Source organism: Camponotus vicinus, unplaced genomic scaffold (genome assembly GCF_025532165.1).
Source record: "Camponotus vicinus isolate PSW18456_S1 unplaced genomic scaffold, iyCamVici1.0 SCAF_9, whole genome shotgun sequence".
NCBI classification, from domain to species: Eukaryota; Metazoa; Arthropoda; class Insecta; order Hymenoptera; family Formicidae; genus Camponotus; species Camponotus vicinus.
The window spans coordinates 6,952,190-7,371,318 of NW_028141981.1; the positions used below are offsets into that span (position 1 = coordinate 6,952,190).

General features: G+C 35.1%; 7 protein-coding genes, 1 long non-coding RNA gene and 1 pseudogene across 18 annotated transcripts; 5 read left to right on the plus strand and 4 right to left on the minus strand.

Annotated features, from left to right (window-relative positions):
• The first annotated feature begins 3,127 nt into the window (after positions 1-3,127).
• LOC145976832 (uncharacterized) lies at positions 3,128-131,264 on the plus strand. 3 transcript variants are annotated; one of them, XM_083108258.1, is made up of 10 exons: positions 3,128-5,434; positions 29,570-29,602; positions 67,120-67,338; positions 100,560-100,619; positions 120,656-120,792; positions 122,432-122,785; positions 125,363-125,425; positions 125,684-125,994; positions 126,274-126,570; positions 126,722-131,264. In XM_083108258.1, exons 1-10 carry the CDS (start codon positions 4,720-4,722, stop codon positions 126,972-126,974), a joined length of 2,442 nt encoding a protein of 813 aa, XP_082964384.1. In that variant the 5' UTR covers positions 3,128-4,719; the 3' UTR covers positions 126,975-131,264. The 3 variants fall into 3 exon arrangements, with proteins under 3 accessions (XP_082964384.1, XP_082964386.1, XP_082964385.1); XM_083108260.1 differs by lacking the exon at positions 125,363-125,425 and having other exon boundaries at positions 3,129-5,434; positions 125,690-125,994; XM_083108259.1 differs by lacking the exon at positions 125,363-125,425 and having other exon boundaries at positions 3,168-5,434.
• Positions 131,265-146,134: 14,870 nt separating this feature from the next.
• LOC145976675 (uncharacterized) lies at positions 146,135-148,212 on the minus strand. The gene is made up of 3 exons (XR_014440290.1): positions 147,934-148,212; positions 147,518-147,631; positions 146,135-146,354 (listed from the first exon to the last, which is right to left on the minus strand). It is a non-coding gene; the product is annotated as an uncharacterized LOC145976675 (long non-coding RNA).
• A 3,490-nt stretch (positions 148,213-151,702) lies between these two features.
• LOC145977454 (dol-P-Glc:Glc(2)Man(9)GlcNAc(2)-PP-Dol alpha-1,2-glucosyltransferase-like) lies at positions 151,703-154,077 on the plus strand (annotated as a pseudogene). Its single transcript, XR_014440506.1, has 4 exons — positions 151,703-152,195; positions 152,276-152,615; positions 152,697-152,836; positions 152,922-154,077. The product of XR_014440506.1 is annotated as a dol-P-Glc:Glc(2)Man(9)GlcNAc(2)-PP-Dol alpha-1,2-glucosyltransferase-like (transcript).
• Positions 154,078-154,231: 154 nt separating this feature from the next.
• Positions 154,232-156,971, plus strand: Dbe (KRR1 small subunit processome component homolog dbe). The gene has a single exon (XM_083109472.1). The coding sequence runs from the start codon at positions 154,348-154,350 to the stop codon at positions 155,266-155,268; it is 921 nt and encodes a 306-aa protein (XP_082965598.1). The 5' UTR covers positions 154,232-154,347; the 3' UTR covers positions 155,269-156,971.
• Positions 156,972-158,826: 1,855 nt separating this feature from the next.
• On the minus strand, positions 158,827-379,366 carry Pgant2 (polypeptide N-acetylgalactosaminyltransferase 2). 4 transcript variants are annotated; one of them, XM_083109469.1, is made up of 12 exons: positions 379,102-379,366; positions 331,171-331,255; positions 235,523-235,580; positions 203,126-203,301; positions 202,425-202,544; positions 165,653-165,751; positions 163,502-163,569; positions 162,578-162,829; positions 162,216-162,431; positions 160,862-161,081; positions 160,383-160,593; positions 158,827-160,290 (listed from the first exon to the last, which is right to left on the minus strand). In XM_083109469.1, exons 4-12 carry the CDS (start codon positions 203,194-203,196, stop codon positions 160,021-160,023), a joined length of 1,527 nt encoding a protein of 508 aa, XP_082965595.1. In that variant the 5' UTR covers positions 203,197-203,301; positions 235,523-235,580; positions 331,171-331,255; positions 379,102-379,366; the 3' UTR covers positions 158,827-160,020. The 4 variants fall into 4 exon arrangements, with proteins under 4 accessions (XP_082965595.1, XP_082965594.1, XP_082965593.1 ...); XM_083109468.1 differs by lacking the exons at positions 235,523-235,580; positions 379,102-379,366 and adding an exon at positions 352,882-353,128; XM_083109467.1 differs by lacking the exons at positions 235,523-235,580; positions 331,171-331,255; positions 379,102-379,366 and adding an exon at positions 352,882-353,128 and having other exon boundaries at positions 203,126-203,298.
• Positions 355,347-375,963, plus strand: Cubn (Cubilin). 2 transcript variants are annotated; one of them, XM_083109465.1, is made up of 53 exons: positions 355,347-355,500; positions 355,790-355,919; positions 355,996-356,184; positions 356,494-356,550; positions 356,643-356,783; positions 356,838-356,941; positions 357,224-357,374; positions 357,478-357,720; positions 357,809-358,124; positions 358,457-358,779; positions 359,233-359,583; positions 359,712-359,865; positions 359,982-360,175; positions 360,244-360,763; positions 360,918-361,143; positions 361,391-361,708; positions 361,786-361,946; positions 362,677-363,012; positions 363,238-363,725; positions 363,819-364,211; positions 364,316-364,589; positions 364,683-364,946; positions 365,037-365,551; positions 365,725-365,920; positions 366,190-366,561; positions 366,647-366,843; positions 367,083-367,234; positions 367,448-367,636; positions 367,735-367,916; positions 368,077-368,295; positions 368,382-368,528; positions 368,645-368,720; positions 368,925-369,036; positions 369,122-369,281; positions 369,453-369,692; positions 369,818-369,891; positions 370,036-370,265; positions 370,337-370,549; positions 370,625-370,760; positions 371,024-371,354; positions 371,541-371,732; positions 371,923-372,079; positions 372,158-372,335; positions 372,519-372,770; positions 373,069-373,231; positions 373,507-373,721; positions 373,897-373,971; positions 374,114-374,178; positions 374,267-374,507; positions 374,695-374,860; positions 375,118-375,359; positions 375,564-375,675; positions 375,809-375,963. In XM_083109465.1, exons 1-53 carry the CDS (start codon positions 355,433-355,435, stop codon positions 375,838-375,840), a joined length of 11,232 nt encoding a protein of 3,743 aa, XP_082965591.1. In that variant the 5' UTR covers positions 355,347-355,432; the 3' UTR covers positions 375,841-375,963. The 2 variants fall into 2 exon arrangements, with proteins under 2 accessions (XP_082965591.1, XP_082965590.1); XM_083109464.1 differs by having other exon boundaries at positions 375,564-375,963.
• Positions 375,474-377,973, minus strand: LOC145977455 (uncharacterized). Its single transcript, XM_083109471.1, has 3 exons — positions 377,697-377,973; positions 377,246-377,383; positions 375,474-376,974 (listed from the first exon to the last, which is right to left on the minus strand). Exons 1-3 carry the CDS (start codon positions 377,699-377,701, stop codon positions 376,098-376,100), a joined length of 1,020 nt encoding a protein of 339 aa, XP_082965597.1. The 5' UTR covers positions 377,702-377,973; the 3' UTR covers positions 375,474-376,097.
• A 4,002-nt stretch (positions 379,367-383,368) lies between the features above and the next one.
• Positions 383,369-395,421, minus strand: LOC145976960 (sialin). Of its 3 annotated transcripts, none has more exons than XM_083108535.1 (12): positions 395,157-395,421; positions 389,392-389,488; positions 388,646-388,704; positions 388,270-388,478; positions 386,846-387,082; positions 386,522-386,606; positions 385,000-385,223; positions 384,774-384,923; positions 384,560-384,692; positions 384,324-384,479; positions 384,158-384,243; positions 383,369-384,064 (listed from the first exon to the last, which is right to left on the minus strand). In XM_083108535.1, the coding sequence occupies exons 2-12, from the start codon at positions 389,406-389,408 to the stop codon at positions 383,840-383,842; spliced, it is 1,581 nt and encodes a 526-aa protein (XP_082964661.1). In that variant the 5' UTR covers positions 389,409-389,488; positions 395,157-395,421; the 3' UTR covers positions 383,369-383,839. The 3 variants fall into 3 exon arrangements, with proteins under 3 accessions (XP_082964661.1, XP_082964662.1, XP_082964663.1); XM_083108536.1 differs by lacking the exon at positions 395,157-395,421 and adding an exon at positions 392,232-392,382; XM_083108537.1 differs by lacking the exons at positions 388,646-388,704; positions 389,392-389,488.
• A 1,406-nt stretch (positions 395,422-396,827) lies between these two features.
• Positions 396,828-400,718, plus strand: LOC145976777 (uncharacterized). Of its 2 annotated transcripts, none has more exons than XM_083108162.1 (14): positions 396,828-397,010; positions 397,123-397,258; positions 397,334-397,427; positions 397,612-397,748; positions 398,031-398,162; positions 398,230-398,303; positions 398,373-398,493; positions 398,723-398,890; positions 399,016-399,227; positions 399,387-399,540; positions 399,630-399,760; positions 399,878-400,103; positions 400,212-400,405; positions 400,555-400,718. In XM_083108162.1, exons 1-14 carry the CDS (start codon positions 396,889-396,891, stop codon positions 400,643-400,645), a joined length of 1,992 nt encoding a protein of 663 aa, XP_082964288.1. In that variant the 5' UTR covers positions 396,828-396,888; the 3' UTR covers positions 400,646-400,718. The 2 variants fall into 2 exon arrangements, with proteins under 2 accessions (XP_082964288.1, XP_082964289.1); XM_083108163.1 differs by having other exon boundaries at positions 396,921-397,010; positions 397,112-397,258.
• The last annotated feature ends 18,411 nt before the right edge of the window (positions 400,719-419,129 follow it).

The window sequence follows — 419,129 nt, forward strand, 5'->3', positions numbered from 1 at the left end:
TAAAAAAGAGGGTTCTCGTATAGCGAGGGGAAAGGGTTCTCGTCACTTTATTCAGATTAAGGGCCCGCCTGTGGCATTTAAATGCGACCCTTCGGTAGCGCCACTTGATCCTTTTGATTTTACACGGCAAGTGTATTTTCACCCTTCATCGCTAGACGGAACTCCACCCAGGGAGCGATCTTACCGTTCTGGACCGCATGTTTCTACTTTTCTCTCCTTCTCCTTCTTGTCACAATGCTTTAATAATTCATATTAACGATGAAAGACTATCGACATCGCGAGATAGGTATGTTGTTGACACGACATTGTTGCGACATTACGGACATTTCTAGAAGATGATTCCCCTTTTTCTCCTCCTTCTTTTCTCCCTTGAAGCGGTTCTCGCGATCTTGCTCGATTACGTCGACGAAAAGAGAAGAATATCGTGAGAACGCATAATCTAGATTTTTGCACTTTGCGCCAAACATCGATTATAATTCGAAAACATTTTGAGATATTGTGTATCCATAAATCTCTATCGAAGGACTTTCTTTTTTGCGCGCATTTATAATATAGCTGGCTATTACAATCAGAGCGCGTACATATTATTCGCGCCTCTCTCGTGACTTCGTGTCGGTAGGGGTCATTAAAATCAATACCGGCTCGCTCTTTCCTCTCCGCTTCCTTCTCTTTTCTTTCCCTCGCTATCCTCGTCCTCGTTCCCATATCATCTCCATCCTCGTCGCGCTACGGGCGCGAGGGTGGCGGAACCGAGGTAGGGGTTGCCCCTTCCTATGTATCCGGTCTGGCATGCGAGGCGAAGGACGAAGGAAATGTTAGTGGGGACCAGGACGAAGGAACGAGAAAGTCGGCGAGAGAGAACAAGCACGAGGAAGACGAAACCTTGAGGGGGTGTAAGGGAGGGCGAGGGGGAAAGGATGGCACGATAAGAGGAAGGTTGCGTTTGTGATGTGAGGTACGCGGTACACGCGATAAAGAGTGGGGGATAGCGTTCCCATGGCCAATAAGAACCTCTTTAAAGCGCCCTTTTTGCGCACGGGACTGCGCATGCCGGATTCAAATCTGGGCGAGCTAGGTATCGAGTGGAAAAGTAGGGGTAGAAGCGAAGAGGCGACGATGGTGGTGGCGGAGACGGTGTTGGTAGTGGTGGTGATAGCGTTGGTGGTCGTGGTAGTGGACGTCGGCTGTATGGAAATATGATAGCGCGATAAGAAAAAGAAGAAAGGCACTCTGACGCCTATGTGTGTGCAACGCGAAGGGGGATAGGCACGAGTGGGGAGAGCGCTACGGTTCTCGCGACCAATAAAAGGGCTAGTTTAAAGCGTCTTATTTTTTTGCACCGACACTGCGCATGCTGAATTCAAATCTTGGGAGTGGTGAGGCTGGATGGATTTGTATGGAAATATGATAGGTGAGAGGTGCACGGGTCGGAGGCATGGCGGCCGATAGGAGGGTTTATGGACGTTCGACCACCCTCGTCGATATTTTCACGATACATTTTTATATCGCATCCATAACGTTGCTATCGGTATTTTAAGCAACTGGAAAGTTGTCTCGAATCGATTGAAAAAATTAATATTCTACTAATTTATGACAAAATATAGTAGATATCAACATTAAATATGCTCACACACGTTTATATAAAAAATACAATGTTATTTCAAATATAAATAATCTAAAAGTAATTTGCATTAAGATGCAATTAACATGTCATTAACATTTTATTAACATCGTGTCAGGTATACACATGTAATTATATATTTTTTAAGAAAGAAGCAGAAAGAGAGAGAGAGAGAGAGAGAGAGAGAGAGAGGGAGAGAATATTATTACATTGTTTTCTTTGAAAATAAATAATAGAATAATAAATTATATCTAATTAGGCGCTGTCACAGATAGCTTTATTTGTTTTTAAACTTTCTAATAAGAAAAGTAACAATAAATACTTTGTATTACAATATACCGCTTGTAATACGTTAATTGAGTATAACGTCTTGTATTTCTACTAACAGGAACATAGGTCAGCACAATAATCACATTGTTTGGCAGATCGCCCTCTCGAACGATCTCAACCTGTAACTGTACCCACCTGCTGCCATATCTCATCGAACCGTAACACAAGCTCTCAATCCCCAAGTATATCAATTCTAGAGATCTCTAGAGAAGAAATCTCAATGCATTTATCATGATCTCATGATGAACGAATTGACATACATTCTTAATCTTTCCAAATATTGAATGATTAAGAGAAAGTTATGATTGATATTTTTCGTTTTAAATTTTAAAAATGTGCAAAATAATATATACCTAGATATATAAAATTCTACGAAATTAATTTTATCTGTTTATTTGTAGTAGAACGAGTAAAAATTAATAAATTGATTTAGAAGTATATAAATATATGATTTAGAAATATATATTCTCTCTCTCTGAGATATTCAAATATTCTAAAATATATTTCTTTATAATTTATAAGTCGAAGTATGCAAAATGCCCTATGATTTCCGACTAATTTCGGTAGTCGATTGTGGCTGTAATAAGGATTTGCGTGGGTGGTCCAGCGTGAGAGAATCTTGCGGCCGTTCCTCTAACTAATTTCATCTCCAGCTCTTCCTTATATCCGCGCTAACCGCGCTATCTTACATCATCTGGTAGTTGTACGACGTGTGCGTCCACGTGCTTTTTCAAATGTCACATTTCATGTTTAAACGACATTACGATTACACGATTTCATGCATTTTTTCCGCCCGACTCTTCAACGCATCTTGTATGCAATGAACTCTTATCGATTTCTGTTTCCAGAACGATGAGACTCGTTGACAATCCGACGCTGACATTCATCACATCCGCATGAAAGAAAACATACGAAGAGTAGCATGAGAATCGAACCGGTCCGGCGCAACTCGCAGCGGATTGGACGGCCGCGGAATCGAGCCAAGTTTAATTCTTAAGCATCGGTCACGGAACGGGTCCTCAAGTATCAAGGTCTAATCGTCGTCATTTGTGCAGAGTGGGGCAGGTAGCGCGACGATTGGAGGCGAGCGTTGCATATGCAAATTCCTTTGCCCGCTCTCTCTCTCCTTCTCTCTTTGACTTCGCCGACAGCAGCCGGCCGAGATGCACGCGAGATGAAAAAGGCGCGCTCTCGCTCGCGCGAGTTCCGGCGACCGGAGAACTCGCCTTTGCCTCGCCGGGCGGAGCCGCGTTTCCCTGCGATTGGAGGCGTCGTTCCCCACCGACGCGTCGACTGCTCCCCACTTGCGACAATCGTGCAGGCTGTGTGTCGGTGCCTGTACCGCCAAGCTTCTGGCATCACGCGCGGCTCTCCTTGTCCCGTTTACGCCGCTCCGCCGTGGACGCGTCGATGCTTCCTCCTTGTCTCGCTCTCGCGCGGCCTTTCCTCTTCCTTCCCGGAGACCTAACGACTCCCCCACCTCGGTTTACACCGATCCGTGGACGCGACCGCGCTCGCCGTGGCCGGTAGGCGGCTAGGCGGGCGTACGTGAGTCCTCTAGTGTAGCTGCACACATGCACGCGACAGCATCTGACCGCCGCCGTCGCCGCCGCCGTAACTATCAGAGCCGTCGTAGCGCGTCGTATAATCTCTCGAGTGTGCCACGCCGCGCGAGTAACAGATCAACGTCGGACGGATCGATCCTACTCGTTCGTTGACAGCGATCGCAAGTGGCTATTGTGTTATTTCCATATCGATGCTGTTATTCCGTGCTGCGTGGACGCTGATCGTAGAACACGAGGCGACTATCCGTCAAGAAAAACAGAACGATACAAAGTGGTGAATAGTGACTTGACTCGGAATCGCGACCGATGATGGTATCGAGATAGTGTTCGTTGATGATTTCAACCGCGAGGATTCTTATTTCTGGCGTCTCGATGACAGTTGCGAATGACACTGGCGTAAAGACTTGTACGAGTGTTTGTAGCGAGTGCACGTCGTCGTGCAAAGGCATCAGAACGATTGACAGTGTTGACTACAGCGCCGGTGTTTCATGTGCTTCATGGCTGATGGTTGATCATCGAAGACGCTGTTAAGAACAAGAGACTGAGTTTAATGATGCGTTTGTGATAAAAGTGAAGATTACGCGAATAACAACGACGGTCAGGTGTTTCACGCAGAGGTGGACAAGTCGTGTATTGAATAATTGAAAACTGGAATACGCGTACCACCATACGATTGTGTACGATTGTGTACGATTGTGAAACTCGGTAACGAGTGCAGTGCGTTATGTGTTATCGAGAAATCCAAGACATTGACTAGATTTCGTGGGACAATCATGTGGACATAATAAATATCATCGAGTGTGGTTCTCGTGTTAGAATTATCAGGAGCTCGATATAGCATCTCTCCGAGTGTGATATCTCGAAGCATTCCACGAGCGATGATAATCAACGCGGTCTATTGAGTTGTCGGTATTCGATCTTCCGTTGCGTGGAACGGTGCGATTCTTCGTCAACAGCGAAACCCAGCAGGTCACCACGTTGGATCTCGCGGCGTTGGCTGCTTACGGGGGCGTTTCGGGACCCAGGGTCGCGGTGGCGGGCACCGGGGTCCTCGCGCTACCCGGCTTGATACCCGACAAGGGTCTATCATCGCCCGGAGGCCAGTCGAAGCCAAAGTCCGCAGGGCTGGCGGGTCTTGACAGCGAGGCGGTGCGCCGGTGGGTCGCGGAGGCCACGCGGACCGTCCGGCAAGTTCCGCCTCCGATGGTTGTACCTACTAGTTCTCCGCAACAACAGCAGCAACATCATCGTCAAACGCAGCATCATCAGCAGCATCATTCCACTCACAGGCAGCATCAGGAGGCTAGCCCGCCGTCGGTGGGAATCTCTCCCTTCGTTCTGCCGGCCTCGATGACGCAGACCCCCAGTATGCATCTGCTGGAGAATAACAACCTGGTCGAGGTCGCTATGGCCCAGCAGCAGCAACAGCAACAGTCCCAACAGCAGTTGATACAGAAGCAGAAGCAAACAAGTCCCACGAACAATAATACCATAGAAGCATGGAGATCGGTTCAAGGCGGGCATCAATGGTGGAGTTCGCCGGCTAGCGTTCATCAAGAACAACAACAGCAACAACCGTCGATTGCCCAGGTCTCCCAATCGCCGAGTCTGGTGGCCGGATCGGTGTGTGGCCCGATGCAGAGGCATCAGCAAGTGCAATCGGAGATTGATCAGCCGCTCGATTTCTCCGTTGGCTCCCTACAGCAGCAGAGGCTGCATTCGCGCGTGAGGACTATGCACGAAAGACATCAGGGTAGGATGCACGACAACAACAACGGCACGGTAAGCAGCCAGAAGGTTACCAGGGGAGACGTTAGCAGGCGAAGCTACAGTCCCAGTGAAGCTAGCACCAGTAGCAGTGAAGATGAGGGTGTCTCTACCGGTGGCAGCCCTTCGGGACCTCTGCGGGGAGCTTCCGGTGAGTGTTGATCGAATCATACACAATTCATTAAAATATAGAATATATCTAGTCATATAATTAATATATTATTACGAAGCTCAAGGAGAATAAGAAGAGAATTGCTTAATTATATGCTTATTAATATCGAATTTATAAAATGTCTGTCTAGACATAATTAATCGCTTTGCAGTTAACATAAAATTCGAAAATTTTACAGCGTAATTGTTAAATTTGAACTAAATATGAATTCGATCGACGGTATTTTATTTTTATTTTAATCGAATACACACAGATTAGATCTTATTATCATTTATCTCGGACAGTCATTCCGTTATTAAAAGCAGTATGCATGGCATGTATTATAGATACGGTGACGAATATAAGTAAATATCTGCCTTTATCTCGTTTTATTTAATTAACGGAAAATACTGCGCCATAGTTGAACAGTTTTCCATTGTCAGCACTGATTCACTTTAAATAATTAGAAATTTATCCGATTATATAGAAAACGCATATATATAAGACTAGAAGCAACGAGAGCAGAAATCGAGCGTTTTGTGGAAAACGTACGTTCGTCAGCTGTCAGTGCAGTCTGTCTCTTCCCTCTCTTCTCCCCTCCGTCCCCTGTTCTCGACGCCCCCGCACTGCATTGTTACTTTCCGTGGATGCATTGTGTATCAAGGCATTGTACGGATCGTGCGACCCCCAATCGCGAGAAAACTGATTTATCTGAAACGGCCGGATTTTGCATTCATGCATCTCGTTCCTTTCTGTGCGCAGAACGCGTACCAATTGTGAGTTTGAGACGAATTTACGTTTGGGATAAATTTATTTTAAAAGAAAGAAAACCGGCATTCTCTTGTATTTCGCGCATAAGGCTAAATCGTCCTACTCTTTTCAATATTTATATAATTATATGTATATAATTTTAATTATGATACATTTACATGAGACATTCAATATTATTTATTGCCACTTCAAAAATAAAAGACAATAATTATAGATATTAATATTTGATATATTGAATATGAGATTACATGTTGTAAATTATGCATGCAAAATAATAATTTTATTTATAAAATATCAGATTATTTTGTAGATTACATGTACGAAGATATATTATGACTCTTTCTCACGCTGATGACGATGACTAATCGATCCGCTATCATGTCAATGCGCATTCGCGTATTTGTAAAATTAGTCCGAGTGCTATCTACGTTAAGGTTGAGCTTGAGGATCGATATCACGCGCGCATTAACGGATCAGCTGACTCATCGTCGATCGCTTTGGCGGTAATTTTCATGCCAAGACACATCGATCGTGTAATTTCGATCGACATCGCGTCAATTATCCGCTCATGACATATACTTCGAATGCGTTCCATATCTTTGAACGCTATTAATTAAGTGCAAAAATAACGAGCTTATTAATAGCCGCAATGCGTGTGCGTTTCTGATAGACTTTCGATTAAGAAATTATTGGTTTCTGATAGACTTACAATTCACTGCGTTGATCGTTTGTTTCTTCTCTACTCGTCAGCAATCAGGCAATATACAGATCAATAATGGAGACGAATGTCATGTTTTATAATTTAAGAATTGACTGAAAAAGAATGTCGAAGAATTTAGTCGAGAAATATGGGTACTGTGCGATTCTCGTTCATATTATTATTACATTGATATTATCATTATAATATATCATCACTCGTATTCCAATAAAATTATTAGGAAATATTTATTAGAACAGATAATCACGGTGATAAAAGAGAGAGAAAAATATTGATTAAGATGAATCGGTGTTCAGATCCGTCAATAGAACATAATATAATTTTTACGCAAACTGTCTCTATTAATTGTGATATGCGTCGCGATAAATCGAAAATTAATAACGTAGATGGCTGTTGTTAATGTACGTTGATCAGCTGCGATAAGCATTAGATCCGAGAAATAGGCAGAAAAATTGTCATTTGATACTATTGATAAAAATGCGATATCGTCCTAGTTGATTCGATGTTGTTAATCTATAGCAATTACGCGACGTCGATGTATTTCTTATATTCGAGCACCTGTTATCGAGGATTATCCGCATGATAAATTTTCCTTCTACACATATAGTTGCTACTAATATATTATAAAAAGAAAAAAATAAATAAAAGTGTAAATACGCATGCGCTGCATATGCGAACGGGAAGGAAAAAAAGTGTTATCGTATCTATCGATAACACGTCGCGGCTCTAATATTTGTTTGAATAAATATTCCACGTAGACTCGCGTGATTGCATGGTTATTTTCGGCGTGCGCTGGATCGTGACGCAAAAATCACGCTTTCGATATATTTTTATCATCGCCCATCGTCAACAAAATACTCATCTCACGAATGATCATTGCATCGTAAGATATCAACAATTATGCTTTAAAATTATTCAAGGAAATCAAGGAAAATTGTTAAAAGAACTGTCTTAAAAAAATATTAGAGTTTATATCTGACGCAGGAGGAGGAACTGTGTATTTCGGAAAATTAACATTTAATGTTTCACGGTTTATAAATTATCTTGATCATATCTACTTCTATTTTTGACGGTATTCATAATCAACGGTGATGATTCCGCGTCTCGTCCTTGATGAAAATGCGCATAAGGCACAGAGGGCAATTCCAGGTACCCGTTTCACCAGGGCCCAAGGACCTGTTCCGTGCTCGAGCCCGGGTGTATTACGATGTAACCTGATACGATGTTTGATTCTATATTATTTACGAGCAGGTGGATCGGCGCGCAACAATGTTTATCGGCATAATTAGATTCTATACCTACGCAGTCTTTATCACGCGTCGATGAGGCGAGCCGCGGCGAAAATCACGCTTTCAGAGATACGCGGCTGTACGATAATGATAGTTTTCTCGAACGCCGGTTCTACATTGATTTCTTATTCTTTGCACGCTTTTTCCGCCTATTGATTTATGATCGAAAAACTACTTTAAATTAATTCGACTATCTTCTCAAATATTTGCACATAAAAAAATCAATTAAAAATATTCTCTATATATTTAAATAAATATTTATGTATATTTATATATAATTTATATTAATTTATATTAATATTTATATTTAAATATATATTTGTGTAAACCAGAAAAAAATTAGATTTTATTAGAGATGAGATTTCTACAATTAAAATATTTATTAACAAGACATGAATATTGAAGCGAAATAAATTAAAATCAGTTTTAATTATCTATCGCGATGCAAAATTAATAAAGCTCGCTTCTCTTATTCCGTTAATATTAATAATGTATATTTGAAATAATCATGCATTATTATTAAGTAATTTAAGACGTTTTAAGGGGAATATCCTTACGCGATTAACCATTCGCGCGCGTTTCCGCTTATTTGTGTTTAATTTAACTGAAAGTACACACGCGAGATCCCTTTGATGTAGGGCCCTCAGCGTTAGAATCATCCTTATTGGGATCATCTTTTTCATCATGATCGCTTCCATTAACCATCGCCAGGAGCCGTCCGAGTTCCTTCCTTCATTAGCGTTTTCTGTGATCCGTCCGAGCGCGCTCGAGAGCACCGTCGGATCACTCGCGTGCGGAAAATTAGACGGCCTTCCGATTCGTGAGGCCACTCACGTGGGGTACACGCCGCGATCCCTCTCGCGTTTCTCACTTGAGTGATCTTCGAGCTTCGAATGTGTCGATGGAAATTCCGCGAAGTCCATTCTCGTCTGGAACGAGAGACCCGAGCCCCCCGAAGGATCTCGCTATTTAAGTAGCCATTTTCTTCCCGATGCGCCTGAGAGCCTCTTATTTTTCGTTGCCTACGCTTCCTTATCTCCCGAGATCATGCTTTGTAAAAATTTAGAACAGAAGTTTCCGGAATAATAATATGAGGAATTTCGAAAATTGGCTCCGTAAACTTACTCTTCGATTCTATTGATCCGCTACAGGTATTATTTTGACATTAGCAGCAATTAAAATTTCTTATGCAAATTTAAATATCATTAAAAATTAATCTTAATATTGAAACATATATCTGTGATAGTTACGTAATTTGATACTATTAATTAATCCTCGGTATTAATTATTTTTGCGAGACTAATGAGATGCTAATTAATTATTTTATTATAAATAATATATTAAACTCTACGCAACGTAATATCGTCATTTCAACTTTATGAAGGTGCATCATTAAATTTATGATTAGCTGTGTATACATCGTGCGCATCGATAAAAAATGCATATGAATATAGCTGGTACATCGGTGATGCGTTTCATCCTCGGTAGATTCGGATAAGATCGCATTTATTGACTCGCGTCGGATTAATCGTGTGACCGAATAATATGTTTATTTTTATATATACGGCCCGGCCCGAGTTGTGCGAGTAAAACAGCTTTTATCGATCGGCGATCTTTCGCTCGCGTCACTCGAGAAACGAAGGCTTGGCTCGAAGATAAAAAGCCGGCGCGCTAAAGAAGCGGCCGGAAGCGCGTTACCTCGCACGGCTAATATACGCACAATGACTATGAATACATAAAGACGCGCTATCAAATGGGATTTGTTCAACGGATGACGCGATCGGTGAAAAAGTAGCATGTATATTATTAAAAAAAGAATTCGTATTTTTTTCCCCAATAAAGATATAAACTTGAGGCTCTATCATCCTATTTTACCTCTATCATCCTCATATTCTTTAAAAATTTGAATAATTTGATACAATGAAAGCTATATATTTACAAGTAGGAGTAATAATTTTTAAGTGATAACTTTTTATCTATAAATCGAGAGATTGGTAATGATTTTGATGTGCCTTTTTAAATAGAAATCTAAAATCTCATATGATATTTTTGGATTCTTTAAGGATGTCGTTAAGGATGTCGTTAAGGATGTATATAAAATCTTGCGGCATATTAAATAGTCCACCGATGTGAATTTGTAAATAATTACAGAACTGTATCCTGTATCACATTGTTTAATCGCAAACCGGAATTCTAGGAAACATGAAGTAACGGCGGATATGACTGATCGTATCGAATATTCGCGTCGCTTAGCGATGAACTTCTGTCGCAATAGATATCCCGAGAATTTATACGCAGCGGGTTTTAATTAATCTATGCATACACAGCAATAAAGCGCGGATGGCAAGCTACGCGGCAATCGATTCTACATAATTGCAAAGTAAAACCACATACAAACACACACAAACATACCGTTCGCGGTCTATTTCTCTATACCTGTCGTGTAATTAAAGTTAGAACATTTTCTCTCCAATTTAAATTCGGTGTATAAAATCACCGTTTCTCTCATTAAGACTGTCTGGAGGAGTCGTCGACATAGTCATACGTTAAATACGTCATGATACGATTTTAATGAAAAACCCGCTATTCCTCGGCGAAGCCGGAAGCAGCCAAACCACTTGCGTTGCGTCACCGGCAGCACGGTATAATGCCTCCTTATTTGCATTGTGTCCGCCGGGTTTCCGATTATACCTTGCGCGGCCTCGAATTAAGGCCCCGGCCGTAACCTGCCCGAAACGCTTGGGGCTAGCACACCGAATCTCGATTATTACGTTGGGACGTAATACACTTGCGACGCACCTCCCGAGGACGATCGCCGACACGTGACTCGCTGGAGGACCCGTCATTTGAGAGAAGCTCCGTGGAAAAATAACGTCGGTTCTTAAGATACCGACTTTACGCTACCTGCGTTTATAGCTTATAATAAATGTGATGGAGAGAGAGATCGAAATGGCCAATTTCACTAACATCTGAACTTCAACTTTGTAGTTTAATTGGTTTTTTAATATCTTTCCGGATCTCATTTGAATTAAAGTTAATTAAGTTCATTCCAAGCAAATCTTGTGTCGCAATTATTATTTAAATTAAAAGTATAGGTATAATTGACGGATCAAATTAATCATTCAATCTGACGGATTTACCGTGTCTTTAATAGTAGCAAGTTTCACGTAACCGTTGCTCTGAAAATCTCACCTGTTACTTTGGCAGACACGAACTCGTCGCGCGGAAAAGCTTGAGATACGTGACCTGTACGAGTGGAAGAGCCGTGGGTGGGTGGTGGACACACCGGGAGACGGGTTCGCGGGAATGGGAAATAGCAATGCGGGGATTCCTGGTAGATAGGCAGAGGCAGTATAAGGAAGGTACCTATACAGCTCGTGGCAGGTAAAGCCGACGGATAAATCTCACCTTGGATAGGTCAGGTTGGGGGCCGGGAGGATTCCGCCGAGGACCGTACAGGGGTCACGTGGCGGCCTCCGTCCTCTTCCTTCGCGTGCGTTCGACGCTCCTTTTCTAGGATACGCGAAACCCCCGCGCTCGCGCAGGTAGATCTCTCTTCTCTAACCCTTCCCGAGGATGCGTTTCGGTCCTGACGCGACACGCGTGCGACGCAACGCGTGCACGTGTGCGGGAACAGCCAGCTGTTCGCGTACACGAGGCGACAAATCACTATTGCGACGTGACACGCGTCCGACTTTCTCGCACCTTTTTTTAGTCCTAGAGAAGAAATCTCAAGGTATTGTCAAAGATATCCTAGGTCTATTTGTTATGTATGAATTTTTGACGAGTCTAGATTTTTTTAACGGACGTATTTTAAAGAGCCAATAAATTTTAAAATATATCTTATTTTTCATTTAATTAGACGAGGAATTAATATGAATAACATTATATTCTGATATATTTATAATTATCACAATACTTATTAAATTAAAAATGAATTGGAAAATCAATAGATTATTAACAAGATAATGTTCCATTTAATTGAAAGCGATGTAAGTAGATTAAAAAATGTATAATAACGATAATAAAATATTTCGTTTCAACGCTTTTCCGTGTTTAATCAGTCTGTGTCGCGCGTGCACGATCCAGACACAATAAAAATTAATATCACACGTATACACATTCACAAGGAATATTCGAATACGCGACGACGATACATCTCGAACTCGATGCGATCGTAATCATCGCTAATCTCTGCCTCGCTCGTGTGGAAGTTTTATCGACACCGCGCCATAACTCTTCGTTTCAACAACATAGTACTGCTGCGCGCGACATGCAAATTACGACTCGCATCGTTACCTCATTCCACAGCGCGATCGATACGATCTCTCTCGCGTCGATGACGGATGCGGCCGCTCATCCGGACGGATGCGTCCGCTCGCGTCAGGAGGTGCACGGACGACCTTGTCTTGCCGCCTTGCGTCGAAAAAGGAAATGCACCTCGCTCATAATGAAACCTATCGTCATAGCGAGATAATGCACTGACACAGAGATACCACACACGTGTTATGAGACTTCTCGCGTATTCGCAGATTGATTGTTTATAGCCGGAAGTCGAACACATAATGATTTCTTTCAAAATTTATACAATTACATTATAATTTATATTTAATGATGGTTCCTAAGAATCGCAGTATGATTTAGAGCTTACGATTTTAGCAGATTAGACGATTAAACAATTGAACACTTAATCACTCTTTTATAATAATTAATTATTTACAAAACTATTTTCTTTCGTATTGATATTAATTATTTCGAGTCACCCGATCAGTGGTTTTATATAAAAATAAAGTAATGAGTCGATAATATTCAAATGATAAGGTTCGTTATCGGTATCGTCTTGAATTCCGAGAACACATCCCGCTTCACGAATCAATTTCAATAACATTTCTCAACGTTGCGAGATCGTGACGCATACGCTCGCTCCAAGGACCGCGGTAGATGCGTTTGCACCTCTAGCTGAGTTGGACAAATGATGGAAATCGCTGTATTCATTGCATTTGTCGGTGCACCACCATCATCGAGCCCGTATTTGGCGGTAGCGTATGCTAATTCGTCGTTTCATACACGATTGGCAGTCTAGATCGTAACGTTTGAACACGAGCTGAAAGGACGAGCATGCATAATCCGGCGATCCTGTCGACTTTTCCACGAGTGAATTATTTCTCCGACGAAACTCTCGCGACCGCTGGAAACGCGCTGGACAAAACGTCCGCCTTGGAAACGCTAACGAGAAGCGGTGAACCATAGTTAGAACCACGGTAAGAGAAGGCTCTGCAAAAGGGAATGCGATGCGCGACCTTGGTCGCGATAATTCCGACAAAAGTAATGAAATAACGACGTTGCTCGCCTCAATATATACGCGCGAGATTGGAAAATGATCTTTCTCACGATTATATTGATGATTTGCACGGTATCGCGTGGTATCCGAAGCCGAGAGACGCGTGAATCAAGAATAATGCGCGCGCAGATTGCGCCAGCTCCTGTGATTTTTACCCCATGGGAAGTCATATATGTGTATATATATCGTTCTGGATCATCGGCAAGGAATGTAAGGACGATGCGCGAGACGGAACGTCGATTGCCGGATTCCTATAGGATTGTGAAAGTACTGCTCGGTCTCACGTCACATTATGAATTCTTGGCGACTCTTACGAAAATTCGAAGGTCAATCCATCGTTTTTCTCGCTTGCGAAACTTATCCGTATAATAGCAAAGGCTTGATTTATCTCAGGACTTTTTAACTTAATCGAATAATTAAGCTGACACTGCTTTGAGGAAATAGAAATTAATTTATGTAAAAGGAAAAGAGGAGGGAAGATTACACACACAAATAATCCAAGTATAAATGATATTTCTTTACTTAATGATACTTCTTTTTATTATTTATTATACCTTTTCATTTGCTTGTTATGTTGAAAATGGCTCGCAATACTTGTCCTTTCTAAACTCGCATTGTGCACACGAAACGATCGACTCGAACAGGATGATTTACCTTTCGAAATATCGTGATTACCAAAGGTCGCTACTTCCGAACATTTACAATCAAGATTTATAAAGGGATCGATCAGAGGGATGCTTTTGAAAACGCAAATGACAAAAGTCCATGCCGGTAAGCCGGTTTAAATCGACATTCATCTGCTTGCTTTTAAATTGTCTCGCCATTTATTGCGGTTCCCGTATTCTGCCGCAAATTTCGACCTGCATGCCTCCCAAAATTTCGTATGGTTCGCATGCCATATGTTCGTATGCAAATTGCGCCTATTATATCCGTCAATACGTTTCGGCGTACGACCGTAATATTGTCAATTGGATCAGCTGACGCGAAAATGTCAATCAAAGAAATATCATATTTGCTTTCATAGCTGCATCAAAATGCACTATTAAATCGCACCACATTATCCAGAGAATAAATATAAAATTAATATAAATAAATATAAAATTACAATTCAAATTCCCTCCCCCCTCGGTAATACAATAAAATTTTTATTTCCGCTCATAGATATCTGCGAACGCTTTTAATTTAACGCGATTTCCCGCATCCGGAAATTTTCCGACTTTTCTTTGCTCGACGCGCGGTAATTCGTGAGCAACAACATATTGTATAAAAACTCACGTGCAAATTAATTGATGCCTGAAGAATCCGGCACGCATCAACAGCATTTTAATTGCGTCATTGTCTCGTGAGACGGTTCTGCAATTAGCGCGATTAGTATATAATTTAAATAATTCAAGTGAGATTTGCATGCAATAAGATGAGCGGAAGATTTATCGGTGCATACTTATCGCGTCGAATCGCTATTTAGACGGGATTAAGGAAATCTTTTTATGCAGCGGTATAATTTTATCCGCACGACGTTGCACTCTATTGCATGCACGTGACTTCATTATAAGCGCATATTCAGCAAATAATTTGCATTCTATTAATGACTTGCATATTGTTATCAGCCGGATATTTTTATTATCCTTATGATTGCATTGTTGTCTCTAACCGGTAACTAATTTAGGAAAGCAATCTATGTTGATATAAGGTATAAGCAATCTATACGTATGTATAAAATAGTAAAATTCATGATGTAGGATATAAGAAGCATATGCGTATAAAATATTTAAAGAACGTGAAGTTCGATAAAAAATTCTCGCATATTGAATACATCTTGCTATCTTTCCTGATAAATAATTTTGAGAATTGTCGCATTTTCGCGAAGTGAGATTCCGTCCAAAAAATCGATGCTGATCCAATGACATTCGCAAGGATACGCGCGGGAGGTCGTTTCAGATTTCGCGCCATTATGAGTCAGCAACAGGGTGATGGTAGCAGTCGGAGACCGGGGGTCGTTTTAAGTAAAGATAATGACAGTGTATACAGAAACATGCGTGGCTAATGCCGACACACGTCTCCGAGGTTTGCTCGCCGCTTCCTGCCTCATGTATTCAAATTAAACCACGTAACACCGTCATGGAATCAACTATAATGGTAATGATGATAATGGTAAACGAGACCCATGGACGCCTTCGTCCATCGTCGCTAGATCTCGGAAAAGTATCGTGATTTCACGTCTCGCATGACGATGCACACTCTCGATCGTCGCGATAATTTACAGGATATCGCGCACCGCATTCACGGTTAATAATTAATTCTCGGAAATTATATATCTCTAATCGACTAATTTAAATCTCGATATTTAATCGAATTATTACTCATCGAATTTAAAAGGAAAGCATGGCAAAAATCGCGACGACTTCAAAAATAGAAATAGGAGATGCGATTAACTAGCGGCATGATGGTTCATAAAATGTATTCGGTCGGTTAACAACGACACGAGAGAGAGGAAGAGATCATTGCCCGGCGCGCGAAGAAACTAATCTGTCGTCGGGATCGTTTCGTGATTCCTTCGGATTTGCTTCCTTCGTCTCGTCTCGTTTTCTTTTTCTCTCCGAGCCGCTAATAACCTCTTCCGGACCTACGTTCCGAGGACGTCGTTCCGCGAGCGACATAATTAAGCACGACGCTTAATGTAATTTTAATAACTGGATAAATAAACATAAGCGTGGGCAAGGCGGCGTAATTTGAATCCGGATGTGCCGACGATGAGCGGCTTCGATAAAGCACAATATTAATGCCTCGCCATAGAGAGAAGCTGCACGCACCTCTCTCTTTCTCCCTCGTCTCCTGTCTTCGTCGCTCGAATCGTTGTTCTTGTCTCGCTCACCGCGCCGTTGCGTGTGATGCGTGCATACGTGCGTGCGTACGTGCGTGCGTGCGTACGTGCGTGCATGCGTGCGTGCGTGCGTGCGTGCGTGCGTGCGTGCGTGCGTGCGTGCGTGCGTGGTGATGTTATTTCGTAGTTTATGCAACGTATGCTAATCCGACGCGCATCGACCATTCTTCAAATAATGAATAATCAGAATCGCGAACTGTCACAGCGCGTAAAAAATTTCGCAATCTGTACGGAGATATTTTTTTTCAGAATTATATTATTGCGGATAATTCATTGAAAGTTCCATTATTTTAGCACGAATTTTTTAGGACTTTGAAAATTAAACGTTACAAATACTTGTACAAAAAACATCGATTGCATATATTATGCAATACTTTTAGTTCATCGAGTTTACAATATTAATCTTGCGAGAATTTCTTGCTAATAAGCGTGACTTATTAGATCTGATTTAACTGGAACGCCGATTTCTTCCCCGAGCACGCGTGCAATGACTTTATCATTAATTCTTAGTTCTGTAGAAGGAATAACGAGAGAAAGAGAGAGGAGATAATCAGTTTTTTTTCATGCCTTCTTTTTCCATTATTCCATTTCGTACGCCCTGACTAATGTGTAAACGATTAGATATTCAGATCGTGCGTCTCCTTTACGAGCTCTTATGGTATTCCGCCGCTCTCTCGGACACGGCTTCGGCTGAAATTAACGATGAGATTCGCCGTATTTAATTATATCGAAGCACTTTTAATGGTTATGCGCGAGGTTTTGCTTTTTATGGAAGCAGGTGTTGAAAAATGACGAAGTAAAAGCTATCCCTCTTTCATCCGACGTATCTGACGACCTAAAAGAATAGAGGAGAGTGAGAGAATTCTTATACATATTTCGATAACAATATATTTTCTTCAAAATGGACATGTTTAATTATTGTCGCTTTAAATCTATCGGACTCTCCAGCTCGCAATTTCAATTTATCGCCGGTTTTGCTCTTCCGAAAAGAAAGGATCGCCATGAATTTTCATTGCTTGTTTTGCTTTTCTGAAAAGAAAGGATCGTCATGAATTTTCATGGGCCTCCGCTCTCAAGGTTTTTAAGCCGTTTTCGCTGTAGTTAATAAATCGCCTGTCGTCATGCAACGCGTACAAATTTGCAGCGAAGTTGCGCGAGCAGAGATATCGTCGCGTTAACTCTCGCCCAGCCGCTACGAAGATTGATGGAACGCGAATCGCGGGCACGATCGCGGCCACGAAGAGAACGATCTTTACACCCTTGTCAGCGTTATCTAGATAGAGATTCAAATTCGCCATTCAGTTAGACGCGCGTCGCTATTAATTAATCATAGTGTGCTCCAATTTCAAACGAGGTAGATCGCGATCGGCAAATGTCCTATGAACCGACGATTTATCGATCGCAATAATGCCAGGATCCCTGGATTCGTGCCAGTGTAATTGCAATATAAGCGCAATTATCTCATTTAACGAAACGAATAATCAATTAGCCGCATTGTATGGATCAACGCATTCGATCGTTGTCACGTTTCAAAGCCTCCACGTTCTTGACCCACCATACGCAATTTGCATCTTAAAAAAACTTTATTCTTCTTACATTATAATTATATTACATTATAATTATACATTATATTATTACTCTCTATGATAATACATTTATTAATATAATATATAATTATACTCTCTGTGATAATATATTTATTCTTAATAAATTTTTAGATTATATAATTCAATATGTATTTTAAGGAAAGAAAAAGAAAGAACATTTTAAATAGAAAAGCTAAGTATTATAAATATAATATAAATATTATATTTTAAATATAAAATATATAAAGCTAAATATATATTATATATTTCTTACTAGCTATATGCTTAAATATTTTTACACGGTTACAATTTCATACGCAATATGCAGAATATTTCACTACAATTAGAAGCACTGTAGATTGATATTATCCAACGTCATCGGGGAGTGATAATAGCAGTGCATGCGTGTCGACACCCTTGTCAGCTGTTGTTATGATGAAAACGCAAATTTATTAATCGACAAAATGATCGCTTATTAATTGGTAATATGCCTGCGTCACGTATAATGACCTAATTCTTCATGGAGAATCAATCAAGCCTCAGAGTCTTCGCGAAAACGATTATGCATATATGTAGATACGGCTAATGTCGACGCTATATTGTTTGTGCATGTGCGTGCACTTAAATGCATGCATTCATACATAGCATAACTGTAACAATTTAGATGTCCACTGATTAGCCGCTTGTATTGTTCCTGCATTACATTAATGTGGCATGCACGTCAAGTGTAGTATCTATATACGATACAGAAAGTATTTCAGAAGTCGAATACATTAATGCGAATACAGATTCTTTCTGTGCAAAAATAAAATTAAATATTACTTTTTTGATTTACAATTGTGATTTTATATCACGCAATAATTAAGTTATAAATTTTAAGTTAGAAAACGGTTGAGAAATCAACTGATAGATAAGATTTTATTTGCACGCTTGAGAGATCGATTAATAGATAAGATTTTATTTAATTGTGATTTTGAAATTGGATTTGTCTCTGCAATTTTAGTCTTCCAATCTATACATTGTATTAATGCGTTGACAAAGAAACAAACATTATTCATTTATTTAGCTATTTATTCTTTTACTTAATTGACTATTTATTTCTGTTTGACTTATATTGATTCAAGAAAAAAAGTGTTAAATCTAAGGCACTTGATATTTGCACACGTATGCATACTTACGCGTGTTCCAGATTTTTTGACGCGTCGAAAGAGCAAGTCCTTGCGAGGCGGCCATTGTTTATGGCGCTTTAATTAGTCCGTTAATGTGACCAGAATAAAACCATGGGTCTCTTATCTGATATGTTTCCGGCGAATCATGGGAATTATTTCCGTACATGCAAATATCAACGAAAAGGCAAATCGAGCTGCTTCCGGAACGATTTTGCGATAAGAACGACTACGCGTGACTAAGGACAGATTTCCATTTACTGTGCGTACTATTTATTTCTACATGCAAATTACTTGAAATAATTCTGCGAAATATGTCACGCATCTCTCTCTAAAATATTTCTCATATTTTTTAAATAATTTCTACAAAAAATACGCTTCTATGGCGGGAAATTATATAAAAATCGAAATATTATTTACATAATTTTTTTCTTTGATATTCGTAAAATTAAATTTACAAATGACATATACTCCGACCTTGCATTAGACATTAGAACATGTTTAAGTCATTACTTGAAGCGTGGCATTATCTTTTACGATTATCTCCTTTTATCACGATATCTCGAGCCGACCATTTATAAGCGATCTACTCGTAAATGATACGGATCGACGTTCTAAGATCTCGGTCACATTATACATAACTTCAATCGCGGATAAGTAAAACGTGCGCAAGCTGTTAAGAGTGCTTACATTTTTTTTTTACTCAGAATACGAATTGCCTAATTACGCGTTTACACATATACGTGGACTAAAGGTATCCAAGGTTCACACCCGGCACGAGTAGCGATCCAATCACAACTAACGATCGCTAACGGCCCGTGGTCGTCGCGAGAAATCGAATGTTAATTATATTTTAAGAGAACGGACTCTGGTAATTAGGATGCGGCGAGAACACGCGCGCAAGGACGTTCCTCTGGGCGATGTGTGATCACACTTAAGGATAATATCTCCCGTATAGTGGTACATATTAGGCGATTTTTAACGAGTCAAGCGTGCTTAACGGCGCGTTGAGCAGTTCCTTGGGATTAACTGGCCGTGCCTAAACGCGTTAATGCATTATTGTACCGGGCGCGTACAGAAAGACAGAAGTAATTAACCCCCGCGCCTCGTGAGCGGCGATATTTTAAGGTCCACTTGCACATGTCTTGCCGGTGACTTCTTAATCGACCGTACGGCTTCATCACGTCGTTGATTTCATTCCGACGTCTTCTCTCGCTTTCTTTTTTTATCCCTCCGGGTATATACGCGAGGTCGCGGTCGTTAGCTCATCGAGGGCAAGGGTCGAATCGCGGCTGGTTCGAAATTTTCCACTTTCGCGCCGTTCGAACTTGTACCATGAGCAGTGACATTGCGTATTCCTTCAATTTTAATTGTTTAATCATCAAGCGAAATATCGTTGATGAAACGTGTCAATTAGATAAACATCTTATTTTACGACACGCGGAATCATCCTTCACCTTTTGTTCAATTTGCGTTTTCCGCGAGGCCTCATGATGATGTTTACATCCGCTCGATGGTCGATGGTATAAGTCGTTCCAAGCGGGTGATTCATCGACTAACTGCATGCGTACGCTGCGCGTGAGAATAATACAGGGTAGCCGGGCATTCCAGCTCGGAACGTTGCACCGGGACGGCGCTTTATGCAGAATTTCCACGGAAAAGGGGTCACATGTGCGGAATGATGGAAAGGAAAATAAGGAAAGGGTGCTTGCTCGTGACTCATTACATTAATCCTTAGCGTACACACTTTGTTTATTCATAAGCCTATTTATTTCACTTACACCTTATATGTAACAAAGATGTAAAAACGATACTCTTTGATTAATTAAGATATTTAGCATGTGTATGGTAAATTTATCATGCAAAAAAGTATAAGTCTGTTTTATGCGTTTTTTTTATTCTATTGTAGTATTATTTATATTCTATTGTAGTGTTATTTATATCTCTCTTCTCCGCATAATTTTATCGTTAAATTAAATCGAACAAATGATTTAGTGTCGTTGATTGCGTAATCAAACTAACATTTGACATTTAACTAACTTGGAAAATTAATCATGTGATTCGAGTATTAAGCGCTAAACAAAACCACTTCGAATACTTAATATGCATTTTATTTAAATTCCACAATCGTAAGTGTTTCTTCATAAAATATCTGCTGTTCGAATCTCGAAATGATATCTCTTTTCGCATCTGAAAATGACATTGTATTATCGGCCATCAAATCGATATCGAAATAATCGAACAAACTCTCGGCCGCTTCTCGATCAGTTTTTTTTTCTCGATCTTAATCATAGCTATCGTCAATATAACGAGGATCCGTTGGATCCTAATATCGATCGTTGACACTTCCGCGAAATGTCATAAACCTTTCCTCTCTTCTCTTAAGTTGTAGTTGGGACTAGCGCCGATTTGCGCGATACAGGAAAACCTCAGCGTACATCCTTCTTTTCACGTTTGTTCTCATCGTGCCGCGGCTTGTCGCGCGCAACACAGAGAGGAAATTAATCCTGAGAACACGGCTTTTTGTCGACGTGAACACCCAAGTGGCCGCGAGCGCGTGTCTTAAACGCGCAAAGGTCGGGTGAAGCAATTTGCGTCACTCGAGTGTGTTAATACTTCTCGTCGATCTACACCGTAGGAGCTCGCGTCTCTGTACAAGGTAAATTTTAATAAACTTATAGCACGTTATAAAAAAATTGGAGTACTCAGGTCCTTGAGTTGGATGGATTTAAATAGTGTAACGGCTCTATATCCAAATTTACAACATCATTCTTCATTATGAAGCGTGACGTAATACATTCACTCGGTAATAGTTTCTTTTTTGTATATTCGTGATTCGATCATAGATTAATACAGTTATATTGTTTTTCCTCGCTTGAGATGTATACTCTCGAATCCGAATCACCGAGTTCGCTATCGGTATGCAACTTTGACATCAATGATGTCGGAGGAAGGCCTTCTTTCCTGTCAGCAAGGATTATAGTGTTGGTAAAAATGACGCTTCAGATAGGAAGTTCCTCTGCCCTCTCCGCAAAAAGGGGGCCCGATTCACCAGGAATAAGAATGCCACGCACGCGTGCGAGACCCGGGGATTCGGTCGTGGTTTACGAGTCGCGAGCGGTCGTAAAAGTTTACTATTTTGCGCGCATAAGCCGACGCGATAATGATTACTACTTCCGCGCGCGGCGTGTTTCTCTCTCTCTCTCTCTCTTTATGCGCGCCGAGAGGAAGTCGGCGTCTCGCGGATCTCGCCGTATCTCACGATCGACCGTCGTTCGAAGCTTTTGTTCGCGTCTCGATGGGCGGGCGGCCCATTGTCCAACTCTCTCCTCCTTTCTCTCTCTCTTTCGACGATCCTTCCTTCTCTGTTTCTCTCGAAACGGTCGCTACCTAAACTCTTTCCTGGCACGAAAATGCGTGCCCACCACCGCGGTCGCTTACTTTTTTGCCCACGTAACTCTCATTTTGATCAATTTGAGTTTTTTGTCGGGGCGGCAACCGTTGACTTTACTACCGAGACCTCATCTCTTCTCTCGCCCGCTCGTCGCGTCCTCCTCTCTCTTTCCCTCCCTCTCGGTCTTTCATCTCTCTTTCTCTCTCTCTCCCTCGTTCCCGCTCGTTGATTACCTTTCTCGGCGATCTCGTCGCTCCTTCTCTCTCGTACCATGTGCGCATACGTTAAATCTCGCATCTTCCATCCCACGTGCTCCTTCCGTCGATATAGTGACTCACTCGCTCGCTCGCTCATGTTGCGCTTCCGTGACGTCCGGGCCTCGCCGCTAGACGAAGAAGGGTACAGTGACGGATTGTTAGCCGGGGGCGGGTCTGATAGTTGGCACTCTTCTGTCCTTAGGATCGCGGCGGAAGTGCCTCGTAATTCGCGGCGGATTTTGTGTGTCTACGAGCGCACGGAACGCAATGTGATTTCATCTTCCGGCCGAATATCGCTCGCCGCGATTAATTTTTATTGCTATCATAAATGTCCATTTTTCAGGACTCGTTGATTTATAAAAGTCGAACGCTTGCGATCTGAGAAAATCTATTTGATTTAATTGAAATATAATGAAAGAAATAAATGAAATAATTAGATTAAATTGAAATATAATTATAAAATAATAAATAAAACATAAATTATGCAGGAGCACCCATCTGATCACCTGTATTATATTTCTTATTAACTAACGTCATTTGTAAATTATACGTGATGAAGAATCACGAACGCGAAACGCGTTGTCACTTGCTCTTTCGTGTTTAGTTGGTCGAATAAAATCTCTTGTGGAACTTGTCTAGCTAATCGTAGAATCGTACGTGACCGATCGTCCGGTCTTGTCGATTCGTGCTGTAAAGCGTACCGTGAACGGAATCGTGAAGCGTCGAAAGACCGCCGCGCAGTTGGACATTCTCTATTCGTTACGGTTAGATACAGGGAAACGCGTGTTTGTATGCGTGTACTCTGCCACCGTACCACATAAAAATCAATAGTTAACACATTTTCCCCAGCATGGGGATATGGAGAGTTAAAAAATGTAATTTTACAGACCTAATATACATGAAACTTGTATTTCTTTTCTCAAGACAGTTTATTGAGGCCAATAAAATTTGTACACAGTAACGATATAAAAGTATCACATATATTTCCGTCAAAACTGACGATCCTGATGATTGATAGTCGTGCGACATGTTTGCTCATCGGAAGAAAACATAAAATCGCCGGGAACGAGAGTTTCCCATTATCGAGTGGGAGAATCGAGATTGGCCTCGGCGTAACCGCAATAAGTCACAGAAAAGAGTAGTCGATGCTCCCGGAAGTGGAGTCGGCGGCGAATGAACTAACGGATGGACAACGCGGACTATTATTTAACTTTAATTGATGATAGCTCGCAAACTGTTCCACATTGATGGTCATCGATAATCGCTAATGATTCCGATCTCTAGCGCACTGCTGAGGGGCAGTTACCGCGCGAAACAATCCTCTTGCTACTCTCCATCTCCCTCTCTCTCTTTCTCCCTCCATCTCTTTTTCGAGCGCGTGAACATCTCCAAGTATACGCAAGCGTGCGATGATCGATATTTCGTATCGATCCTCCGGCACATGGATACTTCTCTGTTCCTTTAACGGTACCGAATTTGGACTCTCACGCCTTTCACGGCCTAGTTTGGCGAGATACGTGAGTTTATTACAATATAGAATAGATGTCAATTGTTATCCTCGTTCACGCTATATTTATTATCGCGTTTACCCTCTTTATTATTTTTGTTTTGTAGTTTAATAAGTGAATTATATAATGGAAGCAATATTTTTAATTTTTCATTTATATCCGGACAAGAAATCTTTTGTCAAAATATTAATATTAATTGACAGAAACATATAAACAATTCAAAGATACTTTGCAACTACTTTGAATAGGTATTAAAATGTTTTCTTACTTTGTTCGAGTATCCACTCACGCGTTTTCAAGGCATGAAGGACTGTCTTATAACTCGCTACTCGTCGAATAATGCAAGTAATCGGTTAATCGATAGATGGGCGCATGATACGCCATGAGAAGCGGAATTCGCGTCGGGCGAACGAGATCGTTACATTGTTTCTGCTATTTCGTGTGCGGGCGGGAGGGAGAAGGAGTAAAGGGAGAGAGTCGAATGACGTGTTACAAAGGTAGTTAGCGGAAGAGGTCCTCAGGGCTACGTACGTACATTCAAGCCTATTGGTATTTCTCTCTTTCTCTCTCTCTCTCTCTCACGATGGGAAGAAAAAAAAAGGACAGACGTCGGTGGTACAAACGCACCCGCGGTGATGATTAACAGCCGGCCCCGACGCATATCTCCGGGGCCCGACCGGCGAGGGTAATCGATTAATACGCGATATCGAACCCGCGCGTCTCCCTCGCGGCCATTGTTTGTTGTTAATTACACTGATACATCTAATCGACAAGCGAGAATCGGGCACGGGTTATGATTCGGCGATTTGACCGGGCCCCGCTCTCGAGATGTAAATGTTCCTTTAATGCAGATATCGGCGGCGCTGTACCGGTCGACAGTCTAGAGATACGGCGGCATTGTTTGGTAACATTGTAACGTTGCACCGCTCCGTTTATCTGCGCCGGGCATCTCTCGGGGATCCGGCATTCTAATTAATACAAGTCGACGCGTCACGGCGACCGGTTTCATTACGGACGTGGTACGGAACGAGAATCGACGTTATGACATTTATACGCGAGAGCGTATATTCTCCGCGCGCGAATTTAATCGGACAGTCTGTTAAATCCCTCCTGCAAATTAATTCGCAAGATTGTAATTGCCTTTGGAATTTTCTCGATTGAATTGTATTTGCGCGAGTGTCAAGTTCCACAGGTTATTATATTGATATTGATAAATATACATTGTCGATAAAGATGATATATTTTCAATATTGATATGAATATTGATGAACACAATATTGATCTATTTACTTGCATGTGTATCGGAGATTTTTTATTTCTTATGATTTTTTTAAAGAAAATTTTCTGCGGAACAGAAAATTATTCTCTTTATTATTATAAGTGTAATAAATTTATTTTGTGCCTGTGTGATTGGATATATATGGGCATGTATTGAAACGCGTGTATTAAAGTAATATTTATACTAATTGAATGAAAATATTTGGCGAGAAGAAATACAGACGAAAATCAGTCAATGTATAGGTCAGTGAATGTTTATATTATATATATACATGAATATTCGCTCGTACTGTCGATAAAACTCGATCTTAATCAGTATTATTGAAATAGCGTTAGCGAAGATATCGTCGATCTCTTTAGAAATATAATTTTATAGACCTATATAGTCATATATTCGATTTGTATTGTGGATAATGGAACGATTGTGATGACAATGCAATCCTGCGGACCTCTTCGTAAGTAAATTCATCCGTTATTACATGTTTGTACATGCGATATACATATATATTGTTGATAATATATTTTTACAGACATTATATTTCGTCGACGATAATATGAATATCGATATACTTGTATATATATTATTAAAGATTTTTTATTTCTTACAATTTTTTTGCGAAGGACAATTTTCGCAGAACAGGAAATTATTTTCTCATAAGAATAATAAATTTATATTATCGATGATTTATAAATATGGAAACGTCTTTATCACGTCTTTATCACGTTAAAACGCAGAACAATCTACAATTTAAAGTTTTCATTACATTGTTTCGTATGATTATATGGTGATGTAACGTCGTGCCTTCCAGACATAAATATCGCATGTAATATTGTACAAAATGCCAAAAGGAAAAAAGATTTCTGGTATTCTCATAAAGTACAACGAGTTTGTTTCGCGCGAATGTCCTCCCACCTATTAGGCCGAGGTTAACTGTTAAATCGCCAGTTAATTGCGCTCGCAAGAAGAGAGCCGCGTTGGTTCCCCGTCGATGGTGCGTGGCCGAGGCCCCGAGAGTGTCGCGTTAATTACCGAGCGTTAGACAGGCTCCTCCCTCCCGGGGTATAGGTAGATGGATGGATTACTTAACACTTGTCACGCCTCGCTAATTAACATTCAGTCATCTCCCTCTCGGAAGTGTTGGCCTTGCCCCGCCAACGACGACGACGACGATGATGATGACGATGACGACGCGACAGGTGGAAAGTCGTTTAATATTTATCGACCATCGCTCCCGACCCCGTTGGCATCTTCGGGGCCCGCACGCACCGGCAGGCAACCAACCGGTCTTCGGATCCTCGCTCAATCAGAATTCATGTTGGCGCGCGCGAGGCTTCATGGAAAATATTAGAATACGAGACGTCACGCGGTCGTCGATTAGTGACGGATAAACGGACGGGTATTCTTCTTCTTCTTTTTTTTTTATTTTTATTTTTATCCGCGACTGTCAACGTCTCGCGGGATCTCTCGGCGGGATGGGTCGCGCCGGAATTCCAGATGCAGGACGTTTCGTCCCATCGAATGTAATCTGCGCGTTCGATCGCAGATGGACGGGTGTCGTCGACCATACACACATTGTCGAACGCAGGCAGGTTTATGTGGTGACTGATATAACTTAACACGTTCAACGCGCCGTGACAGCTAATTCTAACATTGACGATAAAGGTTCTTGGAAAATTGTCGCGAAAAATGTTTAGCGAGAGAATTTTATTAGCTGCTTATCTGGGTGAGAAACCTCGATGCCAGCTCGATGTGAATGAGATAAATAAAGATCGCGGTATTTTGGCAAATGCGTGGCAAATGGTGCGTGTATTGTCGTATAATTGTCAAGGACGTCGATTAAAATGAAAATAATAACCACCAGCGCTCACTTTCGAACCTTTCGTCTGTTTGATCGACAAGTTCTCTTAGTTACACTTTTGATTCGGGTCATCTTATTTTTAACACGATAATAATTTCTTTCTAAAAAAATATTTAAAATTATTTTATATTTTTAAAAATATTTTATATCTATGATATTATGATAATTTCTCCATATACTTTTTTATAATAGACGAAATCATGCAAAGCGACACATGTGTATACGAATGAATCATACAGATATCCGTAGAATAATGATAGCGCTGTCAAAATGATCACACATTACTGAATTCACGGAGGTGGCGGAGTTGAGGAGTTAATTAACAAACTTAAGCAACATTTGATACGGTCAATGCTTGAATGGTTGACAGCCTGGGAAGACCGTGTCCCATTGGCGCTAATGCCGAGGCTAATGACTGTAGAAGTCGATGTCATAATTGAGAGAAAAAAAGATAATGCTGGTATCCTGTTTGAAGAACGCGACGTCAGAAGAAACGGTTATGACATAATTACGCAAATACGTCGTCTCATTTCACGCTTTATCCATTCAACTTACACATTTTGCTTCGACCTGAAAAAAAATTAATATATCCACACGTTTACAATTTTCTAATCAAATAAATTTAACGACGATAGAATCAGCAGACCCGATATATACATCATCCACTGGTAATCGGAAAAAAAAAGAAATTTATGCGTTACAAGACTAAAATGTGTGAAACCTCACAATCAGCTTTACACGGAATAATTATGGGTCCTCGCGTCATCGATGGCCGTTCGATCGCGGTGTATACGTTACTGCCGTGACATCTAATGAGGCTATTAACACGCTTCGCGCCGCCGAGGAAACTTGGACGGTCGAGCGTTTATGACAGCCGATGACCTACCTACCTACCTACCTAGCCGCTTCCATTAGAGCCGCGTACGAGCGCGGTTGAGTGAGACATTTGCCGGCTCCCGCCGAGCCGCTCTCTCTGTCTCTCTCTCTCTTTCTTTCTCGTCTTTGGCGCAGGTGCCGTCGAAGAAGGTACCATTTAAAACTTCCTCGCTTTTACGCTGTACCGCGCGCAACGACGCGTGCCTTCGGGCCCGATCCTGAGACGCGACGACGCTATTAGCCGGCTCGGCGCATTAAGCGAGGATCTCCGACGTTACGTAAGATTCCCCGGTTGCTGCGGCCGCGGATTACAAACGACTCGCTCTCTCGCGGTCGGTTAAAAATCACTTATGACGATCGGCTCTTTTACCAGCGAGACCTGCGGTCGGATAAATTATCGCGGGAGATTTTCTCTCAACGTATGCAAATTACACGGAATCCGGAGAGGGAGCGGAGAAGGAAGGGGAGGGAGAGAGAGAGCGTGATTGCGTCGTAAGATTGCGTCGATTATATCACGTATATATGAATCACGATCGTCGCGGATGAACGAGCATATCGATGTGCGTAACCTGTGTCATTGAGCGGATGAGAATTGAAAATCAACGGCAAAATTACCCGCCGAGGTGGCTTCCTCTACGCGACGTGTCGCGTGTAATTTTAATACACATTGTTTCCTTCGATGTGAATTCACTCGTGTAACTGTCGATATGCATTCAACCTTGCCGGTTAATTCTCTCGAAATGAGATAGAGTTAGTTATTACTATTGGCAGTAATTGTTTCAAATTATGTCGACAATTGGAAACCGTAATGACGATTCCGTGTGTATCACGTCCCATGATAGATCATCGAGTTTACGCCTATCACGCAATTGTTATTACTATAGAATAAAGTAGAATAAAAACGTGGAGAATATTTTTTTTCCGACACTTGGTACTTAATTAAAGCATTTTATTTTGGAAAAAAATTCCTTTTTATAATATCAGAGCGCATAATCTTATATATTATGTATTATTATGATACCGTATCATTTATTAAATTTAATTAATAACCGCAAAATGCATGTTCTCTCTTTACTATGCGATGTTCCATTTAAATCGCAGACCCAAGAGAGACCCAAAAAGCCAGCTCTAGTATCGAATACGAATAATTAATCGTCTCGCTTGTGGTTACAGCACTATAGCTAATCGAATGCGAATGTTTTCTGTTGCAGACTCGTGCGAACCCGTTGCGGAGCGACCTTACGGTGAGTGACTCACGATCTCAATTTCCCAGAGATTATACGAGACCGTATTTACATCGCTGTAAAAATCGTCGCGGAACCTATTCAGTATCATCCGTGAAAAAAATTACCCTCTCCTATTACGCAGTCTATGTGCTTCTCGAATCGCGTTGACTTGACTCGTCGTCGACCACTCGTGCAATTCGCTTCCATTCAGGTGCCTCATTCGCCGTTGATTTCATACGGCATTGCGAAACGCGATGTAACGCCGCTGGGTGCCCGTTCTCTCTCCTCTCTTTCTCTCTCTCTCTCCTTTCTCTCTCTCTTTCCTCTCTTTTTGTTTCTTTTATAGCGTGCACCGGCTCGATCGCCTATGCAAACGCGCAAATTAGATCGAATTCCCGGAACAATTACTTCAAACAGAAAGTATCCGGTGGCCGACTAGTTTGATATCGCAGGTATATATCAATTCGGGCGAAAAGAGGGGCAAGAGTGTTTTCGATTGTAATAGGCTAGGCTACACGTTCATGTTTCACGAACCGCCGCGATCGGCTTTTCTTCCATTTATTTATATAACTTAACGCGTGAGGAGTATGTATAGGTTCTTTTTAATATTGGAGCAATTTCTTTTTTATAACGTCATTTTCATTAGTGGATCAAAATTTTTTTCACGATTTTTGCGGCGACTTAATTTTTGGTTCCGCCGACGACTCGCTTCGTTCTTTTCTCTCTCTTTCGGTATCTTCGTTCGTCGACACTTACTCGAGTTCAATGACGGCGAATCCGACAAGCGAATCCGACGATGGTTGAAGAGACGTTTCGAAAAGCCGTCCATCTCTGGGCGTGATATCAAGTCAGGGAGGGGGGCTGTTAGAAGGACATAAAAAGTCGCGTTGCATCCGGTCTCGCGTCTCCTCTATGCCAGAAGTCATAAAATTCAGCATTATGCGATTCGGGGCCTGTGTTTTGTCCCCCTTTCGAGATTATGATTATCCCAGCAGTGGCGGCAGCCACCGTGGCTAATATCACGCAATAAGCACGCCGGAGCCCAAGAAAGCAACGGTCTATCTTTCTCTCTATCTCTTTCTCCCTCTCTCTTTGCCGCTCGGGCTCTACCTTTAGCCGCGTTCGTCCTCGTCCTTCTTAACCTTCTCTTCTTCTGTTTTCCTTCTCTGGTATATAATATGTGCCACCAAACCTGATGGTGTAAACGGCCATCCAGTGGAAACACGTGGATGGTCCAGGACGGAGGAAGAGAAGGCCATCAAACGGACCGCGCAGCCCCGCGGAGGGCATTCTAACTTTCCTGAAGCGACTCCATCTTCACGGTCTATCGTACGTTTGAGAACACCAAGTCGCAGTAGTCGACTAGGTGTTGCGTTGCTAATGGTGCCGGAATGCCCACAAGGCTCTTTGGGTCGTTTATATTCTAGCGAGGTAGAGTATTTTTAAAAAATTTTGTTTCCTTTATTATTTTTTTACAACACATTTTTGTAAATAATAAATTTTATTTTCGGCTAGAATTAAAATTCACCCTTGTGTCACTGAGGCAAGCACGCGCTTTAAAGGACTCTTGTAGCACGCGTTTCGGCGGATTGAGTCGAGGTAGTCGAGATTTTCGGGGGTTGTCGAATCAACAGGTCCCGGTTATGAGAGTGTAAAGCGTTTTGAATCTGACCCCTCGTGAGAGGGGCATGAATCCTCGGGCGCGAATCTCGATGTAGGAGGAAAAAAAGGGCGAATCTTGTCCGTGGGGGGTCGTGTCAGGCAGCTCCTCTCCTGATCGCCTCGGTGAAATCGCGCGCGTGTGCTACGCGCGTACGTATGTATTAAACGTTGCGGGGGTGGTCTGGCTACCCCAGGCTACGGGGATGGCTGACAGCCGATTAGGGCAAGGCGGGAGGGAGGCCCCCATGGAAAACTTAAAATAACATCGCTCGATCATCCGGGTGTCTTCACAGACAGCCGACGACGTCGTGCTCCGTCATTCAAACGCTTACCATCCCATCACCTTGCCGCTATTCTACCCTAGTCCTAGTGGACCGTCAGCGAGTATTTTATTCGCGAATAAAACTGTCCTCAAACACATATTGAATTATACTTATATATAACGCATATATTATACATTAGTTATTATATTGAAATTTGTTTTTCATTAAAAAATTATAGAAAGAAATTAAATCATCTGCTATTTTAAGGCAGATATACAACAGTTTTTTTATTTGTCATAAGTCATGTAATAAACTATTTGTTTTGCAACTTGTCTGTTAGCAAAATTGAACAAACGTATATTTGGAATACTTTATAAAAAAATAATTTTATATATATATTTTTCTTTTTACATTTTTAAAAAAGAATACGTATAAAATTATTTTTTAATTATTCGTGGATGATAGATTCTAATATTATTTAAAAAATACTTGGATCGCGAGAGAAAGAGACGTCATTAAAAGATTCTAGAATTGTTTTTGATGTCGGACAAGAAAATTTATCAACCAGTCAGAGGTTGAGCACCTCTTCGATGCTCATTACAGAGCGTCCCGCCCCCGGCGGCGGATAATCAGGGTGTGTGGGGGAGTGAGGGGGGCGGGGGCGGTGGGTGACCTCGCCCGGGGCCTTTACTCTTCTCTTCTTCGCCCTGCCACTTCCATGTCTCTTTTCCTCCTATCTCTGACAAAGTATGCCCTTCTCGCTTCTCTCACCTCTATATATTCTCATCTCCCTTTCTCCTGTTGGTATCCGCGAGTCCTTTTCTCTCGACGCTTTCGTCTACCAACTACCTGCGAAGGTGACGGAGCAGCAGCTCCGAGTTCGCTTTACGAATCGCGACCTCGCCGGTACTTTGCATTCGGTGTGCATTGCAATCATCCTATCCTTTGTCGTTTCTCTTCGAAATTAGAGAGAGTTCCGTCTATATACAACAATGTCATTTTATGTAATATCTTGCATCAGTATCTTTCTAGTATCTAGAAAAATAATGGAAATATTTATACAAGTTTCACATTTAATATATCACATATATATATCATCTTTTAGAAAAACCTTCAAAAAATTATTAAAAATATTACTCTGTTTTATACGTTTATACTTTTATATCATCGCGATTCGTTATTATAAAAGATAATTTTTTAAATGTCATATTTTGATCTACATCTTAATATTCACATTTTTGAGATGAGAAGATTAATTAATACGTGAGAAAGAAAGAGGGAGAACCACCGACTATTTCGCTGCGAATAATAATGATTATGGATCTCAAGCAGAAAATGGCGTTGGTGAGGGTTGAAAGTAAAGTTTTTTTTTATTCGTTGTGCAGTTGATTTGCTTCCTTTTTCATGGTTCATTATCTATGCGGAGTTTGGTAAGGAGAACGCAGAGCAGATGTGGGGTAAAAAAGGGGAGGAAAGGTCCGAGGTCAGGATTCACGAAGAATTGAGAGAGTTTCAGGACACGTTGCTGAATAATTGGAATACAAACAGGGGAATCGGCGCGTGGATTCTCAACCTGTGGATCCTCGGAAAGAGAATTTAAACATCAAGTGGAGCCGGATAATTCGAAAAACTAGCATCGAGCGGAAGTCCTTCGAGCCCGATTTAATTTGCGGAGAGCGCGCGAAGAAGGAGCGGATCCTTCACGCAAAGAATCCGTTATAGTTCTCGTATACAAGCGCGATCAAAGAAATCTCTTCCGCGAATAGTAATTCCACGCATGAAGCACCAGTAGAGCCGCTTGCCTTTCTCAAAAACTGTATGCACGTTTCACGAGAGCGTTTCCGAGAAATTTTATATAACCGCCCGTCGTTGCCTATTCACAGTATGCGTCGTTCAGGATGCGAGATATGCACTCTTCTCGCCGTTACGTATCGGAATGCGACTGTACTAGGATGATCGCCCGTTTATCCCGTTACCAGATTCTTTCTTTCCTCCGCGAACGCACCGGTCCATCGCGAACTCGTTCGAGAGACAAGGGCAAGAAACGTTGATGTCACTCTAGATAGTCTTGGAGGCCCTCTACGCGTCCTTTTTCCCTCTTTAAGATGGTCAAGAAAGTTCAACGAGTCGGAGGCTCGTGTAATCGAATCCCGTTTCAGGATTGACGAGATTTATCGCGAATACAAATTTTACCGAGTCTAATGTTCGAAACGAAGATGGCCTTATGTGTTAATTAATGGAGTGCACTTTTTATTCAGAAAGCATGGTCGATTCTATCGCATATTATGCTCTCGCATAGATGCGTAAAGTTGAAAACTGCAGCAGCATACTTGAAAACGAGAGCTCGTTATAATTTCCGTAATTATCCCCTCTCTTATTCGTACGAATTTGCATACGTGACTGCAGCCAGAGACGCGTTATTCAATCTCTCGAATAGCGGCGGAGGAATGTTAGAGTTTCCGGAATCTGTTAACGAGCGAATATGAGAAACGGCGTCGCCGTCCGCTTTATCCGGCCCATCTCTGGCGAGGCCGATGTCCATTCACCTTCGTCACCTCACGTCAGGAAACGCATCATGACGTAGTTCGGGGTCTGTGCCCGGCACCTGCGGACGATGTTGGGTCCGTCGTCACTTTGCCGCGAAAACGGTGGCGCCATTCAGGCACTCTCGGGCCCCCATTAAAGAGTCCAGACGGTACCCGTGTCCCTTCTGAAAAAAAGACAGAAGGGACACGAGAAGAGGATGATTCGACAATCGCGGTAGTTCCCGCCACAATAATTTTCTATGTTCTACGCAAATTCGTAGATTGCCGTGCCTTTTGGAAACAGACCTGAGAACACAGGTATAGGCGCATTTGCATCGGTTATTTTCTTGCTGAGAGAGAGAGAGAGAGAGAGAGAGAGAGAGAGAGAGAGAGAGAGAGGGAGGATGCGTTGCTAAACGGAAATAGGAAAGACAATTTTCTTTCTTCGAGTATTGCTGGAATGGCACCTCGTTTCATCTAAACGATTCATGAACAAGCATGCCGTTCGATAGGTGAAGCTTTATCGCGCAAAATTGACTGCCCGAGAGTGAGGATAAAATTTCAGCTCGTGCAATCGTAAATTGATCGCACGACGTTACACCTACACATCTCTTTCCTGAGCGTGCGAGGAGCTTCGCTAAAACGATGCAAAAAATAATTTCAACTAAAACGTTGCAAAAAAAATAAACTTCTTTCTATTTAAATCGCTAATGTTCAAATAATAGATAATCTTTTCTCTACGAGATTATTTCAGAGATTTATTGTTATCTTTTCCGGTTATTATCAGCAATCTCTCTCTCGCTCATCAACGAGATTGTGCTGCGTTGTGTATAAAAGGAAAGTGATTAACCAGTGAATTTAATTTGGTTCCGCGCGAGATTCGATCTAGCGCGTGACTGTATCGAGGAATTCTTTGATCCATTATTCCTCGTTCGATTCTCGATCGCGTCCGTGCATGGCTGCATCTCGTCGCTCCGAAGGCATGCCGAATCCGGGGATTCATGAATGAACTATGCGGCGAGAGCGCACGGACGGTTCGACGGAAGCACTATTATTTAGCATAGCTACTTTTTCTCGGGTCGTCGTTCCCCTCGCGGCGGCGGCGGCGGCGGCGTTGTATCTCTTTGTATCGAGGCGAGCGATGACGCTGCAAAGAGCAAGCCCGCGTTCCGACTCCCGGCGGATCTGGAGCAGGTTCGTTTCTTCTCTCCAAGACCCTCGAACGTAACTAATGGACGCCACTTTCGCCTCGCTAGGACACTTTATTACCGTAATTCGACTTCTCTCTCTCGCTCTCTCTTTCTTTCTCTCTCTCTTTCTCTCTATTAGCGCGACGACTGAAATTGTCCGACGTGTCGACAGGACTTTGCTCATCGAGTATATATTTTGAAATAGTCGACACTATTAAATTCGTGCTTCGATTTATGCATTATGTTATTTGCGTAGTCATAAGCAGCGATGTCGAGAAATTTCTCTCGCGCAGGAGTATTTAAATTATATATACATTCTCATTTTTTTAAATTTTAGTTAATAAAATTTTTGATAAAATGACTAAATTATAAAAGAGAAAAAAATTTAATACAATTAATATAATTTTTTTTAAATGGTTTAAATTTACAAAAAGTCTCCAATACATATATTTCTTCCCGATAATCTTATATTTCGTATTTAATATTTTAGGAGAATTTCGAATTCTTTTTTTTTTCTTTTTTTGTATTCGAAGTACATTTTCACGGTACAGGTGCCTCGAAAGCGAGCCACAAGAGAATCGCTCTCGCTTGTAGCTCTTGTGCGCGGCGAGTCTAATCGCGGCCCGATAAAAGGCAAAGTCGCATAAGCGAGCGGTCCCGTAGAGCTGCCCAGAAGCAATCAAGCGAACAATGACACCGACGCTGGAGGTAACTTCACGCGTCGCGTCGACTCGCGATGGACATTGTGCGTAGGATTAGCTTCCGGCCCGCGCCGCGTAGTCTCCCTCTCTTTCTCTCCTTCTCTCTTTTCTCTCTTTGTGGGACCAGGTGGGTCCGGAGCCCGCGAGTCGAGTCGAAAGCCGCGAAAGAGGAAATCGAAAAGAGATCCCGCGCGAATGCGAGAGTCGTTACGATCCCCTCAATGCACGCGGCGGCGAAGCCGCAGCATCGAAAAGTCGCGACGCATGGCTGTGTTTCGCGTTATTGCGTCGGATGACCGTATTTACGACTTGCCAGAAACGTCGTAAAAAAGCTTAGCCGCGGCAAATCCTCCTCTCTCACGTGAGAACGCTCGTAAGAGCCCCTACCGACTCCCCTTCTCTTCGTTCTCTCATCCGCACCCTCTCCCTCCGCCCGATCCTTTCTTCTTTTTGCACGCTCGTCACATCCGACGCCTTATTAAATCTGCGACAAAAAGTTCGACGCACCACCATCGAGCCGAGAATGGGCCCTTAACTGATTCTCCCTTCGAGCTTCTCTACGCGACCTCGTCCATCCCTCTCGTGCGTTTCTTTTGCCCGATGTCTTCGCTAATTCTTCCCTCGACGGGTCTTGTCACACAATCATGATACGTCTTTCTGTGACTCGCCAAATTAATCGACTTCTTTTATGATTTACGAACGCAAATAATATATCGTAAACATATTTAATTCTCGGCGCATGTAGAAAGAATTAGTCATTTCTCGATAGTCGCGATACCGAAGGGGAATATTCTCATCGAGCCACATTATTCGCAGTTAGCGCAAGGTGGAGTTCATGAACATAAATTACGACGCGAACGGGGCTCTCTCTTTCTCTCTCGGAGCTCTTGGTCGGCGCCGCCGTCGCGGCATCGCCGACGTGTTGCGGTTTTCGGGCGATCCGATCCCGAACCGCAGAGCGGCCGATTACCGGGCTCGGTCATCCGGCAAACGACTATTAATGATATTTCGTGTCGGATCTGCATGCTCCGACCTCGGCAAAGGGAGCCGACCGTGCCCGAACTTTCCGTGCATTACCGGCGAGATTTTTACGCGTGTTCCGCGTGTACGGGCGGAATGGCAGGATCGAACGCGCGGTGAGGGGGAAGGGGAAGGAGAGGCCCGATACACACAGTTCGCGAGAGATCCACGTTTCAATATAATGCGATAATAACGCAATAGAGAGAGGATCGAATCGAGATACCGCGCGCGAGGGACCTCCTCGTTTTCCTCCTCCCGGCGCGCTTATTCTCTCCTTCCGCAGAAGGTATATCGGCTCCACCTCCGCGCGGAGATGCAGAACATCCACCGATCTGCCGGCTATTTATCGAGGCAGAGATTCTCAATGTTACTCGGGGCAATGTTGCCCCTTGTCCCGATACATTTATATAAAGACCGCACATTCAATTATATTTGTATTAATTTTTGGTGTTAATTTTTTTTAGAGAAACAAAACAAGAAACGAATCTACCAGTTTTCTAACGTATTTCTGAAATTATTTTTATTTACAAGACAAAAAAATGCATTTTTATATAATTTATTAGGAAGAATTTATTATTTATTTATTTATTCCTTAATCCGTCCTGCTTTGGATGGCTTCCAATTTTATATTTATTATTTTGTGATTTTTGTGATTAATGTAAATATACTTTTCAAACATTTAAAGCAAAAATTTTACAGAAAATACTTACAGTATTTGGAATAAAAATAGAAATCATCATAAGATAAATTACAAGAATGAGATAATAATATTATTGAACTAAACAGAAAAGAATTATTATTAAATTAATAAATCATAATCAACGACGATAATAATGCGATGCGATCTTTGCGTTATCGATTAGAGGAGTCGATTGATTCGCGATGGCGACAGATTATTCGCACTTACAAGATGTTACGTACAAATTTTTCCGCGCGTTCGTCGCCGGCACTTTCTCACGGTGCAAGAGCGAACGTACTTGACGTCTTTTTTTCTCGTAACTTTCCCTTTGATGATTCCTTTTACTCACTTGACGGTTAATTCGAATAAATCGGGACGCGCGCAATAAAGCTACGCGGCAACGAGGTGGGTGGATTGCGTAATGCAGTTTTGAATAATGATCGGACGCGATTCTCTTCGGCAGGCATGTTGCGCGCACAGGACCAGGAGACCCGGCAGGATTAAGAATCGGTCTCGGCTTTAACAGCGAATCGCACGAAGGCAGATACACAAATCAGGCCGTAAAGCCGATCAATTAAACGGCAGGCCGCCGATCTGCCGCGCATTATAACCGGTAATTATCCGTAATTAAATATTGGCCGCGGCCCCGGCCGCCCGGCTGGCCCGGCCGAGCGTTTTAAGGGGGTGTGTTCGTTGGACCCTTTGCTCGTATTCGTCTTCTTCGTCCCGTTGTTCCTACTTTGTCTCTCTGCCCGAAAGCCGCTTCTTCCTTCTCTTCCCTCGTCCCTCGTTTCTTCTCGGCAAAGGAGCACCTTGCGTCGCGACGCGAATCCGTTTCGGGTGAGAAAGATCAGGACGCCTTCCCTTTCACGATTGAAGCGTTGTTCTTTTTTTTTTTACAATCCAAATTAACATACTTTCTCCTCACGTAGGAAATGAAAGTTACATTTTAATTAACATTTTTGTTTGTATTAATGAACATGAAATATTTAATTGGAGAAAATATTATCGTTGCATTTATGTTAAAATTCCCATGAATTGGCAGAGAGGAAATTTTCGAACGATGCTCCTCTCGCGAGATAATTTTAATAATTATTCTTGTAGGAAATAAGTATTTTTTTAATCGCGTATATCTCTCTGACGGTAACAAACCGTATTGAAAGACAGCGCATTAAATCCTGAGAATCGTATATTGTTACGACGTATCTATGTCAATTATATTTGATCATACGCTCTCGTCTTATGAGAATAATTTGTGGTTTCTGTTTCGTGCGCGGATAGTCAGAGCGATGTATAAATAAAAGATGGCCTTCGCAAGGAAACGCCGCGTGCACTAGCGCCGGAAAGCAAGTGATGCTCGCGTTTCCTTAATTGCGAGACTTCTACGAACTTGTTAAAATTACGGCGACGCTTCTCGTCAGTGGAGGAAACATAATGATAGTGCCGAATGGCGTGTCTGAAATTTATGTGGACGCAAGAAGGTGGGTGGTTGCAGCCACCGGTAGGTAGATGGGTAGGTAGGTAGGCAGACACCGACATTTCGTTGGTTCTTCTCGAGGGGACTTGGTATGCCCAGGCACGAAACTACGTTCATTGATTTATTTCCCGAAGCCGAATAGGAAATTGTTGAGCCTCTAATTAAAGGAGCGCGGGAAAAGCGTTCAAAAATGATGTACGGCGGCTCTCCTTTCTTCGTGTTCCCTTAATTAATTAGATATTGGAAAAATATTAAATTAGAAAGCGCGTGCATCTTCTCGACGTTAATAATGTTAATTACGGTCGCTTTTTCGCGTTGGTAGGAAAAATATTCTCTCGCAGAGGCAGAGATATAGCCGGCGCATCCCGTCGGCGTCGGCATTCCATTTCGGAACCGAACCAAGTCTCCGTTTAGGCATCGCATGACGTTCGTCTATTTATCAAGCAGTATCATCATTCGCCTTTCCTCTACCGCGATGCCGCCCCCTACGGCGATTTAATCTAATTTGTATCGCCCTTTGTTAATCGCGACCGCGCCGTTAATTCGTTCGGGCTCGCAAACCGGGGCCCCATCTCGCTCACCGCCCAAATAAACTACCGTACGTCCACGCTCCGTCCGGAGTCGTCATAATAAACGTAAAGGGGACAAAGGGGACACGCATCGTTCCTTTTTTTCCTCCCTCTTTCTCTCGCACCGAGGAAGTCCGGAACGCGCGCGGCGTGATCCGAAAGGATAATGCACCGGATACCGGAGGTTAACATCGAGCAAGGATCGAGAGAATCGTCAGACGGACGATCATTAAGCTGTCGGAATCTCCTCGAGTGTTGAAGCATTGCAATAATATAAATATATTTTTATATTATAGGCCTTTTTTCAAATACATTTAATTAACAGCTGAGAATCTTTTGAAAAAATTTATAATTTTTATTACTATACGATCTAAATACTTGTACTGAAAATTAACGCGTTAAGAGATTCGAAGCACATATTAAGCAGGATTATTTATTGGCTCGGCGTATGAGCCCTTGATTTGATTTAACAAACAGCGTTCGGTAACAAATTGATAAGCAGTTGCGGTCGGCGAAGATCAGAGGCCCGGTGCTAGTGAAAGAAAGGGGCCGAGAGGGGTTGTATTTCATGAAGGTTCGGGTCAGGGCCGAACGTACCGCGCGGATACAGATAGTGTGTGTCTTATCCCTTTCTCTCTCTCTCTTTCCTTCTTTCCCTCCCTCTAGTCTTCGTGAGAGGGCACCATTAGCATAGGGGGACCCCCCACGGCGAGTTCAGAGCCCGCTGGGCCCTCCTTACCAATACACATTACATAGGGAAGGAGAGGGGGAGGCCTGATATATAAACCGACTTCATTGATTTATGGATCAAACGATTCCTTTAATTATAATACGATATTTATTCAGATGAAGAGCCGCGCGGCCGCTTTCGGAGTCACGCTGCTATGATAATATCCACTCTGGTGCATTTGCCGAGAGTTCTTACCTCCCACCCTATTGATTCATTTTTCCTGATCCGCTCATCCCGACCTTTCTCCTTATGAATCGCCCCTGCCTGTCCTTTGCTCTGTACTGATAGTGCGATAACTATATAGAATATACCGGTACTAGCTGAAGATATGTAAAAGCGCGGTTCAAAAGATCATCTGCGACATAATGCTTACAATTAAATGCAGCTTAAATATAACAAGATAGATTTATCTATTAATATCAGAGATGTTAATGTCAAAACTTTTTAATATCGCGCGCGCGAAAACTGTTATTATTGAAATATCAGTGGAAAAATATGACAGCATTCCGCGAAGCCTTAACATAGATCGAAGATGCGCTTTGCAATTCTGAATAAGATATATACATACAGTGTGTGTCGTGTATGTGTGTGCATGCAAATTTGCGATTACAATGGGTTTGTTTCTATTGTATCGGTTGTCACGGTTAAGTCCCTTGCTGCTTTTTAGCGCCCACGTAACACTCGGAAGAAATAATTTTTTCATGCCAAATGCATAAGAATTAGAAAGCGTCTCTCTTCTTTCTAGGCTATAAATGTATGCAGATTGATGGAATATCGAAAGACAAGAAAATTCAAAACGACGATATAAAGCAAAAATGGTAGAAAATGTAGAGTCGAGAATAAATCCCAGTCATCTTCCCACACGTGGAAGCTTACGATCGGTTCGACTCGGTAAAACACGTGTAGATAATCACCGACATGCGATATGAACTCGCGATATTAATCACGATTAAGTTGATTCCGAGGCGTTTGGTACACGCTACACTGGATTCACTTTCGCGAAATTTCATCCTTCTTTTGCTTCACAGTTCTTGTTCCCTATTCACGCAATGTCGTTATTTTTTTCCTGTACAATATCATCACATTCAAGGTACAGAAATTTACATATCGCTATGCAAGTAATAATTCACATTAAGATAGAGTAAAATATTCGATATTAATATAATGTTATTTATTATTTTTAAATTTGTGACAGCATCGACAAATCAAAATTTCATCAAATTGCATCAGTTTTCATCATAATTTTTATCTTGAAATATTGTTTAAACTGTTATAAATTATTCGTTATTATTAACTTTATTGTCTCAACTATACATACATAGTTTGTGAAAACTCGCGATGCTTTAGACACGATCTCTCTGCCTTTTTATCATATTTCTTACTACGACTCGGATCCCTCGCATTCTACCTTGACATATTTAAGATTTGCCATACTTCTGTTCTCTCATATCTCGTTTTCTGCCACGTTTTTTCCTGCGTTTCTCTGCGTATACGCACACGCGTGCATACGGGCTCGGTATAAATCAAACGTAGTCCCATGCATTCCCTCCGCAACTGAGGATCGATAGGCATCCCGGGGTCGCGATACGAGGATGACAATGGCAAACATTTTAATCGTAGCTCTCGGGAAACACATCGCGATCTATACTTTTCCGTTTCGCAATTTTGATCGGCGATGTTGGACGAACACAGTTACTTATTCAACTACCGTATATAAGAATTCAAAATTGTATATAATAATATTTAATATTATGAAAGAGAAGATTTAATTATGAAAGAGAATATTTAATTATGAAAGAGAAGATTTTCGGTAATTTGATGAATTCCAGTTCAATCGCGTTAAACGACGAGGGAACGAAGGATGGGCAGATACTTATTACGTGTAGTCACGTGTGCATAATTAGAGGCAAACCGATAACGGCTCGCAACGCTTGTCAAGCTGTTAAGTGTTACCCGAGGCCGCGCAGCCAGGTGGACTAATGATCTCCTGGGGCATCCTCGGCGCATCTTCATCCCCCTTCCCCTCCTTCTCTCTTTCTCTCTCTCTCTCTCTCTCTTCCCTCCTTTCCTCCCTCCTCTCTTCATCTCGTCCTCTCTCGTCTTCTTCGTTCATTCACGAAGGCGCGGGACGCATTATCATTGCGCTCATTGTTACCACTACCCGCGATACGACTTCATCTCCCTGCCATGCGGCCAACGCTGCTACCACTCAAGCGCCTGTCAGTACCGCCTGATTACCGTGATAATCTACAGGAACGGCAACGGCAACGGCTTTCGGCCGCGGATATGAAATCATTACTGCATCGTGCAGCGGGAGATACACGCACGGTTCTCGCTGGCAATCTCGATTTCGTTGGTAATTGAACCGTGGAAATTATCCAGGAGCGCTCTATACAAATGATCGTGCATTTCCATGCATCTCGTTCTGGATGGATGGGGGAGGGAAGGGAGAGGCAACTGCTTGTGTCCGACTTTGTAAATTAGATTACCATCAACTGTTAACTGTCTACCGGTGTTATTTGCGATCACGGAGAGGAAGAAGAATGTTCGCGAAAATATACATCAACGGATTATTGCAAATTATCCTTAATTCGCGTAGCCACCCGTGGAATTTTGCGCAGGAAGTCGTCCGACATATTAAAGTTGGTTAACGTTTCATGCATCAAACGAGCAGAATTAGAAAATATCTTACGAATGATTTTTTCATTCTTAATATTCATTTATTAGTTTTATTTATTAATATTTCTTGATATGCATGCATTTTTCTTTGAATGTCGTATTAAGGTTCAAGCAACTTGTAATTATTCTACTCTTTTTACCAAGCTGTGTCTTTTTGCAAATGTTTATTTGCCTAAGCAAATATTTTATTCAATCGTATTCAAAATTTATATATTTCTTCTTTTTTAGCATGTAGGAAATTTTATATCATTATATAAACGTTTCAATTGATTAAAGATTCATATGTATAAAACACCACATTCTTTATTTAAATTGTCTTGTTTATTGCGCAAATATTTTAATTTGTTCTATCTCTTCACTCTTTTTAAATTGCTGCTTTGTCCTTTATTGTGTATATAATTTTTAATTAATTATATTGCTTATATTATTATATTATTATTTTTGTCAGATATACATATGTATCGTTATTTCTCTGTCTCTCTCTCTCTCTCTCTCTCTCTCTCTCTCATATATATAATAATAATATTGTTAAATTCATAAAGAAAGGGCTTGAAAGAGCAATATTCGCTGATTAATTTGCGGCATTCTGTTTCTAGTTTCTACATACGTCACATTATTATTATTTTTACGTCCTTCGGGGAATTAACCGGACGCACGCGATACTGGTGTAGTATGCCGCGGTATCATAATCCGCGTTTTGCAGCGCGTTGCAGAATCGCCGACACAGCGTTGCGTGCGTCTCGCTTCGCTCGCCGGCCGTTTTTTTTTTTCTTTTTCGTCGCTCGTTCGCGAACCGCGTCGTGCACTTTTCGCCACTAACGCGAATGCCCTAACAAGGATTCGAGGCCGAGACACAACGTCAGAGAGCTTCTTCATCAAACGAAATGCCATTTGACTTTGACATCTCTTAGAAGTCGATATGTGTCAAATCGCGTGGAATCTTTCGCGAATCGTCTGTTCTTTCTTTTCATTTTTCTTTTTACCTTAGTCATTCGGAATTTCTTTATCCTTTTTAACAGATTCTGTCTTTTTGTAAATGTGGTTTATTTGCCTAAGCAAATATTTTGTTTAATCGTATCTAAAATTTTATTTTTTTCTTAGCACTTGGGAAATTTTATATCATTACATCCACACACATTCTATTGATAAAAGATTCATATGTTGTAGTACATTGATCATATCAAAGGAAAAATAATGAATAAAACGTATTTACGTAATACATACAATAAACGTATTACATATACTTATTTTTGTATTATTTATTATTCTAATGAGCATATTAATTAAACGCGAAAACTTTGCAGTTATAATTTTCTGTCTTGTATATAAAGGGAGAAGCGATAACAGGCGATATTCAATACCGAGATTTGATTATTCGTCGACGACGAATATCAAAAGGATATTGTATTAACGAGGGTGGCTGCGGGATTCTTTGGGAACGCAAAGGAATATAACTTGCTGATTGATATGTTTCCGGGGCAGTTACCGCGCGGTGGTTAGACAGTAAAGCCACCATACATTCACTCTTGCCTGATGATTTAAGGGCCATATATTACGGGCTCTTGGCACCACTCGGAGTACTACTCGCGCTTCGGTACCTGTATTATTGAGACGTCCTCGTGCGTAGGGGAAGGGACAGAAGAAACAACAAGGTAATTCCTCTCGCGATCAAACAGTCATTTCGAATTGGTACACTTTTGCTTGCTTTGCAATATTCTTGCTGAATAATGCTGTTCTAAAAATACTTACTTTAAATTCGCAAAATTATGAAAATTTATGCAGAATAAGCTTATGGAATATTTTTAGCTCGAAAACGATGATCACAGCCTTGATACTTTCATAAGTTATTTTTGCAAAGTCATGAAAATTTATGCAAATTAAATTCATAAAATATTTTTAGCTCGAAGACAGTGATTGTAGCTTTGATAATCTTACAATTTTTTATTTTTTTTTATCTTTAAATAGCAGTTTTATTATAATATTATTTAATTTTCATTTATTTATTCCGATATGTATTATAAATTATGCAGTTTAAACTAGACATTGTTGAGTCTTAATACGTTTTTAGTCAGATTCGTTCTAAATTTCAAGCTTTAGTTCGCGTCTTTCATGATTAAACGTAAAGTCCAGTCACGTAATTACTCATTATGTTCTCATTATGTTATCTTTGATAAGACCGTGTATAAAACGTTATTAACAAACATTTCGTTCAGCATGAGAGTAAGCGAATCAAGAATCAGATCTAGGTAATGATGGTTATTACCCGGCAATAATACAATTTTTCAGATTACAAGTGCAACCATATTGAATCACTAAACTTGCCAAATTGCCCGTGCACTCTCACATTGTACAAAATCATGATCTCTCTCTTTATATACATATCGTATACGAAGTAAATAATAATTTTTTTGTCTGCAATCATTTATTAAATAAATGTTGCAATTTTAATAAGAAACAAAACTTACAGTAGAATTAATAATATAAATACAGTACACAAATTTCAATTTATTATTAAAATTGTTTATTATTAAAAGTTATTATTAATATTGCTATGTATATGTGTAAGAGAGAGAAAGTGAAATATAAAGATTAATGATTGTAAAGTTTTCCGCAAGGAAGCAGATCTAAGGCAGCTGTGACTTTTACGATAGAGAGAGAGAGAGAAAGAGAGCATATGCGGCGCTTTGCAATGGTGCGTGCAACATAAACGTAAAGCGCTACGTAAAGGCCTCGTATTTCCTGTTGGGGTAGCGATTTAAGTGCATTGTTAAAAAGCGGGAGCGATTTATTTGACGAAAATGAGGTCGCGTGACCGGCATTCGAAGACATTATCGCGACCATCGCGTAGTCCAATTAAGAAGGTGCTGACTCGTTTCGCGGAAACGAATAAACAGATAATAAAGCAGCATCATCAAATTACCTTGGCAAATAAACACGGCTCGCGTACTCTCGCGAGCCGGCATGCAAAGTTCGCAGAGTCGTCGAACTCCTGTTCGCTGTTTATCGCGGAACACCGGAAAACAATAAAACCCAGGCACCTTGCATATGTTGTTACATGCAACAGCTACACTATCGGTATCTTGTAATTATGGGTCTCACCTATAATTATCTGATTCATCGAAGCCTTAAAATGTAACTAACAGCGGTTAGATTCACTTGACGGAAATTATATTATAATATTATTGAAACTTTCACATTTTATATCGCAGTTCGAGTTGATTTAACGAGAAATCAAAAGTTTCTACGTTATTATATATATTGTAAATAATTTAAATAAATAAATATGCACACGTAATTATACAAAAAAATATTAGGTATAATAAAATAATAATTCTCTCTTAGAACTTAACAGAATTAAAAATCTAAACCTTCTAAAGACAAACCTTATCTCCGTTCCATCTTTAACAGTTTCTCCTATTAAATTATTAGTCAATTATAACAAGAAACGATTATATTGGTCAAGTTAAATTTATAATTAAACAGAAAGCGATTTCTCTTGACATCTTAGAGCTCGAGTGGAATGTTCTTTTATAAAAATCGTATATTTAACTCCTTGATTTTATATATATTATCGCTCTTCTGCAAAGCGTGTAATCGCTGATCTGTAAAATAAATTAGAAAGGAAAAAGGATCACTCCAAACGCGTCACGAAGCCGACAAGGATAATAACCAAGTAGCCATACAATTCCAGAGGTGGTAACGACCTCGAGATCAAATCGTATTCCCGACAAATCATGAGATACATCGGCGGGGAATCGATGAAGGGAGCCGCCGCCGCCATAAGGCTATTTCGAGAACAGGTACCCCCGCGGAGGCATCGACGTAAGGTCGTGACGCTCGCGAAGGTTATGACACTCGTAGGAGGACAGACGAGGTCGGGAACGTAGGTTGTTCGCTCCCGGAGCTTGATGGATGGTCTCGAGGCGTCGGAGATATGAGGCGGCGATTGGCCGACCGTAAAGCAGGACGAGAAGCATCCTTCCTCGGATCCTTTCTCGCGTCTTCGCCCGCGATCGCGTAATCCGTCCACCTTTGCGCGAACTCCCTCGATCAAGCCTTTATCGCTCGTTCCTCCTTCGAATACGAGTCCATCTTCTCGCGGCGATTTTGTCGCGCACGATTCGATTGTAAAAAAAAAAGAATTTGCGCTCAGTCGTGTGTGATATCGCCATCATTTATGCGCGCGTTTATCGATCGTTTTATCAAGCTTAATAGGAGATTTCACTTTTGAACGGACACGCGAAATCATTGGTATTCGCGAGGATTTACATGGCTTGGTGCTGGCTAATTAATTAATCGTCGGCTTTTGTATTGACGTTGATTTATTCGCGATCTGGATACACGATCGCGCGGTTGAATCATATAGTTATCCCCACTTTCGACGAGAGATGCGGCCCTGCGCTCTTGTAATTACGATGGATTGATGCAAAGCGCAAGTAAATTCGCTCATCTTGTTAACTTGTTATCGTATTATCTTTCTTGTACTTTCTCATATTCGCGTAATTATGCTGGTTCGAGGATTTTTTTGCTTTTATGGGATAAATAATTGTTACGTGGGTGGTCAAAATCGATTTTTTTCTCCTTGTAATCGCCGATTATTTTTCAATAAATTTGATTGTGTTTTTTTTTCTATTTACAATGAAACAATGAGAACAAAGTGTCCAGTTGAATATAAATAATTATCTTAATGATATATATATCTAATGCCATTAAAATATATCATTAAATTAATTATACAGTCTGGTAATTTTTATAAGTTTTCCTTTTCAAGTTACGACGTAATTAATTACGAAACTAATTTGAGCGATATATAACAAGCAAATTAAGAAATTAGTATAATAATTATATAATCCTTGAATTTTTTATAGGATACTGCGGGATTTTTATTATTAATTGTAGCGTAATTAAAATACGATATTACGTAGCAAAGCGTAATTACGACAGAATGTGAAACTATAATAACGCGATTTCTAGGAATAACTTCTGTTATTCTTGTTGCACAATATTTTGATGTTCATTATTCAGCGTCGTATGTAGCAATTATTAGTCTGCTAATTGTATTACGAATCCAACAGTATGCGCAAATTCAATGCATGCACATTAATTGCGAGTAACGTCATCGCGGTAAGAGAAAAGATACGAAATTCCACGAGATTGAGCGGTGCACTTTATAGTACCTTGAGCGAAATGCACACTTATAAGTCACCGGTTAGACGTCGCCTGTGGATAATTAACGTCTTCGCAGATTGTATGTGACGTTTGCGTCGAGCGAGGTGCACAAAATCGTTGCACAATATCGTTACGCTACAACGCGATTTTTATGCCGCATGCTAATTAGAATCGGGCACCGCTCATTATATAGGAAATCGCTTGCGGCGATTATGAGGCAAATATCTCCTCCCTCGTTCCCCCTGGTAAAAGTTGGGGAAGTTTCGCAAATGCGCAAAACGCAATATTTCACGCTAAGCTTACTCAATTAATTAGCGAATTTGCATAATTAATTAATCAAAAATCTCTTTCTCTCTCTATTCGACACGCATTACACTTCCCGGTAATGAACGTACTTCGTATAATATTCATTGATTTCATTACGACGCGTTACAAAACACCAGGCGATATCAAGTGTGATAAACGGATTTCCAAAGCCTGGGCATCATACATCCAACTTTCCCATATTTCGCTTAAAATAATGTTGATTAGGAATATCATGGATTGCGAAAAACGTATGATTTAACTTTTTATAAGATTTTTGCTTCGCGTTCATCATTTGTAATATACCAATTTTGTTTAAGCTTTATCGAAACCCGACGCATCAAATCGAAGGCTGGTTAAACGAACGGAAGTTTGCGAGGTGTTCCCGTTTCTCGGGCGTGTGATAAAATAACTAGAATAAATAGCAAACGCGAGGCGGGACCAACACACGAGACGGAAGGAGGAATAGGAGGATGCAGGACGAGAGGCCGGAAAGGACGTCACGTGCGGGACTGTTGGCAGTCGCTTTCTCTGTGATCGCCTTTCTTTTTTTTTCCTCTCCCTCGTTCATCTCGTGATCTTCCTTCTCTGTCGCCGCGCACAAAGTTCAGCGCGAGCAAACAACTTCAGAATTCGCTGTCTGATGAAGAGGTCTCGTTTGTTTACCCTGCCTTCCGTCATCCCTCTCGTTCGATCGCAGGCCATTCCTACGATATTTCCATCCGCGATGTAACATTTGATATCGCCTTCTACTTGTAAGTCTAGGGATGTCCATTCATCTTCCAGCTATTTCTGAGATATATTTTTACTTTTACATTTATGCTTTTAGTGCACACGAATTTTAATTAGCTTGAATGACTCTCTTGAATGAAAAAATTATTATATTATTACAAATTTGAATTCTGGCAAAGTCGTATACATCACTCGAAGGATACATTGGAAATGTATCTATGCTCAATGTATCTCTCATCGTGACGTGACAAAGATTTCGTGCTCCGAAAGTCAACGTTCGCAGGGAGCATCCTCGAGGTATATTGTAGACAAAGAGATATTCCAGGAGACGTAGGAGGATATCCCGTCGAATACAACGGAAAACGCGTTTTACTCGCTCAAATTCAAGATTGGCGAATTCCGACGGTCCGATTCTGTCCTGTGTGTGCACTCGGCTTTCAGGACACGCCGAAATTTCCAGCGGAAATGAGAGAGGCGAAGGAAAACGAAGGAGAGAAGAGAAACGCTCCGCCAGGCTCCCGGGAGACCTGCCACGAGCAAAAGGTCACGTTATTTTCCATCTGAGCTGCTATCCGCGAGGCGAGCTCCTTCGAATAATTCCGCGAGAGAGAAGCCGGCCCGAATAAACGGAAATTTTCCCTTTAAAATGCGGAATAGCCGAGCGGAGCGCCGGCGGTCGATATAGCGGGAGGGCGCGGCCGCCCATCGTCTCTCTCCCTCCCCCCCTTCTTTCGAGGACCCTCTTCCATTGAGTCTCGCAAATAGCTCTCGTTCCTGAAAGACCTCTTTGCCTTCCCTTCCTCCTGCTTGTATCTCGTGCGCACGTACACGTCGCGTCTGTTTCCATCTCGCGAGAATTTGTTTCGCATGGCGGCGTCCGCTCTTACCGTTCTTAAATTGCGCTAATTCTGACGTAACCATCGCGTAAATAATATCGATGAAAGCAAGATTTAGAAGCAACTTTTTGTGAAATAAGTGTCTCGAAATATTATGATATTGCAGCTTCAAAAGTTACGTTTATATCATCGTAAAAGTTTGTCTTTCATAAATTAAATATAAATTAGGAAATTATTTAAAACTCTGAAAACATTGCTTAAATACACTTTGATACTTTTACTTTTTCGCGTATACGTAATTTTAATCGTCGTCAGATTCCTCTTTAATAAATATATTTTGCTCTCGATCTTGTCGGAAAATTTCCGCGCGTATCCAAGATTGTATCCAAGAAGGAGAGCGGAAGGCGCGCCGTGTATTTGCTTGGAATAAGCCAGAACCCAATTCAATTACACGTCGTGGCCGCACTCGAGGGGGTTGGTGGCAGTCTGGCGTGGAAAGAGGTTCCGCAGTCTTCTGACAAGTCCTGCAGCGGACGAGGTCAGTCTCGTGCAACACGTTCGAAACGATGTCAATAGCCACCAGAATCAGATATCCGAAAGAGGCATTTTTTGAAAGCATGTGTGACATCCAGTGCTGTCTGAAAAATTTATAGTGTATGTAAAATATGTATGTCTATATTTTTCCTGCAAAAGAAAAATTTCAAATTTCAAAAAAATAAGAGATTAAAACAGACATTTTATGAATGGCTTATAATTGTCTTGGCAATTAAAATTCATCCTTTGTCATCAAAATCTTCGGGCGTCATTTTTCCTAAAATGAATAATAATATATGTTAATTTTATTTTCATCAATTTTATGTGTATATTTTGATATTCCAAATATTTTCATGTAAATTAAAATTTTATGGAACTTAGCTCGGGATTCTATTATTAAAGAAAAGAATGATTATTATCTATTATAAATTCTATTACTTACATCTAGACGATACTGTCCTTTTTTTTAAAAAAAGAAGAAAGCTCGCGTATTTTACAAAAAGTCAAGCGAGAAAATCTCTCACCTTTCATCCCATTGTGTCGGAGATCTAGTCTCGTGCGAATATAAGAGCGGCCGAGAAATTGCCCATTTGCAGCCGGCCATCGAAATCTTTTGAAGTAATATTTACCTTCAAATCATCTACGATGGAAATGCCGAGAGAGAAAAGAGAATAGAACTAAAAGGAATGCATGTCCACTGAACGTCCGGGAGGGGGCGCGAAAAGTGGAGACAACCCCTTTATTAGATTATCGGACGAGTGTCGCAGCATGGGCACTCTTTGAGTTCCCGACGACGACCCTCCGGGCTTATTGTCTCGTTTCTAGGAACCTCACCCTCGGCCCTCATCTGTGGACTACGCCCACGTCCGAATCTATTTATTTACGCACTTTTAAGGCGTCATCCCCTTGCCCTCAAAGACTCTGTAAATTGGCTGGAAATTGATTTCACCGACCTTTTGCTTTGCTTCCTCGTTATGGGAAGAAAAAAAAGTCGGACTTTCGAAATAATCAAATGACTTTAACTGTCTGCTTTAGATGTTGTAAAAATGTTTAGAAAAATGACATGTATATTACAGAGAGAAAACTATTCTACGCTTTTACTACATTAGTTTATTGTACAGTTCCGGCTTGCAAGAGTTATGGTGACGAAGCCGGTAATGATGGGACAGCTGCATGGAGCGATCCATTGTTCGTCGCTGAATTCACCCTAACTGAATTTTGAAAAGTCACATTTACGTTTGCCGCTCGCTAGCACGTGCTATGTTGATTGCGATTTTTTTAAGCATGAAAAGGGACATTTATCATCGGACGCGCGGTATAAAATTTTTTCCATCATTTCCCTTTTAATACTTTCCATTTACAATTTTATTTAATTCAAGCTAATCAAAATCTTTGAAAATTTTATCCGATTATATTTTCGTAAAATAAAAATCTTGTCTATGTAAGTTTTTGACGAAAACTTTTAACATTTACGAAAATTTCCTTCGAAAGACCTCGATAAGTTTTTGATCGCTTTACAAATGTGATTGACATTTTATGAGTATTTTATAAATATCAATTGTTATCCGTAGCTTCGCAGTTTACAACCGACCTCAGGATACTTGTTCAAGTCGCTGCACACGATGTGCATGGCGTTGCATCGCAAGCGGCCCGTGGAACGAATCCTCGGCGAAGATTCCTCGATTTCAAATCCCGCGTCTTTAATCTCTACGAGCCTTAAACGCAACAGTTTCGTATAAAGAAAACGGTGAAGGGGAGGACGAGCGGAGCATTCGTCTTGATCCTGGCTTAGACCGCGTACCGCACCAAGGGAGGAAAACGTGAATTAGGGGTGGTTTATTTTTTTTCTTTTTTTTTTTGTGAGGCAAGAGAGCCGCTCGCGGCCGCGTATGCGTGCATATATGTATACATATACATATATAGCCGCGCAATAGAAAAGGCGGGGGATGACGAGTGAATGACAGGACAATGAGCTCGGTCTGATGCACGCGAATGCTTTATGACGATTCAATATGTACGCTCGGGGAGAGAGCTCAGTTGCACTTTCAATGCACTTACGGAATCTAGGGGGGAAAGGCTCGAATTTCTTTTTCCACGCGCAGAGAGATTCCTGCGAGGTTTGAAGAACGATCGAGGAAGCGATATTTACATTCGCATGATGTAATCGATGATTCCAGGACGCTCCGGAAGCGCGATCTCGATTACGCTACCTTATGATCCAAGAGCCTCTCGAGGACGCATCCGTCGCGCTCGATACGCGTCTAATTAATGTCGTTATATCCTCGCGCATGAAAGTTCCATATCAGCATCGGTATGATTATACACTTACGGATATTTTTACTTACAGCAAATGACAGTACACGGCGTTTGAAGAAAATTGCCATCCTAGAGTGTCCGAAATGGAATTTGCGCGAAACGCAGTTAAATTTTTTGACATGTTTATATTTTCGCGGATAGCAACCAATTATTATCGAGGGTGGCAATTATGGGGTTCTATAAAATAATTGCGAATTTCTCTCCGCATTGTGTCTTTGGAGTAATTACGGCGGGCTTATCCCGGGCACGATCTTGCTACTCGCGTAGTTTCCGTATTTGCTGTCATGGTAATCATGGTAATAATCTCACGGCGTAATTAACTGACACTGCGCCAAATGTGCGTCTAATTATAATACAGGTATATAATATAGCGCCTCGCTGGGGACAATTTTGAATTCACAATACGTAGTTCCTCGTTGCGCACAATGTGTCGATCGTTATCGCGCCCGGATTGCACGCGAATGAATGCATGAATATGTAATTTACATAGTTGGCGGATCCAAGTGTCGATTGTACGTTAAATTATTCGCCGTGATGCTGTTCCACGCATTTCAATCGTGCAAAGAAGCCTCAGATACATTTGCATAAATTTTTCCTTGCGAGATCAGAGAAATTTACTATTTTTCAAGTATTCACCATTTTTTTATACATTGCTCTTTCTTGTAGATTTCATCAAGATTCTTCTCACATCGAGGAACATTCACACTGGTAGAGAACACAAAAATGCAAAACTTTTCCTTGAGATGTACTCGAAATTCCACGTGTGTACGGACGCTTTTAGATACGCAATGTTTCATCGCTCTGCGAAACTTCCTTCGAGAGATTCGATATTCTGCGCGCAATCGCCACGAATCTACTGCTCTACTTTTAGAAATTTCCACTTTCCGAGAAAGGAACCCTTTTCAGGATACGGGCCGCGCATTAATCGATCGAACGAGCACAGGTGGGGTGAGATCGCGCAACGATGAAGAAGATTCTGAAAGCGCAGCGACGGGATAGAAGCAGAACGGGGGAGAGGGGAGGGAAGATGTTAAGAGAAGAAAGAAAAAAATCAGTTTCCAAGATCGGGGCAACGCGATGCATTGATCGCGATACCTTCCCATGACCCAGAAATCGGGAATTCTAAAGGATCGTCGGATTTGCGTTCAAAAAACAGACGGTTTTACCCGTTGCGGACCCTTCTTAACCTCCCCGTTTTCAACTTTTTAGGGTGAATGGCTTCTTCTCCGGTTTTTTTTCCTCTCCACGGTACCCTGCGATTTACAAAAATCCGGTGAATATGCAGGATACGCAGATCCCTCTCGCTTCGCGTATGTGTGTGTCAAACGATGATCTTCCAGAATCACGAGAAAATTTACCTGCACCCCGCCATGCTTTCGCGACGACCCCGTAGCTTCGCGCCTCTTTTTTTCAAATAGGGGTTGCTGTTCGCGAGAAGAAAAAAAAACGAACGCGCAGCGTCGGATTTCACCCCGAAATAACGCTTTTTCACACAGTTTTTGCGCATTTGTCCCAGCGGGGGGGTTTGAGCCTCGGAAAAAGGGGGTCGCGCGCCTTTTAAAACACCGCGATGCCACGAGATAGTAGTTTTCGAACGTAACGAAAATTCTCATGTTTGACGACTCATCCTTCGAAATATATACTTGGTCGAATTATTTATAAATTGAGGTTGGCGATTATTTTTAATTCTTAGAATTAAATTAGAATTTAATTCTTAGAAATCGTGAGAGAAAATGATGCAACTTTAATAACCAATATATCTTCGAAATTTGAAAAGCCAAAAAGAGAGAGTATTTTTTATAGTCTTTTGATTTTTATTGTGAAATATTAAATTTCATGGATTTTGTTCTTTGCTAATCGATTATTTTTATCAGGGATCGATTTTAAATTAATGCTATAATCGAGAAAATTTGCAATCAAATAGAAAAGTATCGCTCGCCGAAATGCAAGATTAGGGCGATCATATACCAATACCCCTGAGATGTTTCCACTTTTTTTCGCCTTTGTTCCACTGTGGTCACACTCTGCGGTCGCTAAATAAAACTTTTGTTCGTGTAACTCACCCTTCGATTAACCGATGTATCAGCCAGTGATACGAAAAGGACTATGCGCGAAAGTAATAAAAAAAAGTGACACACCGACAGTCGTTTAAAATCGAGCAGGGAACAATCTAGGGAGGCGCTGGGGTAACTTTTCGATATCGATTGATATCGCATTCAAGTCTGGCATACTAACAATTTGATTGAAATCCGAGAATATTGTACTCATCGAATTGCATGGATCGTTTAATCGCAGCGGTTGATCACTGACAGAGATAACGTGCGATGGAGATTGCAAATGAGATTAATAGATTACAGATTTATAAATCATAAGGTTGCGGAAATAGCTCTCCGGAGATGATAATAGTTAATTCGACAATCCAAGTTAAACAATGAATTTATGACGATGTAAGTAAAGCTATGCTTATTCACCAGCTTAACGTTATCAATTTCGCAGAGTTATGTAGAAATATTGCACTTCAGTATTTTGTGTAAGATATTTAAGAAAAAGAGAGAGAAGGCAAGGGGATATCGTATATTTTGCTCGATCATAGATCACAAATATCAAGCTAAGAGAAATATTTTTTTTAATCTTAACGTGATAATAATTGTTTAATTATCTGCGATTAAAGTTAATATATTTTGTGGGATAAGAGATCTCTTTCTTTTATACTGAGAATTCCTGACGCTTTTTTCCCGTTTATCGAGGTTATCAATGAACGTGTGGGTTTACTTGCGCAGTGATGTTTGATTTGAGTCGGTGTCGTTCAGAGCGATAATCTTATTGAAGTTAAATATGTAAACATGTAAAACCGAGGCGCACCTTCAACGTCGCGTCGTTATCTCGCCGGAGAATCGACACATGATAATTCGACGCTAAAGACCGACGCAATGCATAAATATGCGTAATTTCTCAATTTAGATCATCAGAGTTTACGGACCTTTCGACTGACGTGGATGATGAAATTGACGCTTCTCGGAGGGGACTACAGCACGAGAAATTTTCGTATCAATATTATTCATATGTATTCTGGATATCTTGTCTACAGCGCTTGCGACATATATTGTGACATCGAAATGTTCGAGACGTTGCTTGACTATCATATTTGAAATCTCGTGTGCGTGAAAATGAATAAATAACGTTGAGTTTCATGAATCTTTTATCTTTCGTGATATAATGTCGACGTCACGCCAATTACCTCTCAGGATGGACGAGAATATGCAGAGAATATGGACGAAATCATTGTTTCGGAATCTGATAATTAACTTTATGACACAAATCGTACGTTGATTATATGCAAAATCAAATTCAGCATTGGACGTGAAGAATTTCTAGTTTAATTAACTTGTTGCTTAATTAATTTTTAATTTTATTAATTCTTTTTACATTTCTTTATTTTAATTAATTTAAATACGTGAAATATTGCGAGAGATTTATTAAGAAAAAGAGATTATATTTACGGCTTATGCAAATCAACAGAAAATTCTAGCGTCTCGCGCACAAGGAGAAAGTGCTTCGGGAAAAGCGAATAATTTCCAGGAAATGGCGAGATTCATTATTAACTTTATGCGTTGCAACGGAAATCACGCAGCTGGTGCTAATAAGATCTCTGCGAAAAAAATATTCCGCATTATTATTAAAATCTAATTCAAAGTCTACCGTAAATCTTATCCGAGATAGCAAGGTACAAAAGTACAAAGGAATTAACGATGCGAAAATGAGAAACTTTGACATACGTATCGTCTCTTCAGGATCACCTGAAAAGAGGACTCGCTCCCAAGCATCCCAAGAAAACGTCTTCTTCCATCCGGTCGTTTCTTCGCCTCCTTCTTTCTGTCGGAGCCGCGCGCCGTGAGAAAAATCCATCCTCCCTCGATCGCGACATCGGGCGGACTAGTCCTTCATCTCCCCTTATCCCTCCTCATTCAACCTCACCCCCTCGAATATACATACAAGTGCAACAGGATCGAGAGAAGTCGTCGTCATCGGGAGAGAGGAGAGAAGAGAGAAAGAGAAACGGACTCGCAATGGCAATGTCGGCGACCGGTGACCGGCTACCAGTTTTTGCGACGGTCCGCGGGGACCGCATACACGTGTGCACGCATGCTACGCACCCACACATTGACGCACACCTACACGCAACAGCATTACGCATGCACGCCGTCGTTGCGTTTTGCGCGAGGACAATCTCGTCGCGCTCTCTCGCTTTCGCGTGCACATACGCGCTCACGCACGTATGTACGCACGCACGCACGCATATACGAGTGAGTCGGTAGAACGACGAGACGCATGCAGTGTGTGCAGCGAATGCATTCGCGGAGAGAGCGCGGTTGCATTGGCGGCGCGGCCAACCAATCGGGTTATCGGGCGACGAATTCACCCCTCCAGGTCGTCATGCCGAGCTTCTTCGAGGCGAGCAGTTTGCTTTAAAGATCTCTTCGCGTTGGTTTTTCTTCTTTTTTTCCTTTTCTCCTCTTTTTTCGCCTTTCCTCTCCCTTTCCTTCTCTCCTCTTCTCGTCCCTCGGCTTCCCTTCGCGTCCGTCAGCTCGTCCTTCGTCGTCTCCTCTTTCTACGAGTTGCAGTGTCTGGCTCGGGAGACGCAGCTGTTCTCGTCGGAGATCGAAACGGGATCGGAAAGCGAAGGGAGTGTTAACAGGGGTTGCGAGGAGCTAAGAATTATTACCGCAATTTTTGTCTCGAGATGCATTGCTTGATTCAAGAAGTGTGAAACGAGTAGTTTATTTTTATTTTTTTTTTCTGAAGAATTTCTCTCGATCGCGATCTGCCCGTGATGGAATTGAAGAGGAAAAGGAGGGAACGCATCTCGTTATCGCGTTTCCTTCCTTTCCATCGTAATTTTTAAAGCTGTTTGCGTAAATCATGAATAAATCAGATACAGCGTGTAGATAACAAATTGGCCGTGCATCTTATCGCTTCGCGTGTATCACGGTAGCGAAATCGAAGGCATCTCGCGTGATGCTCGCGCAACGTCGATCGGAGAATATTACAAAGTATGTATCCCATATTTGACTTACAAATGATGCGGCCGATTATCAGCGATGTGCTCGCTCGCCTCTACGTCGCGTCGGCGGGAAGGAGGAGCGTTTATCGCACGTTTATCGCCAGCGTTCGCTCCTCGAGAAGACGATCTCGCTCGCGCGATCTCTCGCGAGTCCATCGATTCCATCGAGGGGTGGGCGCGCGGTCCCCTCGGTGCCACTGATTAATATGCCGCGCAAACCCGAACGACGGCGAGAGAGATTAATTAGCCACCGAGCGAAAGAGGGAAGAACCGAGAAGGCCCCTAGATGATCACCGGCGATTGGCCGACCGGAGAGAGCCGGGAGGAATTTAATAGAACCCCCCACATCCGCGCTATCGACGATTCCCACGTGCACTCTTTGCGTTTATTCCAGGATGCGGATGCGTAATAAATGCGTATCGCGAATCGTTGTTTCGCCCGCAGATATGATTTCATCTCGGGTGCACGCATACACGCACTTGAGTATGGTATGTATATTATGACTTGGAGGAGCCTCTATTTGTGATGGGGCGGGGGGAAAAGCGGGACTTGCTCGTGTTTCAACCGAAACAGAGTATCCGTATTACCATAGTTAATCACCAGGACTCTCATTAAACGGTCGTTTCGCGATGCATCGTACGCAGGCAAGCGACGCCGCTGCCAATTAGAACGATAGTGATTTTCCAGGAACGCGCACGGTTCGTTCGCTACGAAGAGAAAAATGGGAAAACACCACCCTTGATTAACATATGTTATTATATGGCTTGGCTCTAATTCGAGGTGTCGAATCGTCAAACGCAACTTGAACATGTGTAATTTTGCTTCAATAAAATAATGAATTTAAAGAAGTGAGCATTTTAAAAAATACGCAATAAAAAATAGAGGAATTTAAAACCGATATCGTTACAAAAAGTCTTAATGCGTTATATAATTGTGCCAATTGGCAACGATCAAGGAAAGACATTCCAAGGGTGAAAGTATTGCGTCGCAAAGACTGAATCAAGTAGCCATTAGCCTTTGATGATGTATTATATTTCTGTCATCTCGCCATTAATAAGTTCCAATTTCTCAGCAGGAAGTTCCATTATAGTTATCAAGATTGAAATTCCAAATATCCATGAAATTATCATAGTTAATCACTCGCCGGTAACAATTGCAATTCTCATTACTCATTAATAGTTGTTTTGAGTTGCGCTGTCGGATACATAGTTACCAATTAGACTAATGAATCTTAAGTATTCCAGAAACACAGTTTCCTGTTGTTTTGCATATGGAGAAATAAATAGGTATCGAGAGACATAATAAGTATCTCTTGTTGCAATTCTACGATATCAATTTACAATCTTAAAATGTGTAAAATTTCGATATACACTCATAAAAAAACATATAAATATAACATAAATAAGACATTTTGGCCAAGTTGTAATTTTCAACGCGGGTTACACAAACATTACAAGAAAGACAACTGTCGAGCAATCGAAAACTAAACAGATACAATCTCCAGCACAAATCGCTTATTTCGATACTAGAAATCACCCGCAACGAGGGGTAACTTTGACGTGCCAATTCGGCATAATCTATCAAAAAAAAGAGAGAGAGAGAGAAAAAAATATCGTAACGGTAGACTAGCATAAGCGGGTCGTCGTATCGTAGCCCTTTTGGACGCAAACTTGCTAGGCGTCGTTACAACGCAGCAGAGGGGGTCGGAAAAAAAGTTTAGAATGTTTGAGGAAGGGGTGGCCGAGAGATCAGGGTCCCCTCCTCACCGCGAGCGCGTCACGAAAGGTGCAGGGGTTGTATTCCTTCGGAAACGCGTGCTACGTCCGTGCCACGCACGTACGATGCGCGTCCGTGTGCGACTCTCACGCACTCACGCACGCGCTCGAGAGCCTCTAGGGCTCGTGTCTCCCGCGCAGGCATCGACGATCGGAGCGTTTAGGCGCGCGGCAAACGCAGATGCAACCGGCAGGAGCGACGCCAGCCGGTGGCTGACGGGAGGGGGACGGGGGGACGAAAACGGATGGATAAACGCTGGCGACGTGTGCGTCTGCCATTGTGATTTTAAAATCGCTACCCCGACCGCCGCGCCGTCCGCCCCTATCCCTCGTTAAAACTCCACCTATGTTTCGGGAACTTCGAGGTTTTCACCCCTTGGTTGTGTCGCGATGACGGCGAATCTGCTTCGAGCGAGTCGAGAGTCGATACGATTATTAAATCCATTTTTTTCGCGTGATATGTCTTGTAACGCGCGATTATGTCGAACAATCTAATCATTTGTTTAATTATTAGATTAGACTTTAGATTAATATCTTTACGAGATGATTATTTGCTGAGCACAGAAGAGGATATCTCTCGATATCTTTAAAATGATCTTGTTTAAGTAATTAAATTCTTCTTAATTTTTTAAATAAACAACTTTAGAAAGAGAAAGAGAGAGAGAGAGGGAGAGGGAGAGAGAGAATATTAATATTTGAGAAAATATTGATGTAAAGAAAGAAAAATTTTCTCTTTTCATTTAGATGAAGAAGCATATGTTCTAAAGCTTTATTAAGCTTGTTTGAACGGCTTCATGCTGTGAAGAAAGATATCCGACACGCAGTATCGTTTTCGATCCATGGCGTTCAGCTGTGCTCACAGAGCTCCGCGCTATATCTTTCTGCACGAAAAATTGAACAGTACAGAACTCACGCCTTGCTTTTATAAGTAACAGTCCAATTTGAAGTCTGGCCAATAATTTATTCTGTTTTGCAATTTCATAACAACATGTATTTTATGTTCTTTCATTTCTCTCAATGTCTTCATCTCTATTTACGATATATCGAAGCAAAGGGTTGCGCAGTTCCACCCCTTGGATTGTAAATCTCGCTCAAAATGGCGGTTCGTCCCGCGAGTTACATGCAGATTGGCTGGGTGTCGGTGGAAAGGAGTTATGCCGAAGGGTGGTATCCGACATCCCTCGTTCGCGGGGCGGTTTCGCGCTTGCGCTCGCAACCCTTGCCGCGTTTCTTCAGCCCCTTCTGCCTCGACGGATGATCCTTTTTATTATTCACGTTTTTTTATTGGACGAGGCGAGGCCAGGTATCTCATATAACATAATGGCGATCGATAAAGAGGAATGAATGTCAAATCAAAACCTTATTTTTCATATAATTCCAAGTAAATTTTACTTAAATTTTACTTAAATTTAATGGCCATTTAGTCATCGAAGTTTCTAATCTTGAATTATAGAGAAGATTGAGAAGAGGTGGTGCTCAAAATTACATGTTACTAAAAAAAGATATTAATCTTAAATTAAGTCAATATAAAAATCTCACTACATTAAATATGAGTACGATTTTTGAGACACCCTAAACTTATGAGGGTGTTAAGGTACTCAGAGTACGTGGGGGAGATAGGGGGTCGGTTTTATCGATCGTGGTTCCGACAAGGGCAACCAGCAAGAAATAGGGAAACTCTCAACGAATGCTGATCCTTTGTCTTTTTCCCTCACAGGCATTGAGTTTCCATCAGAAAAGTGAGCAAGGAGTTAAAAGAATAATTCCGAGTAAAAGAAATAAAAGAAATAAAGAGAGGTAATTGCGTGAATTGTACAGAATATTAGAGAGACATTAATATCATACTCGCATATCCGTATTATTCGATAATTATCTTGGCAACAATTTATAAAAATTATAGTCACGCGCACGTGTAATGTCACTAACTAGTGATATTGGCTAAGTCTAACTTAACATTGGACTTTGCTTCGAATCGAACTTTATCGCGAATACGTGTTAGATCAAGAAAAATTTCACACATACGACATACGGTTCATGATAATGTATTATAACGACATACATATACATTTCCAAGTATATACTTTTCATAATTCCTTGAAAATAAGTCACTTGTATCATATGTCTGAGGAAAAAATATGATAACATTGAGAGTTATTTATATAGATAAAAACACTTTAATGAGAACAAACAATATAAATTTTCCATATCGTGACGTCATATACACGTATGCACCAGCAAGTACTGTTATATCTTATGATTTTATTTTCTCGTAAAGACAATAAAAGAAACATAAAATAGCTAAAGTTAAAAATACAAAATATTTTATTATTAATATTAAGTATCTAATAACGTAGAAACTTTTCTCCTTACTTGTAAGAAGAAATCTATCTACACACATATAAATTTTTTTTTATATAATGTGTATATATACTCTGTGTGTGTGTGTGTGTGTGTGTGTGTGTGTGTGTGTGTGTGTGTGTGTGTGTGTGTGTGTGTGTGTGTGTGTGTGTGTGTGTGTGTGTGTGTGTGTGTGTGTGTGTGTGTGTGTGTACATGTAATATTGTTTGTATCTCTTCCATCTCTCTGACTTAGTTACATATGATAGATTATTAATATTACTTATAAGCATTACGAAAGAACAGCTCAAGTCAACAACGAAGGTGTCACAATATTTGGTACTTGATAATAAGCAATGATTAATTAAAGATTATTCACTACTTGACATGTGATATATTTTATTTATGAATCAAAAAGCATAGGCATTCTAAATGTTGCTCTTTACACAAGAAGCACACAAAAAAAATATTATAGTAAAAATTATAATGCAATTTTTGTAATTGTAGAACATACGAACATATGCAAGAAAAATCACAATATTTCTATTCAATAATATTATGTTTTACATTTTACAAAGGATTATTATAATTAGAATATTTTGATGCACAAGATAAATGCATAATCGTTGAATTTATATATTTATAATACTACGTAGTAAATACTCTAATATTGTTATTTTCCAACTATATAGTAAATACTACAAGAGAATGTATTTTTTATGTAATTTGTAAAATTTTGTTTATGTTTCTCGAAATTCTTACATTAAATTTTGTGTCATAAATCACACGTAGATGTGAATCATTGGTTATTTTTTTATTCTTCTAATGCTCCACACTTATTAATTTATAATTAATAATTTAAGAGAGAGAAATTATATAAAACTAATGAATCTTTTTACCATTCGCTCGTATAACGTAATTCGAAACTTTGAAAAGTAAAACTAGTAATATTTATTAATTGGTAATAGATAATATATTTATTATATGATTTTATTATATGATTACATTTATATCTTTGAAATTGTGATAAGAAAGCAATAAGGATATGAAAGATATGATTAATACGTTAAAAATGTAAGAATTTATCATTTTATTTATAATTCTCATTTATATCTTATATTGTGTTATTATTAAAAAGAGAAACACTTGTATAATAATACATGTAAAGTTCTAATATATATGTATAAGCATATGTATAATTGCAGCATAGATATTTATACTTTAGCTGCTTCGTATTTCGCTCGAATAAGACGAAATCGGGTGAAAATACAGAAACAAGATAATCGCGCAATTACTTCCGGCGTTCGTTGCTACAAATCGGCCGGTCGATTTTAATCCGTACGTTCGAGCTGAAAATCGGAGACCCACAGACGGCCGGCGATTTATTTATTGGAGAAAGGGCTCCGGGGCTGGCACCCCTCTCTCTTTCTTTCTCTCGACGCTTCCTCTATCCTAAGCAGGATTCAATTTGGCCACTGCCCACGATTCTACCTTCAAAGAGGAATCACCATTGCCGTCGTATATGGCTGAACGGCCCTCGACATGCGCGGAACTGGTCGGCGGCCTCCAGCATTAATCTTATATCGAACGCTTTATCTCCGCGTTTCGCTTCTTCGTCCCTTCTTCCTTTTCCCTGTCTTCCCTAGCCATCACCCACTCCAGTCTCGACCTCCTCAACTCTTAGACGAGCAGGAATTTTCAATTCTTTCAAGTACCACGAGCAGTTTGCTTGGGGCGTGTTGTTCTTCCGTGCTACTGGCTGGTACCCGGAAGCTGAAATCAGCAAGGTGTCTTAGTTGTTAAAAGAGAGATAGCAATACGTGATTACATAGAAAAATTTCAGACACCGAAAAATGACATTTCTCAATAGAATTTTGGATATCTTTTCTCTCTGATGTATGTAATTTATGTTTATATTATTAATGCGTATAATTTCAAAATTAATGCATAATAAATCTATATATCTAAACATTTTATTTTTCGTTAAATTGTCAATATTCTTTACTACGACATTTCCATTTCGATCCTTGTTTCCGCGACATGCGATTAATCGGGCGCGTGAATGGTAGGACGTGGAAAACGAGCGGCTTCTCGCCGATCTCTCGTCGGGAACGAAGCGAGCCGCTAGCAGGACATTGGCCAGGACGAATAAGTAATGTAGAGGTCCATTATGCCGAAACGGTGAAGGGTCTCCGGTCGGGGTCAGCCAATCCCCCGGAGAGCCGTTAAAGTGAAATACTCCCGAATGCAAGGTGGCTGCCCGTCTCGCTCGCCTTCTTCGGCGACCCCGTCATGGGGTTTACCCCGTCTCTCCTCTCTATCAGCCCCATCTCCAGACGCGGCCTTCCACCCGCTTGGAGCCCCAACCCGCAGAAGTTTGCGTGTAGGTAAATCGTTGTTATCTGGACAGTGATAAACCCGTGAATGGAGTTCGCGCCGGATTCGAACGAAGGACGAGGAGAAATGCGAGGGCTGAAGGGAAATGGTTCGTTGCGAGGTTTATATGGCAGAGTGGTGGAGGGGTAAAAGGGACGAATCGCGGAATGGATGGCTCTGTTTATGCAGACTGGTTTCTATTCGGACGTGGCCGCGCGACCCTCATTGGGCGAGAAAGCAAGAAACGACACTGGGGACGCGTAAATGAGGCTGATGAACATCATGGAGTCTATAGACGGGCAAGAGAGAGACTGATTGTGTCTCTTTACCTTCAAATGATATTTCGTCAAGAAATGATGTAATTTAAAAAGATTAATTTTATATTTATCCATCGAAAATAGCAATAATTCGACACTGCTTGCATAACTTTTTCTCTTTCCTTTATTTTTTCGGACACGCATAATTACATTTTCCGTAAACTCGCACGCGATTTCACGTTAAGTTCACCATTTCTTTAGGCTGCGCTACTTTCACTTGTCTCCATCGGGTTGAACGAAATCGGGCGGCCATGCAAACACCACGAGATTAAAAGGGGGCTCCGTATTGTGGTTCACGTTTTTGAATCGTAGCCTCGGGCAAGCCATTCTTATGGAAGTGATATCGAGGTGACATTTAATATTCTTCAAAAGGTTACAACTCGAAATATTGATAAGTCATTTAATTTGAATTTTATATTATTTCGAAGCATATAATAAGTAATATTACCTAATTTTACAATTATTAATCAAAAAGATCTCAAAGTAATACTTAGTAATAGTTAAGTAATAGTAAGTAGTTTTATTAATAATAATTTACACTATGTCTTATTTTTGTACGTATGTTTTTTACCAACAATTAAAGCAGTATGTTAATGTTATTTTTATCGTGACACGTTTTTGTCGCGTATGCATTCTTATTTCGCAATTAAGTTTTCTAAGCTCGCGACAGAAAGAAAAATCGAAATGGTTCGTATACGTTCTCGAAGCTTGTTCGAGGCGCGGAATACCGGACAATGGTCGATCTAGCGGGGTAGATGGAGGTCAGCGGCCATTCTCTGATGATATTGATTAGCCGACGCCCTTAGTTAGCGCCGGCTACACTTTCTTCAGCCCCACCGTTCTTCTCTCGCCTCCCTTTTTCCTCTCGATAGGAAAAACGTTCTCTCTTTTTCTCACGTAACCACAGACTCCGGTTACTACCCTTGCTCTATCTTCGTCGCTCTCCTGCATGCTGTTGAACTCCACGCTGCCCTTCCCCCCTCTGCTCATCCCTATTCTCTTTCCGTTTTCTGGTTACTGTATTTCTGTCTCTGCAACAACGCGGGCTTCACTGGTCGTCGTTAGCAGGCAGATAGAAGAGAACCAAGAGAGAATATTGCACCAGGGGGTGCGAGAAAGTAGAAAGGGGGAGGTAGGGGGGAGCGATGGGGAAAAGCTAGCTAAGTATCTCGAGCTAAATCATTCGTCAAGCAAATAATACCGAGTCTGAGTCACGTCTCACGCATGCGGGGGCGATACGGTATTCGCGTGTTCCATAAATCCGAGATCTCGCCACTTACGGGGAGCTCGAAAAGACACGAGATAGACATCCGGGATTTCGCACGCGACAAAATATTAGTAAGACATAATTTATTTGCAAACCATTTCGATATGTAGATCAAAAATCTATATACTTCAACTTAATAAAACTCTTAAAATAATTAATAATATTTATAAATTACTTAAATATATTTAACATAAATATACTTAAATATAATTAACACATCACTTAAATAATAAATAGTAAAGATAATATTTTAAACAGTCTTTTTAATGATTGCTAGATGTAAATATAAATTTTTCCTAAATAAGGCATATAATTAATAATATGTAAGTTGATACAAGTTTCTAAATCGCTTCTATAACGTAGTCTTCTTGTTTGCTTTGCGATTGCGTTGATAAATGTTTCATGGCGCATTTACAAACTTTAGCGCATCCTATATATCGCCCTTACAAATTTGGGAAGAAAAGGAAGAGCTCGGTATGCCCCCGTGTAATTAGACACTGCAGCCTGGAACAACATCCAGAGCTGGGCATTGTTCCCAGAAATTAAGGGAAACGGGGGAAAACCGGGAAAGCTGGCAAGGATAGGGGATTTAGGGAGGGTCGCTAATTACGACGAGTTTGTTCGGGGGAGAGAAGCCATTTTCTGCAAACGCATAGTCGCGTCTGTGTGCGTTATATTAATATACGCGCGGGGCATAGAATTTATCTCGAGAGTCTTTTCTCTTTTGCAATTTGATCTTCCATTCTTGATGAAATGAAATGGCGCATACTTTTCTCTCACAATTATGAAAAGTTGTATTTATTCATTTTATTATACTTTTTGTTATATATATATATATATATATATATATATATATATATATATATATATATATATATATAATTATAGCATATTTATAGGAAAATAATATATATATTCATACACTATATAATTATTATTTCAAATTTGATAATTTTATGTGACATTATGTTATATTGTATTTGTATTTATCTAATTTCTGTTCCGATTTCTGCGCAGGTAAAGTCTGGATTGGCGACAATGAGGTCGCGTGGCGGACGGACCAGTCTTTCAAGAGGACATCACCCTTAAATCCCTGTGCCACAACTACTACCACGACGACGACAGGTGGCGGGCCACTGACACATCCCCACCTGTCGCCACCCGTAGCTGCCCCTATTACCACCCCCGATCATAGAAGCCCCAGTAGCATGCACGCGAAGCTCGGCATCTCACCTGGTGAGTAAAAGTAATTCCGCGAGAAATACAAATCTTCAATATATTATAATTTTGCGAAAGAATATTTTATGCAATATAAGCAAAATATACGTTACGCTAAAATTTAACGAAACATTTAACGGGAAAATTTCGTAGCGTTTTCTACTTTCATTCGACGTCACGTCTCGAAGAAATAACGAATTCGCACCCTCGCGGCTCATCCGTGAGAAACCTACTTTGTGCTGTCCTTGCCAGCACTGACTATCGAGGGTCAGTGGCTTAAAGTAGTTCCTAAAGCGAGGCTCTTTAAATAATACAATAAGCTTGATGTTATTTGCCGGACAATCAAGAGAAAAGGTGAGGGGAAGGGGAAGAATTCTTTTAACGGAAAAGCTCCAGTAAAATTGCCTCTCGAAGATGCGTACATTTCCGACCCTGAACAAACTTTGACACGAAAATTCACGACACTTGTCTTGCTGCATCTTACAACTCGCTCACAATATAATGATTACCGGGTATTAACTTTGCATGTTAAGATAAGATAAAATTACAAAAAAATCTGGAATTGTATTCGATATCAAGAAATAACATGGCAGCTTCACACAATATATCGTATTTAAACTACTTGAATTATAATTATTATATGATTCTATATTTATTTATGACGAAATGTTGAGTGATTGTTTAAATAGGATAATTCAGAATGATTATATCATTATGCATTATTAATATTCTTTACCAATTATTTTTAAAATTATTCTTTTCCTCGACGCTCAATAAAATACAGAGAGAGAAACTAATTGCTTAATATAATATATCGGTACATGTTATGTTAAAGAAATTCTATTTTTTTAATAATTTCCGAGAAAGGAAACAGGAGATAATAACGATAAGAAGATAATGTGGCAAAAGACATTATCTTCTTTTCATTTTTAAAAGCAAATAGAAGTATCTATCGTCGTGACGTCCTTGCATCATGACGGCTATCGATTAGAACTTTGTTTCGGAAGTTACTTCGTGAAAGTGAAGGCTGAGAAGTACGGAACGGCGGTTCCTTTCATTTGCCTAAATAAATACAGCTCGGACAACGCGAGGGGAATCGCGCTGTCCGGAGCCCGAAGCTGGCTGGCATTGGTTATACGATCGGATCCTAGACTTCGAAGACGAACGCTTCTCGTCTTTTCGAGACAAGCAGGGGAGTTGCAATCTCGCGGGAGGGGGAAGGAAGCACTCGGCGCGGCATGTTTAATGCATCGCTCAACATTTCCATGTCAAACATCGCTTTGACTCGCGGAATTTAAAACCGTCTCGCTGCTGCACGCTCGAGATCGTGTGTGCGAGAGAGCGATGACGGGGAAACTACTCATCTTTATTTACTGGATAACCGCCGCGCTCGAGATGCGTTAAGTCCACGACGCGGTCGATAAGGGTCGAAACTTAAAAGCCACGAGGGTGAAACCGGAGACTGAATGAGATTCCAGAAGCGATTTTAGGAGGTAAATGATGTTTCGACCGCGTGCCGGTCTTGACCGAGTGCGTTTCGCAGCGTGAAAGAACATTAACATCTTTCTATAACATCAAGATGTATTCGGGATTATTTCTTACATCGTAAACGATAATGATTTTCAGAAGAAAAACAAAATTCACGTTGATGATGACGAATAAAATACTTAATATTATATATGAGAAAAAATATCTGAATTATATTTAAAGCCGGTAAATTATATTTTGTGTTATAATAAAAATTAGAGTTTGAAATCATTAGTCTATGAAAGTCATGAATCAATATCAATGCTGCTGAAATGTAAAATTTGTTAATTACTTTTTTAGATACTAAATTAAAAAAGCTTATTTTACTAGTCAAAGCTAATGAAACAATTTCACTATGACTTATGGTAGTTTAAGAAAACAGCAATTTTTATAGCAAAAATTAAGTCAGATGATTCTATTAAAATTATACTCGTTTTCATTTATCAATAATCTAATAATTAATGTAATTATATGCATAGAGAACACATATATTTAAATGCATATTATTTTTTATCATTTTATATAAAAATAATTCATCAAGAAAAAATCAATTTTCTTCAAACGATTCGAAGGGAGACTTAACTCTTGTCGCAAACGCTGTTATCAGCATCGAGCATAGCGTCAACTTTAAGGAAGGAAGGATATTTCCCCGGACATAGGGTCCTACCGAAGCTATTTGCCTCGCAAAGCCGTCCTGGCCTAGCTGCCAAGTGTGTTTATTTGGTATATCAATAAGGACGAAGTGGGCGAGAGCGAGGATGCGGTCCCCCGAGGACCTCGTCCTTACATGGCGGCGATCGGCAGCGACTCTTTCTGGACAGCTTGATAACATTATGTCGCCTGCGCCGACATATGCATCGGCTAGTTTTTAAAGGACGAGGGCCGAGAGGGCTCTCCCTAAAATATTACGGGCTTGTGAACATACTCTCGTAAAGACACACATGTGTTACAACGACGTGTCTTTCCCTAAAAATGATACGGCAACCCTAAATATAAGTTTAACACATAATAGGAAAACAATCGATAAAGCATAAATCATTTGCTCGAATGACACCAGCCGATATAACGCATTTCTCGACGATTATTTTTCGTTTAATTTCAAATAAACGGAATTTCCATCGGAAGATTAATTATGCAGATATTTCTAGTGTTAAAAATTAAGTTATTGGAAAATCACGATTTATCTTGATTTATGTGTAAATATGTGTAAATATCGAGAAATTTGTAGTTAAAATTGATACACGTTTACTGCCTCCAGTAATCCAAAAGTGTATTTACATTCCCGGAAGGTGTGTTAATTATGACGTATTTTCTTTTTATAAATAATCAGTAATTAATACATTTATGTCTAATATATAAATATACTTTTCACTCGTGCTATCTTAAAATCACATTTAGGTCAGGGATAATAAACACATGGTACAGGGATAATAAACATGTTAAGTGTTAAAATAAATTTTGTAAAAATATGTTAACTTTTTTTGAACTATAAAAATTGTATATAATATGAAAACGGGAGGAATAGCAGATATCTTAAAGATTAGTTTTTCAAATTATTGTATTCGCGTAACTGCACTCTATTCTCACGTAAATTACTAGTCGATTACAGAAGAATTCTTTCTTGTCGAATGACAAGAAGAAATCGTATTTCTCCCTTGAGACTATCACTTTTCTACATCGGATCGCTTTCTTCCCTCTGAAGTATGTAAATTCGACCGACCTCTTGAAATCATTTCACGTCTCTGAATACCACTCGTGAGAAACGCACTGATGTTTATAAATACAAAAAATTAATTATAAAATCTATAATGTTTTTTTATTTGTTTTATTATTTTTGCGTGAACAATTTACATCTTGCATTCTTAATAAATAAATATTCGTCATCTTAAAAAATCTGAAAGCTTTACTCGAAATTCTGGTACGGCACGTCATCATTTACTTCGTGTAATTAAAATTTACTCGCGTTACTCATATGGCACGGAAATTAATAGCGCTTTTTGAAACACGCCGGCTGCGATTGCGTTTATATTTTCATTTCGCTGGAATATGAAATATCGAACGGTGTCCATATGCGGACCAATAACTAAGAGGCTACGTGTCGCTGGTGTACGAACGCTGCGCCATCCACGTGAGGGTTGGGGACGAGAAAGGGTGGCTTGAAATATTGACTACATAGATTTCGACCATTATTGTCGCGTGTAAAACACGGCGACATTTGGCGTTAAATCGATCAGGGTGTAACTGTGGCGTCGCGCGTTGTTTCTTCTCACCGGACGAATGAATACGCCGGCCGATTGTAAAATGCAACATAAACGCCGTAAATATGTTCAACGAGACGGTCCAAGCGCCGTTTTATTGCGTGCAATCGATACCTTTGCATTTGCGCAGTTGCTTCAATAAGCCCACGAATTTATTTCAGAAATTTTCCCGGATGTTGTTATATATTTGTTATTAAATTCTAATGTTTTTATGTATTTCAGTAAAGATAGGCAATTTCTCGTGGATATGTAGAGCAGAGACTAAAAATAACTCTAAATTCTTATAAAATTTTTTTATACAACACATTTTTTATACAACTCATCATTTTTCTTGATACATCGATTAAATTTTAAATATTGTGTAATTAAGAGAATCTAACAATGCTTTCTTTGTAAAGTTAGTTTTTTTACGAACAATGTATTATTCTAATCATATGATTTCTTGTTAAAATAAGCTTGAGTTAGTAACATTGGAAAGAGTAGAAAATTTTCTTTTAAATTTTTTCTCTCTAAATTGATTAGTGGGCATATTACTACGTGATTTGAAGCACATAAAATTACATATTCCTGCTAGGTTTCTTCTTAGAACTAATTTAATTTTTTCATGAGGAATTGCATGTATCATACTTTCTACGATAAATTCAAGCTTCTTAATCGGGTATGCTTAATGACAAATAAATTTTCTGATCGTATAGATTTCTTTCAGATGTCTCTGCTCTTTTAGTTCATTATCTTATTGTCTTCGTTAAATTTTTCTATGCTTTTTGCAGTAATTTGTAATTATTTTGTACTAAAGAGATTTTTTTCTCATTTATATTATAAATAAATAAATACATTTTATTATCATCATTTATTCTTTATCGATCAAATGTTTTTCTCGAAAATAGTTTTGATAAAATGAAACAAGATTATCCTTTTTTGAAAAAAAAAGACGAATAAAAATATTTAATATAATTTGAAATATATCTTTCTAAAGATATATTTAAAAATAAAAGAAACTTACCGGTTTCAAAGTTTTGTAAGTTAAAAAGTTTATATATAGTCCACCTGGCTCTTCGATGTGATCAAGAAATCTGTCATGCTACTTTAAAGACTTTTATTTAACATAAAAATATATAATAATTACAAATTATTAAAATTTACAAAGTAATATAAAAATTATTTTTAAAAAATGCTTTTCAAATTTTAACTTTAAAGACAAATATATTGATAATTTTGCGTCATGGAAGGAAAAAAATTTTATCGGAACTTGTAGTATTATTTTTACCTGTTCTACATAAAACATTATTGACTTTTACCTAAATGCATTATTGTTAATCTTTCATAATTGCTAATTCTTATAAAAAAAATTTTTTTATATAAAGTTGATATTTTACTTACGTTCTAGTCGAATGCTCTTTTTCAATGTAGCTAGTTTACTCTTTCAATATATGCCAATTATAGTGAAATATCGTACTGATCGGTTTGGAGAAATCGCTCATCCGCAATAAAGGCGTGCCCTCGACCATAACTGAGAACGAACGAGCGCGTTTAAGCAACGTGGAGTAATTGCAGCGATAACCGAGCAGAGAGAACATTCGCGCGCCCTCGCCGCATTCGCCAAAAAGCAGGTGTACCGCAAATTAGCATCGAGCTGTAAACGCTTCATTCACGGACGATTCACCGTTCCGGCGGCTTGGGCGCGATAATTGAAGAGCTAATTATCTCGCATTAAAGTCAACCGCTCCGATCAAAATCCATTCGTGGGTCGAGTGCCCGCGCGTCGGAAACGGTCATTTGTCATCAGCGTTCAGGTGTTCATGCCCTCCGAAATTCATTGCGGCGAAAATACCTTGTGGCTCGTCAACCTGTTTTAAAGGATTCATTAAATCGTAAACGCGTCAAGTATAAAAAATAAGACTAACGTGCGATGTTACAAAGTTTGAGAGAGAATTTTTTATGTATATATTAAAATTTATATTATATTATAGATTATTATTAATTTTTTACTACAACTTTTACATAGAAGAATTTTGCGATAAATAAATTCATTCGTAAGATACGTAATGAGCGGCGCTTCGAGGATTTAAAAATAAAAGGGATAGCTTGCGTGGCTAAAAAAGGTACCAATTAGCCGCGAAATTTATAATAATACGCAATTTGTTATAATTAATCGGTTGTGCGCGCGCCTCCGACCTCTCGCGTACAACACACACGTATGAATATGCATACATATTCATATATGCATACACGTACACGCGTGCACGAACGATCGGGCACTTTTTCAGATCATAATTTTAGATAGGCCGTTCCTTCTCTCTCCGTTCTCGCTGAGGCAAATGGCGGCGTGTAGGCAAATTGAGGTGAGATTGGAGGTCAGGATTGCACCAGCCGTTACCGCATCGCCGCTGTTCACGTTGCCAGGACAGTTACAAAAACGGTTTGTAAAGCTAGCAGCTTGCTATCCGCGCGCGATCTGAGTCTAAGGAAGGGCGCGATGCGTGAAAACGAGAATTAAGAGGATCTTCTCGATTGCACATACACGTACATATACGTGCGCGCGTAAATGGCAAAGCTAGCATCACTGACTTGTTGCGGGAAAAGACCACAGTCGAGACGCGGTAAATTTCTTCCAAAGGTGGTAGCTGGTAGGTGGATTACATCCAATCCTGATGTATCTTAGAGAGCAACAGTGATAAAAAGAACAAGTTACGATTTCGTGCACGCTGTCGACATGTGTCGATTTTTACAGAGATTGCGTATCGCAATATTTTTCTAATTTGATAGTTTGATTCGATATAATAGTCTCTCTTCGTCACGTAGATTCGACATTTTCGTCAATGCTGCTTATGTTATTTACATTTTTCGCAAGGTCGGAGTCCGTTAGATACTCAGCGTATTGCCAGAAATTATATTTGCTTGATCAATTGCGTGAAAGTTGCAGCGGGAAAGAGATAGGAGCACGAGTCTATTATACGGATCCTATTCAGTTGTTAACTATCTACTTAACGAGCAGCCACTTTGTAATTACTGTCCATTGTAATTACGAAAATCCCATTAGGAAATCATTATGAGAAATCGCGATCCTGCTTTTCGTGCGAAAACGCCGACGTCAATATGAGAGAATATCCCCGTGTAGAAAACTCGAAGTCTACTATCGTCTAGGCTAGTTGGAGAAACACGCCTAACTGAAGAACCTCTAATTAAAGGCACGTACTCGGAATGTTTTCCGAAACATATTCGGTTAATCTGCTTCGACAGTTGATAATTCTTCTCGTCTGATAATAAACGATCCTGGACGCTATATTTTACGAAGTGCAGAGGTAATGGCCGTATCATCCATCAATGTCATTGACACCAGGATCAGGAAAATATTAATAACGCGTGCAAAGCAGACGCAAAAAATCGAGATAGGTCACATGTCTTTCGCTCGATCTCTTATTTTATTTCTAAGAGAGAGAGAGAGGGAGAAAGAGAGATCGCCGTTATCTCTTGGTGGCTGCATGTGAATACGTAACGACTTGCGCGCCTCGCTCTCACGTGCTTCCTCATCTCTTCCAGGGGCTCGCGGGTTCCGAGAGGAGTCGAGGGAACGATTAAGATAAACCGAACCGCTAATTAAGGGGGAGAGGCCAGGCAAGAACTCCACGCCGTGTTCTAGGCCACGCATCTCATACGCTCGAGCGTGTAACAGCTTCTTCTCGTGCAGCCAGCCAGCCCGCTCGGCCAAATGTCAACCGACGTCTCTCTCGCATATACGCGGTCGGTCAGTTTGCATCTCCCCGAGCGAGATCGCGATCTGTACACGCCGCACGATACGTATTGCGCGAAAAAAATATTTACGCTCAGTGTGGAATCCATATACTCTGCGTATAAGAAATTGCGCAGCTGCGTTATATCTGAGATTGGAATGCGAACAGATTTGATGTGACGTAGTCGTGCGTATATATACGACGTAAATTAGCAGATTATAACTTTTGGAATATTACGCATCATTAATCCTCGAGAAGAAAATATTTGATCTAATAGCGCCAAATTAACTTTTCGAACATTGAATAAACAATAAAAAAAATTGAGTTTTAATTTTAATTTAAATTCTTCTCTCTAACAATAAGTGTTACTTGAGTAAATGACAAGATCAGTGTAAAAATATAAATTGCGGTAATTGAATTTAAATCGATTTCTCGCATTTTGGAAAGCATGCGGGACGCTCGGCGTCACCCGGTATGTGAATTCGCGCGAGGCACCGCGTAATACCAAGGGATCACGGTGGACCGGCTAACGTGATTATTATAAAGTCAATACGTTGCTAACTCATCAGCCGGCTCCGCCCTCTAACAGCCCGGTAATATGCACCGGCCAAGAAGTCAGTTACGCTCTATCAAAGAGTGTTCGCTCTCTCTCTTCCTCTCTCTCTCCCTTCAACCTCTTATCGCGTCTCTTGCGTTACCTTCTCGTCTCTCGCGTTTCTCCTCCCTCCCTCCCTCGTCGAGCGCTCCCTCCCTAGCCTCCCTTAAGCACGAGTGTGTCTACCTATCTACGTGGATAGGTAAGTGCCTACCTATACGCGCGTAATCTACCGACATACATGCGGTATTCCTTCCATCTCGCTTCATCGCGCGTCATCGCTGTCTCTCTCCGCAAGGTCGGTTTCTCTTCACCGCGTGCTCTCCACTACCTGCACGTGCAATACACGCTTCGCCGTACGGTCCGCGGTATCTGCCGGCATCAGAACGAGCTGCACGAAATCGCTGTGTGCCTGCAATTATCCCTGAGAAATATATTACTTAGAGGAGCAGCGTGTGTGTGTGTGTGTGTGCGCGCGCGCGCTAAGGAAACGAGCCGGCGCAACTATTTTTCGTGGTCGCGCGATCTCTCGACTCCCTTACATATACGGTACGCGTCGAACATTATCGGGATTCATTTCGCCGATTTTTGAGGAAACCACCGCTGGATCGCGCTGCGCTCAAGTAGCGAGGAAACTGCGCGGACCGCAATTTATTCCCCCGGGGGATGTGGTGTTATTTCGGGATGAGATTCGTTACGAAGGCGAGTATAATGGAAGTTTCGCGCTCGACGATTGCTTTTATTACGGAGGGATTGCATTGTCGGGGATCCTGCTTCGACATTCTTTACATATTCGCTTTAATCGAGCGGAATCCATTCGTTGCGCGCTATCGCGATCGCGAAAAGTCGACGCGGAAATTCCCTCGTGTTTACGATATTACTTTCTTCCTCGTTTAATTTCATTATCTCAATTTAGAATTTAAAATCTTGCGCAGTCTTAATTTAAGAAAGATTTCGGACTCCTTTATCACGATATTGCATTTTCATCGTGGATCATTATCTCGATTCTCGCGAGCGTGTTCCTATTAACTTTCGCGCGGTAGGCGAGAAGCCCAGCATGTAATTTCTAAGAGCGTGCTCATTACTTTGGGATAGTTCGTTACGAGTGAATTATGAAAGCGACGTAGATCACACAGTTACCTTTGAACAGTAAAAATCTTAACTACATTCCAATTATTTTCATCAAGGTTTCGCTTGATTTATCAGACGCGTGTTGAAAAAAAAAAGAGTTTTACACAGTCAGATTTTTCATGAATTGTATTATGATGTCGAGCATGATTCTCGTTGTACGATAAAAACGAAAAAATCTTTAATGGAAAAGAGTGTTTGCTAAATAGAAAGATTTACAGACCGTGAAAAATCGCTTAGGTTAAGATAACGTTGATCGTGTTAACGGCGTCGGTAATTCTTTGCAAGAACAACATTACGGAATTATCCGTATGCTCTCTCTCTCTTTCTCTCTTTACGAGACGCATAGCGCCGCGTGCATCAGTGATCTATGAAAATTATCGATACTTATCGCGCCGCGGTTGCGCGCACGTGATAAATGCACGCACCAACGCACGCGTGTGAGAGGAAGAGAAATAGAACCGCGAGTCCGGGGAGTGTAACCGATAACGTAATACGGGAAAAAGGGAAAAGCAAGAGACGCGCACCACCTCGCCGAGGAGTATCTGTTACATGCCTTATGGACAGCGCGGAACGCGTTATTACAGTCGGAGGGGCGGTACGGGAGGAATCGCGCTTTTTTTTTTCTCCCTCGACGAGAGCGGGTTCAAGGTCAGGGTTGGGCCCGGGTCGTTTCATTCATTCGTGTGAAAAGTATGCGTGTAGAGTCAGTCGGACCGTGCAACACGCCGCACGTACGCAGGTAGATCTTAATAATCCAGCGTCTCGATCTTCCGAACACGCTCGCGGAGGCGCAGATGCGTGATTGCTTTTAGATCGAATGTGTGCATAACGAGAGAGAAAGAGCTATCCGCTACATATCTGACAAATGAGTAATTCATACTATATCGAGTATAATATGTATGCGCGTCTCAGAAACCGCACGTTAGTTTAAGTATCCTCTTGAAGAAGTATACTCAACACGATACAGAGTCGCATCGTAAATTACTTGTAAATCTTGCGTAAGTCACGATAGGAGTGCCTACCGATCTCGCGTCTCCATATGTGGATGGATGAGATGTGCTGTGACCGGCATCGTCGAATCGGCGACGGGCCGTACGTAATGATGTCGTTACGCTGACAGCAAATATAGGTGCTCGAGAGCGCGTTCCAAGGTGAAGTCGTTAAGTCCCACGGGGCATCCGGACTTCTCGTTCCAGAGGGACGGCCGGGTGTGTTCGCGCGTCTCGACAGGTTTTCGTGGCTAATTTCATCGAGGGAAGCGCGACGATCGGTTTCTTCGCCGCGGCACGTGAGGATGCCCGTGTGTGTGTATATATGTGTGTGTGTGAGTATGTGTCTGCGCGCGCGCGCGCGCGTCTCGTGGGTTCGGAGTCAGAGGTTAAGCGGCGTGATTGAGTCTTGCTTACAAGGAGCCGCCCTTCGTTGCTCCTCTCGGGCCCTACCTCTTGGGGAAGGAAACCATAATGCAATTTAAGCCATAATACTTGACTTTAAATTGAAAAGATTGCCCGAGGGATGCGAGGGAGCCGGGCGGTGCTTGTCGTCGTGTCTGGTAGTTGGTGGTAGTAGTAGTTGCTGGCCGCCGAAGTCTCATGGAGGATGAGGCGGAGAGGTTGACCGAGGAAGATCGTCCAGGAAGATCGTCGCACGTTTGCGCCAACAGAACATCGCGTATCGTGTCGAGCGACACGTAATCTCGCACGGGATGTACTTATTAGATAAATGATCACGCCGATATCGCGCCTACAATGGCGTTAAGCACCCAGTCGTACGATCTTTGAACTATCTTCTCGCACCTATGCCCATCCCTCGATGCATCGCTTCTGACAACGATTAGTAGGAATCTCTCTTTCCATCGACTTCCTTGCCTCGCTTGTTCGAGAAAATCGCGCGATTATGTGTCACGTGTAATGAAAATATATACAATTTGATCATGAAACTTTATTCTTGAATACGCCTAATAACTCTAATCATGGGTTGGAATAGAAGATAATCGAGTATGTATTACACAGATCTGATGATATATGCAATGAAGTAGTAAGAAAATCTTGTCTTATGTTCGCGCGGGATGTTGAAAACTTTCGACATTAACGTTTATTTAAACCGTACACGAAGCTAATTCTGAAGCAGCAGAGAGAGCGCACATAAAAATAACTCGCGGTGTAAAGAGAGTTAGAACGTGACCGGCACCTTAGACAGGTGTTAAGTTAAGGCTGCAATCAGCGGAGACGGCCGGAGTACATAAGGTGGCGAGTCTCGGCTGTGGCTCAAACGGAAAGCAGTTTTCCCAATTGGCGAGTTTCTCCACGCTGACCGTCGTGCTGACCAGCGGCCATCTGTCGGTCCGTACCAGCGCTGATGTCCTGTTTTCCACCCGCCCCTCATCGTCCCAACGTCGTCTTTCCTTCCTCGCTTAAGCCGTCCTGCGGCCTCTCTCTCTCTCTCCCTCTCTTTTTCTCTGTGCACGCTCTCCGGCTTACATTTCCAATCAATAACCGATTGAACAAACCCCACCCCATCCCACCCCCATCTGTCTTCCCCATAGCATTCCAGCGAACTTACAGCCAACCAATTTCGCGTTTCGCAGTACAGATGCGAAGTTTATCATCGTTCACAATCACATAGTTTGCGAGAAAATGAAATTTTAATTTCAAAAAATTATCGGAAATAATGTTTTTGCTTATGCTCGTATAATGCAATTATTTTAAATATGAATCGTTAATATAAAGATAAAGTATATAATAATAAAGTTAAGAAAAACATTGAAAGTCGAACATTGTTGTATCTGCGTTTGGGAAAAAAGGGAAGTAAAGATGTCAAGACATAACAAAAACAAGTGCTTCCTCGAACGCTTTTGCAACCCCGAGTACGTAGGCGAATTTCTCTCGTCAAAAGAGATTCAATTAACTGATACTTTAATCTGCCCACGAAAATCATATTTTTCCTGCTTTTTGTTTCTCGCGCGGCGTTCGAGTGCCAGGAGAGGTTCCACGATGACCTGGCGCACAATAATTATCGACGAGAAGTTTCTTTCTCTTTCTCTTTTTCTCTCCTCTCTTTTTCTCGCGACCAGTTTCTTTAAGAAAAGGAACTCGCGCGGCGGCAAACAGGGTGTTCCTGCGGGGCAGTCGAAGGTTGGGAGGAGAGCCCTTCTCTTCGTCGGCAACGCGAGATGATAAATCAGATAGGTGGCGGCAGCTGGTCCCCGGGAAATTGCCTCCCCATTGTACGAGGGACGTGTTATTTTGGAAAATCATCTCTCGGCTCTTTGCCTGCTAATTTCGCCGGGCCCTATGCTCGAAATTACTACCTACTTCCTGGGTCGCGGACCCGCAGTCGCCTTCGGTAAACGCGAAGTCGACCTGGGCATATGGAATGCGGTTTATGCGCTCGACCTATCGGCATCTTTTCGTTGTGAAACTCGTTTCGGCATTAATCGGAAGCGCGTGTGCATTTTCATCATCGATTTCATCTTCGATTACGTCTGTAGCCGATCCTTTGTAAATTTTGTAGTTGACGTAGATGTTTCTGTAACACTCTCCTGCTAGTATTTTTATTATACATGTAATATTTTTAACGTTCCCTATATTTTTCTGTTGAATATGGAAAAAATACTGGGATTTTTCTTATTATTTTAATTTTTATTTTATAATGTGAAATGTATAATATAATAGCATAATATGAAAATATTTTTGTTATATTAAAATAATTAAATTGGTTGCTAAAGATCCGATTGTAAAATATTGGCATTATTTTTCAGATAGATGACCAAATCAAACTAAATTAATTCATTTGTATGCATATTGTGTGTAGATATATGCATTTTTTAAGTTTCAGTTTAAAGAGTTATTGTTAGACAATCACATCGTTGAGCAAAAAAAATTAATAATGACTACATTTTAAATAAATTAGTTATATGTACAGAAATATTTTAATAATAATATTGAGAGAAATATTATGTACTTTATGTACCTTTGGTATATTGAATTTATTTTTGTATATTTTCTCTCTTTCGTAATCGTATACATGATTGTATACGATTACATAATGTATATTATAATTTTATTTCAAGACAAAGGTGCAATAGTTTATTTAAATAATTTTCCACGCATGAGTTATTTTACATAACGGCTGTTTTGAAATATATATATCCTGAAGTTGTAAAATTTCTTCCGGGAATGTAAAATATGCCGACAGTTTAATAAAGATGTAAAGATACTGAGAATAAGCTACCTGCAGTTTTTGTTACTCGAACGTCATAAGGTTTGTGTAAATCTGCCTTTCATCAGAATCAGTAAAGCGACTGATGGTTTTGCTCCATTTGCGAGTCATAGAATTTCGAAAATAGGAATCTGTCGGAAACGTGAGACTGAATATTAAAAGATTCTTTTTCTTGGAAAAGAAAAGCCTTTTCCTTTTAAGGATTTATAGCTGTTTTGCGTATTAACATGTCGAAAACTCATGGTTACGAAATCGACAGGCTAATGGGTATGTATAAAAAAATAGAAGCTATTTTTGAGAGAAACTTCTCTTCAGGAAACTTTACAATTTTATTTGAAAAAATGTAAAAGGCAAAAACTTTTTCTATATTTCTTTTACAGTATTACTGCTATTGCTGAAGAAGATAAACATAGAATAATTAAAATTTGAATAATTGACAAAATAATAGCATTTTGCATTAATTTAATACAATTTAAAAAATTATATAACTCAATACAATCACAATAGATAAAGCTATATTTACTAGTTGCAATTTTCGTCCTTCGAACCTCCTGCGGTTCGCGCTTTTAAGTTTATCATAATGAGGCGTATAAACTGCCCCCAAAACGAATCATCGAAAAGGCGACCTCTGACCCGGCTGACCTCTGACAATCGCGACACACGCGACATATGAGCAATATCATTATACAACGTACAATGACGCAGTCCACTGCACCCTAGACCGATCTAGCTTGACCCTCGATCTTTCGCTTTGTCGCTGGACAACATACGGTTTCTCCCTTGAAAATGCATTTGTATCAATAATATTACGCGTGACTAGGATTATCTATTATTATATATATCACAAGAATTTTATAAAAATATGTTAAATAATAAAATAAATATAATATAAAATAAATATGTTAAATAATAAATAATAAAAATATATAAAATTCTTTATATATGTATGTATAATCCGTATACATATTATAAAAAATATATATATAATTTCTTCTAAATATATAAAATCCTTTTGAACAAATTTCTCTCTCTCTCTCTATTGCAATTTTTTTAATAATTAATAAATAAAATTATTGCCAATATCGTATATTTTAATGTGGAAGTTGCAATAATAATAAATTTACATTGCGCTGAAATTGATAGTTTTCTGCAAATTGCGAGATATATTTTTGCTCTCAATGGACGCTATTCTCAATACGACATTAACGCGACTCCTTGAAAACATTCAATCGGTTTTAATTGGCGGATGTGTGTTTGGGTCGCGCGTGGCGATGTCCCCTCGCTAGTCCATCTAGCATCGCGGAACGTTTCCCGCCCGGAAATTTGTCCACTCTGCCTATTACCGTGCGCACAATTAAAACCAATAATTCACCCGCCCCTTCCCCGCCCGGCAGAGGTGAGGGATCGCACAGAGGCCGATCTGGCACAGGCCGGATGAAAGGACAAAGTATCTGCGCTCCACATTTTCGAGTGTGTCCATTTTCCCTGGTCGAACCCAACGTCGATTACGGTGATGGCGAGCCGACGCGGCCCTCACATGCGTAGGTAACAATAATGGCCACTGACCATCTTGGCCATGAATATTTCACCCTGTGTCCCGATGATTCAATCCGACAATGGCCTATTCCTTCGGACAATGCTCTGGTCAAATGCACTGCTGTTGACGAGAAGGGGTGGTTGCAAAATAGGGACGATCAGAGGCGACCTCTGACTCTAAAAAGCGTGGGTGAGACGCACAGACCGCTTTTCAGTCGAGGTGACGGTTTTCGTGCGGGTGCCTTTACCTAAACTTCTCATGACAAAGCTATGGTAAAGTAAATAATATTACCGCAAAATACATATATATAATATAATCATTATTATTAATAGTGATATTAATTATATTACGATTAATTGAAGGATCATTTTAAAGATGATATAATTTCTCTTCGAAGGTACAGATTTATAGAAGCTAAATAATTGTAAGGAAGTGCATATATACAATTAATGCACATTTGTAAGAGTTTATTCTCAACTATAATTTTGCCATTATAATTAAATAACGATCAGACGCGAACATGCCTTGCTAGAGCCTCTTGAAAGAATTTGCTTAATACGAAAACCATTAGTCACACGTTGATCAGACGATATAGAGGATAAAAGAATATACAGAAACACGCATTGCGATATCCGCTGATACACATTGCGCGCCAGTAAACGTGATAAGCCGTCTTATTCGAGTAATTACTGTTTTTGTATACTCTTTTGCAGATTTACCGCGCATACGTTAAAATGAATAGCACGAACGCTCGCTTGATGCACGAGTCTGCCATTACACGCTCTCAGGCGTATGAATAATGAGGGATGGGCGTTTAATTATTATACTCATCGTAACGTATAATATACGGTGCATTGGAGCGATATCTTTTACCCTCCGTGCGCGATATACGCAGATATATTTTCTCGGATCAATTATTTTCCACGCCGTTATATACGCGATTATCCTGTAACTCTTTTGCTTGCTTTTATACTCGCGTAAGGAAAATCGGACGCGCCTATTATATCCCCCGAAATTTTGGCGTTTACACAGATTTTCCATAAAGAAAAATTTCGTTTATCGTCGATAAGATGCTTAACGATGCTTACTTACTATTTTGAAACGGAGCAAGAATTTGCAAGTCGTGCGTGTCGTCAACAAGAACGATCCATCATTGACCGAAGGTTCACGTTTGGGGCAGATTGTAGGCTCCATCGGGGCCGGCTGCATCTGTTTCCCTGTTTATACAATTCTCCCTCGTTCTGCATCTCTTTTCTCTCTCTCCCGTCCTCTGCAGAATGTATGTACATACATTCTCCTCGCTGGAGTTACTTCCCTCGTATTATTTCCCGTTGTAGCTAATAATGTAGTGCTACATATTTCAAAACTCGTTTGAGAAAAATCTCAAGCTCTATCAAATTTTTGTCATAATATAACTTAAATAATATTTTTTTCAATTTGCTTAAGTTAGATTGAGAAATAATTAATTTTTAATTATCGCAAATTATAATTTTATTCAATTCAAACGAAAAAATTAAAATATATGACATAATACATGTATAATACATTATTAAATACGCATAAAAGAATATATAAAATGTATACATTTTCATTCTTTGAATTATATAACGTGGAGTGGAAAATTTTCTGTTTGCATGATGTGTCTTGGAAAAACATGAAACGACAAATTAATAACGATCAGAGCCGCCAGAAGAAACCATTCGACCAATCAATAATAAATTCGATTATATTCAGGCGGCACATCGAGAACGGTAAAGGCCCTTCTGCGTATTCGTATTATCGAGCCCGGCTGGCATTAATTAAGACAATTGATTAATTAACCGAATTAGATAATCTGCAGATCGATCCGGGCGTAAAAGTAATTGAGCTCCGACGTATCGCTTCTTTTACAGGCAGGCTTTTTATTTATATTGTAACCCGCGATAAAGCTAATTCCATCGCAATTGCTCAATCGACAATTATTATTACGAGCATGCAAGTCGCAGGGAACTTATTTTAGATGTTCGATGTTATGCTCGGTTTGAAACAGACAATTATGGCGTCGTAAAGCTGTTTATCACATATAAGCATGCATGAGATTTCGTGCGCACAACATAAGGTGACAATATGTTCTTAAGAGAGAAATATATGCCTAAAGAAAATCTCTTTTCTATTGTTTCTGAAACTATATACTGAAAAAAAGGAAATGTATTTTTTCTCTAAACGTTTACCGCATTCTTCGATTTTTCATATTTACAATAATTTTTTATGTACATTACATTGATTTTTCAATAATCGAAAATAATATAGCATTTTTAAATTTTCTGTTTCGTAGAAATATATTTTTTTAAGGATTATGTTAGAATTATGTATTTATGACATAATTTTTTCATCGGAAATTTTGTATTTTTATGACGTAATTCTTTAAACGGATATTCTTACGCTTTTTTATCTAGCCGAAAGGACCGAAATATTTGAAATAACTGCATTTTATAAGATCCTTCTTTGTATTTTTTTTTTAGTTTTTTTCGCATTAGAAATTAGAATTCAGAACATATAAAAAAGGATAGATATCTTTGTACAATACCGCATATTATGATCATTCACTCAAAATTGAAAAGTATCTTTCTAATATTAGGAAATTATGTAATTTGTAGAATAAACTAACGATGAAATTAAAATAATTATGTGAAGAAAATTGTTATAATTGAAAAATGCAGCTATCTTAATTTTTTAGCTTATAACTTATTGAATAAGCAAGAAAAATTTTCAGTAAGAAAACAATAAAAAAAATCACATCATAAAAATATAACAATTCTCAAAAATAATATATGTAAGAAACATTGATCTAATTGTTACTTCAAAGAAGATAATTTTGCAAATTGCTAGTCAGCAAAATTAAAAGCTCGTGTCTATCGATGTGCGCTATCAAAAGAGAGAGATAGGAGAAACGTTTCTATAATTCAGTGAGGTACCTCTCGAAACGTTGGTTGAGCGGGATCGGGGATCAGGGGTGGATAATGTATGTACCCTTGGCTGCACGAGCAGGAAGAAGGCGAGAGTTTGAGAAGCACGTAGGGGATCCATGTCTCTCTATCTTCTTCTCACATTTTCTCACTCTCTTTCTCTTTCTCTCTTTTTCGCACTATTGAGGATCTGCGGGGGTGGACTCTGCAGACCAGATGAGAGGAGGGGCTGTGCTGACCGATCGGGCTACTCTTGGTATACCCCAGTAGTAAAGTTGCCTCCGGCAAGTTAACTTGAGGCTTCCCTATTTAAAAACAAAAGAAAGTACTAGTTTTCTGCCGTTGTAAATTCGTGTTTAACGAGCATTAATTAAGAGGTATACGATTATTACAGGATTAATACGTAGGATTAATGAATCTTGTAAATATTGCTTTAAGTTTTAAGTGTCACTCAACGAACAAGGTTAATATACGCGAAATATTTTTTTTCTCAGTTTTTTAACTTGATAAAGATCAAGTAAAGATATTGATTGAGTAAACGATCGATATTGTTATTTGATTCTTTTACGTTAACAAACCAGAATATTCGATTAGGAATACACAGCATTAATTAATTGTACAATCAGGAGCACTAATGTCGTCCAAAGTGCGCATATTCACAAAGATACTTTATAATATAAAATTCACCGATTCTTTTTATTTCTTCATAAAATAAAGTAATTGAGTGTCATCTGCGTAACTTATATTAAATAACACTACGTGAAAAAATACATTTTTCAAATATTATAAAGAAATTTGATCATTGAGTGTAAGCAAGCTTTCGATTGTACTATAAACAAGTGACGAGTAAGCGACTGGGCAAGTGTTGTTACAAATTCCAAAAAGGGAAACTTGAAAGGCTTTCTATTGACATCGGAGAAGAAGTTTTACCGCTTTGGATTTCGATTAATGAAGATAATGTACGGCGAAGGAAAATCATTCTTGAGGATAAGTAGTAAGGATAATTTTTAATCATAAAAAAATATAATATCTCTAATAAAATTTAAAATATATTATATTTGAAGAAATTACTCTGATTATTCTGTCGGCGTATCTTTACATTCGGTTAAAATAGAATTTATTTAAATTGAAATATATATTTAATATATTAAATATGATATTGAATATTAAATATAATTAAAATATATATTTAATTAACAATTTGATATTAAAATTAAACTTATACTTAAAAATGATAAAATTAAACCTTATTAATAATCTTTTTGTCTTATAGAATGCTTTCTATAATTATTTTTAAACTCTGTATAAAATTTCGCGTCATCTTTTTTAAACTTGTAAAAAATCGTTAGACAAATGTAATTGAAAATTATCAGTTACATTAATTTCTCAAGTCAATTAATTTCCATGTCGATTATACTGAGCAATGCTACCAGCATAATTCAAATTGCCTCGCTGGTTCGGATGAATTTTAACAAAAAAAAATTGCCTCTCCCGCATGTGTCGTTTAAGTAAATTAGCCATGATCGCCTCTTTTCACAGAAATTTCTAACGTATCTATAAAAAAATTTCTAGAATTCAACCCCGATGCCCACATTATGGTATGCTTTGGATCGTCTATAACTGCCATCATTCCTTCCCCTCTTCATCTCGCCATGCGACATCAGTTTCGTATGTATCCCCAGTGAGCATATATTATACGTTCAATCCTTATTGGTTCTTCGACTCGCCAAAATTTTGTCGTATTATATCGTTTCATTTATAATCTAATATATATTTTTCATCATGTTTCATCTGGAAAAATAATAATATACGTATGATTCACCCTAAAATTGTATTACAAGTAGTTTTAATATTCTTTCAGACTGAGATATTAAGAGCTTAATCTTGTGGTAGATATCATTACGTGGTCAATAATTGTGCCAGCACGATTTAAAATGCAAAACCAACCCCCTTTCTGTGATTAGAGCGGCGTGCGGCAATTGGGGTTGCTTTTAGGTTGTGGGGGGGACGATCTCGCTATTTTAAACGTATAGCTTCCCTACGTTTTCTATTGCTTCGAACTCCGGTCGTCCCCCAATCCGCTCTGGATAATCTGTAGATGCACTTGAATTATTCGAGTTCTCGTCACTCTCGTCGACGAGATCGGCTCTTGCGATAGTGCCTTTCAAAAATATTCTTCGTTTCATCATCCTCGATTGTGTCACATACACTTACTTGATTTAATTCCGAGCTTTATGTAACAAATGAAAAATATAGATGTAGATCACTTTATTAAGGAATTGAATTTGCTGTCGTAAGAAATTTAAAGTTAATTCATTTTTCCGAATACACAAGCATAAAATTAATAAATTTTTAAATTTACAAAAGATATCGGTAATTATTTAGCTTAGGGGAGCCACCTCGGATAACCTTGATTTTGACATATGTTGTCAAGGTCACTGTCCTGAGTAACATTCAAAAGATTTTAGCCGGCACTCGTTGTTTATTTAAAAGTTATTAACAAAAGAATTTCACAATTTTAATGCTTTTTATCTCCGAAAATATTGATTTTAGAAAAAAAATTTTTAAGCAAAAAATAAAGCCGCTGAAAAACTCGACAAAGGTTATATCCTTTTTTTTCATAAACCTATTATTTTAGCTGTTATATAAAAAATATAATTATTTTAAAGCATCACTTGGAGGATCACTTTAATCATTATTTAGCGGAATTTATTTTCAAAAAGACATTCGATGATGAAAACCGATTAGATGCTTTCTTTCGAATAATGGCTGCTATGTATCCTATCAATGAAAATATAAATGAATTATAAATTACAATAAATAAACATGTATGCTACTTCCTAAAATTATTATTCTTTATTTTAAATACATAATACATTTAATACAATTAAAAAATATCACAAATGTATGTGTACACACACACACACGCGGGGGTCTTCGGCTCCCCCTCCCGCAACCACCCTGCCGGTAGGGGACACATTGCGAAGAGTTGAATCACAATGGATATATGCTGTAAGTTATAAAGCGAGGTCCATCTTGTCTACCGGCGGGGTGGTTGCGGGAGGGGGGCCGAAGGCCCCCCTTGCACCCCCCGCGCGCGCGTGTGTGTGTGTACACATACATTTGTGATAATTTTTAATTGTATTAAATTGTATTAAATTCTATATAAATTTAAATTGTATTAAATGTATTTAAAATTATTATTTTTTTATGTAACAGCTAAAATAGTAGGTTTATGGAAAAAATGCATATAACCTTTTTTGTAGAGTTTTTCAGCGGCTTTATTTTTTGCTTAAAATCTTTTTTCTCAAATCAATATTTTCGGAGATAAAAAGCATTAAAATTGTGAAATTCTTTTGTTAATAACTTTTAAATAAACAACGAGCGCCGGCTAAAACCTTTTGAATATTACTCAGGACAGTGACCTTGACAACATATGTCAAGGTCAAGGTTATCCGTGGCTCCCCTAAGCTAAATAATTACCAAGATATCAAGCACTTGCAGTGATTCCAAGATAGGCTTAGAAATTTGATAGGATTATATCGAGAGAGACGAAGAAAGGAAAAGGTTGAATGTGTCAATCATACTTTATATTATCAGCGAATTTCTCATGCATTTATCGATTCCTTTAAGCGAAAAGAGATTATAAAATTAAAAATCGGTGCATGCGTTTTGTAGCTTGAAAAAAACTGTGGAAATTCTATACATATAGATTTTCTACTTTAATAATAATACTTTGTCCTTTATTAAACAAGATTTTTGACGTATAAATTATCTTATAATTGGAAAGGATTATTTAATTAAAAGATGTTCTATTTTCATTTTGACTATTTTAAATATTATTCTTTGCAATTTATTTTTCTAATATTAATAGGTTTACATTTATTGTATAACTGCAAATATACTTTATTTTTTAAACTTATTTATTTAAAAACGTTTATATTATTATATATTATATATTATATTATTATATAAAATCTCTTTTAATAAGGTCCAAGTTAATTTGGCTCCAGAATTTATTCGTGACACCGTGCGAAGTTTGCATCTTTCCCTTTATGGCGCACGTAGTCTGCTCGCGATCTTGGGAGGGCAGTTTATCAGATCGTTATCAGGGGATCTGAACGCGTTCCTGCCCCTGGGCCGGTCACGATCGAGGCCCGATTGCCTCCGGCTCTCCTCTCGCTTCTCCGATTCTCTTTCTTACTTTGTAGAGCACCTTAATTAAGCGTTATGAGTTGAACTCCTCGTTAACGAAAGACTATATTCTCTGTATGCTTCGGACAGGTAGTTAGTTACAAAGGTAGTGTGCGCACGCACACATATACACACGCAAAATAGGAATAAACTTTTTGACGTATCGCGTCTAACATTGAATGAATTTTATCGACAAGCTATTGCCATGCATATAAGGATTGGGGGAAAAAACACATGTCGAGAATCTAATGTCATCATCGCAAAAAGAATGAATTATGGCGAGCAGTTTTCTGCAAAGGTACGGATTAAGAGGGAACGCTTAATTTTCTACTTACCTTTCCGCTCTGCCAAGCGTCTCGCACTCTGAAAATAATATTTCTCCGTTCGGCCGTCAGTAGCAAGATGGCGTTCTCGAATTAATTAATTACATCCCCGCCGGCGCGCTAGTACCTAACTCGATTTCGCGCAATTGAGTTGTTCCTTTCCAGGCGCGGAGCCCAGCCCACCGCGTTTTATCCTTCGCCCTCCTCCCGTTTTCCTCTTTCACATCGGGTTATTATCGATATTTGCACGCTACGATAATTATCGACCAATTTCATTCGCGGCTCTATTCCACCTCCCATTTCTCTGCTCTCGCGAACCTCTAACTCGCCCTTCCGCTTTTCAAATGATATTTCCTCGGCATCGCAAGATGTTAAATCCCGATGTATTATGCTATCGAGCAATGGAAATTAGTAATGATAATTTTTTTACACGTAGACAATTTCTTAGAGACTTTTATAACAAACTGTATATTTTAAATCTTTTTTTTTCCTTAAAATATAGGAAAATATAAAATATTTCAATTATACGATAACATTAATTTCTAATTAAAACATATGCTTGTATATTTGCAAATAAATTATATATTATTTAGTTAATAAAATAAGTAAATTATATACGGTATTATAAAGTCATCATTGACTTCAATGAACAACAAGTGTAATGAGATATTTCGATTAAATCGCCGTTCAAGGTGAACGAATCGTCTAATCGGCGCGAATGCGACAAGAAAATTGCCGCACACGATGTGTGTCTAAATAATAGGTCTGATAAAAGAAAATCAGTCTCCATTATCTAATGACTTCCTCTTCCCTTCAGATATTCTTATTGCAGTAGCAAACAGGTGCCCTATGTACGCATACTTCATTATATGTATATTACTATATATATGTGTGTGTGTGTGTGTGAATATGTGCGCGATCGCATGATGTCGGTGCTGTCTGAGAAAAATGCACGATATGAACCGCGCGATACCATATCTGGCCGTGATGGAATCTAACGATGAACCATCATTTTCTTACATCTCTCTTTTCAGCGGCTGTCGTTTTACACCCCGCGGTGTTGCAAACCGCATTATTACTCGCACCGTAATTCATGGCATAGGCAACACGTGGTTTTTTTGGAATTGCAGTTTTCTAAACTGCCTATTTTTCCAGACTTTCCTCAATTGCATTCATTATTCTTCCTCGCTGCGCGGATATTGTAACGGACCCTTAATTTCATCGAAGACAATACGAAAGGTACCGCAAACTCCTTTATGCGATACACACATCACAGAATTCCGTCTTTCGAAACTGAATCATACACGTCATATAGCTTCCGGTTGGCGCCAGAAACAGAAACTCTCGGCGGCTGTAATGTATGGTGCGGATTAGCAGCGAGCCCTTATTGTTTTCCACTCTTGCGCGAGGAGAGCGAAACACACTCCGCCACTATCCCTACCCCAATCCAGGTTTCCGGCCACCCTCGGAGGAACCATCTCCGTCGTGCTACGCCCACGCTCGCCCTTAGTTATAACTTAATTACAAGAAAAGCTGCTCGTAGAGAGAACGCCGGTGGAACCGCCGGCTCTCGAAGCGATATATATTAGATTTTCCGTCATTAGAAACTTCTTGCCCCGGGAAATTATATCTCGGTCGCGGGAAGTGGAGAGGGAAGGGGCGAGAAATAGACGAGACGCGGGTGGGAAAAGGGAGAGACAGGCGAGAGAAACGACGGCGGGATATTCGATTTCTTTTGTTGCCGCGTGCGCGCGCGCGCGCGAGACGAAATAGAGGGAGAGGGGGGAAGAGGGGGAGCTTCCACGCGCGCGGATTTCCGGTCGATGGAACAATTAACGACCGAGGTAAGGCTCTTCTGGATCGGAAACTTTGAGATATCTTTCTGCCTATGTGCCTTGAGCGAGAGATGAAGGTGCTCGAGTAAATTACGGATGTCGATTTTGAAAATGCATTTATTTATTTGCGTATGTTTAATTAAAGATTTATGTTAGATAAAATTTATTATTTATTATTCTAAATTTTATTTTAAATTTAATTTTATCTTAGAACTGTCTCAAAGCTTGATCAACGAGAAACAGAAGGAGAGAGTGACTGAATACAGTTTATTATTCTAAAATTAGGCATGATAGGATAAAAAAAAGGAAAGTTTCTCGGAGAATAAATATATATTCGACTAATGCAAATAAATATACAGTTTCGACGAAAATGATAAGCCAAGCTAGAAGCTAAATTAATTATGATACGTTAATTATAACAGCGTGCATTTTATTTCTGCAACTGCGCCGTACAAAGTAGACTCGGAGGAATCTGCCTTGATACGAGATCTACAAAAGGGAGGGCAGGGAGGGTTAAAACCTTTGTCCTCGAGAGAAACGGCGCCAGAGCGAGTATCCGGCGGATCAAAGGGGAAACGGCGGCGATACCGGCCGATACCGCGCGGCGACGCGATGATATTCAAGATGTTAATTGCCGACAAACCTCTCTAATTACCGCGTAATTATGAGCAGCAGCAGTAGCAGCAGCAGCAACAACAGCGGTCGCAGTCGCGCGAGCGCGAGATAGGCTTGTATACGCACACAGGATCTCCCGCATGTCGCGCTTAATTGTCAGGATTGTACACGAGGAGCGTATCCCTCGCGCCGCGTCGGCGCGAGTTGGCTATTGTGCCAATTAAGGCAAATTTCCGTCGCTATTATTTTTTCTTAAGTGGTTTATACACGCGTCGTGCGTTTTGCATTCGATGAATATTTCATCCGCGCGGATCGCCCATTTAATCGACACGCCACGTCCATTAATTAAAATCGCTTGAACACGAATCGATTGACTTATCTGATGGTAAGATAAACGCAACATCGTCGTTCAGCAAAAGTCGATGAAAAGGCGGAATACTTGACGACTTATTACTTTGGTTTATTTGGAGGTTTATCGCATCGATTAATTTTTCATCTCTATTTCAAACGCTTAATTAATTTCCTTTAATTATTATAATGTCATTCTGCGTATTTTATTGACAAGTACATTGATGATCATGTTAAAGCCGACGTTATTTGAACATGTTGCCATCATGTTATTGAATAGATTTTTTTGAATATTCCAAAGAAAGCAGACACACCGGCATGTTGGTACAGACGCGGCATAGCACTTTCGATATTAGCGTATGCTGCAAGATCTAATTTAAAGCTCGTTAATCACAATCTGCCACAATTTACGGCGTTTTACAGCTGCTGATCAAAATATCGTGACGTCGAATCGTCTTGAATCTGTATAATAGACGGAGATTAATAGGTGGTGTATATAATTTTTCAAGAGACTTAAATTAGCGTATCAAGTATAATATACTCGGTTTCTTTTGCTTATTTAAATATGCATCGAAGAAAGAAATTAGAATTTTTTTGAAATAAAATGAAAATAAAAAAATATGAAAAATATTTAAACGATTTCGCGTGTTCTCAGTCATTGCAATGTCTGAAGGAAATTTTCCATCTCGCGAATGTTAAATCAATCGTGATATCGATTTTTGCTCTTCTTTTGTCGCTCTCGATGCTTGGAATATTTTACCGTCCTTGTCGCTGAAGCTCGATTGTTCCTAGCCGAGGAGTTTTCTCCTCGGAGGAATAAGTCTGCCCCCATTACTTCACCACGTGAAGCACTTTCCTTTTCCCCTCCTCTGCGCGGAATACAGTCTGCACTCCCTCTTCGGGCTCATGGAAAACCACCCCCATGGGTGACATGTTGGTATACGCGTCCCTGTTAATGGCCTCTCGTTCTCCAACGGACGTGCAACGAAACCGGCGCTATCCCTTGGACGTGTCTGTGCATTATCACGAAGATTTGAACGAAAAGACTGTAAAAATAAGATGCGTATGAAATCACGCACCGCATTATTATTGTTAATAAGACAAATTAAGACAGAAATTCAATTGTCTAACGATTTAGCTTCTTGATTCATCACTGATGGATCTCTCCAATTCACGAATGTGCATCATTCTGGTGCGCCATTGTGTGTGACAAAACAACGAGGGGCATGGAAGGGCGTCTCGGGGGTTAAAGCGCGATAAAAGAAAGGGGTCGTGGACCTTTTATGCATTCGAGGTGTGGCACGCGACCCCAACTCTTCCAAGTCGCGACGGACTCATCAATTTCAAATCGCTTCTCTCTCCCGCGTGCGCGACCATCCTCTCGTCTACCTCCTTCGTTTATTCGCGACATCCCGTATGCATCACCGTCCATCATTCACCTAGGGCGCAATTGCAGCGCCCTTCTGCTAACCCCCTTCTTACTGACGGCAGTTATTTCGAAATCTATCAGTTCCTTTCGCGAGATTAAGTGCATTTGATTATCGCATAGACCGATTTAATCCGTCGGACATCCATTATATAATATTATATGTAGGATGAGGCAATTTGGATAGCGGGACATTTTTAGCATAATATTAAGCACTTATCGCATGAGTATTAATTAACGTTATATTCGTTATATTATTATTAGTTTGTTTGATGCGATAAAATAAATTTTTGAATGTTCATATTTTTGTTTAAAGTGACGATTTAACAATTTAAAGAAGGAAAATTGAAAATTAGTGTCGACTTATCCAAATGGCCTCGCTCTAATTGAGATGTTTTAATCCTAGGAAAAATGCATTCGATGCGCTCGATGTCCGCATGGCATTCAAGACATCCAAATATCAAAGGCTACATCGGAGATTGACGCAGATTCCCGGAAATGTCTCGAAAGAAAGTGTAATTATTTTATATGAAAACATTGTGCACGAAACGAAGCGTAGGTAGTAATTGAAGGTAGAAACAGAAAGAAGAGAAAGAAAAGCGCTGTTATCTGCGTCGCAGAAATTTGATCGATTGGTAAATGTACGTTTCTTACTCTTTGATTACATCAGTATTTATTTTTTACATGCTCGCACACTAAATAAAAATTATATTGCATTATTATATTACATAGTTATATACACATGCAATAAATAAATGTGTACTTGGTATATCTCTCTCTTATTAAGAAGAATGATACTTGTTATAGTTAATCGAATTACGTGATCGAAAAGAATATTTCTTTATTTCTACGTTAATGCAAAGTATTTAGTCTTCCATCAGATGCAAATCGTTTCTCGATGTATTTCATATCTTAAATTTTACTTCTAAAATTCTTTTAAAGCTAAGTGCAAACTGCGACTAAAGGACACCAGCGTTTAAGGGCCTCACATAACTTTGTTCGTTTTTAACGCCTCCTGCTTTCGACTTATCGAGTTATCATTAAATGTGCGTTCTGAAAGTGCTCAGCCGTTGAAGGGGGCCAAAAAGAGGAGAAAGAGAGAGAGAAAGAGAGCGGCATCCCAACCCTTCCGCCCGGGTGGAGCAACTCTCATAATAAGAGAGAAGGCTCGCAACCACCTCCACCATCGGCCACTGCCACCCCCGTCGGTCCGAGTCGGCGGGGGTTCGTTGGACAAGGCGGTTGCTATGGAAACGGAAGATCAAGTGGGTTACCAGCGTGGCTCGCCCGGCGGGGTGAGACGGGGATGGCTATGCGCCGGGGTGGGTTGATTTCTTCATAACGGCCGCCATTATCGCGCCCTCCGACCGTGCCTCCCGCTTCCTCATTATGTCCCGGGGCGGAGAGGAATATTCTTGTTTCAAAAATAATCGCCGCCGACCAGCTCGCGAATGGCGCCGTTTGTAATTGGAAAAAGTCTCGGCTCGCGTATAAGCGAACTTTCTCCTCCTCGTTTCTCTCTCTCTTTCTTTATCTTTCCTTTTCTCTCTCTTTCTCTTTCTTCCTTTTCCGCGATGTTCCCAGCCGGTTTCTTTCCTCTTCCGCTTGAAAAGTTTCGAATTTAAAGTCCCATCTAACCTGTGGATTTTTTTCAGAAACGCGTGCAAAAACTATTCTCGCGATTGAATGTTAGGAAGTTGGTACAGTCGTGTAATTGCGCGTTTTTGCAAATTGACAAGGTCTTCTCGAGCGGTGAAAATTTCCGAGGAGCCCTTCTTTCTTCCAGCATCATAAATACTTGAATATCTGCGAACGTCGATTTTGAAAAATCGATGTTCCCAATCGTGGCGTTTCATATTTCCGCGGCGATGCATATGTATAGCTTCGCGTTAAGAATATTCGTAGTCTTATCGTGCGCTCTCTCTCTCTCTTGCTCTCGAAATAACGGCGCTGAATCGAAGATCTCAGGATCACGTGCGAGCATCGTGTGGTCGTCCAATCGGCTTTCGGCGTGAGTACTTTGCCGCGATTTCTCATCACTATTCACGCGCGTTGCAGGACGGCGTATGATTTTCCATGGTGGCCGGTCGTTGGTTTGCGTCGGTCGACCGGAACGTGGTTTCCATATCAGTTATCGGCGTCGGGGTGGCGGGTGCATACATATCGTCCGAGCGCGGGTTCTCAAAAATTGATGAGAGGGCCGGACTGCCGCCACACGCGAGAACTAGATGTATCCAGGTGCCGCATCTCGTATTCATGATCGCTCGCGGCGTTGGACGGTACGGGAGGAGAGCGGTGGACCGAGGGCGAAAAAAAATATGGAAAAATCAAGTATTGCACGGGAAGGGACGCGACGCGTCGCCAAAAATTCACGTCGTGCTAAAACAATGCGTTCTACTCGCTCACGGAGATGGATCATTCCTCGCGATCCTTTTTCGTCGCTTCGCGTCACGTGGCCGGCGATTCATAGGAAGCAGATTGAATGTCAAGCATTGCACTCGTTCGGTGTCATTTTTACTGGACAAAATTTTGCATTCGAGTATCGATTACACATAAAAGTAGATGCGAACGTGACTTTATTACAAGTGTGCTGATAATCTATATCATTTGAAAAAATTTAATTTGTTTTATGATGTTCAAATCAACATAAATAATTCTGCATGTTATGAGATTTTTAAATCTCTGGTCGATAAATAATTCATAAAGTACGCGCAGTGTGCGTTTAATTAAAAAATCAATTGTTATTTTATTTTATTTTGAGGAATATGTACATATATATAAAACTACATATGACAAGATTGGCAAAGTCGTGCGCAGCGTCCCTGTCGGAAAGCCGCATCCATTAAAGCGAGGGGCCGGAGTGCGGTTAAACTACCGCAAAGCACTGAAATGTCAGCATTAATATTGCAACCGTCTCTTGCAACCGCCGACCAGCGGTCGCTCTTCTATGCTTATTATACTTATTGTATCGTGCCGCGGGCTTAAATATTAAAATCTCGTTTCCGTCCACGGCAACGTATATACGGCCACGCGCCGGATTGATCGAGTTTTATTAATCGACTCGCTCGAAAATATCCTCGCGATCCTATCTTCGACGGGTTGCTCGTATCCTCTGAGAAATCGATTCGAAAGTTTGAAAATTTTATTCGAGCGAAGAGCGCAACTTGTCAACAAAATTTTCTTATAGCAGATATATATATTTAAATTCTAATAAGCGCACGTTGGTTAATCGGTCGCGCCGAAGAAAAAGAAAAGAGATCCAGCCGATCGATAATCGGCCTTCGGCGAAAGGAGATCGTAATCGCGGGATAATAACGGATTCGACACGCTTCCGTCTTCGCGGCCGCGCTTCGAACAGGCACCTGTCCGCGCTATTCGAGTTATCAGTTACAGGTGTCACGCGTGTATATATACATCGCGCTGAGTGGGATCGCTCTTGATGGGTGTGCGCGCACGAAAAGCACTTGTACGACGAGGTATATAAGGTCGTCCCTTTGAATGCCCTTTATGAATACGGAGGTGCGGGGAATATTCGGGGCGGTAGCCGCAGACACGCGATTCCCCGACCGCGGACGTGTCGAATTAATAAGTGAAAATGTGAGCGCCGACAATGCCGTGACGTACTCCAGAATTGATGTCCGGCCGCGGAAATCTCAGTCGACGACGCAACGTTGGTCGCGTGGAGCGGCATTGATCGCTCGAGGAATCGGGGAGAAAGGAAAAGAGATGTATTTTATTCCCGGAGCGATTCTTTTGGGAACGAACGAAGTATAAAGTTTATGAAAAATTCAATTACGCAGTCCATAGGTTGTCAAATGTCACTAAAATATAATAAAATGCTGCTCCTCTTTGTTTAGTATATTTTTATACATTTCAAGCTCTCTTATATTGTGTGAAAAAATTATGTCGAAGCAAATATATGTTACCGTTGGAGGAACTTTTGCGAAGATGGAGCGCGATAGAAATTATCCATGATTATATTATGTATATGGATACTAGGTGTAATTTACATTTTTCGACATGAAGTGAAATAAAGAAGAAAGGAGAAAGCGCGAAAATATATAGGACTGCATTTGTTCGCGTGATACGTGCAATGAGATAAAAAAAGTGCATGTGCAAACCGTAACTTCTTTATGGTCCTCTGGAGAGTCGCCGAACGAGGCGAAGGTGCATCGTACTTATCTCCGTTCATTCCTATTTAAAGGCGGCGGGCGGCTCTTCGACAGTCGGTATTTCATTTTGATAAATTGTCGTACCTGCTGACGTTTACCATTAAACGAGAATTTTGCGAGACTCGTATCGGTAAAAGAATCGCGCGAAGGCAGAAAAATTGATCTCGACATATTAAGATACGGTAAAAAAATCTGTACTTTTATCTTTACATTTTTTTATATTGTACGAAATTTACACACGCATAAAAGCGTAATCGTTGTTGAAAGGACAAAAAATGCGCGTTGTGTCTTTCTGTGACAGGATCGTATCATCGATGTTCTCCGATATCGAACCAACAATCAATCGATCGATCGCTATTGATGAATTATGCATCGCTTGATACTCTTCTCCCGTGATACTTTTTTACGAAAGAAAGATTGCCTGGAGCATTATTACATTTGTGCACGAGGAAAAGAAGAGCCTCGGCACGAGACAAATTCTAGCTGGATATTTGCGCGAGGTCGCTCTTCATATTTAATGTAAGCGCGTACTACTTTCCAGAAGCAGTCCTTCGCTCGATAATGAATTGGTCCCGTCAAGGAACTCGCATTGTTTAATTTTGCATCGACCTTTATATCTGGAATTGCATGTGAGTCGTTAGCAAACGACAGATATACATAGTATCTCAAAATCATCAAATGTTTTTTCACCTGACAGTTTCCTTGTGTAATTAATTCAAAATTAATTTTTTTCTTAGGAAGATTATTAACGAAAATTATTATTTATTGTGTAACTTTGCAATTCTTGATATTATCTTTATAATTGAATCTCAAAGTTTTATTAAATTCCATTTGAAATTAACTCAGGAATGTAGTTTTATTATTTTCATCTAGCTCCTTCAAGCTTTTTTTTAGTATATACAATCGTTTTTTTGTTTAATTATACTTATAATTTAAAAATCGTTGATACCTTGATATTTTTAAGGCGCTAAGGAAAAATCGAGACGTTCTGTAAGAAACAATTTATGTGCAAGGACACATTTTCTCATTGTCAAATAATTAAATGCTCATGTGCACACCTTGAAGAATAAAGAACTGAAATATACATTATATATTGTAGTCAACTGGATATATAAAGAAAACTCGCTAATCTTTCAATACATATGTTGCTCCGAATGCGAGAGTCACGACTCCGAAATCCTTATCATTCCTTTTACTTGGGAACTATCTATGTGCTACGTGGTCGTTATTCCGGCTACTATTTTTCACACAGTGGACACGTATATCCGCCCATATTTGTGGCGGGTTATCCGGCAAGAGTATGTATTGAAATGTCGTCCTGGTCACAAATACGACGGAGGAAAGGAAAGGAAAGAGGAAAGAGAGGTGGGATTATCTGAATACAGTCGTTTCAGGGGTGAGTTGCGACCCCCTAGGGGGCAGTAGGTGGTCGCCCCTGGAGTCTGCCGGACCCCCACAAACTTGTCCCTCTCGTCGAGTGACGTATGGCGGTCATCCTCGCGCCGAATTACCGTCATCTTCCCTTTCTCGTCTCCTCTCTCGAAAAGGGTCCGTCAAATAGATTATTTGAATATCGATCGATCGCGCATTCGCGGCGAAATGAGGGCGCGCTGCCGTCGCCCTATTTTCGGGAAATTGCGAGTGGCATATATTTCGCCATGCGTCACGATGATCGCCCGCGTTTTAGCATAATTCGACCCGCAGAGCCTGATTGATAAATGCGTATTCTGATGCTATCTCTACCGTCCAGTCCGGTTGATTCCCGGTTTTAATCAGGACAGATGTGGGTTTCCTCCGAGTAAAAATATGCAATATTCGTCACGTATCGTCAGGAACATTAAGAAAGACAGTGTGCAACTGTCGGCAAAAGTAAATATCATATGTATATACGCGGAATTCGAGCAATAAACCAGATTCGCAAAGTTCGATATTATTAAAATGATAATGAATACAGCAAGAAGTACATTATTCGGCCTGTATCTGATTATCTCGAATCTGTATCGAGATTCTTTTGACGATCGCTCCCTGCGCCGCCTTGCACTCTTGTATGCGCTTCTTGCTATATTCTTTTATAATTCTAATAAAATGAAGACGAGAGAGAAGCTTGCGCAAAAGTATTAAATCAATGTCTTCGTTATCGTCGTTTCTTCGGTCGCGCATCCTCTTTTATTCCCGAAAAAAAGGGAAAGCAGGTACACAAGTAGCCCTAATGTAATTAAGATAAAACTATATATAATGCGCATACGCGCGCGCTTGGCAATTCAATCGAAACAAGAAGTATTTGGTATCGCGCGCGTCATTCTTACGGGAAACGAAGATTTTCTCGATCGATTTATAGCACGGCGTCACTAACGAGGGTCTCGTTGCGCTTTTTGTTGCAGGCAGCGACGCGCTCGGTCGAATCGATAAGGAGGAGCCAGCCTCGCCAGAATCCATACAAGGTGAGTTTGCAGTTTCATCGCTCGCTGTCCTAACGTTCTTGATACGATTAACGTATCGGTGTCGTTTAACCTTCGCCTTTACGCCGGACATAAATTCCGCACGGAGATGATGCGACAACGAAACGATCTCTCTACCTCCGCGATAATGAATCCGCACATAGTCGTCTTCCAAGCGTTCTTTTCTCTAAGATACTCGTCGAACCTCATAACAACAGTATTTTGAATTATTAATTTTTATCGGATCTTGTTTCAAATTATTTGACACGATATTAATTCGTACAATGAAATACAAGATTTTTACAAATTTTGGACATTTGAAAATTATAGAAATATAATTTGACCGTGATATTTCGCTATCTATGATATATAATAATTATCTTCTAAAAAGATGATAGGTTTTAGATCGCATAAGAACGAAATGCCATCATGGGGCTCGTATCATTGCTGCATATCTCTCGGAATTTTTATATGCGAATCCCCCAGTTTCCTTGGAGCCTTCGGTTAATTTTTTCTACGTAAAATATGTCATAAAACCAATTATGTTTGGCAAACGTCGCCCATCCGGCGCTGGGTAGGTTGTTATTTATCTTGATGAAATCTTTCGCATGAGCGGGCCTTTTATCTCCGAGGCATTATCTGTCAGCAATGTGCATTTGGTACGAGATTTTTTTTATCAGAATCATAAAAAGGTTTATCAAGAGGTCCAAATTATAGATATCGTTGAATCGTAGACAATCTTCAAAAATTCAATTCTTTTTCGAACCTTTTACAAAGGTTTTTACGAAGCGGAACGAAGACGAATTCGAAGCACTAAAATTGCAAATAACTAACTTGGTTCTCACGCGACACCTATTAAATATAACAAAAAATACTGCAAATTTCTAGTGTTATATCGCGTGGGAAAATTTCGGTTGGAGCTGCGCGACTATTATGGCAAACAGAAATTTGAGGAAACCAATTGGGTATAAAATTATAGGATATCAATATATCCTATAATTTATCTAGATTTTATTTATATTTATAAATACGAAAATTTATACATCTTTTTAATTTTATCGCATATTTTAAACTTGAATACATTATATGATCAATCATGTCTCAATAATCAAAAATATTATATCTAAAAATTGATATTAATTATTATTGGTGTAAAAATTTTGTCGGTATAAATGCTTATTAAAGTCTAAGGGTATATTTTAATAAAATATATTACATCTCGTAGATATTAACATAATGCGTACGCTACGCTATCATCTAAAATATATCCAGTCGTTTAAATTCTTGCGTGTGTGGCAAAACAAACTTTTGTATAATAAACCTAATGAGGAGAATCGTTAGTTCCATGAACGTGCGTTTCGAGAACGACGGGACGAACTCGAAGAGGGTGTCACGCGTCACGAGATCTGACGTATCGTTGTTCGCAGAAAATGTGCGATAATGAGGAAGATGACAGAATATAACGAATGCCGCCAAATAGCTGCATCTGCAAAATTGAGAAAGTTGCTCGAACTATAGTGCGTAATTCTGTTAATGGAATTGTCAATATCAGTATGACAATATTTCTCTTGACTGTCGATATAATCTATCTTTATTATAATTGTATTTAAATGCAATATTCTCGCAATATTCAAAATTATTTTTAACATCGATATTACATATATTATTGCATTATATAAATAAAATAAGTGGATCAAAATAATTGAATCACTATTTTTATTTAATAATTAGAAAAAAGAAGCATATATCCATTATTAACAACAAAAGATCTTTAGCTCGAAGCTCGAATCTAATGGAACAATAGCCTTAATTACAATTTTCACGAATAAGTCTGCAAAAAAAAAAAACGGGTGAACCGGCGGAAACTAACAAAGATGAAAAGAGAACTGACAAAAAATCCGTTCGGACCGGACTCTCGGAAATGCCGAACCGGTCGTAAACAGGGAGCTCGCACCCCTCCGCGAACTCGTAGCTTCTCATAGAAGTATCTATCTACGACGAGAAAAGCGAACAAATCGAATGAAGAAGGAAAAGAAACGATCGGTAAATAGAAGGGACGAGAGTCTCGATGGGGAAGGCTCGACAGAACGGAAGGGGAATGCGAGGAACCTCGCACGGCCTGTGTTTTACTTTATAGCATTTAGTCCGCTGTTTGTCTTATATTGCCATTAGCCTCCGCCAATTAGTAATTGCATTTTTAATGCCGATTCCGTGAATCGGGTTCACCGGTCGACCGGGCCGGGGGCCGAATCTTGATGGTTCGCGAATCGGGCCCGAGCGGCGGGGCCCTGTTTACGCTTGGTGGGGACAGAAACCACGCTCTCCCCATTGCCGGTCGTTGCCGCCGAGAGGGGGGCATATCATTAGGAGTCATTAATATCGCGGACCTTTGTAATTTGACATACTTCCGATCGCCTAGCGCCACTACCACCACCGTCGCCGCCACCCGCTCCATTTTTCTCCTCTACCTCCGCGTCCCTCGAACCGCCCGATCCTGCGACTGCCGCAGAATCTTCTGTGTCCTTCTTTTTGCGCTTTCTTGTGAATTAGGAATGGACAGAAACTGTAGACGAGTGGCATAATATTCGTGTCATTTCGCGTTGTAATCAGATGATGCTCGCAAAAAAAGTAATCGCGACTCCGACGTCAAGTTTCAAGAACATTGTAAAAATAAATTTTACAGATCTAAAAGTTGATTCTTCAAAATTAATTTGAGACATTTCGCACACATGAAACGATAAGATACATTTGACATATTATATACACAGAGAGGTTTCTTATATAATTATCAAAAATTATTTATTTTTTTACAGCAAAAATGTATATAAATCATATAAAGAATATGCCATAATATTAATTAAAAAAAAATAATTTTTTTTTGTTTATCACGTGCTCGATAATTGATTTCATGTTGTACGCATTATATTTACGTACTATAATATATGCGTTATTATTTCTTATTAAGCCGTCAGGCGAATCGAGATGTAATGTTCGAAGCCGATACGTGTCCGATTACGAAATTATACGCGAGCGGATGCAACATTGGCAATGTAGCGGCGATTAATATGATTCGCGGATGCTAATCGTTTATTCCCACATCGTACCCGCACACCTGTTCGACCGATATGGTCAGACCAGGGATTCTTTTAACGCGGTCTTCTCCCGCGAAGATCATTCGAGCGGTCACGTTACTCATCATACTTTCTAATGTGTCGGCGCGAGCTTTTTATTTTCATAACGAAACGATGTCAGCTGCCATTAACTGTGAAAAGAGTCGTCGCTAACGTCGCTTTGATCTGTCAAATGAAAGACTGTGAAAGAAATACAAGCCGATGTACACTTAATATTATACAGTTTATCACTTTTATGAGCGCCTAAGAATGTCGTTTCTTAAAAATAGCGATAGAAATTTTTCTAAATATTCTCTTTTATTCTACAATAATTTATTTCAAGAGACAACCTTTATATATTGCATTATAAATAAATTCTTGTAAAAATTAACATGTGTGCATATAATAATATAGTGATTAATAAGCGCATTTAATAGAATTAATTAGAAAAACGATAATTATTTACGAATAATTCAATATTGCAGCAATTTTCTTTATATTTTGTAAGTACCTAAGAAGGATCTGTCGAATGAAACATTATTGATTGAACGGTTTTTAAAAAATCACCTTCGCATTCGCATCCGGAATCAAAGCACACGACAGTGCTCGATAGAAATTCTGAAGGGCCGAATCGATTTCGCTTGGCATGCAAATATTCTCGCGATAAACTCTCCTGAAGACTGTTCGCTCATGCGGACACGAACGATAGTACGTCTTCTTGGGGACTTTGTTATTCAAATCACTCGCCGGACCGAAGACCGACCATGGAAAACCGCTTTTGAATGTCAAAACGCCCTTCCGACTTTCCCACAGGAAGTCCTATTCACACCTCGCAGCCCGAAACGTACGGTCTTTCACGCATTGACTCGTGAAAATCTGATTTTAATTTCCCGTAATTTTTCTCCCGCATTTTATTTTTGAGTTTTGCGTTAGTAAGTTAGCCGGGATTTTATCAATAGTTATTAATGCTTATGATTTAATCGGTGAAAAAATAAAAAATAGTTTATCAATCATTTAATTATTTGATTATTGGATTTTTTGTATTTTTCATCGTTAAGATTAAATTAAGTTTATATATTATTTTAAAACTTAAATATATCTAAATATATCTTTAATTGTTATTAATGATAACGCATTAAATAAAAATATTTCATGAATTATAAATTATATTCATGAATTATAAAAGAATTAATATATTTCATGATACAGTTGCTAAAAGTTTACTTCTCCATTTAAAGGAAATCTTGCTTGATAAATTGTGTCGATCGTTAAAATGTATTCTGATCGAACTAGTTCACTTTGTTATTCGGATCGGAAGAGTAAAACGAGGTGGTTGGTCTTCGTTCGAATATATAGAGAAGCCCTTCCCTTTGAGATTTTCGGGATTCATGCGTCACGATCGCAGCGCGAGGAGCAAATTCAAATTCCGCGATGGGATTTCTCGGGGATTTTCAGATTTTTATCGCTGACGTTCCACCGTCAGATGTTCCGTAAACGGAATATGCTAATTTCGCCGGAATGCTGACTGCGGTGTTGACTTCTTTCAGCTTGCCAGACATTGTTTTCTTTGACATCCGTTCGCAGAAATTCATGCATATCTAAACATTTCTATTTCCACTGTGCAAAAAATTTACTTAAAGAATTTAATATACTTTTATTATATACAAAATTTCTGCTTATTGCTTAGTAATACCAAATTTCTTAAATTTTTATTTTTACTACGCGGTTTAAAAAGATTGATTTTAAGTTCTCGGTTTAAAAAGATTGATTTTAAATTCTCTGTTTTTATTATAGATTTTCTGCTGTTACAGACACGCAAATCACAACCTTAGTTAATTTTAATCAAGTGTAATGACTTTCTAAGATTAAAGAATTGTGTGTGGACCGAAAATGAACGTATTCGCGAAACGAACTAGCTAGACGTGTGTTTTCTCCTGCGCGCGACCGGTATATTTCTCACGATCCGAGGACGACTTCCGTTCTCCGTTCTTGCTGTCTGTCGGAGAGCAAACAGCCCCCGATTCGATCGCGGGGAGATTAATTCGTTCGCCCACGCGCTACGAAAATTGAGGGGGCGTTCGTGGAGGAGAGAGCGTCGTGAGAAATTGTACGGTCGATGAGAGGAGACAAGAGAGATGTTATTTATGAAAATGGCGTTGATCGACGGGTGGGTGTCGGCGTCATTGTCGCTACGCATGACGTTAGGAGGGAGTTAAAGAAAGACGCTAGCAATTAGCAATTTAACCAATAACTCTGCAATTGATGATTCCATTAATGGGGCATCTCCGTTCCCACAGAGAATGGAGAGCGTTTTTCGCTGTTTTTCTGATGGAGCCGCATCAACCTCGTGAACTATAATTATCGCATTAACGCGAACAATCCCCCTTCCGTGGTTATCGATAATTCTCGCTTCGCTCTCGTTTTTAATCTTTCGATGCAGCGCATCGGGATATCGTATTGGGGCTGATTCTCGCCCTTCTTCGAAACGCATCTTCACGTTTCGCGTCTTCTCTCGAGACGATATTGTTAAGCGGTTCTCACGATATTTCAGAAATGAAACTATTCGTTAATCCGAGAATTGCAATGGAGCGTTTGGTCTTTGCGAGTAAAGTTTCGAAGCTGTAAAACTTTTCAAAATAGATATAATAATGTCGTTTCGCATTGTATAGTTGCTCACGCAATGGGTTTCCATACTTGAAATGTAAAGGATGAAGACATCGCTTGTCCTGTAATTTCATCATTTTCACACTATTTCTAAACTTTTTTCAAATTGTACAAGAGAAATGGCTTTTTTTTTCATGTGAAATTATACAACCTTTGCATGAATGCGTTAGGATAGAAATGTAAAGATTTACGATGACAAAGTGAAAGTAGGAAATATATACGAGATTTCATTTGTAAAGATCTTTTTATACAAACTCTTTTTATGTATTTTTAACTAAGCAAAATTTTGCCTGAATGCAAAGTATGGCTTAATAGAAAAACACCATAACATGAAAGAATCCCGGAAAGAAAGGCCTTAAAGAATTATTGTCACTATTGTTCATTCGTAGCGGGCGGTAATTAAAGGAGTTAAAAGTTGTTTGCGTGATCGGAGAAAATAGACCTTTAATAAATTCGTGTTGCGCCAGTGGGTGAATCAATCAGATGCTGATAACGCGAACCCGTATCCTACGCGTTCGATTATACATTAATTAAACAATCAATATTTATTAAACTTATTATTGGATGCGATAGCGCGAGCCCGAGAATTAATTCGATTGCGCGTTTGTATATTGAGGTCAAACATATTTCGCTTAAATGGTCGGCAGCATATTGTTCATAACGATGCAATAAATATGGACGCCACCAAATGAAGACGATAAATTATCGAACGCCCCCGCTATCAACCAAGTATTCCTTGCGTGTCCTTTTTAATCTTTCTATTGAGCTTTCTCAATTACCTTTTATTACATTTCGTCATTTTCTTGTGAATGTACAACGTTTAGTAAAGTTAAATTTAATCATAGCTATAAATTATAAACGTTGAAAGATATATAATTTTTATCGAAAGAAAAAAAGAAAGAGAAAGAGAGAGAAAAAGAGAGAGAGATAAATATATTATACTATACAATTAATTTAAAAGACATAAAAGTAGGAAAGGGATTGAATCAACATTTGAATATGATTCTTTCTAAGAAGTAAAGTACAAAATAAAATATTAATTGTTTTATAATATATTCAGATACTTCAACAATTAACAATCATTACGTGTTTACAAAAATTATTATTATTAACTTTGTCAAAAAATAAATTGTCAAAAATGGTGGTGTGATGAAATTGCGCAATACCGGAAGTAACAATTTAACTTAGTGGCTAAACATTTAAATGAAATGAATGCGGCTCAACCCCACGATAGAATCTACAATTCGACCCCAAACTTGCTTCCGCCTTTCCTTCCTCGTCGCTTATTATAATCAATTAGCACCATGTTATCTACCAGCACGCGATTGTACAGATTGTCGATACGTATACACGTCGCCATCGAGGGGTGCAACCCTCACAGTTTTTTTATATACACTACGCGTTCGTGGGGGTGGGCCTGCAACAGGCTGATGAGTAGCGGTCTTTTTACGATCCTTTTACTTGTTCTTTTTTTCGTAAACGTTTTTCGTACGCTGTATATCAAATTTATAAAACTTATACGTGAATTTCTTTGAATTATATGGATTTCATTGGTATCATTAATAAAATTAAACCCATTATTACATAATACATTATTTTTGAAAGCAAATGACTGCGATTATTTGAAAATCTTAACACTCTACATGAAAAAAGGAAAAATAAGAGATTATTATTTAAAATATAAATTATACTTGCATATTTCTATTTAATTTTTATAAATGAGAGATATATTTTTAACTTTCAATATTAAATAATTTTATGATTGATCAGTTATTAAAGAAACTAAAAGAATTACTGAAATATATATTTGGCAGTTTACGTCTTAAAGTTCGGAGCATTCTTGGAGTAAAAAAATTTTCTAATAATTAGGCTTACAAGAAATGATTACATGCATATTTAAAATAATAACTTTATATAAATAAATTTTAAAATAATACATTTTTTGAAGATAAACATAACAAAATAACAGAATAAATAGAATAACAGAATAATTAAATAGTATCAAAATTCTATGTCTTCTATAGCTGCATATATTCATTAAAAAGTTTATTGCTGTCATCGTTGCGTTTTGTATCAAAAAAATAGATATTGTGATTTTGAAATTTAAAATAGATACAAAACAATTTAAAAAAAAATAAAATTTGGAAGGATTCAACTATAGACATTTTGTGTTAACTAGCTACAAAAATTAATATTATTAAACATTTTTGCGAACGAAATATTTGGAAAATTTACATTTCTTGAAATCTATATACAAGTGTTTCAGAATATTTCTAAATAATCATATATTCAAGTATTTCTCAAAATCGTTTCTCCACCAATGCATTAATGATATCAAATGTATTATAAGGAAGACCATCCTCCTTCTCTGCCCTTGAGAATAACGCACAACGGACGGATTAAATTGCGCGAGAAATACGAGACAGTGCGCGTTTATCTTAAGCACAGAATTGTATGAGTCAACTGACACATGGGAACTAGCTTCTACAACCTACGGTATGTAGCGACCGTCGCCCATAGGTCTCGTTTACCCGTGGTAAGGGTGTATCTACCAGCGAAGAAAGAGCGCGTATAAAGGAGTAAGCGAGAGAAAAAGAGAGAGAGAAAGAGTAACGAAGACAGCACCTATCGCTCTTTCCGCGCCTTTCCTCGAAGATCTTTTACGCTTCTGCAGAAACCCGATAGCTCCGTCAGCCATTAAGCCAGAGCCGTGCCTGGTGAAAGGTTGGTAGGGTGGTTGAAGGGCGAGCGCCGGTAACAATTGAGAAGGAAGGGAGGGGGAGAAAGAAAGAGAGAGAAAGTTCGCTCCTTGCTGTGACGCGTGGAGGAAAGAGGGTGGTAAAGTGTGATGGAAAGGAAAAGGGAGAAAAAAAGCGCACCTCAATGTGTGCGGCTGCCTTCTCGTACGCAGAATCTCGCGATCGTCATCTCGCGAACGCGTTAACGTCGACGCAGGTATTGCCGTGAATATCCGTTAAAAGATGGGTGTGATTTCCCTGCCCGACACTATCGAATGATCTTCGCGCTATCCTAGAGCCGCAATCTTTATTCATGTTTTGAATATTTTTTCGAGATATATTGTGTGAGAAAGAGAGTAAATTTTTTTTAACAATATTTTTTAATATTTTTTTAAATATTTTATTATTGTTATTCTGTTTATTCTGTTTTAATATTTTAATTTAATATTTTTTAGTATAATAAATTTAATACATTATATAATATATTATAAAATAATTTAATATATTTTAGTGTATATGTATGCATTTATGTATATATGTAGGAAATTTTCGGAAATATAAAGATTGAAAAACAATAAAACCTAGTGATATAAAATTAAAATGCTTTAATGTTTGTCAATTTATTTTTCTGTCGACGAAGGTCGATTTGTACGGCAATAATTTCTTTTCTAAAGTTGTGGAGACAGATTTACAATATTCTGTCACACACATTTATGAGAAGGTGAGCATGCGGCGAAAACGAGGTCCAAATGACAATATTGTGGCGTTTAACCGAAAGAAACGACCGATGAGACGATTCAATTGCCACGTAATTGTCATTTCGTGGAGGAACAGCAGCCATGTCTAGACACCATTGTAATTGTTGTAAAAGAACAAAGAACGATGCAGGTAAACGTCACCGTTGCGTCCCTTACCTACCAAGAGACCGTCTCTACATCGTTGTCGTTGTCGCTAAAATAATTAAATTTATCGTAGATGCTTAATTTTTATCGTTGTGAAAAACTGCATCGAAATTCATAATTGATTTAATCATTTGGTCAAGAGAATTTCGCGAATAAAATAGCAGAAAGAAAAACAAAATATAAATATTCAAGATGTGTATTCGTGAAAGAGAGAATACATTCTTTTATTAAATATTATATACAAGGGCAGCGAAGTATCTTGATATCTAAATCGTTGTCTCGGGAAATATGGATTTATTCACGAATGTAAGAGAAACATGAATGTAGGTCAACTTTAATGGATTTATAGTAGGTTAACGTAAATGGGGATTAATGGACGTACGTTAGTCTCACAGAGGATACAATTTTCTCCGTTCTAATTTTTATTCCCAACGTTTCGGAGCGGAACTGTTTTAACAATAGCCATAATTACGCGATGCACACCTCGGTATTCTTCGGCAGCAGATTGTAACACATTAAGATACGCTTTTCAAGAAATGTAATCTGGAGCCAGTCATGCGGCTAAAGCATTTTTCAAGTGATGCTATCGCGTCCTCGCAATCTGCGATCGCTTCTAGTTAAAAGGATGAAAACTCTGTCATTACATTTATTATTGCGAGCATTAACCATGCTTCTAGTTGCAAAATTATGTCTGCTCTCGTCTCGGATCAAGTTCGATCGACCACGAGCGATTTTGAGAAATGATTGGCTTTCGTCTCGCGACATTGTTTTATGTAGAAAGCACGGGGTCACGTGGAGCAATTCGTGATCGCTACGAGATTAACTAAAAAGAAACTTCTGCGGCAGCCCGATAAGCCGCGGGGTATTTCACACTCGGACAGCCTTTGTATCGCGCGGGGCGCTAATGTAGCGTTATTTAACTCGGTTAGAAGTGCGCTCCCCTTGACTGGACGGTCGTCCGCTTCGCGGGGAACCCCTGAAAGAATCCCGGGGTGTTCGCCGTCCCGTGAAAACACCGCGTGAGGGCGGTGACACGCATAAAATAGCCAGCTATTTCGCCTATAACACGTCAGGTGGTGAAAGTTGCTCTTTGTCAATCGTCCGTTTAAATTTAGGTAGGGGTTGAGGACGCCATATATAATTTCGATAAATTCAAGCATCGATAATACTCTATAGGCATGTACACATAATTATTATTAATAATAATTATTATAATAATTTAATAATTATTATTAATAATAATTTATATAATTATTGTATATTTAATGTTAGACGAAATTGCTTTTCTTGGACTCGTTAAGATCGTGAATATAATTCTACGAAAAAAATGCAACGCTTCCAACGAGACTAGTTATTCGAAGCGATCGGTGCTACTTTAAAAACGCCGATAAATTTTCATTCTCATGAAGGATGAATATCGATTGGGTAGGTAGCACGTGCCAAAAGGCAATATCTGGCGAATATGTTAAGGAAGTCGCATACATCGGGGTCAGTACAGCGTGAAAATAGAATGTAAAGTGCTCGCAGGCCTCCCCGACTTGTGCTGACCGGCCGCGGGGCGGCCTTAGACGCAATAGGGTGGTTTCCACGGGGGGTTGGTTTGACGTGTATGACGTGCCGGCCACGTGACCAGCCTGCCAAGTCGACAATCACTGCCCTGCACTACGCAGGGCGAATCTTAAGTACGGGATATTCAAATAATTTCGACGTTGCTTTCTCGCTTCGGGAAACTGACAAAGATTTTTATCCGATTGACATAGGGATAAAGAACTCTCTAGCTCAATTTTAAATAAAATTTCACAAAAGTTTAAAAATGAAGCAACATATATATCAACTTTGTCAAGAAGGAGAATTGCAATTTTCTGCGTGTTTAATAGTATTTGTCACCTCATCTTAGCGATTTAAAATTCTATTGTTCGGCTCTGTGCCCTCGGAAAAAGATCTAAAAATCAAATTTCGCCCAATCCGCGGGGCAAAGTCCTTTTTCGTGGCCGGGAATGGTCAGCACGCGGGTTTACCGCATCATACATCACTGCCAGTCGAGCGGCAAAGGGTGCCGATGCGAAATGGTGTCGAGGTATCGTCCTGAAACTTCCCCTAACGCTCTCTTTTATATGCATAGTTTCATTTCCTCATCGGAAATTTACGACAAAGGCGGAACCATTTCCCCCATGTTACACTGCGATTTCCAATCATTGATCATATATAATTTGCTTGATATATTTGTAGTTGACATTTAAATATCACTTTATTATTTATTAAATCTTATCAATTTATTAATTAATTAAAAAATCGACTTTTAAAGTCAATTTCTTTTTTTTTTTGAGGTGCTATTTTGATACAAAAATTCAAGTTCATAAAAGAAGCTAGAAAATAAAATTTTACTAGGACTATGAAAACTTTTAGGGCGATTACCGAATATCCAACCTATCTGCATCCAAGTAACGGCTGCGTTTGATCGAGGAGCACGTGCCGAAGGGCCCGCACATTTGCCTTCGTCTAACGGTATATGGCCGCGTTGATGATGACGAGCGATGACGGCGGCGACCTAACTGTTATCCGGCCGACTGTTTACCGATACCCTGCATCTGCCGCGCGATCGACTATTTCGTTTTCATCGCGCTACAACCGCGGCTAATGGCGCCGCATGCGTCCGAGCGTCTCTCGCTGCTTACCTGGACCCTTAATTTGGGGTTTCGTCGGTACGAGCTCCGAGCAACAATGATCATCGAATTTCCTCGATCAATAGCTCCGGGCCCACCGATTCCGAAATGAACGGAATAAATTAGGTTCCATCCGCCAACGGAATCCGTAATACCCATTTAGAGATCCATATACAATGTTGAGGAATTTCTCTCATAAATGTAGCTAATTAAGACTGAATCTATTACGATGAAGGGATCAGTTGTAAGATTATTCTTTTTATTTGGGACTATTTTGGAATATCTGTTCTGTTTAATAAAATACAAATCAAAGAAACAATAGGAAAAAATTGCGAAAATTCTCTATAAGAAAGCATAAAGATTATTCTGACATATGTAAGAATATAATTGCGACGAATACATACCGGAAATGTGAAGCTAGTCGGACGTTCTGCGTTTAATCTCAGTTCGCGCGAGGATCCTTTCGAGTGCATCTTGTCGCGCGTTCAGGACATGTATGTGCGCGTGCGTAAAAAAAAGACACGGTCCAAAAGGGGAGGAAGGAGGATGGCCACGTGCCTCCAGTAGCACGCGACCAACCTAACGGTTTTAGACTCACCCCACACACGCCGCGCTCGAAAACCAGTCCACCCCTTCTCTCGTCGTCACCCTTTGCCTCGTTTAAAACACGCCAGACGAAACACTGTTATTCTATTGGCTCTGCTATCTATCCCTTTCTGGTACCTTCCCCTTTGATACGCTTCTCTCGTCGCTTATAGTCTCGTCGCGGTAACTGCCGCGATTCTCGACACCAGTTCCGGACAATACTTATGCGACTCATAGTCTCTCGCTAGGAGTCTTGGCATGTCCTCAACTATGGTTCTTATAGATCAAGTTTATTTGAGAAAGCACTGTGAGAGATCATTTTTTCTTTCATAATTTATTAGATTTTAGAACAAATCGAGAAGATATATTAATTCGTTTCACATTATTTGATATTTTCTATCTCGTTTTCTCTTTCTTTCTAAAGAATTTCCAAATGATAATAAATTACATTTCAGTCATTTATACATATTTTTACATGAATTAATCATAAATCTCGCATTGTTAAAACGCTCGACGTAGAAACCGATCGAATTCGATCGGTTATTATGTCGGACGTTTCCTCACGGTAGTCTCGGGTCTCGCTCTGAATGAAAATCAGGGCCCGGCCAAGCATAATCGAATGACGTAAGGCCCTAATAAAATCGTAAGTCGGTTGACAGGCGGTGCATATACCTCGAGAATAATAGCCGGGGAATTCCTCCCCCGTAACCCGGGCCGGATTGCATTGTCGTCGCCTTACGTAAGAATGGCGACGAAGAAACGACGCGTAGGGCAGATGCTGCTTAGACATTCGGTCGCGTTGCTACACGAACGAGAAAGAAGAACGGCCGACAGGAGAGGAACCCGGCTCTAATGCGATCTGCCATCTTAGAGGGGTGCGTCTCGCTGAGACGCGAGTAAATCGGAGAAAAGAGACTCTATAACGATGTGAGAAACATCTACTCGTCGTCGTCTTATCGTTGGATGAAAACATGTATAGCAATTGCAATATTCGCAGCATGTTGATGAGAGAAGTATTAGTTATCTCAACATGATGTCAAATCATGTTGAGATATTAATAGATCTTAGATTGTATATTAAAAAGCGTATAATAGTAAAATAATAGTAAAATAATAGAAAAATAATAGTAAAATAATTTAATTTGGAATTTTATATTTATTTGTTAATTCTGAAACTCACTATTTTTGAGCGCATTTAATTCTCCAATCGAGGAAATGGATTTCATATTTCATCGATCGAAAGAAATCGAAGTAAATAATGTGATAACTCGGCAAATATATAAGAATTTACGCCAGACGGTCCTGACAGGAGCGCGATCTGCGGCTCGTGATCCCAATATGCGGCAAATTAATTTCTGAGAAATATAGATGTAATTACTCGCCGTCACGAACGTCGAAAGAATCGGTTGTAGGAGAGAATTCTCAGACTCGGGAAAACAATGGATTCTAACAGTGCGATATCTATGCGAGAAGCGTATTTAATGATGCTTACAGTCAAGCGTCTTCACCGAAGAATTATAATTTTTTATTCGATAATCGGTTGCGATTAAAAAAAAAATAAAAGCGTAATGATCGAATTTGCCTACTATGTTATATCAGTTTGTCACGAAAGAACTAAAGAGCTGCGAAGAAAATTGATCGATTATGAGACCACCGGGGAGCAAAGAGAAACAATGCGAGGAAGCGAAGGAAGAAAGGGCGAATCGCCGACGAGAGTGAAGGCGAGGTGCGAGGGAGATCGCGAACTCGCGGATGAATCGACTGCGTGCGAGGGAGGGCGAGGGAGGTGAAAGGGGGATGGGAGGAGGGAGAAAATACGGGACGCAACCGCGAAATCGGACCGAGCCGTGAAAATAACGATTTCTCCTTTGTGATGCGCTCCGCGTGCGTTAAAGTGAGAAGGGCCGGTTTCAGTAGGAGGGATTCATCATCGGGGCCCGCGTGACTCGTCGATATATTTTTCTCGGGACGCGCCTCGAAAATCGATATTTTATGTAGATCGCGCGGAAAGGGCAGCACGCCCTCGTCGCCGGTGGCTATTCTCGCCTTGGCGAACAAAAACATCCTGAATCGGAGAATGAGCGGAAGAACGAGAGCGAAGGAATAAGGGAAAAAGAGACGGGAAGAATCTCCGGGAGGAACGACGAGCGGAGAGAGAGACCGTCGTTTAGGGAAGGGATTCTGGTTGCACGCCGCTGTAGCCAGAATTCATCCAGAAAATGGAACTTTTTCATAGCGATTCCTCGGTCGCGAGCGGAGAAAGCAGTCTGTCGCTATTCATCCGTCGAGTCCGTCAATTTAGATGGGAATGTGTACGCTACTGTTCGAGATAAAATGGTAACATCATGATGGAATCGATATATTATAATGTTGCCAATTTTACGAGAGTAAGTCTAACATCTGATTTGAGATGAACGATTTTCCATTTCTCATTGATTAAATTGCTTCTGAAAAATACATGCAGTCTCTGTGAAAGAAGAAATTAATATAATTCGTAAAAAACTTTAGTTTTTTTTTATTCTGTGAGGCGTGTTGATACAAAAAGTAATAATAAATTCTAAAATTTATATTAATAACACAATAATAAAATTGATTATTAGAATGCTAAAATCAGTATTAATTGGCTTATGTTAACAATCTCATGTTAAAAATCACGCCAACTAAGTTCTATTTATAAAGACATGATAATTTCACCAAACATTACTTATGCGGTTTACCGTATTTGTTCAGGCTTTTGATTTTTGATAGATTATAGTTGTGGGAACTTTTGTTCTGCTTACGATGTGAATGCAATATTTATGAGAGGCGGTGCATAATTCAGACGTTGGTTTGTATGGATATCAGAGAACTGTTGTGCTACTTTAGGTTGTTTCTCGAACTGTAATTTGAACAAGCAGAAAAGAAATGTTGCATTAGGCCTTAACAAAACAAAAGAAAATGTTCTAATAGAAATTATCTTCATTAGAGTATATTCGCAGTGATTTAGAACAAATGCAATGTTTTCTTAATTAAATTTCGGTTACAATATAGATTATTTTTTTCTTTCTATCTGTATCTATTTTTTTTTAGATGTTAATATTATCAAATTATAATATGTATGCGTACTCGATTAATATTCATTACATTTAAATCCTTAACAAATTTCTCGATCTGATAAGCGATAAAGATCGCCACGATCAATCTCCTTTCTCCCATCGCATTTAATCGCAACAGCAGGTTTTGCCAAAAAAGCGCGTAATCCTGCGGCGCGGTGGGCACCTTCAGGTGCACCATTGTGCCACTTTATCACCTGACGGACGTGACTCACTCTCCTAATCCCGAAAGTTGCCCGTGCTCGGGTCGTCGGCCACGTAGTTCTCGTCGTGGGTCACGCGAGGAGGAGGCCGTTCTTTCGAGAGGGAGAGAAGGCGAAGGTCGCCGCCGCGGCCTCGCATCCTCGACCTCCGCTCCGAGGAGCGGCACGTAACAACAACACACGGAGGCTGCGTCTCTCCAGCTGCACTTCCCCCTCCTCCCCCTCAATCCCACCTCCCCCTTCCCTGTCGTGGGCGCGCATCATCGCACGCATTCGCCGCTTCGACTCTCGACGACGGACGGACGGTGTTCCTCTTCACGTGTCGCGATCGCGCGAGTGTGCGTGGGTGATGGATAGACGGTTACCGTGTCACTCGTGCGAAGCGCTAAACGGACTTGAATGGCCCGAAATTGCACGGACGAACTGCATTGTGCGTCCGCGTCCGCGCAACAATGGTCGGCGCGCGCGCGCGTGTGCGTGCGTCGGTGTGTGTATGCAGATGCGGGACACAAAGGGACCGGGGGATCCGAAGAGTCGGGAGATAACGATCTTCCAGATGATCGACATTCTTTCGTACGGCTCGATATCGAATCGGCCCTCTCGAGATCGGCGGGACGGATCGCGCTTTCAATTGCGCGCCCGCTTCTTTCCCATCCGATTGTAAGATCGTAGAAGTGAATTCGCCGGTATTTTAAAACTAATAGTAAATTCTCTTGTAATTTGTCTCTAGAAAGAAGCGAAATTATACAGTTCTGTACGAGAAGAGTGAGATTTTTGTTAAAGTGGTTTCTTAAATCTTTTTATACAAAATGCATTCTTTTACCTGAAGATCTATTCTTTTTCGACGTAACCAATTGGGTAACTTTACAGAGTTACGTTAAAAATCCGTTGATGTTCATCCACGTCTCAGCCTCGTTCATCTTTCTCTCTCTCTCTCTTTCTTTTTCTCTCCTTCTCTACTTCTCAGTGTCGTTTACGTTAAAAAAAATCTATCACTACTATATCCATTGGGTTATTTTTAAACCATCATCTCTGATTCGCTGAAAGCAAAGTGTCCGTTACTCGCAAACTTGCTGGAAAAAAACAGAGAAAAACCGTCGCTTCTCCTGTCTCTACATGCATGTGTGTTTGTGCGTGTGCGATTCTGCACATACATGCGTAGAAAAATACAAAGAAATAGAAATCAATCGGCGGTAGTTTCGTTCGCGAATCTCTCTCTTTTTTTCCGTTATCAAAAACGTCACACCTGGTTTAATGCGGACCGCCATCTTTAACGCGTTGCTTTACACATTGGTAACAAAAGAGAGCAAGGGTAAAGTCGAAACCGGTAAAAATCGCCCCAAAAATCTTGGACCCCTTCTTCCATCTCCCCACCTTCGGCGCTGTCTTTCCCGTTCGCGGAGGGGCTCGCAGATTTCTCACGGAAAAAAGCGTAATTTTCGGTGAAAAAAGGGAGGGACGATGCAAATTCGTGGATGAAAAGGGAAAGCCGCGTGTGAGCCGCGCATGTACCTGCCGCAGTATCCTACATGATGGAAAGAACGGAGGAAGAAGGGTCTCTAGGATACGCGCTCTCGGGAGAGGCAAGAGACGTGTCGAGCGGAGCGAAATTTTATAGGGATTCCATAGCAATACCCAATGCGCCCGTCAGTTTCCTGGAGGTATCCTACCTGACCTGTTGCATCTTTTTTTCGTCTCTTTTTTACGATTTCGGGGGAATCCTCTCCCGTCAGGTAACCGTCAGATGGAGAGACGAAAATCGGGTCGAGACCCCCGAAAAGCGATGCAGCGCGCTCGCAGGATTCACAGGATTTTAAATTCCTTCGCTCTTCTCTCTTTGCCTCCGCTCCTGCCGCACCAATAACGATCGTTCTCGGCGTCCCCGGTAGCATCGCGTCGGACCCGAAGGATCGTCCTCACCTGCGTCCGCAGTAGTGCGTTTTTATGAAACTCTCGCGAGCGTTTATCTCCATTTTCGGTTTCTCTCCTCGGCTTTTATCCCGAAATTGAGAGTCGATGGGAAAGCGCCACGAGAGAAAAGCGAGACTCCAAATGGCTAAGCGACTTCCACTTTTTGGCATCGCTGACCCTCATCCCCCTCCTCGTCATCCCCCGGACGACCTGGCCCTTCCGCGGTTTTCGACTTTCCCACAAGAATGCGAAGAAATAGTTTCTTGTGTCTTTAGTCGCGGTTGATTGCTCGCTTAGTTTACGTATTCTTGCGTTTATTTCGCGCTGTTATGAAGGATATATAAAAGATCCTATTATGCAAGTATAGTGATATTTTTGAAATAAAAAATCAAATTCTTTCGCAAGGTGCAAAGTCTATTATTTAATACAACTTTTCAATTACGTTATATATCTTTGTAACTTCAAATCAAAATTCTATTAAAGTAAACTTTATTTGAACTTAACTAAAGAATATAGTTTAAATTCTTAGAAGTTTTGTTCTCGCGAAAAATCCTTCTTTCCTCTTCAATCAGTTATAATTTAGAAATTATTGATGCCTCAACAGCTTTGCTAAATAATCAATTCCAAATTGACTGATAAAGAATCTATCATTAAAAGGATTGATTTGAAATATCTTATCTATTCATATAATAAACATTTTTTATATGTAACATGTATCTGATATACGTTATATATAAATCTAGAAATGCCCCCTAAAGAATTTTAGTTTTTAATAGTATAACACATTTGAGGATTCTTATCGCTTTAATATACGCACTAGCTGAAGCAATACACAAATCAATTACAAATAGTGCAAATTTTTCTGCGATCATTTACAACTTACAACATTAACTGACATGTGCAAGAAAAATGATTACGAAAAAGATCCCAAGCTTTAGCGATCCCGATAACGTACGAGGAGCTTCGACAGCGGACACGAGCATGCGCGACATATGACGTCGGGCGTCATAAATCCCTTCAAAGTAGCGTATCGAAATATTTATTAAAAATCTCGCGCGGGCCAATCGCGCTCGCGCAAGCCAGTTTTCTGCGTATCGGTTCCGTGCCATTATCCCGGCAACCCTGGCGCGAGACGAAGGCGACTCTCGATAAAGGGGTGGCGAGGGAGAGAGCAGTCATAAGATACGATGATGGATGCTCGCGAAGGGTTGCCGCGATCGAGTAAGGAGGAGAGGGCACGCCGAAAAGGGCAAAAGGGTTCGCTGCGACCAATCGGTTCGACGTAACCGATGCGCCCGACCAATCCCGGGACCCGGTCGGGCCACGTGGTGGTGGGGAGGGTTGGTTCGCCCTTAGCGGCACGGTTTCGTTGCGTCATTCTGACATTCGCTTCGTATCGGTCCGTCGACGAAGACCGGCGTTGCCGCGGTGACCTTCGCAATTTCTTTCTCACTCCTTGAAACATCGTGTGGAATCGTATAAATATTCATGAGGTGTCGAACGAGCGATAATTAAACTCAAACGCGTCTGCTCCAAGTCTCGTGAACATAATTAGTACGCAATTATCTCGTGTTCGATAGTCGATCGTTCTCGCGCTAACAAAAGTGAAAGACCGTCGCGTTTTTCCCTGGACCGAAGTGCGCAGCCTCTTTTCCGTCCCGATGTCCTCCGAAGCGGGATGAGATCGCGCCGATCGATAGATCAACCTGGGATCGCCGCGCGCGATCCTTTTCGCTTTCGCGCGAGGAATCGACCATCGTTCTGGACCTCGAGAATCGTCCTGATGTAGGGACGGCGAACGGACGAGACGAAATTATGATGGTGTTCCTGGAGGAACCCAGAATGATCTTTACGGACATGCGTCTTCATGCTACCAGCACACCGACTACTACCCCCACACATTATCACCACCATCGGAAGTATAGAGCGCAGAATAACAACGATTGTACGGCAATAAATAAATAATAAATTCATAAATTTGGTAAAGCTTGATACGAAGACTTGAGAAGACGAGTTTAAAATATCTTGAATTTATATTTGAAAATCGTCTAATGAGATTAATATATAGAGATTTATAAATATCTATTAAGTAAGAGAGATAATAGATTGAAGAGAAAACGCGTATATATACCTACATTATTTTTCATGAAACTCTTTATTTGATTGTTACAGATGCAGACTTACACGGCGATGTTGACGGTCCAGAACTCAGCGGCGATGACAGAAGCATCGCAAGTGACATCCATGATGCCACCGAAGCACACTTTGATAATGACTCTATGGACTCGGACAAGGAAGCTCTCAACTTGGTAAATTATATCTAATTCTATATATATCTCTAATCTATTTTATTCTATCGAATTTATGTCAATCTTATTTTGCGAAAACCTTAAGACTGTATATTTTTATCTAATTTTGTCAATACTTTTTATCAATATTTTATGAATTTGCGATTTCTATTAAAAGAGAGTTATGAAATGGAAACACTTTGTCATGCAGTCACACTGTATGTTAATGATTATCATTTCTGACACATGAAGAGTGTTGAAAAGAGGCTCGACTTTTAATGCCGCGAGCAAAATATATATGACTATAATTCGTTTGTAAATAGTTTGCACGTCATCTTGCGTGCGCGAAGCTACAGCTGTTTAGATAATACGCGCGAAATTAGTTACTCTTTTTGGTCTCGAGACTCGTGTGTCACAGCAGTTCTATTAATATCGACGTTCGATATGATACACGCTGTTTTAAAATTAATAAGGAATATTTACAGCCAAGTGAATAATCATCGTAAATAACCGTCGCCGTTGCTATAAAACATAAGAAAATAGAGAAATTTAGATGCAAAATTTTTTACAAGCAAATATTAAAGATGATAAAGATATAATTTTTAATGAAATTGTTAGAAATAAAAACAATTTTATCTATTAAACATTTCTTCAAATAAATTATAATAAATATTCAAATAAATATATTTATATACTCTCCTTTTTTTGTAGAAAATATTATGTACATATGTATTTATAGGAATTTCCCATAAATATAAATTTCATTTTATTCTAATCGAACATTTTATTTATTTAATTGTTGCTAATTAATGTTTTTTTTGTATTTAATTCGCCAATAATGTTTGCAAAAAATAATTTTCTTCAATGATTCAACTCGAATGGTATTTTCTCTACTCATTTTAACGAAAGCTTGCTTTGTCATATAACGTATTATCATACGTTGCCTGTGTGCGTTGCTTAAATGTATCAACAACGGTACCAATCCCATTTGCGAACGTAATATCCGGCATGCTTTCTTTCGAGAGGAACGTCCCGGTCGTGTCTCCGATTTTTTTCTTTCTTACGGGTCGCTCTCTATCTCTCTCTCTCTTGACGGGCGTAAAAAGCGCTCGCGATCAATATTTGACAAATAAATAAAGGAAGCCACTAGCGAGATGAACGACAAGAAGGGACGACGACACGTAGGGAGAGTAGGTTTTATAAAACACAAAAGAGCGCAGGATGGACCGTAGTGACCAATATCCTGACCTGGCCGAGTGTAAACACGGCTTTGTTCGACGGCGAATTTACTCTGTAATATTAGGGAGGGTGGCCCTCTTCGCGTGGCTCTCGGCTGATTCTTCGTGTTCTCGGTGCCACATTACAGTGTGAAATGCGTCGTAGGCCGCATTTCGAAGGAGGGAGTCAGAGACTGCCACTTGATAATCTGAAGCGATAAAGCATTCAATCGTAGAATGTCAAGAGTCGTCGGCATATCATTTGGCTGATCGTAAGACTCGTAATCTTGACTTTTAACACTGGAAAATGTACTCGCGGAGTTGCAGATGTGTTAAAAGCACACGCTGCGATAATAAAAGTCTTGAAATACACACTTGTTATAAATTTTCATCTGCAGTATAAGACTTATTGACGAAAATTTAATTTGACGATGTTACTTCAGGTCACGGATGTCTCGCAACGGAATAGTAGTAGCGGTACCAGTGGCAGCGCGTCTCCACCGAGTTCCGTAGTCAGCAGCCAGCTCACGGGCAATCATCAACAGCAACAACAACAACAACACACATCTAGCCAGCAGAACAATAGTAACTCGCAGGCAGCGTTGGCCGCTCAATTGGTTGGCCAGCAATTGCTCATGCACAGTTCTCTCGGGACATTGAGATCGCCTCAAGACATCCAAGCGTTCGCCTCGACGCTGCAACAGCAACAATCGTTGCTGCAACAACTCGCCATGTTTCAGGCTAATCCGGCGGCGGGGCAGCTTCCGGCACAGACGCAGTTCTTTTTGCAAAATTCGGTGAGTTTATGAAACTCGCTCTCTGATACAGGCTAAAATGAGAGTTTTGAAGAGTATTATATTGTATTTCTGATCTCCATATCATATTGTTGACATGGATATAACACTACCGATAACACTAGTCTGTATCGAGTTATCTTATCCATTTGAATCGCACATTACAATATCACGATTCTGTCGGCTAAATCGAAGCCGATCGGCGCGGATCGTTGAAGAAACGACAATTCAGTCCCAATCCGGCTGTGCTATCTGATCGGTGTAGATCCGGCGAGAGCGAACGTCTTATTCTTTCGCGGACGGCACTCTCGCGATTCGACGTCGAGATAGCCGGCTTGGCGACGGCACAAAGGAGGCCGGGGTGCTGCCTCTTCGTTTAGTCTCGCGCTCGCATACCCGATGCAAAAGCGCCAACTTACAACCACATCAAGACTGTACTTCGCGCTCCATTACGCCGCATTAAAGTCTCTTCGAGAGTAGTCATTGAGATAGTCCTGGCGGCCTTTCGGCTGGAAGCTTCTTTGCCTGATATTTAGTCAGATTGTTTAGCCTTTTTATTGTTAGACAACACAAAAGTGTAATATGTAAAAATATTAAGTTGAAGTAGTCTTAATCGTAAATTAAATATGAAAGAATGAAAAGGAGATATGATTAAAACAATCTGAATATGAATTTTAAGATACTTAAATCTTTAATATATCATCAGAGCTATAATGACGATATAAGAAACTTAAAAAACGAGTAATAATTGAAGACATTTCCGGAAAAAGGACAAAGAGATTTCCTGATGTTCCTCGATAAATATCACATTTCGAGCATGCCTTAAGACGCGCTTGATCGTCGAAAAAGAAGCGACATATTTATCAGTCGTCTTGCAGCACGCATTTCTCGGATGAAAAGAGCGTTTCACGATTTTCTCACTATTTGTTCGTCGGATCTTTCGAATCGACAGAAGAAGGAGGAGGAATCGATCTACGATATCCGGGGATACGTTGAAAAACGATCCTGCTTCCTGGATGCGTCTTCTCTCTTTCTCTCCCCCTCTTTTCCTCCCCCTTGTCTCCTCTTCATCCATGCGGCCCTTCTCGCGAACGATTTGAATGGATCAGGCTCTGCATTTACGAAAAAAAATGCCTATAGAAAATCCGTCACGACGTGCGCGTGCAACTATATAGTCTCCGGGAAAAATCAACAAAACGACTTCGAGCTTTAGCACACTTAATGGGCAGCCGCGTTCTTCATGTATTATACATTTATTGTGCACGCACATGTACACGCATATTTGCGCGTAGGGCCTGTTGGGCCCTAGATCTTCCCCGTCTCCTTTCTCTCTCCCTCTCTCTTCTTTGGAAGATACCGCACGGTGCCACAAGGTGGGCCCAGGGCCCTTCGGCACCTTGCCACGGGGTGCCTTTTGTTACCTCACACGTGGCCAGGATGTTTCCTTTTTCTCGTCCCGCTTCTTCTCCTCCTAAGCTATGGGAGGATTCTCGCTCCGTGTGTTCCTCTTTTTTTTTATTCATGCGAAGCATTAAGAAGGGCACACGACCTTCTTCACTCGGGGAACCGTTTCGCCGAGTACAACCTGCCTCTTCCAACCCTTTCGCGAGCGGTTACGTGTGCGCGCCACGTGAAGGCCTTTGTGGCTTATCTGCCGCAACAGACATTTAATTTCTTCATTCGGAGATCACCTTTTGCGGGTCCTTCGACTTTAATTCTTAATAGAGAAGATTTCATAGTATCGTTTAACATAACGTGTGAATCAATTTTCATTTCTTCAGATCCGAATAATTGGAATATGGAATAATTTTGAAAGTTGTTATATATAACGTAATAAGTATAATTTTTAACGGAATCTCGAAGATAAATTAAAATCGAAGAAATACTATATATTTTATATATATTGTTTTTGTTTACTCGCATATTTTAAGTTTAATTAATAACAACTCGTGTAAACATTAGCTCTTTTTATCAATTATTATTATTATGCAAAAATAATCACGTTATCTAATATTTCTAGATATTTCTATTATATTTATTATTTAATACTTGTAGATATTTATAAGATGTCGGGAGATCTTGTTTAAAAGTAAAAGGATGCTTGGGTTGTTAGACGATAACCTGTCGCGATTGATCCCGCACGTGGCTCAACTCGAGGCGTTTCCGTAGGGTGTCTTCGCGGCCACAATGCGCGCATAAACTAGCTGCTTGTATACCGGGGACACGCGACCAACCCCCGAACCCTTTCCGATTCGTGCCCGCGACGCGAGCCCCTCATTCTCATAATCGAGCATCATGTCCCTAAGGAAAGGGTGAAGATAATCGATCAGACAGATTCACCCTTGGAATTATACATATTCTTTCTCGTACCTGTACACACGAGTCCGACACGTGCCGCGCACTCCAACATGAAAACACTAAGACATTTATCTTTATTCGAGGCTGACGGGCGCAAAATTGAATATAAATAGCTAACTATGTATCGCGAGATTCGTGAAAGAAAAATATTCATTACGAGTAAAAACGGAACACAGATGACCATTATGTTGATTTTTACCAATGGTCGTCGACGTCTTGCAGGGGCTGTTGCAGAGCGGTGGCTATCCAACAAGACCGAGTCATCCGCGCTCACAGTCCATGCAGGTACGATGTAAGGCAGAATCGTGTCCGAGCATTGTTGATCTCTGTGATTTCGCGAATAAAAACACGCAGATTGTCACTATATTTGAATAAAAAATTTCTCTAAAAATGAAAGATTCAAAATATTCAGGAAAATATTCTTCAACTAAATCGCATGTTTATAAATTTTCATATAATCGCGAGTGATCCTCGTCATTAATTAACTTGAATATATTTTGTTTTAATTTATAATTTCTAAAAAAAGAATTAAAATATTATCAGGTACAGCAAGCGGTAGCTCAGGCAGCTCAGCAGTTACAGGCTCTGCAGAAGCAGCAGGCTCTTCAAAACAGTGGTAGTTTAGTCGGGCGAAATTTGGCGCAACGATCACCACCACCGCCAAGCACCCCGCCAGCAGTAAAATCGGTAAAGTTAGAACCCTCTCCAGAGGAGACAACGGATCTCGAGGAACTAGAACAATTCGCCAAAACGTTCAAACAAAGGCGAATCAAGCTCGGTTTCACCCAAGGAGACGTTGGACTCGCAATGGGCAAACTCTACGGCAACGACTTCTCGCAAACTACCATCTCCAGGTAGATATATATTCTCAATTCAAACTACACGATGAAATGAGAATAGTTTTTTCAGATAACGCAATCGTTGTAGAAACTTAGAGCTTGTCTGAATATTTCTGAGCTTTTCAACTAAGATAACTATTTGTATATTATTTGAATCACATATAATATATATTTTTACACAATAAAAAATTAAAAAATAGAAAATGAAAAGAAAAATAAATAACATTAATTTTAATTTAATCTAATAACGTTATTGACTTTAATTAAATAAAAATCGATGCTTCCGCATTTCAGGTTCGAAGCGTTAAATCTTTCTTTCAAAAATATGTGCAAGCTGAAACCACTCTTACAAAAATGGCTGGAGGATGCCGATAATTCCTTGAACAATCCCAATTCTCTATCGAATCCACTTACGACACCGGAAGCGATCGGCAGACGGCGGAAGAAAAGGACATCGATAGAGACGAGCGTAAGAGTGGCTCTAGAAAAGGCTTTTATCCAAAACCCGAAGCCTACGTCCGAAGAGATAACTATACTAGCGGATAGTCTTGCAATGGAGAAAGAAGTCGTTCGCGTATGGTTCTGCAATAGGTAAATACTGAGATTGTTAGGATATAATTATGACATAATCTCTATATTTTTTCTTTCTCAAATTCATGATAATCAGATTTTGTAAATTCTCTGTTGATTTCGTATCATTGATTTTTTTCACAGAACAATTTATGTATAACTTATATTTTAGAAGGCAAAAAGAAAAGAGGATCAATCCGCCAACAGCAGCGATGGGTAGCCCAACGATGACGTCGTCCGCGCCTTCGGTGTTCGCCTCTATCGCTAGTTCCATGTCTGGTAGTCCTTTGGCCCTTACGACGCATTCTTCCGGCATGGGCCATTCGCATCCTCACCCGGCATCTTTGAATTCATCTTTGCCTCTGGCTTTGGTTGCTTCGGCAGGCGGCAACTATCATCCGCTGAACAACAAGTCTCATGAGTGACATCAGCAAGCGACCCATCAAGGGGACGTTCTCTATCATCAGCATCATCAACAACATCCGCAGCAACAACAGCATCAGCATCATCAACAACAACAACAACGACGCTTGTGCAATCTACCGGAATTTTATCATTAGCTCATAATTTGATTTTTTAAAGTTAGTAGTTGAAATAATATTTTCAAAAGATTGGATAATTCAAATCGGAATTTAAACTACAATTAGACCTTCTTATTTCTTTATTCGATACCGAGTAAAAGAATTGCTTGTCTATTCTTAATTATCTTTTCAGATCTTATTTATATTCCAATAGATTAAAAAAGAAATCGGGAATAGACAAATTAACTCTCGATCCCGTTGAGCAAAGAATATGAAAATACGATTGTACTTTAAATCAAGGTCACAGCCATTGAGAATCATCGATAATCGCAATTTTGGTGATATCAGTTAAAATTCGATAATAATATAAGACATATAAAGAGTTCACAAAGAGAGAGAGAGGGAGAGTGAGAGAGAGGAAAGAAAATTCAAAATAAGTAATCAGTTCTACATAAAGCTGAGAAGCGACTGAATGTGTAAGTGAGAGTGTTAGTGAGAATGTAAGTATGTAAAAATGAAAGTTAAACGAGATAATATAAGTGAGAGAATACATAAATCGATTGGTCATTGAATAATCAGAACTTGTTATAAGTATCTAATAAAAAGTATACGAAGACACGCTGCGTTTTGGATAAAGCAGAAATTGATAAGGGAGTTTTTTTATAAGTGTGCGAGTTCTTTCGGACGCACTAATTTCTTTCGGATGCACACTGATGCATATTAAAAGTCGTAAAAAAATTATATGAAGACGTAAGCATGTGGCCAATTTCTCGTTCAGCACATCTTATCATTGATATATTATATTATTATTATATAATATATAATATATTATATAATATATTGATATGTTAAACATTTATCAATTGGAAAGACCTTTATATCATTTCTTTACATAAATAATTATCGATAACACCTGATTTTAAGATGCATCAATGTGCACTAGAGCATGCAATTGCGTGCGCGAATCTTTTAGGCAGTTATAAGAAATTAATTATTACTATTTCTTTGATAACTTTGGCAGAGTTCCTCAAATAGAATCAATTCTGTTGTTTGAAGCTATTCAACGACATATGAACAGAAATGACATTCGAATTTTCTACGAACGAAACGTTCTGATGTTAAAAGTATAGATCGTGAAGTAGTAATAGAAAAGGCTTAACAACTTTTGCATTTTTATCTTTTAATTGCACAGTGTTCATAAAATTATGTCAAATTATGTGCTATATCTTTCCATAAATATAAATCTATATAATTTTTATAGAATTATTATATCTGATACATTTCAGTTACACAGAGATGGGATTAAGTAGTATTGATTAGCATTTGCAGCATGTCTAAACCTATTATAAGAATATATAAATATAATAGCATCAAAATTTAATTAATTTTTTATGCTGCAATTGAGTCTAGTACAAGTATTGCAAAATACAATATTATAATGTAATCGAAACTTTCTTAAATTCGAATCTTATATGATTACTTAAAAATGTAATTTAAGTGGAGTTTGAGTCGAAATTAAATGTTAAATTAATTTAAACTGATTTAAAATATCCATAAGAGATTCGAATATATTTTTATAAACTTTCGGTTATATTGATACTATTATCATTTGTTATACATTTGTCTCATACTTAAATGTATGAAATTTTTACAATGATGTTAAATGATGATATATAAATGCATACACATAATTTTTATAATTCACGATTCCAATAAAATGATATCTGGATAAAATGATATTGAATTGAATCGGTTCATAAATAAATTCATAAATATATATTGAACTTGATCACATCTCTATAATTATATTTCGAAAGCCGAAGTGAAGTGGCGTAATCTTTATTTGTTGATTATCTCTTTTCTTATACGTTTTCTATTATTATAATTTACGTTAAAATCGACATCGTTTTCGACATTGTCAGATTAATTAGGAAATCATCGAATACTCTGACACGTTTTATGTGATTGTTGAAGGAAAATTTGATTGACAAACTTCTTTTCGCGATATAATTTCATATATACTTTAGTATTTTGTTATCATAAAAGAACCTTCGTGAAGATATTGAATGATTAAATCACACTAGCAGAGAAAGAATATCATATATTTTCCTTTTCTATAGTTTTCAAATAATTTTAAAAATAATTTTATTCGATGGCACATCTTTGGCAAGCAGGGTTACAGTGCATCTCAACGGCAAAATGCGGCGAGGTCCGACAATACAATTGTACATATATATACACGTAGGCGTGTCTGTCATCGTATCGTACATATCTGTGTCACAGGGCTGTATATACTACGTGAATTCAAGACCACCGAGTGTTGTACCGAGGATCGCGATGTCCACGCGCGGTACCGAGCTCCGATTCGAATCACGATCGATATACGCGAAACGTTATGATTCATGCCAAAGTATATTGCCTGTACAATAAGTATTATATAATGTGTGATCTATTATATATAAATGTGTACATTTGCGAGAACGGTAGAATTTCGTAAAAAAATTCGGAGGCGACGTGACGCGCGTGGGAATATTTGTATGTTGATGAGAAATACATATTTCGTGCGAGCGATAGTTAGTAACATTGTAGATAACACGGTACCTAAGTAATACGTAATGTATATATAATTATTTACACTATACATATGCGAATTATATGCCGTATATTCGTGTATATCCATGAAATTGGCACAGTAGGCAGAAAAGAGTCGGATCTTTTCGATATTTTATGCTAAGAGAGAGAAAGGGAGTGAGAAAAAAAGAAATTCTTTTTTTATGAAAATACAATAAGATATGTATTTTAAAATATGTTTTTTAATGTATTTTAATATATTTTTGATGTATAAACGTTTCTTCTGTGAGTTAGAAAAAAAATTGTCGATTTTCGCGCTCGTTAAGATCGATGCTACTTCCGGTGGATTCTCGGTGATTAATTAAGGGCTATGATTTTAGATTATAGATCAGGAAACGAACGTGATATACTGATCATATACTTATTCCTAAAACCCATGCATATGTACATAGATTTCATTATCAACGTGCAGAATTTGCGTAAATGTATGTATACCTTTAACAATTATAATGTCACATGAGTATATCGGCGTATATAAACTTGTGCATGCATCGGCGTATGCATATACATATATACATAAATGTATAAACGGACGTTGTACATATAATATGATAAGATAGGAAATCCGTGCGGACCTTTAAGAAATAACAGCATGTATTATTCTCATCGTCATGTCATCATCATCATCGTCTGTATTGATTGAGATTACTATGTAATCACACGATACGTGCTACTATTGTTAATGTCGCTTGTCGTGTAAATTGAATTTTTACGTATCTGCACAAACAATGCTTTACTTTCTACATATCTGTATGTAATTCCAAAATGAGGGAAGCGCGCGCGAATTGTCGATCCAACAATTTGCACGACACTGTGCCAGTATATAATTATGTTGCGCTCTAAAAGCTTCTAACAATAATATTTTCATATGTGAGCTTTAATTATAAATTTTCCTTTTTCATTTATTATTTCAAAGAATCCGGATGGTTAACGCGTTTAGAGAATTCCTTCACAAGAAGAATTTGTGCAAACTGTTAGATCATATAGGAGCAATGCATGCCTTTTCGACTCATTTCATCCCTCATCTCATTTCTAAATTCCTTAAACTCCCAGAGTCGTGGACCAAGCTGTAACGAGAACGTCGACAAAAACATGCGCGCGAACAGAGAGACGAACTATAGTAAGACGAGAGGAAAGAAAGGAGAATAAAAAGAATTTCTAAAGCCGTACATTTGTTGGTAGATACGCGGACGACGATGAGTGAAAAGAGGACACAAGAAGGCAATCAGGAAGAGGAGATAGTTGAATAAAAAGAGAGAGGGGTAGGAGGTTTTCCACTTTTGTTCGTCAGGAGAGTGCTTGTAGATAATTAACAGAATATTAACGTATAAAGAGGCCACTCCCCTCTTCTCGTTACGGCATCATTGTCGATCGATTGCTCGCTCGATATTATAATGCGTTTGATATGCGATAATGCACAGGTGAATAGGCGTTTTACTGATGATCCGTATTAGTTACATTCATTAATATAATTATTATTATTATTATTATATTATTATTATTATTTCATTATATTTTAACTTTTATTATTTGAGAATAAAAATGCTAGAGAGCTTTCAGTTACATCAGCATTTTTTTTACCATTTTTAATTTTCTGTATAGTCCCGTTCCTTTAGTCCCTCTGCAATCACATATTTCAGTTTGTATAATTCTTGTGTAAAAAAGAAAGGATATAGAGAGATCGGCGTGTGAATTAGTATCGATGAGATACTTATTTCCTAGTTTCGACGATCGCCGCGCGTTCTTTATCGTTGCGTGATAAAAATGTATTTTTCTCCTACCGTCCCATCATCTTCTCATCTGTGTATATACTACCTGTATATATACAATTTGTAGTAGTAGATAAATAATACTCGATACGCCATATACATGCATAAGAACCAATTTACGATCGGACGGAATAAGAAGCAGAAGATACATGTACTGATTTTTAATTCTGAATTAATATTCAAATCTTTCTAGCAATATCAATAGTTGATTGATATCTCTCAATATCAATTATTAGTTATAAATTAATAAAATTATTTGCATGACAGTTTGAATATACTTAAGTAATACAATATTTTGTTACTCTCGTAAAATCTATCTCCTATGAAATAAACATTAAATTTAGAAGCAAATAGATAAACGGAAATAATTATGCGATTATCTGCTTTTTATTTCTATCCACACAGTAATTGGCTTAAGACGATCTTAGATGTTCAGTAATTAGGAGAAAACGAAGCTGCAATGCTCCGAGTATACCAATTAGTCGACTACTCGTAGAAGAATTTATATTCTCGACGTAAGACACACATCTTTGGATACCTTAAACCATAAATGAATAGTGAAAAATGTCAATTGAGGAAAACTCAGCTAACATGTAATTTTTCACACTAGAATATAAATATATCTAATTTCTCTTTTAATAAATACAAAATTTGCCTCTCTTTATGTAGTAAAATATCTAGAGAAGACTATAAAACATAAATTGTTATAAGTTCTTTTCATTCTTCTAGTAAGAGAGAGGAATAATTTTGTTTAGTACATTGCATAATTATATATATATAATTAATAAATTATATATATATATATATATATATATATATATATATATATATATATATATATATATATATATATACCTTATTTTTGACACTTTATTTATCTTTGTGTTTAAAGTATCCAATCTTTTGATGTCTTCGTGGAGAATTATAGGATTATCATAGGTTTTACTAACGTTCGATGTGTGTAACACGTTATCACGAGACACATAACATAATCGTGTAAGGATAATATACGCGAAGAGCACGGTATGACAGTTTCTTAAAATGTCGAGACGATTGCAGAATCCCGTTGAAACGAGAACGAGAAATCGTTTGACTATTTTGTACTAAGAATTATCGACTATACATGTCTGATGAGAGCGATTACGAACGACGATGTCGCAATTTGCGAATCTTTCCGTCGACGGACTGTAACAATTAGACAAATTTCTTGCTATAATGCATGTCTGTGCGACTATCGTTTTTCATCTTTTGATGAAAGGATGATCTTTATGGAAGAGAAAGAGAAACGGAGCAAATGAGAGAGAGAGAAAGAGATAAAGAGTGAGAATGTTGAATGGTGTATAAATAAAATCATATCAATCGTAAATAGTTCGTGTTATCTAGATATACTACGATTATTACGATTATTATTTATCACAGTATGATTAGCGAAGAATATTGTAATTGTATAATAAACTGGGTCATAGATCACCTCTGCTGTCCCGATACTTTTTGATGATCTTAATTCATATATGAAGAAAAATTTTAAATGATCTTTACATTAGTTTTTTAAAAGAATCACGATTTTTTTATTTACACAAGTTACATTAAATTCTTTATTTATACAAATTAAATTCTTGTTTAAAGAAACTGTTGTTTTATTCTGAAGGTAAGTAATAATATACATTGTCAATAGAAAAATTGTAAATATCAATAGAAAAATTAAAAATAAATAAAATATATATAGGCACGTTAATTAATAAATTATAAATTATTTCATATACTCATTAAATTATAGATTTTTGATAAATTGTATTTAAAATGGATAAGACTATATTTATCAATTAACGTTGTCTTTTCTCAACATGATTTAATCTTTATATTTAATAAAACATAGTTTATTAACAAAAGTTATTTTTTTTGTTTCTTGATTTTAATTAATGATAAAATAATTTTATTTTTAGCGATAGATGATAGTACAGTATTTTACCATATATTGATCAATTAATTAATTGAATCTAAAACTTCCATATATTTTGCTATAGATGACTCGATTTCTATTAATTTTTATAAATTTTTTCTATTAATTTTTATAAAATTTATTCAAATTAATTTTTCAAATTATATTAACTTTTTTAAATATTTATTTATATTTTATTATAAATAAACTCTTTCATGTTATAAAGAGATCTAATCATTAACAGTATTAAATAATTTTTTAATTATTGGTCGCTCAGGAGGGAATGAAGATATATCATCATATTTCTAACATATAATTAATGATCAATCATCTTTCATTAATAATATGTAATTACATGTAATGAAACGATATAGCAAGACGCTTATCTATATAAATATAAATAAATTCTTAATTTTAATTTTTTAAATAAAATTTTGTGGTTCTCTTTCTTTCTCTCTCTACACACACACACACACACACATACACACGCACCATGACAACGAGACCGTAATATGTAAACAATAACGCGTTACTGTTTCGAAATATTCTATGCATTATATAATTTACACGCGGAATATTAAATTATAGAAAAATTTTAATATGTTTATAGATTCTTTAATTGATTATTCATAAAACAATTAATTCATTTGTTTTGAAAGTAATATAATAAATATAATAAATAATAAAAATAATTTTTATAAATTATTTACCTATATGTATGTGTGTGCCACTGTAAATATAAGAATAGTCTATATTCTATATAAATATCGGCGTATGTTACCGCCGGCATAGCTCTCAGGTTCATGAGAGTACTGAAACCTTCTCACCCGGCAAATATCTTTGTTAAGGTGGAGATACATTGAGGAGGAAAAACTTTTTTTAATTTTATTTTCATTTTCTTTTAATACAAAGTTTCCAAACAGAGAATAAGATATATATTACATAATTATAATATTTACAACGTAAATTATAATTAATTTGCAATTACATAAAGAACACATTACAAAATATTAAATTATGTAACATAAAAATAATTTCATTACAAATGTATATATATATTACAAAATATATTATAAAATTTAATGCAGAATATATAATATACAATGTACATTACAAATATATATTACAAAATATAATACAAATTTAATATAAATTATAATTTGAAACTTGATACAAAATAAAATTTATTACACAGAATTACACGAAAGTGTCTCTCCAAAGTATACGTATAATATAAAATTTATTAAAAATGTTTACATAGACTAGACAAGACTGATTTGTAGTAATTAATTACGCGATATTTATTATTAATAATCGACATACAATAATAATACTTAATTAGTTTTATATAAATAACGTATATAAACGTAAATAATCATGATCAAAAGAATCATTAATAAAATTATTGATCGTTTCTTCGATTGTAGAAGAAAGTATTTGCATTATTGGTGCATTTGTGCATACCATCAAAAGAAATATTCAAAACGCGTAAAGATAAAACAAGCTTCGTAAATCAAAGATTAAATTACAAAATAAATCGCGATTTAAAATTCGCGATAAAACGCAACGAATAAATAAATCGATAATATTCAAAATATTCAGATACGCGAGTGACATACCGATAATATCCATTAAAAAGAGGAGCGATCTTAAAAATGGAGAACGATTAGCATCTTGTTTCTCATCAGATTTCGCAAGATCAATCTGCGAGGAAAAGTTAAGTGATCCATTGAACGTCGAGAACTTCACTGTAGGAGGGAACGAATTCCGGATCTTCCGGACTATTCCCAATAGCAATGATTTCAGTAATAAATCAACGACAATTCCCTCGTCATTATCTTCGATTCACGAAATTGATATTCACGTCAGAAAACATGTTCTTTCATTATTAAGAAATATATTTCTTTATTGAAAATTAAATGGATATAGCAATTTTTTTATAGAAATGTGATTACGAACGATTATATTTATAAATAATAAAATCCATGCATCATTGGAGTTTGTGTTAAATGTGCGAACACAATAATTTTGGGGTACCGTTTGCGCGCGCGAGACGAATCGAACCCGATAACAGCAAGATTTAAAAAATTTCAATTCGAATAGTTTGTAAAATAAAATAAATCAAATAATTTTAAATATATAATTAATTCTAGATTAATTCTCTAAATTCTTATTCTTATAATGTTTAAATTAATAATTTTTTTTCTTTTAATCAATATCTTGCTGATATAGGGGTACCCATTCGATTCGTCTCAAAATTTTTAAGTATTCGCACATTTTATGTAACATTCATGTATAATTTCGCATTTATATGATATATAATATTAATAAAATTATAAAAATATTTTGGATACGTTAATTTATGCATGTATTTTATTATACATATATATAAAATGGTATATATCTAAAAACTAATATTCTAAAATGGCGATGGATGTCCAATACCTGCAAATAGTTTCTTAAAAGAAACTAAAAACTAATATTAATGTCCCCAGTACCTAGAAATAATTAATTAATAATTAAAAAAAAAAAATTTTCGTTCGTATTCATTTTTAACAAACAGTTAATAAAAACTAATTACAATATGAAATTAGTTGAAAAATAGATATTTATACACAATAAACAAAAAATATACGCTATATCCATATTTAATCTACTATTAAATCTTTCTGGCATTAAACAATAATAATACCAATCCTAATAATGACAGAACACTTTTAACGAGAAGGAAAAAAATAGATGCATTTCTCTCACATCTAAATATATATTATTTAAATTAATTCGACTTTAAAGAAGTGTATGGCGTTCGTCGTTGAATGACTACCGAAACCATTGCTGTCGGAAATTGTCAGGAAAACCTGGGATTAGTTCCATTCTTACAATAAAAATTCCCAATTTTTAACGGGGCACCGAACTAAACGTCGCGAATGGATCTTACAAAAACCGATAAGAAATAATTCTCCATGATGAAAATCGTTTCGACTCCTCGGCGATACGAGCCACGCAACTTTCATTAACGTTTACCTAACGAAAAAAACAACGATAAGACTTTCTTATTACAACGACAATCTCGTCTAAGAGCGCGAAAAGAACGAGGGAAAAACACGATATTTTCGCAACCGTAATTTATTAATTTATTTATAAATATTTTCCGATACGAAATTCGTAAATACAAATATGATTGAAAAAACAAATTATTAAATTCATAATAATTAACTCGCGATTTTATAATATCGAAGGTGATCGTTAAATTCTGTGAAGCTAATATTTAATCGTTAACTTATAACATCGAATCTTCACTTATTCGATATTTCTTTATATTTAATTAGCAATATTTAGGAATATTATCTAACGAGAGGGATACAATTCTTTTGTTAAAACAATAATTTTGTATAAGAACGCGAAAACATCGCGAAAAGAACGCAGAAAAAGCACGGTATTTTCGTAATCATAATTTATTCATTAATTTTACGAATACGAATATTCAGTTCCGCGCGATATGGAATTCATAAATAGATAAATCTAACGAAAAGTATATCATTAAATTTATTCGCGATTCTATAACGAAGACGTTCGTCATATTTTATAAAGCTTATATTTAATCATTAATTTCGCATCGAATTTTTACATTTCATATAAAAATTTTCCGAATTTATTAATGATTCTTTGATATGAATATATAAATAGTTACTCTTTTATGAATATTTCAAAAATATGTACTATAGAAACAAATATGTTAATTTAACAAATTACTATTATATAATCATTATACGTATACTTTCGAACATTTTTCCTGTAATTTACATAAGAATGCATTAATATAATTGACAATCCTAAATACAATTTCATATAATATAATTATAGTTATAATTGTATTTTGTACACAATTATGTCAATAATTAAAAATATCAATATTAAATTATAATTAATATACAATTATAACTATTTACAATTTACAAAACACAATTTACTACTTACAAATTACAATTTACAAAATAGAATTTATGATGTTATCAATATCAAATAAATGGATTCGTTTTATTCAAATGTTTAATAACATAAATAATTTGATATTGACAACATTAACATTTGGACTTAATATTACATATCATATATATATGTAAATTATATATTTAATTTTTAATTTTTAAAATAAAATATAACATGTTAAAATATATCTTGAACATTTACAATTATGCAATTTGTTTAATCTTCTTGAATATAACTTTGATAATTTAAATTTCATTTTTAAAACATTTTTAAAAATAAATTCCATTTAATTTTTAAAAAATTTTAATTTATTACAAAGAATTACACGAAAGCATTTAAAATATACGTATACTATAAAATTTATTAAAAAGTTCTACAAACAAGACTGATTAGCGATGATGAATTACGCGATATTTATTATTATTAATCGACATAATAGAATTTTAATCAAAACGCGAAAAGATAGATCAAGCTTCGATGTAAGTCAAAATACATTAAAATACAAGATCAATAACGATTTAAAATTCGCGAGAAAACGGATAAATACGATAACGAATAAATAAATCGATAATATTAGGAATATTCCGATATGCATAATTTTTGTTATATGATAATCGAAACCGTCAACAGACACGCGCGGTATAATTACTATCACACACAAGTGCGAAGACATTTCCACAGACATTTAAGGTCTGTAATATTTGCAAATTTATTTGCGATTAATATAAATGTCTATTTTATATAAATGTCGCGATTGAAAAAATACATGTTGAAAATAAATATTGCATCTCGCGCATGATTAGTTAAATGAAATAAAATGAATCTTAAGATTTTACAATTTTAAATGTAATTAACATATAATTAAAAAATCGCGTTGTTCGCCACGTTTAATAGAGAATAACGGAACGAATGATTTTATCAAAGTCCCTCTCTAATAATTTAACTATCTAACTATATCTCTAACTGTCGATGTATTAGTAGAGTTTAATAAGATTTAAATAATGATTTAAACAATCGCGATTAATCATTAATAAAATTATCGTCTTTTTAAATAGTAGAAAAAAATATTTGCACTATTAGCGCAGACTATAAAAGACAATATGCAAACACGTGGAAAGATAGACAAAGCTTCGACGTACAAGTCAACGATTAAATTAAGATAATAATATTAAATTATAAGATAAATCGCGATTTAAAGTTCCCGAGAAAACGCACGACTAAATAAATCGATAATATTCGGAATATCCGATTGCGATGTATATCTTTTATAATATAATAATCAAAGCACCCTCAATAGACATTATTATCGCGCGCGATATAATTATTATCACATAAATGCGAAGATATTTCGACAGACAATTTGATGTCTGTAATGTTTACGTATATAGTACTCACTGTCCGAGTCATTTGCGAATCTTTATAAGATAAATCACGATTTGAATTCACGAGAAAACACGACGAATAAATAAGTCGATAATATGCGGAATATTTAATCACGATATATATAATTTTTATATTTGATCGCGCGATGTATATACTTAATATGTATATACTTTGGACCGCACTCTCGGTTTCGGTACGAGCGAAAATCCCATTTCTCTTAGCAGAATCAGCTTCGAGTCAACCGGTCGGGAATGCAACGATACAACGAGCAAGGACTAGGCCCGAACCGGAAAGAAGACGAAACGATTGACGGAAATAGAGGAAAATGAAGTTCACCAGCTCTTTTTCGCGCATAATTATCCTATCTCGTATCGAACCTGGACCCGCTAAGCACGATTTCAGGTGCTCCGCCCGGACATATTATGCCTCCCGCGGTTGCTATATGCTACACCAGGCTAGTAGACGGCAAAAGAAGAGGATACCCACATTTTTTAAATGCTAACATTCAGCAATTTAGAAAATGGGGAGGCAACCCCTTTTACCGAGCGAAAATCGTGCCTAGGGGAATCCACTCGACTCCTCGAGAGTTAACACACGCAGTACGTGTGGCTGTAGACGAGCAAAGAGAAGGGATCCATTGACGACTATTCCGAGCAATCGATCGAGTTCTAATCAATTCGGGCCGAATCACTTGACGAAGCACGAAGCGCGAGTACGTTGCATAACAACGTGTGCAAACTCGAAACATCCCAGTTAGTTGGCATCGGAAGCAGAGACTCGTGACAATAATGAGATTGGGATTTTTATACGGAAAGTCAAACGCGGATGCACGAAAACGCGACGACGCGAGAATACTACAACGCGAAAACGCGGTAACAAAACGCCACCGTCCGCGACACATTAATGGCACCGACGATGGAAAGTCGACGACGCAATGTGCGTTCAACGCATTAAATGCGCGTGCCACATAAGAGCCATTGTGGGATCTTACAATAAAAATCCCCAATTTTTAACAGGGCACCGAACTAGACGTCGCGAATGGATCTGACAAGAACCGATGAGAAATAATTCTCCATGATGAAAATCGTTTCGACTCCTCGGCGGTACGAGCCACGCAACTTTCATTAACGTTTATTTAACGAAAGCAACAACGACAATCTCGTTTAAGAACGCGAAAAGAACGCGGGAAAAACACCGTGTTTTCGCACCGTAATTTATTAATTTATTTATGAATATTTTCCGATATGAAATTCGTAAATATAAATATAACTGAAGAAACAAATTATTAAATTCATAATAATTAACTCGCGATTCTTTAATAGCAAAGGTGATCGCGATAAATTTTGTAAAGCTAATATTTAATCGTTGACTTATCACATCGAATCTTCACATTCTTATTCGATATTTTTTTATATTTAATTAGCAATATTTATGAATATTATCTAACGAGTGGGACAGCGATAAAATTCTTTTGTTAAAACAATAATTTTGTATAAGAACGCAAAAACAACGCGAAAACAACGTGAAAATAACGCGGAAAAAGTACGGTATTTTCGCAATCATAATTTATTCATTTATTTTATGAATACGAATATTCAGTTCCGCGCGATATGGAATTTATAAATAAATAAATCTAACGGAAAGCATATCATTAAATTTATAATAATTGACTCGCGATTCTATAACGAAGGCGTTCGTCAAATTTTGTAAAGCTTATAATCGATCATTAATTTAGCATCGAATTTTTACATTCATATTATATAATCGTTATACGTATACTTTCGGTAAATTTTCGTGTAATTTTCATAAGAATGTATTCACGTAATTTACAATCGTAAATACAATTTCATGTAATATAATTATAGTTATAATTGTATTTTTACAAAACTATGTCAATAATTAAAAATATCAATATTAGATTATAATTAATATACAATTATAACTATTTACAATTTACAAAATACAATTTATGATGTTATCGATATCAAATATATGTACTCGATTTATTCAAATGTTTAATAACATAAATAATTTGATATTAATAGCATTAATATTTGGATTTAATATTATAGCTATATATTAATTTACATATATATATGATATATTTTTAATTTTTAAAATATATCTTGAACATTTATAATTATACAATTTGTTTAATCTTCTTGAAAATAATTTTGATAATTTAAATTTCATTTTTAAAACTTTTTTAAAACTAAATTCAATTTAATTTTTTAAAAATAATTTTAATTTATTACAAAGAATTACACGAAAGTATCCAAAATATATGAATAATATAAAATTTATTAAAAATTTCTACATAGTCCAAACAAGACTGATTAGCAATGATGAATTACGCGATATTTATTATTAATAATTGACATACAATAATAGAATTTAAGAATAAAAATTAGTTTTTTATAAATAACGTTTAAACGTAAATAATCGTCATCAAAAGAGTCATTAATAAAATTATTGATTGTTTTTTTGATTGTAGAGAAAAGTATTTACATTACTGACGCATTTTATGTAGGTTATCAATATTCAAAACGCGAAAAGATAGAGCAAGCGTCGATTATAAATCAATGATTTAAATACAAGATAAATGACGATTTAAAATTTGCGAGTAAAAATAACGAATAAATAAATCGATAATATTAGGAATATTCGATTACGATACGCATAATTTTTGTATAATATGAAAATTGAAACCGTCGATAGACAGCGCGCGACGTAATTATTATCAAACAAATACGAAGATATTTCGAGATATTTGAGATCTATAATATTTGCGAATATAGAATTTATTGTCTGATTTATTTGCGAATTTTTAGAAGATAAATCACGATTTACAATTCGCGAGAAGACGCGACAAATAAATAAATCGACAATATTCGGAATATTCGATTGCGATATGTATAATTTTTATAATATAATCGGAGCCGCTATAGACATGCGCGATATAATTACTATCACACACAAGTGCGAAGATATTTCGGCAGACATTTAAGGTCTGTAATATTTGCGAATTTATTTGCGATTTATTTGCGATTAATACGCTATTTTATATAAATGTCGCGATTCAAAAAATACAAATTGAAAATACATATTGCATCTCGCGCATGATTAGTTAAATGAAATAAAATGAATCTTAAGACTTTACAATTTTAAATATAATTAACATATAATTAAAAACCGCGTTGTTCGCCACGTTTAATAGAGAATAACGGAACGAATGATTTTATCAAAGTCCCTCTCTAATAATTTAATTATCTAACTATATCTCTAACTGTCGATGTATTAGTAGAGTTTAATAATATTTATATAATGATTTAAACAGTCGCGATTAATAATCAATAAAATTATCGTCTATTTAAATAGTAGAAAAAAATATTTGCACTACTAGCGCAGATTATAAAAGATTTATAAAAGAGACAATATTCAAAGACGTGGAAAGATAGACAAAGTTTCGATGTAAGTCAGCGATTAAGTTAGATAAATCGCGATTTAAAATTCGCGAGAAAACGCGACGAATAAATAAATTGATAATCACGAAATATTCGATACGTATAATTTTTATAATATAATAATCGCGAAGTCCTCAATAGATATGCGCGCAATATAATTATGCTGTCACATATAAGTGCGAAGATATATTTCGACAGACATTCGAGGTCTGTAATATTTGCGAATATAAAATTCACTATCCGATTTATTTGCGATTATCACACAACTTTATATGAACGCCGTGATTCTCACATAAGATATCTATCTCGCGCATGATTAGTTAAATAAGATAAAATGAAAAATTTTTATAATATGATAATCGAAATCATCAAGATGCGTGCGCGATACATTATTATCACTCAAATTATCACACAATTTGTAAATAATCGCGATTAAAACAGTCATTAATAAAATTATTGATCGTCTTTTAAATAGTAGAAAAAAATATTCGCACTACTAATGCATTTTGCGCGAACTATTAAAAACAATATTCAAAGACGTGGAAAGATAAACAAAGGTTCGATGTATAAGTCAACGATTAAATTATAAGATAAATCACGATTTGAATTCACGAGAAAACGCGACGAATAAATAAATCGATAATATTCGGAATATCCGATTGCGACATGTATTAATTTTTATAATTTGATAATCGAAGCGCCTTCAATTGATACGCGCGCGAAATAATTATTATCACACAAAGGCTAAGATATTTCGATAGACAGTTTGAGGTCTGTAATGTTTGCGGATATACAATTCACCGACCGAGTTATTTGCGAATTTTTATAAGATAAATCGCAATTTAAAATTCACGATAAAACGCGACGAGTAAATAAATCGATAATATTTTAAATATTTAATTGCGTATAACTTTTATAATATAATAATCGAAGCCATCAAATACGCGGGTGACATACCGGTAATATGCGATAAAAAGAGGAGCGATCTTAAAAATGGAGAACGATTAACATCTTGCTTCTCATCAGATTTCGCAAGATCAATCTGCGAGGAAAAGTTAAGTGATCCATTGAACGTCGAGAACTTCACTGTAGGAGGGAACGAATCCCGGATTTTCCGGACTATTCCCAATAGCAATGATTTCAGTAATAAATCAACGATAATTCCCTCGTCATTATCTTCGATTCACGAAATTGATATTCACGTCAGAAAACATGTTCTTTCATTATTAAGAAATATATTTCTTTATTGAAAATTAAATGGATATAGCAATTTTTTTTATAGAAATGTGATTACGAACGATTATATTTATAAATAATAAAATCCATGCATCATTGGAGTTTGTGTTAAATGTGCGAACACAATAATTTTGGGGTACCGTTTGCGCGCGCGAGACGAATCGAACCCGATAACAGCAAGATTTAAAAAATTTCAATTCGAATAGTTTGTAAAATAAAATAAATCAAATAATTTTAAATATATAATTAATTCTAGATTAATTCTCTAGATTCTTATTCTTATAATGTTTAAATTAATAATTTTTTTTCTTTTAATCAATATCTTGCTGATATAGGGGTACCCATTCGATTCGTCTCAAAATTTTTAAGTGTTCGCATATTTTATGTAACATTCATGTATAATTTCGCATATATATGATATATATAATATTAATAAAAATTATAAAAATATTTTGGATACGTTAATTTATGCATGTATTTTATTATACACATATATATAAAAGGCTTATATCTAAAAACTAATATTCTAAAATGGCGATGGATGTCCAATACCTGCAAATAGTTTCTTAAAAGAAACTAAAAACTAATATTAATATCCCCAGTACCTAGAAATAATTAATTAATAATTAATAAAATATATTCGTTCGTAATCATTTTTATCAAACAGTTAATAAAAACTAATTACAATATGAAATTACTTGAAAAATAAAAATTTATATACAACGCTATATCCATATTTAATCTACTATTAAATCTTTCTGGCATTAGACAATAATAATACCAATCCTAATAATGACAGAACATTTTTAACGAGAAGAAAAAAATAGATGCATTTTCTCTCACATCTAAATATATATTATTTAAATTAATTCGACTTTAAAGAAGCGTATGGCGTTTGTCATTGAATGACTATCGAAATCATTGCTGTCGGAAATTGCCAGGAAAACCTGGGATTAGTTCCAATCTTACAATAAAAATTTCCAATTTTCAACGGGGCACCGAACTAGACGTCGCGAATGGATCTTACAAAAACCGATAAGAAATAATTCTCCATGATGAAAATCGTTTCGACTCCTCGACGGTACGAGCCACGCAACTTTCATTAACGTTTACCTAACGAAAAGAACAACGATAACTCTTTTATTAAAACGATAATCTCGTCTAGAACGCAAAAAGAACGAGGAAAAAACACGGTGTTTTTGCAACCGTAATTTATTAATTTATTTATGATTATTTTCCGATACGAAATTCGTAAATACTCAAATATATAACCGAAGAAACAAATTATTAAATTCATAATTAACTCGCGATTCTATAATATCGAAGGTGATCGTTTAATTTTATGAAGCTAATATTTAATCGTTGACTTATCACATCGAATCTTCACACTCTTATTCCATATTTCTTTTATTTAATTAGCGCAATATTCAGGAATAATTATTTCACGAAAGGGACAGCGATAAGATCCTTTATTAAAATGGCAATTTCGTCTAAAAACGCGAAAAAAACGAGGGAAAAACACGGTGTTTTCGCAACCATAATTTATTAATTTATTTATGAATATTTTCGGATACGAAATTTGTAAATACACAAATATAACCGAAGAAACAAATTATTAAATTCATAATAATTAACTCGCGATTCTATAATATCGAAGATGATCGTTTAATTTTATGAAGCTAATATTTAATCGTTGACTTAACACATCGAATCTTCACACTCTTATTCCATATTTCTTTTATTTAATTAGCGCAATATTCAGGAATAATTATTTCACGAAAGGGACAGCGATAAGGTCCTTTATTAAAATGGCAATTTCGTCTAAGAACGCGAAAAGAACGAGGGAAAAACGGTATTTTCGCAACCGTAATTTATTAATTTATTTATGAATATTTTCCGGCACGAAATTCGTAAATGTACCAATATAACTGAAAAAACAAATTATTAAATTCATAATAATTAACTCGCGATTCTATAATATCGAAGGCGATCGTTAAATTTTGTGAAGCTAATACTTAATAGCTAACTTAACATCAACTCTTTATACTCTTATTCGATATTTTTTTACTTTTAATTAGCAATATTTAAGAATATTATTTGAGAGGGACGGCGATAAGATCCTTTATTAAAATGGCAATCTCGCCTAAGAACGCGAAAAGAACGCGGAAAGAGCATGGTATTTTCGCTATCATAATTTATTTTCATGAATATTCAGTTCTGCGCGATATGGAATTCATAAATAGATAAATCTAACGAAAAGCGTATCATTAAATTTATAATACTTGAGTCGCGATTCTATAACGAAGGCGTTCGTCAAATTTTGTGAAGCTTATATTTAATCATTAATTTAACATCGAATTTTTACATCTTTACATTTTTTTATATTTAATACCGACACAAAAATTAGCAATATTTGTAAAGTTTCTAATCAAATATTTATGAAATTTGAAATATATAAAATTATACATATATATCTAAAATTTTTATATAAAAATTTTCCGAATTTATTAATGACTCTTTGATATGAAAATACAAACAGTTATTCTTTTATGATTATTTCAAAAAATATATAGAATCAAATATGTTAATTTAATGAATTACTATTATATAATTATTATACGTATACTTTGGATCATTTTTCGTGTAATTTACACAAGAATTCATGTAAATATATTCATGTAATTTATAATTGTAAAATACAATTTTATGTAATATAATTATAGTTAAATTAATTATAGTTTAGTTTATAATTATATTGTATTTTACAATTATAATATCAATATTATAATTAAAATATAATTATATCTATTTACAATATAAATATGTTATGGTATTTCTTAAATACTAATAATTATCCAGTTTTTTAATATTTCTGAAAAAAAAATAAAAATAATTTTAATAATTTAAATTTCATTTCTAAAACGATTTTAAATATAAATTCAATTTAATTTCTTAAACTGAAATAAAGCCAAATTACAAATTTCTATATATTGTATTAGACTGCTAACACGGTCATATCTCATATGATAAAATGTAAAACAAAGGCAAACGTTTATAATTGGGTAGAATTTATGCCGAGTATCACAGAATTTAACATAACACTGTCACTCTCGAAAGATGCAATTGTAATTTATATGATTATTGCTTGTATATTTTATGGTTCTTATTTTAATAATTGCTGGTTATAGCTTATATTTATTTAATACTATATTTTAATATTTTATAACTGCTTATATTTATTTTTGTCATTATCTCGTAGCAGTTTATATTTATTTTAATAAATGTCGGCAAATTGAAATACGACACAATATGTATATATTAATCTAATCTGTGTGTGTATATGTATATCCTGCCCAATTGTAAATCATTATTCTGTCTTCAGCTGTTAGCAGCCTAGTATAATACATAAAATTCTGATAATATAAAAGCCTCTGTCCAGATTACCAATAAAAATTGATTGATATTATAATAATATATATAAATAATAAATTTTTATAGTAATACATAATTTATAATAAAATATAAAATTAATATGTGTATAACATTAATTATATTACATTTATCATATTACAAGTTATTTCATTAATTAATCATTTGGCTTTATATTAAGCTTAAAAACAATATCTACAACAAATTCTATAATGGATGAGCTATAAGATATTAGAAATATGATAAGTAAATAAGATAAATAAGAATAAATTAGCGTCAGAATAAATTAGCATCAGATGTAATTGAGCGCGTTATAAGAATAAATTAGCATCAGATATAATTGATAAAATTTTTAGTGTTCTTTTCAATAAATTAGGTAAAATTTATACAAAAATAATCTTTTCTCGATCTTCTTTCCTTATAATTAAAATACTGCAATATATTTTCGCGATGGATGCATTACATTTCGAACAAATTTATTAAAAGTTATTTAATTTAATCTATCCTAGCTCATCCATTTTAAGGCAACGGATTTATCTACAATCTACATCTGCAATCTCTATGGATTCGTTACATTAAAATTAAATAAAAGTATTTGTCACTCACCGGGCCATTGATGTGCAACAGCGGAGTTGTCGTTATCGAAGTTACGGAGTTGTCGTTATCGAAGTTATGGAGTTGTCGTTATCGAAATTATGTTGTCATTATTGAAGACTACGTCTGTAACATGCAAATATAAAATTCATTTATAACACAGCTCAAAATACAATCAATATTTCAAAAAATTATTATTGTGCGGAATTTCATATCCGGTGTGTAAAATAATAAGCAGATATAAGCAGATATAAACACGTATGGGAAGATTTTATAAATTTTGAAATTATTTTTTAAATAGAAATTTTTATATATGATTTTTATAAAAATCTTTCTCTTTAATTTTTTCTTTAATTCCTTTAAATTATAAGAACGAATTATTGTGCGTACGATTTATAACAATTGATATACAAATAATAAATATTTACCATCAGGTTGCTTCGCCGATGCAAGATGCCTCTCCCAGGCCTCCTCCTCCTCTCATGTTGTTGACGCGCGATACTTTCAACTCCCGCACTCACGAGCGATATTTTTATATCGCTATTTCCGCTATTTTATGCGGGTCGAAGCGCTTGCCGTCCGCGGCACGTTGACGGCACCGACGAAAGGGTACTTAGCTTCCCATTCAGGCACCTTAAGATTTATCATAAATAGAAAAATTTAAGATAAACGTCAAGGCACCATCCAAGTACTAAGCCCTCCCACCGCGACAAGGTGTACCCCATGGGAGGGTTATATTATATATAATTTTATATATATATATATATATATATATATATATATATATAAAATTTTATATATAATATAATATATAATTTATTTTGTAATATACTATATAAATTTTAATTCGTAAATATGAACGATAAATAAAAATATAAGAGATAAGAGAAAATCTATTATATAAAACAATGTTCAAAATAATTGATTTTAAAACTAATTATTGCGCGCACTTAATTTTTACTTTTAAGTAGATATATTTTAATGTTATAAATTGCGTAATTATAAAATAATTTATATTTTTTAGATATAAACTTTTAAAAATATGATAAATAAAAAAATTTCTTTTTTTTTCTATTTCTTCGAGATATCGAGGCGCGTTCAACACAATCGGGCACTCGCGGACCGCGTAAAATAACAAGATACTCTTAATGGAAATTAAGAACTTTAATTAAAAACACAGAATACACAAACAATGAATAATAACAGGGGAAATCTCGCGATAACGACCCGTAATGTAAAACGCGTCCGGATAGCTTGACAGCTATTCTTCGATTCAGCTGACCATCGTTGTTATACAACAATATATACTATTGATAAATAATTTATATATTGTTGCGTTCGCGGAACGATATATATCGAACGCGCGCGACACAATCGATCGGCACACGCTGACGCTGGCGCAGTAAATAATAACGCGATTTAAGATATAAGAACTTTAATAAACCACGAGTAACATACAAGAATTCAGAATAATCGTAAAACGGATCACAGATAGACGCGCGTCCGCACAGCTTGACAGCTGGGATCATTGTCAGACTCTTTGGTAGTCGTTGTTTATAACAACATCTTGACAACGCGCGTGGAAATGATCTTCTTCCGTCGACGTACTTCCCGCCGAAAGAATTCAACAGGTGGCGAATACATCCAGGGGGATGAGACGCGGGGACGTAACAATATAATAAATAATGAATGTGATAAATAATTAAAATTAATGACTTACATTATATCTTATTGATCCATCCATTTCCAAGACCTCCTTTTTTTCTTTTGCTTTCTTCGCTTTTTCCTCGTGGCACTTCAATCCTCGTTACACTCACTTGAATTCCTCGTTGCACTTACACTCATACGCGAAAAGTTCCTCGTTACACTTGCAATTGTGTTTAGAGAAAGAATTTGATAATATATGGAACGTCTCACATCACTACCACACTGCTCAAGAGTCACTGAGCGAATGATCGTAAGTCAGAAACATTACCGCGGTACTGTTTATATCGCCAAGGTTGACTATGTAAAGGAAGAATTTGATAATATATGAAACGTCACTACTTTATTGCTCAAGGGTACTGTGCGAATGATCGTAAGTCAAAAACATTATCGCGATACTGTTTATATCGCCAACCAAAGTCGACTTGTACTATGTTATTGTTATAATTCGTCGTTGAAATATTCTATGAGTGATTGCCGATTAAGAAAATTTAAATTGGTCATCGTTAAGGGAATTATTTTAATAAACATTAATAATCGAAAGATCATAACAAAATTAATTCTTTTATCCCCTTTTATGTACCCCCGTTTCAATTTTTATTCGCAGTAATTAATGATTGCGATTCGATAAGGATTTATCGTTGCGATACAATTTTATCATAAGTTATCGTTCATCGTTTATCATAAGTTAATTAATTTCTAATTATTAATAATTATATCAAATTATGTTTCGATATTAATCGTAATCGTGTTTAGAAAAAAATTCGACAATATGCGAAGCGTTTCGCACCACTACTTTATTGCTCGAGTGTCACCGTGCGAATGATAACAAAGCCGTAACATATTAATAATAGCACGCTATTGTTTATATTGCCAAAGTCGAACACCGTGTTATTGATAATTCGTTGCCTAAATATTTTACGTACTATAACATATACATGAAAATATTAAATTGTAAAAGTTTTTCAATTTATAGATTAATTAAACAATTATTTATTAAACAATTAATTAACATACAAAGCATATATATATATATATATATATATATATATTTCGCATCATTATTTTACTGCTCGAATGTCACCGAGCAAATGATAGCAAAACTATACATACAAACAATAGCACGCTATTGTTTACATTGTAAAAGTCGAACATTATATTATTGATAATTCGTCGAAATATTTTATATACTATAAAATATACACGAGCGGAATATTAAATTAATTAAGAAGTATTTTAAATCTTAAAAAATAAAATATATCACACCCTGCCGGAAAATGTAGAAATTCTTCAAAATAGAATTCGTAACGCATGTGCGGAGATCACTTCTCTCATGATAAGTCCCGTGAAAGAAAATTTCATGCGCAGAATTGCTTTATGTTTAGAAGAAGATGGGTTATATTGAACATTTATTATAATTTATTACATGTAAAGATAAAAAATATTTGTCATTATAAGTATATTTGATTATATTTGTTTATTATATTTTTTACTATATTTTTTCAAATTTATTTATTAAATTTACGTTGATAGATCTCGAAATATTTATTTCGTTATATTTATATTTGCATCCTTTACTAAAGAAAATTAAAAATATCTATCAATTTTTTCTATCTTTCTTCGGGTAAATCTACATATATGACGAATATGATTAATTGATTAAATCTTTATATATTTATTATTATATGCTATCAAAGCCGTAGACAATATTCAAAAATCAAAGTCGCGCGAACGTCGAGCGCAGTAATAGCCATGCGCAGAAACGACTGCGCATCGGTTCAGCTGCCATGTTAATTCCGCTCCATTGCATACGTCATACGTGAATCGGAGTCATACGCAGATCGTCGTACATCCGCATTTTTCGCGTCTTTCAACCACAAATAAACGCATATCGCGAGTGAACGAGCGTTGAGAGTGTCCAAGGATGATCGCGCGACTTTCATAGTGTGTCGATGGAAGCGCGCGACAGCGATATTCAACAGTATTCAGTGATGGCGTCATCGCGAAGGTAGAGCAAAGTCGCGTCGCGTTATTCGCGCCCTCGATGATGATTATCGAATGCGAGCGAGTATCGGGAGTGCCGAATAAAGTGTCGCGCGTTCGCGTTAGTGATATCGTGTGAGTTTGTGTGCATCAAGATCGGAATGGGACGTCCTGAGGCGAGCGACTGGAGCGGCCTGTGGGACAGCCCGTGAACGGTGAGTTGATTCGATTTATCATATTTGTGTGACTATTCGTGGTCATTCGACGCTTATACAGCATCGCGACGTCCCGAATTACGTTCGGGCAAATTGGCGCCGCATCATAATTCGATGCGACGCGATGCAATTCAAGTAAAGTCAGTCGCGTGAAGATGGTTACGCTAGAAGCGATTTGAAATTTATTTTGTATACGCGCGCGCAGTGCTTGCGCACCTATCTTGTAGGGATGCCAACTGTCAAACGATAATTTTTTTCGATCTAACCTAACCTAATCTCTCAATGTCTTCAAATGTCGAATGTAAACACGAGCATATGCTGCGTGAATTTTACCATGCTTTTAAAAATAATATTTAATCATTAGTGTAATACATTTTATTACATAGTATATTAATTGTATTAAATGTACGACGTAGCAGTGTTACAGTTTTATACATTTTAATGAGGAGTATATAATATAATTGGTTAGGTTAGATTAAATTAATCAAAACAAGCTGCTGTGATGATGCATTTAACGTAATAGTATTAATTTGAATGTGCAGCTATTGAAGTTAAATGATATTTGTGGACACATTTTTAAAGTAATCATGAGTGTCGTATCTCATCTCAATTACATGAAACTAAAATACAAAATATTTATGTATTTTACATATTATGTATTAACGTCATTCATTACAAGTACTATATTACTTTTCTTATATCTCAATCGTATTCAACCACATTATTTCATTGATGAAGCTTTTCATGTACCGCAGACAATACGATACTGTGCGTGGAATTTTACACAGGTAATACATGGCACAAAAATAATTTGCTCTTAAGTATTGCGCGCAATTCTCAAAAATAAATCAAATTAAATTATTTTCAGTGGGATCCAAAAATCATTACATTGCCAGGATTGTATCTTATTACAACTGCAATATTATCACCTTTTAATATACAATATTATATACATAAGATGTATAAGTTTGTTTTGAACATGTCTAAATCTTTATCTTATTTATAATATTATAAAAGAAAATTGCAAATCTGAAACAGAACGGTGGAATAACAGTGGTTGATACTTACGCTGGCCTACAATATTAGCTTTTTTCCACCATTGTACTTCTGATGCTTTTATTATTATACAGATGTTATATCTGTAAATATAGTACTCGTAATGTTGTTTCTGTATCAACGTAGGCATACAAACATGACAGCATTTGCAGGTAATTACATTATATTTATATAAATCATAAGAAAGAGAAAATAAAATTGAAGTTGAAACGAATTAAAGTAATATTATACAGGTTTAATAGCTGTACTTGTTCGTCAAACAAACATTATTTGGCTTGGCTTCCTTACTGTAGAACATGCATTAGATATATTTGATAATAGGATGGAACAGCCAATCTCACCATGAGTGCTCAATACTCTATTGTACTTTCTTGTAAGTAAAATCGAAAAGTTTTAATGCGCATATCATAAGCATTGGAAGAATTAATCTTGCAAACTTCTTTCTAAATCATTTTTAGTTATTATGGAAGCAGATAATGTACGAGTTACGCAAGAGCCCGTTATCCTTTATCAAGTTTATTGTAGGAGAATGTCATAGTCTATTTCTTTATATAATGTGCTTGATGTTTCGCCTTCATCGCATGGAATAAAGACATAGTAATCGGTGATCGTACCGCTCACGTCGCAACGATTCACGTTTGTCAGATATTCTATTTTTCGGCTTTTGTCTCTCTATTCTTGTGGCCGTATGTGATGCCTCATTGGCGAACATGTTTGCATTTTATTCGCTGATATTGGATTCTCGCCAGTTGCGTCATTGTATTAATAACCGCGGTGATTCGTTTTAACACCCTCGTTCACCTATATGTTTTGACCGATAATCGGCATTACTTATTCTACGTGTGAAATCGATTCATGGGCAGATACGCAATATTCAAGTATTTATTGATACTGGTTTACTGCTCGAGCCTATTCGCCATATCATGAAATATCAGTCACTTGAGATTCTTTACACAGACCAATTATATTATTTGCATATGCATAATTCTGATACCTCAGTTGCTAGTAAAACCGCATTACTTCATTGTTCCTTATATTTTTTTACCGCTTAAGTATGAAAAGGCCGGAAAAATGGCAGATTTACTTAGAATCGTTCAGGACTTGTACAATTAATTTTTTGCAATTTTTTTATTTTCTCTAATAAAGCGTTCTACTGAGAGGATCAGCCTTATACTCCACGAATTTCTTGATAATATTTAACATGAAAAACGAATGTGCATAATAAAAAAAAACTAACATTTTAATGTTAAGTATTTTGTCTTCATATTTCACCTTTTTCTGTATACTTAAAGGGGGTCATTAAGTTATTCATGATTGATCGACAGTTACATTTGGACAAACAATAATTTATTGTTCATAAATGAAATATATAGATAGAAATAAATGAGTATTTTACCATATGTTGATCATTAATTAATTGAATCTAAAACCTTCGTATATTTCGCTATAGATGTCTCGTATTCTATATTAGGTCACATGATCAACTTTAACAGAGCCGTATTACGTAGATCATTTGTTGGGGCCCGCAAAAAAATTATCAATACATCTTGTGATTTATATTAACGATATAACATATATTAATAATCTGTTGATTAATTAATAAATTCCATATATTAAATATGCATATATTAATATTACATATACATATCTTTTTATTACTTTTTTGTGAGGGATTTAATTTTTTTGGGAGGACCCTTCTTTTCGACGAAATATATACGTGATTGAGACGTAACAGCGTCTGCTAGAGTTTGTACATGCGCAAATTTCCACCACGCATAAACTAAGTTTTGGAACCTTGTGGCACGTGGTAATCCCATCTTCTGAAGACGGAAATCCATAAAAGGGAGTAAAAAGAAAAAGAAAACTGCCTTGAATTTTTTTAAGATGGACTCGAAGAAAACCGGACCGATCGACAATGCATGGTCGTTAAAAATTCCAGAGTTTAAAGAGAAGGACAATCCACATCGTCTTCTCGAAGAGAGTTCATTTGCAACAATGTTCCCGAAATATCGGGAGCAGTATTTGAAGGAGCACTGGGCATTGGTTCAAAAAGCACTGGCCGAGCATCATATTAAGGCTGAGCTGGATCTCGTCGAAGGTAGTATGACAGTGAAAACCACCAGGAAAACGTGGGATCCATATATCATCGTCAAAGCACGCGACATGATCAAGCTCATGGCTCGTTCCGTACCCTTTGAACAGGCGGTGAGAGTCCTCCAGGATAACGTTGCTGCAGACGTCATAAAGATATCCTCGCTTGTCAGGAACAAGGATAAGTTTGTCAAAAGGAGACAAAGGCTCATTGGACCAAACGGATGCAATCTGAAATCCATTGAACTGCTCACCAATTGTTATGTCGTAGTCCAGGGTCAAACTGTGTCGGCACTGGGACCTTACAAGGGTCTACAGCAAGTGAGGAAAGTAGTAGAAGATACAATGAGGAATATTCATCCAGTTTATAGCCTGAAAGCATTGATGCTCAAGAGAGAACTTGCCAAGAATCCAAAGTTGAAGAATGAGAATTGGGAGCGTTATCTTCCCAAGTACAACAGTAAGAATATAAGTAAGCGCAAAGAACCGAAAAAGAAGAAGGTGAAGAAACCGTACACACCATTCCCTCCACCTCAACAAGAAAGCAAAATCGATAAGGAGATGGCATCTGGTGAATACTTCTTGAAGGAGGAACAGAAGAGGGCAAAGAGAAGAAAGGAACACCAAGCGAAACACGAAGAGGCAGCCAAGAGAAGAGAGGAACGTAGAGCACAAGCATTTATACCACCTGAAGAGAAGCCTATTCAAAAATAAAACTAAAATAATTGTGAAACAGACGTTTCTTTAGTGATATTTCTTCAATGATACGATAGAGGTATGTGTTATGTAAAGTAATATGAAAAATGAATTTTGTTACACAAATATAAATTTACGGAAATATCCCGCTATTTTATTAAAAAAAAATTCGTTTTTATAATTACTGTCGCATTCTTAACATATATATATTTATTTACATTTTTTGTAAAATACAGAGAAATTTTGATATTTAGCATTTTGAAAACGAATATACTTAAAATTTATTAGATACACATTTTTTCAATAACATATATATTTTTCACTTGTTAAATCTTGCAGAATATTTTGAATGTTTCGAAACAATTTTGACAAAACAAAATTCTATGCTTATTTTCACTGACAATATGTTGTAAAAATACAATACATGAACATTAATTCATATTCTTTCTCAATTTTACTTTTGATTTTGCTTTTTTGAATTAGGATATTTTACCTCAAGTAGTATATAAAGTTTTCAATATGCTAATACCTTGCGTGATTCAATGCAGTCGCCATTTCAAAATCTCGCTGCAAAATTATAATTTGAAAGTAGCGGATGCCAAACTAGCGCTGGATTATTTTTCCAAAGATATCCAAAATTGCTCTTATCAGACAAAATATCAGACTAATGTATTGTATTTGTCGTATGACAAGAGTGTAAATACTTTTCAATATAATACAGCACTCTCTTATTCTATCTGCACCACAATTTCGCTTCTTGAGTATAAATTTTCATATTACTGAATACACCTATATTAACATTGACTGATTATCCGCTATCTTAATATTAGGCTCGAATTGCCTATTATCTTATTTGACTGATTTTGGAAGTGCGACATTTCGTTAACTTATATCTATATCTTTTCTCTCTTATGTCGTGGATATATATTTACAGATATACGAGTGTGAGTGTGAGTGTGAGTGTGTGTGTATGTGTATGTGTATGGTGATCTCGTTTACGTGAGAAATGCGGAAACGAGTAATAAATACATGTTGTACATTACTGATTGCAAAACAAGCTTTTGGAATTGTTAGGACGGGAGGGAGGTGATCGATATATATAGAATATGCATAATTATTTACAAAGCAGCATTTCAGGAATTTCTGCGCACGCTTGCCTTTATCTGTGCGTATTCGATATCGCAGGTTTCTCGTATTTATTTTTGATTTAATTAATCAAAATTCATTAAACTTTTCCTCAATCAATTACAATTATGGGAGAGATAAGCATAGCACAATTTTTTTGTTTATTAGCTAATATCGAAAGGATTATTAAATTCCAATCTTTTGTAATTATTAGATTTAATTTTCAAAATCATTTCTTATTAAAAGCATTTCATTAATTAAGCTTCGTGTGCAAATTTGTCTATAAAACTTTAAATTATCTGAAAACAGAGTTCCATTATCTATGCTCTTGCAGCTTGGACGGCAAAATCCTTTAATTCCAATGTTGACTGACTCTGTAATTAGACTTTTCTCTTTCAATCTCTAATGGAAAGTCGACTTAGTCGAAATCCTTTAAAGCATCTATATCCGAAAGGAAGCGCGTTAATACAGGAATATATCTCATATGCATATACATATATACTGTCTACATATATATCATCGCTAACTGATTAAAGGAAAATGTTTTAAACGATGTTTTTTCTCGCGCGACGATACAATAAAAATCTAAGATATTATTTAGACATTTTGATTTTCAGAAGCAATTTATTTTCATAATATGCGATCGCCTTCGTTTAATTGGGACATAGAAGAATCGATCGCATAATATATCTATATTGAAGTTATTATAAACCTACGTATAGAGAGAATATCGATATCAAAAGAATTTTTTACCGTATTGCAGCCAGCTAGCTAGATATAATATGGATGCTCGTGTATTATACAAAAGTTCATTAAGATATTATTATTTATCTTGCTTCGCGTGTTTATTATAGTCCCAGCACGAAGCAACGGCAGTAAGATTATCATCGGAAAGTATAAGTATACAAAAGATCACGTCTTCTGCTAATACATATTGCTACGTTAGTTGTGTCAACTGCCACTTTGATTCACTTAACACGTTGTAGACGAATCGAGAAGGTGCGACAAATGCACTTAAGAGAACTCTCACATTTTTATATAATTTATAATTTTTTAAATCGAATTTTTTTAGATTAACAATTATTAAAATAAAAATTATTGTTCTAATTACAAATGAAAAGCAATTAAAAAACTTTAAAAAGAATTAATGTTTTATTTCTAATAATTATTAAACTCATTGTATAGACTCGAATTCTACTCAAATTCCTTTTAATTCATTTATTTTTGAAATATTATTATCGAGCTACAATATGTTAAGTATGCTCATACGCTTCAGTTATGCCGCGCTTTTCGCACAACCAAGTAAGTATACAATTAGTTACAAAAATAAATCTCTTTTCTGCGAATCTCGTATAGCGCATATTTTTGACGAGAAAGCGTTTTGTTCATCGCGATTTGTTTGATTACGGAGTTAGGTATCGGCGGATTTATAAAAATGCGCGCCGTATACACATTAAGATCGAATAAAAATAACATACATTTTGCACGGACTTTGCGTGACTTCGAGACTGATCAAAATAGCAGTATTAGTTGCTAAGAAGCTTCATTGTACAATCTCACAGTCATATGTAAATCAAAATTAGTAAAAAATTTGTGAATTTTCGGATTGTGCAAAAAATGTATGACTATATATTTTTCAAAACATTCTAAAAGAAAAATAAAATTTTTCATTATGTGTGTGTGAATTTTGTTAAAAATTTAAATATCTAATTTATGTGATGTAAAACGAGAACACAATTGTGTTATAATTGGTTCTTTTTAGTGTAAATATAGCAAAAATCTTCTTTGCATTTATTTGGTTAAAAGCGTAATCTCAAAACGGTGTTTGTGATATATTATTAATTATCTAAAACATGAAGTAATGCCAAAGCTTTGGCTTTCTACGTATAAAGAAAGATTACATATAATTAAATATAAAAAAAAGATAAATTGCTCATTACACTTGAACATTCAAGTACTATAAATTATCGGCCTTCATTGAATCTGAGTTGATAAAGTAAATGAATAAAAATATCATAAACTATATATAAGAAGTATATAATTAGTAAAAATGTCGAAGTCAGTTGTGTCTTCTATGTATAATTATATTCTGATTTATATATACTCTTATCTCTTTCTATCAATTCTGATTTATACATAAAATAAAAAGAGAGAATTTAAATTTAATCTTTGCTTTTTTCTAAACCGATTTTTAAGCGATGACCTTATTTTATTAATTTATGTTTTTTATTAATTTATATTTAATTAATTATTGTATTTCATTAATGTACATATATATAATATGCAATATTGTAAATTTACATGGGCAATTGAATAATTAAATGAAATCAGTCTATAAGATGGTAACAATATTATTAATGAAATACAATTAATAAAATAAGGTCATCGCTTAAAAATTGGTGTTTAGAAAAAAGCAAAGATTAAATTTAAATTTAATAAAATTTAATTAAATTTAAATTCTCTTTGTATATATAATTATGTATAAATCTTTTATATTAGCGAGAGTTCCTTTTCGCGAAAGAAACTGTAAATTTATATTTACACATAAATTGAGATTTTATAAACGACACATCTTGCGAAAAATGACGACCTGATCACATCCATGCAATACTCTATAAGTTAATTACTTTATTTAAGTAATATATACTTCAAATAAATTCTTTGAGTTTGATAATCATGAGCCAAAACTGTGCATGAGTATGTTACGTATACAATTCAATTATTTCTTAATATACACACTTAGCTTTCTTTAAAACTTTAAACCGCGAATACGAGAGACTTCTTTGTTCTATTGTGTGGGTGACTCTCTTTGGGCTAAAAGTGTTAAAAATAGCTCTTTCAATAATATATGATTTTTCTTTGTTTAAACCCAACGCACGTATGAAGTATATACCGTAATCCGTGCATTCGAAACTTAAGATGCAGTTACAACCAACGTGCTTTGGGTCACAATATCGAAACGGTATATGCAACTTCCGCATTGTCTATTCATACACACATTCCTCCACACTTTTTACATTATTTTACTATAAATAATTTTACGCTTATCACACATCGATTGCGACGTTGCTCTATCAGTAAGATTAATTTTTTGTCATTATAAAAGAAGTATTGTGATGATTTCTAGCGTTTTCTTGTCTAAGAAAACGTTCAAAAGCGATAAAATTTCGAATAAATATTAAAACTGAAGCTTATTAATTGGTATCATATACACCAAGCAGTCTTAAAAATTTTTTTACTCTTTTCTGTGAAATTATCCCGTCTTATGTAATACCACTTTTTTATAACATTATTAAAGAGTATCATATATATTCCCGGAATCCAAATACATTCTCATCTAAACTTTATGAAACAAGCTGCATCGGGAAATCACGATCTTGCAAATCAGCATGGTACAAGATAGGCTCTTGCTCGATATCATATGGGAAATTATGAGAAGAGCCACGATTATTGCACAAAGATACGCTGATATACGATAAGTAACTCGCCTGAATCGATCGATTTATTCGCGCGGACAGCCAGTCCCTTATTAAGTAACGGCGCCTTTAGCGCGACCTCGGTTAGAATGACTTTGATCACGTCGCGGCGCGTGACAATAAGTGAGAATCTTGCGAGTGAATGGCGTGTTCACCGCAACCATATCAGCTAGTGATTGTGGTTGTAGAGATGCCACCTCTGCGTCTCCGCATTCGAGTCGCACTTCTCCGCCGTGATACCGCGTTGCGCGTGATACCGCGAGTCCACGCACACAGGTATTCTGGTGTGGCGGATCAAGCCGCCTTCCAAGTGCCGCCACTTCTGATTTTCGCTGCCGTCGCAGATTTGCATCAGTAGCGTCGTACCCTTGGCGTACACCGGTAAAGTCAGGCAAAGATCATGGTGCTTGATCAAGCCATCTTTCGTGAGACCCCATTCCTGCGAAATTTATATCGATATTTATCTGTTTGACGAATATATTTGGACTATTATTGAATTTAAATTATTCCTATGTGCCCTGGTATGCTTACCTGATTGCCGCCGGTGTTGTGACAAGGGTAGAGACCTACGTTCCCATCGAGAAGGTGGCCCATGCTATCTAGACAGGCGGTGCCTTGCTTCAAAGAGCCTCCTGGACCACCCTCGCTCGTAGGTATAACTAATTCGGGATAGACGTTTTTCAGATACCAACTGAAAGGCTTGCAATGTAATTTTCGTTTTAGCTCCATCCTGTCTTGAATACTGAAATGTAATTTATATAATTACAACACAATCAAATTTTGCATTTTTTTAAATTAAATTTTTTATTTTTATATATTTAATAATATCAAGATATATATTGACAAAAGAGAAAGAGAGAATCAGTTTTAAAAAATAAATTTTTACACGTGTCATGTACTCAGATGTGTAGCGTACTTTGATGTGGCGTTAAATGACACGATGAAGTACAGTGAAATTAGAGCCCTGTCTCTCGAGAGTTTAATTGAAACGTCGGCGCAACCAGACTTACTTTCCGTAAGGGATGTTTCGTGCCAACGGCACGGCATTATAGTAGAACTGCTTGTAGTCGTCCATCCATACTTCGGCGGCGCGCCTCGTGTTTCGGGCAAACACGTTTCCGCTGCCTCCGGGGAAGGAGTAAGGATGACGTTTGCGGAATACATGGCCCACACGTGAGCACGGGATAATCTCTAAGCTACCACCGCATTGCCACACGCGGAACGATATTTCTGAAAGAAAGTTACAAGTGTACAAGCGGTGTAAGCGTTAAATACTAGAGAGGAAGTAGAGAGTGCAGTGAAACAAAAAGAGAATGCATAAACTTCTCTCTAATTTATTTTTATGTCGCATTATGCCTTGTATTTCTAGAGTGCTTTTTGTTGTATATAACATTACAAGAGAAGATAAAAATCTTATTTATTGATAAGTTTTAAACAGCATTTTATCTTAAAATATATAACGTATATATTATTTGGAAAATAATATTAGTGAATAGAGAAGTGCTGCTTCAATAAAATAAATTTTTCATTAAGTTACGCTACATTGAAATAATATTATTAGCATTGCTCCAAGAAACTCAACAATTTTTCTTCTCCGTTCGAAATGAGGTCGAACTTATTTCACACTTCTGACATATATTAGTTTTCTCGCTATGTTTTCCACCAAGTTCTTACAAACTGCGCACAAGACGGTAGTTTCTGTCAAATAGTTTGTTTTCTTTCATGTTTGAAACATGTAACGACAGACACATCTTTTTTGATACTAAGGAATAGTCGATGCTTTAAGCGTAAACAACGAACGTGACACTTCATACTGATTAAGTGTAAAATCTTAAAGACTGAAGTGTCACTTGATGAATTTTATTGAATAGATTTTTATGACAATAAATAGATAATCGCGATTTTCTTTAAACATTCCAGAACCGAAATGTTTTCAATTTTATTTATGTGTAAGATATAATGAAAAATAAGTTAATATTCACGCCAATTTTCTTAATACAATCTAACATAAAACGTTTAAAACTTGTTAAAGAATTATAATTCTTGATCCAATAAAAAGTTTACCCTGCTGCAAAGTACTCATCTTGAGTTGCAAATGTCTCGCACGAAAGTTTTTGTAACGAAGCATGTGCAATAGGCATTTGCAATTTTCTTAAAGCAAAATATCTTTAGATGTTTTTTTAGAAAATAAATAAACTATAATACAAGTTAAAAAAAAAGATTCTATAAAATATTCTTGCATCTTCTGTAAAGAAGAGCAATGTGAGAGATTAAAACTATTTAAAAATCATAACGTATATCTAATATTTATTGACTTTTCCCAAATGTACTCCATACTCTGTACATGAAACTGTATAACTATACCGAGATTCTCGCCACCCCAAACGTCCATCTGTGTATCGTATTTGCCGAGTTTCTCAAAGTACGCTTTGTTGATGACAAACAGTCCGCCAGCAATCATAGGGGTCCTAATGGCTTGCGTCGGGTCCTTTTGTCTCGCTTGTCGTTCCGCTTGGCTGAGATACTCCCATTTAAAGACCAAACTCCAATCGAAACCACCTCTGAGGTCAGCGGAAGCTCCTAAGAATAAGATAAAAACGTTTGATTCGCTTAAGAAAAAGTATTGTTTACGTAGAGATATTTATGATATTTGAAAAAGAGAGAATGAATTTTATCTTTTTATTTCAAAAATACAGACAATTCATCGTTGTTTACGATACACTTACCGATATATTGAAAAGTGTCCATACTGATTACATCTATCACAGGACAGACCACCCTGGTTGGGTCCTCGGCCACCCTTTCCAGAAGTGGTTCGAGCCAATCAGCGTTACATTCGCAGTGTGAATCCAAAAATGTCAATACATTTGCGGTAGCTGCATCTGCCCCGCGAACGCGCGATCTCATCAATCCCTCTCTCTTTTCGTTTCTGATGACACGAACTTTATGGATTCGCGATAGCTCCTCGCCATCTTCGGCTGCAAAGAAATTAATCTTTTTTGTTTTACATTTTTAATTTTATATTAATTGAACGTTTCATATTATTTATGTAACGATTAAAATAACATTTTACGTATTTCATTATGCGATGTTATTTATTATTTTAATTATTTTAATTATTTTATTTGCAATCTATTATTTCTGTTCATTTAACCAAAATATATAATTTCTTGTTAAAAATACAAGCTCAAATTGCGATTATCGAGTATATGTATGCAAAATTCAAGATCATAATTTAATGATGCGCTGTTTAGGATGATAAATAGTATCATAAATGACGCATTAGCCACGATTCACTTACTCTTTAGTAGTATACAATATTAAATGCAGTATTAAATTTAATATTAAGCACAATTTTCCGTAATCGAATATACATATTATATTTACATTTTAATTACGATAAATTATGTTAAATATTATACACGCAATATTCTCTTTGTAATTAATTGATCCGCGAGTATAATTCGCTTTTATTTATGTATCATATCAAATCTTATAATACTTTATTCCAATTTGTTATATTTTACAATTTAAAAGATCTAAAACTTATGTTTGATGTATAAAATTACTCTAATTAATATTATTTGTCTTCTTTTTTGAAAAAAACACTTTCGAGCTTGTAAATATATAATATATGGAAGACTACTTACGATGATCACTGAAATCGTCTACCAGAATAATTTCCTTAATCAGATGCTCCGGACTTCTGTTCAATACACTAAAAGCAAGAGAAAGAAAAGACTTGTATACAAACCTAATTAAAAACTTTTAAATTCAATAATTGTTATTAATATTATCTTTAAAAATCATTATTACTTTATTGCTTAAAAAATTTCGGAAATTATAAATCAAACGCGCATAAATCATACATTATTGAATCGTCATTACGTATGTATCATACTGTTAATCACAGTAAGATCTTAAGTATTAACATTGACATAAGATCGTTCTTTCAATCTAAACTCTTTCTTCATTTCAGTTATTCAATTTAAAAATCTCGATACGCCATTTCTTTCTTCTGTGTGAATCACTATATAATTCATATAAACATTTCCAATCAATTAACGTCGAATAAAAGTGAGGTACCGGATTAAGAGAAGAACAGAAGCTTCAGATTGTCCCATTGAATCTTTTATCGCAGTTTCGAGGATTTTGCCTGACCATTTGCCTTTTGTTTGAATATTCTCGTGTTGCCTTGTCCCATTCTATATATATTCGCGAATATAATATAAAAGGATTATTGTAAATACTAAGAGATTTAAATATAAAAGAGAATTAAATATTAGAGCATCTTTTATTACTTAAAATTATCTTTTCATAAAATAATTTTTTAACTTTACGATTCTCTTTGAATTAATCTTTAACACATAGACTTATTGCAAATATATTGATGAAATAACAAAAGATTATAATTTTTTAATTTCTTCAATCGGATTAAGATACCATCTTAACTTTTGTAGAAAACTTTGATAAGACGTGAAATTGATCGCGAAGAATTTCGCGCGCCACATCACGGTGGTGGTGAGATATGGTTTCGCCGTGGTAATTAAGACTTCCTTTTAATTTCATCGACCAAAGCGATAGAGCCGATATATCTCTCTGACGCCGCCACGCGTTACAAACTTAAATAAATTTTCCGACTCTTGCCTGCTTCCTTCTTCCGATTCGACGATGAGAAACTTGGAGCAACTTTTGCACGGAGGCTACCTCCGGCGAGAAATGTGGCTCGTACTTTCCTTCATTTAGGGCGAGACGCCCCGTAGTGAAAAACGTTTAATTAATACGAGAACCTTTATGACACTTATGAGAAATAGTAATGATTTATGTCTCTGGATAATATATTTCTGGATAGAAATAAAATGAAAAAATCATGGTTTTACACAGAAAATATCAGATATAATATTGCACTTTAAAAAATCGGCAATAGCATTTAAAAAATCTGTATAAAATATGGTTGACAGGAAATTAAAAAAAAGCAAATCTAAAATAATTTAGTTAAAATATTTTAGTGTTTCTCTCTTTACAATTTTACTATAAATACGAAATATTTTTTCAAAGGAATATGTATATAATGTAAATTAAAAGCGCCGCATTAAACGCGTTATCTCATAAAAAAATGATTACCAAATCAATTTAATTTATTTATCATTAATTGATAGTAATTTATACTTTTCATGAAAGACTGAAGAGAAACTAATTTTTATGTTTTCTTCACATATATATTTGACAAAGATGTTTTGAATTCTCTTCGGTTCGTGGCATTTATACATATATATGTATTTTCATGTATATACGAGCGCATAATAAATGCGAGGAATATAAAGCGATGGAACGACGATTAAAAAATTCCATCGCATGCCGTCACCCAATTCCCGCTCGAATTGAAAATCTTCGCGCGTTTCCCACAATCCCCGTTGATCGTATCGAGAATTGAAGATTATCGTGCCCCACATATCTATACCATCTACAATCGCATGAGAATTGGCCCTATGATCTAGCGTTTGGAAATTTAATCGCAAACATGTTCACATATTAAATTTATATTTTATTTTTGCAGAATTTATGAGCACTTCAATTTCTGTATTATTTTTCAATTTTAATAATTTTTTATTTTAAATATTTAAAAAAAATACTTTATAAACAAACAATTTAATGTCCTAATCTTTGGTCAAGTTTACATACAAAGTATAATTATAATATACAAAATATCAAGGAGATACTAAAAGAAGATCCATGTATTTAAATTTGAAGTGTAACTCTGCATTTGCATTTTGTGTAAAGCAAAATTGTTTCAAATTTACCTGACGACGGTTCTCAGTAGCGTAGACCGTGCTTCATTGTGGAAAGTAATTATAACGGAAGTCGGTGGCAAATCCTGTCTCCATTGTTTCATTCTACACCTGTAGCGAGAAAATAGCATAATTATGAAGTTGCCTAGAAATCTGAAACGTGTTAGTGGTTTCAATGAAAATCAAGGTTAGCGGGTAAAATATTCTGGCGATACCTCTCTTTCCACCCTATCTCGTATTTGTATCATTCGTGCAGTACAAATGTAGATCTTTAATACTATATGCCTTGTTAAAATAATCGTGAGTTGCGAAAAAATAAAAACAAACCTTTTTTTAAGGATAAAATTTAAATGAATTTATATAAAATGGAAAACTACAATCCCTATGGAATTAATATTTTCTGATAATTGAACGATAAAATTATATATTAAATGATAAAATATATTAAATGATAAAATCAGGATTATGAATCATGATGTTGCGAGACACAATTTTGTCAATGCAATATTTAATTTAATATTGTTTATTTCAAATTATTTCAGTACAATCAGGACATTGTTTTTTATCGAAATTATCTATGTGCTAATATGCTTATCAATTTATTTTATTAAAAAAATGTTATTTTATTTCTGATGACAGATAATATATTGCATTAGTAATTTTTCAATATCAGCTGTTTAATCCAATAAGTTAAACATTAACTGATCATCACTCTATTTATAAATTCAAAAATTTACTTATACAATATATTCTAGATTCGCATGCGAGACCTTTAATCAGATATTCCTCAGCTGCATTTGCCAATAAAAATTTCTTTTATTTACGAGGTATTTAGGTCATATCGATAAAATTCTTTTTAAAAACTATTTTTGTTTGATGTTCAATATTAAATTAATTATCAATATTTCAATTTTTATTAATCGCAATTTTGTAAAGTAATATTTGGCTTAGTTATTACGATCGATAAATAATATGGAAATACTTTTCAAAATTTCGATATGGATTTTTTACAGATTTCACTTTTTTTATTGCAATGTCTAGATTTTTGCGACATTTACCGAGAAATATTCAATATTTAGCGATTCTTTCTCGTGTTTTGCAACATAAATATGCTCGCAAATGAGAAACAAAATGCGTTAAAACTGTCGCATAAATTCGACTCTGCCATCCGCGTAACGGCGTGAATTTTTACGCCATATTCATAAATTCGTGCTACCGTTTCACTAAAGACGCGCTTGAAAATTGTATTAGCCATCGCTTCGTAGATATAGATGCAAATTGCCAGTAGCCGACGTGGATGTCAATATAAATTCAAAATCCCTCTCGTATTTCGCAATTCATTTTAGCTGTTAACTCATTTCTAAATTCTTCTTTTTAAAATGCATCTTATTTTAAATAGTATAAAAGTTTAATAAGAAAAAGAACAAGAAAAAAAGTTTAATGTTTACGACGATAGTGTTTTTAATTTATGCATAACAATTTATGCAGCATGATGGAAAACAGGCTCTTTCTCTTTTTCTCTTTCTTCTAAGAGATTATTTCAATTTCAACCTAATCATTGAGAAACTTTTTTTATTTTTTAATGTAAAAAAAACGATATATCCAAAATATACTTATGTCATATTGCTTAATTAAAACTATTTTTTAATGTGTGCAAACAATTATAAAAAAATTAAGATAATTTTACATTTAACAATTTTATACTTCCGGTTTTCAATGTTTTCCTTTTCACGATTCCAGTAAGAGGAAAAAACATAGAAAAGTCGGAGAATAATGATATTCCTTTGAGATGCGTTGCGTTTTCAGATGCTTGACGCGGCGCAAGCAGAGAATAGCGGAAGTGGTCTAACCGCCAGAAGTGGTGCTTAAGAATCAGAGGGAACGGAGAAAGAGCTGGAGAGAGAAGATCGGGCGCTTATACGGCAGGCCATCGAGTCGGAGCAGAGAGGGCACATAAATGCGGCCAGACGATCCCAATATGTCAGCCCCTCTTTGCCAAGATAAACTCGCGGGACGTGCGCTGAATATGGTTACCATAGATGCACAGACGTGCGAGTGCACTTTTTCGCGACGACGCGCGTCAAATGAGATCCCGAAAGTTTTGCACCGACATTTCCGCTGGAAGCTGTCGCGCCTCGTATGCGAGACACTGTCACCTGAATAGGGAAATGACCGATAAACGCGTTATTGAGATTTATTTAACTCGAAGTCCCGGATCCCCGCATCTCCTCAAGCGTCTTCAATGCCTGTATCTTTGCGTACTTCACTCACACATGAACATTTATTGTGCACATATGTAAAAAGCATCATCTTCCATGAACTTTTTTTATCTTAATCAATGTCATATTAGTAATCTTTTTGTTAATTAAATAGTTGAGATCCAATGGGCATTTGTGAATTCAGATATCGCTTCATGTAATCAAAAGTTAAGTTAGTCTGATTCATTACTACACTTTTATCGGCGTGTAATCAAGCAACTCGAGCGGCGAGCAAGTTTGATAATGAGTAATTTAGATGCTCATTACCGCGCTTCCAGACGCCTCGTTGCTCCGGCCTCGTAGGCGCGCTGCGGTGGAATCGACAAATTAATTCCGGGAGACCATAATTCCGCATTAAAGCCGACTAGTCTTTACGACGACATGTTTGTCGACAACGAAATTGCGCGCGCGAGCCTTAAAGCGACTTCGGCAGATGAGACGGATCATCCGAGCGGTTTAATTCGAAACTTCAATTTGGGATCCGCTCCGCGCCGCTATATCCGCTAAAGTGGATAATGCGCGGCCAGCCCGCACGATTCCATTGGACGCTCGATCGCAATGTTTCACCAACGTACATGTATGTGCGTACTCGCGCGGATTGATCATTGCCAGAGAATGTATCCTGCGGTAGAGAAAGAGAGAAAGCAGAGGGAGAGGGAGAAAGATTGGAGTGTAGCTGCGAAAAGCAGGTCGATGCAATTAAAACAAACCAATACCATTATTATCCCTTAATATTGACCAAAATTTACACTAATACAATAATGCATAATTTATGTATCATAAATTTTTAGAATATGTGAAAATTCCAAAATTATTTTTTGAGGTCTCGATATTGTGTTCTCATTGGAAATTGGAGTTTAATATTATATTCAAAATAGAGAAACTCGCGCTTTATGCATTTCAAAAATTCCTATGATGACATAAACAATGAACTTTCATTACAAATTATTTTCGGCGAAAGATCATTGCAGGTAATATTAATATCAGGCAATATAAAAAAATAACATTGTCGACATCCTTCATATTTAACATCAATGATTTGTATTACATGTAATATTATATTTCCGGAATATTTTATATATGACATACATACATCATTTGTTTGATGCTAAATAGTCTTCGATTCGCATCCCAGCACTCGAAGATTTATTACAGTGTTTTTAGAAGGAGCGATTGCGAGGAAAAAGCGCATAAAGGATACGAGGAGGAATTAGAACGTAACACTCGGCGCCCTGTGCAAAAATAGAACTTCTTTTCCCGCGAAAAACTCCCGTACGTTGTTCGCCTCTCGTGGCAAAGTGAATTCGCGAAACAGGATATGAAATTTTTAATCCATCACCGGTGTACGGTAAAGTCGAGCGGGAACGGGCGTTCCCGGACACAAGAAAATCACCACGCTCGAAAGGCAACAATCAAATTGGATTTTCGATTCAATATCCGCCTGACTATTTAGAATATAAATCGTTTCCGTGCATTTCATAGCTCTTTTCTCTGAAGATAGAAGGAAGATAGAAGGATCTGAAGATAGAATATTAATTCTCTGACAACATGAGACAGAAACAAAATAAAATAAATTGACTAGAAAACATAAGAATTATTTATGAAAGCATTATAGAGTATTATTATTTTATTACGATGTAGTTTTATAGAAGCTAACATTTCGGAGCAAATATCGCAGTTCGACGAAAAGACTATAACGATGCAAATGATCTTCAGTGCCTGTGATATCGGTGTACAATTCCTAGATAGACACGACCGTTGAATTCGTAATCCAATTTTATGGCGTCCATCTGGTACGAACTCGATCGAATCGAGTATCATAGACATTTATTATTGTAACACTAAATCACATCGAATAAAATATAAAACGTTACAATGATGAAATGGTAATTGATGCAAATACAGCTAATAAACGTCATGGATATTGATACAACACTTCGAGTCGAAATTTTTCCTACCTCCAATCCAAATTTCTCTTTCATTTTCAGCCTCTATTTTTTCACGTTTATGGATTCTGCAGGATTTTGATAGGTTTCATTTATATAGGAATTGTATTATATTGAGCTCCTATTTTGTATCTCAAATAGGCAGTAAACGAACAGTTTCTGCATTCAAGTTTCAAAGAAGAGCTTTTAAAAATATAGATTATTTAATTTTATATTTTTACCAAAAACTCTTTCTTTAAATCTGAGTGAGAAACTATTGTTTCAAAATAGGATAATCTGAGCGGTTAAAATATTAAACTAAATGTTAGATTAAACATTGAAATCTAAAGTAGGAGAAAAATTTTCAACTGGAATTATCAATGTCAATTTTTAATCTACTTTGATACTTTAAGCAATCAAATGATATTCTCTTTTATTTAACTTATAATTTCAATAAAAGTTCCTATTTTAAACCTCAAAGTGAAAAACTGTTCGTTTACTGTCTACTTGAGGTATAAAATGAGAGAGCTCAATTACTATATAAATTAAACCTGTTGAGAAGTCTCCTTCAGAATCCATAAACGTGAAAAAATTGAAGTTGATAATGGAAGCAAAATTTCGACGCGAGCGTCGCATTTTCCCGGTAATTTTTTTTTATTTTCCTGTCTCATCACATCCACGCCATAAACTTCGCTAAATCCTCGCTGGTTGCATCGTAAATACGGCGCGCTTACATTTACAGGCGCATTTTTTTTATGTAAATATAGAAGCTTAATGGGACGACGCGTTAATCGCGCGTGATTTTGCGCCGCATTGCAAAGCGCATCAACCGGCTTCGCAAACGCGCACAAATCACACGAGCGCCAAAAATCATGTTGCCCTTGGACATTGCGCGTCCTCCCTTTTTTTTCCCTTCCCCCGGGATCGTGTTTTGTGCGCGTGCAGAGCGTTAATTTTGGGAAATGCAAAAAGCATTCCCGTGCTCGCGCGCTGCAAAAGCACATCGCCCACGCGAGCGGGATTGCTTTCTATAAAATCAGAGTGTATATCGTGTCCTGGTTTACAGAACTGTTTGCCGCGAAAAACGAGGAGGTGGACGTGGAGGAGGATATCGGTCGCGCAAAGTTTTAGACGATACATTGTTGTTGGTCGCAGTTTGAACGCCTCCGCTCCTAATGGATTACATATGTCTTACGCGAGATATAAAATGGCAAAATATTTTATAAAGCATTCGCAAGAACGCTCTTTTTTCTAACTGCACTTTACGCGATCAATTTTCTAAGAAGTGAATTTAGAGATGCGCATTTTGAGATACACTAATGGAGATCTTTTATAATTTAGCAATATTAATATTGTAAAAATTATTTTAGAAATGTAGATATTTATTGTAAAAGTGTTTTATGACTGAAAATAATGAATGTAATGTAAAGAATATCACGAGTCGTGTATGATACACGAGAAATGTATAATGGATGCGGGAAAATTGATTTGTAAGCGAAACTTATATTTAAATAACTTCATTCGTATAGTGCAAATTTTATATTTATTTCAAGAATTTTTAGAGAAATAATATTTTTATATTATTTCAGTATTACACAGAATACTCAAATCTTTTTGAATGAGGGTGTGAGTCTTCCTTTATATAATAAGAAAAAATCGATTTATTTTCATATACTTTGATTTATTTAGTTTTCTCCACTTTTCCCTTTTTATCTAAAATAAAAATTTAAAAAATGCATATTTTAAATATTATTTTAAATATTCTGAAGGATTAAAATATTAACCGGTCAATCGAAAATTATTGATTTTTTTTTAGTCGAGATATTTTTAAATTAGCCTATGTATATAAAATTGACGCAAAAGTGTGATGGGTACTTTGTTAACACCAACAATGTTTCCAGTTCACTTCGCTGTAACAATGGTGCATGACAAAAGCGCGAAATATAGGGGCCTCCTCTATTCCTATATCCCATAAGTCTCCAATTCCCCTGACGTATTGAAGACATTGCTGATTGCTTTTCCATTTGTGGGCGACAGTTTCGAAACGCGCAGCGTAACTCCCGCTGGTGCGAAACGCCCGTAGCTAACGAGCTGCTCGCTATCGTTCATTGTCATGGGAGACCTTTCTCGCATTGTACGACACGCTCGAACGGATTGCGCTGGTACGCAAATATTATTTTAACGAAGTTGCAGGACTATCGAATCCATTGGCGGTCCGGTCACGCGAGTGTTAGTATCGATTTTCTGTTATGTTCGTATGAATATTGGTACAATGGTCATTTCGCTTTTAAAACAAAATGTATTTACGTTTAAAATATTCTGTCTCTCTCTCTCTCTCTTTCATTTTTTCATAGGCTTCAGATACATTGTATATTGTATTGTAAAATAAGGTATATTTGTTGTATAGATATAGTTTATTGAAATTTTACGGATTGAAAAAATCCTTCATGCAAACATGATATACATCTATGTAATACAAACGAAACAAATGTGCAGACGGAGGCGCTTTTATATATATAAGAATTTTTTTACTATAAAAATGTTTTTATTATAAAAAAGTTCGTAAAATGTATGAAGTATGTATTATATTTTTATCATGTTTCAAGCTTTCAAAGGTTGAGAATGGAGAATATAACAATGAGCAAATAAATGTGATATCGTATATGGATACCGAATAGCGTAAATTGGCTGTTATAAACGATATCACAATTTTATGAAACATATTAAGCTGACCATATATAAAGATTTAATTGATGATACAAAATAAAACGATAATATTGAATTTGGCGCTTAATCAAGATTCGGCGATGAGCATATATCATTTAATTGAGCGTGATAGCGTCGATACATGTCAATTCACAGCAGTGTCGTTAACGCTATCGGAATAATACGAGCGGAAAGGATTAATTTGCAGCATCCAATCAGTCGTTTAAATTCATGTAGGTATCAGATTACGAGTTCAAGATTTCGAATTGCGTGCGCAGAAACAAGTATAGACGTAATCATTGGTAATTGAATATTTAATCATTCGCACAGTGTGTATAAATGCGTGTGCACACTGTCGGTCAGATCTCACAATAATCGATTTCGTCGGTAATTACGAAGGATTGGACATGCACCTCGCTAAAGTAAATAACGATGTAATTTAAAAGAGCAGCTCTGGGACCGAGGGTAAAAATATGAATAGTCACTGCCAATTAGTTTCGCAAATGAGTATGGTGAATCATGATTACGTAGTAGGTGTATAATAGTATTATGCAACTCGCTCTTTATACATTCACCCCGTTAATCGCGCATTCAACCAATTACGTCGGAATCAACGAGTCACGCTTGCAACGCACGCATGGTAATCGTATTTAGCAACAGACTGTATTTGTAATTGCTTTTTGAGTAATCGAGTTATGACTCGCTTTCAATTTTTACGATATACGATGATGTTGGGTCGAAAAATAAATTTCCAAAGCCCCTTGACACAAAAAGTTATTGTCGCAATTCAAAATTGGCTTTTATTTAGATGTTGAATTTACGTTGTTTTTTTTTGCAAAACATTTTACATAGTATGTAAAAATAATTTTTACTTTTTTTATTATCTTGTTTGTTTTATTTTTTACAAGAACACGTTAAAATTTGTCGTTTCTGCAATTGTACGCGATTATTACTCACGATTTTTTACCATGCGGAATGTTTATTATACGCTCATCTTTTTTGTACGTAGTTACTCTAATACAGTACATTAGGGCGCACACTTGAGCATTGGTGGAGTGTTATAAATTGCATCGATTTTATCGAGGAAAATTTAGAGACACTATATAAAACCTCGTCGGACGCAGATGTATGCATATATGCGGATATATCGTCACGGTGAGTTTAGTACCGCACGTTAATCTGTCTGCGATATTTGAGATACTTAAATACGGCGATAATTTTAGAACTTTAAACTGTGCGTAAATTATTTACAAGATGTCATCCAAATGTACGTCGATCAAATGTCTGCTTTTCTTTAACATGCCCAAGTTATCAATATATATTTAGCTTGGAACAATTAATTGGTAATGAAATGAGTTGAGTTAAACTGCGATCTCATTTATCGTGTAATATATATGCGCGATTTAAGATCCCCCGTAAGTAAGTACTGTCGTTTCCGACTGCGGTAACATGATCGTAAAAATCCAATTCACTCAGTTTACATCAAGAATTCATTAGAGCATCGATTTTTTTTCACAGCTCCGCGACTGATAGAGTCAGCTCGTAAACATAAAGGCAGCCAGGAATTTTACACGATGCTATTAATCTACGCCATTTCGCAAAGGAGATGTTATCAAATCGGATATTCCACGTTCGCGTCGTAAGCAGAAATAATTAATTAACGACGAAATTGAACGAGAGACAGATTCGAGAAATCGCTTAATGAAGCTGCGGTGAAGCATCGCACCATCTCGGTTCACCGAATTGGCTGGTAAAGCGACGCGAGCCGTCCCTAAACCTGTCCATCCGAACGCGCCGCTATCATTATTCACGTCCTCCCCGGCAAGGTTCTCTCCAGGAAGGTTCCGTGAGAAGAAGAGAAAGGTGAGCGTGTAGCTGGTGGGCGTGAGATAGAACGAGGAACGGAGCTGCTACTCCTTTCTGGACCAGAGTCACTACCGCAATTTCACCAACGAACTTGAAACTTCCCTCGTTTCTGGTCGTCGCGAAGCTACCTACTTAAGGTAACGGGAGTTCCAGCGGACAATCTTCGAAGGATCAACATGATCCAACTTTCCGACCAGCGGAATGTACCGCTCATTATATGAGAATATGCTGCGTGCTTCGCGAATAATCGCACTTTTTGGCGTTTCAGGTCTTCGAATTAAGCGCAGAGAAGATTATCTCAATTAGAGATCAAAGTGTAATTAACGTATAACCTACGTTAGATCGCGCAAGAAAAGAAAGTAGATATTTCAAGAAATTATTATATAATGAATTATTTAAAAAATTTTAAGACGAGATCGGCAAGATTAGAGATTCAATGCCATGAAACGAATATATAAATCATTACCATTGAAAACTGTAAACTAATTATGAGATCATAAAAATCAAGCAATTTGATGTTCTACGCGGATTTTTGAATTTTTACATATGCAGAAAGCAATTCGTCTCCGAATAAATCATAAATGGAGATCTAGTTAATATTTAAAACAAATATAATGAATGCTGTTTTTTATTCAACATCTTTATACCTAAGAATAATTTATGCGTTTCTGATATATATTCTTCCAATAAAAAAAAAAGTTAATCTTGCGATCGCGCTTGGATGAGCTATTTTGATCGCCAGGTAACCGAGCGATTTTGGGTTATTAAGGTTATACCTGCGGTAAATTATACGTCGGTCGTTACATTTCTCATTTACTTTTTCGTTTCCGGATAGGCATATATTGACATTTGGCCCGCGGAGAAAATAAAATGAGTGGTTAAAACCGGTCGGATTAAAAAAACGAACCGGTGAATGTGCCGTTGGGAGCATCTGTTCAGCGATACGCAGATGCTCCCTTTCCTCGGCAAGCGCATCCTTTCTCTTGTAAGCTGGGGAAATTGACACCGCATTTTCTCCTTCGGGACACAGAGGTAAACGAATAGATGCATCGGCGATTTAGCCGCCGGACAAATCGATGGATTAAGGTAGGTCTCCAGGCAGCGATCGGTGCATTAGAAACCTTAGAGTTTCGCTCTACCTTTCGCATCATCCATCTCTCTCCTCCCTTCCTTTGCTCTCTTGCTGCCCCTCTTTCTTTCTAATTACGCACGAGATCTCACAACGTGAAGAACTACGGGCAACTTAATCACGAAGCGAGTTATTGATGACCCATCAATTATATCTTCAATATGGAAGACAATTGCTCTTAAACCTGTTTCGCTCGCGGTATTACATTTTTTACTGTAAAGAATTCCGATAAATTTCATAAAATTTTAAGAAAATACGTAGAATTATTTCGCGAATATATCTTAATATGTCTCATTTTAATTGCTCGAGATAAATATTAAATGGTTAATTATCTATCGTATTATTTGCTTATATAAATTAATTTCTCTTATTATTTTATGCATAAAAGTATTTAAATAAGATAATCGAAAAAATGAATATTTTACGATTTTTATAGTTTATATAAAATTATAATATATCAAATTTATAATATAAAATAACTCGTAAACTATATGTATTCAATTTTTGTAGCCATTTTATCTTTATTATTTCTACGCCGAATATTGCGAGGAATCGATTTATATGAATAAATGAGAGAGAGAGAGAGAGAGAGAGAGAGAGAGAGAGAGAGAGAGAGAGACTGATTTCATTTAAGAAAACTAAGTCGATCTTTACTTAGCATCTGTCTAAAATTAAATTAATATATCTATTCCCCTTCGAATTAAACAAATTTTATTTGAAATATTTCTCACAATAATGCATCATTTACAAGACATTTGCGTGGAATGGGCTTGCATAATACTTATTTTTTTATAAATTAAATTTATAGAAAATCTTTTATGTTATCCATATTTAATATAATATTTTAAAATGTCACGTAAAATAAACTTATAAATTCTAGAACGAAAAAGAGAGAAAAAAAGAGGGGAATGTGAGAAACGTTTAATCATTCGCTTATGGATGATATCCGAATGCAAAATAATTTCATCCGTTAACGCGACGGAGTCAATGGATAAAAACTCCGCGCCGAAGAGGAATTGACATTGTATAGGTATCGAGCGTCAAGTCACGCAGAGCCAACGTCTCGAAAATCGGAAAACGCGGCTTTCCATCATTCACCCGTCCGGCCAGCCCCGCGACACGCATTTATCTCCCGCCGTCGTTGTAAAGTATCGTCCACGAGTGGCAAAATAATCGGCCGGGGGTCGAGAGAGCGCGCCGGACTGGGTCCATTGTTATTCACGGATATCCGCGGCAGATAAAAGAAGAGCGGAAACTGGCGGCGTGTGTCGCCTATCTCCGCGTCTGGCACCATATTCCACCGCCACGTACGGCGATTCCCTCGATAGATTATAAATTGCCGGCCGAACGGGAATTATGGCCGGTCCGAGAGCACGGCCGTCGACTTTTCGCGCGGCCGCGCGATTTACGATGCCATTTTCGCACGGTAACGTTTTTAGGTGCTCTCCAGACTGCCAAGGGTGCACGAAGAGCGTTCGCATCCCCTTTGGGACGAGAGAGAGAGAGAGAGAGAGGGAGAGAGAAGGACGTTCAATTAAAAAGCGCTGTTTTATTAACCTCTGGAGAGAAAGTCAACAAGCCGTCTCTCAAAGATCGAAAGTTTAACGCATAGAGTTTGGTTTACTTGCCAAGTTTTCTAATCGACTCGTACTTGAATAAGGCATTTTTACAATTATCAGCGTTGATCCTATCGCAAAAATAGACGGCTCCTGCAGACATTCGAACTTTGCGGCTCGCTCTTACTGCAGAGATTTCGCAACTTCTTGCAGTTTCGGTGCACGATCGGAACTTGGTCTCCGCGAGCACGGGAGCAAAACTTTTCTCTCAGTTCGCGAACGGCATCGCGACACGTGTACCGAAGTCTAGACGGCCCTGTCAGCGACGCGAGTAACACACACACGAATATCGATTTTCGCGGGTTTCCTGTATATCCGGCAACTTGCACAACCGGTAAGTGCTCCATCCGATGGCCATTAAATTGAATTAGGTATTCGCTTGTTCGCGCGAGGAAAGTGGTAGCCGATTAACTTTGACAGTACATCGTGTATTTTGTACGAGTATTTTGGAGAAGGCAAACAATCGAGGGGATATATATATAAAAATTTTGACGGTATTTTTCTTCGGTCGAGTTTGTTACTAAAACTCAAAAGTTATAACGCGTGAATTTAAAATCGTACATCTCCGTGATGTAGGATATCCAACTTTCATATCTGAAAACTTCGCGTATATTTTCATGGATATTTTTCGACGGAATATTTCGCTAAAGTAATACTTTATGATAATAGCATTTCGAAACAATGCATCCCTTTTTTATGCATTATTAATATGATTTTCTGTATGTGCGCTTGGCACAAAGAATGCGTATAGTCCAACCGCGAATACTAGAGATTATTTTGTCGCTGAAGTTGATACGTAACGAGGTTGATGCATAATTATTTTATCATATTATTACTTAGTGATAAGTGGGATGAGGAAGTTATCACAGATTATCCTGTATATACTCTCGCGATGTTATGCAAATTATCGAGCCCTCTCGGCAAACTCCCAGGCGCCAACTTAAAGGCTTCCGCCTGCCTTCCACTCGCGCGTACACTCAAGTTGTAACCACATACATCATCGTGCAACATTCGTATACATGTAACCGTCTCTCGAGCTCCTCCTTTATTTTGTGTAACTTTCGCTTACGAATCAAGGCGGCTGTCAAGTATACTTTACACCATCATTATTTACTAAATACTGCAGAAGTAGATGTGCGAGTTAATGGATTCATCATTCTTGATCTACATACATTTGATGTACAATACATTTAACTAATGATCGAGACTGTGATAACGGGTGAACGCGTAATGTCGCGCGAACGTAACGATGTAAGTCTAGCATAATCGGGCTGTTGCATGCCGGTGGTTATATGCTAATGCGGCTGACTGTAATTTTCCAGGATCCCCCGATCTTGAGACTGCACACCATTTCCATCCAGCATGCCGAATGGAATTCTACCGGAAGATCCCTTTCGCGACAGTTCGAGATCACCGCACCGCGGAAAATACCCGGAGACTTCGCTTTATTATTCTTTATCCCGCCAGAAAATACATACCCGGGGTTTCTATTTTCGCGTGGCGGCATCGCGACGAACAACCCCGTAGCCCGGAAATACCCTTGCGAGAGAAATGGCAACACGAAACTATTCCATTAACATTTTTTTCTGGTAATATCGCCGGAATAATCAGAAGAGCTTTCGCGAGAGCTTTAAATTTGTGGAAATAGTGGTGGAATAAGAAAAAGAAAAGACGAAGACACATCTGAGGCGAGATATCCTTCGATATGAATTTTGCGTTGGCACGTTGTCGCATTGTCCTTTAAATCTTTTTAAGATTGCTTGGAGTTATTGTTATTAAAATTATAGATATGCAATTCTATATAATCTTCTTGGCACGCGTTCATGAATGGTTATGAATTATCTTCTACAGAAAAATAATTTTTCTTTGACACTGATTAATATGCACAGGACATTAATTTTTCTTGGTCCACTTATCAAATATACATAAATCTCATGCATTACCATCTTCTACTTTTAATAATTCGCGAAAATTTAAATTTTTTTTCACACAGAATCTTATTAATTTCTCAATTATTATTTTTTATAATTTTTTTATATCTTTTTATATTTTTTACGAATTTTTATATCTACGTATATATAATATGTTGCAATACATATTTATTCAGATTGTAATCGGTAATCAAAAGCAGAAGGTATAAAAAAGCAGTAGATTATTTTGCAAGGATTTTCATAGCTCAATAGTCCTTACGAGAAATGTTTGTTACGGCACTGAGTGCAAAGCTATGGAACCATGGGAGGGTTGGTCGAAAGCTCCAGTGTCGTTGCGCAATGCGATAAACAAAAGAATAGAGCACGCGGTGTCGGAACGTCCCGAAAATATATGTGCACGAAGAAAGAAGACCGGAGCGTCGTCTGCGAAACGCATGAGAGAGAAAGAGCGAACGAGAGGAGAAAGGGGCGCCTCTCTATGGGACTCTAGTGTGGCGAAAGTAATGCGGCTATAACTTACACGTCTCCCTCTTGGTTTTCGCATTCATGACGTGGCCTTGGCTACGAGCGAAATAGGCTTCCTTTCGCTCGCTCTCGTCTCGTCACTCTTCGTTTCCGCATATTTGTTTGCCCCGCATCTGCCGATATATAACGCGATTTTCTCCGTCTCACTCCCGGAGTTCGCGACGAGATTTATTAAAACAATATCTTCCTTTTTCACGAGGCGCATCACGAGACTGCAAGCTCCTTAAAACTTTCCAGCAGCGGTTTCAACGGCACAGCCGCTTAACGTTAATCCGGGTTGGCTAAATCTTTTTCTCTCCGACTCTCTATGTAGGAATATATGCATATAAACGGACTCTCTTCGATAAAAAAGCATATAGAGCTTCTCCATGTAGAAAGTTCCGTTGTAAATTTTTATTCCTTCTCCAAGATTTTTCATGGAAGTGTGAGAGCATTACATTAAAAGTAAAGAATGCGGATGTGAGAAAATGCAAAGCAGCTCGGTCGAAAGGTCAAGCGCGTTATTTTCGGTGGGAGTGACATTAATTTAAGCATCAGAAGCGTGATTTGATGAGGTCTTCGGTAAACGACCTTGTCGGGAATGCCGTGGGACCACTTCGTCAAAGTCAACATGACGTCGAGGACAGTAAACTGACCCGCGCAATTCGATAGATTCGTATTAATTGCTTGATTTAACGCCATGTTGTCAGAGGAATTGCTAATTTAAATCTGATATTTGCAGAAGTGAAATCGTGAACACGAGACGGAAACAACCTAATTTCGTATACGCTGGAATATTGATTATAAAATAATCCATTTTTTAGAAACACAATCGTAATATATGCGCATAATTGCCACAAGTGACGTTAGATGTCTGACTACGCTTTCTCCACTTTTACTATACATACGTTTCAGATTAGATGTACATCGTGACACGTGACTGCCATTTGCTATGCTGGAATGGGTAATAAAAATGCCAACTGCAGTCGGCATAAATTTTTCTGGACTCAGCTATGCATCGAAGTGGGTATATTAATATATATTACAGTATATATAATCTCGATTTTACAATGTCCTGATTTTATATCGATTTTATATTTTAGATAAATATCGATTTTGTATTTTAAATAAAATTTTATTTGCTTAAATTTTTCGATGATATTATCGAACATTCCGAATATCGGGGTCAAATTAAATTGCACTTTAAACTTTTTACTACCTAAAACGAAGACTATGTATATATACTGCATTGTTCTACATGTTTGTACATGTGGAATTATTAATCCAAAGGTTAATTAGTTCAGAAACTGAATTTCGCCTTCTCAGCAGCGAGTTTGATTGTTAGCTTACGACGTGATCGAAAGCAGTGGATCAAGAATAACCGCTAGTTATGGATATATAGGAGCAAGTCAACATTTGACTTGGCAAAGTTGAGCTACTGCTGTAGCAGGTCAGAGACTTTTGTGTTTAACAAGAGTAAGACATTTTGATTGCTTTTCCGCGAACAATATTTACGAATGAGAGATATTTCCGTGGAATTTTGTTCGACATTTATCTCTTGTGGAATATAGTTCCATAATATAGCCGCATAAATAATAAAGTGTACGAGAAGAATTCCGAGTTATTTTAAATTAACACTTTACTGAGTCAAATATTTAGATAGGAGATAATGATAATAGCTAATAAACAATAACAATTAATAATAAATGAAAAGTAAACGATTTCTGCATTTCATTAAAAACTTCAATTAGCATGTCCAATAATTGTTGTATCATCCATCATTCGTGACAAAAGGAATAAAAATGTTCTGTATGATATACCGTTTATTATTCTCCGCTTTTCATTAGGTGGATCCATATACTTGCATTCGTAATCATATTGTTGCAATGATTATTCGTTTGAAATTTATGCTTTATTTATGATCAGTAATAATTGATTCACTATGTATATCCAATATAAAATGACCACGTGAATATTAACGTTAAAAGAGAATGCTCGGCACATTTTAATATATAGTCGTTTACAACTGTAATAATAGATAATTATTCATTATCTTCAATACAGCGTTATTGAGAAGATAATTCTTTTTATTCACAATTTTTTGGTTACGGGATATGAATTAACTGGTTTGATTAATTAAATCCATATAAACGGTTTATTGTTAAGAAATTTGCGTTCCCGGTATTATATATGTACCGGGAATTTCATTATTTGATAAATGCAGTTGGTGCGGTCTCGGCAATATTACAAAATACCACCAATTCATGTACGTATGTTGGAAAATTGCATCACGCGTTCATGACAATGTGATAGGTATAATTTTGCGTCAATATGGATTGTTCGGATTTCTCTCAGCGGAAATTTCACATTGACGTACCACGAGGGAGATGATTTAGCCTTTTAGCAGTTGTTCGCGCGTATTGGGAATGCCTGACAATTATTTTCTGATAAAAAATACATTCGCGCTGCCAATTTCAAATGTGCACTCTGTAAATGTTGCAGAAAATATTTTCGTTAATCAGAAATAATTACAACGGTTAATAATTGATTCTCCGATTTTTTTACAAGCATCTAAATCCATGTAAATCTATGAAAAATAGGTGACAATTTTTTTCACGATGCTATTTATTCGTCATTAATATCTTTTATTTTCGATTTAAGAATAATTTCCAATCGGAGCATCATGTCTCTAAATATTCATAACATCAAGTTGGAGTTTTATTTAACAATTTGATAATTTTAAGCGCTTCCTTTTTTTAGTTTCGGTGTCAAGGATAAATATAAGATTAATAAAAAATTTTTTATAGAATATTAAATTATAATAAAAATATTACTTTAGATATATTTTAAACTAAAATTTACAAGAATATCTAGACACGTTGTGTCCAATCTAAAAATGTCTAAACTAAAAATGGAAGATATTAATTATGTCTAAATGTGTAAATTATGAAAATCAGGAGTACAAGGGACAAATTTCGAGTTTGTTCATCAGTCTTTAGTTATCCCTTATTAGATATAATTACGTATCCACATATTGATGAAGCCGCTCAACACATATACATTTTTTTGAAATTTTATTTTTGCTCGAATAAGTATTATTACGGTACGCTATCAATCCATTTTTTATCTCGTTATAAATCATTTTCATCGATCAGTCTCGAAAAAAGCATCATAATCACTAAATTATTTTCATACGATTTTAATGTCTTTCAATACTCTTGTCTCTCTCGTTAAGCTCAATATTCTGAGTCTCTATCTTATCAAATATCTATTTTATCAAATATGCATGTATCAACAAATTAAGAAATGCACGACAAGAATTAAATTTTATTGACATTATGAAACATCGGTAATTTTTGAGACGTGCAAATATTATTCATGACATATTTTCGAATAAATTCGAATTGTGGCGCACGAATTACAAAATAAGGAAGTAAAATTCCTTACTCAATAATCTGAGTATTCATCGCGTCTCTTGTAACGCGGTGATTGCGTAAATTCGCAAGATCGCCAGCGGTGAAATGTATCTGCGAGTTATTTTTCCGTGACTCAGTTTCACGGGGTGTCGAGATAGCGAGATAGTCGAGAGTCTATACATGTATAAGAGAATGTAAATAAAGTCGAGTGGTCGCAACGGATACAGCGACTCTTTTCTTCTCCACCCTTTCTCGCGCTTGCAATTCAACCCGCGAAAGGATTGCATTCGCTTAAAGCAGATCGCAGCGGCGCTTTTCCCCGCAATTTAGGATAGTATGAAAAGAGAGAGACAGAGGAGGGGAAGAGGACGAACGTAGAGTAACGAACGATCGCCTCATCGACCGAGCAAGGAAATTGAAAATCTAATTTCGTGTAAGTTTTGAGAGAGGCGTTTATCCACCCCGGATGAAAGCGTCCTCCTTTAAGCTCGTAATTTCCGCGAAACTGCCACAATTGCGCTCTTCCGGCCACGTTCGTTTTTCCTACTTCCCAGTCTCATTCTCGTTTCCTTACGTATTTCACCTCGTTTGCTCGTTGCCGCGATATCGTCTGGATTTAAACATAAAGAACAGCCGCGAGGAGCACATTACATTAATTACACAAACGAATCGCGGCAGGATTATATATACATGTATAGTACCTTTATTGCATCGTCGACAACGCTTGTATCCGAGAAAAGACATCTAACTGGGCTAAATGTAATAACATTTCGTATAATCTAAATCTTTTTTCTCGACAACTTCTCATCTATTGCTTCTTGAATCAATCTATATACTTGTCTCTTGTATCGTGTAATATAATATATTTAGTATATAATATATTTACCCTTCGCACACAATATATGTAATATATGTGGATATTGACTGCATGTAAAAAACTTTTTCACGCTAAAAAATCATATCGAATCGATCACTATCAAGAAACTAAAAGTATAAACTGTGATCCATCAGACCTATTTCTAGGATCAAAAATTGCCAATATATACGAATGTTTCACGTTGATGTTACTTTTGCGTGGCAAAATAAATAGCTAAAAAATCCACTTATCATTTCCGTTTCATGATATATAACAATCTCTTCAAATGCTGTACGCCATTCGTAATGAGTTAATAATCTTCATATATCTTGACTCGTAAGTATGTAAGTGTGATATATGAAATGTCAGGTGTCATGCGATATCCGATGCTTCCATCATGTGAATCGATGAGCTATGTGAAAATCGATTAATGTAAAAAGGTTCATTTCATGCTGATTAATGCCGTCGTAATTATATTCACCGTGCAATCTGCAGTGGAGTTATCTTCCGACATTACGAGGTCATCATTCAAGTATACCGTACATATTTCCTTCATATCGTAACGGAGTATCTAGCGCTTTCTAGAGAAGCTTTTTACGAGGAACGTGCACACCTTTACACTCGACGACGTTTTACGCTACGTATCCCCGCTGAAACGAGAAAATAAAGCAGAAGACTCCAAAATCGACCAGGCAGAATCGTAATCGAGGGGTGGACAGAGCCAGCCGGGGAATAAGGTGAAAGACGCGGGTCTCTTACGAGATCTCACCAGAGGTTCTTACGAGAGGGAAGATTGAGTCACGTTGCGAAGCGAGACCGAAATAAATGAGAATCTCGCTCGCCGAGAGATCGGTGCGTTAACAAGAGGACTTCTACGCGATACGTAAGCAATACGTGAGAAAACTTTCCTTCGATTCAATTAAAAGAACATTAGCGCGCACACAACATACAATATTAAAAAAGAAAAAAAAACAACGAAAATTTGGATAAAACAAAAAAGTATATTAATAGATGTATAAAATTATCAAAAAAATATTAAAAATCTGGATACAACAGAAAACTTTGAAATTTATTTTCCGTACATGAAAGATAACTAAAGTCGAGAGTGCAGATGAAGAGGAGGAGGGAGAAAATCATGTTATAATCTCATAAAGGCTACGAGGATTATAATTCTTATAAAATGTGCGTTATCTAGTGTTATCTTTCGCGTCGCTTCCGATAAAAGTTCACGTCGGTTCCGCTTTCATCGTGGGAACGGAGAAATGGCGTGTGTTCTCGATTAATTACGTAAGCTCCTGAACCTGATGTACAATAATCGTCTATGATTATCGAGAGTTCAGAGAGCTTTCTCGCGCTAAATTAAAGAGTACCTAAGAGAAGAGACGGGAGAGAGAGAAACGGCGTTCTTATCTAATTGCACGAGGGAAAATGTCGGACTCGCGCAAGGTTTAACAACCGCCGTGACGTATACAAATCGTCCGTGTTCAACGTGGATGAACGGCAATCGGCGATCTCGCGTGTCAGAAGTGCATTGAGGACGAATAACAGTTTGTTCGATCTAATTTTATGAAAACTTTCACCGGCCATCTTTACGCGAGATGCATCTTTTCTAAAAAGTTACCTGAATATATTTTAACAAAAAAAGTTAAATGACACTCACACGCATTGATAAAATTAATAGCAATAATTTTCATATATTTATAATTAATTGTTAAGAAGATAGATTTAAAGACGCGATCAATGTATATAAGGTCTTTATCTTATAATTATGTGCAAGAGGAACAATGTGGATGTTAAATGAGAACAGAAATAGATATCCACGATAAGCAAGAAGGTTGGTGCGAATATCGTACGATGAGAAAAGAAGTTTATATCGCGATTCGCGATATAAATTTCCGACCGATAGTTTACAAGGCGGCCGCGGCTTAAATTACATTAATCTTGTAAGTCGAAAACTTTTCTCAATTATAACTTCGTCAACGTAAAGAATGGCGCAATCGCGCCGCGGTTGCTGAATCGGCATTTCGAGTTGCGAGACGCGGGCCACGAAATTTATTCAAAGCGGTCGGCAAGAAGCGCGTTTAGCGATTCTTAATGCGAAACAAAGTGCCCCGTGCGCCAGAAATTGTCCATTTTCCAAGCAAGCTCCGACTCGACCGGATCTAAGGATTACCATGCGGGAAGACGAGGGAATAATTGAGCCGCGTAATCTTTTCTTGTAGGTTTTTTATGGTAGCACGATGCTCCCTCCGGAGAAAATTAAAGTCGCGGCAAAGAGGGAAAAGGTGGATAGTATATCAAAGAGACAGAGACTGGGAGAAAGAGCGAGAGAATATATGTTACACATTTACAAGATTATGTATATATTATACATTTATTATACATTTATTAACGTATTCAACATATTAATATACTATTGATGAAGCATAAAGATATATATTTTTAATAGGATGGTGACATCTTTATATAGGATTTTAAATAATATATCTTGATATTTTAATAATCTAGACAAGCTGCACATGTAGAAAAAAATATTAAGCGTATAAAATATGTACGATAAAATTTTTCTGCACGAAAAATATTCTTTGCTCTCAAATAAATTTGACTTTAGAAATAAAAATATTTTTTAATCGGTTTTCTCCAATTGCGAAGATTTATTATCCACAATTAGTAAATTGCCCTTTTTCTTTTTTATTTTTGATATTCGTAATTCTCTCTTTTCTCGGTAAAAACTGATATGAAAATTCTGCAACTCTCAAGCGAATGACAGCAAATCAAATGGCGGGTTAATTATTAATATCGGCAAAGTCATTACCGCGCGCGAAGAGTGAACTATCGGCACAGGAAAGTAATTTCTCGCATAATTCTGAGAAGGGGTATTAATTGGACCGCATAATCGTTTTGCGCCACTTTCACTCTAGTGTCGTGCACTTTCACGAAAGAATGCCGATAGAAACGAAAGGAAGATCGATGTCATCCCCATCTTTATCTCTCTCTTTATTTTGAGCCGAGATAAAAAAAAGTGGAAAACGCGGAAGGGAAAGGGTGGCGAGCTTCGAAAAAAAGGCGGTGGTTATAACATGAAGTAGCAGCTGCGCGCGTTTAAGTATTCACACGACCGTCCCCCATCGGCGCGAGGTGAGCGCGGCGGATAAAAAAAAAAGAAGGTCGAAAAAACGACGGGCAACTTTTTGATTTTAAAAGTGGTTTATGTATTATTCAGCAGAAACCAAACTGTAGCGTCGAGCGATCCACTCGATCCAGAGAAAGAAAGAGGCGGTTGTTTTACGGACGGAGAGAAGAGAGAAAAAAAAAAGGGATTAAAGCACCGCGCGCCCTAGAAAATCGCCCCGCACGAGCGATTAATTAGCGCTAATTGAGTATGCCGAAAATGAGTCAAGGACTTTTTCTGCACGGAATCGGTAACCCTGAATAAAGAAGATCGCGCCGTCATGGCTTCGATAATTATCGCGGCGAAAGTGCGATTTAAAGTTCCTCTACTGCGATTTCATTGGAAATTACCGATTCACCGAGGACTGCACTTTAATCTTTCGAGTTGTAAGTTTAACGACACAAATCGAGGAATTTCTACCTACGACCATTAGCGAGAAAGTGGCGAAAAGAACGTTTCAATATCCTCTTAACGGTTTTATAAAACGATTTTATAATTAATATTTTTTATGATTTTATTATATATCTCTTAAATTTGCAATAATTTATAAGTTTAATAGATATCGTCGACTTATTAGTAAAATTTTAATAATTAATTTTTAGTAAGATGTTAATTTTCTTTTAATTTTCCTTTTAACAAATTAATATTTTTTATTAGTATTTAGAATGATAGTCGAAATAATAGATTTGGGACAATCAGATTTAAGATTGCATAAATTCAAAAGGAAAACATAAACTGTGTGCATAAGAAAATATTGTAATATATACTAAAATGAACTTTGTAATAATGAGAATATTGAAAAAGGATAGTTTTATAATTTGGGGGTATATATCTTTGTTACGACATTTCTAATTGGCGATGTTTCTTTACAGTGAATTACTTAATGTAAAAGAGACAGAAATATTCTTTATTTTTAAGGCTATCCTTTCCAATTTGTGTAACCGCAAACTATCTGTAATTTGTTAGCTAGAAAAAATAACTATTCTCTCTCTCATTTCAGTGTATTGTGTAGTTTAATAATGTCAAACGAGTCTACGACATCTGATGATGTGATTTTTTATGTTATTCTATAAAAAGTATTCATTATCGCGCTTTTAGAGGATAATTTCCGGAAATCATGATTTTCAATCAACAAACCAAAACTGAAAAAACTCATTGCAAAAGAATATAACGTTCGATAACATGTGGAAAAAGATCGTAATAAAATCATGATGCACAAAAAAAGAGACAGAAAGAGGAAGATAAAATGCGACAAACACAAAAAGATTTAATGGATTCATTAAATAACGACATTTCCGATTAAGACAAAAATGAATGCAGAATCTACATTCGTAGAATCTTCTTAAAATATCGTTGGAATATCAGCATCGAAATCAGCTCCGAAACATTCCATAATATATTATACGTACATACATCCCACGAGAGTCACGAAATCAGAAGACAAAGTTAATTCCAATCTATTTCCATCACGTGAAAAATACACGCGGCAGCTTCGTCGAAACAACGAAGAAGGATCGCATCGTTATTTGCATCAATAAGATGAACGAGCGTCCGTTTTCGCCCGTCCCACGCTATTTTAGATTACCTCTCGTAGATCAAATCGTGAAACTTCCCCGTCGGCTTTAATGGCCCGCGCGGGATTCCGGATCCCGAAGAAGGAGAAAGAGAAAGAGAGAGGAGACATTCTTCCGTGTCTCCATAGACGGTGGCTAACGGGAGAGAAACACAAGATTCACCACGCGCGCTCAGACAGGTGAGCTTCTTTCACCTGGACGCCTTAAAAAGTTGAATCGCGCACTTTCCCCGGGAGAACACGATCTCCATCGCGTTTCCTGTACATCTGTGGGAACGCATCCTCTCGCGGGAAAATGCTGTCTTGATCGCGTGGTCCAGAATTGAGAGGCCAGCGATCGATCATAATGATTGTTGCGAGAAGGAGAGGGGAGAAGGAGAGATGCATCATTAATTGCCGTATACGCTCGTTAAGATTCATGGCTGTGCAACTGGAATAATTGTCATGCGTATTACAAACCCGTTAAACACATTGTTACATATTGCACATGTAAATGCGCATGCGCCTCATTCAATTATAATAATAAATTAATTATAAATTAATAAGTAAATTTACATAACATTTTCATCTGAAATATTTTCTTGTAATACATTTTTATGAGCTATTGCTTATATGCATAGAGATAATCTATTGTTATATTTCTGTACATATATCATTAATAGTATTGAATTAAATAATACGTATTATTCTAAAAATATAGAAAATATCAAAGTATAAATGAAGTATAAATGTACTCTTTTCACGCTTAATCCTATCCCTTTTAAATTCTTCAGATGTAAAAGAGAAAGAACTTTCGCTGCGAATTCTTTCCAAATTTATAGTAGACGAGAAACCATCATTTCTTTGTCTTTATTTCGATCTCATTTAATTCTCCCTCTATTCTTTTATTCCTGTCTTATTCGATTCTCGTTTGATTAAAGTCTTGTCTCGATGTAATTTTTACACATTCTTTTACTACAGCTAGAACATCAGTATTGAAATCATTCATGTAATCCGATAATATCTTGAAAAAATTATGCGATATTTGTTAGATTAATATTTTAATCCATCGATCTTTTTTGTGTTTTACAATAATTATGATATTTGATAAAGCACGAAAATAATTTTAAGAACATAAAATTCTTCAAATAATTTCTCTTAAAGAACGTAAAATTTCTATAATTGTGTATCTATTTCCTATTGTGATGTATTAATTATATATTTACTAATAAATAATATACCACAATAATTATGCAAATATCGCATAATTTTTTCGGAATACTACCGAATTATGGATGTTTTCAGTGTGTGGTATATAATTAATTTACTAATATATAATTAATATACCACAATAGGAAACAGATATACGATTTAATTGTCCAATTAAGAGCGTTTGAGTCATCATATGAAGATACGACGAGAGAGGAGTAAAAGGAAGGAAGGAAGGAAGAAGAGTAAGACAGAGACTGGTGGTTTGATAGCAAGCTGAATCCGAAGACAAGTTAGTCTAAAAGAGGGTCTAGGATGCAAACAGATGTGCAAACAACTTAAATGGAAGGCAAACACAATTATCCTGCAGCAGTAACCGGAGATTAGTTTTCCAGGTGCAAACCAACGTGCCACGCACGTACGTAGCGTGCGCGCACATTTATTTTCGCCTGTAAACTAAGTAAGCGAGCTGTAAGGATGCGAGGCAAGAGGAGCGGCATTACAAACGCGTCTGGTCGGATCTCTCGTGATGAGAGCCGCATAATGTCGTTGTTCCTGTCGGGAAACTTCCTGCCAGGTGCGCGATAAACCTTCTAACGCGTTAGCGATGGAAAACTCACTTCCATACATCGTTATGTAACGCGTGAAATTCGGAAATGAATGAACAATGAAAAATTAGACGACTTCCTTTTTTTGTAGAAATAAATACAAAGAAAAAAGCTGAATAAAATTAATTTTAAATTAATTTAAAAAAAAAGACCACGTTCAAGATAATAACGTTGACAGAAGATGGAAGATGAAGGGAAACTCGCTTTCTTCTCTTTCATCTCGATTCGGTTTCGAGACAAGACAGGTGCCACATCGAAATTCCCTTTCTCGCAGGAAGGATATAACTATTTCCGCACCGGCGAGGGGAAACGCAAGGTCAATATAACAGATTTCCGGAGTTAAGCGGGCCACTAATTCCCTTTCTTTCTCTTTTCTTTCCTCTCGACGCGGCGATGTACCCTCCCTCATTCCGACTCGTAAGTTCCGGTCGGCACGCCGTCTATTTACGAGCGGCTTCCTAATTACCCGCAGTTTCCAACGTTAACAGCGAGTCCCGCGTAATAGCTGATTCCTTCATGCCGCGGCGGAGTTTTCTGGTTTAGCCCGATAAAGACGGCGGCAAGGAGGAAAACATCATTTATTTGCGTTTGACTGCATCGTTCGTTAATAATAGAAGAACGATATACTTTCAAGAAAGTATCAAACTTGTTATCTCATGTTAATTAGTAAGAAATATCACATAATATAGCACGTAAAGAAACATATCTTGTAAAAGATAGTGTTTTATATAGTATCTATGAGACTACTATACATATATTAATTTTAGAAATTATGTTATATATTTTCTTAAATACTGGGTCTCTGTATTTTTTCCTAGACAAGATATAAGTTCTAAGTAAAATAAATGCAAACTATTCGATAAGTGTCGTTCAATGAAATGTCGGAACAAGAAGATTTAGTAAGGGTCACGTATCTGTATACATATATTTACACGCCTCGGAGGTAGAAATTTCCATATTACGTGTAACGTAAAGATATATGACATAAAGAGGAATACTAGGATATCGCCCCGCATTTTTCATACAAAATATCACGCTACACACGGAATCGTAGACATTATGAAATGAGATTTTGAAAGTATTCTGGAGCCTGAAAAAGATGGTTACTTTTTCTCATGCTCATATCAAAAGAAGAAATATTTCTTTCATTCTTTCTGACGTTTCTTCTTCTCAAAGAAGCTACGCTTAAATTCACTTCGGAGATAAGATATACTGGTACAAGAGTCTTAGCAGAAACTATTTATATTTTATAAGATATGTAAAGTATTAATTTACTAGAAAAATATTCGTTTAATAAATAAGATAAATCGTATAAAATATGTATGTATAAATTTATACATGCACACATCTTTCTTTATTAATTTATGAATAAATTTTTTACTTCATATACATTGTGATGTTCTATGTTAACGTAAAATGAAGTCATATGCTGTGATGTTATATGCAATTTTTTTTTGTATCAGTGTTCCCAGTTAATTGTATCTACTTCGATTGAAATATAATAATTGGAGGTTTCCTTTTATAGGAAAATTGAAAACTATAAATTGGTTCTATAATTTAATTAGAAACCATCTATTAATACCGCAAATTATATAAAGATACAGGATGAGAATTATTCATTTTAAGTTAATATGATAGATACGCTTGGGCCGTGAATTCTCGGGGAAGTTACGAGATAAAATCAGTTCCCTAAATAAAATAAATGGCACGGTTATTATTGCAATATAAGAAAACTTCTACATTGCTGTGACTATTACGACATAGAAATGAATTTATACAGTGTTTATACAGGGAACTACCAGGAAGCCAGAAATATAAGGATACTTTTGGAATACTTTCAGTCGTATGATGACAGAATTAACTCTTGTACATGATGGAGAATATTTCTTAGAAACTATGAGACTCTTGTGAAAAGCAATTTCTCACCCAAAGAATATAATTAAATTATACTCTGACTTATCCTTATATGAAAAATTTGCACAAAAAAAGAATGATTCTTTTACAAGTCAATTACTGCAAATTAATTTTAACGCTTTTTTCTAGCACTATTAATTATTTTAAATTAAAAATATATACAAAGTATTTTTTCAAGATATGAAACATAAGATAAAGTATTTTTTCAAAATACGAAATATAAGAAAAATGAATATCAATTTATTAATTTAAACGTACAATTTTAAACCAGTTTTAAATTGTGACACACAAACATAGCCTAATATATCTGATCGATAAAATAATTAGATCAGAGAAAGTGAAAATTTTCATCGCGTTAACGTTTTTTTTTCTCTTTCTCTGGGAATCGTGATATGAAAAAATGACAGTTAAATAAAGATTTAGAAGCGTATACGATATTCAAGCAATATTATTCACAATGGCAATGAAAAACCATAGTTTTGTAATGTTAAATAATTTTGACACGGATGGAAAAAAACGTCCATAAGTTCAATAACAAATCCAGATTCCTGGTCGTACTCGCGAAAGTATTTTTAATACTCTTGGTCGGATTTTTCAATACTATCGCGACTGTCGCTCGCCGATCTCTGATATCACTTGATTTCACCGGAAGCGGAAGCGATTTCGTGCAAGATATTTTAAATAATTTTCATTGGCGCATTCGTCGGGGATTTATCGTGACAAAAATCACCGAATACGGAATGGGACAATGATAGTTTATCGCCGATGCTTGTTCCCAAATATATAGATACCTACACGTAAAAGGATCTTTAGCGAGCGCGACTCGTAAAAAGATTCACTCAGAGAGAACTTAGAGAGAACTCAGAGAGATAGTCGGCTGTTTATTGCCGCGATGGAATTAAGCCGCGACGGTTTGCTTACTTTTAAAAAGAAAACTATCATGAGGGCTCCTGCATCGAAGGGATATAACTCGGCGTCAGCAGGTGCAACGATAAAAAGAGACCGCGAAGAGAATTGTCCTCGAGTGTACTAAGGGACCTGTTTTTACCGGTAATAAAGTTTACGAGGGGGAGTTGAATCCATTATTCGAGTCTTTAGGAGTCTTTAGATAATTTCTCTTTCTCGATTATTTTTATTAACGGTTTGTCTAGCATTCGTCACTCGCGCGATTATCTGAAATAGGATTGGTTAGCAATTTCTCTTGCTCAAATGTTACATTTGTTATATTTTATTTTTAAAATATTTAAAAAGTTGGAAGTAATACTCATATTTATTAATATGATTTATATATATAATATATAATAAAATATATAATAAAATTCATTCTGATTTATACAAAAGACACATCGTTTGAATTAATTCAATTTTTAACTAGGATTTATTGTACATTTCTAAATCACAAGTTATCCCATAAAAATGATAAAAAAAAATAAATTTTCGTGTAGTTTATATCATCGCATATTATTATTATAGGAGCAAGGAACGAAATAAATCGACGGAATGTTTTGGCATATTCTGTCAACTGTGTAAAATTAGTAAATGACATCGGAATAAAGGGACATCGTCCGCGCCGTGTGACATCCTCCGATAAAAACTCTATCGAATTTATCGTCTGAGCGTGACAGTCACTGTATCGGACAGTTGTAACAGTCGTTGCGGAAGTCGTGCATCGAACTCCGCATTGTGGAAGGCGAATCAGCGCTGGAGAGTTTCCATGCCACGCCAATACCGTCACCGTACACCAAAGTGGTTATAGAATTTTTCAGCTGAAAAATTCGTTTATCCCGGATCCGCCTTATCTAAGAATAGGTCGTATAAGGCAACGTTTGCTACAATGGACTTTCTGAACTCGCGAAAAACAGCCAAACTTGAAATGGCGACTCATAGATGTCCGATATTCACGTAGATGTCCGCATATACACATATAAGTGCGTATAGATTTGTTTTGTTAAAATCGTTTTGTTTTAGCTTACCACAATGTTTATTTTTCGTGAGAAAAATAAACATTTATAAAATTACATGCAAAAATTGTAGATATGTATAGAAAATATTGTTATAGATATGTGTAAAATACTCCCACACAAAAATCATTGAAATCTACATATGCTTCTTTTTCTGATTTCGATTTTAGATCATGTATATCGATGCATATCGTTTCCTAGAAAGATGTGCTGTCCCTCTTTTTAGCAGTAAATTATAAATAATAGAAAAATTATATAAGAATTTATTTGATTTTTGTTCATCCCGCGCAAACAATTGCGTAAAAATCAACACGGTAACTCGAAGCGCGAGGAAAACGTACCCGGAAATAACATCGAAGTTTATGAAGCGGCCGGAACTTGGATGCAGCGGAATCTTGGAGCGAGCATCGCTTGAGAGTCGTTCGGAATCGCCATCGGAATTGTTTCTATCAGCGTCGATATCGCGAAACGAGCACTTTTCCGCGAACTCGGAATGACGACGGAAGTTTTTCGACTGAGAAATCAGTTTGTTCGCGATACCGCCTTATCGCGGAAAGAAACAGAGAGGATTCGTTTCGCTAACTTTGCTCCTACGAAAACACGGTGTGTTCTCGCACTCCCGCGAGCGAGACAAACGCTCGTTCCGGGATGAACGGAGTCTCGGCAACGCTTTTCCGTACCGTGTCGTACACCTACATTTACCGGGCGACGCGCTTATGTAAGTGCTGACGCAGTCGACGACGGTTCGCACGGCTAGATAAGGACGAAACTTCATTGTGTCAGCCAAGTGCATCGAACAAGATGGCATCTTTTGTCGTGGCTTTGAGAATCTCCACCTGACATGATTCGGCTTTCCACCCTGTATGGAGCTTTTCTCTTTTAGTGTTCGATGTTCGAAATTCGTTTCGCAAAATAGCGTTGTAATTTGCCGAGATAGCATCTTTAAAGTTGCGAAGATGTTAAAGTTGACTATACAGTGATAGCAGCGACGAATGATCAAATTTGTTCTACTGTTATATGATTTAGGAGAGAAAAGAAGAATAAAAAATGAGTGATAGTTATATTTAAAAAAGCTAAACGTTCCATGAATCTAATTTATGAGAAAAAAATCAAGATTGTTTCGCAGGTGGATAAAAAATATGAGCAAATTTTTATCTACGTAAAATTAATTAAAGCAATTTCGTTGATACGAGAATATCGGAGAGAATCAGATTCACATTGAGAAATTCGCTCGGGCACAGCCAACTATTGTGCTATTCAGGCAGATTAGGCAAGATGACATCTTTTGTCCTACCATCGACAATATCACGGTAACTCGATTCCGCTCGCTTCTTTCGGATAAAGGTTCTTGAGATTCTGCTGGACTTACTCGAATAATTTCAAATATACGGGCTTTATTCATGTGCAGTAACATAACCGATTGCTCCACAATGTTCTCGTTACGAGGAGAATTCTTGATTCATCATTTCTGCAAGCTTTCAGGAAACGTTTCCTAAACGTTGAATAATTGCAGTAGATCAAAATGCTTTATTTAGCAAATTAATTACTTTTTATTTACAAATATTTTTATATATTTTCTAAAACGATATTTCTTTATAAATATAAAACAAAAAAATATAAAATAAAAAAAATATTTCTCTATATAAATGATAATGCGTCGTGACAAACGAGTGAACATTCTCTACTTTAACGTGTCAATAGGAAGAATCTTTTGGGAAAGCGCTAGAGCTGTTACATAATATATACATATCACTGCGATCCACCCAACTGGGGATGTCGCAAACAGAGAAATTAAATATTTCTATGTCTGCAACGGACGAGACGAGGAGCGGATCGATAATGCAAGAGACATAAAACAGCCGGTGCGCAAAATGAGGACCGGAGAAACAGGGAACGGCGCCATACATCAAACCACTACGCATACCCCATACATCAAACGACAACGCATACCTAGCCCTAGAAGATCTCATAATAGAGTATAAAGCTACCCTTATTATAATTCATGAGGACATGTACCATGGCACATTCCAGGATTGACCGTATTATTAATCCATAAGAATAAGAGGAAACACGACGCATTGCTAGATTCTGCAGAACTACGTAACCAACGGTCCATCTCGTGTATTCCATAATTTATTGAATTTAAATAACACACAGGGATATAAACATCTTTTATAGAAATAAATTGCACGGAGGCAGAATTTCTGCTGAAATTGATTGCCCGTGTTATGTTAGATTTTATATCTCTTTAACATATTATAGACTATTTATGTTTTTTTAATTAGTCAAGTGATAAATTGAACCGAATTTTAAGACTCTCTTTTCATTTAATTTTACTTCATAAATAAATTTATAATAAATTAATTAAATTAATATTTACAAATTACAGTTAATAATAAGTTAAATTATATGCAGTCAAGTATATAAAAAAAACATTATATAAAAAATAAAAACTTTATATAAAAATTATAATCATTGTAACAGAGAGATTATACTATTAATATTATAAATTTAATATACCGAGATATTGAAATATGTGTGTATTATAAAATTTTTGTGAAATGATTTTTTTTTAATGAAAATGAGTAATATGTAAAATTTAAAAAATCATTTTTAGCTTTGATTTTTCTAAAAATGAAATATAATTTATAATTTTAGGTCTCTCTTTTCATTATTTAATTTTACTTTTTAATTTAATTAATTATAAATAAATTTACTATTATTAATTAAATTAATATTTACAAATGACAATTAATAATAAATTAAATTGTGTGCAATATAGAAACATGTAATACAAAGAGAGGAGATTATAGTATTAATATTATAAATAAATTATATGCCGAGATATGTATGTTATAAAACTTTGTGGAATAAATTTTATATTTTTAGAAGGATATGCGCGTAGCATCATGTTAATTATATTTTAATTATATATAAAAAGTATGTCATTGTAAATAATTAACAAAATTAGTATAAAAGGATTTTCTGGCTTTTTTGACAGAATAAATATGTAAAGTATTCGATTTTATTAAAAACAGAATCATTTTTATAATAATTTCTAAAATTATTGAGAGATTGATTATTTTCACGTTAAATATAATAGATCGCGCGTGTTTACGAAGTAGTAGCTGCAAGTGCATAGTCAGACGGTGCGAGTAGCGAAATCTTGTTACGTCAGACAGAAGAGATAGGCAGGCAAATAGATAGTTCTATCGCGCTACGAAACGGATCCGCAACCTCTCGCAACTATTTTTCTCCTATAATTTTTCTTCTGACATTTGTTATAGAGGTTGGTATCTTTGGCGTGATCATAATTCTTCACGTGACGGCATACACAACCCACACATCCAAATAAAGATTAAAAAATCTCGTGAAATATTGCGCTGTTTCTTAAAAAATAATATTTACAATTGTTCCTGCGCGTCCTAATCATATTCTTTTTTAACTTTACTTTAAATGAACTACTGATTTATACAGATAATATCGTTTTGTTTGGCGCGTATGATTTTCAAATTGTACTCTGTCGATTCTTATTTTTTTAGAGATTCTTCAAAGTTCAATCACATAATAGTAGATTTACATAATAGTAGATTTACATAATAGTAGATTTTTACATCACAAGCTTCTCCCAAGATCTTATCTCAACAATGTAAAGCGATATGTTTAATAAATGATATCGAGTATATCAAGCTTCTTATGCAACATGCAAATTTTGTATTATCGGTACGGATGAAAATGTATGATGAAAATATTAGAAGATAACTTTTCGATAACGAATAGCGTATTTACGAAACACTAGAATGTCTTTGTAAATTCGTATGTGCTCGACGGTTCAATGTTTGAACTTTGCTCAAATAGTCAAATATCATGTAACTCGTAGCGAAGAATGTGATAATTGAAGAGGATCGTGGGGAATCTTTTACAGTCGGGCATACATCTCTAATTGAAATTTTAAATGTCTTAATAAACGGTTTTTGCTGCAAAAAAAACGATGAAGTAGTTATCGAAATCTATTCATTGCAATCTCGTCCAATAGAAATCGTATAACATTTACATACTGATTCTAATATTGATTTGTCATATGCACAGACTTATCATTTAAAATATAATGTGCATATATACATATGTATTAATGTATATATTAAATTATATATGCATATATTTATTTGTTCATATATAATGTTATTTTCTTATATTTGTAAAAAAATAAAATGAATTATATTTGTTCCTAATCCTAAGCTAATATTTGTAAAATTCACGATTGACATACGAGTATTATATTCTCATCAGTTACCGTTCATGCAGCTTCAGATTCTCCTCGCTGTGATTCATGAGGCCGCAACTAAGAGAATTTTCGCGTCCATCAGAAATCAAGGCGATATCTCATACGTAGGAAGAAAATAAAACTTACATCACGCATCATATCCGATAACTCACGCGAGTCCAAGTTCGTTCCGAGAGCACGTTATATAAAATTAATGAAATGGACGTAAACCGATACGAATCTCCTTCCATTTTGAAGTGAAATTAATATCATCTTACGCGATATCACGTAATCGAGAAGCACATGAGAGCGAATATGTATATCAATAGTAAATCACGTTCATTCGCGCGTGGCTGACAGATTTCGCCGACACTATCATGTTTGTCCGCGTGAAATGCATGTTGCGGCTGCAGGCGAAAGACGGTTGCGAGACGCAGGAAATTAGATCATCTTGAATTGGGAGGTTGGTAGAGTAGTCTCTCGTTTCAGCGCCAAAAGAATCGAAGAAAGAGCAAAGCTGCACTATAAACTCGCCAATACAAGCTCTTCAAGATGAACAGGATATTGAGTGCTCGATATCAAAGCAATCATGACTACAAAAGCATCTATCTTTCGCAATTTCATATTAACCCTCAAATATATAAATTATTCCTTTTTCAATTCATACATTGAGAGAGAGAGAGAGAGAGAGAGAGAAAGAGAGGGGCAAAGATATATCATACATTTTTATAAATTTGAAAATATATATATATATATTATTTATAACATATGAAGAGACAATTATTTTCATATTAATTTAGGACAAATGTCACAACATAATTGATGTAAATAAAATTTGAATATCCATATTTATATAGAATAATTTAATCATAATAAGTATTAGTGACATTAATTATCTATTTATACATGATACTATATGTTGTAAAATGTACAATATTATTATAATATATTCAAATATATATTCAAATATTGGCGGTGTCAATAATGATTTAATTAATTATAGGATTGGGTTGCGCTTTGGTCTCTCTAATCGAAATATGTCAAATCTAAATAATAATATAATATTGAAATATAATTATTTTAAGTGCAATTATTCCTCTCTCTCTCTCTCTCTCTCTCTCTCTCAAATAGAAGAATATGATTATCATAAAATACCATTCCAATTATTTCATTCTTTTCGAACAGAGAGATTTGTTGTAAAAATTTGCGAAAAAATTATTTCCAAACAATTCCATTATCTCCAGATCGAGTAGATTCACACGATTGTTGCCAAGTTTTGCTACATTATACTTCGTCGACCATGCACAAACTGAAATTTCGAGCGAACGATACTCGCGTACGCTCGACGAAAGCGAGAGAGCACATTAAAGCAGCCCACGTTTTTATTAGCGGTATATTGAACGCGCAGGGCAACAAAAGCAGGCAATACCATTAAGCACAGGACCTCTAAACTTCGCAAACTCAATCCTATTGCTTTCCCAATTTCCGTCGTTTTGCTCCGCTTCTTCGCGGATTCAGGATTGAGAATCGGAGAACTCTTCCACGACCTTCGTCGTGAGAGTGAAAAGAGTCATCTTTTTTTTTCGCTCGAAATCGCGCGAAACTTTGTCCGACTTTGAATTCCTGCGCTTTCGCGTTCGCGAACGAGAATAGACGTACAAGAATTCATCTCGCGAAGAACGCAGCGAAGCACGTTTCCGGCGTCGATTTTTCTTGAAGTGGAATTTATAGCACGATCCGCAATATTTCTCCATCCATTCGCAGAGACATTTTTCAACATGTTTTATTTTTTCAAACAAATATATACGGAACCAATCTTGCCGCGAAGAAAAATGTCGATTTGCGATGAAGTGGATTCTTTATATTTTGCAATTTTTACATAAAGTTGCGTGAATAATGCAAAAAAAAAATGATATCAATCTTGGTGAAAATGTGATAATTATTGTAACGTTTCAGTCAAATTAAATAGTAAATAATTTAAAATATTAAAATAGAAAATTAAAATATTAAAATAGAAAATATATATAATGAATCATTATATATATATGTATGTGTACTAATCAATTACATATTAATCTAGATATTTATTGAATTTTATAAGACACTTCATTATAAAACGTAAAAAACTTGCATATGTAATCATATTATAATATCAATTAGATTTAATTAACGACAGTTTAATAAAGCACGTGCGGCAATGTGAAAATTAATGCATTCATCGAGGCGCAAAATAATACAAATAACATCGCTGATGTTAATTATCGATATATCTTGACAGTGCATATATCGCGAAAAGAGATGGCCGATTAATATTTATCCGAATGACAAACGATAGATTCTCGCGTGATTTCCAGCGCGATAAGAGATAACAACAGGTATCTTGAAACGACTATAATTTATATTACATAATCACAAGCATCATATACAGAGACTATAAATGTGGGAAGGTTTCGCGCGAGATTTCTCAGGGATGGACGTTTCGAACGACTAACACGCTTGACATGTAACAAGGATGTCAATGATCTATGTGTATCGATAAGAATTTATGACCGCGGCTTTATCGCTTTTCTTGGGAGCAAACTCGAACTCTTCAACGGTCTGAACGTATTGGAACTTTATGCCGCCTTTGAATCTTTCATGATGTAAAAAGGCGTTGTCGGACAGCGTACGAGGATAGATTGCGACTAGGTGGGTCAAGTGGATTTTCGCTAGATGTGGGATCTCGTGATTCTACGGTGCGAAGAAATTGCCAATTACAATTTTATTGAGTCCGCAAGATCTTTTCGCGTTATTACTTTATTCATTAATTTTATACGTTATCTGTATTTATATTTTTTTTCGCAATGTTAAAAAATCAAATTAAAGTTTTCAAATTTGAAATTTGATCAAATTATCGAGCTTCAATATTTCGCGGTACATTCGCAGCGCATCATTATCTTTTTTTAATGAAGCTATGACAGGTGAAACAGATTGAGGTTGAATTACTTTCCGCAAGAAATTACTGAAGATATCCGGCAACGGAAATGGATTCCTTCCATCTTACTTTGATCGTGTACACGTTAACGAGAAAACGTATGAGGTCTTCGACATCTTTTAAAAATTATGATCAATAGATATAGATATCAATAGATAATAAGATATATCAAGAAACCGTGTACGGTAATCAATCATTTGTCAGATTAATTGGATAAGAGTTCTCTTCTATAGATAATTGCATATGATTACCTTATTTTACTTTTTTACAGGTGAGAGGAAATATATATTGCTCTATACGATATTCACGAGTTCTCATCGTTCTTCTTCGGCAAAGTAACTGTCACTTGACGGTTTGAATGTAACATGGTTTATCATGATACTGCATGAATTTCCAACGATACGGCCGCGATCTTGCTGATCGTTTCCAAGGAATAATATCCGCCGAGAGAATCACGTAGCTGTCAATAGTAATATATAAACGAATTGACAGGCCAATTTCTGTGTCCTCTTTCATATGTTCTCGTCGTCTTCTCACTTATCTCAAAGTACTTGTCTCGCGAGAGGATTGTCAGACGGTAAATCGTGTTCAATAATTGTACGGGTCGATACATTATTTAAAGACACTTCGAGAAACTTGTCTAGCTACCGTCTACTTGTTCTGGAGAATTTATTCCACGAGACAATTTTGTGACTGTAAGCGATCGAGACATATCTTCCGACTTTCTCAATCGACGAGGCAAGTGGAATAAATATTGCAGAGCGGAATGTATCATGTGTCTTGCGGATTTCTTACAATTCCGAAGGATGAGAAAAACATATAATACATCGATCATCTTATGAAGCTCATTTTAGACATTAGTATATATATTACATATATAACAGCGTAATATATTGGCAAATGTTATGTAACAAGTTACTTACATGGCGCTGCGAGTATCGGGTATGTCACGATTGCTCGGAAGACCGTCGGAGGCTTCCTGATTGAATTTATTCCTCGCGTATGGATCCTCGCCTGCGCGCAGACCCCCTCTCGAGACGTACCTGTTGCGCAAAGAAAATTATCGCTACACTATATCTCGTCGTTATTCCTTCGCGCGTTTCAAATCTCGATGTCAACCTGGAATACACGGAGTTGACTTGTATTCGTATTGGAACGCAAAAAACACACGCAGCGTCTATCGTAACGTGATTATAACGGCACCTCGGGACCGTTATAATTGCAGGATAACAACGCCGACGAATGACGTTAAGAGAATGAGACATTCCAACGCGTAATGTGCGGTGGGCAATAATGCAGAAATGTCGCTAGAATGAGAAGCTGCGCGATGAGATGCAATTCCTAGTGGAACTCGGTGGAAAGTTAATGCAAGGACGGAGCTCTCGAAGATAATAGATTCTTGCGCCGAACGTGCGAAATAATTAATAACGCCGAGATGTGCCAACTCTCGGAACTCAAGTCAGGAGTCAAGTCGCGCCGCCAACTGGATTAATATTGCATTCTCGTGCGCCTTTGAAATGCTTATGAAGACGTAGCACGGTAACGAAAATATGCCCGCGAAGTGGATAAAGTTCGAAGTGTATCCCGTTAAGCTGATTATCGCGAGGGAAGATCGTCGACTCACCCCTGTTCGTCGAAGTAATTCCACGTCACTCTCGGATCCGGGGTCGGTGCTGGCAGGAGCTCGGATGACATTACAATGGCCGTGCCATCCGGATCCACGTAGCCGCCGGAATTCCCGCCAGCGGAGAGCGCCAGGGACGCGGGCTCTTTCAGTCGTAAAGCCCTGTTTTCATTCTGCTAATAGAAAGAAAGAGAGAGGAAAGTAAATTTTCGATCAGAATTATGTCATGATAACTTATCGCATTTCAATTAAACTAGACATTGTAACAATCGCAAATACTTTTTTTGTATTTTATGATATTTTAAAGCTCCCGATAAGTCATAACTGTGATACGAATTCGATAAATTACATGATCAAGCGCATCTCTAATTTATTAAATAATAAATGTTTATTGTCGTTCAATTTTCCATTAGAATTAAATCATTAGAATTTGTCGCATCTCGATTAAATTAGATAGATATCGTAACAATACTTTTGTACTTTACGATATTTTAAAGTTCCCGACAAATCATAACTATAATACGAATTCGGCAAATTCATCCATCACGAAAATTCATACATCATGATCGAACGCATCTCCCAATTTATTAGACAATAATAAATATTTGTTGATAATAAATATTTGTTGTCGTTCAATAAATTAATTTTATTAATTTAGGGGACTCTGTGCGCGTTTGAAACCGTACTATGTAGACATACGTTCAAATAACGAAATATAGTATCTCGCGCTGATATAACACAGTTACTGTGTATCTCCGTTCCCCGTTCAACACCGCCATGCCATCCAAGCAATTTCCCGGGATCGACAGGATGGTCTTGGTCCTTTGTAACACGACGACTGCCGTCTCCCCGAGCACTTGGCTTCGGCATAGGAGTCAATTGTAAGGCAAAGACGGTCCGCTCTCCGTACTGACACATCATCGATATACGCCGTATTGATTTCGAATCGCTGGCGAAGGTTCTCTTCGTATCGCTGCTGCATTGTACCTTTGCCGGGGGATACATTGTGCCGTATGTAGGTCCATATGTAGGTCATCGAGTCTTGCTCATTAGATTTCTTCGATCCTCGTGATGGTGCGGCATTTTCGAAGATGACAGCAGAGATCTTTTAGCGGGCACACGACCCCGATACGATTCGCCGCCTTACGTGGTTGAACTTAAAATCGCCCTTATTTGCGCGAGAGGAAAACGCAAATGTAGCAATTACCTTCGATAATCACGCGCGATTTAACGATAAATCGAAACATGTTAAATATTTAAGTAAAGAATTTATGTAGTTGATTCGCTCAGTTTATTCAAACAAGTTCATTCTTATCAACATAATTAATATGTATTAATCAATATTAATTAATTTCAAATGAAAAAATATTAATATAATATCCTCCTTCTCTCTGAATTCATATGGGATAATACTTTAAATAAATCTCTGATGTAAATGATATATTAATAATTGATTTGTGTAATTACATTCTAAAAATAGAATTACGAGATCGACGATATAGAATTTAGTTAGCGGATTATTCTACTTTTGAAGTATCAAACAGCAGAAAGTACACAGCCATCGATTGTCGATGGAAAAACGGTAGTAAACGCTCTAAAACCTATGCAAAGAGTAAATGGCGATAAGTGCAGCGGAGCCATTAATGCGTCGCATTGTACGCCGAAGCGGGCAAGCGATCGTTAGTTTCACCGCAAATTCTTCTTCGAACCATCTCTCCCTTCCTCCCCTCATCCCTCTTCCCCAACTACTACGATTCGAATGCCAGTATTTTCCGCGGAAGGCATGGATCGTTAAGCTTATAGCGTCGATCTCACGCGCGAAAACGTCCGATAAAAGAACGCGAATCGAGCGGGGGAGTATAAAATGGGGCGGATGAAGGAAATGCGCCGGGAAAGGGGATGATGAGGGAGGACATGTAGAGAAAGCGCAAAAAACCGTTGATGAAATATTAATTCACGGATTACGGACCGAATTAAACCGGAAACGCAGCCCGGACGGCACAGCCGCAGCCCGCGGCAAGCTGTTGCATCCGGTTTCATCGGCGGCGATGTCGCCACGTGATGCCGCGAACACCCGCGTTGCCGTATAAAACTCGATAAAGTGCCCTCGATACGATCAGTCACCGAGGGGTCGTTGAAAGCAAAAGTGGTGTGTGAATCAATATTTTTATTGTTTTAACCCGCTTCTCTCTCTCTTTCCCTTCTTCCCTCCAATCTTTCGTCATGTGCTATAGTAATCTAGTGTGTCGGATATCTCTTCAATCGTCTATTCGCAAAAATAATTTTGTAAACAAAGAACTTTGCAACACACTTAGTCGTAGTCAAATACAGATTATTAACGTGTAATTTCATTTTACATTCACAGCGTGTAATTATGCCGTGTCTCAGATCGGAATTGACAATTTCACGCCCGTGACATATTGGCAATATTAGCACGCTGCCAGTAATATCGGTTTCCGGCTTCTCGTATTGGATTCCGGTGAAGGCAATCTAATAACGTCGTGTTACAGGTTTAACTGTGCGTGTAACTGCGATACTGTTGGACGCAAGACGTCGCATAGAGAGATGGTCCGTTTAACGTCTTCGGTTAGGAAACTCTCGTCCGGCAATCAGAGAAGTCACGATGTGAAGTGCATCCCTTTTATCACACACAACTTGTGTAATAGAACGACAATCGTAATACAGTGTAATCCTGTGTGTAATTACATATTTTATGTATGTGCAAAATTAAATTAATTAATTAATATTCATCATCTTATTTAAATAATTAAAAGCAGGATCATAAAAGCAAGATCATAGTGACATCCCCAGGGTTTTTCATTGTATGTAAGCAGAAAGAACAAGACAATACGATGACTATTCTCACGATATTTCTTATACCACGTTTATATATTACACGAAAATAACGGTCGACACCTTATGATATATCGGGACACACATATCGATTATATCAACCGTGAACTAAATCGACCGTTCCGTAAATTGCGAAAAAATGTACCGTAATCTTTCACCGAGACTGTTTTATTGTGCATATTCCGGGGGCAAATTTGTCTTCCGTTGGTTTTACGAGCGCAAGCGCGTCGTCGAAATATTTCTTTTTGCGCGACACACGTGATTCCCATAAAATTCATTGCATATGCGCCGATGCAATGATACGCCGGAAGTGCCTTCTGACGAATGCATAGGATGCTCGGACAATAATCGCGCGCAGAGATCGCACGTTTGTTTGCAACGAAATCACGGCGGAAGTGCAAAAAGAGACATTGAAGTGAATAATAAAAAAGAGAAAAAGGGAGGAAGGGAGAGATAAACAGAGCACGTCGGATCGGCAGGATTCGCGGGCCGCTGATGCAGCGGCGGATGTGATGCAGCTTCGAATAATGATTAGACTTTGATTTATGCTGTTTAACAGCATCACGCAATTATACATGTATCATCAGAATTGCATATAATTTAACGGTTTCTTACTCCTCCGTACATTTTCTCTCCGTGAAACGCGCGCGCGCTCTACACTTACATTCTCATTTTATTCGGTGAGGAAAGAAAACTCTTCGGGGAGATTAAGAAGAATTTAAAAGCTCTCGAGGAGAGCAACAAAAAGACACTTGCCTCTTCGTCCGCGTTAAAGAAACCAAGTTAAAACTTAGCCTGTTAGCATCCAATAATGCTATTTACGCGCGTAATCGCCGAACCTCGCGGACTCTGAAATTGTTGATCGACTTGCACGTCTATTTGCGCGAGCGTGCTTTAACTTTTCGCGCGAGATTAAGTATGCATTCGCGCCGGAGAGTACCTTGCTTCGCATTAATTTGTCATTGTCACGGCACTTTCCTGACTTCATCGCGATGCGCTTGGACGTAGTTCGCCGAAGTTATATTATTTCCGAGTTACTGATTAACGTCGATTCATCATGAAACGACACGTTCGCGCATTTCTGATGAGTTAATGATTATCGATCTAAAATCTCGTTATCCATATCGCACAGATTTTTTTTAATTCACCTTTTCGGCCAGTCTTCATCAAACTGTTTATATCTCCTCCGAATTATTCCGACAGCAGATTCAAGAATGAATTACGACAGCGTTATCGAAACGTTTTTCCATTATTATTGCTGATTATATAATATATCATTTTTTGAAATATCAAGCGTACAGAGATTTTAATATTTGAAGAATTATTTGCGCTGTGATTAGATGATAAATGAAGAATGACAGAGATTGATATATCACTGAGAGATTTGCCGCTCGCTTTTCCTCTTTTGTTATTGTTCACTGTTATTGTTACTGTTCTTCTGCGTGAGTGTAAATAATCAAAATTGATCGTAATATCATTAAGGTGCGTGATTTCATGATTATTATCAACGAAAATCGCATTATTAATGTGGTCATTGCCGCAAGCATGCGAATGCTGCAATGTAAGCGAGTTGCTGATGTATGTATTACTATTAGGACGCTTTGATATGGATATGTAAATTGATGAAAACCTCATGACGTCTCGAATGATGTATATTGCGTAAATATGAGAACGTAGAGAATTATTATTTACTTATAACTGTTCAATTAACTGCGAGATGTATGTGATATTTCAATTTAATTTTGCCATTGCTAGATGATTCGTTGTAATAATTATCACTTCAATATATAATATAGTGTAAATTATGTTAAAAATATATTTTATATATATATATATATATATATATATATATATATATATATATATAATAAAAAATTCTTATATCTTGAAGCTCTTCTAACTTATACATGTGATTTTTCAGAGTAACGAAAATATAAATGGCAAAGAAAGTGCAGTTGTAACAAACATAGGGGCGGTGTCGGCATTATAATGCAGATGGGATGACGTTTGACTGCATTTCTAATTGCAACGTGTCACTCTTTCATATCTGCCTGCCACGCGTTATATTCCCACTGTACATATAATATGTTAATTCTATGCCTCTTACCATCTATTCATATCGAAAAGCCAAAGTACCTCAAGACGGACTTTAAGCCTATCGAAGATCAAGCAAAAGAAGTCAAGAGATATTCCGTGACGTATCTCTGTGATCATTTTCTATTTGCAAGGAACAAGTCTATTATTCACGAGACAGCTTGTCAGATTCGCTTGTCCGATACATTTTATACTTTCAAGAAACATCTTAACTGATGCCGCCTCTTTTGTGTAAATCCTTACGAGCGCGACTTATTATTATGTAAGAGATGGGACGTTTTCTAGAATTATAAATAACGCAACGACTCATTCTGCGTTATCAAATAGAAAAAAAGATTATTTCGAAATTTTTAAAATCATATTTTTGAAATGTGCAATATTACATTGTTCAATATAGTTATGTATTATAAATTATATTATTGCTCATTTGACTGTAAAATTAAATTCGTTATGATATAATTTATGTTTTCATAATATTACCGAATCATTAAGCCGAGATTTTATTAGTCTATTTTATATAAATAAATAATTCTGTGCATTATTATTTCCAAATTTTTTCAAGATGGGGAAAATATATTAGACCATTTATTCAATAGATCCAGCAATAGATACAACATTTGTGTATTTATTTTATTTTTGCATGAGAAAAATAAAACTGATAACAAGTAGATTTGAAAAAGGAGTGAGAAACTGTCTACTTGTCATCTACGTAAAAATATGAACTGCACAGGAATTCCCACACAGGGTGACTGTTTCATCTTTCTTATATATTCTGTCGTAATTTTGTAGGGGGCATTGAATTTTCTATGATTTCCATCTCCAGCGAAGCTTCGGCAGGAATTTCGAGTCGACGGAGTCGAAGAGAAGGACAGGAAGGGCGGGAGGGGAACGACAGGGGAAACGGGAATACACGCGGCAGGGAACACCGGACCTGTCCGATATGTTTTCGCTGAGTTATGAGTAGATTTGCATATAGAAACTGTCTGTGTGAAGCTGCGGAAACGGCTTTGCCCGAAAGCAGACAAAGTGGGAGGGATGACATTTGGACATGACGTCGGTATTAAATTTGCGGTGCCGACCGATCCGATCTCGGGATTAAATATTGTTAGGACAAGAAGAAGAAGATATACAATTTCTATACGAGCGACAATAACTCGCCAAGTTTTCGAAGTGAACGAAGGAGTCGCTAAAAGATTGTGCACAGGACAGAACAATCCTCGTCAACGTCTTGCTCTTAATTGAAATACGTAGTTGGATTTAGAGAAAGACTAAAGACTTAAAAGACTAAAGACTAAAGTTTAGTATAGCGAGAGTATTCTAAGGACGAAACTTGGTGATAGATACGTCGAATGTAAATATCTTTTCAAAGTTTTTACCACGATAATGTTGAAATTTGAATTGCGAAATCAAGGTAACGGTATGCAATTTTTTGTGCGTATGAAATTCGCGTTCGATTTTCAATCGTATCGTGCAATTAAATAGAGTGCACTAACACGCGTTAGAGTTACAAAAGGTTAATTTCGCAGCAAATTTGACCAGTTTGGTAAATCTAATTAGCCGATGGCTCGCTTCAATCTTTCATGAAACGACCATCGTATATATACTGTTAAACTCTTGTTAATGGTCGGCTCGTCCCACGTCACTCGCGGTGGTTTCGGACAATTGCAAACCGGACCGCGAGCTTTCGGGTAATTTAATGTTTCCGCGGCAATCCACTTAACATAGTAACATGGGTTTCTGACTTAACTGAATCTAAGATATATATATATATATATTTCGCTCTATCTCCGCTACATTTTTATTTCGCCGCGAGAAGAATTAGAAGCGCTATAAAGAGACAGCGGACAGACATTAAATATGTACTTCCTTTCTAACTTTACACTTTCTGCAGGTACTTTCTTTTTTTGTCTTGAATTTATATATATTATTTATTTCATTTATTTTCTGCGGTGCCAAAATTATGTAAAAAAATTGATAAAATAATAAAGTTTAATTGTATCTCTCACATAACTAAATTTGGAGCGCACACAAATATTATTTTGTTTAACATAATCTTTAATGCTGCAATTATTTAATCTGTGAAAATTACAACGACTGCATATTTGTAAATCATATTCGTTCTACCGATGGCTGATCGCAACAGAACAGAACGTGAACACGCCGAAAGAATGCGCGCAGATTTCAGTAACATCGTTGAAATTATAGAATATTGAATTACGTGAAAATTACAGTGTTTAAACCACAGAGATCGTCTATTCATATAATGCATGTAACATAATCCTATATTAATTTTGAACTTGTTTAATACATTGTGTGTATGTGTGCGTCCTGCAGAAATTTATTTATAATTACTAACTGCGTACGTTTATTTTCGATACATCCAACTAAATACCGACTCTGTGCAATCAAATTCTTTGCTAAAATTCAAAATTCGGAAGTGTTACGCACATGTTATGAATATTTATTTCTCGTTTTTTAAAAATAATAATAAGTAAAAAAATTTGTAAAAAAAAACAGATATATATTCATTGAATAATTTGCAGAATTTAATCGCTTGTTGGAAAATTGATTATTTGCATGTATTTAATTAAATTTATACAGTCGCTTATTTACTCTAACTAATCGAATTAAATATATGTAGTATTAATTAAATATATATAGTCCTTATAGTATTCTTTATGTACGCGAAAAATAATATCGAAATTATCAATATTATTACTAAAAAACCAGTAAAATATTAAATTCTTTATTTCTGGGGAAGAAAGGAATTTTTTCACGCGTGGAATATAATCGTACGAGTTTTTTCCATTTTGGAGAAATGTGTAGTCTAGGGCACCTCAATTCTGGTGCACAATATCTCGATCATGCTCGGCTACAAGACGAATGAAGAGAAGACGGGACACGAAAATGGGATATAGACGTAAGACGCTAGAAGCTCCGGAGCAAGATGAGAGAGGAACTGCTTAATCTTTCATCAATTTCCTTAATTAACCGACAACAATAGCAGTTGCTTCGTCGATCCTCTCTACAGAAACAGGGCCGACATCTCGCGGAACGGTCAAATTCGATGCCATGTATAAAGGACTTTGTTCGGGGAAGACTTCGATTATCTCCTGTTTTTGTTCGAAATAAGAGAAATCTATGAATCATTGCTTTCGTACACGGTATTGCATGAAAAAACTGCTGATTAAGAAGATATACGTTATTACTTTTATGATAGCTTTTTATGATAAAATTAGAAAGGAAATCGTATTTTTAGAAAAAGAAATTTTATTATCGCATTAATTAATTTTAGATTGTAATTTTATTACACAGAAAATTTCATAAAAAGCAACGTGAGATAACATATATAACAATTATTTTCAATTTCACTTTTCTCTCTCTGAAAAATTGAGAGAGAGGAGGGAGCGAGGAGGATACCGTTATATGCATTATTATCGACAAATATGGTGTGTAAGGAGAATCAACTATGGCACCCCGACAAAATTCCTCTCGAAACAAAACCCATTGTACGCGAAACAAAGACGAAGAATCCGATGCGAGTATCGCGAGCATTAGTGTCCCCGATATAGACTCGATGTTGGCGAAAGGGTTGAGTAAACCGGTCCCAATAGATAGGGAACAATGGTAAGAACCCAGGGATGACTGTCGTTTTCACCCTCTTCTCCCCCTCCTCTCTCCCCCACCGCCAAAGCTCAATCGGCCACCGCCAGAAGGTTGAAGCGACCTCGACACTTAACGAAACGATGTTTCTTATCGATCTTTTTTGCTCGCTTGGACGACTGTACTTCGAACGGATGCATCAGAGAGAATACAAAAAAATTCATCCCTTTTTATCTCCTCTTTTTTTATCTCTCTCAATCTCTCTCTTTCTCCTCCTACTTGCGCTTGTTCTCTTCATATTGTATGTAAAGATATCGCGGAATCATGCATGCTAATTAGCGTTCCAGAATCCTTGACAAATTGTATTGCTTTTTTTCCAAACCAGGTCAGCGGGAGATAACTTACAAAGTTTAGCCATTTTTTTCATCCGCCGCGGTAGTAAAATAAACTTTCTCCATGGAAAATGGCGAGAGAGAGAGGAGGCTCAAATCCCGACGGCCATGCCGCAATTTAATAAAGTTGGGCATTTAATTAACGCTTTTTTATGGCTTTGGATGTTTCGCGTTAGCTCACTTTAAGGATGAAACATCGGAATGATGCTCAAGTAATCTCTTAGAAAATGAGTCAAAAGATTGAGTTTATTTCTTTTTTCTTACGTTTGTGAATATAAACACGCGCTTTAAAGTTACTATTTAATTAAAGTTCTACATTTTCATAAAATCTCTGTAGACTAATTAATAAAATTAATTAATAAAATAACTAATTTATGTATTAACGCAAATTACAGAATAAGCGTGATTCGTTACGAGAAACTCCCCGACTCTTTGATTAACATTTTAAATTTACCGATCACATACGCATAAAGCCGCGAAGCACATTCCGCAAAAGCCGCATCACCATAGGTTTTATTTTTAATACCAAACGTGTCGGCTTACAGGTAAAGTGTGCCACTCGTGTAATCCACGTGGTTGCAGTTGTGTCTAGCGTGACCTGTATGCTAAGCCCCACGTCTACAGAACCGCATGCATCAAGCTGATATAGGAGACATTAATGTCACGTCGTACGAGCCACACGTGCCATCCCGCGTTTGAAACCGCTCTGCCGTCAACCTCGGATTCTTCATCTTTATCTCCGCCAGAATTCCATTTATCTCCGTTACCAGTTACCATGCAGTTTTGCACTTGGGAAACATTTCGCAGCGCCAGCTATCTCATTATCCATCCAATTCTCGATGCACCGACTATAAATATATCTGCGATCTTTTATGTCACGTTAAATTACATTATCTCTCATAAATTTCGGGACAATGTTCTTATCGCGAAACGCGATGATACGCTCGCTCTACGTTGATTCTACGATTAATCCGTAAGTAAAGTGTACAGTTACATATTTAAATTTCGAATAAAAAGGAATTAAACGCGTAGTAAAAATATTTTCTTTTGATTTTGGCAAAGTCAGTCTAATGCATAGTCTTAAGCGCTCTGTAATGACAAGAATCTGAATGAAAGAAAATATGAAATACGCATCGTCGACTTATAACAAGGAACGGCATAATCGATACCAGACGGAGAGGCGCGAGAAGCTCAAAACCAAAAGAGCTTTCTCGTGTCCTCCGCAGTCCTCTCTAATGTAAATTTACTGTCAGGCCGTTACTCTTAGCAGTTTCTTTCTTGCGGAATGCACTTTTGCATCGCACTTCTTAACCTGGCGCGCCATGGAGAAATAAGCGTATTTATGAGGCCGAGGAAATCGGAAACGAGACCAGCCACGGTTGCCAGAACATATTGATTTTTTTTTTAGCCGCGAGAATGTTCCTCCTCTCTATCGACCGTTCACTTATCATCGAAATCGTGATAGAATCATGCTTTAGTCGTTGAGGAGCACACACACTGAATTGAAATAGGGCACGAGTCTTTCTGCAGGCATCGATCTAAATAAAAATGTAGAAGAAATGGATAAAAAATGTAAAATAATCTTTGCGTATTAATAACTAAAAGATAATCAATTATAAAAACAATTATCTCAATAAGCATCGTAAAAATTGAATTTTTCACCAATGATTCAAGCCTTTATTTGAGCGAAAAATTAACGCAAAGGTCTTGATTTTATATATTTTCTCAGAAAAAATATTGTAAATAATATTCTGATAAACAAACAACTCGAAATTGCTTGAACCGCCAAAATTGATATTTTTTTTAGCTACTAGATTGATATCTCAAACGTTTTCGATTAAACGCACGCACATTGGAGGAATCGTTAAACGATAAATTTGAACGTCACAGATTACGGTCGGGAAGCGATGCGTTCGAATGGAAATTGATTTTTACGCCAGGCAAACGTGACGCATTATTTCTCGCGTGTTCACGCGTGGACCGATAACAGTGTAATTTATCAACAGACAGAAGAGAGTCGTCAAGTGATCGACATACGTTTCATACTCGATGACCGCGATAGCGGCGTGCATGTCATGTGTTGGTAGCAGCTTTTATGACAATACATAGAATGTCGATTCGATGGATGGGGAATTCATAAAAAAATCAAACGATTCTATAAAAATGTTAGCATAGCCCACTTTCGGCGGAACGTATGTTCTCGTAAATTTATCGCATACTCGAGTTTGAAATTCTGTATTGCCACTGTGTACTTTAATTCCTCCACTTAATGCGCGATATAAATGAATTTCACGTCATTTACTTTCTTGATGCGATAAAAGGCAAAAGACGTTAATTAGTTAACATAAACGAAAAAAAGGAAATTTTTTCAGATAACATTAGAGTTACATATTTGTCTTTATTTTGCACATTATACACGTCAAGTACAAACGACGTGGCGATGAATACCGACGCAAAATATTGCTAGACTTAATAAACTCTTTCATAAAAAAAATACTTTTCTAGTGCTCGGTAGAAATATATGTGCATACCAATTTACTCTAAAGTTGCGACATGTACAAATTTCGCGGAATATTTTTCTACTGGGGAAACAGAAAAGGGGCATGAAAATTTTCCCTCGTTTAACCATAACTGTCGGTCTCGCAATTTACGTACAGTCGACGCGTATATGTGTGTGTGCGGGTTTGAAACATTTTTTTTACGACCATCCCATGGTTCGTATGGCCGGGATAAACTTCGACGAATCTCGCGTGTTCGCGCGTAGAGTCACGTGCGAGTCGCACAGTGTTCTCGAGATACAAGGAAAGGGTTGGGCAAAAGCGATGGTCGCAGGGAAATGCGACGAGGCGAAGATTAAGAGCACTCGAGGGACGAATAAAATGGGGAGAAAAGAAACGGAGGGGTTGATAGCGGGAAGAACGTTTCGTCGCGCGTCTCGCTTACATAATATTTCTTCACGACGATTTGGAGTTTGGTTGAAGAAGAGAAGCATGTCTCTCGACCTCACTCTGAAATAAACGCAGACGTAGTGGATTCACTGCAAGAATAATGGAGTGTGATGGATTTAGAAGCGCGCCTTCTTCGCTCTCTTCCGCGATGCAATTAGTAAAGCATCTCATCGTCCATAGCGATCTATGAATAGTTTATCATAAGTTTATGTAAGTTATTACATAATTATCGGGTATAAATTATTTGCGAGAATTCTATCATCGTTTCTTTCAATCGCGTCGTATATTTATATCGTTTAATATAACACTATGGTTGATAAAGAAATATAGAATAATTCTATGCGATAAAAAGTTATATGAATAATTATAAATATTGGTTCCTTAATGCTTCCGTGAAAAAATTACAACATGACGTTTACATTGTCGCAAAATCGTGCGTTTTATTCATACATAAAAAAATAAAAATGTGAAAACCTTTTTACTTTCCGTCTCACTATATGGGCATCTTTTACTGCCGGATTGGGATTAAACTTATCTCTTAAGTGAGTTTGCATAGGTTGAAGATTTTCCTGTGATTTCCCACTCGGCACAAGAGTTATTTTTACCTTCCCCGCCCCACGCGAGTTCCTTTAATTCCAGATCGAGATTGAATTAATCGAACGGCGGGGTTGTCGGAAGTAATAGCTGCGTCGCCGTGAAGGCCACATCCCATCGGCTCTATTCGAAATTCACGAACCAAGGATTTCCACGACGGCGTTTCCAGCGGAAGCGAATAGAGGATTCCTGATCGAAAGGCGATGCACTTTATTGATGCGCGGCAGAAAAGTGAGGGATTAACGATAAGCTTTATAAAGCATCTTTTTAAGATGTTCTTTATTCTTTAATCTCAGCAAGATTGAGTCTATATTATCCAAAAGTATAAATGTTAAGATATATTGCATATTCTAAAAATTATATAATTAATACAAAGACATACATTTGCTGTTTATATCGCAAATATTTTCATTTCTTTATTTTTTTCAGTGTGCGATCCAATGATAGACTTTTATCATTTCAAATTAAAAAAATTGACGAAAAAGATGGATAATTCAATTGAAAAAGATCAAATCTTTTTGAAAATAGACTCAATATTATAGTAAAGTTAGTCTTGAATAAAACTTCTAAATATATAGTGTTATGCGACTTACAATGTTAAATTAAAAAATGTGTTAATTGATCAGTTGCGTAAGAGACAATAACACATTATAATTAAATTATTCATCGAGTGTGAAAATTCATAGTTGTAAGTAAGAATTTCAATTGTTGTTAGCTGAGAATTAATAAGAACGCAGTAATCATATTAATCAATTACATTTTGAAAAAAATTATGAAAGCAATCCGTATTAACACATTTCCATTTTTTCACAATAGAAAACTGTTTTTTTGCGTATTTTTCCATGTATTATCAACAAACATGTATGATTAAAAGTTTAATACCAATCAAAAGAGAAATACACGCACAAAAAATTGTCGTATTTGCATTATTTGCATTATGTACCAAAGCTTTACATTATCGGTTTCGATTAAAAGTAAACGGAGAAAAATTGTTTGTCTTGTTAATTAAAAAATAATAAAAAAAATATTTAACAGATAAAATTAATAAACAATGTGATTACGATGGAAATACGACTTTTATAGAAGTGTTTTTTCACACCGTTGGTCAACAATGTTATGTAAAAACTCCGTTTTTTTAAATAATCGAACTCTATTAGAAATGAGATTTGGCCGATATCGCCGCGGAATGTATAATGGATATTTTTTCAGCCTGCGAACAATTTTTTTCCCATGAAATTTTTACGAGATACTCGCGCGGAGTCTCCGCACACACATTCCGCGAAAAAATGATTCTCGTAACGCTCCTGGGAATCGGATGTAGGTAGGTATTGTTGGTCACCGAAGCGTGCCAGCCACCATGTAACGTACCTTTTTTTCCAATTTACAATTTCATCCCCTCAGTTTTACGATAGTGTAAAGCATCCATAAATTCTGCGGGACGTATCCGTCGTCCGTTATGACCGCCAACGCGATTTTTCCTTCGCGATAAACAACTTCGGTATGAAACGCCGGGCAGGTAATTAATGACAGGAAACACCGTAAGCCGCAGAAATGTTGATCTAATTTTAACCTGTCATAGCTGTCGCGTTATCGTACCACATAATTTGTTGCAAAAGTTGTAGAAATATGAGTTGCCATAATAAAAAAAATATTTGCCGTTAGAAAAGTTACTTTTATGACAGCGTCGAGAATAATGTTTTACGATGTGTATATATATTTGCTAATTCAGTGCAAAGCAGTTATTGTTGAAAAATATATTATTGTGTTCGCTCGTACGACTTTTACTTTCGAAAATGAGATAAAACGTTAAGAGAAAAGAGATTGAACTAAATGATAATGCGAAAAAATAAGAATGAACGTTGAGAATGATTATTCTTCATACTTTTGGAAAACGAGTATTTCATTTGTCGCAATCTTCTTGCGATTAGTTTGGAACATTTGACGAGACGACAAAAAAATGGGAGAAAACGATAACATGTTGCCTGCATGGCGATGTGCCATACGGACCCATCGGATGATTCGAGCACTTGTGCACTGAAATACCTGTCATTAGAGCGATAATGGCACGGAACGAGGCGATTTCGCGTGGTATTAGCATTCTGCGCTGGCCGAGATTGTCGATCGGTCTAGACGCAAAATGACACTCTGGATTCACCGCGAAGACCGCATCGATTGACTCGGCGCACCCCTAAAGATCAATTTCCGATCAATTCATAACGGAAATTATGCGTCGGCATGGATATTACGTAAAATCGCGGCGATGTCATCGGAGACCACGTTGTCGTAGCGTGAGCGAATTTTTAAAGAGGATTTACTCCTTCGCCTGGAAAAGTGTGCATTTTACGGTTCGAATGCATTTCACTTGGAAATATCACTGAGAAAATATTAAGAAATGTTATAAAAAAATTCTTTAAAGAAAATATAAGAATAGATAGAGAGATGTGTGTGTGTGTGTGAAGGCTGACAAAGAGACACATAGAATATTCCGTAGACTAGTTTTGTTTCCTATTAGCATATTTTATATTATAACGTTCACACACATTCAGTGAAATCTCTCTCTCTCGTGATTTTCATGAAGACTATACTATCGTCGATAACTAGAGATTATCTGATTTATATACCTACTGGATACATAATCCTCTGGCTCGGCGTTTCGAGCGACCAAGGCAGTTTATACGTAACACATCTGTCGCATTAAATTGGACGATTAATTAATTTCCGATAACAATTAAGTGCTTGCGTGCGCTGAGATATTAGTCAATGTTAAACGGGGGCGATTACTTATTTAAACTGAAATATTATGCTCGAATAGGCGCTCCTGTTGTTGGCGTAGGTCAGCTTTAAACTCGGTATACACGCAGATACGTTAGATACGTGCGTTTTCCGGATTAACCGAAGATCACGCGGGGAGCGAAGACAATTAATTCTGGCGGAATTGAATCGCTAGTGCTAATTCTCGCAAGATCTCTCGAAAGTACGAACAAGGACTTCGAGAGACTCTCGCCTGGACTATCGCCGTGTCGAAAGTTTGTATGGATTTAATTTCGGTCGGCCAAATGTCGACTTAATTCTCTGAACACTCGACAACTGGCTCATAAGACTGAAATTAGTCTTCGGATAATTTTAATTTAGCGACTTTCGCGAAAAGCGTCAGAAGTAAGTAATTATTCCTCTTATATCTTTCATTCTGTCACTTTATTATTTCTCCTATTTTTCCGAGTGTCAGATTTAATTTTAATATAATATTTTGTCTCTGTAAAACATATATTTAAAATATGTAATATATATTACTTTCATCGTGTGCAACAATAATAGTGCAGTGTGAGAGAATAATCAAATACATTCGCTAACGAATTTTGAGTACTCCCGTTTCATTAAACATTGTCACGAGTTTTCTCTCTACTCAAACAGGCGTACACGACCTTCCACGTAGACTCGTTGAGCTTAATTAAAATAATAGTCATTGATTAAACATTCGATGATTCCACTGTAACGAAACAGCTCGCGGATACACCGAAACGAATAAAGATAAACCGCGCATATTTATTCAAGATGTACGTGACGAGAATTACTATCTTCCTAGTAATTTTATAAACGATACTTATAATAAAGAAAATTATCATTAGGAAATGACAGTTTGTAGTCTTGACGTCAACAGGTTTTTAATAGAAAATTGACACGATTGTAAAAAAAAAACATGTATTAAAAGACGGTTCATAATTCGTCAGAAATCAAAGCACAGAGTAGCCTACTCAACTTGTCCTGTATCAAGGTCCTTTGGGGCTTGCCTTGATTGGCTTTCAATCCGGCGTCTTGGCATGTTACGATATCTCCCAGTTGCAGCTTTCAAACGGACATCCACATACCGGGATTCGCGTTTAGCCTCCGAATCCACTCGCGCGATCGCGATCGATAGACAGACGTCGAACATCCTTGTATACGGCTGGGTAGAGAGAGAGAGAGAGAGAGAGAGAAAGAGAGGAAGGGAGGACAGAGGGAGAGAGACCGTCGATTGCTCGAAACTTGGAATTGGGACAGCATACCGATATCTGCTGACGGGCAAGCCGCACACCCACGTGCATAAGCCGACTAGGCTAGATCGATGCATCCGGTGTGCTGCAAGGAGCCAGTGAAGTATATACGCAGTGTCCCGGAAGAAGAGATTGATCCTTCCCAAGATGATAATATTACTAATCTATTGAAAGATATCCACGAATATGCATCGTACATTGTGTTGAAAAAGTAGAATATTTAGAAAAATTATTGTAAATCTTAGGAAAATATATGCGCTTTATTTCTTTTATCATAACTACTCATAATAGATTTTTTATACATTTTTCGATGCAGATCACCTGAGATGTCACTTCGATTCAATTCAAAATTGGAGAAATATTTGACGAGGAGAGTTTTTATGTTCGCAGCGATATTGTCATGATCATATCATCTCATCTTTTGAAGGATCAAAAACCCTTCTCGTGGAGACACTCCGTATATGACACGATGCAGGAAGGCAATCGGTCGGTAGATCCCAGATGTAGCCGACTGTGTATTGCCAAATTGATCGTACATATGGACGCGCATACATTCGTGATCCCCGACGATGTGCGGACCTTGTCATTCGCAAAGTGATACCTCACGTCACGGCCGGTCTTGTCGACGCCTCATGAGATCGGGAGCAATGCGAGAACGCGATATCCCGAGGTGTCGAGATACCGTAATGCGGAAGGGCTACTTCGACATGGGTTATATATATCCGATGAATTCGCCGGCCATTTAGATAAGCATAGTGGTGTTTGACATTTTTTTTGTAAATAAAGCAATTTCGCGCGAGATTTGCACGGCAGGACGTGAAACGAAAATGTTACGGTAAATTTGAAATGCTTAAGGAGAAAAGTACACGTCAAACATTCAGTAAAATATTCAGAGTGAACTACTACAAGATCTGATTTAATTTTAATGAATTTCTGAGATCCAGAGTAGACTTATTTAATTTTACATTCCGTCTCGCTAATGAGAAACGTTATCATTAAAATCAAAAGGATTCCTTTTAATCGAGAGTTGATTCAAATACACGAGAATGTAAGTTCATGTAATAGTCGATAATAATTTACCAATAATAATAATCAATAATAATTTATATCATGTTTTAGTTGTTTTAGTCGATTTTAGAAAATTTAATTAATTCGAAAAACGAGAATAGATATAAATAATCGCGAATTTATCGAAAACAACATCACACGTGTCGCGAATTGTGAACGATCGCAATCGTTAATTAAGAAATAATTAAACGTCGCAATTTTCCCTTAATTAGATGAATACTTAATTATATAACAGCAGAAGAAACATATAAATTTATGGATTATATTCTTCTCTCTTCTTTTTTCTTTCTTTCACTTTAACTTATTTTTCTCTCTTTTGAAAATCACTTTATTGAGAATACGAGCAGAAGAGTGGAAATCAACGGAAGCAGAAACGTGAGCTAGCAAACGATAGTTAAGAACAGCGGCTAATCTCGAGATATATTTTTTTCATCAGATTCGAAATCGTCGATACTCTGCTTGGGTCATCAAAGGGATACATGTTTGCGTGTGCCATATCACTCACTTGTCTGCTAATCAACCAGAACGAGAACGGCGAATGGACGCCCATATAATCGGCTTAGTCGTCGACAATCGGCGATTTTAATAAATCCATCGAGATTGCAATCGATTTTGTAGGATTATGAGATTCCGTCCATCATCGAGGCACGAAGCGCATGCATCGGAAGAATCAAATTGTGTACTAAATGCCAAGTATTATTCATTATCCATGTTAATACATTGACGTATTCATCTATGATCGCGATGCACAAGTAATGCATACTCGGATTTTAATAAAACAAGGAATTTTTTAAAGGGTTCAAGATGCCAAGTGCGATCGTAATTAACAACGTCTATTCTTACGACGGTAAACTTTAAATCCGTCACGTTGAGCCGACGTAAATTGAAGCGGAAGTCGACTAACGCTACAAAGAAGGAATCTCATGATGGAAATTTACGAGACGAGCTCCATTGAATTATCGTCGTCGCTACAAATTCTTTGGCGTATCTCGAACGACGGAAGAATTCGTTGCGACGTGCACATCGAAAATCAGCTGTCACGTTTGCGAATGTAAAAGAAAAGTACTTTTCCGATTCGAACAGGTAAGATAGATCGATAAGTAGAAAAGTTTTATCATTATCGACGCGTGTAAGAATTAATTGCAAACGAAATTGATTGCAAAAATTGAACCAGTGATTTCATTATTTTCAACTAAATTAAAATTTGAAATATATACACTTATATTTAATAATCAGTCGCATAATTCCTATGGTAAATTAAATCCTTTTAAGTGAATTAAATGAATTAAATCTTTAAAGATGGTAGACTTTTTTTTACGCGATATATAAATTTAGATGTGTAACACGAAACTTACGTAAATAGCTATAAACGACCGATTAGACACATGCCTCGAATTCAATTCCGAATCGTCCCCATAAAATATCTCGCGAGGTTCCGCTCGGCGGAGCATTCGGTCGCCTCGATACAGTCGGCGAGACGCTAAACTTCTTACAGCAGTACTTTATCGCGTCATCGATAAATTCTAAACATCCACGTAAAAGAATTCGAAAGTTGCACGCGCCAACAAGCCCTTCGATCGAAGACGGCGCGAAGGGAGCGAAACTTTGCACAACTAGTTTTTCGCGAACGCGGGGCGCGCGTTTTGGGACGAAAGTTGCGAAGAGAGCTTCGGAGATTCCCGGAGGAGCGCGAATCCCTCGCCTCGCCTTCGAATTGCTTCCGAATGTCCGCTATTCTCGTTATTTATCCGCCTGTCTCGCGAGCAGGCGCCGTCACTGCTGCTTAACGAGAATTAACGGCTGTCCTCTTCTCCATTTTATCGATTCTGTCGCGTTACAAGACGCGGTAAATACGCTTTCCATGGCTGGATGCTCAATTAACGATAAGGCGCGGCTAAATTCGCTCAAGTCATCCCCCGTGATGCGGACATTTTGAAGCTACCCTCTCGGAACTTGTGCAGCTCGAGATAAGAGATTAACATCTAAAATTCTTTTAAGCTAGATAGCTTATTAATAATCGGCATTCATTTTTTTATGTTAATTTTTCCTCCAAGAAAGAATATTTAAATATGACATAAAATCTTATATAAATAACATCAAGATATTTCGATTAGATAGTATTTTAAAATTCGTATCGTTTTACTTATTTAAAGCATACGCTAGAAAAGAAATTGTTTCGGGGAAATATGTAGTCAAGACCGCGTTTAATTAAATGTAAGCAAATCCATTCAATTTCAGAGTTCATCGGTTTAATTTAGAGGATCGTATTGCATAAACCCCAGTACTACTCTAGTTTTAAACGCACGAGTCGAGTGGCACTTGATGATGAATGGGTGCTCAGAAACAGCCAACTAAGATGAGAGAGCGACGAGGAGTGGCAGAGAAACTAATAGAGAATTATAGAGGATGCATCCTCTGCCATGCTGTTCGTATCTGTTATCGAACTTTCAAGAAACGTTTCGCTTACACATTCCTCTTTTTTACAGACGTATTGTTTGGCTCGTAGCATAAAATGTTATGATATAGAAACGGTCGCTTAACATATTAAGTTTCTATTTAATCAATCTTTAATTATTAAATCAAATTGTTATCAATGAACAAATTTGAGTCAAATTTTTATCATATTCTATGAATGACGATTATTTAAATTTTAATTACCTTCATCTCGATACATACATATGCAATCTGATGCATATTTAAATATATTTCTGTAAAGATAATTATATAATACTCTTCGAGAATATTTTTACGTAATTTATATTTTATTTTCTTGAAAAAAATATCGCGCGTGTGTATGTTACAGAATTAATTTAAGTATAAAAAAATTAAAATTGCAGAGATAATTGAAGAGATTTGCATACTCTATAATTTTTTGTTGACTTTAATGCGCCCCGGTTTAACGAGACGATATTAGTTTTGCGGAAGAGAACGAAGCGAGACGATGAAGTATGACTCGTTCATCGGTTCGCTCTCACGCGAAGATGAACATTGGCGATTGAAGACTGACTGAAGCGGAAATATTCATGAATTAGTAGATTAATTATGCGCTTCGTCATTATACGGTTTGAGCGATGGCTCAATACGCTCGCCATAAGCAGTGCCGAGGAGTGGAAAGTCGGTCGATAAAAGGATTCGTAAGAGGATTCGATATTTTATCTTACTAGTGTGCGATTAATTATCGCGATGAAATTGTTACGTCCGGGCACTTCATTTTACGATGTTATAATGAGCGGCGAGGTACATTCTTTATTTTCTTAAAACGATGGCGAGATGATGAGGAATTTGAGATTTTATGCCCTGCTCTAGCATAATGATTTCTAGTGTCCTGGTTTTCATCATGCTTGCTCACTACTCTTGTTTACTAGTCTTTGAATTTATAAATGATTTTGTACGTGTATGTGTAAATGGTAGAGTAATGGACAACTAAAACAAATAATTACCGAAAAAAAATTAAATTTGCTTGAATATTTTGGACATACCAGCATAAGAGATAAGTTAATAAAATGTGGATGGATATCGATGTACGCGATTAACTTCCAATATTGTTGCAAAAAAATCCCATTTAATCTAGAAAATTAAAAATAGCAAAAAAATATCCGATTTTTATTAAAGAATATCGTGCACGCGTGAATTGATTGGAGAATTCAACTTAAAATATAATGCCGTGAGAACTTTTAATATGAGATTGACACCGCATGCTCTGTGAATATTGAGGAAGAAATCAATAATATTTAACATTCTATGAAAGAGAGCGATAAATGGTACTCGACGCAGGCGATCGGTCTCCGGTAAATGCACAATAACGTTTGCAATTCGTTCCCTACCGCGATTTACAATGTGTCGTACTCTTTTCGAGTGCACATCCAGACATCGCTTGCATGCAAATGCATGCGCAGCCGCGTATTACAAAAGCACGGTGCAGATAGCATTGACACGTATCCACCTGTATGCACTGATATGGAGTGCAATTTCGTCATTCAGGACGTTATCAAATATATTCAATCCAACATACATGCATGGAGTATTCATTGCATGTGTAATCGTCGTTATGATTATTTAATCACTTTCGGGAATTTCATAAGAGATATATATCAAAGATAAAAAATTTTTCAATTTTTAATTATCGACAAACTCTGTAATAAAAAGATGCACAAATAATTTCGTATTGTTAAAGTATTAAAAATAGCTTCCAATGAAAAAATATTTTTTAACATTGATTTGAGTAGAAAACATCAAGGGATGAAATTCATTGGTGTTATATTAAAAAACTATTATTTATGACAAATTATTTAGAATTGCAACAGATCGCGTCTCTTTTATAAAGAGACGTACCAAATTGACGATCTCTTAAGTCTCCTCGTTTATAACACAGTTTGATCCTCGTAACACCTTCAACAGTGTCGGTGCCAGTCTGAAAGCCAGGCTTTGTAGGTAATGAAGGTACAAAGCGTGACAGGAAGTCAAAAGGAAGTTGATTCTCAGACTTGATGCACATCCGTGGAAGACATTTGTAACATTTATCTTTGGCAAAATTAAGCTCATCTCGAAAAGGGATATCCTTTATTTCATGCATTTACATTATCATAGATATAATGTATTTAAAATAAATATTAAAGACAACTTTATCTCTTTCAATAAAAAATAAGACATGGATATATATTCAAAAGACTCATCATATCATTAGATTTCAATAGAATATTTTTATTACATATATACGTTACATGTAATATATAATTTGATTATTTTGCATATGTATGATAAATATAATCTCGATAGAAAATATAAATATTTTTAAAAATTATTTAATTTGAAAAAGAAAATTATTTTTTTATTTTAATGCTGAAGGAGCTTATTTTAATAAATGAAGTGCAAATATTGTGCGTGTTATGTTTGATTTATAATATTAATCAATCAACTCAAGTAGAACTTCAAATCATTTTCATAACAGAATTCTGTATAATACAGCGTTAGAAAGTCATGTAGATTCAAGTGTGTACAACGAGAGACGCCTTTCCAGACACCTCGTCGCGAGTACCTGGTAGTGTGCACATTGGTGCGTGTCGAGGATGCTTGCAGCTTAAGTGTCGCACTCGTAACGTCTTATTTGCATGTGAAAGAGAATTTATCCTCAGCCTTGTACAGAATAACTATGGATTTATTCTGAAAGTAATGCGTTTATGACAACACATTCATATATGTAGTGATATCACATATAAGCCCACCGAGTTCTCACTAAGCTTCCATTAATTCGTGTGTTTGATTAATTTTGATCGTTCGATTAGGTTCGATTCTTTCCAAGATGTATATCTCAAGTAATTCATATGTTTGTTTCAGTTTTTCATATTTCAAAATAACTGTTTTGCAGATTTACGTTGATATTATTAATTTCGCGTTATTGAGTCACGTAAGTTGTGTTAGAATGTATGTATATGTGTATAAACCTCTTCCCTGTTTCCCTTTTTCCACCAGAGGCGATATTATTTCGCGCATAGATCACGGTCCCCGGATTACTCCTCCTCTTGATTTCCCCGGCAAGCTCGCGCGCGCGCGCGAGAATGGCAGGAAAAAAAATTCTTTATTATTTCAAGCGGCTTACATCTGTCCAATTTATGATCGAGTAGACGCGTAACACAGAGTTACGAACAAGAATAATAATATTTATGAAATTTGCAGACTTTTTTGATCGCGATATAAAATTCTATCATCTCATTACACTAAGCTTCCATTCGCGTCTTCTTCTCTTACTGTGACGCTAGATTTACTGTCCAATTCAATTTCCTGGGAGAATCCACGAAGTTATTTCTCAACTTTTCAATTAGCTTTAATATATGTATTTTAATGTACATGTATATAAATACACATATAATTTTATATATATATATACATACATATATATGTATGTATAAAATTTCATATATAAAATTTAAACTTGACTTCTCAAGAATCCGCGAGTATCTTCTGCGCAATTTTCTCATCTGCAATAAATTACTCCACCATTTCTACTCGACGCTCGCTGGATCCTCGATATTGCTCCATAAAAATAATTTTCGCCGCAATACAGATTCGCCATTTCCGAGCAGCGAATCAAATAGCCCACTCGACCGGCCACAAAACAAACTGGCAGCCGCGAGATCCTCGAGTGTCTTACTCACAACGACGGGGCAATATATCTCAACGGGGTTCTTCTCTCACGCGCGCGCGATGGCCACTTATTCTCATACTTACTCTCTTCGTTCTTTCGCATCGTTGTGCAATACGAAAGGTTATTAACTCACCTATACTATGTTAAAGTCAGCCTTTCTATCCTCGGACATATTTCCGCCTCGTTCCCCATCTCGCCTTTCTGATATATCGTTTTCTGGAAAGTCGCGGGGAATTACGCGCGGGGGATACGCGCGGGGGTGGCAGTTAAGAGGGAGAATAGCAGGTAGCGAGTGCCAGCGCAAGAAGGGGTGGAAGGACGGAGAGGGGATGCCTTTTCTAATTTTCTCGAGAAAGATAAATTCGGTGCCGCGAAACGCGTGTGCGCATATAAACGTGCACACGTGCGCGCGATAGTCGTGTATACACGCGACGCGCGTGTTGTAAGTCGGTGACTTACTACAAATGTAGCCCCGGAGAAACGAGAACCCGATTCGATTCATGGCCCGCACGCCCTGGCATTTTCTTAATACACAGGCGACGCGTGACGTATTCTGACACGGGAATAATTGAAACTCTCGACTTATTGTTAGCCGCCTTTAGACTACCCTCTCGCCGCTTTCCTAGAGCCCGATTGTAAATGCGGCACCGAGGTGCGGAAACTCGGCAAACGGTAAATCCAACGGTTGTGCTCGACTTCGATGCTTTCACATTCGTCGTTTTCCAATTTCTCGCCCATCTTCCTCAAGCAAGAAATTTCCCTTCGCATCTCGAACTCCCATATCTGCCGAAATATGATGTGCGAGGTGCAGGACGGAAGAACGAAACATCGAGTCATATTAAAACGTTCGAATAAAATAATTATAGATTTTTTTAATTGTAGAAAAAATACTTTAATGAAAAAATTACAAAAAAATGTAAAAATTTATATTGACATATTATAGTATCGTAAAGAATATGACGTTCTATTTGTTCCGAGTTATTATATACGATATTTAAAATATGTCTGCTGGTTTACTGCGATCAGAAATAGTCAAACGGATGTAAGAAAACCATGGGAAAAAAGATCAGCGAAGAAACGAGGGAATAAGTGAAGGAACGAATATAGAACGATGATATATTTCGGTGATGACAGTCCGATTACTTCTCGCACTTCGCGGCTCGCATGTACGGAACTACGTGCTCGTATTTTAAGCGATTCATTATCATCGGATAGTTAATGGTCGACCATTTGGCACCATACATTAGAATAGTAACGATAAGGTCCTTGCGTGCGACATAGGCGCATTACTCACCGTGTACTACTGTTAAAGTTTAACTTCAGTGGTTACTAATGCATCTAATAACATCAAGAATATACCGATGATTATAATTAGAGCGATATGTACTTAAATATAAAATAATTATAAATTTTGTAGAAAGTACTACAATAAGAAAATTATGAAAAAGAAATGCAAGAATTTAAATATTATCTCATAAATGGCAAATTTAAATATCTAAATTTCGATATACATATTGAAAAAATTGATATCATAAAAGAATTTAGATTCTCTCATTTAAGAAAAAAAAATAAATTTTGAATATCAGTTTATCAACTTGTATAACTTTGTCATAAAATTTATTCCGAGATACTTCATAAGGGATAATAAAAAGTCGCGGGAACATTAAACTGTTAATTCTGTTCAAAACGTACATGTATTGTTGAATGAGCAGAGTTTAACGAGTTTATTTTCCATTGACATGTGGTACAAAGTATACGGTATTTGCACGTATGTATGCATGATTACATCGAAGTTTCCTAATTAAACATAACTTTTAGTAATTACGCGCTGTTCTATGTGTACCAAGGGACCGATAAAATATTTGAAACTTGATGTTTCTCGTATTCCCTTCAACGTTTCCGGCTTCGTTATTGTTTGAATATTATTAAAGTCTCTCTAATACAATGCATATTTACTTGCAAAAATGACGCTTTAAACAGATCAAACAGATCACGAGATCGGGTATAATTTTCCCGGAAACCATTACCGCATACATGAGATTTGCGATACGTTGATTCATTCCAATTGAATTAGAAGCAATTAGTGTACATTAGCTCAAAGCTAAAATGGGAAGATTATCGGACGCATAATTGATAGGCGACGCATTAATTGATAGGCGCATTTCGCAACCATTGATAACCATTTACGAATTCCGTTTGCGGTAAGCCAACTATTGTTTCACTTGTTTAAATCCTAGCTCTAATGAACAAGGCTGTCTACACATTATCGCTTAAACTTACTCCATCGGGAAGTCGTTATCGGCATTCAATGGCGTTTAATGTCTCACAGACAGAATGGAGTTGCTTTTAGATAACAACATCACACAAACCTAACAGCTCGTGGTAAAACCGATAGAGAACACCATTACAATTCGCCGTTCCATTCGAGAGAAGACAATTTACTTCTAACAATTTACTTCTAAACACTAAGATCAATTTTATGAAAAAAAACAGCTGATTTTTTCGCTTTGCGTTGTTTTAAATAATAATGTCGAGGCTTAATATGTGATATAAAATATTTATAGTATAATAATATTGTTGCTTTTCATATTAGTTTCGATCTTCGCTCGAGTTTTTTTTCAGCCAAAAATAAAAAATGATTGAACGAAACTTCAGGCTTTTTCATACAGTATGTATTACAATCTCCATTTCAGTGTTCAATAATCTCATATCAACAAAACATTGCCAATAAATAAATAAATTAAATTAATTTCAACTTCGTTAAAATTATATTTTATTATATATAGTTCATCGATAATAAAATTATTTAAAAAATTAATCTAAAATAATTTTTAAATAGAATTCTAAATCAAGCTTAGCTATAACAAGAACAAAACTCCTAATCATAAATTTAAAGAATTGTAAATGTATAATTTTAAAAATATATAGAAAATAATCTCTTAATAAATGATTGCTGGTTTTGTTTACTGAATTCACGAACACGATTAATTCATTACACATAAATAAAAGGATAGATTTATAAAAGATATAAGATTTTATAAAAAAAAAATTAGTTTTTTTAATAAGATTTAATATCTTTAATATAACTATCAATTGCTTAAACAATTCAAAAGTACACATTGTTAAAAGATATATTAAAAACACTAAAAATCTTACTAAAAGAAATACTTTTTTGCAAAATTGTTCATCTCGCTTTTGTTTGCGAATAAAAAACGAAAGATATAATTCAGTTTTTCAGTTTACTTTTTCAAAATAAATTCAAGCAGAAATGGAGCGTATTGTTTATTAAGAGACATATTTACAGAGACTCTCTACATATTTTCAAAGTTTCGTAAGTTTTCGTTCTTGCATGTTGGGAACCGTAAGCTGGATTAAAATGATACAATCTTGGCGAGATAAACGATCAACAAATCTCAGCGATCTGCAAACTGTGCAAGATACTAGAATTATGTAGTAGCTGCAGTTTATCGGGAACGAGTACGTTGTTTGGTCTGAATTGTTTCGGGGCAAACTGCGTTGCTCACGGCTTCGCGCGCGCAGCCGGCGCGTGATTATGCGATTTCGTGGCTCCGATATGGTCTCCTCCCAATGTTACATTCCGAATGTAATGCTATCGGACGGAATTGCTCCAATTTAACTATGTGTTAGGTATCATAGAACTTTCAACATACAAGTCCCAATATAAATAGCCATTTGGCCCAATTCGATTATCATAATTATTTAATAAATCGTGTAAGATATACATATACTTTCGCAAAAAATAAAGCAGTTATTAAATTTTCAAGTCTCTTTCCATAAAGTATAAAAATGACTGAAAGAATTAATCTGTCGAAACTCTGATTCTAATATTCATTTATTATCTGTACGTGCAATGTTTATTTATTACTCTCAACCCGATATAACGTAATTATTTAATAAACTGTTACCCATTTCAGTAGCGCTTAATTTCGTCTCTCGAAGGGAAAAATAACAACAAGAGCATCATCAATATTTTACTCATCAATATTTGCAAAACATCATATTTCGTATAGTTGCACATATGGAACGTTGCATAGGAAATTCAACACTCTCGTGTAATGAAAATTACGCGATTACGCCCGCGTGTTCTGTAATCCTTTTCTTTAGAAATTCTGCGCTTGACAGCCACAATTTACTACGAAACATTCGTAGAGGAAGGACGCAGAGAAATAAGGGACAGAATAAAGAGCAATGTTTTAAAAGCCGGTAAACGTGACGCTTTCAAGCTGTACGCGTGCCCATCAAGATTTATTTGTTGTTTTCGCTTGTACGCGTTTCCGTGTAAAGTCGACATCGTGAAAAAGTAAAATCTGAAATGCGAAATGTATGTATATGCGGATGTACAGTTTGTGCCATTTCTGTACTGATCTTAAAGTATCACATACAAAATAAATGTAGGAAATAGTACGCGTATTTTTTCATCTTACATTAAAATATGTCTCATTTTTTTTCATAATTTATCACGATTTTAATACTGTTAATACGCAATGTAAAGATTATATTTCTTGTATATTTTATCGCAAAACATTTGCTGCTTTAAAATATTTATTAAAAAACATGTATGTTATTGACCAAGTTTTAACCGTGTTTTTCTATTCGTTTTCATACAAGCGAGGCAATAAAAGCTAAAAGGATAAAATAGCTATTGGTCTTTGCCGTTATACCGATCCACTGATCCCAGTTTTACGCTACGATGTAGAAAATGGCGTGATGGTCGTGTGAAAACGACGAGGTGGGTGCGCGATCAACTGACAAATGTCTGCGAACCGCAAACAACGGAGGTGCAGGGTCAGATGTTAGGGACGTTCTAACTTTTCTCTACACCGATGTTTTTCCTTCTCCCGACGAAAGGGTAGATTCTGCGCGCGATGCTGCGAGCAACGAATGCACCGGCAAAATTTTATGGTTGCACGAACGATGCTTATGATTCACGCCAGTCCGCGCGACTTAAAATCAGTCATTTAAGCAATGTTGTAAATTATTCATGACGTAAAAGCGCTCTGTTTAATTTACGACGAATCGACCGGCGAGACAAGGCGAAATTGTAAACGACAAATGCCGTGACAACTACGTGCCTTGCATCGAATATCGCGTATAATCTCCGTGTTTTGAATCCGATGATTAGAGCAGCTTAGTTACGTGGTAAAATTAAATTATCCCGGATTTTAATATATTGCCGGAATTAATATACTTGACGATGTTGACTCCAATTATATACTTTAAGAGATTTACGTTTTACTTATAAATCTTCTTATTCTTAAAAAGCGATAAGAATTTCGTATTAATATTTTTTTTCTAATATGATGCACACAGATATGGTAAAAAAATATATACATATAAAATTTTACATTCTTTTGAGAAATTATAATCTATACATTTTTATATTTTTATTAAGAAATAACTGCTCTATAAATATTCTGCAGTTTAGCGTTGTCAATTTAGCGTGAAAAATTATATTCAAACGATATCAACATTTTAATACGTATACTGTCATACAGACAGTGCATTTTATACACATATTGGCGAGAGAATTCTTACGATACGCCTACGACACAAAAGCGATTTCGATTTCCAGAAGTTCGAAGGCAAAGTCGCGGATATCGAGGAGCAAAAGGAAGAGAAATATTCCGATCGTCGATGGAGGTTGCGGGTGGTAGATCCGGAAGATAGAAAACGTTTACCCCACGGAATGTTCTGGAATAAATTCTCGCATTCCAACGTTGGCCGACGTGTTAGCCAGGGGGTCGAGAGGTGGTCGTCCAATCGAACGGACCGGCGCTCGCCATCCTCTGGCCTTTTACTCTCCCCCCAAAGTCGACCGATGCCGAAGGGTGGTTGCAATAAGGGATGACATTCTCTTACGTTTGGAACAAAGGATGGGCACGCCGCGCCGTCCAAATGTCAGGAAGTTCCATTATGCCGTGCAGCTTGTCCAGAAACCTCGTCTAGCGAGGCGGATAACGCGCGGTACCGGAATCGTGAGCGATTATGCAATCGCGCGTATCACGCTACGGAATTCAGAGAATTTTCATTTCAATATATGACTAAAATATTGGGTTTAAAGAAAAATAAATATTACATTATATACATAACATTTTGCTCAATCACCGAATTTCGTTTTTCGATTTAAATCCTGATGCGAGCTGCACATCCACGTATGTCCGCAACTATTCTTCATCGAGAGAGAGATATTGGGAAATTTATTGAATATTTATTTTGAATTAAATAATCAAGCGGAATTTCAAATATCGACGATATTTTATGAGGGAAAATGTTTTATAATTTATCATCCAATGAATATCTGGTATAGACAGCCGAAAGATTGTATCGCACCGAATTTTTTATTGTGTTTCAATAAACGGATTATAAAATCTTTATATCTCATTTTTATATCTTACATTATCATGTTTTCTTTCTTGTTCACTATATATCATTCTTTTAATTCAAAATTAAAAGAATGATATATTTCAAAATTAATTTTGAATTAAAAGAACGACTACTCTAAATTCTATGCTAAGTAAAAGCAATGTTAGCCTTTCAGGCGCGAATCGTACGTTGCAACTTGAAAAAAAAAAAAAAAAAAATCGCTGCAATATTTAAAATATATTCTCGACAGCCGCACTGATTGCGAGAAAATCTCAGGAGAAATTATGCGCGTAACGCGAAGATAAGTAAAAGTTGTTTTTAGCCGTGTCTGGACCGACCGAGACTTATGAGGATTCCGAGTAACGGTTGTTAATGATAGTCCAACGGAAAGTGTTCAATTAATCATTAATACTGCCGACGCGGCGGTAGTCGCCACGGCTATGGTTACTGGGGCCTCTGTTAAGTAATGACATAATTTGCAGCTGCATAAACAAGGCTTACTATGATTTAGATGCGCGCGGTTTTGCAAGCGAAATACGTGCGTTCTCGCTGCGTCCGCGAAAATGTATTGCGGCCCGCTGGGAAAGTATGGAAATTATATAATTTCACTGTAAATTGATTTGAATATTTTGGAAAACGTGTTTTTTATAGCGCACTATTTTTATCAATATTTATTAATCCATTTATTTTATTTGCGATTGTGTTTTATTTTATTACGATAATTTTTTATCGGAATAAAAATATTTTCCAATATTTTTGATTAATTTCGATTCTGAAGCACTCGTAAGACTTTTGAACAAATCTCTCATTGCTCTTTTAAATATCTTTTAAATATATTTTTAAAAATAGAAAAAAAGCAAATAATAAATTATTTATGTCTATTAGTATAATTTTTTTCTAATATACATATCTTTCTCGTAATATAAATATCATTATTATAAATAATATGCGAAAGATTATGTTGCAAGATGGATGTGAATTCAATCATCAGTCTGTGCGTGCTCCTTCATCATGTCATACTTTTCGTCCAAAGAAATCTCGTAAAAAGACTTTTCCATCCGCAAACATGTAGATCTGTTAGACGTATAAAAAATGGGGGAAGAGGGTTTGACTTACGGTCGGAAACCGCGCGGAACGCAACCGGGGTTGGCAAAAGCAAGGGATGGCAAAAAGAAAACAGAAAACACTCGTTCCTTCAAAACTCCCGTTTCCCCGCGAATTCGACAATCCGTTTCCGGACTCTAACGAGCGCCAATATTTGTATCCGTAAATCACGTTCCAATATTTGCCTTCGTGCTGGTAGCAACATTCGCCCTTTAGAGAATTTTTCGCATTTACTCCGCTTCCTTTCCTCTATAATAATTTCAGAAATGTCGATATGTTTATAGCCAAACTGTTATTTTACCTTCACATAATATTTTCGTATTTTCTTGCATCTATCTTTATTCTCGTAAAATGATTTTGTCAACTTTTTGTACACATGTCTTACACATACACACATCGTGCTAACTTCTTCTGTAAATTAATCTTTTATGTTTTTTTATTGTAACAAGATTTCGCTCAGATTAACTGAATTATCTTCTTTCCTCTTTCATCTTCGCTCCCTCTCAATCGTCGCACACTGTTTATAACCAATGGGCTATCTATTTATTTGAAGTCAAAATCATGTACCGTTCTATTCGTGTAAATAAAAAATCTAAGGAATTTTTCATGCAAAATGTTGAATAAAAAGAGGTTGTTCCCGTGAAACGGAAGCGAAAGAGACGGAGAAAGAGATAAAATTCCGTGTGATCAAAGACTCCGAGAACTCGACGAGAAGAAGGGAGAGAGAGAAAGGGAGAGGGATGGCATTATTAATTATTCTTGGCGTAGTTTGGACTTCGGAAGATGAAACAAGGGGGTCGTCTCTAGATTATCACCCCTCCTGTCGGAGAGAGTTCTATCCTACAATCTTCTTTTTGCCATTCTCGGGCTTAATTAACTTCGAATCGCGAGACTAAGGAATGAGAAAGCGAGAAGGGGACGGAGATGCGGGGTGGAGTTATGAAATTTCGATGACGCCGCATCTCTTGAGACGATTTCTCGAAATTCGAAGAACGGGGCGACTTCATCTATCACCACGAGATAGGTTTTAATGCTCGATTGAACGTAGAATGGCTGATTACATTAGGGATGGCAATTACAGATCGAAAGTTTTCGAGGACGCGCGCCTTATCTGCGAACCGATGAGAAGAGCGAGATTCGCTCTTTGTCCGCCTTGCCGCTATTGAAATCTTTTAATTACGTACTTAAGAGCGGCGATGATCGCGACGGCTAATCACGAACGTCTTCGATGATGTGCTTTACCTGGAACAGAAAAAAAATTGTTTTCTTTGATAGAAATTAATTTAAAATATTATATCCTTGAAAAAGGAAGACTTAAAAGAACATTTTATTCACACACAATTTAAAACGGCGCTTCGTTAAATTTTAAAAGCATCGAAAAATTGACAGCGTGTTTATTGAAAAATATTGTTAACAATATTGATGTTTATTATTGTGATGTTGTTCAACAAATAATTTGTTTCGGTTATTATTGGTGAATGGTTTATATCAAATTTTTTCTTTATTGAAAAATACCTATAACATACGTATAGAAACATAATTGCGTGTTACATTTGATTTAGCAGTTTTGCTTCGCACGTCAAGTTGCTGTAGAGCTTGTCGCAAAACCGAAAGTTCATTTGAAACTTGCACACGCTATGTGTGCTTATAATCTTGCATCAATCTCGAATAAAATACACATTTTTCGATTGTACGAATAAAGTTTTTATAAAGCAAGTTTATAACAATTGTTTTATCACATTTTAATGTTCAATTTTGTCGCGTAATGTGAAATTAATATCAATTTTTTATTATTAACTTTGCTTTCATGCTCATTAAGCAAATGTTTCTTTTCTGTGAAATTATTTACGACATAATAAAACATTAATGTATAAAAAGTAGTACACAAGAAGCAGTATCATTACTATGTATAATTAGAGTATAAATAAAATTTATGTGCGCAAGAGAAAAAACTTCTTTCTCATCAACCTACCTATTCTACGCTGTTGCGCAAAAAGGCATAAAGTATAAAGAATGCCAGCCCTCACAATTAATTATGAAAAATTGTGTCGTGAGAGTAATTATTTGCATTATTTGTAATTATTACGCATTATGTAATTATATATACAGTTATGTATACATCGGTATTTATTTTTTTGAATGAATTACACATCTGTTTGAAATTAAATTTCAATCTCACGTCAACGTGTCGCAAATTCTCTATTAATAGAAACGACATAATAAGCCGTATAAGGAAGTCGGATCAAAGGGAGGAGACAAACAAGAGGACGCGATTGAATACGGAACAAGCTCGAACTCAAGGCATCGCATCATATACATGTATAATCTGTCGTTTAATTAATTCTCGAGTATTCATCGCTTGAACCTTCTAATGAGCACTATGAAATAATTACTTCAAGGATATTAAAAAGAAGCACATTGCTTTCATGTTTGGCAATTCCATGAAACATATACATATAGTAAATATTACAGAAACTTTATGAAAAATATTTTTGATAGATATTAAATATATAATTAATTAAAATTGATTCTAATTTGTGTGCATATAAATTCTTAACATTAGAAATAATTTGTAAGTTAATTTATGATAATATATGCAAATAAATAAGTAACTAATTAGTACAAATATATACACGAATATAATTAATGATACGATTATACTAATAGATTAATATGCATGTCTAAGCGTACACTTATGAATTTTAATCAATAGTTCTTAATTATCATTATCTCTTTGCGATATATTCACGGCACAGTGATTTCAATTTTTCGAATGATAATGAGAGGATCTGAAATCTCGCAGTACTCTCTCGTCTCATAATCCAAATCAAAGCGCGGAGCTTGTGACGATGAGTAAGAAAAAAGAATGGGAGAATGAGCAAGAATAATATCCGACTAGTGCAATCAATATCTGCGTTCTACATTCGCAAAGGGCGGTTAATTCGAAAATGGTAGATCGGGATAGCTTTGAAGTCTTAACGAATCGAGAAGATTTTCACGAGCCATCGAAGTCGAGTTAATCTGTCTTTGCGAGGAACAGACTGCGATCCGGGAAAGAGAGATTGAAAGGGGTACATAATGCTTTGAGTGTAACCGGATGGCATGCCGATTCTTAAAGGCACTTCCGGTCTCTTTAAATCCGTATTCATCTTTCATTGCAAGAAATCCCAAGAAAGTACCGACTACGCGCGCACCTTTCTTTACGAAGAGCGAATAGCTTCGTAAGCGTTTTCTCTTTCGCGATGTGTATCGTCGTCACGATGTCCGCTCGACGTTTCCTCTATTGGTCGCGTAAAATATCGTGATGCGACACAGCTCGATAGTGCATCACCATTCGTGAGATTGATGTTCCGTAGAAATCGAGTCTCGCGCAAAGCAAGAGTCATTCTCTAATAAATACAACCGACAACTTTTGTCTCGAGTTTCATTTCATTTATGCTGATTCGGATTCAAAAGTGTGGCTCTTGAGCGTTAATTATATAAATTGAAGCTACCGTATACAGTTCCACAAACAGTAAATGTTGAATGTAATCAATTTGGCAAAAAGCGCGATATGTATGTTATCTGAGCAAATTTTCATACACATATCGTCGTTTAAAATAACTTTATAAATAAGAAAAGTAATATTAAACATTAAAACATAAGAGAAATAATGTTCTGTATCAAAAATTATATTATTATTATATATATATTAAATTATATATATATTAAAATTATACATATGCAACTCGCGTGCATATTTTTCTAAAGTTATTTTTTATTATTTAATTATTATATAATATCTATAAGAAAGAAGAAACAATCGATGTTTATTGTCAAATTTTTTCATATAAAAATTATTACGACAATCGTTTTATTCTTTTACGGCGCAGACATCTCTGAGATTTCGGTAACACGTTTCACTTGACGTTTTCAGATTACTATAAACGTTGCTGCCGCTCTTTGCTCATTCTCTCCATTTAGTTAATTTAATCGTTCTCACAGAAGATTCCGGGCTATTCTCACGTAATAACTTAGTTCTCGCGGAAACGGCCGTTCCAAAAAGAAATACGATGTCAGTCGTGAGAAACGTCTTCCCATTTTACGAGCGGCCAACCTTCGGGAAACCGATTCGGGAGACCTCTGACTGCGCCTCTTAGACCCCGATAACGTATTTGGTCATCGTGTTCAAGTTGCCACGACACATCGCCACAAGCATTTTCAATAGAAAAAAAAGAGAGAGCAGAAAAATCTATTTTCTATGCGATGCGAAATGCACTGCAGTGTTTCAGCAACTATCTTGAAACAGCGAATGGTTGGGAATTCAATATTTTCAACTTTGACAAGATTTTCAAGACTTGTGTCTATATGTCTTGAAAACCCAACCGAAGACAACATCAAAAGTCAGAGTATTTTGTAAGCTTCTTCAATTTTAACTTCAAACTGGAAAAACTATCTCCACATGGCTTTCACATCCGGTCTTTAGTTACCGATGTTCTATATCGTGACTCGCATCCGCCTTTTGAGAACTGAAGCGTATTGTTGTTGACTTAAGACAAAGTCGAGATAAGCCAGATTAATTCCAGACAATGCTTCGAAGAATCTCATCTCGTAAGAGTTCGACAGATCGTCGAGAATTACGTTTATTCACTTGCAAGTTTCGGGTGATGAAATGAATATTATGTAATTGTAAAATATGTCACGTAATTGCATAGATAAAAAATGAATAATTTTATTAAGTGGCAATTCGGATAAAATTAACTTGTGTAGCAGTTGAATCAAATTTTTCAAGCTAATTATTGCTTACACATAGATTTTAATTTAATCTCAGCTATTTTATAATTGACCCTAAATTAGTTAAGAATGTACCATTAAAATTAACTTTCTTCCATCATCTTTTCACTAAGGTAAAGACATAGGCTATCTACAAAGACCGTCACTATTTGATCTTAAAGTACCAGCTGCTCGAGTAAAGTCAAACTGAGCTTAGACCGCCTTGCGGGTGGCAAACTTCAGCAAGAGAGAACTTCCACTTAGTAAGCATGCTAAAAGAACCTCGTCACGAACGCCGAAGTTTTTCTTCCAAAGTGGAAGCCAAAATGTCGGAAAATTCCTCGGCTACTGTTTTACGACAAGTATGATTTTTTCTGAGCATTAATGTTTTTCCCTAAATCTCCTTAAAATTTTCAAGACATTTTTATTCTAAAACTTTATTAATATTTTAAATCGAATGTTAACATTTTATAATTTTTCTTTCTTACAGCATTCTTTAAAATTGACAATGATATTTGTAAATATTTGTTGCGAATTTTTAACTGTTTATTGTAAAAATTATACAAATATAATAATGAGATACATGAGATGTAATAGAGCGCATTTAATTTTAAAAATAATTTTTTTCTCGGAAAATTAAAAGTCTGAGATATATTATTACTATGAAGCGTTGAGCAAAAGCGAAGAAAAAATTGAGACGCCTGTTACAACTCTGTTCCTACTTTTTATTTTGACTAGAGGGATTCTCGGTTTATCTGTGTAACCTAATTAACGGAGACGGCAACGAGCGTCTCTCTCGGAATTAAAACTTCGGAAAAGATACTTTCGCGGATATATCGTAATCTTTGTCAACGGTAGGGACTCCGTTTAATAGAATACTTTAATTCTTTAGCTTTCAAATTGCATTTAGCTGGCCATTTACAGATAAAATTTGTAATTTTAATTCCATTAAAATATTAAAGTGTATATAAAATTATAATAAAAATAAAACTATCTTAAAAATATCATATAATATGAAAAATATCATACTTTATAAAGAAAATTTAGAAGATAAATTAATTAGAGACAAAACACCGAATAAGTAATATATTATAGCGGCATTCGTATTCAATTCGTATTCACGTTCGCGAAAACAGCGTGAAAAAAAATTGGATGAGAATTGTGGGATTTATCGGAAGTTAATTTACTCCCTCGACTCCCATCCTACTTTCGTGGATAATTACTTGAACGCGCGCCATTTACAGAGTGAAAGTGTGCGGGAAAAACGTCCCTGTTTCTTGCGGTCGACGCATCCCTCTTTTTGCCTCGGTTGCATTGCGGATATAAAGCCACCCCTTTAATCTTTGCCGTCGCGCAGAGGTATATGTTCTCCGTAAGACGTTTATTACCAGAAATGTGTGACGCGCGCTTTCTAAGAGCTCGTAATTCCCTTGTCGGAGATCTGTAATACGCTTACGTACGCGTAAGTTTGCGTCACAAATTTCACCGTGATAAGTCGGTGGCCGTTTACGCAAAAGATCCCGAAGGAGGAAGCCAGGAACTCTTTGTCCGCAGCTGCGACAGAATTTCAAAGTTTTACGAAAGTGCAGAAAGTAGCAGACACAAAAAGGGGGACGAATGGATGAATACTAAAAAGAGGATTGCGCTTTTGGGTGGCTTCGAAGGCGGCAATATCGGCCCTTATGTTTTTGATATTCTTATCACGCCAAGTTGAGAAAGAGAGAGAGAGAGAGAGAGGGGCAAGCTATATTGGAAAACTGGTGCAATTTTTTCAGTTACGAAAAAAAATCCTATAGGATTCTATTCTATGTGATTGAGTTTATCTAACATACGTAATATCGAAATGATCAGTATCATGACACATTGTTTCATTCTCTCTTCCTGTTTACATAATTTGCGATACGCTGTTCATATCGCAAATTCATATCGCCCCAATAGATATAATAGATAGATTATATATTGTTTATATATTTGCACGTGGGTATCAGTAATTGATTTTTGATATGTAATTAATGATTAAGAGCGATCTATACATATGATAGCGTAATTTTATGCATAATTCGAGGGTATAATTAATGCAGAAAGCGCGATGTGTGATTAGAGGAACACACGTCCCCGGTAGTAAAATTTCAGGCACACAGATGCATACTTGCGGCTTAGTTTAATCATGCATGGTAGTTGCGTTATAAAAACAATATCATACGACGCGCGGGGCCACAATTGCAAAAGTACGGTATCATATACATGCACAGCGCTACAAGCTCGTTAAAAAACAAACTTTATACGAGAAGTTTTATTCGGCATACTAGCAACAGCAAAACTATTGTAAAAAAGTTATATTGTAAATTTTTTATGGGCTAAATCTAAAAAATTCTTTTCTTGAAAGGAGGAGAGAATTTTTTTTTTAATTAATCTAATTTTTCCACGAGTTACCCAATTACCTCGCATACTTCAGAAATCCCTTTATCGCAAAAGAATTAATTGAAGAATCTTATTTCTTGCGAGACGTTCGCGATCGATATTTACGAAGATTGGCACGGCAATGCCTCTTAGAAGAATTTTTTCCAGGTATTCACAATGTAATTGTGCAATTAATTTCCGTATAAAATATTTGCAATATCGGAGGAACGTGATTACCGTAAGTCTCCCGTTACGTTTGGAGAATTCGAAAAATTTGGAACGTTTGCCTTTTTTAAATTTCCAGCCACGAATCATGCGCTGAGCGAAGAGATGGTCTCAAGGATTAACGAGACAGGCGGAGGATCTCGAGGAAAATTTTATCACATGCCGAGGTTATAATACGTCTCACTTCGTTGAACGCGTGATGTTCTCGTGCCAGACACAGTGCCAGTCGCTTGTTAAATACTTACTTAAGATCTATCAGTTTAATTAATATTTATGAAGCTGGAGATATACAAGTGTATGTTGCTGAAACCAGAGAGTGCTCTGAGATATTACGTAATAAATACTAGAGTTGCTATATAGATAATATCGCGATGTGGTATGCAAATATTGATGTAATATATTCGCCAGATTAAAAGACAAAGTAAACTTTATCGAGCTGCCATATATAAAGCTAGCGGAATATATCCTGGAGCGCTAAATTTGATAGCGCGGGGATATAATTTAATAACACAAAGTGAGAGGGTGAGAGAGAAGCTAGTGCGCGCTCTCCCTTGCGACCGATTTACCTCGCGTTCGCGTTACAGATCGACGCGCATCGTCGAACGGCGCGATTCCTGCGGGATGCTGTCGCAGAATAGTAACGGCGAACGAGTCAAAATTTTTCACGGTCAACGGACGCCTTTTATCGGCAAGTGCGGCAAATGGCACGCTAACGACCACTGGTAGAATCGAACCGGGGATGCGGACAGCTTTGTCATTTAACGGGGAATGGGAAGGTGAGTTTCGGGAACGACCCGGCGCAACGCGCAGAGTAATCTATTGTTCCTAGATAAGCAGAGACAATGCTGCCTGCAGGAAGCCTGCATAGCGCCTCAATTTTCGGAAATTCGACTAGAGTGACAAAAAGATGCACGAATGAATTGTTTGCGAATTTTGTCTCTTTTGCGAAAAGCTCGATCAAACATCTTTTTTCAACGTAGAGTAAATGTGTATTAGATCGCAAATTGCATATTAATAGAGTGAATTTTAAAATACTAGAGATATTATATTCTCCTTGACTTGGTCTGATCATAAACTTGCTTTATCTACTTATCTCTTCAAATAAAATAAGGTTTTAAATTTCTAATTTAATATTTTATTCTATTTTTCCGAATATATTATATTTCTATACTATATTACATACTATATTATTTACTATATTATATGTCAAACTTATTTTTTATTATACGTAAATTAAAAAATTGTATATTTGCAAACGAAACTAGATCAATTTTAATTTTCATCAATAAGGCATTTTTCCTGATATATATTATTTTGTCATTTCTCGAATATATAAATCTTGGAAGTTGTAGAATTTTTTCAAGAATTATTAGAGGCACTATTGTGCACAAGCGAGCGAAGAGACTACATTTTTCAACAAGGGCGAATTCGAATACAACAGAAAGCAAAGAGCTCTGTAAAAGAAAAGAGATTGGATGGAGAGTTGAACGTGATAACAACGTCCCTTTTATTCGTCAGAACGGTTTCGTGCAAAAGCTGCAATATCCGGATAATTCACGGGATGTACGTAGCCAGTTGAAGCGCGGGAAACTATGGGAAAAACGGCGGCAAGGGTCGAAGGTTCGCGCGGATACGCGTGTTCTCTCCCTGCGAAGGCAGACACAAATATGCGGTCGAAATAGAGGGGTTGCGATTCGGGATAGCGTGAGCAAGGGATGGGGAGAGAGAGGGGGACAATCGACCGACTTTGGCGTAGGCATCGCGGAATTTCAATGGACACGTTGGCCCAGAAAACCGATTGCAGTCTATCTCCCCCATTTCGCATTTTCTTTTTTCTCTCTCTCTCTCTCTCTCTCTCTCTCTTTATCTCTCTGTTTCGAAAATCCAGAAGAGTAGGCTTTTTAGGTTGTCAGCAACACAAACACGTTGTTGCAGCTTGAATCGGTTCTCCACGAAACGAATTTACAGCTTCGATAATGACATGGTTGTAGATAAAGGGTATCATGATTCGCGAGGACAAAATTGCGTTTTTTGTAGTTTTAGAGTAAATGCGGTTTTTTTACACACGCACAAAAATAAAAAGACAACGCCTTGTTGGGAAAGAGCCGATAATTTCCATAACAATTGATCGCATATCATTATTCATCACCGTAAAGACATCAAGCTAATTATCCAGCCAGCCAAGCTAGTTGATAATCATCTCGCCTGTCGGTTCTCACTCTATTGAGACGTCACTACACGCATCGGCGTCACTTACGATCACTGTATGTCGTTGCATTATCATCTAGACACTTCTGCGTATGCCTGCGACAGGATAAGAGAGAATTCGTGTCCCTATGTGCTCGATCACTCAAAATGATGCGGGTCGTTTCGTCAAACTGTCACTTTCCTACGTACATATGGTACATCTAATACGGTACACGTAGGCGTGTTTGCGACGTGTCAACGACTTATCTGCTTACTGACATCGTCAAGTGGCTCTGACAAACATGCGCGCCCAGTCCGATGCACGGAAATTTACTTGGCACCTCGAAGATTTGCGAAGCAAAGGTCGCCGGAGGTGAAGTCCCCTGCATATATCCGTTTTCAACGCCGCGTGAACGGAATTTCTCGGCGAGCATATTATTACGCAAATAACGTACAAAATATGCAAATATTTATATATATATTTGGGAACGGAAAATATTATATTCGATATTTGAAAAAAAGATTATATCTAAAAATAATAAAAAATAATAGAAAATATTAAATATGATGAACGAAAATTTTTCACATGCATAGCTTCAAATTTTTATATTTTTCATTAACAGTAGTTTTGCATTTAATTATTTGTAGGATTACTTTTATCAAATATAATAGAAAATTGATTTTAAAATGTTAATTACCTTGTATGATATTATTAATTGCTCAATTCATAGCCTAATGAGCGCAATTCAATAATGCATACGGTGAAATCTGTACTAATAAGCGTGGAACGTATTTCACACAACAATCAACGTAGTCATGTTTCTTCATCGAGGCGATTGCAGCCTAATTAGTCTTGCTTCTTTGCTCGTCCCTTATTAATGAGCTGGTACTTTTGTTTCGATAATATTCGACGTTACAAATTTTACTGGAAAATTTCGCAAACAAGGAATCGCAGAATTATTTTTTATAAAATGATTCGCACGGAATGTTTCGTAAGTAGAAAATTTATAAAACGCAGAATACAATTCTTGTCGCTTCAACGTTCTATTGACGGCTGAAAATGGAATAATCGTATGTAGTTCTGAATTGCTGATAATGTCCGTCAAGAGTGGCGGGTTACCGTTATGATGCATCGCGATGACATGCTTTCCTATCTCCGAAATTGATAGCGATGACTGTCAATTGAGACAAACCTTTACCTCCTAAATCGAGTACGATAGTCGAGTACGAGGTGCCATCAGTCAACATTGACAATGGACATAATCGGAGCATGGAGAGCGACTCTCGTCTGCCAGATCGTAAATCCGAACACAAGCAGGCTAATATTAATATGCGTCAATCAGACAGCATAATATCTACCGATAATAAAATCAAAAATCTAAATCAAAAACCGTATTTTTTTTAAATATCAAAATCAATCTCCAGTCGACACTTCCTTCGAACACATTTAATAAATCCTATAAAAACAACCTTTTTTATACAAAAAAATTACGTAGGTAACCAATCCTGATCGCAACCACAAAGACAGTAAATAACTTAATCGTTAACACTACTATTTGTCAAACATAACAGCGGGAAACTATTAAAACAAGCTGTGACCGCATAGAATGAAACGGTCCGGTAAAACCGAGTGTGAAGACCGCAGACTATGGTGGACAGCTGTAAAAATTGGTCGGTTACCGCAGGCTGACCCGAGACGTTACTGCCTGTCAAAACTGACCGCGACCGCAGGCGGTGAAAGACGTTACAATTTGTCAAAGATGATCGTGACCGCGAATGGCGCGCGGGACACCACCATTCGTCAAAACCGACTGTTGCCGCCCAGGCGATAAAATATATTACTATAGCGGAGCATTATCTTCATCGAGGTGCCCTTTAATACTATGATGCAATTTTACGGATTATTGAATTGCAATTTACTCTTTTAATCATCCTAAAGATGATTAAGAGATTAGATGAAAAGATGTATAACTTTCATTTCTTGTGCGAATTTAGATGCGTACGCGATTACATTTACTCATATCTTTCCATTTGAATAAGATTGATGATCGTTCAGAATTGATGAGATTCAATAAAAGTTTTTACAAATGACTCACCGAATCATATTTACTCTCTGTTATAGGAGTTATAGGGAATATTAATGATCACTGGAAAATATATTTTGTGACTTTAACAACATCGCAAACTCCAACTGGAATGATAAATCGTTGCAAGTAGGATTATTAATTTTTGACGGTGTTATTAACTCTCGCAGTTATGAAACTTTTATATCGTTCTTGTTTTTCCACACAAATATATTTTACGAAGAGTATACTTAGTTTGTTATATCGTCGATTGAATGCAAATGTATTGTTAAAAAAATAGAACGTGGTCGCACATTGTTTACAAAGCGAGCGGTCTGTACGCTTTAAATTAGAATCGCATGCACAGTCGGGCACACTCGGCAAATTAAATCGTTTTTTTCCACAAGGAGTAATTTCAGCGATTGCCAAAACGTTCTTTTTCTTCCTCGAACCGACGTGGAATCGACGCGATGGTCGTTTTTAATGATGAAGTGGTGGCGTGAATGCGGCATTGTGCATCTCGGGCGTAAAAGAGAAGGGAAGCTAAAAAGAACGAGCTATGTTAACGGGATAAAGGCTGAGCGAGCAGAATGGGGGAGTAAAAGACGAAAGGATGCAAAAGCTACGGCGGGGTGTAGATGGGCAATGCCAGGATATTTCACGGAAGAAGAGTAACTTTGTTAAAACACTAGCCGACACTACTCTACACTCGCCTTTATTAACGCCCACACAGCTCTTTCAAAGCTGACAAAAGTGCAAACTTGAGATGGATTCTAGGACTAAGATCCGATTATGTTGATCGAATCATATGTATATTATTTAAAGACAATCGAAGTTCTTCTATTTTTGTTCAGCTCGTAATATGTAACAAATTACGTTTTATTACCTTTTGAAAGTTTTTTTATCATTCACATGATTAAGAAATACAAAAAAATGAAAAATTTATATCCTTTACTTTTTGAAATTTTAATTTTTTCTAATAAAATTGAGGATACTTCTCATTTTTAATACTAAAGAAATATATTATATAAACTGCTTCTGTCTCTCTTCATTTATGTCATTGATGTTGCATAATTTCACTAGACTTATCACTTTATTTATATATTTGATTCTTTCATAGTAATTTGCAAGTTTTGCTCGAAATTTTTGCCGAAAACAAGTATGTATCGATAACATACGATTGCGAGTTATCTGACAAACATTTCGTGAAACATTTTGGAGATGTATCGGAGTGAACCACGACAATCCATCAATGTCCAAGGCAAAAGATAAAGTGAAACCAGTTTCCTAGATACGTACATTTATCAAAAATGCCCCAACGCCTGCTGTGAAAATATTTTGCTATTAATATTAATGCACTTTACTCTTACCGCAAAATCTATAACGTATGCGAATTTCGAAAAGAGAAGGACATTAGACACAAAAAAACACAATCCCTCTCTATCGATTTATTTTGCTGTCAGATTAGATATGAAATAAGTTATTTAAAAAAAAGAACATTAAAGACTAAAGATTATAAAAAAATGCAAGAATAGATACAATATAGGATATACTGATAATGAATAATTCAAAGATCATTATATCCTTAAAAATTATATCCTCGTAAAATATGATCTAGATGTGAAATTGAAATCCGGATAAAAAGCAATAAAACATAATTCTTTGTTACATAAATATTAATCCGTAAAGATCATAAATTTCAGAGAAATATAAATCCTTCTGAGCGGAACCGAACACGCTCTTCGTAAAAAGATCGCGTATTACTAAACAAAACGTGTGTATAAATTATAGATTTTTCACTCGATAGCGTAGCAAGCATCCGGCATGAAAATTCCGAGTCTAATTAATTACACTCCAATTTACATAATAACACGCTCGTGGAGACGTTTACATCATTCTCTTACGTTACATTTATCGTATTGTAGTTGGAAGAAATATATAATATAGAATAATATTGGTGCATAAATTTCATATAGAATAAGAATAATTAAAATAAGGAATAAATCTTCCTTCCGTCAAAGCAGAGTAAAGACAAAAAATATCCGTTTTTTCTCGCGCAATTTGAAAATATTTTACAAACTGTATCCCTTCGAATAATAACGGTGCAAAATAAAATTTCATTTGTCGTTATTTTATATTTCAACAAACCATGTTCGAATTTTGTGCGAAACGAATGATAGAATCGGAAGAATCTGTGAAATAAATATTGCATTGCGGTTAAACACGATAAGTTAATTTTGCGACAAATATTAAATGACGATATTTTTGCGCAAAGTGGTGCGCAGCGCGAATCAAATGTATATTTGACCGTACTTTTGTATATGTGTATATATGTGCATCACCATGTATAATTCAAAATAAATTTAATATGTCGCTATTTAATTATCCGATTACAGTAATGACTGTCCCCATCCTACATTTTCATTATTCACGATCGTATAATTCGCGGATCTTCAAAGTAAAATTCTTCAAATTATTTCTGCAGCTTTTTCTTCCTTGCCCAATTTTATTTAAATGTAAAGAGAAGAAATTTTCGAACATAGGCATATCTGAAGCAATTATAAAAATATAAAAAATAGAATACATGTGTGTGAATTATAAAACGTCAGCAAGCTTGATAATACGAGATCGAAAATTTCAGTTGCACCGTTGTAATTATTATAATGCTAATTCGTGTCGCGGCATGTTTCCGAGGAATTTTCAGAATTTGGAAATGTCATCGACGAGGGATGAGGTGTCGAGCGAGGGGGGAGGGGGAGGGGGCGGGGGCAGGGAGACGGAGAGAGGATAGGGACGCGGGGAACGTGTCAGTCCGTGGAGCTCGGCAGGAATTCTGTTAATTGAACGCCTGGCGGATCCCAGACACGATTGCGAGCGGTCGCATTCGACGCTCGGATAACTGCCGGATCTAACTTTAATCAAATTACATCCGTGACTCGCTGTTTTCGCTATGCTAGAACCGCCACCGATCGCAGCTTTACCTCTCTCTGTCTCTCTCGCTCTTTTTCTCCTCCCCCCTCTCTCTCTGCCTGCGACTGGTGAGTTGCAATGAGCGCGGATGACGGAGAGATAGAGAGAACGAGGTTCTTTTAATTAAAAATTCACTTCCAACAAGCTCCCTCGTCGGTAAATCGTTCGTTCATCCCCACTGATTTGGCCAATTCGATCGATTTTACGCCGCTGTGCGATAATGAATATTAAAGATTTGTTGCATTTGTAGCACTAAAATTATATATCGATAATATTTGCTTTTCAATGTTGTCTTTTGTTTTGTAAAATCAGGGCGTATCCGTTTTTATCTAGGAAGCGCCAGGAAATGCAGGCTTCATTGAATATTATTATTCTCGCTGCTACAAATAAATAAATCCTTTGGTTTCCAAAAAAGTTTCAGTTTTATTCGCTATATTCCGTGTTAAAAATTCATTTCTATCTGTTCGTTTTGATTTAATCTCGTATAAATGTTTCGCACTCCGAAAGAATACTTTTAATAATGCAAATAACCACTACGAACTTATCTTCTTAAGTGATTGTAAAATCACTAGACACACTTAAAATCTGCTTTGCCTATGCTTAAGGCACCGACGAAAAGGAAAAGCAAAGATAAAGAAGCAGCTTTATGCAAAAGAGAGTCAAATTTTAGGAGACGCTCGCTAAAACAGAGATCTTATTGAAGAGTCTCGTAAGGAGAGTGTCTCCCGGGGATCTTGGGTAACGTGACGCTATTCCGATTACACGTCGTCGAGGTGTCCTTTGTCAAAGGGACAAATTGCGGGATAAAGTCAACTCCCCCGCCGACTTTTAGAACGTGTCAATGACGGGGACGAGCGTGAATCAGCATTCGTGTTTTTTATCCCGATTGGAATACGCGCGGTACGTATTTCGCTCGCGAAAAACACGCCCCGGAACAATCGACATTGCAACTCTGCCAGTTTGTACCGCGGCCACAATTTATGAAGTCGGACTAATCCACGGGAGCAGCTTTTCCCGGCATTAATAACGCGGCCGCGATTTTTCTCTGCCCACAATAGCCTCGTTCAGCCATTGTCCACACCTCTCCAATAACGAATATTCATCGACGCTTCCATTTGCGATCTATTCATGCAAAATATTTCTTTTGTTCCAGCTCTAGCTCGTAATGATTGCATAATGAACGAATAGAGATAATAGAAAGACCAATATTTTTCTACCAACATTATATAGTATCGATGTTAATTCGAGTTCAAATGCATTGATTATCTAAAAGAATTATGCTAATCATGATAATTACAATAAGTAAGGCGTAGGTAGAATCTTCGCGTTGGATAAATAAACTTCACACACGTATCTATCGAATCCCTCATTCAAGTCGAATGCAATTCGCATCTTACGTACCAATTGCATCTTAATCACGACGATGACCGAACGAAGGTACATGCGATGAAAAGGCAAATGGGTTAATTACAATTAGCTACGTTCCGTGGTTTAGTACGTGGTGGAATGATAGAAGCTGAAGGAAGGATGAGATGGTAACTTCGTTAATTGCATTCCACCTAATTGACAGAAGCCAAAGTGAGTGAATGGGGATGAGAAACACGTGGGGAAGAGAAAGCGAGACGGTGGTCCCTAACTTATCGTATTAACAACGGATCGAAACAATGTCGTTGTATCGATCATTGTCTGTCTTAATGATTGCCATACAATGACTATGGATCGCAATAATCGCGCGCTTCCAACATCGAAATATCATCATGTTTCTGATGCATTTTGAAGCTGTTACGAGAAAATTGCATAGTTTCTAACGATGATGTAAAAAAGAATAGGAATACTAATCTTAGTTGCAATTTGCAATTTAGATTAAATGTATATCGCATTAACATATTCGCATTAACATGGAAGATCATACATATGCACATACATATGCACATATACATATACACACACAAACTGTGTGCACGTATAATCAAAAGAAAACACTATTTTCTACGAGTACACCTACAATATTGTTTATACAGTTTGAAACAATATTTACAAAGAGGCGCACGCATAATTTCAACATTAACATAATGCGGCTTGATATCTTCAATTTTCTTGAATTTTACACACACACATACAATCTAAAATAAAAAGATAAAATTTAAATAAAATATATAAAATAATATATAATGTAGAATATTATGTTGTATTATATATATATATATATATATATATATATATATATATATTGTAATATTATTTTAATTTATACCTTCCTAATAAATTAATAGAGAATAAAAAACATACTTAGGACTTAGATTAATAAAAATCTCTTTTGATTGTACTTTTATAAAAAAATTAAATTAATAAACCTTTCTATTATATAATCAATACGAGTACATTATAAATTCGAAATTTATCATTATGATTAGTCGGAAATGATTCAATAGCGTTCCCGAAATGACCACCTCAGCAAATAATAATAACAATAATTATGCATACTTTAGGCTCAGCGGCAAACATTTATCGATAACTAATGATCAACCCCGTATTTACCGTTTCCCATTTTGGTATGTACATCTGGGCAACCACGAAACGCACGGCTATCTCGCACATCCTCACAACAGGGTGGGGCCGAATCGATTCGAAACATTGTTTAGATAGTTTGGTGCGTTTGCCAGGGTGACAAGTCTCGCGCCTCGACGAATAGTTTAGTACTTGCAGCAGTTATATGTTCGTTATGTCATTAGGCATTTTCAATCGTCGAAAACCAAGAAGCAAATGCGAGTTATTTCGAAACAATGTTCGATGTGATAGGCCTTTCGCGCGAATACTTGGATTACTTTTCATCAATAAAGTCACATGTGTATATAATTAGTAATCTACAGTAAAAAATAAATCTGTATTTCTTGTGTGTGTTTCATCGTTAAGCTTTGTGTCTCGTTTGTAATTTTGTATAAATAATTGAATCGAATCGAGATATTATTCTGCAATTATTTAAAACTTTGAGAAAGAGATGATATAATATAATATTAATGAGATATCGCACGTACTATACATATACAAAATACTTCATTTATTATCACGCAACTTAAGCCAGATTACCTTGAACTTTCATCAGCGTCATCATCTGTCATGAGATACATGGGAGTTTAACCTTTTTTGAAAGCACTCTCCCCACGTCCAGGGGAAATAACTTGTGGTGTATAGCTCTATTCTTATTATGTAAACCTGAATCGCCCGCGCATGATAAAATGTTGCTTTCTACGAAAGTATGTGAGATGACATTCTCGTGAACGTAAATTGTGTCACGTGCCACGGTACTCGCGCAACGGACACAATTCTTATTCATTTACGTCTTTTCCACTACCATTAAGGAAGCAATATTGCAAATCAGAACCGGTATTAAAAAGAACAAGTGCGAAGAAATATATATCATATCTTGTGTCTGTGCGGCTTTCAAAGTTAAAGTTTTAATTAAATATTTCAGGAAGTCTCGGGCGCGTAATTTTCCTTGATATTTATATTCTTAAAAAAAAAAAAAAAAGAATTAATTTATCTTAAGGAGAAAATTTTACTGCGCTCCTTCTCTTTAAAAATTTCTTATTTTTAATATTAAAGTACGCAACTATATTTAGATGCATAGTCTTTGGGCTGTGCGAGGATTCGTTAGCGAAATTCCATGCGGAAATTCTAAGTGAGCGAACGACGTTGTGTTGGTGGCAAGTCGTGACTGATTTATTATGTAGCCTGCATACAGTCGAGATAATCATTGTAATTTATATTCTATATAAGTGTGTATTCTCTGCGCGCGTGAAATCGAACGTGAATGAAGCTTTCCTAGCTTCCGACGAACGGGAATGAGACATTTTCCGACCTCCCGGCAAGATAGACCGGGGTAATAACGACTTAGGTAAACCGCAATTTCTGAATATATATTTCCGTGTACCGTTTCTTTCTTTACAAACGTGCAATTTACAATTCTACAGATATTCTTCCTATTATATAGCATGACGCTGTTTACTTTTGTAAATAAATCAATATATATCACAGTGTATTCCTTTCTTCGAATTACTTTATTCTGTGCAGCATATTCGCGAATTATTTATTATGCATTTAATAATATGTTTCTTATAAAAATTTTAGATTTTGGATTAATGTAGCTCCATATATTTGTCTGATAATATTTATATATATTATAATTATATATATATATATATATATATATATATATATATATATATAATTATTTATTATTATTTATATATTATATATTTATATATTATATTTATTATTATATATTATATATAAATATATAATATATAAATAATAATAAATAATATATAATAATAATTTTAATGTTTTAATTTAGATGAAAATAGTATAGCAACACATATTCATATTTTAATAAATTGATTATTGACATCATAATTCTCCAAGTAAAGTTATGTACAGAATATACAATTGTCACATAGAATGATGATGCTTTCGAAACAAGAATCTAAGATTGCCATTCTCCTCGCTGATTTGTATCTCTGAAAAACAAACAAAAAATTTTCGCGTCACGTTGCGAAAGTGACGGCGTAAATGAGTTCAATCAACTCAGCTGGGAGAAGACGACAGCTTCTGCGGCCCTGAATCGCCCGTAACATCCTTTCACTTGCGTTTAACTTCATCCGACAGGAGAGCAAGCATGCGCAATTACGGAATGAACCAGTTCTCGGTTTTAAGATAGTGTGAATATTTTTTTAAATCGTCCCTTTCACTAGGCGCTTCTACCGCGAGAACCGTCAACAAGTCCCGTCATAAATCTCCGAATACGTCGATCTTATCTAGCGGTTATCCACCCGTAAATCTAGCCGTCAAGTCGGTATTTCGTCTCCTGAGGACGGATCGGAATACATTAGTCGACCAGCATGATTTATCGGCCTAATTTAATACACATCCAAAACGCGAGGCATACATCTACAATCGCATGATTTAGACTCTAATTGAAAATATGAATCGATTCCGTTGTTGATGTATAAACGATTTAATATATAAACGATAAAATAATATTTTATATATTAATGCGATTGATTACATCATTAAGAAAACAATAGAATAAAATTGCATTAAAAATTAATAATAAAATCCGATTGATTCGTAACGAAATTCCTCATAATTGATGCAATACCCGTAGTTGCGATCTTTATTATTGTTAAGTAGGATTTAATGTAGAAAAATTTAATGTGAAATGTCAAGAATCTCTTAGAGCAGCAGTATTCTTGATATTAATAGTTTGCAAGGAGAAAGGATTTGTCCCTCTCATATGATATCTAGCATCGTCACGATGAAAGCAAAACCATTATATATGTTATATATTTACAAATGATCAGATGAAATTGCATAAAATAGAACTAGAGATACAAAAAGAGGGGTAACTCATTTGATACAAAGTCTAAAAAATTCAATGGACATAACTGTTCGCGTATCAATTATATTCGAATGAACATGAGGAGAATCTTGTAAAAATAGCTGTAAAACGCTTGAACAAAACGTGCCTGGATTTTCGATTCGTAAATGCCGTCGTATTCCTTAGAATCGAGAGGAATATTTTTATATGAGGAAAACATGTGTGTGCGAGATATTGCCAGCGTATATATGCGTGCGCGCACCTGCATTTGTCGTGACTTTCCTGACGATTTTTCAACTGATTTGTCGACAGCAATGGCGCAAATGCATGTAATGCCGTATGTTCCTCTTCGTCGATGTCGTGTGTTCTATTGCGACTCGCGTTGACAGATAGAATGGTATTGTCACTACGCAATTTTCGAATTTTTATGAAAATTCACCTAGCATTCAATCCACGCGAACTATAAAACATTTCGCGCAATTGACGTACGCTTTTTCAAACTTTTCAATAGGAAATAATATTAACAAAAAGAGAACGGCAGTTGTTATAAAATATCAAACTTTATTATAATTAAAACTCTCTTTCGAGATCTATAAATTGTGCTAAAATTCTATTTATATTTTTATGTGCCCTGTAATATAAAAAGTACTTAAAGATTTAAAATATACATATACATAATACATATCAGAAAATACTTACATGTATCGTAATATAACATATAATGTGATAAATCAAATTCCATTCTAATTTTTGTCGTGAATTATGGAATATCTAAAATAGATTTAATAACAATAATTTTGTGTTAATTGGACTTTGAAATATCCAAATACAGTGCACTAGGATACGATCGTTCAATCTTTTTGTATCAAAAAAAGTTTCATAATTTAATTATGTTTTTATTTATTTATCCTACACATTAAACATAAAATATATAATATATAAAATATATAATAATTTTCTTTTTCCGTTAAAAGGCTATACATTAGCTACAACATTTTGTAATAGGATCAGTTCTAGTGGCGTTAAATAAATATCAGTTTGATAAATTTTATAATGTATAGGATATCATATATAGTAGAATATTGTAAGTATTTTTAATAATCATGATGCACTCTCTTTTTTTTTTTTCGTCGATATAAAGTTGCCGATCTCTTGTTACAGTGTGATAATGTCTTAGTATAGTAAATCGAATTATATTAAGCTCTTTTATTACACTTACTAATCTCATGGCCGCGCTGCCATACAGCTGAATTATAATTCCTACTTTATCCTTAGTATTATTCGCGTGTAGCGTATATGAGAGTCATATGTGTGCTGGCTTTGCAAATATATGCGCGCAAAATGGACGTGCGAGCGGAGGAAAATCTACGACTGTTCGCGACAAGATGGAAATATCAAAATACGAGGATCTCGACCCGCGTGTTGAATAATACGCCTTCTATAAGCTCTAGTATGCTCTGAGCTCGTGGTATATGCGCGTTTGGTAGCTCGTGAGAAAAACACGACGAGGCAGATAAAAAGATCATATAATAGAGAGCTTCTCCCTAGCGCTCTTTATGCCGCATGAAATTTTCATTCAAGCGCATAGCCGCAATACAGCGCGCCATAAAACTGCATCTTTTGCTGGCGTCTTTCGGTGATATACCGATTGCAAAAAGAGACGGCGAGATCCGAGAGGAAGAGATAATCGGAAGAACGCGTTACTTGCTTTACGACTTTTAATGTCGGAAAGAGAATAAATTATTCCTAACATATGCTCCATTTCTCTGAAAGCTAATTTGAGATTCATTGAAACTACGCTTCGAAATGCACGCGCAGTTTCACCGTAAATATTTCATACTAAAGTGCTAAAAAAAAAACGAAGAAATTGCGGGAGTCTGTTTTATAAATATCACGAAGAGAATTGAACTGGTCGCGTTAATAGCTCCTTATGTTTCCCTCGCGAATAGAGCAATTTGGCTTCCGTTTAATTGGCAATATAACGGTAGAAATACCGGTGGAAAAGAAAATAATAAAAGCGCAGCGACGAGATGCGTTCCGTTGCTTTGGATGCGTTTTTCCGACGTGCGCGTATCTCGACAATGCATCACGAGGATCTTCAAAAAATGGACCAATCAAAAGGGAAGGAAAAGGGTAGGGTAAGATAGAGGAGAGAAAGAGAGGAAGGAAACTTAAGGTATGCGATATCGCTTGCGGCTATTAACTTTGCGCCGCGAGCGTTTATACGATCGTTACGACCAGCAACTTCCATTAATCCCCACAGGCCTGTCCGCGGGAAAAGATGCAACGGGCGACATATAACTTAACTCTCAACTTCGCGCGAGCGCAAAGCGGTCGCCTTTTAAGTACTCAGAGAATTGCGCGCATTGCAATTGTAGCCGAGCGAAAATTACGCTCGAATAGTTGCATCCAGCTGCGGTTAACAAATAATCGTCGCAATCGTCGTAAATTTATATACAGAAGCACGGCATATATTTGTTCGATCCTTCTTTCGGAGAATTCATTTTGATGTTATTTCAACATTCTTGCCAAATAATAATTATATATTATATATAATTTTTAATAATTTTTAATAAAAATTATATATATGTATAGAGTTTTTAATAATAACTAAAAATTTATATATAATTTATATAAAATATATATATATAATTTTAATAAAATATATATATAATTTTTAATATAATAATCATATATTATATATAATAATAATTTTGATAATTGTTTCAAAATATGCGAAACGATAAACTGACAAGATATTTCATAAGATATTTTAAGATGGAATCTAAATCTTCGTGTATATTTCAAATAAATGTTAGTTTAAATTATTTTGATGAGAATACGATTAGCATTGATCGGTGTTGACGATTTCGACATTGCTGTAATTATTGAGACTGTGCATTACGAACGTTTGCATCAGCCTAGCGAAACATTCCATTTGTAGATAATCCAAACTGTGATACTCGGTATAATAAACTCGTAGCATCGAGCGATCCCGCAAGTCGCGAAACGCGATTGGAAATGTCGATTGAGCAACTTTTGACTCGTTAAGTAACGTTACCAGAAGACGAGCGCGATCAAGTCCACCTTTCACGGATCGCCAGCCAATCGTTTTCTTCAGCGACACTCATAAATGCTACAAGATACGTAAAATGAATTAACTAAATAAATGAGTTAACATTCAAGTTTTAAATTGATTCATTTATTTTACAAGTGAAGAAGCTTATCCACATCAGAGAGTAAACATTTTAATCTTTCAAGCACTTAAACGAGTCATTTGTTCGGTGAATATTTATCTGGGTAATAAAGATTCTATTCACACATTTGATTTTTCATCATTTATCGTAGATTTCCAGAGACTTATCTTCGTACACACGTGAAATATCGCTTATTAAATTACTTTAAAATACAATTTCAAGGATTGCTACATATGTCGTTGAGAAGATTAAAAAACAGTTACCACAAATTTGCTCATATTATCAAATTGTTTAAAGAATTCATATAAACCAAAGAAAAATCGAAAGAAATTTAAAAAAATTATATTCGAATTAAATTGTATAACATTTATTGTACAATAAAATAAATCTTATTTGTTTTAAAAGTATTATAAGTCCACAATTTCGAAAATTTGATAAACTCGATAACTTTAGAATATTTTATCATATGATAATGAAATATTTGAACAGTATACTATTTTTTAAATGAATTTTTTAAACGAAAATGCTTATTATAATAAATAATAAATAACGGAGACTCGCGTATCCATATGTAATCATTTACATATCACATTTGACACTTAATGTGATTTCCCCAAAGTACTTTACGCCGAGCTGTGAAGCTACAAATTCGGTTACACGATGCCGCGATTCATGCCCGAACGAGCGAGAACATCTTGCCCGTCTACGACCCGATTTAATCTCGCGCAGAGCGATGTATCACGGACTAGTGAGAAATCAGTGTCGAGCCCTAAAAGCGTAGTTTCTCCCCCAATCCTGTCACCTACCCATACCGTGTAATCTGCTAAAAGCAACATATCAACGCGCTTTATGAACGTTTCGCAATGTTAGAAGATCCCTCCCTGGTACTCGTCGAAAGACGGAATCAAATTTGCCGACGCGAGTCGGGATCGATGGTACGTATAATTGAACGTGTCGTCTTTCGACGGCTTCCTGATTGTGCAGATTGCGTGGGAAATAACTGCGTTCCATTAAAAAAAATCAACCTTTGATGTTATAAATTAAAATTGATTATACATGATTGAGGAGAATTGTCAATAGAGCTCTTGTCGGAAGAATTTAGCCTCAGACATCTCATCAAGAGCGTACGAGATAAATTTCCTGGCGGAAACGCTGCAAGGAGTAAGGACAAATAATGCGTTGCATTGTGTAACGTGTAGTCGGGGCAGCTTCTCCACACATCGTAAGAGGTCCGGCAGTGAAAGGATCGTCCTCAAAACGCAACGGCGAGCGGTTCGCCTACAGAGAACTTGATTATATTGTACTTAAACGATTCCAGTGAAAGGTAATTCGAACTAAGAGTGTGGGACTTGGAAATTTGTTTTCACTCGGGGCAGGTTACGCGTTTGCGGCCGTGTTACCTTTTCGCCAAAGGTCAGATTGATTAAAGCGATCGCATCCTATCGTTGCGAACATTTTTAGACTCAATAAATCAGAAATATATGCGCGATTAATTGTGATACATCACGATAGGATTCCTTTCTACTGTGCTAAAATATTATTACCCATAATATCAGATTGCACATTTATTAAAAAAAATATTTTTAAAAATATTTCACTGTCTAAATTTAATTAATATAATTATACAGACAAATTTAATTAATATAAATATACAGACAAATTATCATTTAATTATAAATGTCTAAATTTAATTATAAATATACAGACAAATTGTAATTTTTTTTACAAAAATTTATAAAATTCTATATAAAAATTTTTCTATATAAATTTAATTAATTATGGAAAAGTTAATTTTATATGAAAAAGAAAAAAAAAGTCACTTAGTGTCACAAAACAATCATTTTGTTTTAAAGGGAATTCTTGTTACGAAAAATCAGTTGCTTCGTTCTCATATTTGGTAATCAATCACTTTAAGCAATTTCGTGCAGCACGCTCGTATAATATTGGATCGCTCCGACTTCGTAGACACGGCGAGATTAAACCGCTAAGTACGTAACAAACAATTGTTTGCGGCTCGCCAGCGATGAGGGCGCTCGTTTTTCTCGTCTCACAGCCATACCGGAAACGCAATGTCGCCGTGAAGAGGATATCGTGTTAAATTATGCTAGCGCCGTGGCATGCAGTCTATTCCGTAATATAATCGCGCATAAGTCAGTCGTCCCGTCCAATGAGAGAGAGGGAGAGAGTGAAAATAAGAGAAAAGACGGAAAAGGAAAAACAAAAAAAAGAAAGAAAAAAATGAGTGAAAACTCATTCCGCGCGCGTCGATTAAAAAGATGGCGTAGCAAAGTATTTCTTTAATAATCTCGCGGAAAAAAGGGACGGGCCCGATACGTATCCTCCTTCCCCGCTCCCGCGATGCAGATGGTGCTGCGAAATTGATTTTTAAACGAGATTCCGAGAGGCCGATGTCCGAAGAGTGCGCTATAAATTGCATCGGAAAGCCGTACGCACACTTGGAGACCAACCAAGAGACGACGCCGATTAACTTCCATCGGGATATTTATCGTCACGTAATTCTCCTCGGGCTCATCCGTCGCGAAGACAGTTCCCGGCGTTCCAACGAAATATCGCGGGACCAAATACTCTCAAGTGACTTCCCGTCGCGAAGGTTGGATCATCATGATTGAAACCGCTTAATTGCCTTCCTTTCCTGAAAAAGCAACGACGTTTCTTCCTTTATTCGTCTTCGTTTCCTCCTCTCGTCATGTCACTTGTATGATTTGTAACGATTCATAATCAAGTCATACGTTTACAACTTTTTATCGAAGACGTCTGAAAAACCAGTTCCTAAAGTAGAATCATCGTCATGAATCATTCCAGTTTTCGAATCATTCCTTTCCTTAAGATCTCGAATAGTTGATTAATCGGAATCCTCGGTAGCTTAGTTAATTCTCGCTCGAGCATGCAATCTTGGATACAATGAATAGATATATCACGAGAGACATAGCGAGATAGCATGTTATCCAATTTGATTTTGCTGATTGAAGAAAAAAAAGTTCACGCGATGAAAGAATCAGTCTGCGCGTTCTTGAAAGAGATCAGAGGAGAAAAGAAGAAATCGAAGAAGAAATAAATATTCTCTTGATTGTTGCTAAATATGTTTGTGAAGCAAGCACGACAATACTAAGAACAAATATTAAGAACTTTGATAGCATTTTTCACAGTTCTACAGTTCCTGATAAAAATTAAGAAGAGTTCCGCATTCCTTATATATATTATAATAAATCGAAATAAAAAAAATGTGCTAACTTCGCGAATCTAAACTCTCTCTCTCTAAAGTACTAAAACGCGTTGATAATTATTATTTTTGATAACAGTTCTCGATACTTCTGTTTAAGTTCAGTGTATATATGCAATTTTAGCTCTAATTATCAGTATATATATATATATATATATATATATATATATATATATGTATGTATATATAATTATACTGATAATTAGAGCTAAAATTGCATATATATATATATATATATATATATATATATATGTATGTATATATAATTATACTGATAATTAGAGCTAAAATTGCATATATACACTGAACTTAAACAGAAGTATCGAGAACTGTTATCAAAAATAATAATTATCAACGCGTTTTAGTACTTTAGAGAGAGAGTGTGTGTTGGGTAATTGTAAAAAATTGTTTAAAAAATAGTAAACGGTCAGAACTTTGCGTAAAAATGTTTCTAAAGAATAAAATTTTTATAGAACTATCGAGAATTGCCGTTAAAACTACGAAAAATTATCAGCATATTTTTATTAAGTGTCGTGCAAGTCGAGGACATTAAAAATTGTTTAAAAATGACTAATTATTGAAATATCGGTTTGAAATTGTATATATAGGCTGAACTATAGCAGAAGTATCGAGAACAATTATTAGAAATAATAATTTTTAACGCGTTTTAGTACTTTAGAGGAAGAGTGTCGTGTTGGATAATTGTAAAAAATTGTTTAAAAAATAGTAAACGGTCGGAACTTTGCGTAAAAATGTTTCTAAAGAATAAAATTTTTGTAGAACTATCGAGAACTGCCGTTAAAACTACGGAAAATCATCAGCACGACACATTTTCACTAAGTGTCGCGAACATTAAAAATCGTTTAAAAATTATTAATTATTAAAATATCGATCTGAAATTGCATATATAGACTGAACTTGAGCAGAACTATCAGAAACTCTTGCTAAAAATAATGATATTCAACGCGTTTTGGTATTTTAGAAGTAAGGATGTCGTTCTAGATTTGCGAAGTTAACACATTTTTTTCGATTTCGATTTATTAATATAAGGAATGCGGAACTCTTTTTAATTTTTATCAGGTTATCACTGTAGAAAACTATGAAAAGTGCTATCAAAACTCTTAGTATTTTTTGGAAATTCATAGATTGTCGTGCCAGCTTCACAGACACGTTGCTGATAGAACGTATCTAGTCTCATAGTGGATATTCAGATTTAACGACGTATCCTTTCGTGCCCAGGTAGAGGAAGCTATTGTAGCTATTGTACATAGCACAATCGATAACGTTGCTTATTCGAGTTCGCACGTCTTCACCGAAGGAAAAGAAAAGGCAAAAACGCGTGAAAAAAAGCGTCCGAAGAAAGAAAAAAGTCAGTTAGGGACCATGCGATCAAATAGCTATCGCGATAAGCGATATTAATAATCTTGTGATAACGAATATTTATTTTTCATAAATAAATAATACGTGTATTCTCTTAGATGAAGTAGCATCTTTCTCTTCGTAATATGATAAATGTGTATGATAAAGTTCATTATGTATTATTTATTTCTCTATGATTACGTGTAAATATTCTATTCTGAAATTATTTTATTCCCAAAATTATTTTATTCTCAAATAAAAAAAAAATATTTTATTCTCGATGAAAAGAACGCAATGTATACGAAATTTTTTTCGCAAATTTACCACAAAATCTCGCCTGGATCGTGATACTGAAATCGAATACTAAATTCATCTAATTGATCAGATTGCGGACCGTTAATGATAGATATTTCCAATTAGAGTGCACATCATTATTGTAGCCGGCGCACGCACTGATTATAGAATATAAATGGAATTACGGAATATTCGTCTGCGCGCGTGTTGCGCGAATACAGTGAACGATTACGAGATTTAGCGCGGCCGACGAAATCGCGCAATTTCCGCGTATAACCCGCCCGTGGTCGCGGAATTCCGCGTGTGGCAGCTGCGTGACCCGCATACTTCGTGTTGCGCGTGTGTGTCACATGGGCGATTGAAATTTAATTAAAACGTATGCGTGACAGAGATAGAGAGAGAAAGAAAGAGAGAAACCTCTCCGCCGTTAATTGAAAGCCGGCTTGATTAATCTCAATTAAAACAGCTTGACATGCAGACTCGCTCAATCTCACCCCGGAGGAATGACGAGATTAGGCTTGCATAGAATTCGAGACAATATTCGTAAAAATATTGTATTGGGATTGTAAGAATTTTTAGAAACTTAAATTTTGTCTTTTTTTACTATTTTAATTGCTTCTATATAAATTCGGTAATATGAATATTTTTATTTATTCAATAAAATTTTTTCAAGTTCGTATATAATATAGCAATTTTTCTTTCTTATGTAATTTCAAAATAGTTAATTTAAAAAAAAATTAAAATATGTATATTTTAGTCTTTTTTTTAAATTAATTATCTTGACAATTATTTTGATACAATTTTGATAACTAATTAAAAATCTTGTCTCGAATTTCACACGCAACAAGATAATATCAAAAGACTAGTCTTAGTGTCTTGTGCAACCCTAGATAAAATCGTGAGAAAGCATAAAATTTTACTTTACTTTACAGTACTTGGATTCTCGTAAACAAAATTACGGCACAATATTTAGCGCGATAAATGTGAGAAATCAGATTACTCATCAATTATTTCGTAATCAATTGCGTGAGAAACGTTTTTCCGCTGATTTTATGGCGTTTGCGTGGGTAGAAGAAAAACTTCCAGACTTTCTTGCCCTGTCGTGGTTTTGCCTGGATTGAATTTACAAGGAGATCCCACTCTCATTCTCCACCATTGCTACCTGCACGAGAGGAATATCTCGCGTGACGCGAAATCGATGAGAAGTATGATTATTGAATTACGAGAGTACCGCCAATTTCACGAGCTTATGGCTGTAACCGATTGCGCGGCATCCACGACGATGGAAAGAAGATGGGTTTTCTCTCTCGCTTCCTTTTTACGTGTACCTCGCAACAACTCGTATCGGACAGCTGAAGCAGCAAGGTGATCGTATTTTCTACAACTACCTATTCTCCACCGTCTTTCGCGGGAAACGCGCGGCACGTGATGTGAAACCGATAAGGGACACACGAGGCTGGAATTAATGATAATGTCTATCATTTTCTGTAATGGCTACTCCATCCAAGAGAGACTTGGAAAATAGATTTTCTGTAACAACAGATAAAATTGTCTTTTGCACTTCTCTTGAATTTTCTCGCTCTCTATTTCAAAACACTAAACTGAATGTTTCATCTGAATATCATCATAATTTTATAATAAAAGTTATCATATAAAAAAAAATAAAAATTAGCGTATCACGTAAATCCTATACAGATAAAGAGAAATATTAAAAAGTCCCGTCAAGGAATAAGATTCAAACGCGATTCTTCAACTCTCGCGAGAAAATGATTCCGAGTTAAGTCGCGCGCGTCCTTAATTCTACGTAATAGCCTTCGAGCAGCTCTTGTCGGATACTATCGCCGTGAAACGATTACGCAAGTATCACGGAGCACAACGGGAACATTGAATTCTCCGCGTTGCTTTACAAAGAGCTCCAGACGAGAGGAGAGACGGATCGTTGAGAAGAAGAGAAAAACAGGCGTCTTTCCATCTCTTCTCTCTCACGAAGAATTTAGTAGATGTTTACGAATACCTTGGCAGGGGCGTTAACGGTGTTACTCGACTGTGGATGTTAATAGCCGTCAAGATTACGGGACACACGCGTGGCCTTGTTCGGAACCTGTCGTCCTTGACGCATTCGCGGTCTTGCATTCCCGTACCACGCCCGTTGCACCGAGGCGGATGGCTTTCGATGGCCGTTACTTTCGCTAAACTTGAATGACAAGGGCGTGAAGATACTATTACGCAATCGATTACAGACGTAACAATTACAACAGTCTAGTCGCACCTGCCAACCGATCGATGAGAGATTACATCGTCACGATTTCATAAGATGGTCGCGTTTCTCTTGAAACGCTCTCTCGATCTGTCCGAGGACGATTAATCATAATCGATCACACAAGTGTGAACGGAGAGAGTGATATACGTGCATACTAACATATTTCTTTATTACTGCAATACTCGATTTTTTTATAAATGTTTAGTGCTTTGGTGATTTTATCGACAATTACATAAAAGGGGAATAAGATACTTTTTGCTTAATTGAAAAAAAAAGGAGAATAGTTTGTATTTCAATTTCTTAATATTATTACGGTCATGAAGTATCAGTTTTAATAATCGCGTTAACATTCTAATCTAACTTTCTCATCTGCCACGAATGTATTTATTCATGACCAAGCTATTATCGGCTCAAAACTTTCGCGTCCGATCACGTCGCGTCGTCTCGCCAGCTTTTAAGCACACACACACTCTCTCTCTCTCTCTCTTAACAATTATTAATTACGGTAGCTTAAGCAATTAACTCGACAAACTAATTGCAATCGTAAATCCTTCCGGACGGCGCCGGTATTTCCGAAGAGCGTCGCCGTATCTTGCATAATTATTACGGCCTGTTGCAGCGCGCGTGCGGTATCGGGGGATGCGTTCAACGCGGCATAGGGGTGGGTTTTTACAACGTTTCGGGATCGCTAATGGTCCGCACATATATGCTGCCTGCGAGACCATTAATCAAAAACCGAGAAAATATCTTGCGCTTAAAGTGCGCGGCGGACGCCCCCGTTGACGCTGATATGCACGAAGTTACATAAGTAATGCGCATAAATATGCACCCCTGGGGGATGAGGAGGGGAAAGAAGAGGTAAAAACGCAGGTTGTACCCGCCTGCGCGTTCGAATACGTGCGTAGGTACTTGTGCACGTAAAACGGTACTATGATGAAAAAGAGGACATTTTAAATATGCACCAAATTAGCATATGTGTTTAGTCAAAATTAAATTCAAGACATATTCAAAAATGTCTATTTCAGCATATTAAAAAAATATACAGTTAATATATAATATTTCTTCATATTTACTTATACTTTATGTGATAAACTATTTAATTAAATGCTAATCTGTCGACATAGTTTCTTTTTTTATAATTGATTAAATGTTTTCCTCTCACACAAGTATGACTAAGCTCTTCGGGAAAGAATGAACAATCGTTAACGATAATGCGCATAATGAATTAAGACTGCAACTAGACTTGCATGCTTAATACGTGTGAGCATTGGCGGATAACCTAAATACGAGAAAAAGAATTTTATTAGCATCTAAACGGGCTTATAGCGCTGTTGCACGTTATGCGTTATTCATTGCGGTCTATCTCAGGTTTTTGTAATGGTCAGGGACGGGGAGAGATTGCTAGTTGCTAGTTGGGGGAACATTCAGAACCTCGAACAATGTGCGCGATGATTAATCAAAGTACACGGCTATTTGCACAAAACGGTACATAATCAAGGCGCATTGGAATTATTCCAGACCGGCTGATACCTCGCAGATAAGTATCTGGGTCGTAATGCTTTCACATATTTCGACGATTATATGTAAATTATTCAGATTGGCGGTTGCGCGGCGACCCTCGCTGGAGAAAGACGTGCGTGCGCCAATTTACGCGCGTAATGTATGCGTTTCTGATCATGCGAGCGGATAAAATCCATCCATTTAGGGAGGACGTAAAAGCCGACAAAAAATTCGGAGGAGGGGGAATAAATTTCCAAGTGATATCTATCGGCGCAAAACTCGCACTTTCGTAATCGCTCGTCAAACATACATCGTTCGTAATGAATTACTTTGCGAGATCCGAGCGCTTGAATTCGAAATACTGAATTCAGCGTACCCGAGGGATGCTTATTAAAGTTTTAATCGACAATAAAAACCCGCACTAATAAATATGTTTTGTAATCGCCTCGTGATATTCCCGTTGACGCTAAACACCATCGTTGCGGATGCCGCGTGTAGCAGTAAAATTAAGCGGCGATAAGCCGGCGCTCGCAGAGAAGCACGATACGCAACATGCAAATTTTTACATCGGCCGGAAGCGAAAAGCACGATTACCTCCCTCGTCCTCCCCCTTCCTCTCTTCGTCACGAATAATCGGAATACTAAAAGCGTGTTGCGCGCCGCGACACGAACGTACGCGCGGCAAGAGGAGACTCGACATTCGCCCGCTATTATTTCCGAGAGTTTACATTCTTGCGTACACTCGCGAGACCCTTGACCATTATGCGCGATAAGCAATAATTTATCGTTGTATGTACGCGCGTGCCCTTTCAGGACACGTGTTAACGACGTTTCTGCCCGATGAAATCTGCTGCAGTGCGGTTACCGCATTGACCGGTCAGCCTGGATGGCCGCCATCGGTCAGCTGATCAATCAGCTGATTTCGTTTATTTAACCTTTTACGCGACTTTATGGTTTTGGGGTGTATCGAGAGTCCCCTTTGTCGGGTCACGTCCCGCTTTTACGTGTTTCGATGTATGAAAATCACGCTCGGTACTGAAAACGTCAATCGTCAGAGAGAAAGCATGTGCGATAAATAAAAATTCTATAAATAAAAAATGCGTGCATAAATATGTAACGGATTTGGAGATCCTCTATACATATGTAATTCGCGCTTTTTTAGTCGAACTTCAAATCGATTCCCTTTTAAAATTCCGCACAATTCGCGCGAAAAACATGCGACCTCAATTAACGATTGATTACAAGTTCCTGTATCACCTGCGGGAAGACGCAAATACTGAAAAAGCGACGGTAAAGACAGTTATTTGGAGCGTTCGAAGCATTAACCAACTTGAATTTCCCCGCTACGTTAATACCAGATTATTTCTATTACACGGTTTACACGGCTTCCCGCTGAACAAATGGTCGAGCTCTAATTAGCACCATAGGAATGTAACCTGGAAATACAGCGGTTTCTTACTTTTACTTTCTCTCTTTCTCTTTCTCGCGTTTGTTTTCTCTCACGTAAATGAGCATCGGATGTAAACCGCACGAAATGCTCGCGAGAGAACAAACACGAACATCACTAGACACGAATAGGTATATGGAGTATTTTGCGAATTAAGGAGGCTTGCTTTAGGCGAATTGACTGTGACGAGCATCGTTGGAGACACGAAAGATGTTTCACTTTTTTACTTTCATTCCTCCTCGCTTGCTCTCCTCCCATATACTCTTCTTATCCCATATACTATTCTTACTCTCATCTTGTTATCTATTAGAGAGAAGAGAAATTACGACTTTATGATTTTGAAAGAATGCACGATTAAAAAAGAAATGAAAGATATTCCGCACAACAATTTTAATCAATCTTTCGCATTAAAGTGCACATTTTCTCGTCGTTTTTCTTACGCTTATCTATTAAATACAGAAACACGTAGGAAAAGAGAATAAAAACTTTTGTGCAGTGAAAGAATCTGCGGTAGAAAAAGTGACAATTAATTACATTTTCATTTGTCATGTCGAGGATGGTTCATGAACGTACTCGACGTAACGTACAGAAGTATAAACGCATCAAGGCATGAATGTGACTTCGAGCGGCGGGGAAATTAATGACCTCTCAGGTCAATCTGCGGTGATGCATGGCCATTTTCCTCGTTAAAGGCCCCGAGGAGGCATCACGAAGGTAGATAAGTTTCAGCCGGATGAAGGTCGACCTCCAATTATCGCCGTTAAGTAGACGAAGGATACAATCTAGACAAATCTCGTGTCTTATAACTTCTATTTTCTTCTCCACCCCCGCGCGCTTCTCCCTCCTATCTTACATCTCTCAGTAATCTCGATTTAATTGCTTCCGTCTCGAAATCGCGAAAATAAAAAAGTAATAACGGATTAAAAAGGTAAAATTCATGAGAATATTACTGTCGTTATTGCATTTAGGTTGCAGGGTTTGATTAAACCAGCTTTTAACTCGAGACAGTATCTGTCGCAAGCGCTGCGCGAAAATACTACTTTTAAGCGGACAATGAGAATATAATTATGATTGCGAGAAAATGCATCAAAACCGCAATTTCCTACTTTAGCTGCAACTTTCTGCTCTTTTACTTGGTTCACACTACGGCAATGCTCAAAGTATCGATCGAAATAAATTTGCGGCTGATATAAAAGAAATTTATAGCGCATTAGTCTTTTAAAATGATTAATTCGAATGCGAATGCAGTAATGTAAATCATAATGAAAGTACGGTTAAAATTGCAGGTAAAGTAATGCTATCTATGAATTTTAATCATTTTAACTAAGTCGAATTATGTTTGGCGATTTTCTTTTGTCAGAGAAAATAAACTTTTAGCGATATGTCATATATTCATATCAAACAGAGATTTACCGTAATACGTGATACAAATCGCATAATTACGATAATAGGACGTATGTTTATTATTTTTATTTTAAGCCAATTGTTCTAATTAAATCGTATTTATTTTAATTTAATCATGCAATTAACGTTCGTTAATAATTACGAACAACAAGCGCTTTGAATAATTAAATTTTTCCTTAACGTTGAAACTGTCTATTAATACTGCACAACTACAGACGCATTATATATTATTATGATATATTTCTCCTTCGTTTAATCTTTCTTCCCGTTTTCCATTTATTTCACATTTGACATTTTCATTCTAAGATCTGTAAATATTACTTCGGTTACATATTAACATTCGGTCCTCGCGACTACACTTTCTCTAATTATAGCACTTCATTTGTAACATTCCGTTACAACGTGCCGTAAATATAACACTGGAAGCGTGATAATTATGTTGATAATGATAATTGCTGCACATAATCGTGGCTCTAATGATAGTTTTGATGAGAAAGAAATGAAATTTCCGTATCTCTTTTTTCTAGAACACTTAATAAATGTAATAATAATGATTTATAGTCATTTTTTCTAAAACATTTGATGAATATAATAATAATAATAATAATATATAGTAATTTTTTCTATACAGATCGTAATTCTATGTCAATTCATATATAATTCTTTTCATGTAGATTATAATTTATATAATTCTACTTCACGTAGGATATAATAAAATATAATAAGATGAAAAATATTAGAATAAAATTAATAGAAGAGAGAAATTGGCAGATATTGAAATATAGCGACACACTCTCTAAAATTTTCCTAATAAATTCTAATTCTTCTTCGCGCAAATTACATCTTGCAAGATTTATTTCGAATATATACATGCAGAGTAATTTATTATTCGCTGATAATTAACGTAACTCATTTAAGGTGAGTTATATCTTTCGGAAGCAATGTTATCAAGAAGGTGAAAGGTAAAGATAAGTTTGCCGCGACAATTGATGTCCTACTTCGAACACGTACGCGAACACGTTCCTTTCACGATGCGAATTAACACTCTAGATTAGTCTGCGCCGAATAATAAAACAGGACAGGCAAAGTTACATAGTCCTCGGGGAGTAATATAGAGCACGATAATCTCCGAGCGAGACTGTAACGAGTTTGTAGCGCGCATTTAATCAACGATGTTAGTTATAGATAACGCGGTAATTACGATAGGCACGATTTACGTAATTATTGACTAGAGAATTAACCAGTAAATGGCTTCAATATAAACATGATCTAAGTGAAATGTATAATATATAAGTGAATAAGTGAATAATAGGAATATAATGTAAGTGAAATTGCCCGTTCTAAGGAAGAAAGCATATTGCTCATTTTTTCTGATCTATTAATATAAAACTGAATTTTCAAGGAATGTGTAAAATCGTTCTTATTTAATCTTCTTCCATACAAGCTAAAAATTTCCTAATTTTTCCAATTAATTTTAGTTTTTAATTAAATTAATTTACTTTTTAAACTAGTTTTTTTAATTTTTTAATTTTATTTTTTAATTAGTTGCACGATTAGATTAAAATTAAAATAATAATTTATAATTTCTAAAAAATATTCTAAGTAAACACTTGAATCTGTCTGTTTTGAATACCGGAGATCGATCAGCCAAGCTTGAATTGCAACTATGAACATACTACCTATATGTTTCTCTGATTCCATTAATGCAGTTTGGAGTATTGGACTAATTAAATCAACTATACTATCCTCTAATTAATCGAGTCAACTGAATTAATTCAATCTTGCTCAAGGGGCTCAGACGCAATTCAAGTGACCATTACATGATTTCAAGAAAGATTCTCATATTATCATAAGATTATCATCATTTTCTCGTTTGTTATAGAATTATTTAAATACGCGCCATAATTTCAAAAAATTTCTTATAAAAAGATATGAAAGAAAATCAAATGATAATCTATAAATATCTATAAATGATAAAATATATAATTATATGTATATATAAAAACTTTTTGTTTAAGAAAGGCAATTTAAAAAATTAATTTAGTTGACATGTATATTTAATTCTTTCTTCTCTCTCTCTATTTACCTATCTATCTATCTATCTATCTAATTATTTCTCAGTTAATGTCAAACTGCGAAATTTTATTTTAATAAAATATAATTTAAAACTTAATTATCGAAATATTTAGCACAGAATATTCAGTAGTATAATTTAAATATACATCGGAGGAAAAATCGTCACATTCCTATAGCTCGATGCAATTCTTATGAAAAACAACTGTTATATCATTTATGTGATGCTTGTAACGTTTTATCTCGCGACAAAGGCGTGGAGCGTGGTTGATGTCGTTTTCACTTGGAAAGAACAATGGAACCACCAACTATTCTTTCCGCGCGATTATTACATAAGGAAGCTCTTTCTCTTCCGTTCTGAATCATAACATTGCGAGCATTTTAATGCGATCGCCGGGATCGGGTCGCGACGCCAAATTACTTTCGAGGAACGAAGATACATCGCGCTTCCGCGATTTCTCGCGAGATATCCTCGCGCTCGTTAATCTCGGATGTATCCGGTGAAATTTGGCGGATCTCAATGTATTCAACGCCGTCGTTGTAACTGTTGTCGAGTTTCGTTGCGATTCATCATCATAAATCACGCTCTATCCGACTAGGCAAGATCGGTCATAGCAATTAATACGCGCGTAGTATATGTATAACGCGTGTAGATGCTTTCTTGAAATTCTCGAGCAGCGTACCGTGAAATTTCATCCAAACATTATATGATCTGGTACGTCAAATGAATAATGGCGGCGCCATAATGTACCTCTTGGCTGAAAATTGTAGCATCCACAATCCTCTCCACACATTTCTATATCCGCGATATTGAAACCTACTCCGATAGCGTGAGGATTAAAAGCTTCGGTTTGCTCATAAATGGTATTCTCAATTTGATAGTCGCCCGCGTTAAAGATAGTAAAAATCGATTAACTATGCCTAGAGAGCGTTCTCCGGAAGTAACATCTTGCTCCGCTTTTCCATTAAATTTCTTTTTTTCTCTTTGCTTTTTTCTCTCTCTCATTCCTTTTTTCTTTAATTCTACTCTTTCTCCCTTCTGTATTTTTTCCCTATTCTTTCTTAGCTCATCCGGGTTCTTGAGAACGCGAGTCTAACTTCCTCAATGCGAGAGCACCGTGGGATTTTCGTGGGACTATTGGTTCTCCATGAACTCGATGAGAGTTTGGTCATGAGCTACGATTGGCTGCGCTTTTATATTTGCCGAATTTATTCGACGGATCACGCAAATTTGTGAGATCCAATCTGCCATTATATCCGGCATTTAGCGGTACACGTGCAATGGATCGCGCCCGTTAATCATTTTCGGACAGGTAACGAAAGATCGAATTCCTCTACGTTTATATATCTCACATTTAGATACAGTGTTTCTTACTTTAAAATAATATTCTCAGGTCACGTAGCGGCGATGAACGCGAAAGCGAAATGCTAATCGCAATCTACGAGACGATCGTTGAAACGTTGGATTTATGTAGAGCGCGGAGTCGCAACCGGACTTTCGCAAGAATATGAAGCGCATTTTCGCGATGTGTCACGTGGATTTAATTCTACGTAACTATATACGAACATTAAAAGCAAATATAATCTCTTTTACCGCCTGTCATTTTGCGAATTGTCATAGGGTTATCCCCTACTTCTTCTAGATGAATGCGTGCAAAACGTCTGGTTCGTCCGGAATAAAAACGGAGCGTGCAAATGAAAAATCTGGGAAAAATTGAAAAACTAGCACATCCTCGATTCACAGTACGATGCATTCTCTCCGTAGGACTGCGATTTATCGTGACTTTGCTTCGATGCACTGCTGGAAATCGGTATTTTCCCTTACGAGATATGTGTGCCCTCGCTTTAATAAAATCCGCCATGGGTGTACGTTTATAGGCTCAAAAGAATCGCAAGCTATTTTTTAAAATCATAACAAGATAAAATGTTCATCTATCCTTTTCCCATCTTTTCGAGTAATTAATAACTAATAAAAATCAATGCTTTCAATTGTTAAAATCGTATATTTGATCAATTTACGATATAATTGCAGAGAGAATACAAAGGGGAACGAGATTACGCATTTCCTGACTTTTTCCCTGTCGCATCCGACGACGGAAGTTGGCATTTCCAACTGTGCAATTTTCACGTATATTTTCACTTTTTAATATTTGTAAACGTGCATGTAAAGCGCGTGAGAAAAAAGGGATAAATGCATTTTAAAATGAAAATTTTTTATTCTCTATTTCCTTTTGCGTGGCGGTTCACCCAAGCGACAATGCACCACTCGCGAAGTTAATTATTTTTCAATTTGTTTGTGGAGTTTCTCCATATTAAAAAGCGGGGATTAAAAGAGCAGGCGAGTTTAGGGCGAAACAAAATTCCGCGGTAATTTAATGTCTGGCCGCAACAGAAATGACATATTTTCTATGCGCGAGCAGAAGTCGGGCGTGCGACACAAAAGTCGTGAAAAGCTCGCGAAGTTTTATCACGTGATAAAGCCTCATAACGGAAAATTTGGCGCGTTCCCAACTTTTGGGGATGTATACGTCCACGATATTACTGTGACAAGATGCGGAAACCGATGTTCTCGCGTGCACGTAATTACGCTAGAAAATCGACGTGCCGTTTGTAGAACGCGACGCGCTTGTTTGTTTGCCGTCCCAGCCTGGACGGCTTCTTTGCGAATACTTGCGGTAAATTGGATTATTATCGTGGTCCGCGTGGGGTTTGCATTGGACAGGCAAATTCAATCAACGTGTAAATTGAACCAAATGAAAGGATAGATGTAATTACTGCGCGAGCTTACCTTATCGGAAATTTTCGAATATAATGCGAAATGTAACACGTAAAAGCATCGAGCTCAAGTTCTCAAAGCGATCGGTAGAGATAGAAGCTAGCTGCTGTTGACTCACCTGCAAACATAATTAATTATTACGATTAATATATAATTTCTCCTTACTGGAGGTATATTATTTCTACGGTTTTATCTCATATATTTTTCCTCCGAAATATACCCGAGAATTATTAAAGAGAAGTATTAAAAGAGAGGTATTAAAAATGCAATTTATCATCCAGATTTAATAAATTGTTTTTCTATATCTACGAAGGTAATTAAATGCCATAATACGTAGCCATCTCTGAGCTGCACGCACGAACGGATTGGCGAATGAGATGGTGTAAAAAAAAATAAGAGGCTCAAGGAAACGAGCCTTGGTCGAATCGAGCGAGGAAATTCGATTTCCCTGACGCAGTGGGTTGATAGGCATTCTCGATTAATCGTCGCTTCCGTGTGAACGGGCCTTCAGGAGCAAAGCGCTATCCCCCTTGATGCGTCTGCGATTGAGACGTCTCTTCCCTTTTTGGATCTCTCGTTAAACCAACCTAATCCACCCTTCTCACTCAATGTGCGCCTCGGTATCTGCTCGAAATCTTCAAGATTCGCTTTCGTTCGCGCTCGTCGATTCTACGCACACTTATCCACATATTTTATTATAGATGTGTGTGTGATTCAATTTGTAAACACGAGTCCGGAAGTGGACGATGCGAGATATATGGATATTATTCCTTTTTGAATTCATTTTTAAGATACATATACACTTTAATAGTTTTTATATATTTTATAATCTAAAATTATTTAAATTATCTAAAGAGATCTCTGCGTAAATTTTAAAGATCTTAATTAATAATAAAAATAATAAGTAATCAAATAAATCATTTAAAAATTAAATATAATATAATAATAATAAATAAATAATAATGAAATTAATAATAAAATTTTTTTCTCCTTTGACTATATCACGAAAATTTAAAATTGCTCTACTTGACAACATCCGTGAAGTTTAGACGCTTGTCACCTTTGACGGACTACCTCTTGATGAAAGCTTCGTGCATGAAACAAGGTAAGACAGGGTGACGAACAAGGATCTCAAAGACTAGCGAGATTGATTGACGTATCCCGTTACCAACGGCAAATGGGATTCGTGTCTCGTCCAAACGGTATTAAGGCGCTTGAAACAGAGCTGCCGGTGGATCAAATTAATTTCGCCTACTTTCTCGGAATACGAAAGTTTAGTGCAGAGCTGTGTATGTGTGTAGACTAACGAGTGCTTAATTTAACGTCGTCGAATTTCGCACTTAGCACGTCGAAATTTTCTGAACACTCGTTAATATTGCTGTAATGTAAGTGTCTGATCGCGAAACCGAAACTTTTCGTGACGGGGAAATCGAACGAGGGAGTAAATTTCACCACCATATCCAATTTCGCTTCCCTAGGGTGTCCTTTAATCGATCAGGCGGACGGGAGGAACGAACTTGGAACGTACAGCAAACCATCGCTCCTTTAGTGAAAGGATGATACGTACAGCAAAGCATACTGCGGATATTTAATAGCGACATAAACAAATGTATTTTGACCTATTTGTATTTAATCATCTCAGATAAAGCGAAACTTTCAACCTATGGGGATATATGCAGCCTAAATATGTCCTAGAATATCTAAAGATAATAAATTAAAGTTTTATCGAAAACATTTCTTTTAAATATTTATAGAATAATTTACATAAAATTAGTTTAAATTTTTATCCGCAGGGTTTCGTTAATTTCTTATTTTCGTCAGAAATTTACAAACTACGACCCAATAACAAATGCTTTCAATACGCAGTATTGCGGCGCTTTCGGCTATTCTAAAAACTTGGAAACTTGCAACTTCGTGCAGCGAGAGAGTACATCATCAAATTGTGTCTCGCTGCACGCGCGGATACGGCGGTAAAACGTTTGATCCTCGAAACTGAACGATATTATTTCCGAAACATAAATTCCGCCGGTGGCTCGGCAATCCATCCAGAAGTAACTGGAATTCTTCCGAAAGCGGCAGCCTTTCCGCTCCCTTCGGCGTCGCGATTACTCCGTCCTATATATGACGTAAGGGAGAAGGAGAGAGGAGACGGGCGCCTTTGCGACTTTGCGTCTCTCGCGTGCAGACGAAAGTAAAGAGAGGAAACACCGAGCCACACCACCATCCGCCGCTATCACCGCACGGCGGTTAAGCCTCGGAAAATTGAGTGCGCGCCTCGAAAGAGACGCCGCTACGGGTGGCTTGCGAAACCCTCGTTCCTCGCAGTCCCGTGACCCTTTCGTCCTTCGGAGGCCGCGCATTCTTCTTCCGCCTCCCTCATCGAGAGAGACGAAAAGTCTCTCTCTCCTCAAAGTTTCGGTACAGCTACGCCCGGCGAACTTTGTCGAACCTTTGGCCTGACGCCTTCGGGATTACGCTCCCTCGTTACTCTTCATGGGCTTTCTCTACCGTTCGTTTATTTTACGGGACACTGCTCGAGATTCATCAAAATGCCATAAATCCAAAAGGACGGTTAACCCGCTAACCTTAAGATGATCCATTGCCACCGGTAATTGATATTTACATAATTAATTCGTTGACTAACGTCATAATATTATACACTGAGAGAAATGTTTTGTATCAGCAAACAAAATTTTGTTACTGACGCAAAAACTAATTGCTGGTATGCGACCAATTAAACCTTTGGTTTCCACGCCGATTTTAATTCGTTGAATTCATTTACTTAATAATACACAACTGTTTTGTACAAAGATTTTGAAAGTGAAAAATAGAATATTTTGTTACCGAAACAAAACGATTACGTAAGAATAATATAGCCAAAAAAACTTTATTGTTAACGTAAAATAAATAATTTCTTCGGAAAGCCCCAATAGTTTAATAAAGTTTCAACTTTTCTATCCATAAGGAAGAAGTTGTGAGAGGAGAGAAAGAAACTTTCTCTAACCGAAAAATTGAACGGTCACTTCAAATGTCGGTAATTATTTATTTTATTATTTATTATTTATTATTTAGCTTAGGGGAGCCACCTTGGATAACCTTAACCTTGACATATATTGTCAAGGTGATGACCCTGAAGTAACATTCAAAAGGTTTTGATCGGCGCTCGTTGTTTACTTAAAAGTTATGAACAAAAGAAGTTTCATAAGTTCAATACATTTATCAAAAGAAAAGCAAAATTCATTCTTAACGAAGGTTAAATGTAAGTTAAGGTTAAATATAAGTGAACTTCGTTTCATCTTGAAAAATACATGCGTGGACGCAGTGTTCCGCCCCCCTGCGGGGGGCTCCACTTTCGGAAGATATAATCTAACCCAACAGGGTCATCATCTTGACAATATATGTCAAGGTCAAGGTTATCCGAGGTGGCTGCCCTAAGCTAAATAATTACTCAAATGTCTATCACTTCATTATCTATTAATTATTTTACTGTGTCTTTGCACTTGCTTTTTTCATTTAGTATCTAGAACAAACTAGTAATATATTTTCTTGTTTTATGCCTATCAAACAAACTAATACTGATGAGAACGAACAGAGTGACTGCAGAGAAAATCACGCAGTACAAAACTGATAGACGTAATATGCGTAATATACTCGCTGCGTATTTCCTTTCTTCTGTGCGTATTCGTACACGTTATTGTGCGTAACCCGCACGAGAGCCCCCTGCTGAATCAAAGCTCTGTACAAAATATTTAGTAATACTGACCAACTTTAAGTATTAAAAAATTGTTTGTTTAACTCGATATCATATCGTTATACTACATTTAACAAAAATATTTTTTACTACAGTAGATTATTTTGTTCAAATTACTAAAAGAAAATTTATTTTGTAACTACAATCAAACATTATATTACTACTCACAAAATGTGAGTAACCAAATAATATCGTTTTGTTAGTTCAAGAAATTTACCAAATTTTGTTTATCTAGACAAAAAATTATTACACTTTGCCATCTTTACAAAATTTTCTTATTAAAAACGGCTATTTGTGAGTAATTTTATTTTTTTGCTACCATTACTATAACTTTTTTCTCAGTGTAGCTGACGCAAATAATACAACTTTAGTAAATTATTTTATGGAAACAATTTTAGCTAGATTTGACGGAAAAGTAATATTTAATCGCGGAATCGCGTTCTCTTAGACGAGCTTTATATGCGCGATACTTATCAATACAGAACATAAAAGGTAAATAAAAGACACTCGTTCATCATACTTTCAGCGTCAAAAATCAAATTTAACGAGCACAAAGAGTAAATACAAGTTATTAGCAGTGAAAAATGAAAAAGAGAATAGAAGAAATAGAAAGAGAATATTAGAAACGTGGAATATATATAAAGTGATCTGCTTAAAGCGAACATTTTAAATATCTCGCTTGTTTCTGACGAAATGAAAAAATGTCTAAGGAAAAAGTTACATCGTTTGAGGAATTTCTTCAAAGATTTGAAAGTCAAGAAGAAATATGAAAGTAAGAAGAAATAAGAAGTATGTGTTTATGCGTGAGTGTAACGAGCAGCATATTTTTTCGATATATTTTTTCTTAAAAACTACGTATCTTCTTTACATTAATTGATTCCTTTTATTATTATGTGCATAAAAATATTGAGGCAACATAATCAAAAAATGTTTTACGAAATATTTTACGAAATATTTCGTAATTTATGTAAAATTATGTTGAATTAAAATATAAAATATCTCTCATAAATTATTCATCAATTTTTTACCATCCTACCCTTATAACTTTTTACGCCAAATATTGTGAGCCATCGATTTATACAAAAAAAGTTAGGATAGTTTTATTTAAAATAACTATATTGGTTTTTAAATTTAAAAAAAATTTTTTTTCTGTCATCATAATTGCTTCCTCGAACGATGCAACTTTTTCTTTAGACATTTTTCGTATCCTTTAAAACGAGATATTTAAAATGCTCGATTTAAATGGACCACTCCGTATATATATCCTTTGTGTTAAAGATCCTTATTTGTATCGTTGCATGTCGATCTTCATTCACGTTGCGGGTAAGAAAGCGTCGGAAAAACCAGCGACTGAGATAAAGACCAGTGATTACGACGGTGCTTCGCACTACCGGATATGGCGTTTATTTTAGACTGATGCATGCTAATGTATTCTCCGCGGGACGTCCGCTAATTATGTGCTATGTAACAGGTCTCGGCTCGTTTCATAACGAGCGTAGAGGTTCATGTGTGCGCTCTATTCAAAAAAGGGCACGACGGGATGTCTAAGAATAGTCGCCGTGTTTTCCTCCCATAACTTTAACCGTGCTTTAGATCCATACAACTGGACCTATCGTCTATGCCATTGATGCTTTCTCAACAAATGAACAAATCTATAGAAACTTATTTCGTAAAATTGCGGGGGAGGAAAAAAACGCGTACGTTTGCGCACCCTAAGCGTTTTTCTTTCAAATGGCTTTTCTCTAACAAAGAGATTGGTAACAGAAACGGACATTCTTTATCGTAAGAGCTGAGCGTATTTCTCTCCCCTCTGCGTCTCGGGAAACGCAGTCGTTTTAATGAATACTTCAAGCGGTTCCGCGAAATTAGTTTCTGCCGGTAGATCCGTTCCCCGCTGACGGAAACGGGGTAGTCGGGCGACTATCCCGCAGCGCGACATAACGTTGTAAAGGGATCCTAAGAGAGCTCGTGTTTTACGGAGGCAAATACGCGCGACCGAGCTCCGGGTGCATATAAATATTCAAGCTACGAGGACGCGATCGCAATTACTGCGCGACGAAGCAATTTTCGCGATGGCGCTGTATTTTGGGTCGCGCGAATCCCCGACGGAGGCATATCGGCCTGTCGCACCAATGATAATATAAAGTAGCCGTTCCGTAAACAAGCTTTTTTACTCCCCCGCCCTTATGCGATATTTTACGACCGGTGTTTTGAGCGAGTGCGCGCGCTTCATTCAGATTCAGGTACCTGATATAATATCGCAAAATTGATCGCGTTTTTGAAATTTAACACAGTGTACGACATGTAAAATTATCGAAAATTTTCTGAAAAAGTTTCTTAAAAGAGATAATTAGTTTTTAAGTAATTTTGAACTAGATAACAGGATATTAAATATGAAATGTTTCGATAACAATTTTGTTGCTATCATTTAATTAAGCTTCTTTGGAAGAAAGTTCGTCTAAAATTAATAAAAAAGGCAATTTAATTTGTTATATTAATCTTTTTAATATTTACTATTCTTTAATACTTAATCAACGTCTTTTAATATTCCTTACTACGCGTAATAATCATTAAATCTCTTATGTTAGTATTTCGCTGGAGAAGAAAAGAACGTAGATTTTTCAAGAGATAAATATCCTGCTCGTTCATATCTTTTGATCCTCTTACCTAGCAACTGCGTATTAAAAATGATTGACAGTCAGAAACGCTTTCCTAGCGTGCGCGCCATTATTTTCAGTAAAACTCGAAGCTTCAAGAGTTATGTTTCGATGGAAAGCACAGTCCGTTGGCCATAATTTAACTTTGCCTTTTAACAAGATAACTATAATATTAGTGACTAGGGGCAGTGTTGAAGTCTGCGACCGGAAGAGGGGAAGAGAAACAGAGAGAGAAAGAGAAAGGAAGAGGGAGAGAGAGAGAGAGAGAGAGAGAAAGCCACGAGGGAATGCGCGTAAATCTAAGGGGTACATACAAAGCACTCTACTTAGGAGCCACGTTACTCATCCCGATTCTCTACGGAGAACGAGTGTTCCTTTGACGACAGACGAGGCTTTGAGGTGTTACGACGGAAGTTGTTTTACTGCGACCCCGAGCGAACGAAACTTCCGGTACTCATCAGCCAGACCTCCACGGTGGATTCGACTTTCGAGACAATCGCCGTTATCCGCGGTCCGCTCTCATGGCGAAAGCCTCTCTTAAGCCCGTTCGGCAGGGAAATTGCTCTGATTGCGTATACTCGAAACCGCAACGCAGCGCGAAACGACGTACGTTGCACGATTCCCGTGATTCACGGTTTTATATATTTACTATCGTATTTAAGCACGGTACCTCAGCGTTGCAGTTCTCGTATCCGCATCCGTATCCTTAACAATGGTAAAAGGAGTGTTGTCTGAATAAATATAATATAAAAATATAATAGAAAATAGAAAAAATAAACACGTATTGCATCACGTCGAATTACATCGTCGCAGCAATTTATTTTCTTTGACATATTCATCTTTAACTCTACTGTCAATGCATAATTTTTTACCTCTCCAGCAATGTATGAATATCCGAGCATCTTCTGCGTATTCTCGATACATTGCACTGCGACAATTTTTTTATAGCACCTGCGGGCTTCAAGCATTCTTTCCCATTATATTTTTCCGAATACAAAGGCTCCTTGTATTTTACCTCGGGCGGAGAATATTGACATAGAAATTTTTAACGTTCAAGTAGCTTGAATACTCCTGGGTCTGTTCATTGAGAGAAAAATTGAACCAACATCGCGACTCGAATAAAGTAACGCGACCAACGTTTACAGTCACTTAAGTGTAATATTTGCGGCATTAAAACAGCATCGCACGAGATTCCATAGAAACTTTCCAATTTTCGAGAGGGAGAGAGAAAAACGCGTCGCTCAGCTGACGCGATTAACACACATCGTCTAATGAATCGTAATCGATTGTAATAGCGGGCGCTACATTCTCGAGCCATTATCGCGCCTAAGGTGCCGCGAAGGAGGCAATAATCGAGCAATTTTTGATAGAAAGTTGCGGCACATCTCGCTGCAGATCGCGCGCGCCATTAAGGTCGCATACGTACGCGATCACCCACTTTCAAGCGTGTTTGCGGACGCTCCGGCGAAAGAGAAATCGATACAACACACCGCGAGGTATGCGCGACGTGCGAGCCGCGTGAGGTAAACTCCTCGAAGAGTGGCTCTGGCTACGTGGAATGGCCGATGTGTAAAGTTCCCCTTATAGGTATACCTATCGAAAGTTAGATTACTTTCGTGTAACTTACGGGCGATGCGGACCGCGCGGCGGTTACCTCCACTATCTCTCCGGCCGATATCAAGTTCGGGCTTCGCGACAGTGCTTAAGAACGAAGGAACACGGGGAGCGAGGAGAAAACGAGATCGGCGATTTCGCAGATGCAGACAGGTGCGATTTATGGCGCGGATATGCGGCGATATATAAGATAACGCGTGCAATTTACAACATAAAATAGAAGATCCCACCGTAGGATTTGCTTATTAATGCTCACGAATAAATTCTGAAGTAATCTTTAAAATTAAATAAAATGCCATTTTCCCCTCGTAATTTTTATAATATTCCTTCATTTGCTTTCTCAAGCTTGAATATCCTATTAAAAAAGACTTTTTCATATTAATTTAACGTTAATAGTAGAAATACCTTTTATTTATTTAATTACTTATTTAATTGCGTTTCTCTTTCTCTTTCTGTGAAGCATTCCAACGAAATATATTAGGATAATATTTAAAAATTATTTTCTCATAAAGAAGAATTAAAATGGTATCAACGTTTTTTACGGTTGTACGCGTTTTTATTCTCATAAAATATTGCTTATATTAATATTATCTTTAGGAGAGAGAGAGAAAATGAGACTGAGATGGGCGAACGTTATCCATAATCATATCACTAAGCAAATATAGACTTAATTCAGCGAAATTTCGCTCTCGCCCGAATTGTCGGTCGCCCTCGTCCCGCCGAAGAATTTTGAGCCCGGCAATTTCGAGGCAATTACAGAAATTGTGGTAAACTTTTCTCATCAGCCGCTTAGATCACATTCTGTCTCGGCGACTAATTGACGCCAATTTCCCGACTTGTCCTTCTATTTACGGTAATTGCGAGATTTTTGCCGAGCGTCGTCGCAGAGGAACTTCGAAAAATATGGATTTCTAAGGAGATCGTTCGCAGATCTCTTTCGTTCTCGCGGAAATAATCTCTCGGCATCCACTAGACCAGCGGATTAAGAATAAACTCGTCCTCGACCCCGGGAATGGATAAGAGAAAACGGATATCGCTCGCTGGTGGATAAGCATCTGAAATGAAAATAGAGACCGATTAAGCGAAAACTGTTCCTTGCTTCGGGATCCCCTGCGAACGAACGAATCAATTAGAATCGCGCAATATTGAAGCACTCGATCTAGATTGTCACTTGTGTTTTCCACATGCTTTGAGCATTCAATTGTAGACATCTATTCGAATAAAGAGTTAATGGTAAAATGTTTAATTTCTGCTAATGACAAATTTCTCAATAAATATATAGAACGTATATATTTCTTGCTTTGACAAAAATTCAATGTATAATATTCGCAATTATTATGTTTCTTTCGTATTTAAGTAACTGAAATTAGAGATGTTTTTCGGCCATTTCGTATAAAATTATTGCAATCTGAATGATCATCGCGTGCTACCTACTAATTTTCACGAACAGCAAATCTGCTTTCGTGCAAATAATAATCGCCATTTGATGATAGCGTTTGTCGTAATTGCCTACATCATCCGCCACATACATACATAGTAATTTTGTGCTTGGAGACGCCGACAATTTCCGTTATGCGGTCAGATGGTAGGTAAAATAAAATCGCACCGACAAATCGAATGTTAGAAAAATAAACGGTCGGACTATATATAGTTTATATCCATACAAATACATTGTTTCCACTGCCGGGCGCTGCCAACTTTTCCTCGGCCAAGCGAATTCCGACCGAGAGAGATTCTCCCATCCGTGAAGGGAGCATCGCATTGAGCTTCCCATCGATAAACCCCGGCGTCGGTCAGATCGGGCAAATACCGTGAAGGCACAATGGCGAGCGCGCCCGGCGAGCCGGACGTCCGCCCGGCGAGTTCCGAGGATGATCGCCGTTTTTGCGGAGGAGTCGGCGCAGTAAGTGCCTTATGTGCCGCGGGAAATCCCTCCCCGATTTTAACGGCACCGGCCGGAAGATTGCCGGGGACCATAATTGGACGAGCGCGACCGCCGTTTCCGGTCCAATAACTACCACGGTTATGACGAGACGGCTGGCTCAAGAGAACTCCCGGAGATAAGAAGAACCGGCAAGATATATATTCCACAGTTGTGCGGCCAACCATCCTCTCCTGGCGCGCACAATGTAAGCTAACGATGCGGACGCACCTGGACTTGGTAGTGTAATATCTCCGCGAAATATCGCACCGGATGTTTTTCTCATAACAGATGTTTATTATAATGAACGTATTGTGATGCACAGTTTCTCTCAGCGCGCGCCGCTTTTCGGATTTAAGATAAAAGATTTGTGCCATTGAGGAGATCGTGATGGGAATTACGTTTCTCGCTTAAATAAAAGCGGGACTTGGAGAAATATAGATTCGCGTTTTTTTTCTTCTTTCGGTCGGACAAGACAAAGTTTAGTATCCGCATTCGCTCTCGTGTATTTTCAATCAGCCCGGCAGCTTTGTGCAGGTACGAGCAAGAAGATTACAAGGGAAACTCGGTTCCGGTCGAGAAAGCGGCGCGTTGAATCTCATTACTCTGCCGTGATTTTCCCGGTTGGCAGAGATTCGCGGCACGACTGATTACGGCGAAACCGATCGGGTTCTCCATCAGGGCGTCTCGGGATATAACGGCAACCAATAATGATCAATACTGTCGAAACGACCCGATTGTTCGTGGTCGAAATGATAGCATCGCGCGTCATCATATAAGAATACATATGCGGGGCAATCAGCGATGCATTTATCGACAAAGAGAAGATAAGCGTCTATGTCTCTAGATTCTACAAACTCCATTATGAAAGATACTAACTTTTTTATACTATATAAATGCAAATATTAAATTTTGTTGCGCATATATTCATGCGAAATATAATTTTTGCTCTGTTTATGCTTTTTTAAATTAATTAAGAATTCCAAATAACAAACTGGACTATCAAAATTATTAAGAACACACTGCATACAATTCTTGTACCGTTACTTGCGTGGCATGTCGGGAAATTGCCTCTCCGACAATGGAATTTTTATATCGATGATAATTGCATACGCCGACGGATTTTTTTTTGAATGTGTGCAATTCCACCATTAATTCGTTTTGTCACACCACATACATTCTTTTTTTATTATTTTTACAGCACTCTCATATAAATTCCTCGATGAAAATCATCGCCAAACGAAAATCAATTTATACTGCATAGAAGTTCAATGGATTCAATTATATAGACAAAATTTTTCAATAATGTTTAATGCATGTTTAATGGATTAATGTTTGAAAAATTACTAAAAATATTTTAAATAACAATGATTAGCATACATTTCCTGTTATATATGTTTTGTTGTTGTTTTTAATAAGATAATTGTTTTTTTCAACACTTAAAAATAAAAATAAAATTCGTAAAATTATATTTCGAAATTTCAAAATCAAATAGAATATTTTTGTAAAGGATAAAATATATGTATATATATATTTTGAAACAAAATATAAATCATCAATAAAATTTATCAATTTTTAAAAAATAAAATAACACTTAGTATACAAGTAGTTTTACTCTTTAAATATCGATTAGTATAATAGATTATTTAGCAAGCATTTACGTAACGTGTTATTCACGAAATAATATGAATGAATTGATTCGTGAGGAAATTACATTTTATTTTAATTTCACAATTATGTAAACGAAACACTCAGATTACCAAAACAAAAGTATCGGCAAGATTATTGTAACAATGAGACAATAACAAATTACTTAGTCGTCTTATCCTTAACGACGATTATCTCGATTCAACGAAGAATCAAAAACGATAGAGTCTATCGCGCGAGATATTCTCGCAATGGCTAAAACGAGAGATAATGGTGAAACTTCGCCCATCAAATTTGGCTAACTCTCGCAGGAATTCGCCGGATAATGTTCTGGAACAACGTGACAGATTGCTACCGAAATACTCCTAGACAGAGATAAATTGTTTATCTATTAGCTTCGAGAAATACCTACTTTGGCACAAACAATTACGAGTCGAGTTTGCGTAACTTGAGTGGAATTTAGTTGGATGATAAAATATAAATATAAATCATCGAACAAAAAAATAAAATGCGAAACTGAATTTAATAAATTTACATTTAGACATTAAATTAAAAGTGCTCTCGTTATAAAGTAGTAAAAACTTCTCGCGGTTTCTCTTTACGTTTAATGTTTCGCTCGAAAGTTTTCATTCGCGTATTAACCAAACGGAAAAATCAATTTGGGAAATCGTCGAAGAATGCTGTATAGTTTGTGTAAAAACAGCTTTCAACTTCAACAGTTCACGAAGATGAGACTGTAAATACTTTATCGGTCACAGATTTAAACGAGCTAGCCTCTCGTATCGATGAAACATTGAAAGAGAGGTCGAGAACCTCCTCCCTTTCTCGACCATCGACGGGAGATCCTGCGGAAGTTCGTGTACCATCAAGATTCTAGGCACTCAAACTTCACTCGTGTCGAGGATCTATTATTGGATTCTCATTCTGTCTGTTCTGAACGCCTTGGTCCTACGAGAACTTCGGAGCTACTCGAAGCAGTGATTGTAAATCGGATTCTCCTTGTGACATTGCATCCTCAAAGAAACGCTTTGACAGAATTTCGTAACTCATGGTTATGTTACGGATTATATAACATTTACCGGATTATATAACAATCAACATAACTATATAATATACTGTATATAACTACCACAGTGTGACGTTTCTCGCACGGTTAAACAAGGAAAGCTGACGGATAATCATCTCTGTCTAGCAAGCTTGGATCGATTAAAGTATACTTTAATAAAATTCTATAAAATTTAAACTTTAACATTTAATTATTACTCTAATTTTAACTATACAAATCTTTTAAAAAGAAACTTAAAAAGGAGAGAAAGAGAGATAACGAAATATTTAAAAAATTGATTGTGTGCGTGAGAATTATTATTTTAGCTGGCTGAGATGTTAACTTTTTAGATCAAATGTCAATATGAAATGTGCTTAACTAAACATTAAATATCATCCTGCAATTTATATCGTAAAAGGCGCGAATTCAATGATCGATCGCAGGATTAAAGATGCATTAGTCGAGCGTAAAATTTTGCATCTTCCATCTACTTAACTAGGACAAGCGGTGGACGTTGACATGTTCTCGATGGATGCATTAAAATCGCCACGTTAGGAGAGATAAAATTTCCCGGGGTCTATTAAGGCCGCCGATAAGAGGTAACCTTCATCGACGGACGGCGATAGGACGTAGTTCCTTGACGTTACCATCCTCGTCGCCGGCGAGAAAGATTCCCGTCGAGCTATTCCACGCCGGTGTCCTCGTTCTTTGACGAGGTCGAAACACGTCGTTATCGTTAACCCGCACCATTTTCGCGGCAATTTCGCTCTGCGATAAATGGCAACTGCGATCTACGAACGAGAACGTGGCACGCCTTAAAGAAGAATCGTTTCCCGCGCGGGTTTATTAGAATGTTGATTACAGAGAGAAGCCGGAGAGAAGCGCGAGGAATCAATGCGGAAACTTTGTGCTCCGATATCTTTACTCGAAGAATTCGAAAAAGATATATCTAAAGCGTTACATTTACCAGAGGTCGATTGACAATCGGTCTCGTTAATCAATCTGAGCGTTAAATTGTCCTCGTATTGGAAAATCTAAATTAAGATTTCCCTCTCCCACTTTTTCCCACTTTCTCTTAGACTATTAAGTTTCAGATTTTTATACATTATATCTAGATTGCTAACATCGAGGGCCATTTATAATTGAACAGAATATATAAATTAATATTTAATATACATTCTGTATCGTATTTCAATTTGCTGGCAATTATTAAAATATAAATTATTTTCATACAGACAAGTATTGATTGATGGTTATAAACAAATATTGATTGGTATTCTGGACTTACATTCTGCTCATTAATGCAATAATTATACCCTGCTCTATTGTAAATGATACCCTGTACATGATACCCTTACTTCATCTATAAAATTGCTATTAGCACAATCTAAGGTATGTAGAAGTCTGTAAATAGCTTCGATACGCATTATATATTGAATTCGGATTATATATTTGCATTATATTCCAATCTTAATATAATTTCTTAGGTTAAATCATTACAGTTAAACAATCATTGGAAAACTATTTTCGGACTATCGGAATTCAGTTCAAGTTTCTTCGAAAGAATCTTATTGGCGTGACTGCTGCGATGAAACGCGACGAAGAAACGATCAAAATGATGCTATTCGATCAAAATGATACTATTCGAGGAATCGCATCGATTCACTCGTCCATCTATGAGCAGATAACTGAGTTCGACGTTTCCAAACTTTTGTGCTCATCGCAGAGTGACTTTGGCAACCGCAGAGTGACATTACCCAGAAGGATTTCACGCTTTTATGAGGCCGATGATAATCGGGCCCAAGCGTAACCGTCCATTCCATGGTTTCGCAAGATCGATAAAACGCTAACATCAAAACTGTGTACTTTAGTTACGGAAGAGCTCCATGTTATCGTCAACCCGGTATATAAATCTGTCGTGCATCAATTATTCGATTAACCGTAGACAGACGTCATTAGTCATTCGTTGTACGAAGTTTTAATATCATCCGTTTTTGTGTACACTCTATTACATCATTCATATCTCGTCTAAAAAAATGGAATATTTTTTCAATCACACGTATTTTTGTAAAAAAAATAAAATAAAATTCTATTTTTGAAATATAATCCTTTTATTAAAAGTGTAAAAAAATTTATCCAACGTTGATTGATAGCGATGCACGTGACAGTGAAAACAAAAATTAATCAAATAACATAAGACATAATACGAAATAGTCCACAGGGGAAGAAATACAAAAGTATGCAACGAGGAAATTAATTTATCATCTAAAGTATCCTCGAAGCATATGAGGAGTTCTTCTTCCGGTACTTAATCTCTCGAGACTGCCACGCTCTCCTCTCGTGCATAATCGTGACATTCGACGAGAAGCCACGGCATTCGTAATATTCTCGACGATGCTGCAGTTTTATATTCTATATCGCGCGCGAGTGTGAGACACAAGTGGGGGGGGGAGGGGGGAGAGCGGAGGGAGGTCGTCTCATCTCGTTGCAGCGCTTTCGAAATTATTAATGCCAATTCTTGTCTCTCTCACTAGGAGCAAACCACAATTTTTTTACAGCAACCATACAAACGAGCTTTCTATCTTCCACCTGTGTAAAATATTCGCGATCGTTTGCAGGGAAATCCTCAACGGCCGCCGCACTCGTTTCTCTTCGCTGGAACGGACGTAAAAATTCAAAGCCCGAACCCTTCTTGAAAGAATTCACGTTTCCAACGTGACGTTTGGGTGCATTTGCGGAAATTATATATATTTCCCGTATCTAGAATCGCGCCGCAGTCGCGAAAATACTGTAAAATTCAGCAAATCGACCGTGACATCGCGCTTCTTCCATATTCCGATCCCCTTATCGTTCGAAATCTTATCCGGAATGCGTTTACATCGCAGTCACGATCGAAAAGACGCCGCGGGACGGAAAGTTTAGACGTTTCGGGGTCGACGGACCGAAACGAGGGTCACGTTCGCAGCGACACGTCGTGTTTGCGCCACCGGATTCTCGGACGGAATTTTCACAGACCGATCCCGGGAAATCGGCGAGACGACATATAAATCACGGCCAAGTTTCGCTGTAATGGTACTCGAAGTACAAATTACGCGTAATCGTCTCACGTCACGTGATGCGTAACGTCAAATGTCAATTCGCCACATGTGAAGCGGAACGCGACATGCCGTTAACTGTCCCAAGTAGCTTTTCGCATCGAGACGCATCGAGGAATCGAGATTGCTTTCGAAAACTTGATTGACTTGAAAAAAAATTTCGTGGATTTACCCGATGACAACTTTCGTTTCACAAATGAGAGAAGCTTGACATTTTGGCGCAAGATATACCTTTACTTTTAATGTCATAAAATACCTTTACTTTTAATATCATAAATATAAATAAAAAATTCTTACAGAGAGAACCATATAGTAATTTTGATCGGTGAATTTGTATCGCGATGCAATGAAACGTTTTGCATTCTTTGCGTTTCAGCGTACAATCGGTACGCATTTCACAAAGGGTCAGGGTAAACGCGATAATTTATCGTTTGTGAAGAACGGTATTTGCCATTTTTTTGTCCGTGAAACGAAATTTGCGCGCCTCGCATACTTAAATTAAATTGCGCAAATTTCGATACTTTGATATCGAAGATTGAAGGGCGCGCGATCGTTTACCGATCGATAATAAGGAAAATTATACACGGTGCAACAATATGTAATTTAAACGCATTAACACACGCACACATTTCGAACGCCAGCTGTTATCGCGCGGGATCCCAAGTTCTTGTCGTGTCACGATCAAGTCCTTGGAAAGTTTCGGGATAACGTCCTCGAGATTATTCCTCCACCTGTAGTAGTTTTACAGGACATCTTGCGCGTAACTCTGATATCGAATTCATAGAGAATTTCCGATTTCTTTTCAAAGGCGCGACATTCTACGGAATGTGGTAGGATAGGAAAAGAAAATGACATGGTGAACTTAAAAGGAAATACGGAACTGCGAAACGCGACTCGCAACGAGTTGATCGAAACGACGTACAGATGCTGCATGTGAGATCATCTTCCAAAGTAAAGACTCGTGTATACATAACGCGCGAGCATGACACACGGATGCAATCTGAATTTTATCTGAATAGCAAACACGATATTGCAACGATTTATACTTGGCACATGCACATTTGTTAAATAAATATTAATCGAAAGCTCGCCCTTGCGTTACAAGTTAAATGATTGTAATAAATATTATTTCTCCTCCGATAAAATCGTTATAAATGGCAATTTATCTTCAAATTCGTCGAGTCTTGATTCATTACAAGTCAATATATAAATTTTAAATTTAATTACTTGATTGACTTGGTAATAATTTATCATAAACAAATAGGTCCGAGAAAGAACTTGCAAATTCTTTTATAATCACTCATCAGTATCTCATTCAATTATCTTAATTAGGTTGTTATAACACTAGACATTTTACACACCTTACATATTGTATTTTCAACGCTTCCGGTTCTCTTGTGTGTGTGGCATAATATAAAGGAATTTTAACGCGTGAGACGAATGCGAATGAGAGAAAGTCAGAGAGACAGTCAGAAAAAGAGGAAGGTGTGATAAATTATTTATCGATCTCGAACTTTCCGTGCACTGAGAAAATCGCATTCAATTATTAACTGCTGATCAATAACAAACAACATAACTCTGCTGAAAGTAATGTCTAATTTTTCTGTCAATCAATTGTTTATCAATTGTTTATTCAAACTAGTTTAGTCTTAATTTATTTATCGAGTAATTTTTCTCTTTTAAATTTTTTACTACAAAATTCGTAGATTTTAAAAAGAATCAATATTTAATTCAATAGATCAATTATTTTAATTCGTGATGTGTTTATCAAGAGAATCATATATTTATTATTAGAATATTAATAATTAGGATATATAAATTAATTATTAGAATATAAAAAAATATTTGTAAAATAAAAAAGTCTAAGATAGTACTCGATAAGAGAAATTTTTTCGCAGATATATATAATTTATAAACCGATATGTAATAAGTGAAACTATTATAGATATATTCTCGAATATATAGTGTGAGAACATTATTTTTTAGCGTGCAAGCTGGAAACAAAAATTCTTGAAAGCGATGAAAACGATTTCTACAAAGTTCAGTTTCAAATTACTGGGTATAGAACATGTAATTTAGAAAGAAGCAATGAACTAGAAGTAGCTACGTAATATGCGTTATTTAAAAGTGAGATCTTTGACACGTTTAACAACGCGTATCTTATATCAATAGGAAAAGTAAAAGTTGTTCGAGATTTTATTATTACAAATATAATAAATATTAAAAGTGAGAATCACATATGAATAAAGTCTGATAGTTCATCATAATGTTATTTTTTCGAAACTTGTTTGTTTTTACGCCAACGCGGATATTAAAGATAGACGAATTTAAATAAAGGATCGCTATATCGCTGGATAGTGAGCACGGTCCGTGATCTGACAAATTTATCGCTAATTAATTTCGATTCGATCGAAAGTCACACATGTCCGAAATTTCCATAGTGGAATCCACGTCGACGCACGGCATGTTGTAACCGCGTTTCCGAAAAATGAATTACTCTCGACGTCGATGCGTCATATTGTCGTTTATTTGACGCCACGGATGTGAAAAAAAAATAAAGCATAGCTCGACGTGATAGGGAAGGGCGATAACTATCTGTTGACAGCTCGTAAAACCAATTATTAATATTTTATTTCCAATCCTCTCGTCACTCTTGCAGAGGCGCGTTGAAAAAAAAGTATCAAATACATCTAACAGCAATAATCTTTAACCGTATTTGTAAATTTCTTTTATAAATTGTATTTTCTTATTCGTAACTTATATATAAGCCAAACATTATGTATAAAATAGCAATAATCTACTTCTAATTGTATCCATAAACTTTCTAGATTGTATCTTCATAAGCTATAATGTATAATAAAGATGCGTAAAATGAAAAAAAACTATTAAAATACAACACAATCATAGTTATTATAGGAATTATAGTTCTATCGTATACGCATTTACTTCATGTGCATGCATGTAATCTTATGCATCTAACGCGAGAAAAGATCCACCTGCAAACATTATGCATAGAGTACGTAGAGAAATCATGTCAATGTAGTTTTCTACAGCAGAATTTTACATATATAAATATATATATACACACACACATATATATATATATATATATATATATATATATATACATATATATATATGTATATATATATATATATATATATATATACATATGTGAATATAACTAAATATACGTACGTATCATAGAGCTGAATTTCCAATGATGAAAATAAATCATACACGGCTATTACATGAGAACTCAAAGTTGAAGAATAGCATATTTACGTGTTTATAGCTGCTATGCATTATTCATTATTCAAATCGAATAAGATGTATTTCTGGCTAAAGGAAAAGAACTGCTAAATATTAATTGAGAAATTCTTAAATTCTAATACAGAAGAAAATTAAGCATTTCTTTAACCTAGAATATTAACTGTGAATTACAAGAAAACTAAATTGTGCTCTGTAAAATAGGCTGCGAATAAAAATATTAGAACTCTACATCATGGGTTGATATTATGTTCAACAGATTTTTTTATAGTATATCTGAAGCTTCAATTTTAATATTTTAATTTTTTCGTTATATTTAACAGTGTTTTTTACATTTTAAAAGAATAAATTTTTCGATAGTTAAACATTAAAATGAAATCACTGCTTGTTTAAAATGATTTTCATACGTAATAATTATTATATTAGTATCATACAATTCCCTCTGATATGAGTTGATGTTATGTGAAAATTGAACTGTATGCGAAAATTATTGGTAATATATATTAATTCTCATTTTCGTATTTTTTCATTTTAAATTTGCCAAATAGAGAGAATATTAAACACATATTGTATATTTTATCATAAAGTATTATATTCTGTGTAACAGATATTTATGAAATAAATTTATTATTTAGTAATTTATTAAATGGATTAATTATTTTTGAAATATAATCTCCAATTTTTCTGGAATCGATTCATAACTGACATGCAATATTATGTCTCTTTTTAGACAACACTACTTTCTATTAAATTAGCACAATGATGTGCAGTAACGGTACAATTGTTCCAGTTAAACCGTGAGAGACTAAATGTATGCTAATGTTACTTGGAACTTGCGAAGAGCTCGATAGAAAGTTGATAATGAAAACATGATAGAAGTTTCAGTCTCGTTAACCCGCTCAATAAAATTATCGAGGTTTCAAGTTGACAGAAATATTCTTTATGACTGGTACGATTCGCGTGATCAAAAAAATTAATTTTCAATGACGTGCATCTCTCCCTCATCAACACTACCTTATGATTGCTATGAATTAACACCTTCGTTTGTCCTCTCTTCGACGCTGCATCCGCCAACTCGCAAATTATGCGATTTAAATATCATGTTTATTATACGAATTTCAAGTATTATGATTCTCCTCTCATTTTTAGGCTCTACTTCGTGAGAAAATAAGGTTTCTTTTTTTAACGCCTCGATCATTCTCTCGCGTTTAGTACCATGGCGTTTTAGGGGAAATGCGTATCGAGCCAATGGCACGCACTTATCGAATATAATAATAATTTTTACGAGAGGACCTTTTTTTCCCCAGTATATTTTCATCCACTAAAACTAAAAATTTCCGGTCATGACGCCTAAAATGCCGCTCGCATGCGAAAAAAATGCAGCACGGTTACGGCTTCAGTTCGGAAAGGAGGCGGGGAGCGGCTCAATTGAATTACAGATTTCGAAGACGACCCGACAGTAGAGAGATAGAGCGCGGTTTACTACGAGCTCACTTTGGCGCCTTCCATCACAGTAGCAGCTGCTTCTTTTATTCGCGACTCCAATTTCTTCGGGGAGGTCGACGACGTCGCCGCTGACAATAAAACACATCCTGACGATCGTCGTTACCCGCTGCCCTGGCAGCGATAATAAATTTTCCCGTCGCAGTCGAGCGAGGTTGCACTGGCGTCGCGTTGCGAGGTGCAAAGTGCGTTGCCAGTTACCCAACGATAAAACCATTGTAAATGCGCGACATATCCGACGGGATGTCTTTTCGTCGTTGCGCAATTCGTTGCATATCGACCGAAAGCGAGAGAGAGAATAGAAATTCGATCGTAAAGCGCGTAACGTCACTTTTGCAAATGCAGCAATAATTTACCGCACGAAATCGTTAACGAATGATATTAGAAAATAGAAAATACCTCACTCTCGTGTATCTGTCACCTAAACAATATTTCTTAATTTCTTGACTAATGTAATAATAAATTTTAAATATAATAATATAATAAGTTTTTTTTTAAATGATATAATAATGTAATAATTATTTTTTTAAATTTATTTCTCTTATTTAAGAAATTTCTTATTAAAGAAATTATAAGAGATTATAATTATTTTAGTATTAAAGCATTAATAATATTTATGAGTAAATAAAAAAATGTAAGAAAAAGAGAGGAAGAGAGTTATTTTTTCAAAAAATTATATAGTTTATATCTTTCTTATATTTTCCCAAAGAATAGATTATAACAAGTTCAATGAGAAGCACTTTTTTGTAATATTTAATCCATAAATTCTCCGAGACTTAAAGCACTTCTGAGTAAACTTCTATCGTGTTCCTTTTGAAAAGTTTTTCCCTCATCAAGTTTTCGTAAGAGAAAATAAACTCTCGTGCGCCAAGATGACCGAGCTTTCGCGATATTTTGAGTTTCTTTCAAGTTTCGAGCGTGATAAAGAACGTAGACGGGTTTAAAGATTTCCGCAGAATGCCCGAAAGGAAACAGAAACCGCTCGTTAGGACGAACCATTCAAAGAGCTTTAAACATCATTATCGACTTCTCGTTCGACCGGTTCGGTAAGGATAAGGGTAAGGTAAGGAGAAACAGTGCAAGGAGATGGAAGCGAGGAAACTTTTCGTGTCGAGCTTCTTTTACGAGAGAAACTTGCCGCGGACCCTCCGCGCCGCGGTTGGCGATTGCGAGTCATTCATTCCGGTCTGTTCTCACGTTCGTGCGAGGTCTAACAAATTTTAACTTCTATAACGAGAAATAATGGTCCTATCGGTTCAAGTGGAACCGGTTGAATCCAATTTACATAGTGATGTATAACTTGGACCCGCCACGGTAAATCTATTTTTAACACTTTGCCCGACTGCGTACTTCCAACAAGAAGCTCACCCCCTCGAAAAGATATTATAAACAGTCACGATTTAATTATCCTTACTTTGCATACCTCTCTTAGCTTCTGCTCTAATAGCCATCCATGTTTAGCGACATTTAACTTGCCGAAGAGTTTATCTACGATCAATATATTTCGTTAATATACATTAATGAGCCTTTCATATCGCAACTTGGGTAATGCATAGATATTACAAATATGAATATTAATTCTTACGCGAAACTTTCCGCACTTCACATGAGTATTAAATTGATCCCGACGTTCCTTATGCATAAAGATGATAACCTCGTACATACCACTATCTCCCTAAGTATGCAAAATAATTCAGGCAAATTTTAACCTCGCCTTAAGGAATTGGGTGGGCGAAATTTGAGAGAAATCAAATACTCTAAGAGAATAGAAAAGTGAAAGTATCTTATCTGGACAGGCGAGAAAAAAATATAGAATTTAGATATAAATTAGACACAGAACATTAGTTCTCTTCGTGTGAAATCGAGATAAAATTATTTATGCTATTTGAATAGCAATAGTTTTTAAGTGGCTAAGGTGTTGAGGTTTCATAATGCTGACTTTTAAATGTTTTCAACGGCGCAAAACAAGATTAAAACGGAATAAAGTCCTTAATGTACTTATTTCTGCATTAACGCAATCAATAACGTGATGTACGAAATCCGCTGAAACATTTTACCCACGAAAATACTATATTGTCAACAAACGGCGATTTCGATGCACCAAAGTGCAAACAGGCGTGAATGTTTGCAATTAGCTAACATCAGCCATCGGAGCGGAAAGTTCGTTGACGATTCGCATAACATCCGGTGATTGCTGCCGGAAGTCGGAACTTGCTTCTGCAAAGCCTTCCGGGGAATGGAAACCTGGCCTCGACAGTCTCCGTTGCGTTCTAGCCGCACAGTCAGTGCTACTTCCGAAACAATTGCGGATCTTCCACAAAGTCACGATAAACCGGGCAGACGCACGATACTAATCCGCTGCAGAAACTGCAAGCTACGTGATCTCCTATCGAAATACGGACAAGAACTAAATCTCGGCAATTAAACCAGGCAATGTAGCATCAAGTTCCATCCGCGATTGTTGTGTGGCAATTAAAATAATTAGCTTTCGATTGAATAAAAAAGAAGAAAAATTGAATCAGTCGAATTCCACGAATTAAAGTATTGTTGAAATAATTCCTGAATTCTTTCTATACATATATTCATACAATTACACATATATATATAATATAATATAATATAATAAAATTATATAATATAATATAATATAATAAAATTATATAATATAATAAAATATAATAAAATGTTGTCAATGACTGTTTTTACTAGAAATCTAACAGCAGTAAATAATAATAGCATTAACATGTAATTAATACCTGTATGCTGCATAAATCGAATAATTTTGATAGAGGCTTAATAGAAGAATTCATATATAAATATGCAAAAATAGCGGTCGAAGAGAAACATGACGCTTTGACGCGCTCGGTCTCCGCAATAATTAAAGTACGTTATACGCACTGCCAAAGCAAGCCCTAGTAATTACGACAAACTCGAGGGTCATTTTGCCTACGAGAGCTCATAGCGCTTCGTTAACGTTATGATCAAAAGCATTGCGTTGCTCAATTAATAATTCACAATGCGCTCAGGTAGCATGTAATACAATAATATGCCTGCCTCGCGTTACGTTATGCGGAATATTAGCCGCGATAGGAAAAACGAGATACGGTCGGCAATCGAATCGGCGCCGATTGATTAAATATCAACAGAGTTTGAAATTATATTTTGTCACGTCAAAGAGCGGTCGGTTAATGTGGCAACAAATACACGCCCGATGATCGCGTTTCGCGAGGCAGCCTATTGGCCCATTCCGCTAGATTCGCGGGCTGAAAGCCCGTTTTGTTCGTCAGTTTGCGATACATGTGTAATATCGGGCAGCACACGTGCCCGTTAAACACTTGGCATGAAATTCTAACGTTAATCACCGCATTGTGCCGAGCGTTTTAAAGCACATTCGCCAATATTGAATCAGTCGGCTAGACGACAAAACGTATATACACTGAAAATTTATTACGATCTTAAGCACGTAGGTCTTTGACATTTTACTCGGTTAACAACAACTTAATTAAGGGACGCTGGTAAATAGTTTACGGTTCGTATAATGAAGCAGATGGCAATTCGCGAGGGAGATACAAAAGTAATCAAATTTTAATTTTCAATTCGACTCGACAGGAGTTGACCGAGCAGGAGCATTTCAAAGACTGTAATAGTAAGCGAAAACGAGCCTGGCATACAAAGCAGAGATCGAAATTCGTCATGCGCGTCTAGACGCGGCTTTTCGCCGACGTGCAAACGTATATTTGTTCCCGTGCAATAAAACTTGATTCGACTGAACGAACGACACGGTGATTAATAGGCGGTAGCTGCAGAAGTGAGTTAGCTTGTGAATGAGCTGTGTATCGAACGTGTCGCTTTGATACGCGATTCATCTTCTCCGATCCTTTTGATTGTAATCAAAAATATAAAGTATCGGTTTCACGATAACTTTTACTATATCATATCAAATTTACTGAATAATCTCATATGTAACTTTTAATATAAAAGAAGATATTGCAAAGTTCCACGAGAATAAATGTGGCGAAAATATTTTTCACTTGATTTAAAGGATTATTATTTTATAAGAGAATGTATAAGATACAACGACTTAAAGTATTATTAATATTTCGTTGTAAGAAATATAATTGATATATGGTAAATACAAATTATTTGAAAAATCCAAAAAAATCATAAAGCAAGCAAACAATGCTATAAAACATCCAATTAATTGTTATAATTTTAATATTAGACATATGTATCAAGTGCAGAAAACTGAAATTTCTCTCTCTCTCTCTCTCTCTCTCTCTCTCTCTCTCTCATTGTCAGTAACTTCGACTACATACTGACGAAACTTGCCCTGGTCTGTAACCAGTAACCAGAAACTTGTATGTAACACGTGTTCTTACCTGCAGGCATTTAGTTAACGGATACATTCATGCTTGCAAATTTCGAATGTATCTCGTTACTTTACTAACTGTAGTTAATCGCGGGATGTACGATTTATGATAATTGTATATAAATAATTCTAGTAATATAATTACTATTTCCGAACAATCGCCATAAATCTCAATTTCTTAGATTGCGAGAGAAATAGGTTTCTATAGACGATAATAAATTGAACTTTATAAGAGAGAAAGAGAGAGACCGCACGAGCTAATAAATAATAAATAATGTTACGAGATATCGAAAATAAAAAATAAGAAGAAATAATGAGAAAGTCGATAGCAGTGTGGAATACATCAATGATCATTGATTGTGCTACCAACATAGTTTCCATTATTGCTTTGCAACAGGAGATGATTCGATCAATCAACAATACTCTCGTTACCTTTATGTTCAATTTTATTTTAATATTTTTCAATCGGATCGAAAAAGTTAAATGGCAACGTCGGAAGTGCATGTCAGTTACAAGAACCGTGGAAATATCGAAGTTACTTCAGCTTCAGCTTCAGCTTCAGCTCCATTACTGCACACAGCTCAACGCTCCTTACTGCGCTGGTAATCGAGAAGTACATACATAATATACGTATATAACTACCTGTCTACACTCGAGTAGCTTGAAAATGAGTTTGTAAGCGTTAACTCGCGATCTTGACCGCGGCACGAGAGCGCGGTATCGCTACTATTACTACGGCAAACAGACGATAACGGCCAGACAACATGCCAAATTAACAAAATATATGTTTTGCCAACGTTGTATTTTACTTCTATCCAAAATAACAGAAGAACGTGATGATACTGAATAGCTATATTCTTAATTAAAATCAAATTAATGACTGATACTATTAAATTCTTTCAAATATAATATGATTTTATAGATCATTTATATGTGATATGTATAAGTAAGAAGAAAAATTCAACAATTGGAAATCTGTGTAAATTCGTGTTGCACAAAATTAACGTGCGATTTCAATAAAATTTTTCATTTATGTAAATATTCATCGTAAAGATATCGTTCCGCAAGGTAATTTTTGCCGCATGTGCGTTCCTCTCGAATCTATTATCCACGTAACGACTTGCAAATTTGCGCGAACCATTCGACCGAGATTATCGTTTATACTGATTTATCGGTGAACAGTCTCGCTATTCTATATTTAAAGAGCACGTACAATTACGATTCCTTTGAATTTATATTTAACGAAATATTTCATACATATACGTATAATGCATATATGTAAAATAGTTGCATTATATATAATTAATAGTTGCATTAACGCATAACGTTAAGCAAAAGTTGTAGTATCCGCGAGTAAACCTGAATCATGTTGGAAGCAACGTATGCAATTTGACGAGGAAAAAATAATGCGCACAATAGCTATTACGATTTACATCAGTTATAATTTATATCATTTAATGTTAAACATATTAAAATTGTCAAGATAAACAAGCATTTATCGTTGTGAAAGAATATTCCACGAAATTTGTTAATGTCATGAATGGAGCGATAAATTTTCGAGCGTGATAACGGATCGATGAACGCGATACCGTATTTTAGAATGTTATAAATTCGTCTGGGTTATTTATATCCCGTAATTCGTTAATTCTCTATTGATGGAGAGCATCGCACTGAATCTCTCTACAAGCTGCAACCGGATAATAAAGACTACGATAAATTATTATGAGAGAGAGAGAGAGAGAGAGAGAGAGAGAGAGAGAGAGAGAGAGAGAGGGAGAGAAAGCTACTTTGACAATATTTAATTAATTGAACATAATTTAAAAAATAGTTAATTCCCTACCAATATAAAGGGAATTGAATGTTTGGTATATATGCAACTTAAAATATTATTTTTTCAATGTTTTCTCATTTGATATGAAACAAATAGTTCATATTTACATTGTAGAACTGTTTCGTATGCACCATTATGACAATAACAGTTAGAAATGATCACAACATGGGCACAAAATAACAGGCACATGATCATTACATTGTATGAAACAACTGTAATCGCTATTGTACCTGCCATTCAACTTCCTTGGTGGAATACTGACCTGGCATAATGGCTACTTCAATAATAATGGGAAACGGGAATAGATCGCATAACAATTGTAATACAAGCAGCATATGAAGTCTAGCAAAATATTGTCAAAGACTAGATATATTATTGCATGTATCATATCGTTGCATATGTAGATCACGATAATCATTTTTTTTAGTAATAAACCTGTATATTGCCTGATCTGATAATTTAAGATTTACTTGGAATTACATCTGTAATTGCATATATTATTTTTTCCACTGTGTGCATAATATATTCCTAAATATTTCAGTACTATTAAAGACAATTATTTTACACGATAAATTTTATCACTAAAAGTATTTTTATTTAATAAAATGAGCATTATTTTTTATTTTTTACTAGAATATTAAATATTAATGTTAAATTTTTTATTTTTTACTAGAATATTAAATATTAATGTTAAAATGCAAAAATATTTTTTTAACTAGAATATGCACGAACAAGATATACGAAAATTAAAATACCAAAATAAAACTTACATATATTCTATTTTATTATACACAAAATATTTTTATGAAAAATAAATTTATTTTGTATCATTTTTTTTCAACTATTTTATTATTCATAGATTTGTATCAATGTAGTGAATTGAAATTCAAACTTTCAGTCAATGATTAGCTATATAAATATAGAATCGCAAATCAATTCTCACATTTTTACATTTTGCAAATTTTCACATTTTGGACAATTTTAAAAGGATAGAAATTTTCGCGTTTATTTCTACCTATAAAAGTTCTCTTTCATCGCGGATCAGAATCCAATGCCACATCGTGCGCTACAATACGGTATCAGTGATATATCTCGTCCATTTGCAGTTCGATCTAATCGTATTTCAATTTCTTCCATCGGATCCGCGCAGAATGCCTGGCGTAAGTTAGTGCAAAATGCAACTCGTAGCTGCCATAAACTATGGGAAGAGCAGAAAACCGAACGGCTATTGAGCTGATCGAATATCGTTCGTCGAATAATGCCGTACAGACATTTTGCACGTAACCGCGATATAACGACGCTCCCCTCTTTGCAAAATCTCATTACGGTATTCTATCGTACATAATTAATCGACACGCATAATGTTTCATGCATACAATGATCTATTTAAAACGAGAATCAATTATGAACGTTATTGACAATATCTGAAATATAATAATATCTAAAAATATTTTTAAAAATGTTAAAAAAGATATGCATTATTCTGCTATTTTTTAAATATTACATCGCATAATTATAATTGCATTTGATCAATTAAAAAAATAATTCTGTTTTTCTCATATGATAAAATTTGTATGAACGAAAAACTATGGCTTACTTTAAATTACTTAAATTATAGCTTTATGGTCTCACGATTTCTTCCAACAGAGCCACCTTGTATGTGCATATCGCGCGTCAATTCGCCAGCCAGGATAATAAACACCTATTACTGGGTAACTCACTCAATATTACAGCTTACCGGTGAGCCACCGTTGGATCGATTACATGGCGCATAGGACGCAGCAGCATATTCGTTTCTAATAATGCGCACCTAAATTAACATCCAAAATTCGGTCCCGTGCACCTGCATCTTGCACCGATATGCGAGTTCAGTGCTGCAGCGGTATGATAGGATCAATGCGGCATTTGGGAGTTGTGTCGGGGATGAACGGGGTTCTTAACATAAGCCCAGAGAAATCATGGTATTACGCGTTCCAAGCGCCGGCTTGCTCGAGCTTAAGCTAGTCGCCAGCGAGAAAATTTGAGTTGCCAGCAAAGCTAATAGTCGATCAATTGTCATATTTACAAAAGATATTATAAAACTGTGTAAAGGTTTGTTTTTTTTATATATATGCCATATATTTCACATATGACATATTTATATCGCGGTGTATCAGTAAATTTTTTTTCGTTATTACAAATAATATTTCTTTCTTTCTTTTTCAAAAATGCTTCATCATATATTTATAGTTGGATAAAATTGTTGGATAGAATAATAAATAAAAAGTAAAAGAAATATGCTTAAAATTTTTATATGATAAAATTTTAATAATATTGTATTTCTATTTTCAATATATGTATAAAAATATAATATGAGAAGATATTATATATACTTTATTTCTGTGTAATTTTTATATATGTTTTACTTTTGTATCACAATATTATTGCCAATATAATATTTCTGAATATTTTATCAACACTCTCTTTTAAAGAGACTGACTTCTCCCGTACAAATATTTTTTTAATGAAAGTACTATGAGATCGTGTATAATTGCAATTATATTTTTCCATGTTACAATGTGTGTAATCGCTAACGATTGCGGCAATTAGGTTTTTTCGCAACTTCATGAATAATTCATGAATACCATGTTGTACCGAACAGTTGTTTTATAGCATTACACTCGATGTACATATAGAGGATGCTTAAATTAGTTACAATAATGCAAACTGCGATTACCATAAGCTTTTGAAAGCTCAACTAAATATTGTAGAGAGATACGAGTGTTTAAATACGAAAATCATAAAATTAGATAGTTATTGAAGTTATTCAATTATCGCGGCGATAATACAATAAATGAAATAATTATTATAATAATACATTATAACGCTCTTCGTTTATCTAGTTATATGCGAAATCGCAGCTTGAGAGAGAATACCTGCTTTTTGATTTACTCTCATGATCTGATACATTCCACTCGTAGAAGATTTGCTTGTGCGTCGATTTCTATTCAGATTATTTTATAACAGAACGAAAAACAACATCTTATAAATTGAGGATACGAAAGATGAGAGTACTAGACGGGAATATAAGATTCCTTTATTTCGGAAACGCCAATATGTAGATATATAATGACAAGTTTTTTAATTCCAGAGAGAGAAAGAAAGAAAAACTAAAAACATTGATACTCGTTTAAACAATATGCATTTGCGAATGGAATTTATATCGAGTCTGTCTCTTTAATCGCAAAAAAGTTCACGATTCTGCAATATTCATGACGAGAGTAATCTTCTTTATAAGACACTTTTTATGCAAAAGTAACATTTTTAAAAATAAATTTCATATATATATCATATTCAGACATATCATATTCATTTTTTGTTCATATTTGAATACATATTTTATCAATGTTTTATTTTAAAGAGATTGTCGACTGATACAATATTTCCTCAAAAAGTTACTATAACAATTGCAATTGTATTTTTCTACAATGTGTGTAATCGCTCACGATCTTGCGGAAATTAGATTTTTTCGCATCTTCATGAATAATTCATGAATATCCTATTACACCAAACAGTTTTATAGCATCACACTTACGTGCACACGATATACATATGCGTACATATATTTTTTATATATTATATATGTATATATATATATTTTTTTTTCTGCATCATACATACATATACGTACATATGTACATATGTACATGCATACACATACACATAAATACATTCGAAAATATACATATACATATACACAGGGTGTTTTAATGTCACACTATCTGCTAATGACAGATTCATTTGGAGAGAGACAATTTTTCCTCAGTGAAAATAAAGCATCAATAATTTTTGAAGTATAAACAAAAAAAAAATCATCGCAAATTAAACTTTATGGAAAGTTAAAAGATTATCAAAACTATATTTTTCAATTAATTTCAATATTTGCTTTAATAAACTTTAAATTTAAGATTTAATTATAGAAATATATGATAGTAAAAATTGAAAATTTATAAAAAACGGTGACTTCCTCCAAATTTTTATTGAGAAAAAATTGTCTGCGAATGATTTCAAAATTCTATTATTAGTAGATGATGTAGTAATTTCATGAGACACTTTCTCTCTCTGTATATATATAAAATTGTATTTAAAAAAATTGTTTTTAAAAAAAGTTAAAACACAATACTGCTGTTTAATTAAAAAAGATATTTAATAAGATTCGTTTTAATAAAATTTATATTTATCTTCATTGCAGAAGAAAATATAAATTTTATTAAAACGTATCTTATTAAATATCTTTTTTGATTAAACAGCAGTATTGTGTTCGCTAATATTAAAGAAATATCCACGGTATTACAATTCTAAAAGAATAAATACTTCCCGTACTGCTTTACATAACCAGGCTTGCTTTACAAAACCTACTAAATTTTGTAAAAAAAAAAAAGAAAAGAAAAACTAAAAACTCTCCGCGCGCGGAAAACATGATATTAAAATACTCGGCACGAAGAATCGACGAGAAAAAGGAAACTATGCACAAAGGGGGGATTAAACTCGGCACGGCCGCGTTCAACGTGCGATTTTTATTTCACATCGAGTGCACCGCGGTTTTATTCTGAAGCGTGCTCGCTTCGCAACCGAGCATGTCTTGTACATGTCGGGCATATCGACCAACGGTAGTTTATCACGAGTCAATCGCTCGTATCCGGAGCGTAAAATGAATTTCCACTCGCTATCGTTAAATCCCTTCAGGATTACTGCGCTCGCCGAGTTTGCTGTTCTTGCCTGGAATTTTCCGGATTCTGACATCCACGAACATACACATACACATGAATACAAATACATATGTATATGTGTATAATGTACAAAGCGCGCGGAGACTTCTAAGCGAATGCGTGTCTTTTGGTACACCCGGTGCATAGAGAAGGATTCAGTTGTATCCTTCCGCCTCTTCGCTCGTGTTCAATTATGTTGGGGATGATAGGTGCAATTAGCTGCAACGCCGATGGTTTGAATCGGCGGATACGTAAGCTCCGGTGCGATTTGGACTCGCGCACGTGTGTGTGTGACCAGCGTGTACACGTGTCGTATAGGCTACAAACATAGGTGTGCATGTACGCGTAAGTGGGCAGCGGACAAACAGGTTCGTTATAGCTATATCTACGGTTAAAGTGCCTCCGTCCGACCGTGCACACTCCGTCGGGAATTAAACAAGGTACCGATCGTGATTGCATCGCCGGAAAGTAATATATCCCGACGTAATTAGGGATCACGAGTGAAAACACATTGAAAGATCAAAACGTTTTGTCAGCGAAAAAAAAAACCGATAAATTTGTAAATTTCTCTAAGAAATCGTAATACATTTCGAGCAAAATTCCATGCAATTACATATTAATTTAATAACTTTTGCGTTTGATTATTTTCTATTTAAATAGACAAGAATTTTTATCATCACAGTGCACGTATACATTTATGTAATATTATTCTTTATTAGAACAATTAAATTCATAATAAATTCGTGTAATTAGAGAAGAAAAAAAAACAATCGAAATCATCGAGGCCACGATAGGATCCGCGATGATAGCCAAAGAAATTTAATTTCTCGGATATCGCGATCGCGAATAATTTGCATTCTCGAATAATAAGGTTCGAGGTTTCTCATTACCAGGAGATGCGAGGTTTCTCACACCGAGTCTCTCGTTAAGGCTTTTAAAAGAACGGGACGGCAGAAAACTTGAGAGATCTCGTGGAGGGTTAAGTCTGCTGTCCGCCACCCTCTCCACTTCTCTTCCTCCCCCTCCAACCGACTCGCGCCACCTCGTTATAGTATTATGAGGAGAATGCAGCTGAGCGTGAAGCAGACGACGAAGAAAAAAGAACGGAAAGAAGAAAAGAAACGGAGGGAAAAGAGCCCTTAACCGGAGGCGTCGCGCGATTTAAGTGTCGCGGCGGTACAGAAAGCACGAAATAAAGATTTTTATCGCGTCCCCATCCCCGTCCTTCTCGCAAAGAGACGTCGAACTTTAAAAAGGATCTGTAATTTCCGCGAGATTTTCCGTTAACGCGCGCCTCCGGTGCAACCGGCTGCTCGTATCGTCTTTATTAATCCCTTTTTTGCCGCACCGCGATATCCATTAATGATTCTGTGAGATGACACAGTTTACTCTCTTTGCTATCCGACGAGCTTTTGAGATTCACCTTCTCGTCTGTCCCTTCTATTAAAGCGATCGCCTAAAGATGATGTTATACATGCTTTTACGTCAATTATATAGGGTGCATCAAAGATTTACGCGCTACTAATTCACAGAATAAAATGTGACGCAGATACTTTCCTCAAAATTTAATGTAACGCTTTAATTTGATCGAATATATAAGACTCTCTCATTTTCAACAAAAAAGAATATAATAAGAAAAGGAGAAAAAGAAAGTGTTAGATAGCAGCTCTGCGACAGACTATGAAAAATTGTGTTTATCGAAGCGCTGTTTGCTTTTTGCTGTACATCTTGCATGTAGATAGTTCAAACATTCAAAGTGTCGTGGAATATTTGAATTTGAAATGAGTTCTTGCCCGGACAACTTCCAAAGCTCCTGATGTGTACTCGGCAGTATTATCCAGATATACTGGAAAAATCTTATACATTGTGGAGTCTGCTTTAAGAATAGAAGGAAGCTTTTTCAAGTGTCGTATACGATGCAAAGATAATTAAATTATCGGGATTTTTTCCAAGAGATAGATTAAAGAAGTTTATCGTACTACATAAGTTCCACGATGTACATTTTAAAGTAGTTTAACCTGGAAAAAATCATAAGTATTCTCGTTCTTATCGCATTCGAGGTACAAACTCTATTAAAAACACGTTGTTAAAAGTCCACGAGTCTAAATCTGTTGATTCCGAGTTGTCGGTTTTCCACGAGAGAAAATCCGCTACTCCAAGACCTCGGCAACTTTGAGCTGCAGCGATTTCCCCTAATTACCCTTCTTAGAATAACACTAGGTATAATTAAATGTACAATCTTGCGAATGTAAATTGAAAAAAGATAGAAACAAATAGAATTAAAATACGTAAAGAGAAAAAATATTATAAGAAGTAAATATTTTTAAGCGTGTGTCGAACATGAAAATATAATACAATAGATGACTATAAATTTTCTTTATATTAAATACTTGTTATATATATAGATAATAATCGCGAATATGTAATCGAATAAATTCGACCACGAGCTAATTAAATCATATTGCATGAAACATTAATATGTAAGTATCTCCAGGCAGATGAGCAATCTAATACTAAAATAAACAGAGTTGGCAAAATTTCAATTCTTTGGATAAAATCCATATCAGTAGCAAAAACCGATATTTTCCGGAAAAAACTGGTAAAAACCGATCTTTTTTATTAAAAATGCTAAAATAAATAGAAAATTTTTTTATTTATATTCGTCAATTAAGAGAATATTCTAATTTAAGTTTATTCGTCAAAATTAAGGGAATATTCTAATTTAAGTCTAAAATTAAGTTAATCCTAAATAAAATACATAATAGATTAGAAATCGATATAACAAATAAATTAGTTTTTTGGTAACGCGAATGGTAAACGCGAACTAGATTTATATTGGTAAAAATTTTTAGTTCTGTAACTCTATTACATTTTTCTATTAAACTAAAAATTATATATAAATTTAATAATAATTTAATATAAACATTTATATTTCTAAAGTTTTCGTTTTAAAAATTTCACGTATTAATTTGAATTAAAAAAGGCTATTATCATTATATTGATTTCACTTTTTTTAAAACTAGTGATTAGTCTAATTTATTAATTGAAATAAACAAATGTTTTTTTTCGTATAAAGTTATATAAATATATTTCAGTGTTATACATAGTTACTTTTTATAGTTTTTGTCAGTTTATTCCATTGGATAAAATCCGGGATAGGGATAAAAACCGGAATTTATCATGGTTTTTTCCACTTGACGGACTTTTCCAGCCAACCCTGAAAATAAGCTAACGAGATATTGCAAAACCTACAATATTTCACAAACAAATAAACTCGCGCATGATACATATTTCGATGCAACTGCACAAAACATATCCACTGATTTTGATTCCATCCTAATAAGAGGATGTAGATTAAACTCTGCGGAGGATCTCGCGTGCATCTCGTAAGGATAACACGTTCGCAGTTTCAACTAAATGGCAAAAAGGGAGTGTTTTCGCTCGGACCGAAGAGCGAAGCGCTTCCGTTTACGTTTACCGGAAGGTAATGCTCACAGCGAAGGATATACCTCGGGTAATTTGCACGCACAGTTTCTCTCCAAGTGCATTAGGAAAAGCACCTCTAAGGTACTACTCGCACTACTCTAAGGTATGTACATACAAGTTTGCGCACACCTGAGCACGGGACGCGTGGTCGCAGCCTTCGAGGCAAAGTAAATAATTACACGAGCCAGTAAAACGTCAGACCATGACGGATAAAAGATCACATGTGCGTCAACATGGCTACCAGTAGTATGACCAGCAACGATGAGCTCAATTACTAGAACGCGAGAGTTTGATTTTTATGCGATTCTACGATCTATTGGAATAATCGTTTGTTATCAATTAAATTTTGGTTTCAAATAGAATAAAAATCGGTAGAATTTTTCATGATCATAAATTTCCATTAATATGGAAAAAATGCCGAACGAAAGCATAACGATTCTATGTGTGCATGATGTAGGAATGTAAATCCACAGAGATTATGCCGATTTTAAATAGCCGATTAACTGTAATAGTTCACCAGGAAAGTTTCAATTTTACTATTGTTATGGAAGTTTCTTCAGGAAACTTTCTCTTAGTAGGTTTAACCGAATAGCGCTTTAGAGACGTAAGAGACGAGAATTTGCAAGTACTACTAATTGCTTCTGATGACGTTTATTTGTTCCCTCGACGATAACTATCGGTGGTCGTTAACCTTATATCTGTAAACTCAGTTCTCTACATTTCGCGCGTAATTGAGGCGTGTTGAATGATATGCAAACAGACAAACAGCTCGCGAGAGAGCGTAGTTTTATTCTTGAAGCACGATGAATCATTTGTTGCCATCAATCTAAAATAAACTAGTAGTGAACTACAAGTACGGTCAAACTTTTAGTGCCTGTATTTTTCATTCTCCCTGCATTCGCATACTTTTCACTCCAATTTCCGCGACATCGATAAAAGAAGATCAGAATCTGTCGCACATGATGTATGTCCCACAATATTGTTAATATCTTCATATCTCTCGCGAAATATGTCAAGTCCCAGAGAAGCGTTCGAGCGTATTGGTAAATGACGCGTCTCCACAGTACGCGTTTCTAGCAGCGATCTGCTCCTCGCGCTCCCGAAGGCATACAACGAGAGTGACAAACGAGGCTATTGGAAGCACTCGTCGTGTTTCGTCGTGTCTAAATATATTCACTAGTTCGCGCATTCCCCTCCGGTCGCGAAGAAGCGGAGCAACGGCAAATGTATCGCCCGATTCACATTTACTCGAGCAGCTCGAGTGGCGCATGGACGGTAAATGGCGGCAGAATTGCGATATCTAGAGGATAATAAATGATACCGTACTCTTCTAAAATCTTGCAAAATTTATCGGTGTCTAAATCTATTTAGTTGAAAATAAATTCATTATCGAGTGAAAAAGTATTTTTGCATACGTAATATTGTTGGATATTTATACAAGAATTATAAAATTTATATTGTCATATATTTCTTTAATAAATTTCGAATAAATGATAAATATTATAATAACGTATGCCATGTTTTTAATTTTCATCATAAAACATAAAAAAGATTCGGAAACATTCAATTTTCTCATTTAGTGCAAAATATCATGATTTAATGTGTGTTAACAGACAGTAAAATAAACAGAGTTATATTTGATTTTATCTGCACGATAATCGAAGAAGTTATAAAAGTATGATATGCGAATAGTCGTTGAAAAGATCGTAAAAATAACAACACGTTACAATAATTTATGAGATCATACTTTTTCTCTTTATTATCAACAATCTCTCAAACTGCAATAGTATAATGAAACGAATAAAATATTGTCACTGGCAGATTACATTTAAATTTTAGATCGTAAAAAGAATGGACTATATTTTTTCCACCAACGCTGAGATCTACGATTTAATAATAAATACTTAGATAAGGAGATTAGAATATAATTGGAAAATTCTTTAAATTAAAAATCATTAAGAATTTTTTATTTTTCTAATCTTTTCAAATTATTTACTTCTTCTATTTCTTTTAAAGATATATTCAATTTTGCGTATGTTTTTATTTTCCAATATTTTATCTAGAGACAATGCGCCAATTAATACATGCCGAATACAATTTTATATGTTCTTAATGGGTATTCTCATTCAATACTATTTACTCGTCCGTTTCATGCGCAATTCAACTCGTGTGCAAGTAAACACGTTTCACAGACCTCTAACGAAGAACACGAGCCGGGCTGTGTACTTAACTGATTAACAGAGTCGAGCTTGTAAAGTGCGCTTAAAGCCGAACACACGTCTTTCATCCTGCAAGGTGCAAAGCCGTCCTTGTTCCTTACTACTACCACCGCTATTTTACTACTATCGCTACAGCTACTTCTATATTTCGCCCCTTTTGCAGTCTTTAACGATTGCTAGTAATTTAACTAATGTTGTCATTAGCATAATTTTAGTATTATGATTTCCGTTAACTTTAGAAGGTTCGTACTAAATGCTAAATATACTGCGTCTAACGTGATATTCAGAAATAGAAGTAGACACGCTATTCTTATCGCAGATTGTGTTAGTAGAGACATTAACGTGTAATAATAAAATGATAAATATTAACTAATCCTTCTAATCTTCGACAAATGTCTATAATTACTTGTAATATAAATGCAATTGTTTATTGTTATATTATACGATATTACTGTCAACGTTCTCGCTCGCGTTGTTATTTCTATCGTGTTGCCTTTAGATGGATATGTCATGCGCGCGTAAAGTATCCCGTTAAGCATAGTAGTCACGCAACGCTATAATCTTATAGAGGATATTATCAGAGAATTATATAACGGTATTCTGTCTGTGATAAAGTAATGCCCATAATCAAGGTAAATCTGAAAATAGGAGCGTCGATACTTAATGCCCTCGATAAGATATGTATAATATATTTACAAGTCAATCGAAAATTAATATATACGAAAATTAATATATATAAATTAATATATAATATATATAAATTAATGCACAAAACATTTTTATAAAAATACAAATAATATAAAAAGCAATGAGATTGTGCTTCATGTAAATATGTAGATACATAAATAATAAATGAACCTTATTCGTCAAATACATAAGCAATAAATGTCACTTCACAAACTATTTTTACTATCTTTACCGCACGGAAGTACATAAAATATTGATCGTGAGAGATTTAATTAGCGTGAACAATAATTCGGTTATAGCATGTAATAATAATCATGTTGTATCCTTAGGATAGATACGTGGGATTGACGTTATACTCGAAAGCATCATTAATATGTCATGTACCTATTATACATATATACGCGATATATGCCACAGCGAGAGAAACTATTACGCCTGTCATAATCAACACTCGACAAGAAGATAACGACCGCATATATGAGTTAACTCTGAATATAAGCTAAGTTAATTACATCTTTTATAACAAGCCGACATTATAGTAATGCAGTAACGATCATTAATTCATTTATAATCCGAAACAACTGCTACTCGTGCCTCGAAACTCGACATGCGCAGAAAATCGCGAACTGCCAACTGAGTTAAGGTAAAGGAGTTTAACGCGTCAAATTAGTTTACACAACAAAATATTTCCTTCTCGATCGAAGTATAATATATATAATGTTCGATGTCGACAATGCATAATACTCAATTACAATACAATGTTAATTAAAAAATAAATATAAATGCCTCTACGTTTTATTTATTGAATCAACAATTTCATGAATACATGAAATGTAAGATCCTTTTAATTTTGTAGGAATTTTTGTGTTCTTTTCTGTTTTTTCTGTACCTAAAAAATAGAAGAGAATAAAATTAAATTATTGATTTTGATTATTTTATGATTATAATAATAAAAAGTTATATTATACGTTCACACACAAATAAAAAATAGTTATATTTTTACGAAATAATGAATAAAATATAATTCGATATAGATTTGTATAATAATGGACCATGAATGAATCATAAAATGAATTAAATACTTTTATTTTTACATTCTGCATTCGCTTCATTTTTATTCATATTATTCATTCATTGATACGACCGCGATCTGACAAAGGAGAGATTGCACAAAAGAATGTTTAATTCCGCTCGATCTATTCCCCTTTTCCCCTGCTACCAATTCTATTCGCTGTCACGTGACGTTTATACCGCTGATCTCGTTAAAACTTAAGTCATCCACGAACGGACCCGAGCGAAATCTCATATCGGTTTTTCGCTATATTCGCCGGTCTAGCGAACGAGCGCAATAAATTTTTCACGTCTCTGCTGCGAGGAACATGGAAATGAGCCGTCTTCGCGGTAGCGCAATAATAAAGACACGAAGGTTACTTCGAAACTTTAACAAGCACTGAAATCAGAGGTGCTCTGCGTGCCCTGAATTTCCATCGCACCACCCTTGCGAAATTAAGTGTAAAGATATATCTTCCATAAAAGAGGAGTAAAAAACTTTCACAAGATATGCACGACGGAATGAACGTCATAACGTTCCATCGCTTTATGTGCAGTAATATTAGTTCAATCTTGCCGAATTTATGTAATGCATGATCGGAGATGTAAGAAACGAAAGTTATTTGATCATTATTTATCTAAAAAACGAAAGACAATAACAGTGAAATAATTTGCACATGTGTGATGTTATTCATTTTCGCATCTCTTGTATCTACTCTTTCTTGATAAAAATTTTCACAAACGACACGCATATTTTCACTTATTACGATATGGAAGTCGCGTGGAAAATGTTACTGTTTGATCTTTAGTGATGAGAAGGTAGATACACACTGTAGGAAAATATACCTTGGAGTTTCCATTGTTCCTTTTTATACTATTTCGAGACTTTACGTTACGATCGGTTGTCTTCGCTCGATCGGGCACACGAGGGTTCACACGTCGACGAGCACCGGAGCGATACGTAACGAGGAAGACACGCATCGTTGACAAGACTGGGCGTAAAGATAGCGGGACAGACGGACAGATAAGGAGAGGAAAGAAAGATGAGGCGTTCACGTAATACCGATCCCGGCGTCAATGCTCGACATGATCAATCGCTCCCCTTCCCTCCGCCGAGTACCGAGTGGAAAACGTGATCCAGGAACAATATTGCGGCAATGTTCCTACTTCAACCTCGCAATTTTCCACCCCTCATCGCCTGTTCTGGCTCCATCCCCCCAGAAGAATTCCGTTCCGTTGAGATGAAATCCTTATGAAAAATCACCAGGAAAACTTATTTCCCTTTTCCTCTCCTCCGCATCTTTTCTACAAACTCGAGAAACTAGAGAGATAACTTTAAGTTGAATATCGTGATTTCTAATGGCATAAATTTGCCATCTGCATTGAAGAGGAAGGCTTTAAGAAGAGAAGGAAAATGTTATAATACGACATAATTATCGCTATAATTATAAACGATATAATTATCACGCAATAGTATAGTTGCTTAGTGCATGATAAATTGTAAAACATAAACAGAATTACATAATTGATGCGTCCATCTCTATTACGTAATACATAATTTCTCACGAGCATACGTTAAGATAAAATTATTAGTGTTTATAATGCCTTTATAATGGCTTTTTCAAACGAATTGCTAACGAACACGATTCGCGTTTGTTTGATATAGCGAATGCACATAATCACTTCATGCAGAGCTTCGGACAAAATTACATTTCAAATTCCATCACAATTCGCTTGGCTCCTGCTCCTGGTTTTCAACTGACACGTCGGTTGAATACTCCGTTAGTGAACAGCATTTTTTCGTGTTTTTTCTTTGCTTTCATGGTAAAACGAGCTTCAACTCTCGCGCTGCCTGACTTTACGCTTCTCGTCGCTCTTTTATTCTCGTTACATCGTCGGCCATCATCGATCTCTCGTCTGAACGATCCATCAGTACTGCATTCAATTATGCATTCATCTCGTCATCGGCAGTCAAATTTGACAATGTTCTATATCTATCGCGTACATGACGGCAGTTATCAACGCGGCACATAATCATTTATAAACTAACATATGTGAGATACATCATATATACATAGACCATGTGTTATCGGCACAGTAATTTAAATCTTGCTGCATTAAAATACAATTTATGCGCTGGCGTTCGACAAAGATTGAATTTTGAAAGATTAATTTGTGAAAAAAACTTCATTTCGAAAAAGATAATTCGAAATTCATAAACAGTTCGCTATCCGTTATTTCTTTCGTATCGAAACACAAAGTAAACAGATCGACAAGTGCTCTCTGCAGCATCTTCGTCGAAACTGACAATTCGGAAGTGAAGGCGAGTCGAGACTCCCGCTTCAGATCTATTCAGGAATAAAAGGGAAACGGGTGTAAGATAGTCGAGGCATGACGAGTTTTAAATTTCCCTCGTCGTTCCGCGGTCGGGTATCAGCTGGAGGGTCGTAATGTGGGCAAAAATCCAATATCGCATTCAATAAGCCGCGCCACGCGGAAGAGATTCAACCGCCTCCGACCATCCGGGGGCTCTGGCTGCCACATGACGAAACCACGAGAGAGTATCTCTTCTCCTCCCTATCCTTGATGACTATCCCTGGTACGGGAAAATTTTTCCTTGTCCTTCTGGTGGATTGGTCGGGTTATTTCGCCGATGGGATGGCTCATCGAACACCAGAGAGCTACGAACTCCGTCGTCGCGCGACTAGCGATTTTATTTCGCCGGAAACAAACTCGACGAGACGGCTACGAAGTACGCGTAGTGGAAATAACGCGGAAACCGCAAACAATGGCGGAGGAAAATTGAGAAGGGAATTGAAGGGACTGTCGTCGTTCATAGCTCGGTATTTCTAGAAGCGATTTATCGGGGACGGAATTTTTTTTTTACGCAAAACTCGAGTATCCGTGTAGTGGTCAGCGTTGAAATGGAATTCGCCATAAATACGCAACTCGATCGCAACATGAGATTTTTTTTTTCTGTAAAATCGGAGATCTCGATAAATCTTCCATCTTCCTGTCGCTGCAATAAATTTTTTCCGAAAGAATTTTATTATATCACTCTCTCTTTCTTGTCTTCTATTTTCCAAAATATTATTTTTTACGCGTTAATTACCATTTTATTATTATTTATTATCACGTAATTTTATTTTGAAAAATGCAGAGAACGTTTATAAACTCAAATTACTCTAAAATTGTAACGTAAACATTGAAAATACGTCAATGCATCGCGACGTGTATCGGACGTACTAAATAAATTTATAGCTAGGTGGATCAGCTGGTCGTAAACTGATTGCACACGCATGTCGTTTGCACGTTAACATCCATTTACGAAGTTTAAAGGCTCCGTTCCCGATAACAGCGTAGTAATAGGGCAGCGAAATCAGTCGAGTATTGCACGGCGTTTGATGGTTAACCATGTCAGGATAGTGATTAGCAAATCACCGATGATCGTAACCAAACTGCATAGCTATTGTATGCAAGGGGTGTCTCACTGACTAAAAATTTGTACATGTATTGCGAATTATCAGGTAATTTCAAGTAATTCCATGTAATGCACCATGTACTCTAAGTAATGCGACGTAATACGAAACAATTCCATGAAATATAAAGTAATTCTATGTAATGCAAATATATTTATTTATAATTTTTTATTTTGCAAAATATACATATTATAAATTTTAAAAAATGTCTTATTTTAAACTTTGTTCCAATTATTAATTAAAAAAAAATCTTTCATTTTAAACTTACGAACATGAACACATATAAAATACAAATAAAATTAGTACAGATCGGAATAAAATCATTAATGATTTTATAAATTATAATATTTAGTTATACATATATTTTTTAATTATTCATGTATATATTTATTTTATATATATATATATATATATATATATATATTTTAATTATTCATGTATATATTTATTTTATATATATATATATATATATATATATATATATATATAAAAAATAAATATATACATGAATAATTAAAAAATATATGTATAACTAAATATTATAATTTATAAAATCATTAATGATTTTATTCCGATCTGTATTAATTTTATTTGTATTTTATGTGTTCATGTTCGTAAATTTAAAATAAAAGATTTTTATTCTAAACTTATATATATATATAAGTTTAGAATAAAAATCTTTCATTTTAAATTTACGAACATGAACACATATAAAATACAAATATTTGTACACATATTTGAGTTACGTATAGTTAATCATTATATATTCTCTTTAATTCTTTGTATCTTTTTTCAATTAATATTTTTTCATGTCTATTTAAATAAAACGGTTCGGTTCCAATTAGAGTAACTGATCCAAAGAATAAGTATTCATTTTGTACTATTTGAATATCTGTTTCTTTAGGCCATTTATAAACATCTAATTCGGATTTTAAAAATTTAATTTTTGTAGAATTTTCAAATATTTCAATGACTCTTCCAATATAGAATGTGTTATTATAATAGGCAGCATAATATTTTTCCTCATCCAAAAGTCTTAAATTGGAAACAAACTCTTGAGAAATTATTTCACATTCATTTACATGCTGTTTGATACGTTCACAAATTTCAACAAAGTTTGTGATTTTTGTTTGATTTATATCTAAAACAAGATTTCTTTTTGTCTTTGTTCGATCTAATCTGCTTGGAAAATTTGTTATCTTTTGTGGAAGCTAGATAATTTCATCAGAATTGCTGTTGTCATTTTGATTTGCCTCCTTAGTAATTTCACTCTTAGAAAAATCCGAGGAAAAATCCAAGAAAAGACTTGCATTATATGATGTTAGTTGATCATCCGTATAAAGTTGAGTACATATGAAATTAGAACTTTGTGATACATTTTCAATAAAATTAATTTCTTTTTGAATCGAATCATCAACACTTGATGAAGAACATAATGAGACACTTGATAATTTTTCAGCTTCCATACATGTATTTTCTTGAGTGCATTATCATACGGAATTATGACGACATTATTATTACATTCATCAGGTTGTTCATTAATATTTTTTTCTATTACATTAGATTTTGGATTTACTTGAAGAAAATTTAAAATATTAGAATTTTTTACCATATTTTGACTTTTTATTTTTAAAATGCGTTTTAAAATGCTTATTAAAATTTGAAAAAACCCATTTATATTTATTATTTTCAATTTGTGTAAATGTTTTAGAAAAGAAATTGCACTCTGTGCAATTTACATAAGCAGTTTGATTTTTTATTTCTATGCTAATATTATCTAAGTTAGAAAGAGTTTGTGATTTTTTAGCTTCATCATAATCGATGTTTTGTAGGAATTTAATATTATATGTAGGAATTTAATAATATAATTTGAAACTACGTTTTTAATATGATTAACAGCTTTAGATTTATCGTCTTCAGTTAAATAAGAAGATTTGTTTTTAGATGTATTAATTGTATCATCAAAATTATTTTTATTACGTTTTATATTTCTATCTTTATTTAAGCATTTACGTTTATTAGACGTGCTTTGATGTTGTGTACTAACGTCACATAAACATTCTAAATTTTTTTCTTGAGTTTTTTCAAGAATAGTAGATTCAAGAAACTTTTTACTACTTTTAATTAATATATTTAATAATTCTTTACGCCTAAATAAAATTTCAAAATATTGTTCTTTTGTCGTGTATATACCAAAAAAATCTTTTTTTTCTTCAGGAGTTAACAATAAAGTTAACTTTTCTTTGGCAAAAGTCTTTCTTCGTTTATTTTGCTTATTGATATGATATTGTCATATCCAGTAAAAAGGAGAAGTTGCTTTAAATAATCAGGAGATACAATATCTTGTAGACTGAACTTTTCTATAAGTTTAACATCGACAATATGTGAGTGGGAATGGTTCTGAACGGCCGTACATGCATACAGACACTGTGTACCGTCCAAAATGACCCCCACTCATCCCCATTCCTATGCTATCGATGCTGCTTCAGACGTAAGCGCGGTAAAATGCGAAATAATACAACGTAATGCGAAGTAATTCGAAGTAATGCAAAGTAATTCGAAGTAATTCGAAATAATTCGAAGTAATTCGAAGTAATGCATAAGTAATTCCAGGAAAAATGTACATGTATTGCGACAGTGAGACACCCCTTGATTGTATGATTGCTATAATAATCTCAGACAATTAAATCTCTGTGTTTATACTGCTCCGCGAAGAATGAATTTACTGTATTATTATTACGTACATAATTATTGTAAAGATATTTAGATGGGTTGCATAACTCTTTTTATGTTTTAATAAATAACAGCTTGTTTAAACTTGTTTTTTAAATTTACGTTAATTGAATTTCAAATGTTCAATTATGAGTAAAGTAAGTTTTTCAATTCCAACGATAATAGAAATGTAGATAAATGATATCACCAACTATGTATGCGTCTTTACGTTAATGTCATTACTTCTATCCAGTGTAACGCAGAGACAGTTCTCAACAAGAACCATCGTCTTAGCGTCGTATTACGGTATAAAGTCATTTAAGAATTGGAATTACGTTGAAATCTCTGGACTCGAGACGGGCTCTCTCGGTGGTTGTTACAAGAGAAGTACGTCTTACTCTTGGTTATCGATCGAGAAACCATTACTCATCCACGGGAGGGCAGGCGAAAAAACGAGTTAGGGAAAAACGAGTGCAAAGGATATAACCCGAGGCTCTGTCCTGGAGAGGCAAGAAGAGACAGCGCTCCTTCTATTTCATTGTATCATGCCGTAGAAGATATCACTGCGCCGAGTATTGTATCTCGTCAATGAAATCGATTCGATTTGATTTTCCCGTGCATCGGCAGCACGGGAGAGCTCCTCTCTTGCTTCATCGGCCATGAATGGAGGATGCGTCTCGCTCGCTCGTACGCCCGTCCGCTTTGTCATATTTTACGCGCCCGTGACTTCGCTTCACCGAGGAGCCCCGACGCCGAGAATACAAGAAGCAAAAAAGTCAAAATGAAATTTCAGCACGCCCGAGCGAGCTGTACAAAGGGTTCATTGTGCGTCACACGCGTGCCCCGTTGCACTGCATGCGCATCGGCGCGGAAACTGTGTTAAGGGATAAAAAGTTATCTTCGTGACTTGAGAAAGCGACGGCGGGAGATTTCAAGTATCGATTGCGAGTGCTATCTTTCGCCAAGTGCTTGTTTAAAACATCGACTGCGATCGCGCTCGGTGGTATTTTCGATCTCTGCCACTGGCTATGCGAGAATACCTTATTTTTACGTGGAATATCAAAACCGATGTAACGCGAGGATTTATTTTAAAACAGGTGTAAAATGTGTGTTTGATCTAGTTATGATCTATTTTCCGTTCTCAAAAAGAGATGGAGAATTTATCTTTTAATATAAAAATGATTTATATTAATTTTTTCCCCTTTCTTGATATACATGTTATATTATTTCTATAATTACAATTTATCTGCCATATCAGTCAGTAATTTAACGAAACGTTTTTGTTCAAAAGCTGAGATAAATAAATAAATAGAAATATCAAATATCCCTAAGTTCAAATATATGTATACACGTATCGCATATATTAATGTCAATTAAAACAACATATAACATCATATATGTCAATAGCATTATATACAACGCACATTGATGGCGCCTACTAATGTAGTAAAATAGCGCATATTGTGAAAACGCACATTTCCCATAAATAACAAGCAGTCCATTTCTGCCAAAATGCTGGAAGCGGATACGTTCCCATAAAATAACGTATTAGAACGCAGACGTTTCCCTCGCCATATGGCGTCGTTCGATGCCTGTGCGTTTTCACCGAATTTCAGAAATTTCCTTGTGCCGCTTCCCTTTTATTTTTACCATTGAATGGGACGTGGGGTTACGAGAGGTAACGGACGGTGAAAGGGGGATAAAGCCATGGCGAAATAAGGCGATCACCATGCATTCGACGCTCGGCAACGGCTGTGTCCTAAACGTGGGACGTCGAAAAAGGGAAACGCGCAATGTGACGTTACGTATCTCGAGGCTACTTCATTTCATCAGTCGCAACGTCTTTGGTTCAAACTTTAAATAACACATCTTTTCCATGAAATTCGAAATTAATAATATCTCCGAATTAATAATATCTCCGAATTAATAATATCATCCGAAATTAATAATATCTAAAAATTTGGATCTCGATAGATTTAAATTTGTAAGTTCCTACAGATAAATACGCAATAGAATAATAATTTTAGGTAGCAAGAATTTTTATCGATTAACAATTCAACTAACAATTTTAATCTTAATTAGCTATTTCAACTTATCTTCTGCTTCTTGAATTAAACATCGTATTTTTCTTATCGCCTATAATCGCGTACAAATCGAAGATCGATCGCTCGCAATGCGGCATATTAATGCCACAGCACGTACAGATCGAGATATATACAGCACCGGGACCGTTGCAATAAATGGTCGCCGGATGCTTCCGGCATTTCTCTTTATTTCAACATCAACGATCAGCTGATGTTGAACGTCGTGAAGAATCGGAGCTAAAACGGCGCTTGCAGATGTTGAAGCTCGTTTAGAAAAAGAAGCGGTGTTTCGTTCCGCGATTCCGCTACGGACCGCAAGAAACAAACAACGGTTTCCGGTGATATTCGTTTCTTAATGTACTCGTGACGGTTAAAGTCGTTATATAAGAACGATCGTCGGGAAACTGCTGTTGCCGATGGAATTTTTTTAATAAAAAAGCAGGGGATGCCAACCGATTGGTCATGCGACTGTTGTCCGGATGGCATTTCTAATATCTGAGGCACGAAGGAGATATATCATATCCGACGAATTATAACATGCTAATTCCTCATAGGGGAAAAATATGACAGCCGAGCACCTGGAAAAATTTGTAAAGTTTGTAATCTTTCGAATATATCATTTAATATATGCGCATAATTTTACATGTGAATGTAATTCTCAATTACGATTCCTTCCAATCGCAACTCTTCGTTAAAAATTAAAAAAAAAACGAGTTGATAGTATATAAGAATAAGATAGGCAATAAGAAATAATGATTTAGTTATAGACAATTTAACTTTATAATTGAATGTAATATACATGCTTCATTTCGTGGCGCGCCTTCATTTACGTTCACGATAGAACAAACTTTTCCATGTTTCCCTTTGACAAAGAATAACGAACAGCGAGATAAATGGAAGCGACCCGCGTATTTCATACGAAGAGACGTGATCGTACTATGTAATTGAAACGGCAGTCAAAATACAGAAATATGTGCAGTAGGTTGGACATTATGGAGAGGAAAATGAAGACGAATGCATATTATATTAAGTCGTCATCGTTACTGTATAAATTGTAAGAATCAGTCGATTGTGCAAACGCGTCAAGCTTGACTCGGATCCATTTCTCCAGACGTCGCTCATTATCGCAATAAAAATGACAGATCGCAAAAAAAAATAGTTCACATTGAAAACAACATTTATCTAAAAGATTTTACAAGATAATCAGACGAACTGCTATGAAATTAGTTTATCCATTAAACATATATCGAAGAAGCTTCCTATTCCACCTCAATTAACAAGGATTTAAATCAGCGAGTTAAAGTTCTTAATTTCCATAATTTTCTTTAAGAAATTTATTATTATTATTTAATTAGAAGAAAATTAATATCGACGGGATTATTACTCTATAACGTCGAGAGTAACTTTTACCAGTTGCATCGCGACACTGCTGGAAATTTATTACGTGTGGGAGAAATTGATCACGCGACGCTGTAAAAATCGCTCTTGCCCTTTTTTACATCACGGTTCTCACGGCCGTGACACCGCAACTCGAGCGTACGATAATTATCGCGGTGACCATTCGCGTTCTCGCGCTCGCGCGACACATCGAGGGAAATCAATTAACGGGGATGGGCGGCGGCCGAGCATCGGGCGGTCGATGGGACAGGCGACGAGATCGATTGTATCGCGTGTCGTGATCGAGTAATTAATGACTCACGGCAACGCGATTAAAGCTCTCCCACGTCCGCGGTCACCGTGAATTACGGACGCGACTTCGGCAACGGAAAACGCAGGGTGGATGAAACTTGTTAGGGCGATACGCGCGCGCGTCAAATCATTGCGAGCGAAATTTGCAAACGGAATTGGGTCGCGAAATTCGGTCGTCCTAGCGATTACAAAGTGTTTGGAAATCGCCGCAGCGCGTATTCAAACATTGGGAAAATATGGGAAAAATATGGACGATAAATATATATATCAGTAAAGAAATAACGTTACTTATCCAAGCAGCATTATACAGGGTATTTCTTAATAAGTGCGAAAAATTTTAGAAGATGATATTCTTTGTCGAAAATTAAGGGGGGTTTTTCATATAAACATATACTCCTACATCTCTCCCTGTGAAGTTATACTCCTCCAAAAATGGATAAAAATTAGGTTTTTAGGGTTTTATTATAATTTTATTTTTATTCCAATTTTTTCAATATTTACTCTAATTTTATTTTTACTTTAAAATTTAACTTCTCGTAATTTGAAACCTATGCTATTTAGCATCGTGCTGTGCATGATAATGTATTTTATTTTTTTTCTTGAAAACTACTGATTTTATGAAAAAAATAAAAGAAATAAAAAAGTTTCTAAATAAATCAAACTTTTTAATGCATATTTTTAGATGATTATATTCCGGCCCATTAAAAAGTTCTAATAAAAAATTGAATAGAGGTTATAGGAGTATATGTTTATATGAAAAACCCCTCTTAATTTTCGACAAAGAATCATCTCCTAAAATTTTTCGCACTTATTAAGAAACACCTTGTATATGTCATTATTTTATAAATCATTTAATATTAAGTATTTTAATAACTTTAGGAAAAGAAATACTTTCATTAATTAATGCAAAATACAAGATAGGATATTCTGCAATGTTTATTTGTTATGAGAATTAAGAATTAATATAATGTTTCAAATATGATTATTTTTTTGTAAGTTGAACAATAAAGAAAACGTTTAATCGCATGCTATAAATTTTAATAATATTCCCCATCGAATGTGACATAACTGTGCGTCACTCCTGTAATTCGCAAATGAGACTTTAAAAGCTGTGTAATCTCAGTTATATATCTTGAATGAAAGAAATGCGTCCCAAACGGCACTTAAGATGGGTAAGATACCGCCCCTTCATGATGTCTATCAGAAACGAGCACATCGGCTTATCGCTCTCTTCGTATTACAGCTTTTACACATAAAAACGGTTAACTTCCGTCGTCGCTTCCTTCTTCATTTTATCTCAGAGGGAGTTTTTGTCGAAATACTGACAGTTTCGCGCGATTTCGCAAAATGTCTCGCATTGAGAAATGCTCGTCATCTTCATGAAAGTAATCTCTTCCTTTTAATGCACGTCTTTCTTTCGTTCGTCTTCGATTTAAATTCTATTATCCGGTGACCTATTCGTAAAAATAGAATTGCCAAACTTGCGAGAGAAAATTTCTTTTATTTTCTATATTTAATGTAACGTGACACGTAGAAAGGGTTTGAATAAAAATTCATTTCGAGAAATTATATTTTTTTATCATTGCAAAAAGTTCAGTTTCTCTTACCATAATCCTCTCTTTAACCGAGAATTATCATATTAATATAACTTTATAAACGCATATAAAATACGAAGTCTTTTCCATAACTTTATAACAAGTTGATGGTTTCATATTAAAATAAAAAATAATTCGTTAGCGAAGTAAATTACATCAACGCTAATCATAGATCTCGCCGCATTAAAAGTCGACGAGAATGTCGCGAAACAACCGCCGCTAATTCCTTCATTTTCTACCAACGATATTAAGGTCGTAGAGCAAACTGCGGATTAATAATGTTAAAACGGGGTAAAATTAACTTCAGTTTATACGCTATTCACCCTAGAAAGAAGTACATGTATGCGGAACTCGTTAATGAAATTGACCTCGGGGGCTTGTCCTTGTAATTCGCCATTTATATTCTCCTTCCAGTGCAATTATGACATGTCTTACTATTATCTCATTATTGCACGTTCGTTTGCGGCCAATTATATATATATTTTCTTTGTATTACATCAATTTAATACAACGGTAAGAAATTATCGACAATGTAATCTACGCTTTCCTTACGCTTCGTGTATCATCACCGGGGATGCACAGTTGTAACACGGTTTTATTACGTCTGCATGACATAATACTTCACAAGTAGATCGTGATTACATTCATCAGTAGAATATCGTCGAATGAAACGATGGAAAATATAGAATTACGCCGAATTAATGTGGATTCATTCGCTGGACGCTTTATGTTTAATTTTGGCAATAATACTCTCGAAATGCTTTTCACGAATTCGTCAAAAATATCATATTTGGTTAGCATAAAATTACTTGTTTGAAAATCTTGGTGTACACAATAATATTGATTATGTGCAATTAAGCAGCTTAAAATACAGCTTCATCGTACAGCTATTTTCACAATTGTCACTGCAGTTACACACAACTGCAGCAGTATATTTTTATTCAAACTACGGAATCGGAAAAATTACTGGAGCTCGCGTCGTCTTTTATGCTTTTCCATTCAAAAGACATCGGGACGCCTTTTTTATTCCACGCAATCTTACGGGTTCACTAGGCAAGTGGAACGAGCTGTCTTCAATTTCTTGAAAATCAAGAATCCCGAACAAATGCGAGCATACGTAGCAACCGTGGAGAATTCTAAATAAACATCACAGGCTTTACTTTGTATCGTGCTAGAAATCGAGAAAAAGCGCTAGCTTTTTCCTCGCAAAAAGATAGTATCAAAAGGCGGACTCGTATCTATCGGAGATCAAAGAAGAGTATCAAGGATGGATTTAAGCTTCACGTTTTGGATAAGCAAGTGTATAAAGAGATCCAATCTCACAAGCTCTTTATATAATTTTATCATATATGCTGCTTTAAAAAGATTACCTTGATATATCCAAATTTCTATTTTACTTTTTGTACTTATCAAATTACGCGCTTTATAAATTCAGTTCTCATCCTAGTAAATTACGTTACGCGCATTTTTCTCTCTCATATTGATTATGATGAAAATTGGATTTCGCAAAAAGATTAAATCTCGCATTACGATGAATCCGGCTTGCCATGGTCTAAATGTATGCCCCATATCGCGAGTCTCATAACTTTTGTGAGAAGCGAGAAAATTCGATTTCTCCGTTTCTCTTAATCTTGGCAATAACGCTAATGGAAATTCGCGGTGGATATCAGATGATTGCTCGCTATTTATCACTCGAAGAAGGTAATACAATATAATCAGGCAAATTTTTCTTTACTTTCTATCTATTTATCTAGGACACCCCAATTCCGACGTTCAAGCATCGACGAAGCTATCCGGTCTCATTCCGCCTCAATTTGCTCTCAATTAAATTTCACGCGCAAGTCATCGCCCGCTGACCAGACTCCTGTGGCACATGTGTGTGCATGTGTGTGCATGACACGCGGTCGCACAACACTATCGTGACCCTGAAGTGGGTCGTCCGCGACCCTGAACCGGAACCGAGAACGAAAGTGATGGCTCTTCTGTGTCGGCTCGGCTGCCTTAAGCCCGCTTCACATCTCCGCACCGCGCTGCCGCAGTCATCGGTGTCGCAGTTGCGCAATCGCGACCGCGAAAGTACGCGGATGGAATATTCATAAAGCCGCTAGTCCCGTGTAAAAGAGAAAGAGAGAGAGAAAGTGAATCGCAACACCTACGGAAGAGCCAAACTGGGTTGGCGCCAGAATCATATCCTTTTTCTTTGGGGATTTCAGCTGTCCAATTTCGTATTATCTCAATAATATGATTTTGATCGGAGAAGAAACATGAGAAATATCGCCTACAAAATTAGACATTTTAAGTGCTGAACTCACGTTATAATTTTTTTTAAAAGATTCTCTACTCACGATATTTTTGAGCAAAAAACTTAGAAAGACTTTACCGTTATAATGAATAAATATTCTATCGACAAAAAAAGGAAGGTTGCGGAATTCGTATCTGTAATGATGAAACTAACCGATATATTAAAATGAATCCAATAAATTTACGATAAAAGTTCATTATGCGCAATTCGTGCTCTATTCGGTGCCATAAAATATTCCTATCTTAAAATTTAACGTCGAGAATAGTTCTTAAGGCTTTAGATTTATAAAACCAAGACATAGATTCAGAAACTCGTTTCATATTCGATATTAATCGATCATTTGGATCACTAGTGAGTAATTCAAGTGAGATTATTGAAGCCTTGAAATTGAATAATTTTATATCAATCATTTCTTACACGTCTAAATTGAAGAAAGTATCATAAATATAATACGTCAGAAAAGGAGTAGAAATCGTATGGACACGATCATCCGCGTCATTATAATAAATTTTCATGCAATCATTCCCATATAAAACGCTCTAAAGGAAATCCCTATCGCGGGAAATGCGAAGCTATGCATTCTTTCGATAGATTGCTACGAGAGAGAGAAAAAGATCCGTAATTTTTAAAAATTCATATGCGATAATGAAGCTACAAATTATAAAAAACGTGCTCTTTCTAAGTAATTTATAATCAATAAAATTTACGTGTAATTAACGTGTTTTATTTGGTTGCGTTTAATTAATATTGGCTTTCCCCGGAAACAATTTTTTTATTAAAAATTTCAATAGAGTAAAAAAAATCATAAAAAATAAGTCTACATTAGTTACAAATTTTCTCTTCAAATAATCACGATATGAGATCGACTTCTCTTTTTTATTCTATTATTTATTGGTATAAATAAGCCGGCCATAATTGTAAAATTAAAATACTAATAGTTTAAACGCAAGCATTTCTGTTCAAGCATGCTTATGAGTATTTATATACATGTATTCATATACATGTATGTAATAACAATTATGTAAAATGTATAAAAATTTGAAAATATATATAATAAAATAATAAAAAATTTAGAAATAAATTAAAAATATAAATATAAATATAATATAAATATAATATAAATATATATATATATATATATATATATATATATATTATGTGTAACTTCTATTTATAAATTCTATTCATAAATTATTGAAGAAGAGGATCTTGGGGCATATCTTTCGCAAAAATTGCGGTAAGAAAACGAACCGTCGTCGCATGAAACGTGAAACTGCACTCTTATGCTTCGTCGTGACGAATTTCACGGTAAATAAAGTACCGTCGAGCAGGAGCAAGCAGCATAGAATAAAGAATAAGGGAAAAAGATCTTATACAAAAGGAGGAGGAGTGTAAAATGTCAAGACAAGCCAGTCAAGACGATGCAACGTAGAATTTATAAAAAGATCGTTTGAACAACAGCAGCTCTTCCGTTTCAGTTAACAAAAATAAAAATTCAGCTAGAAATACGACTCGCGAATTTAAATACCGAGAATGAGATTTGCCTGAAGCATTGCCTTAATCCACATTTTATCGTAACTTGTGAGCACAAAAATACGTTAAAATATTATTATTTGTTTCATTAATTCATAAAGCAATTATCTATTGAAGTTATATTAGATGACGAGTCGCTCTGTTCGACTTCATTTGTTACTCATAAAAATTAATAATTAATAATTAATACAAACTGCCAATTATTAATTAAATGATTGTAGTCATCTCCAAGAAAGTATAAATGATTCCACAAGTCATCTTGATCTCCCTCAGATAATAAATAAGCACAGTCTATTAAGTGTTACGAATTACAGTAATTATTCGTCGCAATAGCGGCTCAACGCAGGAAGAAGACGGATGGATGAAATGTCTATTATGATTATAGTAAAATCCTATTTAAGCGGACGCACTGACGCGTATAATTAAGACTAGCCGCCCTGTCTCTTCGAAAATGTGCATCCCGGCATACCTTCGCTTTCTGACACATCAGCTTCCGGAGAAATCGCTTGAAAAAACGAGATGGCGAGTAAGGAAAAAAAAGAAGATCCGACAGAGATTGGCTGCTTGTAGTCGGAGCTCATACATCTTGCCGTAGCGAAATTCCGTCTCCTTTTCCGGCGCCGCTAACTCGGGAAGAAGAAATGGGAAGTTGTACATATATCTTTCTCTCTCCCCCCCCCTCCTATCTCACCGAAAATTAATTGCATGTTGCGCGGAACGTAATTAGTAATTTTGTTCTAATTAGGGGAAATTATACTCCCGGGAGTACACAGAGAGAATGAGTGAGAGACAGAGAGAGAGGGAGGGAGGGAGGAAGGGACAGATACAGAGAGAAAAGAGAGAGAGAGAGAAACGAGGTTATTTATACACGACAAGCCGCGAACCGTACGAATGCAAAGGATCAGCTATAATTAGTTCTCAATGTGAGAATTAAACTTCAGAAAATTATATTAAGACGATAAAATTATTACGATGGATAACGTGAATTGAATAATACTTATCACAATAAAAAAAAAATTATCGAACGTAACGATCAAAGTATATGCATATGTATATAAAATATATTGTCACACATATATTTTCACGATTAAGCGACTTCACTTAAGAGATAAGTTGATTAGTGAAGAGAATAAAAATGATAAATTATTATGAATACGTTAAATTTGACATTTGATTTTCCTTATCTTGAACAAAGAAAGCGTCAGATTTGACACAATTTTTCTGCATATTTACGCGAGAGAACCTAATGTTTCCAGCGCGACCTCGGATAAAAAGACGCCCCACCGCGTAACTATGATTTATAGAACGTGGATGACGCTTGTAAAGCGGCCATTGTTCGGTACTTTTTGCAACGACAGCCTCCCCCCGCGCGATTGTTCCAGCACGAAGGGTGCATACTATTTTGAGCACAGCCTGTCAACGACCGAAAATCGGTGAGAAGAGCGGAAAGGGGTGCTGATAAATGACCGGTATAAATGCGTGCGGCGCATTCGCGGCTATATAAAGGCACATTACTTCTCGATCTATGGCGCTAATTAAAGATAATTGCTTGCACGTGAGCGGTGATGTGTAGAAAATGGGTGAGCGATAATTATATGACGCGTCCCTAAGTCTATATAATTTGTGTAAAAATAAACTATAATTATTCTTGTGAACATTAAACAGAGATGAGAGACACATCAAAGTTAAGACAAAATCATAAATTGGAAAAAATACTTTGAAAATTTAACATTATTGGGAACTTACAAGTGCAATAAATTATGATTTTATAATTTTTTAAAAATTAAATTTCTTTGTGAACATAATGTGTATATAATTTGTAGATTCAATACTCATATATCATATTTTTTTGAGTTAGAATGAGTATTCATTTAAAAAAGTAATAATGTACAACGTTTGCTGCACCTAAGTAACCTGTTGATATTCAAATTACGAAAGGCAAACAAAGTGAATCCGACAGGGAAAAGAAAATGTATCGTGCACACATACACTGCAGACTTCATCGAGTAGCTTTAATTAAACAGAATGTACCGGTAACGTATACTTGGCTATGGTCTTTGTTTTTTAATCCGCTCGTATAAATCTTTCGAGTATCTGTAGTCCATATTCCGTGATTTAAACGCATACAGAAGCGTGCCCATATATACGTACATACGTGAGCATCGCACGGAAAACGCGTACAAGAGCACGATTGTCCTACGATCTGCAGCCGAAACGAAAGAGTCGGAGAATGCACTTGCGAGAAACGACCGGCGACGGTCACGTTGAATTTTAATCAAGTCGCTAACAGAAATAGCATTCGATTCGGTGGCCAATTCAAACTTTCCTATATTTTACACAGGATACCGTCGACAATTGGCCAAAGTACTTCAGGAGGGACATACGTATTTGAGTACGGGAAAAATAGACGATCGAGATAGAAAAATCATATCGCGACAATCGCGTAGCGGCAAGAAATATTATTCCGCGACTGCAAAAACATCCATCATTCAATTTTCGGAGGATATCGTTGCGCCCTATAATCCGAACTAAAATTACATTTTTTTCTCTTCCAAACATTCGCGCGTATTTTGCATCGATGCACGAAAATATACATACAGTGGCGTAACTGCGTACAAAACGATGCAGATACAGAGCAATGCATATACATATACATATACGTATGTATATAGAGAATGTCGGCTTAACAAAGGCCGACGCGATAAATCTCTTGGTTACGAGGGGGAGTTAAAAATTAACCCGCTTGATGCTACCCGGCGCCGCCCACCTCGTCTCGGCTATTTGTCATGATCTACGGTTTATTGTCCGAAAGGAATTTCCCAGCAAGGAAACTACGCGGGGAACATAACAAAGCGTGCATAAACCGTCGCACGGTTCGCGTCGCGGAATTTTTAGAATTCCTTTCGCGGGTGACAATAATGATACCCCCGAATCCGGGGCACAAATTCAGATGTGTTCCCTCACGAGATCCGAGAGCGCAATATCATCTTAAATGCAACGATATATATTTCTTACATTACCATAACTGCGATTCTACGGGACACGCACATCTCTCATACCGCATCTGCGAGGGAATTTTTGATGGCACACGTTCTTGCGGCTTACCTGAAACAAAGAGAGAAGGGAGTAAATTTATTTTCCGTCAAGTTTTCCTCAGGATTGCCGAACGAAGTATATACGTATATATTTCCTCTTTAAAATTTTTTGCGCCCCTATTTATCGTAAAAATATTGCGCCTCTTGTGGATTTGCACTTCACCACTTTCGAGACAAGCGAGCCGTATATCAAAACTACCATCCTCGGTATCACTGGCCTTCTGACGTCCTTTTTCATTTCGCTGCACAAGCACCGTGAAAAGCTGTGCGTTAAAAATAATAAACGAGAATCTACCGCACAAACACACAGAGCGTCTGCGACGTCCTATATCTCGAGATCTCTCCAGACCGGAAACACACTCGAAACCCCTTGATTTTTTTATTTTTCATTTTATTTTTAATAAGGAAGACTCTCTCGCGATAACCGCAATTGCTCGGAAACGACTCATAAAATTTTGAATTCTCTTTTTTCTGCCGATGGGGAGGGAATGCTATTTAATCGTGATTAACGCGCGCAGCAGAAGCCGGAGACGAAATAAAATTAAAACGGATAAATACTGCGCACTGCGGTAATTCGGCGCGTTTTCAGAGATATAGTCGCGCATATGTACATGTATGTTATACACACACGAAGCCGCACTAAGCGAGCGTATCTCTCTTTCTGAATCACTTCGAGCTTTATCCGCCGCTATCCTTCTCGCTTTATTTCGCAGCGTCCTCCTCCTCGATCTCACCACTATTAGTTTTTCCCGCTGCACCCTAGAACCACAACGATAGAAAACTCACGGTGAGCATTCGCAAGAAGGGTACTGTCGCGGTCGCGTAGATCTTTTTAGCCCGACATTTCACTCGGTGAAATATTTTTTCGAGGAATATCATGTTAACTGTATACGAGTGTCGAAAGGTAGAACTGGGATAAAAGCGGAAGCCATTACGCATTCGTGTGATTAAAAGAGAAAAAAAATACACACACGCACGCCTTTCGTATCGTGCAGTTGTTGCAGAACGCACTTGTCAAACTGCAGTACGCAAATAATTTAAATACGGAAAAAATCTCCGTATAAGCTCTCGTATTAATAGAAATTTGTGAAAAATTGCAATTCTTAAAAACAGACAATTCCGATCAATATTTTTCTATTGAACTTTCCAAGATTTTTTTTTATCAAACCTTCGTGATTTAATAACTTACTCCGATCGATTATCAAACTATTCTATTAAAAAAATTATTTGAACAATGCATCAAGTTTAACTTTCACACATTTCTTTTAAGTCAAGACATCTTTTGTATGATACGATTGTCGCTTCTGATTTCGCGTTCGCGATGAAAGCATTAATAAATAAAAAATACAAATGGACGGCGTAAAAATTTGCCTTATATCCGAGTATCGCGTTACGCTATATCTCGTGACAGGAGTGCACCAGATATTCGTATGACAGGAGTAAAAAATATTTTTCGAGGTGGAAAATCGAGCTAAAACGCGAAAGGTTTCTTCTTTTCAAAATGCATACATACGTAAAATCCTGCCATATAATACGTTTAACAAAAAATAAATCCGTGAAACATTGCGCAAGTAATCCTATAAAAATTGAGACCGAATGCGATACAAATCATGACCTCCGTAATTTCCCGATTGTATAAATTTGATTTCTCTAATCCAATATCACTTGGCTAGTAAAAATAATAATGGATTAGTCAAAAATAAATTATATAGAAGATAAAAAACAAATATATATTAAATATATCAATCTCTAATGTTAATTTCTATTTACGACTAATAATCATGTACACTGAAAAAAAGACTTGGTTATAATAATCCAAACTTGATAAATGTTACTCACCGCTGTGGTGAAATAGTTTCAACTAAACGTATAGGTAATTAAGACGAAATTATTTAATTATTTTTAATATTTAGTAAACTCAATTAAACGTAAAATATTTATAACTATTTTTGGAAAATGTTTATAACTATTACTAAATATTTTGTTATTATTATCATACTTGATGATAAAAACTAAATATTTCAAAAAATGCATTACTAAATGCATCTCATAGATTTACCCAGAATTTTTTTTTCAGTGTGTGTGTGTGTGTGTGTGTGTGTGTGTATCTAATTGTCATACTAATTTACTCTTTAGTAAATTTAGTAAATCTCCCCATTTTTCATCGCGCATTTATGGAATAAAATAAAAAAATGCAACCGACTGCAATTCGGCGTAAATAAATCAAACCTGCTGGTTCGTCTTCGCAGCGTGAGCTGCGCGAAAAAGGGAGGGAAACAGCAAAGTTGTTCATGTCTGCGAATGCAGCTGGCTCATTATGCCGCATGTTTACGAGTATGCACTAATGCTTTAACACTATAATATAATCGCCGGACGGTGAATCCCACCGGGGAGGGGAGGGGGAAGAGGAGGGGGAGGTGTGAGAAAACACTGTGGGGTGAATCTCGGCCGGACCAATTACGCTGAAACGTTGCTATACAATACTACGCTACGAAATGCACACCCACGAACATCATGCCTAGAATTATGGCAGGTATTAAGAGCATTAGGAAGCTATTGTCGCGTGTGGACGTGCAATGTGCCGTACCAAATATCCGTGTAATTGTTCACCGGCGGATGATCAGGGATCGTCGAAGCTACCCTGAAACTTAACTACGTGCGCAGGTGTACATTTCAGGCCGCGATATATGCGTTAAACTCTGCAAAAAGGGGTATGTATCTACAGCGAGATTCATACATTAGTGATTATACAAAATGTAACGTATAAAATAATCACGTAAAAATCAGATACGTTAGCGAGAATTATGTAAACCGAAATTGCGGTAATTTTATCACCGAAGGAAAATTAAAGTGCTTAAATTCTGCATTACTATTATGGTTCCGCATAAATGTTGAACCCGTATCCATTTTACGGTCGCGCATACTAATTAGGATAATGAAGAATAAATTCTATACCAGACAACCAACTATATTTCGTTTATCCAACTATTAAAGTCGTGGTAGAAGGAAATATTAAACTTTTAACTCTAATACCCTTTAAGAAAATATTAACACATGACTGTACTTTCAAACTCGGGTCGTAATTTAATTCTGCCGAGCTCGTTGCCGCGTTCTCTCGTTCGTCGAGCTTTTTCTTACATTTCTCATTTAATTACGAGTCTTACATCAGAAACGGTGCGACCGATATTAAGCCGATCATCGTAATAAAGTCGAAGAAGGTACTTTGACGATAAAAAGATATATGGCAAGAGCTGATAAAAGTTTAGAACAGTATTTTCTCTTCTCTCCGTATATATCGGTCGCAGTTCCTTGAAAATTTCATTTAGGTAGCAATCATAACGAATCGGCTTTAGGTTCATGCTTGAAAAGACGGTAATATATCCCAATACTATCGGTATCTGTGCGAAGGTAAAGCCTCGTTCTTTACGAACAACATATTTCCAAGGTAATAAATTTAGACGGCACGATATACTGCAATACCTGCAAAACGTATAATATTACTGTAAACATTATCCGACAAATCGGGACACAGAAATAGAAAATAAATAACAAATAAATATATAAAAATTTTGATGAATAGAACAGTTTTATTAATCAAGCGGAAAGTGAATAATTTTAATCCGTAACATCGGTGTTTTGCGATAAATATCCAATTAAATAATATCCTCTCATCAATCATATTTTTTTTGCAACATGCCGATTTATAACTGCAGCATATTGTAAACGCGAAACGAGAATCTCCTTTAAGAACACGTGTTATGTTATAAATAGAGAACCGTCAGAAGGAAGGGCGTTTGCACCGAGCAAAATAGCTTAGTTATGCGAAGGAGAGAAAGAGTGCGGAGAAAGAATCGAGAAAAAATCAAGGGGTGTCTCACTGACTAAAAATTTGTACATGTATTGCGAATTATCAGGTAATTTCAAGTAATTCCATGTAATGCACCATGTACTCTAAGTAATGCGACGTAATACGAAACAATTCCATGAAATATAAAGTAATTCTATGTAATGCAAATATATTTATTTATAATTTTTTATTTTGCAAAATATACATATTATAAATTTTAAAAAATGTCTTATTTTAAACTTTGTTCCAATTATTAATTAAAAAAAAATCTTTTATTTTAAACTTACGAACATGAACACATATAAAATACAAATAAAATTAGTACAGATCGGAATAAAATCATTAATGATTTTATAAATTATAATATTTAGTTATACATATATTTTTTAATTATTCATTTACCTATATATATATATATATATATATATATATATATATAAAATAAATATATACATGAATAATTAAAAAATATATGTATAACTAAATATTATAATTTATAAAATCATTAATGATTTTATTCCGATCTGTACTAATTTTATTTGTATTTTATATGTGTTCATGTTCGTAAATTTAAAATAAAAGATTTTTATTCTAAACTTTTATATATATATATATATATAAGTTTAGAATAAAAATCTTTCATTTTAAATTTACGAACATGAACACATATAAAATACAAATATTTGTACACATATTTGAGTTACATATAGTTAATCATTATATATTCTCTTTAATTCTTTGTATCTTTTTTCAATTAATATTTTTTCATGTCTATTTAAATAAAACGGTTCGGTTCCAATTAGAGTAACTGATCCAAAGAATAAGTATTCATTTTGTACTATTTGAATATCTGTTTCTTTGGGCCATTTATAAACATCTAATTCGGATTTTAAAAATTTAATTTTTGTAGAATTTTCAAATATTTCAATGACTCTTCCAATATAGAATGTGTTATTATAATAGGCAGCATAATATTTTTCCTCATCCAAAAGTCTTAAATTGGAAACAAACTCTTGAGAAATTATTTCACATTCATTTACATGCTGTTTGATACGTTCACAAATTTTAACAAAGTTTGTGATTTTCGTTTGATTTATATCTAAAACAAGATTTCTTTTTGTCTTTGTTCGATCTAATCTGCTTGGAAAATTTGTTATTTTTTGTGGAAGCTAGATAATTTCATCAGAATTGCTGTTGTCATTTTGATTTGCCTCCTTAGTAATTTTACTCTTAGAAAAATCCGAGGAAAAATCCAAGAAAAGACTTGCATTATATGATGTTAGTTGATCATCCGTATAAAATTGAGTACATATGAAATTAGAACTTTGTGATACATTTTCAATAAAATTAATTTCTTTTTGAATCGAATCATCAACACTTGATGAAGAACATAATGAGACACTTGATAATTTTTCAGCTTCCATACATGTATTTTCTTGAGTGCATTATCATACGGAATTATGACGACATTATTATTACATTCATCAGGTTGTTCATTATTTTTTTCTATTACATTAGATTTTGGATTTACTTGAAGAAAATTTAAAATATTAGAATTTTTTACCATATTTTGATTTTTTATTTTTAAAATGCATTTTAAAATGCTTATTAAAATTTGAAAGAACCCATTTATATTTATTATTTTCAATTTGTGTAAATGTTTTAGAAAAAAAATTGCACTCTGTGCAATTTACATAAGCAGTTTGATTTTTTATTTCTATGCTAATATTATCTAAGTTAGAAAGAGTTTGTGATTTTTTAGCTTCATCATAATCGATGTTTTGTAGGAATTTAATATTATATGTAGGAATTTAATAATATAATTTGAAACTACATTTTTAATATGATTAACAGCATTAGATTTATCGTCTTCAGTTAAATAAGAAGATTTGTTTTTAGATGTATTAATTGTATCATCAAAATTATTTTTATTACGTTTTATATTTCTATCTTTATTTAAGCATTTACGTTTATTAGACGTGCTTTGATGTTGTGTACTAACGTCACATAAACATTCTAAATTTTTTTCTTGAGTTTTTTCAAGAATAGTAGATTCAAGAAACTTTTTACTACTTTTAATTAATATATTTAATAATTCTTTACGCCTAAATAAAATTTCAAAATATTGTTCTTTTGTCGTGTATATACCAAAAAAATCTTTTTTTTCTTCAGGAGTTAACAATAAAGTTAACTTTTCTTTGGCAAAAGTCTTTCTTCGTTTATTTTGCTTATTGATATGATATTGTCATATCCAGTAAAAAGGAGAAGTTGCTTCAAATAATCAGGAGATACAATATCTTGTAGATTGAACTTTTCTATAAGTTTAACATCGACAATATGGGAGTGAGAATGGTTCTGAACGGCCGCACATGCATACAGACACTGTGTACCGTCCAAAATGACCCCCACTCATCCCCATTCCTATGCTATCGATGCTGCTTCAGACGTAAGCGCGGTAAAATGCGAAATAATACAACGTAATGCGAAGTAATTCGAAGTAATGCAAAGTAATTCGAAGTAATTCGAAGTAATGCGAAGTAATTCGAAGTAATGCATAAGTAATTCCAGGAAAAATGTACATGTATTGCGACAGTGAGACACCCCTTGGAAAAAATATATTTGCGAGGACGTAGAATTGCTGAAGAGCAGCAAAGAAACGGTTCGCAGAGCAGACGAGTTACTTAACGAAGGTTCAAAACTTTTCGAGAGCCACGGAAATATTCGGAAAGGGAAAATTAATGCAGGCCCGCTACACATACACACCAACATTGCAGCAGCATTTTTTTTCAAAAGCTAAACTTGGCACAGAGACAGGTCTGCATTCGCGAAATCATAAATAGATCTCCTTATATATTTAGAATTCAAACGATTCTTTTTTTACAACTCATGTTAGAGAACAAGACGACATAATTTCTGTCAATTTAGAAATGTATGTCATTAGTGTTTGAAAATATTAATTTATACATATAATTTCTTGATTAAAAAATTTAAGTCAGCTTGATTAATTATTAATCAGCTTAATTAATTATTCAAATCAGTTAATTGTATGTTGTATAATTTTATTAATTATGCAGCATTAAAATCCAATTTTCTTTTTATCAAATCATAGGCTGGTTCAACCAGGTTCAAGTAAAAAATAGCAATTATTCGTCAAGCGCAAGAAAGCAAATAAAGTTTTGCGAGATATCACAATTGTTATCGCGAAATTGTTAAAGTGTAAAATTAACCAAGTGCTCATACGTATTTTATAAAGAATCTCTGCTATTAATACGAGGCCGACTACGCACCAGCAAGCAAATATACGGCAGCTGGCAGAAAGAAGAAAAGTACAATTAAACCATACGTTGTCGGCGTGCACGTTTTGCTTTAATTAGTCCAGATTTCTCTTAGCTCTACGAAGAATACCAAAACGGCTTCAACCTCTTTGTCTAGTGATCTAATAAAGCTCTCGGCACGTTCATTCTCGGCGAAAATTTCTTCCGCTTGAAAATCAGTCGTTATCTCACGTTTTCTCGCGTTGATACGGACTTATCTAAGGGAAATCTAACCAAAGATATGACAGAGAGATATTAAGGAAGCAAGGGAAGAATAAGCGAAACGAATCAGCGAGCGATGAGAAATAGTTTTTTTCAATTTCAATAATATTGGATTTTTTTCAAAAACAAACTTTTTTCAAGTACAACATTTTTAATTGGAAATATAATAATTTGTAAAGAAACCTTTTTTATGGATTAATTTTTATAATTTAATAATAGTGATTTTGTCAAGTAAGAAACTATCATTTCGAACTATTCATATGTATTGTTGGTTTATAAATTTTTTATATATTATCATATAATTATTTTTTACAACGAAACGTTTTGAAGCACTTAAATTTTTCGGAGATGTAATTTAAATGAAAGTTAAGTAATATTTTCTTGATACAATTTCCTTTGTGTATCAGTGATTATTTCTACTGCAACAAAATGTATAAGAATAGCATTTGGCATAAAAAAGTGTCATTCATTTGTATCATTTAATGGCTCGAATCATTGTGTTTCTAGACTAACATACATCTTAAAAAACAAAAATGTTATGTTTAGAAAAATACAGGACTAACTATTTAATCAACTTTATTCAGGAATTATTTAAGCATAAAATAAATACGCGGTAAAAAGTGCATAAAACAGTTTACTGAGAAAAAATTTCCGTTATAAAGTTTGCCGGTACCCCTTAATTGCTCGATGAGAAAAGCAAATAAACTTTGCAACGCTTTCTTTCGCTTTACTTGTCCCCCATGGCATTTTTATTTGAAGGAAAAGAGAGGCAATACACGAAGATGTAGACGTCGAATTCTTCTCATTTCCATGATATCATTTACAGATGTATTCAAAGGCAAATCGATTACAATTATTATTGACTTTGATTGTTGTTAAAATGTTTTCGGACCAATCGCAATTTCACTTTCATAATCATGAAAATGTGTAATTTTCGATGATCAAACAGTTCTTTTAAATATACATCCCGTTCATATACATAATTTTCTTTTATGTACTTTGATATACTTAATGAAGATTCATCTTTTTTCGAGTCATTTCCAAATTTGATACGACAATCTCAATAAATGTAAAAATAATATGGATATAATTATAAAAAAGTAAAAAATATATAATACATTAAATAATATATCTATACATTTTATAAATATTTACGAGAATATTTATATATATTTTAAAATATTTATATATTTTTTAAATATCTGCAAATTTTAAAATATCTAAATATTTTTCCATTAAAATAAATAATTAATTAATTGATATTCTCTCTTTGATTTATATTTCCTTACTGCAATAATACAAAAGGCTATAAAAGACAATTTAGTGATAATATCGCTTAAGGCGAGAGCTGCTCGGACAGTTTATCGCGATATAATCTACTTTATAGGCTTATAACGCGAAGCATGATGGCGCCGAAATGCATCAAGGATGGAGTGACATTTCGGAAATTAACGATTTCTAGTTGCTGACAAAGCCGGATTTATAGACTGAACCCGTGCGCTTAGGTGCTTGGGGTATCGAAATTGGCCGCTTTAATGAACCCCCGGACAATCCTCCATCTAACCCGCGTCGTATACAATATACATACGTTACAGCCGCAAATTCAGTTCCGCAACGATGCCGATTCCTGAACAGGACAACGCGCGTGTAATTTCGACCCGAGTGCATATTCCCGAGAACACGTCATGGCAAAGATGAACTGACAGACTAAAAGCTAAATACACTAACATGTATAAGATACTCTTTTTCTAGATTTGATTAGTGTTGTTTCTTTTGATACCAAAGAAACATAAGCGTAAATGTACATAACATAATGTACCGTGCACACATATTATATATATATATATATATATATATATATATATATATATATATATATATATATATATATAACGTAAATAATAAAATAAATAATAAAAATAATTTAATGTCGCGTTGTGAAATTAATATATGTATATATATATAACTATTATAATATATTTTTATCAAAAGTAGTTTCGACTAAATCTTTTTAGGAAAAAAATACTTTTGTTCCTAAGGGATACAATCAGGATAATACAGGTGATGTATCTTTATAGTAATTCAATGTTTAAAACAATTGTGAGGAAATCGTTTTCTTATTAAAATAATTAAAATAATTCTTCCGTTATATTCATTTAAAAAATAATTACAATAAAAAAAATACATGAATAAAATCGGAAAAATAATATGATTTGTTATTGATAAGAAAAATAATGATGGAAATCGAATTTATATACGTACAATTGAACATACTGAATATTCCATAAGATTGTATTACATTTATGCATAATAAAATATTTCATAACGCAATTATAATATATTTTATAAATTCCCTTATATCAGATTCCCTTGAAATTTCCTTCGCTACTTATGTATGTAGAAATCTCGACTTTCTGATGTCCACGATCTCGCATAAAGTAACAGTTCCTGCAATTTTCGGTTACTTAGCCAGCCCGTGCGCTTTTGCGACGTGGTGAAAAAGGGTCGCGAACGAACGGACGGACAGACGTACGAACAAACCCACGTATCTTTATACGTACGCCATCGCTTTGTAGAACGGCATGGAAACTCCAACTTGATGAGAGAAGGCGAATCGAGTCGAATCAAACGACGCGTGCTTATGCATCGACCGACCGGCGCATACATATGCAGATTTGTGTTGAAGACCGTGCAAAGGCTGAAGATCCCTCGCATGCCGGTTATAGACATTAACTAAATATTTGGACAGGTAGAGAACTGCACGCGAGAATATCTAGGATTAACCTCCGGCGATGGTACGTTAACGCGATGCGGAAGATTGCTTGTGCGCAGAGGTGCAATGCAGAGGAGATGGACGATGGGCGACGAAGGATTCAACCAAGAGAATGACAAACTGACTGGAAAAGCAGAGACTCCGATTCGAAATTTAACGATGAGATGCTAATCGTGCGCGTCCGCCAACGATTTAGGTCGTATTTGTAGATAGAAAAAGGAGCAAAAAGATGACTTTATTACTCGCGTGTGCAAATAAGATCATCGGCATCTCGTATCTCTTGGAATCTTTTTCTGACATTTTTGATATTTCCAATAGTGTAGATATAGATCCATGTACAGCAATTTACAAGCAATAATTAAAGTAATAATCAAAACTAAATATACCGATGGAATCAGTTTCTAATAACACGGTATATTGACAAGTTCAATAACTCTATTAAATAATGGACGTGTTCATTAAAGTATCGCAGAGCGCCGGTTATATCAACGCCAAACCTGTTATCGTTGACACGGCCGTGATGGATCAATCGAGTGTCCGCTAAACGTGGAAACTTAAATAAACGTGGAAATTTAAATCAAACCAAATGCTATCGCTCGATTAAATAATATTATACAAATAGCAATAGATTTGTCAGAATCGAATTTATCTGCAAAATATCGTAAACACGAATAAAATAATTCAGCATCAAGTTATTCATGAATATGAATAATGGCACAGATATTTCTTGCTTTTCATTAAATAGTAAAAAATATTTTTTGTGTTGATAGTAATTTTATTAAGCAGTTCCGGAAAAATTTTCCGTATCGGAAAATTCTTCTTATCAAAATTGAAGAAGGTTATCCGGAGATGAAAATTTCATGTAATGTATATAATATAACATAAAAATTTTCCGAAAATCTCAGGATTTCACGATTTGATCTGCTATCGTCCCGTTTTATTTTTCACTTGACTCCGGCCATAGACATCGCATTCCATTGGACAGAATATCTCGCATATCCGATATTACGATACGGACGCGATACAGATGCATGTGCGTGTCGTAAGATACACGTGCATACCTATCAATGACAGTAGGTAGCGCGCATACGGACACCACGAGAATTGGGTCATCAAAATGGCACTTATTTCAAACCGGTCCTCGAAAACGGATCACCCCTATTTTATGGACACCTGTGTGCACGCACACGTGACACGCACACACAATCGCGGGGACCGGTGGGACGTGTTGAGAAGAGACCGGGATACCTCAAATTTGCCATCATTATTGATCGTACGACTTGCATTCGAATAATTTTACATACGCAATACCGGCGAACTTTGAATTGCGAGCCGATCGAACAAGTCCGTAATGATTGTTACATCGGGAAAATACGTCGTATTTTTTTTCATTTTTCTTTATTCGAGTCTTTATTAGTCTTTATTTTAAAAAAGATCAAACACTTGTTCAAGATTTTTATTGTTATATGATAATCCAGAAAGTGATTACGAATTTTTGCTCGAAAAATTAAACGTCTACAAAAATTTCCTTTCATCGAGATAAATTTATTTTTAATCTTTTCGAAATCCCCCGGATTACATTTATAACGTCGGTTCGAATTTTCCAATGACGGAAATCAACCGGGTGGTGTCGATTTTCGCACCGCTGAGCATTACGTCGCGCCAGTATACAAGTGACATTGCATTTCACCGACACGTTTTGCTCACTGCAAGCCTCGAAATCTGTACGTGTACGCGAAATAACGAATGTCGTTTGCTACATGTGTTCACGAGTTACACGCAAGCCACGCGCATTTTTGTCCCGTAAATAAGGCACACTTCCGCTGAAAGCAACGTTGATAATCACCGTGCTTTTATGTTTCGAGAGAACGCGACGAGCATTATTTGTTTACTGTGGTAGAGGATGCACAACATACATGATAAGGATGCGTAATATATGTATAATTTGTCTTTATAAATTTTAATATATACGATGACTGTTTTAAGATTTTTATGAATCAATATTTTAATTCGCGAGATTTTTAGATTTCTCCGAATTGACTTGCACTTTTTTATGAAAAAATTCGAAAATTTTAATTGCACAGAAAGGATAGCTCTATAAAAAATTGACTGTTAAATAAATCGCTAAATTCAGTCAACAATTTATTGTCTTAATTATAAAATTAAACATTCCGAAAAAGAGAAATAAGAAGAGGGAAAAAGAGAGAGAGATTTTCGATATTCCATTAGAAATTTATTTATTAATATAATAATATATAGAAAGTTATTATCGATTAGATAATATAAATTTATTTGCGAGAATAAAATAGAAGTTTGTGTTTTGCTCTCAATTCAATAAATGGAGCGAAATATAGTTTATAACTTGCAGATATCCAATATCGAAAGCCAATTACTGAATATCAATTTGTTGGACGATAAATAGTATGGCTGAAAAACCAGATTACTGTTTCGTATCGTAAATAGCAGAATAAATACCAATTAACTGAAATATGTACGAAATGATGATAAAACCGATAAATAAGCTCGCCTGATTAACTAAGGTAAAATTTGTCAATTGCTGTTTAATCTGACATGAGTAACACATTTTGTGTGTATGATTGACGTGTATGTATTTGCATATACACACGCATACATATACATATGTCTACTCACATACATACATATATATTCCGTATAATTGGAAAAAATTTAAAATTATGCACACATACGATAAAATAAGGAAACACATGTTATTACATGTGCATAATACCAATAAACTAATTATTCAAAGAATTAATAAAATTCATAAAAGCAACGTCCGAGGATGAAACCATGAATTTAAAACTTGCACGATGAAATTTTCCTTAAATTTTCCTAAACGAAGGTAGGATAAAATCGTAAATTGAGGAGAAGCTATTATGTTAAACTTTCCTCACATCTTTCTACACACGACAGATCAGAATATATTATGCAATGTTGATAATTACACAAATCGAATTACTCGCCTGCTCTACATTTACTCATCGCGATCATTAACGTCTCCCGTTGGTGGTAATGTAATATGGCGGATGTAGCATCCAACGCGAACAAAGCGTGAGAACGTGTACGGCAAGGTGTACGGGATACATCTTCTCGATTTACAAATCAAGAAGAATTGCGATGGTAATATCGTTTGCCGTGTGCTATATCAGGATGAGCTTCTCTCATTTGTGTAACACATGTTTTTAATAAAAGTTAGTCCAATTATTTTTTAATATAATAGCAATTTTATATTCAAATTTTCCAACGCGATCAATAATAGAAGAAACGACGATGCTCCATGCTTTCATTCTTATTCGCAATGTGAAGTAAAAGGAACTATTTGCATATAATAAGATCGAGAAGAGGGAGAAAAGGGCCGCGTTATGAGGAACTTATATGAAAATGTGCCATTTCGTTGAAATATCGCGTTTCGTCGAAGTAGCACGACGATGATGATTCGATCGTTCCTTTAAATATTAGATGGTACCTGTGCTAGAAGCCTAGTTTTTTTAATGCCTCAATTTTATCTCAAGCGAAATGAAACTTAAAATATATGTTAAATTCAAGACAAAAGGTACGTTTTTTAAATAATTAAATTATACTTTGACATATCGCGATAAGCAAAATAACATAACGTTCACGCAGAACAATATTTAGTATGAAATGCAAAAAATCGAAATGTCTGAAAAATTAAGCGCGTGTGACAAGAAGAGATATGCACGATCGGAGGAAGTTCAACCGTCTCCCTGTGTCAGGCAATAAACGGACGTCGCGTCGAAATCTGAATTCTAAAATGTACACACACATACACTCACGCACACGTGCGCGGAATCCAGCGGCGCGATTGTGTAAAACGAGCCGCGTTTCGGTACGCTACCCTTACTTGAGTTTGCGACGCTCGCCATACGAGCAACTACGCGTGATACTCCAAACAACTGATGATTTAATCAACTCCGCTACGAAAGCAGTACTCGACGGCGCTTCGATTGCGGCCGCCGTGCTTAACGACCGAATCGTTTCCTGCAGGTTAACGCGATTAGTTCGCCCCATTAGCGCGTTCGCGTTTAAGCGCCGCGTCGCGTCGCCGATTACAGGGACGAGTCAGGTCAGTCACCGAACACGGATGCTTCTCTCCTCTCTCTATCTCTTTCTCTCTCTTTCTCTATCGTGCTCTCCGTAAAACTACTCGATTTTATAACTATTGCCTGATGAAAAAATATTCCCATCCGAGAGGGACTTCGCTCGATGAATTTTCCTGCGCCCCGCGATAAGTGCACGGATTCCACCGTCGTCGGTTTCCGCGGTAAATGCCCCGGCGAAATTTATAGCGTTCAAGAATATTCCCTTTAAACGACGAGATTTCGGCGATTCCGCAGTTTCGTGCCAACCAACGGGAGATCGTATGAATATAAAATACTGCTCATTATTATTATTATATTCTTGAATAATGTTATATATTTAAGTAATATTATTCTCTTATTCTCTCTAGTTATTGTCTATGATTCAACAGCTACGGAAATAAAATCGACAAATGTATAAATGAAAATTCGACATCCGATATAATCGAGGAGATCGATTCGTGTTGAATACTCGATTACATTGATTTGTTTAATCACGAACGATTAGCGGCGATTAATAGCTGTTAGAGGTGGGAGGATTACGATCTGCGGTCTCCGTCACTCGGGAAATGTAATTCGGTGATGTAAAGTCGTTTGCGAAACCAATAGTCGGTCGGTGATTGACAAATGCCTTCCGAATTTCTTTTAACATGTTACGTATATATGCACAATGCCAAGTGAAATATTATAAATCACGATTTCATCGACGCAATATTACCCTAGATGCGTTTACTTAAACAAGTTTGTTAGATCGTCCATTAATCAAAGACTGAGATTAATGTGTAAATACAACATTGCACTGTTACTCCAATGATAACGCTTAGCGAAAAGGTCAACAAGTTCACCAAACATCGAGAATCCCCACTTCAACTGCATTTGCTATTCGATTTCATTGAAACATTAATTGCTGCGAAAATACAATTATTCAATGGTAGATGAAGAGATAAATATTCGTTTTTTCTCATTCTCTTTTTGTACATTTAATAATTATTTATTAAAAAAATTGTATTTTATTCTTCCATTTAAAATAACAAAAAAACAGCAGTGTAAAAGGAATGATTTTTCTTATATGTATTATGTTATAAATAAAAATATATCAACAAAATACTTTTAATCAGAAATGCTTATAATATTTAAGCTTATATGAGTATTACTTTTCAATAAAGTATTTTTTAATAAAGTTAGCCAAACAAATTGCTCTAAGATGATTTGTTGAACGTAAATAAAATTGTTATAATAAATTCAATTATATCATCAAATAGAAATCTACAAAGTTTGACGTACTTATTAATCTTTCCGCTGAAAGCAATAGCATATAAGGAATGTAGTCACAATTGCATTAAAGCTTCAGGGAATAACAAAAACTTAAGCAAGAAAAATTAAATTGGCGAGATGCACATTCTGAGGTAATATTATTCAGTAAGTAAAATAGTATTGTTGAATGAAAGGAATAAAAGAAAATATGGAGCAATCCCTTAGGAAAAACAGAGAATCTAAATGAGAGTTATAATACCTTGATCGATCTTCCGCGGCCTTTAACAGCAAATAGACTTTAAAAAAACGCTGCATTATTCGTTTATATTATCTGCGTTTTTCGTTTCACCCTCATTATTCTTTTTTCGCGTCTAATTGTAAGATAAATTGATATATAATAATAAAAAAGATCGGACCGCGTCGATTTTCCATAAAGATGCACAATTCAAAATTTATTTGGCGAAAAGCAAGCGCATAATATTACATATCGCAAAACTCGAATCCATTCGTCTTCCATTATATTGCATACATATTTGAAACAATACAAATGACAAGTAAGTAAAACTGCATGTAGCTTGGTTTTAGTTTATTTAACGAATTGAAAGTATCAATGTGTTGCAAGTTGCAATATCATTAAAATAAAATGGCTTGATATTCACAATTTAATGCATTTACCTCCACAAGTATATCACTCAACGAAATGCTCGGATATTATACTATCTGCATACTACATATATTTATATTTGAATGTGAATACAGTTGTCTTCATGAATGAAATGAATAAATATATATATATGCTTCCTTACAAATGGTTAATTGATTTCGCGTTGCTGGTTAAGTTTAACGGCTAAATTATTTTGATATATAAATCAAACGACAGTAAAATAAATCTCTCTTTACTGTAATATTCGCGCTTTATATGAGTTTATAATTCAAAAGATATTCTGAGTTAAAAAAGTTAAATTTTCAAAATTACTTAAAAGTTTGTTTGTCTATAAAAAACAGATACTCGCTGGCATCCGAGAAAATGACAATAAGAAATGCGTATATGTCCAGATTCTATACTTTATTTCATACTTGCAGCTCTAAAACATGGGACATTATCGAAAATTGCACATGTATACAAGTGCGGGAGTTCATTCAGATGATGAAATGAACATACATGTCAATCTCTGAATCGTGTTCTGGTCGCGATAAATAATTTTACATATTAGAGCGATTTTTTGCCACAAATACGCGTTGCTCTTGCGAGAGAATCTCGATTCTCGAGGTGATCGACCGTTTTGGCCGACGTACAAGTAAAATATCACAGTCAAGAAGTGGTCGAATCTTTCATAATGCGTGCCAAATTTTAATGAGCACACTTGGCACCCGAAGCAACTCCTTTAATAAAATTGATTTAAAATAGATTTGGAATTATCCTTTAGAATTAGTCTAAAAGACATTTGCATGCATGTGCATCTTTGATACGTCACTTATGTCATAGCACTTGTTCCCTTTTCAATTTCAGAGCGATATTATAATCTGAAATACCATGTACAAACATAAAATCAACGTAATTAGTTCGTATATATCTTTGAAACGTAGAAGGGCGTGAAATCTGAAGCGATAACGCGTTCTCTCTTATGGATTAAGTAATTTGGAGCAACTTCTCATAATTACGTAACTCGCTGATGCAAATTGAGACATAACTCCGCATACTTATTTGTAACTCTAATCTATTCTAATCTAATCTAATCTAATCTAAGATGGCGTCGAGCGATTTCGCGTTACAGACAAGAGGGGCTTGTAAATTAAAGCGTATAAATTTCATTATATGCGCGGCACATTGCTAATTATTCACACGACATTTCTGGTTTTAGTTGACAAATTGCGATCCAAATTTTGCATGAATGTAACAACTGCGATTATCATCCTTTCCCAATCTCCTAATCATAATGTACAAACATATATCTAATATTCCAAAAAATAGATACATTCGTGTGCATATTAATATTGCAGTGCAAGGAAAATATTTCACGCCGTTGTAATAAACGGTATACATATTTAATAATGAAGCAATTAAATATAAAGGCACTATATAATTATGCATGTGGTATTAATTTACCGAAATTTCGGCCGAATTCGATTTAACCGAATCGATAATTCATACATGCGTGCATGCATATAAATATATATATATATATCTTTTTATCAAAATTCGACGAGCTGTAAATTGCGCCAGAAAATCGCGGTAGCCCGAGTTTGTCCGATGAAGCGTCCGCATTTTACGGTAGCACGAACGTACGTGTCGCACGCGATCACGCGAGAGTAGTCAATCGGAACAGGTGCCACGACAGAGGCCGTCGCACTCTGTCATTATTCACGTCACATTAAGCATTTATTATGTTTAACGTTACATTTACCTCGGGTTTCGTTCGTTTCTAGAGTTCGATGTAACATGCGAACGTCACTCGAATCACATCGAATACCATAGATTTACGCATTTAAATAAAGTTTCGTCGCGATCGATTTTAAACGCGTTGTTAATACTCTCACTTTAATAATGCAACATTTCTGTTCATTGATTTTACTTGATTCTAATTTAGAGTATATATACGTATATAATGTATGTGAATATTTTCAAATATATATATGTTTTATTTAACAAATATATTGGACAAATTCGACATATTTTAATTTTGCACGAATATTTTGATTGGATTTACAAACAAAAAATATGTACACTCGAAAAATTGATAAATATATATACAATTATATCATAAAACGTACCATATTTTTCTACTAAATTTTTTGCTGTAGTTTGCATGTAATTTTTTAAAGTATTTCTATATTTATACTGGGACATTCCCAGATGATTTTAACATATGTTTAAAGGTATCATGCTAAGAGAGCACGATTTGCGTAGATTTGCTGCAACTTGTCACTTTGCATATATTCTATTTCTTTAAATCATAAAATAATTTTTACTTTAATACTTGTTTAGATTTCTGATATAATTGTCGTAATAAATTTTTCAGGTAAAAAAAAGAAAAGATTCTCTCTCTATATATTTGATATTAATTTCGGATTAAATTAATAATTATTTTATTATTATTGTATTATTATTTATATTAAAATAATGTTTTCTTTGGATAAATACTTTGGAAACGTTTTACGTATTCTTTTATTTATGAGTCCTTATTGTTTTAAAAATGCAATATAAAATTGCAATTAATAATATTGATTTTTGCTATAATATACAATGATTTTCTTAAATTAAAGAAAAATTGAATTTTAATTCATAGAAATGTTACGATAATAAATGATAGAAAATTATAAATATATAATAATTATTTCTATCCTCAGTTTTCTAATGGCGTTAATAATATAAATTGTCTGACACTTTTTTTTTATAATTTTTATTTTCGCTCCTGCCGATGCGCCAAATAAGAATAAATGCCAAAAGATAAGAGCAGCCTGAATAAGAAATATGTCTAATTGTAAATATAAAACAAGCTGTCTTAAATTGAATCTTAAATTGAATTGAAACAAAAAATATCATTGAAGATCATCATTATACGCAATAAGAAAGTCCACGGCTGCTAAATATGTAAGTAAACATGTTATTTCACACTTTCGATGATATGTGGTATGTAAATAACTGAAAGTTGTGAAAAAAGTATCGATATACTTTGTTTTAGTTTTTATATCTCTGCGTGTCAAGTGTGGGGAAACCCGAACATGTCTTTTTTAGGGAGATTAGAGATAAGATAACGCGAGAAGGATGCGAAATATTCGAGAGTTAATGAAATTCGAGATTTTTATATCTTCGCGGGGTATAATAAATGTATGATTCCCCAAAATCTGATTTCTTCTACTATGCAAATAAAACACAATTATATATTTACAATATATGTAATAAAAATATTCAATTTCATAATAAAATAAAAAAATAGAAAATTTTCATTAAGCTACTTATATCATAATTTTGTTTAAGTTTGCTAGTAAATTATTAAAAAATTTATTAATATCAAATTATTAAATAATAATTCTCTCAGCATGTTTTAATATTATTATATAATTCTCAGCACGTTTTAATACACAATTTAGTGTATTAAAACGTGCTGAGAATTATATAATAATATTAAAACATGCGCGATTTAGCGCATACCGGTTTCAATACATTATTATTATTATTGAATTAATCATAATACTTAATATCAAGGATTATATTATATCTATATTAAATTGCGCCGGTTATAATAATTTTAAAGGATTTAATGATTTAGTGCCTGTGTTTGTGGATTAATTCGTTTATCAAATCGTATGTAATGTGATCAAATCTCTAAAGAATTCAGAGGAGCAAAAAATTGAGATTCACAGAGATTGAGATTTAATTTGACGATGGTAGATAAAGATATATGTGGTAAGACAATCAATCTTTTTTCCTCTTACTTTAATTATCGGATTAAATATTATTTCGTGGAATGCGGATGTTGATCACGTAATGGGGTCAACATGCCACATGGGATTTAAAATATAATCACAAGTACTGCTTATTTTTATATAAATGAAAAAAACATGCAGAATGTTTCTAAAATGTTTTTCAAAAGAAAACACACTATTTCTATTAATAAATAATAAGATGCAATAATAATTTAATAATCTCGAATTAATATCAGGGAGAATCTGTTTTTCTTTACTAAAGGAAAGATTTACTACGATAATTTATCGAAAATCTGACAACTAAAATTATAGAAATTATTTTATAACTCTTGCAGAAAATACAATATATGAAAACTAACTATGATGCGTAATTATTATAATTTATTTAAAATACAGCCGCAGGGAATTTACGTAATTGTGCTCGCTCAGCATGATAATAATATGCAATAATAATTTAATAATTCAGAATTAAAATATGTCAATAGAATCTGTTTTCCTTTTTCTTTCGAAAAGTTTATTACGATAATATATAACAAATCTCAACAAATATTATAGAAATTATTTCATGCTTTGCAAAAATACAATACTGAAAACTGATCATGATACGTAATTATTATAATTTATTTAAAATACAGCCGCAGCAAATTTACGCAATCGTGCTCGCTCAGCATGATAATGTGATAGTAATTTAATAATCCGAAATTAATGTCATATAAAATCTGTTTTTTATTCGAAAAATTTATTTCGATAATATATAAAAAATCTAGACAAATACTGTAAAATTATTTTGTGATTTATAAAAATATGTAAGAATAATATGAATATATAAAAATATATATGAATATATAAAAATACATATCTGACAAGCCGTAGTAAAATGCAACTGTGCTTGTTCAGCATATTATATCTCTAAACACATGTTAATATTATCTGGAAAATGCAAATCGCAGAAGCATGAATATAGAATAAATATAGAATTTAAATAAAAATTACATGTCCAAACTACAGCCAAAAATTTAATAGAAAAATATGTATCTTTTGCGACATACATATATGTATATGTATATATTTATCAATTTTCGAGCGCGCATATGTTTTGTTTATTTTTGCACATCCAATCAAAATATTTGTGAAAAATTAAAATATGCCGAATTTATCTAATTACTTGTAAAAAAATATAAAATACATATATTTGAAAATATATATTATATATTATAATGCATATATGCATAAATGTATGTATGTATATTATTAAATGTATGCATATTATTAAACAAAAATGTTAGAAATAACGTGTCGCCATTTAAAACTTGGCGCCATTTAAAAATTCAAATTCAAAAATGTTTCGGAATATCGCTTTACTTCATTGTTCCATCACAATCACGTTTCTTGATGTAAAACTTTTAAAGACAATTAATCTCTCATACCTTCTGTATATTATGAATAAATGTAAGATTTTCGGTAATAATGTTATGGGAAATTACCGAGTGCAACAACTAAACAAATAACAGATAACCTCAACTAGATGCAAACAATAAATCTCATGTCACTACAGAAAGTATGGAAAGTCTTTTTTGTATGTTACAAATATTATATCGATAGCATCATTTTCGACATTAATCGACTCTATTTAAAGCCTTTGTATTTTATGATCAACTGACAATGAATTATGCGTCTTACCTTGGTATCTCTGGACGTGTGATAGTAGTAAACAAAGGCGAACATCCACGCGCATGACAGGAGCAACGCGATCTTGACATTCCGCCGCATGACTGATCCGGATTTTGCGTATCAGGGCTTTCGTCCGCCCGGATGACCTCCTCGATGCGTCCCTTCACCGCAAACCTTCGTCCTTTTCTCTCACGAAACAGAGCACGTTCATCCGCGAACACGTACAACACCACAAAATACTACTAACGTACGTACCGGCAGCCGAAGCCATACTGCCGAGAACGGTCGAGAACGGCGACTGTAATGCTCCTCGCTTACCCAGCGCCATCTGCCGGCGGCGCGCCAAATCGGATTCAGTCGCGCGTCGCGCGCCGAAGGGCGCCAGATTTCAGACGAATTATTAGATAGAATGCATAAAATACCGATGAGGTATTGTCAAAGATCGGACCAATTATGAGCAAATTTTCAATTAATTTCGGATTTGATCGGCCCGGAGATAATTAAAAAACGATGACATTACCAACTGTTTTGATTGTATCAAAAATAATAAACACGAACGTTTTATCATATCAAAACACTATTTTATTATCAATTCATCATCTGAAATGCGAAATAACACAAAATTCATTAAAAATTTTCGTATCGGACGATTAACTTTATAATATTTATCAATTATTGACTTTCAATTATAAAAATTATTGAACATTACATAATGCAAATAAATCGCGATAAAAAAAGTCATCAATATAGTTATCAATTTTATCTCTTAATTAATAAAAAGAAAAGTATTTGGATTACATTTTGATTTTGAAGAAAATTCGATATGAAAAGGTAAACTCTGATATAAACCAACGATCAAATAAAATAATAATTGCGATTAAATATAAGATAAAATATCTCTATTCGCGGATAATTTGATGATAACAATTTAATCATAATAAGACCAGATTGAAATCATTCAAGCCGGTTAATATCTGACAAATAGAAGAACAGTTTAAATATAAAGAGCAACTTCAATGTATATTGTTTTATGTCGGATTTTGGTTTTATGGGATTAATCCGCGAAAGAAAGTTAAGCGATCTGTTGAACACCAAGGGTCTTGTTATAGAATGGAACGAATCTTAAATCTTTTGGACTGCTCCCAATAGCAATGATTTCAACGTTTCAATGAATCAACGACAATTATCGTCATCATCTTCAATTCACAAGAAATTTATGGAAGAAAATTTTCTTCCATAAATTTCTTATTCACAGAAATATCTTTTGATTGAAAAATAGATGATTATAACTATTCTTATGGAAGTGTGATTATATGATAACTAGTATATTTAAGGATAATGAAACATGCATTTATCGCTTATCAAATGTACAATAATTCTCGGATATCAACTATTCGAAATGAGTCAATAACAGCAAAATGATGAAAAATTTTAAATATTTCCCGACATAAAATAAAATGGTTATCAATTTTTCATTTTCCTATAACATTTAAACATTTTAATGTGTCAATATCTTACACTGATATTAAAATACTCATTTGGCTTGAATTTTTTAATACCTGTACATGTTTTGTTACACATTTGTGTGTATTAATAATATAATATTAAGAAAAGACAAATTTTATCAAGTAATGTGTCATAATTTATACATATATAGAATATCTAGCAAATTAAAAATTAATATTGATGGTTTAGAAATTAATGCGGAATTTACGAATACATTTAATTGATATCAAAATCTCGAATGTCTTTTCAGTTTCGTATTAATATAATTTACAATATATAGATACATTCTATTTAAATATAATAGATAATAATCACAATACAACATTATTACACAATATATGTATAAACAATTAAATTAATTATTTATACATATGTATAAACAATTAAAATATGTATAAATAATAAAAAATCAAACAATATCAAACATTAATTAATCTTGATTGTACAATTAATTAAATATTCACTTATACATTTTTTTCATTATGCTTTTGCTTTATAGTATCATTCGTTTAATCTCTTTAAATATTATATATAATTTAATTGATCGTTATCATTGCGATAACTAGGCATCATTTACCGTATATAGAAAATAATTAATCATTAATTACACTAATCACATATCAAATTAATAATATAAATAAATATCTATCAATTCGTGAGAATAATATACATATTAAAATTTAATAAATTAAAATAAATTCTAGTATAAATTTATATAAATGTGCTATATTATAATACACATATATGTATATACACAGATGATATAAATGTTTTGATAACTTTTGACATAATAATTCTTTGAATGGCATGATTTTCCGTTGACTTTGTACATCAAATCTCTCTTGCTTAGCATATATAATTTATAGCGAACCGTAAACCGATATTGGGTGGATTCTGATAAATCTTCCAAATACGCCCACTCAAGAGATACAGGCGCGCACGATGGCCTCATGGATCAATCTGTTACATCCTGTCTTTTCGACAGGAGTTCTGCGAGAGTGCAATAAGGTATGATTGGATAATATTCAGCTTACTGAGTTTCAACCTACCTGGCATGGCTTTTACACTGGGATGGTTCTTATTATTACACTTGAGTTTCTGCGCGGCATGGATGGACGAGAGGTATGTTTCGTGATAAGAGTTCGTTGTCTACGTCTTATATGTATATCTCGTTACTCGCACTTGTATAAAGTTTATTATATGTTCAAATAAAAAAAAATTATCGTGGATTTGTATATAATCGATACAATTGATATAATTGATAAAAATAGCGACTTACAATTAGTTATATGTAATGAAAAAATACAAAAACTTGGACATATGTATATAAGATATTATAATCGAATAAAGTGTTTTATATTTAATTTTATTGCTCTTAAAAAACTTTTTTTTATATAAATTATCTTCACAGACCCGTTCTGGAATCTCGAGATGGACATCTCATAATTTCTAGCGCAAAAGATAGAAATATTACTCTGAAGATAACAGGAAGCGGTTACATGAATGTTAATGAGATCAATCTGCTTCATGTAGCATCGGCGGTAATGAATATACATCTAAATGTACAGCATAATCGAGATACAATCGGTTAACGTGTACGTCTCGATTCCCTTTTAGGCGCAAAATGCGACGCGGGTCATTGACAGGTGGCGGATGGGATACTTGGCTGAGATGGAGAGCTCTCTTCACCAGTTAACGACTATAGTGACAGGCTCCACAGGTTTACAGAGAAGAGTCGCTCTTCTCGAGAGGAGCATCGACGTGAACGGCACGATTCGCGTAGGAAATAGCTCACGCATATATCCGGTAAGAATATGCAATGTGCAATATTGAATCTTGCAACGGTATATTTCTTTACAATGTATTTTCATACCAAAGTGCACTAAATGTAAGTATTATTTTACATGTGAAAATAAATTGAAAAAGAGATTGTACACGATTATTACACGAGCAACTTTATTTAAAAATATTAAATCACTATTTATCTTACTAATTTAATTTTTTGTGTTTCCATTATCGATAAAAATAATATTCAATACATATCCAAATAAAAAAATGAAAAAAAATTACATATATTTGTAATCAGATTATTTATACAAAGTAACATTTTTTTAGACTTTTAATCCATTGCCGTTTAGAACCAGAAACACCATTCGTCGAATCAACATTCGAGTATGTATAGATTGAAAATTTATCGTAAGCAATAAACGAATAATGATTTATATAAAATTAAATTAAAAATCTGTAATATATCTCTATTTCAGCTTAAAGCATTAGAAGATTCACTAAGAGCTATGCAAACGCTGCTCCGAGAGAATGAATGCCAAAGTAATCCGTGTCAAAATGGCGGTACATGCGAGGATCTTTATGATGCCTATCAGTGTCATTGCCCATCAAATTGGGAGGTATGCATGACTGGAGCGTTAACATTTCATGAAGATAATTCACGATAATTTTAGGGCCCGAATTGTATGATGGACGTCAATGAATGCGCAAGATTTCTTGGTACGGAACTTGGATGTCAAAATGGAGCAACATGTCGCAATTTGCCTGGATCTTATCGGTACACAACATTAACAATTATGTTTCCCATTACAGTAATTAATATTAAACAGAGAAATCGCACCTTGAATATCTTCACTTGACTGCAGATTTTTTAAACAAATTTATAATAAGCATTTTTCACATAAAGAAATTCTATTAAAAAATAATACTTTTAAATAACTTTAAATCTCCTATTTCCTTTAATTCTATTGTTTTAAATAATTTTATTGAGTCTCGTCGGTGGTACGGTTTCTCAGATATACTAAAATGTGTCTATATATAATGTCATGTTTGGTACTAGATGCGACTGCTTGCCGGGATGGTTTGGTCTTCATTGCACGCAGAAAACGTCGATTTGCAATACGGAGAATTCCGAAGCGCTTTGCGGCGAGCACGGTGTGTGTGTCGCCAAAAGTAGTTCTCCGCTAGGCTATACATGCATTTGCGACCAAGTACGCTCTTCTCTTTCTTATCGCTGGTTTCAATCAACCTATATTTCGTGCAGAATTGGCGCATAAACTAGCAGAGACTGAGTCTTTTATTTATCGTTGCCAGGGATGGGAGAGCGATGGTACGAGCCCAGCTTGCACCAAGGATGTAGATGAATGCGCGGCATACCATCCACCCTGTTCTGTAAATCCACCGGTATCGTGTCACAATACCCGCGGCTCATTCACCTGCGGCGCTTGTCCACACGGTTACAGCGGAAATGGCTATTATTGCACCGACATTGATGAGTGTCTGATTAACAATGGTGGTTGCAGTACCTCGCCTTACGTGCAGTGCATGAACACGATGGTAAATGATGCGTAGACGTTTTATGTTACATCATGCGTAATATAAAATTATCGCTGTTTATATTTCATTACAATGATTTTAATTACAGGGTTCTAGGGTGTGCGGGGCCTGTCCTTCAGGATATCGTGGTGATGGTGTCAGTTGCATTTTTGTCGGAGGTTGCGCCATCAATAACGGCGGATGCCATCCGTTAGCTATATGTAGCGAAAATCCATCGCTTACAAGTTCTTACGTTCTATGCCGTTGTCCACCGGGTTACGTAGGTAATGGAATGGGACCAAACGGTTGTCAGTTAGCTGATGTATCAGTTAATACAGCGTGTTCTGTCAACCCCTGTGTGCATGGCACATGTGTGCCAAACGGTGCAAATGGCTTCACTTGCACATGCAATCCAGGATATTCAGGTACGTATTAGGGAAGAGAGACGGAGCAAGGGAGGAAAATAGGTTCATAAACTTACTTGTAAACTGTAACGTTCTGCTTTCTACATCTCTTCGAATAGATAAGATACGAGATTAATTCATGTTTGGCGAATATATACTGTAAATTTTGTAAATATTAAATGTAAATTATACGAATTATAAGATGACGTTTAAAAAGTTATGTCGCGGAAAATAATAATTACATCATTTCGCTAGAAATATTTTATTTTACTCAATTATTTATATAAAATGTTGAACGTTTATATACATGTATATATATTATTGTATTCTCATTATCCTTTGTAAACATTTAGGAACAACATGTAACACACCGACCGATCCGTGCTCGCCGAATCCGTGTCGAAACAATGGTATTTGCAATGTTTTAAACGGACAAGCAACGTGTCAGTGTACATCTAGCTATACGGGAAACAGGTGCGAGACAGAGCGGCAAACATGCGGCGGTGTGTCACGCAATCCTATGGGAACACTTCAATTTCCCATGGGTGGTAGCACTTATCAGCACGGATTGAGCTGCGCTTGGGTTTTAATTACGGAATCTTCTAAAGTTTTGAACGTCACCTTCACGGCTTTCAATCTTGAAAAGTCCACAGATTGCAAGTTTGATTTTCTACAGGTGATATCATTAAAAGTGTTCAAAATTATCGAATAACTGCTAACATCACATGCGACAGTTTTGAAAACTTCTCGTTCTATTTTAATAGAGTTATAAGTTTTGTAAGATCTTGGAGCTATGTATATATTAGACAGTATTTGTGTTTCTTGTCATTTTTAGGACAAAATTAGTAAAATAATGGTTTCAAGGATTTATAAATCCTTGATACTTATTCTAAAAAAATTTTCAATATTTTAAATTAAATTTTCAATATGCTATTTAAATCTCAATTTTAAACTTTATTAATATAAAAAATTAAAATATAAAAACCTATTAAATAAATCTATTAAATATAAAAAACCTATTATACAACTAAGATCAAAAGAATTTTATAAGAAGTATAAAATAAGAAGAAATAAAGAAGAAAAAATTAAAAATGCATATTTCCTTCAAAATGTGTATATATGTTTTTAGATTCATGATGGCAGGAATGCTGGTAGTCAAATGATTAATAGATTTTGTGGTCATACATTGCCTAATGGAAACGGAAATATCATTTCGTCCCATAATACCCTTTACTTGTGGTTCCATTCGGACAGCAGTGTATCTCATGATGGATTTACTTTCCATTGGAATAGCATCGATCCTGTTTGCGGAGGTGTTTTAGAGGATAATTATGGCACGATTACGTCTCCAGGCTCGCCAGGAAGATATCCTCCAAATAGGGATTGTTTCTGGAGAATTTCCGTTGCACCATCAAAAAGAATCCAGTTTCATTTTGGTCAACTGATGCTTGAAGAACATTGCGAAGCCGATTATGTAGAGGTAAATTCTTCATGCTATTTCATAGATCGACATATAATATTATATAAATAAATTTTCAGATTATATATTTTTTTCGCACACATGACTTGAAATATTTTTACATCATTTTGATTTTTTATTTGGTATAGATTACAGGTATGGAAGAAGAACGTTTAGGGCTTTTCTGCAATCACACTCGTCCACCACCTCTAATCACACCCAGTTCTGAAGCAACCGTTCATTTTCATTCTGATGATGTTGGTCAAGACGTCGGTTTCCAAATCCATTATTCGACAATTGAAGGTATTTATTTATTAAAGCAATTATGTTAATTAATAATCCTATTTATTTAGAATAATTGATAATGATTTAATAATTTGAAAATTTGAGAGATCCTTAATTTATAAAAATAATATCAGGTATTCCTGGTTGCGGTGGGGTTTATACAAGTGCAACTGGAACGATCAATTCGCCCGGCCATTCGTCGTCGAATTATCAACCGAATATGGAATGCGAGTGGAAGATACAATTGCCAGCAGGCGAACGAATCAGAGTATCATGGTTGCGATTTAATCTTGAACGATCTTCCAGTTGTCAATTTGATTTTGTCGAGGTAATCTTTCAGTTTTTATTTTTCTAGTATGCACAAGAACGTAATTAATCTCACTTATATTCTTTCAGATTTACGATGGACCTAACAAATTTTCCCAGTTACTTGGTAGATACTGCGGATCGGATATGCCGCCAACAATTAAGTCGAACACAAACACGTTAGTTGTGATCTTCAAATCCGATTGGTCTTATGAATTGGAAGGTTTCACAATGTCTTATGAAACTTTATGCGGCGGCGAATTCCATGAAGAGACCGGAATTCTCAAGTCACCCTTCTATCCAAACATTTATCATGATTCGAGAACATGTATTTACGAGATTATACAATCACCGAATAAAGGAATCATATTAACCATAGAAGATATGGATATCGAAGGTCGAGAACCACCGCATTGTTACTACGATTACATCGAGATTTACGATGGTAATGATGAAAATGCAAGGAAACTTGCTACGTTATGCGGCGATGAAGATCACATTCCAGACAGCCCTTATTATTCTACACATAATTTTATGTATATAAAATTCACAACCGACAACAGTATCGAGGGTCGAGGCTTCAAAGCTAACTACACAACCATCGATCGCAGTAAGTTGATCTGTGATTTAAAAATAACTTGGATGTTATACATTTATCATACCTTTATATATATATACTATGGCTTTAATAATTGATGACCTGAAGAATTTTTTTGCGTAAAAATGGAGCTTTGAAAATAGTTAATATTATTATTTTTATTAAGGATGCGGCGGATTGCTAAGAAAATCACCCGGAGTGATTAGGCCTCCCATTGAAAGTGGAGTTTATGCCGATAACGAAGAATGTATTTGGACTATTCAAGCACCGCCGGGATTCGTAATACAACTTACTTGGATGTCATTTGATTTGGAATCTCATCATAATTGCTACCATGATTATGTCAACATTTATGAAAACTACACTTCACCTACTGAAAATATAATAGCCACGTATGTTAGAACAGTATCCAGTTTCTTTTATTTTTAACTCTTTAAGGAAAAATAGTAAGTTAATGTTATATGAAAAAATCAGCTAGTAATCATCAGATAGTTATAAAAGATAATTATAAATAATATTATTACTATTATGCTATTATTACTTACGTCCTTCATTTCAAATTTCTCTTTAATAATATTTCTTTTTTTTTTAAATCTAATTTTTATGTTATAATTAATAATATATAATTACATATTTTAGATATTGTGGTAATACTAAACCACCCGACTTAATGACACAAGATCGCACACTTACCATATTGTTCCACACTGATTCAAGCATTACACTAGATGGATTTGTCGCCACATATATTTTCGCAGACGTTACAAAAGTCTGCGGCGGTCGCTATTCGAAACCGAATGGCGTTATTAGATCGCCAAATTATCCTGACTATTATCCGAATCAGAGGGATTGCGTTTGGATTATTGAAGCGCAAAACAAACACAGAATTACGCTCACGGTTAATCAATTTGAATTGGAGAAACATACGACTTGCGGATTCGATTACTTAGAAATTAGGTAATTAATTTAAAATTATATAAGTTTTTTGCTTTTTTATACATATAAATAGTCACTTTATATTTCTTATATTTCAGAAACGGTGGATATGATTCGGCACCATTAATCGGCAAATTTTGTGGCACAGAAATACCCACTGAAATACCAAGTCAAACCAATCAAATGTACATTAGATTCGTCTCGGATTTCTCGAGATCACTACAAGGTTTTGAGATACAATGGGACAGCACCACGGAAGGTAAGTAAGCTAATGATAAACATTTGAATTTTTCTTTTAAGTTTTCAAGTAATTTAATCATAAAGATTCAAATTGCTTTATTATTTAAAGCTGACAGTTCTTAAAAAATTTTAAAAATTTTGAATATTCTAAAACCCTTGTGTGTGAATTGATTTAAAAAGTTTTTCTTTAGAAATATTTAAATATTTAGAACGTTTAAAAGATTCTGGAAAGTGAAATAAATTATTTTCGTATACATATAATTGGAGATTAAAACAATATATAATTATAATTATAATATATATAATATATCTAATATATAATAACACAGCTATTACTGTTTGTATAGTAATTAAAAAAAGAAAAATATCATTTTTTTATGTGTATCAAAGTAGAAAATTACTTAAGTTAGTATTAATCTTATCTTAATATCTATTTCTTCTTTCTTATCAAATATATATTTTTATTTAAAGAAAATGCTTTCATATGGCATGCGATCGTTGTTGTATGTAATTGATATTTAAATATATTTGAAATAATATCTATTTTCCATGGATGTCCATATTTATTAAAAATTTTCAAGATTTTATAAAATTTCTTGATTTAAAATAATAATCCAAACGATTCAAGATTTTTACCATAAACTCAAGTATACTTTTAACTTATAGTAAGAGCGTACAGTGAAAACCCTGAATTTCCTAAAATTTCACATAGTCTTAATTCTTTTAAATTTATGTATGTTTTACTTTAGGATGCGGTGGTACGATGACAACTGTCACTGGCGATATTATGTCTCCAAATTACCCAGAACCTTATTCAGCGAATGCAGATTGTTACTGGAAGATAGCCGTGGCGGCGGGTAGTTTGGTGCAACTCGTAATAGTCGATCTCGACCTCGAGGATCACGTAAAGTGTCGATATGATTTTATCGAAATATTTGAGGGTATCAGTCGTCGTACAAATGGAAGACGTTACTGCGGTACCACGTATCCAAAAATCATTCAATCTAAATCCAATCAACTGACCATTCGATTTCGCAGTGACTTTAGTAATCCTGCTCGCGGTTTCCATCTAAAATACGAAACGCGTAAGTATTCATATTATTAAGTTGATGTTATGTAATTATATTTTATATTTAAAAAAATATCTTGCGCGTCGCTTTTTTGATTTTTGATTATGAAGATATTCTACATCGTCAATCTTAGAATATAATGTTTTGGATCATATAAAAAGTCGAATCGATTTTTTATTAATTTTCAACTTAATTATATAATTATGTTACTTATTATAAAATATTATTTTTATGATACAGAGTGTCACAATAAACTACACGGCTACTACGGTGTAATAGAATCACCGAATTTTCCTAATAAATATGAGCACTCGATAAATTGTAGTTGGATAATCGAGGCTCCAATTGGCAACACGATTAATCTAACTTTCTCGCACTTTGATCTCGAAAGAGGCACACTGGACACTTGCACATATGACTATCTGTTAATTATGGAAGGTGACGAAGACAATCCCAACACCGAGTTAGGTCGATTCTGTGGAACGGAATTTCCATCGAAAATTAGTTCGACGCAGCATCAAGTGTTTATAACATTTATCACGGATTCCTTTATTGCCTTTAATGGCTTTCGACTCGAATGGACGGTGCATGGTTGCGGTGGACATTTAAGTAAGCCGTACGATACATTCACATCACCCGGATATCCATCTGGTTATCCGACGAATATCGTTTGCGAATGGCTAATTGAAGTAGATTATATGCACAGCGTAGAACTCACTCTTCATGAAGTGAGTAATATCTGAAATGTCAATTTCACAAATTTATAGAAAAGGTGTTAACAAATTAAATCGTAATTGAAAATGAAAAATTTCCTCTTACAGATAAATACTGAAAAACGGAAAGACTGCTTATTCGACAAACTGCAAATTTATAGTGGCGACGATGCAGACGCGCCGATATTGGCCGAACTTTGTTTTTCAGAGAAACCAATAATTTACACTAGTCCTGGAAACAAAATGTTTATAAAATTCCAGTCGGATACGTCTTACGCTGGTCGAGGGTTTAACGCTAGCTATAAAAGCGTTCCTATCGAGTGTGGCGGTAAATTTACAACAGATTCGGGTATTATTCATTCGCCTAATTATCCGCAAAATTATCCGCATGGTCAAAATTGCGAGTGGTTGCTAGAAGTCGACAGCAATTACGTTGTGAATCTCACCTTCCTAGACTTTGATATGGAGAATAGTAGAAATTGCACTGATGATTTCGTTAAGGTATATATTATAATTTAAAAAAAAATATATTGTAAAATTCTAAGTGTGTTCTCATTTAGATCTAATAATAAATATTATTATTCTTGTCTCTCCTATTTCTCTAGATCTTTGATGGGCCAACGAAGGATGATCCATTACTAGGAACGCATTGTCGCACTCAATTGCCACCGTCCTACGTTTCGACTGGCAACCAGATGTTAGTAGCCATGCGAACCGATAATATAATTTCAGCCAAAGGTTTCAAAGCTGAGTATGTTAGAGCCTGCGGTGCTCGCATAATCGTGAAAGATCACGGTTTCCTTACGTCCTCGAGTGGATATAGCATTAATCAACACGACGAAGCTAATTGTACGTGGACGTTGATAGCTGAGAATCCAGGTAAATATAATCTCTATATTTTTGTCTTGGTTCACATATTTGTATTTCTTTATAAATTTCAACCATTATTCTACAAATATTATTTTTCATCAGGCGATCACGTGACAGTTACCTTTACACATATGGAGATCGATCCACTCGAACTTTCCACATGGGACACCGCTTTAGGTCCCTGTTCTTGGGACTACATTCAGGTATTCGAGGGTGACAGCACAGATGGGCCGCTTTTAGGAAAATGGTGCAACAATATCACACCGCCGCCGATTACAAGCACCGGAAACTCACTCACGCTGCATCTATTTGTACGTTACGAGTTTGCTGGCCATTTCGTCGCTAGCTATTCTGTTCTGAATACAGGTGTGTCGATAATATAGTTTATAATGATATGATAAAGAATCCGTGAACGATATTGGAAGGCGTTTTTAAAATCTTGTTTATATCTTTTAGCATGTGGCGGAAACTATACTTCTGCGCAAGGCACGATCACTTCGCCGGGTTATCCGAACAGCTATCCATTAAACGCAGAATGCATTTGGATATTGAATACATCCCCCGGCAATAGGATCACTCTTTCATTCTCCGAATTTGATATCGAATCGAGCGAGAATTGCGATCTGGATTATCTCGAGATACGAGAAGACAGCGGAATTGGAAAACTCATTAGTGTTTCCTGTGGAAAAGATGTCGCGACAATTACTTCCTCGAGCAGACTATGGATTAAGTTTAAAAGTGATAGCTCAGGCACCGCCAAAGGTTTTGTTGGCGAGTACAATTTTATTTTTGGAGGGAACGAACTTGAGGGGCCTACGGGACGCATTACCTCGCCATTGTATCCGCTGGCTTATAGGCGTACGGATAAGTTTTCCTGGCGTATCACCGTCGAAATGGATTCAGTCATACGCATCGAATTCACAGATTTGCAAATAGAAAATATCGGAACATCATGTTTCTCTAGCGTCGAGGTAAGTATCATTTACTGAGCGCGATAAAAATAGAAAGCACATTGCAAAAAATAAATGCAAATATATTTAATGTACATAAATATTTCATACAATCTCTTTTACGATCAATGAAATTGAAAGTTTTATGCGTAATTTAAATTAAATATTAAGCAGTTTTATTTATTTCTGATTAGATATACGATGGGTACGATAATGAAGCATTAAGTCTGTTAAAAGTATGCGGCTATACTCTGCCAGATCCAATACAGTCGTCCAGCAATGTGGTTTACATCACGATGACAACTAATTTTTTGAGACAAGGAAGTTGGTTCGATCTCACATGGCTTCAAATACCAAGAGATATTTCTCAAGATAATAAAGAGATCAAGTGTAAGTTTACTACATATATACATAACTATTTTTATTATAAATAAATTTATAAGTAATTATATATTATTAATATTATTATTTATATATTATTAATTTATAAGTAATTATATATTATTAATTCTTCGCTAACACAACTATCAGAATTTTAATGTGTACAGTTATATATATATATATATATATATATATATATATATATATATATATATATATATATGCACAAATACACACAAATATTCTTAGCAAATTTAATTAATTTTATTTCCAAACAGTGTCAGAATGTAACAAAGAAATAGCTTTAATGGGTAAGCGCAACAACACATATGCCATCAGCTCTCCTGGTTGGCCAACCGGTTATGCTGCCAATCTACATTGCAACTGGGTTTTCACATCGCCACCCGGGACGCATTTGAGGTTGAGAATAACATCCATGGATTTAGAAGAAACTAACGATTGCATAGCGGATTCGGTTTCCGTTTATTCCGGATATGCATTGACATCCACGAACAATGCTAATCTGCTAAGAAGGTTATGCTTATCAAACTCCACCTGGGTTCAAATCAAAGGGACCAATATAATGACAGTGAAATTCGAGTCAGATTCGTTTATTAATAAGACTGGCTTCAACGCATATGTGTATCGAGGTCTCTATCTTATTTTTTTTTGTCTTTTAACAAAATTTCCATTACAGTAAATATTTGAATAAAAAATATCTTCATTATTGTTTAGATTGCGGAGGTAATTTGACCGGTCCCAATGGCGTGATTGAATATGACAATTCCACTTTCACGAGAGCGATTCGCACATGGCGTTTCACTTGTGAATGGCTTGTGACGGTGAAACCCGGTAGAACAATTAAAGTCCAGATTACCGATATGTCGATACAAGAAACATCTGATCATTCATGTAGCGATAATTATGTACTGGTTAGTAAACATATTTTTTATCAATCTTATTAATAAAATCATAAACGAAATATTAACGTTTTATATTATAATGTATTTTAGTATAATACTTTGCAGAATTAATTAATTAACATGTATTTGTAAACAGAAATTACTTATATGAGAACAAATTTAGTGTTTAAATATTATATATATATAAATATATATATATATATATATATATATATATATATATATATATATACATTCAATTTCTTTAGCTAAAAAATGGAGATGGAATGCTTTCGCCTCTGTTAGGCGATGGAAAATATTGTGGCAATGTAGCACCACCGGAACTAGAAACCACTGGAAATCGTTTTTATGTTAAAATTACTGGTACAGGTTTTCAATATCGCTTGAAACTCACTTACAGGTAATTTTTGCATGTTTCCTTAGATTGATAATATACTTACGCATGCACGCTCGCATAATTATACAATTATATGTGTACGAGTATGTATATCTTTCTCCATACGATATATATATATATATATATATATATATATATATATATATATATAAAACGTTTATTTTTTAGTTTCATTAATAATTAATATCGTAATCTTTTAATCTTATCATATTTTAGAGAAGTAAGTATGAACTGTGGTGGTCAGTTTACCTTCACAAGTACAAACAACAGATGGACAATATCATCCCCCAACTATCCAAATATTCCTCCAACCTATACTGAATGTACCTGGACAGCTATTGCTCCAGCTGGTGAAAGGCTTTCTATTCATTTCTTGGATAGATTTGATTTAAGTTATTCCGAAAAGTGAGACATAAGATTATATTAGAAAAAAATAAAACGAATATTTTAATTAAAGATCTTCACTATAAAAATGAGGTTTCCACATATTAATATTTTTTTAGCTGTGAGAGAGAATATATTGAAATAAGGGATGGCGGAACTGATAGTTCAAAATTTATGGGAAGATATTGCAAGGACATAGCACCCAGTAGTATGAGTACCACTGGCAACATGATGTACGTTTACTTTTATACGGACTTACCAGAACCTAAAAATGGCTTTAAAGCTGCAATTGTTTCAGGAGGTAAATAAGTTTAAAAAAAATGCACTTTATGAATTTTTTAAATGACGTAAAAACAACTATGAAAGAATCTTTTATGGAATCTTCTATGGAATTAATATATAAAATAATGCATTTATATGATAAACCTGATAACATATAATAAATAGCGTAAATTTTTTAGAGATCTGTGGTGGTATTTTGCGCGGAACCAGTGGCGTTATCACATCTCCGAATTATCCGCATCGTTATCCTGTAAATCAGACTTGCACCTGGTTGCTAGTAGGACCGACAGATCATACTATGAAATTACAATTCCGCGATATACAGCTTCCTGGTTTTCGTCAATGCCATTCGACCGACCACGTAAAAATTGCAGAAAAACTTGCAGAAAATGATACGAGTAAGTAATGACGTAATTAATTATATAAATTTAGATTTGCATTAATTATTGTAACAATAATTGGCTTAAGACAATATTTTTTTTAGTCTCAGAAATTGGAACTTACTGCGGTCTTCAAAAACCAGATATAATTGAGACATCGACAAATGAAGCATATGTATATTTCCAGAGTGATAATAGGGAGTACATAAGTTACAGAGGGTTCAGTTTAAACTTCACCACTAGTCAAGAAAGTTAGTGACCGTAAAACAAACTTCATTAAGCAATTCTCAATTGTACAATTATAAACTTTACTCGATGTATTATCCGTACAATCTCGAATTTTACGTCATATATTATTTGCTTGTAGCATGCGGCGGTTTATTAACGGCAATGAGTGGAATAATTAAGTCACTCGGATATCCTAATCCACGCACACGACCAAGGTAAATTTTTCTTTTAAAGTGGATTTAAATTCTATCAAACTATTAGAATATTTATATATCGAACATTTGTTAAATAAAAAATTAAGAATACATTTGTTATACAAAAGTTATAAAATTATATTGATGAATAACAAAATTATAAATAATTATATAAATAAATCATTATTTTTAAAAATTTTATAAAATATTGACGACATATTACAGACATTGTAATTGGCGAATTAAATTACCGGTGGGTTATCAAGTGGTGGTAAATATTTTGGATATAGACATCGTTGACGATCCTGGACCTACACAAGTGGGTTATGCACTTTCGGTAAATAATATAACATATGGCAATAAAATATAAGAAACATTATTTCGAAGAAAAATGTATGTGCTATAATTTTTCCTTCTTGCAGTTTTATAACGATTTCAACTTTAAATCAAAGATCAAAGTCTTAGGACAAAGCGCTAGTACAGAAGAGATTAGAAGCTCCAGTAATACCATGATTATCAACTATTGGTCCTCCGCAGGACACCGAGGCTTCAAACTTCGATACACAGCTCAAGCCCCAGCCCGTAAGTTTCAAAAACCATTATTAATAGTAATTTATCCACCATGCATTATAATGCAATATAAACGGAAATATATTTTTCCAATTGTAATTGATTTTTATATAACTATTATAAAAAATATAAGAAGGAACATATACAATTTATTAATTTTTCTCAATAACGTGTTACCCGCAGCTTGTGGTGGAAATCTCAGACAACTTGAAGGCAATATAACAGGTCCTACAAGTTTACCGTTTAATCAAACCTCATATGCCTGCTACTGGATATTAGAACCACCCGAAAGTATGGTTGGTTCTATCTCTGACAACCGCTTGACATTAACAATAAAAGTCACCGGCTATTTAGGCAGATCTGAAAATCGTGCGGGTATTATTAGAAAAAATTGCATCCGTCCTCAATTCATCGAACTTCAGGGTAAAATAAAAAATACTATTCAATTTCTCAATCTCATTCATTTCTCTCTCTATCTTTAATTTTTTTATAACAATTGTCCAAATAAGTGAATAAAATATACAAAACGTAATCACTAAATATTATAGATGTTGGAACATTATGTGGGAATATAACGGAACCAAGATATTTAAGAAGCCCGAAAATGATCAATATGTTGACGGTAATGTATCATTAATATGTATCACTTATTATAAATAGAAGTTATAAATTAAAGGTTTTTAAATGTAAATTGAGATTATTAATGTTTAATATTAACGTAAATATAGAAAAAAAAGAAGTAATGTTAATATCTATTAATTTTTAGATAATGAATGGCACTTATGGAGAACTTACTAATTTTAATCTACAATATCAATGGCAAGCTTGTGGTGGTATTTTGAATGGTCCAACTCATACCATCAGACCGCCAAAGGATATTTCTTATCCAATAAACTGTGTTTGGCATATTAATTATCCTGATGGCGAGACAATCAAACTGACTTTCACCAAACTTGAACTTGAAAGCAATTGTGATAAGAACTATCTCATTGTCAAGTACTGGCTATTTTATTAAATTCCTTATTTTCGATTAATCTCCGATTTAATCTACATTTGTTTATAATTAGAAATGGTGGAGCGACAGCGCCGCAAATTGCAAAGCACTGCTTGCATGCTGCGAATCAACTTCAGAAATATAATATAAGCAGCATATCGAATCAGTTGTGGATAGAATATTACGCGTCGGAAAATCGAAGCGATTTCGAAATTAATGTGGAACCTGTCAACACAGGCTGTGGTGGATCATTACGCGGTCGCAGTCGCGAAATTGCATCACCCGAGTAATTATTTATGATAACAATGCAGCGCTTTAAAAAAAAAAGATTTCTTATAATAATACTTTTAAAATATTGCAGATTTCCCAAACAATATCCAAACAAGAGTGAGTGTAAGTGGGAAATAATTGGCGACAATGGATATTCCATAGGCTTAGCTTTCATCGATCGTTTCAGTCTGGAGACTAGTTCTAATTGCGAGAAAGATTATGTGCAGGTCTAATTATACTTATATTAAGCTCTCTATTATATATTTATTATTAGATTATTACATACACATGCATTATCATTTTTTATTATATTTTATCATATCATATTTTTTATATATTATATATGTATGATAAATATTAAATATTTATTACACATATATAATATATAAAAAAGTTATTTTATTTATAATCTTGCTATTAATATTTTTATAATAATATATTAGAAACTTTGTATATTAAAAATTATTAACGATAAAACTACGTTATGTAGGTATTTGATTGGATCATGGCAGAAGGAAATGGCAATGATGAATGGAAGAGTCTCGGCAAGGTTTGCGGCAGAAACACACCTACGCCCTTTAATTCGACATCGAACCGCATGAAGGTGATCTTTCACTCAGACGAAGCAGTACAATCGGACGGATTCCGTGCCGTCTGGAACGAGAATTGCGGCGGTATTTTCAAAGCGACCGAAGCAGTTAACATCATCCAATCGCCGTCGTATCCAAACTTATATCCACCAAACGCGTTCTGTAATTATACCATCGTCGCGCCAGACGAGGACATTATTGTCGAGTTCACTGACTTTCAACTCGAGCGCGGTGAGTAAATCCTTCCTTCTCTCAGCCTGTGATGAAACTCTGTGCATTATCTGCTACTGCAAGCATAATATAACGCCTAGTAAGCCTTTTATGAAGCTACGATAATGTTTGAGATATGAATAAAGTTTCCTAAAGTGAAAAGGAAGAAGAAAAATTGCAAGATTAAAGTGAAGTTAATTTTGGCAGGTCGCGGTGATTGTCGCTTTGACAATGTCACGATCACATCGGAAAATCTGTATATAGACAGTATAGAAAGTGACAGTTATTGCGGCAATAACAAACCGCCACTTCTAAAATCTGTCTCATCTCTACAAATTATCTTCATGACGGATAAATATGCGTCGCGAAGTGGCTTCCAATTTAAATATTTCCTCAACAGTAAGTTTCTTGCGAATTTTCATATAGATTCATATAGATGAAGATAGGTGATTTCTAAAACTATATTGTGAACAATAATCTATAATTGTTAGAGAACAGTGTGGTTAACATGTGATAATTTCATGATAAGAGAGTTAATAAAATAATTATAGAAAGATTAAAGAAATAACGAAATCAATGTAATTAATAGAATGCGGTGGTATAATAACACACCCAACCGAACTTAAGCCCTTGATGCATGGAGAGGAATATTTCGGGCGTATGAATTGCACTTGGATCATTAAAGCGCCGCAAGGAAAGAGCGTAGTTGTACGATTCGAAAAGTTTGTCCTCGAGTTCAGTACAAGGTAAGCTTTCAATGGATCTATATCTGTTTATATAATACATTATTCAACTTTATCAATTATTATCGCAAATTTTTGCAGCTGCTACTTTGACAACGTCGCCATTTATGAAGGTGCTTTGGTTAAATCTGATAAACGAATAGCTCTGGTTTGCGGAAACTTGACCGAACATTTGCCAATATTTAAATCCGAATCCAATTCCATGGTCGTCAATTTTAATGCTGATAGCTCAAGACATTTCGCGGGTTTCACAGCCAAAGTATTGTCTATCGTATTTAACGTCATTTGATTATATTATTAAAAAAGATCTATCAAAATTGATAATAACAGATACTGAATTTTTCATCACAATTATTATTCGATAGTTTTCGATTTCCTGTTATTTACTTTGTTAACATTCTCAATCAAATTGGGGATGTGTAATAACAATAGACAGTTTTAGGTGCTGTTTACAACAAGTCCAGTTGACGGTTGCGGAGAATTTATCAATATGACTTCGGTTCAATATAAATCATTTAAAACTCAGCAGGCGGCAACTTATCAATCATTTGAAGAGTGCCATTGGACGGTGGTTACATCGCCAGACAAAATTATTAGATTTACTATCAATAGTATGGATATAAGAAATTCAATTATTTTTAATCAGTCCATTTTCGTCAACCAAAGTGATAAATGTAACGGTGATTACCTTGAAGTAAGTTTACATTCGCGTTTGATAAATATTTCTAAAAATACTGAAACATTGCATTGCAGCAGTATATATTAATGCGTAATGCAATATCGCGTGTAAGGATAATAAAATAGTACAAAACAAAAAAAATTGAATAGTTTTTTTGCTATTCTCCAATATATAATATCGATTAGAAAATTAAAATTAGCAGTGAAAAAAAAGAGAGATCGCAAAGAAGAAATACATATTAATTTAACAAAATTTTGAGATATTCACTTTAATTTATTACGCTAAAATATCGAGTATTTTTTATTATTTTCAGGTTCGAGATGGTGCTGGACCGTATGCCGTACTTTTAGGACAGTTTTGTGGAAATCTATTGCCATTTCCTATAATATCTACATCAAATATGTTATGGATTAGATTTTATAGCGATGGCAATAATGAAGGTGCAGGTGCAATGGGCACTTTAGATGTTGTTAATTGTAAGAAATTTCGTATTTATTATTACATTATTGTATACGACAAAATATATTTGAATGTGTAATTCTTTCTCTAAATGATTTAGTGTCTAAAAATAAATATAAAAATACTAAATATAAAAAAATAATTCATTACTTTTCTTTATCAGAATTATTTCCGTTGATTTTTTTAAACACGTTGTTTTATTTTAAACAACTAAAAATCTCTATTATATTTTCGATTATAGATTTGTTTTTTTTATTAGTATTATTTTGATAATACTTTTCTCATATTACAGCATTGTGTGGCCTAAGTACTCGAGTAGTAAACGAAACAGCGCAGATACTCACTTCTCCAGGTTATCCAAATACGCATACAACTGGAATACAATGTCATTGGATTTTACGACATCCTGATAAATATATTGATAGACTGCGAATTCGATTTATAGATTTCGATATGGCAAACTCTAACAAATGCGAGGACGAATATTTAGAAATTACTGAACAGTCAGTAAGTACAGAATAAAGAATAAATACTGTTAGCCTCTATGATTTGCTGACAATATCTATTTTAGAAAAATGTGATTTGTTCTCTAACATAGATAACAATTAAAAATTTTTTATAATATATATATGTATATATAAAAATAATATGTATATATAAAATTGACTTTTTTAATTATTAGAAATACATAAACGAAGGCTTCGGGTCAGACTTTGTTTATAGTGGCATACAGCAACATCCGATAAGCATTGAAATAGTAAGTTCTTTATCTTATCAATAAATTGTATTTTGTTTTATTAGAATGATATTTATATTTTACATACGATTATTTCTCTCTTATATATTTTTTTTTCTTCATTTATATTTTATTTAAAATTTATACTTATTTTATATTTTAGGGCAGCCATTTCCCTCTCTCCTCATACAAATATTGCGGCAGCGAAATGCCACACGACTATTATAGGTATTTGCGCAAAATTTATTCTGCTATAAATTATAAATCACTATATAATTAAGAACAGAATATTATTCCAAATCGATTTTTCCTATAGTTACGGCGACAGCATTCAACTAACTTTTAAATCACTGTCGAATGATCATAAAGGTTTTAAATTGGAATATAGTACAGCGAATTGCGATCGAAATTATACGAGTGAACAAGGACGTATCTTTCATCGCGAATTTACGAACTGCTGGATCACGATTACCGCCCCCGAAAATCACACCATTTCTTTGTATTTCAATCAATTTAATGTTTACGATGCAGAACATTGCACGCGGAACGCAGTGCAGGTACTTATCTTATTTTTCCTTATACTAGGATAATTGTATGAGAAATCAAAGATTGTACGATTGTTAATTTGTTTTTAACGAAAAAATCCAAGCAAAATTTGTCCTTACGATGCACATCGCTGCATTATTTATTCTAAATTCGCTATTATTATGTCTAAATTTTTAAGTAAATTTGTGCATTTCATAGGTTCATGATGGTTCCTCCAGTGGACCGCTCATAAGAACCATGTGCAGCATAACGACGCCAAGTCCGATTTTCAGCACTGGCAACAAACTCACTCTGCACTCCTGGACCACCGAGGGTTTCAATTCTTATCAAAGTTATGACATCATTTACACGACCACGGATGCAGGTATGATACACGTAGGAAGGGACAAATCGCTCTGGCTCTCCTCGCTCCTTCCTCTGCCCCTTCGTATCCGATTAATGCACGCCACCAGATGCGGAGAAATTACAATGCGATGATTTACGAGGTTGCAGCGTCACGAGATACGCGTTCGTGAAATGTTGCGGTTTATTTTCGCGCGGGAGGATCCGATTATACGGTGTCGTTTCGCGTGCATTAAAACATGCATATATATAGTGTCTTTCAAAAACGAAATTGCGCAGGTCGAGGTTGCGGCGGTCGCATATTCAATTACGGCGGTAAATTCACCTCGCCGTTGTATCCCAATGTATATCGCAACAATACCGTATGTACTTGGGATGTAAGCGTGCCACGAGGCTTCAAGATTATTCTTCAGTTCATCGTCTTCGACCTCGGCACGAACAAAAACTGCGGCAACAATAATGTCAAAATTTATGATGTTGTTCCTAGTGGTGAACTTTTACGCAGCACTTTTTGCGGCGGGGTAAGTTATTTTGTGAAATAATGCATTTTCGAGAACAGTCAATTCTGCAAATAATAAAATTAATTATCTAGAGAAAGTCTCTAGTTTTATAAAAAATTTCTATAAAATATTAAATTTCTAATTATTTTTTACATCATATATTTTGGAATTTTCAAAATCTTTTCTATAATATATGTACAATTAAGATTATTATTTCTTGCATAGGATGATCCAGCAAGATTGGAGATTGATACTGATCGAATTCTTGTTAAATATACTTCGACAGTGAACAACATTGGAACGGGGTGGGTTATTTCGTTTATGGCACAATCTACTGGTAAGTATAAATTCATTCATCTTCGCATAGTTATGAATGAAAATTATTCTGCTTATAACTTATAAATCGTACAAGTGTATGTGTGACAGAGAGATAAAAAATCATATATATAATTGTGAAATAATATTTTTAGTTCATCCCATCGATATAATCGACGGCTGGTAAGAGGAACCTTAAGAGACTGTAAAAAGTGATGTTTAGAAATTAAAAATTTAATAACAGAGAAACGTTTTTCTCAAATTTATATATAATTAACTGTAAATAAGCAAAATAAATAATATCGCTTGATATAGCGCACGATTCATTTGATATGATCAAATTGATATATCACGACAAAATAACATAAATATATTAATATAAAGTTTATCAGTGTTCTTCATTGTTCGATAGTTTAATGCTTTTTCAGATGTTGTATCAAAATATTATTGCTCCGATCTTGTACACTCGTCGTCCTGAGCTGGACAATTTTCTTCGTTTCCTGTCTGGCTTTGTTTTATCGTTTCTTTTTCTTTTAAATTTTCAACTTTATTTACAGTTTCTTCTTCGATAGGATTTGCCACTTGTTTCTCCTCGGTTTCCTCTTCCTCTTGCACTGTTTCCTGCTTTTTCTCATTTTTCTTACTTTCCTTCGATATTTCCTGAGCTTCTTGCTTCTCCTTCTTGTTCTTGTGCATATTTCTTTCTTGCTTGGAATCTTCAGATAACAAATCAGTTTCGATTAATTCTTCCTCAGTTGTTTCGGACTCCGTCTTTCTTGGTATTTCTTGCTTCTTTTTTTTATCATACTTTGTCTCTTTACTTTTTTTATCAACAACATCTTGAGCGTTTTTAGAATATTCTGATTTAGAACGCTTTACCTTTTTGTTTTGAACCTCAGCGTTTGTTCTTTCTTTAATGTTTTCTACTTTCTCAATATTTTTCGATTTCTTCTTGTTCTTTCCTTCCTTCAAGCTTTTCTCCGATTTTTGGCGAATCTCAGAATCAGAAGTTTCAAAATGCTTCTTAGATTCTCTAGATTGTTCTTTGACAATCTTATCTTTCTTATTTTGTGTTTCCGTTTTCGCCTTATCTTTCGAGTATTTCAGTTTGTCTTCGGAATTTTTACTTGCTCCCTCGCTTATCACAATATTTTCCTCACGTTTATGTCGTTTATTCTTTAATTTCTGCTTTGCATTATCAGAATTCTTTGCTTCTGAATATTTTTCGGAAGGAGTTTCGACATTTCGTTCCAACGAGCTACTCTTTCTCTGTTTTTGTTCTTTATAACGTTTGTCTTTTCCTTTCGATTGATGTTTATCTCTTAAAAAAAAGAAATTAATATGAATAACATAGAATCAATCAATGAATAATATTATTAAAAAAAATATGTTACTACTTTAAAGTTATGTTAAACTTTAAAAATATGTTAAACTTTAATAGTCTATATTTTTATTTATTTTTATCTAAATATAAATATAATCTTTTTTCTAATTTTAAATTTTCTAGTTTAACGTAATATGACAAAAAGATGCTAATGCAAAAATATAAATCGAAATCTTTCTTTATTTTCTGTTTATCAAGTAATACTCACTTTGTATTATATTCTACATTGATTTTGTGTTTCTTCTCATGTTTGTCTTTGGATTCGACATCTTTGCTTGAATGTTTTGCAAAAACTTCTGACGTAAGTATTACGACTAATAAAAGCGCAGTCAACAATATCCACAATCTACGAAGAATCGATCAAATTCTGTTTTTTAAGTTTTCTCATATCTCAGAGACGAAGCTGATATTAAGATAAACATGCTATGACGATAAAATAATTATTTTTGGATCAATACAATAAATGTTATTATAATGTATGTATTAAGCACAAATTAATAAATAAAATACTGTTAAAGAATTCTTTTAGCAAAAACATATATTTGTATTATTTATCTTAACATCTAAATCATGTCAATATAAGAAATATGTTGATAATTCGTTATGAAGTCAAACTTTATATATATTTCCGAATTCTTCAAATAAAATATTTCTCTTACCGCATTGTGTGTATGGTAATTTATGGATTCCACTTAATTTTGCACTTTGACTTTCTTCGTATAAACAATTACGGGGCAATCTGGCGCAACACTATCTCTGTTCAGATATTGCTTGCCTCTTATATCTTCGTACGTTGTCACTAATGTCAATAATATCTCGATAAACACGTATGTGTATTCATCAGCGCCGTTACACTGTTGATATCGCGAATGTTATCTAAATCAAATCTGTGTAGGAATTATAACTTAATAAGCGAATACGTAGCGTGCGCACGAGGTTCAATACAAAACTTTCTGACTGAACTCATATAATAATAGGCATGACCTAGAATGCCTTGGAACGTGATAAGATGATAAACATTTCCCACTCTCTTTCTCTTTATCTCTTCTTATGTTTCCATTAGATATTTACATAATTTAAATATTTATATTTTATATATATAAAACGTAAATGTCTCACAAACTTCTAATATTTTAATATATTTATAATAAATAAAGACTTAATTTAAAAAGTTATAGTAAATAATATAGTAAAAAAGACCTATATATGTAATTTAGGCCTATATAATTTACTTTATAAATATCAAAAATAGTACCAAATACTGTAATAATCTGAAAATCTATTCTTTTTTTCTTTCTTGTGAAGACTATTTTTTTGTTAAATAAATTCATCGTTGTTTTATACATCAAATAAATTATAACATCAATAACATCGAAAAATAGATTTAAATAAATCTATAAAATAGATTAAAATAACATTCGAGTAACAATATATTTCAAAACGTTCTCAATCGAGTGGAATTAATTATTATATTAGGAAATGCTAACAGGTCTACAAAATAATGCGCAAAATGTGCGATAATGGCCATTTATCAAAATTAATTTGAAATGCAAGAAACAGAATATTCAGTGTTAACATCTCCTGAAATGCGATTATTTCATATGAACAATTAATGATTATCAGCTCGCGCGATTAATTGACTCCCATGATTAACGATTTGTAAGCGTATCGAAGCAACGATTATATATTGAAGTAGATAATTACGCGCGATTTATTCGAAGTAGAAATCGAAGCGATAGGAAATGAAAATTATAAATTACTGTTTCATGATATTTACAAGAGATAATTATTACTTTTTAACATTATTTCTAAATTGAAATATATCTTATATGGCGCTTTAAATTTTTTTCAATAATTTTAATATAATTCAATCAACTAATTTAAATAACAGAAAGTTTATATTAATATTTTAAATATTCCTCTGTTAAAATGAACATAAATATTGCTTGTAGACATATTATATGCAATCACATTACGCGATCCTCTGGCGAAAGTATTGATTACTTACGCAAGTAAAGAATAAGTAAAACTAATAAAAATAAAAATAACAAATTTTGTACTCACTCCATAAGTTTCGCTCGATGTCTGCCAATGTTTTTCTTGTTTTCATTTCTATTTTTTGATAATCTTTCAGCAATTATTCACGGAAGCATAATTAATTACGATCACATGCATAATCCGATATACGATAATCGCGCTTTATACAGCACTCCCGATGTTAATCAAACGCAATGCGAATCTTGTTATATTGCGACAAAATAATGCGACAGAAACATGATTGCACGAAATTACAATGCACACGACATCCGCCACGTTTCACAAACTAACGTAGTAGACTAACGGCGAGAGAGAATTCGAAAATTGCGCGATCAACTTCGCGCGTCACCTGCTGCGGTCAACTTTACGCGGTTATGGGTCTGTTCTTTTTAGCTACACTGCTGCACTAGTGCAATAAGTTAGAAAGAGACAAACATACTTTCTTTCACTCTAACTAATTGCACTAGTGCAGCAGTGCAGCTAAAAAGAACAGGCCCTATATCTGCACTTTCATGTGTCGTGATATATCGATTGTGCGCATTTGTGTGCATTCGGCGAAGTACATACATTCGAATTGTGTTTGCGAGTACAATATCAAATTTCAACTATATATTTTCACACGGTTTATCGTTATTTTTATATAGAATTAAAGTTATTAATTACGTTATATCGTATCAATTGTCGATGCTACATTCGTATTGCTTGATCACCGACAAAAAGTTATGGATGCAGGATCGATTCCGAATCAAGAAGCGTTAAATCAATAGTAATTAATTTCATATTTTAATATTTGTCAGTAACATTGTTCATATTATATATATTTGCATATTTATCTGTAATTTTACTGTATATACTTATTCATTTATTATGATGCGAAATTGTAAATGCTCTAAAATAAGCATGCGCAAACGTATATTAATGGGTCTGTTCTTTTTAGCTGCACTGCTACACGAGTGCAATAAGTTAGATAGAGACAAACATACTTTCTTTCACTCTAACTAATTGCACTAGTGCAGTAGTGCAGCTAAAAAGAACAGGCCCAATATTGTAAAGTACAAAAAGTGCAGATAGAGAATATAGCATCGTCGCGACGAGTGGCGCATGAATTGGCGCGCAATTTTCAGACGCCCTCTATTATTCGTTTATGAGTCATGGCGCGCATCAAACGCATTATAAAATTTCGTGCGGTAGTTTTTTGTATTATTATATATCCTTCATAGCAATATGTGACAAAATGCTAGTCGTGTTTGATCGTATTGTTTTTCGTCGCAGTGCGTAACAAAATGCAGTCGTGTTTAATTACCTGCGGGAGTGTCATTGTAAAGTGCTGTAAAATCGTATTCCAAATAATTTGTATGCGCGACCGTAATTAATCGCGAGTGATTATATGAACGTTGTGTGAAAAAACGACAATGGAGGAACAAAGACCTGAAAAGAGACGTCTTGAAAGATATCAGACAACGATGTTATAATCGAGGTGAGTGTAAAACTGATCATATTATTTTTTACCTGCATATATTATTTTCCGATTTATCTTACGTTGCATTCTTTTTTTGCATTATTGTACATATGTATAATATATCAAGCATGTTTAATATTGATTACTGTAAGAGATAAATATTTGCTTGAATAATTAATAAAATATTCATATTATTTACATATATTTATTCATTTTTTTAGATCAAATACTGCAATTTACCGCTGCGCATCGTGTGCTGGTGAGTGTTATTTTTTTATTTTAATTGATAGATAAATCACTCATGAAGGGAAAGATATAAATGATAATAAAGATATATATGATAATATATATATGACGTTTCATGATTCATCTTAAAGTGGTTAATGGTATAATTCAAAACTTTATTCCTAGAGAGATAGAAAGATATTGAAATATTAATGTAAAAATTTATATTGCTAGAAAAAGGAAAAAGCAAATTTGTTTAAAATTATTTTTGTAAAACATTTATTATTCTTCTAACTTCATTACTTTTCTAACCTTTTCTGAAAATTTATTAAAAAATTTCTCACAAAATCATGCATTTACTATTTACCAGCATTTATCAATTATAATTCTGTAAAATTCAAGAATATATTGCAATATCCCAAGGAATCTAAATATATAATCTGTAATGTGCAATCTTTTTTTGGCTTTAGACATCTATACAAAATTAAATTTGTTCTTACCATACTTGATGAGTCATTAATTTTTTGTATCAGTGTAATTGCTTTTTGGAACCTGCAATATTTTAAGTTTAAAATACATATATCAAACATATAATAATATGCACTTTAGAAAGAACTACATGTACATATATAATAAAAATGCTGTGATTAATAAAATTATACGTGCTTATATTTTCAATTAAATCGTATCATATCTGTTATATAATATCTGTCATATTTCTAAGAATAACATTTCGCATAATACATAGTCTCTACTATTAACTTAGCGCTCCTGGTCCTCAACTTTAGAAATGCTAAAATTCTTATGAATTCTACACATTAATAATAATAATAAGTAATAGTTATAAGTTATAATATAGAGTTATAATATAAAGATGTCTAAAGAGAGAAAAATTAATAATATTAATGATATTGTCATATTACGCACCAGCCGGAAATACCTTCATAACATACAGTAAGAAATAAATTAAATTAAAATTCATATTGAAGAACAAAATTTTATCTTTCTCTCTATTAAAATCTATTAATTTAATAAAGAAATATATAAGATAGATATTTTCACAACATAGTTTAAAAAAAAGTTCTCTTTAATAATTAAATATTTTATGTACTGTATTTATAAATATTAATAAAAATAATAGCATCTTTTCCATAAAGAATTCATAACTAAATTCTATAAATATATTATGCAAAACAAAAATAATGTAATATTTCTATATTCTCATAATATATTAGCATAAAAACATTACATAGTAATATATAATCAATTAATGTAAATCTTATATATTTACAGAGATATTTATATATTGATATATACTTGTTGATTGCCAATATATATATATATATATATATATATATATATATATATATATATATATATATAAAGTACTTTGTCCGCAAATAATAAAATAAAATTAAAAAAGAAAGTTAATTCTTCATATTCTATTAATTCGATGGAAGCTTTGTAAAATTAAATTTACAATACTTCCATATATAATTTATTAAAAAGATTATATATATGTAATTAATGTAATCATTGCAATATATATTTATAAAAATATGAATTCTTAAAGATATAATAATCGACAACATAACATTTTCTCTCTTATGACATTTACATAAATGAGTGTATTTGATCTTATATAATCCCAATATATAAACAAATCCTTTTATAAATATATTTAGAATACAAATTGTATATGAGAGAGAGACACTACATATAATAAATATTTTTTCTCTATTTTAATAATGGCAGGTTAATAGATAATGTCATTTTGACAATTGTAAACATTTTATCAGGTATCACCTATATATCTAATTCTCTATATTAATTTATAAGAATTAATGTGGATTATTAAAAATATCAGGAGAACTCTGTTACAGCTTTGTTACCAATTTAAAGATCTATGTGTACCACAAGGCACTGATTGTAAAAAATAGATATTATGAAAATCTCCCAATTCTAAAATTTTACTTAATTTTTTTTATTTAATTTATGATAATTAGAATCATATTCTATTTCAAGAATTATAAATAAAAATTATTTTTAGCAGATTTATATTTTAAGTGTTTCTGAACTTATAACAGATTTAAGAGAAGAATATTTTTGCATACTTTTGAATATATATAGGCATTTAAATATGTAAAAGATTATATATACGTGTATGGATATGTGTGAAATCTTTGTTGTGCTTTCCAGCATTCACACAAATAAGATGAAGTAAGTAATAATGATTTCATATCTTTACGAGATCTACATTTTATAAATTAGTTATGTCCCGCATCATCTTATGAATATAAGTCATGATAAAGAATGTATATAAACAAGCAAAATCGGAACATTACTGCATATATAATACTTATTATTAGAAAATTATTATTAGAAAATAATACTTATTATTATGCAAAGTTTCTTTGCGAGATATTAAATATTTATTCTATTCAGATAATATAAAATGTGTTGTTTTCTTGAAAACAAACTAATAATAAAATGAAATTTTGTTTAAATTTAAATAATATATACGAGAATAATTATATGCGTGAATCATATTACTGTCTGGAATATTATTAATGTTACACAAGAGATAACATATCTTGGACTCTATCCAAATAGAATGCCTTATTATATTTTATTTCATAATTTTCGTCTATTTATAACTAATTATTTTTTCAAACATATATGTGCACTTATAGTATATAATCTAAGAATTTAAACATTTTGACATATTTGAGGTATTCTTCATAAAAATATAATCTCCTCGCTATATATTGTATTTTCTGATATCTATATCACTTTTTTATAAATATTAACAATCAGCTATCCTATTTACAGAAATGTAAGTATTGAAAAACAGAAATATAGTGTTGAAAATGTAACTGTTATGTACAGTTACATGTGTTACAGTTTCATATGTGTATAAAACTATGTATATAATTATATTTATATTAAAGAATCTAAGAGAGAAGATTCAATAATAAATAAGAAATAATATTTATAGCATAAAGATAGAAAATTAATTCAAAAAATTAACAGAAAAATTTAAAAATTAATTTGATATTTATAAGTCGAAATAAAGATACATTATGTTTGTTTCGATAAATTTGATTGACTCGAAACAATTTCATTTCTCTCATGAAATAAATCATTTAACGGCTGAGAATCTTCTTGAATAGATTGAGGATATTTTTGATCGGGATAATTCCATGCTTGTATATCCGCTGTACCAAATATTTGGTAGGCAATATATGTGCTGCAGGATACACCTGCAGTGACTGCAAATACATTTCTCCATGCATCAAGAGATTGCTATTGAAAATATTATAATAAATTTTTCTATTACATTATATTGCTTTTAATTTTAATGCACAATAGAGAAAAAAAGAAAAATATAATACTTACGCTTTCTTGTGTAAGCAAACCAGCTGCTATAGGAGATAAAAAACTAGCGGTCATATGAATTGTCTGTGCGAATGCCAGTACCGGCCCTAAAAAAATATATATCGATTTATAATGAAATTATTGGAATCTTCAAATGAATGTATTTGCGAAAATTGCGCGTACTCACCAGCGAAATTGGGTGCTATGTCGACAATATTAGCCATTGCACCCGCGTAACCAGCTGTTATGAGAGTAACAGCTATAAACCATATAATTAAAACGAGAATAATATCACAACCTAAGTACCCAATTAAAACTACGAGAATTCCAGGAACCACTTGAGCTAAAAAGAAGCAATGACTATTTGTAATTCACATACAAAGTGTCTAAGTATTAATTAGTTTAAAAAAGCAAAGGACTTACATAGTGCAGTAAATATCTTGCGTACAGTAATTAAAGTCATGATTTGCCGCGTAACCAAGAGATCTGCGATGTAGCAAAATACAACAGAACTTAAGTAGCTACAAATAAAAGGGGCACCTGACAGAATACCATTCTAAAAAATAAATTTGTTATTTTGATAAATATTATATTGATAAAATAAAAACATAGATTTTTTGGGCTAATAAATGCATACTGCCTGTATACTGAATCCTAATACCGTCTTCATGTACATCGGACCAGGAATGATAAAAACATAATGTACCCATATTCTTCCAAAAGTTGTGATACCAATAGCCCATGCTGGCCAAGATGTGAGTATAGATTTCCAAGGAACAGGCAGATCCTTTAAACATATTAAATAATATGTTAGCGCGTTTATTCACATAAAGAATCATTGGATAACAGATATACTGTCTTACCTCATTTGCTCCGATAACTTGATTTCTAACACATTCTTGAATATAACGGAGTTCCAGCTTAGATATTCTGGGATGCGAAGCAGGAGTATCGAAGGCGCAGAAGTACCAAAAGATGCACCAAATGAGACCGATGCTACCAGTCGTGTAGAATACGATCCTCCATCCAAAATGGACGATGATAAACGCGCACAACGGGTAGGTCAATCCAATGCCGATGCTGAACCCTGAATATAGATAATCTAGATGTTAGGCGTAGCTCACCCTACGAGCCGGAGGAAAGCTGAAACATGATGCTTGTCGAATGGCCTTCGGTCTTGGTTTGTTACGACACTCATGCGTGGTGATGATCTTTCTTCAATCACGATGTACGTGTTTCACCCTGTAAAGCGATTCAAGTAAAGACTTAGTACGCGGGGACGAGGATAGACATGATGAAGCTGTTAATGGTGGGACAATGAAACTTCTATATCTGCAAATAATAAGAGCATAAACTTGTTCTACCTGCATGAGTGTCATTTTTTTTACACAAAGAGGTATTACAAACAAATATAGTGTAAATAAATGAAAAATTAATGATAATATGCGTACAAGTTGAAAAAAGCAGATTTTTAATTCTCATAACATTCTAACATTTAATTCTTATAACATTCTAGTTATATTAAATAGATGTAGAACATAATAAAAAAATAATTTGTAGCATATGAATATTTTTAATATTATGGAACCCCTCATTCGTATTGTAATAAACTAAGTAATAATGTTTATTCAATATGAAACTCAGAAATTTCATAAATATTAGTTTAGAACACATGTCAGTAGCAGTAAGAAAATTTAACGATTAATTTAAACATTTGGATTAGTAAGCAAGCATAAAAAAATAAATGCCGTATCGGAAATATACAAAACGAAGCTTGTGTCTTTGTCTATGGTCAAAATTTGAGTGAGAAGAATGATTAGATTAACTCATACTGCAGATATGGATATAACCAAGAGATAGAACTGACATACATATAAAAGAGACAAATATATATATACAATAATATGTATATGTCTGACGAGCCCGGCTGATTCTACCAGCTGGAAGTATACTCGGCCTTTCTCATGCTGTTGAGCGGTCGCTGTTGAGTATACCCCTCGGTCCGGTGAATGCAACCTTGTGAAGATGAACTATTCAGGATCATTAATAAGCGATCAATTAGCGCAGATCAATGCGCACAGCTTTTATATAGAAAGTTCTCATTTGATAATAAATTATATGCTTGGTCTGGAATTTTGACTGAAACAATAATGTAGTATAGAATAATTGCTTCTCATTCCGTATTCCATTCTGAAAGAAGCGTGCATTAGTATTCACGAAAATACAATTAAAAGGAAGTATGCGATTTTCATTTTATGGCATCACACTTGCAATGCAATATGACGAAACGCATAGGCTTTAGCTTAATTTTGCCATATCGAACGTATCGAAGTTTCACTGTAACACATGAAAATCTCTGTTAGTGGCTGACACTTGATAACATACCTTGAAAGGAAGACATGAAACGCGATCGTTCTACAGGTGGAATCCAATGTCCAATCACAGCGTACATTGCGGGCCATGTGAGTCCCTGTTTTCAAAAAAAAAAAAGATAAACGTAAATTATCAATCTACTTCAAATATATATCCAAATATATATCCAAGCATACATCTAAGCAATAGATATTTATGACAGTTAAAAAATGTTTCAAAAATTTGTCTTTATGATATATGTGATGATTAACTGTCTTTATGATATATTTTATATATTTGCATCGTCTTGGATATAATTGTAAAATTTTTTATTATTTTAATTATATAAAAACTTACACTTGCAATGCCTTGTATACTGCGTAATGCTATCATTGCCCCATAATGGATTTTCGCGGCGGTCGGCATGAGAAGGCTGCATACGGCAGTAACGACTTGAGATCCGCCGAATATAGTTTTAGTGCCGAAATATTGAGTGAGAACACCACCAAGCATTTGTGATAGTATGTAACACCAGTAAAAGGAGCTGAGAATAGCTGATTGGATAGCTGGACTCCATTCGAACTCGCCATCCTCCTATTCATAAGAACGACATGACTTTTTATTACTTATGCACAAGAATCACTCCATTAATATATATTGCAGCAAACTTGTATTAAATAAATTAACTTTCCACCGAAAGATTGTATTTCTTTAATATTTAGAGAAAAATTCAATAAAATGAATCTAAATTCGCATGAGATTTTTATTATTTGCATAAAAAAATGCTGTATATTATCTCTAATCTTTTGAGAAAATCCAAGTGTTACTTTTAAATTAAGATTTCTTGCTTGCTGATATTTTTTGTTATCATATTGCATAATTGTAAACATCTTTTGTCATTACAAAGATATTAAAATTTAATTTTATTTTATTCGCTTGAATTGTTTTGCGATGTTGGTGATAAAATTAGAAATATCATATTAGTTTTATATGTCATGATTTTCGGATGAGAAATAATATAAATGTTATCATCATTCATCTTGTCAATTTAAAATAAGTGACTCACTATGAATATATCTCTTGCACTTAATCATATTTCCATCTTACACATTATAACAACAAAAACGTGCATAAAAAAGTCTGCTAATCAATCTTTTCTCGACATTAAAATATTGCATGTGTTTGAATTTTATTCGAACTTCAGCACAGCCAATTCTCTCTCTCTTTTTTCTTATCACGTAGAGATGATACTTATTAGTTCATGATATCCATAGATTCATTATCAATAATATTTTAAATAATTATTTAAAGTATTTATTTCCTCGCGTTGAATTTTTTTATTTTTTTATATTAAATTTATTTATATGTGTGAAACTACACAAAACTACAAAGAAATTTTACATGCTCTTGATAACACGTGGAATGCATTTATATTATAATGATATGGATGATGACAATGATGCCTGTTCGTATTCATCGTACTCAAACAGGTTATCGTGACGTTAATCGTGCAAGTCATTATACGAAGTATCTCGACCTGACTAAATAAACATTACGTCCACATATTTCTTTTCTCATTTAAATGCAATTTAAATTTGACAAAAACAGTTTCATAAAAAAATGACAAAAAAATTTAAAAAAATGATTCCATTTGATTGCAGTTCGATAGAAAATAAATTATTGTTTTTCAAATATCATATGTAATGAATGGTCTGTGTATAATGGAAAAAAATATGCACTATATAATTTATCGCATTATCGCCATACTTGCGTAAGCATACCTCCGGCCTAATTATAGTCTTATTTTCCACATGTGACGCATTCGATATTATATAGCAATGAGACGATGCAGCGATAGTTTCATTGTTTATTGTTGATGGTATTTTCGCCATAGCCACCATAGCAATGTTGATGTCCGTTCTCATCATGAAAGACACGAGGAACCCCGAAAACGAGAGCATATACAGCACGACCCGTGCTGGTATCATATCTGTAATCAAAAAATCTACATGTGATTATCAGAAAGAACAACATACTGATCATATTAATGAATTTGCGCTAGAAAGCGAATTTATAATAGCATCAATCACCATATTTAAACTATTTTTTTAATAAAGAAGATTTCTCTTTAAATCATGTTATTATGAAGATTATTACCTCCTAATCTTCGTAAACTGCAAGATTGCCGTTCTTTATACATACTAGATTCCTCATATCTGTAAAATAAAATTACTGCAGGATATTCCGTAGTAATAGACAAATTGTAAGTCGCATTTTAAGAGATAAATAACATCCTTGATATACTTGATCGTCAGTTTGTTTAATTTGCACGCTAATCTATACGAAAGGCGATAATGGGAAATACGATAAAAAATAAACGTAATACACATTTTATGAAATATATAAGTTAGTTAAGTACTTTTCTATTCAAAAATATTTATGGAAAAAAAAAGTTTATATAGGATATCTTAAAAACTAAATTTTTTTAATGACAGATTTTTCGGTCAATTTGTAATCGATTTTTTCTTAAGGAATATGTCGAGAAATATTATTATTTTTTATGAGTTTTTAATTTTACATTTTTGTGTAACTAATTGTGTTTCAAATTAAAATTTTGTTAAACTAAATTTTACTTAAAAATGAAGAAATGAAAAATATAGTTTTGTTAATTCTTCATCAAATTTAATTAATAAACCCTTCTTTTTCAATAGATTTTAATTCGAAAATCGATGATATTTTTGTTAAAGAAGAATTTAAATTAGACAGAGTATTTGTTAGCAAAAGACATTCAAAATTTTGGGACATTCTGTATACTACACAAAGATATGCAAAAATAGTTTATAAAATTAATAGTAGGAAATATATATATATATATATATATGTTCTCAAATATGTTTTTTCACCTTTGAAATTCTTCCATTTTTTTGTGCGAATACAGTTGTTTGAACAAAGTATACCAATCTTTTGTGCGAAATGAAAGCACAAGGATCACCTCGGATTCTGTAAAACACAGAGAGAATTTATTTAATTTAATAATCACATTTTTATAGAGAAAAAAATTTATAGAGAAGAATTTTATAGAGAAGAAAAAATCGCGTGACGTCATTCGCTTTATACTAGCATTTGCATCACCTAACGTATAATATGATGTCAATAAACTTGCAAGGTATTCAAAGTATTGCAAGGTTATCACTTACGAGAATAAGATGAAATTCCTATACGTGGAATTTATATCGACATTCCTGAAACTCTTCGTATGGAAAAACTCTTTGCAAAAATTTATTTATGAATATTATATTCAATAAGAACGCAGAAAAGAAATTAATTTTATAGAAAAAAATTGCGCACTTTTTATCCACACAATAAATGGTGGATGAATTATGATTTAATTGTTGCGTTAATTGTAATTGCGTAAATACCAATAACAACGCATATAATAAAACTCTTATTGTTTGAAGATTTTCATTTTTGTTAAGCATATAAAATCTTTTCAAATATATATTTTGCAAAATGATCAGCGCGTATAGTTATCTACATTATATTATTTATTATGGTTTTTAACTCTTCGCTTATAATTTATAATACATAATTCGATATTGTTTATATAAATATAAATAAATAAATAAATATATATATATATATATATATATACATATATAAATAATTAGAAGAAATAAATTTTACGATAATTTTTATGTATATTATATATATAATTTAATATACAAAAAAAATTATCAAAATATTTACTGCTAAAAAGAAATATAATTATTATAAAACACTTTTTATAAGTATATTGCGTAAGACAAAAAATAATTACATATATTATTTAATATATTTCTAAATTTCACATTTTATATTTCGAATCGCCAGCAAATTTTTAATCCACATCTGCGATATATTCAAATGAAACGTTTAACTGATCTCTGTAACATAAGCACGCACGCGATTAAAATTGCACGTCGGATATTAGATTTCCGCAAGAAATCGTTGCTATAAAAGATGTATGCATGACTCTTATGCGAAATTAGTTAATAGTAAAGCTACGTCTTGGAGACATACAATGACTATGCAAAAAGAACTTTATGCAACAATAAAAATAACATAATTGAAATTAAAACACAATCTTCGTGAATAGAACGTAATGTATAAAATGTATAGAATAAAAATTTGAAAAATAAATTATTTTATTACTTTATTAATATACATATAACATATGTAAAAAATCATTATTTTGACAATGCACGTGTGCACGATTACGATCATATTGCAATATTATGACCATATTTACACAGTATACAATAACAAAGTATTATGTATAATACTTTGAATAATTTTTGCTTAATATTAATTATATTCAAATTTACTATATTAATAATACGAATATTAATAATAATATCAAGAAATTTTTAATTTAGCATATCAAAGATATTATTGAAAAATATTAAAAATTAAAATTATAAAAAGCATGATATATTTTAGCAACATTCGGTTAATAAAAATTTAGATAAAGTTTATATTTCGTCATGATTATGTAAACTTATTACATAATTGTTAGATGACATAAATGCTAGATTAAATCAAAAACTGTGATCGCGTATTAGCAAAACAACCGAGCACCTTACTAACTTGAAATACGACTACGATGTCTTTCATCTTATTTGCATGTCTCAAGGTAAAACACTGAATAAAATTTGATGGATAAACTGTGATAATAAATGATGAAAAAATAAAAAAATGCATTTTTAATGCTTAGATTAGAAGATGCATTTCCAGATCAAAACTGTCTAAATTAATTTACAAAATAGAACTTTTATTTATAGTTATATAGTTATATATGGAAAATTCGAAAAAATTTAACATATTAATGCATAGATTGGAAGAAGCAGTATTTCTAAAGTCCAAACTGTCTAAATTCATTTAATTTAAAAAATAGAACTTTTAGTTATATGGAAAATTCACGAAAAACTGTAACATATTAACATATTACTTTAATTTTTTAATGTCAAAAATAAAACAATTCTAAGATGTATAACAGCAAGGCATTTTGTAAAATTTAATATGATTCATTGATATGTGATATAGATTGTTTATAAAAATTAATACACTTTTTCTAGTCTTTCTGTGAAAGATTTATATTATCAAAAGAATTCCTTTTTATATTACTCTTCTTTTTTACTTTACAGTTCCTTTTTATTTTATATTATTTGTATATATTATCAAGTATCCTCTTAGAAATATATTTATAGATAATGATGGTTATATTTCCTTTATCTTTTTGGTTAACTGAAGAAAAAATATAACGATAAGCCAAAGTGATGGCCCAAATGATAAACTAAAGTGATCAATGACACTAGTATAACGTTTCGTTTTTTCCACTATTTCCATTTTCAATGAATTATGTTGAAAGGAATAAGTTCAATGCAAAAAGCATCAGCACATAGTATAACGTTCGTTTTTTCCACTATTTCCATTTTCAATGAATCATGTTGAAAGGAATAAGTTCAATGCAAAAAGCATCAGCACATAGTTACTTCGTTCATAATAAATATAATTTGTTACAGTGATGAGATAACAAGAAAATTTGCAACATCAACATTTCTTTACTTTCCGAATATCATGTCGAATTTAAAACGACCTCGATGTGCATATAGATAATGAAGTTGAATAAGTCATAAGTTCGCTTGCTAATAAACGAAAAAGATCATAATGTCAACATCGTCCTTGTGTCCAAAGTATCACTTACGTCAAAGATGAAGCTTGAAAACGCGCGGAGAAACACGATTACAATTTCGCGAGATACGATAAACACGATTTGAAACGTGCAGTGAATGAAAGAAATCGCAATGCAATCGACATGATTGCAGACGGAATGAAATGCCGGCACTGAAAGGCACAACCGGACCACGAGGCGTTGACTATCTTTATGACCCCACCATTGCGCCGGTTTTCGATCGTGTTCTTGATACAGTGTGAGACAAGAATACTATACCTATTATGAATAAAACATGATATGATACAAAAAATAAAATTATAAAAACCTTTTTAATAGTCGATTATCGATAACCAAATCGACTTAATTAAAGTGATATGATTTATTCAAAATTCATTCAAACCGTTTGCATGTAAAAAAAAATATGAGCCAAAATATTAGCCAAAAAATAACTATACGTATATATTTATATTTAAAAATTAAATTTGTCTAGTTTTTTAATATTTATTAAACAATAAAATAAGTTTATGTTAGTTATCTTGTAATAAAGGTATCATAAATACAATTGCGATTAATTTTTCAAATGATAGTTTCTATATATGGTAAATTAGAAGAAATAAAAATAATGAAATAATGAAAAATAATGAATATAATAAATAATGAAATAAGCAATGTCATTAGTAGTAATTACTAAAAACAGGATCATTTATTCCAATCTACTGAAATTAATATTAATGGAGTTTGTAAAAGATATAACTGCAAAATAATTAGTATTTATTTTCAAATGACCACTTTAAGAATAAGTATAAAATTGAAATGACATATATGGTAAATCAGGAATCCGTTAAACAATTAATTGAATATAACAATAGATAAAAAAGTAACTTAAAAAATTATATTTTGACTCGCAAGAACATATATAATATTTAATTAGAGAATATTATTCATTAATATTACGAAATATTAAGTTCTTTTAACGCAAATTATTAAAATTTATCATTATTTTTCTTACGTGCGCGTGTACATGCAGTTGTCAATACAAAGCGTATTACACATATACTCATATAAATTATTTCTTGGGACACATTCTTAAGTTTATTCTGCGGTGAAACTTAGAGGCCGCGTTTCTTGATCGATCAATAATTCGTGTCATATTATAATTAAGCAAATGATGATTTTAATGCAATTTTAAAGAATTCTTAATACATGTTTGACCCTAGAAGTCTCAAGGATCTTCTAATATATATTTTTTTTATGATATAAAACAGTGAATTAGCAAAATATTAATATAATTTTATATGATTTTAAACTCCAAAGTCGAATAGTTTCGAAGACTATTGCTTATCTAAACAAAAAATTTGCCGACTGTAATATTAAACTTAATTATTTCATGATTGACCTTATCAAGTTTATAATCGAGGCAAGAGCAAATCGATCAATGGAATTGTATTCGAAGTCAGCATAAAAGCATACGCATCACAGTAGCCATATAGCACATTCATTATATAATTTTTAAGAAGCGAAACGTTATACTTCCTCATATAAGTATTACTCTCAAAAATGAGTTCTTATTATATTAATTTATCAAATAAGGTATTATTATGTCACAAAAATTTAATTTTTCTAGAAAACAATAACAAAGTATTAAAAAAATTAATAATAAATATAAAGTTCGAGATATTTATTGAAAAAAAGAATCAATTATGTGTGCATACGAGGAAAATAGTATAGTGAATTCACAGAATATCTTACATGATATTATGCAACAGATAACAAATTGACATTTAATTTTGCTTAACAATTGTTCTAATTGCATAACATAATTGGTGAAGGAAATCTACAAGGATAAATCAATTTACAAGAAAATCTTATGAAGCTTCTATTCTATTTTTTTAATTAAATATAAATAAAAGACATAGATATTTCATGTATTCTAACAATATATATAATTTCATTGTAATGAGATAATTAATAATATATGATAAATGATAGCAGGTGATGATAATTTTTAAAAGACTTTTTATAGAGAAAAATTTTAATAATTTTATAAATATATTCGTGTATATATGTGTGTTTAATCTTGTTATTTTGTAATATTGTATTATATTTTTATCTCGTTAACAGAGTTGGAATTTTTCTCGATGTTTCGGAAATTGCAATTGTTAACGAGAAAAATATAATAATACAATAATATAAAATAATAAAGTTAAAGAAAATGTATAAAGTTACTTCTCTTTCTCACCATTAAAAAATCTCTTAAAAATTAAAATATAAAAGTTATTGTGATAATAATTCACATTTAATAATCTTCTTATATTGATTTTTTAGTTCTCAATTTGGAACATATTGTTTTGAATAATTCTTTTACTTGTTAACGAATGTGAAGTGAAAGAAACAATGTTATATTTTTCATATGATAATTGTTAAAGAGAAACTCTATAATTCTTTTCATATGCTAAAAATGTCACCATAATCTGTTTCCAAAATGAGGAGGCCAAACAAGTTCTTAATTTTTTTACATATCAAGAAAAAGAGAGAGTGAACAACAATAGAAAGTCCTAACTCCGTAGAAAATTATTCTCAAGTATTGTCGAAGGAAAAACCGTTCTGTCAGCTTAGCGGCGCCAAATGATAGAGATACGTCAAGGCTTCGATGAATAGATAATGATCTTGAAATATCATAAATGTTCCATATCGACGTTCTACATACGACGTTCTTAGGGTAATGCGACGTTTGCAGGGAAATCGCGAAACAATAAGAAGATAAGTTGATATCGATGCTCGATGAAAGATATGTCATTGACACGAACCCATAGTCCCACTGCTTGTTTTTAGGTTAAGTCAGGTTAAGTAATGTCGACCTCCTCAATTTCTATAAAACACCACGTGGCCAGTAATCAGCTGTTTTCGAGAGCAGCGAGATCGCGTAAATCGAAGGACAACCGATCGGAATCTCACCTTCGTGCCGTTCCTGCGTCCAGAGAATACCTCGTGAAGCGTGAACGTTCTCTTGCGCGGCATTTTTATCCACGCGACGCGGCACACGTGATAATTATTTGGCGCCGCGGTACTAGGCTTGTTCACCCACGTCGTTGTTGACGAGCTAGAGAAGACGCGTTGTACACGATAAAATTAAGAGAATGCGGCAGCTGACGGCACGTCAGCTGCACGATCGCCGGCACGATGTAACCGTTTGTTACGTCGGCCCCTTTGATGACGCCATTGTTCACGTGATCCAAATACAAGCGATACACCGCGATCGATTAAGAATTACTGCGCCGACGCGCAGTGCTGTAACATGCGATGAATGAGTTGAACGTGTGATTCATTAGCGAGATATCATTAATGATCCATTTAAGTGCTCTTAAAGATTAATTCTTTAATAATGATACTCCTCCTCTCTCTCTTTTTTTTCTTTTTGTTTTAAAAAATAAGTTTTTAAACATTCGCGTATATTATAGCGTTAAATGTATTTTATGATATATTATCTTTATGAGATTTAATCAATTTTGAAGAAATAATTTTGAAAATTAAATGTTTGCTTTTAATCACAAATGAATAATAATGTGTGTGTGTGTTGCTAAATATATATATATTTTTTAAATACGATATTTAATAAGAAAAAATTTTCAATATATTTTGAGGATACATATATACATATATATATATATATATATATATATATATATATATATATATATATATATATAAAATAAAATAAATATTTTCAAATGAATATTTTTTTAGATTTCAAAGAATCTGACTAAAAAATTAAATTTAAAGGAAAATATTTAAATATTTCTTAATAAAATATTTAAATACCTTTAAATCGTATGTAAAAAATCTAAATGTATTGTGCTAAGCTATGTGTTTCCATAAACATTGATTAAAATAATTAAATTTTAGCTTATTTTCATTATTTTCATTAGGTTTCTATTTCTTTAGAAAGAAATGATAAATCATTTAAATGTATCGAATAATTTTTATTTTTAAAAGTAATCTTACATAAAAAGTCAATTTTGTATATAATAATTATATGTGATTATTTACGTTTGCATTACATATTTATTATAAATTTGTAGATTATAATGTAAATAATGTATTAATGATTGTATTGTTTTCTCTGTTCTGATTATGTATTAGTTTTGTGATTTTTTATGTCAAAGTCGATCCAGCGGAAAGTCTTGACCTTATTTTCACTATATCTTTCAAGGTGCAATTAAACATCTTATACAATTAGAACGAGGACTTTTAAAGACTGTTTATAATAAATTATAATACAATCACGCGCGCACGAGATAAAGCATATAAAATAAATCACGTAAAATTTTAAATTATATCATTTCAGATATTTCATTGATGGGGAACTAGATTGATTGGGAATTGCAGATTGAAAAATATGGATATAGAAGGAAAAATAGAACATTATTAAAATATAGACTTATCATCTATATCTTTAATTCATAATTTTTTAATTAAGTAATTCAAAATAAACATATCATTGTAATTTTTTTTACTATAAAAGTTATAAATGAAAACTTTTTTTGCTCTTATATCCTATGAATTATTATTATGTACTTCCTTTACGTTGAATTGATTTAAATCGACATCGACTTTTCTTACGTCGCATATTGTAAATACAACTTCGGGCGAATAACTGATTTTTGGCGACGTAAGAAAATTTATGTAAATGTTGTCGAACTCATTAATTAATGCTATCATTCAAAACATGAGCCAAGGAAATTCCTCAATTCAGTCGAGAAAGAGATTTCCAAGAAATTCCTTATTCTTGTCACATGACAGCAATTGCAAGTAGGTTATATTAGGATATGTCACATTTTTTTACAACAATGAAAAATGTGTACTTTATTAGTAATTATCAGCATATTGCTCGTAAAAGTAAAATAATGTAGCATTTTACTAGATTGAAGGTATTACCTTCGTCATCATGCCTACCAAACACTACAACGGGAAATTCTCAAATTCTGAGGTCAGATCCATCGGAAGACAACAAAATCGTTCTCGATTATAGCAAATCTTCGAATCAAATCAATAAAACGGTAACTGTGCAATATATTTTATGTATATAGAATACTAAAGAGTATGCCAAATTTTATTTACATGTTTGCTGTCAGGTTTCCAATGCGAATTTTTCCGCGAGAAAATTGTGGAATAATGCTTCCAAGATGACTAGGAACTCCATTCCTGTAAATAACATAATCGAAGAAGGTTTAAAAAAATTTTGTAATAATACATGCACAGTGTTGAGAAGAGTTAATGTTTAATAACGAATATATAATAGAAATTTGTTAATACTTTGAAACAAAATTTTATATTATGTATGATATTAGAGAAAACGTTCGCAATTTCCATATTTTTTGAAATTATATCATAGCTATCGCATTAATTTCAGAAAGTGAGCTCATTAGTATGTTAACGAAACAATTGCATCTGGCCGAATCACAGATGCGAAAGATGCAAACCGTTTTGACAAAAGCCGAAGAGGGATTGCGAACTAAAGATCAAGAAATCGGTCGCTTAAAGCGGAAGGTTCTCTGTACGCTTCTCTTAATTTAGGAATGTAACATTCAAAAATTTATAGCAAACTTTTAGTAGAAAGCTAATCTTTATTAGATTTAATTACATTCGCGTATATCTTTTTTATATATTAAATTTACTTGAAAAGTAATATTTAATATATTTCTTTTTTTCTTTTTCTAATTATTTTGTAATTATATAATCATTCTATAATTTTTCTTATTTCGGAAAAAATTTTTTAATCTCTTTAATGTTTTTTAATTTTTCTTCACTTCTTTGGATAATATATGATAGATCAAAAATTGGGAAGCTAAGTACAAAAATCAGGAACTCGTGCGGAAAAAAGAACAACGAACTCAGGCTAATAATTCCGAATATTTTTATCAACGATGTCTGACATTAGAACACAAGATCATCGAAATGGAGGTTCAAATTTATATTTTAAATATATTTGATAGCAATAATTAACAATTACAATATTTCGATATTGTAGAAGTTTTTGGCTGATTATGGATTGACGTGGGTGGGTGATACGAACAACTCGATGACTATAGACGGCGATAGCAAGTAACTAGAATAAACATTATTAGTTGGAAGTGGAAATAATCGATTTAATAATTAGTGATTCCGTTGTAGTAATTATCTCGACGCCTGTTATGATCAGTTAATTGCTAATATCGATCAATTAAACCTAGCCGCGAGAAAGGGCGAAGTTCACATTCATCATAACGAAAAAGGAGGAGGAGCGACTTTTAAAGTATAGCTCTAATTTGTAAGGCGTGCTTTCACATCGCGTATATTACAGAAATAATGCGAAGTATCACGCGCTTAATTACATGTGATACATTTTCAATAAGATATACTTTAAATATCGAATAAATTAATTTACTAATTGTTGATTAGTTTTTGGAATTAATATAACAATTTATCCATATTTTGATAATTGTCAATGATCAGTATTTTCCTTATGCATTTTGTGATTAAAGACTCCTTCCTGCATAACGTTAAAATTTTATAAAAATGGTATGGTCGTCAAAGAAGAACCATTACGATCTTATGATGATCCGACTGCAAGCTCATTCATTCGCGATATTCTGGATGGATATTTTCCATCTGAATTGCAACAAGAATATCCTGATGGAGTACCCTTCATAGTAAATTATTAGTTAAATATGATTAGTCCTTCGTACTTCTTTTTACTACAGATTCTTTGATAATATGAAATTGATTAGTTAAGAAAAATTTAATTGGCCGTCATCGTTTTTACTTTCTCTTATAGATAGAAGATCGCAGAACGGAATTATATGTAGGCGACACCGCTAGCTTTCCTGGTCAAGGATATCGGTTGGGAAAGCAATCTGCAGTAGATAGCTTGTTATCGACTACCTCACGCAGATCAAATACCATTTTTCAAAGATCTGGTCATATCAATTCTTTATCAAAAGATAACGCTTCCGAGAATATTCCACTTTTATCTCTTCCAACAAACCGGTATTATATAACAGTCAGAACAAATATTCAAAAATTTGCCATATTAACACATATCTTCAAATGCTAAAAATAATTTATTTATTATTTATGATATTTATATGCAAGAAAATATTTTTTAAATTGTTAATCAAGCTATAATGCATTTTTACACTTTACTAGTTTATTGAAACCCAAAATCTCTTTGGAAACACCTTCTGCCGACCTATTTTCTCTGAGGTCGCAAATTTTGGCTTCACATAACAATGCTTGTTCAAGTTCTCATCTTCAGTCTCATATTAATGCTGAATTAGCACGAAGCAGTCGACGAGAAAAAGTAAAGTTATTAATAAACAACTGCTTATATTTGTCAAAATTCTTAAAAAATCCCAATACAAATTACAAATATTATTATTTCGGAAAAAGAGAGAATTGGCTACGAAAAATATGGAATTTGATATGTCGACAAATGAACAATCATTCTTGTCGAGAGATGTTTTGAGAATTCAAAGTAACAAGACGAGATATTACAGTTCTTCCGACAGATCGTCATCCAGGTTTTCTTTCAGATTAGATAAATAAAAAATAAAATTAGCATTTATTTTATTTTGACTAATTTGACATCAACTTATTTATATTTTCGATTAAGTTATTTTTTAATTAAACTTTATTAGTCGGCCGGGAACTGCTGGAAATTGTCTTCGGCCGCGTTCAAAATCTGTTAGTTTATCTGGAGGACGATTAAATATCGGCATGCAATCGATATTACGATCAAAGGCGTCGAGCACAGCAGAAATTAATGATATCGGCAAGCCCAAAATCGCCAATCTCGCTCCTGGATGTTTTACGACAAAACATCCGCGCATGTCAAAATCAGCCACTTATGCAAGAAAGAGTACGGTGAGAAATTTATCTGACCAACAGTAAAATATGAAAGAAATTATATTTTATCAAAAGTAAAAGCATTTGAATACAATTCATTTGACAATTCAAATATTATTACTTTAGCCTCCATTATTGCATCAGATTAACGAAGCAACTGGAAAAACTGGCGAATTGCGATTGAAAGTTAGATCATTAACTGGTAGTACTGTATATTTAGTACATGTGTTTGCTGACGATTCGATAGCAAAATTATACGAATTACTTGATAAAGCTATGCAAACATCCGGACACAGAGGATATAAAGTAGTGTTGAGCGGGTAAAAAGATATCTGATTTTTTTATTGATTTACAATTTTTTATTGATATTAACGATATCATTTATATATGATATAATTTATTGTTAATTTGTGGAGTGCGTTCTATCTATTTACATTTTGGACTTTTCAATTAATATAATTGCTTAAAGATATTCATCGAAGAGATTGGAACGTACAAATGCAACTTTAAAGGAAAACGGTATCAGCAAAGATTGTGTCCTTCATCTTGTGAATAATTGAATGTTTATCAATTCGTTAAAATAGAATTTTTCATATGTCATGTTTGTTAAAACAAATATACAAGTAAACTGTAACACTGTAAATTTAAAGTCTTTGATATATAAATTTGCAAATATAGTAAATATACAATTTATTGCATTTTTAAAATATTTTAAAAATATTTTTCTAGATTTTCTAATATATATATATATATATATATATATATATATATATATATATACATATATGTATATGTATACATATATATTATCGATCAATCTTAAAGCTTCAAGCACAAATTCGACGATATGAAAAAACACATTTATTATATATTGGTGATTTTATTGTACTAAAAACCTAAGAATATGTAGAATACTCACATAAATGAGATATTCAAGGAAGTCTCGATGTGTGAAGCAAGATACTAAAATGTTAATGATTGATTTTATGATATTAATTTTATCAGATTGCATCCAAATGTCTCTGTATTAGCATTACATATACGATTTTGCAACAAACATATGGCTTCTGTAAAAAGTAAACGATATGCTCTCTTAGGATGATATTCTCTCGTAGAATGCTAATTATTTTATTTGCTTCTTATTAGTTGTCTTCTTATTAGTCACTTGGTTATCGCAAGTGAAATTGTTTATCATTAGATGTTCATGAGCAATCATATATATTTTTTAATAGAAATTTCGGCATTATATTGAAATTTTTTATGTTTCGTTACTTGCAGATTTTTTAATGAATATTTTGGTTTGATTGCAATTTAATCGAACATCTTATATTCATATAATAAGAAACAAAATATCTAATTTTTTTATTATCAAAAAAGGTAAAATTATTCAACAAAAATAACGTCATTTTTATTCATAATTTTTTCAATTTTAAAACTTGAGCGCATAATTTTTTATAGGAATTACTAAATAATTCTTTGAAAATCGAAATCATCCGTTAATTAATTCTCAATATTTATTAAAAATATCAATATTTATTAGAATTTTTGAAAACGTATGAAGAACATTATAATCATAAAAAACAAGCAAAAAAAATATAAAATGTTTTTAATTTAAGCAATAAATTGTGTCTGTGAAGCTGGCACGACAAACTACGAATTTAAAAAAAATACTAAGAGTTCTGATAGCACTTTTCATAGTTCTATAGTTCCTGATAAAAATTAAAAAGAGTTCCGCATTCCTTATATGGAAATTTGCATTTTCCGAAAGAGTTCCGCATTCCTTATATGGAAATTTGCATTTTACACAATTTTCGATTTGAATGTTGATCGCGTTTATTGCTGTACAAGAATAAAGTGGTATAAAAAAAATATATTTTAAAAATATCTTAACAGTTTCTGAGAGCACCTAATTAGCACCTAATTATTACGTATTTGTTTTTTTTATAACTTTCTTATTTATATATTTTTTTATATGGGGGGGCCAACTTAATGTTAAGTCAGCCCCACCCATTGTGAATTTAATTTTCTGCTAAACGGTATGAGCACCTAATTTTTGACTTTGGCACCTAATTAGCACCTAATTTTAAGTTAGGTTAGAACTTATTTTGAGCTGGTGGGGGGACTAACTTAATAGGGGTAAAAAAGTCGTGCTAACTTCGCGAATCTAGCACGACACTTTTCCCTCTAAAGTACCAAAACGCGTTGAATATTATTATTTTTAGCAAGAATTCCCGATAGTTCTGTTCAAGTTCAGCCTATATATGCAATTTCAGATCGATATTTCAAAAATTAATAATTTTTAAACAATTTTTAAGATTCTCGCCCAGCACGACATTCTCCCTCTAAATTATTAAATCGTGTTGAAAATTATTATTTCTAATAACAGTTCTCAATAGTTCTGCTATAGTTCAGCCTATATATGCAATTTTTGACCGATATTTCAATAATTAATAATTTTTTACGAATTTTTAGTGTCCTCGGCCAGCACGACACTTAGTAAAAATGTGTCGTGCTGATGATTTTCCGTAGTTTTAACGACAGTTCTCGACAGTTCTATAAAAGTTCTATTTTTTGAAAACGTGTTTACGCAGAGTTCCGACCGTATAATATTTTTAAAACAATTTTTTATTATTATCCAGCACGACACTCTCCCTCTAAAGTACTAAACCGCGTTGAAAATTATTATTTCTAATAACAGTTCTCGATAGTTCTGCTATAGTTCAGCCTATATATGCAATTTCAGACCAATATTTTAATAATTAATAATTTTTTACGAATTTTTAATGTCCTCGACCAGCACGACACTTAGTAAAAATGTGTCGTGCTGATGATTTTCTGTAATTTTAACTGCAGTTCTGGACAGTTCTATATAAGTTCTATCTTTTAGATACATTTTTACGCAGAGTTCCGACCGTTTATTATTTCATAAATAATTTTTTACATTTATTATTAATTGTTGGAATATCGACCTAAAATTGCATATATAGGCTGAACTATAGCAGAACTATCGGGAACTCTTACTAAAAATAATAATATTCAACGTGTTTTAGTACTTTAGAGGGAGAGTGTCGTGCTGGGTTATTGTAAAAAATTATTTAAAAAATAGTAATCGGTCGGAACTCTGCGGAAAAATGTTTCTAAAAGACGGAACTTATATAGAACTGTCCAGAACTGCCGCTAAAACTACGGAAAATCATCAGCACGACACATTTTCACTAAGTGTCGTGCTCGTCAAGAATATTAAAAATTCGTAAAAAATTATTAATTTTTGGAATATCGACCTAAAACTGCATATATAGGTTGAACTATATCAGAACTATAGAGAACTGTTATCAAAAATAATTATTTTCAACGCGTATCAATACTTTAGAGGGAGAGTGTCGTGCTGGATTATTGTAAAAAGTTATTTAAAAAATAGTAATCGGTCGGAACTCTGCGTAAAAATGTTTCTAAAAGATAGAACTTATATAGAACTGTCGAGAACTGCCATTAAAACTACGGAAAATCATCAGCACGACACATTTTTACTAAGTGTCGTGCTGGTCGAGGACATTAAAAATTCGTAAAAAATTATTAGTTATTGAAATATCGGTCAGAAATTGCATATATAGGCTGAACTATAGCAGAACTATCGGGAACTCTTGCTAAGAATAATAATATTCAACGCGTCTTAGTACTTTAGAGGGAGTGTCGTGCTGGATAATAATAAAAAATTATTTAAGAAATATTAAAACGGTCGGAACTCTGCGTAAAAACATTTTCAAAGAATAGAACTTTTATAGAACTGTCGAGAACTGTCGTTAAAACTACGGAAAATCATCAGCACGACACATTTTTACTAAGTGTCGTGCTGGTCGAGGACACTAAAAATTCGTAAAAAATTATTAATTATTGAAATATCGGTCAGAAATTGCATATATAGGCTGAATTATAGCAGAACTATGGAGAACTGTTATTAAAAATAATAATTTTCAACGCGATTTAATAATTTAGAGGGAGAATGTCGTGCTGGGCGAGAATCTTAAAAATTGTTTAAAAATTATTAATTTTTGAAATATCGATGTGAAATTGCATATATAGGCTGAACATATATAGGTTGAATAGAACTATCGGGAACTCTTGCTAAAAATAATAATATTCAACGCGTTTTTACTTGGTTGGTACTTTAGAGAGAAGAGTGTCGTGCTAGATTCGCGAAGTTAGCACGACATTTTTTCGATTTCGATTTTTTAATATGAAGAATGCGGAACTCTTTTTAATTTTTATCAGGAACTGTAGAACTATGAAAAGTGCTATCCGAACTCTTAGTATTTTTTTTAAATTCATAAATTGTCGTGCTAACTTCACAGACACCAATAAATTTTAATTTTTAAACTGTGTAATAAACGAATAACTATAATGTGATCAGAGTATTTCAAAGTAATTTAATTTATTGATTAATTTCGAAATAAATAATTATTGTATATTTGTAATATACAATAATTATGTAATATTATAAAATGATATAATATAATAAAATCTGTTAATACCTTTTAACAAATCTATTTTTTGCTTTTTTTGTTGCGTAAAAATTTGAATACTTTTTTTTTATAATTATAAATCTGATTTTATTCAAAATTCCGAGTGATGTTCGATAAATTTTATATCGCACAAAAAAAATTGTAAATTTAGAGCCTTCCTTTCACATATATATTATATATTTTATATTTATATAAATATTTTAAAAATTATACGAGATTGTTGATTAAAATAGAAATAAATATTAATTAATGCACTTACATCTACTAAAAAGAAGATGATAAATGTACCAATTAAATGTAAATAATTATCTTATATTCTGATATAAAATTCTATATTTGTAATACGGTCTATAAATTATATTTTTTAATCTGTAAAGTCAAAAGAAATAGTTCTTTTCTGTCAATAAATTGTGACGATGGATCTGCATAACAAACTCCTTTTTTCTTAATATTAATCTTTAACGCTATTTATGAAAAAATATGTCATTGAATGTACAGATGAGAAACATTTTCTCATATTGCATAAATTCTAAGTAACATGCAACAGAATAAAGGCCGATATTTTTATAATTATTTAGTACAAATTACCCTTTATGCTTAACCGATAATTAATTCTGCAATATTAATTTTGATGACAGACATTTTTTATGGGAACACATATGTTAATAATTTGTCAGACTTCTAACTTTATATTTCTTTAAATAAAATCGTACAATTTATTACGTAAAAAACATCAATAAAGATAAGAGTAATGACATAAATATATGTAAATAAATGTCAATTTTACAACGCAAGAAATTACGTAAAAGAAGATTATGTTTATTAAATATGGAAAAGTCTTGCAATTGAGATATGTACATACAAATTAATATATTTATAATGTATATTAGTTAATACAAGGTAGATAACATTTACGCATATTTTTACAAACTATATATTCTTAAATATTATCTATATTGCTAATTGTAAGTATATTGGCCGATATAAGAGGATACAATATATTAATTATTAATACTTAAATAAAATTAAACATTTCCATGTAAAAGATCAATCACAATCGAAATCAGTTTTTAAGTTACAATCTGTTAATTATTTAATATAATGTTTTAAATAATAATGTTATATATAATGTTCTAAATAATATTACAGCAATTACTTAATAATAACTAATTATTAAATTTAGTTCTTTAATTGTAGAATCTCTAAAATTATACAATAAACAGTTTTATGCGTGAGTATATATATATATATATATATATATATATATATATAATATGTATTATATATCATGTATATAAATTTTTACATATACATATATATAAAACTTTTAAATATATTTTTAAATATATATATATATATACATATATATTTTTTTGTACAAATTATTCATAACTACATAAAATATATCAATTATGTTAATATGATAGAATTTTTTAAATTTATAATTTATTAATATAAATTTATTTAATAGGTTTCAAATTCTTAAAAACTGATTTTGATATTATTTTAAACTTAATATGTTCATATTAATTCTTTGTTTCGTCGTTACATTATCTATTTATTAAAAAATATCCTACGTTAAAAATTAATCATGCATAACACATATGTCTCTATATTGTCCAGACGATTTGAAGTTCAAAATAGGGCTTTATGATGTATTTAAGAGACTTTATTATATATTACAACACACACACACACACATATGAAACTTTGTGGTAATGCGCAAAACGTCAATGTTAACTTTTCGAATTAAAGTTTAGCCTCATCTGACGACTGACGAGATTAGAGATATTATTAATATAATATAAAATAACTTGTACATATATATATGTGTGTGTGTGTGTGTGTGTGTGTGTGTGTGTACAAGTTATTTTATATATATATATATATATATATATATATATATATATATATATATATATATACAGGATGATTCTGAACAAACGTTTTTCTTTAAAATATCAAATTCTTGAATAAATTCTAAGACGATTTTTCCTCTTGCAAAATTTTGCCCGGAGCTTAGTTTTTAAACTATAAAGGAAAATAGTTAACTAATTACGGAACGAGTACGAGAGGTAAGCAGGGACGGCGCGATATAGGCGATTACGTGGGGCGCTCGCCGCGATCAGCTGATTGCTATATAGCATATAGCAATCAGCTGATCGCGGCGAGCGCCCCACGTAATCGCCTATATCGCGCCGTCCCTGCCTACCTCTCGTACTCGTTCCGTAATTAGTTAACTATTTTCCTTTATAGTTTAAAAACTAAGCTCCGGGCAAAATTTTGCAAGAGGAAAAACCGTCTTAGAATTCATTCAAGAATTTGATATTTTAAAGACAAACGTTTGTTCAGAATCACCCTGTATATATAATTAATAACATTAAAAATAAGACAAGTTTAAAAGCATATTCTATTTATAATATAAGGATAAAAAAGGAAATCATATAAACATTGATTTAGAAACATTATCTAAATTATAACTACTTATACACAAAAAAATTATTAGAAATGATTTTCTTCCGCTTGTTCATTTATCTATTGATTTAAAATCTTTAGATTTTTAAAATCATCTCTAATCTTTTTTTGCTAATGCTTTTATTGTTATTTGGAATGATGTATTATTGTACATTATACACAAAATTCGAAATATTCTGGGAATTTTAAATATCTTCAAATTATCGATAAAATGTTAATAGAAAGCAAACGTTTGCCGAGGAAAAAATCATTATTAACACTTTTTTTAAAATGTTTATGTCAAATTCCACTATAAATAAAACATGTTTACAATTTAAAAAAAACCGTTTTTAGATTCATGTTTACATGAATTTTTTTGAATTTATACGCAAATAGAATATATTTTTAAAGTTTAATCACTTATTTTTGAAACATTTTATACGTTATATACATATATATATATATATATATATATATATATATATATATATATATATATATGTATAATATACGTATATAGTCGTTTGCATAGCTACATTATATACTAATTTTTGTGTCTCAAACAATTTATCGATTTAAGATAGACTTTGCGTTTAATTTATTTAGCATATTTTATTTTACGTACAGCAATATATCTACGTTCCAATAAATTTTTTTGTCTTCATAACTGATAGCTAGCTCATTGTCCCTATTAGCTCGATATTAACTCAATTGTCGCGAAACAATCTGATTAATAGTTACAGACATATCTCTTAATGTAGTACGCTATCTATAATCAAAATTCATAAACAATTAAAAAAAGTTTTTAATAAAAATGTTTATAATGAATTAATCAATGCTTTAAATATTATAATTAGTAATTATTACCTGTTACGATAAAATAATTATATAATTCATCATGAAGGTAAATATTATATTTACCTCCATCTTTCCCAATACTATTAAAATAACATAGTGTTACATTTGAAAAATTGAAATATTATTTTCATATAATAGTTATATTGATTTTAATATAATTATTATTTAAAATATTATTAATTAAAATTACATCGACGCACACGCGTGTGTGTGTGTGTATTTAATAGTAACATTAATTTTAATGCAATTATTATTTAAAAAATTATTTATTCTTATATGGTATGTACATATATGTATATATATATATATACATATATGTACATACCATATAAGAATAAATAATTTTTTAAATAATAATTGCATTAAAATTAATGTTACTATTAAATGAAATATAACTATTATAATATAACTATATATTATATGAAAAAAATATTTCAATTTTTTAAATGTAACGTTATGTTATTTTAATAGTACTGGGAAAGAGAATATGGGAAGAGGTAAAAATATAATACTTACTTTCATGACGAACTTAGTGCTTGTGGGTGTGCGCGCAACATATATATGTACATATTAATGCAGTGTAAAAAATATTTTTAATTAAATTTGTAATTTATGTAATTTATATATATGTATATATGTATGTGTGTGTGCGTGTGTGTGTATACTCCTGGACAAAATTAATGCATAATTTTTTTTCACTTTTTCTTTAAAAGCTGATATTTAAATTTTAAAGAAAAAAAAATTATGCGTTAATTTTGTCCAGGAGTGTGTGTGTGTGTGCGCGCGCGCGCGCGCGCGTGCGTGTCTGTGTGTGTGTACATATATATATATATATATATATATATATATATATATATATATATATATATATATATATATAATATACAGGGTGGCCCATTTTAATCCATCCAGTCGAATATCTCGAAAACCAAGCCCGGGAGAGAAAAATGTTTCAGACAAAAGTTGTTTGGTTTCGAGGGGGCCATAAGACGGTACCATTGGTTTGACCTTGAAGAGTCATTTGAAGGTCACGTGAAGGTCATTTCAATTTTTTTAAATGGAACACCCTATATATTTTTGCATATTCTTGTAGCTTATCTCGAGAGCTTTCCAAAACACTATAATTAAGTACCTTTTCGTTAAATACTTTTTGAGTTATGAGGCTTGAAATAATTTCTTAATTTTACATAAACCGTAAAATATCTTGTAAAATATTCATTTTTCGATTATCTTACCTTAATACTTTTACGTACAAAATAATGAGAGGAATCAATTGGTGTAAAGAAAACACATAGTTGTTTTTAAGAAAAAATATGGAATTGTTGATTGCAAATTACATATTTTTTCTTCAAACCAACTATGTGTTTTCTTTACACCAATTGATTCCTCTCATTATTTTGTACGTAAAGGTAAGATAATCGAAAAATGAATATTTTACAAGATATTTTACGGTTTATGTAAAATTAAGAAATTATTTCAAGCCTCATAACTCAAAAAGTATTTAACGAAAAGGTACTTAATTATAGTGTTTTGGAAAGCTCTCGAGATAAGGTACAAGAATGTGCAAAAATATATAGGGTGTTCCATTTAAAAAAATTGAAATGACCTTCACGTGACCTTCAAATGACTCTTCAAGGTCAAACCAATGGTACCGTCTTATGGCCCCCTCGAAACCAAACAACTTTTGTCTGAAACATTTTTCTCTCCCGGGCTTGGTTTTCGAGATATTCGACTGGATGGATTAAAATGGGCCACCCTGTATATATACAGGGTGACCCATTTTAACTTAGGCAGCCAAATAACTCGAAAAATAAGCAAGATAGAGAAAAATGTTTTAGACAAAAGTTGTATGGTTTCGAGGGGGCCATAAGATGGTATCATTGGTTTGACCTTGAAAAGTCATTTGAAGGTCACGTGAAGGTCACTTCAATTTTTTTAAATGGAATACCCTATATATTTTTGTACATTCTTGTAGCTTATTTCGAGAGCTTTCCAAAACACTATAATTAAGTACCTTTCCGTTAAGTACTTTTTGAGTTATGATGCTTGAAATAATTTCTTAATTTTACATAAACCGTAAAATATCTTGTAAAATATTCATTTTTCGATTATCTTACCTTAATACTTTTATGTACAAAATAATGAGAGGAATCAATTGGTGTAAAGAAAACACATAGTTGTTTTTAAGAAAAAATATGGAATTGTTAATTGCAAATTACATATTTTTTCTTCGAAACAACTATGTGTTTTCTTTACACCAATTGATTCCTCTCATTATTTTGTACATAAAACTATTAAGGTAAGGTAATCGAAAAATGAATATTTTACAAGATATTTTACGGTTTATGTAAAATTAAGAAATTATTTCAAGCCTCATAACTCAAAAAGTACTTAACGAAAATGTACTTAATTATAGTGTTTTGGAAAGCTCTCGAGATGAGCTACAAGAATGTACAAAAATATATAGGATGTTCCATTTAAAAAAATTGAAGTGACCTTCACGTGACCTTCAAATGACTCTTCAAGGTCAAACCAATGATACCATCTTATGGCCCCCTCGAAACCATACAACTTTTGTCTAAAACATTTTTCTCTATCTTGCTTATTTTTCGAGTTATTTGGCTGCCTAAGTTAAAATGGGTCACCCTGTATATATAAGTTATAAATTTAAATAAAAATATTTTTTTCTTACACTGTATTAATATGCACATATGTATATGTATAGCTGGCTCATTGTCTCTAACTGGCGCGTTATTAGCTCTATTGGTCGCGAAAGAACCTGTTACGTAAAAACCCAGAGACTTGTCTGTAAAGTCTGTAATCAAAATAACAAATGATTAAAAAAATTGTTTCTCGTATTAAAAATATTTATAATAAATTAATCAATACTTTTAACATAATAATTAGTAATTATTATCTGTTGCAATAGAATACTCTTTGTATAATTTATATAGCATTAGAAACTCTGTATAATTTATATAATATATTTTATTTATATATTGCAATATACTCACCTTTCATCAAATCTTCCGTCTTCATAAAAAATAGCTCGATAAAGAACATCTGAGTCATTGTCCCTAACTGGCGCGTTATTAGCTCTGTTGCGGCGAAAAAATATATTTATAAAGAAAGGTTGCCAAAATCCGAAAATTTGTCTGAAATAATTGTAATCAAAATAACAAATAATTAAAAAAAAATTGTTTCTCATATTAAAAATATTTATGATAAATTAATCAATACTTTTAACATAATAATTAGTAATTATTATCTGTTGCAATAGAATAAATATAATAAAATATTATAAAATTTGCTACATCATATTTATCTATAACTTTCCCAGAATGTTTATGATAAAATAGCACACAATTGTCCATACGTATACATGCATGTAAAGATGCATGCATCTAATAACGCCTTTATTATCATTTTAACCTTGTTAATTAATTAAGTATAAAAATATAAGCATTAACATTGAAAGTATATAAATTTTACTTATATATATTACCTGTCACATATACAATAAATTAGCGCCCAAATAAATACTACAATTACTAAGGGAATGATCAGCATTGCTAAATATTTATATTTATTTGTTTGTATTGTTTCATTTTCTATACGTTTATCATAAGGCGTTCCATAATCATCTTCATTATTTTCTGTAATATATATAATATCTGTGTGATTGTTGATATTGAAATTAAGACTAAAAAATAATTCTTATTAATAATTTAATTTATAAATTGATAACTTTATTGTTATCAATTTTTCAATATTATTTAATTTTCGTTTCACAAAAGAATATTATAAATTTAATAATATGATAATATAAAACGAAAAAGAGTCATTATTGATAAATTAATCTTTAATAAAAATTAATTATTATTTAATTTATTGACAGTTAAAATATACTCTCTTATACATTATATATACACAAGATTAGTAAATCAGGTGTATCCATATATAATAAACCTATATTAATAATAAACCTATATTGTACTGTAAATTTTTCTATACTTACTTTAATAGAGATCATTTTATATATTCTTTTTTTATATATACTTTTTGATATACTTTTTGAATATTGAAAGAAAGAAAGAGAAAGATAAAAAATACGCATCATTAAGTTTCATTTAAACGTGTTTTTGTGATTCTAATATAAGTATAAACTAAATAAACATAATTTATAGTATTATTATTGAATATGAATAATTATCTTACCTGTGTTTGATACGTGTAAGATAGAAACAAAAATAGCTATGCATAAGCATGACAAATAGAATATTCGCCTTATAATTTGCTGCATCACACGCATTATGTGCGGATATATTAATGAGTTTTTTCTTAAACTTCGATAAGATTGTAATTTTCTTTATTGAACCTTCTTTTTCTGGCTCTAGTTATCAATATCGCGATCAATTGCTAAAAAAAACATTTACTTAATATAACAAAATTCTGTTGTGTTTGCCTAATAACATAGATTTTAAGCAAAACAGTAAAAAGTAAATTTCTTAACCGATATCAAATTGAAAGAGACATTTATGGTAGAATAAAAACATAGTAAAAATTAATATAGAATATATTTTTATATTAATGTAAAAATAATAAAAAATAGTTGTGATTAAAAATGTTAAAGAAAATAATGCAACTTAGTTTTAATTAACAAATAGATTTATACTATCAATTCTATAATAAATTTTGATTCACAACGTGGGTCTAAAGTATTTGTAAATAGAATTAAAATGTTTAAAAATTAATAATAATTTAAACTATCCTTCTATATATGTATGAAATTGCTCAAAAATAAAATATTTATATTTGCTTGATATTTTTTAAAATCACACAGCAATTATAAGAATTTTATAAAATCATAGTAGGACAAGACTTCTCATGTTTTTCTATCATTTTTTATAAAACTGGTATTTTTCTCCTGAATTTCTTGTTAATAAAGCTCAATATATAATTTTACGAAAAAATATTATATTAAAAACTCTTAATTAATATGATACAAATCAAGGCATGGATAAATGTATCTTGTATAGATAATCGATTTTATTTTCAATTTTAATGAAGAGGGTAATAAAATATCGCGTATTGCAAGTATATATACATACATTTATACATTTATTACATATATATGCGTATATGTAAAATATGATAGCGTTATATAATATATAAAGAATAAGTTTCTGTGTCAATCTTCAGAATCTCAAACATGAAGTGTTAAATTTGATACAAAATTTTGTACAAAAAAATCTTCTATTACATTCTATTTCTAAACTTATTATGATAGACTAGGCACGTTAAAGAAAATACTAAAATGTTAACAATTGATTTTATAATATGAATTCCTTAATTTTAACCAACCTATGATCCAAATCGTTGTCTGCCTGTTCTCTATATAAATACGATATTTCAATCAAATAAACGTATGACTTCTGAAGAATATAAACGATTTTTGACAAATATAAACGATATTCTTGAGTGTTAACTGATCTATTCGTCTAATAATAAGTCTTATCAATGTCGCATGAAATTGTTTATTTTTAAGGATCATGAGTCATATTTTCTCCAGTGGAATCGGCTTTATGTTGATCTTCAATATGTTGAATGTTTTCTATCTTTGTGCCACCTCCAGATATTTTCCTTAACGGACATTTTCGTTTGGCTACAATGTAATTGCGCGCGCGAATACCATATATTATAAAAAAAAATAAAACACATTTTTATTAAACAGATATCTTTTATTAACGAGAAAACTAACAAAATTGTTTAACAAAATAATATAATTTTTATTGATATTTTTTTCAATTTTAGATCTTAAGTGGATAAGTGGTGTTGAAAGACACTAAATAATTTTGATAAAAATTATCCGTTTTCATTTAAATTAATTGTTAATTCTTATTATTTGGAAGCGTTTGAAAACTTTGTAATAATAAAAAGACAAACAAGAAAATAGAATGCTTTTATTTTAAACGATAAATTTTAATTTTTAACTGCAATAAACGAATTATTATAATGAACAGAATATATAAAAAATATTTAATTTATTGATAATTTACAATAAGGAAGGGCAAAAAAAAATCAGCGCGGTTTATAGAGCGAAATTTTATTCTTAACAAATTAACCATATAATAATTAACCGCTAGCGTCTTCGGATCATCGTGTGAACGTGTAAACATCACTACATCATCACTTTATAGTAAGAAATTAATATAAGAAGTTAATTCTTAATTAAGACATTAATTCTTAATATTAAGAAATAATAACAGCTAATGTTTAAACACAATTACAAACTTGGAAGTCCGAATAATGTATCAGTATTAGTCAATTTTGCTAGCTTATAACTTACTTAATAAATTTGATTGTAACAAAACTATTGTGATTGCGGAATTTAACAAAAAAATCAAGTAATATTGAAATAAACTTATTTATTTTTGTATTGATCAATAGTCACGATGTGTAAATATTTAGAAATAAAATAGAGATATAGAAATATACTCTCTAAAAGTGAATCAGTGTATTATCACTGAAAAACAATAAATAGTCACTGATTACAGCAGATATAAGTACAGCACTGTAAATCAATGATATTTTATTAAAAGAATCAGTTAATAATTTTGACTGTTTAAATCAGTAATATTTCTTAATATTAGTAATATTTCTTTCGTTATTGTCAGTAATATTAAACTACAATTCATCTCTCTATCTATTTCATATAAAATTAAAAATTTTATTTATATTTACTAAATATTTATTATATTAAAAATTTTATTTTATTTATAATATATTACATGCATATTGAACTTGTTATTTTAAATAGATAACGAACGAATAACTTTCATTAAGTCGCTAGACATTTATTTGTCCGACTCATAAGATCGATTTAATATCTGAAGCCTCTCTATTAAGATTGTATCAGAAATTAAATCGAAGTAATATTTCTAATTTTACCTGTTGCTCTTTGTAAACTTTATATAATTCTTATGACTAAAACTAAATACGAGAGAGATAGCGATCGTAGCAGTAAACGAACGAACTAGCGATTACTGATTTTACAGTGAAATTTACTGGTTTTACAGTGAATTTCATTTTAACTGACCATAATCAGTGAGATATAAGATAAAATAACAAAAAAATAAGCGTTCCCACTGAAGATCAGTAAAATACTCACTGATTCTCAGTGAAATCTTATTTTACTGTTTAAATTAGTGATATTTTCACTGATTCACTTTTAGAGAGTAGAGATAAAGAGAATAATTTTTGCATTTTTTTAAATGAAATTGAAGACAAATCATAAAATTGTTATATATATATATATATATATATATATATATATATATATGTATATGTATATATATATATATATATATATATATTTTTTTTTTTTTTCATAATTAATAGTTACATATATAATGGACATAAATGGCAGAATAATATCTCCATTGTAATTAAGCCTAGAGATCATTGTTTTAGGAAGTTTCTAATTAGAGGATGGATTGATTTATAATTCAATTACTAATTGTATACTGGTATACATATACTTGAAAATAACATTTAAGTATTTTTTTATATAAATGACTTCTAACGTATATTATTTAAAATTATTTTTATTGAACTATTTTGTATGAAATATTAATAAATTAATGTTTTTATTTTGTAATAAATCAATTTTCAACTTGTTAATATCAAATAAGGGCATATAAATTAATATCGTTCAATCGTGATCTTAAAATTGATGTTCTCGAGATTATGATAGTTGCAGATTAAAAAAATGTATTACAAATATTAATAGTATAAAGCAAATATTAAAGATATTTTATCAATTGCGCTGATTGTAAATTCTATGAAGAAGTGACTATCTTACATATAAAAAATATAAAATTAATAGTAATATGATATTCTGACATTTAATAGCAATATGATATTATTATATACTAGAATATAAAATTACTATATTGCAAAATAATATCAGACATATAAAAAAAATGTATGCGTTGTAAAACTAAAAAAAGTATCATTTATATAATTACAAAATATCAACGTAGATATTGAAGAATGTTAATGTTTTAGAGTATAACAATGAATAAGCAACTTAAAATGTATAACCATATATTTTTTTAATGGAAATTTATTTGATTGTTGCGTTTCATTAAATATTAATATTGAACCATTTTTATTAATAAAATATTATTATATTGAATGCAATATATTATTCGTATCATATTTCATATTTTAACAATGAATTTATTTATATATTTAAATCTATATTGTATTTCTTTCTTTTTCTCTTTTTTAATTCATTTTGTGATATTAATAACTTATTATTGCAAAATTAGTTTTGTTTCTATTATGTTATTATGTATATTTTGTTGTTATAATAAATATTAATGTTATAAATATAATGTTCAATTATAAGAAATGTAATGATTATAATTATATAATTTTACAATTAAAATAATTATAAAAGGACAATCGTAATAGAGATAATTTATACCATATAAATCTTTTAAGAAATAATATTTTACATAAAAGATTCTGTATTTTGTTACATTTTTATTGTATATTGATGAAGAAAAGAAATTTAATTAAGATAATCTGTGAAAATAACACATATATATATATATATATATATATATATATATATATATATAAATATTACATATAGCTGTAATAGTTTCTATCATGATTATATAATAATTTCTTTCATAACTACACGATGTCAAGTCGAATCAGATTATTATCGGATTTAAATCAAAGCACTATTTAGATTCATATGTATTGACAAATGCATAGAATATACGATAGATTATATAATAATTCGATAATAAACATATATTTGCGCGAATATTGATATTAGAAAATTTATTAAATTTTCTATTATTATCGCAATGAACTACGTCACGAGCTCGAGCTTTATCAATCAACAGGATAGGACTCGCGCAGATTTATCTATAGGCCCCTACCGACAGATCTGTCAACGGAAGCTTTTCGATCAGATATCTGGGACGGAACGGTTAATAAGAGGTCCTGTTTGTCAATCGATATCCAAACTAGTCGACACTCCGCCGGGAAATTCCTGGCGTAGTGCTCGTAAATTTTGCGAGTACTGAGCGAGCCAGGCTTCGCTTAACGGCTCGATTATTGAAAATAAAGAAACGCAATCAACTTGATCGAGTGTTCGTATCGTCGTAAAATATAAAATAAGAGCGAAAAACCGAAAAAATCTCCTATTAAGAGATTTGCATAATTTTTTTGTTAATTAAAATCTAAATAAAAATTTCCAGATTATGCAATAGTAACGAATAAACACGCAATACGTGTATCTTAGTCTATTAGCTCTTGATAATGCAAAATTTCACGTATAAAATCGATGATATTACTTTCATTCAGTGAAAATATTGGACAAAATTATATTATACATACCAAAAAGCTTCCTTTTGATTTTAAAACAATGTGAAAAGTAGAAACCTGATTAGTTTATTCAATTGAGTTTATATAATATTTTATCAAACAACCGATAATATAAGAAATCGACAACATAAAAAAGATTCGCAATATAATATTCGTAATTAATTTTTTAAAATTATTTTAGAATAAATATTTCTATATATATTTCTATATATATATATAGAAAATGAACTTTCTAAAATAACTGCACAAATAAACTTAATAATAATTTATCAATTATTAACATTGAATTGAATATAAAGATGTAAAATATAAAATAATTCGTTATATAAGTCATTAAATATGCTAATATAAATTGCATAATATCTACATATCGTTTCAGTTTGCCCAGATAATTTGAAATAATTGCATCGATAGATTTAATGATAGTGTATCAACTTTAATGATAGTGTATACTTAATAGTGATGTAGATATGAAAATGTAAATGGAAGTCTTTTACGTAAGTTTTTGTATTATTGCATAAAATACACTTATCGTATTTCATTGACCAAGTCGTTTGCCAATATAATTGCTTTTTATATCATTATAATAGGATTCATATAAATATATCGGAGCGTTTTTTTTTTTTTTTTTTACAAAGACATGATGCGGGATAAATCGAATTTAATTGTAAAAAATAACGAATATATTTTTTCTGAAAATACCAAGATATAAAAGATTAAATTTGCGGAAAAATTTCTTGTTCATCGATTTGTCTTTTATGCGCGATTTTTTGCATTATGCTGTAATATCGTTATTTTTATAATTAATTATGTAAAGGTTACGAGGAATTAACTCAAGATATTGGAAATAATTCTCTGTCATGGATAGATTATTTTTAAGAAAACTCCAATTAATAATTTTATTTAGATTCCGTGAATTAGAAAAAGATGGAATAAACGAAATATGTTTTTATTTCAATATTTCATGTTCTCCAAAAAAATGAAATTATATCACATATATATAATTATTAATTGTATATTTAAATTATAAGATCATAAAAAACGAGCTATTTATTAGATAAATAGTTGTTGACATTTCTTAATATTTAGCCAAACAACTTTCCTGTTTCTGCTGTGTTAATAATTTATGTTTTACTTCAATTACTATTGTTACTAATAATGAATCGGCTGCGATAAATTCTGCTTGTCTGCTTGTATTTGCAACATACGATTTATTAATTGACTAAACGGTGACAAGGAGCATAATTGTGATCGAGAAATAAAGAAAAGTAAGAATTCTTTTTTTTCTTTCTCTATCTTTATTGGCGACATTTGCTTCAAAATATTGAGCCAATGGATTCTCTTCTTTGGTCTCAATGCTTCGGAAGAAAAAAAAAATAAAAGAAAAAAAGAGAGAAACGATGAGACAAGAAAATCGTTTGTTCCAGGGCCTCATTAAGCAGTATTGAAAATTTTTTTGTCGTTTACGAATCTCTGCGTCGTTCAATGTATTTATCTGACATTTTGCAAGTAATTTCAGTGCATATAAAAAATTGGAAAATGCAAATGCGACATCGTTGTAATTAGTGTTTCATAATAAATACAAATTTAAAAAAATGTTTTTATTTAAAAAACTAGAAAAAGAAGATATATATGATAAAATGAAAAAATTAGAAAAAAAGATATGATAAACCTGTTTTAATTATTGATCTCGTGTTTTATTTATCTCTCTCTCTCTCTCTCTCTCTTCTCTCTCTCTCTCTCTTCTCTCTCTCTCTCTCTTTCTTTATTTCTTTCTTTTTTCTCGCGCGTTTTTAGAAAT

What these genes read in the sequence shown, in the direction of transcription:
- Dbe (XM_083109472.1), top strand. Translation starts at nt 154,348, where the DNA reads ATGGACTCGAAGAAAACCGGACCGATCGACAATGCATGGTCGTTAAAA.
- LOC145976777 (XM_083108162.1), top strand. Translation starts at nt 396,889, where the DNA reads ATGTTGTCGAACTCATTAATTAATGCTATCATTCAAAACATGAGCCAA. An exon ending in ACTATAGACGGCGATAGCAA is followed by an intron (nt 398,304 to 398,372) that starts GTAACTAGAATA and finishes ATTCCGTTGTAG; the next exon opens with TAATTATCTCGACGCCTGTT. An exon ending in GAAGCAGTCGACGAGAAAAA is followed by an intron (nt 399,541 to 399,629) that starts GTAAAGTTATTA and finishes TTTCGGAAAAAG; the next exon opens with AGAGAATTGGCTACGAAAAA.
- LOC145977455 (XM_083109471.1), bottom strand. An exon ending in AATGTAGAATATAATACAAA is followed by an intron (nt 376,975 to 377,245) that starts GTGAGTATTACT and finishes CTTTTTTTTAAG; the next exon opens with AGATAAACATCAATCGAAAG.
- LOC145976960 (XM_083108535.1), bottom strand. An exon ending in GTATACAAGGCATTGCAAGT is followed by an intron (nt 386,607 to 386,845) that starts GTAAGTTTTTAT and finishes TTTTGAAAACAG; the next exon opens with GGACTCACATGGCCCGCAAT. An exon ending in TTTCATGTCTTCCTTTCAAG is followed by an intron (nt 385,224 to 386,521) that starts GTATGTTATCAA and finishes ATCTATATTCAG; the next exon opens with GGTTCAGCATCGGCATTGGA.
- Cubn (XM_083109464.1), top strand. Translation starts at nt 355,433, where the DNA reads ATGGCTTTTACACTGGGATGGTTCTTATTATTACACTTGAGTTTCTGC. An exon ending in TGCTTCATGTAGCATCGGCG is followed by an intron (nt 355,920 to 355,995) that starts GTAATGAATATA and finishes ATTCCCTTTTAG; the next exon opens with GCGCAAAATGCGACGCGGGT. An exon ending in CACAGCTCAAGCCCCAGCCC is followed by an intron (nt 369,282 to 369,452) that starts GTAAGTTTCAAA and finishes TGTTACCCGCAG; the next exon opens with CTTGTGGTGGAAATCTCAGA.
- Pgant2 (XM_083109466.1), bottom strand. Translation starts at nt 352,971, where the DNA reads ATGCGGCGGAATGTCAAGATCGCGTTGCTCCTGTCATGCGCGTGGATG. An exon ending in GGACACTTTTCAATATATCG is followed by an intron (nt 162,432 to 162,577) that starts GTAAGTGTATCG and finishes TCTTATTCTTAG; the next exon opens with GAGCTTCCGCTGACCTCAGA. An exon ending in ACAACACCGGCGGCAATCAG is followed by an intron (nt 160,291 to 160,382) that starts GTAAGCATACCA and finishes TAAATTTCGCAG; the next exon opens with GAATGGGGTCTCACGAAAGA.
- LOC145976832 (XM_083108258.1), top strand. Translation starts at nt 4,720, where the DNA reads ATGGTTGTACCTACTAGTTCTCCGCAACAACAGCAGCAACATCATCGT. An exon ending in ACCTCTGCGGGGAGCTTCCG is followed by an intron (nt 5,435 to 29,569) that starts GTGAGTGTTGAT and finishes TTTCTGTTGCAG; the next exon opens with ACTCGTGCGAACCCGTTGCG. An exon ending in CGCGCTCACAGTCCATGCAG is followed by an intron (nt 125,426 to 125,683) that starts GTACGATGTAAG and finishes AAATATTATCAG; the next exon opens with GTACAGCAAGCGGTAGCTCA.